This window comes from Festucalex cinctus, chromosome 10 (assembly GCF_051991245.1).
Source record: "Festucalex cinctus isolate MCC-2025b chromosome 10, RoL_Fcin_1.0, whole genome shotgun sequence".
In the NCBI taxonomy this organism is placed as follows: Eukaryota; Metazoa; Chordata; class Actinopteri; order Syngnathiformes; family Syngnathidae; genus Festucalex; species Festucalex cinctus.
The window spans coordinates 19,153,629-19,730,344 of NC_135420.1; the positions used below are offsets into that span (position 1 = coordinate 19,153,629).

General features: G+C 39.5%; 14 protein-coding genes, 1 long non-coding RNA gene and 1 other non-coding gene across 21 annotated transcripts in view; 10 read left to right on the plus strand and 6 right to left on the minus strand.

The window, feature by feature from the left end:
* Positions 1-6,231: 6,231 nt before the first annotated feature.
* On the plus strand, positions 6,232-38,083 carry fgf22 (fibroblast growth factor 22). The gene is made up of 3 exons (XM_077534335.1): positions 6,232-7,151; positions 31,543-31,646; positions 37,400-38,083. The coding sequence occupies exons 1-3, from the start codon at positions 6,803-6,805 to the stop codon at positions 37,592-37,594; spliced, it is 648 nt and encodes a 215-aa protein (XP_077390461.1). The 5' UTR covers positions 6,232-6,802; the 3' UTR covers positions 37,595-38,083.
* Positions 38,084-47,527: 9,444 nt separating this feature from the next.
* Positions 47,528-50,357, plus strand: LOC144027280 (serine protease 57-like). The gene is made up of 5 exons (XM_077534680.1): positions 47,528-47,636; positions 47,718-47,871; positions 48,010-48,139; positions 48,240-48,494; positions 49,646-50,357. The coding sequence occupies exons 1-5, from the start codon at positions 47,579-47,581 to the stop codon at positions 49,820-49,822; spliced, it is 774 nt and encodes a 257-aa protein (XP_077390806.1). The 5' UTR covers positions 47,528-47,578; the 3' UTR covers positions 49,823-50,357.
* Positions 50,358-50,699: 342 nt separating this feature from the next.
* On the plus strand, positions 50,700-54,530 carry LOC144027281 (spindlin-W-like). 2 transcript variants are annotated; one of them, XM_077534682.1, is made up of 5 exons: positions 50,700-50,988; positions 51,507-51,552; positions 51,734-51,981; positions 53,193-53,426; positions 54,019-54,530. In XM_077534682.1, the coding sequence occupies exons 2-5, from the start codon at positions 51,533-51,535 to the stop codon at positions 54,222-54,224; spliced, it is 708 nt and encodes a 235-aa protein (XP_077390808.1). In that variant the 5' UTR covers positions 50,700-50,988; positions 51,507-51,532; the 3' UTR covers positions 54,225-54,530. The 2 variants fall into 2 exon arrangements, with proteins under 2 accessions (XP_077390808.1, XP_077390809.1); XM_077534683.1 differs by having other exon boundaries at positions 51,738-51,981.
* Positions 54,531-55,883: 1,353 nt separating this feature from the next.
* micos13 (mitochondrial contact site and cristae organizing system subunit 13) lies at positions 55,884-57,702 on the minus strand. The gene is made up of 4 exons (XM_077534684.1): positions 57,534-57,702; positions 57,028-57,184; positions 56,739-56,796; positions 55,884-56,409 (listed from the first exon to the last, which is right to left on the minus strand). The coding sequence occupies exons 1-4, from the start codon at positions 57,560-57,562 to the stop codon at positions 56,312-56,314; spliced, it is 342 nt and encodes a 113-aa protein (XP_077390810.1). The 5' UTR covers positions 57,563-57,702; the 3' UTR covers positions 55,884-56,311.
* A 742-nt stretch (positions 57,703-58,444) lies between these two features.
* On the plus strand, positions 58,445-65,850 carry hsd11b1la (hydroxysteroid (11-beta) dehydrogenase 1-like a). Its single transcript, XM_077534679.1, has 6 exons — positions 58,445-58,730; positions 61,647-61,777; positions 61,850-62,053; positions 63,116-63,209; positions 63,302-63,467; positions 65,140-65,850. Exons 1-6 carry the CDS (start codon positions 58,646-58,648, stop codon positions 65,324-65,326), a joined length of 867 nt encoding a protein of 288 aa, XP_077390805.1. The 5' UTR covers positions 58,445-58,645; the 3' UTR covers positions 65,327-65,850.
* A 43,219-nt stretch (positions 65,851-109,069) lies between these two features.
* On the plus strand, positions 109,070-119,434 carry rgmd (RGM domain family, member D). The gene is made up of 3 exons (XM_077534678.1): positions 109,070-109,286; positions 113,950-114,461; positions 118,160-119,434. Exons 1-3 carry the CDS (start codon positions 109,088-109,090, stop codon positions 118,850-118,852), a joined length of 1,404 nt encoding a protein of 467 aa, XP_077390804.1. The 5' UTR covers positions 109,070-109,087; the 3' UTR covers positions 118,853-119,434.
* On the minus strand, positions 113,940-119,766 carry LOC144027283 (uncharacterized). Its single transcript, XR_013285415.1, has 3 exons — positions 119,691-119,766; positions 119,517-119,602; positions 113,940-114,479 (listed from the first exon to the last, which is right to left on the minus strand). It is a non-coding gene; the product is annotated as an uncharacterized LOC144027283 (long non-coding RNA).
* A 6,688-nt stretch (positions 119,767-126,454) lies between these two features.
* On the minus strand, positions 126,455-402,578 carry celf5a (cugbp, Elav-like family member 5a). The gene is made up of 12 exons (XM_077533281.1): positions 402,028-402,578; positions 387,529-387,611; positions 256,594-256,642; positions 184,559-184,687; positions 178,353-178,432; positions 171,476-171,622; positions 159,314-159,482; positions 141,141-141,353; positions 139,337-139,438; positions 137,330-137,473; positions 134,325-134,518; positions 126,455-132,819 (listed from the first exon to the last, which is right to left on the minus strand). The coding sequence occupies exons 1-11, from the start codon at positions 402,440-402,442 to the stop codon at positions 134,391-134,393; spliced, it is 1,659 nt and encodes a 552-aa protein (XP_077389407.1). The 5' UTR covers positions 402,443-402,578; the 3' UTR covers positions 126,455-132,819; positions 134,325-134,390.
* On the plus strand, positions 152,639-157,830 carry LOC144026561 (uncharacterized). The gene is made up of 7 exons (XM_077533282.1): positions 152,639-153,057; positions 153,522-153,716; positions 154,074-154,129; positions 154,414-154,518; positions 156,203-156,304; positions 157,037-157,415; positions 157,506-157,830. Exons 1-6 carry the CDS (start codon positions 152,931-152,933, stop codon positions 157,412-157,414), a joined length of 963 nt encoding a protein of 320 aa, XP_077389408.1. The 5' UTR covers positions 152,639-152,930; the 3' UTR covers position 157,415; positions 157,506-157,830.
* Positions 402,579-427,696: 25,118 nt separating the features above from the next.
* On the minus strand, positions 427,697-432,030 carry rxfp3.2b (relaxin family peptide receptor 3.2b). The gene has a single exon (XM_077535336.1). It carries the CDS (start codon positions 431,786-431,788, stop codon positions 430,604-430,606), a length of 1,185 nt encoding a protein of 394 aa, XP_077391462.1. The 5' UTR covers positions 431,789-432,030; the 3' UTR covers positions 427,697-430,603.
* Positions 432,031-450,393: 18,363 nt separating this feature from the next.
* On the minus strand, positions 450,394-466,910 carry creb3l3a (cAMP responsive element binding protein 3-like 3a). 2 transcript variants are annotated; one of them, XM_077534604.1, is made up of 10 exons: positions 466,724-466,910; positions 465,042-465,164; positions 464,691-464,934; positions 464,429-464,562; positions 462,719-462,829; positions 462,540-462,646; positions 454,972-455,040; positions 454,709-454,793; positions 453,850-453,943; positions 450,394-451,028 (listed from the first exon to the last, which is right to left on the minus strand). In XM_077534604.1, exons 1-10 carry the CDS (start codon positions 466,742-466,744, stop codon positions 450,724-450,726), a joined length of 1,293 nt encoding a protein of 430 aa, XP_077390730.1. In that variant the 5' UTR covers positions 466,745-466,910; the 3' UTR covers positions 450,394-450,723. The 2 variants fall into 2 exon arrangements, with proteins under 2 accessions (XP_077390730.1, XP_077390731.1); XM_077534605.1 differs by having other exon boundaries at positions 465,042-465,161; positions 466,724-466,908.
* A 13,177-nt stretch (positions 466,911-480,087) lies between these two features.
* On the plus strand, positions 480,088-487,070 carry LOC144026825 (elongation factor 2b-like). The gene is made up of 13 exons (XM_077533847.1): positions 480,088-480,247; positions 481,495-481,709; positions 482,933-483,114; positions 483,431-483,639; positions 483,876-484,054; positions 484,273-484,378; positions 484,582-484,834; positions 484,924-485,119; positions 485,197-485,563; positions 485,736-486,089; positions 486,167-486,349; positions 486,433-486,565; positions 486,706-487,070. Exons 1-13 carry the CDS (start codon positions 480,245-480,247, stop codon positions 486,897-486,899), a joined length of 2,574 nt encoding a protein of 857 aa, XP_077389973.1. The 5' UTR covers positions 480,088-480,244; the 3' UTR covers positions 486,900-487,070.
* Positions 484,434-484,506, plus strand: LOC144029208 (small nucleolar RNA SNORD37). The gene has a single exon (XR_013286788.1). It is a non-coding gene; the product is annotated as a small nucleolar RNA SNORD37 (small nucleolar RNA).
* A 795-nt stretch (positions 487,071-487,865) lies between the features above and the next one.
* On the plus strand, positions 487,866-493,252 carry hmg20b (high mobility group 20B). 2 transcript variants are annotated; one of them, XM_077533226.1, is made up of 9 exons: positions 487,866-487,884; positions 488,470-488,609; positions 490,212-490,412; positions 490,636-490,756; positions 490,851-490,897; positions 491,232-491,298; positions 491,589-491,804; positions 492,387-492,519; positions 492,757-493,252. In XM_077533226.1, exons 2-9 carry the CDS (start codon positions 488,529-488,531, stop codon positions 492,767-492,769), a joined length of 879 nt encoding a protein of 292 aa, XP_077389352.1. In that variant the 5' UTR covers positions 487,866-487,884; positions 488,470-488,528; the 3' UTR covers positions 492,770-493,252. The 2 variants fall into 2 exon arrangements, with proteins under 2 accessions (XP_077389352.1, XP_077389351.1); XM_077533225.1 differs by lacking the exon at positions 487,866-487,884 and adding an exon at positions 488,118-488,183.
* A 1,374-nt stretch (positions 493,253-494,626) lies between these two features.
* On the plus strand, positions 494,627-538,111 carry unc13a (unc-13 homolog A (C. elegans)). Its single transcript, XM_077533227.1, has 44 exons — positions 494,627-494,969; positions 502,437-502,466; positions 502,562-502,661; positions 504,487-504,604; positions 504,723-504,846; positions 504,956-505,026; positions 505,573-505,627; positions 506,164-506,193; positions 506,357-506,552; positions 508,234-508,353; positions 510,351-511,178; positions 512,230-512,323; positions 512,784-512,830; positions 512,902-512,980; positions 513,219-513,224; positions 513,381-513,455; positions 513,615-513,834; positions 514,433-514,660; positions 514,739-514,880; positions 515,933-516,102; positions 516,188-516,303; positions 516,436-516,599; positions 516,670-516,823; positions 517,778-517,846; positions 518,229-518,318; positions 518,398-518,532; positions 519,043-519,176; positions 519,255-519,340; positions 520,184-520,310; positions 520,392-520,488; positions 521,043-521,186; positions 521,340-521,417; positions 521,520-521,597; positions 521,769-521,857; positions 521,935-522,081; positions 522,390-522,513; positions 525,590-525,619; positions 526,636-526,692; positions 527,536-527,616; positions 528,469-528,616; positions 529,319-529,375; positions 532,109-532,201; positions 532,805-532,964; positions 533,939-538,111. The coding sequence occupies exons 1-44, from the start codon at positions 494,948-494,950 to the stop codon at positions 534,225-534,227; spliced, it is 5,502 nt and encodes a 1,833-aa protein (XP_077389353.1). The 5' UTR covers positions 494,627-494,947; the 3' UTR covers positions 534,228-538,111.
* Positions 537,862-576,716, minus strand: part of LOC144026538 (unconventional myosin-Va) — a 46,938-nt gene continuing 8,083 nt past the window's right edge. For all 3 annotated transcript variants that reach the window (XM_077533222.1, XM_077533224.1, XM_077533221.1), the window contains 18 exons: positions 575,677-575,997; positions 575,395-575,551; positions 575,090-575,329; positions 574,807-575,025; positions 573,821-573,914; positions 573,603-573,751; positions 572,102-572,296; positions 571,872-571,972; positions 570,475-570,583; positions 570,278-570,374; positions 570,076-570,198; positions 569,838-569,989; positions 569,589-569,678; positions 568,126-568,258; positions 567,800-568,052; positions 567,546-567,720; positions 538,471-538,551; positions 537,862-538,308 (listed from right to left, as the gene is read on the minus strand). In XM_077533222.1, coding sequence (XP_077389348.1) covers positions 538,147-538,308; positions 538,471-538,551; positions 567,546-567,720; positions 567,800-568,052; positions 568,126-568,258; positions 569,589-569,678; positions 569,838-569,989; positions 570,076-570,198; positions 570,278-570,374; positions 570,475-570,583; positions 571,872-571,972; positions 572,102-572,296; positions 573,603-573,751; positions 573,821-573,914; positions 574,807-575,025; positions 575,090-575,329; positions 575,395-575,551; positions 575,677-575,997 — 2,851 coding nt within the window. In that variant the 3' untranslated portion in view covers positions 537,862-538,146. The remainder of the gene's footprint in view (positions 538,309-538,470; positions 538,552-567,545; positions 567,721-567,799; positions 568,053-568,125; positions 568,259-569,588; positions 569,679-569,837; positions 569,990-570,075; positions 570,199-570,277; positions 570,375-570,474; positions 570,584-571,871; positions 571,973-572,101; positions 572,297-573,602; positions 573,752-573,820; positions 573,915-574,806; positions 575,026-575,089; positions 575,330-575,394; positions 575,552-575,676; positions 575,998-576,716) is intronic.

The following is a 576,716-nucleotide window of genomic DNA, read 5'->3' on the forward strand; positions in this document are numbered from 1 at the left end:
AAAGAACAAAACAACAGCGGCTTGGCGGCCAGCCGTCTATTTTCTTTTTTTTTTTTGCATCGGCGTGCTTGGAAACATCCCAAAGCTCAACTCAAGTGTGACTCAGCAGTTAAAGGCAAAAGTGAATTCATCTCATTCACATCCTGTATACTTTCTGACCCCCGGCAGTCGCCCTCCCTCTTGTCATGCATCCATAAAGCATTCCTAAACACTTTAGCGCTCCTTTGTGTCTCGCTAGGCTGGAGGTTAACACAAGCGCTACTTGACAGAGGGAGAAAGGGCCAGGAGGGCAACGGGGGGAGTTCCTGCGAGGGAAATGAGGTCCTGGCACTACATCTTTTCTCAGCGGAGGCAGCGGCTCAGAGCGCAGCGGTGGGTGTCTGCCGCTGAGCCGTAGGTGAGGATAGGGAGGTGTTTGTTGCCACGGTTCGCGAGCGTCCCCCCACACCCTCGCGACACTCCCCCACCACCACCACCACCACCAGTACCTCTTTGACAGCCTCGTTTGATGTGGTCGGCCCCTGTCGGCGGCCGGCTCTTTGCGCTGGTGTGACAGTCATTGCCGGGTGAGTGACTGTCAATGCCCGGGCCGACAAAAGAGGAGAAGACAAGCATTCATGGGGCCTGATAATGGCCGAGCCGGGACAAGGCTGCCATTCTGGTACACTTTGATCATGTGGATTCTTGTGCACACCTTTGTAGGGGCTCCTTATTTGTTTAACAGATGCAAGAGAGGCCTGTCTTTGAAACGGCTTCACCTGGCCACAGTAACATGGAGACTTATTTGGGGGATGCTCGTGTTGCTATTTGGGGGCGGGGGGAAGACGTCGTCTGCTAACAGCTACTTACATGGAGTTACTGACCTTTGTCATGTTGGTTCTTCACTTCCAAAAAGATTGCACCGTTGTGTTTTATACAGAAACCAAGTCAACTAAAAAAAAATGTTTTGAATAATATGTTCTCTGCAGCCCCACCAGTCTAAAGTCACTGCTTGTCCGTATTTAAGTCGTGGGTGAGTTGGCGCCAATCCCAGCTGACTGAGCAGAAGGCAGAGTCAAACCTGGAATGTTTGCCAGCCAATCACCGGGCACATCTAGACAAATGACTATTCAAGTTTTCATTTAACCTAATGTGAATGTTGTTGAAATGTGGGAGAAATCTGGAGAAAATCCCCACATAAACTCCACATGCTGAGTCAAAGTTTTGAACCGGGAATCTCTTGATTGTGAGGCCTACCTATTTGAAAATGCATTTGACATATTATCTACTCAATAAAGTATATTTCGCTGACTGTACTGTGATGTCCTTTTATGCTATTATCAGCCCATTTCCACGTAACAATTCCACTGCATCAAAATCCAGCCTAGTTAGACCCAAGAGACAAACAGCACATTAAGGATTTTTAAATTCTGTCTAAACTTTCAAACAAACTGCAATTATGAAACATTACTCATCACATTACACACTTAATGTCTGCTGTAGTCCATTACGACGAGACTAAAGGAATATTTACTGGACTGTTGTGACTCACGTTCCATTTAACGGAGTTCCCAACACACTTTACAAGTAGTGACTCATTTGAAATGACTTTATTTGAGGTTCTGTCAATTCTCTGTAGTGCATCGTAATTGGACAGAATCACTTGTCACTCAGGGGGAAGTGATGACAGGTAAAGTCAGCATTCAGACATTATGCGTATCGACACTTTAGTGGTTAACTCGTCATTGTCGGGATGAAGAAACCTAAATTTGATCAAGCGACTGACGATCAAGTGAATTCAGGTAATAAGATATTGATCTAGTGCAGTAAATAGACATATCTTGTTTCTCAGTTTCAAGAAGTTTTTAAAGGCGCAGTCTGCCGGTTTCACTTAGGAAAATGCACTTTTTAAATACAGGATGTACACACTAACTTTCTGTCAGTCTACTCATCTGGGTTTATGTTAATCTTTGGTGGTGATTTCGTCCTAAACCACGGCCTGTATTTTGTCAATTTGTGTTTGTTTTGTAAATAGCGAGACGTTTCTGTGGAAAGACAGTGTTTACACCCCTCCAGCCAATCCCAGAGCGGGGGGTGGCGTGTCGCAAACGGGTCCGGGCGAACGTGTCGGCTATGTGACGTCACTTAACAAAACACACTTAACATAAACCCAGATGTGTAGACTGAGAGAAAGTTAAAGTGTGTACATCCTGTATTTAAAAAGTGCATTTTTCTGAGTGAATCCGGCAGACTGCACCTTTAATTATTGGCAAAAAAAAAAAAAAAAAAAAAAAAGATGGATGAGTGTTGTTGAATGCTTTTTTAATTTATTTATTTATTTTTTATTTTTTTTGGTGCTATTGGCTACATTTTAAATCCATCCACAGTTTGTTGTACCAGCCTCGTCTTAGCTAGCGGTAAGCTACCTGAGGAGTTTGTCTTTCCGGTTTGGCGTAAAAACTTACAAATTCCCTTCGTTTGTTGCTATGACGGTTTGAGAGGCCAACAGTGAAGTAATGACAAATGTGTTGACACACTGCAATACAAAAATAAGTATAAAAATCAAAAGTATTGGGTTTTAAACCTATATGGCAACTGTACAAATTGTTTAACATCTGATTGTGTGGAGAATTGTGCAACTATACACTAACATTCATTAGCCAAAGTCATAGGAAGTTAGTTCATTAAAACAAAGTAACAGTGATTGGCTCTTGTTTTCAGTTGCGCGAGTGTTCGCTAATCACAACAAGCAGAAAATGGACACTTTACATGAACAATGGAAATCTCCCTCCAGCGCAGCGCAAACCTGCAACATGCTAGGTCAAGGGTAAACAGGCTAAAACGCAAACACGCCAGCAAAGCAAGCGACTTAGCAGGCAGACAAAACAATTAATAAAAGGGCGCTGGTACTGAGGGATTGTCGGGGCTGGGCGGGGGGCTTCGGATTTCAGCCCCTTTTGAGTACCTTGATGCTACAAAACAGGCCTCATTATAGAGATATTATCTCCATTCATACACTTGCAGAGGCGCTTGGATCCCTGCTGGGAAAAGATTAGGTTCCTCCACTTGAGAGCATCCTACTCGGGTGAGTGGGTGGCGCTCGGGATTTGACAAAACTGCAATGAAAGATTCACGTGGTTCAAAAACAAGATCATTTTGGCAAAAGACATAACTGGATTTGTATTTGTGTGATTTTTAAGTTAAATAAGACGTGCACAAAGATTATTCGAAATGACGTAATGTGTGAATGAAGTAAAAGATCTCAAACATTTTACTGTGTGGCATATCTAAGCACCTAAGGAAAGACTCGCTGTGTTTTTTTTAGTGAAGACATGATCACATTTCATCTTTTTGCCATTGATTTGAGCTTAATGACTGTCTGTCTCTCTGTTAACCAAAGTAAGAAACAAAAGGAGGCTAATGGGCTTTGAGATCTTATGACCGACAACTGGGGCCCACTGGGAACGTATGCCGCAAGCTTTGAGTGAGTCAACAATGTATCTCTATTATCGACCAGAAGTAGGAGCATTATGTTCGTAAAAGCAAGACTTTTGAGACAGATCATTAGATGGCGCGGGTGTACTTAATATTGCAAGTTGATGTTATCAGTAGGGGTGTCAGGCGATTCAAATTTGTAATTGTAATTAATCGCACGTATGTGTCATGGTTTGGGTTGGATTTTGGTTTGTTTTTTGTTTTTTTGCTTTTGTCGGGAATCCAGTTTTGAGTTTGTCGTCATGTTCCTTTAAGTGTCTGTTATGATCTGTTATGTTCTGCTCTGCTTGTCTCTCCCATCGTCTTGTCAAGCATTGTCATGCCCACCTGTGTTTGCCTGCCCTTCCTCCTGTGTCAACCAATCAGCATCCTCTGCCACTTGTTTCTTGCCAAGTTGTGTCTAATTGTCAATTAGTGTGTGTGTGTGTGTGTGTGTGTATTTAGTATCTTGTCTCCCCTCTGTCCATGTCGATTCAATGTGTTATTTCCCCCCTGTCATGCTGCCGAGTTTTTGCCTTGCTGTTGTTGTCGTTACGCCTCGTTTTGCCCCGTCAGGTCTTTGCTAGTTGTTAAAGTTTTTTGTTAGTATCTGGAGTCTCTGGACTTTGTTGTTTTGGTTTAAGTTGCCAAATGCCTTGTTTGCACTTTGTTTTGGATTAAAGTACACTTCTTTTTTGAGCACCTCAACCTCCCTGCTGCCTTCCTTCCCTGCACCTGGGTCCAAATTTATGGCGAATCCTGACAGCATGACTTCAACAGTTAAATCATGATTAATTGCGAATTTTATACTTGTTCTAACTGTACAATAAAATGTATAATACACAAGTGTCATATTCTTTAGTTAGCATGTAAAGGAGTGACTGTCACCATTTTTCAGAGAAGTACGGCCTGCAACCCACCTCCAGCACTGGTTGAGTTTGGCCTCATGGTGCTGCTCCAAGTAGCCCTTTAAAAGGAGCTAATTACCATCACTAACTGGGAAACCTCACGTGAGCATCTTTCAACTCTGCATCCCCACCAAGAGGTTAATTGCTTGTTTTCACCTCTCTTGACAAACTAAAGGCCAGCGGCATTGAGTCTATTAAAGCCACATTTCTACTAAGGGCACTTAAGATGTGTGTTGTGTTTCTTAGGGAATACAGTTAATTTTTTTTCCTTTTTTTTATTCACTTACTTCAAGTGTTTTATTGTTCTCTATGAACGCGAAGGCTGTTTTTTTTCCCCTTCTTTTTTTCCACCAAAAAGAGCGCCAATCTAATAAGAAGGGGGCGGCCATTTTGCCCCTTACTGTCGACTGAAGATGACATCACAGATGCTCAGGGCTCTGGTTACGACCAATCACAGCTCACCTGTTTTCTGACGCTAAGCTGTGATTGGTTGTTGCCTGAGACCTGAGCAACATTGATGTCATCTTCAGTCAACAGCAAGTGGCAAAATGGCCGCTCCCTGAGATGGATAAAAATGGCTGGATTTTGCAACTTAACTCATATTCCACTAACACGATATTAACCAGAATGTCATATTTAAAGTAGTGGGGCTGCACAGAAAATATTGGTTGACTTCTCCAAAACATACATTTTCATATGTTCATATTAGTGTTAATTTCGTCAAGGAAAACTAAACAAAAATTATTTCGTCAACACACATTTTCCACTGGACTAAAACTAGATTAGACTAGACTAAAATCATCAGTAATAAACAATAACTTGGACTAAATCAGTATGCACTTTCGTCAACTAATGAAGATGAGACGAAAATGTCCTTCACCTAATAAAAAATTTGAATAAAATCGATGGACATTTTTAAAAAATGCGATGAAAATGATATAATTTTGTAAAAATCTTGTTTCTGCTAATCTGTCACGTCTGTGACACTGTCACGTGACACACAGTGACACACCCCCTTAAAATCTGCAGCTAGAAAGTGCAACATGCACAAACACATGGGACTGACAGGAGGTGGATTCACGGTGAAGGTTTATAAAAAAATAAAATAAAATAATATATATATATATATATATATATATATATATATATATATATATATATATATATATATATATATATATATATATATATATATATATATATATATATATAGTCATAACTTAACATTAATCCAACGGCTATAACGTTCCAACAATGATGTTAATCTAACCGCTAACTAATGCTGACTAACTTGCTAGCATGGAGCCATAGTAGCCACTGTAATTGTGTGAAGTTGTTTTCATCAAAAAGATGAGATAAAATGTTATGTGAAATAGTTTTAGATCCAAAATGTTCATTGTCCTTTCTAAAACAAGACTAAAACGTTGACAGTTTTTGTTGACTAAAATTCGACAAATGACGTTTTTTTTTTTTCTTGGACTAAAATGAAGACTAAAATGCTACATTTATTGTCGACTAAAAATGGACTAAATAAAAACGGGATGAGGTTGACAAATTGTGATAAAAACTAACAAGCGTGACTGAAATTGTACTAAAACTGAGACTAAATTTAAAAATGGCGGATAGTTCATATGAACATGACCTAAATCCAACGAACGGCATGTAAAGGTAAACTTTTCTCATTCCTTAGAAATGGTTATGAATGAATTTGTAGATCCCGCCTCCTCGGCTCCCTCCTACAATCACCCCCACCAAACCCACCCACCATCACCCGTCTCCCCACCCACCCTTCCTCGGATGCTGCTAGCCCAGCCCAGGATAAAATGCACGGCAAGTCAGTCGGAGCTCCCACTGAGCGGAGAAGTGGCTGGCTGGCTGGCTGCGCGCCGTTGGCTTACTGCTTCACTGCCCCGTGTGAGCGAGTTGACACGCACTCGCCGGCTGCCGCTCACTCTGACACATGCAGACGGGCTCTCTCCCTCCCTCTCTTGGCAACACACTCACACACACTCACACGCAGTCAGTCATCAACCCTCATTCAACTCCCTCCCAGCCACGGGTCAGCAGCTCAGACAGGCACCTTGTTCCTCCCCAGCTGGAAACCGTTGCAAGGTGCACACACATACAGATAGATTCATATCTATACAAACACAAACACACAAGCATCATCCTTCAGGACTTTTATCCTTTCAACGGGAAGGCGGCGAGGAGGAGAGCGGACAAGAAGAATGGAACTTCCATCAAATGAAGACATGTGAAAGCCAGAAGAAGATGGAGGAGCTTTGACCACTTTGAAGCTCTTTTTGTCACCCCAATCAAAGATCAACATCCAGGGGGTCTCCTGCCCTCTCTCTTCAGGACTCTCTCACTGGGACGTCTCCCACCCATCAGCAATGCCTACAGCTCGCACATTAAGGTGCACCCTGGGAGTGTGACCCACCATGTGCAGATGGACGCCATCCGTCGCTCATCTCCATCCGCCCGAAGCCGCTCCTGATGCCACGGCCTCGGCCGGGCGACGGCCCGGCGCGGCCTCCTTCTGCCTGGCCTTACTGCTGGCCGCCGCCGGCGCCGCCTCGGGGGCCTGCCCCCCCGGGTTAGGGCGCGAGCCCCTCCAGGTCCTGGCGGGTGGCGCCAACTGCTCGTGGACGTTGGAAAGGCACACGAGAAGTTACAATCACCTGGAGGGCGACGTGCGACTGCGGCGGCTTTACTCGGCCAACAAGTTCTTCCTGTGCATTGACAAAACGGGCAAGGTGGACGGCACGCGGCGGAAAAACTACGCAGACAGTAAGTCGCTGACGCGGGTTTTCCACGAGGGCGCCTTGTGACGTTTGATTTTTTTATGGTCGGACTTTCTTATCTACTGTCTACTTTATTGCCGTTCATAGGGATACCCTGCAGCTACAGTACGTCGTTGCTCAGCTTCTTGTGTTGTGTTTAGAGAAGGAGATGCAGGTTGCTAGGTAAGGCAAGCACACTCCGGTGTGGATTTAGGCTCCTCATGGGACACAACTGGTGCTGCATTTATTTTCTTCGAGGAAAGACGCTGGGCATCAGTTGGTATGGAAAAACAAAAAGGGTCACCGGGGATTAACTTGTCAAACTGTGATGAAAGTGCAGCAGGTAAACATGGAAACTAAGGCCTATTCACGTGACGTGGTGGTGACATTTTTGATGAGGATGCTGAGGAAAGGGGTCTGAATGTGGCTTTGCATGCAGGCTCAGATGTGCATACCGTACTGTAAACAGTTCCTTAGCCAGCATTTCCCAACCTTGGGTCACAATCTCTTGACTTTTTGATTCATGCTTGTCACCGTAAATCTGCGCCTTTCTCATTATTTTATGTGTACGTCTGCAATAAGCTATAAAGGCTGAAGTGACCTTTACTTAAACTTAAATGCAACCTGCATTATTGCTACACTTGAAAAACAGTTGGGTCAAAATTAACTTACAATGAGTCAAAAGGAGATTCAAATTTTTGGGTTCTTCAACTAACCCAAAACGTTGGCTCGGTTAATCAACTAACCCAAAAAGTGGGGTCAAATGAGTAACCCACAAAACAAAACAAAAATGGGTTGCTTTGTGGGTCATTAATTTGACCCAATATGTAGGGTTAGATCACCAAATGATTCCAAGTGCGGTGACTCTGCTGTTCAATTCGGGGATGGGTCAAATGCGGTGAACAAATTTCACACCACTTCAGTGTGTTTTAACCTTTTAAATAGGTCACAAAGTTGGGTTTGTTCATTTTGACCCAATTCAATTGGGTTAGTCAATTAACAAAAAAAGTTGGGTCAAATGAATAACCCACAAAACAACCCCAAAAATGAGTTGCTTTGTGGGTGACTAAATTAATATAACCCAACTTTCTGGGTCATTTTGAATAACCACAAAATTTGGATCCGTCCCTTTTTGACCCAACCTTTAACCTTTAAATAGCTTAAAATGTTGGGGCGGTTCATTTGATCGAATTCATTTGGGTTAGTCAATTAATCAAAAAAAGTTGGGTCAAATGAATAGCCCAAAAAACAACCCCAAAAGTGGGTTGCTTTGTGGGTTACTAAATTAGTGTAACCCAACTTTTCGGGTCATTTTGAATAACCCCAAAATTTGGACCCGTCCCTTTTTGACCCAACCTTTAACGTTTAAATAGCTCAAAATGTTGGGTCGGTTCATTTTGACCCAATTCAATTGGGTTAGTCAATTAACCAAAAAAAGTTGGGTCAAATGAATAACCCACAAAACAAGTTGCTTTGTGGGTTACTAAATTAATGCAACCCAACTTTTTGGATTAGTTGAATAACCCAAAAAGTTGCATTGGTCCCTTTTTGACGCAACCTTAAAATAGCTAAAAAAGTTGGGTCGATTCATTTGACCCAATTCTATTGGGTTATTCAATTAAAGTAACCCACAAAAACTGTGTTGCATTGATGTGTTATTTTAATTTGACCCAATCATTTGGGCCTAAACGTGGGTTATTTTTGACCCAACTGCTTTTAGAGTGTCCTCCTATCAAAACCTTGTTAAGACTTTTGAGCACAGGACTGCAGATAAAAATTGCTATTCATGAGATCTGGCTCAAGCCAGACGGGTTGTTGTGTGCATGCGGTTCGGACGACACCTGAGAAGTGCAGCGGCCGCACCTCATTGTGTCCATCAATGGATGTCTTTCAGACATTTGACCAGGTCAGCGGAGCTGACTCATGAGCTGACCTCGCCTCCATGTCCGTCACTCCCTGAGTGACAGGCGGGGCCCACTGCAATGCCTCGGACTGTAATATTTATGTATTTGTTAATGGCTCTTTTTTAACACGGCTGGGTGAGTCAGACTTTTTCCACATGGCTACCGAGGTGGAGGGGAAGGAGCAGCTGTTGTGTTCAAAGTCACTCACAGGCTTGTTGCCACTGTTCCAAGATGTGAGTGACATTTGCTCACCTGTCCAAATGAGGCACCTGAAAATGTCTTCCACACCGACACAAACTTGAAAGTCAAGTTGAGCTGACTTATGTTGACGGTGTGCAAATGGGAAGTTGAGTGTTGCCTTTTGGGTCAAAAGTCACTCATCAATTTATTGCTATCAGGTACTACGAGATACTATTTCAGACGCGGTATTCTGGCATGCAGAGCAGATACTATTTGGGCATCATTGTAATATTTGAGGATCCATGGCTAGAAATGCAAACAAAAAAAACGTTCTTGCATGATGAGATGTATGTAGAAGTATTCCACCATTTCTTCGGCTTTGTTTAGTTATGATGGATACATTGTAATTCATTGCGAAACCTACAATGAAATGACATTCAGAACTAGGTAGACAATACAAAAAAAAAATATCAAATCCCATCGGCTTATTTTGTCCGTTTTGTTGTAATGTTCAGCATACAGCTGGTAGACGCATACTAATCTAGGAGTTGTTTGTCTTTTCGAAGTTAAAATTACGACGGAAGGTGTGCCTATCAGCCGTCGACAGGGCGCCGCGCAGTGATACGAACGGACAGAAAAACAGCACCCTGCAGTAATGGAGTCTGACTGTTTTTCAGGGCGAAGTTTTGTGATGCAAATGTATCACTCCTTTGGAAACAAATTGTTTTTAGAAGAAAAACGCTTTATTTCCGTGATCCCAGCCAACTTGCCGGACTATTTTCCTCTCGACCAAAACCAGACCAGAACTCGTGTCAAGGAAAGCTGTCAAGAGTAAGTCAGTGCTGATCGCACACTACTAGAGGTGAGGATTCAATACAGATTCATGTCCAAAAATCCAAACTATCCCTTTAAGTCACTCGCAGGATATGTCTAAAATTCTGAAATAACTTCCAGGACTGCCACTGTAGTTTTGAAGCATAAATGACTTTTAAGTCACTAGGTTAATAAGATAAGACATGATAAGATAATAATTCTTCTTCAGCGTTATTATTTACAGTCGGCCAAAGAGCATGCCTTAACAGATTGTTGTATAGATAACATACAAAATACTGTCGTCTCATTCTAAGTCAGAGTAAAGAAAGCATTGATGTACGTACAATTATGTAAATTGAGCTAACACCAATCATAACCCGACTCTCCTCAAACCCTAAACAGTAGAATCCTAAAACTGCTCTAACCCAAACCTTACACCCGACCCCACACAAGTCCAAAACGTAAACCTGCCAAAACCAAAACCCTAACCAAACCAAACCTTAACCCCTAAACTTCCCAAAACGCTCGTTTCTTTTTTGCCTCGCTCAGGTCACTAATTTTAGTGGTGTTGGTTTCAGTATGCTATACGTCACGTCCTCGTTCACTTTATCCGTCATCCTCTCATTTCCTTTTCTATAAAGAACCTTTCTTTGGGAGGGTGTGTACAGCAAGTCAAGCCTTGCGCCAAAGCCCCTGGCGGTCTCGTCCAAAGCTTAAACTTCAACATGCGGTTGCATCTCGTAACGCCGCATGAAGCTGTTTATTTTGCGACAAGTGGGCACCGAAGCTTTCAATCAGACTTAAAGCCTCTTGACCCGCATGATTTCTTGATACCGATACGGTGGAGCGGCTGTAGATTAAAGTGGGAGGTCGTACATATTTAATGAGCGCAGCGGTGAATCGGATACCAGACCAACTCGGACCCTCTGCTTCCTCAAACAGCTGCTTTACAAGTCGACCCATCCGCTGACCCCCGCCTCGCGCCGGTATGGGTCTCGTCGCCCTCGCCTCCACACCACTCAGTTTTTCCAGCACCCTCTCAGGTGCAAAAACAGTTGGAATTAGTCAACAAGCGATGTGCTAATTGAGGGCTGGAAAATATTGTATCAATCCCAGCGGAACAGTGGCATGGAACAGCTGAAGGGAGAGGCCACGGGACGGAAAAGTGCCATGGATAGAAGAGATTGAAAACAAACAAAACAAAACAAACTAAAAAGAACAGCAGGTGTCTTGAGTTACAGATTATGATGAACGAGCCTTCAACTTCTGATTGATGCGCTTTTTTCAGAAATCCTTGTCAGGACCAGGGCGGTCTGTCAGCATATCACTTGCCTCTTCAAAGTGCTCGGACAAAAATATTCCTGCCTTGCACAAATGTACACAAACATACACTCAAATGCACACAAACACCAAGGCTTCGGGTTTCTGCGATCTAATGGTTATTAACACTGTAGCGCAAGATGTGAGCTAATTTATCTGGTATTTGTTAATAATGTACTGTACTGTAGAAAAACGAGTGTGATATTGATTTGTCATGAGGTAATTTTTCTGCCACTAGATGGCATAATTGCACGTACAATGTAAAATAAAATGTATAATACACAAGTGTCATACTCTTAACATAAAATTGTAAAGAATGTTAAACTAATAGAAATATGGGTGCAACTTTTAATCACTGATGTAATTTCATTATTATAATTCATAAAATTGCATTAAAATGAAAAATATGTACTAAACTGTAAAAAACAAGTGTGATATAGATTTGTATTCAATTCATTTTTCTGCCACTAGATGGCATAATTGCATTTGTAAGTCGCTGGTGACAACTCTGCATTTTTCTTTTCATATTAAGAGCTATCTGATCTTTAACATGAAGTAACTTGTGAAATTCTGCAAATTGTAACCGCGTTCTCCACAAATATATGCATTAGGGTAATTATTAAATATATTACTGCTAAATTTTGACATGGATGTGTCTGCGATTGGAATTACCCCAGTACAGACTTTCCAAGTAATGGATGGTTAAAATAAAGATATATTAAAAAAAAATATATATATATATATATATATACATACATATATATGGCTTAAAAAGTCAACTATAGCATGAAATATACCAAAATAGACGTCAAACCAAAGCAACCTCACCAGCTAAAGAAACAAAGTGTCACGTGATTACTAAAATTGCTAAAAATACCTACCGGTACTGTACCTCCTTGATGTGTTTTTCTTTTGCCATGCGTATGTTGAAGTACAACGTGATTGAGAGGGGAAAACACACAGCCAGTGTTTACAAGAGGCAGGTACACATCATATCCTGTCCCAGGTCATAGGCTGTTAATTAGACAGCTGTGAAGCCCTGCCCAGCAACCGCTTTATAATGAGTTGCATTAACAAATCGTAAAGCTGAGAAGTAACGGAAATTCAACAACAACAACAACAAAAAAGCGGAAAAGCAGCAGGAAGTACGCAATTGACTAAATAATGGTATGCTACATGCTACATTCAGAATTGATTACTACATTAAATTGATTCACCCTGAGCAATAATAAGTTTTGCCGTAGTTCGCCGGAGCAGCTCGGTTCTGATCCGACGTCCAAGAAACTCCAGGGCGTGTGTTTACTACTTTTCCTTAAGTGTGCAGCATCTCTCGGGTTTTCTGAGTTCGTGTTTGAGTTGGATGGCGCCCAGAGCGCGAGTGCAGGGGGGGGGGGGGGGGGGGGGGGGAAGTGTCGGGGGAATCTTCCACCCTGATGAAATATGTTGTGGAAATGAGTCAAACTTGTTTTAGACACTCGCCAAGCACTTGCAGCAGGACAAGTGTGGAAGGAAGAAGATTCTTATTGTGTCTGTTTTCTACCATGTTTATCCGGCTCATGGTCAGAGTAGGTGCTAGAGGCAAAACCAGCAGATTTCGGACCTACTCGACCCTGGAGTGATCATTCGTCAATCACAGGGCAAATGTGACGAGAAAATATACTTGTAGGTGGGAATTGATCCGATGCCAGGTGCAGGAACATGACCGCTGGCACTGAGATGACTCTGTCAGTCATGAAAGGGAACATATTATGGAAAAGTGACTTTTTAATTGCTTTAAACACATATTTTGGTTTCTGGAGTCACACTTAGTTTCTCCACCTTTGACTTGGCAAAAATTCAAAGTTAACCATTAAGTAGAACCTTATTGCATCCGTGACTCTCCAACTTGTTTGGGAGTCTTGCATGACTTTAATAGTTAACTCAGGATTCATCGCAAATTTTACATCTGTTCTAAATGTACAATAAAATATTTTTTCACAATTTGTCATACTCTTGTTAACATAAAAGTGTAAAACAATCAAATGTATGCATCTTTTAGTCAGATACAGTAATTACATAACAATTCATAAAACTGAGTTAAAATTAAAAAGATGTACTGTACTGTAAAAACCGAGTGATATTCGTTTGTGTTGAGGTCATTTTTCTGCCACTAGATGGCATAATTGCATTTCTAAGACATTGGTGCATTGGCTCGGTGCATTCTTATTTTTATATTAAGAGCTATCTAATTTTTAACATGAAGTCCATCCATCCATTTTCATAACCGCTTATTCCTCACAAGGGTCACAGGAGTGCTGGAACCTATCCCAGCTGGCTTCGGGCAGTAGGCGGGGTACACCCTGAACTGTTTGCCAGCCAATCGCAACATTATTACATTTACTACTACTAAGTTTTGACATGGACGTGTCTGCTGCATTGCGATTGGAATTCCCCCAGTACAGGTTTTCCAAGTCAGGGGCGGTCTTTAAAAACAATTAGTGGCGTTAAGGGAAGTTCAAATGAACTCAAAATTAACGCACTAATTTTGACACCCCTATCTAATCATTTGATTTGTGACATCAACTTGTCGAGACTCGCCGGTATTTTTCGGCTAGAGCTCAGACAGGAACGCGTGACCAGATCAACGGCGGCCATGAGCGGGAGGGAAGCACCTGGTTGAAGGAAGGACTTTGGTATTTCGCATCAGCAGAATACGCATGTTAATGAGACAAGAAAAAGGGCAGGGGCGTGATCTGCTCGGCATTGAGGTGGACATGAAAGGCTAGGGGAGTGCTGGAGCCTTTCCAGTTGCTCATTAGGCATTATGTAAGCTTTTCTCCGGGGTGTCTCCAATGAGAGTTGATATTCCAAAATGAGGGGGGAGGGGGGTCATAAATCAATCATATCACCATCCTGTCAGAATGGACTGTGACCTTTGCCTGCGAGAAGCAGATGATTATTGACCCTTTGCAAGCTGTTCCCAATATGAGAAGTTGAAAAGAACAGGCCGTCCTGGGAACGTTGCGGGACAACAGCGTCTGTATCGCTTTAATTAGCAAAGCCTCCCTGTTTTCTGCCACTAGGGCGCCATGTCGTGAATGGACCCCTCGAAATGTAGCAATTAGTAGCTAACGACCTTTGGCAGTCTGGCTTCGGCTCCTCTGCGGGTTTTACTGGGTTCATCATTGGGTTTATAGTCTGACTTTGGCTTCGGCAGCCAATTCCTTCATCGTGACATTTTGTGGATGCGAAGGTGGCACAAAAGATATACAACTTCACAGGGCCGCCAACAAGACGCGTGGGACTTGATTAAAATAACACTCATATTCTGAGCCTTTAACTTTGTGTAGAAATTTGTTAGCGCTTTATGGAAGAAAAAAAAAATAAATACATTATATACGTGATAGGTATGTTTTTATTTTTTCAGAGCCGATACCGATGCTGATTATTTGTAGCCAAAGGAGGCCGATAACTGATATTTGAAGCCAATATTCATTTCACCCTGGTAATGTCTTAAAGCATGTTTATTGAAGAATTTTTTTTAAAGACTTTTAAAAATGACAACACTAAAATGTAAAAATACGTGAAATCTTAAACTTTCAAATTTCATTCTTTTAATTATGTCCAACAAAAACAGAAGGTTCCGAGCAGTATCTCTTATAAAGTCAATTAGAAATTTAAATCAATAGTTCCGAGTTTAAAATGGTTTTTAGATTGACCTTTTAGGAGCAGTTAGATTTTTTTCAAAATGTTGATACCGATATTCGTCAAAATGCCCAATATTCGCGCCAATTATCAGTCTATCCCTATTATATATTCTTTTAGATAAAAATAAGAATTTCCCATGACTAAACAACCATTGAAGTCCAAAATTTCCTCCCTTACTCAACCAGAGGATTAGAGGGAGAAACAACTACTGCCACATCTCAATCAATGTCAGACTTTTTTTTTCTTTTTTTTTGGTATCGTCCCGATCCTATGCCTGGTATCGGTACTTACTCACCCATCCCTAGTTCTGACGCATACAATGAAGCCTCCTTGCTTAACCTGATCTAGACGCGTCACAAAGCCTTGAAACCCTGGCACGGGACTAAAGCAGCCCTGCTCTATTTACTTGGCATCCTTTGGATACATATCTGTTGTAAGCGACTAACTCCTGCACTTAATAGCTTGAAATATGTGAGCCTGGCACTGGAGAGGAATGTAATGCACCTGTTGCCCTAAAGACAGACATACCCCCTTTCCCCACTGTCTTCTTTGATTTGGTCCATACAGGAAGTAATAAGAAGACTCAATAAGACGTTTTCTTACGCACGGCGTCTACGTCGATCTTTACTTTTCCTTTCCCGTTATTATCACAGGTGCACAAGCAAGCTCCATAAAGTCCCAATAGACTTTAAACGCACTGTCTTTGCTGGCACACATAAACATAAATAGAGATGGCACAATGCAGGACAAATATTGACTCGCTGTCAGGCAATCAGGCCATAAAAATAACTTTACAACGCATAAAGTGCAATAGGCGTGAAATCGGTCAAATCACGCACACCTCAGGTGAATCAGTGCAACGTCATCTCCATGACGGTTTGTTGTTGTTGTTGTTGTTTTTTCACTTTTAGTAAATCACGCTTGTCTACAGCCACAAATACAAACCAGAAAACTTTTTAACGTGCAGATAATTGCGTAACGTACTTCCACGTTTTTAAGATTAGTGGTTTTTATACACGAGCCCGCAGCTTCGCTACCAGATTTATGTGGCTTTAAAACACTCTGGAAAGTGTGTGGGAGGGGGGTTAGGGCCAGGAAATAAGTGCGCTGCTCAAAGCAGGGAAGATGTGTATTTTGCGAACCGCAGCGTAATGACACAAAGTTGGGTGAGAATGGGTGAGATTCCCCTTCAAAAAAACTAAAGACAGACAAATTTCTGTAAAGTCGCTGAACAGCCAAACCTTTAGGTAAACATATGCCATTAAAAGTCCCTTTAGCATATCGATTGAGGCTAAAGTTCAACTTTTGAATTAGTTAGATATTAGTGTACATCAAATATACAAGATATACTAAAAAATTTTATTTATTTATTTATTTATTTATTTATTTATTTTACGCTAACGCATGTAAGACCTCAATCAACAACAACAAAATAAATGTCTTAATGTCAAACCCTAAAAAATCACTGTAATTCTCATCTTTGTATGATGTGCTTGGCAGAGGTAATAATATACAAAAATCAAACTACTTGCGCTGAATTTTTTTTTTTTATTTATTTTTTTTTTAGTGTTTCTTAAAGTGATACTTGACTCATTTGAGCCATTTTCAGCAAAAGTTAATATGTTAATATTTTGTCAATAATTATATGATGACATCACCTGTGCTGAGGAAGTAGGTAACGGCCAAACGACCTGTTTTCTGGGTTTGGTCAATAAACTGAGCCATGATTGGTCGTTCTTTACCTACTTCCTCAGCACAGGTGATGTCATCATCAGACGACAGCAAGTCGAAAAATTACTTTTTAAAGGTATTAATTGTACATGAAAAATAATGAAGTTAGAAAATTGATTCTGGACGAAATATTAACTTTTTATTGCTGAAAATGGCTCAAATGAGTCAAGTGTGACATTTTAAATGCAAAAATGTTTTGTGGAACATCCGTGATTTGACATTTTCACCAAAATTAAACATTCATATCATCAGTCTCCGGGACTGTAACTAGCGTCTACAGTAAAACTAGGTATTATAGATTATAGTTTTTTTGTTTGTTAGTTTTTTGTGTGAGGGGGGCATGGCAGCAGAACTCGGTGGTTTAATTATTGAGGAAAAAAATCTGTGATGGTCAATTTTGCTCTTCAAAAAAGCAAATTTTGACCCGAAAACTGCGATGCGAAGCCGCTTATTTTGAGCCTGGCAAATGGCAGAAATGCTATGATTTCCTCTATAGTCGCATCAGATTTGCCATTCTGTGAACCTCCTTGGCACTGGCAAGTAAATAACTGCTTGAACTTGTACTTTTAATTTTAATTTTAAATTGCACGGTGGGCTGGATAAAACCCTTTCATGTGCCGTATATGTCGGTTGCCCATTGCTGTCGCCAAATGTGAGGCGCAGTGAGTCATAAAGAAGATATTGAATGTAAATGTGATGCGCATGATGGGACATCCAACGAGGATCTGCTTTTTATCTCCTCTTTAGCCAAAAAGAAACTCTCTTTGAAGGCGTGTACACTTGGAATGCATGTGCCTGTGTTTATACTCGTGTCATTGCAGGAGCTTGAAGTGCACCCGAAACTGAAAAAAAAAAAGATGTGTGCTTCCTCTCCCAAATGACTAATTTGAACCAGACTGTAACTCACGTACGTGTGTGTGTGCACAGATGTGAGCGGGTGTTTTTTCCATTTTGCAGGGGACATGCTCCTCATTAGGAGACACGCTTGCATAGCACGAGGTGTTGCGCTGGGAGAGTCAGCCATCTTTGTTCTGATGCCTCTCTACTGCTGACTTGTAGAGTCATGTTGCCAATCGTGCGTCTCATTTGAAAGGTGACACCAACTTCTCTCCAGACACACACTCAGCGGACACTACGTTGATCCAATGTCAGAACTTTGACTATCAAACGATGACAATGCTGTGTTTTGAAAGGTATTATGTCTGCCATGGAAATTTTTATAAGAAACAAAATCTATTAACTCATTAAAACCCCAAAACGTGTAAATACGTTTTTTTAATACTGTGTCCTTCACTCCCAAAAACATATTTATACGCATACAGAAGGCTTTGATTCAGCTTCTGACATGAAGAGGTGTCTTAAAGCAATGGTAATTATTTAAAAAAAAAAACAGCCAGCAGGTGGTAGCAGAGTATAAGAGATCAACCAGGGCCATGTTGCAACAAACTTTTTTTGCCAGTGTTTTCAACAGGAATATGAATAATGATAAAACTTAGCTATATTCTAATGGTAATTTCTGCAAAACGGAAACAGATACAAATATACTTTTTTTTCCTGATGAAAGAAGGGAGTTTAATCTTTCTTCTGGTAGGTTCCATGTTTTTGTAGCAATAGAACAGAATTTTCTGTGGAACTTGCAAAATCAATCAAAATTCAGTAAAGGGGGTTGCTTCAGTTAAAATGGATGAGAGCGAGTTCATGACCACACATTTTGAAGAGAAATTTTAAATACTATATGGCTAAAAATGAATCACAACATTTCTTAATTATTGTGGCATTTTTAATAGTTTTATTTCATTTTGTGATCTAAATGAATACCTCATAGAATCAAAACTGATTATTAACTTTTTATTTTATTTTATTTAATTTCTGTTTTATTTCTTCGCATTTTAACTTTTGCACCCACCACCGCCTCTTTCCTCCTGTCTACCTGATCTGTCCTCTCCCCCCGTAGCGGGTGGAATGGGGGTCAAGGTCGTCTGGCCAGTGGAGCAAGTGACAGTTGTGACAGAGTCCAGACCTCTGTCACCTCCCCGTGTGCCCGTCTTATTTGAATAATGTAAATGTAGGCCATGCTGAGATACATTCTGTCTTGTCTGTGCTCACTCACTGGAACATACCTGTGCATCATCAACATACGCTTGAAGGTGGCAGTGATGTGTGTGTGTGTGGGGAGGGGGGGGGGGGTCATTCTTGACAGTCAGCTTGGGAGAGTAGAAAACCTAGTAGAGCACAAATCTTTGGTCAGATAGGCTACTGTACGCATTTTATATGCAAATTCAAAGGGAGGTAATATGGCAAATTTTCTTATTGAAAAACACATATCTGAAAGAATATTGTAACACTCGTGTGAGGTATGCGATACTTTTTTTCCCCAATGCATTCCAATGGGTCTCACTTATAAGCTGATTTTTGCTATTGCTACTGGACCGGTCCCTATCCCCCATGAATAGCAGGGGTCCATTGTAGTGGAATTTTCTCCAGCGCAGGTGTTGTCCCGCCTCTGTTACAGCTACAACCTCAGAAGACTATGTCCCACCATTCCGTGTCAGACCAGTGACACAGAACAAAGATGGAAAAGTGCAGGCAAAAAAAAAAAAAAAGACCTGCTGACATACAGTAAATTGACTGTAATTGACTCCGGGAGAAGATTGCAAGAGAATCCGATGAACACCAGGCTCAGAAAGCGTAAACAAGCCCCTTTGTTTTTTGTCTGATTACCTTCCCGCGTCCCAAGTCTGGGCTGCCAACGAAAAGCAGCCACAGACGCAGCAGCGGCACGCCAGCTTTCTGCAATTTAGCGGCACGGGGGAGGGGAGGGAGGGGAGGGGAGGGGGGGGGGGGGTGAGGTTGACCTCAGACTAATGTGGATTCCACCATGCTGGCTACTATTCCCAGGGCAGCAAAGTGCAGGAAACTGCAGAAGCCGCGTGAGTCACAAAGCTGGCAGATCTGCTCGTAACTATCTGTCAAGCCTTTGATAGGCGGCCGCTGGCTTGTTGTGGATGTGATGCATGATTTGGAGGCACTTTGCGCTGCCCGTCCCCCCCTCCCTGATTAAAGAAAAGGCCTCTTTAGTCGGGAAGATTGGTACCACACAGGCAAACTCTGTTGGCCTTCGTTAACCTTTTTCACCCCCGCTATCCATCATTGCTGCCCGCTTCTACCTCAGGTTGTCCTCTAGTTTTACCCCCCCAAATGGCTTGTAAATTTGGAGTTTGATCATCAGAAGGGCTTCCCGGAGGTTCCTTTAAGCACTGATTGATGTGCCGTTAAGTACAATCACATCTTGTGGGGGGGTTGTGTTCAACAGGATGGACAGGACGTGTGCACTCATTACCGCTTGATGAGGGGGTAAATAGCAGCACAGCCATTCAACCTTTAAATCAAGGGACATTTCAGTTTTTAGTAAGTCCCGCGAGGGCTACACTGAATTTACGATGCAATAATCTAATCATTAAATTGCATTGTTTCATGTTCATTAATAAAGCCAAACGTATCATATTAAATACAAGACATTTTGGGCCCTCTATGTATGTATACAGTGTTCCCTCGTTTTCCGCTGGGGTTAGGTTCCAAAAAATACCCGCAATAAATGAAATCCGCGAAGTAGTTAGCTTTATGTTTTATAACTCTTATAAATGTTTTAAGGCTCTAAAATCCCCGACCGCACAATTTATACACTTTTCTCATTGAGGCATTTACATGTTCTCACATTTCTCTCTTGTTCAAACATTGACAATGTTCAAACCTTCATAAATTTTATAAAATGGGTATATTACTGTAAAAAAATATGCAAAATTGCACTTAAAAAAAAATCCGCGATACAGCGAGACCGCGAAAAGTGAACCGCGTTATAGCGAGGGAAGACTGTATGTGAGTATAATTTTTTTCCCCCCATTAAAACCCTGATATATATGATCTGACACATGCATTGCACAGATAATCCATTAGAGGGCAGTATCACCCAGCTGATGGCTTTTGCAAGATCGCCCCAATTAAGAAAGAAGAGACACCTATACTTATTAATAGTGGGAAATGTTCTTTCTGATTTTTGGAAATACTAATATAATTGCTATGTCTGTTGATTATTATTATTATATTTTTGATAATTATAAATGCTCAAATTTAAAGCATTGTGACCGGATGTATCAAATATGATACAAATCAAAAGTCATATGTGGAAGTTGATTTAAAAAAAAAAAAAAAAAAGTTTGTTCAAAAGGACCAATAAATACTCTATTTACAAAGAATCTGAATTTTTCTCTCATATATTTCATGGTTCATACTTTATAGTTTATAGGGTTAATCTTAGGTCGAGCATTTTGATGTGCATTTAAAAATTAACCACAATTTACGGGTTCATTCATATCAATGGTCCCAAGTGTGAACCACCCCCCCCCTCCATTTCTCCTAATTGTACCCTTTGGAATTATTATTAGTATTTTTTTTAATTAAGCACCTGAAGTCAGTTTCACTTTGTTTTGGATCTTTTTATGTTTTTTTTTTTTTGTTAAACCTGATCTTTTTATGTAGCTACCCGTTCACATTGCAAAAACAAATGTGATTTCTCATGTGAGCGCAATACGTCCATGATGTGACACATATGTGCAGAGAGCACTATGCCGAGTGACACCCCAAAAAACAAAAAAAAACAAAAAATATGACGACGCTGTTCTCATTTCATGGAGACATCTATAAAAGATGATGTCACGTCATCGCCGCGTGTAATAAATCGTCTGAGTGGCTGAATTACTATTATCGCCACAAATGTGTACTTTATGCTTCACTGCTGGCAAAAAAATGTATGTGCAAAAACGTTCGCGCTTGTTGCTATACTGTTGGTACACCTTTCAAATTAGGGTATATTCTCATTCATGCAGGTCATATCAAATTAAGGGATTGAATGAATCATAACTGGACTGCTGTGATTGTTTTCGACTACCTTTTACAACTGAATGGAATATTAATTAGGGAGTTTTAATTAGGGAGACTTGTTGATTGATATTTGGCCCACAGGCCATAGGTTACCCACCCCTGCTCTCAATGTTCCCTCCGTTATTTCAGTGCCAACACGCACACACACACACACACACACACAGGCAGCTTCAATTCCAGCCCACTCAGACTCTCCAGATGTGGATTGCGGAGTACTGGGTCACTCTGTCTGACTGGGGGTAAATCAGACGCAATAATCTGTCCTGCAAGGGGAATAGCAAAAAAAAGGGGGGGTAATTGGTCACATTTGACCCACGGCCCTGTGGACTGTGGGAACGCAGGCCTTATCTGCAGCGGTAATTGGCTAATGAAACACTTCCGCAGCTCCTCCACGAGATTGTCATCCACCGGTTGGGATAGGGTGTGTGTGCGTGTGGCCAATGCGTATGTGTGTGTGTGCGACATGCTAAAGGAAATGACAGGATACGGAACTCCCTGTGGCCATCCCCACCATTTCTATCAACAACATCAGTTTCATAATGATATATGGACAGCACACGTGTGGGTGCCATTTAGGTCCGGATCGCGGATTGGCAATGAAATTCCAATCAGAGTGATGACATATGGTAGGGATGTTTGCGCACTGAACAACGATTCTCAATACAGATGTCAGAACATTGGCGGAATTGTGTTTTGTTTTGTTTTTCTTGATCCATCCGTTTTTTTTCTGGGTGTTAATTCAAAATTGTATTTTTTTCTATATTTTCATATTTACTAAAAATACAGGAACCCAGAAAAGCATGTGCATTGTAGTAAAAATCTAATCGACCGTTTTATTTATTTATTTTTTAATTCTCTTGGTCACACACTTGCCTTGAGGTTCGTCATGTTTCCATAACCGGAATAATGTATTAATTATTTTATTTATTTATTTATGAATGATTGGGGCATTTTATTATGAAGAACAATTATTTATGTTTTTTTTAATTTTTTTTTAATTCTGTTTTCATATTACGGTGAAGGGCTGGCAGGATTCACACTTTATTGTCAGAATTTTGACCTTAAAGTAAGAATTCTGACATTACTCTCAGAATTCCGACTTTTTGACTTCAATTCACAATTCATAGCTCTACGTCACAAAGTCAGAATTCTGACTTTAAAGTCAGAATTCTAAGATTAAAGTGAGAATTCTGAGAATAAAGTGTGAATCCTGCACACCTGGTTGTCCTCTCTTCACTAGCCATAATCCTCTTCCGTATTACAAATATTGATTTCAGATTTTTTTTTTGGCCTCTCTGGAGGTCAAAAAAGTGACATTCAACTTGTTTTTACAGTAGATGTTCCCTTGTTTTCCATACCCACATCTATCAGAAGACAAAAAAAAAAAAAAAAAAAAAAAAAAAAGAAGTTCGGGCAGAGGGTTGTGTGTATGTGCGTGTGTGTCGGGGGGCTACTATAAAGGGAAAAAAAAGGCTAAAGTTACAGTGGTGAGACAATGTCTCTGAGGTCCCATCAAGTGAGCCATTCATGGATGCGGGCCGAGCAGTGTGTGAAGCCGGGCAGGCCCTCCGATGGAGTGGGGCCCAGGGTGGCCTTGTCTTTTTGTCCCGAGCTGACCCCTGCTCTCCTGCGTGGCCTCTGCGCCCCTCACCTGGCCTGTCCCAGCACTCTGGTAACAGGATACCTGTAATTTGCTCTAATGGCCTTTGAAAGAACCTGGCCGGGGCTTAATCCCCGGAGTCTTTCTCCCGAGTAGTCCCCGTTTGAAAAAGGGTGGGGGTCGAGGGGGCGGGGTCACACGGGGAGTCCTGAAAGAGGAGGACGGGGGCCTGTGGATTGTATGTGTGGGAGAATGTCACCTCTTTCGGACGGCGCTTACGGCCGACAAGGGGACGGACGGGAGTCGCCTTTCAGCAGATCCCCAGCATGTGTCGCGTTCACAGGCTCCAAAGAGCTGGGAGAAGGTTGGCGCTTCACAATCTCAATGTTGAGAGGAAGAAAGATAGTATAGCTAATTACATACATTTTGATACGAATCTGCCATTTTTCTTTTCATTTCCCCAAGCCCTCATCACTAAGCAAACCAATTGTTTTTGTTTTTAGCGGCAACCTCCCCGCACCACACACCGTCTATCCTCGAGGGTAAAGACGACATTGTATAAAGTCACGGCTGAAGAACCGCACACAATGTGTACAGTGCGAGTTCCTTCGTGACAACATGTTTGCATCTGCGAACGCTCAAGTGCGCAAGAAGAAAAGAGGTGCACAAATATTCCTGCTTCTCGTTTCCTCTCCAAATTTGATTTGATTAAAGCAAACATGAGCATATAGCTGATGGACCGCTAACTGTCCAGGATTTTCGAGTCGAGTTACTTGTAGACAGTTTGAAGCAGGGGTGGGGAACCTTCGAGCAATTCTAAAACCAAAATCTCAGCAAGTTTTTGGGGCGGTGCTTTCCTGTCTCATGCAAATGAGCCACTCAAACAACCAGGTGTGTCGACCCAAGTATGGGGTTTTGTGGCCAACACAACTGAGGATGAATCTTGAACAGAATGTAGGGAGGGACCAATTATCAGTCGGGCCGATTATCGTTGCCGATATTTGGCAAAATTATATTTGGCTTTTTTACAAATCTTAAGGCCAATAAAGCTGGTATCTTACCGAGCGGTGAATGCTTGCGAACGGAGCAAAATTTAGGGTTTTCATCAGGATTTGTTAGATGTTCAAGGACAGTTTTACCTTGTCGTAAAGACATTTCAAACATATCCAGACTTTTTTTTTTAATTTATTTTTTTTACTGTCTGCAAAAGATCTTTTGAAACCTTTTACGAACTCTGGCGAAAAACCAAAATTACCTACGTTTGCATGCATTTGTCACTCACATGGAAATTTTCATTTATGGATTTAGTAAAATTTCCACTTTATTAAAAAAAAAAAAATGATGTGACATCGGTAACTCCCTACACTAAAAAAAATAAAAATAAAAAAAACATTAATAATAATATTAAGAATTTATGTTGAAATTTTGGAAAGGTTTATTTACAGTAGAAAACTATCTAGGGAACTATCTACGTACTTGCTTAGTTTTTAATTTAGCTCAACACATGTTGGTGACCCTGAAAGCTCCCTGCAATTTTTGTTAGTATTTTTAAATAAAGCGGGCATTTTTTTTATTATTTTGATGCTAATATTTTCTCTCTTACTGCAAATGAATATCAGCTTGAAATATCAATTATCGGTCTCCTTCAATACTAATAACCGGCATCGGCTTTGAAAAAAAAAAAACCATATTGGTCTTATCACTAATATCATGTAGTCATGTAAACAGCAGACAGATTACCGAATGGCTAATTTTGTGGTTGTTTTTGTTTATTGGTGTCAGTGCGGTTTTTGGTAGCGATTTGAATTACAAACATGAGTCTTCTGTACAGCATGCATTTTGACCCACTGACATGTTCGTCTAGTCTTGTCAATGAAATCTTGCCTTTCTCATCACGCTCAAACTAAAGAAGCAACGGTTAATGTGAACAAACGAGCATGCGCAGGCAGCGTCGGTTTCAGGTTCTCGGGGCAGAAGTAAGCAAGCACGCTCTCTTTACGGCTTGTCTCACAACTGTTGCTAGGGAATTAATAAATCATATTGAGTCAATAGGTTGTGAAGCACGTTTCAGAGGCCCGCTGCAGACGGTCACGGAGGGAGGGAAGGAAGGAAGCAGAGAGGATGGTTTTCCTGAAGAGAAAGAGGAAGGAGTGAAGGGAAAGAACGACATGAGGGCGCAGGCTGGCAGATGGGAGACAGGAAAAGGACAGGTACAGTATGAAGAAAGGGAGGGACGTCTAGACTAGCAGCTGTTGTGTAACAAAGAGTCGGTTACACACACTTGTTGTATTATACATGATCTCAAAGGTAGCCCAGTTGTGGAACCGTTTATATTCACAGCAGATGTCAGAGTTTGTGGAGTTATCGATCTGATGATGATGTGATCAATTGGGAAAATTAAAACATTACCTCTGATTGCTGATTTTGCACAAAAAATATCATCGGGTCCCGATCAAGCTGATCAGATTGGTGTAAAGTCCAGTCACAATCAACAATCCTTCACAAATCAATTACTGGTCTTCTAATTATTCAAAACCAGGGCTGGACTGGCCATCTGGCATACAGGGCAGATGCCTGATGGGCCGGTGTCTTATGGAGCCGATGTGGTGCTATTCAATTATTATTTTCCTCCATTTTATCCCAAAAGACCAGCCCACAATTTAGAGGGAGCAGCGAATTAATCAATTTCTAATATACAGAGCAAACCGAACCAATCAACATCTGGGGTTTTTCCTGGCTCAAATTTAGGCAGAGGTAGTATCACCCTAACTATGATCGGTGACTACCGATACCAGGTATCGTATCGGCGCCGATTATTTTATTATTTTAAGGTATCGGTTAAGGTATCGGCGGTGACCGATACCATTATGGGCTGCCCTCCTGCAACCATTTTACGATCAGGGACTATAACTTTTACGAATACAAAGTCGCCATTAATTTTTACCATTTTTTAACTACAATCATTAAAAAAAAAAATCAATTGGTACATATGAAATGTAAATATAGTTCAGTGTTGTTGTAAAACACTTATTGTATATACTGTGTTTTTATGACTATGGCGATGGCTGGAGGGCGCCACCTTTGCCTCACAACCAGGAAATTGGTTGTGAAGTTGCAACACTGCAACTGCAGTTGAAATGCATTCCTGCCGAGCTCAATCAACACAGCACTCCTGCTGTGTTGAGCGATATCAGTGGCTCAGGCTGGAGGTGGCCGCCTCTGAATTTTGTAAACAGGAAAAACCCTGACCTGAAATCAGTGGTGGAGCTACATGGTAGCCATGGGTGGTCAGGAATCGATTGAGCTGGGCTGACGGGCATAAATATACCAAATACCATTTTGCTGTCTGATCCAAGATTGGGACCCAACGACTTCTCGTTAGAGCAAAGTCCTCGCAACACATGAGAGCCCAATCAATGGTTAATGTGCGAGTTCCCGTCCCGCGCCACCTGTGCAGGCCTCCACTACGGCCGCCGCCTGTTCCCATGGTAATCTCTCAAGGTGTTTAAAGCCTTTGTGTGCGCCGATCCACACAGGCGGCCCGCTTCGCCCACTACCAGAACCTCGGAGGGTGGGGGGGGGGGTCACGGCTGATCAAAGGTGCTGGTCACAGCCATTAGGCCTGGCGGCCCAGACCCCGACATGAAAAGCTGCTATTTTGTAAAGGAGGGCAGAAGGGAAAGCAGGGGGGAGGGAGAAAAAAACCAACAGGGCCCTCTTGGTTTAAAAAGCAAGCAAACTGTGAAATAATTGAAAAGGTGTGTCAATCAAGCACAGGCGCACAGCGGGAACGACGAGATTCCCAGGCTCGGCTCCTGGTCGAGCACTGAGCCATAGAGGGCTGCTCAAGGGGGCAACCCGAGAAATTAAAGAGGGACAAAAAGGGGACAAAAAGAAAAGCAGGAGGAAAAAATGTGTGTGACTATTTTCTGCCATTCTTCCACACTTTGTGGGCTCTATTCAAAACTTAGCTTAATAAGATCTTGTCGTTACCTCTCAGGTGAGTAACAAAGACCCCCTCCCCCCCAACCTCCCTACCCACCACCCCATCTTAAAAGCAGCACCTACACTGTGTACTCCCCCACCCCCCTCAGCATGAGCGGGACAAAAGGGAAGGAACCCCATGAGAGTTTCACTCGCTTTCCTTTCTGCCCCCCCCCCCCGTTCCAAGGTCAGAAAAGGCTTGAATGATCTGACGATGGGCTAACGTCCAAAAAATGGGGGATGGAAGGAAAAGAAAGAGTATTAAATTTGATTAAAAAAAAAAAAAAAAAGACTTCAAAATCCCCATAGAAGGGAAAATAAATGGCGAGTCCACAGTTGACTGGGCATGTATAGCGCGGGATTTGCTTGTAATGGCAGCTTGAGCGTATTGACAGTCGCAGCCAAAACATGTCAAAGGTTAAGAGATCTCCCCAATTGCAAGTGGGAAGCCAAAAGCACCTTTTTTCATGAGCTCAATGGGGCCATCGCTTGATACTTACATAGCAGAACACACTGAAGAAGGGCCCTTCACTCGCCAATGCCACTAAAGAGCAAACAGCTAATTGGACTCCAGTGTTTCTTCTTTTGATATCATTTAAAAGACTTGCATTTGGGCCGTTAGCTTGTGGACTCTTGGGAAGAAAAATGCCATAAGCCATAAACCGCAACCTCAAGGACACTTCTCTCTTACTTACACACTTCAATAAACATGTTTTTAGAGTTATAATTACCCTCATACCACACTTCAAAAAAAGGATTAGTGGAAGAATAGGCTCCATAGAGACGTAAAATGAACATAATAGCCCAATTTAGATTGCATTTATCTGCTGGCTGTCCAGAAAAATTACTACTATGAAAAAATAAAATAAAATAAACGTATGAAATTTTTTTGAGGTTCATGGTATGCAAATATTAACAAATTAAAATACAACTCACCATTACATTGACTGTAGAGAGCCGGTTTAAACTATATATATATATATATATATATATATATATATATATATATATATATATATATATATATATATATATATATATATATATATATATATATATATATACTGTATATCATAGGTGTCAGGCGATTAAAATTTTTAATCATAATTAATCACATAACTTCAATAGTTAACACAATTTCAAATTTTATCTGTTCTAAATGTACAATACAATGTACATTTTTTTCTGTTCTAATACTCTTGATAACATAAAATTGGGGAAAAATGTTAAACTCGTAGAAATCTTTTTTTTCTGCATCTTTTAGTCATTGACAGTAATTTCATAATAATTCATAAAATTGAGTTAAAATTAAAAAGATGTACTGTACTATAAAAAACAAGTGTGACATTGATTTGTGTTGAGGTCATTTTTCTGCCACTAGATGGCATAATTGCATTTGTAAGACATTGGTGACAGCGCAGTACGTTTTTCTTATTATGACTTCACTCTCCACAAATATACATTATTAAATTTATTACTGCTAAATGCTGATGTGGATGTATCTGTTGCGTTGCCAAAATAAATAAATAATTAATAAATAAAATATAAAGAGATATAAGAATATCAATCAATAATTAATTCAATAAAGTCAATAATTATAAATAGGGAAACCACACTTGAAAGCTTGGAATGATACTTCACTGAGATTTTGAGTCACGTGTTGAAGCCGTTTAACGTAAAGGATGAAACATGAATTATGACAAATATGCTCGCAACACTCCTGCTGTGTGTGGGACGTCCAAGCAGCAATTACTGCTGGCAGCACTTTCAGGCACCAGCGGTTTTCATTGGCCTGGACTAATCCCCCATAAATCCTTGCAGCGCTTCAATCGCCAGCCGGGCCTCAGCTAATTGCTTACGAGTCCCTCGCACGCTCCAGGTGCCACCAGAGCACACACGGTGTTTGTAAACACAGCTCGTAAAGAAAAAAAAAAGGGGGAAAGAAAAGAGGAGTGTAAAGTGAGAGGATCAGAGGCAGCGGAGGAATGATGGGGGTGCAGCTGGACGTCTACCTGGACGGACTAATGGGGCATTCCCTGGTCTCATATGCAGCTGGAGCTGGTAGAGACCAAAGACACTCAACAGGAACTTCACGTGTTTGTTTACTTTGTCTTTTTTTGCTTTGGACTCTTTGTACTCGGTGGTGTCTGCGGGATGATCTCACCCGGCAGACATGACACGCTGAAATCGTCAACATTCATCGTGATGGAAGAAGCAGATTCTTTTCTTGTAATATTATTTTGTCCGCCTAACTTTATTTCCAGATTTAATGGTAGTAAAATACAGACTTTTCACTCATAATAAGAAGAACATTATAACGATTTTATTTCCTAACAAACTATTCTTGTAAAATGACCACTTTTTCCTTTGTAATATGGTGATTTATTCTAGTAATGAAAACTTTTTCTCTTAATAGTCTGTCCACCACAACAGACTGCCAAATATGATGAAATAATCAGTTTTTAGATGTAGTGACGTAGGATGTGTTACATTATAAAAGTTTATTTTTGTACACTGTGTTCCAAGTGAACTGCAAACAATTGTAGGTTTGGGGTTCACATCTAAACAGCAGCTCCAAGAGGCTATTCTGACATCCCGCAAAGAAATTCATGCAGAAAAGAAAGTAAAAAAAAATAAAAAATACAACTTGACCTGTTAAGATTTTTTTTTAATTTATTTTTTTAAATGGAAATATAAACATCTTTTGAGTACTACTAATTTAACTTATAGTTTTCAACATCCTAAAATGTTATGAAACTCTGCTGCATGTAATAATTTGGTATGAGTTTTTTCTCGTAAATTTGCTACTTTATGTCATAAATCTGCAAGTTCATTTCGCGACAATTTGTGCATTTTTTTCTCACAAATGTGCCACTTTATAATGTCATAAATCTGCAAGTTTATTTCTTGTTAATGTGTGATTTCTTTTCTGGCAAATTTGCCACTTTATGTCATAAATCTGCAAGTTCATTTCTCGTCAATTTGTGCATTTTTTCTCACAAATTTGCCACTTTATAAAGTCATAAATCTGCAATTTTATTTCTTGTAAATGTGTGGATTTTTTTCTCGCAAATTTGCCACTGTATAATGTCATAAATCTGCAAGTTTATTTGTCGTAAATTTGTCGTTTTTTCCTCGCAAATTTCCCACTTTGTAATGTCATAAATCTGCAAGTTTAATTTCTCGTAAATTTGTGAGTTCTTCCTTGCAAATCTGCCACTTTAAAATCTCACAAATAGAATAAGAAAAACTATGATTTGCATTATAATTTAGAATATTTTGTAAGCTGCGTACCTGTAAACAGCCTTGCCATTGACTGGCGACAAGTCCAGGCTGTAGTCTGCCGTCAGCTGGGATAGGCTCCAGCTTCCCGTAATACTGAATGGGATAAGCGGTTGTGGGTATAAAGTACACAAAAATCACTTTGACAGACAGTTGATCCACATGCTGCTTCACCAAGTCTAACAACATTATATGATTACAAGGAACAACCTGTTCTGGTAAATTTACATTTCAGGTTATGGACATTTTTTATTGAGTTTTTGCTGGGTGAGTGCTGACTTTTATGACTCTTTCATTTCCAGGCAGCTTTTTTGGTGGCAATGGCCCATGCATTCTTTCTTGCTGATATTTAGCGCCAACTGCAATTTAAGTGACACAATTTCATCTTTTTATTGCTTCTATGAGCATCCCTGAGCTGCCACATCCGGGCGCTCTTGTGTGCAAATTAAGCTGAGGAAAAAGTCATCAAAAGAGACAAGTTTTCATTCAGTAATTAGCGCCTCAGCCTTTTTTTGCATGCAGACAAAAGCCAGATCAAGCGTGAGCCACATGGGACTCGTTTGCAAGCCGGTGCCCAGAGGAAACAATTAAGCCTGCAAACTTGCCAGCTTATTCTCGGCGTTAGCAGGAGCACTCGTGAAGCAGACGCATTTTTTTTTTTTTTTTTTTTGCGGCCGTCTGTAAACAACTGTGGGCATCGTCGGGATGCGGCGTCCCAGCTGTAGTCGCGAGGCTTTTTAACAACCCCCGCCCCAAACAACTCCACAAGAATCACCCCGGTTCCGCAATATGATCTGATTCAACATGTGTTGTATAAAAGCTTTGTGTCTGTGTGCTTTCTCTCTTGTATCGGCCACAGAGCATCTGGCATCGCATTGATTTGAGCGGCTTTTGATGAGGATCACGCACAAAAAAAAAAGAAGCTAACTGCGACTCTTGTTCTCGCTTTTATTTTCCAGGTCTGATGGAAATCCGATCTGTCAGTGTGGGAGTTGTTGCCATCAAGTCTGTCAGCACCGGGCTGTACTTAGCTATGTCCAAGAAAGGCACGCTATTCGGATCGGTGAGTTTACAACCTGCCAACCTTTGGAGGAGGTCAATCTCGGGGGACAGCCGAGATTTGTCTTAAGTTGGGTGATCGTGCATCCTAAAAATTTCCCATTTTCCCAAATGAAGACCAAAATTGATACTATATCAAACATCTTAAAACGTCCAAAGCCACAGTAAACAAAATTGCTATAAAACATGCATTGGAAAAAATAAAAATCTATGTGGGATGCAATACGTTATTCAGTACCATCAAAAATTTTGCATATTTTGTTTTTCACGAAAGGAAAAGGCGCAATTGACGCTACTGGCCATCTCATTTTTCTTGCAAAAAAAAAAAAAAAAAGAGGACAAGATTGTGGTCACATTGACAGAAAGACGTTCTTACATTTGATCAAAGTAGCCTTAAAACGACTTAAAAATGTTATTATCCAAAATAAGGGCCTTCAATCCTTACAAATAAAACTAAACCTTAAATCCCCCGTTCAAAGGTCTTCAAAAGGGCACAGAACTCAATAAACAACATGGCAAGTTGTCTTTGAAAAGCTTTTCTGAAGAATTTCACAAATGTGTAATTAGTCTGCACTCACTATAAAGAAAAGTTTGGATAATAAAAAAAAACGATCTATTTCGGGTGTGGTGTGATTTTTTTTTTTCTTTCACTTGACAAAGTAACCAGAGCAGAGGCTACTATTTTAGGAAATGCAGTATACTATAGAAATGTTGCATGCATTTTTTATGCAAGGGAAAAAGATGCATTTTGAGTGGGGTGTTTACCTTCTGTATTTTAGTAGACCAATACAGCTTTTCGCTAAATAATGCACCAGCTAAGCACAATAGTCCAGCTGATTGACTGATCATTTGATCAGTTATTGAAAGAGTGACTCGTCATGCTGAGTGAGAGCCGTTAGTGGTCACATTTAGCGAAGGACAAACCCTGAATTTGATCAAAGTAGCCTTAAAAAAGGTCTTACATTTTATGATCCAAAATGAAGGACATAAATCCTTAAATATGAAACTGAAGCCTTAAATCCGCCATTCAAAGGTCTTAAAAAGGTCACAGACTCAATAAAGAACAGTTTTGTTTGTTAAGCTTTTCTAAAGTAGTAGACAAATCTGTAATCAGCCCGAACTCACTGTTTTGCATAGGGAAAAAAAAAGGAAGCATTTTATTTGGGGCGTGTCCTTTTTATACTAAAGTGGACAGCGTCCATGATTTGACGAAATAAGATGTCACATTTTATTCTTCACGGGGGAAACAAGTAGTCATCTTTTTGATGATTACTTATTCAAGTTGTCCATGGTGGAGTGCATCTATTTAGGGTGCGGCATTAATTCATCAAAGTAGACCACGGAACTAATTTGTTTTTAGAAATTACAAAATGTTTTGATGCAGATAGCGACTTTAACGGTGAAATTCAACTTAAGTCGAAATTCGGATTACATCGCCAGTGTAGGAACGTAACTCGTCTCTAACTCGAGGACTCCCTGTAATGCATATATTTGTGGAGACTGGGGTCAAATTGTATTATACAATTTTAGAAATGTGCAGAATTTCGCAAGTTACTTCATGTTAAAGATTAAATATGAAAAGGAAAATGTACTGAGCTGTCACCAACATCTTAAAATTGCAATTATGCCATCTAGTGGCAGAAATATTACCTCAACAAATCAATATCACACTCGCTTTTTTACAATACATTACGTATTTTTAATTTTAACTCATTTGCTCCCAAAAACGTATAAATATGTTAAATAAAGACGTATTTATATATTTTTTTATGCTAGAGCATACAGAAGGTATGATGCAGCCTCTCAACTGCAAAGAATGGTTGCAGAAATGATAGTTATTACACAAACGGCTAGCAGGTGGCAGCAGAGCAAAGGAGATCAACCAGGGGGCCATGTTGAAAAAAAGGTCAATTTGTGAAAATTGATGAAACTTAGCTATATTCTAATGCTAATTGCTGCAAAACGGAAACAGATATAAATATACTTTTTTTTTTTTCCTGATGAAAGAAGACTCTTTAATCTTTCTTTTGAGATATGTTCCATGTTTTTATAGCAATAGGACACAATATTCTGTGAGCCTTGAAAAATCAGTCAAAATACAGTAAAAGAGCCGGGAGCAAATGTAATGCTTCTGTGAAAATGGCTTTTATGCTAGATAAGGCATCAGCTAAGTTAACAAGTTTTATGAATTATTATGAAATGACTATATCAATTTGGGAAGGACGTCCCATTTGAGCAGAGTGCACTGTTACACGCAAAACCCCCCCCCAAAAAACATGCTCCCGTGTTTACTGAAGGAGACGCATCTAATTTGATCCAAGTGTTTTTTAAAAATGTCTTCACTGTGTCTTAGCTCCCGTTAGCTTCACCGCGAGGTCACCATGTTCCTGTGAATCACGGATGTAACACCTGTAGCCACAGCAGCTTGTTTTACTGTCAAAATACATAGCGGACACAAGAAAGCCAAGCAATGACAAAGAGGCACCTGGCTCCTTTAAAAGTCTATTGCGTGCCATCCCTCTTTTTTCTTTTTTTTTTGTGTGTGTACTGTACATCAAGCTTTTAAATGTATCCCCGCCTCTTTGTTTAAGATGAGACCTGAGTTGTGCGGTCTACCTCCGCCAAAAACGAGACACGCAATCAGTCAGCTAGCGATAAGGATCAACTTCAAGCTGCTACAAAGTGAAGCCGCAATAACATCCCGCCGCACTTGTAGCATCCGCGCATGATCAACACGGAGCGCCTCATATACAAGGGAAGGTCGTATTATCTGATAAGGAGCTCCAAGCAGCCATGGAAGAGTGGCTATGCTTTGCTTGCATTGCCTTCACATATCTGTTCATCTTTACGCAAAACTGACAAACCGACGCGTCGGGTCAGCACTTGTTTAGTTTTACTCAAATACAAAACTAAAAACATCTCTACAAGTGTCATCCAAAAAAAAGAAACTTGTTTTACTCTTACTGGGGTGACATTTTTCCAAGGATCATCTTATAATCCTAATGCCAGTTAATCATAATTTTCATGTGTAGGTCTACTTCTAAATGGCTAGGTACAGGTGCCTAGTTGCAAGAAATAAGTAAATGTACAATGATTAATATTTTTGAGAAAAAAGTTGTAATCTTATGTAAATAAAATAGGTGTGTCAAAATGAGTGCGTTAATTTTGAGCTAATTTAAAGTTCGTTTAACGCCTCTAATTGTTTTAATGCACGATAAATGATTGCTTGGAAATTCTGTACTGGGGGAATTCCAATCGCAATGTAGCAGGCACGTCCACGGCAAAATTTAGCAGTAATAAATGTAATAATACTCAAATGCATATGTGGAGACTGGGTTCAAATTGTATTATACAATTTTAAAAGTGTGCAAAATTTCACAAGTTACTTCATGTTAAAGATTAGATAGCTCTAAATAGGAAAAGAAAAATGTGCGAAGCTGTCAACATCTTACAATTGCAATTATGCCATCTAGTGGCAGAAAATGACCTAAACACAAATCAATATCACACTATTTTTTTTACAGTACAGTACATATTTTTAATTTTAACTAAATTTTATGAATTATTATGAAATTACTGTATCAAAGATTCAACCATATTTATTAGTTACCATTTTTTTCCACTTTTATGTTAACAAAAGTATTACAAATTAGAAAAAAATATTTTATTGTACATTTAAAACAGATCTAAAATTTGTGATTAATCATGAGTTATCTATTGAAGTCATTCAATTAATTACAATAAAAAATTTGAACCACCTGACACCCCTAAAATAAAGTTATATTTTCCCAAGATAACTTCGCAAGATTAATGAGGGAAGAAAGTAATATTTTAACAAATTAATTTCAAAAAATTGAATTTTTATTCTTGGTATATTATGCCTTTATTTATTCTTTGACTTCATATCTTTTATTATTTGCTAATTGTTTTTCCATCCATCCATCCATTTTCTTGACCGCTTATTCCTCACAAGGGTCGCGGGGGCTGCTGGCGCCTATCTCAGCTGGCTCTGGGCAGTAGGCGGGGGACACCCTGGACTGGTTGCCAACCAATCGCAGCTAATTGTTTTTATTATTTGTTAATTTGTTTTTTACTAATGTGACAATTAGAATGAAAAAGTCTGCGGGATCTAGTATACAGCCTTGTTGAACACCACTAGTGGCATATCGTAGCAAGCAATTATGACATTTATGTTATTAAGGGTATAAAATGTAAAATTACATGTTTTTTTTGTTTGTTTTTTTTAACATCGAAACACTCTTCAAATGTGATCCTGCTGCTGAATTACTCAATGTAGGGGGGGGGGTGGGGGGTTCTCGCGGGGGGCCGGGTTCGCGGGGGGGGGTGGCGGCCGTCGGGGGGGGGCGGCTCGTTTGGGGGGGGGGGTGGAGGTATGGGTGGGTGGGGGGTTGGGTGCTGGGGGTCGGGGTGTGTTCGGGGGTTTGGGGGTCGGGGGTGGTGGGGCCTGGGTCGTGGTGGATGGCGGGTTTGGGTGGGGTGCGGGGGGGTCGTGGGGGGATGGGGGCTGGGGACCGGTGGGGCGCTGTGGGGGCCCGCTGGGCCTCGTTCTGCGGCCTTGGGCTCGGGGGTGTGGGCCGGGGCTGGGGCGGGGGTGTTCCGGGTGTCTGGGTCGGCTCGCCGACCGGTGTCCGCTCGGGTGGCTTGGGGGTGGCCTTGGTGCTGCCGCGGCCTGGGGATTCCGGGGGGGGGGGGGGGGGGGGGGGGGGTGGTGCTCGCTTTGCTGGACCGCGGTTGACGGCTTCTTTCTTTGGTGGTGGTCCTTATGCATGCCAGATCCGTCGCACCAGCATCTACTGAAACTCAACAGAAGTACCCTCTCCCTCCCACAGCCCCTTGAATCAGTTGGTGCTGGTGTCTGTGGTTCTCACTTTGCTTTATCTATCCTTCCCTCCTTCCTCTCTTTAGTTTTTCCTCTGGTCACTTGAGATCTTAATTTATTAGAAGTATGAGGTTTCTGGGGTTGGCATAAGACTCCGGTTTTGTAACCACGCAGGAGGGGTCTTGTTGGTGCTGGACTTCACTTTGATGGATTGGATGTACTGGCTTCTATTGATCTCACTCTGCCTTATCGATCCTTCCCTCCTTCCTCTCTTTAGTTTTTCCTCTGGGCTCTTGAGATCTCGCTAAATTTGCTGGAATTTAGAGGCTTCCGGGGTTGGCGTAAGACTTTGATTTTGTAATCATGGGGAAGGCAGGAAGTGTTTGGTCGGTGCTGGATGTCACTTTGATTTACCTTTCTTTTCTCTTTATTTCTTTTTTTTTTCTGACCTTTTCTCTGGTCTCCTGACCATTTAAATCTCACGACTCTGGCAAGATTCTGAAGTACCTGGTTAAGGCGAAGGGTAATGGGATATTTATAAGGTTTTAGGTGAATGAATGAGTATAAATTTATAAGTATTTGCACGCACGCACACGCACGCACGCAAACGCACACACGCAAACGCACGCACGCACGCAAACGCACGCACGCAAACGCACGCACACATACACACACACAAAAAAAAAAAAAAAAAAAAAAAAAAAAAAAAAAAAAAAGAGCAATGATGACAAGACGTTGAATCGGTAAGACTACCGAATGAACAATTCTGAGCTCTTCAAAAAAAAAAAAAAAAAAAAAAAAAAAAAAAAAAAAAATAAGAATTACTCAATGTAATTCTTCCGTTACACCTGACGTCATCGCCGAGCTGCAAGTCAAGTTAGCCCCGGTTATCCGCTAAACGTCTGTCGTCCTTCCAGGTCAAGTACAACCCAAGCTGCAAGTTCAAGGAGCGCATCGAGGAGAACGGCTACAACACGTACGCCTCGCTACGCTGGAAGCACGGCGGCAGGCAGATGTTCGTCTCGCTGAACGGGCGGGGGAAGCCGCGACGCGGCCATAAGGCCAGGCGAAGACACCCGTCCACTCACTTCCTGCCCATGCTGCCCTCCTAGCTCGCCTTGGACGTCTTCATCGCCCGCCCTTATCTACCCATGTGTCACATATATGTACATTTGATCAGATTTGTAACGTTTATTTGTAGAGCTAGCTTGTGCTTTTAAGTTATTTCCCCCATGTTGAAAAGACTTTTGACAGTAGAGCGGTACCTTCCTCAGGCGTGTTCGTGTGCGTGAGTCAACTGGATTGCCTATTGTGAACTGGAAAGCCTGAAAACAAAGTATCTCAGCCAGTAAAGATCATTACAAAAAAGTCTCAACGCTGCCTTGGATACTGGACTACTTAAGAGACCTCAAACCCAATAGGTGAACGACTAGCCGGTTTTAGATGAGTTGTATGTTATTTGCATGCACGCCTCCAGTGTTTTCACTGTGTCTCTAATGTGTGCTCCTTCACTTGGTAATGTAAAGTCAACTAACCTGTTTTCCATAATCGCTATTGCCTTCATTTTACAAAGAGGCTGTAGGTGCACTCGATGTGACGTAGCAGCTACACTTCGGTTCATTTTTATTTTTTTTTGTACACCTAATAAATGGTTCTTGCTAACATTTTTCTCCACAACAAGGCTAATAAAACATTTAATATATTCAAAATAGTTTTTAGTATTTAATTAACCGTGTTATGTCTAGTCTTGTTTAGGTCATTTACAGTAGAATGATACAATGGAACCACAAAGGTTGAACTATTCCGGCAATGTGGGTCAACTTCTGATTTTGAACCCGTTTTTAATTGAAAATACAGGAGGTCCCCCATTTTTAATGTGGTTTCTACATATAGGTTAATGATCAAGTACAAATTCTTGTTATGGAGTCTTCTTGACAAACTACATGATTACCTCATGATCACAAAATTGTCGAAAGATACTCATAAAACAATAACGTTGGGTAAAGAACCACATGCTGCTTCACCAAGTCTTGAGATTCTGTCAGTCAATCAGCTGACAGTGACAGTGCCTAGTTCCAACACAACGACTACTGATATTCATTAGTACGAGGCACACTAAATATTTAAAATAATCTGCAGTGCAAGAATACGTGGTCACAAAAAGGCATGCTCAGTTTAAGCCACACTTACTGTTTTTCATTGATTGTTTATCAGACAAACATTTACTGTAGCTTTGACTTACGAGCATAATTACAGGTAGAAGTCACATTCAGACTTGCATACTAAATCCGGTTTAGGATCGGGACTCTGTCTTATATCAAGGACTGCCTTCATTCACATTTCAGGGTCTACAGCAGTGGTGTCCAAACTACGGCCCGGAGGCCATTTGCTGCCCGCCGTCCATTTTTCAGTGGCCCGCGACATGTGCTAAAAATGGCATTTGACTCAGTTCAAGTAAAATAAACAAAGCAAAAATGTTTGGAGATGGTCAAAGTAAGAAGGGAGGGTATCGAAAAACAGGTGCCATTAAAGGTTATTTTAGTTAACTAAAACTAATGAAAAAACTAAAACTAAAATTCAAAAAACAATATTGTTACCGAAATAAAATAAAATCGAAAATGCTTTTTAAAATATGAAAACTAACTGAAACTACATTTTATGTTACAAAACTAACTAAAACTAACTATATTTATAGCAAACGTCCTTCGATTTAGTCTTTGGCAATTAATTTAATGCATGAGCCTTTGGGGATGATTTTGGTCATCTTAAGGGCGGACAATGACAAAGACGGTATAGAACTATGGTATTAATGGTTTTGTGTGAAATGCAGTGCTTCTCAATTATTTGTAGCGTCATCCATCTGTATATTAATGTGCGGCGCAAATGTGGTAGCAAATGGACAAAAATAAATAAAAATTCTAGTACAAGTTCATCATCTTTGAAGGGACTGTGGAAACGGCTAAAATGACCCCAAAATGACCACTTCAAATCAAAATGGCTGACTTCCTATGTACGGGTGACTTGTAATACATGTTTGTCAATTCTAGCTCTCCTCAAAAGTCAACAAAACAATACTGCACTTTATAAAAACATAAATTAATGACGTACATTAAATAGAGTGTAAATAATTAAACATGTTTTGCCACATTTTTGGGGGTTAGCATTAGCATTTAAGCTAGCAGACTGAAAGGCTAAGCTATGTTTTTTCATTACACAAGGTGTCATACTCTTTGTTTCATGTTGAATTTGACAGCAAATCTCAACTTTTGAGTTCTTTTTTTTTATGTTCACCTATTGTTGGAAACGTCTTGTTTTGAAGTGAGTTGAATCACTGCCACCATACCATACAGTGCTCAAGCTTGGCTCGCAAGTCAAAGCAAAACAAAAACAAAAAAACAGAACAACGGCTCAAGCCACCCCTACATCCCCCGCAGTGAACGATGGGTTCATCATATTGGTCAAATTGAGAATTGTACAAGCTCAGGGAGTGGGACATTGTACTTTGGAGGTTCCACTGTATTGTGAAAGGTGACAATAGCGTTTAAGCCTTTGTGCCTACTCACTGACAGTTAAGTGTTTGTAACATCTCCATTGGAGCCCTCCGCCATAATCCCTCCTCCTCATCGCCATCATCATCATAATCATGACAAGAACCCCAGTGGGGCGGCGCTTATGATCGGCGCGGGGGGACATCAAGGTCATTTAGACACAGGCGAGCGCTCCAGTGGCACAGGAGGCCACTCTGTCTTTTCAGAGCGCAGAAAGGAGAGTCGGCCGTTGGGAGGGTGAATAAAGGCCAAGCTTTCAGCGTGTCTTTATGCGAGACCACTGCGACGGGGGACACGTCTGGTCAGGAGGGCGTCGCATCATCGCACTGTACTTCAACCCGGCGGCGGCCAGATAGCAGTATGGGGGGTCCGCTCCTACCTTTGTATTCAGCTGTTCCTCTTTGCAAAATGCCCTCATGTCATTTGCATTGGATGGAGAACTACTGCTGATTTGTGGTACAGTGCTACTTCCAACATTGACACAATACACCCCCTGGAAATGGTCGCAAAACAAAATGTCCCACAACTATATTTATTGGAACTCGTTTGGTATCACTCTTCTCAACACATTTTACAATAAATAAATACATAAAACATTGAGAATTACACTTTGTGTGTTAAAAACAGCCAAACAACTGCCTAAAAAAAGGCCCCGCTAGCTTAATGCTGATGCTAATTAGCATCTTTGCATTGGCTGACCAGACGTCCCTTCGCAGGTATTACACAGGTCCCGTTCAAGCATCCTATTTTTTTTTCTCCCATGTATATGTCAATCACACAGCTGTCATGGTGATTCATGCGATAAACCCATTAAAGGGAATTGAACTGTTAAATCCCTTCCTATTTACCTCCAAATTCATTTGCGTTCTAATTCGCGTCCACATCTAGTCGGTATCAGGCAATAGGCATTTACCGGAACTAGAACTACTTCCTGCTTTCGCATCAGGACCGAGCAAAAAAGATTGGATAATAGTTAGTACGTTGATTGTTTAGCACTGTTGAGCTGTCAACTAAGTACCACCCACCCGTGCATTTTGGCCACCTATCATAACTGTGCATTCCCACAAATGTTATTGTGATTTTTTATTCTCCACATTTTTTTTTTGCCATGTAACAACTCCCACATAATACTTCCAATTTAAATTGTTCAAATTTCAACTACCTTCAAAGATTCACGCCTCCTGGGGTATATATATCATCTATTTTCACAATACTTACGGTATCTGCACAATTTAACGTTAAGTATCAACTTTCCCCCCCATTCATTTTCAATGGGAAAGACATTGAACTATTTCTAAGTGTCACTTTCCACACCCACTTCCATATATACGAACTTATCGTTGCCAGGTGGTTGATCCTGCTGATTGGCACAGTTGGTAAAGTGCATTGTCCAGTAACCAGGAGGTCATCATTCCATAATTTATCTCTCAATTTACTTCATAAGCATTCCACATGCATTCAAATCTTAGCATTCAGCTTTCAGCATTCCCACGTAATTTCTCCAGAAATTGCACTTAGTCTAGTTCATAAAGTTAATTGAAGTTAAAAAGATATACAAAAGGAATGTGAAACATTGAGTTGAGGTAATTTTCTGCCACTACATGGTATTAGTGTTTCATGGTGGACATTGGTTACATTTTTCTTCTCAAATTCAGAGTAATTGGTATTTGGAAAATGAAGCAGCTCGTGGTTCCAGGCCATTTTGTTCGTTGTAAATTACAGCTAGTCACCAGTTGCGGAAATAATTTTTTTTTTTTTTTAACACATTTATTACTGCTAAATTGTGTTATAGTGACTCGTTTGCACAATGTTGTATGTAAACTAAAGCATGAACAACGATTTTTTACAAAAAATATTTTACATTACATCGCAAATACTGCTTTTTAATGGAATTTAAAGCCTTTAAACAATTTAATAACTTTAAATCCTTTTTAATGACCCGCAGAATCCCCGTTTAAGGCGTTGGACTGTATATGTTTGCAAGGGAAGTGAATGAACAGGTGCATCCTCTTACTGCACTGAACACTAAAACAGAGTCTTGGTAGACTGGCCGACTCATCAGTGTCAAAGTGTCCTCCAATAGCAAAAGGGTGGGCTGACATTATAATCATTGCTGCGAGACGGACAGACCCTGATCAAAAGTGTACAGCATTGAGGGAGGCGCAAAATCAACATGGAAGGTCCCAAAAGGAGCAGCGAAAAAGGATGGAAAGGACATCGGGAAGACGATGTGAAAAACACGAGTGTCTGGGCTGTGCTCGATCAGACTTAAAGTGTCAAGGGAGATCAGTGGAAACATCTGCAAAGTGCAGCACATTTCATCCCTTTAAAAAAAAAAAAAAAGAAGAAGGGGCAGTTTGAAATCTTCCAAATGTGATTCAAAGTCATAATAAAAGAGGACGTCCGCAGTCCATCAAGGCCACAAGTCACGCTAACAACAACGCGTAGCCTCTGGAACCTTTGAAACCCTGTGTGGTCATTTTCTCTCCCAGCGGCTGAAAAGAACTGTGGTGGGTGGGAAAGAAAGAAAGAAAAAACACAGCCCTCAAACAGAGCTCATAATACCAATCTTATGTATGTAGACAAAAATGGGGGGAGCAACGGGAGGGGGAAGACGGACGAGCGAGGCACAATTTTTTTTTTTTTAAGCGCTTATTGAATTGCCATTACAGCTCCTGAGACTAATTGTGACTGTTGTGTGTCTCTCTGTGGCCTAGGGGGCTCTAGAGTGGCCCTGTATGCTCTTACCCAGCGGGGTTTTCAGACCGAGTGGCCCTGAAAGAGAAAAGGACCACCGTAGATCAATGGCAAACCTTTCACTCTTTCACGGGCCCCAGCTAATCCTTCTCATTTGTCTGCCATTTGTTGAGGCACATTCACGACTGCCTGAATTTAGGATTAGGCCTTGTTTTGTTACAAAAACAGCCCGACTTATAGTGCTGAATGGGCCGACCAAAGAGCGGCTGATGGGCTGGGGTGTACGCAAGGTTGCCTTACACATACAGTACATGTGCGCCTGCGCAAGCATTAGATACAATTAGTAACACTTTTAAGCAAACGGGAGCTGGCAGTCATCCCTCGCAAATTTAGGCTGGAGATGTGTCGCAGAAATGATGTCATGGCACTTTTGGGCTCTGGCATGACAGCTAGCGGCTAATCAGATTAGCATAGCAAAAAAACAAAGCAAAGTAATTGGAGAGTCATTTTCAAGAGATAATCCTTGTTTCTTCTCTAGACATGGAATGGAAGAAAAAAAAACATTCCAACCATTTTCTGCTAGGTCCTCAGTCAGTGTATCCCATCCTTAACTGGGCCTAATGCTGCATTCGAGGATGGTCGGACGTCTGACTTTTCACAGTTCAAACCAGGAGAAATATGTACGGGAATGTCCACTTGAACTCAGAAATCCCACTTGCGAAGTCGGAATTAAAAAAAAATAAATAAAAAATAAAAATAAAGGACCCCGACTTCACCGACAGGCTACAATGTGATGTCACTCTACAATGGCGACCCCTTTGGAAACACAGACCGTGAATGGAAAACAATTTAGTATAAAACTAGATAGCTTTCTTCATAAATATTCTACATAATTCCACGTAACACAACCTACGTGACAGTATCTCCCTGCATGAAATTATACGGTGAATGGCAAACTAGCTACATACAAACTCACATTCACACCAAGCATTTCAAAGCTTTTTCCACTGTTAATGTGACCTCTAAATCTGTACAAAAATTGGGGGGAAAAAAACATTTGGAGGGGAGAAAAAATAAACAACTGAGTTAATGTAGTACAGATAGCAAAATGTTGAATGCAGAAAATACAAATAAACGATTTAAAGAAGAAAAACCTTATACAGTCTTCATTAGTCACAGTTTACATGTTCAAAAGGGAGCAGGAAGAAGTTGAAAACGTATCGAGTTCTACCCCTTATTCTTTGTATGTTTTGACTTATTTATTATTGATACAGTAATAGGTTAGCATATTTCAATGAAATAAAAAAAATGTATAAGCCTGCTCATGTATACAACTGCACTTTGACGTACGTACATTTGCCAGCAGCATATGTACATGAAATTCCTAGGCATACACCATAATACATTCATGGATCACATCCTCTTATACTCACATATACACATTTCATACACTGATACTGATACATCTAAAATAAATAAATAAAATACATTTCTGCAATTTTACCAGCTTGTGTCTAATTTAAGTAATTTTCTTGAACATTTTTTTTAAACTCAGCAAGTGACTCCCATCTTTTCAGGTCAGTTCCATGAATTAATCCACAAAGGAATGCCTTTTACAGAAACACGCCATTGCTTAATATTTGTTCTTGTTTTGATTTTTTTTTTTTTTGTAGACACCCCCCTTTATGTCATAAGAATTTATTTAACAACACTATGGTGGTAGAGAACAAACAAACAAAAAAATATATATCAGGAAAAGTCTACCAGAACAGCTAAAATGTATTTTAAGGTTAAACCGAGGTGCGTTAAATGGTTGTGCACACTTGTACAGCTACATGATCTCAGTTGTTTGCTCTTACTTCCCTACTTTTATTTTTTTTAACAATTTATATGTACAGGTTATAGCTCAAATTATATGAGTGCTACGACTGAAAATTTAACCACTCTGGGGACATTGGCCAGGTTCCACTGCCCTGGTATGATTTTGATCTCAAAAGATCTCAAGTTAAGCTTAGCGGTCCGACTGTCATTTCACACTCATTTTAACAAGTCAACACACAAACAGACACAAGAATCAGACTTGAAAGCGCACTTTCATAAAGCCTGAACAAATGGATTCATCCCGGCCAAACACCTGCAGAGGAAATTTCACCGCCTGCCGCCCGCAATCCTGTCTGAACCCGCGTTGGGATGGTCCGCTATCGCCTAGCGGATTAGCCACGGCGTCTGAAGGCCTTAGACGGAGCTGGAGAGTGGCACACTCGCCATATTCCCCCCGAAGCGCTGCCATGGTATGCCAGAGGAATGCGCGTGGCGCGGGCCAACGGCACCCCGCGTCGGGGCATTCCCGGGATGCCTGCACCCTCGCCAGACAGCGGGGGGGATGAGGACCGCTGTGTGAGTCGGAAGGGGATGATGAGAAGAAAAGTGGAGGCTTTGTGCAGGAAATACTATTAAAAGAGCGAGATGTACTATAAAATAAAAACGATTGGCCTCGTTTGAACTTCAAGGGAGACGCAGAAAGTCATCTACCGTCTGTTGCAGTAGATTTCCATGACACCAACTAAAATCCAGATATTAAGGGCGGTTGGCGCTCAACTTTTGTTGAATTGTTCATGTACGCACCATGACTGATGCAAGTGATGGATGTTAGTCAAAGTCACTGCCGTTTGATCAACCGCAAATCCACGACTGTGTGTGTGTGTTCTCTCTCAATGCCAGCGAAAGCAGACCAACTCTGTGTTTTGTCAAAACGTGACAAGTTCTCAGCATCGCACTACTTTCCTCAACAGATATTTTCAGACACATTCTTCAAACATACAAATCTGCTTTCTATTTCCTTACTTTTATTGGATTACGGCACTTATATTGGATTACACTTAGATTGGATTACAGTACACTGAATAGTGAATACTCATGAAACTAAATATTATACAGTAACTGGAAGAACTTCTGAACTGTTCTTATAAAGAGACAAAATTCTAACATGCTAACAGTTAGTAAGCTAACAGAGCAATTCTTTATATTATTCTGTATTGTGATTTATTTTTTATTTATTTATTGAGACTTGGAACAAACACTAACATACTTATAATTGCTATTCTAAAATGTCAAGGTAGCAAACTGAGTAGTGTACCTAAAAACGTTAAGGAAGACCGATAAGCGTTTGAAATCTTGCCTCAGATCTATGAGCAACCTCTAGCAACATAAGTTGTGAAAGTCATAGGCCCTTTTCACCTCAAAACGAACTCAAATTGTTACACATGATGATCCTTTCAAACTCTCAAACCAGAGAAGATTTTACACATGGCTGTCATTAATGGCGAAACGGCGCCCTCTAACGGCAATATGAAAGACTATGCTTAAAAAAAAGTTGCCACTTACTCTGTCGCCCCATGCACGAAAGTATAAGTATTGTATCATTCACTACAAAACGAGTGAAAGAAAGAAAGAAAGAAAGAAAGAAAGAAAGAAAGAAAGAAAGAAAGAAAGAAAGAAAGAAAGAAAAACAATTGCACATAACAGAGGTAATTCCTAAAAAAATAAAAGGTAAATTGAGAATGGGAACTCAATGATTCTAATTCAAAAATGGTGCAGTGTATTGAAGTATAAATTCCAAATCCTCGTGGGCCAAACTATATGTAACAAGTGTTGCATGATGTATGTTTCAAAACAAGCTGTTGGTTGCTGTGCCATCATTGAGCTCGTGTGCAAGAGGAAATACAGTATGCTGAAATGGAGACTTGCTAAAGCTTACAAACAGCACCACAGAAGTTGTACAATTTGGAGTCTGTTGCGCTAACATTTTCTATAATACTGCAATAAACAGAGAAAGAAAGAAAGAAAGAAAGAAAGAAAGAAAGAAAGAAAGAAAGAAAGAAAGAAAGAAAGAAAGAAAGAAAGGACCTGTCCTTGGCTAATGAGTCATTTGCTGCTTCACCAAGTCTAGACCAAGTTTTAATTAGTTTTCAGGGTAGTTTTGTTTAGTTATTTAATGAATGTTTAGTTTTAATGTATTTTTATTTTTTTAACTGTGTATTACTTGTGCGCAATATTCAAAAAAACACTGTGGGAGCAACATCATCTGAAGGTGCTTTTCTATTGGCTGCTGCTCGATGACATCACTTCTGAGTGACACATTTTCAATCAATAAATATACTTAAAAATTGCATTTAAAATCATCCCCAAAAGCTCATGCATTAAATTAATTAGCAAAGATGAAAATTAAGGATATTTTTTGCTATAATTATAGTTAGTTTTAGTTTGTTTTGTAAACATAAAATGTAGTTTCAGTTAGTTTTTCGTTTTTTAAAAAGCATTTTCATTTTATTTGGTTAACAAAATTGTTTTTTGAATTTTAGTTAGTTTTTTCATTAATTTTAGTTAACTAAAATAACATTGGTCTAGACAGTAAGAGCTGAAGTCTCGAGGTCCATCTGTTTTTATGGTTAGACCTTTTGGGTTATAATTTGTTTCCAAAATATTCTAAACTTCTAGATACCAGTGATCCAATTATATCTTCCCCTTTAGACTTGGTGAAGCAGCATGTGGCTCATCACCAATGTTTTTCTTTATACCCAGTTCCAAATATTTAAAAAAAAAGTTAAACATATTCTTGCAATACAGTAAAGATTATTGCAGTAAAGATGGTCATTGAAAAGTAGGTTTGCTTATTTAGTTGCTCACAGCTATCTGGAGTTTCTTAGTTCAATAAATGTTGCAACCCTGCTCTTTTTGTAACTTTGTCGACTTTTCAAAACCTTCGCCAGCATGTTGGCAAATGCACTGAAGCAACAACAGACCACAACCCAATTTAGTGCACACGATAACAGGAACAACACTAAGAGGAATATGCGCATTCCAGCAAGTACCATGGCCATCATATTGCTGCTCTTCTTCATTCTAAATGGTCAGATACTTTTATCTTTTTTTTTTTTTTTGAAGCAAGCTTATCCGTCAACAATAATAAAGTGTGTTTTATGGGTTTTAGGAGCTGATAGCACTCACATTGTGGGAGGCAGAGACGCGCCGCCGCACTCCCGTCCGTACATGGCCTCGCTGCAGTTTCAAGGACAGCACATCTGCGGCGGCTCGCTGATCCGAGAAGACTTCGTCCTCACCGCAGCGCACTGCAGGCTACGCAGGTAAGAAGTCGTCAAAAAGTTTGCCACACACAAAAAAATGGTACCGGTGTCAAATAATTTTTTATCACTTTGATCGTCATGTTGTTAATTAAGAAGCTTAATTCTGTATAAATCTGCATTGAATGTGTGTTATTACAGAGCACTCACAGTGGTGCTGGGGATAGACTCCCTGACAGGTGCCGAGGCCACCAAGCAGGTTTTCACGGCCGCCAGAGCCATCCCGCATCCCGACTACGACGGCCATCAAAATGACATCATGCTCCTAAAGGTGAGGACAGAGATGTGTTAAATCACTCCCCATTTTCTGCTGAAAAAAAAAGACACGCTTACAATCACTCTTTGACTCTATTTAACCTTTGACCTCTCAGCTCAACGGCAATGCCACACTAACTGAGGCAGTGCAGCTAATCGTTCCCAAAAGAGGGCGGCTGGGAAGACGCAGCAGGTGCATCACGGCTGGCTGGGGGGACATCGGCGATAACAACACTTTGCCCAACACGCTTCAGGAGGTCAACGTGACCCTGCTGCAGCAGCGCGCGTGTCGCCGACTTTGGGGGAGGGTCCCCATCGCCAGGACTATGGTGTGCGGCACCGGCTCTCGCGCCTTTCAGGGCTTCTGCTCGGTAAGATACCACCACCATTTCAAAAGCAAAAGCTTGCGGTGTTGTTGGAATGCGCAGATTCGAGTTAGCCAACAGGGTAATTAGGCAGATTTTGAGAACCAGCACGTAAATTAATACGCTAAAGTGAGCCCTCGTCAGTCACATGGATTACAGCGGGCCAGTTCCTGATGCAAATAGCAAAAATGCGCACCCCCATATTTTTTTTTTAAATTTAAATATATGTAATAAATCAAATACAAATAATAAAACAATGACAATATAAATAATAAATATTAATAATATTTAAAAAAATAATTACATTAATTAAATTAATTTAAATTTATTCATTTTTTATAATACCTACAATAAACCCCCTTCGTCACTGGTTCCGTGTTAGCAGTCCCACTATTTAGCAGATATTTTTTTTGTTCCATTTTACAACTCAATTTTGTACCACTTGCAGTTATTTTAGCTCTAACTCCACATGTACATGAAACAAGAAGAGCGAAAGAACAGAAGAAGGGCGAAAACAGGAAGTATTTCAAGCTCAGCCTAGTTTTGTTCAGGCGTAATTCATTGTTAAATCCTCTGTAATCCTGCTTTTTACACCTACAAAAAGTGTATTTCACGTAAATTTTATAATGTACATAATGTCCCATAAATAATTATTGATGTATAATGTAAACTGGTATTTTTTTTAGTTTGGGGAAAAAATGGGATTTGTTTGTGTAACACAGAAGGATAGGTACACTCTGTATGTTTTTAAATGTTTGTATTATTTTAAAAATACGTTCTAAGACCTAAAAAATAAGTACCTAGTGTGAGTCATGAATGTTACCCCAACAATGGCTTGTGGGTTTACTGTATTGATGATGCTTTATATACCCAAACATGTTAGCGTCATTTGAAGTACATCTTACATCACGACGCACAATCATTTGATTGCAGAAAAATGCATCAAAATTGTGACAACGCAGGCCTGTATGTCATTAATTACTTTCTTTCCTATTAGACATTCAACTACGCGTTTACCTATATTACATCGGAATTTGCACATAAAAAGTCTCAATTTAAATAAATGTCTCATTTACACACAGTAAACATTGTGGTTCAGTCAATGACCTCAAAACATTTTGTCCATCTACCTGCGCGTTTGTGTGTGATGTGTTCAGGGTGATTCCGGTGGTCCGCTGATCTGTGATGGTGAGACCGCAGGTGTGGTGTCTTTCTCCGGGCGACAATGTGGGAACCCCAGGACCCCCGACGTTTACACGCGTGTATCGTCCTTCACGGACTGGATTGACAGCGTTTTGAACAGCAATTCAGCAAATGAACAAAAAGCTGCGTGATGACATCATCGATTCCAGTTATACAACTAATGTGTTGGGCATGGAAAACTATTATGTCTGAAAGTCACTGATTCTGTTGTGTGGTATTCATTAGGCACGCTTTGGATTGGCCATTTGACAGTTTGACTACAGTTTGATGCATGCTGAGACAAAATGAAATTCAAAATTTAGAATGGCTTCTCTGATTCCCCCCCATTTTATGCCTGCTTTAACAACTGATTATTTCAGACAATGTACTTTTGGGATTAAATACATGTTAGAGAAATATTGAGTACAAACAGATATTTCCTTTCCAAATCCAATTATTGACAAGTAAATATTGAAGGGGAACATGATCAACAGGTGCACACCGAACTATACACATTGAAATTCTAACACACAATTTTTTTGCAGGTTAAAAACGTATTTAAATATAAATAAATGTGCATTTGACCCATGAGATAGCATAATATACAACTTATCGTAATTATGATAGAACTGTATTTAATAATTGTGAGGTAGTCTTATTATAACTTGGTAACCTGTAATTATGAGTTAAAATGTAAGAAACATGTCAAGAATCACCCTAAAAGCATCTTTAAGAAAGATTACAAGTACAAATAATATGATTCAATGCTAGTTTTCTAATGGAAAACATATAAATAAATAAATGTGACATTTCACTTGTAGATACGTTTTTTAATGAGTGTGCCGCCATCATTATAGGGGAGAAAATACATATAAAATTACTACTAAACTAATTTTCTTACGTCAAAATGCAAAATACTACCTGTCAGATGAACTGGCCCGCCGAACTTGCCCGCCTACATTTCCCAGCCTCCATTGCGCGCATGCCAGCGTCCTCTCCAGCTCTTTGCGACCAAACGGCATGCTGGGAGACGAAGTCCTTTCCCTGCATCTCTCGCTTTTCACGCAGCTTTCGCGAGATTTCCTCGAGTCTGGTTCCGTGTGGAGCAACGTTTTCTTTGGCAGACGAACCGAACCGAACCGATATGAAATCTGCGTGCAGGTGAAGGCAGACTTGTCGGCGTCCGGTCAGTCAGTGCTTTTTTCGGCTGACAGTGGAACTTCTGAGTGGCGGATGTAGCTTCTAGCAGTAGCCGCCCCCCGCTCGCTTCCCTGGAACGTCTGCATTGAGGTGGCGCTCGGACAAGCGAGGGAAACTGGTAAAATGGCACGACAGAATCAAACTATGACCTTATATGTTGGATTTAAGCCAGCACAGGTGTGTCGGCGCCTTCTGTAGCCTTCGTCTGGTCACGTTTGAGACGTACTTTTTTTTCCCCCCTCAATCATTTGCACGACAGTGTCATTTTGCCAACATTAGCTGTCATTCGACACGGCTGGTGTACCGAGCAAGGGCTCGTTTATTCCAAACTGTTACTTAGCGGTGAGGTAACTGCTAGTTAGCCGTGCCAGACGGTGTCACCATCACACACACATACGCCCACACGCATGCACATAAATCCCTTCCATTGCGGACGACGCAGTTTGGACAACGTAAATACACAGGAAGTGGTACCCGGGGACGCGATGCCATTGGCTGAGGGGAGCTGTCCATCTTTGCGTCTTGGGATGACGTCAGTCTTTGGCGCAACTTGCCTCAGGATGTTTTGGGAAATGTTTCACATGTTGTTTGTCACTTGCCAACTGTAACTAAAACATTGTTCTCTTTTCCTTTTAGCCTGTAACCATCAAATTTGTGGAGGCATGTCAAAGAAAAGAGGCAGGTATGTTCATACTAAGATGATTTTAATGATGTTTGGCATCATACTAAATTTGGAACAAGAAAATAGTGCAACACAGTGAATAAAACTAAATAAAATAGTTATTTCCGAGCTATATTCCAAAATTAAACAAATGAACTTTTTATGGCATATGTTAGCGTATTAACACACATGTACTTGGCAGGAAGCGAAGCTGCGGGGAGCTGAGCGACACCGGGAGCCCCGACCCCAACTGCATCCTGGGCGTGCGCATTCAGCACAACTGGCGCGAGAAGGGCAACCAGAGCAAATGGAAGGGCACCGTGCTGGACAGACTCGGCGTCAACCCGTCGCTCTTCATGGTCAAGTACGACGGCTTCGATTGCGTCTACGGCATCGAGCTGTTCAAGGACGAGCGCGTGTCCAACCTCCAGGTCCTCTCGGAAAGTGTGGGTACGTCAGAACAGGAACATGTTTGTTGTTCTTGTTAGGATTAGGGATGCACGATTTTATCCGTTATCGACCAATTTGACTTCATACAGATAAACCAGATAATAAAGAAATCCGCCAATAATAATAGACATGCCACGTTGGTCCATCTGTTGTGGTTGTGGCTCAAGTTGCGCCCAATTATTCTACCCCTCCCCTCTCCTGTGGTTGTGTCGTACATTTGTGACATAATGCGCGTAACCTTGACAGAAGATGCATCAAGGTGACATCACATGATAGTTGCCATTGTGGGCTTTCATTACTGTCCTGTTATGGAAAATAACTATTTAACTCATATTAACATAAGTATTGTGGACGCCTGTATTTTCTTTAACAATGGACTTTTCACTTCTTGTACATGAAGCAATATCGATGTGACCTCGACTGATAAGCTTGAAACAGACTGCTTGCTTTCCTGTCTCGCTGATCTTCTCTTTCTCCCATGATAATTTACTTGCACACTCAGTTTATTTGTATTCAAGTTAATTTTGCAAACAATTATCGGCTTACTTATCGGTTATCGACATCGGCACTTGCTAAATTATTGGTTTATCGGGATCGGTTGAAAATAGCATTATCGTGCATCCCTAGTTAGGATGAACAAATTGCCTTTTGGGGGCCCTGAACATGCCTGATAATTAACCAATTTTTTGTAAGCGCATGTATGTATTCCTAGTGAAAATTTTAGGGGTCACCAAACACAAACTCAATTAACTCATTCATTCCACCCGGTTTGAAAATTAGAGAAGAAAAAAAAACTCACCCAATTTTTGTATGCAAGTATCCTGATCAAAATATCTTAGGGGTCCCCAATCAAAAATCACTAACATAACAGAAAACGTAAGTAAACAAACATCAAGGACCCATGCTTCAAATTAAACAGGAAGTTGGCCAAGTTTAGGCGAATTTGACCAACTCCAACCTGAGAATGGGCCTGAATCAGAAGCCTCCCACTCTACTAGGCAAATAGGCCACACTAAATTGTTTTGCCTTTGGCGTCAAATGTGACTGGAGCTTGAAATCAAAGTTGATTATTTCGAAGATTCTCTTTGGATTCGGGAATGCAAGGGCCTGTTCATCATAGCTGAACGCTTTAATTCTTCTTTTTTTTTTTTTTTACGGTGGTTGTACCTCAATTTGGTGGGGTGTTCATCGCCTGTATATTTTGTGCACAGTAAACAACAGGATCAGGATACCCCCGGGGGCCGAAGAGCTGGTGGGCAAAGCCGTGGAGCACCTCTTTGAAAAGGAGGACGGCGAGAAGAACGAGTGGCGAGGGATGGTGCTCTCCAGAGCGCCAATCATGACCAACTGGTATTATATCACCTATGAAAAGGACCCGGTTCTTTATATGTACCAACTATGGGACGACTACGCCGACGGGGACCTAAGGATTCTGCCCGAGGCGGGTACGTAACAGCATATCCTGAAAGGCCAATTGAAAAATATGTCTGTGGGATCTCCTTAGGAACGCGTGTTTGGTGTCATGACTAATTATTTTCACATTATTTAACCACCAACAATTGCACCATCTGACATGCATTCCATACGAGTCACAAGGCAAAACTGCACTCCATCCACTATCCATCCATTCTTGCTTATTTTGCAACTGGATTATATAGTTGTTTTGTTTATTTCTATTGTGCAAGGGGTGGCAGCTAGATATCGTGAATAACTGATTGAAAGCTAAGTAACTATACCTAAACTTTATGTGGTTTCACCTTATGGATTTTTTTTTTTTTGTTCTAATCTAATTTTGTGTCACATAATTTTTTTCCACACTGACCAATGTTATTGTAGACTTGCATAGTATTTGCGTGAGCCAGGATGGAAAAGAGAATATCCCAAATATGTGCGACCCCTAGTGGACAAAAAGAATAACTGCAGCTCACATGTATGTTTGTATTACTGTATAATATTGTATATAAAAAAAAAAAGTGACATGTACTTCAACATCCCCTGCAGACTTTGATCGAAACTTCTCTCTTGAATTTTGTTCAGAAAACAAGCACCTGTTGCCCGCTGACAGGAAGCCCGGTGAAGAGACTGAGAGCTTGGTGGGCAAACAGGTGGAGTACGTGACTGATAAAGGCGTGAAGAGGACCGGCCTGGTCATCTACCAGGTCCCAGCCAAGCCCTCCGTCTACTACATCAAATACGACGATGACTTTCACATCCACGTCTATGATCTGGTCAAAACCACATAAAAGGAGACAGAGAGACACCCTTCAAGCCTCCTTCGCGCATCCTTCTAATCTCTTATTTCAAGCCATGGCAGAATAGTCGACGCTTTCCAATACATGTCCGCTCTTAATTTTTCTTCGTATGTTTGCACAGCACAACTGTAGCGTTCGCTCTATTCGCCATCTGCGCATTTCCAAGTCAAAAAGGCCATTTTTCAGTTTGCTGACACCAAGTTGGGGTGCAGCCCACTCCACATCAGCATTAAGTGGACGAACAGGGAGTTGAAACATTATTTGTGGAATTAAACTTAAAAGTCGGGATGAGTGGAATATCGCACAAGTGCTTTACAAGACATTTCGTGTTTAGCCTCGATTTGGCTATGTTATAAAGTGTGTCATTTATCGCAGGGTAATCTGCTCCTTTAACCGCAGTGCATTCTTTGTACTGCTTGCAAGGATGACTTTTGCTTGCTTCACAATAACACTATTCCACACAAAACAAAACAAAAAACAAATCATTAAGTGCCTTCAGGCTCATCTATTTTTTATTTTTTTTCTCTCCAATAGCATATCTCAGAGCAGGGGTTGGGGAACCAAATACAACCTCAGATCCTTAACTGACATTTGTTTAGAATACATAACATGACAATTAACATTTTTCATAAATAATATGGATAAAAGGTTCCCCGCCTGCATCTTAAAGAGATCATCACATATGAAGGCTTCTAATTGTGTTCAAGTGTCTTAATAGGCAACTTGTAAACAAGCTTGCAGTCAAGTGTGTCCTGGTGCTTGTTCTTTGGCAGTAACAAAAAAAAAAAAAAAAAAAAAGATGCAGTATGAAAAACTTTAAAATACAAAATCACCAGTGGTCGTATAATCTCTGTTGATATTGTCGGGAGCACTTTATTGTACGTTTACATGTTTAGATTAGTCCCCACCTGCGCAATAATAGGCTTCATTTACAGGCATGATGGTTTAAAAAAAAAAAAAAAAAAAAACATTGCATTGCAGCACTTTCAGTATTTAATGTGTACAAGTTGTGTGAAATTGTTGTGAATATTCATCCAAACAATAAACAGGTAGCTCACACCAACTCTGGTTCTACTTGTATGATTTCTTATTGTACTGTTTACCCATAAAACTATTTAAAAAAATCAGAGGTTACCTTCTTTTCTTGTTTGCTCTTATTTATCTTTGTGCTTGGGGACTCATTCTAGTATTTTCCACGTTTGTTATGAATATTTCAAGCATACTGCCTTGACCTATACGCTATGTTCCTGAACATGTAGTGATACGAATGCAGATAATTGTGGAGCAGGGAGCGGTTGCAAATCCGGTTTTGATAGCGTGAGACTCACCTTAGGAGACTTACCTAAGGAATTTTAACCAGCAATGAAACTTACAGTTAAGCAAACAGACACTCACCTGCCACAACATGACACAAAAACACGTGAAAATGTTTGCCTTTAACAAAATGATACAATTTGTTTTAATACTGTACCAATTTGGCAAGCGGGAGAATCTTAAAATGATCTACAATCTAACGTGAGAATTATCTTTAATATATATATATATATATATATATATATATATATATATACACACACACACACACACACATACTTGTGAAGCCATACCGATGACATATCATGCCAAACAGTAAAAGACTTTGGCAAGAGCTAGTTGAGCAGTTGGTTGTTTATTTAAAAACTTTGTTAGCACAATATATATAATATACACAATATCACAACCTACGTCTCCTGAATTGGACAACTTTGGACGTTTCTTCTATTGAACACAGGTGGGGAACCTTTCTTCCTATCAGGGGCCATTTTAGACCTGCAAGATATGATGACACTTAAATATTTATTATTTCACTCTGAGCATTCGTGACCTTAAAAAAAAAAAAAAAAAAAAAAAAAAAAAAAAAAAGTTCCTCTGAGGTCTTATTTGCATTTAGAATTGGCTGTGTTTTCACTGAAAACTGCCTTATGTTCCCCACCTCTGCTCAACAGGCAAACACATCTTTCAAGGACATGTCAGTCAAGTGCAAAGTGATAAAGACAGTTTGATAACAATAATTCGCTTGTTCCAAGAGATATTAGTGTTCACTTGGCGAGGTCTTTAACATATTGCAAGCCCCGAGTAGAATATTCAGTTGCTTTTGTTGGTGCCTCTGACAGAGCTGAAATGGACGTCCGCACCCCTGCAATAGAGACGGACAAAGATTAGCAGGTGATTTAGGTGGAATTAACAATAAACAAGAGTCAAATCAAAAGTCATGCATTTGTGTATGCAATTAACGTTTAATTAAGCACGTTGCTCATATTGGACTGAACAGAAAGACCCTTTCCTATGTCATAATAAAATACATTTGTGGTTCTTTGGTTATTCTAACAGTTTTTCTAATTGTTGAGAAAACAAAACTAAATCTTTAAGATGCACAGAGAGGTGAAATCTTGAATGCCGATGGTTTGAGGTCCAAGTTTTGTTTGACTTTGAAAGCATTGTACCCTTTTTGTTGTTGTTGCTCACCTGAATTCCAGGCCTGGACCGGAGAGAATTCAACCTTGGGTACTGCTGGAATCTTAGCCTGAGGAGACAGCCAGAGAGATTACACTCCATTCAAATTCCATCTAGTGACAGTCAAGTTTATAGAATTCTGGCCTTAGAATTAACTGTCACAAGAGAAGGCACAATCAGGTACCGCTGTACGCGTTCTCGTTCCGTTTTACGTACAAACCAGTTACATCGCTGCCCTACGAACCGAACTTTGTCATAAAACTATAATCCCTGAAAAGGTGCCTAGATATTAGAATGTCACCTCCATGCCAAAGTACTTCATCCACTCCTCCAATGCGGGCGGTATGGCTGCCCTGGCCCGCCCCAGAGCCTCGGAGCCCTGCTCGCTAGTGCCTAGGAGCCCGGAATCATAGGCGACGTAAAGAGCCCCTCCTGCAATGGTCACCTTCGTGGCCAGTCTGGAAATGATGAAGTGAAAAATGACGTAAGCTATTAAGCACACCTTGTCCAACACGTCAGATCCAATGAAGCGAGCACTACGTACTTCAATGTGTCCTTAGTTTGTTTTTGCTAACTGAAACCATATCCTTAGCTCAATGATGCAGGACGTTTGGAAGAGTACAACACAGGAAATAGCCATTAGATAGCACGAATGTGTTTAATAGTAGTATCGACTTAAAACTGACACCCCACTCCAGCAAGACAGCACTAGCTTCGCCAGTTAGAACTAGCTAGCTGGTTGCACGTCTCGGTTTAACCGACCACAGCGGCAACAAACAACAAGAAAAGGAATTTAGTAACACTTACTTGATAACAGGGAAAATCTTTGCAGCCATGGTCCACAAAAGAGCGCTTTCCTTTCAAAACAACGCCGATTCTTGGTTCAAAAAGTGCACCAACATATGAAGGACACACTGGTGTTTGTCCATAAGGTGTGTCAATAAAGTTTCACATTTCAAAACTATCAAGGTTTACGGCAGTTGTCGTAAATCGGCATTCTTTATTTGATAGTTGGAATTTTTCAGATTCCATTTTATAAACACGTCCATAGATGTTAAATAAATAAATAAATAAATAAATAAATAAATAAAAGGCCACTATTCCTCATTTATTCTCAAAATTTGCACTGCCGGTCGATGCATATTTCAAAACAATCTGTCCGTGGGCGTAATTTGTAATAAAAAGCTATTTTTGGCATTCGCATTTCGCTCATCTTTTAGTCTTCCTGCCGCGATTGAGGTCATGTAGAGTCGTACGAAGGTGGGAGTGATCCCAGCGCATTCTCAACAAGAATTGAACCCACCGCCTTACAACTGTAAAAAAACCAAAACAAAACAAGACAAAACAAAACAAGAAAAGACAAAACAAAACAAGAAAAGACAAAACAAAAACAAAAAACGCGTGTCTGTCTCTTTTATGTTATTTTATGGCCTTTTTTTTTGTGTGAAATAAAGATTGATTGTACACATTCATCAATTTGTGTTGTATTCACCAAGGCAGCGTAAATTCTAAATACCCATGTTTGCCTTTGCCCCACGAGTGACGTGAACAAAACACACCCAGTGTGTACGGGCCAAGAGCTGACACGCAAATGTGCTGTTATGTCACAACACGTTTTTGCTTATGACAATGAAAAAAAACAAAAAAAACAAGGCAATAATAAAGATATTTAAAAACAGAAAATTACTTCCAGTTTGATAGCTCGGACCTTTTTCGATTTGACTTCCTTAAAGCCGTTTTTTAAGAATGAGGGCAAACACTGATTAATATTAAATTATATATCTACACAACACACCCCTTTTGAATATGCCAAGAGGGGAGGGTTTACAGAAAAACAGACCTGGATTTACGATTCACTTCTCATGCAAGGTAATTTTGTCAGTTGGGTTTTTTTTTTTTAAGTTTACAAGTTTTACAACATGAAAACGTTGACCAAAGTCCTGCTCGCAAGTGTTGCTGCGGCTCTGCTCGCAGTTAAGTGGAATGCGCCCACGTTCAACCCGGGTAAGTTTGCTCTCTTCTGCAGACATTCTTTTTTTTTATTAAATAAACTAGAATGAGAATGATACGTGGAGGCTTTTAATCGATGTCAACAGTGTTATGATCGATGCAATGTCATTAAAAAACTGTATTTTCTATTTACATAGGGATTATGATTTGGTGGTATTTATGGGGGACTTAAAGAAGTACAGTATTTGCAACGTTATGTGGTTCAAACGTCAATGGTACCAGACACTGCTATGAGGATGCAATAGTGGATGTCGTAAACAGTAATGCAATGCTCTCTCTTGCTCTGTTAATGCAAATAGTTATTGTTATTATTATTATTATTATTAATAATAATATATGTATGATCAATACTTGATCATACATATTCTGAGAATCTAGAAGTCTGAAATATATATCTTATATGATGTCGGATATCAACCGATTGCTGTGATGGCATTACATTAAAAGTACATAGATTCACAGAATAGACTAACCATAGGCTAATGTTAGGCAGTCAATGTTGTGTTAGCTAAAGCTGTCAACTATTCTGGGTCATTCAGTTAAACTGTCTCGGTTTTCTTTCCACTTGTCTTTGCACACAGTTAGACAATGAGAGATGTTTGGAATGCAGTTGTTCATGACTTTGTCTTTGTGTCACATTTTTGTCACTGCAAAGATAGTCTCTGATTATTCTGTTTTTTTTTTTTGTTTTTTTCCCCCCAGCCAATTGAGCACCTAATGAGATTGGAAAATAATTATATAAACTGGTTATGGTTCTAATTATGGCTTTGTGATGTTGTCACAACTTTAACGTTTTACTCTGTGGAATAATTTGTGAAGAGAAGTATAAAGTTAGTGTGTAATTTGATATGCTTGTGACTCAGACCACACAGGGTTGATTTAGAACATGGCTTTCTGAAGATTTAAATGAAACAATGGGATGTTTCAATGGGAAGATGGAAGGTAATTAAAAAAAATCTAGTTCCAGATCACATGAAATTATAGCAACGCTAAATTAACGAGTCATTGATAGCCCGTGCTAATGAGAGATAAGATCATCTAAAAGGCAAAAGATCAAAGTGGTTTTCTTCCTACAAAAGGGACTTGAATTCATTTTGAAAATGGCATCTGTAGAGAAGCAAATATGTAAGTAAAGGTTGTGTCGGTGTACTTCGTTTTGTTGTTTGGTGTCGTCCTGCTCTGAGGTCAAATACCTCGGTTAGAATCACACTTTAACCGACAATGATAGCGCAACTTTAATTAGTCCTCGCCTTGACATTATGATAAGTGCTGTTTACGTGTTATGAGGACATAATATCGTAGCCAAGCGGCTCTATCAATTCAACATTAATCTTATCAGCACTTACTTTTGGCATTCAAATCGAGAAAGCTGAAGTGTAAACCTTATGTCCGTCAGTCTCAAATATGTTATCTCGTAATCATTTTTCGTCATGTAGTCTTGGTTGCAGTTATGCATACACTGGCCTGAAATCTTTCAGTATTTGTGTCAAACGTCCATTTTTATGACCTCTATTAACACAGACGGGACTACTCGCCTTTGTTTGAGCGATTGCTGTAATTCTCCTTTATACAGTAGTTTACTGTCATCAGCAATGTAATCAAACCACTTTTAAGTATTTAAAAAAAAAGAGTTAGCATCATGAAATAGCAGACTATTATTTAACATCACTTTGAAGAAACAAAAAGACCACCCCTCAAACAGTTCTCCAAATAAGAGGCTACGTACGTGTGATTGCTTTAAGTTTGCTTTGTCACTCCCAGGCAGTTGAAGTTTGCTGTAAAACTGAAACAGAAAACAAAAGAGAACACGACATGGTATATTTAAACACCATCATGTTTAACCAAACTATGTAACGTTGTCTAGTGGAAGTTCACTATGCTAACATAGTGGAAGTTCACTAACTTAATGCTAACATATAGCCGAATATATATCCATTGCTCGGCTCATGAAAATCAGCATTGGTTACTGTAAAAACGTTCTGCTACTTTAAAACACAGGAACACATACAACAGCTTGCTCCAGTAAAATGCCAATTCAGAGGTTTACATACATACATGTGTTGAAAGTTAATAGTTAGCTGAAAGCGTTTTGCGCTAGATGCTGGTGACTGCACATTAGCAACACACATGATTAGCCTATCTGATTGCGGGATGCAATCCATCCATCCATCCATCCATCCATCCATCCATCCATCCATCCATCCATCCAAGGGGATGGGGTTACACCTTGGACTGGGAGCCAGCCAACTATTAGGGCACATTTGAATAAACAACCATTCACCCTCACACCTCAATCTAGAGTCTTCCATGAACCTAACATGCATGCTTTTGGAACGCGGGAAGAATCCAGAGTATCTGAAGCAAATCCATCCAAGCACGGGGAGAAAACACAAATGTCACACAGGAAGGCTGGAGCCGAGTTTCAAACCCTGGGGCACGAGTGCTAACCACTCGATCGCTGTGGTGCTACCGTCGTGACTATTCCAATGTCATATTGCAAAGAAGGAAAAGGAAATTATTTCGCTTGCCTCCTCTAGTTCTTTGCAGATTTATTTTTGTGGGAAAATATTTCACCCATGACGTACATTTGAATGCAGAGATTTGTATCTTAAACCTCAGAAATGTGAGGCAAATATACAACCTATTTATTCTGCCCTTTAAATTCAAAATGAAAAAAAATCCATGAATTTGACAAGATTCTGTGTGCACACTACTAAGTATGTTGTTGCTAATAAAAACAGCAGCACTTACCGAAACACGTAAACAGCTTCTTAGTTCTATAGACAGTATTAAAGAAGATCTTAAATGTGGAGATGTCATAATAACTACAACTATCCCAACACAATTTGTGCTGAAAAAAATACATTATGCGTATTTCAGGACCCTTTACACAATTCAGTTTTCTCTCAGAATCTCTCCGAGGTGCCAGGGTCTTGGTGACCGGGGCTAGCAGTGGTATCGGTGAACAAATGGCCTATCACTACGCCAAGTTCGGTGCCCAGATCGTCATTACGGCAAGGAGGGAAAAAGTCTTACATCAGGTTGGTAATAGGGGATTTTTAAAAGGGACATCGAGTTCCACATCCGTCAACTTGTCATTCTGTGGCCTCTAGGTGACGGAAAAGTGCCTGAGCATGGGAGCTCAGAAGGCCCTGTACATAGCAGCAGATATGAGCAGTGACTCTGACCCGGAGAGGGTGGTGAATTTCGCTGTAGATCATCTCGGAGGTCTGGACCACCTCGTTCTCAACCACATTGGATCAAGCCCCTTCAGCATGTGGGAGGGCGATGTGCAGCACCTCCAGTGGCTGATGAAGGTATGCTGATGACAACATACTTTGTGAAAAGTTGTACAGTAGTCCCCCGGCAAGTTTTACTGATAATTTCGGGTGAGGACATTTTAAGGGGAAAAAAACAAAACAAAAAAACAAAACAAAAACAATAATCAAAATTATTTTTGATTGCGATTGAAAGCATGGAAAAAAAGAAAAACATCAAATTGGAAGTGTTTATTCAACTATTAAAATTCAACTATAACTTAAAAGAGCAACCGGAAAATAAGCAAGAGCTAAAATAATAATGTATTACAATAATAGCACAAAAAATATGTATTTAAATAAATAAATAAATAAATAAATACCTGCTGTGCATGCCTTGGCCTCTTAGGGGCAGTACAGTACTGTGAATGCATGGAGATACACATTTACAAAGAGTAGAAGAACGTTGCCATTGAACTTTATGAACTTGTTTTTTTACAGATTAGGAATAATATTTGCCTTTGATTATTGTTATATTACCTGTTTATATGTGTTACTACAGCATTTATGTGTGAGCATTCTTTATTTAAATGAATATTACTCCCGGGACTTCATGCTAATTTTCTCTTAACCCATCAATAGGATTTCACATTCACTGGTAGCATTAGCCATAGCAATGTTAGCTGTTTTAGCAATACCCCCAAAAACGAGGAAAAGAAGAAATGAAAGTGAAAGTGAAAAACACTGTCACTATATACCCCCACTATTTGCGGGGAATAGGGAAAGGGCCAGCCTATGATTAGCAAAAATATGTGTATATTTGACAGCCACTGAAACACATTGAGGGAAACAACAACAACAAAATACCAAGATATATATATTTGTTTTGTTTAATCTACAAAATAATTATTAAAAATTAAATAAATAAAAAACACTGCATATGTGGATCCGCGAGTCACAATCCGGGGTCCACTTTATCGTTACAATTCAGTATTAAATAGTTCTCAGTATTTGCACATGCTTTCAGCAATTATCTTCAAACACGTATAAAGTATTTAGAGACTTTGATTTCACTTGTGAAATTGTGACATCCCTGTGTATGATTGTGCACCCTTGCCAAAGGTCAACTTTTTGAGTTACGCTCAGATGGCCTGGAAAGCGCTCCCCTCCCTTGAGCAAAGTAAAGGCTCAGTCGTGGTTGTTTCATCTATTTTAGGTAAGTTCACAACCGCCACTATGAAGACATTTATGACTACATTTCACTTGGAATCACACATTTCAACAAGACTATTGTTGATACCCCAACAGGTAAATTGACCAGTCCCTTCGTGGCTCCTTACACGTCAACCAAATTTGCCTTGAATGGTTTCTTTGGGGCTCTTAAACACGAGCTGACCATGAAGAACAGCAACGTGTCCATCACGACGTGTACACTGGGCCTCATTGACACGGAGTCAGCCATGGAGAAAGTCAAGTAAGTCTGCAGTGAGAGCACGTTGACCCGGCCAAGCACATTATTGCTCAATGCTGGAGCACGTCCAACTCTGTTCACAGTTAAGATTAAACCCACTATGTACAAAGGAGTTTGTAGTTTAACTAGACAAAGTGAAATTTCAGCAGAAATTCCATGGGAATGCTGAATGCTAATAAAATATTTTCCAAGTGAGATTTGAACCAACACACTTTCATTTCTCCGTGACGCCAGGCAAGTATTTAATATGTGAGCCAACTTGGCTTGTTGAAAATCATGGCTAAAGGCCTATTTATATGTAAAAGTGTTATCTGAAAGTGCCCTCCATTCATTTAGATGGAAAAATGGAACTAATGATATCCAATGGAAAAATGTAAAAAGTAAAAAAATAAATAAGTAAAATTCATGCGATAGCACCACCTAGGCATGCAGTGCCCGCCATTCATTTAGATGGAAAAGTGGAACTAAGATAGTTGGTATACATGTAATCACTTAGCATAATTGCCATGGATACATTTGCAATGTACAATCAAAGGTGGGATTCGAACCCACGACCTCCTGGTTACTGGACAATGCATTGTACCAAGTGCACCTGAGCAGTATCACAGAGCTGGTAATGATGAGAAGTTGTATGTATGGCAGTGGGCATAGAAAGTGGGACTTAGAGAAAAAAAACAACAAAAAAAACCCTCTCAACCAGCAGAATTATTTTAGGTTGTTGATGGCAGTCATGTTGTATGTGCAGCTGCATATCATACACTTTGTGCAAACAGAGTGCAAACTTTGTGATTTGTGCAAACAAGACAAATAAAGCTTACCGTATTTCTCCACCATACAGCCATGATGTATGCATGTAGTAGTCAGTGAATTAAAGTAAAATCAAGAACAGCAGCATACCATGGACTATCATGGCTACTTTAATGAAATACTGCAAAAATGTAGAAATTGGTTATCTTGGCTACGCATAGGTCTCTGCAGACTTTCATACATTTTAGTTACGCCCGTCACAACCAGAACCATTTTTGTTTTAGGAATGAATGTACAGTAGCATATTGTGCAGTCATCAAAATTCCAAAGTAATACTTAAAACAAGTTAAAACAGCTCTATTGCCTACAAGGTTTTCTCAAATTGCGAGACTTTCTCTCAACTTCCCTATTTGAGTAAAAGAGACACCATTATGTAGTTCTTAATATTAAAGTAGGATGCTGCTTTCAGTCATGTGGATAAAGAAGCATATCAGGGCTATTTCAATGTAATATTATACAAAGAAAACAAAGCAGCTTCTTTGAGCTGTGTGCCATCACTAGTTTTTTTTTTTTTGTGTGTGCGCACATTTTCGCATTATCAGATAGCCCTTCGCGGTTTTTGTTTTTTTTCTGCAGTTGTCAGCAGCCTCACACATGCTAACAAAGAGACAACTCTCCCGCCCAGTCAAGTGATTTGGCTGCCGTGACTATTCCAATAAAATACCGCAAAGACGACAGGGGCGCTAATATCACCAATACAGCCTGAATTCACTTCAGCCTTTCACTTTGGCCCCCCAAAAAAATCCTGTCACAAATAAGCATCTTTTGGCCACTCCACAAACAGCATGGCGCAGTTACCACAATATGCGATGACAAACGCTCAAACAGGCTCCACCGTGGTTAAGTGCAGTGATTCCTTGCGTCCTAGGGATGTCAGTCACGTACCAGCCTACCCAGCCAGTGAAGCGGCGTTGAACATCATCAAGACAGGAGCCACCAGACAGCGGGAACTCTTCTATCCTTGGTACACTTACATCGTGGCGCTTATTCGAGACTTTTCCCCCGATGCCAGGGACTACATGATACAAAAGTCCTACGGCTACAAGAAGGCATGAAAAAACATTTACATGGAGATGCCCTCACTTCCAGCAGTGGCTTCAGAATTTTAAAAGAATTATACTGTATGTCAGATGTATTCTTATGTGTTTACTGTTTTGTCTTTGACCTGATGTATTCAACAATCCAAATTGCTCATTTTGAAATGTTTGCTTTGTTGTTACGACCTTCCTTACATGCAAACAGATTATGTTCCATAATACTAAATGGACCTGTTTTCTTCTTGCACATCAAGCTTTTCCCAGTGATCCAGTGACAAAATGGCAGTTTGTTCTCCCAAACCACAAACCGAGAAAAATGATACTAATCAAAAGCTGTGAGGGTGCACTTTTCTTTTTTTTTCTTTTTTCTTTTTTTTTTGAAAAAGCATCTTAGTTTGTGCTAATGTGGCATGTTGGGGTATGCTGACCGAGAGGCAAGATGGGAAAATAGGTTAGAAAGGAGAAGAAGGTTCTTCTTGTTACTGACTGCAAAAATTAATTTGAAGAAAGATGCATAATAAAAAGATGCCAATTGAATTATACTTGCTTCTCAGTTCTTACTAGTTGCAACTTCTACAGCGTTAGGCATGTGAAATATGAACACTGATTAACAGGAATTGTCAATTTAAAGTTAAGGAGGTCCAGAGTTTGGTAAGATACAGAATCAGAATTATGTCTTATTATGAATTTTGTCTCCACCCGTTGACCGTCAAATTTATATATAGGCCTATATACATTTTGGTGTAGATTGATCGCCATTTTTTGAAATGAAACGAAATGGATGTACAATTATTTTGAAGTAAGGCCAAATTTAAATCTGGATAGCGGCAATAAACGTAAATGTGTGAGGAGCGTTGCGTTGATCTAGATCTACACCATATGTAAAGTGCCTTGAGATCACCTGTTTAGAATTGGGGTAATAGAAATAATGCTGACTTGAATATAATCTGACTACAATATTCCATGTAAACTGATGTTCAATAAAGTCTCCATTTTTATAGAAAAGACAAGCGTTGTCAAGAACTGGCAATTTGTAAGTGTACCTTGTAACTCCACATGAGGGCAGTAGTGTCAAGCTAGTGAAAGATTCCACTATTAACTATTTTTTTTTTTTTCCTCCGTCACAATTTAGAATAATAATGTATTTAATGTTGATACAATACAGAAAAAAAGTTGCTCTCATTTTAATTGTGATAAAACCTCTGATTTATATTTATTATTATAATTTTTTGAATCAGTTCTCCCCCTCCTCAGTTTCCTCCTTCTCCATCCCTGGAACCTTCAAATCTCCGCTCTGCTCTGTTTTGTCGTGTCTTTGTTCGCCCCGTCCAAAGGCACCACAGGCATCTTGTGAAGCTGTTGCCTCAATCCGTCCTGGTGGTCTTTTGCTTTATTGTCCTACAGCCTAGATGTTGTACCCTGCTGATAGAACGGGGGGTTGTAGTACAGTATGCCTTGAATGAGTTGTCATTGTATTCTCAGTTTTTTTTGTTTTTTGTTTTGTTTGTTTTTGAGGTTTCGCTCACAGATGACGTTGTCAATATTTTCTTGTTACCGGTAACTTGTCCAAAATTGTATTTTTAACCTGTTGAGAATGGGAGTTTTGAAGGCCCATCTGTAATCCGCGCTACACTATTATATAATTTTATTAGATTAATAAAACTGAAGTTCTCCAGAAAATGTATTTGCGAGCTGTTTTGATGGTTTCTATAATTCCATGATTATGTGATAGGGGTGGTGTTAAAAGGTGGATTAAGGGTAAATCCTAGTGAAGGTAGTAAAATGGTAAACATCATCGTAGGCAACTAATCGCCAGTGAAAGAAAAAATAAATAAATCCAGCGAGTATATGACTGATGGCAAAGAGTTATCAAATGCACGTTCTCTTTGTCCTTATCTTGACACACTTGATGATTTGAGAGGATTGTGGAGATGGCATAATCCTTCTTCAGATGCTGGGAAAAAATATGTATTGCTCCTTCTGTGTCACAAATATGGAGGATGAGGGGGGCAGAGCAGACATGGCCTCGGAGAACAGCAAGAAACACCTGCAACAGATTAGTGTCCCTAATGCAAGGTAATAAATCCCCTCGCCCTTCTCCAGCATCTCCATCTTCTCCCTGCACAGATTGCTGGGGATGAGACGCGGAAATATCTTGGAATTGGGTTGTAGGGTACTTATATTTACTCTCCGCTGTAAATAGATCTTGACACTTCTGTCCTAGAAGGCCGTCAAACTTTTTTTTTTTTATTATTATTGCTCCCTACAGGCATGGCTGAAGCTGGCCTTGTTACTGTCAATGTTGGGCCAGTTACGTCCAAAATATAACATATCATGTATGACTACAATTTTCGTTACGGCTTATCCTGTTCAGGGTCACGTGGAACTTGAGTCTATCTCAGACTGCACTGTGGAATGGTCGCCAGTTAATCACAATATACTTATAGACACAGACAACCATTCACCCACGCCATTCCTGAGTGGAAATTGAACACAAAAAGTCCGGTGACTGTACCACTATACACCACCAGGGGCTGTTATTTGAAGTTTACTGTGAAACATAAAAAAGGAGAATTAGACCTTGTCTATTTAATTAACCCATCCACAAAGCTTACATTAGCATCTTAATGCTAATTAGCATCTATGTTTTAGTGCTATAATCCTTTAAGCAACGGACTAAACAGTAACACGTTAGGGATAGGCCGATTATCTACGCCGATAGTCAGCATTTTGACAAATATCGGCATCTACCATTTTGAAGAATCATACGTCTGATATCCATTTAAAAAAAAAAAAAAAAAGTGTTCGGGGAAAAAAATTAGGGACTAATTATTTAAATTTTCATCGACGCTTCTGTACCTTCTGTTTTTGTTTGAAATTAAAACTAAGATAATTAAAATTTTAATATTTTAGATATTTTGAAACTGTAGCAAAAAATAGGGAGCTATTTACTTAAGTTTTGATGTAACTTTTGAAGACATGCTACTGCCCCTGGAAGATCCTTGAACTTTTTGTTAGACTTTTTAAAACAAAGATGTCTTTTGACTAAGATTTTTTACTAAGATTTAAGAACTCCAATATTTTAAGAACCCTAAACTTTGTTCAATAAACATATGCTTAAAACAAATCAGAGCTGGAGTTTGTATTTTTTACATTTTTGATGCCAATATTTTCCCTTTTAGTGAAAATGAATATCGGCTCGAAATATCGGTTATCGGCGTCCTTGACTAATAATCAGTATCAGCCCTGAAAAAAATATATCTGTCTTTCTCTACAACACGTACAGTAATACAAAAACAGTACTCACAATGAGATATTATTTATCCTCTGTGGCGAATGACAATATAACTGCTGCATTGATGAGCTAAGGGGAGTTGAGACGTCTCATTGAACAGCATATCCATTTGTTTGTCTGTCTTATACTGGCCAAGGTGGACACACTAGAAAGAATGGTCATTCAACTGAAAAAAAAAATCAATTCTTTTTTATTCTATTTCATTTTGTCATTACTGAAATACATGTTGCATGTCATTACATTTCATGAAAACATGTTACATTTTTGTCGTTTTCAGTGGCAGGAGACTGAAATGGATTAATGGCATTTCCATTTGTTTCAATCGGGAACGATGGTTTGAGATGTGAAGAATTGTGGGTGACGGGTATGGCAACAGATCTAATTAAGATCATATCAAGGCACTGCGGTATATAATAATAAAAAGTTAATTGTCCAAAAATAAGCAAATTATGAACAACATTTACTTGTACTAGCCAGATTTTAGTACACATGCCAAGGGACATCACAACCAATCAATGGGCTGCTATAACGATTGACGCCTGTTCTATCCAATGATGGCATCCACAGTCACTGGAAAGCTAACCAATGATGTTACAGTTGTGTGGGAAGCTGTGACTTAATTAGAATAATGAGTGAAAGGGTCCGAAAAGTTTTTTTTACAAAGTCATCATTGCATATGAGACAATATGGAATTCCTCTTTGAAAGATGATAAAAAAAAAAAAAACAGTTCTCACACTAACAGTAAAGATTTTGAACAAGTCTCTTGATCTTTAGTTTTATACTTCAGCCAGCAAAAGTTTGCCGGTGCAGCACAAATGTCCAGTTTCAACCATAAATATGGTTTCCCATCCACGGTCATGGTACTGTACAACTCCAGCAATCACATGGCAGCCTGAATTTATGATTATTTTTTGTGCTGCTTCTCTGAGCATGAAGGACACTGGGTCCATAATCCTCCATGCAGGGGTCGACCATCACATACGTGATGTGCAAATAATCAGACACGCTGACTTAGAATATAAAACTTGCTGCTTCGGAATGTGATATTAAAAAAAAAAGAAAAAAAAAAAGAAATCACGCCGTGCGGTACATCCAGGCTACACAGTTGTCTTATAATAAATATAACAATTTTTATTTTAAAGAGGGAGTCAACGTTAAACATTTCTTGACAATAATGTGTTTTATGTCACTTCACTGGTCTGAACATGACATTCTGATTAATATTTCATTTGTGGAATATGAGTTATGAAGCAAAATCCAGTCGTTTTTCTCCATCCTAGGGAGCGGCCATTTTGCCACTTGCTGTCGACTGAAGATGACATCACAGTTGCTCAGGGCTTAGGCAAAGACCAATCGCAGCTCACCTGTTTTCTGAAGCTGAGCTGTGATTAGTTGTTACCTTAGATCTGAGCAACTATGATGTCATTTTCACTTGATGAGAAGTGACAAAATGGCCGCCCCATGAGAAGGATAAAAACGGCTGGATTTTGCTTCATGTCATATTCAATAAATGAAATATTGTGGAGCTGCATAGAACATATTATTGTCAATTTTTTTTTTTTTAACTTCCGCTTTAAGCAAAAGGTTGCTTATTTAAAGGCATGTACTTTGTAATTAATAAGAAAAAAGATTAGATGCTAAATAAACTAAAAATAAATTTCAAAACTATTCAATGCTAATTTGACTAATAGGACTGCCATTGATTTAAAAGCCTAATCAAGCATATAAATTGTTACTTCCTTAAAGTCTAATATACATTCATCACCTTTTCAAGCCCAATCCAGCCATTGATCTGCCCCATTGTGCACAGTGATTAATTTTGAAAAGAATGTTAATCTTCCTGAATAACAAGCTTGTGCATGACCTCTGTAAGTTTTCACAAAACATTGAGCTATGATAACAAAAGGCGAGAGCGAGCAAGAGGGACAAAGCGGGAGCAGGGGGGGCATGTCGGAAACCTGTGAAAGGGAGCGTCAGTGTGAATAAAAAAAAAAAAAAAGCGTGGGTGTGAGGAGGTGGCCGAGGTGGCCCCTGACCTCCTTCCCCCAGGTCCATTCAGAGCGGCACAATGGTTGACACCTGTGTCCTTTCACTCGCGCCACTATTATTATTTACATCACTCGCTTGGGGTGAGGAAGGGAAACAGAACGAGGCCAGAGGTGCCTTCAAGTGCGCTACGCCAGCCTCAACTATGGCTTCGTCATCTTGGCTGCCCGTCCAACTTTCGCTCTTAACCAACTTTTCTAATTCCAAATCCAAATACTGTACCATAATAAGACCCATTTTTTCCATTTAAAATTATAAAAAAAATTGTCCCACCGTAGGATAAACTGATTCATTAAAAACAAAACAAAACAAAACAAAACAAAACAAAACAAAACAAAACAAAACAAAACAAAACAAAACAAAACAAAACAAAACAAAACAAAACAAAACAAAACAAAACAAAGCATTGTTAATAGACATTTACCAATAACTAGATGTTATAGAAAAAGGCGCACTTACATTCCAACATTGAATTCTTGTCGCTTTTATTTTGAAGTTGTTTTGACTAACCTGATCAGGTTGGAGTGTCTTGTTAACTTTTGCCACCAATGTCAACAACACATCGTCCTGAAATTAAGTTCAGTCGCTAATTAAGGATGCTTAAAAAAAGTACTTAATTACGCTGACATTGTATTATATAGCGCCTTTTGCCAGCAGTCAACACGAGCTCCAGTGTTAGCATCTCCAGCGTTAGCCGCTAGTTGCTAGCTAGCTTGCAGCAAGCAAGACGGCGAGAGACATTGGATTACTTTTTAAAGGCATATTAATAGACAATAATGATTGTAAACATTGATGCTGACTGACTGACACAGGCTAATCACTTTTTAAAGAAATCAGGTTCACACAAACGCGCTCTTTAAGCTGGCAAAATTGCTATGGACATCACACATTTCATCTATCAATATCTATGGAGAGAGCCTTTTTGATATCCCCAAATGAATTTACAAACAATTAATTGTCAAAAAGTAAGAATGGTAAATTACGTCCTACCATTTATAAGTTAGGAATATGCGTTAGTTTAGCATAATTAATGCTGGGCTACCAATAACCATAGCAAACATTTTGGGGAGAAAAAAGTTGGAAATGCTGATGCACACATATAAATTGTGACAATTCTCCATAAGGCTAAATTGAGCTCCTCCCCAACATTCTAAGACCTCAACAATCCTTTCTTGACATCCACTACTACTTTCCTATTAGCCAGCTCTTTGGCACCATCTTGTGGCCTCTTAGGGCATTACAGAAAGGGCCCAAAAACATGCGAGTTGAGCAAAGGTTCAATACAATTCTCTCTCCTTGTTTGTTGAATTTGTTTTTCTTGGCATTATGCTATATTAGCTTAACGAAATGGTACGGTCCCAACACGTCATACTCCCTACTAGGAAAGCTCATGCTGACTCATGATGTGTATTAGAAACTTTTTATGTTGGTTATGGCTTTACAATGAAGGCCATTCATGCCACCTTACTGCCTCATTCTTGTCAAAGCGCATTGCTGCAGATAGCAGAAAAAGCCATTGCCAAATTCAGCACTCAATTGTTTTCATGCTATTTGTTATCAATGAAGAGCCCAATTTGTGTTCTTGCTATGATTTCCTCTGCACTGGTGCTGGTCGGCAGAGTCACCACAAACATGGGTGGCAGCCTGAATTCTTCTTTTTCCTTTTTTTGTTTCATGGGGTCCAATTAACAAAGGATAAGAAGTGAACCGTAAACACCCTCAACAAGGCCCAACAAACTCACTAGAACAAGAGCTCTCTGGCTCCCTCTCTCACTCTCTCTCTCTCTCTCTCTCTTTGCCCTCCCTTTGCTGACCCTCTCCCCCCACCACCCCCTCGCTCACTCTCTCTTCCACTTCGCTCACAAAAGGACGGCTCAGAGCTTACAAAGTGCCAATTAACACTGAATGTTTGGCCCTCGCACCTCCCTCTCTGAACTGCTGACAGCTCCGGTGTTTGGGTTAATACTAAAGGCCTGCAAAGAATTATAATTCTCCTCCTTGCCCCATCCCCCACCCTCCTCGCCCCTCTCCTATCCTTTTATTTGCTTTCCAATGGGGTGGTTTTACAGTTCAATGAACAGTCAAAGAGTGATATAAAATGACTTTCCAAAGAATTTCATTTGGGGATAAGAGGGGCTGTGTAGCATCGGGGCAACAAGGGGCAGGGCTGGCAAAAAAAAAAAAGTGTGTGTGTGTGGTGGAAGCACCCCAATGAGAAAACTAGAAAAGAGCCTTATCATATACAATATTCATTCATTCTTATAGTTGTTAATAGGAATGCATGTTCCTTTTTCTTCTTCTAAATGCCACCATTCTCACGAGTAACAAAGTCACATATTCACAGGAACTCCCTGCAGCTACTGGATTGTCCCATCCGGGATGAAGATAGCAGCTCAGGTCATTTATCACACGCTAGGCTGATGGCTGGGCTATGCTTGTTTTTCTTCCGCCGATAAATCAGGCAACCGAATAAAAGGGCGGCCAATGAGATGAGGTGAGAGGGTTAAACTGGGAGAGAAACGCAGCTCGCTGAAGGTTTTTAGGGAGCTTCTGCCGCCACTCAATTGCCTGCCCAATCTGGGTGCGCCTTTGCAATTTATGACCTCTCGGGAGCAGGTCGAGACTCTCGTCTTTCTCTGCTCAGCGATGAGTCGCCCGGCACATTAAACTGGGTTATTCTGAGGGATGCATCAATCCAGCATGGATAGAATGTGATATGACAGCAGGAAAACAATGGCTAACTGCTATTTAAAGGGCAAGTTCAACATTTGTGAGCTGTCCACTGTCGGTTACATTAGCCTAGCTTAGCATTGGGGTTTGAAATAGCTAAACAGTCATGCTAGCCACAAAACCAACAGTTATCTGATTGGCCCTTTTACCATGAGCTGATTGTAATTCTATCTACTGTACTGTAAACCATTTTTGTCTTTGTGCTACACTACGCTAACAGATGGTCGGTTTCTTATGTCAGAGAAATCACTGAACAATGAGGTCTTACTAATAGCTGTGGATGATAAACCTACTGTCAATGGCTTTCCTAGCAATATGGCTGGATGTGACTAAACTTTCTTCCTAGCTTTGCACAACACTAACAAAGTTATCTAACAAGCCCTTTAGAACTCCTTTTTCTCCAGCATTTTATTTAACTAAGACAACAGTGCTAAGTCTTTTTTTTTTGGCCATAATGTAAACAATGTCCAATGTCAAAACTGATGCTTGTCGCAATATGGTTCGTGTCAAATACACTAAAAACAATGGATAGCCTGTATTTAAGAGACTAGCTTTGGGGAAATGGCCACACTGTCAGTAAGCTTATATCAGCTGTTAGCATTCGGCCAAGTAACAGCTAAAAAGAACAATGTTGGAGGTGTATAATATAACCAATACAACTTCGCCATATACCTTAGAAGAACCACAAGAGAAAGATAACTTTTTCATACATTTAGCCAGGACAAAATGGCCGTGATAGAAAAACACTTCCCCACCCATGAATTAAAGGAAGCCTCTCCTATTAGGATGCCCTCTGTTGACTTCAACAAAAGAGCTGGAACGCTACCGGTGCTGTGGCACCGAGCCAGACGGGCTTTATTTACATTCAAGCGAGGGGAGCTGACATGACCTGACACGGTTCATGGTTCCACCAGTAAAGCCTGGCTGGGCCGGGCCGCCCAACCTCAACCTTGAGACCTTGGGGTCAAAACGATCTGCAGCGTTTCACAGATGAAGGTGACTGCGGAGACATGTGACTGCAGCCTTAGCTCTAAATCCACAGCTCTGGGATTGACTTAAGATAAGAGGAGCACAAAATTGGGAACTTATACCTCAGGGTCATGAGATGGCGAATTCAAACAAGAGTAGGCGAGGAATCCAATTTCTGTAATGCCTGACACTTGATCAAGTTACGCTATATGTGCCGTTTATCTGAAGATTTATACAGAAACAGGTGCTCCCCCCTTGTGGAGTGAGCAGGCAGCAAAGCCTCACTTCTCTATATAATCTGATCCACTCAGACAATAAGTTCTCAACAAAGCCAACTCAAGGTCAATGATGGGGCCATGTCAAAAGAAGGTCATGAGAAAATTTGGATGAAGGTATAGTGTCATTCTCTAGAGGCGGTGCTCATACTTGTGGTTTTGTACTTTGGCCCAAGCACTTTGAATCATCTTTGATACTGGTTCATTTTGTGTTTAAGTCACAACCTGACTTACATATTGTGTGAAGAATACTGTCGACATGATTACTACATACGTGTATAGTGGCATTTTTGCTAACCGAGATGTCACAAAAAGCATGTAGTATTTCAATGAGACCACAGACACTGTAAGGATCTTTTAAATAAGTATATGTCTACAATTAACATGTTTTTTTAAAACTTTTTTTCGTTTGTTTTTTTGTTGTTGTTTTCCTTTACCATTCACGTAGTAAAATGTTCAATTTTCTTCAAAGCCCCCTCCACTTTCCTTAATTTCTCTCAAATCCCCTTTCCCAGTGTGAGCCCTGTAATGCCTGGCAGGACACAGTGGACCTGAACAGATTTGAATCAGGCAGCAGATTTCTGGACTGCTGTGCACCAAGTTTGGAGTTGTGACTGTAACTCAGCCCCCCGACTGTGGGTTGGGACGGTGTGGACGGAGGGGTGAATTGCGGGTCACCCATGGAAAAACGTCCTTTATTGTCCGTGTCATAGAATGAGGGATGGACGGAAGAGTGGGGAAGAGAAAGAGATGGATGACAAAGATCAGAAGGGTGGGAGTAGGGGCTGAGATCATTCAGATCGTGATAAAAGAGGTTTTTAGGCCCCTTTTCACACTGCATGTTAAAGCCGGCTTTCACCCCCCCGCCCCCCGGCTATTCTCTGTGGATGCTACAAAAGTGGAATGTGGGGAAAGTCAAAGTCCACATTTTGTAGCTTCCAAGGTACTATTCGAAGCATAACAGAGATCTGATTTAACACCCAACACTTTGGCTAATTTTCTGACATGTTACGGATCAAAACAGTAACTGAATCTTTTTTGTTTGTGCATTCTCTGTACTGTCATTTTGAAATCATGTCATGTTTTCGACTAAAGGGATGAAGATTTAATTTAAAAAAAAAAAAGATTAACCGTCCATCCATCCATCCATCCATCCATCCATTTTCTTAACCGCCGGGGGTTGCTGGAGCCTATCCCAGCTGGCTTCGGGCAGTAGGCGGGGCACACCCTGAACTGGTTGTCAACCAATACAGGGCTCTGATTAACCGATGCAAAAAATAATCAACAGACTAATCGGTTATTAACAGGGGTTAGCACTTCCGTCGTTATGTCAGCCTGTCATTGGCGCATGCGCACGTTTCGGCAAGTGCTTTATAATGTGAAGCCTGGAATAAATACACATCACTTGTTCACCATTAGGAATGCTGTTGGTTGTTGTGAGGTGCACCAAAATGATTTCAGTGCCACCTTACAGCAATCACATTTCAAATTTTTCAAAGCCAAAAATGGGCCAAATGACCGTTTCACTGCACCACTGTTGCTGCAATATCCTGCTTTGCTGGGCTCCAGGTGAAAATCACAGACTGATTTAATCCTGGCTCTACTGTCTCTGATACGCCAATTTTGTGGAAATGCACAAAAGGGGCTTCTGAATTCATCTGGAGATGAAAAGTCAAATATAAAGATAGTTGGACAGGTGGACCTGTCCAGTTTTGCGTGCAAGTCTCCTCCACACTGATTTATTAACATTTCCATATGTTCTACAAAGACACACAGCTGGATGTGCGCAGCTATCTTTAAAGCTTAGCCAAAACCCTCAAAACGGTATTTGTATCAAACGGCACTTCAAAAGCGTGTCTTTCACAACGCATGCAGCCAACTCTAAAAGTCATAATCTTATGAAAACCATTCCTGACACTCTGCAAAAAGCTGCAGAGAAGAGCAACAGCACGAGAGGATACAGTACCTAGCAAAAGCAAAGATGATCCGGGTTATCCAACAAGATGATTTTGACCACATTTGAGGTGTCAAAGTTCTTTGCTGGGAGTGATTGATGAGTGCACGGTAATTGTCCATTGTGAGGAGATGTCAGAGCGAAGGCAGCGTGTCACCTCGCAGTGAGAGTAAAAGCCGCTGAATGGGAGCGATTACGTGTAATATTCTCCATCTGGCAGCCATTGGCCCGCAAGACAACTTTCAAAGAGGAGGAGAAGGGGAGAGCGGCAACACTAATTTGCAAGGGATTTACAAATCTCCTGATCTCAAAAGTTGGGGCACATCGTGTTCTGTTCCCTCAAGATAATCACTCCTGAAAATAATAAACGGCATATACAACACGTGTTCTATGGAATAAACATAATATTCCATTTGTCTACTAAATGTTTGTGATGGAAATTTGTCAGAGCAGGTGCTAGTAACAACGATTGTATGTTTGTGATCACGGAATCTGTGCATCTCTGCTCTATGCAATTTCTCCTCTTCCTTGCAAGGATCAAACTAAAACAACAATTACAGTATCGATGTTTCCCAGTGTTTATGACAGTAATATAGAAAATATTGCCACAAGATGGCTCACTGCACAAAAAGTTGTAATATCCCCTGTGGCGCTTTTGTTGGATTCTGTCAATAGATCTCGTCGGTTGTCTGGGCGAAAGCCACCCAATAAATGATCGCCAGTATGTCAGAGTGGAGCAGCAGTGAGGTCGCAAGTGATCAAAGCGTGCTGAGCGAGCGTTATCTGGTCCCAATTACGTTCAATCATGGGCAATTTGGCAACGCGAGTGAGAGAGAGAGAGCGAACTCAAGAGGCCAGATGAGCCGAGGTGGTTCCTGGTGGCATTTCTGGTAAAGAGGATGGAGATCAGAATGGTAATCGCCATTTTCTCTGAGAACATTTTTGATATAACGTTTGGTACAGTAGAACTTCTCGAGTTCAATCTCGGTTTGTCTCAAAACTCGAAATTGAAACGACTGTCATGCATGACTTCAGCGAACTATTTAATTGTCAATACAGTAGTCCCTCGTTCTTATAGGAAAAAACGTTCTTACAGAAATACGCAAAGAAACAACCATATATTTATTGTATTTACTTGCTACTACTGTGCTTATTTTGTTTTTTGTTGCAAAAAAATCTGCAATATAAAATTATGTACAATTTAAAAAGTGATACAGGTAGACAAAAAAAAAAAAAGAACTGTGATATAGCAACAGGTAACTGTACATATGCATACGCCATATATATCCAACCATTATCATTTCACACATAGTTGTTACATGTTAAGAGCCCCTTAATGGGGCAATGAAAGTGTCGCCATGACTTTACAGCTACTAAGAATCTGGGATTTGAATAATTAACGGTGGCTAATGTTTGACAATGTGATGATAAGTTGCGAGAACTTGAAAAGCTGATCAGGCTCAAACAAAGGCTGGCCATTGTACACCAAAGGAGCTCAACAGACTACATTTCCCCGCCTATTGAATGCTGATAGAGTGAGAAAAGATAACCACCAAGGCATGACAAAAGGGATTTCTCTCACGAAAGATTTTACTGATTTGTCAAGTGGCTCCCCCTCTCCTCTGATTGGCCAGCAGACCTCACGCAAAAAAAAACCCAAAAAAAACCTGACCCTCTAGTGTCTACCTCCTCCTTCCATCCCCCACCGTTGTGGCCCTCGCCCATCCCCCCCGTCCCTTCCTCCTGCCGGCCCCCCTCTGCCCTTGTGGCCCTCCGCCGCCCCCCTGCCTTTCTCCCTCTCTCGCTTGCTGTGACCCATCTTGCACCTCCCGAAGCCCACAACAGACGCTTGGTGTGTGAAGAAGGTCAGGAGTTCAGGCTTGGCTGAGGCTCCCAAACCTCCCTGTGCACAGAGGAGGCCTGCCCCGTGGGTTTATAATTATCTGCCGTTGGCATTCAACACAGGTTCAAGCGCAGTGCAAGCGCTGGCACCAGTGTTGCGCTTGGCTAAACACTTGGTGATTAGTTGTCCCTAATTGTCAGTTACTTGTTCCTATTACCTTTCTCTCCAACTGTCCGCTTCTCTCCACCTCAGCGGTTTCAACATCTTTACACAAAACTTTCGTGTTTCTTTTTTTGCCCTAAAAATGCACTTGGCTGTGTTGCTTTGTGCAACACTCTTGATTAGGGCTGGGAATAAAAGTCGACCAAGTTGGTTTGGTCGACCAGAAAAAGTAGTCGACACAAAAATGCAGGGTCAAAGCTATTTTAATAATTAAAAAAAAAACATATGCGACACCTGGACGTTGCCGGGAAGCCCGGAACTAATATTTTGTTCCGCACGGACACTTATTGCTGACGGACTCCGATTCACTACTATTAACTAAGATGCTTCTTAGGGTTTGTTTGTGGTCTCTTTAGACTGAAAAGGGAGAAAAATAACATTGCTACATGTCTTATGTTTGTAACAAAACAATCTGCGTCAAAATCGCTAAATAAATAAGAGCTTTAATGAATTTATTGCCGCCGGCCAGACACACATAAGATGGTGGGTGGCCCGACGCATATCTACTTCCTGTTAAACAGAGCAAGACTTCCGGCTCAGGCCACAAGACGAGTTTTTTTTTTTTTGCACTTGCACTTGCACGGACACTGGCAGTATAGAAACAAACTCACTTCGGACGTTTATGAATTTGAATGGGATGGGATGGAATGGAACTAGGGTGACGGAGCGGGATCTTGGAGCATAACGCGAGTTATTTGGAAAACCTTTCTGTGCGAGTGTGTGGTACCGGTACAGTATGCTGCATCAATGGCCATTGTAGGCTTCGACAACTCAATATATTTGAACGAGACAAGCGAGATACTTTTTTTTTTTTTTTTTTTTGTAAGATGGGACACACCATGGAAGAAACAAACGCGACAAACTGGAAGTACGGTAATGATGGTGGTTTGCGGACTACTTCTGACTGTCAGCCTTCTCTCAATTAAAGCGTGTCTCCTGACTGTGGCTAATAGACCTATGATGAGGTTCTTATTTTACTATACTAATATAAGTCAAGAAGAATATACATATAAAGCAGATCTGTTGCGAGAGCAGTATACACAGAGGAAATACAACCACATTATCGCAAAATAGCCTAATAGTCCAAGTGCTTATCACATAGCATTTGTATTTGGAATGAACACTGTACATGAAAATATTTTTCACGGAGAATAAATAACAGATTTTGTTTTACAATGTGCAAGAGACATATACTGAGGAATAACTCGTAAAAATGTGCTTTCTGAAGGAGCAGCAGAGCTTCTCTCTGACAGCAGATGCAAGAAATATGCCGTGAAAACCTTTCAAGCGAACAGACAGGGGGACCTGAAGTTACATAGATGTCTTTCACAGATGTCGGTCTGGGCCATAAGCACTGCCATGGGAAAACCAGGTCGTTTGAGTGAACCCTTTTCTTGCCTCGGAATGTTTTCTTCACACAAACCTGAATTTGCCTTTTTGTTTCTCTCCCTAAGCCCATCCCTAAACAGTACACATCCCTAACCCTATCCTATTCTAACTGCTGCTGAACTTCCCAGCAACCCAGCTGGTTCCACTGAAAGTCGCTTGTGGACTTTCCATAATGCATCAACATTGGCATGGACAGACAGTGTGATAAATGACGTGAGATAAAACCATTTCTCACTGCCTTCTGAGATCTCTCCGTGCCATTAGTCACTCACACTGGACATCTCTGTGAGAGTCCGTCATTACTGCTCATGAAAGCACATCTCCAGAGCTCCAGACAGACCCTGACGTGGTCCGACAACTGAAGGGAAGGGGGGATGTTGGGGAAATAGAACGAGAGCAACAGCAGCCAGGCAGATGTGAGGCCTGGATGTCTGCCAAACAGCGCCCCGCCATCCCAGAGTAGAACCTTCATCTCAGTATGAGTGCGAGAGGAAGAGGAGGGAGATGAGGATAACAGCAGGGAGTGGGCGCATGGAAAAGGGGGACAGGGATAGACCCTTTTATCAAGCAAAGAACATCCTCCAAATCTCTTTGGCAACTTTACAGTGTGACTGCACATACACAGTTCAATCAGCAGCACCAGCTGATCCTACGGTGGGGGGGGGGGGGGGGGGGGGGACGACATAGAATTGAACAGAGAACATAGTGAATGGCTTATTATTCTCTAACATTTTAGTGGAAAGTAGAATTAGTCCTTTGAGTCTTCCAATAAAGTCTATATTTAACTCTTGCACAGGTGGTTGAAATAAAAATCCACATTCGCCTCTTTTGTTGCTGAGAGGAAGAAATTCAGATTTTTGCCAATTTCCAACTCCTGCGAGGGAAGAGACACGGTCTTTTGACAGGTGTTTGTTTGAATATCAAACAGAGCCATGGAGGCCTGCAGATGGTGGGCAGATTGCATTCCAAACAGCAGCTTCAGTCCTGCAATGTGGAGGGAGAGGGAGTCTTTCCTTCCCCCGTGATCCTCCGGGGGGGGGGACGGGTGACCAAATCTTGTGTCTGCATTGCAATCATCTTCGTTATTGACTTGAAAGCATACTGTTGGCGAGCCGTCCAATTCAGGAATTGCATGGCATTTTTGTTTTTTGAATGCTATACAGTGCAGTTATTTTGTTTACACCTGCATATGAAGCAGATGAACCAATTTTTTGGTTTACAACCAATTTCAGCCCCATTAGCCATGTTAGAGACCAAGAAACTGCCTGTTTAAGGATGGAATATTTCAGTTTGTCCTGTGTCAGCAGAATTGTTCCAAAGAGTACTGTAGAAACATACAAAGTTAAACGGTGGCATTTATCCAAAGTTTTTCTTGAAAAACATGCACCAAAACTCAAACTAAACTTGTATTTCAAACCATCATTATGTGATGTCTGCAGATATTTTGTGACTCCAAACTGCACGTAAGAGTCTTTGGAAGTTAACTGCGGTGGTAGTAACAGTGCTGAATCAATGCCGGTGTGAAAGGAACAGACGGAGCTACAGCTTTGCCGAGACTGTGACGCTAGATGTCAATTCCTCCATGACAGAAACATAAAAGTTTTCGCTGCTCAAGCTCAGACTGTTCAATTTATGTGAGTACTAGTTGTAAACTGAAATCTCATATCAAAGCTTTCCAAACCGACACAATCCTTGCCAACCTGGATCCAAACAAAAATCTTTCTTCTTCCTATGTTAGTCGTTCGCCATCAAAACAAAGAGCAGACTGTTAACCCTGAATATCTCATCCCTGTAGTCCTTGTTCAGGTTCATTTTCCCAATTGAGTGGACTAGCCGTGGTTAGCTGGCTCAAAGACCGATTTGCTGGAGAAATAAAAATGAGAGTGGGAGGAAGGTATGAATAGCTGGCAAGGTGTACGCTAGTGAGTCAACACTGAGCGCTGCCAGAAAAGGTCCAAGTGCTCAAAGACGAATGTAGAGGAAAGTTTGTTTGTCCTCCACTCAACGGCCTTTAGAAAACGTACTTCTTTGCAGTACTTAAGTTTAAAGCGTCAAGTGTCAATATCACAAATGTATTGAGGAAGAGCAGGAATGAAAGCTTGTTGTGAAAAAGCTCTGGAAGTAACACAGAAGAAGTGGTGTTTGGACTGCACATGCTCACGTTGCCTGTGCAGACCTTTCCTGAGGACTGCGGCCAACATCAACAAGAGTCAGGCCACAGTGCAGGGATCCTACCTACACATACATCACCTGTTTGCAGCTGGTTATATAACCTTTTTCGAGAACAACTGGACAAGTCAAATGTTGTTCTTTTACCTTTGCTTTTATTTTTTTGTTCCTCAAATTCTGCATGGTCTCTGTCAATATTCACTGCCAGTGAGCTTCTCTGTTGGGGAACAGTTGGGGAACAGACTCAGGATGAATAAATTCAGTCAGATTGGTCTGATTACTTTTCATAGATATTTTTAAGAAGGCAATTCAAGACCATCTGCAAGAGGTCCCCCACAACATTTACCAGATGTGCTTGGTTCCGACGCCAAGTCTTCTTACAGCAGCTTGCATTTTCCTTACCCAGAGGGTGGCAGAGCAGCAGCATACGTAATGCTTAAATGTTTCATGCAACAGGTAGCCTCCGTTTCCAAATTCACTCCCGCGGTTTGAAAGAAAGGGACCGATTTGCAGATCCCTCACTGTGAAAGAAAACGGCTTGACTCCAAAGCAGCTTTCTACTTTAACAATGACTCCCCACCCCCATCCATGCCTGAACCTGACCCAAGCCGAGGTACAGACATCGGGCTGTTTTCTTAACCCTGATACAAGACAAATAGAGCGCCTAGTGGTGTTCAAGCTGTCTTTTAAGTCTAATAGGAATACTGGGGAGAGGTGAACGATCGCTTGAACATTAGAGAGTTGGGGGCTGGGAAGTGTAGTCAAGTTGAACCGAGGACTTGACCACAAGAACTAGAAACCAGTGTTTGGTTGGACAGTACTCTCAAATTATTTGAGCTCTTCAGGTTTAGCTCACTTGCAGTGCAGTGATGTTTTTAACGGTTTATGCTATGTTTGTGATGTTTTGTAACTACAAGTGGTTCTTATTTGATGCCAGAACTTGCTTTAAGTGAAATAAAATTTCTACGTAACCTAACAAGTACCCAGAACTGAAGGATCTGGAAATGTAGCAGTAAATAAGAGGCTTTAGACTCATAAATTCCTCTTTAAGTCTGACGATATAGAGTTCTGAGAATTCCTCCCCCTCTGAACATTTTCAGTGTACATGCACTCCAGAAACCACATGACATGGGTAGTTGCAAAAAGCTAATAAAAACGAGCCACTTGCTAATATGGGCCGACATGATGACAACAGAACTTGACCACATACTGTAACCGATTGAAGCAAGTGGCTCTTGACACGCATCAGCTGATAGTGTAAATCCAATCTTTGCGCCCGAGCGGCCAATAAGGTGGCGGTTTGTGGAACCTCGCCCTGACTGAAAGCTCACTTTGGAATCATTGTTTATAAAAAAAAAAGAAAAAAAAAGTCCAAGGTGAGGAAACTTAGAACAAAAGGCGGGACAAAGTCTTTGTGGAAAGAATTTGGCTCCTCTTTCAACTGCCGGTGTGCTCTTCGCACCTCCTGTCGAGAAGAAAAATCTCAGGAAGAAACAAACTCAAGAAATGCAAAACATCGCCAAACCTCCTGTTGCCTGCTGGCTGATTGATTAGGACTTGTTAGGTTTTTCTTTGGTGATCTAAAAGGCCCTAAAGAATAAAGCTAGACCTCTGGGTTAAGAGCGTTTTTACAGTTGCAAAAATTGAGTTATGATCCAAGAAAAAAACAAAAAAAACGTCATGATCATTCTTGACCGCTCTAAGTAATACCTTTCCATATTTTGTCTTTATTAGTTGTGACTTCTCCTGTCTTACTTTTCTTTAGTTCACACTCCTCAATCTGCAACTCTTTAGAATGCCTTTTGTTTTGAGAAGAGAAAAGCAACCGGGATTGTTGCTATTCGCAACAATGAGGGATTGGAAGAGGGGTGGCTGTGGGGTCAGCAGCAGTGGTTATTCTACACCTACTATATGTATTGATACAGCCAGAGTTCAAAATGGGCCTTTACGTCACTTTTTTTTTTTCCCTTTTGGTTAACTTCATTCACATGCAAATTTAATTTGGGGTCATAAATTAGAGACTTTTTTTTCTGTTGGCTGTTTACACGTGTGATTGGATAATCATGTATTTTTTGTTAGACTTGGTAAAGCAACATGCGGATGATTGCTTAAGCTTATTTTTGTACGCTCCGTTCCAAGTAACTGAAAACAAAGAGGGAGGATGCAGTGATAAAACTAAAAGCAAAATTAGAAAGTAGTCTGAGTTAAAAAATAAGCCCCTTTTTGTGAAAAAAATTATTTTCAACATAACTAGTCAGAAAGCGCATATCGAGAGTTAACAACTAGTAATACAAACCGAGCATTAGCACTATAATCAAAGAGACATTCGCAACGGTTGCTACATTGGTAACCTCAATTATTCGTATTGGCATGTTACTATAATACTAAAAGTTATCAGTTTGAAGTTTATCCATCCATCCATTTTCTTGACCGCTTATTCCTCACAAGGGTCGCGGGGGCTGCTGGCGCCTATCTCAGCTGGCTCTGGGCAGTAGGCGGGGGACACCCTGGACTGGTTGCCAACCAATCGCAGGGCACACAGAGACGAACAACCATCCACACTCACACGCACACCTAGGGACAATTCGGAGCGCCCAATTAACCTGCCATGCATGTCTTTGGAATGTGGGAGGAGACCGGAGTACCCGGAGAAGACCCACGCGGGCACGGGGAGAACATGCAAACTCCACCCAGGAAGGTCCGAGCCTGGACTCGAACCGGAGACCTCAGAACTGGGAAGCGGACGTGCTAACCACTCGACTACCGTGCCGCCCAGTTTGAAGTTTATTTTTATTTTTATTTATTTTTTTGAATGAGCAATCAATTAAGACGAAAAAACAAGCAATACACTTACAGATGTATTGCTAAATCCACATCTGTCCATTGTTCTGCCTCTGTTTGATCTTATGCCCAATTGTTGGCAAACAATGGATGGACTTTTTTTTTTTTTTAATGGATTGGGACCTTTTGTCTCTGATTGGTTATTTTTCCCTTGAGCCTGGTGGTTTTTTGCTAATTAAATTAGAGGCACAAGATGAGGCTACAGAGGGCTGATTTTTTTTTTTTTTTTTTTCACAGATCATTTTAATCATGTTTGACTTTTCCAGTATTCATTACTGTAATATGGAAAATCCAGCCACAACAGTTATCTCCTGGCACTACTCTTTCTGTGTATGAATAATTTGATTGCCTAACAATAAGTATTCTAAAGACTGTTTTGGTCTGGGAGGCACAAGCGGTTGTTGCACATAAGCGTAATGATCTTTACATCACTGACTATTGGCCTAGCATGCATATTACAGTGTCTTCATCGGTTCGTTGGAGATCATTTGGTAGTTCATTTCACGACACGTTTTAATAATGGAAAGTAAAAAAAAGTGTTTGTTTACTCTATTACTGTAGTCATACAAATGTTTCTTTATCTGCATGGCCAACAACAAGCCAAGCATTGCGGTTTATTCCTCGTGTTGATTGCTGAACGCCCCATGTGGGAAAAATGATAATAGGAGGTACGGGTGTTAATGTCCTTTTTATGGGCGCCGTTATGAGAAGACAAGTGTCCTGTATTCTGCATCCGCTTTTCTGATGAATGCAACGAGAGGAGCAGTTGGCTATTAGCGACTTCCGTCGCAGACACTTTTAATGGCGAAATAGCGGTCGGGGCCGATTAAGAGGCAACCACTTTCGTAATTATGATAATGTCAATTGAGCTTGTCAAGGATGAAAAATTTCTAAGGAGACAGTAAAATACACCTAACAAGATTGTTCTTCGGTGGTAAACACACAGCTTTTAAAAGTGTAATTAGGCCTTTAATGCCAAACACATGTCTCGCAACCCGTTCATGAGCCCGATGACTTTCCCCCCTTTCTTGCTCAGTCGGACATACTTTTCACATAGCTGGAAATCTAACCACACAAATAGGAAGCAAGCTCAGTGGGGTGGGGGGGAAAGTCCAACTAAGCAATTGGGGGACAAATTGTTATTTTCCTGTGCTCAAAATAGGTACACATGAAACGCAAAACTGTATTGCTCTATATTATTTATCCATCAAGAAAGAAATGTACACCCTACAAGTGAGATTTATTTATTTTTTTAAGTTGTTCCGACACAAACAGCAATACCTTCCTTCCGTCTTTCTTTCCCACCACTGCATCCTCTCTACCCACCCACCTAAAGCATTTAAGAATTTCCCCGAGAGAGACAGATACAGTAATTGGTCACAGATTTTTGTTGGCTGGCCACAAAGGGACCTCTTATTCACCCCTGTGCAGCTGTCTCCTTCCCATTCTCCCATCTTTGCACCCCACTTGCTCCGTCCCCACCGACGCCTCAACTACCACCAGTTGGGCTAATGCTGGGGCTGTTCCCATTGCCCATAACACACGGTCCCTTTCACTGCCACAGTAAAGACATTGGGATACATGCCTCTCGTGACCCCGACCCAGAGCCTCCATACGCCCCAAGGCCTCGTTGACATCTCTGAGACCTTTGAATCCCTTCATAAGTTCTCTCTGATATGAGCTCTTTCACCAATTAGGGATTCATCAGCTTTGTCTGGAGCACCTGTAGCAAGTTTGCTTATCTAATTTTACACATGGATTCGTAAGACATCGTCTTAAAATAATACAAAAAAAAAAAAAAAGCAGTAATGAGATTTCGGTCACTCCAGATCACTTAAATGCGTACTGGTTTTAGTCCATTCAAAAACGACAGCCGTTTCCATTTTTACAAGGCTAAAAGAGGTTTTAATTAGATTGCCTCAACTGGTCCACGCCAATAAGTTTCCCCGCTTAAAAGTTGCTTGTAAAAGCCACATTTTTTCCACTTTTTTTTTTTTTTTCCTGCTTTGCTGTTCTGCATAAAGGTGAGGGGATTGAAGTTGACCTTTGGGCGTTGTATCAGAGCCCTAAAAGAGGCTCAAAAGTGGCTGCGTACAAGAAAATTCTGCAATGTCAGGACAGTTTCAGCACTCACTCTTGTTGGGAGCACACATTTAGATTTTTAGTGCTTTCAATACTACTTGACCTCAAAAATGTTAAAAATTCTCCAAAAAACAATCAAGAAAACCTATATATCGTAGTACAGTCTTCCCTCGCTGAATCGCTGTTCCGTTGTTGTGGATTCACTGTATACTGTGGATTTTCCTTTGTGACCAATTTGTGACATTTGTAACCTGGTTTCTGGTGAAGGTAAGCCATTTTAAAAGGAAAAAGAACAACTTTATCAGCATATCGGTATTTATTCTATATTTTTCATGCTAAAAGTTACATTTATTATGTGTAACAAGTCTTTAGAAGGATGGGAGCCATGTGGGTGGGTTCATAATGGCTTAAAAGAGGTGTAAATCCCCCCCACAAAAAATACAAACATATTGCGACATGGGGGGCTTGGAAGGCATGACCAAAAGTGAGGGAGGAAAACTATGTAGCCTTTTTCCTGAAATGGCATAAAATGAATGGCAATTATCTATTTTTCTAATTTCTTATTTTTGGTTTCTGATCATATAACGGCCACATGAGGGCAGCCGATACTGGTATCGGCCTCTGTCGCGAGGTTGGCCGGGTATCAGCCCAATAAGAAAACATGGTATTGACACTCGCCCATCCCAAGTGAATAGATGAGTAATTTCCAAACAGTGTATAAATTATTGTAAAGTGAGAGATCAGGAGGCATGCCAGATAAAATTATTCATTATCATCATCATCTTTAATGGGTTGGCGTTAGCTGAGTTCTCTAACCACTGTATCATGTGATGTCATTTTTTGCTGTCACATCATAGATATGTTCCGTTCACAATATAAGCCGCATTTGGTTTTGTAATGTGAATGACTACATAAAAAGATCTGATTTAACAAAAACAAATAAATAAATAAAAATCTGAATTTGGCATCACGTTCTGCAGAACGTGATGTAACCTTAGAGCTGCCTTATAAATCCAGTCTTAAAGAGATGGTGCCTGCTTCTTCCAGCCTACCTTGCATAATGGATCACATGTGCTGACTTTGCATCCGACTAGCAGGATGACTAAAACAGACATGAAAGGAAGAAAAGAGACACAAGTAAGAAATTGGACGCTGCTGAAAGAAGAGGCGGGGGTTTTGAAGGAAAGAGAATGGAAGAGCGAGCTTTTAGTTTGGAGAATAAGGTGATTACAATTCCAGTCACAAGCAGCGGCAGTTTGCGCAGTGATCCCGAATTTCTGGAGAAACGGAGCAAAGCTGCTCCCGTGGGGCTCGTGGGAAGCCATAGGTCAACCACCCCTTTCCTGACTCTCCACATGTTAAAGGAATTCCACGTTGCATTGTGGGATATGACACCAGTAACCCCTGAAAAGAGACTGCCAAATTACTAACACATACACTTTCAAACCTGTTGGTAAAGTGAAGGATAAGGACAAATGGTTCAAATGAACATTGAGTGTGAGAGAAACACATGATAGCAAAATTAGTTTTCAATGTGCCGATTTAAAACCGGGCTTTTATCTGCAAAGATAAATGATGGCCTCCTTCAAAGTGTGGTACGGGAGAAAACAATGTCCCAGATTTACTTAGCGAAATCACTTCTTATCTGTTTGCCAAACCCAGACAGCAATTGTCACGGTAAACAAAGAGCAGAAGCAGATTGTTCTCTTGGAGAGGCAGCAAACATTTGGGGGCCACTTGAACATTACCAAAAGCAGCTGCAGCATTACAACCATCGGCTTGCGTGTCGCTTCTTCTCTTGTGTTTACTGTATGTTAAAAGTCTTGGTCATGTTTAAAGTTGTTTGAGATACAAGTTTGTTGGTTCAGTGGCCATGCTTGTAACTCGAAACGCTCATATTCTCCCCATTGAAATGAATGGAAATGAAGCAATTCATTTAAGTTGGTAAAAAATGTTCTCATTTTTTTAGAGTGTAGTTGTCTTGAAGGTACCACTGGACTTTCATATGGAGTCATTTCACAGTGCAGGTTGGCATGGTGTGGGAGCCATGTCATGTCAGATGCTGATTGACATCTGTCCACCAGCCAAATATAACACAAACATGAGACCCCGACAAAAGAGATGCGCGACATACTGCACATAGGAGCCACTTTAAAAACTCTCCAGTGAATTTCCGCTCCATCTGCCTGTCCCCGAATATCCCTGACATCAACAGCTACAATCCCTGTGAGGCCACGAGGGGACTATATGGAGCCACAACAGAGCCGGGGAAAGGCTCGGACACAGGTGGTGCACAGCAACTGGCACGGGTCCGTACACACAAACACACACAGGCTGCACTGATGCACATTCTCCAAGCATTGTACCCCACATACCATCCAACTGCGTGTATATATACACTTCAAGCAGTACATGCCAACATAATTGTAAGAATGGAAGCTTCAAAGAACCACAAGTATGTCAATGCAGCACATAGAATGAAATATATACAGTAGGCTTCGACACACCCATACATACTTGCATATCACCTTCCAAATACATATCGTACACAGCACTCGGTTTCCCAGATTTCTACACATCTGGTGCGCACACGTGAGCACGTCGAGGGTCTGTCGCTCACAAGCAAACGGAGACTCTTTGGTCAATGGTCTTAACATGCACACAAAGGCAAATATCACACCTATGTTTGATGCACACGAGCTCAAACGGGAAAACAAAACCGGGCCTCTTTCTGCTCTAGATCCTGATGATTGAAAGCCTTCAGTTTCGGGATAAATAACTGTTTCTTTGAGACCCTCGGAACTGGAAATCAGCAGTGTCATTTTGTCCGTTGGTTGGAATGACATCACATTTTGGTCTATTTTTTTTTTCCTGAAGAGGAAAAAAAAGGTGATTTAGTTGTAATTGTGTGCTGTTAGTAGCCGTTAGTAGTCTTTACTAAGGATCATTGCAAACAAGGGATGTAACAATAAGGGCAATATCGTGATATTAAAACTGACACAATATTGTCGTCATCATGTTCATAGTATTTAAAGGGAACACATATGTTAAAAAAGTCAGGTTGATTTCCATTTATGCAGTTCTAGCACCCTCTGGTGGCTAGTTTATTAGTGCAGTTTAATTTTCATTAGGGATGTTTTGGCCTTCTTTGTTTAAAATCTGTGCTAATTGTCAGATGAAGGGAACGTAAATATGCCTGTGAATCGAGTCAATATGTGGAGGAACTCAATGTGTGCGTGCATTTACAAGTAAGCGCCTCAATATTGTTATTAGAGAATGTAGGTGGTTTATATGCATTGCTGTTTTAGTATGAGCTCTTTTTTTTTTACAATATTGTAACCTTTTTCACCAACCCCCACCCCACAATATCATGATAATTATCGGATCGTGACCTTCATATCGTGATAATATCGAATCGGGATGTTTGGATATTGTTACATCCAAACTGTGGATGCAAACTGTGGGCCTCATATCCAAGTTACAGTGAGTGTATGTCCATATGAACAGGGGACATTTAACATTTTAAACTTTAATTTAACAACATTTTCTGTTGCTGTTTTTACTCAATTGTTCTGTGTACTTTTTTTTTTTTTTCCATTTAAACAACTGAACTAACATAACAGTCTTTCATTGCCTGGTCTGTTTTATGTCATTTGTTGCGCTGATTCACTTCCATGCATTACATACTGTACAGTAAATGCTTTCAGAGTCACCCATTTGACTTTTTCCTTGCTGAAAGACTATATCTCTAGGTTACACAAGCCAAAACAACAAACAGCAGAAGATATAGTAAACACTCTGCGACTTTCCCAGCAAGATTTACAATGACAGCAATTAATCCTGAATTCCAGAGCAATGAGGCAACAAATTAAAACAGGCATGAGTGATGAATTTGAGCTCTCTTTTGGAGTGACATGACACATGACTGACAGTCCCAGGATTCAAACTTCTGCGGAGATTTTCTTTTATTTCGCATTCAAAGAATCGTTCACAGCTGAAACCTCCCGAATGGCAGCTGTGATGACAATGCAAGCGTCCCTTAATTTGAAACCTCATGTAAGGCTCAACTCTAATTCTTAGCAAAATTGTGGCTGGAGGGAGTAGAAAAAGTTGACCGTGGTGGGTGTGAATTATTCAGAAGAATGCTGCAGCCAGCAGGCATCTCTCTGTTACAAAACAATACGGCAAGACAAGACACAACAGTGAAGACGCTGTGTTGGAGACTGCAACCACCTCCGCATGTTTTTCTTATTAGCATCCGAGAGTGTCATGTGTCTCTTTACTGCGCTAATCCGAATCAGGGCTTGCCTGTTGCCCCTGGTTTTTGCACGTGTGTTCGCAGGCCGTCACGCTCAGGCAAAAATGCAGCGCCGTGTCCTATATCGTCAGAAAGTAGAGGTGCTAGACTTTCTTTTATATTTTTGATCTAATCACTTCTGAAATGCAAAGACAGAAGAGGAACTGAGACTCGGTCACTGACAAATGTGTAAAGCAGAGCTGCATGATATATCATTTGAGGAAAATTGGTGTGCACAATTGTCACACTGCAGGTAATGTGATAAAGTTGGCAAGTGAACTCAAAATGTTTGTAATCTAATTTCAATGGGACCTGATAAGGTTACACCTTATACCTACCGGTACTAAAATAGTATCACGGTACCACACCTTCAAAGTTGGTACATAGTTATGCTGATACAGATTTTTTTTTTTTTTATTAAAGGCTGATGACGATATTGATATTTGGCAGAATAAAATTCTGATTTCAACCAATTAATTACAATAAATATATAATGAATAAACCAGCTTGTTATTTGGTCCCTTAAAATTTACGCAGAACTTCTGACTGGAAAAATGTAGTCCTTTAGTATTTGTTCAATATTTACAACATGGAAAAAAAATCAAAAAAAAATTTCTGCCAATTATTATTATTATTATTATTATTATTTTATTTATTTAATTATTTTTTTTGGGGGGGGGTAATATTATTTTAGCTTATATAGTAATTTGTTAATGTCTAGAAAAAAAACTGCAAAAATTCATAAATAATTGAATAAATAAATTCTATTTTGCCTACTTTATAACAGGAAATATCGTCCAAATTCAGTAAATCAGTCATTCATCCTCACACGTAGTACCTTTTTTTTCATAGTAGCTGTCTCTGCAGTTAGACTGACAGCAAACAACTCCCTAAGTAAAAGGCAAAATGTATATGCTTCAAGCTGTTTTTATACATCATTCCCAGTTGTAGATGACTGTAAAACTCACACATAAAAACAAAAAATAATTAACAACAAATGGCCGCTATCTTTCTGCTAACATACAGTTATTGCCAAGAGCCACAGACATGCGAATAGTAATTAGCAACGATGTCATAATTATAAACCCTCAAACAACATGAACGGAGCAGCTCAGAATGTTTAAACATGTATTTTATCACTCATCATCAAAAAACAAATGCACCGTAACCTCACAGCAGATTACATTTGGGTATTTTTTCATAAACTGTGATACAACATGATAGCAGCATAATGTATTATATAATATAATCAACAAAAAGAACGCTGAACTGTAATGTCTAAGAAAGAGTATTGAATCTGAAAATCACACTAACAATACCATAGTCGGACAATTCTTGGTCAACAAATACAAAGCTGCGAAAACCACAAGGAAAATGTGCCAGAAAGTAGCATGTTACATATCATTTACTTTGATAACCTTCTCATTCATTTAAAAAAAAAAAAAAAACTAACCGAATTGGTCTTTGAAGGCTTAGATTGTGATGAGTAGAAATCTCAACCAGGCAAGGAAGCCAGATTTTGTCAACTGAGCTTTTTCTGCAATCCAATCACTTGACATTTTTAATAGGCGTCTATGCCAGTTGATTTACGGCGAAGGATAGACATACTAAACTGCTTTATAAACACAGTAGAAGTGAAAGAATAAAGCCAGTTTCATAACCTTTAGAAAACTGTAATTAATGAGCTGTCTCAAAAACGACTTTTAACTTTAATCCTCGTCTTTGTTATATATATTTTTTGGTCTAGCAAGGATGATGGATTTAAGGTGTGTGTTTGACGGTGGGAGCAAATACGCAAGGCAAATAAACGCACCCTCACCATTTGGATCACTAAGTAAGTCAGTCAGTAATTCATTGTGGTAGTGCTGATGCATGAATGTCAGGTGGGTGGTTATTTGTCAATACTGCAAGCCTCGTCTTGCCACCTGCCTGCAGACTTTTTACTGTATATCGCTCATCACTCGACTGCGCTGCAGGCAAAGAGAATCGAGAGCATTCATGTTTTGAGATGATCTTGGTGCTCCTCTAACACGAGTGTTTGCCTTTCACAAGAAATTGGAGGCGGTGCGTGGTAGGGGGGGAGGGTTGAGTCAAAAATCTGACAAATTGCTGAAAATTGCCTTCCCACAGTCATTCCTGTTTGGACACACTTGGCACATCTGGTTGTGATCTGGCCACAAAAGAGGGCTCGGCTCACAGAGTGGTGCCACATATTATCCACTCTTTCTCCACCTTCTGGTTTTGTTTGCAAACGCACTGACACTCACCCCCTAAGCATCGTCTACCCTCTCTGCCCCTGTGCGGTATGGTGCTTGGCAGTCGTTACGCCAAAGCATTCCTGAGCTCCTCTCCCAACTTTAGGGGTATCAGTGGCTCATAATCGAGGTGTCTGCAAATATGAATTCAGCGCTGTCACATTGCGAGCAGGATTTGTCTCAGGGGGCGGCGGTTGCTACCCGCCAGTGTGACAACTTCAAACAACCCTCAAAAGATAAAATGTCAGTGTTTGGTATACTTGCATGAACATGTACTGGTACACTGATGCATTGACACAAGGCTTTCCCTGGAGGCGTTCTTTAAATGTAAATATATAATGCCATTAATTGGCCATTAATGTCATGAAAGTGACGTGATAGACTCAATGGTCTTTTACATTAGCCCCTTTTTGGGATGACAAGTCAACAAGACAACTTTTTTTACATTGGAGATTGAGGCAGTCAAACATAGCTCATTTAGCCAGTGGGAACGCAAGATGGCCGCCGCGCCTGCTAATAGTTTGTCAAGACCGAAATTCCTTGCAAATGGAGCAGGCGCATAACACAAACCAAAGTTCTGTTCAAAGGAGGTACCCCGATTACACGTATATATGGCCAAGTACTCAGGTTAGAAAATTAGTCAAACTTGTTTTTTAAAAAACCTAATTATGGACATATTCAGGTTTTTGCAAGTGTTTTGCAACACGGCCTTTCAAAACCGGAATATCGACTGCATGTAAACATAGTCAATGATGATGCCAACATGGAGTGATGTAACAGGCTCAAGCTTACCTCAACAGATGATACGGCACCAGTGAGTTTAGGATCTTACTAAAGGATTCTTTGAAAAGAGAGAAGAAAAACCAGGAATCAAACATGGAAAACATCCAATCACAAAGCAGCCACTCTAGTACGGGAGTTTCAGCAATAGCTACAACTTGGTGACTCTGTGGATCAATGCAGTGAACAAAACCATGACACTTAACCACCTTAACCAAAAACATTTAAAACTCATAAGTATAACCACAACTACAACATATTTTTAGCCATGACAATAAAGAACACCAAAAATAAAACCTTGGCAACAGCCACGATAAGACCGTGACTACAACCGCGACCACAACCAATAATACTACTAAAGCCCTTAAGAACATTGACTTTAAACTCTTCACAGAGAATCCCAGAATTCCCAGGCTCACAAAAAACTTTACTGCATGCAACAAAAGAGAGAATGACGGGCTAAAAGTATAACTACAGTATATCCTAATTCCATCACCACCCCTAAAGCCTTGTCCTAACCCTCAAAAAGCAATTTAAACTTGGACCTCGAAGAGCTGTCGAAACCCTTACAAGTACAATGCGACCTTGGATTTCAGAACCCCGTATATACTTTGTAGTTATGTGACTCAGATGAGTGTGTGTTGCAGGGAGGCATCATTCTGCCTATTATAAATCCTCACCTCATTGTTTCAAAGGAGTTTTGAGTAATATGCATTCTCTGGACAACATCTGCTCAGATGATGACTGCATGATTTCTAGGTCAGTACTACCCATTTTATAATGTCCTGAGTGAAAAACACATGACATGAATAGACGAAACCTGCTGCGCTTGCTTAAATGTGTCTGGGGAAGGATCCTGCTAATCCCCTTCATAAAAAAAAAAAAAAACAAAAAAAAAAAAAAAAACAAAAAAACTGCTTTAGTGATAGTTCGTAATACAGACGACAACCAACTTTCCTGCAGATGAATCAATGCATCAATGAACATATTCTAGAATGTATAGGAGGTGTGGCCATGGATAAATATTTGCAGCCTTGTCAGTCATGCAGCTGCGAGTTGGGAAGAGAAAAACGAGGTACACAGCTGCACACCGAGGCCTCGGCTTCTCAAGTTGCTTATGCCTCAATTTCCTGCACCCCCCCCCCGAACCAAGCACGCCTTATTAGACCTCCCCCTTCCTTAATTATCTATGATATCACCTCCACATTGTGCTTAAAGGTGGTCCCCGCTTCCCTTGTCATCCCAACTGGTGCCACCAGTTGGTGTTTACTCAAGAACCGGTTCCTCTGTTCCTGTCCGTCTTTCTGTCCATTGACCACTATCGCCACATCTGCTTCAGTTTTGACTTCCCCCGCTTTGTTTGTCCATCTGTATTTGTGTTTCTTCCCCCCCTCTTTTTCCTCTGTCCCCCATCAGTAAAAGGAGGCTGAGGAATGATCACTCAGGCTTTGATGCCGCTGGCCCCTGCCCTGGCTTTCCACCGTATGAGGGTCCGAGCAATTACCAAAGCGCTCCTAGCTGAATGTGATTATTCTAAAATACTCCTGTTAGGATTAGGTGGAAAATGAAGGGGGAGGAGGAAGTGAAGGTTGAAGGAAATGAGGGGTATTTTATGGATGTGAAGCGAATACATAGCAGATAAAGCTTTATAATGAATTTTAATAGAACCAAATGACATAATACTAAAAAGCACAGAGTATTACTGTATATTTTCTGCTTCTAGGTAGTATAAGAGTCTAAATGTGGGGCAGCAACTGTGTGTAAATGCTGGATAGATGGAATTCTCACTTCGTCCACCCGATTGTGTTGAAAGAAATTCACACAGGATGCTGGGTCAGCTGTTTGGAAGCTAGCACAGTTCAAGCAATATCCTGCTTCACTGGGTTATGCATAAAAGGCACAGGCAAATGCCAGATCTGTTACAGCTCTGATGCGGCGATTGTGCGGGACCCTTGTGCGAAAGTGGCTAATGATACACAACTGGCGGGTAAATGCTGAAACTCACTCGTTTATACAGCACTACTGCAAATTGAAACAACTGGGATGGGGAATAATTGCATCCATTTTACTCCAAACAACGTCTTATCCCAGCTAATAGATGACTTGGTGCAACATTTTCTTTAATGGCACTGTATTTCAATGAGAAGTAATAGGAACACTGTCTGCTCTTACATGGAATATCTTTCAAATTTGCCATGGATTCATGTTAACTCTTGCATTGAAACCATGGCAGCAACTTGGCCATTCCTCAGTGGAAGAGGTCTGTGGGGAATAATCTTCTCACAATGAGTCAGCTCATCACACTGATTACGCCCTGGATGCTCAGAGGTGCATGTAATTTGTGAAACGGGCTGCTGAGAGCGGCGACGCCACCGCTGTCTCTTACTGCAGCTGGCCACCGATACTCAAGCCAGGTTGGCACCTTGATGGGGTGACACCATTATTTGAGAGGATGATTCTACTGTTTCGGTTGTCCATAAAAGGTAGCACAATCAATGGGCAAGAAATCCCTCTGACATATGATCTGTTCGATGACTGAATCGGCAAAGCTAAAGGCTTTTCTATAGAGAATTCAAATAATTGGAAAATCAGAGCCTTAACAGTCCGTTTATCCGCCTTTTGCATGTTGAAAAGCGACACATGCTTTCAACACAACAACGTGGAAGAAGTGAGTGTCTAACGACTGTTCCATCTCTGATCCAAACTCTGAAGACATCTAAATTGCCGGATCAACTTTACCCTAACTCAATTTGGTGTCAGCGCCATTTATATAGCACAGCAGCATCAAACAAGAGCTAGTGACTTGTGACTCACTTTGGTCATACCATCAAAGTTATTGCTTTTGTACCCTTGAGTTTTACAGCTTGGCAATATCCCTGTACCTAAAAGGATACTTGGAGTCCAATATCTGGCTCTAATGGGTAGAATCGGCACAGAAATGGACTAGAGTGCAAACTGTAAGGTGGGAAATAATGTATTATATTTGGAAACAATTTTTCACAACTATAATCCTTTCCAGTGTCAAAATTTTAAAACAATTTGCAGCCATAAATGTGTAAAAAAAAATCCTAACAGTCATAGTTTAAAGTAAAATCTAAAAACAATAAAACACTAGTCTGACTTGATGAACTAAGTCCTTGAATATTTTGTGCAGGTTTACCGCATTTTCTCCAAATATTTCTGTTTTTCCAAATTAGTTTTCTCAAATTTGGACAACCTCAGAGATGTTTAAATTTAAATAATTCACTTTCCTGTTTCCGCGGATGAATCTAGGACTGTCAATCATAGGGCACATAGAGACAATTTTTGGATCCCAAACATCAGCCATGTTTTACCACAAAACCACCAAGATTCGAACCCATAACAGGACACACCCGCCCCAACTTATTTTCATGCAACCTTTCCATCCTCAACCAATGCTACATGGATGAGCACACTCATTTGAAACAAAAGAAAACCTGCCCCCAACATTGTAGCTCAGGCCGGCCGCCACCCGCCTCGCACCTGCTTTGTGCCATGAGAGGAGGCAGCAACTGCTTGCATATTTGTCAGACAGCACAACAAGGCATGCGATGCAGCACAACGTGTCGTGTGGGCACGGATGTACAAGAACGCGCCGGTGCATGCGGCACGCGGCCGCCGCTCGATTTAACCTTCCGCCGAATGCCACCGCGACGCCAGCCAGACTTTGTGTGGCCGCATACCGCCGAGAAGAAGATATGGAAAAAATCTGCGGCCTAGTAAATCTTGGGAGATTACGTGGCTCCTCTCAGCTCTGGCCTCAGTAATGCCCCCTAAATCCTACTGTGCCATGTCGCTGCAATTTGTAACTTTTATCTCCAGCAAAGAAATGAATCTCTGTGCCCACTTGTTGATGGGACGTGTGTGCGTGCCTTAAACATTCCTACACGTGTTTGTGTGTTGGTAAAAGATAGGCGAGGCATGGGAGAGGGGATTACACGTCGGAATAGCAATGGATCAACTGAAACACAACATTGGCTTGATTTTTTAATTGCCTCTCGCCTGCGATGAATGGCCCCCGCAGCTGTCTTCGTGAACAGCTGCTTGCCTAAAACGTTTGGACGGAACACACTCTGGGAGTGGGGTGGAAAGAACAATGCTGCATGAATCATAGGCAGGCGCTGAGTTTTTTTTTTTTTCTTCTCAGTTTTACAACACGTTCAAGGAAAAAAGAATCACTTTTTGTTTGACGCTCGCATCTGTTCCATTTCCCTGGGCGCTTGCAAAGACACATTATGTATGCAGCAACATGAATTCATACATAAAGTGAAATGATACAATGTCTCCTTTTTCCCCTTTCAGCTTGGAATTTGTGAGTTTACTAGTTGAATTTATCGCCGTTGGAAGAAGCAGGGGGTCTGAAAAGATCCGATGGTGCAGTAGGTTTGGATATGCTGCACGTTTTTCAGACTTGAATTCAGCAGTGTTGTTTTGCTCTACCCCCCTTCTCGCTCTGCCCCGAGGCCTTGTGGCAGACTTCTCTGCATCCATAAATCACCAGAAACGCAGTCTTATATCAAGCAGCGAGCGAGCGTGTCGATCTCACAAAGTTAATTGCATTCACATCTTCAAGTTGTGTTTTAACCATCCAAAAACGAGAAGACATACATTCTCTCAGAGAATAAAAGTACAGTCAAACACACGAAAGCTTATAAAATTGATTTAAGATTCTTCTATTTGTTTTCAAATCTCTCAATTGTCTTGCCCCACCTTATCTCGCTGAGCTCTTGCACCCTTACACACCTGCCCGGTGCCTCAGATCAGCAGACCAGACTCAATTGGAGGTACCGAGGGCTAAGTGGAGGCTTAGAGGAGATCGAGCCTTTGGAACGACCTTCCACAAAATATTAGGCAATCTCCCTCTTTAGCCTCTTTTAAAACACGTCTGGATTCTTTGGCTTTTGGCGCACCATGAGATTTGTTTTGGGTGTTTTGTGGTGTGTATGAATTTGATGTTTCGTCTACTTATTTATGCATTTATTTATTTACTCACCTACTTCTTATTAATTTACTGATGTAAAATGTAAAAAAAAAAAAAAAAAACTTGCATATGCATTTCAAAATGTTTACTTTGTTCTTGTTTTGTTACCTTATTCTTTACTGCACAACCGATTTTTAAGTTTATGTACAGTATTTTGTATACATCAATGCTTTATAAATAAAGTTGAGTTGAGTTGAGTAGTGTTTTATACTATTATTGCCTTTATTGGACCCTCTAATTTAACCAACTGTTTTGTTGGATATTCTCTGATGCGTATCTGGCATTTTAGTCACATATGTTTGTGATGTGGACCAAAAGATGGACTGAATGAAAATGCAGAGTTATAGACATTAGCCCCTTGCGCTAGCTGCTGACTGGCTCGCTTCCATATGCTAATCAATTGTCATCAAATGGTAGAGCGTTATTATACTGTGTATGTGTGAGCCCGCCTTTGTCATTTAAGTTGAGAGAGTGCTTCATGAGTATTTATGTGTTATCGTTTGAATGAATAAGTTCATAACTTCTAGTGTTTACAAAAAATATGGGAAATGTTTTATGATGCATTGGCGACAGTTTGGACTCTGGCAAATGACCTCGGAGGTACCACTGTATAATATATTGGATGCATTTATAGGCTATGTTTGGGTGATTGTTTCCAATTGGTACAATTTCTTTTTTTTTTATGCTGTAAAAGTGGAGGGACAAATGGAGGTGGGGCTCGGGGGTTGGATGCGGATCAACAGACAGACCTCTCGTTCAATCACGTTGCACACATGCTCGGCTTACACTGGGGCCAGCCAGCCACCGCGCTCCTCTGTTTGTCCGATGGAATTTGTAGAGAATACAGGACGCTTTCCAAAAGTGACATATGCTTTCAAGCCTTCCAATAATCTATAAACCCCAAGAAGCACAAATGTAGCCATGTGTGCGTGTGCGCGGTTCTGTTGTTTGCAAGCATGCGACGATCTGATTAATGTGCTTCAATCTTTTTTCCATTCGGTGCGAAGCGCCCAACCCAGATATGTTGGAATTAGGCCTCATCGCTCACTACCATCCTACTCTAATCAAAGTGCCGATTCTTGAAACAGACAGCTGCTGTCATGTGCCTTGATTCCAATGGCTCTCTGTCCCACTGACTGTCCTAGTACTTAGTTGACCAGCAGAGGTTGTCGGGGAACGAGGGGCGAACGGCGTCTGCCAATAGAAACTGCTGTTCGAGAGCGACGCTTCAACTCGCATATAGCAGCGTATACCAAAAACAGGTACGTTGTATATTATCTTCTTTCTCAGCATTACATCTGAAGATGCTCATTGAGTAAATAATTGTCAGCGATCAGTCACTGATGACTGGATAGTAATGCTAAAAATTGGCACAAAAATGGTCTGGAAATCACGTGTAAAAAACAGACCAAGAAAAAAAAACTATCCTTTTAGAGGGTGGCTGAAACTAGCAGAAGTGTCTGTTTTCCACCCCTGAGCTGAATGGACCAATGTAACTTTATATTTACATATTTTCCAAATAACTGTAAGAATATCTGCTATTTTTTTTCTATGCAGAAAACATATTTCCCAGCATTGCGCATTGTTCATTCACTCTATAACAGTTCTGAGTGCATCCCAATGAGCCAAGTCGGCTGGTAATGCCGCACACGCTTGCCGCGTTCCTCCGCATTTAACATCCTAAAACCAAGTCAAGCTAGAGGTAACATTCCCTGAATGCCTTCTTGGGCTAAAACCTTTAGAGATTAAAGTGGCTAAATATATATCTATCCTGCAGTGAGTTATTGTCTGCCCATCTATTTGTGGTGCGGGCTAATTCTCTGAGTGGGCATACCAGCTGTTGCATACTAACTACAGATCGGGCTTACGCATTACTCATATTGTAAAAAATGCACATTTAAACTAAAGAGTGGCAAAATGACCATTGCTGGAATCACACTAATTGCAATATAGGAAAGTAGTACAGTACTGATTCCTGGGTGGTCAGTACAATATAGCTCAAATGCTAATATCTTGGCATCTATGACAAAAGAACTGAGTTTACATTGTAAAGTCAGCTGTAAGAAGAGACTCACCTCTCAAGTACATACAAGAAACTTACTGGTTTAACTATTTTATTATGTTCTATGGAACATGTAGAATGTAGAAAAGAAAAGGTGAGGATTTTGTAGCCTTACATTACAATTTTTAGGTTAGACTTAGACTTACATTTAAGGATACAAGATGGAGGTGGCGCTTAACCATCAAAACACATGCACACAAACACAAGGCCAGCCCGATGAGGTCAAAGTTCAAATGGGCCTGAACTCCCCTCCCACCCCTTGAACTGAGAACATCACAGGTCCCTCTGTGTGCTGCTCTGCATTTATTTTACTCATCATCCCTCATCAGGTCTGTGTGACCCCATCACCCCTGAGCTAGGGTTACCTTGTCAGTTGACTGTCTCTTCGCGTGCACGGATCTTGAAGCAGCGTCAACGGTTACTCTGAGGAAAGGAAAAAGAAGGAGGAGTCACGGAAAAATAGAAACAAAACCCCACACAAATTCGTTTCGACTTCCTATTTTTGTTCAAACTCCCGTTTGCTTGATAGGAGTAATTAACAGGAGTCATTTTTTGAATGGAAAAAATATATTTGCATACATGTTTTACTCAGTAAATAGAATAGAATGCTGTGTTAGCTTCTGTGCTAGAAGCTTGATAATAGGTTGCTATATGCTAGTCATTCAAAATAGTAGCGTATGTAGTAGGGGTGGTAAAAAAATCGATTTTTGGTAATATATCGTGATATTGCATCGCGCAATTCTCGAATCGATTCAATAGGCAGCTGAATCGATTTTTAAGCATCCATTTTGATGGAAAAATATTCAACAAAACATCATACTTAGGGTCAGTTATATTGTTTCTTCTTCTAACTTCTGCTTAAACATGTTGCTAGTGATAATGCTGAAATTAATGTGTTCTATTTTGGACATTCCACTGTTCTAATTGTTTACTCAAAGGAGAAGGCCCACATTAAAGCGCAAACAAACTGCTTGGATACCTGTTGAGGGGTACTTATCAAAACACTACAGTCACCCGCCCACTCCCTTGTCTGTGCTGTCAGCCATCATTCGGGGTCCTGTAAGTGGGATCCTTGAGAGGAGATGCTATCACCGTTAGCCCGTATGCATTCACGCCGCAGTTGCCCTTATCTCTGCCGAGATAACAGATCTCCTCGACAGGCGAGAGACCCGAACCAGACTGACACACACTCACTTTCTGAACCTGCTATCTCATTCCTCGTCTCAGCCTTTTCATTTCAGAGTTTCTTCGACACAAACAAAACAGCCCAATTTGTTGCGCTTCCTGTTTAAAATTCAATAAGACTGTCCTCTTGTAGCTGAGGCGGCAAAGGGCGCGTGCTGCTACGTGATTGCGATCTCTGATGTCGGCCCGCGGCACAAACGTAACACGCCTCAGAGTTGACGGTTCTGGATGAGCATGAAATGGAGCAAAGTGTCGGAAGCAGGATAGATCAACAATTTGCTGAGACAATTTCCATTTTTATCACTTTGAATACTTTGCATTTCCTGGTAAACAATATTGTTGAAGGTTTAAGCGGCCGTGTAAACACGCAGCAAGAACGGACAGGTCGCTGATGTACAATTGAGCAGAAACCTTGTCAACATAAAAACAAATATATTTTGAGACATTTAGACATCTTAAGACAAAACTGGTGAGGCGCACGAAAGATAGCAGCACTTATTGGGGCACGTAAACAGTCGCTCAAATGTATGGACAGACAATGACGGGGTTGTCAACTTTTGACCAAACTTTGGAGTGAGACATCGGTCGGTCCCCGGCCAGATGGGCCAAGTTATGGTGTGGGTACCAGATGTGATGGGGATGCAAAATTGGAACAGGGTCCTTCGGTGGCCTGCACGCCATCCGATAATGTTATGCTACCAGTCAGAAACCTGAACAATGACTATGTTTTACATGCAGTCAATATTCGGGTTAAGGTCAAAATTCTGGTTTCTGAAACATTCGGGATAACCCGTTTACATCAATCAATCAAAATAGATTTATATAGCACCTTTCATACATTCAAATGCAACTCAAAGTGCTGGACAATTAAAACATCCATAATACAATCAAAAGAAAAAGCCATCCCTTCCCCCCATATCCCCATGATCGTACCCATAGACACATACGCAAACCACAACATGGCGGGGCACAGAGGAACCCTGTGAGGAAAGGCACCCAGGAGGAGTTCATCCACACTGAGAGGAATGACGGCCAACCACCACAGGGAGGAATGCCATCCCAGAGACCATCGGCCCACAGTGACCACAGCCCACTCCAAACAACCTGAAGCGAGCCAAAGCTCCCCGGGGCCAAGGGGCCCCCGGGACAACCGCCCGCCCGCAGGAGAAGAACAGCCATCCCTCCCAGTGTAGAGGCTCCCCTATGAGAAAACACTGGAGCTAAAAACTTAGTAACTACCAAATAAAGACATTTAAACACTAAAACAAAACAGTTCAACACTAGGAAAATAAATACATAAATATATAAAAAATAAAAAACAAAAACAGAGCTAAACGACAATATAAATTCAAATAGCTAAATAAATAAAAGCGGTTAAAAAGAAAAGAGATCAATCAAATGCCAAACTAAAAAAGTGAGTCTTGAGCCTCATCTTAAAAACATCAATAGTCTCTGCAGACCTGATGCTCTCCGGCATGTTTGACCGGACAGAGTTACTCCCGTATACATGGCCATTGTGCTCAATTGGAATACCCCGTTGAAAGTGCAGCGCACAGACAGCATTAAGCAAATACGTAGATGTCATTTCCGCTTTTTAACCTTCTACATTCAGTGAAAGGCATTATATTGAACGTAGTACGTCACTCACCACACAAAATAAAGTAGTCGGTTTCCTCCTTGCTTCAAAAGTGTGGTTCTGCGTCGTCATGCTTGTTTACCTCTGCTTGAGTACTTCTGGAGGACTTACATACACATATGTGTGTATCGATACTGTGTGGAGTTTTCATTGTAGAAACAGAAAATATGTGAAGACGGGGATGCGCAGAAGGCAAACCAATCAAGGTATTCCGAATGTGTGAACAAGCATTCTAGTTACGAAAAGGGTAAAACAGGAGTCTTATTTGATTTTTTAAAAATCCAACAAGAGCATGTTTGGAATTTTGCACAACCTGAATATTGCCAATATTATAAGTTGTGTGCCCCAGGTTGTGTTCTTTGGACACATTCAATTTAGTTTCAACTGCACTTTCATTTTGCATAACTTGTAATATACAGCACAAACAAAATTGTTTACTATTATTTCATGAGTGTATACAAATAAAGCCCCCCCACCCCACATCTGTCGTGGAGTAAATAAACATGCCAGCCGCTATGTATATAAATAGAGTATAAACATACTGAGGGCACGGCGCGTAATGTCAGCACAGTTGCACGTTGTGACAGTCCCGAGCCGGCGGTGCTTTTCAGGCCCTGTCCACCAGACCACAGCACACTGGGCCTAATAACAAAAACAAGCATCCCGGTGTGGAACTGGTCCCACAGTGTGAGGACCGTAATGAGGAACATGTGGCGCTGCCTAGACACACAGTCAGAGGAAACCCAATCCTTCAACTCCCCCTTTCTACACCCCACCCACCCATTCCTCCACCCATCCCCCATTCCTTCTCGCTTCACTCGACATTCTCACTTGCCTCACGTTGCTTTAGTTTTTGGAACTTCTCTCGTAGAGGAAACCATTTGCAGGGCATATACAGTACGTCCCCTGAAGTGATACGCTTCATTCCTAAAAAGTATTTTAGTTTGCTTTCGAGTTGCTATTTTCTCAGACCTGCAATACAATATGTTCGAGGAAACATGGCAAAAGAAAGAGGTCTTTCTCCTCACATCAAGTCCGACAAGCAGTCCAGGACTTCCTTTCATCTGTTGAAGTCATCCTTACCATCCACCTGGATCAATTAGCTGTTTGCTTCACTGATCATCAGTCTCGCATTCATTAGTAGCTCCCCAGGTTGCGGATGTTCTGCTCTACAACTTTAATTTCGCTGCTCCTATCGTGAACAGAGGTTGTTTTTTTTAATATCCAGGGTAAAGATCACTAAAGTGCATTTGGTGTCTCCATCAGAATTACTCAGTCATCATTAAAAAAAAAAAAAAAAGGCAGAATAACGTACGTCTGACATCTCTGATTCCAAACTAAAGGCCATATCGCTGAAATGTTTTTCCTTCATTTTATACTGTTTTCTTTTCATTGGTTGTACGTAATTCTGGCACGTCCCACGCACTCTCTTCTCACTATAGTGTGTGTACTAAGTGGTTGATGATAAATATTTCTATTTGGTTTTATTGCCCACAACAAGTTATGTGATTAAAGTGATCATGTATGTTCTATTTTCCAAATTGCATTGAACACGTGTCCCTCAAATTGCTGTCACTTTGAGAAACCCACTGACGCATTCAGTGACATAGCTAAGTATTTTGTCTTTCTTCAATGGAGGTGGAAACAGACGATAGTTTCGGAGTAAATATTTTGGACTTACAGTAGGCCTATGTGTGTAGTTGGATATCTGAAAAACCTTTCAGATATTCAAAAATATTTTAACAGTACACAGTCAGCTTGTTAACAGAGTCATATTGAATCATGCTAACATTAGCTAAAATGTAGGAGCTTGATCAATACACATTTCTATTGAAAATGACGTTCAGTGGAAAGTCTCAAAGGCAACTCACAGTGACATTGACTCATGCTCTTTTTTTAATCTAAAATAAACCATGGTCCGTCCTTTTAGGAAATGCAGTCAACTGGTCTGGAGGATGAAGAGTGTCGCAGGTGAGTGGAGTAGCATTCGAAAATGCTGCAATGTACCAACACGGACACCAAAAGTGTGCCATCAGCATTTCCACCAGTAGTTTGATTAACCACGCTAAATGATTATTAGGTTATGTCAACATGTAATTTGGCAAATAACTGAACACATACTGGACATTAGTCATGAACAAGTGACAGCGAGGACAAAAATCCCTTTTGCACTTTTTGAATTTACCCATTCCAGTTCTTTGCTGACCGATAGACAGAAAACGGCGTGGTTTTGATTCTTTGATTTAAAAAAAAAAAAAAAATGTGATTCTGTGAACTAATAAGTAACATGTGCATATGTCCATCCAGGTTGTAGTAACATCGCCAACTACTGGCCTGGCATGCAAATTACAGTATTTTCAGTCATCTTTGCAGATACATGTGAATGACACGTTTCAAAATTGTTTTTTAAAAAAACAAAAACAAAATATTTTCACTTGGTTGTTCTGATGTAAACATATTCTCAATCCAAGTTATTGAGGTGGATTTAAAACGTCAGCATTCAGGCCATCAACAGAGCTAGCCCCCGAAATTAGCTGAACAAACAAAGTAAAGCCGAGCTCTCCGGGGAATAAACTTGGCACACTGGGTCCAGTGTGACCGGACTCCTTGTAGCTCAGAACAATCCAAATGTTCCACTTGGGTTGAGCTGTCTTCGTTTCCCCCCCTCCACTCAATATATCAGCCCCACATCAACATGGGCCCGTCAAGACCTTTCACAAGGCTGACAGGCCACCTGAATCACACAATTGTGCGGCCGGAGGGGCCGGCATGTGTACAGAAGACGCAGTGATCCAGCAACTGTCTGGGTTCACTTCTCCTCTCTCTCATAAAGTCAGCAGGCCCAAATGTTCCATCTGCACCAAAACAACATATTAACTTTTAATCCAATTTGAGAAAAAAAATAAAAACAATTATGCAACTGTTGGGTTTTTCATAACGCCAACATTTATAAGGTCGCATTAAAATTCTTGCTTCGCATGGCTCAAATAGCCCACAGCACGTCCCAGGTGAAGGCTGAAGGCTTGAGTGGTCGCGTCTTTGCAGATGGTCCGGCCTCATAGCAGCTGTGCAAATGAAAGACGAAGTGTCGTTGAAGGAGTGAGAGAAAAAGTGAGCGAGTGGTGGAAAGTTGGCCACAAAAGAGAAAGAGTAACATACAAGTTGCTCACTGAAAAAGTCATGGAAAAACTAATGGTGCTCAAAGATCTGCAGTGAGAAAATCATCTACTTGAGTATTTTACAGTTTTCTCTACAGCACTTGTTTGACAGCTAACTAACCAATTAAAACAATTTCGATAAACCGTCGTGTACTATCTTGACCTTATCATGCAAGCTATTAAGCATGTCATTCTTTCAACACCATAAAATGTTGTTTTATGGAAGACGAGTTAGATATAGTGTTAGTTTGCACCCACAATTGTGTCACCTTCAGAAGTGAGAAAGCAACAGGTGACAGCCTCCCAGCCTGATGCTGAAAATACATCAACATTTGTCTTCAGGGGGACAAAAGGGGTGTAAAAGAGGACAGATGCCCTAAATGCTTGATACTAAAAGTCTGAAGCACATTGTAGTCAACCTAAAGTTACTGTTTCAGTTCTGTGTGATCATACTTGTGTTATGTCTAGTAAACAAAAAAAGAAAAAGGAAAAAAAAAGAAGATTGTGCATTTGTATAACTTTAATAACAATTTGCTTTAGGGCCACACTGACAGAAAACAAAAAACAGTTGTGAAGTTTTGAGTATGTCTAAAATTTATGTGAAAGATCCGTCTTACAAGAAGACCTACTATTATGACGAAGATGTTATACTGCTAAAAAAAAAAAAATCAAATTAGGTGAATATGAGAGAATAAAGTCTTTCTATATATTATGAAACAAAATCATTAAAAAAAATATTGCGTTGCACTTAGCTATTACAAGACCAAAATTCCCAGGTAAAACTGGAAAATCCAAAATGTGAAAAAATAGTTAAAAATACAAATAAATAAATCTCATTATGCAAACCCACGCATTCAAAACGGACATTACTTTCTGTATGCAGGGATCAACTAGTTTTAACTTGTGATATCACTATTGACCACTAGATGGCAAAATGTAATAGTTGCACATGCACTGGGTATCATACTGCCCTGTACTACACCATGAGCACCAGGCCTGATACTTACGTATGCATGTAGTTTGCCCATATTTAAAACATTTTTATCATACGTCTGGTGCGTCTGGTACGTGGCCTCCAAGTAACACTAATGAAAAATCGTGGCCCCCTCCACCATTTAAATTGCCTATCACTGGTAAGGACAGGATTGATGGATGTAGGTAAAAGTGATGTTGATGGGCAACACTCACCAGTTAATCCGTACTCAAGTAGTTGTTCCACTGAATAGTTAGTCTTACCTAATTATTTGGAGGACTACTTTTTAGTTAGTTTTTCTTGATTCCTATTATTCTGAAGAAAGGGTACTCTTACTTGAGTACAATTTTTGGCTACTTCATCCAGTGCCCACCTCTGCTCAGCAAACTAATTCCGCAATTACCATCTCACACCATGAAACACTTTTGCAAAGTCCTCACCCCCCAAGTAAATTGCCACTGCATGTAAATATCAAGTGGTAAGTAAAAAAAAAAAATAGAAAGAAAGAAAAGAAGAAAAAAAGTCCTCCATTGGCCAGCAATCACCTCGGGGGCCCCAGTCTCCACTGGAAACCCCTCCCCGCAGAACCGCCCTGAAGACAGGGGCCCCTTTTGAATGACAGCGCTTGGGGAGGGAGACGAATTTTTCTCTGATTCCCCCCGCAGCCGCAGCGTCGATGAGAAGCAGTCGAGGAACTCCATTCTAACTGAATGGATTGGCATGGGGAGAAGCGGACCTCAGATCACGGCTAAGCTGCAGCTTTGGGACTGTGTAACGCTGACGATGGTTGTCATTTCGCTGCTCTACCCACCAGGTAAGTGGTGCGTGCGAACCGGCGGCCAAATCCGTGCTGCTCCACTCCCAAGCCCGGCGTGCCTGCCGAGCGGCTGCGCTCCGCTGCACGCCACCGGAACGGGAGGTGGAACGAAAAGTTGTGAATGTTTTCTGACGTTGTTGTGCTCAAATGGAACTTACTCGTGTTTCACTGGCTTGCAACTATTTTAATTATTGGCGTTAAACAATCACGGGGGAAAAAAAAAAGAAAGAAAAAGTTTCGAGCCCACCGCGGGGACAAAGTACCCCTGCCCCTCACTTTGCTAGCCAAGCAGCGTGAGTTGCCTCAACTTTGCCTCCTCTTTCAGGCAACACTTTGTCGGAAATTCTCTCAAATAAACTACAGCATCTTTTAACCACATACCTTACTCTCCTTAACATGAACGTCGCTGTTGAACTTAAAACCCAATTTGGCGAAGTTTGAGGTGGGGGGGTGTTAGCTGCTAGCTAGCGTCGCTCACGAGCATCCAGCAAGCTGTTGAGGGGGGGAACACACCAAAGGTTTGACGTTTTTAGGGCAACAAACGAGGCCAATTGAGACAGAAAGTGCGTGTTTTTGTTACAAGTCACGAGTGGAACGTGTATACCCACCTCGTTGAAGCTAGTCGCACCGACGGTATTTTGGTGCCCGAGTTATTAACTTTATTAGCTGCCATGAATAGAGGAGGTGGAGGGGGGCGTCCAGTCTTGAGTTGTTTGGCACGACACGACACGACACGACACGAAGCCAAACCGCTACCTAACCACAGTGTTGTCAGAGGGATAAAGATGTAGCGTTGTTAAAAAAAGTCATAGCTTTACTTCGTAATTTTGTTTGTATGTTGAGAATGTGAAAAGTTTGTATTAAATATATTGTGAAAATACTCCTCTTGGGACACACAAATCCCCGTCTATTTGGTTCCACAGGTTGAAATGTGTTAAAGTAGAAATTGTGTTTTTGTTTTCTCGTGTTTCAACACATTATTGCAGTGCAACAGAAATATGGTATAAAAAGTGACTGGATGTGACACAAACTTTTAAGTATATTATTAAGGTCTGTGGGAAAGTTTTGTAAATCAATTAATCATGTTTCTTTGTTTAAAGTTCCTTGAGAAACTGGGAAAATTATTCAAGCATCGTTAAATTGTTATTGTATATGTTTGTATAGGTCCTGACTTCTGATAACACAGTTGGGGTTCAACCATATACAAAATTGATATATGAATGACTATATTTGTACATATTTTGATTGATGGCAGGAGTTGTGCCTCACTGGTGGTGTGTGGATGTAGCCCAACTGCTCATAGCTGACGTCACCTTTGCCTGCTTCATACAGCAAAACAGGCTGAGACTGAATAAACAGTCTCTGCTGGTTGCAGCCAAGAAGAGCACGTCATTTGCCTCCATTGCTTCAAAGTGTGACGAATCAGCAACCAATTTTGACACATTGATTCATTCTTAATAACCGATTAGTTAGTGATTATAACCGTCTCTTTGTGGTTATTCCAAGCCACATTGTGACCATAGAAATGACCATGTTGAGTGCTAAATAGACTCTTTTTGGTCCTCAAACTTGTTGTGCCAGAGGAAGCTTGTGTGGTCATTTGGGGAGATGAACCGTAGCGGATGGTTTCTACTAGCGATGATTGTGAGAGGGTGTCAATCAAGGGCAGACTCTGCTGACCCCGATGCGAGGCAGCCGAAGCCGGATGGAATTCCGAGGAGGGATGTTGAATGCCTCCAGCTTGACCTCCTTCGCCGCATCTCTGTTTTATCAGGGCTAGTGTTGAAGTGCCGCGGCGGTGACGTGCATTAATCATCTGTCACCCCCCACCCCACTCACACAGAGTCACACCTCTGTGAAAGGGAAGAGCTGGTGGTGCGAAAAATTCCCATGGACAGGGTTGATAGTGTCTTGGCCAAGTCAAGATGTGAGCTTTGGTGGAAACTGATGACATGGTATGTTGTCATTATCTCTGTCAGGGTTTCCAAAACTTAATATTTCCAAACCATAAACACAGTGGATATGAAACAATAAATTAAAAGCCCTTTGACAAGAAATTATGCGCCTCATTAGTGATCATAAAAATAGCTTGTGGCATTTGAATGATTAGAATTCCCATAGTTATACATTGTACATTTTCACTGTAGTGTTTAAAATAAGTTGTGGAGGTACATGGGCCAAAGAAAAATCAATTGTGTAAACATTGTGAGATTGTTCATTTCTTAGTGAATAATGCATAGATAGACAAAATGGTGTGTACTACTAGGCTTCAACCAGTAGAGGTGCTGTTGATTCCCTTTAACCTTAGTTTGTGGTCTAAAGAAGAACATGACTTCGACTATAAAAATAATGGACAGAGGACCTCTGGGCAGCATTTCTGATTTCTAGAAAAGAATGTATCGATCGTATTTTTTTTGTCTGACGTTCTAGTTATTGACATTTGAGTTGTAAGGTAAACACCCCAAAGATGGATGTTTGCATGTATTATTTTTTACCCCCACTCCCTCACGAATGATGATTTTTCTGTAAGACTCCAATTTTAAGACAGCAAGTTCCCAAACAGCATGGCCCTGAGTGATATCACTCGTGTTATCTTTCCACCATATGCCAAGCCCCGGTGTGCCGTGTCGTGTATTTTAATGGACCTCAAATATCTCAGCAGCAGCCAAACCACGTTCAGCACCCTCAGGCTAACCAACACAGGTTAGTTTGCTTCTAACTGCGAAGGCTGCTTGCTATTTCTGGGAGGGCTCGTTTGAAGAACATTTTGGAAACTCGCAGGCTCGGGTTTTAATGACTTGATGGTGATAGTGGAGACTTTTCATGGTGGGCGCCAGGTGCTCTGAACTGATCAGGTGGGCATAACAATCTATGAATTTTGTTGATTCTGTAGAATGATTTGGGGTCTTTCTTGACCCAAAGTTTGGGATCATTCTCATTGTTATTGTTTTTTTTCTTAGTAAATTGGAGAGAAGTTGCATGTGCCAAGAAAGGGGACTTTTTTTTGTGTGTGTGTTAACTTTTGCGTAAATAATGCATGTAAAAGGCATGGGCATGGTAATCCATTAAAGGGATACTCACTTATTTAGCCCATTATAGCAATAAAAAGTTAATATTTTGTCTATAATTAATTTGATACTTTCATTTTTTTCCACATAGAATTAAGACCTTTAAAAATACATTTTGCAACTTGCTGTCGACTGAAAATGACATCACAAGGGCTCAGGTAACCAATCACAGCTAACCTGTTTTCTAGGTTTGATCATGTGACATTTACAAGCTGAGCCGTGATTGGGCCTGAGCCCTTGTGATGTCATTTTCAGTCGACAGCAAGTTGCAAAATGTGTTTTTCAAGGTACTAATTGTACATGAAAAATAATGAAAATATAAAATTTATTATAGTCAAAAATGGCTAAATAAGTAAAGTATCCGTTTAAGTTAAGAAGTTAAGTTAATAATTGGATGCTTATGAAGGCACTAGAAGGTTGCACCATAGCCACGAGGGATGAAACGATATCCAAACATCACAAATCAATATTATCATGATATGAAGGTCACGATACGATAATTATCACAATATTGTGGGGAGGTTGACGATACAAAAAGTCACAATATTGTAAAAAAGCATATACTAAAAAAACACACACACAATATTATATAGAAATATAATATAGAAATATAATATAAATACATTGAGGTATTCATGCAAGCCTGCATTGAGTTCCTACACATATTGACTGTGTTCACAATCATATTATGTTTCCCTTCAGCTAACCATTATCCTGGATTTAATCATAAAAGGGCCAAAACATGCCTTGTGAAAATTAAACGCACAAAAAAAAAACTAGCCACCAGAGGGTGCTAAAACTGTACGAATGAAACTGAACCTGATTTTTTAATAGATGGGCTGCTTTTAATATCGTGACATGATGACGATATATTGTGGCAGTTTTAATATCGCGATATCACGATATTGCCATTATCGTTACATCCCTAATAGCCACAGCAGCATAATTTTAAAAAGTGCAACAATTGATTGATTATTCAACAACTATTTTGATCATTTATTAATCGTTACAGACCTTGTTTAAAGGGAAATTATCCAAAACTTTACTTTTACATAATGAAAGCAGATTGACTATTGTTTCTTCCATCAATTTTCTTAACCACTTACTCCTCACAATGGTCGTAGGGGTGCTGGAGCCTATCCCAGCTGGCTTCAAGCAGTAGGCGTGGAGGGTACATCCTGAACTGGTTGCCAGCCAATAAGGGCATGACTAGTTTTTTGTTTAATCGAAAGACATTTGCAAACATCTGTCTTTACTTTGGAAAATAATGTTATAGATGTTACCAAACCAGGAAGTAACTCAAAAATAATTACATTAATCGATTATTAAAATAATAGTTACAGCCCTAATTATTTTTAACAAATGATTTCACAGAGATTATTCCATAGCTTCAAAACCAATAACAATCTATTTTATTTGACCATAATCAAGTAAACAAAGCCAATTGAGTCACTGAATTTGAATAAAAGTCAGAAATATGGAGGATTTTTTTATTTTATTTTTTTTCAGATTGTTTGGCCTTGGCATTAGGAGAAAGATACAGCTATCTCGGTTATCTCTTTAATGCCCATGGTCCTGCTTTTGTTTTCCAGTTTCCTGTCAGCAGTGTCGCATCCAGCGCTGCAATTCCGAGTACGTGGCGTCGACCTCACCTTCAAACGGCCTGCAGGAGGACGCGCCGCCCGACGTGGACTACTGCATCGCGCTGCGGGCATACGCCCTCTGCACCCGGCGGCAGGCCCGGAGTTGCCGCGGTGACCTGGTCTACCACTCGGCCGTCTTCCGCATCAAGGAGCTATTCTCTCAGCACAACTGCTCCAGCGACGGACCCACGTCCTCCGCCAAGGTCCCCAGCACGTCGCGGCCGGCCGTGTCGGAGCTGTGCAACTACGAGAACCGGGTTCTCGCCGCCGGTTCGGGCGGCCAGCAGAAGAAGTACGCCCACTGTGGATTATTCGGAGACCCGCACCTACGGACTTTCCGGGACGAGTTTCAGACCTGCAAGGTGGAAGGGGCTTGGCCTCTGATCGACAACCGCTTCCTGTCCGTGCAGGTGACCAACGTGCCCGTCGTGCTGGGCTCCAGCGCCACTGCGACCAGCAAGGTAAGGATAGCCTGTGTGCTATGGAGAGATAGACCGATAACAATCATTAATAGTCAAGAAGGCCGATAATGTTATTTGTAGAGATGTAACGAAAACGGCAATATCGTGATATCGTGATATTATTAAAACTGCCACAATATTGTCGGCGATATTTAAGTTACACATCTGTTAAAAAAAAAGTCAGGTTGATTTCTATTTGTGCAGTTCTAGCACACTCTGGTGGCTAGTTTTTTAGTGCAGTTTAATTTTCATTAGGGATGTTTTGGCCCTCTATGTTCAAAATCTGATGAAGGAGATAATATGCTTGTGAAGCAAGTTAATATGTGGAAGAACTCAATGTGGGCTTGCATTAGCAAATAAGTTGTTTATGTTGTTTATGTGCATTGCTGTTACGTACAAAAGCACAATATTGTGTTTTTTTGTTTTGTTTTAGTTTTTTTAGTATGAGCTCATTTTTTTTTACAATATTGTGACCTTTTTTAAACATCGCCAACCTCCCCACAATATTGTGATAATTATCGTATCGTGACCTTCATATCGTGATAATATCGTATCGTGATATCGTGATATTTGGATATCGTTACACCCTAGTTATTTGGAGACAATATTCACTTTCACTTTCAAATTTTAAAAAAATAATACAAACTCAAACTAGTAATTTTGGTTGAAATGTCTTTCAGCATATGTTTACAGAAATTTTCAGATTGATTTTAAGACAATGGACATATTTGTTTCGATAGTTCCCTTACGTTAACACGGTTTTAATCTATTATTGGCTGTCAGATTTTTGTTTTTTTAAAGGCCAATGTCGATATTCGTCAAAATGCTGAATATAGGTGCCGATAACTGGTCCATAACTAGAGCTATTACAACTAGGAATGGCCATAACAATCAGTCAAAAATGATTGCTGAGTCATCATTTTTAGGCAGTTGAGGTAAATAAAAGTGCACCACAGTGTTCCTCATGCAATTGAGCCCTGCCACAAATAGCGAAAATCTGTGAGTTATTTTTACCGTGCCAAAAAGACATAACTGCCTATAAAGGCCACAAAATGGCAGCAAAGCGCTACGTAAAGTAAGATGGCAACCAAAGGAATACTTTTATATTAGACAGTGCTTTGGCCTGAGCACGGGAACAATTGAGAATAGGTTTATTGATTCTCAATTAGGCTAAAGAAGAACGTTGCGCTAAAGGCTACATGCATGTTGACCTAGCATGGCTATAACAGTACGACACAGAAGAAGTTAAGAGAGGCTCAAACAATCACAGAAATTCTTCTTTCCCATTAAAAAAGAAAAAGAATAACTAATTAAAAAAAAAAAATCCAAATAGTTAATGGTGGACATCAAGTTTGAGCAGCTAGCTTGGTCCCAAAATCATTCCTAGCATGGCATCTGTGTTGTGGGACGTTAGCGTGCTAGCTCAAGCATCACCATAAAGCACCGAAACATGTGAAGTTAATCGTCATTCCACGGTGCCTCTCGAGTCTCCCCGGCATTCCTGCCGTCTTGGAGTGGCGAGGGGGGGGGGGTCAGAAAGAAAGAAAGAGAAAGGGGGAAGGGAGAGGAGCGCAAGTCCTTCACCGGTGTTGAATCACTGACATGCTTGAGCGCTCTACCTTTAACACATGGGTGGTCATATGGTTGTGATTAACGCTCACTCAAACATTCTCCACCGCCGCAATCTGGAATGTTTTTGTCACCCCTCTGCTCGAGTAATTAGCCTGGCACTTTTTGTGTAAATATGGAATCATGTGGAAAAATAGAAGAAGAATTGGAAAGGAGTGTCCAATGAAAGAAATAGCACTAGATCATACCAAAACTTACTGTGCAACTTACGAAAATACAACTTTTCTAAGGATAAAGGTTATTTTTGTTTTAATGCATGAAAACGGAAACAAGCCCCCGTAGATGAAAGTATTGCCTGTGTTTTTGTTTTGGATGTGAAGCCGAAAGTGAGTGGAGGTGTATCTCTGCCAGTACCCGCATTGCCACCATACTGTAGTCGGTTTCAACTTGCCAGACTTGAGACGGGAAATCATCCATCATTGTACAGTATCCCTTCCAAAAGTGTAAACGTAACAGAGGCAGGCGCTTTGTCAGGTACTTTTAAAGGAAAACGGCCGCTTCGGGAGCTCCTGATTTGTTTATTTCGTTTTCAGAGCTCAGCTGGAATACAAATCACTGTCGGCGCTCGCACAACGCAGGCACGACAGTCTGACTGTGGGGGGAAAGGAAAGATAGTGGCTCATATAACATGCTGGTCATTGTTGTTTTGAAAAGTTGGGGCCAAATGGATGGAGGGTTGGTTGGAGATGATTTTGCCCAGGAAAAGAAGCCAATTGGATTGACATGTTTGGTTCTCTGCTGCCACCGTGTGGTCATCATGGTCCTGCATTTGATTAATCGAGGGCAAAGGTGGGCAGTCTTAGGTTTTCCACAAGCTTCAGTCCTACAAAGGCCGTTTCAAATTTATGACAAAATGATGAAATGAACAAATAAATACATAATTTGAGTGTTTTGGGGGCTATTTGTCTGAGGTTTTATGTGAGTCACTGCACAGAGGTATGAAGATCCAATTGAAATTACTCTCCTGGCAAATAAACATGCTAACTTGTAATTGAGATTTTTGTAACTAGTTTTAAGAAAGTTTATCTTAACTTGAGAAATACTATCATTCTGTAAGGGTAAGCTAGCTGCAGTATGTTTACTTATTTTATGTATATTTTTCTTTTACCCAAGTTTTTGTCAGTGTAGTGACTATTCAGCCATTCTGGGTTGAAATGATGGCATTTTAGAGGATTTTGGCTTTTGGATTTTTTTTGTTTTCACAATTGCCAGATGGCCCGGTTCAAATGCTCTCGCAAGTATTTTTGTTGATTAATTGATAAATCAGATTTAAAATAAATAAATAAACTTTTAGTTTCCACCTGCTTTTTTCCCCAAAAGCAGGGCAATCTTTGAAATTAACAGTGCCGAAAACATAAATTCATTCTGATCCAGTTACTGGTTTGGTCAGTAACATAGGCAAACATGTTGATCATTGTTTTCCCAAAGTAAAAGTTAATTTCTTATTTTGATTCAACACAAATATAATCATTCTGCTACCATGGAGGACGACAAACTAGGAAATTCTGAGGATTTGGTCCATTTTTGATGATTAAAAAAAAAAAAAAGTATCGAAATGATTAATCGATTATCAAAAATTATTAATTTGAATGGACTCGTCGCTTAATTGTTGCACCTCTAAAAAGTACTGTTGGCAACTTAAATGGTTTTAGAATTGTGTATTTTACAGATTATGTCACGATTAATTGAGTACTTGGATAAAAATTGATTTTTCATTATTAAACACAGTACCGTGCATGTGAGGTGCATGTGTAATATTTGTCCACTTGGCGTTGCTATAGTCATATTCTACTGTAGTATCTGTGACTTAAGCGTGTATGACTCAAAAAGGAAGGCGCCGACCTGTGAGTGACGTGGGTGTCTGCAAATAAGTAAACTGGCTAGCAGGTTATAGGCTATATTAAATTTAGCTAACATTGATATGTTACTTTGAGTTGATGATTTTAGATGTTGTGTTTCATATTGCACAAAATCACGTTTGTGTTGTTAATGCTTTGATTGATTGATTTGAGTTATTCTATTAATCATTGCAGCTCTAGTTATTATTTGTTGTTGACTTGTGTTTCCAGATCACCGTCATCTTCAAGTCGTACCATGGCTGCACGGATCAGAAAGTGTACCAGGCCACCACGGACGACCTGCCGTCGGCCTTTCAGGACGGCACTCGCAGCGGCGGCGAGAGCGGCAGCCTGACCATCGCGGAGCGCGGCGGCTCCGGGGCGGGCCGGCAGGTGAAGATCCAGGCGCGCTACATCGGCACGTCCATCATCGTGCGTCGCGTGGGCAGCTACCTGACCTTCGCCGTCCGCATGCCCGAGGACACGCTGGACTTCTCCGAGGACGGCGGCCTGCAGCTGTGCCTGCACGGCTGCCCGCGCAACGAGCTGATCAAGGAGCACACGCTGGGCCGCCAGAGCCAGCAGCGCCGGCAGTCGGGCGCCGCCGCCGAGCTGGGCCCGCTGCGGCCCCCTCATCAGGTCTACACGGTGGAGAGAGCCACCGCCAAGTGCCGGGAGACTCTGCAGGTGGAGGACGTTTACTTCCAGTCCTGCGTGTTTGACTTGCTGACCACGGGAGACCCGGAGTTCTCCATGGCGGCGTACGGGGCTCTGGAGGATTTAAAGGCGCTGCCGCCCAGCAGACTCAAGCAGAACTCCCCGAGGAGTCCGCGTGTTCACAACCGAGGGGCGCCGCAGACAGTGGCAGTCAACGGCCCGGCTTCGATTCTCGCACTTCTGCTCCTCATTGTGCTGCTTTTGTAAATTAAAAAATATATATATATGGAAAAAGACAGGTGGACGCATCATCAGCTTGAGGAACGAGTGACAAGAGCACCAAGGTCATATTTTGTTGTCATTGGATTCACATAAGAACAACATCCTGTTTTGCCATTTGTTACTTATACTCTGTTTTTGTAAATATAAACATTTCACTCCATCTTTGTCATACTCCGCCATGCAGTGTCTGCAGTCATAGCAGCAGCACTTACAGTATCAATAGCATGTTTTGTGTATTTAAATGTTATTTCACAACGTGGCATGCTAAATACACAAGCGCCAACAACTCTATGTAAAAACTACCTATCCACCCGTACAGCATACGCACGTGAGATCATCTGTGAAACGCTCCCTCTTCAAGCTGTTTGCCTTCCAGTTTTAAGGGAAAAAAAATCTTTATATAATAATATATTAAGAGTGTATATATGTGTTTCATATTGTGTACATTGGCTGTTTATAGTTTTAACTAATATGTGTTGCATTTGTTGTGTTCTGTAGGCTATTTTAGTAAATAAACTAATGTTCTGTTCCATATGTAATTTTACATATTAAAGTGTTGGACACAAATTGTTCGCCTGTTTGTCTTTTTTTTTTTTTTTTTTTTTTTTCCAGATTCAATGAAAGGGGAAGATGTGAGTCAGTTACATACATTTACGCAGTGAATCATAGCGAGTAGGTGGTCCTCTTGCATCTTTCTATCATTCCTTCCAGGGGAGTGTGACACTGCATTTCCTGCTTTAAAAAAAAAAAAAAAAGTGTTTGGGTCAAGACCTTTTAAACACCACTTCAGATGTAAAACATGGAAAAAGTAACTTTAAAATACCTTTTGTAGTTCTCACTAAGTCCTGATGGGGTCCTCAGTCCATAAGACCAGAAAGCAGAGAAGCTTAACATCCACCAGCACTGTCAGTACAATTTGCCATCATTGTACGAGTCTTTCGTTACATTGCCAGTATAACATCACATTATATACATCATACACGAAAATCACGAAACTGACGACAGATGATTAGATGTAGCTCAAATTATATCTGGCAGTTTTTACAGCTCTATAATTCAATAAAATTATTTTCAATTTTAGCTCTGTGGTCTGCGCTTTTTTAATCTTTTTATTTTGAATACAACAATGTTCACTATTTCATTGAAAAAATTGTAAATATACAAATTTTCTATTTAAATATATATATATAGGTACAAAGTGAGGCAGCGAGCAGGTGAGCCTCACCTGACACCGTGCAATCTTTCTTATCCATTGCTAATATTACTAGACTAAAACAAAGGAGGCTATTAGCAAGTTTATTCATCTCTTATCATTTCTAAAGTCACATGAAATCCTGTTTTTGTTTCGTATTGATGGACTGAAACCACACAGTAGGCTAATGATGTGTGGATGCAACAAATGTGGTCAGTAAAATCTCAAGGATGCCAGATGGGTAACAAATCTGATTTACCTGCAGTGTGAACAAGGCCTTAGCATTATTGAATGCAAGGCATGTCGCGTCATTAGGAATGTAAGTCTGCACACATTAACAATTCATGCCTTCTAATTAGCACGACATGGACGGAATGAATTTCAATTGTCAGCTGAGAGCAACATGATTTGTCACATACACCGCCATACTTAATCCCCTCACGCCCTGCTTCGTTTTACGAAGCGAGGATTTGGAACACGACGCCGCTGACATGTGTCACCGCACTTCATTAAAGGGCCTCGCAGATGCTATTCTGAAGAGGATGCAGCAGGTGAGCGGATGGATGCGCGTCACGGTTGACTCGTGACTGGCTCTTAAATTTCGGGTTTCTGGCGTCGGTGTCACGGTGAAGTGACGGCGATGTTTGCGGCGGAGGGGGAAAAAAAAAAAAAAGGCAGACGCTATTTTTAAAAATGCTGCAGGCCGCGTCTTGATTCATGTCATGTGTTGAGGTGACAGGCAGCGCCACTACAATGCCATCATAAACCCACCAGAGAGCCTTTCTTTCTCCTACATATGCATATAGTTGAAAGTTTTTGACAACTTTGGTGCATATAAGGTTGCTCCAATCCATTGTTTCAAATTATAGATCCTCTTTGCATACACATTTATTTTATGTTTCTATTTTTCAAACTCAGTGTATGTTAGTTTGGGTGAAGCCGTATTGTGGTTCACTGTCAAAGGTTTTTGTATGCACTTCTAAGTAATGTAATATGTATAAAATAGTCATTATCTACTAATGTACCTGCATAAAATGGCTGCCGGCTAAACCAACGTTATGCTATGCTAGATCTTTTTGCATCTTAATATGTACCTGCATTTATTTCTTTGAGTTTGTGGTTAACCAATAATGACACAATTAAGGAAAGCTCTTTTCTTTAGTTGTTTTGGCCATTAGAGTCAAAATTACCATAAAGTGCCTTCAAAACGCCACCATTTCACCCCACAGTAGTTGACATATTCCATTGAACTTTACATTTATTGTATTTAATAAATGTGATGGTATTAGAAATGTATGATAGTGTACATGTCAACAGCAAGTTATGTGAGCCTGCTGACAGGGTGGACATTTTGGCTAATGTTAGCATTTAATGAGCACATGGTGGACCTTCACTTAGCAACACAATCTAGCTAGCTAGCTGACTGTATACAGTGTCACAATTATATAAAGACTTTTTGATGGGTTTTAATATCAATTGATATTTCACTACGACAAAGTGGGCATGTTTAGCTTGACAATATCCAATTATGATGAAAAATATGAAGCATAAGCGTAAATATTTATTTTTGCAACTAGCCACTGTGTTTCAACCTCCAGTGAAAGGCTGGATGTATTAAATGAAATAAAAGGACATGTCATTTAAATAAATAGTAACACATAAGCAATGTGAGGGACGTAGCCTAAATCGGATAAAAAAGAAAAAGAAAGAAAGAAAAATGGTAAGATGTACGTAAATGTTTGGCCAGTTATTGCGTATTAAGACCTCCACATTCTGATTATACTGACCCCAAATCCACAGATATGTGAAATGTGATGTCTTCTTTTTGATTTGTTTTGACACCAGCAGTTAGTACACGTCTGTGTTAGCACTGTTAGCATAACTTAGCAATCATAATCGTTAGCGCTAAGTTTGTGTCACTGGAGAATAACTCACACAGTATGAAATAAAACTTAAAACTGTGAACCAGTGACACAAATGCCATCAATTCAGGTCCTTGACACACTTCAGACTATTTTAAAATGTTTGTGGACACTTTAAAATTGTATACTAAACGATCCCTCACGGTGGAATCAAAACTATGAAGGACTTCCACATATAGGCTAATGCGCACCTACCCTGCCTTGACTTTCCCCGTAAACAAGGACAATTACCACGCTAATGAGGTGAGGGGGGAAAAAATGCGTAATGAATGATTGATACTCTCAATGGGGAAATTAATTTGATATTAATAGAGCACTTGGCAAGATAAATAGATAATGGTGTGTGAGTCTTCTCCTTGATTGATAAGAGACAGATTGATGGCTGCCTTAATGCAAGGCGCTCTGTGGTCTTTAAATTAGTTGAAGAAGTAATTGGTGGAAATGGAGAATTATTATTTTTTTAATTCATGAACTAACAGAGAATATATCGAGCGTTTTCACAACAGTAAATGTGCTCTTTTATTGTTATTGTCTTAATATTAACACGTTCACTTGTATGACATAATAATGTTAAACCAATTATGTTGCCGACAGTTTGACTGTTCCAAAGATGATTTTGATTTGAACGGTTTTGAATGAGGAAAATGTTCCTGGAACAGATTGCCGTGAACCTTAGCATTAGGCACGTTGCATTAAAATATGCTGGAGCATGCAAGGTTAAATGGCGCACGGGCTGTTGGCCAGCCGCGCTTGTAAACTCATTTGGCTGCTCACGTGCGATTGTGTTTGCACCCCCCCTTTTCGACGTAGTAAATGATCGCCGTCTGTCGTTTGCACAGCTCTCGATAACGGCCGTAAGACCTCCATAACCTTCTCGCGCAAACATCCTGCCTAATGATGCACTGATTGTTGCACTTGGCACACGACGTTGAACTTATGCGCCTTGTTACGTGGGTCAGCGCTGCAGAACAGAGTGAGAACGTGTCATTTTTCAGGCCCTTCCGGGTTCTGTGTGTGTTTGTGCATGTTGGCGGTTGTTGATACAACTATCTCCCTCATACCTGAGCAACTCGATGCCCAATAATCAAAGTGACAGCAAGCAAGTGGACATATCTCACCCACTGCCTCACACAACAACGCGCCTGCTGACCTACATATCAAATCAAGCGCTCCTTGGCAACTGCCACACGGGTGGCGGGAGGTGAAGAAGTGTTAGCTTGTGATTGATTGTGATCGTCCGTTCTATATTAATAAACATGCAGCACTCCAAAGCGTCCAAACTCTTAATTCTCTATAAATTGATGCACGTAAGCGGCACATCGCAAAATGGATGATGCCACTCAAGGGTTTGACCTCAGCCAAGGCCAAACAGTCCTAATTTGGATCAGTTCCTAAATGTGCACTTTAATCATAATTTTTGAAGGACAATGATGAAATATGTTGCAACATTAAAAAGATACTTACTGCATGTTTGACACACTAATTACAATTTTTAACTGGGTGCTGTAAATAATAAACCCTTATGGTGGATGCCACATGCTAAGCTAGCAAGCTAGCTGGGGAGATGGTCCCATATTAGCGGTTTTGCAATTTGCATTCTTGTACGTCCTTGTAATCTCGTGAAACATCAGCATTTGGAACTAGACTAAGTGCAATTTCTGTTGAAATTGCGTGGGAATGCTGAAAGCTGAATGCTAAGATTTGAATGCATGTGGAATGCTTATGAAGTAAATTTAGAGATAAATTATGAAATTATAACCTCTTGGTTACTGGACAATGAATGCGCTTTACCAACTGTGCCACCGAGCAGTATCAGACATCTGGCAATGATGAGTTATATGTGTGGAAGTGGGCGTGGAAAGTGATACTTGGAAAAAGTTCAATGTCTGTCCCATTGAAAATGAATGGGCAAAAGTTGATACTAAATGTTAACTTGTGCAAATACGTAAGTAATGTGGAATCAGACGATTATATACCCCGGGAGGCATGAATTTTGTAGTGTGGAGAATAAAAATCACAATAACATGTGTGGGAATGCTTCAGCATTCCCACAACAATTGAAAGTACGACTCAACCAAGAACGAACGGGATACTCGGATTGTTGTTCTTGTCAGCTAGCTCAAACCAACGATGCATCGGTTGGGTAAGACAAACGCATTCTTAAGAAAATTCAGATCTCATTACCTGAATTTAGTCGAGGCAATTCACTTTTTTTTTTTTTAAATACAAAAATGGCAGTAAATATTGAACATCAACTGCATATGCTGTAATTACACCAGTAAGTGTCATATATTTTATTTAAATGACATGTCTTTTATTTAAAAGTAGGAAAATTACACAAATGGTAAAAGAAAGTGGAACATCTGCTCCATTTTACCTGCACAAGTGCATATTTTTAAATGTGCAACAAATATAAAACAAAACAAAACAAAACATGGATCCACGCTGATATCTGGACCTGCCACTGCATTTTCCTATGTTAAGCAGTTTTAGCCTCAACGCTAACAAACAGTGACGATAACGTAACCGCCTTTGCGGGGAGATAAACATCTGGCCGTATTAGTGTTTTATTTGGATTTATATACAAGTCACAAAACTTTTAACAACCCTTCCCCCTGGAAGCGCTCGGAAATTAAGCATCTGCATAATAAATCCCGCTAAGTTACGACAATTTGCAATTCACTCCCTCAACAAAGGCAACATTATACCCTAATTTATGATCTCCCCAGACGAGGGGCTGCGCAAAGGCCGTGAAGATAAGAGTTTATCAGGAGCGGATTGATTTTCATTAAGTGATTGTAATAAAGACGAACTGCCTCATGTGCACGCTGACCAAGAGCCACACTTTGTAGTAATTGGGACAATTTATTTCATGAGCCATGTGCTCCACTGTGTGTGTGTGAGTGTGTGTTTTTTTTTTTTTTGGCCCCCCAATCAGCAGTAACCTGATTATTACCTGGAGAGCGCAATGACATCATCAGTGTTCACTGTAGTGCCTGACGCAATGTTGTGTTCATTATGCATGAAATTAATATTGTGTATTAAATTGAATTTTAGACTATTTACATATTAATTTTATTATATAAAATGAATTAAAGTAATCAATTAAAAATATTTGGCTTTCGATGACTAATATTCTGACTGATTGGCAATGAGTGGATGGTCAAGCACCCCTGAAGTTCCTATGGTGGAGCTATTATTTGTGCAACAGCACCCCCTGTCACTGCAGCGTGGCATCTCACATAGACGCGCACGCGCACACGCGCGCACGCACTCTCTATCTCCCTCTCTCTCTCCATGCGACTCAGACAATACACAAGAAAAACATCCAGTTTTTTAAATTTATTTATTGTAAAATTGGAAAAAAAGGAGAGAAAGAGAAAGAGCATTTCCTTTTTTTTTTTCTTTTTTTTTTTTTTTAATACACATCTTTATCTTACCTTGGACCGCAAATTAAATTAATTTCAAATAAATAAATAAATAAATAGTTACATACTTGATTGATAATTAATTAAAAAATCATTAATCATCAGTCATTAATATGAAGTCATCTAAGCAGCAAGTCTTAAGAAATGTCAGCGAGGGTGGGGGGAATGTTTGTTTGGTATCTCAGGCTAATAATCATAATCATAGTAATAATAATACATAACAAGTGTTTTTTTTTTCTACCCCTTGAATATAGCATATATATAAAAAAGATACTGGTTTTCCCTGTCAGTTGATCCATGCTGTACTGACACCGCCACAAAAAGAGGTGGCTATTAATTACTAAAAAAAATAAATAAATAAAAAAAAATAAGGAAGAAACATACAACCTGTAAACAGCGTTTGCCCTTCCACCATGACATAATAGTTGCCTCTATTGCCCCCTATAGGTCAGTGAAGTGCACTCCACAGAGTTGGTCTTGCTCCTTTGTTTGCTTTGTGCTGACAATCCAAAATATTCATATCTTTCCAGAGCAAAACCGTTCGCCGCCCGCCCCTCCCACCGTTGCAAACCCTCACCGATATGTACCCCTGCCCCACAAAGAAAGGTCCTGTGCTGATTTTCCTTAATATACAGATTCTCATATTTATAATAAGCTACTATCCTTAGCATTCAAACCGTATTGTTATAGAAGTTGTACCAGTATTCATAATCTTAAACCCACCCTGTTGCGCATGCTCGGAGATTGAAAGGGCACTATGGTAGGATGATGTGGAAAATGAGAGAATGACCATGTGAAAACAAGGCGAAATTATGAATGGGGTCCTCGCACTCGATGGAGGAATGACTCGAAGGTGCGTATGTGGAGTTGGAACGAGATCGGAGCATCATCAGCCAAGTTATCGCAGGGATAAAATGTCTGTCACTAATGGAAACTTGTAAGTCTGTTCATGGCGGGATGTTTGGTCATGTTTATTACAACTCAACCGTCAAACTCCGCTACCATTTTCCACTAACGCTCATTTGCTAGCATATAGCGCATGTATCTCAAATGTTTGCTAGCAACAAAAAGAAGCCAAATAACAGCTCATATCACAAATTTCATGAAAGTTGGGTCACTTGGATCTTAAATAGTTCAAATGTTGTAGCAGTTAGACATAATCTTTTGAACAAGCTAATCTTTCATAGGACTAAAATGGCCTCTTTTAGCCATAATGTCAGACTTCCTTTATCTTTTCACGCAGGGGTTTTTAAGATTTTTTTTATTTTTTATTTTTTGCTGAGTCGACTCATGTCTATCAAATGTCTTGTTCCAAACTCAATTTGAACTCAACTGAATTTTCAAACAATTCCAATACTACCACATGCTTGGGCGTTTTCCACTTTAGGTCAACAAGTCTGATATGTTTCCATAATTTCCTGACTGCAGCATATACACGACGGCGCCTCACTTCTCCTCACCGCTGTGTTCATTTACGTTTCCATCAAATTTTGTCTGCCAGCCCCCCGCACCACCCCCAACTCATTACATTTCAGCCACACACAGCTGGCGTCTTTAATTTGCATTAGCCGTGCTGTTGTGAAGGCCAAATTTAATTTGATTTTAATAATTCACACCACTCTATGGCAGAAAATCCCATAAGCAAAAAAAAAATTTTTTTTTGATTCATAAGGCCTCATATGGCCTGGAGAAAAGAGGATGGCATCTATCACAGCCTCATTTGACAGCAGACAGTAACAAGAACTCACCAGGGAGCTTGAAATCTATAGTGCCTGCTTCCCATAATGTTACAAAAACAATATAAAGATTCAAATAAATACCCCTTTTTCCTCTTATGTAGGGCAGGGGATGTTTATTTACTCAACTGCATCTATTGGGAGGAAGACGTTTATTCAACCATAACTCTGGCATTCATTATTGATTAATTCATCAGTGATGAACTGCGTCTTGAAGCAAATAGGCTAAATGAAGTGCACTACTCTGCTGCAACCAGCAGAGGCGCTATTTCAACTAGTTTACTGTCAAAATAAAAACATAGCATCACCTGTTGGAAGTTGAGCTACTGCATCAATGCTATGTTAATTTCCTGGAAACGGGAACTCAGAGAGACTGGCTCATCACATTATAACTTGTATTAAAAAAACAAAAACAAAAAACTTAGTTGGCTGTTATTTTTCTCCATACTTCATCTTGGAATTTAGTTATTAATTATACCGTATATATTTATAATATTCAAAATTGTGGACTGAATACTATTACTACTTAACTTGATTGCAACTTGCTTCCGCGACCAAGTAGGTGCTGCTGTTTTGGTTAGCAACTCTGTAAACAAAAGTGTCTGAAATGGCAATCATCAGTGAGATGATTTTTTTTTTTTAATGTCACACAGACAGGGAACAACATGCGGTAATAATCCACATTTGATTCATTTGAGAGACGTAATAGGTGCTACAGTTTTGGTTAGCAATAGGAAAAAAAAAAAAAAAAAAGTCCATGAGGAAGCATCTATTTTGGGGGAGGTGATTATTTGTTTCAAGTGAGGTGATATAATTGAGAAAGTGGTGTGTATTTTTTTGTGTTGTTTCGATACCGTTTTTTGGCCCCCGATACCGATTCCGATACCCAGCTTAGTATCGGCTGATACCAATACCATACCGATACCTAAGGTTTTTTTTTTTCCCTCAACATGAAAAAGCTGTCCTGTCATTGGTTCAGAGCATTCAAGGGCAAATAGGATCTCTTAGATCGGCATGCAGTGAACATGTCACATATCAGTGAATGTCGTGCATGAGCAAGACACAAGATGCTGCATCCAAAAACCTATATTGGTGTTGGAATTAATGGTATCGGCATGTTACTTGTGAGTACTCACCAATACCAATAGGCTTGCCAATTTGGTGATAGAAAGTGAACCTAAATGTTTCCCTCCTCAGACCACGTCTAAATACTCGCACAAGGTAGACCACTGACCTAATGCGATTTTGGTGAATTTGAATTTCGGGCACAGGCAGACAAATACTCAGCACAGTGACATTTTTTAGAGTCCTCATATCATTTTGCTATATGACTCAAAAAGATGATCTTTAAGTGATGGTATAGTCAAACATGGCATTTAGTTATTAACTAGTGAATGGACATCTGTGTCAAGTACCCACTAGAAATAACCTTACAACGCTTAAACACAAAATAAGCCGTAAACTGGGAAATAAAAGGGCAACGATTAGACAAGGCAAGCTGCTTCATGGCGATACTAAACTGATTAAACACACATACAACACCGATCGAAAAGCAAGCAGCTAATTAAAAGTCCATTCCATGTCGGAAGTTCCATCTTTGCGCATCTTGGCTATGAGGTGACGCTAGTTTAGATATATGGCGGCCGTGCGTGACCGGCGCTTAATGGTAAGCGCTCGTTTTGTTTGCAGCAGCTGTTGGCTGATCCACCTACAGGCCTGCCGCTGTCTAATTGATGGATCATTTTGCTCTTAATTTGACCTCCTAAGGCTGCTAATGCCCGGCTGTGTACGAGCTCTCACGGCGCCATTATACCCTCTGCGGAGAAAATGCAGCTGCTCTTTGCAAGAGAACAACTCGTGTAGTTGACTCTTTATACATGCTGCGATCTAACTATGCGGGAGCGCACCTTTAAGAGACTCTATAATTGGACCCCATCAACACTTTTATAGGTTTTCTCAATATGGACTTCCTAACATTTGAATGTTTTTTGTTTCATTTTACAACAAACCTGGTAAGTCATCTCATTGATCCTATGACATGAGCAGTGTTATGAAAATGTTAGGGAAAAAAACACACACAAAAAAAATATCCAATTTCACTTCATTTACCACAAATGACGAATCTTTGTTGATCTATCTACGCCAGGCAGCAAACTATTATTAATTTTTCCAGGTTCATGCCAGGTTGAGCCTCCCCTCCCAATCCCATGTTTGTTTGTTTTTCATCCATCCATCCATTTTCATGACCGCTTACTCCTCACAAGGGTCTCGGGGGGTGCTGGAGCCTATCCCAGCTGGCTTCAGGCAGTAGGCAGGGTACACCGTGAACTGGTCGCCAGCCAATCACAATCAATTTTTTTTTCATCTAAAAAATACAGGGCGCTGATAGAGACCCGCCAGGCTTCCTGTTCTGTCTCCCTCTACTGGCCATTGTTATTATTATTATTATTATTATTATTATTATTTATTTATTTTTTTTATTTTTTTTTATTACGAGTTGTCCCTGTGAATATAAATTCCTGGCATGTTTGACATATTTGGCTAATAAAAATGATTATGATTAAATACCAAAAATTGTTGAAAAAGTGTGGCTAAGTAAGAGCTTTCAGCCGGTCAAAAACGAAAACAAAAAAATAAAATAAAATAAAAACATAATAAATACATAAAGTCAATTTAAAAAATAATTTAAAAGTTGAAAAAAAATATTTTAAATTTATTTTGTAATTATTATTATATATATATATATTTTTTAAATCCACAAATAACATGAATCACCACGGATGGGCGGGGGTCCACTACAAGAGCTTTCTGTAAAACTGAAATAAATAAATGAGTAAATAAATAAATAAATAAACAAATAAATAAAAATAGATAAAAAGTCCAGATTTCAAATTCTCGAGTACAAGAGCTTTCTGTAAAAATGAAATTAAAAAATAAATAAATAAATAAAAAGCCCAGATTTCAAATTCGTAAGTAAATTGATACAAGCATTTCTGTGACAATTTTGATTGGTGGTGTGGCATATTTTTCGACATACTGTATGTATGCCAAGTGACAAGAATTTGTACCTTTTTTTTTGCACTTTTCCAAACAGTTCCTGCCAACTGGCTTGTCAGAATACTGATTTGTAGGCACCTATATTACAAAAGGAAAACAACAACAACTGTAACCGCCGACCATGAGAGAAATGTGAACTCCATCAAGCCAAATTTATAATTGATGGCGCATATTTCGCCAAGCCCCCCTCCCCATCTGATCAATATCACCATCATCCTCATTATGCAGCCGTGGGACCTGATGGCTCCTATTAAGCGAGAGAGATATGCTGGCACCCGGAGGCGAGGCGACAGGGGAGGACGCTCTCCCCGCTGCGAGCAGCTGGAGAGGCTTGGCAGCGGGAAGAGGGCGCGACCCGTGCAGACGCTGCCTTGGCCAACGCTGGCGACGATGTTTACAACCGCTGTCAGGCTCATTTGTATATTTTATGAAGCCGTTACAGACACTGTGCTGTTTTACTGCGCCGCACGTGTGGCTCAGCCGGATGGCACTTTTAGCACAATGCTTTACGGTCAGATTATCTGGAATATCAACGTTTTAATGAATGTAATGTAAAGGAAGGATGGAAAGAAAAGAAGTGCTATGGTTGAAGTTGAAGAGAAGCCGTCGTACTGTTCTTCTTCAATTTTTTTCAACCTCTATGGATGAAAACTAAACAACAAAAAACAAATGGAGAGACCACAGTTGAGATTTTGATTTCCTGATCATGGGAACTTATAAGGCGACATGGTGGACTGTGGACCAAGAATTAATGAAAATGAGGTAATAGACTATGAATGATATTCACCATTATTGGCATTATTTAAGAGAATTTTGTGACGTTAGTTCCAAGATGGTGGTTGTCTTCTGTTGCAATTTCTCTATCAATAACGTTAGCTGACTTAGCATTTTTTGTTAGCCAGTTAGCCGATATAATATATTCCAATACAGTTTTTTTGGCTGATCAATATTGGATCAGGACTACGACGGCAATTTAGGGCCACATATACAAATATATTTTTTTAGAGGCGGGGTAATATTCAGAGAAAAAACTTTAAAAATGTATGAGAAAAAAACTCATATATTTGCGACATTATAAAGTGGCAAATTTGTGCAAAAAAAAAAAACTCACAAATTTACAAGAAATAAACTCATAAATTTGCGACATTATAACGTGGCAGATTTGCGCCAAAAAAAAAAAAATCATAAATTTACGAGAATTAAACTTGCACATTTGCGCGAAACAAACTCACATATTTATTAGAAATAAACTTGCAAATTTGCGACATTATAAAGTGGCAAATTTGCGCAAAAAACTCAGAAATTTACAAGAAATAAACTCGTAAATTTGCGACATTATAAAGTGGCTAATTTGCGTGAAAAAAACCTTTTACATTTATGAGAAATAAACTCATATTTGTGAGAAAAAACTCAGAAACTTGCAAAACTTGTTAAAAAATACAGGTAGCATAGCTATAGTATGGATGAGGTTCTGGCTTTTATACGTGGCTCTATTATGCCGTCGTACAGGACACTTCTAGTATTTATTTATTTTTTTGGGTGGTACAGTTTGCAAGGTTTGTAAAGTAAATTTTGCTTTAGTTTGTTTGTCATACAATTAATTACAGAGCTGCTTTTGATGTCATAAATTGTTTCCCACATTTGTGCAGTTTCCCCACAAATTCTCCCAAAAATGCCAAAACAGCAGATTTTCCCACAATGCTAATATGGCGGCTCATCTGTGATGTCATTTCCACGATACTATTCTCTTGGATGAAATGAATGATGAAGAAGGTGAACTTGTGCCCGTAACAATATCTAACCCACATAGTCTACACCCCTAAAATAGTATAACTTATATAAGTTTTTTTTTTTTTTTTTTTTAATATCCTCAAACCCATTAGTTACAATAAAAACCCATTCCTCTTTTTTCCTTTCTTTCAACCTGAAGCTAGTGTTCTCCTTAATATCATGAGTAGTACTGTAGTCTCATGAATGAATACTATGCATGACTGTTTCAGAACAATACAAATGTGTTTGGTCCTTTGGTCCCTTTTTTGGGGTGAAAGATTCTCAGTTGTACTGTCGCTAACGGAAACCTCAGTGACCTCCTCCAGGGCTGGTGGCGCTGCGCTTGCTGCGAGACGACACGAGAAAAAGAGGGAGAAGAAAGACGGCCTTTCCGCCTCCCATCTTGGCCTTTTGTGAACCCTCATTTGTCCAAGGAGCAGTAAAAGCCACAAGCGCATCTCTCATTTATATATATATGTATAGAATATGTATATAGAAATCTATTTGTCGTTGCTGCTTTTTCCTGTTTGTTAGTTTGTTGCTTCGTTAACAATTCAAGTCTCAACAAGAAAAAAAAGTTCTGTTGATCAAGTCTTTTTTTTTTCTTTTTTCCAGTTTTTCTTCCTTTCTCGCAGTGTGCCATCTGTTAGCGTCCCCCGACGACGCGCCCCCTCCTCTTGTTCTGACGCAACTTACGTCTTCATAAGTAAATGCTGATATGTCTTCCCACAAAAAAAATCCTTACGTGTTCATTTTTTTTTTTTTTTTTAAACATATGTTGCTTTCCGAGGAGAAAAAAGAAGAAGAGATAAGCCCCTCCGAAATATCTTCACGTGTCGTCTAAAACCTGAAAATAGAGCAGAGTTTTCAGATTGGATGGCCCGTCAACTTTGAAGGCTTTAATATGGTCTTATTACATCAGCGTATTGGTCTGCAGAGGGCTAACCCAAGCTGGCATACCAATTGATCTTTGTCAATCATCACGCTGGCAGAACGTCTCATAATTAAACATGCCGACTGGCTGCTCTGCAGGCATGCAAAAAAAAAAAAAAAAAAAAAAAGGGAGAAATCTGCACCTAAACGTACTCATTAGCAGTCATATTCGGAATAATTTTAGGGCTGCAGAAACACTCACTGGTCACAACATTAGGCAAACATTGCTTTGGACAGCATCACCCAATTCGATCTATTTACAGTGGATGGCAAAAGTCTACACGCCCCTATTTAAATGTCAGGTTTTATGACATATTAAATAAGACAAACAAAATATTGCATAATGCATTTCACCATAAATGTTACGAGTAACCTCTTTGGTTTGATTGTTTGTTTGGTTGGTCCGATTTATCAGAGGTTGATTTTTTTTTGCCATATTTCCAAAATTTGTTTATCGCAAAGAAAACACTGCTCATCACCAAAAAAACAAACAAACAAACAAACAAACAAACCAAAAATTCGGAACACTTAAAGGGATACTTGACTCATTGAGCCATTTTCAGCAGTAAAAAGTTAAGATTTTGTCCAGAATTAATTTGATAACTTCATTATTTTTCCTGTGCAATTAATACCTTTAAAAACTCATTTTTCCACTTGCTGTCGACTAAAGATGACATCACCTGTGCTGAGGAAGTAGGTAACGACCAATCATGGCTCAGTTTCCTGACCAAACCCACAAAACAGGTGAGCCATGATTGGTCGTTACCTACATGAAAAATAATGAAGTTACCAAATTCTTTCTGGTAAAATATGAACTTTCTACTGCTGAAAATGGCGCAATGAGTCACATATCCCTTTAAAGTGAAGAACAGCGGTGGCAGCATTATGCTTTAGAACTGTTTTCTTCAGCTGGGACTTGGGTCTTAACCCGTAGGCAGTATCTTATTTTGAAATGACTTGGTCAGAAATATCAGAAAGCCCAAAACGGGTCCCAATACTGCTTACGGGAAGATGGAATGAATTATGAACAGTTCTAAATAGTACTCATGGTTGGTAAAAAAAACAAAACAAAACTTCCAGCTTTTACTTGAAAGCAAAATAAAATAAAAAAATGTGAGGAAAAGCCAACTTAGAACAGCTGTAATTTAGTACGGGTTAATCAGAGGCAATTTAATGGTGGAAAATAAGTGCTAACTCCCATTTAACTTGAGTAGGAATGTTATCGGTTTATTCTGAACAGAGCCACATGCTTATTATGAGAGGGTGTGCACACTTGTGCAACCACAAAATCTCAGTATTTTTTTGTTGTTGCAAAATGTCAATTTCTATCTATCTATCTATCTATCTATCTATCTATCTATCTATCTATCTATCTATCTATCGTGATGTCTGGCGAGTGTATAGCTACCCCCAACGTACCTGTGCTGCTGCTGCTGCTGCTGCTGCTGCTGCTGCTGCTGCGGTGAATACTAAAGATAGGCTGTGTCAGTAAGGGCGGCTGGCATCCTTCGGTCTCTTTAGCTGGACTTTCAACCTCTTCATGCCAATCTGAAAGCCGTTCATGGCCTGGATAGCTGCCTGCGCGCTGGCGGGGTTGTCGAAGCTCACAAAGCCTGTCAAGAACAAAAAGGAGGTTAATGTATTTTTGATCTGAGCTGTGAAATGAATTGTGAAAAATCATTTTTTTTTTTGTCACAAGAGGTAATTTTGTCTTAATTTTTTAATTGCATATTTTTTATTTTTTATTTTTTAATTTGTAATTATTTTAAAAATGCATTATTTTTTTAAATTAAGATTAGTTTTTTTTTTTTTTTAATTAACAGTACTTTTTATTTGGTGCAGTGATTATATTGTAAGGTCAAATGTTTTATTTGATTAGCTTGAGTAGGTATAGCATACCTACCTAATATAGACAAATCTCTTTCCATACAACATGACTCTACCTGAGATAATAATAACCCGAACAACCTCCCTCCCCGCATCCTCACCTGCACTAAACATCCCGTTTCCATCATGTGTAAAAATAAAGCCTTGAGAAGTCAGTGACCAGAAACTGCAGCGAAGTGTGTCTCCGCTTGATGCGCTCCCCCGCGTCTTGGGTGTCATTAGGAACACTTGGTGACCCGTGGAAAAAAAAAAAAACAGCAGGAGATTCTCCTCGTCCCCCTCCTCCCCCCCGGTCACCTGGGAGACGTGTCTGCTCGCCGTCTCGCTCGGCCCATTAGGGCGAAGGCTGGGTGGCGAGGATACACCGAGGAGGGAAGGGAAGCGATTCGAGAGCAAAAAAACGAGATTGGAGATTTTATCTTGTCTCCTCTTCCAGTGAGTGTCAAGTATGAACGTTACCACGGCAATTCTGCTTTTTCACATGCAATGTAGGGATAATTGTAAATAATAAGCTATCATATATTTGCTGCAATGAAGAACTGCTTCTGCTTGCAATGAAGAAAGCTTTACTCTGTTCCCACTCACATTGACATCGCCTGGCTATTTGAAGATGACTCAAAAAGCTGAAGAATCACAACATCTAACGCAGCAGAATGGTTCAAGCCAGTCTGCTGAGGTCGCCTATTTTCTCTTAAGAAATGATTGCAAACTTGACCACACATGTACTCAGCAATCTTCCACTAACATGCTCAACACAAGTGCACTGTGTTCCAATTGCATTTTTAGGGTTGGAACACCCATATAACTAGGGGCATAGAAAGGGCGTGGAAAACCAAATAAATAGAGAGGGTGAGGAGAGGAATATTCAGAGAGTGCAGGAGTGAATTGTATCAGTCAGTTCCTCTCTCCTCGCGAGCCCTGAACCGAGTGTCTTCTCTCCTTTCTGTGTCGTGTTTACTAGATGTCAAACAGGTAACCCTGACACACAACTAACAATCACACTGTACATCAGTTGCCAAATTGACAGACCACCACCCCCTCCCCTTTCACACGGAATGTTGTGTAAAAGCGACTCCTGTCGTTTTGCTCGCCATCAATCCAGGTTCATTTCCTCCCTTCGCCCTTTCCAGATTAATTACACCGGTGTTCCCGCTCCTTCCCCGGGCGTAACATTAGGTTGTAAATGCATAGTGTAAACGTCAATACTGCAAATAGGTCTTCTTTCATGAATTTATGTTATTAAGTCCCCCCGGGGAGGCGGGATTGCCAATCAATTCGGGCCCTGAAGTGAAAACAAATGCTGATCTATAATTGTCCTTTGCCCTCTTTATTCCCCACCTCCCCATCTCACACGCACAGACCCAGCGTGGCTCCTTAAAGTTTGTCGAAGCCGCAGGGCAGGTTGCTCCATGTTGGCTGACGGAGCTAAATGAGGCCTTGCGTGAATCAGCCTCGGTAGTGAGCGTATTGACAGATATTGGGGTGAATGAACGGTGATGCTGATACAGCAGCAGCAGCAGGGTGTTTGGGTCACATAGTACCATGGAAACATGGATATGGATCCTCCTTGATGACATCATGACCTAAACTGTATACATACAGGACTGTATCGAGCCATCGCAATGTTTGCAGTCATCAAGATGTAAACGGAGGTCAGTTGGGGTCAAGATCGGATTTTACATGTCAGTCGACATTACAATCTGCAACAATTTTTGTTTTTGTACTTCTGTGCCACTTTTACGTAAACATTATTGGGGACATTTTTTAATGCTAAGTATTTTCTAATTAGTTTTTGGATTTTTTTTTTTTTTTTTTTTAACACTTTTTTTCCCCCAGACTTCTTTTTCATACGTTTTAAGGCTTTTCTGACTTTCTGTCAAATTTCTGACATTTTTGGCAATGTTATGGGTATGTTATGGTCATTTTCTGCCTCTCGTTTCTTTTTTGGACATTTTATGATGCTGTTTGACATTTTTTTTTTATATATATACTGACAATATTTGGCATTTTTCCTTCGGAATTTAGCTTTTTTTATGGCTACTTTTCATTACATTTTGTCTTTTTTTTTAATACATGTTCTGTTTTTTTGTTTGGCAATTTTGTGTACATTTTATGATTTTTTGCCTTTTTAAATTTTGAATTATTTTTTATATTTTAAATTTAAATTTTACATTTTGTTTAAATTTTATGGTAATTTGGGGGATTTCTTGTTTTGTTTTTGGACATATCATAGTTACTTTTTGAAAGTTTTCTTTTTGGCCTTTTTTTTTTTTTTTTAAATTAAATTCCCTGAAATTTTTGTGAATTTCATGGACATTTTATGGTCACTTTTTGGACATTTTTAGGTCATTTTAAAATTTTTTTTTAATCGAAATCATTAATTCATTTAAAGAATATTTTATATATATATATATGTACATGTAAATACATGTAAAAAAATATTAATTTTACTTTTTTTTTTTTTTTTTTTTAAGATCCACAGGGATCCACATGTGAAGGACAAAAGAGCCACATGTGGCTCCGAGCAAAGAACTCACCGAAACACTTGCTCTGGTTGGTGGCCCGGTCCATGAAGACTTTGGATGAGATGACGGTGCCGAAGGGCAGAAACATCTGCATGAGTTCATTGTCTCCAAACTCTTGTGGCAGGTGGTAGATGAACAGGTTGCATCCCTCCGGACCTGGAGAAACACACGAGACTGACTTGACTGACTGTTGGGAATTTGCTTCTTTTTCTCACCTCTTTCAATGCACTTTTTCAGGTGGAGTCCATTAATTAAGATGTGTCATGTTCCTGGGCTGAGACATTATGAGGAGGTCTCACTACATTACTAGTCAGTGCTACCTCTGTTCAAAGAGATTGGACAACTCGAAAAGTGCAGCGTCCACATAATGCTGATTGGCAAAGAGGGAATTAGTTGAAAAAGATACTGCAAACGACAGCGCCTCACATAAAACCTGAGCAATTATGGCATTTGACCCGACATATCTCGGGTATTACGGATCAAAATCAATAGCGTCGCTGCGCCGACGCCCGTCAATAACCCCAATGAGTTGAAAGACAAAGATTTTATCTTTGACCTCAGCTATCTATACCTTGTGTCAAATTGCATCCAAAATCAATAGGATTGCTTCAATGACACGAAAACGCTGGATAAGATTGTCAACAATTCTGTCTAGTCCTGGTTTGAAAAGGGAGGTGTTGAAATTTGGCAGGTGACCAAAGCCACCTTACTGATTCCAAATCAATAGCCACGTCCCAAAAGGCTTGAAAATGATCAAACATAATTTGTTACCAGAGAGTTTTATGAAACATGAAGCGCTTCTTGTGTGAAATGTAATTTAAAGCAAATCGTATCTTTGGTGTGACACATCCCCAAAATGGATGAATGTCAATCGTTACTAACAGATTATGCAATGTTAACGTCTGTATCGCAAATGCATATTAAAATCAATTGTTTTCTCACTTTGACATACCACAACATCAATAATCGCAGGTCAGGCATGCCAATAGATTGTAATAATTTGATTTCTGGCCTGAGGTACTTTTACCATTTTGTGTCATATATTAGGATTGAGTATCAATAGTTTCTTCTTGAACTTAAAATAACAATCCAATAACATTTTGCAAAACAATCATCACAGACTGCTTTCTTTCTTTCTTTCTTTCTTTCTTTCTTTCTTTCTTTCTTTCTTTCTTTCAAAAACTGATCTAAACGAGAGGAAACACCGCCAGACCACGCAAACTCAATAGTGTCCCTTCTTTGATGTAAAATAGCAATCTAAAATTAAATTAAATTTGGTAACTGACCATTAAATTGTGGCCAATTTCCATTGCAACGAAGCAAAAATAGTGGCAAAAACTTGTTACATTCTTTTTAATTATGTGATTACTGTATGATTTTTATATAGTACAATATTAAACATCTACTATTTTTCTTATTAAAAAAACAAAACAAAACTATATGTATATTTTTGGAGTGTTTGGTGAAGCTGGAACGGATTAATTCAATTCCATTCATTTCAACAGGGGAGGATAATTTGACCAATTTGGATGGTCACTGAGTTATATATATATATATATATATATATATATATATATATATATATATATATATATATATATATATAATTTGTGGAGACAATTACTAGCTATAGCATAGCTTACTTTGTCCTTCACATTGCTATCATTCCCAATCCTAAGCATGAATTCTGTTTTTAATTATCGCAGAAATAGCACTGTCTATACGTGCGTACGTTATATGTTCTTTCTAACCACACAATCTCAGAACATTACCAATGTTTTATCACCCTCATCTTTTAGATGTACTGTCGCCATTTCCCGAGATGAGCTGTGAACGCTATGCTGCATGTGGCCACTTTATTTATCTATTACACACAGAGAGAATGAGAGGGTAATATTCCTCTCTCGTAATATGTGCGAATGAGATGTGTACAGTGCCGAAGCAATATTGCTCTCTCATGCTCGTCGTGGTTTATAAATCTCGTGCAAGATGTGTAAAAAAGTAATAATGTTTTCTCACCCTCACCTTCTCTCTGCTGCTGCTGCTGCTGCTGCTGGATGACCTGCGGCGCTTGGGGCAGCGTCTGGCCGATGGGAGTCAGCGTGGTGGCCGGGTAGATCGCTGCCAGAGGGGGGGGGGGGGGGGGGGGGGGGGGGGGAGCGGTGTGAAAATGTGGAGGGCGTTCCGCGGGGATACGGTCCAGAACGTAACGTTAACGTGTGAGCGTGATAATGTCGATATGGATCAGAGGTGGGCTGTGGCGTGGGTTGCATTTTTTAGTGTCTGTTTTATTATTACTGTAAAAAAACAACAACAGACTTTCTAGTTTAATCCTTGCAAGAAAGAGGACAAATTGTACACCCCTTCCCATTTTAAGGCAACTGACACCATGGTTCACTAGCTACAAAATTTGAATTCAAACGGCGCAATAAGGAATAAAAAAATAATTTGAATATAAGATTCATTAAAAAATAATATGCTTCCATAAAGTGAGATTTGGGCATGAAATTGAGTGCAGACATTTTTGTTATTATTGTTTTTTTGTACATTTTCATGTTTTTGGGATAAAAGTGAATGCAGAAATTGTTGTTATTTATTTATTTATTTAGTTTACATTTTCAATTTTTTGGGATAAAACTGAATGCAGACATTTTTGTTATTTATTTTTATTTTTTTTACATTTTCATGTTTTGGGAATAAAACTGAATGCAAACATTTTTGTTATCATTTTAATTTTTTTTACATTTTCACGTTTTTGGGATAAAACTGAATGCAGACATTTTTGTTATTTATTTTTATTTTTTTACATTTTCATGTTTTTGGGATAAAACTGAATGCAGACATTTTTGTTATTATTTTAAGTTTTTTTTTTTACATGTTCATGTTTTTGGGATAAAACTGAATGCAGACATTATATTTATTTATTGATTGATTTATTTTTACATTTTTATGTTTTTGGGATGAAACTGAATGCAGACATTTTATTTTTTTATGTATTTATTTATTTATTTTTACATTTTCATGTTTTTGGGATGAAACTGAATGCAACTGTTATTTGTCCCTTTAGGGCCTCCGTATGTTCACTTGTGTCTGGCAATGAGGAAATTAGCCAACAAAAAGAATTGCGTGTAATATTATCAGCTGCTTCACATTTGCTTGACACATTGCATATTACTTTAAAAAAACAGCGTTTTTAAAACAGGTATTGCGTCCCAGAAATGCTCATTCGTATAAATTTTGACTAAAAGCATTATATACATTGTTTCTCTCTATAAAATTCTGCAAGAGAGACTGAGCACTGCTCCATCAGTGCATTTGGGGAACCTTTTTCCAATCATGGGCAATTTCAGTTATCATAAAACCCTTGGAGGAGCATACTAAATTTATGGACAAGAGAGCCTCTGAGGTTTATTACAGTTCCTCTGCGCTTATTGCATGGCAGGTAGGACCAAAGTATGGTGAACATCAGCCTATTCATAAATTCATCAATTTGCATTTTGTTCCGTGTGATAGCTTATGATAATAAGCTATTTGCTGGAAACACTTTTCGTTTATTTTTGTGCACTAAAATGCCACTCGAACCCAATAAAAGTAGTAATTGGTGTCAAGGAAGTGATACATTTGACTGATGTTGGGGAGGAGGTACATTTAGACTGAGTTCATAGAAGTTATAGATTAGGATACATTATATTATGGCTGATGTTAGACATGGTATAAAAGCAGCTGTCATATTTACATTTTAAACTACTAAAATGGTAAATTACACACGTAAACAAAGGGAAATATACTGTACACTGTTTTGAAGAGCAGCGCGAACACGCACCTGTGTATTGCTGTACTCCGGTGAAGGCTTGCTGCAGGGTGTCGGCGACGGTGGGGCTCTGGGTGGAGTAAGGCGGCAGGCCGTTGGTGTAGACCGTCTCCACGGCGGGGTGTCCGTTGGGCTGATGAGGGATGCCGGTGAACCCGTTGACGATGGGCGTGACGATGCTGGGCACGGCGGAGGTGGTGATGTTGGCTGGTGGAGAACTTAGGCCTGAGGGGGAGAGGAACAATGGCGGACCAATTACAACCAATCTGTAGTCGACTTCAAAGTAGGAGGTAAGGTAGGAGTCCATTTTTTAGCAAGTACGATAGAATGTAAAAGCAACACAAAACTCCAACATCAAAACTGTGGGGCAGGTTTGCAAACCGCAGAGGCTGCAGTTCCGCTTTAGGCCAGAGGTGGCAGTTGCGAGTAAAATAGTGACAAACTCTGGAAGTCACCTGTACAAGCTGGATAAAGCTCAGTTTACTGTGCAATAATATACAAATAATTGCACAACCTAATAGACATATTTTCATTTGTCTCTTTTTATATTTATGTTTACATTTAAGTCTCTTAAGTAATTCAATTACTTTTTGGAAGAAGAATTTGTAATTATAGCTAGCTAATTACTTCTTTAAAGTAACTTGCCCAACATTGTTTGTGGGCCTATTCCCGAGAATTAGGGCTGGGTAAAAAAAATAAAAAATAAAATAAAAGAAAATAATAATAATAATAATAATAATTTAATAATGACTATCGAATTGATTATTATTTTTGAGCCTGATCTCAATTCATAAAACCATGAATCGATTATTTTAATATCTCTTTTCCAGATAAATTCATAAGAATATAAAGTTTTAAAGGCCAATGTTTTTTTGTATCTTAGGGTTTTCTTGAAATTTACTTTTCAAATGAATCTAAAATGTTTTGTTTTTTTTCTTCATTAATGAAAGACCTGACTTGTTGCACTTTTAGACCATTCAGAATAATTTTCATTTATATTTTCATTTACAACTAGTGAATTTGAATTCTGAAAATATTTTCATCTCTTCCTTGCTGATTTTGTGCAACAATTCAGTGATTGTAACACGTAAACTAAATAATTTAACCAAAAATTTTAATTGAAATGTAATGTTTGTGGACTTTTATCATGTCCTTGATATTTTTGAAAGCACTATATAGATAAAGATGACTTGACTTGACTTGACTTAAGAAGAAATGACGTTCCGTAATTTCATCAATATCGATTGAAGTGAACTGAATCGAATCGGGCAAAATTAAAATCGAACTGAACTCTTGTGAATCGAAATGGAATTGAGTGAGGAAATTAGAATACCCTACGGCGAAAATAGCGGGGGTCGACTGTAATCTATTTATGTACCTGTCCTGAGTTGTCAACCTTTGATGGACGGTACCTTGAAAGATGTGTTAAGCCCCCTGCATGACTTTCGAAATGTCCAATGATTGTATTTTATTAGTGGAGTGTTGATACACACGCACATAGTCAGCATTGTGCAGAGAGGCTTGCAAAGGCATGCACATTTCCTGGCTAATGCAAGGACACGGGCCTGTCACATATCCGCTATTTGTCACGACACATCAGGCAAGATCGCTGAGGAAGTGAACCTGTGAAAAATGAGGCTGTCCGCCGTGTTTGCGCGAGCCCCCGCTGCTCGACATGATGAAACTACCATGCAACTTCCGAAAGGGGGGGGGGACAGAAACTTGATGGAAACGATTAGAGCGCGCCCGGGGAAGCAGGTTGCGAAAACAAAAAAATGTCGCTTATTCAGAGAGAGAGAAAAAACAAAAAAAGACACATAACAACAGTTGGCAGTTTGACAAATGTGCCGGTCATAACATACATGGCGCACGCCTGAGAGGCAGCGGCAGGACGCTTCATGAGCGGAATCGAAATTGCTCGCTCGCCGTCCCCTCCCTCTCATGCAATGCATTTTAAAAGGGCCCTCCTTTGGAAAGTGTTTCCAATTATGCCGGGAATGCCAAAGTACCCATTTTGAGCAGAATCTCACGGCGTGATGGCCTCTCTAAAAGGGGCCGCCTCCGTGGCGAAGCATCCGCGCTCGCTCGAGTACGGCTCCCCTGAGAACCTCCTCTCAATCTGGAAACCTGAGTCCTGATTGGTCGGGAATAAGTGGGGTTGTGCGGGTTGTCGCGGGACCCCCCGACAGCATGCTGTCTTCCCGTAGGGCTATGGTGCCTTGGCAGAGGACCTCAAATGAGAGGTGGTCCATATGAGATAAACAATGACACTGAGGTTTATGCTAATGGAATGCTAAATATGCTGTACATTGTCACCGCTGAGGAACACCATCTACATATCCATGTGGAATTGCTTTTCCGTGCTTACAACCAAGTTCTTTTTGCATAATTCTCAGCATATAGCCCAAAGAACCTTATATGGTCATTTAAAATGAAGTCAAAATATGCACAGACTGCAGGGGGTTCTCTATTTACCTCTATGTTGGCGATTTAACCTAAATTTCCAAGTTGGAACACAGCAGAGTTTAGAGCTGTCAAAATTAAATCGATGAATGAACAAGTAATCAATTATCAAATTAATCAAATATTTTAACAGTCAAGTAATCGTTTGGAGCCATTTTTAAATTTAAAATTGTTCAAACTCTCTGATTTCAGCATATCAACAGTAATTGTTCACTGATTTTTGTAGTCCTTCATGAAAGAAGACTGATTATCTATATTCATTTATTTGCAAACATCTGTTTTTACTTTGGAAAACAAAGTAAAACATAGTATGACATCATCCACCATTTTTTAGAATCAGTATACAAATTACAGGGTGTCCTCGAGTTTCGGCCGAGTTCCGTTCCTACGCTGGTATGTAACCCGAATTTCAACTTTGTTTTGCATTTGCATTATTAGGGTTGGAACACCTATGTAACTAGGGGCGTGAAAACCAAATAAAAAGAGAGGGTGAGGAGGGGATGAGGACTCCCTGTATCGACTTTAACGGTGAAATCCATCTTTCAGGGTTACTTGTCTGACATTTATTAAACACAACAAAAAGGAGAGAAGACACTCAGTTCAAAGCTGGAGAGAAGAGAGAAGAGGAACTGACTTGATACAATCCACTACTGCACTCTCTGCAAAAAATCCCCTCCTCACCCTCTCTTTTTATTTAGTTCTCACGCCCCTAGTTACATAGGCGTTTCAACCCTAATAATGCAAATGCAAAACATAGCTCAAAGTCCATCCATCCATTTTCTTAACTGCTTTTAATCACAAGGGTCATGGGGGGTGCTGGAGCCTATCCCAGCTGGCTTTCGGGCAGTAGGCGGGGTACACCCTGAACTGGTTGCTAGCCAATTGCAGGGCACAGCTCAAAGTCTAAAAATATTCGATAGTGACAACACAAGCAGAGTTGCATATTTAAAGTTAAGTTAGGTCCTAAAAGGCCTATTGAGCTTTACAACAGACACAAATGTTTGCGCTTTTAAGACTCCCAAATAAAGACAACAATGTTGTGAAAATTCTCCATAGACATAAGCGGGTTTATAACTATGTTGACCTGGGGAATAGCCTCAGTCCATTGAGAGTTGTTGTGTCTTTTATGCTTGTTTCTTTTTTTTTTTTGTACCCCTCCGAAACCTCCGTACAATTGCTTGCTTCCTGTGGGATTGTGATAAATTAGTCTGCCGCCTCTGTCCGTTCTTCCGCCAGGACCCCGGAGACCGCCGCTCCCGTACGAAGCCGGTGACGGCTACTCTGCCACGGGAAGGCCACACGCACTCCAACCCCAGCATCTCGTAATGCATCCTCTCCATCATCGGGTATATTCCGTTTTCAGGGGGCTTAGCGCCTCTTGTTGTACTGTGGTAGAGGTAACGTACTCGGGGGTGGTCATGTGGGCTTTTGAAGGTGCAATTACATAAGTGCCAGGGTGTGACGTGTGGTCGCAAAGGGAGTTCGTGACAAACGGGATGTTCTGTTGGCGTTATCTCATTGGAAACAGCATAGCATTAGTAGGGATGTGCAAATTCAATGCTGGAGGGGGCCCACATTTTTTCATCAGGGCTATGTGGAGTTCACATCAGACCACACTTACTAACCAGATGTATAACAACATTGCTATTTTAACTCATTCACTCCCAGCCATTTTCACTGAAGCAACCCCCTTCGCTTCCGGCTGTTTCACTGGATTTTGACTGATTTTGCAAGGCTCACAAAATAGTGTGTTTGATTGTGAGGAAACATGGACCTATCAAAAAAAAAAAAGATTAGAGTCTTTTCATTCACCAGGAAGGAAAAGTACATTTGTATCTGTTTCAGTTTTGCAGCAATTAGCATTAGAATATAGCTAAGTTTCATCAATATTTACATTGCTGGTGAAAACACTGACAACAAGAGCTTGTTGCTACATGGCCCAAGCTGATCTCTTATACTCTGCTGCCACATGCCGGACGTTTTTTTTTTTTTTTTTTTTTTTTTTAAATAACTACCATTGCTTTAAGCCACATCTTCATGTCAGAAGCTGCATCAAAGCCTTCTGTATGCACTTGTGTTTAAAAAAAAAAACAAAAAAACAAAAAAAAAACATGTAAACACGTTTTTGGGACAACTTTACTACTACACCTGTAAACTAATGGGCCAATCTAGTTATCTAGGACAAAATATGTGCCCTTAATATATTTCATTTTTGATAATCCGTTTTCGATGTATGCATAAAAGATCCACTATCTAAATCCAACAACAAAGAGTTTGAAGCAAACAACAGAATAACCACATACTGCAGTTTTCTTTTCCCAGTACAAAGGGCATAATAATTACCTTTTAAGGATGACACAAAACTGCCGAACAATAAACATTAGGTGCAAGAACTTGTTGTACATTTTTTCCCACAAAAACCAAAACACACTCCAAATGTTATAATAATTAATGTTTTCGAGGTATATCGAAATGCATATCATTCTCAAAATAAAATAAAATAAATTATGAGGGCCTACTCATTTTGTAGTATAAAGCAGTATAAGACCTAATGTAAGTGCAACTAAGACATGACTGCCATCGAGTGGGGATTGGTGATATTACAACTTAAACTACAGTGGAACCCTGGATATTTGCAGTTTGGTATACCCGCAGCTTTGCAAATATTTTTTCATATTTTGTATTTTTCCTATTTTTATTTTTTCTGGGGATTTTTATCCCCAATTACCCCCTTTTTGTGGAAAAACATAGTTAATGTTGATTATTGTTGTTTTTTTTGTTTTTTTTTAAGTATTTGGGGGTTTATTAAAAATTCAAAAATAAAATAATAATGTTGTTTTTTCAACCAACCAATCAATTTATTTAATCTGTGAAATAATGGCCACCCAAAATATTGACACGTTGGGTATTTTGACATTTTCACTGAGAGGTGTACTCACCTTTGTTGCCAGCAGTTTAGACAACAATGAGATGATTTGTCATTTCAGAAGCGTGTATCAAACTTGTAGCCCTTTGCATTAACCAGTACCCAAGAAGTAGCTCTCATTCAAAAATTTTGGTGAGCTCCGCCTTAGAGGAAGTTTTTTTTTTGGCCTTCCTTATAGAATAATTCTAGCCGAGCTTCATATGTAAAGCACGCTGGGAGAACTTTTGCTATGAATGGGCGCAATATATATACAAATTGACTTAAGAATAATGGACTCTTCACAACCAAGCTAAAAAAAATAACAGAAAACATTTCAAGTTTGCTTCAAAGGCAGTTTTCATTGGAACCTCGCAAATATGCAGTACATTTGATGTAAGCAAATTTACATTCCCATCCTCGCAAGATGGGGGGAAAAAAAACCCTCTTGATCCGCTCTTTGCCGTGATTGCCTGGCAAAAAGGAGCCCGGGCGCTGCGACAGAAGTATTTATTATGCTAATTATACATTGAAATCAAGCAAGAAGGGAGAGCCTGAGAGTCATTACAGCCACGAGGACTGGAGCAAGTAATAAGCACTCAAAACAGATGCTTTCATCTAACTGATTTAAATTGTGATGCATGTTTTTTTGAACCAAAGGGAAAATGACGAGAAATGAATAATAAAGTAGCTTTCTGAGACAAGCTGACACCAAGAAAACTATTTGTATTGAATACTGAACGCTACCAGCGTTGCCCGCTTTGATGCGGGGTTTTCTCTATGACACACATAGAGGATGATAAGTATTTGCTCACAAAAACGTATAAATACGTTATAATTGAAATGTTTTAAGTGTCCCAAATATGTATTTACATGTTTTCTTTTAAATGTATTTTTTTTATGCTAGAGCATACAGAAGGCCCTGATGCAGCACCTGCAGAGAATGGTTGAAGCAATAGTAGTTGGTACAAAAACGGCCAGCAGGTGGCAGCAGAGTATAAGAGATCATGTTAAAACAATACCAATGCTAATTGCTGCAAAAAGAAAAGATACTTTATATACTTTTTTCTCTTGACTCTAATCTTTCTTTTGGTAGGTTCCATGATTTTATAGCAATAGAACACAAAATTCTGTGGGCCTTGCAAAATCAGTCAAATCCAGTAAAACAGCTGGGAGCGAAAGGGATTGTTTCAGTGAAAATGGCTGCGAGTGAATGAGTTAAGAGCATTTTGGGGGTTTCTTTGTTTTGTTTTGTTTTTGTCTGTGGAGCTCACTCTGCTTCATCTAGCCTTCCCTCCTTCCTCTCTTTAGTTTTTCCTCTGGTCTCTTGAGATCTCCCTAATCTATTGGAAGAGGTTTCTGGGGTTGGTGTAAGATTTTGGTTTTGGAACCATGTGGGTTGCAGGTGGTGCTTAGTTGGTGCTGGATTTCACTTGGGTTCTTCTTTCTTTCCTTTAACCTTTCTTCTGGTCTCCTGACCTTCTGAACTTCACGACTCTGGCAAGACTCCGAAGTATCCGGTTAAGGTCAGGGGTAAAACGGTTTTTGCCCATGAAGGTATGACCAGTGTGATGTCATTTCTGATGACAGAGAAAGAGAAATTGTCCAGGGCAAACATGCGGAATGCAGTATAAAAGAATTCCCAACTCATACGGACGCTGCTGTCTCACTTCTACCACTCATTGAGCTGCCATCCCATCACAAACGGTTTACAGTCCCTCATGTGTTCAAAACAACCTGGCATAATGAGCCACATGCTGCTTCACAAAATCTAAAGACAAATACATTTTTGTTGTTGCCATTTTTGTCACACGAGATTGCCTACATGCTAACAAAAGCTTCCTTTCACAGCTCGGTCCTGCCGCTGACGTTATTTTCCAAACGCATCATCATGCATCATTGTGAGGACACGCGCGCTAATCAGCGCAAGCATCTGGCAAACGGCTCGTGCGCCGACGAGCTTAAATGCGTGGCATCTGTTGATCAAACGGACGCCTCATTGTATTACGAGTAACACCTTTTAACCTCCAAGCGTCTGCGGACTCACCATATGCATGTGTATGTACTCATTTTTTTTTTTTTTTTTTTTAATTCCAGAAAGGTTACACGGATCATTTCAATCAAAGACCAATGTCACACGTCAAGCTGGTGGTCCATTTAAACGATGATCTGAGCTTTATGTTAATGCCGAGCGCTAGTCACAATTTGCAGACAGTCACTCTACCTCGCTGCGACTTAATGCATAAATTAGACTTGCGACAAAGCAGAGAGGCGCCCTAAAAAAAAAAAAGTTTCCGATTCAGTGCAGGTGTTCGTTCACCAGCCCTGCACACATTTGTGGCCTGCAATGCTTCCTGCAAGCATGCTTCCGATTTTTCATGGATTTATGTTGAAAACTACCAATAAAAATGGAAATAATTACATGCACGGGTAATCATGTAATAAAATGGCTGATTACACTGGGGACAATTAAAAAAAAAATGTTGTGTTAGATTTTTATGCCGATTAAAACTTAAATTAGCATACTGATGCCAAAACTGCAGTTTAGGTTTTTTTTTTCCTAACACGTCAAGTGTTTTTGTTTTTTTTCTCCCCATATTGCAGTGTTTGAAAATTGCATCAATGTCAAATTGAACTGGATTCATTTTAAAATTAGGCAAGGGACACAAACAAACAATGTCCATTGCAGCTCAGGTTATGGATAGCAGATGTAATGACAAGTCATAAGTAAAAAAAAAAAATCAATAAATCTTGTGCAGTTCAAATGGAAGGCTCGTCAGATATATATCACCATTATTTAGTGTTTTTTATTTGGGATGGGCAAGTACCAACATTGGCCTTACTTCAAGGTATCGGACCTCACAATGGTGGTGGCTGATACTAGCATTGGTCGCCCTCTTGTGGCCGTTTTGGAACTAGAAATTAGAATAATCGAAAATTGTCATTAATTTCAAGCATTTTTTTTTTTAGGTAAATGCTATATTGACATATAGAGTACCTTCTTAAAAATTGTCATTGGCGAGGGGGAGGGGTTTGTGTCAAAAGTACTAGTGGTATCGGTACTTGGTATCGATGTTGAAAACAAGTAGTAGTGAAAATTGCTAGCTTTTATTTGCAAGATAATTCACAACATTCCAACTGTTACATAAAAGAACTGTTACTGTAACAAACTTACTTAAAGCGAAGCTTTGTATAGAAGTGGTATTTTTGCCATACTGTTCCACTCCTTGCAATTATAAACGAATGCGCCTTCACTATTATCACCAACCCCATGATAGTTAGCATAACTGCAGTGTGGCCTGTGATGAAAAACAAGCTGACACCCCTGCCATGTGGCACTGAATTATTCTTCCGACTGGTGACTGACTTCCTGCAGTCTTTCAGTAGTGTCACATACCCTTGGCCTACTTCATACACATTCCCTCGCAAGTCATGGTACGCATTTCTTCATCCGAGTCTGAATAAGTCATAGCCACAAGTGCGGTAAATAAAAAAATCTAATGTAGTCGCTCCCGAGGCAGCGCGACTCGTATTAATGAACGCAGAAGGAAATAAAACATTTCATATTTATGCCGGTCCTTGAAATCTCGCACAAAAGCCCGGCTTTCTGTGAAGGATTAATGGTACACTATGCTGAATAATAAAAGGTAATCAGTAGGTGGTGGCATACACACACACACACACGCACGCACACACTTGTCTTGAAGGGAGATAAATAGTGCAGCTTGATGCACATCAGATTCACGCTCACTTTGTCACAATCTCTCCTCATTGCACGGCAAATATATCCTCTGTGCCACAATATTAGGTACACACGCACATTCTAATGTCACCCAATGTCAGAGCTCAATCAAGTCACTTTCCGATTTATAACATCGTAACTGATTTTTACAGTTTTGCACGGTCCACCATACGCAGAACGACCGATGTTGCAGTACTAGGTCTAACCTGCGAGGGGCAGTACTGTACAACAGGGCGTGCAGACTAACGGAAAATACAAAGAAGATAAAATCGTAGACATCGAAGAAATAAAAGATGCTTTATCTCGTGACTAATCATTTAAGTAATTGCACTTTATTAAATCATCTTACTTCTTTTCACTCTTTACTGTTTTTTTAAGTTACTACATTAAGATAATAATGTAATTCTTAATTAAAACATGTAAAGAAAATTTGTGTTTTTTGGGTGGCTGGAACAGATGAATGAAATCTCAATTAATTTCAATGGGAAAAATTAATTTGATAAACAAGTAAAATATTCAACTTAATTTATACAACACTAACAAAAATTAAATTACAAGCTTCATAGTCACGCTCTTGATTAAAAATTTATGTCAAGGTACCATTTCTGTGAGTTGTGTCTGAAGGGCACAGGGGAATGAATTTCTCACTTAATGCGCCAATTTGGCGCAATACAGTGTGGACGGTGCTTCACACTGCCAGAGGTTATATTTATTTTTTAATATAGTAGCCAGAATTTTGGTGTATTTGTGCAACTTTGAAAAAGAAACTCAATGTATTATTAATATATATATATTTTTTTTTTACAAGACTGTTGTTTGTCTCACATGGACTAAATCAGCTCAAATCTTTCCTGACAACTCCTCACTAACTTTCTTTCTGCCCCCTAGAGTTATAGTAGTTTGGGATTTTTCATTATACTATACAGCTAATTATGGAAACAATGAATTTTAATGTATGTATTTTTTTATTTTAGTTGCAATCAAAATATTAGACACACCTTTGATATTATTTCGCAACATAAGAGGTGCAAGATATGCAGTTCCACAGTCATATGTTAAATATCTCTCTGACATAATGATTCTCCATCTTTTCAAAAGCATAATTTTTGTTATATCTCTTGTATTAAACAGTTTGTAGCCAATGTGCCCGTGAGTGTGTACAATAAACTACAAAATGTAACTTCATGCTGAGTCCTGCCAAGAGTAAATCCATCACAATTTCAGTCTTATTAATCACACTTCCTGATAGGTCACACACATTCAATAGTGGACACTTGATCAACATGATTGATTTGATGATTTGCATTTCCACTTTTAACACATACAGGGAGTGCACAGTAAAATGTAAACACAGGCAGCATCTACCTTTATATACAGTGAATTTTTTCGTTATATTTTACATAATATTTATTTTAGCCCTCTGGGCTTCAGGTGAAGCCATGTTTGAGGAAAAAAAAAAAAAGAGGTTAATTGGGGTCGTGTTGCATTGATTGTGTCTCTTCTGTAAATTCAAATTCACTGACTGTACTGAATTAAATGAGGCAGGACCACCACGGCACACGGCGAATAAAAGACAAACTGCCTTTCTCACAGGGAGGCGAATGGAATTTCAATTTAAGAGACTGCACACACACACAAAAAAGAAAGAAATAATTTGATGAAATGCAGCAAGCTTGATCCAGGAATTTGGATGCTTGTAATAGCACCTCTGGCGGACACTGATTGGTTAAAAGTTAGCAAAGTCTTACAAATCACTCCTTGCCGCAGTGTTGACAAAGTAGGTGAGCGGAGCACAACAAAGACTTGGATGCTCTATTATTTATTTCCCTTCTTGCTTTTGTAGAAGGAAGAATCACCGCCATTCCTTCCCCCCTTCTTGTTCTCCCTCACAAGAGAAAGAAGCCGAATAAGCAAAAGTGAAGCACCAGATGCGAAGTAATTCAAAGTCACTCCCTTTCCACACCTTTGTATACCACACTAAATTTACAATCTCTCTGTGGAGGAATATGTTTAGATTTCCAGTAAAGCGGGTGCTGTTTTGGCCTTGATGCAAGCCACTCAATTACACACATGCGATGAAACTATTATAATTTATTCTTATTCTTATTATGCATGTTGTTTTTGTCAAAGGTACTGTACTACCCAAAACTATAAGGGCAAACCATTGTGCCAAACTACTGTACAGTACAGGAATAATAATAATAATAAATAATAATAATAATAATAATGATAACACGCGCCGCCCCCCATCTCTGCTCTCTGCGCTGTCACCAGCGTGTCCCCTATCCTTTCTTGCCACTCGGATTCAAGCAAAATCAAAAAGAGAAATTTTTCGATAATTTAAAGCGTACTACTTAAAAAAAAAAAAAACACCGAATCGCGTTTCGGTTTGATGGTTTGTCCTAATGGGCTTTCCGTATCACTTCCGCCGCAGCATTACTTCCGTGTACGTTTTGATCAGCGCTGCACTAAATTGTTATTTTTCAATTTAATACTGTGAATGCTGAATCCTCGACGCAGTACATCCTATCAATAAATTACTGGAATATAACATCATTTATTAAATCTTCGCGTCCACGTCGGTGCACGTTAAAGCGTCGCAATTTAGCTTCGCTTAGCTTAGCTTGCTAGCGGACAAGGAGACGCGTTTGTTATCAACGCAGCTGTAAGCAGGTGATTTGCTATTCGTGTGGCGATGTGTGCAATCAGTGTGAAAGAGGAGTATGAAGGGGAGTTGTGTCGATTGAAAGAGGAGAACAAGGGACAACGTCGACTGTTAGATGCTGCTTTCAAGGCACCTCGAGTTGTGCCGCACAGAGCAGGTTGGTTGCTGTCACTTTTTATTTGATTTTTCTATCAGATCAGTCTCAGTGGAAACTTGGAAGAATTTCAATGCTGTCCACATAGAATCAGGGACAGATCAAGGAATGAGATATTTCTCTACTCTGGATTGGTGTCATGTTATTTTCCAGGCATTCTGAGAATCCTGTTCTGCCAGCCTATTTAAATACATTGCCAACTCTGTGTGTTCTATACTTGTCTTGATAACATTAACATACATTAAACGGTATTTACATTTGTTATAACAAAACAGCAGATCATCTGTTGTCAAAACTATGTGATATTGATGGAGATTAAAATAATATCTAATCTTCAAATACGGAAATACTCAAATGCTTTATAAGCATTTTACAAAACATCAACAATGATGCACAAAAAAAGTCATAACTTCACTTTTCCTAACCATGTTTTTTTTTTGCTTGTTTTTTACTTTCTTGTCATGCAGACGCCACTAAAAATGTTCTTCCTGAGCAGCAGGACCCCAAGTGCCTTCACGTTAAAAGGGAAGTCGTGGATGAGGAAGAAGAGCCTGGTCATTACTGCGGCGGATCACACACAGACAGCCTCTTAGCTCCACGATCAGATCGTGACGTAACGTCACACCCTTCTGACACCGACATTGATGACGAATACTCTAAAGGTGATGTGACATGTCACACTGACAATAAACACTGGAAATGTTCGAAGTGTGGCAAAACCTTGCAATGTATTGCGGTAGTGACGTCAACCGTGACTCACTCTGCTCTGCCAACAAGACATCTTCAGTACTCGAGAAGATATGGTGCACAGACTTGAATTCACACATTATGGGGAAATAACGTCACAGATGCAAAGTGTCTGGTGATATAATAGAGAGATGAGCACGGGTCGGTGTACATTAAAAGTGAAGAACAAAAGAAAAAAAGTTTTTATGCTACTACAATATTTTATGGGTTGGAAAATTGTGCTCCATAAATCTCGTGTGGAAATGATTAATCTTTTATCTGTGTGTTTACAGGTCTCACAGATGAGTCTGGAACCACAACCAGCGCTGGCACTGGCTGTGGCACTAAAGTAAATACTTGTGTTTTTGAGTAGAGTTAAGTAAGATAGTTATCTTTTATCTGAACAATGATCTTATAGATTTTCCACAAACAGTGTAATATTTAAATATGTGACTCCTATGACCTGATTTTTTTTTTCTCTTTCCTTACCTAATTTTAAATCCAACTGGGTAATTTAGGATAACACCAATGAAGATGTGCTGCAAAAAGAGGCAGACCCCCAACCAAGCATTTGATGTGTGGATTTATGGAGAATTTTTGTCTTTGATAATTTATATTTTATTTTTGTTACAGGACAGACCCGACACAGAATATTCAATTGCAATCCCAGAAGGTAGTGGCAGTGAAGGGATGGATTCCTCTACCTCCACTAAAGATGAATCACCTGTGTGTGAAAATGTAAGGCGTTTGATTACACAATCACAAACGATTATTATTCTTCTTCTTCTTCTTATTATTATTATTATTATGGCGGCACGGTAGTCGAGTGGTTAGCACGTCCGCTTCCCAGTTCTGAGGTCTCCGGTTCGAGTCCAGGCTCGGACCTTCCTGGGTGGAGTTTGCATGTTCTCCCCGTGCCCGCGTGGGTCTTCTCCGGGTACTCCGGTCTCCTCCCACATTCCAAAGACATGCATGGCAGGTTAATTGGGCACTCTGAATCGTCCCTAGGTGTGCTTATTTTTAAATGTTTTGCTTTTCTTTGTTGTAGAACACTGACCAGCCAGTTTGTCTTTCCCGGGATATGTTAGATGAAGAAGAGCAACGTCGGGTAGAAACAATCGTTTTTTCTTTAATGAAGAGAATTTGGAAAGTGAAATGGTAATGTCTTTTGTTGATATAAAGTCAACACACCCCAGTTTAAATGAGACTAGGGGTGGGTGATATGGCCTAAAAATAATATCACGATATTTCAAAGAAATTTGCGGTGACGATATTTTTGACAATATTTGGTAATAATTATTTTACAATAGATTTGTGATTGGTGCTTAGCACTTTTATTACAGCTTTTTTCACAATTGAAATGTAAACAAAGTACAAATATAGCAACCATAATGAAATGAAATGGAAATTAATAAAACAGGCCAGGTCGTTTTTACCCTGCAAGCTCTAATTGTAACATACAGTAAACTGCTTAAAGCACTTGAAGCACATTTACTTAGCAGATATAAAGAAAGACAAACCTTCAGAAGTCAGTGGCAAATTGCATGAGTCAAAAGTCTATTATTTTTCTCCCGTGTGATTTAGCACTCGTGTTGTTTCTCCCCCCTGCGATCGTTTAGGCCGTGGTCATTTTGCCGTAACTGGCAACACAACTGCGAGCATTATTTTGCCGTGAATGTCTCTGATTGGTCAATCAGAAGAGCGAGAACATGCCATGATTGCTTGTAGACATTACGAGTGAGGATGAATAACACAAATGCGCACTTTTAGGGCACTGTGCGATGGCAACATGCGCGCCTTCTCGTCGAGAGCACATGAGCTTAGCATCACAAAGTCACGTCAACTCGGCGGCGATTTCAAATTCTTATTACCCAAAAAAATACACCGGTAATATCGTAGAAGGTATGATATGGAACACCCCTAAATGAGACCATCTTTTGTTCTGCCATTTTGTTGCCATAATGTTATCTGTAACCTATACTGTACAACTAAAATGGGCGTGTCTTCAAAGCAAAAGTAAACAACTGAGATAATTGGGTTGCACAAGTGTACACATGCTTTTATAAATGTGGACATTCAGACTGAATCAATCACTTTCAAACTCATGTTAAATGGGATTCAACCAAACACACCTTTGGAAAAGGACAAAAAGTTGAACCTGTTTTATCGGACTGTAACAAATGTTCCCACCTACGTTTGGGAGATTTCAAGTGTGTTTTTGCAAGATATAGCCAAGCTTGCATGTGATTTTTATGGAAGATCAGGCACCCGTGTTTGCACCCTACAACATAAACAAGGTCATGTAGACTCATTCACTGTGTGTGGTGAAAAATACAAAAATGTTATGTTGAAAATAAAAATAGCAGGTATGAATGAACTACTTATTTGCAATTTACAAAATGACGACTTTTCTTTGTTTCAGAACACAGAGCAGCAGAGTTCCCCTTCCCTAGACATGTTAGATGAAGAACAACAGGCAGCAGATTCATTTTCTTACACCGAAGAGGCTTTCACGTGTCAAGTGGTAATTATCTATTTTATTACATAGATAGCAATAATGGGAAAAGGCATATCATAAGCACTAAAAAAATAGTACTAAATATATATACAGTGAACATAGTCTTGTGCTGAAAGGAAGGCCTCAAATGGAATTAAATACAATGTCCAGAGACATTAAAAATTTAAATACAGTTGATGTAAAAAGCATTGCTATTCATCCTTTATTTTATTAGCAATTAGCAATTACTTGGCGGGCCACTAGGGGGAGCACCTCATAAGAGTGGTGGTGAAATGGGTGCAAGTCTTCAGGCGAAGAAGACTCATGAGATAATTATTTTTTTATACTATAATTATATATATTTATTATTATTTTATTTCTATTTTTATATATTTATATATTACATTATGTATTTATTATTTTTATTATAATATAAATTATTTATTTATTTTTATTTATTTATTTATTAGTATCATTTATTTTATGATTAGTTTTATCATAGGTTATTGTGGATTTATTACCTGAGCAATATATCGATAATTGTGGTATCGTCATATCGTGAAATAATCGTTATTGTGAGCCTTGTATCGCATATTGTATCATATCGTGATATCCCACCCCTAATGCGTATATGCAGTACAACATGGGCACTAAATGAATTTTAAGTTGCATTAAAAACGGCATTAAAAAAGCATTAAATTAGATATGCTGATACTTGCAGAAAGCCTGCCCAAATGAAGTTCCGATTTTTTGTTACAGCACAAGCCACGGACCGGAGAGAGCTTCCACAGCAGAGAGCTACCTCAATATCAGCGGGATCTCATAGTCGAAAGGTATCAGTCGGGAGAAGGTTACAAAAGAATTTCCAAGGCGTTAAATATATCATGGAGCACAGTGAAGAGCGTCATCGTCAAGTGGCGAAAAAATGGCACCACAGTCCCGTTACCAAGAACTGGACGCCCGTCCAAAATCGACGAAAAGACGCGAAGGGAATTGGTCAGGGAGGCCGTCAAGAGGCCAACGGCAACATTGAAGGAGCTGCAGGAATTTCTGGCGAGTACTGGCTGCTCAGTACACGTGACAACAATCTCCCGTCTTCTTCATATGTCTGGACTGTGGGGTCGGGTGGCGAGATAAGGTGAGAGGTCTTATCTTATAAGCTAAGCTCGTAAGTTGTCATGTTTTTGCGTCAATGGTCCGTGCAGGTGTGTTTATTTTTGTTGGTTAGGGTTGAGGGACAGTGGCTCTCCTGATTGGAGGACAATTCCCAAAGCAGAACTGTGAAGACAGCAAGAGAAAGGGAACCCCAATCTCTCTCCTTCATTTGGAAGCACTTATGAGAATTGTCAAAAAATGCTTGCACTACCAAGTAGGAGTGAACAACCATTTTGTTTGATCGTTTTCTCCTGTTTATGTTTGGAAGGAAGGTAAACAATGTATTTTGGTTGTGTTACTTGCTAAGTTTCATTTATTGACTTTACAAGTGAGAAATGTTTCGTTGAAGTCTTTTTGTAAAATAATATATCCAAGGTAAAACAAATAATGTTGTGAATAAATCATTTTTGTTACACCAAGTTGAGTGTCTCACTGGTTTCTTATGGATCCTCTTTTGTTTTGTTTTGTCCTCTAGACAATGAGAATTATGGTCAGGTGAAACCCAAGATTCAAATTTTTGGTTATAATTCCAAAAAGTGTATTTAGTGCAAACAACACTGCTGAATACCAAGTACGAAGATGGCAGTATTGTGCTTTGGGGGCTGTTTTGCTTTAACTGGACTTGTGGCCTTTAGACAAGATGGAGGGAATTATGAACAGTTCCAATTGCAGTTAGCACAAAACCTTCAGCATCATAATGACCCTACCATACCAGGGTTATTATAGTTTTGGAATTTTTCATTTTAGTTTATTTTTTAGTTTATTTTTTTTAATTATTTTTAATTTAGTTAGTTTTAGTTCGTTTTAGGATGGTTTGTTAGTTTTTCTTAGTTTTAATTACTTAATAAATGCTTAGTTTTAATTTCAGTATTAGTTTTAGTTTTTTTCTTGTTTTTTTTCCCATGTGTATTGTGCGCAATACTCAAAAAACACCATGGGAGCGATGTCACCTGAAGGTGCTTTTTTACTGGCTATTGCTAGATGACATCGCTTCTGTCTGATACATTTTCAATCGTCCTTATTCTGGTTAATATCAAAATAAATCTACTTAAAATCACATTTAAAATAATCCCCAATAGCTCATGCATTAAATTAGTTACCAAAGACGAAAACGAAGGACATTTTTGCTACAATTATAGTTAGTTTTAGTTTTGTAAACATGTAGTTTGTTAGTTTTCATTTTTTTAAAAGCATTTTGGTTTTTATTTTATTTCGTTAACATTTTTTGAGTTTTAATTTTAGTTTTTTTTTGTTAGTTTTAGTTAACTAAAATAACCTTAGACCCTATGCAAACACCCTCAACAACAGAAGACCAACGATTTGGAATAAATAGCCCAGCCAGATTCCACACCGGCCAAACGAACACCTGTGTCACATTTGGTGTTTTGAGAAAATTCAGAAACATATCACAACAGTTGGCCTTATCTTCTGGAAAATGACAAATACGTACAAAAAAAAGATAAGCAACACACAATGAAACAGCAACAGATTATATGCCTCGCAGGTTGTGCTGTGCTACAAATTTGAAAAGGGACCTCTGGAGACACTATAAAAAACACTGCGAACTTCAATTTGAAAAAGGGCTCCAAACGCCATCATTTCTTACGGACACAACAGTTTCCAACGGACTTCAAAATATGACATGACAAATGGCTCCGTCAGTCATCATCTGAAATATGACGCCCTCATCATTTCACCGCGAAAGAGAGAGAGAACAGCGGACTGACTGCCGGAACAAGATGGAGGCTTGTTTGCAAAAGTACAACAGCCAAAACCATCGTCAAAACATCAGAAGTCCACACATTAAGATGGAATTACAAGAAACACAAACAAACACACACGCACGGGGACCCAAGGAGAGGGAATAAAACGAGTGCTCACCCAAGGCTTGATGAAACTCACCCGACACCGGGGTCATGGGGGTGGGTGGCAGACTGTTGATGTTGAGCGCCCCCATCTGGTGGATCTGCGTGGCGGGGAAGGCGGCCACGCTCGGCGTCAGGTAACCGCCATGGCTGGCCGCCATGATGGCCGCCTGCTGCTGCATGAGCTAAAGAAGAGGGACACGGAGGGCCGGGGTATTGCGGGGGAGGGGGAGGTTGCCCAGGTGAGAGGAGGACAGATGGTAATGGGCAAAATATAGTACGCGGGGAAGAGCGGGAAGGGAGGGGAGGGACGTGCGTGTTGAGATTGATGGATGGAGAGTGGAGGGGAAATAGAAAGTGGAGCAGAGTAGAAGAAAGGGAAGCGGGAAGAAAAGAGAAGCCTGTCAGCCTATGTTTAGTGCATCTGTCTGGGCTGGCAGCAGGAAGCCTGTCACCAGCTGCTCTCGCTCTCATACAAATCAAGACGTTGACATGTGCACATTATCTGTGCGCTCAGGGAACAGGCAAAGTTTGCACAGGAGTTGCAATGTGCTCTCCTTGGAAACTTCAGCACAACAAACACTTATCCGGCCAAAGCCGGCCTATTCAGTTCGAAGATTATTTGGAAGATTATTTATTTTTTGGTGTCATGGCGTAATCATGGGACCTAGGGGCTAGTTGTATCACTTTTTATCATTTAATATATTTCTTGGAATCAATACATCATATATATATATATAAAAAAAAACATATGTCTTGGGTATATTTTTTGTTTTCATGTCATTTTCATACTTTGTGTCAGTGCAGAGTTATAAGCCATCAAATAGAGGGAGTGAACATGTGACATGTTGCCCCACCAATGGGTAAGTTGTCACATTGGATTTTGCAACTACTAAAACAAGGACAAAATTATCCTTGTTCTCCTGTTTTTTTTTTTGTGTTTGTTTGTTTGTTTGCTTGCTTTTCCAGTCAGAGAAATTATTTGTCATTGAAAATTTACCATAGTCGTTGAGCAAACTTTAACCTACACCTTGTACGCGACATTTGATTACCCGGAAGTTGATCTACAAGTACATAAACACAAATGAAAGTTTTTTCCAAGATCTCGCTAAAATGCTAAAATCTCAGAATCCGACCAGAGTATGTGATTCATTTTCAGTGCATCATCATATCTCATTTTAAATTTACCATCACAAAAATCTGTAATTTTCAGAATGCTTCACAAGTATATGACTTCGTGATGTAACTTCTAATCATGACAATATTGATAGTTCTAATACTGTACATAGAAATAGTAAATAAAACATAATAGTAGTGCTTGTAAAGCCTGTTGGGGGGGTGGGGGGCAGGTTATTACCATCTAGGGCAGCAGAGCATGCAAGCATATGAATAAACACTGTGGGCTACATTTTGATGGAAGCTGCGTTCGTCTCATGCTAAACAGAAATGCAGAGTGAATGAAGGCCTATTGATTTTCATCTCCGGGCGGGCGCGGGGACGTTGTCCGGCGGGTGGAAATTGACTGCAGTTTTTTTGGTGACACATCCACTAAATTACTAACATGCTCTGGATTGTGAGTTGCTAGTTATGCCTGCTTAAAAAAATACACGTTTATCGATCGGCGCCTGGATTCAGGGACGTCTCAAGAGAATCGAGACGCTCTGCACTCGGCTCGTGGAAAAAGGGAAAAATGTTTCAGTGCAGAAAATAAGATTGTTGTCTCTCTGTAGAGGAGATTTTTGTACATTTCAGGCAACACTTAGCAGGAATTAGAATGAAGGCAGAGTTAAAAACTACTGTTTGTATCGTCAGAACTTAACACCACAGGCTTGTAATATTAATAGGATTAGCATTAGTATTAATATAATTTTTACCCAAAGTCAATCATTCAATGATTATTATGTGTGTATTATGTAAGTATTAATGTATGCCTGTTTGCTGAGGACCACCCCCTCCCCTCCCCCCACTGGGCTTTCCTTGCAGGAGCGCAGTCTGGGGTTGTTTTCAAAAAGTGCTTTATCATGGGAAAATACCATTTTATTCTCAAAAGATGGCGACATTTTCATCCCCAATCGTGACTTCGTTTACACATTACACTTTTTCTCAAAAACAGGAATTTAACTCATTCAAACCCCAAAACGTGGAAATACGTTTTTCAATCCTTTGTCCTTCACTCCCAAAACGTATTTATCCTTTTTTTTTTGTGTTTTTTTTTTTTTTTTTTTTAATGCAAGAGCATACCGAAGGCTTTGATGCAGCTTCTGACATGAAGAGGTGGCTTAAAGAAACGGAAGTTGTTACAAAAACCGACCAGCAGGTGGCTGTAGAGTATAAGAGATCAGCCAGAGCCATGTTGAAACAAGCTCTTTTTGCCAATGTTTTCACCAGGAATGTGAATATTGTATTGATGAAACTTAGCAGAATTTTAATGCGAATTGCCGCAAAACGGAAACAGATAGAAATATATGTTTTTATAGCAATAGAACACAATATTCTGTGGGATTTTCAAAATCAGTCAAAATCCAGTAAAACAGCCGTGAGATAACGGGGTTACTTCAATGGAAATGTCTGGGAGTTAATGAGTTAAAAAAAAAAAAAAAAAAAAAAAATTCCTATGGCATTTAGAGGTGAACATCGTAGTCAAGTATGAGTGGGTCCTTGTAAAACTGTCTCATCTGAAAAGGGGTCTCTCAACCCAAAAAGTTAGTGTTGCATCTTGTTTCATGCCTGCCATTCCATGACCATTATCCAGCAATGATTCATGTAAACTAGCGCAGAGAGAAGAGGAGGAACAGAATGACCGCTCACCATGGCTGCTAGTGGTGGTGAGGTGTGGGTTAAAAAAATAAAAGTGGGGAAAAAAGCCAATTATTTTCTCTCAGTATGCTGTCAAGTAACGTGAAAGCGTCTGTCCCGCTGCAGAATCCCCGACGCCGGCGTCCTATCCATTAGCCGCGTGCCTGCTATCTATTAATGTCTTTTCTCATTTGCATAATTTTATCAAGGTGGCAAATGGGGATCATCTGTTTCTTTCTCAATAAGATGAATTGAGCCTTTAAAAGGGGGTTACGCTGCAAAAAAAAGGCAGTGAAGGAAGAAAAAAAAACAGGAAAAAAGAGATGGCTCAGAAACAAAGACGTGCACAATGTGATTGTCCCCACCAGACCTATTTAAGGATGACTTGGACTCCATTATGATGTTCAAATAAGCATTAAATACTGTCAAGCTCACGTAGTCCATAAAGCTTGCATACAATGCAATCTTTTTGTAGGTGTTTTCAGCATATCAGCCAAAACATTTCAAGTCAATCAAAAATGAAATGACATTGAAAATCCGCGGCTGTCAGGTCCACTGTACTGTACATAATTATCAAACTTAGCATCACAAAGATGGACAGTTCAAGAAATAACAGTTGATTTAAAGTGTAAATGCTCCTCAGATTAGGAAGAAGGCGGACATGGAAGCCCACAGACGTCACCACAAACCTCCGGGTAGCTCATGATGTGATCAAACCGCACATGATTGGCACTTGAAGTGTACAACAGGAGTGGGCACTTGACCAACAAGCTAATGCAGCTAACAAGCACGCAGTCATCACGTCTCTTGACTGAATTGTGCATTTGTGGCCAATTTGTGTAACTTTAGTTCGTTGTTGAATGGCCGCTAAATGACGTAATTGTTTGGACTAATTTCAAATTTCATTTGTTTCATTTGTTATTTAGTTTACTTTACCTCGTTAGCATGGGGTGCTAAGGGCTAACTACGCATCAAACACCACTGTCTGAGGAACTATTTGTGTGGGAGGAGCTAAATAACAGATTAAGTAAACAAACAAACGTTTTTTTTTTGTGTCATACTATTAACTATCACTGAAATAGATAAACAAATATTGTGTAAATTATTTGTAGGAAATAAATATTTTTCTGACACGTCACACAATCACATTACATCAACAAGTCAACGCTATTTTCTCTGATGTAGATAAAAAGAAGCGAACAAAAGCCAAACGTGGGGGAACAAAAGAAAAGCGAAGAAAGTTGTCCGGCTTCCAGCGGCATTCATTTACTGTCAGGCATCTGTTTTTTTTATTTATTTATTTATTTTTAATTGCAACCTGATGGCAGCACTCCTCCCGCAGTGCCAGCAGGCAATCACCTCTTTATCACATGGCAATTATCTCGCTACAGCGCCGCTCCGTGACTCGCAGCGCTGTCACACGTGAACCCGGCACGCTGCGACCCGGCCGGCAGCGCACGGAGGGAGTAGACAAAGGGAGGCAAAATGGCTGACAAAGGGTGGGGAAATAAGAGGGGGGAGGTTGGGGTCAATGAGGTGAACTCAAAGAGTGGATGGAAAGTAAAGGTTCCAATTTGTTAGCGCCTTGCTAGCAAGCTACCCTATCTTTGTGAAGTACCTGGAATACTGCAAAATAATTAAAAAAAAAAAAAAAAAAGTTTTTATTTTTAAGCTATGATGTGTCCACTACAGAGGACATTTTTTAAAACTTAAATGCTAGGCTCAAATACAGTTAAAATAATTCAAACAATACTTTAATGTGTTCCGAATAGTCTTATAGAAAACATGCTAACAACATTTAAAGCCTAAATTTGTTCAATAAAAATTGTTGTACACTTACTTTTCTTCTTCCCTAAAAAGTCCTTGCACTGAGGGAAGCCATTTTCTTTTATGATGCAATCAAAGGTAGCAAAGCCCCACCCCAACACATTTGGTATCATTGGAAAGCTCTGAATGTCCTCTATAGAGCACAAAAAGGACTTAATTCAATCACATGCACTGGGTGGGAGATATTCACTTTTAAAAAGGTCCACTACAGAGGACAAATTTGAACTGCTGGTAGTCAGGAGATTACGTTACTCGTAAGGATGGTCGAGTACTGAAAAAACAAACAAAAAAAACAACATTTTTTTTGGGGGGGGGGGGGGGGTCTATGTTGCATCAGTACAAGGTATTGTGACTACTCAAGAGTTGAGCACTCATACTAGTGAAAAAAAAGAGGTATCACATCCCAAGTTACTAAGTAAGGAAAAATTGTGCACTACAGCAATCTTTAACACCTAACACTTCATTAGTATAGTAGCCTACTACTAGAATGCATATATCAACTAATGCAAAGTTTTGCCTCAATAGTAAATGTGTACTTGTCCTAGTAGCAGGCCACAGTTGTCCTACTAGTGTGTAGAAATGGCATACAAAAGTGACAGGAGTGGACAAGGGAGAAACATTTGTTCTACTAGTGTGCTGGATTGTCTTAACACATTCACTGCCAGCCCAGCAAAAATGCATTGCATCATTTGACGTCTTTTTCCGTCAAAGGCAGTGAATGAGTTAATAGTGAGGATTAAGAGCGTACTAGTACACAAACCTTCAGCTGGGTATCAAGAATATGGCCTAAATGGTCCAACGGCTAGGTGTGCTTAGAGACCGCTAAAACCAGGTCACACACACACGCTTGCGGGTGTGCATCTGTGTGGCTGCATCGTCATTGCTGGAGCGTGTTTAAAAAAATAAATAAAATAAAAATAAAAAAAGGCTTCCAACAGGGGGAGATGTTTCCTAATGCCAGTTTACAGTCTCCGCCCTCCCCCACGTCCGCCCACACGCTGTCACTATTAGCAGCCGGTTAAAGCGTCTCCTCTTCTCTCATTTATCTCGCTCAGGCTCTGGCTCAAACGCGCTTGTGCCTTTGAATCGCAAACACGCGCACACACATATGTACTCTGGAGAAAAAAGAAAAAGAAAAAAAAAAGGCAAGTCATGCCGCAACACAAATCTGGCGGATATGATGTGCGGAAAATGCAAAAATGTGAGGAAGGCTGATAATGTTGCGCTTACGATTACTTAAATACAGACAAAGCAAACAAAATGTGTTCTTATGATGACTACAAATGGACAAACACTCTTCCATCCAATTTTTTTTTTTTTTTTGCGTGGGTGACTTGGAGTCTAAATTACAGTAGAGAGAGCCCACATAATAATAATAATAATAATAATAATAATAATAATAATAAAATAGCTTGTCCAATCCAACACACTTTAACACACTTATGGGGTATAATGCCACGGAAGAGGCGGGACTGTTTTTGCACATCAGCTTTGGTTCCGGTTCGGTTTGCGACGTATGGGCTGCGTCAAAAATACTTGTGCTTCCGACTTTGTGCTCCTCGGTTGCGCGTTCGCAACCCGGACCGGAACCAAACTCGTGTGCAAAATCACGGAAGTCGGAAGTCCCGCCTCTTCCGTGGCATATACCCCCATTAAAACACACTTTAGGAGTATTCTTTAAAGCCTGACCCCCCCCAATTCTTTATTTTATTATCTTTCAAGTGTAAATATTACTCTAAAACCGAATCTATGTGGTCCCACCATGGAGTCACATTTACTCTACAGAATTTACTGTGTAATGTGTTTTTGGACCAGATTTATTAAAGGTGATGTCAAATAAAAATATTCCTCAAAAAGGCTTTTTCCCTCCTAAAACAAAAAAAAACATTTGTTTGGATCCCAGCATTCGATTTTCAAACATTTTGGTGCGTTGTACTCATGTCATTTTTGGGAAATCGTGTCACTTTGTTCGTAATTACAGTGTGAATGAAAGTTGAAAGTGTGACAGCATTGCGTACTGCATTTGTCATGTTTCGGTTTTGGGGGGTTGGATTTTGCTTTAGCTTGGGGTGTGTATGTTGTCTGTTGTCCGGTTTTGTCTCCCCTAGTCTCGTCATAGTTAACCTCGTCCACCTGTGTGTGTCTCCCCTCCCCGATTGTGTTGCTAAATAGTGCCCTCTGCCTGCTGTGCTTCCCATGTGTGTCTTGTTAGTGTCTCGTTAGTGTTGTATTTAGTCAGTGGGGTTTGTTTACGCGTCGTGGTAGCATTGTCTTGTCTTGTTTTGTCCAGTTGAGGTGTGCTAAGCAGAATTTATAGCGTCTACGTCTGGTCAAGTTTCTCTATGTCTGGTCAAGTTTCTTTACGTCTGGTCAAGTTTCTCTACGTCTGGTCAAGTGTTCTCTCAAGTCTCCACGTCTACTCAAGTTTTCCACGTCTGCTCAAGTGTCTCCCTCACGTCCACGTTTGTCATGTCAAGTCTGTCCACGTCATGCCCACGTTCTGCCAAGTCTGTCAACGTCCTGCCCAGTCTGCTCACATTCTGTCCCGTCATGTCCATCAACATCTTTGCTGTAAATAAAGTTCCCCACGTTTTTCTTCCTATCTGTCTCCCTGCCTTGTTTCTCCGCCATTGGGTCCATCCACCACATCCCTACATCCATCTGCTCTGTATATCTTCATGGTTTTCTTGCAAGGAATAAACAAGAACGACAACTCTTGGCATTTCTTCTTGTTTATTACAGTAATCTAGCAAATCCTGTCACAACATGGTGGAACTATTACAGCACAATCTAAACGTCGTGTGGAAAACACGGTGGATCTTGCTCACCGTCTTTCCCGCTGCTGTTTTATGAAATCACCTTTCCTGGCAAATGGAATGTTTCCTGTCATAGATTGCCGGCGTCGGCGTCCATCACAACATTTCTCATTTTGGTCAGTGTTGCACAGCCCTCGTCTTCAACCGCCCTATCCCGCGTCGCCTTCTCCTGGTTTGACTAAAATCCAATTTACTGGCTGTCAACTCAACTCTATAATCCCATCCGCAGCTGTAGTGGAGAGGTAGCGCTTTACTGTACTCTCCGGTTACAGCTATATACACCAGCTCTCCCCACCGCCGCGCTCCATACGTGGCCGCCGCCGCCTCCTCGTTTTGGCCGAAATGCACGGCGAGCGGGATGAACGCGTAGTGTGCCTTTGGAGATAAAAGGAAGGCCTTTCACTGTCAGAGAGTTCTCGTCTTCGGGGAGTTAAGTACGCTTTATCGCGCCCGTAAAGACACATCCGTCGTATCACCTCGGCACTTCCCACCCAGCGGTGACGGGGGAATTGCCGGGCGTGCGTGCGGCCGCCGCCGAAGGCTAATCGTCGCGACATGGTGGAAGCTGGACTCCTACGCTAACTATAGCAAACTCTTGCTTTGCTGCCTCCGACATTAAGAAGTGAGCGGCTGTTTGCAGAAAGAGTCTCAAAGGGGACATTGAAAGTTTTATTTACTTTTGAAGGGCTTGTATGCAAAAACAGGGGGCGGGTCTTGTTATAAATAGTTCAAAAGTGCAAGTAATCGATTGATGATTTGCAGAGTAATCGATTGGCAATGATTCTTGAAGTGAGGTACTCCCTTCGTGAGGGCTCCCTCTAGTGGTACGCGAAAGAAAATTACAATTCAGTTGCGCTTTGCTTTCATTTTCAACTCATTTACATGTAATCTTTATAAAAGGTTTGTTTTAAACATTTATTTAACTATTTTAAATTTTATTTTACTTGAACCATTGTTTAATTACTGTTGTTTTATTTTTCAATATTTAACTGATGTGTTAACGTGAAAAAATAATGTTAATGCATAATTTTACTGTTGCTCAACTTTTTTATTTATTTATTTTTTTAAATACGGCACAGTACATTTGTCAAATACAATCCAGTTACATTTAACTTTGAAGTACGTTATATTTACATTTGCTCTGTTATATCTATTTTCAAATGTTAATTTGCACTAGGTACAGTTTTTCTGTAAATTATATGCAATATATTTGTAATAAAATCATGATTAATTTTTTTTTAAAATTTATTTTAGACCCCTCCCAATTTTACTATATTTAAGTGCAGTGATCAAACTGTGCATAAACTTACAATTAATTATAGGTTATTATATAATTAAAAAAAATAACAATAGTGCTACTGTATTTTATTGTTGGTGATGATTTTGGTATTTGGAGAACCTTGTATGGGAAGTTTAATTTTGAAAAAAAAAAAAAAGCTTATTATTATTTTTAATTCAGGAGAACTAAATGGAATTATTTCCAGTGAAATTACAATCAATTCTGATTCTAATTTTAATGTACTGTTTAATAGAGGAAATACATTTTTGTGTGTGTGTTTTTTTTTTTTTTTTTGCAAGTTAAACTTATATACTGTGAATTAAGTCCATTTGTGGATCTAAATTTGTGGATGTGTAGGAAATGGGCCAAAAAAGAATCCATTACATGTTTATGCAGATCTGGACTAATGTGTCGATCCATTTCCTTTAAATTTCAATGAATAATTCATGTGTTTTAATGACCAACATTTTGACACATATAAGATCGGGCTTTACTAATTGATACTGGTCCAAATTAGGATCGTTGGCCTATTTTGCACACATCTGCAGTCAAATGAATCAAAACTCAACTTTCAAGCATCAACCTGCTTCCCTGCCACAGTAAATAAAAGTCATGGGCCAAACTGAGCACTTGCCTTCACCCGTTTGCATGTTGTCACATTTCTTAGGCAAAAAAAAAAAAATTGCATTTCATGAATGGCAATGAAGGTGAGATTTTTTTTACCGGAGAAAAGACATGGCCTGACAATTACTCCGGGATGGTCCATTTGCACTTTTGCACCAGGCTCCCGTGGTGCTGGTAGGAAATGAAACGAGGGCAATGGATAGCCCCCTTAAGACCTCATATATCGTTTACATTTCCTTTATGGCCAAATAAGTTGTGCGCTCGCGTCTCTATAAATAAAAGCGCATACGTTGATGGTCTTTTTATAAAGTGTGGCACAGATGAGGCCGGGCCGGGATTGCTGTCGTGACGTTAGATGGAGAGCAGCAATTACAGTAAGTAACGCAGTAATGAAAGGCACTACTCATACGGGAACGGTAATATGATATCCATTACAATGTCAGAAAAACACATTTTAATGCATTTTAACCTTGCTGAGTCATGTCCATCATTTGTATATATAAAAGGCGCCATTGTAAAATCATTGTGCCTTTCTGCTGTCTGTCTGTTGTGTCACTGAATGGATTTTCAGTCACTGGAGATGCACCATTGAATGACAGAAATTATTACAGAACTTCTTATTGATTTGGCTAAAAATGAAGATCGAAAGTGATTTTTTTGTTTTAAATTTTAATCAACAGATTTTTATACATTGTTTAAAAATGTATAATGTATAAAAACAATGTTTTGTTAAAAATGTACGTAAGTCAAAACTCACATCTCAAATCATCTTTCCACACTGAAATGAATGGAAATTTTAGTTTTAGTCTCCCTCCCCAAAATCAACACAGTTTTGTGATATATTGTCAATAAGGAAAAAAAACAACAATATTTAATATTTTACTTTATAGAAACATAGAGCTGTAATAACAAATAAATAAATAAATAAATAAATAAATAAATAAATAAATAAATAAATAAATAGGCCATTAAGGATTAAACATTTTGTGCATCATGATTAAGTCACTGTCGGCTTGTCCATCTGGGGGCAGTATAATACAGTCATATAGACATAAACAAAGAAGAGTTTCACAGCTACTGTAAAGTGACATAGGTTGCAGGATATTCTTTTCTTTTTTTTTTTTTCCCAGAGGATAAGCAATATTTTCTTGTGACTACTGTTACATTGTCCATTTATGTGTGTTGGTGCATCGTTTACGTTCAATCAATCAATCAATCAATCAATCAATCAATCAATCAATCCATAAATAGGCCATTATACTACTACTATACCACAATACTACAGTGGGTGAGGGGAGGGAACAAAGTCAGTGAGATCCCGAGCGTCATGAATTGTGCAATAGAAGAAGAAGAGGACAGCGGTTATAAAGTGTTTGTTGGAAAAAGTATAATGGCAGAAACTCCGTCAAGAAATTGCCATTGGGTCGTTTAAGTTTTTTTTTTTTTTTTTTTTTTTTTTACCTTTCTGAAAAGGACGAACATATATACATGGACACTAACTTTTTACTAAGAGCTCGCTAACTGTAGCTAACTGTTTCTAATTTTGTAAAAGTAAATGTTGTGAAGTGTGCTGGCCAATAGATGGCACTGTAGCCTCAAGGGACCAGGGGCTTCTGGGCTTCTCAGAGGGGATTGAGAAGGGAGTACAAAAAATAAAGTAGCCAGTTGGTGCTAGCATAACATGGAATGGGAATGCTTCTTTCTTTTGCACATAACAACATTATAAACTGCATTTAATGTTTTAAATCACAGAAATATTACTAGATATGAAGACTGCTTTCTTTCTCTTGTTGGCTGATAAAGTCGCCTTCTGTTAGTCCGATGATCTATCCATCCATTGTGTTAACTGTTTACTCCTCACAAGGGTCATGGGGGTGCTGGACCACTCCTGGAGTTACTTCTTAATACTTACTAGTAATACTACTACTGTTTCTACTACTACTACAACAACAACTACTACTACTAATTAATAGTTAATTACTTTGTAATTTTCACAGAATTTATCTTTCTATTTCCTTCATTAGCATTCAGCTATTTGCATTACGATACTAGCATTCCGCTTTCAGCATTCCCACGCAATTTCTTCAGAAATTGCACTCAGTCTAGTTACAGTACAGAGTTTGCTTGTAAAAGTTAGTTTAAAAACAAACAAACAAACACTGGCTTCATTCATGACACGAGAAAATCATTTATTTGACCCAGCACCTTGTTGCACAAACAAGTGCGCCCCTCTTCATTAAATCATCATTCCCGAAGACAGCCAACTTTGAAGTTGCCAACACGGAGGGGGCGACATTAGCATTCCTTACGAGTTGTCTTTCCGGCCGCCCTGATAAATGAAGCCAAGTATTCCCTTTTTCCTTTTAGTTGGCGTTTGCACTTCAACATTCCCGAGGGAAATGTCAGAGTGTGTAGCTGCTAAACGCTCCGATGTATTCATTCACCAGCTCGTCAGCCTGACTGATGATGTGCGGCGGGATTTCAAGGATTTTGAGCGGGAAAAAAATGCTTTTTTTCCCCCTCCCATGTGGCGTGTGATAATAAAAAAAATATGCATGAAATTGGACAGCCTCATAATGGAATAAGGCCTCTTTTAAAAAACATATATTGATGGTATTTGAAAAGCTAAGATGTTACGTAGTGTAAAAAGTTTGATAATCATTGGCCTTGTGAGCAAGTCCTCATCTATAAATAACTTCCCATCCACCGCCATCTTGATCTTGTGCCTTTTGCACTTTCCTTTCTAGATGCGCCAACTGCTTGATGCCACGACAGACGATGTGTGTGTATGGGGGGAACAGAAGTGTGTGCGCGGGTCTTTTTTTTTCCGACTCACCGCATGCGCGTAAGAGCTGTAGGTGCTGAAGGGAAGGGCGATGGCGGGGTTGAAGATGCCAAACTGGCCGACCATCTGCTGCATGCGTCTGATGGTGCGCTCCTTGTCCGTGTCGGCGAACTTGACCACCAGGCTGGAGGAGGCGCCCTGGATGAATGGCGGGGGAGAGAGAGAGGGTCAAGGTTAAAGGCTCGACTGCTACATGGTCTTTGTTAGGAGATGTATTGGTGATTATTGTCCTCCTAATTGAAATATTCACTTCCAACTTCAGATTTTTTTTTTTTTAAGTTTAAAATTGTTTACTTTAGCTAGCACCTTTTGGTAGTATAGTAAATTCCTGTTGCGGCAGATGACACATGCTAAAATAGCAAGCTAGCAGGGGAGACATTCTTTGCGTTTGTTACTGTGGGAGGCAGCAGCAAACTAACATACGTCTTCATTAGTTGCCACGACTACTACTACTTCATTTTCTTCTTTTTACATTTCTTATTCTACTTTCTTTTGGCGGTTGACAAACACTGTTGGGGCATTAACGCCACCTTCTGGAACGGAGTGCGTACGCGACAATATTCAATTACTTTATTACGACTCAAATCCGAAAATTCTGATCTGATGTTGAATTTTTACGGCCAATTCTTATTTTAACTCGAGTCGCCACCTCACTTATCCGTAGAAGTGGATTGTTTTGAATCCAACCGGGAATTCACTCCCATCAACATGATTAGGGAACGGAGATTTTGCATGCCATTTCGGATGTGAGTGTTCTTCGTCCCAAATTTCGTAAAATAGAGAGACAAATATGTGACTTATCCTCCAGAGTGACTTATATTTGTTTTTATTGTCCAACAAACATGGTACAGTATGATAAATATACCGATAAATTAAACACATACCGTAAGGAAATATTTTTCATAAGGCCAATTCTTAGTTAATTTCTGTATTAAAATTTGTGTTGACAAAAAATAAAATCATGAAAAACTGTATGTGAAATAACTCTATGTCATACAAGTTCTACATTTTAAACGAGGGAACAGGTATTTTCGGTGAGAGTCGACGCTCTACTGTTCTTGTTATAGATTTTTGTAAAATAAATTTTTCCTTTTTTTTTTTTTTTTTTAAGATAAATTTTCCCGAATAACATAACTTATCATCGCTGTCCTGTGAAAAACACCCGATTATGAAGAATATTAATCACGATTAATTTGGTAATAATTGAAATCACGATTAAGACAAGTATTTGTTTTTGGTACAAACAAAGAATATTTTAAAAAGTAAAAAAATATTAAAATAACTAAATTTCTTTGAAACACTATACAAACAGGATTTAGTAAATAAGTCATTTTAAAATAAAAAAAGGTGCAAATATATAAATTTATACAACTCAAAATTAATATTCATAATCTTTTTTATTATTATTTTGTTTATGATTATTTTATTTCCATTTTGTAATTGTGTGAAATTGTAATTGAATTACGATTAATTGCACAGCCCTACTTACGTGCACTTATTTTTTATTTACTTATTGTTTTAACATTTTTGAGATGTCTGCATTCTGTTATCCAATAAACGTAAAAATGTAAAAAAATACAAAAATGGAGATAAGTGTTTTTCACAGGAGAGTGACAATATTTTGCTTTTTTATTTTATTTTCCTGATGCATTTTTTTTGACTGACTTATGGCCCCAAAAAATACCTGGATTTTCAGTTAAGGAGGGAAAAAAGAACTAAAAACAAAAGACAATCTCATTTTAAAACTATAAATGGAAGCGCTATCAGCCAGCACCCATTGACCCCTGTTTAAAAGAAAAGTGGTGCAATTGCTTTCATTTTGTCCTCTATGTTTTAATCTTCTCTCTGCGGCTGGCCGTGTATTATCCACACTTTGTTGTCGCGGGGAAACCAGACCCAGCAGGTGCGCCGGGCCACACACCCTTCATTAAGGATCCTCAAATGATTTAGCGCTACAGTTGACCTTTCGTGCGCTCCGCCTCTCCGGTGCGCCTCGCCCCTATTGTGGCCAATCGATGCACATAAAAGGCCGAAATATTACTCTGATCTGACGGTGTGCAAAGGTTGTGTGTCACTCACAATAAGAGGCCCCCCGCTGTGAAATTGGTGCAAAGTTGTCAATAGCGTCAATCATAGCAGTGAATGGGGGTGATGCTCAGCGGGTGCGCCATTTTGGTTTTCAAAAGATGAAGTAGTAGTCTTCATTTTACGACAGAGATGGTTCCTATGGCAGCAGTAAAAGTTGAATTTGTAACTTCATTTGAAACTTTGAATCTTTATATGCTTATTTTTCACAAATCGTGCAGTACAATACAAGATTATTTCAATTTCCTGTGACCCCGTAACCTCCCTGGAGTAAGATAATAAACAAGCTACGACCATTTCCGTCTGTAACACATTATGACCACTCTCAACCAATACCAAGGTTAATTTTGACACCCTTTTACATTGGCACACTTTATCTGTTGTGTCTGTCCGGCTCTTTAGTGTCTGCGTCATTGACTTTATTGTGAGGTTTAACAGTGGCAGCGTTCAACAAAGGGCAGCGTCGCACGGAATGCAGAGAAGTCTGTAATTACAGTTCTTTCTCACTGGGGGGGGGGGGGGGGGGGGGGGGGGGAACGCTTTATAGTTTTCCGACTTTGCGTATGGAATTTTTGTGGCAGTATCTCCGAGTGATCTAAAACTTTTAAATCCATGGATTTCCTCCAACATTCCGGGACCGATGGCGCATCCAATAAGAGAGATGTTGGCGGAGTGATTTCAGAGTGACGACAGGAAATAATAATAAATAATAATAATAATAAAATGGAGGAAATAATATTAAATGCGGTGTCCCGGTGTGCTGAGTTGTGGGACACAAGACAAATGGTGTACCATCACATACAATATACCACATTTGTTTAAAGTGTGGATTTTATCATTTTGAATAGAAATGTGAGTTACAAAAAAATATACTTCAAATCAATTCAAACTTTATTTATATAGCACCCTTCATACATTTAAATGCAACTCAAAGTGCGGAACAACTCATTCACTGCCAGTCATTATAGAAAATTTTTACATTTCCAATACTCACGTGATATTCCATTCAATAATTATATATAAACCGAATCTACCAAATAACAGAATAGACTCCCTACTTTTTGTCCCGTCCCGTTCTTTTATAATTGACAGCAGAAAAATGTAGGTTTGCCAAAATACAGCCATTTCTCCCATGGACTCTGAAACTGTGTTTATTTCCTATAAAATGGGGCTATGATGTCATCTACCGGTGGTTGGGCATCAGTAAAGTTGTTTCCAAGTTTGATATTTACAGTGGAGCATGCTCAGATTCGCCCCCATTTAGCACCGCTCTAAAAAATACAATTGACAAGTATACTTGTCAAAGGCAGTGAATGAGTTAAACATCTATTATACAATAAAAAGAAAAAGATTTCTTTTTCCTTTTTCATGCATTTTCAATTGCTGTCAATTATACAAGTGGCGGTGGTTGACTACAGAGTAAATATTAAACTTTTTTAAACAGGTATATTGCTCCATCTTCTGATTGAATCGGTGATCACTTGTTTTTTTTTCAGACTCGATTGTAGTGAATGGCCCAAAAAATCCAGATCGTGTTAAACCTACTCAGCAGTAGTTGGGTCTATATTGCAACGAATCATCATCTGTGTTCGGGATGTAATGCTAACGGCAATATCGTGATATCGCAATATTCAAACTGACACTATATCATTGTCGTCGCAATATTAAAAGGAGCCCATCTGTTAAAAAATTCAGGCTGATTTCCATGTGTGCTGTTCTAGCACCCTCTGGTGGCTAGTTTTTAATTAATTTAACTTTCATAAGGCATGTTTTGGCCCTCCATCCATCCATTTTCTGAACCGCTTACTCCTCACACACTCCTTCATAATATTCTATTCTATTGTCTAGTTCTATTTTAACTCATTCACTGCCAGCTCAGCAAATTATTAAAAATAATTAAAAATAATATTGGACGTCTATAGCCGTCAATGGCAGTGAATGAGTTAAAATCCACGCTGATCAAGAGATGAAGGGGAACGTAATATGCTTTTGAAGCGAGTCAATATGTGTGCGTTCATTAGCAAGTAATATTGTATCGTGACCGTCATATTGTGATGTTTGGATATCATTACATCCCTAATCTGTGTTAGAAAGAAAGGCCTTGTTCACAATTTTTGTCATTGTGTTGAACTAAATTTTATTTAGCAAAAGCACCAGAGCAGAGGTGCGGAACTAATTTTCGTCGTGGGCCTCATCATAGTTAATAGTTTCCTTCAGAGGGCTATTATTGTAAACCCCCAATTTTTTTTGATTGCCTCATATTAAATAGTGGCCAGTGGTCAGCGGCCAGTAAAACTGTTTGCTCAAATATTGGTAGCAAAAATTATGGCAATATCAAGATTTCAAATTGAAGACAATTTGTAGTTTTTGTATTTTAGCAAGAAACAAAGTCAATGCACAAAATTTGCTTTCTGCATCGGTGAGTATTCAAAAAGTGAATAAAGGTGGTCTCAACCATTCCCGCTGATTACATTCATCATTGCTTTCTTTTTTTTTGCAATCAATGCGAGCGTGACCCGTTCAGGGACACACGTGGGTGGTACAGCACGGCCCGCGTATCGACGCGGACGGTCACGGCCTGCTAACGGTGAGCTGCGTCCGCCGGCAGCCTCGGGATATGAGATGCTGATCATATTTCTATAATCAATTTAGCACAGCAGGAGGTATAAATCCTGTCCATTCACTTCTCTCTCTCTCTTCAATTTCTTCCCCCCCCTCCCTTCGGCCCCTTTGCTTATAGTCAGATGAATAATTCAGCAGCCAATGTGGCGAAAGGTGGAGTAAACAAGTCTATTGCCTAATATCCCCAGAGGATGCCAAAGAGAGACGAGGCGGGGGCCGACGAGCGAGCACAGATAGCGGCGCGCGAGCAATGGGGAAGGACAGTATCTATGGAGAACGGACATCAAGAGTCTTTCCCGGCGACCTGCAGTCATTTGCACTTAGATGGACTCGCAGGGTTGCGCTCAAATGGCACAGCTGGCTTTCTAGTGGCTCTTTCCCCGCCACACATTTGCCGACCATTAATAATGGAATCATAAAAAGGACAAACATGAGCTCTGTGAAGCGAGGTAGGAAGAGAGATGGAGCGAGGGAGAGTTCAGGGTCCACCTGCTTCCAACAAACAAACAAAAAAAAAAATGCGGACCAAAGCGGCGCACACTTGAGGCCTTTTGTGGTAATAAGAGACGCGCCTCCGCCAACTGCTCCATTCCGGTCAACTCTGTCGCCTTTATTTTGACGAGTGGGCCTCGAAGGCACGCATAAAATCAGCTTCCTGAGGAGAGAATCCAGAATTCACAGGACGCACGGCGGGCTTACATAACGAGCCAATGTAATCTCGTGCCGCGGTTATAGGCAGTGATTATGCAAGCAGAACACCGCTGATTGATGACTTGCCCCAAATTCAATTATCACTCTAAACACTTTTATCTTCAAATGAGATTTTAAAGAAATATCATGTTAATTAAAGAGACAAACTGCTGCACTTCGCCCATTTTTTAAAGCTTACATGCTGCACATACGACACATTACCAGAAGAAGCAGAAATGTATGCCCACAGACGACAATGATTAATCCCCCTAGATTGTTTATAACACTGCATATTGTTGCTGTACAATAAAAAACATGTATCCCCAAATTTTGGAAGCATTTGTTCCAGGATATAAGGAACATTTTTTTCTCTTTTAGATTTATATTTACAGTACGTTTTTCATTGGACAACAATGCTATCGCTCTCTCGCTATCTATCTACCTACCTGTCTGTCTGTCTGTCTATCTATCTATCATCCATCTATCCATCCATCCATCCATCCATCCATCCATCCACCCACCTTATCCATCTATCCATCCATCCATCTATCTCCCATCCATCCATCCACCCATTCAACCACCAGAGACACCCACCCACCCATCCATCCGTCCGTCCATCCATCCATCTACCTATCCTTCTATCATCCATCCATCCATCCATCCATCCATCCACCCATCCAACCATCCACCTTATCCATCCATCCATCCGTCCACCATCCATCCATCCATCCATCCACCTTATCCATCTATCCATCCATCCATCTATCTCCCATCCATCCATCCACCCATTCAACCACCAATCCATCCGTCCATCCATCCATCCATCTACCTATCCTATCATCCATCCATCCATCCATCCATCCATCCATCCATCCAATCATCCATCCATCCATCCATCCATCCATCCATCCATCCATCCATCCATCCACCTTATCCATCTATCTCCCATCCATCCATCCACCCATTCAACCACCAATCCATCCGTCCATCCATCCATCCATCTACCTATCCTTCTATCATCCATCCATCCATCCATCTTATCCATCCATCCATCCATCCATCCACCCATCCATCCACCCAACCCACCCAAATCCACCCACCCACCCATCCATCCATCCATCCATCCATCCATCCAATCATCCATCCATCCATCCATCCATCCATCCATCCACCTTATCCATCTATCCATCCATCCATCCATCTCCCATCCATACATCCACCCATCCATCCACCCAACCCACCAACCCATCCATCCATCCATCCATCCATAATTGTCATACTGTAAGTTGGCCTACAGAATTGTCCATCTTGCCCCAAAAATGCAAAATTCCCATTGGCTGTGATGAGTATAAAGTTGTAAAGTACATTCAGGACACGTGTGTGAGTGTAAATAAATAAATAAATAAATGAATAAATAAATAAATACATAAATAAATAAAATAACTAAAAATGTGTGACTAAAAATACTTACTGGCATTGTCTGACTTCCGTGTAGGGCGGCAATTGCTGACTGAGCCTCGGTGTGTGTGGAGAACTTGACAAAGGCGCAACCTGGAGGAGAGAAACACACACACACACGGTATGAATGTGCAATCAGTCAAGTGAGGTGAAAAGTCGGCTGTATGTAAATAAAGGATGTGGAAGTGTATCCGACATCACCCAAAAAAAAATGGTTGCGCGCCTCCCTGCACAGTGGGCGGGCTTGACAAGCAGGCTGAAGCTGCAGGCAAAAGATTGCGCGGATGAAGCAGGAAAGTGTGCTATTTAGCACTGCACGGCTGTCTGTGCATTTTAAACAGCAAGCAGATTCACAGTCACACTAGGATCGATATTTGTGTGGCTGGCGCACAAACCAACAACTCTCAGCTCAGCGCGTCCTTCAGGAATATGATGGTAAACACACACGGAGCTTCTGGTTGCCTTTCTACATGTTGCTCATCAATTATTCAGTCACTAACGTGAAAAATGGATGACAAAGATGTGGAAAATGCATAGTATTTGTTTATAACTAGGAAAATATTGGATGTGACCTATTATAGTTAAAAATATGCATGGTAACTTGGACGTATTTTATTCCAGGGAAGAGCAGTTAAAAATGGACAGTTGCAGCCAAATGGAGACTCTGGAGCAATACTACTTTTTTTTATTTTATTTTTTTATAAAATTTTCCTTAAAGGGATACTTTACTTATTTAGCCATTTTTGGCTGTCAAACATTAATATTTTGCCTATAATAAATTTGATATTTTCATTATTTTTCATATACAATTAGTACCTTTTAAAAACACATTTTGCAACTTGTTGTCAACTCAAAATGACATCACAAGGGCTCAGGTAACCAATCACAGCTCACCTGTTTTCTAGGTTTGGTCATGTGACATTGACAAGCTGAGTTGACAGCAAGTTGAAAAATGTGTTTTTAAAGGTACTAACTGTATTTGAAAAATAATAAGTATCAAATTAATTTCAGACAAAATATTAACTTTTTATTGCTAAAATGGGCTAAATAAGTGAAGTATCTCTTTAAAATGGCATGACATTAAGGCAATTTTCTACTCTCCTAATTTCAAATTTCTAGTTCCCGATCTTAAAATGGCCAGAAGAGGGTGGCGGTATTTGTCACTGTTGCAAGTACCGATACCGATTATTGGCCCAACACGGTATTGGTACGTGCCCATCCTTAGTGTTTTTTTTTTTTTTTTTTTTTTTTTGTTTTTAAAAAAAATAGCACTTCATAATAGTGTTCTTAATAAAAAAAAAAGAAAAAAAAAGACAATAACATGTAAAGAATTACATCGTAATTATTCAGCTCCTGCTGGTTTGTACAATTTAGCCACCAGGGGGTAGTATAATACAGCCTTGCGAAAACAATTGAAGAAGAGTTTACTTACTACTGTAAGTGATTCAATGAAAAGTGGTAAAAATTGTCAATTTTTGCAGAGGAAAAAGAATATATACCTGTTAGGGTTTATTGTTGTTTTAGATACACAAAGTAAACGCCAACTGGGAGTGGCATTTATACTTCACTTTTAGATTTACAGTCAACTGTTGTAGTATTTTGCAGTACCTGCTTTTGCAAGTGGAAAAGCAAAAACTCCAAGTAGGGTTAGAATTTTATGACGTCACACTTTTTTACTTGTCGTGGACTGGGGCGGCAGTTTTTGTTCTGAAAGCACACAACAATTAACACATCAGTGGAGGAGGAGAACGAGGGTCTCCTGTATTTACTTCTCCACATGTGGAGATGAGAAATTTCAGCTCAGGGGAGAATGAGGGCAGTTGCAAACCTGACAAGTGAAGACGCAGCGGTAAGCGACCGTGAATGTAACAGAATCCAACCAAATAATTGGCAAAGACGACTGAACAGGGTTATGTGCTGAAAAGAAATCCACGTAAAAAGTGATTTCCCACTGTTTTAATTGAAGGCGTGGAGTAGTGTGGAGTTCCTCGATGCAGAGCACACTGCAGAGCTACACAAAGAGAAATAAAGCTTCCCTGGGCTGGCCCTGTGCACCCTCACAGCGGGGACATATGAATTGTTTTGACATCCATCTTTCCCCTCCTCCTCCTCCGCCTGCAAACTACTGCAGAGTCACAATGCTCTGGCTTCCAGCCCTTTTAGATATAATTCCACAACAATTTCCATAAGCGCTAGCTGGGGAATAGGCTGCGCGGACATGAAAAACAACTGGTCCCCTTGCACTTTGCTATATGTCACAGGAAATTGATGTCTCCGAAAGTTTGGGGGCTGCCTCATGCATGCCTTAAGGTAAGAAAAAACTTCCAGTGGCACTGTGCTAACTATCTCATATCATACTACAGTATATGAATTTAGGGACTTGACCAATAAAGCCCGTCTGTCTCAAGGCTTGCACGTATTGTCTTGTGTTGACTTTACAGAAGTCGGTTTGATATTTGTGGGTGCAGACTGTTTTGATTTAGGATCAGCGGGGAGCCGCTCTTGATGTAATTGTGCGTTGAAGTGGACACAACACTGTGGGAGGTGCAATCAAGCTCCGCGAGATGATGCATGTAATAATTAAGGCTGCTACATTTGATCAGGTAATAATGTCTTTGTCTTTAGAATTGGTGACGCTACATGTGGCTCATTGCCCAAGGTTATTTTCACATGCCCTCAGCCAAGTATTCGTAAACACGAAGCAATTGTACGTTTGCGATGACAAGGCAGCTCATGTTTGGAATACGTGGGAGAGATCTGATTTAGTAAAGGTTCATGCATGCTAACCTAAACGGGCACAAACTTGACTGCAAATGCAACCCGGAGTATATGCAAATAGATTAAATAGATTGTATAAATAAATAGATTCATGCAATTTGGGCGCTTCCAAATGACCTTGAAGACAGTCACAAGAAGGAGTCATGCCGTGATGACAATGACTAAACCGTACATCAACTGCATTTTCTTTATGTTCGGATCATTACAGAGTATGGTGACAATTGGAGCTAGTTTTAAAGGCATTACGGAAGAATGGGGTTCAGTGCTTAAGGGGGCGGGGTTAAATCAAACAAAACAATGTGTTTGCACAGTTGCTGGCTTCACTAAAATTATATGAGTGATAGATTTCTTTTGTGTACATATTCTTGTATGTCTTCCACTCACACTTCCAATTCCATCACTTCAAACTTCATTTTGTTCTTGTAACATATCTAAAATGTAAAACCTGTATTAAATGTAGTTCGGGCAATTTAGTGCCCTCTTTTTGGGATATTAGCAAATCAGTCTTTATACAGCATCACCTGCTACATTCTAAATATGGTTTATATCTTTGTCTGCCTTTTCACTCCTGATTTTCCTCTGCAAATGGAATTGCTTCATGTGAACACTCTGCATAAAATGAGGACAGTACGGGATTGAAATCTCAGTTTTGCAATGCAGAAGTTGTTTTTCTCCCGATATGAGATACCTACATATGCTGAGAGAGCAAAGTCAGCGTTTTAGGATGACGTGCAGCGTTACTGTACTGTATGTGATTACAATTACTGATAAATGGTTCTGTCCTATTCGGCTATGCAGCGATGGGGTTTTAAATGTGTTATCTATTAACTTTTTTTTTTTAGTCAATATATTCGCTTCCAGTCTTTAAAAGCAAACATCTGATTATATGCAGGGGTGCTTGCAAAGAGAGATATAAGCATTGTCAGATGTAGATCTGTGCCCTCTGAACTGAAACTTGGGGGCAGGGGAGGGATTCTGTACCTTGCTTTTTGGCACACCAACAGGAAGCGGATGAGCATTTATTTTTGTCTACTGACATCATTGGTGTCAGAAGTGGGATACTTCCAATGCCCCAAAAGAATGGCTTTCTTGCGGCTGGAGGTGGGGTGGGCACGTTTTCCCTCTCTGCGCTGCTGCCCGTTGCCGGTTTCCGGGGGTGTCGGGGGGCTCGCAGGGGGCCGGGTTCGCGGGGGGCTTGCCGGTCGTCCTGGGGGGGGCGGCTTGTTTGGGGGGGGTGGAGGTATGGGTGGGTGGGGGGTTGGGTGTTGGGGGTCGGGGTGTGTTCGGTGGTTGGGGGGCCGGGGGTGGTGGGGCCTGGGTCGTGGTGGGTGGCGGGTTTGGGTGGGGTGCGGGGGGGGCGTGGGGAGATGGGGGCTGGGGACCGGTGGGGCGCAGTGGGGGCCCGCTGGGCCTCGTTCTGCGGCCTTGGGCTCGGGGGTGTGGGCCGGGGCTGGGGTGGGGGTGTTCCGGGCGTCTGGGTCGGCTCGCCGACCGGTGTCCGCTCGGGTGGCTTGGGGGTGGCCTTGGTGCTGCCGCGGCCTGGGGATTTCGGGGGGGGGGGGGGGGGGGGGGGGGGTGCTCGCTTTGCTGGACCGCGGTTGACGGCTTCTTTCTTTGGTGGTGGCCCTTATGCATGCCAGATCCGTCGCACCAGCATCTACTGAAACTCAACAGAAGTACCCTCTCCCTCCCACAGCCCCTTGAATCAGTTGGTGCTGGTGTCTGTGGATCTCACTTTGCTTTATCTATCCTTCCCTCCTTCCTCTCTTTAGTTTTTCCTCTGGTCACTTGGGATCTCAATTTATTGGAAGTTTGAGGTTTCTGGGGTTGGCATAAGACTCTGGTTTTGTAACCACGCAGGAGGGGTTTTGTTGGTGCTGGATTTCACTTTGATGGATTGGATGTACTGGCTTCTATGGATCTCACTCTGCCTTATCGATCCTTCCCTCCTTCCTCTCTTTAGTTTTTCCTCTGGTCTCTTGAGATCTCGCTAAATTTGCTGGAATTTAGAGGCTTCCGGGGTTGGCGTAAGACTTTGATTTTGTAATCATGGGGAAGGCAGGAAGTGTTTGGTCGGTGCTGGATTTCACTTTGATTTATCTTTCTTTTCTCTTTATTTTTTTCTGACCTTTTCTCTGGTCTCCTGACCATTTAAACCTCACGACTCTGGCAAGATTCTGAAGTACCTGGTTAAGGCGAAGGGTAATGGGATATTTATAAGGCTTTAGGTGAATTAATGAGTATAAATTTATACGTATTTGCACGCACGCACAAAAAAAAAAAAAAAAAAAAAAAAAAAAAAAAAAGAGCAATGATGATAAGACGTTGAATCGGTAAGACTACCGAATGAACAATTCTGAGCTCTTTAAAAAAAAAAAAAAAAAAAAAAAAAAAAAAAAAAAAAAAAAAAAAAAGAATGGCTTTCTTGGCAGAAACATTTTGAAATTATGCGAAGCTTTGCACTCACATTCACATAGCCTAGCCATATATGTTATCTTATCATATATTTGCTGCAATGAAGAACTGCTTCTGCTTGCAATGAAGAAGGCTTTGCTCTGTTCCCACTCACATTCACATAGCCTGGCTATTTAAAGATGACTCAAAAAGCTGAAGAACCACAACATCTAACGCAGCAGAATGGTTCAAGTCAGTCTGGTGAGGTCGCCTGATTTCTGTTAAGAAATGATTGCAAACTTGAACACACGTGTACTCAGCAATTTTCCACTTACACGCACACCACATAGGCAAGTGCACTGTGTTCCAACTATGCCTTGCATTTGCATTTTTAGGCTTGGAACACCCATGTAACTAGGGGCGTGGACAACAAAATAAATAGAGAGGGTGAGGAGAGCAATCTTCAGAGAGTGGAGGAGTGAATTGTATCAGTCAGTTCCTCTCCTCGCGAGTCCTGAGCTTAGTGTCTTCTCTCCTTTTACACAATCTGAAAAGAATGGCTTTCGTAGAAGGAAAAAACAAACGTAATTGCCCTAGCCAGAGTACAGACTGAAATCCAGTTCAAAAGCACGAGTCTCCAGTGACCAAGTGTTCGTCTGAGCTACCGATGGCTCTGGGTGCAGAAGTGGCTTGCATCCAAATACCAAAAAGGCTTTGGTACCGACAGAAACTTGGAAAGAGTCAGCCAGAACCCAGACCTAATCCAACTAAAAAATCTGTCGGGCTGTGACATTGAGTAGCTCTTCCACTATTTTACAGTATTTTCCTCTTTACAGCACATAACTGATATAATTGTACTTTTTTTCCCCCCACCAATGCCTAAAGCTGTCTATCACATCCAACAGCTGAACGTGAAATGATGCGAAAACGCTATTTGACCTCCAGTATATCCGACGCGCGAGTCACACGCATTCTCCGTACAACCCGCGCAGTCACTCTTCCGTCAGTGACCTAAATGGAGCTGACAAGTGCGACAACGGGGCCTACCTTTGCTGTTGCCGTCAGGCCCTCTTAAGACCGTGCACTCCTCGATGACTCCGTAGGGTTCGAATAGGCGGTACACGTCCTCCTCCGTCTGTTGTTTGTTCAGCATCCCCACGAACAACTTCCTGTCTTCTAGAAAAGAAAAAAAACACACAAGTTCACCGTGAGAACTTTGAGCTCAATTATCAAGATAATGGTGGAAGTCTTGAAGCAAATGTGGGGTGATGAAATTATTTAACCCGGGTTACAGGGTATGATCGTTTTTGTTATAATATAATATGGCTCCTTACAACTCTAGTCTCCCACGCAACACTTACTGTACTGCCCCCCCAACCCACCATCTACATCCTTCCACCCACCACTATTCATCTCCTCTTCCTCACTCCTCCACGCTGATTCCACATTTTCCACACACTCGTTCCTTTTTTCCCGACTGCCGTCCACTCTTTATCTCTCTCTTACTCCTCAACTAATTGCTGCTGATCCAGTGCTTTTTTGTGTCGCCAGAGAAATATTTCAGTGCGCCGCATAGCTGAACAATGGCCTCGTCTGCGCCTGGCAGCCGGCGCTGCCGAGACATGGCGCGAATAACGCTGACTTTTCAATAGGAGACAACTTGTGTTGAACGCAGGGGGATGTGATCTTTACCTTGACCTGACACACTGTGTTTACTGATGTTCTCTAATGCGACAGTGCCGCCGCTCTCTGCAGGCTGGCGGAAGAATCACTGAGAAGCTGTCGTAGAAAGCTTTGTTTCTAATGTATAAATAAAGACTACAAAAAGCTGCAACAAAATGCCATGATCCAAAGAAATTGAAGAACAAATGAGGAATAAAGTAATTGACATCTATTAGTCTGGAAAGTGTTAATATTCCTAAAGCTTTTGGATTCCAGCGAACCATTATGAGAGACAATATCCACAAATTGAGAGAGCATGGAACAGTGCGAAACCTTCCCAGCCTATAGAAGCTACTCCAAAAGCACACCGATGACTCATCCAGGAGGTCATAAAGGAACCCAGGACGATGTCTAAAGAACTGCTGAACTCGCCATCTGACTTAAAGATGTGAGAAACTGGGCAAAAATGACATCAATGAGTTACAAGGCAAAAACTACAAAAAGGAAGTTAAAGGCTCGTCTTTTTTTTGTTGCAAAACACATCTGAATGATTCCCAAGCCTTGCCCGAATATTCTATGGACTGATGAGCTGAACAGTTGAACTTTTTTGAAGGTGCGTGGTAGGGCTGGGTTCAAAATATCGATATATTGATATTGTATCGATACGCCGTTTCATATCCCAATATCGATACATAATACCATGTATCGATATATCGATACCCCCCTCCCAAGCCAGCTGAGATAGGCTCCAGCAACCCCACGACCCTTGTGAGGAAAAGGGGTTAAGAAGATGGATGGATGGATGGATGGATGGATGGATGTCACAACAATGTGAATGTCGTGTCAGTTTTTTTTGTCACTTTATTTACACAGCCTGTACTGTGGTTCTAATTGATTTAAATTATTATTTGTTTTTATAAGGCCACATTAAATAAAAGATTATTAGTCTAACTGCAATGGATTCAATTCTTAATGTCAATATTCATATTTTTACTAATGCATTAAATTAGAGTAAGACATTTCTATTTGCAGCATTGGTAATTTTGACTGTCTAAAATAGCTACTGCGTGAATTTCTCAACTGACTCGAAAATTGTTGTGAATCGTGAATCGAATCGGGCCCTTTTGAATCAAATCGAATCGAATCTGGAAATCTGAATCGATACCCAGCCCTAGTGTGTGGCGCTAGTGTGATGGTCTGGGGCTGCTTCGTTACTTCAGGCCCTGGACGACTTGCTGTGATTGATGGAAGCAAGAATTGTTTCTGGTCTTGACTGATTCTGGCAGCTAACAAGCAGCACATTTCGGGGTCACGTAAATCCAAACAAAAATAATTCAATTAATTCCATTACATTTTGTATTTTTGATCTGAGCCTAAAATTGAAATATAATTTATTATTTTGCGATTACCAACTGAAAATGGAGAAAATAAATGATTTTTGTATACTTACGGCCCACTTGAACTAAATGGATGTTTTTTTTTTCTCTCTATTAACTTTAGAAAACAGAAAATACAAAAGAAAAGATGTTGAACTGCACCATTTCCGCCAAAACAAATTCTTCATCAAACAAAAGAATAAATGTGGAATGGAAATCTAGGACAGAGCCGCATGGAAGCCCGAGGCTCTGAGCTAGCGCATTTCACACAGAAATGAACAGGCTTGACTGTAACCAAATAAAGTGGCTCCAGCCTGCTAAATTTTGCTGCCAAATGAGCAGCTCCTCATGTGAAAGCAGCCAAGGGACATCCAGTCAAAATGTTACTGATGCATGCAGATGTACTCAGAGGCCAAATTTCCCAGTCTGGGGAACCTCACTCCATTCACTTTCTGCCAGCTTTGTTGTAAGCACTGTACTGTATTTCTGCTCTAATAGAGGGCCTCTTTTCATTTCCAGGGAAAATTTTCCACTTGAATAAATAAACGCAGAACCTCGAATATATCCCTCATAAACAAAACAAAACAGGTTGTGGTATTACAAAATGACAGATACCACGAGGTGTTGTGGTAGTCGTTAGGGGTGTGAATTGCCTAGTACCTGACGATTCGATTCGTATCACGATTCACAGGTCACGATTCGATTCGATACCGATTAATCCCGATACGAATGGTCACGATTCGATACCGATTAATCCCGATACGAATTTATAAGTCGATTGTTGCGATTTTTTTTCATTCATATTTAGAAAATACTAATCAGTAAGCTTGTAGAGTGTAAGATTTATATGAAAATGTATTATTTATTTATCTGAAATTTCAGTCTTATAGAGGTTGTAATCTGTTTCATGTTTGAACAGCATTAAAATAAAAATATTAAGGCTTAATGTGCCGTTCATATAACATTCTTCCATGCTCAAGGTGTGAATCCTAAAAAAAAATAAAAAATAAATAAATAAAAAAAATCGATTCTGCCGATTATTGAATCGATTCGAGAATCGCGCGATGTAGTATCGCGATATATCGCCGAATCGATTTTTTTTAACACCCCTAGTAGTCGTCTATGATAAACTTGCTGAAACGCAATCCCTGGCTTCAAACCCTATTTTCAAAACATAAACCGGACTTGAAACCATAATTTGACACCTGAAACAGACTTGAAACCAGAGTTTAGCCTGGAAACTAAACTTTAAAACGTTGTTTTGAGATACATTGCTTGAAACCTTAAACCTGGATTGAAACCGTTGGAACCCTCACTTTTGATGAAAGCCTAAATCTAAACTGTTAAGCAAGTCTTGAAATTAAAACCCTAAATCACATTTGAAACCCTACTTTTAAACTGTAACCCAGACTTGAAACCGTACTTCGAAAGCAACCTCTACCACTACTTCAAGACCCTAATTTGATCTAATCTAAAACCATGAAGCCCAACTTTGAAGTCTGTAGGTTTGAAACCAAAATCTGGACTTGAAAACCCAATTTAAAACCCCCATCCATGCCAAAATGCATCATTTGAAACCTTAATCATGCCTTAATTCACCAATTTAAGACACTGACTCTGTCTTGAAACCTTAATTTGAAACCCCAATTCTTTTTGTTGAAACCATAAACCAGGTTTCAAACTTAAGACTAAATTGAAACCTTGGCTTGAAACCCAAATGTAAAATCCTAACCCGGACTTGAAACAATACTGTACTTTAAAAACCCAATCCTGGTTTGTAAACCCAATTTAATAATCTAACCCAATCTTGACTTCATAAATTATAACTTTAACCTTGGCTTGAAACTCCAACTTGATACCCTGATCCTGTCTTTAAAACCTAAATTTGGAAGCCTATTTAAATCCTTGTTTAAAACCATGTACAGGTTTGAAACAAAACTAATAATTTGAAACCATGACCCAGATTAAAAATCCTAATTTTGATACTTTGAATCCTTAGTCGTTGTTTGAAATCCTAATGTGAAACTCAACCACAGGCTAATTTGACCATAACGCTAGTTTGATACCAAACTTTGAAACTTCAAGTCTGTCTTGAAACCCTACTTTGAAACTTTAATGCCATTATTTTGAAATTCTCAAGGTTTCTATTTCAACTCAAACTAGCTGAGTCTGTATTTCCCAAACACCCTCTGCTGGTTGCTCCCAAGTAGTGCTCCCATACTTAGCAACCACGCAACAAAATCATCAGAACTTGTAATCAATCAAATTCCACGTGATGTGATCGTCTCATTCTTATCTCACCGTGTGTCTACGACAGCACGTCATGTCGTTTTCCTGACCTGAAATAGCGACATTGGCGCCCAGCTATGGTTTCACAGCACCGGTGCCACCGCGCCACACAAATGATGCACCTTTAAAATAATCAAGCGTGTCAGTGTGTTATCTCGGGAGGGGGCGTCCCTGGTGCTGGCTGCTTATTGCAAGTGGCAGGATCAGAGGCTACGTATCAGCGTGGACGTGATGCAACGTGACATCTGTCAGGGTAGATAGGAGAGCATTTATCTGCAAAAAAAAAAAAAAAAAAAGGAGGAAGGAAATCCCTGAACTGGAAAATGAAAGGCCGAGATGGTCCTTCCTTCTTGCTGGAGGGTGAATGTGAAATCTGAGGTTAGATGATGAAGAAGGATGGCCGCACACACAGTAATGTTGCCTCTTCAAGAATATGATGGCCGCCTGATAGACTTGATATCGATGCAAAACCTCACATGTCTTGGAGAACACATGTCAACCTGCACTGGAATGTGCCCAGTCTCTCTCTCTCTCTCTCTCTCTCTCTCTCTCTCTCTCTCTCTCTCTCTCTCTCTCTCTCTCTCTCTCTCTCTCTCTCTCTCTCTCTCTCTCTCTCTCTCTCTCATGAGCAGTTTTGCAGTTTTGCTAATATCAACAACCTCATTTGAGGAGCAATTTTCCAATTTTGAAGAGCAATTTTTTTGCAGGTGAATCCAAGGAACATGAAGTAAGAGTTCTATTAAACTAAAAAGAGGAATTGGAACCATAATTTGATACCTTAACTGGAAAACCTAACCTAACCAGGCTAAAAAACCCAATTTCAAACCTGAGCCCAGACATGAAACCTTAATTTCAAACCCTAACTTGAAAAAATTAGCCCAGGCTATGAAAAAAATATCCTGAAACTCAAAATCAAACTTGACACCTTATTCTGTAACCTAAAAAACAACTCAGGCTCAAAACCCAAACTCTAAACCCTAACCCAGAATTGAAACCTTAATTTACAACCCTATGTTGAAAACTAAACCTCGGCTTGAAACACCAACTAGAAACAAAACAGAAACATGAAACCCCAATTTTAAACCCATACCATAACACAGACTTGAAACCTCATTTTAGAATCCTAACTTGAAAATTTAACCTAGTCTTGAAATTCCTACTGGAAACCAAAACATAGAATTGAAACCTTAATTCTGAACCCTAACACCGATTTAAAAACTTAATCTAGGCTTGAAACTAAACTGGAAAGCAAAACACAGACTCGAAACCCTAATTTCAAACCCAGGCCTAGACTTGAAACTATACAAAACTATCTTATGCTTGAAACCTCAATTTTAAACTATAATGGAGACTAATCTGAAACCTTAACTCAGCCTTGAAACGAGACCATAGCTTAGCTTCAGAAAACAGGTGAGCTGTGATTGGTCGCTGCCTGAGCCCTGAGCAACTGTGACGTCAGCTTCAGTCGACAGCAAGTGGCAAAATGGCCGCACCCCTGAGATTGATAAAAATGGCTGGATTTTGCCTCATAACTCATATTCCACAAAAGTATGTTGGTAGACTAGTGAGGTCACATATAACGTATTGTTTCATGAAATGTTAAAATTTAAACTCTAACACAACCGCTTTAAACACAACCTCAAACATTTTTAACAACACATTTCAACCTGCAATGATACGTACCAAACGTGCTAGAAATGGCAGAAAGAAACTATATCCTTTTATCTGTAGTTGCTAGTTTACTAATAGATGTACTGTACATGACTTACAGTATATAAACAATTACATGTTTCAAACATTATAAAGCATATTAAACTACAGTGCTCCGATACAAGTCCTTGTTTAGTTTTGTTGCTGTTTTAACGCCTCTTAAGGTGCGAACCGGCGTACTGTTTTCTCGGCGCTGCCGTTACATGTGAGAAGTTGCGAGTAGCACCGACGCTAATAAGCCACCTCGTTATGGCTACCGAGCGCGGCGGCGGCCTTCCAAGTCGGCGCTGTCAGCTCAGTGGGTTAGCGCGCCCGCTTCAAAAGCTACAATGCTAATTTATTTTAGAAATCGGTAAACAAAGTATTCCCTCTCTCGCTATTGAAGGTGAGCTTGTGCGACCGTAGAAGAAGAAGAAAACGGGGAGTGATGACAAAAAAAAAAAAAAAAAAAAAAAAAAGTGTCTGCTTGCCGTTGACGAGATAAAAGGCTCGTTATTCAAGCGCTAATTTGGCAGGGTGCTGGCACCCCGAGGCGCCGCCAAACCTCGGACGTCTTCCCTCATTGGCTGCTCCCGCCGGTGATCCCTAACATGCTTAGCATCCGCTGTCGCTGTCAGGGCACACGCACGCACGCACGTCCCCATACGCTCATTAATGCAAACACAAGCCAGTTAGATCGCGATATATGTAATAAATTGGATTAAATTCCACTGGCTAAGCACTGTGATCTCTTCGGGTTAATTAATTTCATTCTGTCTGTGTTTTTTTAATGCTTGAACACATGCTGACACTGTTATTGTGGAGCATCCTGCTTATTGGGGGGAGTATAATAGGCTTGTGAAGGAGAGGAGGGCGGGTGGGACGGGGGTTGTTTGGTATTCCGGCCACAAAAGGATGTGATTCCTACGCGCTACAGTAGCAGCCGTTAATATGCTGGATCCTTCCTCAGCTCTTATCTTCCTTGCAATGAGCAGGGGGGGATAAAGTGGGGGGAACCTGGATGACTTCTCTTTTCCCAGCTTGGGACAACTATCTCATTGAATATATTTATCCATTCGTTATTGTTCCCTTTATCAGCCGAGCTAATATTGGTCAAAATTTGCCCTTATCTCCACCGCTGACAGTCACATTTAAACTGCGGCTGTGCGATCCCACTCAACTCCTCCGGTGAAAGGTGATTGACAGTATAAGTTGTTGTTATAGTGACCGACGTCGCTCCCACTTCCAAACCACACAACCCTCTCGCCCTTCCCTTCGAACCAGCTCCTTTTCATCCATCCCGGCTTATCGAGGACTGCAGGGCCGCGTGTGTGCGTGCGCAGCAATTTACAGTAAGGCCGCATCCTCCCCACTCTCGCCTCCTGCTTCTTATTCTTGCCGCCTTCTCTTTTCTTCTTCTCGCCGGCGCCACATTGCTATTCTACGGGTCTCATTCTACTGTCCAAAATCCTTAGCAGGCTGCGCCGCTATCACGGAGGATACAGTAATAAGTCTCTGTGTAACCCGGCTGGAATACAGATACAGTGTATGCATGCTGCATGGGTAGTAGTTGAAATATAGAAAGTGAAGCGAGTTTACATGCTCCAAGGAGCATAAATGACTGATTCCATTCTATTCTTAAGGGGGCAGAGTATGGAAAAGTAACTTTTTAATTGCTTGTATAGACATTTGGGTCTCTAGAGTGGCTGACCACCCATCAAGTGTGAAATTACATAAGTGAGTACATTTTTTTGTGAGCTGCCTATGTCAGAAAATATGTCCCGAAGAAAGCTGTTCAGATTTTAACACAACTGTAAAGTCACATTCAGGCTAATTTAAATAATATTCACACTGATTTATCACACACTTGGTTTGGAAGCTACATTGGAAATGATCCACCCTGTGACTTGGACTACTCAAAACCCCTAATAAGACAAAATCAAAAACTAAGCAGGAATGTTTTTGGATGCACAGAATGCTGCATTAGCTTCTGATAACACACACGGTAGTGGTCATGAACACAGCCGCCATATGTACAATATAAATTCACATGTATAACGGAACATACGGTGTTCCACAGGGTTCAATTCCGGGGCCTCTGCTGTTTTCATTGTTTCTGCTGGTACTGGGTTCCAATTTAAGAAAACAGTGGTGGTTGTTTTAATGTGCTCTATAAATATAGTCAGTCAATTCTAGTCCAGCACAACTAGCTACAAAATCTAGCAAAACTAGAGGAACACTTCCTTTAACTGTGCATAGGACACTTGGTGGGGTTCAGTACTTACAACAAGGTTAAGAACCACTACTTTAAATACCAACATACGAAAAAGAGGGATGTCAGAAACAGGATAATCAGTTAATTTGCATGAAACGGGCCAGCTGCTCTGAACAGGGCTGTTTATAGAAGCTGGTAGGAACTTGTGGGAAAATAGCATGTGATGTCTTTAAAATGAAAATAAAAATGTCTTCTAAATTTGACACAGTACAAGGAAAAGTGTTGGTAATGATTACAAAAATCCCCAAATGTGCTTTTAAAAAAAAATCATAGAAAATCAAGGTACTGTCACCACTTTCAAATGCTGTGGGTGTGTCCTTTGAAACGTGGAAGCTACCTCATCTAGCACAGGTGTCATCAATTTGGTGCCTGTGGGCAACAGGTAGCCCCAAGGACCACTTGAATAGCCCACGGGCGGGCCTGTTCGAAAAATAGCTGACCAGTAAAATGTGTCTATTTTTTTTTTAAAGTACCATTATTAAATAAAACAAAAAAACAACCAAACAAACAAAAACTTCGCTAGTAAGCGGCATTAAATATTTTATTATTCTTATCTTCCATCCACCCATTTTTTTACTCCTCACAAGGGTCACGGGGGTGCTGGAGCCTATCCCAGCTGGCTTCGAACAGTAGGCGGGGAACACCCTGAACTGGTTGTCAGCCGATTGCCGTATTCTTATCTTATTATTGTGTTATTTAAGGGTCATGGATGGATAAGTTTGTCCAATGTTGCCCACCTTATTCATGACGTGGTGCAACCAAAAAAAAATAACCACTTTGGAACTAATTTGAAATACATAATGCAGTATACGACCAAATGATCATGTTCGTGGAGAAAACCTAGCGGGCAAAACGGCAATGAGTGGATTATTCAACCCCATTTAGTTTGAGCAAATTTGTTACTTAAGAAGTGTGTATCAAACTGATAGCCCTTCACATGAATCAGTAGGCTACCCAAGATGTAGCTCTCAGTTTCGAAAAGGTTGGCGACTCCTGGTCTAGCATATTTCTTATAGCTACATATCCCTGTAAGTTTGAGCCACAAAAACGAATCTGCTTAATAAAGAATATAACTCACCGGGTAGTCTTTCCACGCCACGACAAGAGGTGCTAGCCACCAGCTAGCTTACAAGCTAACAGGCTTCTGAGATCTGTGGGTGAGTGGTGCCCTCGTCTGCGTTGTTAGTAACACCGTGTCACCTCCTTGTTTAGGAATTCAAATAATGACACTGATCTGTTCCGTAAATTGTGCCACATTATTGTACTAGTTAGAAATCAGTGCTTTAAGTGAAAGACTTGATGGCGAAGAAACAAGAAATTCCAAAGACTCACTTGGAAAGCCATCACTTCATCAATTATGCAACACTTTATTGGCACAACGGTACTGTTGCAAGCCCTGTGAAAAGCCTTAACTGAAACAATGTCGTCATTATGGACTAAAAACATTAACGCGAGTCGAATCCACAGGCCCGCGTAAGCACAACCGTTCAATTAATAGACTACAAGTGATTCATAGGGGACGTTTACAATCTTACAACGCAGCAGCGAGTCTTTCACACGGAGCGCGTGGGAGGCTGCGGTTGCTAACGGCTGCACGCAGGCCTTGTAGCATGTTTGGCAGGCCACAAAGCTCAAGATCAAACTGTAGCGCGTTAGCGAACACGAGCCCCACAGGAAGAGCGCTTCTGCATTCCGAGCGTACCAGCTGGATCTCAGCGGGGAACGATCTGGAACGCTGACGTTTTAGGAGCGAGATGGCACCCAAATATCTGTAACGAGCGCGCCGTTCAAAACACACCACAAACATCCTTGCAACACACACAGGAGGCTGCTGTCAATCAAATATCTGTTGTGTTCCGAAGTTTTGATGCATTGGTGCAGTTTAATGGCCGCTGCGCTGGTTTTTGGGGGATTCCAGGCGCAATGTTGGGCTCTTGTGTAAAAGCTCTGACATGTGGAAGTGTTGATGTGCATGTGTGTATTTATGCCTCTTTCTTCTTGACAGCCCCCCCACACACACACGCACACGCGTTTCTGCCTCCACTGCCTGCAAACACATCAGCTGAAAGGAGAAAAATTGAGGGAGAAATTGCTTAAATTATTCTATCTGCAGCATATACATCTCAGCAGATTTACACCCAATATGATAACAAAAGTGAAATATTACTGTCGCTGTATTATACGGCCGTGCTCATAAATCCTGAAAAGTGCTGTGTATGTGTAGCTAGCTACTGTATATAAACATTTACAATATGGCAGTCCTATTTATATTGTCTCCCTTCATAATGCCACCTGAAGGGCATTTTGGCATCCGTTATGATATGGATTTTCTACACGCCATTATTGCCTTTCTTCTCCATCCAGATACAGTAGAAAGGCCTCCACCTTTGGCAGCGTTTAACACAGTGCCCGCCTGTTTCTTAATTATTTTCTCATCGCTCGGCTGACACTGATTCATGAGGCTCCTGGTAGACACACCCTCTCAACAAGCCCCCCACTAACCCATCTTGAAAATGCACTTTTTGCTCCCTGCAAGTGTGAGCATATTCCACATGTCCATGCTCAGCCCTCTGCCCTCACGTTCACCCGCCCTCCATTTTGACAGTTATATTCATTTTGTGCTCATGAGAATGAAGCAGGAAACTGTACAAAGACTTGAAAACTATATCGAATACAATCTACACTATTTACCAAACCCTAATGTTGTCGTCAAGACCACACTAACCAAGACCAAAACATTATTGAGATTAAAGTATCGAGCCAGACAAGGCTCTTGAAGATCGAGACGAAGACAAGACCGAGACTTTTGGAAGGTGAGACCGAGAGAAGACAATATCAAAGAAAAATCACACAAAAAAACCACAAGCGTATCCACTGATCACAGTAGTACTGGCCTGGTCTCTACTGTTCAAGATCAAAATTCCCAAGTCAACCCTGACCAAGACGAGACCGAGTAAAAATGCCTTTGATTCAGAGACAAGACCGAGTTCCTTAGTGGTCCTGAGACCGGACTCAAGACCAAGACCGATCTCGAGAACACTACCAAACCCAATTCCCAATACTAAAAACACCTTAATACCTAGGCACCAATCATAACCACGAACCCTGACTGACAAACTTAAACATGAACCCGAAGCCTAAACCTTCACTTGAACGAGAACTCCCGAACCACTAAACCCCTAACAATAACCTTCAGCCCTGAGCCCTAAGAATAACGTTAACCAAAACCCTGTCCCGAACACAAAACCTTTAAACCTTATCATGAACCATAACTTTAACTTGTGAACAAAAGGTCCAGACACTACCCTAACCCCTAAACCTACGGTAATCCTAACTCCCAATTCAAACCCAGAAGCAAAGCATAACCTATACCCAAAAAACCCTCAACATCAAACTCTAGCCCCTTACCTCAACTCCAAACCCTTAATCCTAATTCCAATCCTGGCCCGAACCACTAAACCCCTAACAATAACCATCAACTCTGAGGCCTAAGAATAACGTTAACCAAAACCCTGTCCCGAACACAAAGCCTTTAAACCTTGTCATGAACCATAACTTTAACTTGTGAACAAGCCCTTACCCCAAACACTTTGATACTTAAACTCCAATCCTAACAACTGATCTTAACTCAAATCATAATCCCCCAAACCTATTAACCAAAACCAGAAAACTAGCTGCTAAACACAAACCCCAACCAAAATTCCTTTACCTGACCCACTAACATGAACTCCCTAAAACAAATCCTAACCATAACCCCTGAACAAATCCTCCCAGTTGTAGCAGGAGCAAGTGAGCAAGGTTGTAGCCTACTACGGGCTAGCGTTCGGTCTTTGTCCACGAAGGCAACTGAGCTTCCAGATGACTTTGCCGCACGTGGACAAAAGAAGCTTACAGGGCGCCCTTCATGTCAGCTTTGCCCTGCCCCGACTATGTAGCAACAGCCCCCTGCCAGGACCCTGACACCTTGGTGAATGGAACGTCAGATTTAACCCCCTCCATCCACAAATAGAAAGTCAGATTTAACCCCCTCACTCCACCTCCCCGTGCTTCTCCAACAGCGAGCGTTTTCAATATTCTCCCGTCCCAGTTGAGAAAAAAAAATGCAGCTCTAACAGTAATGAGATGGGGAAATGCCGCACGAGATAAGCGGGCCAATAAATAGATAGCTATATAGGCCATCGAGCATGTCGTTGCTAACATTTCCATATTACACCGCACATCTTCCCAACTATATTTGCACAATTTTCTGTCATACTGGAAAAATAAAAAAATCAAATCCTGCATAAAAATACACAGGATTGGAAAAGCCAATACTCGTCAAATCGGCCATGCATCCATGCATGGACGGAGTCATTTTTCAATTTAATGTGACCGAGGGCTTCTGAAGTCATAATTTGGCTCTCAACCAAAATGTTCTGGAAAAATAAGAGAGCAAAAGTCTGAAGGATTAACTCCACATGTAGGTTTAACTTTTTCTTTGGCTTTTGTTTGATTGTTTTTTTTGCTGATATCACATAACATGCCACTAGGTGACAGTATCGCTTTTGCACTAGATACGTTTTGTCATGTGTTTTAAAAGTGTGAGCCATTTTAGTTCATTTCAGTTGTATTTTAGTTTCAGTGGTGAACTTTTTTTTTATCGTTTATATAAGAAAATGTTAAAATGTTACTTGATAAACATCTGGCTTTATTATTGCAACTGTTTGACCCTCAAACACATTACAGTAAAATATTTAAATAAGCTAAACAAAACATTTAGAAAAAATACATTTAAATAAATGTGCATGCAGATAGGATATAAAATATGTAAATATGAACAAAAAAAAACATAAATCAAAAAGTAAAAAGACTTTAAGGTTAGATGTGATTTAAATAATGGGATAATGTTTACATAACTGTAAAGCACAAACTTATCTTTAAATTAATATCCGGCTGACACTGCCAATCAAAAGTGATGATTATGATATTTGGAAATGCAGAATTATTGATGCCGCTGATCTCATAAGAGTGTGTGGGCGTACCTAATCGACATGAAAGCCGAGTTCAGCTGCAATGGAGAATAAAAAGCAAACACAAAAACATGGAGCTGTTGAGGTGTGCCCTTTATTCTCCACCTGAAAAGAAACTCTCACACAAGGTGGAAATGTGCGGTGGCCGTCATTAATTTGGGGAAAGACATGAGATGGGTTAGCATCGAGCATAATAAGCTGCAGACAGAAATAATGTTGCCTTTGAGAGCTCCTTTTTTTTTAGTTCTCTGCCTCGCTGCGATAAGTGCATTTCTATTTGGTTCGGGACAATGTTAAAAGAACCTCTACCCTCAAACCACCAAATTGGCTTCCTTGAGTCGTCCCTAGCAGGTGCATTAGACTCTTTCTTTTTTTTCTCTCTTCAATGATTGCTGCTTCAGTGACACCACAAAAACTTAGCACTCAGAGGGCAATGTTGTGTATCGTTTGACAGACTACTGAAAATGCTTCTTTTGAACTCGTATTATAACACGGCGTACCGTTTTTCACCGCTTTCACAAGTCATATAAAAAGGACTGCGCTGCTTTTAGAATGTGCCTTTTTCACATTCAGTAATGACAAACTTGAAACTTTCACATCAGCTTGAAAATTGCGCATGAATGCTGAGAGAAGAAGAACTGGATGGTACAAGAGTCATCCAGTGCACACAAAAGAAAGTGCGACAGAAGACCTAAATAGCGGGTGCTAAATTCAAATTGCGTGTTTGCGCGAACAGATTGCGAATGTCGTTGGTGGCCGTGTTGCATGTGATTTACTAAATTTGCAAACATTTATTACGATCTAAACCAGTGGTTCTTAACTTTGTTGGAGGTACATAACCCCACTAGTTTCCTATGCCAAAGCCGTCTTTTTTCGAAAATTAAAATAGTTTTGCTAGGTAGCTTGTTGTGCTGGACAAGAATTGATCAACTTGGCTTGCACTTTTAAACACCCACCGGTGTTTTCTAAGATGGAACACAGTGGTGAGCAGATACAAAGAAAACAGCAGAGGCCTCAGAATTGAACACTGTGCAACACCATACGTGTGAATTCATATTGTACATATTCGTCTGACAACTTTTTTCTTTTGCTGCCATTGCCCTGAAATAGAGTTGTGACATTGTTGTTATGGCATGACTCCTTCTTGTGACTGAAGAATAGTCAGACGCTCCACAACTGCATTGCTTAAATTGGTGAATATATCACAACAACATTTGTTTCTGACATTTCAAAAATGTTTAGTCTTCGAGTGGGTTCTACAGTGTCCCTCAAAATGGAGGCCGATGACCTCAAGTCTGGATGGCCTTCCAATATAAAGACATCTGAGAACATCCATCCATCCATTTTCTTGACCGCTTATTCCTCACAAGGGTCGCTGGAGCCTGTTTTAGCTGGATTTGGGCAGTAGGCGGGGTACACCCTGGACTGGTTGCCAGCCAATCGCAGGGCACACAGAGACAAAAACCATCCACACCCACAAGCACACCCAGGGACGATTCGGAGCGCCCAATTAACCTGCCATGCATGTCTTTGGAACGTGGGAGGAGACCGGAGTGCCCGGAGAAGACCCACGCAGGCACGGGGAGAACATGCAAACTCCACCCAGGAAGACCACAGCCTGGACTCGAACCCGAGTCCTCAGAACTGGGAGGCGTTCGTGCTAACCTCTCACCCACCGTGCCACCCATCTGAAAACATTGACAAAATAAACAAGCTAATACACAGTTTGAGACAGTCAGCTGGCTTGTTACTCTCTCCTAAAAATATCCAAAGAAGTTGCATTTTGCATCATGCTTTTATTGCTCAAGTGCAAAAGTGCAAAAGGAATCAGATGACATGGATATACAGCAGGGAGGTGGCGGGGGGGGCGGGGGGGGTAATGGGAGCAGGGTCGACAAAAGGACAAAAATTGTTGTGATGTGTCGTTATGTTGAAGTCTTTCTGACAGCCCTTCCCACAGTAGAGACCACAATAACAAAACCTACACATAACCCAGTCTTCCTCATGCCTCAGTAAATATTGTCTCATGAAATGCTCATTAAAATAAACAAAACAAAATTGATGTTGTTTAAATCATCTCGTAATTTTAGCATGCTGAATTATTAATTATTGGCTTTAGTTGAAATTTCCTCAACCTCCCATGTTATTCTGCTTAATTGCCCACCATTTTAATTCATGATTTTACTTGATATCTAATGAAATCTGGCAGACGAATCATGCAGGGGGTGGCTGGAAAATTGCAAATTATCATCGCATATCAGTTCATCCCTTAGCAGGTTGCCTGGTGCGTTCCATTTACTGTATTTGTCATTCGGCATCCTGGAATGCATGATGAAGCATGCGTGATTTGGGACTGCAAGAACGGAATGCATGAATATCAAATATGCAGCAAAGTAACCTGGTACTAATATATATATTTGATATGGATATGAAAACAATGTTTTGCACTGTTTGGAGATTTTATAAACACATGTTGGTCTATTTGCTCTTTCAACGCCATATAGACCCCTTCAGAGTTTGTAAACAAGGTGACGCAATTTAAAGGGCGGGGCTTAGCTGGAAGCGAAAACACCTCAGTGGCGTGTGGTTCTAACACTAGTTAGCATATTTTCACAGAAAGTTCACGTCGGCCGTTTGAGGTAATATGTGAGTAAACTGACTCCCCACGACCGTGAATGTTAACTTTAAAAAGTTAACTGACTGATGGGCCGATATTTACTGACCCCTATGCACTCACGCACTGAATAGACGATTTAACAGCCACCGTGCAATGGCCGGACATTTAAATCTACCTTATAGAAAATTGAGCGTTTATACTAAAGATAAACTGAAGGCCTATAAATCATTAGATGTCTACAACTACATCTTGAATGGACATGTTCAAAATTTAGAATATAACAACTTAAGCAAGGACTTTTGTGTTTCAGTATTAGTTTTAGTTTTTAGTTTGATTTTTTTAATGTGCATTACTTGTGCGCAATATTTAAAAAACACCATGGGCGCGACCTCATTATTCTGGTTTATATCAAAATAAATCTACTAAAAATCACATTTAAAATCATCCCCAAAGGGTCATGCATTAAATTAATTACCAAAGACTAAAACAAAGGACATTTTTGCTATAATTATTGTTAGTTTTATTTTAGTTAGTTTTGTAAATATAAATTGTAGTTTCAGTTAGTTTTCTTTTTTAAAAAAGCATCTTCGTTTTTATTTTATTTAGTTAAAATTATTTTTGGAATTTTAGTTTTAGTTTTTTCGTTAGTTTTAGTCAACTAAAATAACCTTTAATAGCACTTGTGTTTTTCGACACCCTCCCTTCTTACTTTGATCATCTCCTAACATTTTTGTTTTTATTTTATTTGAACTGAGTCAAATGCCATTTTTAGCACATGTCGCGGGCCACTAAAAAATGGACGGCGGGGCGCAAATGGCTCCCGGGCCATAGTTTGGACACCGCTGGTCTATAGTAATTGTATAAAGAATATAAATTGAGTATTGTTACATTATCTTTCTATGTTTTACATAAGTCGCAATTAAAATGGATTCGCGGTAATTGATCAAAATCTGGTACAGGTGATTTGAGCATTCCCGTTGTTGACAGCAGCACTGCAGAAAGCTCAACTTGTTCAGCGAAGCAAAAGTTAGGACCCAACTCTGGGGCAGATGGCCTTTTCCTCTGGCCCTCTATCTCCCTCAGACAAACCTTACAGTAAGCATTTTAATTCCCGCTGACCTTTACTCATCTCAGCCAGACACTTTTCCCAGTCGCTTAGGGCCAAAACAAAATGAAATTTCAATTTCAGCCCGGAATAATAAAGATGCTTCATTCGATGCAGGAAAGGGAGTCGGGCGCGGGGGGAGTTTTGCAGCTAGTTTGTGACTTCGGTGGCCTCTGCGTAAAAGAAGTTTTCTCTCACTGATTGTATGGCAAGGCGCACACAGTCGTGATATGAATACATCCCGATACAACACGAATGGGCTCGCAGAACACACAATCATCTCCGGTAACCCGAGTACTAGAGAGGCTTTTGTTTGGGAAGGCAGAAAAATGCAGAGTCAGGACGCACTACATGGAAGTTTAGCTAAATAGGGGGAAGGAATGAAAAATGCATAGGGTAGAGATTGGCGCTGTAACACGGTTGTCTATGTGGTCCGAATCATGACATCTCTGGAATAATATTTGAAAGTCAAAATACGCACCCTGACTTCCCTCAATGCAGCAAATAGAGATGTATGGCTTAGATGAAGACACTTGCAGTTTTGTATCGGGTAAGCCTCTCTGTGATAGACAGTGCATTCCAATTTTTCGGGGGAAATAAGCCACTAAAGTCAAGAAAAACTTTGGTATAGACTTCAGCCGTTGAAGTTTCATCACAATAGCAAGATGCAATGGCATTATCAAGTATCGGTAATTAGTATCGGCGACAATTCAAATGTAAGAATCGTACTTGTACTCGGCCTGAAAAAATATAATCATAACTAGTGTTGTTTCGATACCGTTTTTTGGCCTCCGATACCGATACTAGGGATGTAACAATATCCAAACATCACGATACGATATGATCACGATATGAAGGTCACGATACGATAATTATCACGATATTGTGGGCGTGTTGGCGATATTTAAAAAAAGATCACAATATTGTAAAAAAAGAGCTCATACTAAAAAAAAAAAAGCACAATATTGTGCTTTTGTACATAACAGCAATGCATATCAACCACCTACAATCTCTAATCAAAACAGTGAGGCTCTTACTTGCTAATGCAAGCACACATTGATCGCTTCACAAGCAAATTAGGTTCCCCTTCATCTGACGATTAGCATCGATTTTAAACATAGAAGGCCAAAACATCCCTAATGAAAATTAAATTGCACTAATAAAATAGCCACTAGATGGTGCTAGAACTGCACAGATGGAAATCAACCTGACTTTTTTTTTTAACAGATGTGTTCCTTTTAAATATTGTGAGCATGACGACGACGATATTGTGGCAGTTTTTATATCACAATATCACGATATTGCCCTTATCGTGACATCCCTAACCGATACAGATACCCAGCCTTGCAGTATCGGCCGATACCGATACCATACCGATACTTAAGGGTTTTTTTTTCCCCTCAACATGAAAAAGCTGTCCTGCTATTGGTTCAGAGCATTCAAGGGCCAATAGGATATCTTTGATCGGCATGCAGTGAGCATGTCACGTACCAGTGAATGTCGTGTACCAGCAAGACGCAAGATGCTGCATCCAAAATCCTATATTAGCATTGGAATTAATGGTATCGGCATGTTACTTGTGAGTACTCACCGATACCGATAGCACTGTTTTAATGCAGTATCGGCACCTCTGCCGATACCAGTATCGGTATCGGAACAACACTAATCATAACAATAGAGCAGGAAATAGACGCCATTATAGGATAGTGATTTACAAGTATCTGTCCTGACTGCTTCGTACAATATATTCAGCCGTTTTCTATCCCGCTTCCCATTAAAGTCAGAACGTCCAAAACAAAACATTTCTTTATCCAACTTTTTAAAAGTTAACTTTTCTACGGTTGACGAAAATGTCTGCATACTAGTGTGAATACGTTATGGCCAGCAAATGACCCTGGAAGCGATTAATTCCAATTTTCATAATTTTCTATGCAGACAAATTTGACTCCCAAGGTGCCACACCATTTTAAATTTTAATGCTTTGAGGAAAAACTCAGACTTGATTTATTAATGATCAATATGCCTCCAAAATCCATCAAGGGGATACTTATTCTGCACTTGTTTTGTTTATAGGAGCGAGTCATCGCTGCCCAAAAACCATGAACAAAACTTACTCAGCACTGAACAAGCATTTCTCCTTCCTCCATAATTAATTCATACTGCGCCTCTGTTTAATTCAGTTGTCCATTGGGAACAGTGGAAGATAATGTGCCAATTCTAATGAAGGATACATTGTAAACACCCTCTTAGTGGGAAGGAAAAATATGTGCTTCATTCCCTTTTGGTTTGGACCGTTTTGGGGAAATCCATCTGGGATCGTCAAAAATGTTTGAGAGAAACAGAACAAAAATCGAATAAAGTTGAGTTTTAAACAGAATATATGGCACAACACGTTGAATATTTAGAATGAAATGTAATTTTGTGGTCAACAAGGTGATTTAGTTCCGCGAGGACCTCGGCAGATGGTTACATTTATTTGGCTATGTAAGACAAGGAACACTTCAGGGCCTGTTTAATAGGCTGTGGAGACTAATTTAAATGACGTTTGTCATCTGCTTGTGATTTTTCTTAATTGTAAAGACAAGTGGCGCCAAGTGTGTAATTTGCATGAGGTGTGCAATCCATCTTTCTCTGATGAAAATGTTGGAATCAGGTGAACTGAGAAGATGGGGTGTGACTTTGGCCTCAATATGCATATGTTTGGCTCAGGGTTAATTGTGTTTTTATTTAAATTACCACGTAGACTCTGATAGGGATGGAAATTATGCTGTTGCACCCCCCCCCACAAGCTACAGTTATTTATTTTGGTCCTGGGGACTTTTAATCCAATCAATTTGTTCAATAAAGTTAACTGCATTGTGGGAAAAACAGCTCTCAATCATCTGTTTAGAATCAGAAAAAGTCAGTTGGACTGAATGTTCCAGAGTTTGGCCAACAACACAGAAAGTCCTCTTTCGTATGGAACATGATGCAAAAAAACAGAAAAACAAAAAAACAAATGCATGTGTAGTCGGTATCACGATACAGGGGTCACGATACGATACGTATCGCGATACACATGTATCCCAATACTTGATCTTCAAGGCGATACGTATCCTGATATATTACATTAATTTTCTTGAATTTTATAGTAACAGTCATATGTATACCTAAATGATATGTTTGTTATGCTGACTGACAAAAATATTTTTGTTAGTAGCTCTTCTGGTTTACCACCTAACGGCATGCCTGTTCTAAAATGTGTGCAGAGCAAGGAGCAGCTTTCACAGACACACCGGGAACATTTATTAATAGGCATGAGCCGATATGAGCAAAAATATCAAAGTATTATTACAGCTCTAAAATATGCTTATTTAAAATATTTGGGAAATAAAAACAGCATTTTTTCATGTGGCACATTCTATTTAGTTTTTAAACAAAATATACAAAATTTGGTACATTAAGACACGTGCCATGTTAAGTTTATAAGTAAATAAATGTTGATATTCTTCCTCTCCTTTAATTTTTCTTAGCAAGACAAAGTGTCCAATCACTGGTGAGCTATTTTTGCATTAATTGAAGGGAATTCATTTCAAAGACGCTGCTGGTTTTTATTTTTTAGGTACAATGCAAGCTGCAAAGGCAAACGTTAACCTATTTAAAGTTAACGAGCAATATCGATTCTGATGCCTGCGTATTGTAATGAGGCCCGCAACGATATATTGCCGTATCGATTTTTTGAGCACACCCCTAATGTGTAGACAGGATAAGAAAAGAGCCTAGCTAGTTGTCGAAGTGTTAAATCATGAAACACTGAACAAACAGCGTCACGTTGACCTTGACTATGTTCGGTAACGCCACACAAACCGCAACCCTCGGTTTCCCCTCTGGTAAAATATCCGCCGAAATCATGTGACCCATTCACAGGACCGAGTGGGGGCAGACTGCGAGGTAAAGCGCCTTCACGAATGCAATGTTCTTTAGAAACCACAGGGGTGAACGTAACCTTTTACTGTGAAGTAAAGAGTCACTGCAGATGCAAGCGGTACTGACAGTAACGGCTCTCAGTGAGGGAGCAAAAAAAACAACCCCAAATGAAATAATAGCGTACAATTTCCAGTTCAGAGAAATCACCGTCTTAGACCACGAGAAAGGAATAGCTGGCATCTCTTGAGCAAAACAAACCCCCCCAAAAAAATGCATCCTTGTTTTGAGCAAGGGTTATAAATCAGTCAGCGAGGAAATCGCTGCGTTTTACTGTCCACAAAAGTGTGCAGTAACCAAGACGGATAGCACTCTCGTGCATGTGCCTGATAGAAATTACATTCCTATATCATGGCTTTAAACCTGTGCCTCTGCCATCTGTACTTTCTTAATGATACACACCTCAATCAACAAAGTAAACACAGAGTGACTAAAGTTGACTTTATCCAGTCCAGATGAGTTGATTGGGTTTCTTTTTACACTGAGAAACAAATCAAGCAGGGTTGTACTTTTGTGTTATTGGATGCAAGAATGTTAGCAAGAAGGTTGTAGTGTTTAAGACCAAGACTGTGAGCGGTTGACACCAAGTCGACAATACAATAAGGCTAAGATGTTGTACAGTTGAGACTAAGTTAAGACCGAAGAAGGTTGAGACAAGGACCAAGTCAAGGTCGAGACGGGGCAAATGAAAGCCTTAGTCAAGACCACAACTTCAGAGTTGAGACCATGCCAAACCCAAGATCAGAGAAAGACCAGAACAAGTCAAGACCAAGATTTTGAGGAGTTGAGGTCGGTTTGAGACCAAGACACAGACATGTAAGACCATTAACAAGACTATCACTTGGGTTGAGACCAAGATTTTGAAGGGTTCAGATTGAGTTGAGAAAAGTCATCGTGAAGATTGTAACATTTGAGACCAAAGCACGGTGATTGAGTGGTTAGCACGTCTGCCTCCCAATACCAAGGTCACAAGATCGAGTCCAGGCTCCGGCCTTCCTGGGTGGAGTTTGCATGTTCTCCCCGTGCCCGCGTGGGTCTTCTCCGGGTACTCCGGTCTCCTCCCACATTCCAAAGACATGCATGGCAGGTTAATTGGGCGCTTCGAATTGTCCCTCGGTGTGCTTGTGAGTGTGGTTGGTTGTTCGTCTCTGTGTGCCCTGCGATTGGCTGGCAACCAGTTCAGGGTGTACCCCATCTATTGGATAGGATAGGTTCCAGCACCCCCACGACCCTTGTGAGGAGCAAGCAGTTAAGGAAATGGATGGATGGATCATGAATAAGACCAAGACTTTGATGGGTTGAAATCAAGTTGAGACGAAGTCGTGGCAAACACTTTGATATTTGAGACCATGAACAAGACCAACACTTTGAGGAGTTGAGATTGGGTTGAGACCAAATCATGGCGACAACTTTGACATTTGAGACCATGAACAAAACCAAGATGGTTTGAGACTAAGACCAAATAACGTTATGAACAAGACTTTAACTCTTTTACTGCCATACATTATCAAAAAAGCAAACAAACTGATTTTGAGCATTTTAACTCATCTTTCAGGGTAAAAAGAATATGTACTTGAAATGAAATGTATTTTTACTACATATACAATGTGGGTACTAAATGACAGATCGCATTCTATTCTTTCATTAGAAAAAAAAATAACAAAAAAAACGTTTCTACCTTATTCCGTTCGTTAGTAATAATTACCATTTGAAAAGAGGTAATTTGAGTGACATTGGGCAAAAATTTGCTTTGATCATTCACGGCATCCTTGAAAGCGTTTGATTTCATCCAATTTCTTCAGATTCCGCCATGTTTCTTTGTAATTCCGTACACTGGCAGGAACCTTGAAAAGAGATTCAATGCTGCCATCTGCTGGCCATAGTTAAGTGTTTTTGATTCCACAATCCATTGACCAGGCAGCACTCAAAAAAAGAAAGAAAAGAAAAGAAAAAAAAACGGAAAAAAAAACGTAGTTGACGTCATTTAACGTTTATGGTGGCATACATCGTGATTTTATTTATCGTTATTAAACGTTCTTGGCAGTCAAAGAGTTAAGGAATAGACATCACATCAAGGCCAAGATCAGTACAATGTGAGTCAAGAACAACACTTTGAGAACGTTAGACCAAGACAACACCAAAACCTAATGAATATGAAACCTTAATCATGATCAACAATTTGACGGGCTGCGTCTGAGTTGAGCGCGAGTCACGACCAAAACTTGTAGGGCTCAAGACCAGGAAGTTGGGGATTGAGAGCAGGAATTGTTGGCCGATGATGAATGAAAACATCCTCTGTCACACGCAGTGTTTTCAGCTGTGAGGTGCCAAAAGCAAAATGTCATCCATCAGGGATGTTGTCAACACAACAATCACGGCGAGTAAACACTTTCCAGCTCTAAATTAAATCCTTGATCAGAGGTGTTAGCTTGGATTAATGCAGGTAGGCTTCGCCAAGAATTATAGACTTCTCTCTGGAGGCTTAAAAAAATAAAAGAGGGGACAAAAGGTGAGTGTGAGGAGTGGAGGAAGGAGCGCTGTCTCCATGGCAGCCAGTGATGATGGAGGAATATGCCCTATCAACCTATCCCATCTCTACCTGAGAGCGTCACTTCACTTCAAATTCTCAGTCGAGCTTGACTTTTTACTGCTTAACCCGCAGAACTAGCATAAACTGTCAACACTAAACCCAATTAGTGTCTTTAATAATAACCTTCGACGAACAGCCTCCAGTTGGCTGCACCTTTCCACAGCCTCGTGTTATAATCCAAACGCTAATCTCATCTCCAGTGAAGCACACGGCCCGATAACATGTAATTTAGAGCTAACATAGTTTGCTAATCTTCAGTAAGCACCCTGCCAGCCAACGTACGTCGCTTGATGGATTGAAACAAATGGGCGCAACTTAATTTAATTCTCTTCATTTAACGGATTACTGTTTGAGGCCCGTGCAATTTATTAAGTCTCTTTAAAGGTTTATTGGTCGCTGACAGCATTAACCAACACTTGCTTTTGACGAGAGAGTGAGCATAATAATCAAATAATTGATCATTAAGAGTTTGGTGGCCTGATTCGGGATGGTTTCGCAAAGCAATTGAGGCAAAATTGCGCCTGGTACTTGGCTGTTAGTTTGCTGTCGGTAATGTTTTCTATATTGCTGTAGTAAACTGGGAAACACGAAGACTTGCCGTTCTTGCTTATTCCTTGCAAGTAGTGCTGTCACGAACGAATAGTTTTAGAATCGATTAATCCGTTTAATTTTAATTTTGCATTTAAGTGTATTACTGTTTATGAACCAGATTGGTGTTTATTTCATACTTCATATTTGTATAGCGATTAAAAAATAGGGGAACTGATGTTGTACCAGTTCAGTCATTGTTTTCCAAAATAAAAACAAATGTTTGCATATGTCTTATTTTGATTAAAACATAGAAGATGATCAGTCTTCTTTCATGAAGGACTATACAGAAATTGGTGTACAATTACTGCTGATACGGATTTGGACAATTTTCAATTGAAAAATGACACCAAATGATTACTCGATTATTAACTCATTCACTGCCATCCCAGTTAAAATTGATAATTGACGTCTATAGCCGTCAATGGCAATGAATGAGTTAAAATAGTTGTCGATTAATTTGATAATCGATTAATCGATTAATTTTGACATCTCTACTTGCAAGAAATGGAGTATTGCAGAGCAGATATAGGGGCAAGATTTCGGTAGTTGGCCGAATGGCTGGTCCCTTTTTGGGCCGGTCCCGCCACGTCAATAAATATTAGCCTCCCTGTCGATAAATATTAATCACCACTTCCTTCCTGAGGCGATAAAGGATGAATAGTTGTAGTAATTTTGATTAAAAATATACAGAAACAATTGCAGGATTCTGTTTGAGGGGAATCTATTCTGCAAAAGCCTATCATGCCGTAAAGTAGGTTTGAAGCATGTGTGAGTAACCATTTATTATTATAATAGAAATATCCAGATATGAACATTCAAACTATTAATATCTCAAAACCAACAATATAGGTTTTCTTGCTTGAAACTGCATCTACATCTCATTTTTACATTTTCCCACAAATGCAACGCTAAGGCCAGCCAATCAGAAACCTCATTTCATGTTGGCGGTACGTCTGATGAAGCCAGCCAATGAAAAAAAATGTGACTAAGTAATCCAGCAAAACATTGTTTTGTGTTTGTCTTATTCCTCTGGAACATTCTGAGCCTCTCTTCAAATAATCCTTTCAACTAACAACCCCTTCCGAAGCTAACCTTTTCCTGAAAGCGCGTTTCTCTGAGAAAAATGGGGAAAGGTAACTCCCAGGCTGCGGAATAGAAAATAGCGGCCAAATAACTGTTCAAGCGTGAACGGCTGAACATTTTACTCTCCCGGCAAAGGGAACCTTTCAAGGTCCACAGATGGTGAAATGTTATTTTTCCAGCTCTCTTCTTTGCGGCACAAGGGAAGCTGAAAAGCGGCCGGTTAGAGCAGTTTAGCGAGCATCCCATTTTAAAATTGAGCTCTTTTCACATATCTTGTGCCATTCGCACCTGCAGGGGGTCTTACCGTTTCTACAGGCTGGGTCAAATTGCATTTTTTTCCCCCATCTCATACATCACATTCCATCTTTATCTCACATAGTTTGACATCCACCGCTTGACATTTGATCCGTCTTTAAAGTCCCGCATGCCAACCGCTCTTACCCTCTCCTTTCATCATCCATCTTAAATACATGAAAAAAACAAATTTACCCGCATGTTGATACAGTATACTCGAGGTTATTTCTCCACGCATGACGATTTTATCTGTCCTGTGTGTTACAATAGCTTTCTTTAATGCTTGTCGCTGTGGATGCTATATTGCCTGGTTGTGTAATTTACAAGCTCCGGGACATGTAATCAGTGTTTGCGCTGCGAGATGCCTTATCTGGAGTGACAAATAACTGTTGAGCCGCGACAAAAACAGCAGATTGCCTTCCCCTAATGCAGCGGCGCCACCAAAATGAAATAGCGGCGAGACACGCGGAATGAACTGCTCACTTATTGTGCTCCAAAACAGTTTTCCTCCATCATATTAGGGCCGTTAAACGGGGCCGACTTGTTACGTCTCCCCGATATGTGAAGCTCATTGCGGGAATGCTGGGAGACGTAACTCATAAAAATACATTTTTCGAAAGTGTCGTGACGTTCCAGTGCACATAATTGATAACGTTGCATGTCACTTTTTGCCTAACTATAAACTGTACATCCATACATTTACATAGCCGTTACGTGCCAGCAGATTTTTTTCTCCCTTAATCAATTATCAATACAGATTTAGAAAAATATCCCGTCATGATCAACATTAAAGAGGAAATATTATGTATCTGACTTGGCACTTAATGCCGCCGCTATCCTTGCTGCAATTATAGAAACCATCAATTCCATACAAAAATACAATCTAACAGCACATAACGTGTGCCACGTACATCAACAGGAGCAGCTCAGAATCAATATTTGACTAATAACCTGAAAAAAAAACAAAAAATCAAAAAATGCAAAAAATCAAATCAAATACATCATACTAGAGATGATGATTGTGAAATGTATTAACGTGTGCAGATCGATAAAGATGTGTTTTGTGAGTCAATCTTCTTGACTTGCTCTGCCCAGCCAATCAGAAGAGAGAAATATTATAGTCACATTGCCAATAGTTGAAGAGACATCAATCAGCACTATTAATTATGAAGGTCCCGGACAATAAAATAACAACAACAACAACAACAAAAATAAAATAAATTGAAAAAAAAAATTTGAAAAAAGAATTGAAAAAAAAATTGAAAAAAATAAAAAAGAAAAAAAAATCATTAAATCTGCTGTTTTCACTCAGGAAAAGGCACTTTTTAAATACAGGATTTAAAGAGACAAACTTCTTCTCAATTTGTAGCTCTGGGCTTCTATTAACTATGAACAAAATTTAGGTAAAACTAAACAAATAAAAAAAAAAGTTTAAACAAGATAAAAACAAACTACAATGAAAAATCACAAACTATTAACAGCACATTGAGGCTGAAATCTACTTTGATTAAAAAACAAAAAACAAAAAAAAAAAACATCCACATTTACTACTGGCAGCAGTGCAGCCAAGAGAAATGCTACAAAAATGCTGAAAATAGACTGCTGAGAATGATTTTTTACTATTTCTGCATAACCAGAATATTGTTACTTCAGTGTTACAAGTTGCAACTTCATTATTTTCGATATTTTCTATTTGCATGTCCTTGTGTTCCTAACAATAATGCAGTGCAGTTAGAGGCGGAACGAATTGTTTCATCAATGTCACATAAGATGGACGCACCTGTCGGAACAGTGCAGCCCAGAATTATGTCCGTTCAAGTGCTTTCACAGCTGGAAGAGACCATTGCTCTTGTTTATTTTCTTCATCCTACCGCTGGCATTGGGCAGAATCACCCCAAATCCAAAAACTCTTACTTTTCAGGAGACAATTTGTTGAGATGTTAACATTAAACCATCAAAGAGAACAAGATGTTTTCAATACTATAGACTGGTCAGTATCGTGTGAAAATATCCGACCCAAATGGAGACTGCGGAATAGGACCGATTTGTTATTTAAAACTGACCAAATTACTGGCAGACAGTGAGGGCATATGTCACGAGGTCACGAGGTCAATTGTTTATTTTCAATACAGTCATGATTAGGAAAGGGTGAGTACCAATACCAGGTTGTGGTACCGGGCCGATACCCGGACTTATTTCAAGGTACTCAATGATGGCCAACGTTTTACAATCAAGAACTAGGAATAAAAAAAATAGAACGTTGACATCAATTTCTAATAATAATTTCTAATAAATTAGAAATTTTAATGAAAAATGCTATACAGGTGAGGGATAGGCCGATTATCAGCTGGGCCAAATATTGGCGGTGATATTCAACATTTTGATGAATATCGGCATCGGCCTTTTTTTTTTTTTTTTTTTTTTTTTTTTAAACTAAAACTGATCAATTTAAAACTGTTAATTTTTAAGTAAACTTTGTGAGACAATGACCTTGAGAATGCTCTTCACCTTTTTTAAGTAAGTGAAAAATGTACATTTCAGATATTTGGAAATTTTGCAAAACTATCATAGAATTATACTGGGATGTCAATTTTTTTTCTTTGAATTATCTGTTAATGTTTTACTAGGGAATTTTCATGTATGAAAAGTAGGGATGTACAATAATGCTATTTTCAACCAATAATTTAGAAATGCCGATGTCGATAACCGATAAGTAAGCCGATAATTGTTTGCAAAATTAATTTGAATACAAATATACTTTCGAGTCCTACTATAAGTCTTATTAATATGAGCAACAACCACAACAGATGGCATGTCTAGAATTATTGCTGGATTTCTTTATTATCTGGTTTTTCTGTATGAAATCAAATTGCCGATAATTGCCGATAATTATCGGCCACCGATATTATCGTGCATCTCCAATCAAAAGTACTAGTGGTATCAGTGACTACACAAGAGGTGAGTACTTGAACCGATATTGGTCTGAAAAAAAAATTTAGAATCGAGCATCCCTAGTCATCATAGGCTGGTTTGTCTGACAATTAAAAGCCACCTTTTCTATTTGGTGACACTGCAGAATGGGAGTTTTCGATGGAGCGAGGATTGTATGATGCAGTGTCGAGTTTATTTTGCTGAATCCACGGGCGACTTATACGTCGTGTGGCAGCGCTTCTGAGCTGACCTGTCATCTGCCAGTGGTCGAAATGCTGAAAAACATCACGGCATAGCATGCCGAGCCAAATTGTGCTGCTTTGTGGAAATGTGACTCAGGATCTTATAGATAGAAATGGGGAGATGTGTACAATACGGAAAGTCTCAGAAGTTCCTTTCTGAGACTTCTGTCTTCACTCATCAGCAAAAGAACAATAAACCTGTTCTGCTCCAGATATAATACAAAAAAAAAATAAAATCCACCGGGGATTACTTCAGTCAGCAAATATGTGACGAGCATCTTATGACAACTCTAAGCCTCACAAAGTCAGATATTTGTTGATTTTTATTTCCCCTCCCTCCGCACCTCACCCACCTTCAACTCCGAGAGACAATCTCGACTTGTCCTTGGCTCAAATGCAGCTACTTCAAATGCTTTTTTAGATTTGCTGCGCCCTCACATCAAAGAAACCAGGAGCTTATTTTCAAGTATTTTTCACCCTCGGGCTACAGGAGCTACTTCTGAGGTTGCTGTATTCCCCCCACCGTAAATAGCTCGCTTTTCTGTTGCCAAAGTGCAATCTAGCAGAGGGGCTGTGGGCACGGGCTGCCGTGCTCAATCACGCCGCATAATAGTTCTGTCGATTGCTTTCCTAAGGTGTTGATCAGTAATGCTCACAACAACTTAACTCCGTCCAACACTGCGAGGGCAAAGGCACCCGGGGTCCGCTCTCGCCGCCTTTGAAAGATCAAACTTCTCGTTACGCGTTTGATAGTGTTACCCGCTGATGCGCTGGAACTTTCGGAACGTTCACAGATCCTTTTATCTAGTGTTCCTCTGATGAAAGTGCGGGAAAACACACACACACACACACAAATACAAAGAAAACACTGCGCCTAATGATACTAATTTAGGGTGATCAGACGACCCGTTTTTTTCTGCGACAGTCCCGATTTGCGCATTGGGTTCCGCATCCCTGTGGAATTTTGCCAATCCTGTTGTTTTGACCCATTTTTTTCCATGTGTATGCCAATTGCACATTTATCATAGCAATTCATATGATAAACCCATTAAAAGGGAATTTGTCATGTTTCGGTTCGGTGGGGTTGGGTTTTTGTTGCATTTTGGGTGTTTATGTTGTCTTTTGCCTGGTTTGTCTCTCCTTGTCTTGTCATAATTAACACATTCAATGCCATTGACGGTTATAGACGTCAAAGTTCCATTTTATATAGGCTGGCAGTGAATGAGTTAAGCTCGTCCACCTGTGTGTGTCTTCCCTTCCCAGTATGTGTAGCCAATCAGTACCCTCAGCCTATTGTGTCTTCCAGGTGTGTCTTGTTAGTGTCTTGTTTGTGTGGGTATTTAGTCAGTTTCTTCACTCGGTGTGGGAGAATTGTCCCATCCCGTCTTGGCTAGTCTCGTCCCGCCTCGCCTCGTCCCGCCTCGTCTCGTCCCGCCTCGTCCCGCCTCGCCTCGTCCCGCCTCGTCTCGTCCCGCCTCGTCCCGCCTCGCCTCGTCCCGCCTCGCCTCGTCCCGCCTCGTCTCGTCCCGCCTCGTCCTGCCTCGCCTCGTCCCGCCTCATCCCGCCTCGCCTCGTCCTCTCGTCTCGTCCCGCCTCGTCTCGTCCCACCTCGCCTCATTTCGCCTCGCCTCGTCCCGCCTCGTCCTCTCGTCTCGTCCCGTTGTGTCGTGTTGTGTTAGTGTCATTGTTGTCAAGTCAATCCAAACCAAAACAATTCCAATCCAATCCAAGCCAAGTCAAGTTTTGGAAAACCTGTGTTTGTTTTCCACTTGTCGTCGTCATCACCCTTAGTTTTCCCCACGTCAAGCCAAGTCTCCCCACATCCAGCCAAGTCGTCCACGGTCCGGTCCTCCCTCGCCTCTTCACAGTCTTGGCAACCAGTCCTCTCACGTCCCGTCCTCTTGTTTCCTGATTCCTGATGAATCCTCAAGTTCTTTTCTTCGTCCACCACATCCATACGCCACAAATCTTGACAGAATTGAACTGTTAAATTCCTTCCAATTTACTTCCAGATTTGCATTCTCATTCACAACTAATTGGTAGCACAGTAGCAAGCGCTGACTGGAACTAAAGTTATTTCTTGCTTTGGCATCTAAGAATCATGGCAAATGTAGTCCTACTATCAACTGCCGTCCCCGGTCAGACAATGCAAGCTTAGTTTTCTAGTGGCATATTTCCAATGTTATAATGCGGGACAGGTGCAGAGTAAATGGCACAGGTTGAATAATGGTGAGTGCATTGTCTTGTTTCAAGCAATTGAACCGTTAGCCAAAATAGCATTTAGCTAACAAGCTAACTCACTACCTGAATATTTCATTTTCAAATTGTACATCCCGTTTTTCAATACTGAAAATCCGGTCACCCTATATAATGTTGAAAACTAGTCTGGTTCTTTGTAAATTTGCATTGAAAGCATTGAAAGCAAAGCGTTCATATTGCTCAGCATGCATGGCGGCATTGAGCATACAAGTGCTGGCTGTGATTAGCAGCCATATGCCTCCAACCATATATAAAAATGAATTTAAATGCCCTTTAAAAAGCCATAAAACACCCATATCGACTCGGGGCTGCCATGCTGCGGGGTGCTGCTAATCAGTTCCCTCTACGCTCCATTTAGCCTCTATGCCATTAAAGATAATACAAATAAAATAAGTGTTAACATGAAGGCACTTTGGGAAAAAAAAAAGAAGCCAACTGTCATCATTTGCACTAGATTATTCCTCCGTTTTTTTTTTTCATATTCCCACGCTTGTAGTGCATTTGTGCTGAACAAATTCCAGCTAATTACAAGGCAAATGGTACAAAATGTGCTCCGTGACCATTGCAATCCTGTTTGCTATGCTCAGCAAGGATGCATCACTCATCACGCCCACACAAGCACATTAGCACGGGCCGAGTACCCGACACACATAGATATGAAGAATCCAGCTAACATCATACAGCATATCTAAGACACAGTGTTCTCTCTCTCTCCCTCTCTTCTTTGCTATCACCAACACGCCAACATTTGATACTCGACCCTCTCTTGACTTTGACCAGCAGGGTGAGTGAGTGCTTCTCCAGCGATGAAACTCTAAATGAAAGGCAAGACATAGCCGCTTGGTTGATCTAATGAGATCCCTAACTGTTCCTGCCATCTGCCAGACACAAGTCGTGACATGAACCACGCAGATTAAAACAGGTTTTACATGAAGCGACCCTCACCCGCCTGCGATCCAACGCGTTAATGAGAATGTTTACGCCATACGAACATAATAGAGATGGGCATAACTAAAGTATGGTATGCAGTACTTGGGTGAAACCAGCAGAGGCACTGTTGATTCAGCATCAACAAGATTAAGATCTGAAGAAGTACAACATGACATAAACTATGGTGTTGTAGTTCTCAAGAACAATCTTAGTCTAGAAACTTTTTATGGGTTTTGTCTTGGAATCAAAGGAATTTTCATTCAGTCTCGTCTCGGTCTTGGACAGGGCGGATTTGGGACTTTTGATCAAGACTGATCGAGACCACGACAGTATTACTGTGATTAATGAGAAACACACAAAGCAGGAAGTTGTTGTTGCAAACGTAATGAAAGAAAAAAAGATCCTGGCCATTTTGTTCTGTTTTTTTTATTGTGCTTTTTCTTTGATATCTACCATCTTGGTCTTGTCTTGGCCTCAACCTCCAAAAATAGTTCTCGATAATCTCTAGTCTCGATAATGTCTCGGTAGGTGTGGTCTTGACAACAACACTAAGCTATGGGAAGTTGTGCTAAATCCAGTGTACGTCATTTTCTCCAGGTAGCATCACGGGTGTCCAGAAAACTTCAAGAGATTACTGTTTGATAAAAAAAATATCTATCTATTAATTGATCAGCAATCATTTTTCACAGTTGAAATGTACCGTATTTTCACGACTATAAGGCGCACCTAAAAGCCTTCAATTTTTTCAAAAGCTGACCATGCGCCTTATAATCCAGTGCGCCTTATATATGGATCGATATTGAGCCGCAACAGGAGTCGCTGTCAAGACGCTATCGGTGAAGCTGCACGATCGGTGACGCGCATGCGCAAAAGATCCCGCCATCTTGGATCGCTAGCTAATACTAATACTTTACCTCAGAGAAAATAATAAAACAGCTGTTTATTCATTTTGGGAGTAAATGGAGTTGTCAGAAAGCTGGTTTGTAATCTATTAATAAAGTTTGACTGATCTATCTGACTGTTTTGTTGACATTCCCTTTAGCGCAGCACCATCTAATGGATGCATAACGTAACCCCAGTCTCTACTGTAGCACCTTATATATGGAAAAAGTTTGAAAATATGTCATTCATTGAAGGTGCGCCTTATAATGCGGTGCGCCTTATAGTGCGGTGCGCCTTTCTAAGCAAAAAGTTTGAAAATATGTCATACATTGAAGGTGTACCTTATAATGAGGTGCGCCTTATAGTGCGGAAAATACGGTAGTCAAATCCAGCCCCTATTTGTACATCTCCACAAAAGGAGCATGGAAGAAAAACAAACAACAACAAAATTTAAACCACCATTTAGCGCTACCAGGCATCTTCCAACTATTATTTTATACTGACTGAGCAAGTGCAGTGCGAAAAAGGGCTATACAGTTGAAATAAAAAAAAACAACAACAAAAAAAACCACAGCTCCAAGCAAGTCTACCATGACCTTTATCTAGACATAACGTCATGTTTTAGATTTGAATGCTTTTCACAAAGTTATGCATTTGAGCCAAGACCGCAAGAACTCGAGAATGCCGTCGCTCGCCTGGCAGGGGAGAGGTCACTCAAAGAGAGCAGAATAAATGGCTCGTGATTGACTAGTCTCCATCGGAGAAATGAGTTTTTCATTCATTCGCAGCGTTCCAGAGGTGCAACGTCCTTCAGCAAAGTAAACACAATCTGACAAGGCATGATGACACACACAAAGGCACAGCGTGGTCTGTTCCAATGCCACTTTATCCCCTGCACGCCTTCCTTTCCTCTATATTTTGCTTAAAAAAGAGCCGCAACACGCACGGCGTGGTCATAGAATCCACATACCGAAGCTCTTTCTGTGAAATTAAGAGGAACTACATTTTCAGCTGTGTAGCTGTTGATTAGAGGTGAAGTCAAAGAATTTAAAGGTACTCTTCCTTCTTCATTAGTCAACTTTGCGCAGTGCAGCAGGACCACTGCCAACAAAAGAGCCCTAAAACTTTCGGCAACTTATGTAAAGCTACAAATCTCCTTTTGAGATCTTTACTTCACTCTTCCTTGGACTTTCCCATTGTCCTGAGAATGGGTCGATCTAATGCATGCTGTCAAACAAATCCTTTTCATGCTGGGGAAGATAAACTACCAACTGTAGTCCATCATGATCACCAACGAAAAGGTAGTAAAGTTTGGGCTTGTACAGTTGAAAGACATTGTAGAATCTTCAGAATCACTAAAAGATTGAATGTATTGTACTCCATCCTGGAAAAAATAAATAAAAATCAAATAAATCTTTGCCCATGATGAGTGCATTTAAACTTCTGATCACAACTGTATGTATGTTTGGATACTAGTGCTGGTCTCTTGACAAGCTCCACATCCTCGGTCCAGGTTGGAAAGCAAATTGAAAACTGTAAGGCCTATCGGAGAGCAGATTAGCCCGTTTTCCCAACATGCTTTAATTGCCGGAATCTCGAATGCAGATCACATCTGCAGCTAATTGATGGATTTGCCAAGGGAACGGCAGGCGCTTGTGCTCCACTCTGAGCGCTTGTTTATACCGGAAGACAGATGCTTTTAACCCTTTCCTCCCTCCGAGGTCTTCACCATATTGTAGGATGGAACTGGTGGTGTCAACAAAAACTTATGCCTGAGAGTCGGTCCCTCACTTCCTCACTGTTGATGCATAGATTCAATAATTCAAACTAATGTTGTTGTGTGCTGAAATCCAACGACACACAGAGCATCACCATTATTCATAAGAACTACATTCACTTGTATCACAACTTGGAATAGAGGTTTCCCCAGAACAGGCTGCCCACATGATCAGACAAAAGAATAGCATTGGACTTGGTGTAGCAGCATGTGCTTCAGTATCCAAGGTTGTTTTTCAATGCCCTGTTCCAAGTAACTGCAAAAAAAAAAGGTATGTTTGTAATCACAAGGTGACTCAATGTTTGGTACAAACAGGACAGCAGCTGCTGTCTTAGAGGAGCCTGCATACTGCAGTCCTCTCTTTCTTGCAAGAAATAAAGCTAGGGAAAAAACACTTCTCAGTGTTTATTATCATAACATTGAAAATATTTTCCACAATATTCTACATCATCATCACGATAACCTAACCATCCAAGGTTGTAAATAGTCGGCTTATTAACTCTTTGACTGCCAAAAACGTTTAATAACGATTAGTAAAATTACGATGTATGCTGCCATAAACGTGAAATTACGTCATCTACGTTTTTTTTTTTTTTTTTTTTTCTTTTCTTAAATGGATGGAGCAACGTCTAAGTGCAGCGCTGCCTGGTCAATGGGTTGTGGAATCAAAAACACCACCTAACTATGCCCAGCAGATGGCAGCATTGTGTCTCTTTTCAATGGGCTGTTGATGTATGGAATTAAAATGAAATGTGACGGAATCTGATGAATGCTTGCAATCAGCGAAATGGCACTGTGTTTTTTTTTGTTTTGTTTTGTTTTGTTTCCTAACGTGTGGCAGTAAAAGAGTTAAGATAAAGTAAGTCCAAGTACATATTCAAATTGGATACAGTATGTTGTAGTTTTGCAAACAAAGAGAAAGGACGGTTGTTGTGTGTAACACAAGTATAGTTGAACTTCTAAATTTGAACACCATTAACGTTGTGCCATTCAAAATTTGACAAACAATTTCTAAATTTCTTTTTTCTTCTAAAATACTTATTCCAACAGATTTACTGGGTTTTTGACCTTAGAGGTGCAACTGTGACACTTATTCCAACCAATTTGGTGTACATTCTGCCACTGTATGTTATTTGACGGGCACTTGCGGTAGCCAGTTGAATGGTATTATGACAAAATGTAAGTCTCCTTTTGTCATAGCTCGAATAATATAACTTCGGCTTTATTTATATGTATATATTTTTTCTGGCTGCCCGTTCCATGGCATCAGGGACAAACCAAGAGTGAGAGAGAGAGAGAGAGAGAGAGAGAGAGAGAGAGAGAGAGAGAGAGAGTAAAAAAAAAATAGAGATTAGAGAGAGAGAGAGAGTAAAAAAATAGAGATTAGAGATTAGAAAGAAAGAGAGAGAGAGAGAGAGAGAGAGAGAGAGAGAGAGAGAGAGAGAGAGAGAGAGAGAGAGAGAGAGAGAGAGAGAGAGAGAGAGAGAGAGAGAGAGAGAGAGAGAATTACAGAGGACGATTTGGTTGGGCAGGAATATGCTGAAATCCTTGATAGACTGAGGGCCAACTATAGTACACATTTGAGTTTACTGGACAAGAAGCACCTTGTCCCAATAGTCTGTGATAACAATTTGCAACTGAAAAAACAAAACAAAATTCCATGGTGCACTAATTACGATTGAATAAACTGACTGTTGATCGTGATTGTGGTCGGGGGCGTACAGTAGTTCCTGTTTGATTAGATAAGAAGATGACCATGCCAGACAAAGCAATCTTCCAGAAATAAGAGCAAAGAATAACGGTCCGATAGAGAACAGATTGGGATCTTCTTTTGTGAAGTTAGTTGGGTGTGATTTACAAACTGCAAATGTGTTTAAATAGAAGATCAGCAAAGTAGTCTCTTGAACTACACTGTCAGCTTCTTTTGCCTTATGATTGTTGTATTCTTACAAGAATAGTCAATCAACTTCAGGCTTATCCGTAAGATTGTATCGTCTTGGACATAGAATAATGCATGCAATGTGCTTACTACTGTAGTTGTTGAGCGCGTTGATGTATTGCTCCCTTTAGTCAACATACAGTACGTGTGCTTCATTTACATTCATGCTTATCCAGATAATGAAGCTCTCAATCCGGAGGATCCTGCGGTGAGAACAATGAACCCAATTACCTCCTGCCTGCCGCCTGCGAGATGGGATGGCAGACTCGGAGACAGATGGGAGAGGACCGCACTCGGCCCGGCAACCCCATCGCATTCATCTCGCTCGTTTGCCGCTTGCCCTGCCCCAGCTCGCGTGTCCCCGCGCTAACTTATCAACGGGCAGGGGTCAAAGAACCCGACATCCTTACATCACACCAAGAAACGCGCAAACAAACACCTTCCACTAACACACGACTTCACGAAACGCTACACTTCCATCTGGATCTCCTTATTAGCGAGTCGTGCTTTGACTATAAGAACATTGCTAATGAATTATGCAAGATAGTCAAGTTTTTCTATTCTCATCTTGATATTTCAGATTTGGCTAGAATAACCCAAGAAAGCACACAGGGAAAATGAACAGTTGTCTGTGCAGTGAAATGGGACAAAGTGTTAATGGTAGTATAGAGTGGCATTTTGATTTACTCGCCTTTGTAAAGTTTGTAAGAAATAACTCAAAAGCTGACCATAAGAAACATTTTTTGTTGTTGTTGTTGGTTTGGACTCGACTTGGACTTCTTGGCATTTGACTCCGACTTGTCGGTCTTGGCCATTGGATAAAATATTTTTATTGACTCGACCGAATACAACTATGTTTTCATTCCTGAAAATTAGCATCCTCTTTCAAAATAAACTTGTGATAAAGTTTTTATTTTTATTTTTTATTTTTTTTTTAAGAATATCAATATTGGCTTTGACATTGGCCACCCGGTGATCTAATCTCATCTGGATTTGGACTTGGACTCTGACCTTGATTTGGTCTTGGACCTTTGTGACTCGGGCCTGACTTGGACTCAGACTTCTGTGACTCAAACTTGATTTGGATGCGGTAAGGTTTATGACACCTAGGAACTGTTTTAAATAAAAATAGGTCTCCTTTAACCATTCAGACATTATTCTATGTTTTTGGATGACACATTCCCATACAGTTCTTGAGTGTTTGATCTCTGTTATTTTGCTGAAATCATAACTGTGTTTGGCTGAACAGTGACTTTGTCTGAAAGTAATCTTTTAGGTCTGCACGTTGGCTAGTTTGTCCATCAAGGTCATTTTTCAGACGCCGGATCGGCTGACCGCCATTTTCTCCTTCACAAACATTGCCTGCGGAACCACCCACTTTCGCGGCCTGTCCGACATTTTCGGGTAGATGACTCTTTGACAGACAAGGGTTATCATTTGGAGTCAAAATGTCCTTGCCACGCTTCGGTGACGGCAGGGAGCACTCGACTTGACTCAAAGTGGCCAAAGTCGGATCTTTTAAAATGGATCATGTTTTGAAAAATAGCCCCAGCTTTTATTTCCTGGTTGTTGTTGACCTGTTGATGTAATAGTAATGTGTTGAGTGTGAGCATAATGGAGCAAACATTTTAGTTATAAACAATGTGGACTAAAATGAACTGCCGTAAACAGATTTAACACCTTTTGCTTGCCAGTTTTCGCAACTGTTTACGCTGAGCTTGCTTTCTTGAACTCCTCACCGCTTACCTGTCTCACACTCACTCCACTTGCAAAACTGCTTGGTTTGCATCGCAACTTACTCTGATTCCCACCCCTACCGTAACCCCAGAATACTTCATCAAAATGATCTAATAATAGACTACTGTCAGACTGAGAAACCCAACCACACCTCAAATCCGATATTAACCTTAAACTCACCCGTGTGTTCCCATTCTCTTCCCTCTCCGTCTACCTCTTTTTATTTTCTTGAACTGAAAAGTACAGCACATCTTTGTCAATGGGTGTATTGAGCGTGGTTGTTGTGTTGTATTGTGTTGGAAACGAGGGAGGTGAACTGCAGATTAGAGAGAGAAAGCAACTTATAATGATCCAGGATGTTCCTGGGAAAGGTCAGCTGAAATTGCAACACGCGTAATTAGTTGCTTATCAATAATGTATCCGACGCTTCGGTGGCTGTGCAGCGTGTGTGTTTGTGCGTGTCCCCGCATGGGTGGGTTTGAGTACATCCCCCACACACCTTCCCTGACATCCGTTTACATAAAAACACCTTAATGTCACTCAGGGGAGCAGCCGCAAGCATTAGCATGCAGATACCCCGTTCGCCAACCACACTACAGTAGCGTGTAGAAAACTATAAGAGACGCATTGAGCATTGAGTCAATTATTATTGATCACACAGGCGAAGTCGGGAGCCATAAAGGGGTCAGAATGGTGCGTTTTGCGACCGGAAAATATTGGAGCATTACGCAGAAATGGGATCTCGAGCAATCAAGAGCTAATCATCAAGTAGCAGACTGTACATACACCTGCTGGATGTCAAGTTATCTACTGTATGTGTTTGTGTGTCAATTTTAATCAAGCAGGTCTAACCTGAGCTAGCCAATTCCCAAGCTGGTTACTATGGGGTATATGCCACGGAAGAGGCGGGACTTTGGTTCCGGTTCGGTTTGCGACGTGTGGGCTGCGTCAAAATACTTGTGCTTCCGACTTTGTGCCCCTCGGTTGCGCGTTCGCAACCCGGACCGGAAACAAACTGATGTCCCAAAGACGTATTTATACGTTTTTTTTGTTTTTTTTTTATGCTAGAGCATACAGAAGGCTTTGTTGCAGCCTCTCAACTACAAAGAACGGTTGCAGAAATGGTAGTTATTACACAAACGGCCAGCAGGTGGCAGCAGAGCAAAGGAGATCAACCAGGGCCATCTAGAAAAAAAGCTCAATTGCTTACAATTTTGAATAGATTTGTGAAAACTGATGAAACTTAGCTCTCTTCTAATTCTAATTGCTGCAAAACGGAAACAGATAGAAACATTTTTTTTTCCTGATGAAAGAAGAGACTCATTTTTCTTTTGATAGGTTCCACGCTTTTATAGCAATAGAACCCAATATTCTGTGGGCCTTGCAAAATCGGTCAAAATCCAGTAAAACAGACGGGAGCGGACGGGATTGCTTCTGTGAAAATGGCTGGGAGTGAATGAGTTAATGATGTTAAGGAACCTGCCGTTGAAATTGCGATTGGAAGAAACGCGTGTGTAGGCGGAGCTTCCGGCTGCGCGCACAACAGCTTGCCGCCGCGGGTTCAGACACGACAGTTTTCTATTTGCTGGCGCGGGGGAGAGATTAGTAAATAATGAGGGAGCTACTTTTAAGTTATATAAAATGATGGGTGGCTTAAGTGAGCATTGCTGTGTGCCACTTTGCACCAGATTTAGTCGCCATAATAGCGACATTATCTATTATAATTGCAACATTAGCTTACACCGTACGTGCTGTGGAAACAAAATACAAAGGAAGGGATTTGTTTTTACTTGGCATAATGCGATAAAAGAATTCTCGTTTCAATCAAATCAGCAGTAATCATCACAGGCTAATTGCTCATTTAACCACCCAATTTTGACCTGCATGTGCCAATCATTCAATTTCGTGTAATTGCACTTGTGATTTCAGTAATCACATTAAAATCTTGTGAATAAGAAGTGCTCAAATGTTGAATGAAGGTTAACAAAACTGTCTTTGAAAAAGTTGCACAACTTTCTACTTTGTTCGAAAGTTTCTCGAAGAACGTTGTTGATTTTACACATTTCCAGAGTTCTTCTTCCATCACAATCGAATGGTGTTGTGGTTGGGTGCTGACTTGGAACCAAAATAAATAAAACTTTGGCGGGGGGCTGGGAGCAGCATTTTGCGGGAGAGCGCGGCGCAACGGCGGGGACGACACCAGCCGAAAGGATTAATGGTCCCGGGGGGGAAGCCAAGGTAAGGCTGCTGCTCCCGCTTGACATCTTTGTACTTGTAAGAGCACAGAAATTAGCCGGGCGACGCGGTGAGTAATGGCCACGCCGCTTCCATCAGTCCCACTTAACAACGCATACAAAGCCACCAGAAGAAAATGCAGAGTGAGGGGAAAAAAAGAAAAAGAAAAGTTCCCTCTCCTGTGTGGAAAGTTGAATGTGAAAAGTATGTTACAGTTGCCATGGCCTTTTGCGGTTTCCTCTCTATATGCATATCCCCAGCATCTTTCCAACCACATACATACATACAGAAGTAGCCAATAAATTATGTATTCCCCATGCATGGAGCCTTATTAAATAATACGGAGAACATAAGATAGAGTACTTGTGGTTCAGGATTTATTCAGGTCCAGCAACAAATAAAAGGAAGTTTGCCAACTTGGATGCCTGAGGGAAAGACTACTTGTAGCTTAGCGTTTGCTAGGACGAGGCTAGGATAACACAACGGGGGATAGATACCAAAAGGGGGGAACAGCACGGGATCTTACAGGTTAACGAAAGTTATTTTAAACTGAAAACTTTTCAGTGGGTTGATACGCTATCGGGCCAGTGTAGGCTACATTCCGATATGCTTGAATGAGATAACTAAATATGGCTTTGGAAACGTATGATGACGATAAAGCGCCATATATAAGCACTCCATTTACCATTTCAGATTTTGTTCAAGTTGGATTTTCATTTGTTGGACTATGAAGTGTTTTCGGGAAAAGTGCAATAAGTATCTGATTCGAGTTGATTTGGGACTTGGTTGTCAAAGTGAACAAGAATGGCGAGTGCAGATTTTGGGTGCAAGCAGTAGTCGTAAATAGACACACAAAAACAAAACAAATATTGTTTTTGGGAGGGGAGAAAACAAAACTTTTAAGATCAATAATACCTAGAGTGACAAGACATTGAAGATTTACCAGGACAGTTAAATTTTTGAGCCTTGAGTCCAAAGTCCTGGCGGATTTTGCCAGCCCCATTATTATGCCCATTCCAATGACCTTTTTTTTTTTTTTTTCTCCCCGATGTGCAAATGGACCATGAGTACATCAGTCATACAAATTGTCATAGCAATTCCCATGATAAACAAATGAAAAAGTCATTTAACTGTCAAATTCATCCTATTTACCTATTTACATAATTTCCGGACTATAAGCTTTTTCACTTTTTTCACACACTTTCAACCCTGCGGCGTATACAATGATGCAGCTAATTTATGCATTTTTTTGTAACGGCCGCCAGGGGCGCTCGAGCAGAAAAAGTAAGAGTGAGACAGGTGGAATATATGTGTCGAGGAAGACGCAAGTCTAATGTTATGTTCTGAGGTTGGATCCCAAAACGCAGACACAAATAAGATTTTAACTATTTATTCACATAACATCGAGAGGCGTTGAACAAACTTGACGGGACAAGAAACAATGAGAATGCATCGAGAATCACGAGACGTCAACCCCCCTTGGGCTGTGCAGATGCACAGAGGAACCAAGGTAATAATCCGACAAACACACACTTCTCGGTTTCGCTTAAATTGACAGTGAATTGATCGGATTGGCTGTGGCCAGGCATGTGGGTAATAGGACTGACATGGAATTATCTGATTGGCTGTTGAAGAGACTAAAGATTCTTAACATCACATAGCTCCTGACATCAGATAGCGTTTTTCCAGTTGAAACCAGATGATTGTTACATCAGTTCAAAACAGACACTTGACCTCACGGTCATGACCCAAATATAACCCTTGCATGACCCAGTCATGACATTTAATGCAACTTCGCGTTTTGTGCATGAATAAAATTAGAATGAACTGACCCTCATCATGGAAAATACAAGAAGTCTCAGTCTCAGTGACTTTTCCCGGTATGTTATTTTTAACCAGCCCTGTTAGTGCTGTTACTACCGTATTGCTTGCCGATTATTATTAAACCCTTGAAAACTCTTTCTGTGTTCCCGTTTTCACACATGCGGCTTATAGTCAGGTGCGGCTTATGTATGTACAAAATGCTTTTTCCTTTAGAAATGTACTGGGTGCGGCTTATAATCGGTTGCGCTCTTTAGTCCGGAAATTACGGTACTTGCTGTGTTTTCATCATACCAAAACGAGAACTACTTCCTTCTTCTATGTCTAAGAATCATGGGAAATGTAGTCCTACTAACCCAACGCAAGCTGAGCTTTTCTGGCGGAATATTTCCAATGTAACAAAGTGAGATAAACGACAAAGCCAGCGTCCAATAGATGCCGTGACCAAGCAAAAAAGGTTGGCTAATGGCGAGCGCATTGTCTTGTTTAGCACTGTTGAACAGCCAACCAAGATAGCGTTTAGCATGAGTAAAAGTAATAACACAACTAACGACCACCAAATTTAGTGTGTAATATCTCCAGCCGTTTGATAGTAATGATGTACTTCCTGCTTCTTTACATAGTGAGTAAAACTAACCCTGCATCCCTCACTCACAAGTCACAACTGAGAAAAGTATATCCGCAACATCCTGCTCTCAGCCCGCCATAAAAACCTGAACTGTTTTCCCTGGTTCTTGGCACACACCCCCTCAAGGGGCCGAGGCGAGGAAGTTGGGAATACATAATCCTTCTTGGTGCGGAATGCTTGAATCTGAGAATGAAGGGCTGACAGTTGACGGGAGGGGGGTCTCCCAGCTGTCTAAGACCCAACCTCGTCCCAGCACACTAATGACCGGCGGCCCCACCGACTTCCCCTGGCTCCCGTGGGACAACAGCTGCCGCCATCCCCGGTTCGTCGGCGGGCTTTGATGGCGGCCTGGCTGCGCTCCCCCTTGTCTCGTGAGGACGGGGGACAGGCGGCCTTGTTGTGCCTAAGCCTGTTGAAGCCCCGTCCAGCCAATTAGCAAACCCGGGATACCGAACTGCCGCTCTAATACAGGAACAGGTAACGCTTCCGCCACAGAACCGTCAAAATGAGGAGGAGAACAAGCTCACTTTCCCTCCTGAGCAAATGAGAAATTCCTTCAAGAGTCCTTGTTGTCCTCCATCCACTTCCTGCCAGCCGCCGGTGAGGCTTAACCTTTGCACTATTTGCGAGAGAGAGAGAGCGCTTTACAAAGTAGCGCCAATGTTCATGCAAGAGGAGGCGGGTGGTGAGCTCACCATTCCGTCCACGTTGCATCCATTCAGATAAGCCGCCTCGCGCCGCCATCCGCCGCATACATACACCTGATTATTTGGACTGCACGTCATTTTTTTTTTTAGATGCCAGGCAAGAAGCAATAGGCTGCATGGCGGCATGCAGCTCGGAATAAACTGAGCAGTCCAGGCAATACACGATGCTTTAAATATGGATTGTTTCAAGAAGCGCTCTTCACGCAGCGTTAAGCCTTTATAAGAGAATCATTGAAATGCCTTGACATTTGAAATTTGAACTTACAATTATCCAGACATCCACTTTCTTTATGGCCTATTTTCATTCCGGTCGCAGGGTAAGCTCAAGGCCGAAGCCTGGATTTAAACCAATGACCTCTGAAAAGTGAGGTGGATGCCAAAAGCTAATTATTGTTGTTTGATTTTTTTCTACTTGAGCAACTTCACATATAAAATAATTACACTTATAATATAATACTAGGACACACAATAAAACTTATCATTATGACTGTTATGATTATTACATTTTGATTATTCTGATTACCAGCTTTAACATTATCGTTACTATAATTACAAGTGATGATCGAATACCGATACCAGCTATCAGTAGGGGCCGATACCCGGCATTATTTCAAGGCAATACTAGTACAAAAATACCTCTTGAGGCTGTTTTACAATCTGGAACTAGAAATTAGGAAAACTGAAAATTTTCATTAACTCATTTGCTCCCAATAATGTGTAAATCCGTTTTTTGTTTTTTTTAAATGTTTTAAGTGTCCCAAAGACGTAGTTATACAGTTATTTTGTTTTTTTTCTTATGCTAGACAGAGCATACAGAAGGATTTGATGCAGCCTCTCAACTGCAAAGAACGGTTGGAGAAATGGTAGTTATTACACAAACGGCCAGCAGGTGGCAGCAGAGCAAAGGAGATCAACCAGGGCCATCTAGAAAAAAAAGCTAAATTACTTACAATTTTAAATAGATTTGTGAAAACTGATGAAACTTAGCTCAAAACGGAAACAGATAGAAACATACTTTTTTTTTCCCCTGATGAAAGAAGAGACTTTAATCTTTCTTTTGATTGGTTGCTTTTATAGCAATAGAACACAATATTCTGTGGGCCTTGCAAAATCAGTCAAAATTCAGTAAAACAGCCGGGAGCAAACTGGATTGTTTCTGTGAAAATGGCTGGGAGTGAATGAGTTAATTGTGTAACTGCAAACCTATAATAATATTTGCAATAATTCACCAAGGAGGATAGACTTTTCTTGTTATATATATTTTTTTCTGCTGATCAAATATGGTCTTTTGTTTTCATGGAGGACCGTTATAATAACTCTTGTCCATACAATTGGCGGTAAAGAAAGGCCTGCGATTTTCTTTACACAGAATGATAGATAATTGAAAAAACAAAAAACTGGCAGCTTCTGTACCATCTAATCTTTTCCTTTGACTTTACGAAACATTCTGTGTGAGTCCGCAATGCCGACTTTCTTCTAACAATGTGTTATCAGACTGAAAAACAAGAACCAATCAATACTGTAAGACAATATATAATTTGTGAGGCCTGCACCTGCCTACCAACTATATAATATACTATATAATATTTTTCTTCTTTCCACCATCCATATTGCTCTCCGAGTTCGATGGCCTTTTTAGTCCAAATCTGAGCTGAAGGAATTGAACGTGCAAAGCTGTCTTGGCCGGCCGCTGAGCAGCTCGCTCTTGGAACCGGCTGGGTCCTGCTTTCTGCGTCCAAAGCACTCGGCGCAGACCACATGGTCTCGCCCCCACTTTGCATCAGTCTCGTCATGCACACCAACAACCATTGCACGTACACAGCGACATGCCGAAATAAGACACCTGCTGTCCACTACTAACCTGCTCAACAGAGAAACACACAAATAATGTCTATTGGAGTATTTATTCCATAGTAGTGCACTCAATTGCCCATGTAATATTTCATACCATTCAGTGCACTAGTAGCACGCCAAGGTTGTACTAGTACGAGTCCCAGGACTGGACTGGCACAAATTGATTCAGTTTGATCTCTACATTGTAAATGGATGAATGGGATGCTCCTTCTAAATTGTGGGCCAGTTTCTCGGGGTAAAATGGAGTAAAATAATAATTGAATAGCACCACATTGCCCCCAAATGACACCGGCCCACCGGGCATCTGCCCTGTTTGCCAGATGGCCAGTCCAGCCCTGAGTTCGACTGTCTTACTAGGTGGATCGTCAAAAATTCTATTCATGCACAAGTACTGTTACTTTAGAATAATATGACTCCAGTAAAACATAATTCTCCAAATAAGTAATCAATTACTTAGTAACTGATTAGTGAGTACTCTCTGCTATAACAATGAAAAACATTATATCAAAACACAAATAGCAAATAGAATTTAGTTCAATATGAAGCAGAACAATTGGCTTTTATTTTTTGTTTATTTTTTTTTAAGAATGTATTCCAGTATAAGTATGTTGCCTTAAAACTACTCTATTAATCATAGATTATCCAAAGTTACTTAACTCATTTACTCCCAAAAACGTATCAATACATTCTATTTTAAATATTACCATGCTCCCAAAGACATATTTATACGTTTTGGCTTTGATCCAGCCTCTGAACTGAAGAGAATGCTTGAAGCAATGGTAGTTATTACAAAAAAAGGCCGGCAGGTGGCAGCAGAATATAAGAGATCAAAAAGCTCTTTTCCCCACTATTTTAAACAGATCTGTGAATAATGATGAAACTGAGCCATAATCTCATGCTAATTGATGCAAAATGGACACGGATAGAAATATAGTTTTTTTTCTTGATGAAAGAAGAGACTCGAATCTTTCTTTTGGTAGGTTCCATGTTTTGTTTATAGCAATAGCACAAAATATTCTATGGGGGTGTAAAACAGTGAAAATGTCCTGGGAGTGAATGAGTTAATTGTAACAGAGTAAACGTCAGGACTACATACTGTATATCTGTGATTGCCAAGGTGATCGACAGTTTGGTGGTTAACATCACCATTAAATGATGGATGCTGAATTGAAGACGTACTGTACTCAGACGAGTGTATATGTTATCATCATTAGCTTTGCATTATTTACAAAGCTTGTTTACGACTGTCAATTTGTATTTACCACACTGGCTTAAAAGCTTATTATATTTAATTGTAGGGAGAGCTCTGGAGCAATAAAAGCTTACTGCTGCCCGTAATTGTGAATACGACTCACTGTCCATTCAAAAACATTCCTTTCACTATGTTTCCCAAATAAACAATAGTTCTTGTGTTAATAAGAAAAAAAATTACAAAAATATAGAGCTACACAGTTTTTATTGAACCATGACAATATATACTGTACAAATTAATAGTACTAATGGAAAAAAGATTTTTCTTTAATTTAATTAATTAGAGGCTTCATAATTAGTCATTTGATTCAGATAACATTTAGCATTTTTCGACTGTAATATTGTAATGCTATTCAAATTACAAACTCTTTCAGACCGTCTAAATCAAGAAGAAAAGGTCTGCGTGGACTTTTCACACTGCACTTAGCAGGGAGCAACGTGCCATCTATTAACCCCATTCATTGAGTGCGTCATATGTGTCAAACACCAGGCCTGGGTGCCAAATCTGGCCGACCACATCGTTTTACGTGGCCCGTGGAAGCAAATCAAGCATGTCAACTTCCATTGTGTTTACTAAAATTTGTACCAAAATGTCATAGTAAGTATTAAATACTAACGGTGAGATATTACAACCAATATTCTTGTGATCAAACACCTCATTACAACAACAGATGAATGAGCTATTATTCTCAACTTGTTTTTTTCAAAATTAGTTATCCATCAAATGATCTAGTGCTATCACTATTTAATATTTTTTGAATCGATTAATCTATCGATTAATCGACTAATTGGATTCATTTTAATTTTGCATCAAATTGTGTTACAAAAGTATTTTTTCTCTGATTGCTATTTATTAACCAGTGATGTGTGTTTATTTCATACTTCATATTCGTATAGTGATTTTAAAAAGAGATTGATGTTGTACTATGTTACCGGTTGGGTCATCGTTTTCCAAAGTAAAAACAGATGTTTCAAACTGTCTTATTTTAATTAAACACAGAAGATGATCAGTCTTCTTTCATCAAGGACTACAGAAATTAGTGAACAATTGCTGTTGATATGCTGAAATCAGAGGATTTGTACAATTTGGAATTAAAAAATGGCTCCAAATGATTACTCAATTATTAAATTAGTTGTTGATTAATTTTATAAGCAATTACATGTCGATTAATCGATTCATTTTGAAAGCTCCAAAATGATCCAGTTTAACTTAAAGGGATACTTCACTTATTTAGCCCATTATAGCAATAAAAAGTTAATATGTGACATGTGACATTCACAAGCAGAGCTGTGATTGGTTACCTGAGCCCTTGTGATGTCATTTTTAGTCGACAGCAAGTTGTGAAATGTGTTTTTAAAGGTACTAATTGTCCATGAAAAATAATGAAAATATCAAATTTATTATAGGCTAAATATTAATGTTTGACAGACAAAAATGTCTAAATCAGTAAAGTATCCCTTTAATTGGTCCAAAAAATTATCTAGCAGATGAATTACAAGCTTTTCCACTAGATGGCAGTGGTACATCGAAATTGTGTACAGTATACACCTTTTGACATCCAGACAACATAATAGTGATTTTGAATATATTTTTTTCTATTTTTGTTAATCAAAAGTTACATGGCCCTAATACATATAAATGTGATTCTGTATGATTAAAAAAGCATTCAAACATAGAAAGGTCAGCATATTGCTTTCTGTTTTGCATAGTAAATGTCACAAGATTGCAGTTAACATACAAGGTATTTAACTCCATCTGGTCAGTGTTTTTCATGCACTGTACGTGTTTAAAAACCTTCTCGTGTTTTTGGGGTGAACTTCTGAACCGTGCCATGTTCAGCAGATGGAAAAAGCAAAGGGAAGGGAAAGTTGCAAGGTCACGTGGTGGGTGCTTGCGCTAAAGGTAGTACACTTCCCCTGAGCTATGTTTACCCTTTAGAAAAGCGGGATGAGTGAAAGGGTAAAGGTCAGCGGAGGTATACGCGGGAAATGCAGCGCGGTCAACACCTGTTCACCGATCTTTGATTAGCGCCTCCGTCGATAACGGATGAAGATTTGCTTCCATTCGCCGCACTTGCGTGCCGAGAAATAAGCAATTTGCACTACTTGAAGACATTAATATGAGAGCTAGCAGGCAGAGCACGCATTTAGCGCCACGCAATCGCGCGCACTTTGATGCGGCGTGTGACAAAAGTGCAAAGAGAAGGGAAGATCTGTTGGAAATCCCGCTTTCATGATGATTCCTATTAATGTTTTCTTTTAGAAGTGCACAGCGTGAAGCATGAAAAGTGTTCGGGATCAACCTGAAAGCAACCTGCTGGTCTGCGTTTGATATAATGAGGTTAAAAAAAGAAAAAAAGATGCTGTTGAAAATCACAGTAGCCCATTGGAAGGCGACATAACATATACATAGCACTCTTCCAATCACAGGATCACTTACAAACTGTTCATGAGCACGGGAAAAACATGACAAACAACTGCACATTGTTATTGCTTATGTGCAATATCCAATTGCTATATTTTTATTATGTTTGATTACTGTAATCAATACCAGTTTCAACGTCATTCTTGCAAGAGGAGATGCAGTGGCAGTCCTAGCTTCAAATGCAATATACACCCCCCCCCCCCCCCCCCACTAATATTTTATGTATTGCATTATAAACTAGAGTTGGGTTTCAAATATCCATTAATCAAATTATCATATTCCTGAATTAGATTCATAAAACCATAAATCAAACATTTTAACAAATCTTTTCCCTATAAATTCAGGTGAAAAGACAGATTTTACTTATGTAAAAAGAAAATTTAAAAAATATTCATTAAAAAAATATTTAAAATTATTTTTCTTACATTTACGAAAGACCTAATTGCGTTTTAAGACAATTCAGATTGTTTTGAATTTATAGTTACAATTATTTAAATAAAATAAAAAAATAAATGTATAAAAACATAAACATATATATATATAGAAATTTAAAACATCTGTATTCTTTGGCTTTTGGTGCACCATGAGCCTTAACATTGTTGTGATATTTTGTGGTGCGTATGAATTTGATGTTTATTCTACTTATTTATCGATGTATTTATTTGTTTCTTTATTCGCTTGCCTACTTCTTATTCATTTACTGATGTAAATTTTATTTACTTGTAAAAAACAAAACAAAAAAAAACTTGTCCACACACTTCAAAATGTTTTCTTTGTTCTTGTTTTGTTACCTTATTCTTTACTGCACAACCGATTTATGTTTTATGTACAGCACTTTGTATGCAGCAATGCCTGTTTTTAAAGCGCTTTATAAATAAAGTTGAGTTGAGATAATTAAACTGTACAAATCAAACTAAACGTATGAGAATCTTATCACATACAGTAAGCATATTCCTTACACGATAAAGCATTTTATAATCATGTAAAATTGGATATAATTGGATTATAATGTAATTTGATAAATGACTACATCCTGGTCTTACTTTGTACTTAAAGTAGTATTTCTAAACAATCAAAATAATCCAACGAGGTCACTTGCAAACTTCCATCCATTTTCTTAAGAACGAAGGATAACAACAACATTCTTCCTTTTGACCTAGCAGAAGGAGCGTCTTTTTTTTTTTTTTTTTTTTTTTTTTTAAGCTAGCCTTGCATGCCATCATTACACCCACCGCGTAACCACAAGAGGCCGCCTACCCGCCTCCCTCGCCTGACAGGCCCGGAATAAACATGTTCCACCTGTCATTACTTGCCTTTCCTGATGTCCGACTGCTTTTCTGGACACACGGACCAAGACAGATCGAGAAGACCTCATCAGATTTGGAAGACCAATTGCCCTGCAGAGGCTCCTCCGGCATTTAAAGTGAAAAAAAAAATAAAAATGGTCGCAGCGGCGGTTCCTGGACTTGCCCCTTTCCAATCCAGAGAATTATGAAATATGCCGGGAGTGCAGTCAAGCAGCTGTCGAGGGCGCTACCTTTCCCTGAAAGCACATTATCCCTGCGCTTGGATTCCCTGATAACATTACAGTAGATGTCAGGTAGATGTCTTTGAAATAGTTTATGGATATGCAGTTATATTACACCCCTAGACACGCTTTACTGTTTACTGTACTGTCAATCTTTCTTGACAGGATTTTCTACAGCAGTCAAAGTATCACTTTTTTATGTTTGTCTTAGTGCTCTCTCAGTTAAAGCGTTAACTAATTAATTAATCAATCAGAAAGCGCAGGATGAGTTCGAGCAATAAACATAAGTACATGCATTAAAGTAAAGCATTTAACTCATTTGCTCCCAAAAACGTATAAATACGTTCTATTTTAAATGTATTAAGTGTCCCAAAGACGTATTTATATGTTTTTTGTTTTGTTTTGTTTTGAATGCTCAAGCATATAGAAGGCTTTGATGTAGACTCTCAACTGAATAGAACGGGTGAAAAAAAATGGTCAATTACAAAAACGGCCAGCAGGTGGCAGCAGAGTATAAAAGACCAACCAGGGCCATGATGAAAACAAGCTGTTTCCCCACAATTCTAAGCAGATTTGTGAAAAATGATGAAACTTAGCTATTAGAGGTGGGAATCTTGGGGCACCTCACGATTCGATTGCGATTACGATTCAGAGGCTACGATTCGATTATAAAACGATTATTGATTTCCCCCCCAGGCAGCAGAAAAAAAACAATGTATTTTTGTGCTTTTAATGTTTCGTACATTAGTTACAAAAATAGTACAAAAGTCCTCTCAGGCCTACATAAACTACTATTTCAGTATCAAGTTAACAGTTCAAAACAGTAAATAAAATACTCAAGTCCTCATTCTGTAACAACAGCTTTTAAGTATATTCAGTCTTCAACAGAATAAAACATAGCATTGAGCAAAAATATATTATTTTTATCCACTCAAAAGTGCATTGAGGTATAAATGAAAGACAATGTGAACTACTACTTCAATACAAATGCCTAAAAAAAAAAAGAAGTGCTTTCCTGCTTTTTAAGTTGTGTAAAGATGAACATGTAAACATTAAAGTTTCTCAGAGGTACAAAAAAAAAAAAAAACCTCAAGTGCTTTTCTGCTTTTTAACTTGTGTAAACATGAACGTGTAAACATTAATGGGATCGTTCGGCTTTTTTAACATGAATCTCAATTTGATCCTCACCTCCCGTGTGTGCGATCAGCACTGACTTCTTTCTGACAGCGTTCGGTGACACGCGTTCTGGTTCGACGTTGGACGAGAAGAAAATAAAAAAGAAAATAGTCCAGCAAGCTGGCTGGGGTCTCGGAAATAAAGCGTTTTTCTTCTAAAAACTTTTTGTTTTCAAAAGCGTGATACATTTCCACCACAATACTCTTTTCTGAATAAAGTCAGACGCCATTACCGCCAGCCACTACTTTTCTGTTCGTTCGTTCGTATCACTGCGCGGCGCCCTGCGTTTCAGTTCCGCGTACTTTTCGCTCGTTTCGCTTCCCTTGGCATATTTATATAATCGGAATTTGGACGTTTGTGAATCGTTCTCGATTGTTCCACGGCCGAATCGTGAATAATCTAAGAATCGGAAATTTTGCACACCTCTATTAGCTATATTCTAATGCTAATTGTTGCAAAACAAACAAATAGAAATATACTTTTTTTTTTCCAATCTTTCTTTTGGTAGGTCCCATGTTTTTATAGCAATAGAACAATATTCTGTGGGCCTTGCAAAATCAGTCAAGATCCAGTAAAAGCGAAGGGGCTTCAGTCAAAATGGCTGCGAGTGAATGAGTTAATAAATGTTTGTGTATGACGTTGAGAATATTTGTTCATGTCAATCTATCAGGGTCATTTTTTTCCCGTCTTAAATTACGCAAGTAATTAACTGATTTGAAAAAGAGGAGGATGAGCATGTGCAGTGGATATAATTTTTCTACGACATCCCCATATCATTAAATGTCGAAAACAATAACACAACAGGTGGTCTTTAAATTTGGCGGGCAAAAAAATATATTAAAAAAAAAAAAAGCCTTTTTAATTAAGCGATTAATCGTGATTAATCCAATTCTAAGATGTGATTAATCTAATTAAAAAAGACATTTATTCACAAAATTAAGCACATTATATGGACGGACAAAAGGCCAAAATGCACCAAAAATAATGTATGCTTTTAATAATAGCAGTGTTAGTGTGAACAGACGCCAAATCAAAAAGCCAGAGCCAAGTTCAGACCCTCAGATCTCGTCCAATATCCTCCCTATCAAAGGTCTCTTTGAAGTTCAGCTTCTCTGAAATTGGTGTCAGGTCCGAGCTCCAGCAAGCAGAAGGTCGTTTGAAGCTTTATTGCCCGACGCAACCTTTTGTGTTTTAGCATGAGGCCCCTCTTCATGTTAAAGTGGCAATCAGTGCTCGGACGCCGGTCACGAGCGCCCGACATCCAAAGTGGCTCGACTCTCATTGTCTGCTTTTGCGCAGGATGGAGTTGCCAATCATCCTCGCGCGCTCTTCAACGACTCTCCAAGAAGATGAGGCGCAGGAAAAAGTCGGCAAACTAGGAGGGATATATTCAGTTGAAGAACTGGTATGAGTGCAGGATCGGAATAATCAATATTGTGATTACCGCATACCTTATGTAGCTGCATTAATTTCCTCAAATGAGTATATTGGGAGGCTCCTAATAGGGGAGCAACATTCATTTGCACCATTATTTCCCAATAAAAAAAAATTGTTGAAGAGCTGAGTTTTCCAAAGTAAAAGCAAATATTTTATTTTTATTCAACACGGGTCAGTTTGCTGTTGAAACTTTACTCTATGCTTTAATTGTATTAAATGTAAGTACTGTACACATTCTAAAATAGAAATAAAATGATATTGGGGGGAAAAAAAAATCAGTTTGCTATTAATGAGGACAACAAAAGTCATCAATCTGCCCGTTTCTAATCAAAAAGGTATCTAAATGATTAATCGATTAGCAAAAATAGTTATCCATTAACTTGGAAATCAATTAATTGTTGATTAATCAATTAATCATTGCACCTCGACAAATGTCAGAGTTCACTGGAATGCTAATCAATAGAAATGACTCATACTGTCAATTAGTGCTAATTTTATCAGACATTTTTAAGTTTAGTCTCAGTTTTAGTACAGTTTCAATCACGCTTGTTAGTTTTTATCTTAGTTATTAGTCAACCTCACCCCATATTTAGTCCATTTTTTGTCGACTATTAATCTAGCATTTTAGTCCAAGGAAACAATTTAATTTGTCTACTTTTCGTCAACAAAAACAGACAATATTTTAGTCTGGTTTTAGTCAGGACAATCATTTTTACCCCTGTATTTTTTTTTGTTTTTGTCAGCAGATAATGTTGAACATTTCAGATCTAAAATTACTTCACATAAAATTTTCTCTCATCTTTTAGCCAGCATTAGTTAGCAGACAGATTAACATTATTGTTGGAACCGTTGGATTAATATTATGTTATAACTACAATATACTTTTTTAACCTTTCACCCTGAATTCATCTCTTGTGTTTGCACTGTGTCACATGACACAGCAATTTATTTATTTATTTTTTTTAAAGAAATCTGTCAATATAGTTTAAAAGATTTAATCTCAGTTTTATTTTTATTTTAGTCTCATCTAGTTTTAGTCCGGTGAAAAATGTGTGTTGACAAAATTATTTTTGTTTAGTTTTCATTGACGAAATTCACGCTACTGTCGTTGTTAGATTGTCTTCAGTTTTACAACTAGTGGTTGAACAGATGAGTTGACTAGTCGGTGAGTCGACTTTTACCACCCTGCATTGTTGTTAAAGATTCCGCAATTTTTGCATCTCATCTTCCAATCGGCCAATTTATAGAGAATATAAAAACTGAGATGTGGGTGTGTCAATGAATTTTGAGCATCCGTCAATAGTCGGGACACCGTTTCATCATCTTCCGTCAATATTTCAAGCCAATGCCTTTTATTAAACTGAGAGACTGTTTACTTTTGTTTGTGCTGCTGTTTTGGTTAGCAACTACTTTTAAACGTAACATTATCTTTTCATGTCAATTTCATCCGATATCTTGAATGTACTCGATGCGAAACGCTCATCTTAGCACCCATAACACGCAACTCTTTTTGCCCTTCATTTGCGACACCTTTGACGCTTCCAATCAATTTGTCTTCTGCCACGGAAGGACAAATTCTCCCCCCATTACCCCCGCGCTCGTTTGACAGGCGGATGGGCGGAAAGATGGCGGCGTGACGAGTGGGCGGGTGGGTAATCACGAAGGCGTGTGCGTGCGTGCGTGCGGCGCTATTTGTCGTCCCCGCAGGTGAGATGCCGGCGGCAGGTGAGACACGGCCGGGCCTCATTTAAAAGCCTCTATTTGCTGCCTATTGAAGCAGCGCAACATACTCGTACGCACGCACTCTAATGGAGCGTCACATGCTACGTCTCGCCATGTCTACAACGGCTGACAGCTGGCCCATATGACAAGTAAAAATTACACCAACATTTGATTTTCAGCAATTGACCTTGTCGCCCTGCTCAAACTGCAAATTATAAAAATACTTCCCGCCCTGTGTGGGTGAGAAAAGTTTTAAAGGAGACAGGTTCAAACAGTTCTTGATAAAAAAAAAAAAAAAAAAAAAATGCTTCAGCCAAAATGTCACAAATATATATATAACAAAAATACAGTAAAATGACCAATCTCTCGTTCGAAACAAACCTGTTCTGTGAAGATGCGTTTGTCCCGTGCAAATGAGCCACTGCTCTCCCCGGCCCCCCTTTCAAATATGAGTTTGAGATATCATGACATAAATCCTAGAAGAAGCTGCAGGTTTTTCTGGCTCTGAAATTATGTTCAACTCAAAGGAAAACTAGCAGACTTCCAATTGACTTGTGACTCTTTTTGTGAATATTGTGGCCCAGCTTAATATGATTTCAGATAGTTGATTTACGTGTTTTGTTATTATTTATCATGTTACATGTATAATTTCTTTGTCGAGAGAGGGATTTATTTATTTATTATTATTTTTGTTATTTTAATCGGATTATTCTGTTTTCCTTTGTTTTTTTGTTGTTGGAAAGCTTGAAAATTATAAATAAAATAATATACAGTAATATGAAGGTATCTCAATGACAATTTTTGGTTATAAATACAGCGCCGCCTAGTCTTTGGGGTGAAATAAAATATTACCCCACATACGGTATTTTGTACAAAATTTGGATACTCTTTGTAAGTGTGATAACTAAATCATTTATGAATTTTTTTTTCACTTTCGAGCACTCAAAATGTTCAGTGGCATCAGACGTATCCATATACATGTATTTTTAATTAATTAATGTATTTTTGATGCCCTCTTTGGACAGTAAATCAATATGTAATATGAGTAAAACTAACGATGATGTGTGATATGTACTTTACAAAATGCCAACCTTCTTTTACTTTTGCCCACTTCTCCTACACGTGTCATCTAATTTACTTCAAATTTGACCTGGACCATGTCACATTGTTTGTTCAGATGAAGTCACCAAAGACATCTATGGAGAATGTTTCTGCGTATTATTTCACTTAACTGGACTTGCAACAGAGTAGCGCCAAAATATGAATGGCTTGTTTAACACATTCACTGCCAGCCCAGCAAAAATGCATTATTTGACGTCTTTTTCCGTCAATGGCAGTCAATGACTTAAGATGAGATGTAACCAAAATTGATGGATTTTTAAGCAACATTTGCCTTAAAAAAAAAAAAAAAAAGAAAGAAAAAAGGAGGCTGCAATATAATCACAAAAAATATTGGCACATTGTGTTTAACACATTCACTGCCAGCCCAGCAAAAAGACATTATTTGACGTCCTTTTCCGTCAATGGCAGTCAATGAGTTAAAGACGTATCTTTTGACATAAGTCGTTCCCTCTCAAAAATTACTTGCGTCACACTTGATGAATAGCAGGTGCTCCAAAGAGTAAAATACGTGATTAAAAGCAATTAGAAAGTCTCATTTCCATAATATGTCCCATTTAATTTGATTTCAAGTGCCTTTTCACATGATTAAAATAAACATAATAATTCAGTGGTAATGACATTTAAGCTTTACACAGAACCTTTAAAATTTTAATTGTACCATTTTCATTTTTATGCTCTCAAATTACATTTGTTATCAGGACAAACAGTGGAAATACAGCCAAGTTAATGTTATTCAAATACAATTCAAATATGTTCTGTTCTCTGCTGCTGCATCTACTTTATAGCTGCATCACATAAATGCATTGCATCTTATTCTGCACTCCATACGGCCCTAAAGGGTAAAATTTGGATTTTATATTTTGGCATTTGCATCCACCTGGAGACGTCACATTGCAATATTCCATTTCCCCCCCTCGCTAAAGTGCCGAGGCCACTATTTTAAGAGTGAAATTGCATTGTGCCGCTTTGGAGAAATAAATAGCGACGGCGGTGCATGCATACGTTGGCCGCTGGTAGGAGAAAGAGACATTTATTTCTGTGCACACCCCGAGGTGAAAGCAGCTCAGCTTGTTTTTTTTTTTGTTTTTTTTTGTCATTATCTATGTTCCAAAACACTATTTGTCTTTTGTTGTGTGATCTAACAGCCTGCACAACACAACAATTCAGCTGAGTTTATCATTTTTGTGCATAAAAACATGCAGTTTGTGTAAGGGCTAAAGCATATTTTGTCATCATCTCTTGTCAGTTTTAGTGGAAAGCGGCTCTTGATGCTCTTTGGCCTCTCGTCGTGAACGCACAGGACATGTTCTTTCCACATGGAGTGCATTGGGCAAAGGTCTCACAATTAGGCCAGTGAATTCTGCCCAGAGCGGATCAGACGCAATCCGCTACCATTGGGCCCGCCTGACATTCTGAAGCCACTCAAAAATATCCAATTTACCATCTGTTTGGTGTAATGTAATAACAAAACATGCGGATCGCAGATTTAGAGGCTACAGACAATACTGCATAATGTTTGAACAAAAGCAGCATTTAAAGGCTGTTCTGCTGGATTCTGAACACAGCCACATTCCCAGTTATAAGAGGGTGTGCACACTTATGCAACATTATTTCAATTGTTCATTTTTTACTTTCCCTCTCGAAAAGATTGAGCTTAAATTGTAGTTCACAGTAATAGTGGGAAAGTTTTGTAATTACTTGTCTTGGTCTTATTTTTGGTATCACAAAACCGTGCCATTTAAACAGGGGTGTGTAGACTTTTTATATCCATTGTATAGATGTGCGAATAAGTAATTTATATCAAATGAGGCAGAGATACATTTACATTTGAAGTAGCTGCTTGTCAAATTTATGCACATGCGCGTGCTTTAGAGCTGACAAAATTGATTAATCGACTAGTAATCGATTATCAAATTAATCAACTATTTTAATAATTCAGTAATCGTTTGGAGCCATTTTATTTTTATTTTTTAAAGATTTTCCAAATACTCTGATTTCAGCATTTCAACATTGTAATTGTTCACTGATTTCTGTAGACTTTCGTGAAAGAAGATTGTTCATCATTTTTACCTTGGAAAACAATGACCGCACAACATAGTACATCTACCCCCCAGCCCGCATTTTTTTTTTTTTTAATTACTATACAAATGTTAAGTACAAAATAAACACCAATCATTGGGTAAAAAAACAGTAATCAGAGAAAAAAAAAAAACTTTTATAATACACTTCATTCCAAAACTAAAATTAATCGGATTAGTCGATTAATCGATTGAATAATCGACAGATTATTCAAGTCTAAAAATATCCCATAGTGACAGCATTGTGTGTTTTAATGTCTTCCCATCTGTTGGTGGACTTGGTCTCCCTGCTCTCGAGCCTTTCCTGACCTTGTCATGAGTGTATGCGTGTGTGCGTGCGCATGTCACACTACTTGATCACTCCACTTTCTTATGAAGTGGAGTCATTAAGCAGCGAGCAGGCACAAACGGGTGATTGCGGTGATTTGGCAGAGGTTGCCTGGGCCACGAAGTCCAATCAGAGCCCTTGTTTGACCTCCTCCAGGTCAGCTCCAATCAGCCAAAAGAGAACACACACACACATGGTATACACACGCACAATCACAGTGATCAGCTTCCTATTAGGATTTGCACAAATGTGACCAACTAATCAGCAATATTGTATTGCAAACTTATTTGAAAAAAAGACAATATAATGAGAACAAGGTTTTACTTTTAAATACCATTTCGTATGCAGTGGGAGACTCGAACCCCCCTGCGGAATTCTGTTTTAATTGTCAAGAAAAATATGATGCTATGGCCGCAAACAAATGCAGATTTGGGGGATGTTATTGGAATAAACACCGGGATACAAAGATAGTGTTCTAGTTCATTCCTGGCAAGAAAGGAGATTTTACGGAGCAGATGCAAGGAATGCAGTGCTCAAGGTCTATTGACCAACATCTCACCTGCTATCATACTGATGTCTCATGATAACAAACACATTTGTTCCCAGTTCCTTTAAAAATAAATAAATAAATAGCGCATGAGTAACCTTGTGCTGCTTCACCCATTGGTTTCCTTCACAAGAATCTCACGTGAGATTTTTTTTTTTTTTAATGTCACCACTGAGGGTTAAGAGGGGAAGTTTGATAATACCCAAAGAAAAGGGAATGTAACTTTGTGATGTAAACTGGTGCACATATCTCTGTCCTGGTTGATTTTGCACATTAAATCAATAATAATAATAATAATAATAATAATAATAATAATAATAATAATAATAATAATAATAATTTACTCAGTACACCGCAGCCTAAACAATGTTGTTTTTGGTTTCCCAGATACTATTACAGTGGATGGATGGATGGATGGATGGATGGATGGATGGATGGATGGATGGATGGATGGATGGATGGATGGATGAGGGATGAGGGATGGGTGGACGGGCGGACGGATGGATGATGGATGATTGATGGATGACAAAGATGGAAAGATGGATGATGGATGGATGGATGGATGGATGGATGGATGGATGGATGGATGGATGGATGGACGGACGGACTGTTGGTTGGATGGATGGATGGATGGATGGATGGATGGATGGATGGACTGTTGGATGGATGGATGGATGGATGGATGAGGGATGGAAGGGCGGGCCGATGGTTGATGGATGATGATTGATGGATGACAAAGATGGATGGATGGATAGATGGATGACGGATGAATGATGGATGGATGGATGGATGGATGGATGGATGGATGGATGGATGGATGAGGGATGGGTGATGGATGGACGGGCGGACGGATGGATGATGGATGATTGATGGATGACAAAGATGGAAAGATGGATGATGGATGGATGGATGGATGGACGGACGGACTGTTGGATGGATGGATGGATGGATGGATGGATGGATGGATGGATGGATGGATGGATGGATGGGCGGGCCGATGGTTGATGGATGATGATTGATGGATGACAAAGATGGATGGATGGATAGATGGATGACGGATGAATGATGGATGGATGGATGGATGGATGGATGGATGGATGGATGGATGAGGGATGGGTGATGGATGGACGGGCGGACGGATGGATGATGGATGATTGATGGATGACAAAGATGGAAAGATGGATGATGGATGGATGGATGGATGGATGGATGGATGGATGGACGGACGGACGGACTGTTGGATGGATGGATAGATGGATGGATAGATGGATGGATGAATGACAAAGATGGATAGATGGATGATCGATGAGGGATGAATGATGGATGGATGGATGGACGGATGGATGGATAGATGGATAGATGGATGATGATTGATGGATGGATGGAATAACTACCTAGCTACTATTAGTTATGTTGCTAGCTAGCTAGATGCAAGTCAAATAGATGGACAGGTAAGCTAGCTGGCCAAATAGGCAGACAGACATAAGTGAGGCTCTTCCATCATCAACTGTTTTTCGAAACCATTCCACAAAAGTGCACTGCGGCGCACGGCGCAGAATAGGGACATCCATTGTTGTCACAACTGCTGCACATCAATTCCGTTCTTTGCCGTGTTTAAGGGGTTCACAGAGAACAAGAGAGTGAGGAAAAAAAAATAGAATGATAAAGTGACCAGAATTGAGCCCCAAATTGATCTACACTCTGTTTGTCCCCAAAGAGTTTGGACGGCCGTAATGGAAACAACGGGACGAGCCGGCCGGCGCGGCGCATCGTCTCATCCCGCCGTCTTCTTTTGAAGGAGGAGTTTGTTTCTCAAGGTGATTGTCGGGGTGATAAGGGAGAGGGTGTTATTAAGGGTGACAGCGGAGGGGCTGCGAGGCAGCGGCTGACTGGATAACCTTGCCGCCCGTCCTCGCCTCGCTTCCTTCCAGCGCCGCCGTACCCGACCCGAGCGGCCCTATCTGCCCTGCGTGCCCGCTTTCCTTGCAGCCTGCTTGCAGTCCCGCTCCAAGGCGGTCTCCAAACTGTTGTTACCGCCCGGCAGAAGGAAAACTAAACATGATATCTGACCTTTCCTTTCTGTGTACAAGCGTAACCTTTGCTGATCCACAAGGAGATCGTCGCCAAGATTGTGTTTGTCTTGGGGGGGCGGATTTGTTTTGCCACATTTATTTATGCTCTCCTATTCATAAACAAGCGCAGAGGGGAGAAACAATAATCACATTTGTGCATCATGAAATCAAAATGTCAAAACGGTTGTTAATGTTAGCCAATTTTTATGAGTTTTATCACGTAACACCTTTTGCTGCTTGCATTTGTGTGTGCTAATCATGTGTGCCATTAATGCAGTGTACAGTAGAAACTCTAAAATCAAACACCCCTAAAGTGGTCCTGTTTACTACAGTGGAACCTCCATTTTCATATGCCCTACTTTCAGTTCAATTTGGCTTTTGATGATTTTTTATTTTTTTTTGCTGAAATTTTGTCCCAGTTTTCATGCATCTGCGCAGTTTACCTTACAGCCACATACGCCTGCCCGCACAACTCAGCCAGTCATTTCCTGGAATTGAGCGCCCACACAAAGTTATCCCATGCAGATGATTTAATGAATGCTTTCTTGTAGGGCTTGGTAATGTGTAGTCACGACTCACTGCATTATGGACGTGTCGGCCATTTTTTTTTTATACAGCCACTCTTTTGTTTACTACTCGGATATGCCCCGTCTCTGTGTATTCAGTATAGCAGTAAACTGTTTTTCACATTTAAATGTTCCTGATTTGTTTTGTTTTGTTTTTCTTTTAGCTGTGGTTAAAACAGCGCCTGATGACGCACTTCGGACTCTGGCATGACTCAACCCTCCCCCGCAATAGAACAACTTGAGCACTTTAATTTGCGTCAGAGATTGTGACGCGCAGTTAGCTAGCTAACCATGCCAACGCTCTGAAACTGTATATTCCATTTGGATATTCCACTGGCGTGGTTGCGTTAGAGTGCCTTATTGTTGGCCGTTTGCACGCATGTCACGGGTAGAATCTTGGAATTCAAACCGTCATCACGTTGTCGTTTGAAACTCAAGCAAATCTTGTGATAATAGCATGTAGGTTGAAGTGGAATGGCTGACTAGCATATCACTAACATCAAAATGTATATTTAAACATTGCTTGTAGTTAATAATGGCACCCTACTACTAAAGAATTTACATTATTTCCCCAACTTGGAAGTCAACCAGCATCACTGAGAAGACTTTGCTCCACTATAGATGTTTCCCTGTATTGGCTCAAGAAAAAAAAACAATAAAAGGAAAAAGTACAGAATACTGCACTGAACCACTTACTAAACTCATGACATCATCACTCTGCTTTCTCTTGTTGTTCTTGGCCGTGTCAGCAAGTTTAGCGTTGGCATTATCATTAGTAGTTTGTTAGATAAGGCTAATTGATCTCCACCTCGCCGGTGTATTAGCGAATCGCGCGCGACTCCTTCCACTGACTCTGCATAACTCTTACAGCCTCAGCACAATCTTAGCCTCGGGAGCAACGCACATCCCTGCAGAAATGATTTCATCATCCCGGCCGCTCTGTCTGCTGCTCTCCTGATTTTACATCTACAGTTCTTCACCTGCACCAACATCCCCCACACCGCCCCTCGACAAGACACATGAAAGACTTGCAACTTTAACTCAAATGACTTCTCTTATAGCTTAAAGTTTTTCACTACCTCCAGGGCTTCAGCTACACTTGTAAAGTGCAATTTACTTTAAAGCCAACGTGGTAAATAAGAACGTAAAATGGTAAATGTGCATTTGTTTACAAGCCGAATGAGTTTAGAAGCCAATGAATAGAACGTGCTTGACATTAAAAACAACCTTGTCCGTCTTACAGCATCACACCTTCAAATAAAGTGACTTCAGGAGGTAGTGCACACAAGTCTGCATTTGCGCTAACATGATGATGATTACCTGGTTGCTCGATCACTATTTTTCAGCAACTTCCAAAAAAATGAAAGACTCTCAAACAATATATACCTCCATCCATCCATCTATGTCCATCATGCTTATCCACATGAGGGTCAGAGGTTTGGATTGGTTGCTAGCCAAACGCTGAAATTCAGAGTGCACTAAAAATGGAGTGCAGGTGCGCGCAATAGGCACTGAGCAAGATGCGAGGGTTGTGACCGAACGGGGGAAAGAAACGCCATTCACCAATTGTGTACCGTGGCTACCTCTCAATTTTTATTTATTTATTTATTTTTGGTATTTGCGGTTTAGTAGCTCTAGGTCTGGTGCTTTTCTGTACAATAATTCGAGCTGACTGGACAATGCGACATTGTATACGTTTGTTTTGACCAATCACGGCCATGGGTGAAAATTTCATGTTCGTTCTTGCCTAAAGGGGGAAAGCATGAACATCTTACCAGCTAGAAATGCACGAAGCGCCCCTCGGTGTTCAACATTCAACAAGGAAACGGTGAGTAATTCTGCGAGAACAGAATTAATTGCAGCGTCCATTCGTCCATGTTAGGTTTGTTTGTTAGCTCCGGAGTTGGTGCTGGCTTCCTGGTTTTGTCACAGTTGCATATCCCGCCCCCAAACCCAATGTCGGTCTGCGATTGGTCCGAACCACTTGAACGGCGGTTATCGGCGGGAGAGATACAAGACGTCTCCGGAGTTTGTGAACTCACAACAAACACCAGACTCCGAGTAAAAACATTAAGAGCTGGAATTTACTGCTTATGCCACTCATTTTGAAGCAACCGCTTGCGCTAATGTCCTTATATTTCAAGGTATCCGTGTATACAGCCCTCGCAAAAGATCTGGTTTATATGTTATGTTGCTACTTAAATTAGTATAATAAAATTAAAGGATCCGACGAAGTCATTTTATTTGCGAGAGGTCTGACAGCAGCAAGAAAACAGATGCAAAGTGGAGACTGTGGATTATAACAATGCTGAATCCAGAGCTGGAGTTGACAGGGTAAGCTAACGTTAGCAAGATTGTTTACATTCTTATTTCTGTCCGTCTATCTTCAAAGCTTAAGTCCATACTTGTGGCAGTTGTTTATAGCATCCATAAAGCCCTCCAGGAAACCCCAACAAACAAGGTGCTACAAAATGTATCCTGTAGATCAGGACCTGATTTTGGCAATGGAAATGAGTCAATAAACGAGTAAATCAGTGACAAAATGTCAAGTAGAAAAGGAGATTAAATGACCTGACCATCCTGGGACTGTTCGTTGGAGTTATCAGACTTTTCCGGTCCTGTTTGAGTATTGTTTCTGTGAGTATCAGAGGGGATTTGGACGAAGGGTCCGCCGCCTGCCTTGGCGTTAGGATTAGCTCGGCCTGATCCAGACAACCTCTGAACATGCTCCCTGTTATTTGGAATCTCTCCATTTGTGCCCAGCCAAGCACATTGTGACTGGTAATCTATAGTTTTCTTGTGTCCAAAGGGAGAAGAACTACTGTTCAGCATTTTGCTTTTTGCATCCCCCCACCCCCGCTCGCCTACCACCCCTCCTCCCCGGTTGATGTTTCAGCCACACTTTCCTCCACTTTATTTTGCTCTCCATCTTTCTCAACCTCAATGTCTCGGAACAAATTCTCCTCCTTCGCCTCTCGACTCTCGCCAATCTGTCTGTTTCGTCATTCTTTCTTTTTTCTTCTAACTATCCCTCTGCCTTTCCACCGGTGGGGAGATCAGTGGAGCTTAGAGGCCTTCCTGCCTGCTTCATTACTGAGATTTGTCTCTCTAAGAAAGGAGAACACCACTGATGTTTAATACATGGACCACTCTGTTGTCTTTTATGCCAGATAAATTCATCATCAAAAAACAGAGCACTGAACAGCAATCGAGCATGTAGCCTGGTGCTCTCTCGATCTAGAGGCTCCTTTTTTTTTTCCCCCAGCCCCCTTGTACTCACTCTACATTTTAACTTATTGGATCTCGCTCTGCTTCTCCCGCTTCCGTCACATCTCAGTGAAGTCGAAAGAAACAAAACAATTCATTGTCCTTCGGTTGGAGTAAACACACAAACACAATACAACGCTGCTTATTGGCTTACAAAACTTAAAACAGATACTGGTTTGTATTATTTACAATACATTCTCAGTGCTGAACACGTTCCCGTGTGACGCACGGATTCCGATTACCGTGTAATGCGACCACCCCACTGAGCATGTGCGTTTTTGCATGCGAGATGTAAGGTATGTTTGCCCGTTTGTCCTGTCTGTGTGGGCTGCTGAGTGGGTGGCAGGCCTGCCTCTATAATGCCATCACCTGTTTCTAATCCAGGCCACCTTGGTGGGCTGCGGCTCCGGCTGTGCTCAGCAAGCCTGCTGCAAAACCAACTGAGTCTCATCTGACAGAGACCATGCTGGTCCTCTCTCCTCACTGAACCATCCTTTGGCTCAAATCCTGATCATTTTGAGTTAAATATGAGCAAGACGGAGTAGAAAGGTTGCTGATATTCAGTCGGTATGTTCCTTGTCTGGATGAGGATGATCTTAGATCCCCTTTGAACAGCACATATAGTAACTAGTGGCATTTCCCTTCACCCAGACTGTCAAGGATCATCATTCTAAACAGCGTTCCGTAAGAAATCTGAACCAACATCTTTGGGGAAAGAAGGATGAGGTTCAATGTCAGGTCACAAGCTACTTTTTCTATGCCTTGAAAAAGAGACCAAATGATTTAATATAAAAGATATTTGAAGAAACCAAGCTCAGTGGTAACTCCAGTTCTTGTAGTCTGCTACTTTTCAAACAGTCTTCTTCAGACGGTCAAGAATCATTATTCTGTTCTATCCCAAAGACTCTTGAGGACATCTGACCCAACATCTCATAAAGATGGTGTAAAGTAGCTGAGGTTCAACATGAGGTCGATAGTTACTGTATGTGTTCCTTATCTTGACTTCACCAAGCTCAGATTACCTTCAAAACAGATGATTTCACACGGAATATTGCCAAGGAAGTTGAGATAAATGGTCAAAACAGTAGCTCCAGATCCTTCACATAGCGTGCTACCAGTAGCAATTTCAAGCACTCTTCTCCAAATAGTCAAGCAACATAATATAAACATCTCTAGAGAACCTCTGTCTTGACATCTGAGAAAGATCACTAAAGGTAGCTGAGGTTTGAGATCAGGTTGCTAGCGACTGTACACGTCCCTTCTTCGTGTTCGAACCTTCGAACTTCGATCCCAATGTCAAGGCAAACAAACCAAATGATTTCATGCAAATACATTCCAAGATGGTCAAAGTAGTTGAAGTCATAAGCCAAATCAGTGAGTCAAAGACCCTGTTAAGTGCTCTCCCAGATACCATTCTCAAACTACTCTTTCGACTTTCAGGGACACACATTCACTGAGGACAGTTGACCCAAGAAATTAGCTGAGGTCAAATCACAAGCATTGTGTAGTTTTTTTCTTCTTATAACTTCAGTTTAATTTATCTAGTGAAGTATAGAACCCTGAGGGGTTTTCAAGACATGTGAACAGTGGAAAAACGTTAAGTCAATACATGCGCCTTTAAAGGACAATCGGACACAATTTAACACAGTAATGAGGTCGTGCATGTACGAGTGCGCGCAGCGTGTACGAGCGTGCAGTTTGTTTTTGGCCACAGGTGGCAGTGGCGATTTGAAATTTTCATCCATCCATTTTCTTGACCGCTTATTCCTCGCAAGCCTATCTCAGCTGGCTTTGGGCAGTAGGCGGGGTACACCCTGGACCAGTTGCCAGCCAATCGCAGGGCACACAGAGACGAACAACCATCCACACCCACAAGCACACCTAGGGACGATTCAGAGTGCCCAATAAACCTGCATGCATGTCTTTGGAATGTGGGAGGAGACCAGAGTACCCGGAGAAGACCCACGCAGGCACGGGGAGAACATGCAAACTCCACCCAGGAAGGCTGGAGCCTGGACTCGAACCGGAGTCCTCAGAACTGGGAGGTGGACGTGCTAACCACTCATTCACCATGCCGCCCAGATTTGAAATTTTAAATCCTCCATATAGTAGCTTTAATTTTGGGGGATCGGTGATCGGCCAATCCCCTAAAAAAAACTGAAAATTTCCACAAATCTCATCTCCCTCCTCAACAGTCTAGAAAAAGTCAGCCACTGTCCTCTTCTCCTGAGATGACGAAGGCTTTTCATTTTTATTTGAGAGAACTGCTTCATGCACAATTAAAACAACCCCTTTGTATTATTTCACAGATATTGTTCAATGTTTTCCAATAAAACAAGATTGGAACACTGAAGGTGTATGCGACTTGTTAAGAAAAAAAATTGGGATTGGGTTTTTAAGAGAACGGGCATCGGTGATCGGAGGGAATATAGTGATTGGTTCACCCCTAATCTTTAATAATCTTAAAACTCTCAGGGGCTGTTACAACAAATTACATGAGTTAGCAAGTTTTAATGAGCACTTGCGCTTTGTATTTGACATAAGGCAAGTGAGAAACACACTGCTGGTTTCTTTTACTCTGCATCGGAGGTCATTTTCTGACTGTGGTCACCATTATCTGTCATATTTTTCCCACAAAACATGATCATCTCATCGTCATTTGCAGGATAAGAGAGATTGTCTGGACTAAAACAAGATGTGAAAACAAGACATTCTAATCAAAATGTCCAGATGCAAGGACGGGGTGGGATAGTGATGGCGGCGAGCAAAGCGTTTACGGGGAAATCAAAGCGGCTGGAGCTGATTTCTCCAGGGTGCGGACGCCGAGCCCTCTGAGGAGGCTCTGAACAGCCCTTCAAAACTGAAATATCAGCAGCAGTCAGTGCCGGTCGTCAGTGCCACGTGTGATGGAAAATCAATCTAGCTCATGTCCATCTGAGGGGAAAACGTTTGTGGCAGGTCCCTTTTGCCTCCTTGCAGCACCCCCACCCCACCTCATCCCGGCAACACAACAACAGCGCCCCTCGATGGTTCGCATCATTGGTGACGGCGACACATGCAACTATGGCGGCTCAATGTGAAACGTCTGTTGTTCTGCTAGATTAGGTCGGTGATTGGCCATTAATATTCATTACACAGTGTGTCTTTGTTAAGCAGCAGCAGGGGCTGACAGAGTGTTTGGATGAATTTACTCTAGCGTACATTTTCCCTTTGATTTTGTAGGAGACAGCACACTCTGAGGCTTCTGTGTAGCGCGATGTGGTTCGCTAGTTTGTTTTTTGGTGTCAGATTAAGGGGAAGCCAGGGGGATCCCCCAGAATGAAAACAGCTCTGTTTGAATTAAATGTCTTGGGGCGATGAAATATTAAGGGGACTCTGTTGGAAGAATTTTGCTTTCATCCTAAGCACGTATTGTTGGCTCTGTTTGATGCCTGACGACAGGTCGTTTCAGTTTTAAATGCATCACTAAGCGGAGAAGCATCGTGGCCTGTGTGGTCTGGCTTCTGAGACGTCCTGGAGGAGCCGAAGTCCAGCAGGTATAAAAAAAAAAAAAAAACACAGTGGAAAGGTCTTCCCTAATGAAGGTGCTCTCAACTTTCCTCCCCTTAATGAGATTATGGCACTAATTAGTATAACGTGATGCACTGAGGAATAGGTTGCCCCTATTGGACCAGAAGAGTGGCCCAGAGAGAGGAGGCCAGACTGCCTCTATCCCAGGTGTCTCTCCCTCAAGTGCACATAGGATGTAATTAATTCAGCACTTCCTTAGTGGTAGAAAATGCTGCTAAGTGAAAGTCAATAGAATCAAATCACACGCAAAAAAATTCGGCAAGGATCCGTCTTTACAGGTCACTTATTGCATCCTGATCTCTAAGAAAGGACTCGCTCATAGCGAGAAAACACATCTACATACGTTTGAACAGCAAAGCTAAGGCATCCAAAAGTAGGCCATGAGGAGCATAGACAGTCTCACATAAGCATGAGTTTCTTCAGGGTAGTCATGGCCACACTAACCGAGACCAAGACATTATCAAGACTAGAGAATATTGAGACTGAGACCAGGCCAACATTTTTGAAGGTCGAGAGCATTTTCGAGACCAAGTCCGAGCTCGAAAACTACAAGGAAGCTACATGCAAGTGATATTTTTTTAATGTTGCGATATCAGCATCATTGGCAAAATATTGTGATCATATGTCGATGATGATTGGTGTTGCTCGCTTAAGTATGGTGGAGCTTGACAAAATGCTGTCTGGTGATTGGTCAACACAGACGTGGTACTTCAGTATTAGCGAGACTGGAACGTAAATAAAACCAACGTGTTTCACAAGAATGAATTACAATTATATCACCACATTTATAGCGGTGAACTTTGCCCCTTTGGGATGTCCACAGATCATTACACTCTTATAAACAGTTGGGTCAAAAATAACCCAATTTGGGCCAAAAATGGGCCAATCCACTACTGGGTCAATTTGACTCAACTTTCTGGGTTGTTTTTCACAAAATAACCCCAAAAAAATTGCATCATTTTGTATAAAACAAACAAAGACAATTGGGTCAATTTGTAAAAAAACAAAACCCCAAATTTAAGAAAGTTAGGACAAATTCACCCGAGTAGTGGATCTGTCCAGTTTTGACCCAAATTGGGGTATTTTTGACCAACTGTTTCTAAAGTGATGCCTACTGTACATACACTCTACACTCTAAAACAGTTGGGTCAAAAATAACCCAAAAAGTTGGGTCTGTTATCAGAGTGGATTGTTAGAACATAACTTTTGCGCAGAATTTCCACCCCAACATATTTAGGGATGAGCTTTCAAACTATACCACCTTCTACAACAAATAAGGATGTAGGTTATGGATCCTTATTGTTTGAAATACCTTTTCAACCAAATGCCATACATAGACACTTTCCACTCCTACATTTCTCCAACTAGACCCTCGGAATCCTTCCACCATGTCAGAACGTACCCAAGCCAGGATTTTGGCCATTTCGGCAGTCCGTGGCTCGTTAGCGCTGATGGTCCCTGCGGCGCTGCTCTGACTTGCTCATTTAAGATGATGTGCAACCCTCAGGTCTGCCCCCGGCGCTCGTTCCTTCCTCAGCGGGGTCTTCAGGCCGGCCGGTAAGTGGACACCGCGCCGACTGACCGGCGCGTCTTGGGAACTCTCAAAGTGGCCGCTCGCGAGCAGGTAAAGAGGCAGCTGAGTGTCATTGTTAATGTGGACACACGGCAGCACAATGGCTAAATCGATGGAGCTATAGGGGACATCAATCTTTGGCTTGTCTAATCACTCCTATTACACGGTGAGTGAAGGTAAGGAAGCGAGGAAGCAACGGAGGCAGTTTCTCTGTGAGCTTTATTGGCCTTCCCAACAACTCTCTACCGGCTTGTCCTGTCCTTTGAAGCCTTGTTTGACAGGCAGCCAAGTGGCCAGCCATCCTAATTCACACCAAATCGGCAGAGGTTTTGAGGTAAAGCCTCAGAAGTGCAACGCGGCAGCTGTATGCACTTGGCATCGCTCGTGCATTTCTATCCCGCCTCTTTTTCACTTCCAAACTTCTCTCTCGCTTTCTCTCTCGGTGCCTCAAAACATTGTTCCTTTTTTTAAAACAACAAAAGCAGACTGCTCTGTTCAAGAGAAGTATGCAGAGGGGGAAAAAACAGCAATATTTCTCAACTTCTTGAAGGACGCCTCCTCATTCCATTAACATATATGCGCGCCTGGGAGTAAATACATTCTTCCAAAAACAGGAGCGATCAAAGGCGACAGAATTAAGCCCGAGTAATGAGGATCTTGGCGAGCGCCCTGCAAATTTATTGATTGTTTGCCAAGCTGTGCGCACTCCCATCTCTCCCTCTGCGCTGTTTACACTCATGTTTCGAACGCACACACAACCTGAAAGGCGCGAGGGTTTTAACAGGGCATCTTGCACGCCCATAACTCCACTATTGAGCGTAATCACCGTCTAATTCACAGCGCGACGATAATAATGCACTTGGCATAGGGAACAGGAAGAGAGGCTTGGTCAACAGGAAAGTCCATCGCAGCTTTACATCGCCGCAATAAGACAGACTCTTTAATTCTTTACGACCTCATTGCGGGCACGAACGCAATGAGTGAATCTCAGTGGGTTTCCGTGGATTACAAATCCTTAAAAAAAAAGGGATATTTTCTGTCATAAATGTATGAAAGAAGTAGCTAAAGAAAGATGACATGGATTTCATTTTGGCTTGTGTTAAATATGGATGTTGATGCATTTCAATTTGGTAGACAAGGACAAGGACTTAAAATCAGATTGAGTAAAAAAATGTCCAATGGGAGCAGACTAGATCAGAGGGAAAGTGTGAAAGGAATTAGCCCAAAATGCGCCAACAACTTGAATGTCAAACAGCAGACTGAACTTCGCCAAGGCCGAATAATCCTAATTTGGCACCAAAGTGTCAACAGCAATTTACTCAACGCCAGTCTATATTTGTACAAACACATTTTGAAATAATTGCACATACTGCTGGTATCTTGCTGTTCACGCCAGGTGAAGGCAGAGTCAAAAACAAAATAAAAAAAGACTATTTTAACAAAACACTGACAACCAGGAAATAGACAAGGAGAACACAAATGGGTAATTCTCTGCCAAATCACCCCTAAAATAAAAATCCCCAAAATTTTGACTTGAAGCTTGACCCAGTAGTAGATGGAAGGGTTCAAAGCAAGACAGCCACGCCTCTTTTTGCGGAAAATGTGAAAATTCAGCAGGCCGTAGCTCTCAAATCTGTGCTCTGATTTAACTCAAATTTGATATTTAGTGTTGTGCCGTCACTATCAACGAGTGCACCAAGTTTCGTTCACATCAAAATCTGCTTGATCTAACCACTGGGTGGTTTGTCACCCATAACTCCTGGAACAAACAGACACAAACAACAGTGCTCAGCAATCCTGTCACCTTCTCCCTGAATGTTATATTCCTTTTTCAAACAATACATGACCACTCTTAATACCACCTAATTCTGCCCATCAATCAAACAAGCAGCAACAAAAACTTCCTTGAGCTGAGGTCAAAAATTAGGTTCTTACCTCCACGGCTCTCACTGTCGGCCGGTTTCACCTGGATGGGGCGAGTCATCTGTACGAAAGGAGACAAGAAAGATGATGTTAGTGCTGTTGGTCCACTCCAACGGCGTTAACATCTTGTCGTCCATTTTAATAACTTTGTTAAAAATACAGATCGACGTATCATTGACACTATTTGTTTTTCCATCGAAGCTGCCTGGAGAGCCTGCAAGGCAGTCTTAGTGAGAGGTTGAAGGGGGAGATTGAGTGGGGAAGAGAAGAAGCAGCCCTAATAAAGGTGCATCCCGCATCAGGACGAGCAAGAGGAGGATCAATTGGGGCCTATCGATCCCGGGCCCTTGGGCCGCCAGAGAGTGTCTGTCTGGCTGGGAAGGGATTCTACGGTGAGGACCGAGGAGGCTCACTCTAATCCACTGGACCCGATAAGAATGGCATTGCCTGGATTAGAGACCTCCGTCGCCAGGGCCTTTGTGTCAATCTGTTGGCCTCTCACACGTTCTCCTGCCGCATGTTATTTTGTTGTTGCTCAAGCTCAACAAAAGTAAAAGTTATAACGGTCAACAAAGGTGGAAAAAGTGCTCACATGCTGTACGTAGAAGTACAGATACGTCGAATGATGCTTAAGAACTAGCATTTCCTCGACTGTGACGTCACAAATCATTCTTGCAAGTCAACGATATCAAACAAAATGATTTAACTCATTTGCTCCCAATAACGTGTAAATACGTTTTTTCATGTTTTAAGTGTCCCAAAAACGTATTAATACTTTTTTTTTTTTTTTTATGCGAGAGCATACAGAAGGCAGCCTCTCAACTGCAAAGAACGATTGCAGAAATGGTAGTTATTACACAAACGGCCAGCAGGTGGCAGGAGAGCAAAGGAGATCAACCAGGGCCATATAGGGAAAAAAAAAAGCTAAATTACTTGGAATTTTGAATAGATTTTTGAAAACTGATGAAACTTGGCTAAATCTTCTAATGCTAATTGCTGCAAAACGGAAACAGATAGAAACATACTTTTTTTCTGATGAAAGAAGAGAATTTAATCTTTCTTTTGGTAGGTATCATGCTTTTACAGCAATAGAACACAATATTCTGTGGACCTTGCAAAATCAGTCAAAATCCAGTAAAACAGCCGGGAGCGAACGGGATTGCTTCTGTGAAAATGGCTGGGAGTGAATGAGTTAATGATTTGATTTTGTATTGAGAATCTACCATAAGGAGCCATGGTGTTTTAACTCAGCACACTGTTTTAGTTGTCATCTTTCCTATTTTACCCGCGAACTAGCTGATATTGAATCAATAGTGCTTTCGCTGGTGGCAGTCAAGTAAATATTGCATTAGGTACATGATATTTACAGTAAATAAATGTATAAAAAAAACACTTATTGGCCACAAATCAAAATCTAATGAAAAACATGTAAATAAGGTGGTTCACACTTTCTTGTGCCACATGATCTTATATTCTTACACTGTCGCACAAACTAATTCATTACAAAGTGTTAGTTTGTAAACTTGAAACCAAGCGTGATAGTCTCCCAAACTATAGGGGGCAGTGAAGAGCGTCTACGGCATATGAACAACACTCCACCACAATAGAAGTAGGGAACTTTAAAAACTAAATAAAATCAAATAAAAATCAACAACAACAGTTTACAGGAACATTACAAATATAAGGGTGTAAAAATATATGTTTACCAGACATTTTACAAAATAAATGACAACAAAGAATTAGGAAATAAGATTTACAATTCAAAAGTTATCCACTTAATTTCTCTGAACTGTCATATTTGAAGGATGAAAAATGGTGGCAAATCTATGCATTTGCATATATTTATGAAAAATGTCACCGCAAATGCTTTGATGTCATTGTGAGCCGTTTGTAAACACATCCTTTTACCTCGCCGCCCCTTGTTACAAGCAGAGAGAAACATTAACGAGCGACTGCGGGCTCGTAAGTGTCCTTAATAGCGAGCCATTACTACGGATGTGCATTGTTGACATGGGCATTATTGTAAGTCGGCTTTAAACATTTTTAAATGTTACTGTGATGACTGCGAAAAGGCAGATTGACATTTGCGTCACTTAAAGGCCTGCCAGCCTGCTTCTTATAGTTCTGAAACAATAATCCCAGTTCAAACCATATGACAACAACAAAAAAAATGTTCTTGTATATTTTGTCTGATTGTCATCATGTTAAGTTACCAAGCAGGGCTGAGAAAAAGGTCAGATTTTAAGACAGGGCAGTCCAATAAAAGCCTGTCATGTTCAAGGAGAAACACCATAATGGGATTTTAAAATGTCTTAATAACATGCTGATATATGGGGGAGAGGCGCGGGCCTTATTCATTAAGTGCTAAACGTATCCATTTTCACCTTGAGGAAGAGAGTAACCTTCCCTCGCTGAAATTATTCCATAAATGTACCCGTCGTAAATAATAACTAGCAGTGGATAAGTCTTTGTAGGAAAACAGGGAGGGTTGTTATGCTTGCGAGGGTTGCGCTTTTGAACCCCCCTCCCGATCTATATGTTCTTCCTTCCCATCATAGAGCAAAATAACTAATGCTCGCTAGATTTCGGCGTCAAACGCGTCAGTGTCAAACGCACTTGTACTCCAACAGAAGCGCCCGTGAACCGCGGCAAAAACGTCCTCAAGACAAGAATCACATCCACGGGAAAAATCTTTGGATTCGCCTTTTGAAATGTCACACGGACAAAAAGACGCCTCGGTGGAGCCGGTTGACTTTTTGCTCAGACGCGCGATGGAGGAGGCCAAATCCGTCGCCGCGCTATGATCTCAGCCGTCTCTGCGGGGCGCCGGAGTGTGGGAGGCAGCTCGCTCCAAAGCTAGTTACTGCTCACTCTCCAACATAGCGGCTTAATGGCCTATTTATGTGCCCGAAAGCTATGCACGATAGTCCTTAACTGCCATTACCGATGGCTTTCGGTTTGTTCCGTCTCTCCACCCCAAAGCCACAGTGCGGGACTTTCAAAAATAAATGAACGTCTGTTATATCCAAGCTGCTAACAAATGCATACAACGCTAATTAATGCCTGCCACTGATAAGAGGTACAGGGCTTATTTGCCGCTTTCTGATTGGACGCCTCCTGAACTTGCTTGGCAAATTAGGTGTCATGTTTTTAACGGTGTCAACTGTGAGATTTAATTCAACCCCAACAGCTCATGTACTGTATTAAATTAATAGCCAATTTTCACCATAATTATAGGTTTAATAATTAATTTTAATTACACTGGTCTGCTCATCCCATGCTACATTTTCTTGCTGACCTTTAACTTTCTCTGAAGAGCAACACAATCAGGGCAATTAACTCTTTTCCTGCCAAGAACGATAATTAACGTTAACGGAAATCCCAACGAGTTCTGCCAATAACGTTAATTGTCGTCAACTGTGTTTTTGTTTTTTTTTCCCCAATGGGCATCGCAACATCTTGTGCAGCTCTGGTTTCATGAATGAGATGAAAACATAAAAAAATAAAATAAATAAATAAATCACCCACCCTGGCCAGCAGATGGCAGCATTGTATCTCTTTTCAATTGGGTCCCGTGGCTCAAATTACATGAAAACATGGTGGATCTTAGGAAATACGTTTTGCGGGATACTAAGGAAAAAATATTAGCGTCAAAGTCACTGTTGTGCAGAAAATGTATCATTTCACAAAAAGCTTTTTTTTTTTTCCTCATTGTTTTTCCATTATAGCTTGCTGTCACTCAAATTACCTATTTTCAAATGGTGATATTAAAGAAGGGAATAAGGTAGAATCATACTGTTTGTTTCTAATGAGAGAATGGAATCCAATCCTTCATATGGCATCCAATATTTTGTTTGCCTTAAAAGATGAGTCTTTTTGGATAAGGTTTGGCATTGAACGAGTTAACTAATCAGTCTGTCCTGATCAGAAGCAAATCTATTGATTGATTCAGTACAATGCACGTCTAAAAAGTCAACATTATGAAAAATGTTACATGACAACTTTCTTTTTTATTTATTTTTTTAATCCAGTCAGTTGGTGCCGCACTGCGGTACACTGTACACTGCCGCTCAGTGCAAACAAGGATACAGTAAAAGTTTTCTTCTGTATTCTTTGGGTTGACTATAAAGGCTGTGTATGAGGATAACCTTGAGGTTTGAAAGGCAAGACAAAAACATGCATACATCCATTTTCTGGCGCGCTCGTCCAAGAGTTGCCGGCGAGCTGGAGCTGAACTGAGTAACCTACGTACCGTCCAAGACAAAAATATACAAGTACAATTGTTATATTGAAAAACAAGGAATATGTAACAATATGCTGAGTCATAAACATGTGGACGTAAACGCAAAATGACTCATTTTGAAGCAGCAGTTTCAAATGAGTTACAAGTCTAATTTCAAGTTTTGAGCGAAAACTCTCTCTTGCCACACGTTGCTGCCGCTTTCAGGCCTCTGGAAAATCTATAACTCCATATGCCTTTATTGAGCCGCCCCATTTGCTCAGTTAAGCCTCCAGTCAGTTGAATTAAAGCTCTTAGCACTTGCGTGCTGCTGTTTTATATGAAGGGTGTGCTAGAAAACCTTGGGCCAACAGTACGTAATGTACTGTGCACATGGCAGGAATATGTGCTCATCCGCTGTTGGGTTCTCGCTACTTGAGTTTCAAGACGGAGGGTCAGATAATAGTGTGGCTGAAATATCGTAATGGGGCTGCGTTTACCTAAAAAGCCCCTTTTGACAAAGGAGTAATACTTACTGTATTACAAGAATTAAGTTGTAATTTTGTGAGGGAGAAAAAGTCTACATATCCGAGAATAATACAGTTAGTTAGCCTAATAGCGTAATTGCCTTTCAGAAAAAGGAAAAAAAAAACTGAAGATTTACCTTGATTCAACATTTGTTAAAATAACCTGGAAAAGTGGGTCAGATAATGGATGGATTGATGAAGTAATTTAATTTGCTTATTGTATATAATTAATTTGTTTTTGTTATTTAGATGTATATATATACATATATATATATATATATATATACATATATATACATATATATATATATATATATATATATATATATATATATATATATATATATATATACATATTTATTTATTTATTTTATTTATACACTTACTTACATATGTTTAATATGTTATTTTTTTAAGTTTTTTTTTTTTTTTACAAACCTCTTTGAGAACCAACCTTTATTATATATATATATATATATATATATATATATATATATATATATATATATATATATATATATATATATATATATATATATATATGGTCATTTATATTATATATATTTTTTAACAAGCTGAAGAATACATAATAATAATAATAATAATAATAATAATAATAATAATAATAATAATAATTAGGGCTGTACGATATTGGAAAACGCGATATGCGATATAGTTGCTGAATATAGCGATATATATATTGCGATACTTAAAGAAACTACATTTTTATTATCTAATGACATGTTTTTGTATGCATCAAAATAAGCAAACTCAATCTAATCTTAGTTAATTAATTGTAATGACCTCTCGATAATGGTCAACTATTGGATGGCGGGGCACATTTTAGTTAGCGGCTGACTGGACAAATTCAGATAAAAGCATAAAATTCCATATGTAAATTATTGCATGTCTTTGCGATATGCATATTGCATGGGCCAATATCGCGATATTGATTTTTTTTCGCTATATTGTGCAGCCCTAATAATAATACAGTAAAAAAAAATATATATATATATATGGATTGATCCACCCAATACCTCACACCTTTCTCAACTGAGCTGTTGTACCACTCAATATTTTTATTTTTTATTTTATTTTTATTATTATTATTAATTCAGTCTCTGGTGTAATAATCTTATTTATTGATTCATTGAATTTTTATTTTTTATTTTATTATTATTATTATTATTATTATTATTATTATTAATTCAATCTCTGGTGTAATAATCTTATTTATTGATTGATTGAAATATTTTTTTTTTATTTTATTATCTGTTCTTATTGCTGCTGGATATGTACATTTCGCAGAGGGAGCCATCCAAAGGGATTAATAAAGTGTAAGTCTCAGTCTACTACCATTACTAGGAATGGGCGAGATCGGTCCAATAACAGCCTTATTTCAAAGTATCGGTACTCGGGATGGCAGCCAATCGTCCATTTCATGATCAAGAATTTGAAATTAGAATAATAGAAAATTGCCTTAAATGTCATGTAATTAAAATAAATGCCATATTAGGATATATAGGCCTAAAAGATGAGGGGGATGTAACCAAAGAGCCCGAAAGCAACCGATGAAGAAGAGACGGTGAGGCACAGGTGGGAAGGACATGGAGGCTGGCAAGACTGGACACGGCGAACACGGCGGCGCTGACAAGGACGAGACAGCTGGAAGTACTAATCAGACAGGAGACGAGACATCGGCTGACAATGGGGGAGAATCACCAAAGCCCATCACAATCAAAGCCTTTGTTCAAAAAAGGAAATGTGACCATTTGAAATGGGAATATGACTGTAATACTGCGTTCCCACTGCAACACGTCATTAAAAAAAAAGAGGAGAAAAAAAGGCAGTCAAGCAAGTTTCGGGTTGTGTAACGACTTCTCATAGTAAAAGTCGATGGCACTTACTTACAGTATTTGTAATAAAGTAACCATACAATATGCATGATGTCTGCTGGCTTTCACTCAGGTTTAATACGGAGTAATGCTCGTCTTGAGATCATTAATGCATTTAGTGGGCCATCAAAGCTTATGTTGCTGCGATGCTCGGGAACAGGGGACATAAACAGCCCCCTTCTGACTGGGCCCTCGCTGCTGATTGAATTAATACATCCAATCATTGATCCCAGATACTGCATAGGCGTGACTGCCCTCCCGTAAATCTGACATGTACAGTTGGATGGAGTCATGAAATAATCATTTACCTTTTGTTCCAAGACATGTAGCAGAAAATACTGCAAAAGGTTTACGCAATATTTAATAACTATAACTTGAGTTTACTGTCAAATTATTGATAGTTCTACTTTCAAACCATTGTAGTTCTGAAACTAGACAAAATAGACACAAAAATACTTCACTCATAAGCTCAATTTATTGGTTCAATTCTTCTGAAAGTCCTTGTATTGTAGTACTGCTAATTTATTTTCCAGGTTCATACTGTGCCCCCCTTTAAAGGCACAGAGCTTGAGTCTTGTTTCGCACCGATAATAGTCAAATTATTGGTCAAATTATTAGTAGTCCTTGTGCCAAAGTGTTTGAGCTATGAAGGTCACAGACATAAAAGTAAATATCTAAATCTAAATAAATCATATTTTTCCATGAATCAACTTCACAATTAGGGATGGAACGATATCCAAATATCACGATACGATATTATCACGATATGAAGCTCACGATACGATAATTATCACGATATTGTGGGGAGGTTGGCGATATTTAAAAAAGGTCACAATATTGTAAAAAAAAAAGAGAAAAAATAGCTCATACTAAAAAAAGCACAATATTGTAACTCAAGCACACATTGAGTTTCTCCACATATTGACTCACTTCACAAGTATGTTCCCCTTCATCTGACAATTAGTGTATTTAAAACATAGAAGGGCCAAAACATCCCTAATGAAAATTAAACTGCACTAAAAAAAATAGCCACTAGAGGGTGCTACAACTGCACAAATGGAAATCAACCCAACTTTTTTTCACAGATGTGTGGCATTTAAATATCGTGAACATGGCGACAATCATTATAGTTTTGGCAGCCTGCTGTATTGTAATGGTAGCTTCAAATTATTTGACTGCTCAGGTGAAATTATTAGTAGTTTCTTTCATCCTGCCTTCAAAGACAATACATGTGATTGGCTGTATTTGAATTCATGTTCATTCTCTTCAAACCAATTGTAAGCCTCAGCGTCTAATGGGGTGCACTAGTATTCCCTTTCTTTACTGGTGGCACATCATGGCAGCATGTATACACTGTATGTGTTTCCCCTCCCTGTGCGATTCCAAATGTATCCCGCGTTTGAGAAATGTGCTGGCGGCAGCAGTGTGGCGCTTGCGATAAGCGGCGCCAGTCATCGCAAAGGAGATGGCTAGCTATAAGCTTTGGGATTCCTATCAGAACCAACAGGATTTAGAACTTGAATCGCTGACTGGGAATGACACCTGCAGGCCTCGGCGCGTTCACCGCCGATCCCATAATGCCGTTGCCGCCATGGAAAGAAAGGAAGAAAACCATAAAGTTCACCATTATCCTCTGGGGTGATTGCAAAGCAGAGATTACGTTCCGGAAAGGGCACTTTTGATGACAAAAATGGAGTCACTTTATTTGAGTAGGTGCTGCTATTTACAAACGCTGAATGGCTCCTTTTTGGAGCATAACTGTTGATATCCATCTGTTACATGGCTTCTTGTAGTACAGCGATTAGCATTAGAAGGCCACCGCTAAATTGCAGACATGTGCGATCCGTAGCGCCATTACCGCTAGCACGACCGTATCCCTGATTAAAGCCATTAGGCCTTCTGTCGTCTGACGCTGTCCAAGTTCTGTTTTGTTTTTGTCTTTGATTAGAGCGTCTAAGAAAGAAGGTTGAAGTCCATCTCCTTACCAGACACTATAAACTATCCATGCATACTTTTATGTTTTCGTTAAACTATTAGAAAATCAACTGCTGATTTGTTTACGTTATGAATATCCTTTGTATTATATGCTACCACCAACAGGTGTTCAGGTGTAATTGGTACTTTTGCAGTCATGTTTTTCCTTTATGTCTTTCTTTTCTAAGCTCATACTAAAAAAAAAAGCAAAAATCAATGTTGCTAATGCAAGCACACATTGATCGCTTCACAAGCAAATTAGGTTCCCCTTCAGCTGACAATTAGCATAGATTTTAAACATAGAAGGCCAAAACATCCCCAATGGAAATTAAATTGCACTAATAAACTAGCCACTAGAGGGTGGTAGAACTGCACAAATGGAAATCAACCTGACTTGAAATATTGTGAACATGACGACGACGATATTGTGGAAGTTTTAATATCACAATATCACGATATTGCCCTTCAATATTGTCCTTCGTTACATCCCTAGTGGCTGTTGCTCACTGTCTAATGTTCCTTTAGTTAAATACAGTCTTGTTTAACTGGTCTTGTTTGGTTGTCTGCTTTGGGGTCCAATAATCAGTGTGTTGGTTGCAAAACTGACTGCTGAAGTAATTTGGTTTTGACAGTATGGTAAGTTCTTTAGTTCTACTGTTGAACATTTTTAGGTTGAAAGGCCCACATTATAGTATAGTCCCATGAGAAAATATTTTACCTTTCAGGTAAAGTGAGTCATTATTCTATTGGTGAAAGATTTAAAGTACCTGTAAAAGTGAAAATAAACGTACTTTGCCTCAGGACACAGAAGAGTGTTGTTTACACCCCTGCCAAATTTGAATAATAATAATAATAATAATAATAATAATAATAATAATAATAATAATAATAAAGCCATGTTAAACAAACAAACACTGTGGCGTGTCCATTGAATGAGCATAAATACAAATCTGGAATATATCTCATAGGGGGATTGTGAGGCTATCCATGCCACGACAAGAGGTGCTTGCCACCACCTAGCTAGCTTGCGAGTCATGTATGACAAGACGCGCTAGCCACCAGCTGGCAAGCTTGCGAGTAATATACATTGAATAGTGCTAGCCACTAGCTAGCTAACTTGAGAGTTAGGCACAATCACAGGAGCTAGCCACTACAGAGCTAGCTTGCGAGTTATACACAACGAGAAGCGCTAGCCATCAGCTAGCGAGCTTGTGAGTTATGCACAACAAGAGGCTCTAGCCACTAGCTAGCTAGCTTGTGAGATATCAGGGGCATTTAAACACATGCATATCCACTATGCTTTGTATTACAAAATATTACTGAAGCCTGAATAACACAAAATGCTGTACAAACAACTTGGGAACTTAAATATTGCCACCAATATGTTCTGTAATAGTAAATACTACAATTTTTTTTTGTCATATTATCAGTAGCTCTAATGCCAAATTATTTTGGTTTGGCAGGTCCCAGACACTGTAAAAGTAACCATGAAGATAGTCAACAGTCCTGTTTTTTTTTGTCTTCGAAAAGTTCTTCCAAGAAAGAATCCTGAAGTCCATCTCCTCTGCAGCCCTCTCTATTATTATCGTGGTTTCACCCTAGCGAAGAGGCCAGCTGTGTGACGGCCGCCGTCCTCATTACAGCGACAGCAGACCTCAGCTCTCATCAAGATTTCATGAAGGTGGCACCCCGTGACTCAGCACACACAGTGGCGTGTCACGGGTCTCGGAAAAGGTTCTCGTCGTGGAACGCTTTGCTGCTTCTGTGTAGTTTGATTAACTGGAAATAATAATGAAATGGGGGTGAAAAAAAAAATCTATCTGCTTCTGGTCCTTCGTCTCTGCATCCAGCCATAACCTGCCGCTCCATCACTCTCACACTCGGCTGTCTGGTTGATTATGTCTTCGTGTCTTGTGGAGTATAAGCTCTCGAGCAGCGGCCGGACGAGAGCGCTACATGACTTGTGCAGTGGACGAGTGTGCTGCGTGGGTGACAGAAACAGTGTGCAATCATGAGGAGAAGGGGAGGATGGGGGTAGATAGCGGGATTGAGCTAATGCCCAAATCCTGTCCTACTGCGTCTGTAGTGAGGTGGTGATAAAGAGAAGCAGTGGGAGAGGAGGAGAAGAAGCTGGAAATGGATGTTAAAGATGTGGAGTTGTATGTTGCACGGTTTATGCGAGACGACTAGACTTTTTCAGTCCTGTGAGGACACCGTCTTTAATCGTCTACTGTATGTAAATCTATTTTAGGGTCCGCATACAAAAATCTTTTCCGAAAGTTCAATATGTTTTGTGTCCATATGTTCGGCTATGCATAGCATATGTCCATTTGATCGGTTCACCTGAATCACAATGCGATGTGGTACGGCTCACTTCTAATTGGTTGGGTTTAATCCATCCGTCCCTTTTCCCAAATACTTATCCTCACGAGGCCATAAACCGTTTTTCGCAAGCTGGTTTCTCCTTGACCCGGAAGCCGTTCATCTTTTGCGGCGCGTCACGCTTGCTGCCCCCTAGTGTCTATTTTGAGGTCCCTGTTGGCACCTATGCTTCGGGACTTCCAAACATGACTTTAGAAGGCTATCACAACTTGATAGTGGAAATGAAAAATAACGGCATGACGTCTAGTGAAATCGCTACACATCTGTGTAGCCAATTTGGCTCTATAAGAGGACTTTCGGAGGGAAATGTCCGAAGGTGGCTCTCAGATCATTGTTTGTCAGAGACCTCGAAATAGACACTAGGGGGCAGTAAGCTTCCACTGCAGCAGCAGCTTGCGATGTGGCGCAAAAGATGAACGGCTTCCGGTCAAGGAGAAACCAGCTTGCGAAAAACGGTTTATGGACACATTTCATTTCCCGATTTGTGCTAAATAAACACATAATAGAACATCGGATAAGGCTCGTTTCCCGTTTTTCATTTTCATTTTTATTTCAACAAAAACGGGAGATGACTCGTTTCCCGTTATTTGTTCATATAAATCGAAACAAAAAAAAACGGAAATCGGTTTGTTTCCCGTTTTCCGTGTCCTTGCTTCAGAAGGAAAAACGAATGGCCGGAAAGTACACGGACCAGCCATGCGTCCGACCACCCTTCGGTCAGATCCATCTTCATCTCGATTCGCTGTTTCACGTTTCAACTGTTTCAACTTTGTGGCCGTGTCTCTTCTCATTCTGGTCGTTTTTCACCAGTGTTAACGGTTGTACGGTCATATGTGCCCTGCAATTGGCTGGCAACCAGTCATTGTTAACTTGGCATACATCGGTTGGCAATACTACTACTATGACGTACTACTACAAAGTAAGCAACAGAAGCGTGACTTGCCACAACGTCCCCGTTGGCAGTCATGCCCTCCATCTGCACACTTTTTAGGGTATCACGGGCAGTGCCAAAAAAAAGCAGTTTTTGGCCCGACTGCTTTTTTTTTTTTCCCTCCTGCCAGCCCAGAGAGCTATTGACATGGTGTGTTACTGTAATGCGTGAAGCAGTGGGAGACTCATTGTAAATCTGTGTCAACAAATGCTGGAGCAGCAGCGAGCTCCATCTTGCGCCCTCCCTCCCTTTCCTCGCCTGCTTCCCGCACTCTCCCGGTTTGCCCGCCGCTTGCATTTCCCGACCTATCTAATGAATCTTATCTGTACGGCACACTGGAGGCTTAAGCTTTTGGTGGGCTCACGACTCTACCCGCCACCCCACACACACACATACACACACACACATTGACACACTCCCTCGCCGTTTGATGTGCTCAGCGGTCGATTTGTGAGAAACCGTCCTGGAGATAAGGCGACGTCACGCCAATCCCGGAATGCATCGCAAACGAGGGTCCGGTGAGATCGCGAGGGCGGGGGTGTCACGGGAAATGCTGGATATGTTCCGTGACAGAATTACAGATGTAGACGTGCGCGAGGCTTCGGGTGCTTCAAGGTGCCCCCGTGTAGCGACGGCGACATGTTTCTTTCCATCCGGCTTCTTCCTTGATGTTTGCTTTGAAGATTAGGCCCCGCCTGGCCGCCGGCGAGTTGCAGCTGCCGTAATGATGTACAATATCGCACATGCGGGCGCGACACTGTACGTGCATTTGGCTGGGATCTTGAACCCTTATCGTGACGACTCAACTAAGGATGAAGAGAGCCGCCCTCAGATACCTGCTTCAACGCTTTTTGTAAACTAAAGGGAAGGGCTAACAAGAACTCATTTTGTAATTTGAACTCAAAATTTGACTATTACTTTGAGTGTTTGTCTTGCATATCATTCCAAATCCGCAAAAAAATGTGTGGTTTTGTAAGCGCAACCAAGACGTCTGCCATCTACTGGTAATTGGTGATATGACAACTTAAACCTACAGCCAATCCCTCCATAGTCCAGTTCGGCACCCGCGGGTTCTCATATTCAGGAATATTCTTTTCTATATTATTTTTTTCTATATTATTATTATAATATTATTTCATATTTTGGATTTTTGCCAGTTTTTTGGAAATTTCCCTACGGTTTTCATACTAAACATTTGTGGAATTTTATTTGAAGATGTTTGTTACAAAAAGAATTTTTATTTTTTTTTTTTGGGGTTGGGGGACAAAACATTTCCCATAAGTGTTAGTTTCTGTGGAAATTTAAATAAATCCATAAATGAAGTTTCCTGTATCTGACTGAGCGACAAATACATGTGACTGTAGCTAATTTGGGGTTTTCATCATTGTTCATAAAAGGTTTCAAAATATCTTTGCAGACAGTAAAAAAAAATGTCTGGATATGTTTGAAATGTAAATGTAAGGTAATGTGAAAAGTAAAAACTGTGAACATCTTACAAATCCTGACGAAAACCCCAAATTTCGTCAAAAAATGCCAACTATCGGCAGCCTGGCTGCTAATCGGTCTAGCCCTACTACTGTATGGGCTATATGACGGGATATATGGCTAAAATGTTAATTACAATTTTGCCTGGGAAGATTTATATGAGACAGATTATTTGGATACAAAAAAAAGATTGGGAAAATTTGTTATGAATAAAGCAAAGGTCAAATAGCATCCCAAAATGTTTGATCTAGAACAGTCTACTGTATTGCGTATTTTCAGTTTCATGGGGAAGAAAAGTTCAAAAGTGACTTCAGGGTGCTGGTTTCAACCATCGTCCTGGTTTTGCGCCATTATTCAGCATGTGCACTCATGCAACAAAACACACTCGTGCGCACTCCTACTCGTGCGCGCGCATCCTCGGCAGCATATTCCCTTTGCCGTGCGAGGAGCTGAGCCCAGAATGCTGCCGCTGCTGTCACAGCAACTCCAGGATTGTGACAGATTACGGCCGGCTGCCCTGACCGATAGAAGCCAAGAAGTGTTGCCTGCTCACTGACTCATAATTCTTGGCATACCGACGCCGCGTTGACATTTCGTTAACGGGCCCGAGACCTCCGCTAGGCATCCTTGTTTTATGCACTATGATTGCCTCCAAGCAATTTGCCAACACTTGCACCCCCCGTCCCCCCCACCCCCCCCAAACCCATCACCGTCACTACACTAACAATCCAACCTCGCTCCAGGAGGTGAGGGGAGGATAGAGATGGAGGCAGCCAAGCACATTGGATTCACTTTGCGGGGAGTTTGGGAGAGAGGGAGACAGACAAACAAAATTAAAAAAAACAACGTATTTTGTAGGGATTTAACGATAACGGCAATATCGTGATATTGCGATATTAAAAATGCCACAATAGATTGTCATCATCATGTCACGATATTAAAAGCAGCACATCTGTTAAAAAAGGCGGGTGGATTTCCATTTGTGCAGTTTTAGCACCCTCTGGTGGCTAGTTTTTTTTTTAGTGCAGTTTAATTTTCACAAGGCATGTTTTGGCCCTTATATGTTTACAATCAACACTATAATGGTCAGATGAAGGGGAACGTAATATGCTTGTGAACTGAGTCAAAATGTGAAAGAGCTCAATGTGTGCTTGTATTAAGTAAGTGCCTCAACAATATAAGAGATTGGAGATTGTTTATATGCATTGCTGTAATGTACAATAGCACAGTATTGTGCTTTTTATTTTAGTATGACCTAATTTTTCTTTACAATATTGTGACCTTTTTTGTATCGCCAACCTCCCCACAATATCGTAATAATTATCATATTGTTACCTTCATATTATGATAGTATTGTATCGTGATGGTTCGATATTGTTACATCCCTAGCATTTTGACAAAAATTGCGAAGTCAAGATGAGTCCACGCCCCTTTTGGTCCATAACACAATCCATTGACCTCCAACTTTTTCGGCAACATGTTATGTGCTGAGGTTGGATCCCAAAGCGCAGACACAAATAAGATTTTAACGCTATATTCACAACGAGAGGCGTGGAATAAATTTGACTAGATGAGAAGCAACGGAAACAGAAGTAATAATCCAACAAAAACACACTTCTCAGAGAGGCTAATATAGACAGTGAAACGATCTGACTGGTTGTGGCCAGACATGTGAGCAACAAGACTGACATGGAATTATCTGATTGGCTGTTGACCAGATCAAGATATTAAAGATACTTGACACCACATAGCTTCTGACATCACATAGTATCATCAGTTGAAACAAGATGCTGGTTACATCAGTTCAAAACAGACATTTGACCTCACGGGCGTGACCCAAACATAATCCTAACCCTAGTCATGACAGTAAATATACCACTTGCATGACCCTAGTCATGACAGTACTAAACATTACCCTTGCATGACCCTAGTCATAACAGTAAGCATCACCCTTGCATGACCATGGTCATGACAGTATAAGCATAACCCTTGCATGACCCTAGTCATAACAGTAAGCATAACCCTTGAATGACCATGGTCATGACAGTATAAGCATAACCCTTGCATGACCCTAGTCATGACAGTAAATATAACACTTGCATGACCCTAGTCATGAAAGTACTAAACATTACCCTTGCATGACCCTAGTCATAACAGTAAGCATAACCCTTGCATGACCATGGTCATGACAGTATAAGCATAACCCTTGCATGACCCTAGTCATGACAGTAAATATAACACTTGCATGACCCTAGTCATGAAAGTACTAAACATTACCCTTGCATGACCCTAGTCATAACAGTAAGCATAACCCTTGCATGACCCTAGTCATGACAGTATAAACATAACCCTTGCATGACCATATTCATGACAGTATAAGCATAACCTTTGCATGACCCATGACAACATCCATCCATCCATTTTTTTAGTTTCAATTTTCAATTATCCATGTATACACTTTATATGCGGACATCTCACAAGATTTAGTGTCACATAACCATCTATGACACACTGGTTATTAATGATAAGATGGTCAACCATTTGTTACCTTACAGGAAACTGTGTGTGTTGTGTCCATCAAAGGGGGAATTGCATGAGGGAGCCAGAGCTCACAGAATCGACACTGGGCCAGCCTGCTCCGTCCATCTGCTCATCGCTCCATTCCCGGCATATCAATACCCCTCACACACACACACGCGCACACGCGCACCTGCGACTTCAGCTGGTTGCATCACACTCGACTATAAAGCCTGAACACGAAGAAAACCAAATGAAGAGGACAAGCCGTTCTTTAGCCTGACATTGGCCTAAAATCTCTCGCCTGGTCGACCTTGAACCCGAGGGCTCAACAAAATCAGAACATGTGGCCTCACCGCGAGCCACTGCAATAAACACACACTCGCGCTCACAAACGCAATCATAGTGACCAAGTGAGAAGAAGAGGCAGTGGAGCAGAAAGCACATTGCAAGTGTCTGTGCCAACTCCCACGCTTTGCCTTGGGTAGCATATTTCATTGGGAAGGGATTTTGGGGGTGGGGTGAGCAGATGTGGTTTCAGGAGGTCATTTGAAATGTGATGTTATGTCTATATTATGTGTCGTGAACTTTATTTGGACTTTTGTTTTGAATAAATTAGTTTCATGATATGTCTTGTTTCCTTGCGGTTTATTTTATTCATATGTGTGTCTCGATAGGGTTTTGTGTCCACCTGTTTCTTGTGTCTCCCTGTTTATTTGTATTTAGTTCCCTGCCTCCTTTCAACCTTTTGTTAGATTAGGGCTCTTCATGACTAGATAGATGACTTGAGCTAGGCCGTTGTGTCATTGTTATTCGTCCTTGCTTGGCGCCCTTCTATCTGTCTGCATTCTGACATATGTATCCAGTAAAAAAAAACAGTTAAGGCCATCAGGCCACACAATCCCACATGGGGAGGCTGAGCCGTTCGCCCATGTGGGCGGGCGGCCTAGACAGTATAAGTGCAGGGACGATTTTGAATAGATCAGTTCTTCTTCCGCATACGAATAGAAGAGGGCTCCGCAGCTGTGTACTCGATCTTTCTGGCATCCAGTAAATATTTCAACTGATATTATGCAGTCTTCTGGTTATTGCTATTAGTATAATATCGTGAGCATTAAGAGACAAGAACCAGTGAAAGTTCTCACCCAGAGCTTTACACTTTGTTGGCTCATTTCATCACAACAGCCATTTTTTTTTCTAAATAATCATCATCATCATCCTAAATAAAACAATATTTATTTTCCCCTCAAGAATATCATTTGAATACCAAACATAATCTGCAAAATGAAATAATTAAATATGAGTATAGCAGTATTAATTATTAACTGATATATAAATTCTTTTTAGATAGTTATTATTTCGCCTGTTTTTTTTAATTTTTGTATTAATTTTTACTTGTACAGTATTTAAATATATATATATATATATATATATATATACACACATTAGGGGTGCTGGAAAAAAAAATCGATTCGGCGATATATCGCGATACCACATCGCGCGATTCTCGAATCGATTCAATAATCGGCAGAATCGATTTTTTTTTTTTTTTTTTTTTAGGATTCACACCTTGAGCATGGAAGAATGTTATATGAACGGAACATTAAGCCTTAATATTTTATTTTAATGCTGTTCAAACATGAAACACATTACAACCTCTATAAGACTGAAATTTCAGATAAATAAATAATACATTTTCATATAAATCTTACACGCTACAAGCTTACTGATTAGTATTTTCTAAATTTGAATGAAAAAAAATCGCAACAATCGACTTATAAATTCGTATCGGGATTAATCGAATCGAATCGTGACCTGTGAATCGTGATACGAATCGAATCGTCAGGTACTAGGCAATTCACACCCCTAATATATATATATATATATATATATATATATATATATATATGTGTGTGTGTGTGTGTGTGTGTGTGTGTGTTGTTGTGTTGTTTGTTGAAGAACTTTTACACTTTGACAAGTAATAGTGTTAAAAATGTACTTTAAAAATGCTGATGCAGTTAATATAAGTCCAAATGAGCATGTGAAACCAATTCCCGGCATTGATGGGAGTTTGATATTGTGTCTTGAGGATGCCTTGCTGTGTCACACGTGCTGCAATTAGCAAATAATACAAAGAAGAGAGTACAAACAGGCCATTAGCGCTCCCGGTACTGCCCTGGGAAGCCCAAAGAATTGCGAAAAACAATCACGACCTCGCCAAACGACACGCTTCTATTTACATCAAGACAAAAGGGAATGAACCTCAAATGCCCCGCGTGTGATTTTAAGGTCGCCTTTAAGTTGTGAATGTGAGAAGAATGTGTTCAGATGAGCAGCATTAAAATGAATAAATAATAAAAGCTGAGCCAGGAAAAAAGGAAGGGGGGACTGGTGGGGTAGATGTGTAGGAAGCTTGTGAGTGTGATTTAGCTCCAGTTCATGCAAAGTTCAGCCAGACTCCCTCTCCTCTTCTGTCACTTGTCTGCGTTTCCCTCCTCTTGGCCTGCATTAGACGCGTTGCCGTGGCGCTGTAAACTAACATCTTTGGATTTCATCGAGGCTCGGGAAAGGCGCACGTGCATACAAATGCTGGCCGAGGGGTGGGCAGGTAGGGTCAGGGGCCTAAATTGTCACACGGTAACCCATCAAAGTATTTCTTTTAATTTGTCCAAACAAAAAGAAAACAATCTCATTTGGTCGAGGAATCGTCAAGAAATGATTATGATAGTACAAACAACTCATCCAGGCAGTATTGTTCAGATCCATGTGACACTGGTACTGAAACAAGAGTTTCTCCTCTGACTTGAAATCAAAAGGTAAGCAGAGCTGCATTATCTTTTGTGAAATAGCATTAGCTAGCACTTGTTTGTCGCAATGTGAAGCTGGTGATGAAGTTGTGCATGCATGAGGGAAAATACAATCCATGGTGACTTTGGAGGGGACAGTGTTTGCTTCTGAGTTCAGAGTTTCTTGTAGTTTTTAGACAGTAGTAAAATAAATTTGTAAAATGTAATAGAATTCTTGGTTCACCTCTTAATTGTTTCATTTACAGTTTGACATAAAATGTGCCATTTTGAACAGTGGCTAACTTATTATTATTATTAATAATAATAATAATAATAATAATAATAATGATAATGATCATGACAATAATAATAATGATCATGACAATAATGATCATGACAAGAATAATAATAATAATAATAATAATAATAATAATAATAATAGTTGTTGTTGTTGTTGTTCTAATCAGGGCTGAATGATTTTAAACAAATAACCGAATTCTATTTTTTTTTGTATTTTTTTTGTCATTGTTTGTTGTGCCATCTGTCATTGTTTTTGTAGGGGGTAAGTTATATGTATAAAAAGTACTAGTGGTATCGGTACTTGGTATCGGTACTCGAGTTGAGCGGTATCGGTCTGGAAAAAAAAAGTGCTGTCCAACATACCTAACATTTACATGCAAACGTTCATAAATATGTGCTGTCCCTTTTTAAATAAATAAATAAATACATACATACATACATACATTAATACGGAAATAAATAAATAAATCAGGGCTGTCAAAATTAAAGCGTTAACTCTGGAGATTAATTTAAATTCTTTAAAGGGTTAAGAAAACTAATTCATTTTACTCAGTTTTATATACTTCCTGTTGCAGCCTTAAACTGCACCATGCTGGAGTGTGCTGCTTGTGGGCATAACTAATCTTGTAAGTGAGAAATTTTGAAAAAAAAAAATTCTATGAGAAAAAAAGATGCCTGTAAATGTGTCCATTTTGATCATTTTGTTTCACAATTGTAGTTTACAGGGGAAGAATTCGATTCAAATTGATCAAAGAAAGCTATTACAACAGTTTTTGCTTTCTATTTGATGATTTTACTTTAATTTCAAAAGTAAATATCTGTTACAAGCTTTATAAAATATAGTAGAAGCAGAAGTTGGAAAATGTGATTAATCACAATTATTAATGGATAATTATGCTATTATTTCGTTAAAAAAATTGAATTGATTGACAGCATTAAAATAAACAAATTAAATAAACTACAATTTCTAATTTAGTCAATCCTTTAACTTGTCTTTTATGCGCTCCCAACTTGAGAAAATTCGACCAAAAAATGTATTAATGTCAGTAATCCATCAATCAGATTACAACAATAATGCAACCAAATGTTTGGCTTTATCGCTTCAAACCTCCCGACCAACTCAAATGAAGCACTTTGCTTTCCCCAAATTGCCGCCTTAGCTATTTGAAAGTTGCATTCAACTCCACTGTCATATCGATTTGAATTCAATTAATTGTCCAGCCCTACTTAAAATGATACTTGGAGGTTTTACTGTATATAAAAAAAAACGAGGAAAGTGGCAAAGAAAGTGATTTTGCCTCATAGTTCATCTTCATCTGCGCTTCCTGTCCCAAAGCCCACTTCATGAAATAAGTCCTGCCGAAAATCAATGGCGGTCCGAGCCGCGTAAAGGTCAGCCATTCAGCAGCGCCGGCCTTGGCGGGCGAGCCCGGCCCGGGCTTGTAGCTCGGCTAAGTAGAATTAATGGCGGGGATCGATTATGCCGCGCACCAGTCAAATTGAACGAAGCAGGGAATCATTTGAAGACAGGAAGTGCGGCGTGACACCGAATGAGACGCGCTCTCGAGTGAAGTGTGAAAGTAACACGAACTCAAAACGGAGACGCTCTCCAGCACGTCAACTTTCTACACTTCTATTTTTTTTTTTTTTAATTTCACGTCGCCTCAGGCAGCCCATTCTTCTTGTATTTTCCCTCGTTTTAAACGAAATCGATACGGAACCCGAGGAGACAAATCAACCAAGGGTGTCACTGTGGAAGAGTTGGGGAGGGGGGGGGGAGTTTGCAGTGGTCTTCAACACACGGTCACATGTTCCTCACACTATACGGTTGACGGTATCGTTTAAAAAAAAAAAAAAAAAAAAAAAAAAAAAGGGCTGAAAGTGAAGATGTAAGATTTGACTGTTTGAACGGCTGGCGACGGATGAAAGGGATGAACGGGGGGTCCGATGGGAGGCCCCGTGGAAAGGCGAGAGGAGTGGGCGGCAGCGCCCGTGGTGGTGGGCGGATGCGTTTCACGGCGGGGTAAAAATCGGCTCTGGCGACTGCGGAACGGGAGCCCTCATTTATAATGTATATCACGCTTCCATGAGAGAATTTACATATGTAGAAAAATGGAGCGGCACCAGGAAGCGTCGCATAGCCCAGCGTTGCCGGTGGCGGCCATTTAAATCATTCTGTTCTGTTTGTATTGTCATGCTACTAATTCGCATATACCAGAAGTGCTACTTGGGGTTGCTTTATGGTGGGGTAAAAAAAAAGCACTAAATGGCTGTATAAGTATAAGTAAACACCTTTAATTCATCATTATTCAAATACCTCCGGAACAACACTTTTTTTCTCCTCCATATTGAAAAGCAGGGTGGAAATACAGTTATGTAATGTAATGGAAATTTACCAAGGCAGGCTATTAGTTAATAATGTGTTTTGATTTGGAGAAGCCACATGTGGCCAAGTGTGATTCGTTTTATTCTTGTACACAATTATTAAACATGTCTATGATTGTGGTCATGAGGTAAATAACCAAAAAAATGAAACAAAAGCAGAGCAAGGAACAACAGGTAGCTGAGAATAGAGCTACGTGAAATTAGCAACATTTCTGCTCGTTTTTGTTGTTTTTTAGTTTAGACATACATATATAAACACATATACATATAGATAAGAGATAACAAATTAGTGTTAAATTCCATTCCAAATAAGGCGCGGTTTAGCAACCGTGGCTAATGTCAGCTTGTTTACAGCGCTAATGCTAACTTTTTTGTTGAAGCTTGATATGAGTTTTCTGTGAATATTTATGACAACTATCACAATCACATGCCATTATGAATGGACGTGTTTGAGAAACGTACTTGTTCAGATTAGTGAGGGGTGTGGCTTTGCATTATTTATTTATTGCGGTGGGCTAATCAAGTGAGGCTATAATCAAATTTTGCTAGCAGTTTTGAAATGGAAATCTCTTCTAAGTTGATTGTATAGTTTTGAGATGTGCTTTTTTTTGGACAAATCTTAGTTTGTACTAGTTTCAGTCTTAGTTTTAGTTTATTTTTTAATTATATTAAGCATTTCTCGAGTGTAATATAGAGAAAAAGCTAGAAATATTGTCTGATAATGTAAAGTAAACTACAATTCCCAAATTGTTTGAAAGCTTCTGTACGGCCAAACAGTCAGAATAAAATAATTCCCTCCATCACGTTTTCCTTTTTTTCCCCATTTTTTTTCCCTAACTAAGAAACTCGGCGCGCTAATGTACGAACTGCTAGGCTTCCCGTTCTCTTTCCCTCTGTAGGTCATTGTTGTTTTTCGTGTTTCTCGGGCAAATTTCGACAGTAAAAGCAAGTTCCTTTCTTGTGTGTTTTTACCTACTTGTCCATTAAATCTGAAAAATACATTTAAATTTAACCCCGAAGGCTCATGTATGAAATTAATTAACAACAATGAAAGTTATTGTTGTTTTTTACTGTTTTATTTTATTTCATTAATGTCAAAAATGTTTTTTTCTTAATATTTTACTACGTTAGTTTTCATTAATTATCATAACCCTGGTTCAAAGTAAAGTAACTGTAAACAATTGTATTTTTGTGGTAATGAGGCACCTTGGGTTTCTTACCTATTCTATGAAATTTCTCCTCTCCCTTGTAAGAAATTAACTAAATCGACAAATCTTTGTGTTTCCTAGTGGTAACTACTTGTATTATAGCCACAATAATATATTCTTGACCAAGAAACCAAAACGACGACTAAAATGCCCACTTGGGCCGTGTTTCTCCTCCATCCTAATCATCTCCGACAGCATCCACCGGCATCACATGGCGATCGGGACAAAAAAATGAAATAAATAAGCATGACAAGTGGCCACTTAGCCACAGCTGAAACCTGACGAGGGTTCTGTCTGGGCTAACTTCAACAAACGCTAAGTGACATGCCTAAGTGGGTTCAGGTTGCCGATCCGGCGTAATTCAGTAAAAATACAAATGAGGCTGGCTGGGAAAACAGATCATTCAAAGTAGCAGGGAAGAGAGAGGGAAGCCGCTGGGGAAGGAGACTTTCTTGTCTTCTTTTTCTGTCCTTCAGAGGGTTGTCTTTATGCCCCGCCGACCATGTGACACGCACACACACAGCACAGCGCTATATAGACCCGCTGATTTCCCTCATTGGGAATCAATAACAAATAACCTTACTTTTCACTGGCCATTACCGTCGGTGTCGACCACCGCGAGCCGTCTTTATCTGCACGCCGGTGACACGTCTAACCTTGAGCCCCCACCGCCCCACCCCCGCCGCCGGCTCTCTGTCTTTGCTCCCCTCAGGTAGATTTCAAGCAGAGGGTTTCGGCCCTGCTTTTTTGGAAAGGTTCAAATTGAGCCCTATGGGAGCGGGCGAGCGTGGAGCAGCCATCTCCCATGACGGATCAATGGGAGGTCTCACCACAGGGCAGGAGGCCAGGGCCTCGCACAACCTGCTAATAGAATCCCAATGTCATTGCTGACACGACATCGCCAGGTCGGCTCGGGGTGAGCCTGAGGTATAGGACGGTGGGACAGACAGTTGAAAAAGAAGGAAGGAGCTCTCACACTAGCCTCCTGTTTTTTTGTGTGTGTGTGTGGGATGTCTGCTGGAAGGAATAGGCAGCACTATCACAAACGAAAAAAATCAGATGACAAAAGCTTGAACTAGAGGAGTACCTTGACGATTTTGATTTGTTACATTAGTAAGATCTTAACTGTATATCAAAGCAATAATAAATGCTACATTTAATCTCAGTGTGCTACAAGCGCATAATGTTACATCGGCTCCCTCTAGTGGAAGCTGAAAGAATTACTTCATTAAATGTTCAAACTGTGCATACGTTACAGTGATGAACGTTTTTTTACACTGTTAAATACATTTGTACAGTTCAGTTCTGTTTAGGTTTTGTGTAAAATTCACTTTTTATTTAATCTTTTAGAACTGTTAGTTTAGCTATTTATTTTCTTTGCTATAACAGATTATGACTTGATAGTTGTGTATTATAAGATATGCTACATATTGATTTGATAAACAAGAGAAACACAAAATAATAATAAAGTTTGGACTTTAATAAGTCAAAAAATGTATAAACCACAACTTTTTTTGCCCCCCATCTTAAAACCTGCTGTTTAGATTTGGATTATTTCTGGATTTTTGCATTACCAGGTTTGACGGGTTTTTGTCTATTCTTTAGCCTCTCTTTAAATTGCCAAAATCCAATTTATTTTTTTGTAATTTTTTTGCTTGCCTTAAAATTTCACATTATTGTTGTTGTCCATGATGTGACTTGGCAGAAGTAATAGTTACACACTTATGTGTTGCTTTGTGCTGTAGGTTTGCAGTTTTTGTGTATATTTATATGCCCTTCCCGAATGAGCACTTGTAGTATAAGCTTGGCGGACACCAAGCAGTAATGAAATGAGAGTTTCCTTGCTTCGAGGTGTTTATTTGTAACCATACATGCTAAATAAAGTACTTTCAACGTAGCGTCACTGCCATTAGCATTAGCTTAACATAGGTCCGCTAGCTTAATGCTATCAGAAAATGGGGAAAGAAAAACAGACAAAAAACATGTTAATTGAACGAAAACATGTAAGAAACATACAAATAGAATATTTTAAGATTAATCACTGGGATCTATTCTCTCTGCTCAATGGAAACAATTATAGCGGCTAAAGTTTAGCTAGTGTTTTAGTTTAGTTTACTGATTGTTATCTACTTCTCCTGACATCAATTACCTGTGATTTATGAACGATGGAAGAAATTAGTAGGTTACGGTTTGTATACCGATGCACTAAATAGAACAAATATTACAGTCATTCATGTTATTTGACTTGATATGTCATAAAGAATTTACATTCTATTGAGCTGGATTATCAATTTGTGGAGGGGTGGCACAAGAGTCAATACTCAGCCCACTACATTTTAGTCAGGATCCAGATAAAGGAGCAAGCCCAGTCGTTTTATTACAATCTTTTTTTTTTTTCATTTATCTTAATTTTGCGGTGACTTATGAAATAATTTAACAACAAAATCAGAGTGCAGCGTCGCAAACTGAGAGCACTTCAGCTACAACAACGTCAAATTGTTTCGGCGTGAGTAATTAGTCGCAAAGTAAACTTAATTGCATGATGCTACCGAGCCGCCAGTGTGACTCTCTTTAGTGTTCTTGCTCTCCATGTAGATCCTTTGCTCCATTAAAATCTTAGCCTCTGTCTTAAACATGATGAATAGGCCTGCTTACATTTTGCATTTTAAATTCCTTCCTTCCTTCCCACTCGAAAGTAAATTGCAATATTTCCACTGCAGTGCAGAGCAGCAATGAGCAAAAAAAAAAACAAAAAAAAAAACTCATTTCATATATTCCACTTATACAGCAGCTGTTAAGTCACTATAAATAGTACACTGTACATACACCCGGATGTACGTGTGAGTGATGAGTGCAGGGAAAATCACGGCCACAAGAGGAAACATGTCTCACAGAGTCTTAAGAGCTCCTGATGAAGATGAAGAGAGGATTTAGACCTTTGCATATTTTACTCCCACATCTATGTCTGTGTTCTGTACTCTTCTGTGCGTGTCACCCAGAAGCCAGCGTATAGTTTTCCGCTCTCATCTTTCATGACTTTCTGCAAAAGACAGACTAAAAATATATATTGGGGAAAAGAAAAAAAAAAAACTAAACTTTTGAAAACTTTTGTGCTTACAGAGATGCGTTGAAAGCAGCCTTGGGCCTGTGGGCCATATACAGCCTGTGGAAGCGTTTAATCTTAATGCAATTCAAAACAAATAAAACCTCAAAGTTAAAAACGTTGAACCCACAAAATATTTATCCCACTGTAATATTTTCTGTTCTGGTAAATTTCCATTCAACTGGTGTTGTCATCAAGTGTTCATAACATAATAAACATCACATTTTCATGTATTTATGGCCCTCCAAGGATTTTAAAAACTACCAAAACTGCCCCATGTAGTGTTGGCAACTTAGAGTGTATGGTCAGGAGAATTAAAATAAAAAATAAAAAAAATAAAAATAAAAAAAGACTATTAATGAATCATGACATTTTTTGGTCACATAGGAAGTCAGCCCCTGAGGGACAGTACAGTGATGGCCAGAGAATCGCCGCTGCATGTTCTTTAATTACCATGAAATTGCCGCCTCCATTATGCTCTAAATGCTTTTCCATGAGTTCACACAAATTCGCAGACCCCGTGCAACGCTTATGCACAATAGAAAGGAGTATTAACAATTTGATTCACTCACTAGTTTAACCCATTGGCCAACTTTTGGTGGTCAAAAACTGTCCACGTTACGTTATTTATAAAATACACAAATAAATAAATACAAAATAATAATAATAATAATAATAATAATAATAATAATAATAATACATTAAATTGTACTTCACTCTTGACCGATTGAAACCCATGAAATCTAAATGTTTTTATTTCCTGTTATTTCCTAGATTGAAAAAATGGGTTTTAGACTCACATATTACATACAGAGTATAATGTTTTTAATTTTCGAAAGGGCTACAGTCAAAGTCATTGTGTCAGGAAGGGCATCCGATTGTAAGAACTGTGCCAAACAGATCATGTGAGAGACACTCTGTGACGATACCTGTTGGGACAAGCCAAAAGCTATTACCTCTATTAGTTTCTGTCAAAGGCTTCCTGCAATCCAGTGGATCAAACCAATGATACGTTCCTTGAATGATATATTCCTTTGAGGAAGTGGAAATAAAGTAAAGTAGAACTACATAACTATATGAATAATGCACAATTAGGATCGTACTGAGAATATATAAGATAATGTATTTTCAGGGTTGTTTTTCAATCAGTGCACTGTGCAAAGAAACTTAAAGGGTTAAAAAATACAAAAAAATAATGACTATGTTATACTAATGACAAGAACTCATGTTAGTTAAAAACCTTATTCAGTAAAAGAAGCAAAAAACAAACAAAAGCCAATCTGTATTTGGTCAAAAATGTCCATGAACAAGATGAAAGGGTAGTAAAATCGAGCAAGGTCGAAGGTTTAAAATTATGAAAAAAATGACGACTGAAAAGTAATGTACAGTAAAACACACAACAGCCGTTAGCTTATCACTGTCCAACAGTGGCGCAGGAACCAAAATCACAGAGGCAACATTACAATTCCAAATATTAAACAACGGAACGATAAGCTTGTTGACAAATGTTACATAATGGCAGCATTTATTTGTTTCTACCATTAAACTGTGCTCCTTGTGTTGAAGTGTTTTTTTTTTTATGTCACAGACCCTTTTTAGATTGTACATTTCAGCTCTTGTTTTAGGTCAACATAGCAACAGTGAATCTTTGTTTAACCTTGTAGCTGTATCCTACAATTTGGAGTTCGTCTCTGTCCAATCTGCTCACTAAATTACGAATAAGTACATAATAGATAAATAGATAGATAGATAGATAGATAGATAGATAGATAGATAGATAGATAGATAGATAGATAGATAGATAGATAGATAGATAGATAGATAGATAGATCGAACTCAAGCAAGGATGTAAGTTGTAAGTATTCAACCAAATTGTTCGGAAACTGGGTCATTTGTAAACTGTTATATAACTGATATGTACAAAATTGTAGTATAGCCGGTTAGTTGGATGTTTGTTGGTCTGTTAGCTAGCTAGCTAGCTAGCAGGCTAGTTAGCTTGTTAGATAGATAGATAGATAGATAGATAGATAGATAGATAGATAGATAGAACAAACTCAAGCAAGGATATATATATATATATTTTTTTTTTTTTTTATCCTCTTGTCTAGTATGTAAGTGGTAAGTATTCAACCAAATTGTTCGGAAACTGGGTCATTTGTAAACTGTTATATAACTGATATGTACAAAATTGTGGTATTGTGGTATAGCCGGTTTGTTGGTCTGTTAGCTAGCTAGCTCGGTAGCTAGCTAGCAGGCTAGTTAGCTTGTTCGATAGATAGATAGATAGATAGATAGATAGATAGATAGATAGATAGATAGATAGATAGATAGATAGATAGATAGATAGATAGATAGTATGTAAGTAGTAAGTATTAATTATATTCACGTCATATCTTCAGGACTAACACTACTTCACTCTATCTGCGCAGGTAATTTCAGTTTTCCAAAAATTACTTTCTTTAGGTGTCTGATTAGCGTAATTTGATTCTATAGTTGATGGTTAGAGTGCCACCTGCACCTGACAGCCACCAAATGCCTTTTTATGTCGGGGTTTGAGTAGAACAAAGTGGCATAAAGTTCATAAGCAAGCATTCAATGAAATCCTATTTGTGTCCCATACAGATGGTGGTTCATTTCGATCCTCTGCAATGTAAGCAAATTCAACACGCGCACACAAACAAATCATCACAGAAAGTCCGCCAGTGTGGCACTCGACTCGCGTGTGCCCACATTCATTCTCTTAACGATCACCGGGGGTCAGCCTGCCTCTGATCCCCGTGCTGCCATTAAGCAAATAAAAGCAACACTGATCACCAGGATGTCTGCTAAATGCATCAATCTCCAGTAATTAGACACATGTTTTGACTCTTGATCCCACGCACACACTTTCTCTAATGAACTCATAAGGAAAGGCTGCTTGGCTAACTGTGAACAAGGCAAACAAGTACGTGAGGAGACGCCGCCTGACTTTACCGGCAAAATAAAGCTGCTGTAAGCACAATCCCAGATGCCCAACGAGGGTTGCTTAATAAAACAGTATTGTCTGTTTGAAGAGCGTGCATGTTGCAGCTTGAAAAAAGGTTGCAACTGTCACATTAGGATCATGCAGAAGCCCTGTAGCATTAATTTGTGTAAAGACTTACTGTGATACTTAAAAGCTATTGTGTGTGTGTGAGTATGTGAGTAGTTGCATGTATGTTGAGATGCTCGTGAGGGATAATAATTAAATCTAGACGTTCTCACAATCCGATGGCATGTGAACATATATAAAATGGCATGTTGGACATGGGCAAGTACAATTCATATCGGACTTTTGCGTTTGAACTGAAGAAAAGTGGGTACGAGGTTAGTTAGCGGTTCTCAAACTGTTTACATTAAGTACTACCTCAACAAAATACTAAACTAAACTGATTGAATGGCCATCATATGTGGGATCCCTCAAGGGTCTGTCCTTGGACCCCTTTTGGATAAAATTCTTCAGAAGGCCAATGTTGGCTATCATGGCATTGGAGATGATATGCAACTACAGGATAACAGTTAGGTCCCTGTCTAAAAAAAATGAAATAAAAATAAAAATATAATAATAAATAATAATAATAATTTATTTTAAAAAATAAATTACATTTGTCAAGCCGTTCTAAAAGAGCAAGTGCAACTGTGAAATACTGATTTCTACTTAATGTATAGAGCTAGATTTTTTATTTTTTTTTTTGCAACATTTGAGCCTCTAATTCTGTAATTCTTTAATGCACCACTGGTAGGAGCCCATGCACCACTTAAGAGAACAAGAATGAAAAAGGACGGGTTCAGTAAAGAGACTGAATTAATTTAAAGCTGATGAAGGCAGTGCAACAGGCTAAGCTAACGTTAACTTGTGTTAGTCAATAGGAAACTGAGGGTGTCATGACTGAGTTTTGTTTGGGGCAAGTCTTATGTTTGGGGCAAGTGTCTGATTTGAACTGATGAAATCAGCATGTAACCAGCAACTAGTTTCAACTGGTCAGAAGCTATGTGATGTCAGAAGCTATGTGATGTAAGGAATCTTTAATTTCTTTATCTGGTCGGAAGCCAATCAGTTTGTCCCGCGTGTCAGTCAACAGCGAATCAGAGAAATTCATGTCATTCCTAAGGATTGTTATGCGAAAAAAGTGTTAAAATCTTATTTGTGTCTGCGTTTTTGAGATCCAATTCCAGAGCCTAAGAGAGGGATGGGTTGGGAAGCATCCTACTTTTGTGTACATACATGACTTGTTGCTGCCCTGTGACGTGCTCCACATAAAGTTCCGCTTCTGAGCTTGACAAAAGCCGTGCTACCCATTTCTTAGCACCTCAGCCACTGACAGGACCCCTTTAAATTCCCCCATGCCAATTAGTCACCACAGTGTTGGTGAGGAAGACGAGCTAAGGGGAGGAGGGAAAACTGCTTGACAGGCCTGATGTAGAGATGGAAATGCAGTAATTTGGAGTAATTTGGCTACTCGCTAGCGATTTCGTCTCCGCTGTCCGTCCATCCCTCAGTCTGTCCGCTGGAATAAATGGGGTCAGCGGCGTGTGATCGGCAACATTCATTTATATGTAAATGACCCCCGTCGCTGCCGCGGCAGCCGCGCGGACGAAGCCGCTTGTCTCGTGAACGCACGTCGGAACGACCTGAACCGGGAGAGGAAGCCGGCCGGTCTGTCTGCGCCTCATCCTCTTTTGTAGCGCCGAGCTTTGGCTGCTCTTTTTCCATTCCGTGAACAGAATAATGTACACACGACTAATGCAGCTTACGTATGCCCCTTTCCCACTGCACAGGACTTACTTGAGGTGACACGAGCTTTTGATGCTTTTCCATTGGTGGAACCAGGTACTACAAGGTACTACTTGTAGCGCGATATAAATGAAGTTGAGATGAGTTGAGTTGCGCCTGTTCAGCTAATACCATATGGGTTATGCAGGTTGTAACATCTGTGAATACACATGACTAGCAAAACGGAACGCACACGCTAACGTTAGCGTCCCCACTGTATCTGGATTAAACAGTACTGTATTTTAATCTACAGTCTCCACTTTGAAGTTGTGAACTGTATTTTTGCTAGTACTTATACGTAATCATCCTTTCCAAATTGCCCTCAGTCTCCTGATGATTAACGCATAGGCTAATGTTAGCTTACCCTGTTATTGTGCCTTACCACTGAAAACTGTAATATTATACTACAGTCTACAGTGTTATGACAATAAAAAGTATTTCTGGTATTTTCCCGCTTGTGTGTAATCCAAATACTGTAATGGAAATGCTGTTCCTGGAAGTGTGTTTGACAACAAACATAATAAAACAAAAACCGTTCAGGTGGAAAAAAAATATATTTACATTTATTGCATAAGTAGGCAAACTGCTTATTTTTCTGCAACCAAAGATATTGCTGTTGATCAACTAATTGTGCAATCAGCTAATTGCTTCAGCACTTCAGGGGACCATTTCCACACAATCAATCATAATTAGTATTCTCGTGCACTTTCTATTAATATTGAGCACGGCGTTGATATTATTAAGACCCAATCCATACAAGCCATCCTCAGCAATTGTGAGTTTCCACCAATGTTGGTGTAAAACAACACCCGAAACAATACAGCAGCCTAGAGGTTGGCTCACCTCATTATGGAGTCATTTTGCTGATATAGAAGCGAGGACCTGTACAGTAAATTTCTGCCTGCTGGTGACACCATAGATAATTACACATCCATAAATAATGGAGCATGCCTTGCCCACTTCCTACTTCGCTCTTCTAATGAGATTAATATGCAGAGAAAGTGGCAGGTATATTGCATATGTATATTTAAATGCACAGTGAACAATGAAATAAGTACTATGATGAAAACCTCCTGTTATGACCTGTAATATATATCACTGTGTAGCATATTGATAGTCAAATAACATTTAAATAATGTTGATGGTTCGGTTTGTTGTACGGATAATATAATCTTTGCCATTGGCATATGGCAACTCTAGATGTCCTATTTTACCATTTTATAATATAGCTGGACCAGCCAGGATATCATTTTACACTCACTATAAAAAACTGCATTTTCCACCTTTTATGTGTTTGCTGCTCTGCGCAAACAGAACGAACATGAAATGTGGGAACAAAGTCACTTTTTAGTCCCGTGTATTAATGGCGGGACAGGAGTGTGACGTTTCATAATTAACACACAGTCTGACCAAAGTCAATCGAGCAAAAAACAAACAAAAAACAAAAAACAAAGCAATATTGCCCATTGGAAATAATGTAAATCCGATTAATCTGTTCCAGACATCTATTAACAAAAATCCAGACACCAAACAAAGGCAGGGCACATCCGAGTAGTAAAGAAAAAACTGGCCAAAATGTCTATTTACGAATTGATACTCTCCTAACTTTAGCTATTCACAAAAAAACTCGCCTATTTGCAGCTAAGGAAGGATCTAATTGTAGGAATGCTGAAGCATTCCCACATATACGTTATTGTGATTTTTATTCTCCACACTTTTTTGCCGCGTAACAACTCCCACATAATACTTCCAATTTACACTGTTCAAATTTCAACTAGCTTCAAAAAAATCACGCTTTCCGGTTTATATATCGTCTGATTCCACATTACTAAGAGTATTTGCACAATTTAACATTTAATATCAACTTTTCCCCATTAATTTTCAATGGGACAGATATTGAACTTTTTCTAAGTATCACTTTCCACGTGGCACAGTTGGTAAAGCACATTGTCCAGTAACCAGGAGGTTGTAATTTCATAATTTATCTCAACTGGCTTCATCAGCATTCCACATGCATTCAAATCTCAGCATTCAGCTTTCAGCATTCCCACGCTATTCTCCAGAAATTGCACTTAGTCTAGTTTGCTCATGTTAATAAATCAATTAAAAGTTACAATGTGTGAATGTAGGCAATATTTTTAAGGGGACATCAATTAGCTACTTTCCCCCTAACCCACCCACTATTTGTGGCAGGGTTTATTTTATTTTTTTCATTTCATTGTGTGAAAGTGCACACAATAAAAAAAAGAAAGAAAAATCAGTGTTTACCGTAAAGGCTTCAATGTGGCGATTTTAAAGTGTCTGTGTGTAATAATGTCCCCATGCATGTAAAATCATTGGTTTATCTTTTGCTACTGACCATGTCTGCGTCCATTTGCAGCGGTCCACGTGATCTCATTCAATACAATGCCTTAAATTACAAATCACAACTGTAGGGGGAGCACATGAACAACAACAACAACAAAAAAGCCCATTATTTCTCAGTGATACTTTAAGTACGGGTCAATGTAACCACATAAACAAAGGCTGTAAAAGTACAAGACAAGATCTCAATCGATCAGAGGCGAGCTTTGGCTTCTGAAGGCATCCAAAAGTGCAGCAATTTTATAAAAGCTGAAAGAACACTGCAACATTTATCCTCATGTCGATATTTTCTTTGCACAACAGATCTTTTTCATAATAGGAGTTCAAGGTTTTGCTTTTTAAAAAAATCTCTCTGTTTGTGTGCTATGTAATGGAAATTTCCCAGAGTAGACCTTGCTACTTATGATCAGAGAACTTTTTTGTTTACTGTAACAGAGTACCCCAAAATGGAAAACATTAAAACTGGGTGCACCATTTTATAGCAATATTGCAGATGTATTTTAAATAGAAATAGTGTATGGTGTTGTAAATAACTGTCCTGAGATTTAATCAAACCTGAGATTAAATATTGCTTAAAATTTATTTTGGCTAAAGTGAAATTTGAAATGATGCCTACATATTTTGCATTGCACGTGCTCGCATTTAATTCATTGTCAACAACTTTTTGTATTTTTTTTTTTTATTAGAAAAATAACAGCCTAACATTCTATTCTAGAAAAACTTACAGTAATGACGTAAATAAATAAATGCAATGTAAAAAATGCAACCTTTTTTGACACTTTTTTTTTTTTTTGCTTCTCGTGTGCACACCTTGGCCACGTGGGGGCAGTATAATACATCTTCAGTAAGCAGCAACAAATAGCTATTTTTCACAGAGGATAAAGAATACACTCTTGTATTAGATTATTTTAAGGCACAACTGAACTTGTTTTCAAATCATATGTAGCAGCTCTGGTATCATCTATTCTAAATGACAACAATTTGATTTCATATCCTAGTTTAGTGGAACCATTGTATGGTGCAGGTAAAATAAAGCCGGGTAGTCTAAATCAGTAACTCATCTCATAATAATCGCAGATTCTTAATTTTTAGGTACTGTAGATACAGTAAGTTATGTGCTTTTTGGGGGGAAGTGGGGAGGGGGTGCATCTGTGTGTGTGTGATAGTAAAGTAATCAATAAGGGCTAAAAGGGTCATAAAGGCTTACCATTAGGAGGGTGCAACATAGCATGAAGCACCATTGTGCAGCTGCTGACTTCATAAAAGTGCAATAGACACACATGCACACAAGAGTACGCACACCCACGGCATTACATTAACTGTTTCTATTGTTTCTACTGTGCTATATCTACTGTGCTTTCCAACTGTCAGGGCAATAAAATCACATCACATCGGAGCTGTGGCTCGTAAATGTGATTTGTTTACACACACACACAAGTTGTGTCCAAAACGTGCAGTTTTGTGGCCATTTTCATGAAAAGCTACATTCTGGAACAGCCTTTGGGACGGTTAACAGAAGGCAGACCGGAGAACATACTTACAGTTCATAACTTAGTGCAGTCAATGAGAACCAAAGTACTCTTGCAATATATGATTTTTTTTTTCCTTTTTCAATTTTGAGAAATTAATTTAGAAAAAAATAAAAGCTGTGCCTAATCAATCCAACTTCAGCCATTTTGGCCTCCAAACAGTAGCACAATAATTAGGTTCAGTATTTTAGTACCCTTCACACTGCGAATGCCTAAAAGTCAGTACTGTGTCCCTATTGAGAAAGTTCTCAAAGGAAGTTCTATTGATTGTATGTAATCACATTGTCTGGCTTTGGGAGAGGAATAAAGTAAGAGGGCTTTGTAATTAGAATTTCAGGGGAAGCAGCTGGAAGTCGGATTCCGCCCCCGCGCAGCCAGTGTCCTTGTGTGCGGATTGAGACAATCTCACCTTGATTTCTTCATTTAATAACCTTGACCAAAACAAATCTGCATCCCCACTCCGGGTGCCGCAAAGCGTGGATAATGGGCCCAGTGTGCGAGCGGACGCGCGCATGTACCTACACAGGCTGCTGGACATCCAAAGCATACTAATGTACAGTACATGCACACAGCCTGTAGGCTGACACGTAGGCTGAGCAAGCCTTTAATGAACAGCTTTAATGAGCACAGGAAGGTACAACAAAGCTTGTTCACATAGAACTCCTTAGCATGAAAACCTCTCATGATAAGCATGAATGAATATGATATCAGTTTTGTTTTGTTGAAATGAAATCATCGCTTGGCCACTGGTAAGGCATCTGGCGAGGTAAGGCCATGGAGACTGAAGAACTCATTCGTACCAAATCAATGCCTTGAAATACGAGCGACCTGAGATTTGAGTCGTCATTGCTAGGCTCAAACTTGAGATAATAAGCAGCACTTTAGCAAGCAGAAAACAATTCTTCCAAAAAAAGAGGCTTAAAGGTGTTTATTGCCACTCCAACTTACAACTAGGAGAAATATCGTGTACCTCAAACAAACACATAGCTTAGCCTTTAGTCAGCTAGCTTAATGTTAACGCTAACGCACACATATATAACCCTGTTAGGCAAATCCCATTTGAACACAAACATTCAATATAACAGTATTCACAGTCATATATTGTTTACCCTCTGCGAGGAGGTGAAAGGAGCTGAGAACATGGCGGCCATTTTACGTTGCCTAACGTGTTGGTATTAAATGTAAACTTAACCTCTCTCTAAGTCACGAGTCACAATACAGAGTTAATATGTTGTAAATGTTCGAAGCATGTAAAACATACACCGATAAGTTGTCAGCGAAAACTGAACAGAAATGACAGTAACGGTGGCAACGAAAGATGGCTGCCCTTTGGCTTCTGCCGTGAGAGGCCGGTTTAATGCTGCATTCGAGGATGGTCAGAAGTCGGACTTCAAACTTCAAACCAGGAAGTGTGTACGGGAACGCCCCCTTGAACTCCCACTTGTAAAGTCGGGGAACAGTCTAACTACAATGCGACGTCACTCTGAATGGTAAAACACAATTTACTCGAGTATAAAACTAGATAGCTTTCTTCATTCACAACTATTCAACATAACATCACGTAACGCAACATACGTGACAGTATACCGCTATCTCCCTGCATGAAATTATACGGTGAACTACTGAACTGGATGAAATGCTCACGAAATAAGAGAAAAACACTAAATGAAGCAAAATTGTGAAAAGGCGACATTTCAGTTGTATGCTAAGCTAACTACGCTAAAAACAACACAAACATTAGCATGAGTTTCTGCTATCAATTAGTTCCTTCCAATTTCATAATAACAATGCGGCTCAATCATTATAGCGACATCAGCTGTGTCCAACTGTAAATTTCCAAGGAGGATATGTAATGTTGACAATTGTAGTGATTTCATTCCAGGCAATCGGTAGCATCTCTGCTCTTGACATTGTGTAGCAGTAAATATATGTGGACTGAAGGAGCGGGCTATGCGTCGGTCCCCAAAGAGCGACTAAATTGAGGGCCGCGTCTTCATCTCGCCGGCTGGATGCCGACCTTGCTGAGCGTCTCCGCGGGCTCTGTGACTGCCTAATGAAGATTTCAGGGCCGGGCAAACAAATTCGAATAAATAGCCGTGCGGCGACTGAAAAAAATAGATACCGCACACACAGTGCGCAAATGAAGAACGACACATCCTGCCCGCTTTTATTTAAAGTCTGCTCACGAAGGTACAGTCTGCTCACTTATTGAATATTACAGGCATTAGTTGTAATCAGCTCAAGAACACTGGTGAATGTGTCCTTTGAAAAATAACTTTCAGTGCCTGAGCTACTTTTGTCGAGAAAGAGATTTAAACCGGAATAGCACTGAATGGTAAACGTGATAATTTCCTTTTTATTTCTATTTGTCCGTACGTATCAGCAGGCTACTTCCTGGTTCATTGAGCCACCTTGACTGCACAAATAACTTATTTGCAAGTGCAACAGAACATTAAAAAATACCTTAGCTAGTGAGATCGGTAGTGGCATCGGTCTAAAAAAAAAAAAAAAGGATAATGAACACCCATAATCAAAATTTATCGTCTAATGGTTAAAAAAAAATAAAAATAAAAATTCCTGAATATTGTGTTGTTTTTTTTGTGCCAGTTTATCATTGTGTAACAGTATGTGTTTGCTTTGGAGTTGTCACGTGTGACCTTTACCGGCATCACAAAGTTCGGTGAAGTTGTCTTTCTCTCTCCCTTAAAGAGGTGTGACATTTAATAGTCCCCACAGGTCAGCGAGGCTAACAAACACCAAATACGAGCTACCAGATGCCTATAAAAAAAAAAAAGGGGGAGAAAACTCTCACCTTGTGCAGCTGGCTGATAGAGACTGAGTTGCTGTGTGTAGAAATAACAGTGCAAATGTCACTTTTTCTCCTGTCCTCCTTAAACTCCCTATTTTCTTACGATGTTCCAATTCCCATTTTTCCTCCCTTGTGGGCCTGGCCATTCGTTGACTGCGACCTGTCCTTTCTCTGCTCCCTGCCAATTAAATGTAAGCAACAGGGAGGCAGAGATATGGAGGGACAGAAAAGAGGAGTGATGGCCCAAGGCGTGCCACGCTCCCCGGCAGGCAGACCCCGATGCCATTGGCCAATGTAACACATCCGTCGTCTCTGGAGTTTTAAATGATTCAAACATTTGCCCTTCGCTGTTCTGTGGTGGGCATAAAGATGTTTCATGTCTGCGCTCGCTGGGGACAACCGCTCCGCACCCGTCCTCACTGTCACTCAGCCTCCTCCGTCCGTTTTCATTGGAGGCTTGTTCCTTTTTGTTTTGATCCATTCATCCATCCATTTTCGATACCGCTTATTCATAGCAAGGTCACAGGTAACTAAAGCTAAAGCCTTGTTGGGGGTGAACCCTAGACTGGTAGCCCAATCACATAGTGTATAATTTATATTTTATTTTATTTTTTAAATTGTTCATAAACCAAATTGTTCGGAAACTGGGTCATTTGTAAACTGTTGTTCCACTGTACTTAAGTGGATATGTACAAAATTGGGGTATAGCTGGTTAGTTGGATGTTTGTTGGTCCGTTAGCTAGCTAGCTGGCTAGTTAGCTTATTCAATAGATAGATAGATAGATAGATAGATAGATAGATAGATAGATAGATAGATAGATAGATAGATAGATAGATAGATAGATAGATAAAACAAATTTTTGTACAACTCAAGCAAGGATAATGATTTTTTTTTTTTTTTATAATCGTCTTGTCTCGTATGTAAGTAGTAAGTATTCAACCAAATTCAAACAAAATTGTGGTATAGCTGGTTAGTTGGATGTTTGTTGGTCTGTTAGCTAGCTCGCTAGCTAGCAGGCTAGTTAGCTTGTTAGCTTGTTAGCTTGTTAGCTTGTTAGATAGATAGATAGATAGATAGAAAAAGACTAATGTATTGAAAATAATAATAATAATAACTTCCAAAATGGCCTCTCCCAATCTATCAATCAAAGATAATTTAAGAGAGGTTGGCTTGAATGTCCAGTAGGAAAGTGGAAAAAAGCAATCTGATTTAACATTAGAGCTCAAGTACCTTGGCCACATTGAGCTGGAAAGTATTCAAAATCAATACTAGAGTAGACCTACTGTTTTTAAAAGACTGTCAGTTGAGAAGTTTGACTCGTGCTGATTTTGAACCTTTAGAGATGTTAATTTGTGTGTAAACACATCCAGCAAGGATTACAAAAAAAAATAAATAATCAAAATTGCCTCTCGAGAGGTAAAGTACACTGGGAGGTAAAGCAGAAAGATGAGCCAAAAAACTCCCATAAGCCCCCGCTGACTGACAAACAGAGAGCATTTGAGCGCATAGTAAATACTTGATTACAACGTCCGAGGTCGAGCAGAGCCGAGCTGAAGCGGGCCGAGTTGTCTCTCATACGAAGTCGAGTTTCGGTGAGGGACTCGCTCAGCCTCTGCGGAACGTGCCTGGCAAACCCGGCGCCTCATTAGGGATGCGGAGAGGCTCACGCTCCCCATCACCTGTGAGCTTTTTATATCTAGCATAATCTCTTAGTAGATATTTCTTACATCCGATAATGAGCACGTTATTACTCCATACAACAGGAGGGGTGGGGGTGGGGGGGGGAGTGGAGGACGGGAGGAGCCAGCAAAGGAATACTGAGGATTCATTTAGTTACATACATTGTATAAATTGTTTGGTTGGGTTGTTGTTGAGTTATTTATCAAAACATGCTAGCTAATGTTAGCTCTTCAGCAAGCTATCTTTTTCATCATCAAATAAGCAAATTGGTGTTATCCATCTGAGCAACAGAAAATTCAATTAACTACCTATAGCCCCATGATGTCTAACTTTCCACCATATTTTTGTTAACCGATTTACCAGTTGAAATTTAAATTACGTCTGGTGTCCTGTCTCCCTTTGAAATGATTCACATCATTTTTTTTTTTTAGACTGACACCTCACACATTCAAACTATTGCAGTAGAGAAGAAGGCTAAAATCATCATTCAAAGCCATTTACCATTTTCTCAATTGCTCTGCCTGGGTCAAATGCCATTGGAGCCATTTCCACCAGGAAGTACTGTACATGTGACATCATGATGAAAAGGTCTATTTGTGCCACTGAGAGACGGGTTGGGAGGTGAGAATGCCTACTAAATAGGTAAATAACCGCATAGATAAATAGAGCAGCAGACCTGACACGACACCTGAAGCGGTGGAAGAGGACCCATCCGTCTCGCTCTCCTCCTCGTCTCCCTGTTGTCTGCAGTGATTGATGCCAAGGGAGGAGGATCAAAGGCTGCCAGTGGCCCGCAAGATGGAGAGATAGCGAGGACGGGAGAGAAGCAAAGGCGATGGGCGGACGAGAGGGGGGGACATGGGTGGAGACTATAGTTGCATGTTCCCTCTGTGTTGCAAGCAGAACGAAGGCCCTAAGTCCGACATTAAAGGCGATATATTATGCCATTAAATGGCACATTTAAATAAAATGTCTGTGACATATTTTAGTAAAAAAAAAACCAAGGATCAGGAATTACAGCTCTGTTAAGAGTAGTTTTGCAAGGCTTGTCTTGACACATGCAAATGAGCCACTGCTCACGTGAATACAACTTTTGTGATATATATACATGTCAGGTTTACCAGTTTGACATTTATTAAACACGGCACAAAAAGGAGAGAAGACACTCAGTTCTGACTGATACAAAACACTTCTGCACTCTCTAAAAGAGTCCTCTCCTCACCCTCTCTTCTTATTTGGTTTCCACGCCCCGAGTTACATGGGTGTTCCAATCCTAAAAATGCAAAAGCAAGGCATAGTTGGAACACAGTGTACTTGTTTATGGCATTATGGCATTTTTTTTTACTTGGTCTGAAGGAAATATTCTAATATTTTGAGAATATTTTGAAAATGCCATTATCAGCAATATTAAAACAATAAAAGGCTTGCAATATTTCAGTTGATTAGTAATGAATCCAGAATGTATGGCATTTTGCTTATTTAATTGCATTACAGAAAATAATGGACTTTACCACAATATTCTAATTTTCTGAGACAGTCCTGTATATACATATACATATAGATACATCAATCTTTTGTCAAAAAACTTGCTGTTACATCACATTCTCTCTGTTATGATCTGGGGTTGGATCCCAAAAACACAGACACAAATAAGACCTTAACTATTTATTCACATCGAGAGGCGTGGAGCAAACTTAACTAGACGAGAAACAACGTGAGTTGCACAGAGGAACAGAGGTAATAATCCGACAAAACACACACTTCTCAGACAGGCTTATAAAGACAACGAATCGATCGGGATTGATTGTGGCTAGACATGTGGGTACAGGACTGACACGTAATTATCTGATTGGCTGTTGACCAGATAAAGAGATTAATTAAAGATTCCTGACATCACATCAGTTGTAACTAGATGCTGGTTACATCAGTTCAAAACGGACACTTGACCTCATGGTCATGACCCAAATATAACCCTTGCATGGACCAAGCATAACCCTTGCATGACCCTAGTCATGACAGTAAACATAACCCTTGCATGACCCTAGTCATGACACGCTTTTACTCGATTTAATGGTTTGGCCGACACCAAAGACCCACCTATGTACATACAAGCATACAGAAGTCTCTTTTCCATAACATGTCCCTGTTAAGGCATGCAGAGTTAAAGGTAGCCCCCGACCTCCCTCGTCTGTGCCGTTCGCCCTCGCTCCTGCACCTCCCATCCTCAAGAGGAGTAGCAGGGCCAAGCACCATTAATCTCCTATCTAATAACACTAGTAATGTTACACATTATTGGAAAGAGATGGGCAAAATGAACCAATAAGTTATGTGATATGAGTACGCCAACCCCCTTCCTCCTTAGCACTCGCTTCAATCCCAAGGACATTTAGGCAAAAGAAGCAAGATAGAGGGAGCGCTGCTTTTTAAGATAAATAATCAAATCAAAAGTAAGCAATGTGAGGTATTTCCTGCTATCGACCTCTTGGGCCAGGGACATGCATAGATTTCTGTATGTGGAAGATAAGTGTCTTTGATAAAGTAGGTTAGCATTGATTAATCCATGAAATCTCAGCACTGTGGACTCCAAGTTAATGAGTACACTTTTCTATCCACAATCTCTCACGACACCCGTTCACCGCACAACCCGGGGACCCCGCGGTGATGCTCATGCACGCACCGAAGCGCCGTCCCTCGTAGCCTTTCATTCCCGATGTCTGTTATTTTGGGCAAAGATGGCCAATCAATGGAGTTGACATTTGTTACTGTGAAGGATTCACAATGCAATCATGGAATAAAAGCTGGTAGGGGGGCCTCTGAGGTGCATATAGACGGGGCGGAAAGGTCGCATCTAATCTAAAGGGAACAGGAGTTATTTATCCATACGCACTAGAATAAAAGGAAGATGGAAGACAATCTATATACACAGCCCCTGGGTGGGGCTGTAGGGACATCTGCTATTTCTATTGCTCGGAATCAGTTCGGTTTGCTTTTCATTTTCACTAAACAAGATTTGGGTTCAGCTAAACATAAGACATATTATGTTAATAATATGTAGGGCTAATGTGAACAGCAACAAAAAGTCAGCTATGTGAAAATATAGCATGAAAAAGTCTGGTTATGATACAGGAAGAGTATTCAAAGTAATGTGTCCTTCTCATAACGGAATATGAGCTACTTATAGCTGCTTCTGACATCACATAGCATCTTACCAGTTGAAACTAGATGCTGGTTACATCAGTTCAAAACAGACACTTGACCTCACGGTCATGACCCAAACATAACCCTTGCATGGCCCAAGCATAAACCTTGCATGACCCTAGTCATGACAGTAAACATAACCCTTACATGACCCTAGTCATGACAGTAAACATAACCCTTGCATGACCCTAGTCATAACAGTAAACATAACCCTTGTATGACCCTAGTCATGACAGTAAGCATAACTCTTGCATGACCCTAGTCATGGCAGTAAACATAACCCTTGTATGACCCTAGTCATGACAGTAAGCATAACCCTTGCATGACCCTAATCATGGCAGTAAACATAACCCTTGCATGACCCTAGTCATGACAGTAAACATAACTCTTGTATGACCCTAGTCATGACAGTAAGCATAACTCTTGCATGACCCTAGTCATGGCAGTAAACATAACCCTTGTATGACCCTAGTCATGACAGTAAGCATAACCCTTGCATGACCCTAATCATGGCAGTAAACATAACCGTTGCATGACCCTAGTCATGACAGTAAACATAACTCTTGTATGACCCTAGTCATGACAGTAAACATAACCATTGCATGACCCTAGTCATGACAGTAAGCATAACCCTTGCATGACCCTTGTCATAACAGTAAACATAATTCTTGCATGACAACATACTTTTTCTTTGTCAGGGATCTAAAGAGCTCTAGAAATCTCATCTATGTAAACCACTATAATATTAATGTTCAGACTTGAAATGAATTGCACCAAGGGTGGCAAACAAATGGACATGAATTAAAATGGACAAATGTAGTGTACTAGCTTTCAAAAGCAAACTCTGGCTAGCATTGAGCTTTTCCCCCTTATGAGGTTACAACCTTTATAGTTTGAAGCCTCCGTCTGGATCATTGGCGCCGTGTTTGTTCCCGTCACGTTTCAAACGCGCATGCTCACATCGAGCCGCAGCGAAGTGAAACAAAGCAAACAACACGTCGGCTGTAGACATCGGTCACATTTAGAGCAACCTTGGAACAAACAGCACCGGGAGACAGAAATCACCGAAGACGGACGCGCTCTCGACAACTGCACGTCAACACCTCCGTTGCCCACACCTCCATATCCCAGTAACACACACCCCCTCGCTCGCATTAATCCATCTCTCACGCCGCAGTAAATCATCGCTCTCTTCCTCAACCTCAGCAGCAGCTGCGTGGAGGAGGTAGAGTGGATGTCAAAATATTTGGCAGCCATCTCTAGTAGTGGTGTAGCATTTTAACCTCCGCGGTTATTACACATACGCAGGTTTGTCTGACATCCCCCCAGGCATTAGCCTTGAAAATCCCCCCCCCCCACATCCCCATCCTTCTCTCTCCATTCATCACTGCATTATTCTTACAGCAAGGAACAGACAAACAAGCGCATACTCATTACTATTATTACTATTATTTGTGAATGGCTGAAGTCGGCCATCGACGGCAGCATAGGAAAATTACAGCTGTTAATTATCTCTGATTATTTGGGTTAATTTAAATGAAACTATGAGGAAATTATACAAGTAAGGGATGTGTTTTTAATTTCATTTCATTTCTTATTTTGTAGATTAGCGCAGATTGTAGAAAGCGTTCGCTCCGTTGTGGGAGAGAACACACCTGACTCCCAGTCCCCTCATTAATCCATTTAAATTCACCAGAGGTGCATAGTAAATTTACTGTGAAAGGAAAATGATAATAATAATTCATTAAATTAATTGATTTTTACACAGTAAATTGTGTACAATAAATTTTACTCAGAAAAAGACGATATTCCGTCCCAGTCTGAACATAGTGAACTTTACTCTCGGCAGGGACTAAAATAAAAAAAAATAAAATAAATAAAATTTAAAAAAAAAACACAAGGCTTCAGGAACAATTCAGCCTTCAGCATGGGAGACGGCCACTCTATCACTTGAGCTATGCCATGTCTGCTGTTGAATAACTTTGCTGGTGCGTCCAAAAGGAGAGCAAATATGGTCGGCAGTATGAAGATTCCACCTGAAACCTGATATAACTTAGCGGGTTGATTAGCAATCTCCTGACCTGAAGGTTCTGTGAATGGTCCTGAACCCTTGAGTGACCGAATATGTCTTTTTAGAGTAAAATTTACTCTGCAAAATTTACTATGTACAATGAAATACGCACCACACACATCCGCGACGCTCAGAATCTGTCTGCCTGTGCCTCAATCAAATCCGCGCCACTACTTAGACCTGGTTTTAGCCAGTCAAAAACACAGTCTACTTTTTATCACCAAATTGCCAGATGCGGCGGGGGCGTGCTATAAAATACGTTGGATCGCCTATCGAAGTTCTAAACGCTAAACTAGACTTGTCTATGAAAATTTGGTGTTTTTTTTTTTGTTACTTTACAGGGTTTGTTACCATTATAGGGTGGATCTTTTCTCACTGATCTAAATTGAGGTCTATCATTAGATTTGCATGAGCTGCACTTTTTGGCCATGTTTTTCTCTTCCATAAGGAGGTGGAGATTAAACGTGGGGCTTGTCAGTTAACTCGCTCGCCGTTACAAAGATAGAATGTCCTTTTCACATCAGTTGGGTCCGTACACGTCTAGCACAGGAAGTTGTTGCCACCATCATTACTGCATGCACTCTCTCTCTCTGTATACTATATAAAAAGGCAAAAGTATGTTTATTCTCTAAGTGAGAAAAAAAATACACACCAAGGTGATTAATTTGTATTTTTACCACAGCTGCACCCTTTTCAAGGATTCTCGGGAGATAATTAGCCATAAGATATAGACGGGAAGGTCAGTGCGATCAAGATTACCATCTCATTCACGAATATCCACTAACGCGTTAATTAGCACAGCATGGGAAGGAGAGAAAAAAATAACACAACAATAAGACACAAAGAGTTGAAATAGAATGTCTTGTAACAAGCAAAAAATAACAAAAGATGTGTTTTGCGGTTAACAAACACTTTTTTTTTTCCTCTCACATCACCGTTCTTTTTATTGCACATACTCTTCCGTTCTTCCATTCAAGTGCAAGATAGAATCGTCATAAAAACACTTGCTAGGTGTGTCATATCTGCATGGCTATGACACACACCAACAAGCACAGTGAAGGTTAGCCAGTGACCGACAGCCACTCTGGGAATATAATAACCGCGGAAAACAGTATTAAAACACTCCATTTTGAGAGCTTCCATCGAATAATACAAAATGTTTATTATTGTACAATTAAGTGTACAACCAGGTTGCATTATCCTGAGAGCTGTTTCCAATATTTTACAATGGCAATAAATAGCTTTTGTCCACCAAGGCTGAAATTCATGACTCATTTGTCATATTTCCCAGTATGTTTTTTGTCCCAACGACTTTATATCTTAATATGCTGGTAATGACCCTCGTGAGGATAAACTGTTCAGATAATGGATACGTAGATGGATTTCTAATTTCAATTCATCATTTTTTAAACTTGTGTTTTTATGCCTTTTAATGCGTAGCTTTCCTGTGCGGTCAAGCATTTTGGGCAACTTTGCCAACATAAGATTATTATTATTATTATTATTATTATTATTATTATTACTACAGTTGTCCTTATGACAATTACGTGATCAGAAATCACCTCATTCTCAGCTGATCCGTAACTTCTTTTATTAACATTTATTGTGTAAAATGTGCATTCTTAGATGTAATTAACGACAGTCAAAATAGTACAGGACGCTGCTATAGACTGTAGGGTTACTTTGTAATGCCAATTCCGGGGCCCACGCACATTAACAGCGAGTGAGAGGGATATGATTGGAAGCAGATACGAAAATCAAAGTTACTCGGCTTGGACTTGGTGCAACTTCTAATTATAGTTGACTCCTGTATGTAAAAGAAAAGTTATTCTCTCAAAAAAATATTTTGTGTTTAGTATTTCTGAGTGTCAGGAACGGATTAATTGGAATTACATTATCTTCTATGGGAAACACTGTTTTGGTTTTCGTACGATTTGTTTTTTGTCAGATTTTCTGGAACAGATTCATCACAAAATATGACTAACAGTGACTAATGAGTCACATGACACTAGCTGGTCACATTTGTACAAAACACAAGCTACCTAGTTATCATATCATCTAATTGTTTACAGTCAATTGGAACATCCATCCATCCATCCATTTTCTTGATCGCACACACAAGCACACCTAGGGACAATTTGGAGCGCCCAATTCACCTGTCTTTGGAATGTGGGAGGAGACCGGAGTACCCGGAGAAGACCCACGCAGGCACAGGGAGAACAGGCAAACTCCACCCAGGAAGGCCGAAGCCTGAACTCGAACTTGCGTCCTCAGCACTGGGAGGCGGACATGCTAACCAGTCATCCACTGTGTCGCCTACTTGGAACATAACACACAATAATTGATTGAAATGCGAACCACATGCTGCTTCACCCAAACAAAAGAAAAAACAAACAAACGTGATTATCTCATTATTTAGCAACCTAATCTTTGTGTTTTCCAAAGTATTTTACACATCAATTTTACATTATTTAATGACAAATACTGTACTAGACCAATAATGTACAGGTTGGGTCACAATATATTCACTTGATTGTATTTTGTAGATTGATTGAAGCAAATCATGCAAAATAAGTAAAGGAGAAAATTCATAGTGTCACGTGACTAATGAGTCACGTAACACTGTGGCGAAAAAACATGACTAATTGTGCTCAATTTGGACATTTTCACTTTGTGGTGTACTCACATTTGTTGCATGGGTTTAGCTATTACTGACAGTATTTTAAGTGAGTTTGCTTTATAAGCTGTGCACTGACTTTTCGTTGTGTCAAACTGTCATTGCGTTGGTGTTTTCCCATGAAAAAAAATATATAATGAGATATAACAGAAATATCAGGGGTGTGCTCACTTTTGTGATATGCTTCCATCTACGTCTGCTCTGCATAATTTTTCACTCTTGGATTTTTCCAGTGTTTATGACCGTGATATGTCACATATTACAACATGTAATATTCATGATAAAGCTGTCGCATTGGTGCAGACTGTGCAGGTGAACCCAATGCTGTGGGACGAGGTGAGTGAATGAGGATTAAAAAGGGGGAATTTGATCAACTGCTTGGATGGTATCAAACTTTCACATCCTCGTGAGCTTTGCTGCAGCCGAGTGGCTGCACAGAGCCAATGAAGAATAGATACGAGCACAGCAGATAGCATCGCTCTATGTTTCATTAACAGCAGCCCCGATAAAATGTTAAAAAGAAGGAGAGACAAGAGCCCCGAGACTGGAGAATATGAAGCTTTGGGTTCAAAAGTCGGCTGCGGCGGCGCGAGTTAAATTTATCATTTTCTGCCGCTGCCGTCGGCCGTGCTGCATACTTATGCACATCATGCTTCAAATCTGTCAAGCCTTTTGACAAAAGAACCCGGCGCAGAACCTGACGAACTGTAACCTCGACGGCCATAAATATTTATCGGGAAGCCGGCGAGGCCGAGGAGGGTCATCATGACTTTGTGCAGGCTTCGGTGCAGCAGCTTTGAACACGGAAATATTATTCTTTCTTATCATCATCATCATCACCATCATCATCAACAACAACAAAACAGCCATCCATCCATCTTCTTTCCCACTTATACTCTTCAGGGTCACGGGGAGCTGAAGCCTATTCTAGATGAAGGCGGGCTATGCTGCGGACTGGTCGCCAATCAATCGCCCATACAGAGACGGTCCATCATTCACCCTCACGCTGTCAGCGAGTGACAGGCGAGTGAATCATTTGAAAGATGTTACATGTAAAACACACCAAAAAGAATGAAAAGAGCTTTCATGTTTGATGACCGGCAGCGTGCTAGAAGCACTTCTTCATGTGGGGGTGTGAGATGAAACATGAAGGGGGGGGGGGGCGCGTATATGGACTTGTATAGGAGAGGCTGTTCGTGCGTTGTAGCCACAAAGACACTGAGTCACAATGCTGGTGATTCACTGTGGCCCGCCGGATCACATCTGACTCATTCAGATGAGAAGTGGACTACAATGGAAGACAAGAGTGTGTGCGCGTGTAACACGTGACGATATGGCGGCTTGTCAAGGATATCATTCAGGATTAACTCTCATATATTCATTTGAATTTTTATTCAGACATATTTTCACAGAGACTATATACTCACAAAGCATGATATACATGCATAAGCATGAGCTTGCACACGACTGAAATGCTCTCACAGCCATGACAGTTTTTTTTTTCCCACTCATGCTAAAAAATAAATATGAAATGGTCTCATGTAATACACTAACACAAACTATTGAAATACTCTGATAGTTGTGCTAAAATGCTCTCACATTCACATCATGTTGAAATCCTCTCACAAATCATACTATGATGCACTCATAGAATGAAACTTAATATACTGAAATGATCTCATGTAATTTTTAGAAACTTTCTCATATTATAGTATAGTGTGGTAGTGTGAATGAGTGTTTCATTTTTTGCGCATTTCAATAGTGTGTTTCAGAAGTGTGTGTGTTGCTGATAGAGAGAGAGAGAGAGAGAGAGAGAGAGAGAGAGAGAGAGAGAGAGAGAGAGAGAGAGAGACAGTGAGAGAGAGCACATTTTCAGCTGTGAGAGTATTTCACTAATGTGTGTAACTTCATTTCAGTAATGTGCATAAGAATTTTAGTAAATCAGTGAGAGTGTTCCAGTAGCATTCATGAGAGCATTTGATTAGAGTTTGAGTGTTTCCGTAGTGTGTATAAGAATTTCAGTAGTGGATGTGAGAGTATTTCAGTTGTGTATGCGAGAGTGTGTCACTAGTATGTGTGGGGGCGACTCAGTAGTATGTATAACATTTCATTATTGTGTGTGTTCGTGAGAGAGCATTTCAGCTGTACACATGAGAGCATTTCACTGTGACAGTGTTTCAGTACTGTGTATAAGTATTTAAATAATATGTGTGAGTACGGTATTTCAGTAGTGTGTAACACCATTTCAGTAGCGTGTATAAGAAGAATTTTAGTAAATGTGTGAGAGTGTTCCAGTAGCATGCATGAGAGCATTTGATTAGAGTTTGAGAGTGTTTCAGTAGTGTGTACAATCATTTCAGTCGTGAATGTGAGAGCATTTCAGTTGTGCATGCGAGACTGTTTCACTAGTATGTATGGGGGTGTCTCAGTAGTATGTTTAACATTTCATTAGTGTGTGTTGTGAGAGAGCATTTCAGCTCAACAAATGTGTGTGAGACGATATTTCAGTAGTGTGTATAAGCATTTCAGTAGTGCATGTGAGAGCATTTCAGTTGTTCATGTGAGAGCATTTCAGTTGTTCATGTGAGAGCATTTCACATTGTGTGAAAGCATTACAGTAGTGTATATAAGTATTTAAGTAATGTGAGTGTTTCAGTAGCATGAATGAGAGCATTTCATTTGTGTATTTCAGTAGTGTAACCATTTCAGTAGCGTGTATGTGAGAGCATTTCAGTTGTGACTTCTATGTTATCCACAGATTGTTTCCACAGCGTAATACCATCAGAATTTAGTCGTGAATCATCACACAACTAGTATCACATAATAATATGTCTGAGTATATTTCATGACAAAAACTCTCCACTGCAATGCAATGTCTCCTAACGTGACAGAAATAAGGCCGTGTGTGTAATGTGTAATGCGTGTGCGCTGCAGTGGTGACAGTGAAGGTCAGTGGCGTGGGTGTGTCTCGGGCCTCCCAGCTGTGGCCCCGGGCTAAGGAGCCATCACTGTCATATCGCCGTCTCACTGCTGTTTGGATGCACACCCTGCAGCATGGCAGCAATGACTCACACACACGCAAACACGCGCACACAACCATGGACCTCAATGGACAGGCACACACGCACACGCATTCTGACCTGAGGATGGTGCATTCACATGTGAACAGAGTCGAAAGTACGCATGATCTATCCATGGAAAGTTACATGAAATGACACACATACATATACAATCAAATACATCGCAAATGTCTCTTTAAATATATGAGAAAGGACATATAATCTATTATACAATTATTGGACAGCATCAAGAGGCATTAGGCAATAACCTAAAGTCTAGAACTGTCAAAATTAATTGATTAATCAACAAGAAATCAATTGGACAACTATTGTAATAATCGTTTGGAGCCGTTGTTTAATTTAAAACTGTCCAAAACATCTGATTTCAGCATATCAACAGTAATTGATTTTCATAGTCGTTCATGAAACAAGACATCTGTTTGTGACATCACTTTGGAAGACAATGACCAAACCGTTAATATAGTACATCAATCTCCCTTTTTTAAAAAACACATTATAAATACAACAATTGAATAGAACAATGGGCTCTCCAGTATTCGTTCTCTTCACTCTTTCCACCTTAAATGCTGCGTTTGTCAAGTGGGATCAATTGGCAAATAGCTTTGTGATAGTAGTCGAATTAGTGGCTTTGTAATTAACTAATCACATATTTTAATCAGATACCAATATTTGACACGATAATCAATGTTTCCAGACTAGTACAGTCTAAGCACTGACCTATATAATGGGCATCAGCAAATCTTATTCGATGTGAGATATTAAGGATTAACTCTACTTGTGTGCTTTTTTTTTTTTTCTTTTTTTTTTTTTTTTAGCATTATCACCAAATAAATACCACTGATAGCAGTGTGATGACTACCAAAGATTACTAAGACATAGCCACATCTTCTAAAGTCCCATCTGGTCAATCCTGGCTACTTGGTAAAATATGGTTGGCATAGCAACTTGGCATGCCCACTGCAATGTGTTAATCTTTAATGTATGTATGTTTTATTATACAAGGGTTAAAGAATTTAACGTCTATCTATAATTAGTATGACAGTTAAAACTATTGAAAATAGCAATACGTGAAAAAATCTTCAACACCAATCTACAACAGGGCTATCAAACATACGGCCTGCGGGCCGAATCAGGCCCGCAGAGGGGTTTAATCCGGCCCACAAGATGATTTTGTAGTAAAAAAAAAAGAAAAAATACAAATAAAAATATAATGTCGGACTAATTAATCAGCCGGCCACAATCAAAACATAGAAATTTATCATTTCATAAGCAGTCCTCAAATGATCAATGCAACTTGTACGGGGAATCGTCGTCCCGGATGTCATTATTTTACACACAATTGAAACTACGGTTTGGTTAATTATTATTATTTTTTTAATCATACACCGATATAAACGTGTTAAATACGACACAAATTCAATTACTGGTAACACAAATAGATACGACAAGGATTAACATCCTTATAACATCATTAACTGTGCCACGCAATGCATTCTGGGAACAATATATATGCAAAACAAGTCGAGTCAACACGTCCGGAACGTATACCACGTTCCATTTGCATTTGTGTTATTTTTTCGGAAAATATGATTACAGTTGCGCTCCGTAATTTAGGGCTGGTCCACAAAAATCTGCGTACAAATGACAGCGCTTTTAAGTTATATTCCGTTATTTTCCCGATGTGGCCCACTTGATAATATATTTTCCTCCATGCGGTCCCTGAGCTAACATGAGTTTGACACCCCTGATCTACAACATTCCAGTCCTAAGAACTGAGCCATTCAAATAATTAACACACCTCTAAAAACAGCTGTGTAATTGGGTGTACAAAATGGAGTCAAAACAGTTAAAATAGCAGCACCCTACATCTAACATGTACACAAACATGAAAGCATGTTACATAAATGACTATTCAGTACACAAACTACTTTTTAAAGTATTAGCTAGCATAATAGCTTGAATACGAAACAAGCACAAAATGATGTGACAATGAGGATGGTCAGACAAATATGCACAGTGGCACACTAACACGTCTTGCTTAAAATGTTAACTACAGTTAAAAAAATAAACTAAAATGTCTGTTCGGTCATAGAAGTTTGTTCTTTGTAAGAATTCGACTCTGGAGGTCAACCGGCCTCCCAGAACAGATTGCGTTCGATCTTCAAGGTTTCTAACTGTACACGAACCCGACGACCTTGACCGTTCTCGTTCAATCAACCCTACAGAAGGCACAATTAAAGCACTCTGGCCTCTATTGTCTCAGCCCGGCCGTCTGCCGCATTCAGCAAACATGCACAAAGAATCTCGCCTGGAAGTTTAGTGCTTCCCCAAGCACAAAGTGGAGCGGAGCGAAAGGTTTAGAGGTGGACGTGGCGATACCTAAATCTCGCGCTGCCTTTCTGTTGCCAGCTCCTCAAAATAGAGTTCATCTAAGATCATCTGCTGACCGAAAAGAAGTGCTTATAAGGCAAATAAATGACAGGGAACGTACATTTTATGTTATCATTGAAGCACTAAACTGCTATTTAAAGTGGGATGAGGAAAAGACACACGGTCGGTAAAGGTGACTGCCTCTTTCATTAGCCCTTTCAGAGGCATAAAGCACTCCCCTTCAAAAAAAGAAATATACGTGACCTCTGGCCATAATGTGGACCTGAAATGGGCTGACGCTCCAGCACCTACGTCAGTGTCCCTCCCCTCCACAACTACCGCCGCCGCCGCCGCCGCCATCCTGGCTCCGGCCTCTTTATGGCCCGATGCGTGGCACATTAAAAAGAAGAGCACATTGCACAATTACTGCCTAATTAACTGGCCGATATTTTATGTGGTCAGTGAGGCCGCAGATGCACTGCACATCATTTGCCAGGATTCTGGAGGATGTGTGTCGCACCAAAGCGCTCCCGGGCCTGATTTACGGACCTTGGCGGCTAATTTGTGAAGCCGCGCGCGGGCACGCCGGCGTGCGTTTTGGCCCGATGTAAGCGCGAGTAAAAGAGGGCACGCACTGTATGTCTTTGCGAAGGAGCGGGCTATTTGTCTGCATCATTGTTTATACTCCCTCCCCCCTCCCGCCACGCTTCCACTTCCCCGTCCCTCCCGCCTCCCCTCAGCCTCTAAAAGCAGCAGGTTTGCATTGGGATTTGAGCTGTAATTAAATTCAATAAATAGGCGAAGGTGAAGAAATAAATCAAGCGGAAACTGATGAACAACAGGAGATTAAATGCCACTGGGGTGTGCAAACAAATATTTCAATAGTGCTCGCAACAGAGGGCACTCGGGGCTCCTTCACAAACTTTTCAAAGGGGACATATAGAAAAATGACTTTTTAATTGCTTTTTTTTAAAAACACATATTTAGTCTCTTGGGTACTTGCCCACCCAACAAGAGTTAGGCAAGTGAAACTAGTATTTTATTTTTTGTCAACGAGGTATGTCAACAAAAGTCTTTTTAAAGCAAGCCCCCCTACTGTCACGCTAACTTAAAGTGCTCTAAAGCAGCCACGCCAGCATGAGTTTTTAAAAATAAAAATGATCATTTGCCAAATCTTCTGCCTCTCTCTGGGTGACGTGTGTGCGCTCACAGCGAACACCAAGGCACTCTGAAACGGAAACTCTGTAGGGATCATGCTGTTTCACCGTGTAGGCATAACTAGCTAGCGCTAGCTAGCTGCATGTCAATGTTGATCCAAACAAAGGCAATTTATGAAGGCACTTCTATACTGGGGGAGGGTATGATATGTACTGTCTAATCTTATGACTTTACAATATTACATTATTTATATAAAAAGAAAAAAAAAGAAAAAAAATGGTTCCCCTTCCCAAGAAATGATTCTGCTTCCGGGTCACAAACAAACGCGCTACACATCTGCTACTATACTAGCATATCAAAGCTAAATCTTCCTGTTTATCTGATATATACAGCCTACTTCCATCACAACACTGTCTTCCGCCTCCAATTGGCTACCTTTAAACAATTACTTCCGGAAACGTATCCCCTTCTACGGCGCATCACTACCAGAAACTAGCTACTGCTGCTAGCTCCTGCTGTTAGCACTCCCATTGCCAGACTCGGCCGTCAAAACAATGCCTACGACTTGACTTCTACCACCGCCACGAACGTGACTGTGCGTTTATCATTACCAACTTCTATTAAAAAATTAAAAATAAAAAAATAAAAAAATAAAAACTAAAGGAAATACAAATTACTGTGTAGATGATACAGTAGGCTAGTGGCTACTCAATCTAGCATGGAGACTAGCAATTTTGGGAGGCATATTATATGCAGCTACGAGAGGGCGATTGTAGGGGTACATATTACATTTGAACATTTTACTTCAAATATTATGGTACTACATAGTTCAGTATTTGCACATTTTCAGTATTTAGATACAAAAGCAAAGCTTTGCTGATGTGTTGCTAGATGCATAGATTAGTACTAGCTAACAGTGTGCTGTAACTAGCATAGCCATGTAAGAAAAACCTGTATAAACTTTTTTTCCGGCAGCCATGTTGGTACATTTCATTCACATGAGACAGATTAGCATCTCTAATGCAAAAAAAGAAAACACTGGCTGCTCTCAACACAGTTTTAAAATACGAAATCTAATACTTGTATTTTGATGTCACTTTATTAGACATGAGGAACCCGCTTTAATTTCTGGCAAAATGGCATAATAAGTCTCATTTAAAAGTGAAAGGCAACACACTACAGCTACTGCACATGATACACAATTATGAGTCTGCCACTATCCCCGCAGTCTTACTCGGCAGAACAATCGTTGAATAAATAAACTTTTGAAGGACATGCTTTCTCACCTTAGCATCCTCCCGCCACGCATCATCGCTGATTCAGAGCCAACTCTTTATTAATGACTATTGAAATAGCAATTAATGCTGCATAATACATGAAGTACAGCTGTGCAAATTTGAATAAACTCTGATTCGGTGCAAACACTTGAGAGGATTGAGGAAATACTGTACTGCTGGCGCATATTAATGCTGCCATAAAAAGGGGGAGTTTGTTTTTATTTAGCAAACTCAGTCATACTTTCAAGAAGAACAATAAAACGGTTAGAATTTAGACTGAACACTTCCCATAGGAAACAATGTAAGTATGATTAATCACTTCTAGGGTCAAACAGTCACCATTACCTTTTATAATATAACTTTTACTAGCCGCACGATGGGGAAATTTGCAACTTAATTTAAATTGAATACATTTGTAACTCGTACTGGAAATGTTGTAAAGTAAAAAAAAAAACTTTTTAATGGCTTGAATACAAATGAATGGGTTTCTAGAGTGAATGCCGACCAAATCAAGTAAAAAAAAATAAAAAATATGGAATTCATATAGTCTCAAGTATAGTGCCAGAGACACGCAAAGGTTAGGAAGGTCATATAGTGGACATCCTCCAGTGAGTCATGGTGGCTGCATCCCGCTTCGCACTGCACTCGCACGTGCGCGACATCCCCAGAATGCAAATGAGTTTTTTTCCCCCTCTTTTTTGACAGGCACCCTGCAAGGCCACCCTCAATGTGCTGAAACCAACCATGTCAACCGCTTTATGAATTAATGAAGGATCCTCCTCAGTCCATCTCCGATTCGTCACATGGCCTAGCAAATCTCACATATTGCGCCGTCGTTCGCGTTCCGTCATCTTGATTGAGGGATGTTGTCCAAGCGCACGTGAACATGACAAGGATGGAATTGATTTTTGAGGATTTTCTTGAAATAAATGAACAAAAGGTATATATATCTACATCCATGCTTCCGCCCCCTCGCATCCACTTTCTTTCCCATCATTTCTGCTCTTTCGCCTCTCGATAAATCTTTAATTCCTAAAAATACAGCCTCTCGTCTTTCTGCAATCTCTCGCTCTCACTTTTTCCCCGCTTTCATTTCATCTCCCCATTTGTCCTCTTTTGAACAGCTGCTCTGCCTTTATTATGTTCGGCTCCCTCTCCCTGTCTGGCCTTTCACTCTAATCCTCCAAAGGCCTTTCACATGCACAATATTTCCCTCGGAGCCCTCCCACCCCTCCAGTCCTCTGACATATTTGGTTATTTATTTATTTACTCCAAATTTTTGCCAACTTGATCTCGCCCAACCCGAAAAAGCTCCTGACAGTAATTTGGAGCTTTTGCTGTCCCCCGGAACCAACACGGAGTCGCAAACCAATTTGGCACTTGTACGCTGGCCTGCAATCATTCTTTGGTGCGAGTTTTTGGCGGAGTGCTTTTTGAACACGGAGTCTAATGGAGGCGTGCCGCATTTTGCGGGTTCGCAATGCACTCCCCGGTCAAAGGGAGACACGGCCGAGTAGGAAATTGGTCGCGCGCTCACCCATTAAGCCGGGCCACCGGCACCTCGGTCTAATTGTGGTAATGAAGTCCAGGCTGACCCGATAATGCAAGGTCCATGCGCGTTGCCGTCCTGACGCTTTTATGGACCTGACCTGAGTTATGGCTCTCCCTCTGATGGAGAGGGGGCGGGAGGGGCTTGGCTTGCTGATAGCGAGAGACTGTTAAAAAGTCATGCAATGACAGCAACCCAGGAAGAGGTTTCCATTAAATCATTTTAATGAAACGAGTCATTTACCTAGAGGACGGCGTAGGTCCGAGAGGACTCTATCCCGGCCTGGCCGTACCCTTCAGCATTGCCCCTTTAGGCCCAATAGCCATGTCACAAGGCAACCGTGCTCCCTTAACACCCAAAATAGTCCGTTACAGTGCAGTTATCTGAGTGGCAGTAGATAGCAGGACTAAAGGAAATCAAATCAAATCAAATCAAACGTTATTTATATAGCACCTTTCTTACATTAAAATGCAACTCAAAATGCAACACATGCAAACCACAACATGGCGGGGCACAGAAGAACCCTGCGAGGAAAATCAGTAAGGATGGTGGTCTAATTCATCTAATTCGGAGAACTCCTGCCTGAATCCCCTTTTGGGATCTACTTCATACTCCAAAATGAGCAGTTTAGGTTCACTTCAAAAGTTTCTGTAAAAATCTACCGCTTACCTAGGTGAGCTACTTGCAGTAAATGATACTCAAAGGTGTCATACCTTATAATTATTTGAAAGAATAAAAATAAAAACAAAAAAGTGTGAAGTCTTACTTGATAAATGATTGATTAATGATAATGTTTGCTACCCAAACCTTTTTATTCCTACTATTGGGGATTGAACCACAGCCATGACCTTGTATCCAGTTCGGGAGCGCAAAGTGCTAAAATTCTGGGCCGCCGACAGCTTATTTTAACTCTCAGGAAGTGAGAAGAAAAAAAAAAACCCTGCAAGATGGAGCTGTCCATCGTGGACAAAACGGATTCAGAATGCAAACACATCAAAGGTCAACCTGCATTCCTGATTGGGCAGCATTTAATCTCAGTGGTCGTTATTCATTTTACGAGCATTTACAACCTAACAATCAGTTTTCAGTTCTCTTCGCACAAACTCATTTTTGGTGACTCTCTGAAGATGGTTCTGAGAAATATAGAAACAAGTGTTGGATTTTTTTTCATTATTTGAGCAAGATCAATGTTGACATTTTTTTTTTTATGTCCGGGCCAGCGTCAGCTTCCATGAGGGAGCTTGCGGTAGGCAGGAACCATAAAGCAATGTGACACTGTTCACTGGGCTTCACCTTGGCCCAGTATCCTTGATCAGTCAGGACATCAGTCAGTGTTTAATTGCTCAAATGTTACGTGCAGGACAGGGGTGGGATGGGTCGGTCCATTCGGTGGTGGGACGGGGGGAGGTGCCGGGACCTCCCATAGCTGGACCGTGTTTCCTTGTTTGCCCGATTAGCTAAACAAACGTGCTCGCATGAACCTCTGTGCTCACGTGGACTGTTCCCGCTCGGGATGAACAATGTGCACGCTGGAACGTAATCAGCAATAAAAGTGCTCGTAAATCATCGCAGGCTCTGAATCAGCAAACGGTTGCATTAATCACTTGCTTTTTGCGCAGATACTGTACGATTAATGTCATCTATTTATCTTCATTTAATGTATATACATGGGGGTGAGCGTTGTAACGTACGGTCGGCAAACTACAAACACCTCGGTAATGCGTTTATCCTTGGTTCAATGTGAACCTGAGAGATTGCATGTTTTCATCCGCCGCTTTTGTGCGCGCGTAGGGTATGCAAATGAGCCTTAAGACCCGCCCACTGTCCGAGAACGCCGGCGTCGCGTTTATCTTAAAATACAGCCTTTGATGCACGGAGCTTCCTCGGTAATGAAAGCAATAGGTCTCTGTGAGCGGCGATTGCTTCTGCGGAGCTTCATTTTACAGCCGGCCGCTCGTCGAAAGGGCTCCTCTTGGCAACTCGTCCTGAATGTTTCATCACAGAGCAGATCCCAGGGGTTTGCTCGTCGCACGTACATACGAGCAGGCCTCGCATCATGCGTGCGGCGGAATATGCGAGTCAACCGGATGCCATTTCATCGGCTGGGGGAGCCATGTGATTGCATATTCAAAGCGGGTGGAGGCAAACATGATGGAATGTCAAGTGAGGTAGTAATCGGAGCCGCAGTCGCCACCTCGGTGTGTCGCAGGCGTGATTTGAAAGCGTCACATACGTATAGCCAAAGTGGAACGCTTGACATGGAATTGACAAGTGGCGGCTCACATATGGTGACGCACACCTCTAAATTTGGGGCGGGAGAAAAACTCACAATAGGATATTCGAGGGATATCACTGGAGAACAATTTGAAAACAAAATGGCTCAAAAACCTGACATGATAGAGAAAAACTGAGATCAGTTTTGGATTCCATCCATCCATCTATTTTCTTAACCGCTTAGTCCTCACAAGGGTCACGGGGGTGCTGTAGCCTATCCCAGCTGGCTTCGGGCAGTAGGTGGTGGGGTACACCCTGAAGTGGTTGCCAGGCAACCGCAGGGTTTTGGATTCTGCATCCAAAAATGAGTTAAAAGCTGATCTAATTCAACAATAATGGTGTTCCCCAATGTTATCCAACGATATTAACTCATTTGCTCCCAATAACGTGTAAATACGTTTTTTAAGTGTCCCAAAGACGTATTTATACGTTTTTTTTTTGGTATTTTTTATGCTAGAGCATACAGAAGGCTTTGATGCCGCCTCTCAACTGCAAACAATGGTTGCAGAAATGGTAGTTATTACACAAACGGCCAGCAGGTGGCAGAAGAGCAAAGGAGATCAACCAGGGCCAACTAGAAAAAAAGCTAAATTATTTACAATTTTAAATAGATTTGTGAAAACTGATGAAACTTAACTCTCTTCTAATGCTAATTGCTGCAAAACGGAAACAGATAGAAACATACTTTTTTTTTTCCTGATGAAAGAAGAGACTTTAATCTTTCTTTTGCTTTTATAGCAATAGAACACAATATTCTGTGGGCCTTGCAAAATCAGTCAAAATCCAGGAAAACAGCCGGGAGCGAACGGGATTGCTTCTGTGAAAATGGCTGGGAGTCAATGAGTTAATGGATGGCATGGCTCAGTGGTAGACTGCCGTCACCAAACCCAGAGGTTTAAATAAGTGCCAAAAAGCTTGGAATGTCAACGGTATGTTTTTGTTACTTGAATTTAATTTAAAATATACTATTATTTATCATTAAAAGCTGAGAAAAACTTAAATCAGAGACTCTCGACTTACTTGCTTTTTATTTGCATGTTGTTGACTGAGAAGACAGATTTTTTTATTTACAATTTTGCTGCTAGAGCTGCCAAATAACTGTCAGGTCAGCGCAATGTTATTTGCGTCTAAACTTTTCTTTCTCCAAAGTAAAGTGCTGTAATTGCAAACCACACTGTTTCATAATAATAGACAGTTTTTACATGATCTATCATATCATTGTATGTTTCCTGTTTTTCTACAAGTTTTGCCTTTTCCACTTAGATACTTCGATGTCTTGCAGCAAATTTTCAATATCATAAAGCAAGTTACCATGCAATTCTTTGGAAAAGACAAAGCAGAGATCCCCACAAACATTTCTCTTTGTCTTAATATAATCACAGCCTTCATAGAAGCTGGCGTCCACCAAACAGAACACCAGATGGTTGATTAAGGGATCGTGATTGACGCGTCGCAGTACACAAAAAAACACAACTATACATCTGTCCTTTGAAACTCATTTGCAACCACCTACAGTACCTGTGTGTGTGTTCATAAATTGTGCATATGAGCGTGTGAGTCTTTCTTGTTAGCTTTGTTCATAAAGCAATGCATAAAAAAATAATAATAAATAAAAAAAAAATTAAAAAAAACAACGACTGCGTGGGCACTGAAGGGATTGATGGTTAGGGAGACGGAAACAAGTGTACGTGTCCGCCTCTCTGGATTGAGAGTAACTGCACGTTGCCATTAATAAACACAAATATGCACATTGTAAAGTGTAGTGACACGTTACTGTTTGAGGTCACTGTTTTAGTACGCGTTTGCAATTATGTATGATGTCAAGTGGAATATGGTGGAAAATTTTATTTATTTTTTCACAATATAAATGAGCTCTGAGTTGTAAAACAAAGAATCAAGAATTACAGTACATTTTACAGTAGGGGTGGGAACCTCTGGCTACCTCACGGTACGATGCGATATGCGATATGATTATCTCGCGATATGACGATACCTCGATTACCAATATATTGCTCAGGTAATAAATCCACGATAAAACTAATCATAAAATAATAATAATATAAATAAATAATAAATAAAAATAAATAAATAATCAATAAATAATAAAAAAATATATATATTAATAATAAAAATAAATATATATATATATATATAAATACATAATATATAAATATATATAATATATATAAATATCTAAATAAAAATTAATAATTAAAAAAAAATACTTATGAGGTGCTCCCCCTAGTGGCCCGTCAAGTAATTGCTCAATAAGTAATGAACAATGGATCCGTTATAGTCAAGTCAAGTCAAGTCAAGTTTATTTATTTAGCGCTTTCAAACAGCTCGAGCTGTTTTCAGAAACACAAAAAACAAACATAACATGGATGAATATTAACTACAAATATCATGATACTTGCACAGATGTATCGATAATCTATCGGGAGACTAAGTATTACGATTTATCGCGATATCGATATATCGTCACACTCCTGTTTTACATTATAAAATCACTTTTTTTTCCTCATGCAATTTGGCAACTGGATACTTACTACAGCCAATAAAATACTGCACCAAAATATACTATTCGATACCACTTTTTTTCAGACCGGTCGATACCAAATCCTGAATACCACTAGTACGTTTGATCAAAAAAAAAAATAAAAAATCAGTACAGATAATTTTAAAGACCTATATATTTCAACCAATGGCAATTTTCTCATCTTGAACCTGATCGGAAAATGGCCACAAGAGGGTGATACTGTTATCGGCCACCATTGCAAGTACGCAAACCTTGAAATAAAGCTAGGTATCAGCCCGATAACGATTCCTGGTATTGGTACTTGCCCATCCCTCCAAAATACCCGCTGCCTCCCATCATCACCAACAGCAATTAAGCATGTACCACTAATTTGAAGCTAACGCTGTTAGCCAACACTTTTCTGTGCAAGCAACAAAACTCAATGCAGCTCTGCTTACCTTTCGGCTTTTCCGTGACAGCAGACATTGTGTGTTTCATGATAGTTTCAGACATCCTAGTCCGGTCAACACTTGAAAGTGGCTCTGGAAACTTGGTGTGAGGGCGGTTATGTAAATTAGCCTCAAATATTTCGCAACGTGGATCGAAAGTGTAGAATGGCTCTTTCACTGACTTACAAAATTGTACACTAACAATAAAAATTGAATTTTTTATATTGTCCACTTTAAATAATACGTATATAAATATGGGTCAATCAGATGATAACACTTTATATACAGAACACATTATTATACAAAAGTAAGCATGCACTGTACAATATTTGCATGTGAGATTGTATGGAAGGAATAGATGCTAGGATGGAAAAAAAAAAAAAAAAAGGCCCCGATGCTTCAAACATACGAAAGACAATAAGGGCAAAAAGCGCTGAGCTTTTAATTAGCATTAGCCATATCAGCGTGCAGTCATTTGAAATTGTCTTCAGACTTCAGAAGGCGAGCCGGAGACTTTAAAGCATTAAGCTCAGCTGATAAACCAGTCAGAGGCGTCGCTATCTCGCAATAATTTCATCTCTTTTGCTCTGTATTTTGCTTCTTAAAAAAAAACGACAGGGGAAAAAAAAAAAAAAAAACACATGGTGCTTTCCTTCCTACGCCATATCCTTTTGATGCGCACCCTTTTGTTTCCACATTTCTCTTTCTTAAAAGCCTCCTCTTGTTTTTTTTCCACCATTCTTTTTCTACTGTTTTTTTTCTTCTTGCTCTCAGCTTTTTTTTTTTTTTTCCCCTTTCTCTCTCCCCTCGCTTTTATCTGAACTTCATACGGAATAACTGTGCGACTGGGTGAGTATAATGAGGCGCTTTCTCTCCCAACTTCAAACCGTCCCCATCACCCGTTTGCATGGGCCTGGAAAAGCATATTCGGAACAAATATTTTCACATTCAGACGAAGGCCGCGACGAGTTCCTGCGATTTGATTCATCACTTACCCGCTCCGGAAAAAAAAAGAGAAAATCCTCCCAAAAATTATGTAGACTAAATGAGAAGCCAATCAAATCCGTGTAATTCTTTCGTCCTTTTTTAATTTTCGTTCGTAAGTGTGATTGTCAAGTTATTTACAGTGAAAGTCATTAAAGCCAAAGCACAGGCCCTAAACGTGATGCTCTAAACGACTCGGTGTTGTCATGCATCACAGTAAATTGGTGTGGGCAGCTTATTGTGTAGCTTCAGAGTCAATGTAGCATGTTGAGGGACTGAAATTGCTCCAAATGAAACACCCCTGATACCACATCGCATGTAAAGTTGATGATGATGCTGATTAGATCAGTGTAAAAAAAAATCACCTCTTCGGTATCGCAAATGCTGTTAGCGCCTGTTGAAAACGTTGCACTAAAAGGCAGGTAGGAATTTTGCGGATGCTACATGTGTGATCCGATAATGAGGCCTTAAGGTGTCTTATGATGATTGGTGAAGCAGCATGTGGCTCTTTGCCCAAGGTTATTTTGGGATGCTCTGTTCCTAATTAGTAGGGCTGGGTTTAAAAGAAAAAAAATAAAAGTGCGAATTGATTTTCCTTTTCAAACCCGATATCGATTCATACCACCACAAATCGATTATTTTAAAAATATGTAACTTTCTTCCCATTGTGACGATAATCATTTGTCTTGCTCTACTATTGTATTTTCTTCTTTTCTGATGAGTGTGGTAAAAGCAAGCAAAGTGGTTCAAGGCAGCGGGACGGTGGGCTAACGGAGGAGGCGGTCCGCTGATGAGCCTTGAGCTGCCCCGAGCAGTAATGAGGAAGCCGTAAAAGAAAAAGGAAAAAAAAAAAAAAAAAAAGCAGACGGCATTGTGTTGTACTTTTGGGCACTTCATCTTGAAAATGAATAGTCCCCGATGGACCAGGTGGTTAATGCCATTTATTAATAGACAGACAGGGCCAGCAGTTTGGGCCGTGGCCCTCGGAGAGCCTTTAGTCAGGATGGAGAGCGAGAGAATGTGCGTGTCAGTGACGGGGAGGTAAAAAGAACAATGGCGGGCGGCTGTGACTGAGCTAATGAAGGAAAGAGCAGCGATTATGTTGACGCTATTGATTGCAAGATTTGGCGAGAACAGTGTTAGGAACTTCGAGATTAGCTTCAAGCATTTGTTTTTCCCATTAATAAGTAATCAAGAGAGGCTCAACTGGCGTGATCGTTGCAAGACTTCATTCAGTTCAGTGAAATATAACTCTACAGCAAATATTTAGATATTAACTCATTTGCTCCCAATAACGTGTAAATACGTTTTTTTTAATGTTCTAAGTGTCCCAAGACGTATTTATACGTTTTTTTGTTTTTCTTATGCTAGAGCATACAGAAGGCTTTGATGCAGCCTCTCAACTGAAAAGAACACTTGCAGAAATGGTAGTTATTACACAAACGGCCAGCAGGTGGCAGCAGAGCAAAGGAGATCAACCAGGGGGCCATGTTGAAAAAAAGGTCAATTTGTGAAAATTGATGAAACTTAGCTATATTCTAATGCTAATTGCTGCAAAACGGAAACAGATAGAAACATACTTCTTTTTTTTTTTTACTGATGAAAGAAGACTTTAATCTTTCTTTTGGTAGGTTCTATGCTTTTATAGCAATTGAACACAATATTCTGTGGGCCTTGCAAAATCAGTCAAAATCCAGTAAAACAGACGGGAGCGAGCGGGATTGCTTCTGTGAAAATGGCTGGGAGTGAATGAGCTAATAAATAACTATTAATTCTACATTATTTCACATAATTATTAAAAAAAACCAAAAAAAAACATTGCACATTTACTACAAAACTGTATCTTTGTCAATCTATGCCAGATACATATAGTGACAGGCAGAACAGTTAAGTGATCTTCCACTAGATGGCAGAAGGAACAATTAACCTTTGTATCCAGGTTGTCATTAATGCGAGAGAATACTAATTGACCTTACCGTAAACCACGTAAAAGTGGGTAATCTTGGTTACCAAATTCAAATGTGGTTATATCTTTTAGATCACTGATACAGTAATTTTATAGTAAGTAGTTCATAAAGTTATTTGAAGGTAGATAGATATACTAAACAGTTAAAAGGAGTGTGAAACATGAGTCATAGATTTGTGTTGAGGTCATTTTTTTCTGTCACTAGGTGGCATTAGTGTTTCATGTTGAACATTGGTGACATGAACGGTACATTTTTTTTCTTTTCAAATTCAGAGAGATTGGAAAATGAAGAAAATCGTGGACTCCAGGACATTTTCTTCATTGTAAATTACAACTAGTCACCAGTCCCGCAGATGCATATATTTTTATCACACTTATTATTGTGAAATTGTGTTATTGTGACACCTTTGCACAATGTTGTACGGAAAATAGCATGAACAGCAATTTATTACATCAACTTTATTTAAATTGTTAACGCATCTGGACATTTTATTCAATGATGTTTAATGCCATTTAAGGCCTTAATTTTAGCAAAAATCCATTTCATGATTTTTAATGCTTTTTAATGACCTACAGAAACCCTGTAACTTAAGTTACCTGTGTCTTAACAAAGGTTCTACGATGACAAAAGCTTCAACCTATGAATTTAATGATCATTATTTCCTGTTGTCAAAAAAGGTCCCGGAAGGAATTGCGTTCAACGTTAGCGGCAGCACTCTATATAAAAACCATTAGCGCATACGTGCCCATTATGTCCGCAGCATTGAGATGTATACGCACAGCGCTGCGCCCATGTGACCTGGCCTACTAACGAACCAGCAGGCGTTACCTCCCTGTTAGCCCGCCCGCTGCCCCGCCATTTGTCATAAACAGCGAGGAGGGCGGGAGGGGAACACGCCACACCTGCCCGGGCTTGCTCTCGCCAAACGGCCTTTATTACACAAGGAAGCGTCGCTCTTGATGAAAGATCCAAACAAACAAAAAAAAGCACGCTAGGTGGATTTAGTGCGGCGCTCCGGCGGGGCTCTGATAATATTGTCGGCGCCGGGCGTGAAATATCACAGCCGCTATTTGCACACATCTAAATCTCGGAGTGGAGACGGTGTCAGCGTGCTGCTAGCTACAGGCCATATTGCTATTGATTGGAGGAATGATAGAACAATTTCTTACCTGATGTTGGAGATGCATCAGAGACAGCGGCATGCAGAGAGAGAGAGAAAAAAAAAAGAAGAGAGAATTTGATTAGTGTACTGTACACACAACGGCGCTCAGTAGGGAAATACTGAGGCGAGACGCACTGTGTCATTACATGGCGGCAATCGAAGTGCAGCAAACGCCACCCTGAAAATCGATTCAACAATTTCTCTGTGGTTTCACCTAATTGGCGAAGTGATTGAAAAACATTGACCATGAGCGCAAAATGACACGGGGCGGTGATGGCTTCGCGTTTGCATGTCAAGTTTACCTTAGGTGGTAAATTGGACGCAACATGATGTGGTTGACAAAAGGGGCCGCTATCGGCTGCTGGACAATTATGGAATTGATTAATCGTGTCACTATTTGACTACAACCAGCAGAGGCGCTGTTGGTTCGGTCTAAAATAGTTTGCTGCCAAAAGAAGTTCAATTTGTGGTCAACTTTTGCAAGTTGAGCTCTATCCAAGCTACAGTATCACGAAAGGTAAAAAAAAAAAAAAAAAAAAAAAAAAAATTAAAAAAATTAAAAAAAAAAAAAAAGTATCACGAAAGGTAACCAGTGTACAGCTTATACACTAGTGTGAATACATTGTTGATTTAAAATAACTGAAAATACAGCCATAAATAGTTAAGGCAACAAAAGTGAGTACACACAAATGGGAAAATGCCAAGTGTCAATATTTTGTGTGGCCATCATTATTTTCCAGCACTGCTTTGTTCTCACTATATTGTGTGAGAGAACCCTGCAATGTAAATATATGAATTCATTTTTAAAGTACGGTGTAGCATGGTGGTGGCAGCAACATGTTTTGACACAATTTTGAATTCAGCTAGAGCTTGGCATTTAGAAAAAAGTGAAGGAATTGTCAACAGTTCATGTAAGTGTTGGAAAAAAACATTCAGGCTTTTGCTAGGAAGCATATTTGAAAAAGGCAGGAAAAGCCTACTAGAACATCTGAACTTTGGTCTTAATCAGAGTAGTGCTGTCACTATCGAATATTTTTGGAATCGGTTATTCAATAGATTAATCGACTAACCGGATTCATTTTCATTTTGCATTCAATTGTATTCCATAAGCATTTTTTCTCCTTATTACTGTTTATTAACCAGTGATTGGTGCTTATTTTGTACTTTATATTCATTATAGTGATTTAAAAAAAAAGGTTCTATTCTGTTGCCGGTTTGGTCATTGTTTTCCAAAGTCAAAACATATGTTTGTAAATGTCTTATTTTGAATAAATAAATATGACTTGACTTGACATGACTTGACTTGATTATACACAGAAGATAATCAGTGAACAATTACTGGTGACATGTTGTGATTATTTTGGACAATTTCAAATAAAAAATGGCTCCAAATGGTTACTCGATTATTACATTACATTACATTAGTTGCCGATTAATTTGATAGACAATTACTTTTCGTTTAATCGTTGAATTTTGACAGCTCTAAATCAGAGGCACTTTCAGTGGTGGCGTATGCTGACTCCATTTCTTAAAAACATAAAAAAATAAATCAATTAAGTTGTACAGGTTATAGGTCACAATAATTTTCATTTCATCAGCAAAACCTGGAACCAGCAAAACCAGTGTGTAGACTTTTTAGATCCATTTCACTTTTTTTTTTTTTTTTTTTGCTGTGATTTGTTTGAATTAATCATGGCTAATTAGCCATGATGCTTGACCATGTCTTAAGACAAAGACATTATATGATCACATGATCACATGCCTGCTCTGGTAAATTTCCATTAAAACGTTCCTTTAAAAAAATAAAATAAAAAAATAAAAAAATGAATAAAATAAAGGTTGACTGCCTGCTCAGTTTTACATTAAATGTGCGCTGTTTAATCATGCTCCAGTTGCGGTGATAAAGACAAAGACATTTTAAGCCATAAAGCCAGCTGAATAGAAACCCTCATCCCTTATAAGCCACACTCCAATAGCCCCTGACACTCACTAAGGCTCCGAGTCCGAGCCTCGCTGGCCGATCCGCGGGAGCACAAGTACGCTTTTTAAACACCATCAATATTCACTGGCGTTGCACGTAAAAGAAGAACACTTCCCATACTGGATGTCAAACGACCATCTGCATTGGCTGAATTGGAGCCTGGGAGCGTTGCGCCATCCCCACCGACCTTCAACTTGGTATCCATAAGTGGGAGTCCGGCCCAAGCCAAATCCGAGCAAGAGCAACCTACAACTTGGCAGCTGATATGGCGGAAAAGCAAAGCTCGACATACAGCGGCTTATTTTCCAACATGATCTTCTGAATGCGGAAGGTTTAGTGGGCGTGTGACTTTTATGCTAGTTGTTGGAGAAACCTCTGCACGTTTTATAGTCAGGGGGGATTTGCTTGTGTTTTGCTGCTCCTTAACCGAAAAATTAAACCAAACTTGTAAAACACTTCTTCATATTTATTGAAAAACCGCACGCTGGTTGATTTATGGTTCTGTTGCATTACACTGAGGGAAAATTGAATTTGCACAGTACCAGACAGCAGGTTGTTAAACATTAAAAATGGGCTTTTTTTTTTTTCTTTTTTACTTCCAATTTTGCTGAATTAGATGTAAATACCATCAAATTGGAATTATCAACTTTTGTCGCGATGATTTGAAATACAACACAGCAGAACGGTATTAGGGTGTGTTGATTTTTCTAATTTTTCTTGCAGTTCATCATCAAATGAAACAGCGATGGTTCAGACTGACCAATAAGCAACCAGTAGTGGCTTACACCGCCAACATAATAGATGCTTGGTACGACTAGACCAGATATCAGAAATTGTCAATTCTTTTCCAAAGCAACTGTCAAGAGCTACAATTTAATAAGTGCTATTTATGACCAGTGATCCACATGTTGTTCTCCAAGACTTGAGTCTACTGGGAACTAGTGTTGCCTATTTCAAGATCAACACTTTAACCGCCAAAAACGTTTAATAACGTTTAACAAAATCCCGACGTATGCCGCCATAAACGTTAAGTGACGTCAATGAGTTGTGAAATCAAAAACACCCACTAACTATGGCCAGAAGATGGCAGCGGTAGCTGCTCGGGCCCTAACTAGAGCTGCGAATTACAATGAAACATGACGCAATCTGATGAAATAAAACGTTTTCAAGTTTGACGTGAATGATCAAAGCCTTTGTAACCCTCCATCCATCCATTTTCTTGACCGCTTATTCCTCACAAGGGTCGCCTTGGTAACATTAAACCTAATTTGAGGGGAATAAGAAAAATACTTTTTTTCTCATGAAAGAATGGAATGCGATCTTTCATGTGGTACCCATGTTGTTTACGTAGCAAAAGAACACCATATTCTGTTTGCTTCGAAAAATGAGTTAAAATGCTCGGAATCCGCTAGCATTGTTGTTGTTGTTTTTTTTTAATAACGTGTGGCAGTAAAAGAGTTAATGTTCACCTCTTAGTATCCTGAATATGACTTCATGCAGAAACGACAAGTCGCAATATTACAACTGTCCAGTCTGGTGCGCAGAAAAACAACATGTGCAGAACATCAGTTCCAGTTACGCCGGAGCGAGCCTCGCATTTCAATAATTAATGGGAGCCGTTCCCGCTGCGCCACGTAAGTAAAACGGGCACAGCATGCCCTCGAATTCAAAGATGTCTTTATTGACCAAGCTGCTGCTTCTTGTGTGCTCGCCAAGCGTTGGCGAGATACTTTGCATATAAAAGGTGTGGTCAACAAAAAGAGGAACTGTATTCATAATACTGCATAACGCTGAAACTTTTTAAAAATGTATTGATGAATTGAGACAAGTTCAGCTGATTCTCCCTGGCTTCCTTCATTATTCTTATTTTTATGCCATTTAAGCTTCAATTTTTGTTTTTTTCATTCATCCGAGCCATTTTCACTGAAACAACCCCTTTGCTCACGGCTGTTTTACTGGATTTTGACTGATTTTGCAAGGCCCACAGAATATCGTGTTGCTATAAAAACATGGAACCTATCAAAAGAAAGATTAGAGTCTCTAATTTTTTATCAGAAATTACCATTAGAACATAGCTAAGCTTAATCAACATTCACATTCCAGGTGAAAACACTGACAAAAAGAACTTGCAACATGGCCCTGGCTGATCTCTTATACTCTGCTGCCACCTGCTGGCCGTTTTTTTATAACTACAATTGCTTTAAGACACCTATTTATTAAGGCTGGGAATCTTTGACTGTCTTCCGATTCGATTTGATTACAATTTTTGGTCTACGATTCGATTCAGAATCGATTTTCAATTCTCGATTCAAACGATTTTCAATTCAAAATTATTTGATTGACAAATGATTTCTGCTTCAATTTACAGATATGCACTCATGATCTACTCCAGTCTGCTTTGCAAGACAAAATGACACATAGAGACATTAAAGTTTCTTTTTTTTTATGTTTAAACATTTATTAATTTTGTATTGTAAGTCAGGCTCCTTCTTCCACAAAAACAGCATGTGGGCTACAACTGCCTTTTCCCCTTCTTCTTCATTTCTAATTTAAATAAAACCGATTTTTGGATATTAATATCGATTAGATTTGATTAACAAATGAGAATCTCGATTCTTTTATGAATCGATTTTTTTGGCACACCCCTACTATTTATGTCAGCAGCTGTAGCAAAGACGTATGTATGCTCTTGAATTAAAAAACAAATAAACAATGTGTAAATACGTTTTTAGGAGTGAAGGACAAAGTATTAAAAGACGGTTTTACACGTTTTTGGGTTCAAATGAGTTAAATACATGTGGTATACTGCCCCCGGTGGACAAGTTAAAGAACTAAGTTTGGGTGGAACAAAATGCCTCATGTGGGTTTTCATGAGCAGAAAAAATTTTGGGATCCCCTGCACTATAGGGATAAAATATGACTTCTAACCAGCCCCCCCCCCCAGCGCCAACACAACTCCATGATGTGTGCGACTCCCGTGCTTGCTGCAAGGTTGCAGTCGTCCACAACGAGGATGAGGGAGCTCCCTCAACCGACAGCACCAACCAGTGCGCTCACGCACGCAAGCATGCACGCTAACCGCTGACTAATTCTGATGCAACAACCTGGAGCTAAAATGCTCCGATGATGATAGATAAACAACATTTTGGATGGGGAGGGCTGAATGGAGAGCAACGGAGTTCTGGGAAAATTGTTCTTTTATTTTTTTTCAGTTCCGCCCCCCTTCCCCCAACCCTGGACATGAGATTCTTTTTAAATGTATGTTTGAAGTTGGGGCTCGGCTGAGCGTGCTTTTTGAAAACGACTGATGCAAGAGGAGTGCAGGAGATGAGAGAGGGAGGGAGAAGCGGGGGGAGCACGAAAGAGAGGAAGCCATGAGGTGAGACGCAGCTAAAGTGAGAGAAATAAAAGGACACCAGGTTCTGTCGCGTGAAAAGAAGTGGCCTCCTGTGGTACAAGGTGCGCGCTGCAAAAAATGTAATATGCAAAAAAAAAGTAGGACACACTTGTTTGTTTGGTGTTTTATGAATATGAAAGCAACATGTTATCATTTTACTTCTAACAAAAAGAAGTGCATCTTTGTCGTTGCCATGGTGACCTCAGATCACCTATTTTCGCTCTCTATAATGGTGATGTTAGCGTGACAAGAGAAATCGTCATTATAACTTCACGTAACGTAAGGTGAATTGGATGGATAGTTACAAAACTACAATTTATAACAATGTATTTTTGTTGATCTATCTGTGCCAGTGACATATAGTGAACAGCAGTCCTACTTTTCTGTTCGCCAGAGCTTTGGTGCCATCTTGTGGCAACTTGGTGCAAAAGAAAAATTGTCAGAGAGGTTGTCTAATATCCGTCATACTGACATTATTTTAAGTGGAACATCGCAAAACAATCACTGCAATGAAAATACTATTGTATTTTCTATTGAACCACAAAAACATGGTGCGACTGTCAAGGAAGAAGCAAATGGGCACAAAGAAGCGGAAACTTTCAAGCAACGGGTACATATCAAGCTACAATTGGTGCTGTTGGGTGGGAAACCCGAAAATCCAAATATGGTTAATTTCATATTTTTTCACAAAATGAAAATATTGCTCTATTATTGCCACACATTATAACCAATATTGAAAAAAGAAATCTATCAACACTTTTGTACACATGAACTTTACGAGAAATGCCTTTTCCTGGAATCTGAATATGCAATTCTTGATTATTTTAAGACAATAACAAGTGAAAATAGTTAGGTTAGATACATTTGAGTAAGCCTATTTTGTTAAAAATACAGGACTGTCTCAGAAAATTAGAATATTGTAGTAAAGACCATTATTTTCTATAATGCAATTAAATAAGCAAAATGACATACATTCTGGATTCATTACTAATCAACTGAAATATTGCAAGCCTTTTATTGTTTTAATATTGCTGATTATGGCATTTTCAGCCAAATATCTTATCTCAAAATATTAGAATATTTCCTCAGACCAAGTAAAAAAAATATGCCATAATCAGCAATATTAAAACAATAAAAGGCTTGCAATATTTCAGTTGATTTGTAATGATTCCAGAATGTATGACATTTTTGCTTATTTAATTGCATGACAGAAAATAATGGACTTTACCACAATATTCAAATTTTCTGAGACAGTCTTGTAAATAGCTGTAATAGTGCAGAAGAAAGCATTTCCACCTATTACACTGCTTAGTCAGCTCATCGTTTTATTTATTGCATCACTCATGGCTCTAAGACTTAAAAAAAAAAAAAAAGAGTTTAGGGATGATGATGTAAACGCAGCTGTCTTCTTTGTTGAAGCATTAAAGACGTTTTGTGTCTGATCAGTGGGTGTAATTGAATCATTTTAATTAATGACAGCATACCAAATTAGGTATTTTGTTTAATGCATAAATGTAGCTATTGAACATGATTTTGTGCTATGTCATAGAATATAACTTGGTCTAATGCCAACTTGAACATTAACACAAAACTCATGAAAACGAGTTGCCGAATTCGTTTTCGTCAGTGGACACTGCACGAAATGACTTTCTGAAGCATTTAAAACACGTTAATCCAAACACATTGGATTCACTAGAATCGCATTGGTTCTGCTCGAGATGGACCCTCAGGTGGGAAGGTCATAGATGACAGTTTTGTTTTGTTTTTTTCCTCCCACTTCTACAATCCAACAGTCTTTCTTCTTTGCACACACACACGCAGAGAAACACACACAGGAACACATCCCCTTGTGCGACACTTTAATCAGAGCGTGGCATGCTCGCAGTCCAGACAAAGCCCAATCAGGGCGGTGATAATTTGGCCTCTCCTTCAATCAGCTGCACCGTAATTGCATCAGTCACAATCTCCATTTCATCTTTCATCTCTGCTTCGGGGGTTGGGGGGAGGGGGGTCAACTCAAGATGGAAGGGCACGTTGATGACCAAAGCTTTCATTGAAACGGACTGGCGGCATATCCAGGCGAAGCAGGCATGGAGAACAATAAAACTAATTGTTGACATTTAAATAAGTCCTTTTGACATCTTTGATCAAGGTGAATGTCCTGCACTTGTTTTACTTCTCAGCACGATAGCATTTCGATGACATTACAATTGGTTTCACACTCGGTAGTTTTACCGATTCAGTATTAATTCGTAATTACCGATAATTCCTTTTATGCATTTATCATTTTTTAAATATGCAAAGGTACAAGTAAATTATTTGTACAATTTTTAGAACCAAACACAATTTCTCTTCAGAACATTATGTGGCCCTTGTGTCCTTCTGATTTTCTGGATGTGGCCCTCAAATTAGTGATAGACCGATATGGCTTTTTCAGGGCCGATGCCGATACCGATTATTAGTTGTCAAGGAGGCTGATAACCGATATTTCAAGCCGATATTCACTTGCAGTAAAAGAGAAAATAATAGCATAAAAAAAATAAATGGCCTTTTCTTTTAATTTTAAACAAATAACCAATAGACAGCTTTGTTTAATTAAAAATTCTAACAGAAATTGTAGAAATTGTAGGGAACTTCCAGGGTCATCAGCTTGTGTTAAGCTAAATTCAAAACTAAGCAAGTAAATAAATAAATAAATAAATAGGTTTCCTACTGTAAATAAAGTTTTCCATAATTTCTAAATGTGTTTTTTTTTAGTTTTTTTTTTTTTTTAGCATTTTTAGTAATTTTTTTGTTGTTGCAGTGACTAAATAAATAAATAAATATTTTTCTAAAGTTTCCTACTGTAAATAAAGTTTTCCAAAATTTCAACAATTTTTTTATTTAATTTTTTTGTAATTATTATTATTTTTTTTTTATAAATTAAAAAGTGTTGGGACTTCCCAGTGTCAGCAGTGACAAATGTATGCAAAATTAAATGCATTTAATTTTGGGTTTTCGTCAGGGTTCAAAAGATCTTCGCAGACAGTGACAAATTGTCTGAATATGTTTGAAATGTATTTGCAACAAGTAAAAAATGTCTGTGCACATCTTGCAAATCCTGATAAAACGTTTGCTGCGTTCGCAAGCATTCACTGTTAGGTGCGATTCCAGCTTTTATCGGCCTTCAGTTTCGTAATAAGGCCGATGCCGATATTGGTCAACATGCCAAATATCGGCACCGATAATCGGTCTATCCCTACCTCAAATGAAAAAGTTTGGACACCCCTGCCCTATACAGTAATGTGTGTTGGACTGGATCATTTCAACGTCCATTATTTCTTAGGGGATTTTTAGTGGGGTGATTGTGGTTGCACTGTAACGTGATGTTAACATAAACATTGGCTCAAATTAACTACACAATTAATTATACATGTGCATGCATCACCTGCATTATAAAAGCTGCTGCATCAGGTCTTTTCCGACCGACACTACACAAGAGCAACGTGTGCCTTTCTCCAAACTCCATGCGCCTCCATGCTGGGCAGCATTGCCAAAAGCGGACAGAAGGATCAGTTTAGATGATGTATGAAAGTTATTAGTAATGACATTTATGAATATTTTATGGACGGTAGAGAATGTCATCATAAATTTTGATACAAGGAAATGAGGCAGGAATATAAAACAAACAGCATTAAACATTGAACGTGGCCCCCGTGTCAGAAAGATAATGTGCAGAATAATGGCTGAGCTAACAGGGGAGAGGGGGGGCCAAAAAGAAAGGAAAGTGAAAACTCAATCGTCCACGCCATTTGTGCTGTTGTGCAGGGATGGGAAAAGGTCAGGCCCGTGGGCCGAGCGACCATTAGAGGCAGATCCAGGGAGCGCCATGCCGGACCTGCCTACCGAGACAGTAAAAGTCGCCATGATTGATTTAATTCCTGATTTGATCGTTTAACATCACTTGTTTTGTTCCTTTGACTGAGATTAGCCTGAATTCGCAGCAATTTCAAACAGAAAATTCAAGTCATGTGAGCACAAACGACTTTTCTTCGGTTTTACTATGTGTAAAATTTTCATTGTTGATAACGCTGCGTGGACAGATGCTTTTAAAAATAAGTCGCCTTGTGGCCTCAGTTGTTTTTTCATTCATTTTCCACAAACCAAAATATTTTGTAGACGTTTTACTACAGTGTATCTATCAAAATACTCAAAAGATCAGTGACACGATCGCTGAGTTTGAATCTTGAGAGAAACTCACTTCAATTACTCTAAATCAGGGGTGTCAAACATACGGTCCACGGGCCAGATCAGGCCCACAAAGGGATTGAATGCGGCCCGCGAAATGACTGTAAAGTAAAAAAAATAATAATAATAATAATTTAATGTCGGACTAATTAATCAGCCAGCCACAATCAAATATATAAATTTGTAATTTCACAAGCAGTCCTCAGATGAGTAGTGCAACTTCTGCATGGAATCGCCGTAGAAGGAAGTCATTATTTTACACACAACTTAAAGTTATGGTTTGTTTAAATATATATATATATATATATATATATATTAGGGGTGTGAATTGCCTAGTGCCTGACGATTCGATTCGTATCACGATTCACAGGTCGCGATTCGATTCGATACCGATTAATCCCGATACGAATTTATAAGTCGATTGTTGCGATTTTTTTCCATTCAAATTTAGAAAATACTAATCAGTAAGCTTGTAGAGTGTAAGATTTATATGAAAATGTATTATTTATTTATCTGAAATTTCAGTCTTATAGAGATTGTAATTTGTTTCATGTTTGAACAGCATTGAAATAAATATTAAGGCTTAATGTTCCGTTCATATAACATTCTTCCATGCTTAAGGTGTGAATCCTAAAAAAAAAAAAAAAAAAAAAAAAAATAAAATAAAAAAAAAAAATTGACTATTATTGAATCGATTCGAGAATCGCGCGATGTAGTATCGCGATATATCGCCGAATCGATTTTTTAACACCCCTAATATATATATTTATTTATTTTGTGTGTGTGTTTTTTTAAATCATAGACCAACATAAATCTGTTAAATACGACACAAATTCAATTACTGGTAACACAAATACATATGACGGGGATTAACGTCCTATAACTTCATTAACTGTGCCACACAATGCATTCTGGGAACTATCTATATGCAACCAGGTAGATTTAACACATCCGGAACTCATACAGGCAAAGTGCGTTTCATTTGCATTCGTGTTATTTTTTTAAACAATAGATTACAGTTTGGTTGTGTCTGTTCACACTTGGAGTTGGCAGGCACTCCAGAGACACAAACAAATGTGCACAGGGTGTTATGTTCCTATGGCGATGACGTAACCTAATTTGTTAACGAAACGGAATATCATAAAGCCTTTCGCCAAACTACGCTAACACCGTATTATAGTCATTGTAAATATTTGTCCGAAAAAAAAAATATATACCCCGTACATATAAAAGTTTACAGCATGATACTGTATTCTTCATAGTTCATTGCCCGTCACCCCTAATCTCAGAAAATCGTATGTCAGTACCGTCGTAAACCGGGGAGCCACTGAACAAACAACTAAAAAGTCACTTTCCCATAATATGCTCCCTTTAAAGTCGTCCAACGCCGCTACTATTGGCTCTTATATCCCCAAATGTATGTCCCCCCCACCCCTTCCTCAGTACATATTTTCTCAATAGTAAATGGACTGGAGTGGGTCCTCGTGTGGATCCACGTCAGATCTGCTGGGTAAAAAGTGCAACTCATCTCCGGCGCAGATGGTCTGGCAGAGGTAGAAATGAAGAGATATTGCCCATTTTCATTGGGATGGCACTCAAGCAAAGACAGTGAAATGCACTATAAATACAGGTAGGGAGGGCTGACACTTTTACTCCAGACCATAGTCAAAGTGCAGCAGTCAAGATGGTAGGCACCCCTCAGTGGGTGTATATCACTTTAAAGAGGCTATATTTTGCCATTTAGCGCTGATGTGGGCAGATTTTGTTGGGGACAGCAGAGGCACGGAACATCTGGAGAGCGTTCGGGGCTGTTTATAAAGACAGGAAGTCCTCGCTGACCTGTTTTTCACACTTCATTTAATGTCATGGATTGATGTCAAATCTGTGTGGGTTTCGCACGCTCGCGCTTCCGTATATGCACAGCAGGCTCATGCACATGCATTAACATAACGAGGGGAGGGTCGGCATGCCATCATTCAGACAGGCGGGCCAACATCCAAAGTCGTCATTTTTTTTTTTTTTTTTTTTTGTGACTCCTAAAAGATTGATTGCCGTTGTGTATGGCGGCATACGAGAAGGCAGCATATTGTGCAAAAAAATGTGTTTCTTTAGTTTTTTGGTGACTCCCTTTCCTCCCAAAAAATGTGTCTTAAGAATGGTGTTTTATACAAGACAATTGGAACAAGACAATTATTCCAAAAGAAGGACCATCATCACTTCTGTCATTTCATTCCATGCCAAATCACCCAAACTTGGTGTACTTGTTAATAGTGACGGCACAACATTAAATCTCAAATTTTAGATCAATCGGAACAGGGATTTGAGAGTTACGGCCAAAAAGGGGCATGGCTGCTTCAGGAACTATTCTTGGAAAGGGAATTCAATTAGGATTCCAAATCATGGAATCTGGTTAAGGCGAAGGGTAATGGGATATTTATAAGGCTTTAGGTGAATTAATGAGTATAAATTTATACGTATTTGCACGCACACGTACGCACGCACGCGCACGCACGCAAACGCACGCGCACACACACAAAAAAAAAAAAAAAAAAAAAAAAGAGCAATGATGATAAGACGTTGAATCGGTAAGACTACCGAATGAACAATTCTGAGCTCTAAAAATAAAAAATAAAAAATAAAAAAAATAAAAAATAAAAAGGATTCCAAATCATTTACAATATTGGTGCAAAACTTGACCTTTTGACCTATAACTTGAATAAGTTTCGGCTTCTACCCGTCAGCCCTTCTTTCGGATGTCAATGTTGCAAATGATGTGATGTGATTGATGTAAGCTGTAATGTGTCCGAAAGGAAAAAATGAATAAACTAAACTAAACTAACTTGACCTTATGGATCACGTGACCTAAACAACATTTTCCTGCTATGTAATCTCTCACATGTTCTGTACAACAAAGGTTTCAGAGATGTTTAGAATACGGAGTGGAAGTATTTTGTTTTACCACTGAATCTTATTGGAAGCAAAGAAAGACTGTAGAATATGAATTAAGATTTGCAATCAAAGTACCAAGATCACCACTAATGAATGGTGTTTTGTTGTTACAGTTTTAACGTGGTTGACTTCTTTAGTGCTTGTGACAATGCAGAATGAACCTATAATGGGTGAAACAAAACACACGTATTATTTTATATTATTATATAACATTAAAGGAGGACTTGAGGTGTCATGTTCGTTACCACTTTTTAAATTTTCTATTTACTGTTTAAAATTTACTGTTATAGTAACAATTTATTAGAAATAAGTTATGCTACCATCAGTTTGTTTATAGCGCTTATGCTAGCTTAGTGTTGCTGCCACTACTGTTTTGTTGACGCTGGCGGTGCGTTCTCTGTGACGATTTATCGTTAATATGTTTGAGAATTGTGCTTGTGCCTGTTAATGATAATACCTGTTTATTGGAGACTCAATGGCGAGATGTTAGTGAAGTGAGGCTGCATTCAAATCTTGCTAGCAGTTTTTACAATGCGAACTCTCTCTTAACTTATTTGTATATGTGTATAACCATTAAAATATTACTTGAAAATTCCTTCTAACATAAATGAAAGTTTCATGATGGTGACACTCTAGCAAGGGGATTATTTTACATGCGAAAATTTAAGAGACTTTGAGATTCAACTGCAAAACAAACATTCAGCTGTGCCTGCCCCCGCACGAAAGTGCTACATTTCAACACTTGACATCCCGCAACTTGGACCGAGCGGACAGGCTAATTATTGCCACACAGCATCCTTCCCTTCTGCCTGTGACAGTTGGCTCGTCAGAGGCTAGCCAGAAGAATAGCATGCGGCCGGCGGGGGGGCGGGGATTAGCGTTCACATGGCACCTGTTGCCAGCCAGTGTGCCCATGTAGGCCGAAGATAATTACAGTGATTTTGTGCAGAAGAAGGGTGCAGGGGTAATTGAAGTCCTGGCACGGCGAAGCGGGCGGACGGCGCTTTCATATCGCTATCTGGTGCCGCAGAGCCGTATGGACGAGAGACCGGCGCGCAACAAAACAGCGGCTAAAGATGAAGAGCACATCCACATAAAAACCATAATTAAGCCGTAGTTGCTACAGCAACGTCTTTGCTGACAGATAGCAGTGTGAAGCGAGTGCTTGGCAAACATTTAGAATGGTAATCAGAAGACCTAATGGCATGGATGTCTTGTAGTAGAGCAGCCAGGACTCTCAGCACGCCGCCTCCATAGATCTTGGAAACAACACACATCTGCCAGTGAACACTTGTGCTCATCCACTTAGTAGCCCTGTTTTGCCATCACTCCAGCCTTTACAAATGAGGTTATTTAGTAAACGTCTACCGCGAGACCCGAGGGACGGCAGCGGGGGTGGGAGTCGGGCAGGGTGAAGGCGACGCGTAGCATTACACAAAGTGTAAAGCTTCCGTGATTGGTGTTAAGGTTTTCATTACACACACAAAAAAAAATGAGTAATTGCTTGTCATTGGGAGCTGGCGTATCCCACAATCATCCTCACTTCTACGCCATCCATCAAGTGTTTAAGTGCCGATGACTGGGCGCACATTTAAAGCAGGGCAGCACAACCACAATGCACTTGGGGAGCTCATTGTTTGCTTCGTTACTCCTCGGAGTTCCTGTCTTGGTGTGTGGTGTCTGCATATTTATTTATTTTTATTTCTGTCAGTGAGTGTATGTAAATGAGTGAAGATGAGGAAATAAGACTGGGATAGTCTGTGGCGTTCCTGCCTGAAAAAGTTTTGGGATGCAGCTTTTAACCAACGACAGTGGTACCTCTACTTACGAAATTAATTGATTCTGGAAAAAAGTTCTTAAGTAGAGACGCATTTTCCATGTAAATGCCCTAATCCGTTCCAAGCCTCCCAAAATTCAGACATAAATGTTTTATAAAGCATAAAAAGGCATCAAAACATGTAACAAATACATGTTACAATTAGATTATTGCACAATAAATGAGAGTTGTGCGTAATGTAAAAAACAAAGAATAGCTTAAAGAATAAAAATGGTCATTCACCTTTTTAACTGCTGTCCTTTTTTGCCCTCTTTGGTTCATGTCCTCTCTCAGAAGTGTTTTTTGCCTGGTGTTTTGTAAAGAACTGATCCAAGGATGTTTGATTTATTTTTTTTTTTTAAACAATCCTTTGAAAATGTCCAAGGCAAACATCATCTTAGTGAGCAAACGCCCGACTGGTGAACACTTTTTCTGGGCGATTCTTTTAAACAAATTCTGAAACGTCATGGAAACTTCCGGTACGGCGAGGCATCTTTTTTTTTTTTCTTAAAAAAGGCCCGTCTCGTCGCAATTAAAAACTTACTGTGCCTTCATCAATCACCAATTGTTTGAATTTTTGCACAAATTCGTCGCCCGTTAGTTCATACATTTACGAAAATCGGAACACCTCGTGGGCCGCGGGATGAATGATGAGGACGCTGTATAGACACCGATCTAGTATCTAGGCTCATAGATATCTATGGTAAAGGTTCCTCTTAGCCAATGGGATGCCAGAAAGATGCAAAAACACCGATCTAGTATTTACGCTCATAGATACCTATGGTAGGAAATAGCCATAGCCCAAAGTATGTTGCGTTCGGTAATGTATTTTTACCTTTCGTATCTAGAAATTTATTTCGTAACAAGAGGCAATATTTTCCCGTTGAGGCGTTTCGTAACTCGAACATTTCGTATGAAGCGACGTTCGTAAGTAGAGGGTCCACTGTAAGTCATGATTTATTTAATGATGAAATGAGTTGACTAAATTCCTAAAATGGAGTACATGAGTACAGACATACCGATTTTAATTGACACAAATATGTGCTTGGGGTGGCGTGGCTCAGTTGTAGAGTGGTAGTACCGCAAAAAAAATCCATGAGTCCATAAAGGAGTGGCAGAGAGGTCTGAGAAAGGGCGTTAGTCAAAGGGAAAACTAGTAGTTTGTAAATGTTTTATAGCCAATTTGAAACATATTTTGTGACTCCAGACCTGGAACCTTTCTGACTCGTAACATCGAGTACATGGGCTCCATCTGTCCTCTGTTTTCTGTTTCTGCACCGAGGCTCATGACCAGCTTCCCGACTTTATGGAGGAGGGCCGCAAAGGACAGATTGTGACCGGAAAGGAGGAGGGTAAAAAGTGACGTTTCATCGCAGCCTGAGCCATCAGCCCACTAACCCCATGACAGCAGTCGCATGCAATGCAAAGCCAGCATCGGTACGAGTCGATGTATAACCCGATAACAGATATTGTACATTCAATTTGCATCAAGATGCAAGCATGAACCAGCTCAGTCAGCATCTCGTCGCCATTGTGTTGTGCAAGTGCTGCGAGTGAGCTGCTCCTCTTTGTCGATCTGGTTTGCACAAGAACAGAGTTGTTCTGCCGCTGCGAGAATGGAGGAGAAATGCTCAGATGGACAGGCGGCATTCAAGCGAGCTCGAGAGCCCAAGGCCAGAGCAAAGTAAACAGGTATTCATCGCCCATACTCGGCCAACGCTTAGGCAGGCAGCGATCAATAGCTTAATGGAATTAGCCTGCCTTTGAAACATGACTGCCAATCATATTCACGGCAAGCTCCTTATTTGCAGTATTGAGGCGCACTCGATATACCTAAAAGGCTATATACAGAAGCTGACAATCTTCACTTTAACACAACGGCAGCCATCTGTATTCATTTGCCTCCAAAGCAACAGGAGCAAGATAGGAACACTTTCTATAGTAGCTTTGTGTGGTTAAAGTTATTCTCAATCCGAAAGACTTTGTGCTGGGCAAAAATAACACTTTTTTTACCTCATATGGAAGACATTCTTAATGAATATCTAACAAACTCAAGGATATTGGGATACAATGAATCCATGAGAAAATTACCCAGTTAAAATGGGTAAGAAAAGTTATTGGTAAAAATTCATCCATCCTTCCATTTTATAACACTTATCCTTAGCTTGTAAGCTAATAGACCATGGCTTGTATTTGCACCCTTCAGAGGTTTGAGACAAATGGTGCCAGTACTGTGACGCTATTGACTGGAACTGGGGCACAAGAAGGAGTCACTGTGGTTGTGTTTGCATTCTGGCTACCATGCCAAAGAGCCTGTTTGAAATGGCAAATTGTGTCAGAAATAGGATGATGAACCATAAAGCCATCTGTGGCGTTCAGTTGGATGGACCTTTGGGACAGCTGACCACTATGGATGACTGGAATGTTGTCAGAAGTCTGTGTCCCAAAACCTTCATCTAGGAATTGCCGTTTTAGGAGCAAGTCTTTCTAACTTGTACGAGGGGTGTTGTACGATCAAGCGTGGATGACGTCACTCGTGTGCTACAAGAGTTTGAAAGTAAACAAAGCAAATGTAGTTTTCTAGCAGCTGATCGTCCGTTGGGGAGTTTGTTACGGTTGTTTCGATCTGAAATAAACTGGCTAATATCAACCTGACGCTTGAGCTCAAAGAACCATTTGACATCAAGGTTCAATTTACACGTAATTTACCCCATACAGCAACCCAATAATTGGTTTCTAAAGTTACTGTACATTTTTCAAGCCTGAAACTGTGCACATGTCTTCAAGGCTATGTGAAGGGTACAAAAGCAGTAACTTTAAAAAGACCACGACAGTGACAAGCCTTTGTAGCCCTAAAGGAACAATAATGTGTTTTTTGGTCTGGAGTGTGTGTCCAGGATCTCATCAGCGAGTGAGAAGCAGCCTGCAAGCACAGTAAATCCCCCTAACCTCTGATGGGAGGCAGCAAAGGGGTGACCAACTGAGGCCCGTACTGCTCGGATATAAATACATCCCTGTGCACACATACACCATCAGGCACGAAAAGCCAAGTTCACTGCAGGGGTGGTGGGTGTGGCAAGCGATTAAGGGCATGGAACAGATGCCCACCTGCTCCCCCTGAACCTGGCCGTGGCTTGGCGATGCCAGACTGCCCTTTGCTGCCCCCGGGTGCCTTAATACACTGTTTCCATCTGTTGCCTGGAAAGTGAAGGGCAGAGATGTCTAAGTACGTGGATGGCGGCAAAGCCAACCCTCCTATCGCCTGCCATCTCTGCTGCATCCACCGAACGACACAATTTTTGAAGCTAAAAGCAATGGTATCGACTCAGGCTATGTCAAAAGTGAATCTTTATTGCATTTCTTGACACTACTTGTTTGTCCCATATGAATTGGATGCTCTCTAAAATATCTCTGTCCAACTGCTTACTAACTTTCTTTCCCTTCTTCTTTGTACTTTTTTGCAGCTTTTGCTCTGAAAGCATTCCACTTGAACAGGCAGTGCATTATCAAAGCAGAGTCAACTATGTCAGGAAATTTCTGAGTAATTCAGTTATGACTATCACTCTCTACTAAACAACTAAAATAATATTAATCAGTTGGAATAAAGATCCATCGGAACTCTTGCTGGATCTTTTTGTTGTAAGTCTGCTATACTAACATTAACAACCAAAAGACCATATACAGGGAGTCCCCGAGTTACGGACGAGTTCCGTTCCGTTCCGTTCCGTTCCTACGCTGGCGATGTAACCCGAATTTCGACTTAAGTCGGATTTCATCTTTAAAGTTGATATTTACATCAAAATACTTAAAAAAAAAAAAAAAACAACAACACACATTTGCACCACCCGGAAGATCCCCGGACCTATATTTTGTGTTTCTGCATGGACATTCAATTCTGACGGATGGCAAAACGTAGCTAATGGAGACTTACACATGGAAATATGATGGCCAGACAACCTGCTCAATGCTGGAGGAAACACAACTTTTAATAACTTTGAAACGGCGTGATTACTGTGGGAAATTAACAATAAAGAAAGTGCTACGGATAAGGCACGGCTGCCGCAAAGAATGGCGTAGATCGCGTACGACGCAACTCGAGGGCTGTATTGTCAGTTGAGATGTATTAAATGGCAGAAAATACCAGAAAATTCGAGTACACTGGCACACAGGTGCCAAAGAAGGGCTAATGTATCCAAAATACAGTAATTCCCTTTCGTATACTGTCCTGGCCACACCCACACAGGGGAGAAGCACAACCTAAATAATGTCTTTGTTTTTCCCATGTGTGACTCTATGGTTCTAATTGGTTTTAACCAGTCTAAATGTGTCCAAGAGTGCAGATTATAGGAAGACACAAGGCCTTGGCCAGAAAGTTAGTTAAAGGGTAAGTACCGGTATTACTCGGGTTACTATCTAATCATGTGTGCCAAAGAAACCTAAATCAAACGCATACAAAAATTACTCAGAATTTCGAGTCGTCAATGAACCTAAGATGCATGTTTTTAGAACGTGGGAGGAAGAAAATCCACCAAAGCACAGAGAGCATTGAAGGCCGAAGCAAGGATTCGAACTAGGGATGCACGATAATATCGGTGGCCGATAATTATCGGGAATTATCGGCCAATTTGACTTCAAACAGATAAAACAGATAATAGCGAAATCTGCCGATAATTATCGGCAATTTAATTTCATACAGATAAACCAGATAATAAAGAAATCCAGCAATAATTATAGACATGCCATCTGTTGTGGTTGTGGCTCATATCAATAAAATTCAGCTTCATGGTGCTTTACATACATTGAAACATTGTGCAAAGTTTATACAATGCTTAAATGCATTTGTTAGACTTATAGTAGGACTCGAAAGCACATTTGTATTCAAGTTAATTTTACAAACAATTATCGGCTTACTTATCGGTTATCGACATCGGCACTTCTAAATTATTGGTTTATCGGTATCGGTTGAAAATAGATTTATCGTGCATCCCTAATTTAAACCACAGACCTCCACCCTGTGAGGCAGACGTGTGAACCACTCTTTGACCGTGCCTAATAAAAAACTATCCATCCAGCCATTTTTTAACCGCTTTTGCTCTGTTCGTCAGCCAATTGCAGAATAAAAAACTAAATAAATGAAATTAATTGAGTTTGTGTGGACAAAAAGCCAAAACATATGTAAACAACATATGTCGTTTGCATTTGTGTGACATATCGCAACTATGAAAATCTTCCACTTTCACACTAAACAAGACAGCAGAAGGATTAAAAGTGATGGCGCTGCCCATGTGTGGAGCGTGTGAACAAACAGGATAAAACACCGTCCGTCAAGCAACAATAGCTCTCCATTGGCTCGCTCCTTTTCGGCATGTTTTTTTTTTTTTTTTTTAATAATGATTATTATCAGCACAATGCCCGCCTTTACTTTAATTACCTTGCAAATAAACTTGCATGTCATTACTTTTCAAGCCAATTACAGGCTGCCTAATGGAAGCGCTTAATTAGCAGACACTCTAGCGTTAAAAAAAGAAGTAAACAGGGGGGAGGACAAAGAATGAATACGGGGGGGACAAAATGTTGGTTAGGAAAGGGACTGCATTCACCATGCAATTATACAGTCATAAGATGGGTTTTTTTCCCCCCATCTCCTTTGCTGTTTGGCAGCAGCGCCACTACAGAGGCCTGCGAGCTCCCCGCCTCCCTGTGCCTGTTAAGCGGGCAGCTGACAATGGAGCACTCAGCAGGCGGTGACCTGGAACCCCTAATAGCGCTGCGCCTGTCGTGGCCCTCGCAGCTGGTATGGAGGACAGGAAACAGCACAATTCAGCATGTTGGCCATCTCGCCCGCCCCCACTGTATCCCTATACGCCATACATCTGAATAAAAACCGTTCCGAGGCGCTGCAGTCTTTTTTTCTTATTACCATACAAACAGTCAGGACGGGATCTTGCATGTTTGTGATAATGGCAGGCTTTCACCTTTTATTATAATTAGAGTCCATTTACCATGACAGCGGGCTTTGTGGAGGGGAAGCATCCCTGTGTCATTAGCAGAAAATGTTCCGGGCCCCAGCCACTGCCTCCCTGAAAGGGTCGTGACTATCTGACAGAAAGAATAAAAGAGTTACCATGGCTTCCCTAAAGCCTTTTCTAACGCAGAAAATATAGCGAGGGAATATAAATATGTGGAAGGGAATAGAAGATGGCACCATGCTCAACATTTTGGTTGATGGACTCAATAATATGGCATACCAGTGCCACAATCACATCACACAGCCTAAAAATTGTGGGAGTAAGTGTGAAGTGCATTAAAGAACTAGAGACAGTTATTTCTGAAGAAAGGTTTGAATTTTTGTGGGTATTTTAATGGTGAAACTGTTTAATTAATGGTAATTTGGCATTGGTCAGTATAAGCTGAGCAGTGAGTTGGAATGGTTTAAATTGGACAAAAAATGTAGAAGCTACAGGGGGAAACCAAAAAATTTTTAATATTTTATTTTTTGTGGGCATTTCAATGGTGAAAATGTTTCATTTTTGGGAAGTGGGAAATTTTCACAATGGTAAAGATAAGCTGAACAGTTTAAAGTTGGTATGGTTTGAATCAGTCAAAAAAAAAAAAAATACTAGAGGAGAAAAAAAAAATATTTTTTTGGGTGGGTATTTTAATGGTGAAAATGTCTAATTTTTGTTCAGGGGAATTTTAAGCATCAGCAGAGTTGCTGAACTGTTTAAATTAGGAATTGTTTGAATCATTCGAAAAATCTAGAAATTAGAGGAGAAAAAAAAATCTAATTTTGTGGGTATTTTAATGGAGAAAATGTTGAATTTTTTGGTAAGTGGGAATTTTTGGAATGTTAACATCCTTCTCAAAGTGAATTGAATGAGCTGAATGTTTTGAATTTCAAATGGGAACGATGTAAATGTATAATGTTGTGCCATTGGAAAGGAATGGAGAATTTGGGGGTGAAAAATGCTAAATTTTTGGAAAAACATGCATTTTTGGAATAAGAAAAATGGAAGCCTGGAAGACGTGAATTTTTAGAACAAGTTAAAGTTGGAATGAGGATAATAAGTCGTACAATGTGAAAGTAGCAAGGCGAAAAAGTGTGAATGGTTTTACTAATTTGAACGTAAATGGAGTAGAATAACGTATGCGTGAAGGCCTCGGCTTTCACACAATGAAAACAGAAAACAGCTGTAACTATCTCTGAGCTGACAAGAGTGCCAAGGCGGGGAGAAAATGTTTCTTCAGTGGCGCCTGCATCGGTCCGAGTGGAGGGAGGCGAACGATAACAGCGGTGTTAAGACCCGAGCGCGCGCGAGAGAGAGAGATCTGTCACCACGGAGATTAGACAATCACAGGAAGCTCGGAATGGAGGTGTTGGCAGCGTAACACCACCGGTGTGATACGAGAATGCGGCCAGCATAATTGCGTTTTTTTTGCCCCTTATCCTCCCCTGAATCGCGCCCCGTTTGGCGACACTTTGGAGGCCCTTATCGGTTGCCATTCTCCCGCTATCCGGACCTAATCAAATTTGCTACGGCGAGTGAGGGGAAAAGCAGAGCTGTGACAAACACAGCTACGATTAGGTCAGGGTAGCTTGTATTTCTTTTTTTTTGTGTGTGCTTTTTTTTCCCTTTTTAATTTCAGATGAACAGTTTGCTTGGCGTGCTTATCTTGCTTTCATTAGTGGGCTGTCACGCTGAAGGCAGGGGGGTGCAGGCAGGAAGGCGAGCAGGGAAGCTGGCAGAGGACGTGGAGAAAGTACATACCTGTATGGTAGTGCACAGACAAAGCTATACATACACCTGTAGTCAGATGTTTATATAATGTTTATAGGGCGCAGTCCAGCACTTTAAATTCAGCTCAATGTGTGTTCCAACAAAACAATACTGTAATGAGATCCAAAGCAAATGGCATTGGTGCCTGTAGAATCCAAATGTAGTCCACTAGACCAGGAAGAGTTGGAATTGACTTTTAATGACAACTGTGACAAGTTCAGCAACAAACAGGTGAGTACTAACGAAGTTCTGCAATCCAACGATATATCGATATCGCGATAAATCGTGATACTTTGTCTCCCGATAGATTATTTCTATGTCTAAACAAGTATCGCGATATTTGTAGTTAATATACAGACACGTTAACGGCTCCATTGTTCATGACTTATTGAGCAATTACTTGCCGGGCCACTAGGGGGAGCGCCTCATAAGACGGCGAGGAAATGGATAGAAGACTTCAGGCGAAGAAGACTTATGAGCTTAATTATTATTATTATTATTATTTTATTTATATATTTTATTACGTATTTATATTATATCTATATTGATATTTTATTATTATTTATTTATTATTACTATTTATTGATTTTATTATAATTTTATTATTATTATTATTATTATTATTATATGATTAGTTTTATCATAGATTATCGTGGATTTATTACCTGAGCAATACATCAATAATCGCGGTATCGTCATATTGTGAGATAATCTTTATCGTGAGGCTTGTATTGCATATCGTATCGTATCATGAGGTAGCCAGAGGTTTCCACCCCTAATCCAAAGGTAGCAGAACATGGAAACACTTCTGTGGCATTGTAGCAAAACACCAAGCAGCCACAGGGACAGGCAAACATGCTAGGCAAAACTCATAGTCAGGGATAGATGATTGAAGGGAGTCTGGATTTCTGGAGAGTCATACCAAAAATCCGACTGACTGACTGGCAGAAGTGGGCGTGGCTAACGGATAGTAAAGCGTGAGTGGAAAAAAACTGGGACAGTGCACCAGTGACTAATGATGATGAAAAATATTTCCTGTACACAGATAATGCTTAGTTTTGATTGACACTGTCAGAGACTTATTTATTGTAGTTTGGTGTAAAACTTTTCAATGGCCATTCTAGAGCTGTACCAGTGTAACTGTCAAACCAAGAAAACACGTCGACTGTAAAGTTACTCCAGTTTCACCTTCAAGTTTGACTTTATTGTTGCCATGAGGTTCGCATAGAATAGCTGCGAACACTCCAAGCTATTCATAGCTCTCAAAGTGAGTGTGCAATTTGATGCAAGCGCATAGGAAAAAAATGTGCATGGCATGTTATCAACAGTGTGTCAGGGGGCAAAGCGCTGCACGGATTACCGAGCGAATTCAAATGAGCTCGAAAATGAGCATGAAGTTCATTTTTGTTCCTTGGCCTGCAGTCGGACTATATTTGGGCGTAAGAACATTTAATAATGCAATCACACTGCGCAGTTGCACTTCAAAGTATTTACTGAATCATCGCCTGGGGTGAGGATTTAAATTCGGAATAAATGTGCGCGCGAATGAGGCAGGTATGGCGCCGCGTCGGAATCCGACAGATTGCAAGAGAATATATGCAAGAAGCAGGTGAAGGTTAGCGTCGGCCCACAAGGCATCAATCTCCACGACGGAACACGTGCAGACTGATGGAAGACGAGGGAGGCTCAAGATGGGGAGAGTGGCGAAGGGAAAGACTGATAGAGGCGGAAAAGTTGGAGCAAAGTGAAGGAGAGAGAGAATTTAAAAGAGGCCGGCTGGATCAATACGTTGCCATGACAGCAGCTCATCGACGACCATCATTCTCGAGTTTCTACCTCCCACAAAAAAAAAATAAAAAATGTTCCAAACGGTAAGAGCAGGCCGGCTCCGAGGCAGAGACATCCTTTTGGGGAATTTTATATTTTCAGAGATGCTCACTGACAATAAGAATCGGAATATTAGCAGAAATATGCCAATTTTAAGCAGTTCCCAGCTGTCTGAACAGAATGCTTATCAATTTGACAAAAATTCCCCAAGGATAAAGAATTACAGTTTGAGGTGATGGTCCGACCACTCGCCAATTAGCCACTGTTCACCTTTCTACCTTGACAATGGAATTTGCCAAACCAAATCAAAACCCAATACTGTTAGCCAAGGCTTTCTTTTGGTTTGACTTTGCTTTAATAGTCCACCAATTGTTTGAAAATGATGGATATTCTCTTAGGCTCTGGAATTGGATCCCAAAAACGCAGACACAAATAAGATTTTTAACTCTTTATTCGCATAACATCGAAAGGCGTGGAACTAACTTGACTAGACCAGAAGCGACGAGAATATATCAAGAATCAAGAGACGCTAAGTTAACTAGGGCTGTGGAGGTGCACAGGGAAACAGAAGAATAATCCGACAAAAACACGCACTTCTCTGTCAGGCTTATTTCGACAGCGAATCGATCAGATTGGCTGTGGCTAGAAAGGGGTAACAGGACTGACATGGATTTCTCTGATTGGCTTCTGACCAGATAAAGAGAGTAAGAATTCCTGACATCACATAGCTTCTGACTTCACATACCTTCTTACCAGTTGAAACTAGATGCCGGTTACATGCTGATCAGTTCAAAACAGACACTTGACTACACAGTCATGACCCCTAACATATAACCCTTGCCCCAAACAAAACACAGTCATGACATATTCAACCATCCAAGCTGGTAAGTCATGGGTGGAAAAAATGTGTTTGTCAAATACTATAATATGTAAATTATCCGCTTTGTTATGTCACAAACTGGCAAAATTCAGAAAAGCTCACTTATGGGCACAATTTCGAAATGAGGCAACAAATGATTTACAGTTGACCCCGCATAATCGTAGAGCGACACAAGTTTGATAGTCGCAGGGTTTTTTTTAATTAATATTTTTTAACATTTGGAATTGCTTTGTTTATTTTATTTTTTATATATATTTTTCCCATTTCACCCCCATTTTTTAATGTAACATTTAAATGGGCGTCAATTATACAAAGAATTTTGCTATTTGCTGACCAGGCGGTTTCCTATCCTCCCATTAATAACAGAGGTCTGCTGTATTTTTACATGTGATGGGTGAACATATTTGTATACAAGAAATTAAAACATATGTTTTCCATAAAATTACCCCTTTAAATGTTTTTTTTTTCTGCAAGAAAACAAATGGCAAAACTCCTCAAGAAGGTTTAGAAAAAAATAAAGAAAAGTAATTGTTTTTTGTGGGTAATTATGCTCAGTGGAATTACAAGGTCAGAACAATACAAGGTCAATTGTAATTGAGAATACAAGGTTAACTGAAATTCTGAACTGACACATTTAAAAAGACAAAAATGTTTTTTTTTTGTCTACCCCTCCACAAAGTTTTGAAGAAAAACATTAAGTACTTTTGGCGCACTCCTGCTAGCTACCAAATGACGATGAATCGATAGAATTCTATGATAAGCTCAAATAAATGCCTAAAATGTGTCATGTTTTGCAACATAAAGGTGGATAGACAACTGGATTCCGAGCAGTTCACCCTCCACAAAGTTTCCTAGTTTCTCTGCGTAATCCTGCCTGCTAACAAACAAAGTGCAATTATTTTATAAAATCCTTAAAGCAGGTAAACAAACATGTAGCACACAGAGCACACAAGCTGACACATTTCTTAACATTGTGTCAAAGCTTAACGAGATTACGGCAGACAACGGCCAATCCTACAACAGAGCCTAAAGACAGAAAACCACCTTTTGTTTGCACGCCAAACATAAACACATTTGTAAAACTAATTGAATAATGTGGGAAATCAAATCTGCTCAAAATATTTATAGTTGTGAGTCTCCCAAGCACTACTTTCTGCAGTTATTAACTACAAAGATTCATTTGGCGCGTGGCTCGACTGGGTGTACTGCGGCTGCTCTAATCGCCCTGATCTATGCGATCCATTTTTCAGCGAGAAGCTGCCGTCTTCCCCGGGCCCAGATGGTGTCATTACTGTGGTAAGGCTGAATGATTATACGCCGCTCACACTGCGAGAAACGGCGGTTGAGGCTTCTATAGGCAGCTTTACCATCTTGCTCTTTGACTGTTCCTTACACTTTCCACATTGCCTCTATTGCATGGACCTCGATTCCACATGAAATGGATGACACATGCAAAGGGTTTCTACAGGATGAAAATTTAAGGCTTTAGGCCTGCTTAGATGTGCTATCGCTTCATTATACAGCACAGCACTGAAACTTTCCTGAACTTTACTTCTCTAGTGCCGGGATGGTGGTTTCCATTAGAAACTGGTGAGCGGAACCATCACATTAATCTAACAAGTACAATGCCCACATATGCGCCTGTGTGTGACTGAGTGTGCTGCACACTTTTTCCACGTAGCTCGATGTGACCTGTTGAGAAGAAGCACCTGTGGCTAAAGCCAAACTGTTTCGGGGGGTTTTACTTTCCTCGATTCCTCGAACCGGTTTAAGATGGCTGCGATTGGCTGGCAACCAGTCCAAGGTCTATCCCGCCTCCTTACTATCGCGGCAACACATCATCAGTAGGGTAAAACTAACCTGTCTCACGACGGTCTAAACCCAGCTCACGTTCCCTATTAGTGGATGAACAATCCAACGCTTGGTGAATTCTGCTTCACAATGATAGGAAGAGCCGACATCGAAGGATCAAAAAGCGACGTCGCTATGAACGCTTGGCCGCCACAAGCCAGTACGTGCGTGGGCGCCCATTGTAGTTCTCCCTGTCCATCCAACAAACATGATCATGTACTGTAATCCAAATTAATTTTTGATTCAATTGAAGATTCATGGTTCAAGTTTCATTTCATTCATTTATTCAGGTTGCAGCGGCAGCAGACCAGCTTCATATTTTACCTTCTATAAATATGGGCAGCGAGGGACAGCATATAATGAAAGCAGTAGGGGCCCTAACATTGAACCTTGTGGAACTCCATAGTGGGGCAGAGCGAGGTACAAGAAGTCCTGCCTGCCAAGTCGGATCTAAACCACTATAAAAATAAAGAGAACTCTAACGTTTACCTGGTACATAGAGTTTATAGTAATATTTAGGTAGAATCTTGGATTTTTCCTAGTGATTTTAAACATAGTATGCAAAAAACTTACAATACTACAGATGCATCAGAATGCAAAACCAACTGAGCCGATATGCTTTGTCAGTGCTTGATCGCATTTACATTTGACCTAATTTCTTAACATAGAGATGATATGCTGATTTATCTACACAGCAGTTTCTGCGGAGCATCGAGTGTGTTTAATTACGATAAAATATTACCAGCCTTTCATAGTCTTTTAGCATGTCTGCGTGCGGAACCGTTTTATTTTGTCAGCCTGCTGCATCTTGGTAGAATCGGGTGGTACATCGATTCGTCCTATCCGTGTGCCATTCCAACGCACTTGTTCCTCATCAGTGGGCTGGAATTTTCAATTCACAATTTTGTGGAATGCCGTAAAAGGTCAGGATGGTGAGGGAGCGAACTGTGACACACTTCCAACAAGGCGAGAGGATAGAAGATGGAGTGCAAGCAGGAGGAGATTGGAAGAGAAGAATTGAACTAAAGTAACATTGGGGGGCAAAACAGTGGTTTGTAAAAGTAATGCCGCTGCTATATGTGATCCCCAGGGAATTTCAGAGTAGGTGGATAGAGGCGAGTGAGGCTAAAGGGGGGGGCACTTTTTTTTTTTTTTTTTCCCCCTATCTTGGTCTATTTGGTTTGCCAAACCATGCAGCTTAAATCCTCCCTTCAGCAGCAATAGCAGCAGCATGTTCGAGGCCAAAGCACACAAGGGAACACACTCACACGTGTACATACACAGAACAGCCTCCCACATGGCAACACACTTTGCAGTCGCTAACTAAACATTACAGGGAGCATTAGCATTAAATCACTTTTTTGTCATTTTTGGTAAAACTGACACTAGTAGGCTACATGAGTAAAATGATCTGTGAAAAAAATTAGACCTCTTCATCTTGTGCCTCTTGTAAGAAGTTTGAGGACAACATAAGACTTGCAAAAGAGAGTATGTTTGTCACTTATTTTTTTGTTTTTAATTGATTATAAATTCCAAAAAATACCATTTTAAACATATAAAATTTAGTGTAATAGTGTAACAGTCATTGTGAAGAAGTCATGTTACCAACATGCTAGCTGTGCCAGATGTAGGCTTGTTTACAGTACAATGCTACTGCTAATGCTAGTTTAGCATTGTTTATGCTATTGTGTTGACACTGGCTGTGTTGGATATGAAACCCACTAAATCATGCTGCCAAAATCGCAGCTGTGGCTAACGTTGGCTTATTTACAGTACAGTGCTAACGTTAGCTTAGCATCGTTCATGCTGCTATTGTGTTTGATATGCTACTCACTCTGATATTAAGCAATGAATTAAAATTACCCATTCCAAACTGTCGCGAATACGAAACCCTTATTCTTTGGAATAAATCAGTACATTTTCCATAATATGCCCCCTTTAAATATTGCCAGTCCTATTTAAACTCATTAACGCTCAACTTCCCTCACCCACTTGTAATTGCTTCCTTGCTTCTGTAAGTAAATCCATCTCCTCCTCCTCCTGCGCGTCTTCGCTAGCTCCCTTCTGTTGACAGAGAGCCTCCCTGCAGTTCCCTAGCAGCAACATGTGATTGTATAATAACTCAGTTTGTGTATCTGAGCAGCTACTTTGCTTCAGGTATTCATAATTTCTTTGTGTTTGTTGTTTCCCTTTCAGAGCTCCCTGTCTCAGCTGTTCCCACATGACATATACACGCCACATTTGTCCCTATTTGTTCATCCGCGCTTCCTCTCTTTCTCTCATTTCAGCATCTTTTTGTATTACGGCTGTCTCTTCCTCTTTGTTTTCACCTCGTCTTGTCGCTCCTTCAACACATACACGCGCGCACGCACACACACATTTATTTGCTGTCTGCGCTCATTTTTGTTCTTCCTTGTTCATCTCTACACCTTCATGTCACATTCTTTCTCTCTCTCACACCTCTTTGAGCATGTAAAATGGGTATCGTACAATGCCGGTGGCGGCCGTAAGAGGGGGTGTGTGGGGTTTGGTTATGCAATAGTTTGAGATTATTAGAGCACTGCTGCATTATGGGGAGAAAAATGTGTGAATGCATTTGTCACAAAAATGGCGATTATTCACTTCAATAAATAATTTGCTCAGAAGCTACTTTACATCGAGGCAGCTCTCGCATACCTTACCCCAACAATGTGGTCATTTAACCTTAAAATAGCTTGTAATAGGAGACTGCCGCCTCATTGCCACAGCAGCCCTGGATCACCAACTTTAATGCCTGATATTATTGGTAAGTCAGCTTCTTACAATGTATTAGTGCTAGTGCAGCGCTTGTAAAAGCTTTGTAGTACACTAAACTAGTCAGACATTGTTTATTTCATGTTATAAACAGTTAAGTTAGTGTTTAGCATGTGCAATACTGTGGTAAAGTCTGAGCCTGACACAAGCTTTATTGCTTTAATGAGCAACAATAGTGCTACGACTTCCAAACACAGCACATTGATTGCATCTGTTTGAACGAGACAACAGCGAAAAACGGAGGTTGAGGGTCTGTTGTATTTATGTTAGGTTCATGCTGCACCAACTGACTTGCGAGGCCAATGCAAGTTTTGTGTTTCCATGACGACTGTTGATACAAGAATGTTAGTAAATGCTCGCTTTGTTACACATTCAGTGTGCTTATGCGTGAGATAAATGCTATCCATTCGTTATTATTTTGCGAATATTGTGGCGAATAACAAAGAGCGTGCTCATTATTTTATTTAAAGAAAAATTTGGGCATCCTTAATTAGCAATTGAACATGATGGGATGGCGTTGTGTTGATGTTGCTGGTGACATAAACTTGACCCAACTTCGAGTAAAAGAAATGAGTCAAGAGAGCCGCCACGCGCTGTCGGGAACAACATCAAAATAAAAGCAAACCAAGGCAGTGATGGTAATGGCATGCTAAGTTCTTGGATGTCTTTGCCTTTTTCTATCAAGAATGGTACTAATGTTCACTTCTTTTATTAATTCCAGAAATATTTCAATTCCTTCGTCCCACCAAACATACCTTACTTTATTGTCCACTGTCCTTTTTTACGACTACAATATATCTGTGTGACATAATATCTGGTCCTGTCATTCGTATTTTCTGTATTTATTTATTTATTTATTTATTTTGACACGCTGAAAAATCCAACCCTCCAAATGTAAAAATATTTTGTGAATTTTATCATTTTAATTTCTAGTGTTTCTATTCTGGTTTATTTTCGCAATTCTTGAACATTCGAATAAAAATAGGTGAATGGAAACCCACCTTTGTCAAGATTGAGGCGTGGTGGTGGACCCAAATGCAGGGAAGCAGGGCAAGGAGGCAGAGGTGAAGCCAAAGAGGGATTTAATAGAAAAAAAAAACAAGGACATAAACGAGGTGCGGGTCAGAAAAAACAAACAAACTTAGGGAAGGCAAACAAGGCACACTTGGGAGGAACTATGGGGCACAAATCAGGCAGGAGGAAATAATAACAATGAATCGACACAGACAGAGGGGAAACAAGAGACTAAATACACACACACACTAATTGACACAACGAGACACAGCTGGGTAAGACACAAGTGGCGAGGGGTCTGATTGGTTGACACACGAGGAAGTCAGGTAAACACAAGTGGGCAGAACAATGCTTGACGAGACAATGGGAGACACACAAGGAAAGCAGAACATTACAGATCATAACAGAAACTTAAAGGAACAAGCTCAAACAAAACCCACTCAAAACTAGAACCCTGACAAAAGCAAAAAACAAACACAAACATGACATCCTTGTGTTAATGAGCGCGTACTGCACAGAATCGATTAGGAAGCAAATCAGTAGGCATCATAGAAAATAGTATCGGAATAGCTAAATTTTTATCAATTCCCATCCCTACTGAGTAGTAACATAGTACGGTGAATATCTGAGTAAATTGAGACAAGATTATCATTATTTCATTAAAACTGTATATGACGTTGTTTGGGGGGGTGCCATTATATATATATATATATATATATATATATATATATATATATATATATATATATATATATATATTATTATTTTTTTTTTTAATATATAAACATCCTACCTTGGCTCAGTAAAGGTTGGGAAATGTAACTAGTGGACACTTTTCAACTTTAAAGTAAGTCGAACTCCCCACCTTGAATTGGGATTGCTTTTTTGTTGTTCTGATGAAGCAGTAGCAGAAGAAGGCACAAGCAGTCTCCTTGTGCAATCATGGCCGAGTGCCTGGGTTCCTCACTTGGCTGTGCGGAGTGCGGAGGAAGAGGAGAGCGGGGGCAGAGAAAATGGTAATGCACTCCCCCAGCTTACAATGAGCCGCATGGAGAAGCCAGATAAGACAGCCTGGCCCCTGCTCCGACTGCTGGAGTAAAGCCTCTCCATCGACGCAAGCAATGACTGCGAGGCTTTGGCCCACGCCTCACTCGATCCACTCTTTCCCAGTGATGCCTCTATTACAATGGCCGCCCCACAGCTAGGTGGGCCCACGCCAGCCGCGCAGGCTTTATAATTAAAGGAACCATGAAGTGCCCTGGACACTGGCAATTGATCTGAGTGGCAGTCCAATATTTCCACCAGGGAAATAAAACTCGCTTTGCCAGTGAGGCAAAAGTGAGAATGGAAGGCAGGGAGTGATGGGAAAGTGAAGCGGCAGAAAGCTGGAGGGGCGGAGGTTGCGAAAACATTGCGCGCTGGTGCACGCGAGCGTGTCCGTGCACGAGATTGTGCGCATGTTGGCATTCATACAAAAATTACCTTGAAAAAACGGTTCTTCATCCAGACTACATGGAAACTCCAAAGTGGTGCCCTTCTAAGGTTGCTTTTTACACAAAAGCTTAAAAAATAAAGGAAAAATAAAAAAAAATATCCAAATATAAAAGCTAAACTGACATTATGTAGTTGGCTATCACATAGAGGTCATTTTACGATATTTGGTTCCATCACACATTATGTTGGTTTAAACTCCAAATTTTATTTGCCTATTGTTGAGGCATCATTTTCTCGAATTATTTGGCCATACAAAATGACACTTCTCCACGCTTCCTGGAATGAATCCAGGTCAGACGGACTAAAGCATGGGCACGTCAATATTTTACTTGTTCGAATGCTTCCTGCCTATGTTTCCTTCAAGGCTCCAGGGAGTCTTTTAGCTCAACAGCATTTTCCACAAACCCACAGTGAGGTCATAAGTCCCGAGAGGGAGAGGGACACAGCTGGAGAGTGAGCAAAAGAGATCATATCATAACACTAAAAACAAGATAAATATGGTCTACTTGAATGGTGTGAACACAAAGTATCTATCTATCTATCTATCTATCTAGATAACTAGCTACTGTTGATAGCTAGTTACTGTAGCTTAGCTAGCTAGATAGCTAGCTAAGCTATCAATCGAGACAGATTTATACTGTGGATAGATGGCTATCTATCCATCTATCTATCTAGACAACTAGCTAGCTACTGTTGATATCTAGTTACTGTAGCTAGCTAAGCTTTCAACCGAGACAGATTTATACCATAGATAGATGTCTGTCTATCTATCTGTCTATCTATCTTTCTATCTATACAACTAGCTTGATAGCTAGTTACTGTACTGTATCAATCAAAACAGATTTATACCGTAGATAGATGGCTATCTATCTATCTATCTATCTAGACAGCTAGCCACTGTAGCTAGCTAGCTAGCTACATCTATCTATTCTGACGTCTCGCTACTGAAGTTGACCATCTATCTAGCTATTTATCTAAAGTATTGGTTTTTATGCACCTTCTTTTAGTGAATCACTTTTGTTGAATGTCCCAGAAGTTGGACAATTTGAAGCTCCACCACAATAGGGGAAGTAAAAATATTCCTAAGACTCCCTTGTTTTTTAAAGTATCATTTTATGACTATACTGGTTTTTACTAACCTGACAATAGCCCGCTCCACAGTAATTTCGTCGGGAAAAGGCGGGACATTCTGTACAATAATTCGAGCTGATTGGACATTCTACACGTTTGTCTTAACCAATCACGGCCACGGGTGAAAATTTCAAAATATCATCTCCGTTCATGTCGAAGGGGGGGGGAAAGCACAAACATCGTACCAGCTAGAAATGCTCGAAGCACCTCTCGCTGTTCAACATTCAACAAGGTAACCGTGAGTAATTCTGCGAGAACAGAATTGTAGCGTCCATTCGTCCATGTCAGGTTTGTTTGTTAGCTGCGGCGTCGGCACTGGCTTCCTGGTTTCGTCACAGTTGCATATCCCGCCCCCAAACACAATGTCGCTCTGTGATTGGTCCGAACCACCAGTGGTTCGAGAACGGCAGTTGTCTGGAGGAGCGGTACAAGATGTATTCTCCTGAGTTTGTGAACTCAAAAATACCGCAAGAATTCATTTTGCTAGAGCAAGGTTAGCTTTTTACACAAACCTAAACGTTTTATGACTTTAAATGCTTCACTGGAGTCAAATGGTGAGTAGTTTGACCACTTACACTATATGAAGGATAAGAATAATCTTCCTCAAAACATTGCATGCACAAGGAACGCATCCGCTCAGATCCGCCGCTATTTGCTTAATTCATAGCAACAAAGTACGCATTTGAAGAGCATGTCTTGTCATAAAAAATGCAGTTAATCATGAAATACGACAGCCGGGCTGCGTTATCAAAGACATCAACTTAGCAGAAAAGGCGAAAGCACACAACAAATCATAAGGAGAAACACAGAGATCTATTTTAGAAGCATGCACGGGAGGTGAGAACACACTGGAGACACACTGTCCACAAAGGCGGCATTACCTCAAAGGTCGTTAAAAGCGAAACGTCCTGCTGTACATTGGCACGCTGTTGCGACATGCGGTATAATGAGATGACATACTGTGCAGAGCGAAGGAGTATATTAAGTAAAGCAACCTTTGCTGGTAATTAAAAAGAGAAGCGCGGTGGAGGTAAAAGCCAATCAGAGGTGACTTAATGAGAATCAATCAGCGATGTGAAAGGCTGAAAGGTGTGCGGGAGGCTTAGAGTCTAGGCAAAGGATGATGGGAAACGCAGTTGTCAATAGATTGTGTTGCGGTCGGAGATTGGCACGGCGCTCAGCAACTTAATGCAAACAAACCCGACTTATGAGTCATAACCTATAACTAATTAAACTGTCAGACAATAGTTCAACAAGTATGTTTTGAATATTTTTAAAGGGAAAAATAAACAGCCTCAATGCATTGTGTGTACCGCTTTGTTGATGAAACTAACAATAGAATTTACGTATTCAGTTTATCTTCAAATTCCTTGGGGGTGATGTTTTCATTTTCAGAACGATTTTCAAGTAGGAAGCACTTTAACGTGTAGACATTGTATTTTTAAGACTGTGCCCCATCCAACCTAGCTCCCCAGATTTAAAACATATCGTCTGTACCAACAAACGTCTCTCCGCATTGATTTTCTCCATAGCATCTCCGAGGGGGCTGTGACCGAGTAATAGTATCATTTTTTTACAGGACACTGTGGAATTTATGACTGTCTGGCATCTCCATTTTGGCTTTTCCGGCCTTGCTACTTTCATAAAACTACCTTCCGCCTTTTTCATTGCTTACTCGTCCATTTTCCTCGTCTCAATAGCGCCGCTGCTTTTCAAAGCCGCCGCGGTGACAGTAATGCACTTTTCCTTTTCATCTCCGAGCAATGGCTGCATTATCAGCGGGTGATACAATATGAATGGTCTTGTTCTTTGCTTCAGCGAAAACAAGGTAGCTGAGCAGGTATTTGGGAAAAATCTATGTGGGCTGTTTGTCTCCGCTGGGTCAAGAGAGGAATGGCTTTTCGTAGCAAAGAGCGCAGCCTCCCGGCGTTATTCATGCGATGAGGTCTGTGTGGAAACATGCGAGGCCGACTAACGGAGCCGTGAACAAAGCGCAGACGCTCCACAGGATGTTAAAGCTTAATGTATGCTTGGTCAGACTCTTGCGCTTAAAGCAATGTTTGATGCTGACAATGCAGGATGACTTAAAGATGAGCAATAAAGTCAACTGTAGACTTGTTGTCCATGGGCACTAAGCAATGGGAAATATAGTTTGTGCCTGCTTTACCGTCTCGCATGCTTGTATTGTGTATTTTGTGCTGCTGTGGCAATGTCAACGTAATAGCCACTGAGGAAACACAAATGCTCTGTTTTCTTTTTAGTAGGGCGGGTATCGACTCTAATTTCCTCAATCGATTCAATTCCCATTCACAAGAGTTCAGTCAGTGCAATTCGATTCCCATTTTTTTCCAATTCTATTTGATTCACTTTAATTCAATCTGATATTGATGAATTATTTTATATAGTTTTACCAGTCAAAAACTCTTCTTAACTCATTCGCTCCCAGACATTTTCACAGAAGCAATCCCGTTCGCTCCCGGCTCTTTTACTGGATTTTGCAAGGCCCACAGAATATTGCGTCCTATTGCTATAAAAACATGGAACCTATCAAAATAAAGATTAAAGTCTCTTCTTTCATCATGGGAAAAAAAAGTATATGTCTATCTATTTCCGTTTTGCAGCAATTAACATTACAATATAGCTAAGTTCAATAAATTTGAACAAATCTATTTAGAATTGTGAGTAATTGAGCTTTTTTTCAACATGGCCCTGGTTGATCTCTTTTGCTCTGCTTCCACCTGCTGGCCGTTTGTGTAATAACTACCATTTCTGCAACCATTTTTTGCAGTTGAGAGGCTGCATCTTCGGGACACTTAAAACATTTTTTTTTTTTTTTTTTTAAAGAACGTATTTATACGTTTTTGGGAGCAAATGAGTTTTCAAATATATTTCTAAGACATACTGTTTAAAGTGAATGCATGCTTTGAGATATGAGAACGGGCTAACAAATAGCTTTGACAGTTGGAGTAGTGTTAAGCAATTGAACACAAACAGAGCCCCTAATAGTTGTTAATGTCTTCTTTGGTTGTCTTCACAACTGCATTATACTGCCCCCAGTGACCAAGTTGTGCACACCAGGGGTGATAATGGCTTAATCCTGATCCACAAACCGTTCATTTATTCATATTCTATTTAATTCTGGTATTACTTGGAGTAGAATAAAAAACTGATTTGAATCTGAAAATAGGCAACAATTTAAAAGACTGCATCGAATACTGACTCAAGTTAGATAAGCTAACAGAAATTAGCATTTAGCAGAGTATTCCCAAAGCATAAGTAAGGCCAAAAACGGAGAAACTGCATTATAATGAAAAAAAAAGCAACCTCTGTATGACGACAAATTTGCAATTGTTTGCAGCTATTTGGAATAAGGTCAACCAGTTTGGAAAATTAGTCACATAATGTAAAGTCAAAGTCATTATTTATTATGTGATCAGTTGTGCCTGTCCTGGTTAAGTTGTTCTTGGTTACGTTCTGTTTCACAGTACTGCAAACAATTGTCAATGACGACTCTTGCTGTTTCACATCATTTATTACAGTCACACAGAACATACTGCCACAAATTATTCATTAACAAGGAAGTATTTCAAGTGAAGTTTTGAGGTTATTTTAGTCGATTCTTCGTCCTTTGTTCATCCAATAAAACGTATCAAAAGCTTTCTGACCTAAATTCATTCAAAGTTGTTCTTGCCAGCAAAAGGTATCAAGCCAAGCACATTTCCTGCTTGGTCTAATCTCTGACATAAGGCGCGACTTAGCTAAAGGAATACTGGCATTTATGGAGCGTAAAGTTTGTGCGCAAAGCAACTGACTGAAAAGGACAGCGCTGTCTCTCCGCATCACAAGCCAATGCGCCACAATACGAGCGGGGAGGGGGGGACTAAAAAAAAGCCACTGCACAAAAATTAAATACAGGAGACATTTTGGCGAGTTATATGGAACAAGTTTCATTGGAAACCTATTCAAAATGCGGCTATTTTTCTAACAGCCCTATTTATGCAAATGTCAGCTTTAACGAGCCCGTCTTGAAATAATGCGCAGGGATGATGGAGAAAGGGTTGGCAAACTTACATTAATAAATTAACCGTCCTGTCTTCGTTCATTCTTTTCAGAAACTATTTAAAGCACATGCTTACGTTCCAGCCTTGACATTTTAATAATCATTTACCGTCCATTGGCTGGCCAATAAATGCTGAATTCAGCTCTCGCTATACAAGTGAAAATGATTGCAAAAACGCTAAACCATAATCTCTTTCCTCCTTCGCTCTCCTGTTCTCCTCTTCCTCCCGGGAGCCTAAAATTAGACGCAACATCCCTGACTGACACGCACACACAAGCAGAGCAACACGCTGGCCTGCACATCCACCCACACATGACTATTTTTAGCGCATTATCATAACAGTGACCTATTTGTTTGGCTTCTGAGCACAGCTGCGCTCGGAATGGACAAAAAAGATCAGGAAACACCTCTTATTTGATTTTGTGTCCCCTCTGAAAATCAATTCTTCAGCAATTTTCTGGATGAGTGGAGAAAATTTCACACCAACACCCAATGGGAAAAAAAGTTTACAGAAGACTAAAACTTTCATTCGAAGGGGGAAAAAAAAAAGACTTTTTAATTGCTTGTATACAAATAGTTTTGTGTCTGAAGTGCCTGGACATCAAACAAGTACAAAACTACTGAAATAATGCAAAATGTATTTTTGTATTGCAAGTTTGCAGACTTTTTTTGGACTCACACTCAACATGCAGCCGCCCCTAGTTGCCATGGTAATGAAAGACGTACTCTGGATTGGTTCCATAGCTGAGTGGGTGGGATGAGCATCTCTTTTGCATGAGATGAGTCGAAAAAGGCTAATTTCGGCAAGACAAAAAAAAAATAATAATTGGATTGAGTTGTCCTGATCCAATTGTGATTGTAAATCGGGGCAAATCATATGATTTTCAGTAGATTGGTATCAGCTAAGAAGGATTGGATTTTTCAAGAATAAACTTTACTTGAGTTGAACTACTGCTTACCGACAGCCAAATAAAAAGTTATCATGTTGGGATAGCTTCATTTGAATTTAAAAAAAATAAATAAATAAAAATAAAAAGAGAATTTGGATGCGCTCTTTTTTTTTTTTTCAATCAATCAATCAGTCATCCATTTACTTAACCCAGCCGGCTTCGGGCAGTAGGCGGAGCCAATCGCAGGGCACTCAATCAATCAAACTTTATTTATATAGCACCTTTCATACATTCATATCCCCATGATCGTACCCACAGACACTTTAAACCACAACATGGCGGGGCACAGAAGAACCCTGTGAGGAAAAGCACCCAGGAGGAGTGCATCCACATTATTTCACTTCTTTTTCTTTGTAATATATTGCCGAGGTATGGGATCAACACTCCGTATCGGTACTTAAAACCAAATGACTCGGACTCTGAGGTTTCCTCTGCATGCGTCACATACACACAAGTGTGATTCAGTGGCATAATAATGAAGTGCTGCTCTCATGAAGGAAAATAAAATCCATTCTGGATTTGTGAGAGCTTGCTTTTTGCATTGGAAAGGAGAAACCAGTGAGACAAAAAAAAAAAAAAAAGGGGTGCCAAGTTTGCTGTAATTATTTATCCTTTGGGTAGTTTTTATAAAGCACGGCACAGACACACCTGGGAGTGATTTTAAATTGAGAAGAAAATGCAAGTCTCTTTTCAGTTGGTTACGGCTATCGTCACTGTTTTCCTCCCCAGCACGCAATTCAAAGCTCTTGACTTTTGAGGTACAGTCCCCCACAAAAGTATTGGAACAGCTAGGTCAATTCCGTTGTGTTTGTTATGTACTGCAAACATTTGGGTGTCAGATCAAAAGATTACTCGGAGACAAAAAAACAGAACTCCATCTTTGATTTCATAGTGTTTGCTTCTAGATGTCATGTGTTTGGAGCGCCCGCTTTTCAAGTGAGAAAGTATAGGAACAGACAATATGTGGTTACATAATCTTTACTTGAAATAACTGCCTGAGCCCCATTGACATCACCAGATTGTTGCATTTTTCATTTGGAATAATTTGCCAAGCCTTTACTGCAGCCTCTTTCAGTTCCTATTTGTATTTGGCGTTTTCTCCCTTTAGTCTCTTCTTCAGGAGGTAAAAAGCATGCTCTACTCGGTTATGGTCTGGTGATTGATATTTAGTATACAACAAATAAAAGAACAAAAGAATTGGCCTTGTTGTTCCAATACTTTTGAAGTAGAGTGTATATTTTTTTAGTGCTGTCAAAGTTAAAGCGTTAACTAATTAATTAATCACAAAAAAATATCGCATTAATCATTGTATTGCCACAGATTAATCACACTATTACTTTTGACCGCAGATTATCTTTTTTAGCCGACAGCGGATGGTTACGTTAAAGGAAGCCATTCGAGTTTGAGCAATAAGCATAACTACATGCATTAAAGTCAAGCATTTAATAAATGTTTACATATGCCATAGGTCATTTTTTTCCCATTTTAAATGATGCAAATAATTAATTGATTAGAAAAAGCAGGATGAGCGTGTGCAGTGGATATAAATTTTTTGAAGATGTGCTCATAACATTAAATGTCGAAAAAATAAACACATAACAGGTGCGCTTCAAATTTAGCGGGCAAAATATGTTGGGGAAAAAAAGCCTTTTTAAGTCAGTGATTAATCATGATAAATCAAAATTCAAAATGTGATTAATATGATTAAAAAATGTAATCGTTTGACAGCTCTAATATTTTTCTTACTTCAAATTATACCCGTTTTGTAGCGGTTCCACTGTACTTTGTCCGCATACTATAATCGTCCTCTGCATCTTAACTGGTTTCAACATAACTGTCTCCCATATCCTAAATAGAGGAACAGATCATTCCAGAACAAGCCACTGACACAGAATCCCGCTACTGTGCGGCGCAAGAGCGAGTGTTTGTAGGCTACGCTCTGGCTCCAGGGAAGCCCGCGGCGCTCCAGCACCCATTGTCCCGAGAGGAGCGCCGCCGCTGCTGACGGAGGGAGAAAAATGGCTTCGAGAGGGACTGATGGAACAATGTAGAAAAGACAGAGAAGGAATGTTTGGGTAGAAAATGGGACTGTGCCTTCAGACTGCCAACCGCCTATCCCTTTGCTATTTACAGTCCTATGGGGAGCTTGCATGATGTTTTATCATCATAACACTCATTAAACCACCTAAAAGCACATCTGTTGCCATGCGAGAGTGTGTTAAAGCCGAACCCGTGAGGTAATCCGAAGCAGGGCAATACATAAATCATAAAAAAAAAAAAAAGTGTGCATTTTGCTGAGCTAAAATTACAGGTCAGAAAAGCAATTACTCTTTTCTGGGGCTGTCAAAGCACATAATAAATGTGTTTGGAGACAAAAGACGGAAAAGCAGGCGACTGGATGGTTGTCATCATGTGCGGCAGAATTGGCCCCAAAGCGGTGAGAATTGTTTTACCTTGCAAAAAAAAAAATATATATATATATTTCTTTAGCGTGCATTTTTCATCACACAGGGTCGCAAGTACTAAATTGTGGGGCCACTGCTCTTCTGTTGCATATTGTTTCACTTTCTCGCTCTCTCTCGCTCACACTTGTCACTACTACACAAGGCCAGCTGTTAAATCAGTAGACAAATTGATACAGTGAAACACCTGTTAGGTTGAACACAATCTGATTGAAAGCAATGTTTGCTATAGTAAAAAGTAGTTTCAGTGTCACTTTACACCCTATTTTTGTGTTGCTGAAATTAGCCCATTTTCAGGGGCCAATGACAAGTCTCGGGACTAAATCAAATTCCAGAATGTGAAAGTGGGAAAAAACACGAGCACCCATAAAAGACAATATTAAACATTTTCAGTCATGGATGCAGCAGTTCTTAAATATCAGGCCACGCCTTTATGTCAAAAACTTCACTGCACAAAATACAGTGGCACCTCTACTAACGAGTGATCTGACATTAGTTTTTATGAGATATTTGTAATCACCTGGTCATTTTTTTTCTTTGCCGAGAAAGCAAATATTTGATATATGAGAGGTAGATGGCGGCAGCGAACTTTGCCAGATAGGATTGCTGTTTATTGCTGTTAATTAATCAAGGTTTAGTCATGTGTTTTCTTCGAGGCCATCTGAATCCTACGTAGGGGAAAAAATATATATATACCGGTAATTTGCGTTCCCTCGCGAAAAAAATACTTGATGTTCCTTCGCAAAAAATTGCGTTCTCTTGCAAAGATTGATATATGATATGATAGAGAAAGAAAATGTTTACGTGCCCTCGCAATAAATGCAAGATAAGCTTTTAGCGTGTGGACACCCTTTTATTTATTTATTTATTTATTTATTTATTTATTTTTATGTGTTTATGTACTTCCGTGTCAGTTTGGCTACTGTAGCCTCAAATGCGCGGGTGAGAGGCGGTGGCATCATAGCATATAAAATTCAATGAAGATTTCGTCGCTTTTGGTCACACCAAAGTTGACCCGGAAGTACATCTTTTTTTTTCTTTTTATTTTTTTTTTAATTGTGTCCCCTCACAAAAAAAAAAAAAGAAAAAAAAGAGTTCTCTCGCAACCATTACGATGTAACGCAAAATTTTTGAGAGGGAATGCAAATTATTTTTGGGGCTCCGTAGAATCTAGCAATGCTCTCTGTTGTTACTTTGTATTTTTGCATATACAGACTCTCTATTTCCCAACTCCTGTCTTGTCTGCGCTTGAGTCCTAACTCCGCACCTCACGTGACATATATTTCCTCAACATATTCACGACAACTTGAACTCCCACTGCAAAAGAAACGGCTGCTGGCAGTTTCAGCACCACGGACAGCAGCAGTGACAGCAAAGCTAACACGGGAGTGGAATTTGTTTTTGTTAAACCGCCAGACTGAAGTGAATGAGGCATAAAATCACAAACGATCACATTTTCAGAGTTAGGGGTGTCACGGATATTTGAGCAAGAAGCTTAAGAAGCAACATCTTATTTGCAAACTTAAGCAAACCAACAAACAAATTAAAATAGCACGCCGCAAAGGCACGTACGCGCCTGTGTTTGCAACTCCAGTTAAAGCCTCCATCTGTCGAGATGTATTCCCGAGGTGCTCCTAGAAACTGTGAACGCCCACACATACAGAAGACTCTGCCAGGAGAACAAAGACAAACATTTCAGAACCCCCGTGTACCTCTCGCACCGTGGCGCACGGAAGAAGAAATGAAGCTTGCTAAATATACGGCCTTGACGTGGGAGCGCGTGGGCTGGTGAGAAGCTCAAGATGCTTGAGAAGACAGCCGCGTCTCTCATCATGTTACCCTTCGCTCGGAAAAAGCTTCGCACGTTCCCGCAACGAGCAGCCCGCTTTACTACCTCGCTGAGGAATCTGATGAAATGTATTGATTTCATTCATTTTTTAAAAGACAACCACTACAAAGAGATTCCTAATGAAACCGTGGTGAAATCCCATGGTACGCGATACAGTGGAAACCTCCTAAGCTGTTGAATAATACTGTAGGGCAGGTAATGTAATGGGCGAGAGGCATGGTACACCCCGGACTGGTTGCCCGTCAATCGCATGGCACATACATCGTCTTCAATGAACCTGCCACATTCACAAATGCACATTAATTGTGTAAGTGTAATTCAGCAGCTTGGTGATGAAGTGCTGCTACCACAAGGGAAAATTAAATGTTTTAATCAACTCACTCATTGACTTGGAGCTATGGTTCTACTCCAGATCCAATGTAACAAAAGCCATTAGTTCCAAAGTAGAGGGGACAAGGTGAGCAGTGGATTTTTTTTTTTTTAATAAAACGGGACCGCCCCTTCAAAAGAGCCCAATTACAGTGAGACAAAAAAAAAAAAAAAAGGGTATGAAATGATCTGTAATACAGACAGTTATTGAGACACTTTGGAATTGTTTTAAATTGTGAAAAAAAAATGCATATTTCCTGTAATAAATAAAACAAACACACTAAAAATAAAAAATGTTGGGTTGTTTAACTTGTTTTGCTAACCTACTCTCTGGTAGCTGTGGATTTTGAGCAGATTACGTAAATTTAACCCAAGATTGGGTTAATTATTTTTTAAATAGCAGATTGGGTTGAACATTGGATATTGAGGAGTAACAGCAATAAATAAATAATTAAATAAATAAATTGGGGGGGGGGGGGGGGTTATTATTTTTGAACTAACAGATTGGGTTGAAGAAGATTGGATTTGGGCAGGCTAGAACTAAAGCTGGGAGCCATTTTAACCACAGTTATACTGATAACCTGGTACCAATATCTTGGTAGATTTAACTCATCAGCATGGGTAGTTTCTACTCCTTGCTTGAAAATATTGGCATAATATAAATAATATATAAAATAGTTGGAGAGATAGCAGTCTGCAGTGAATGACGTGGATGACTGGACAGATCTTTACCTCGCAAAATGGAGGTAATAAAGAAAATGTGACAGGAGAAAACAAAAGTAAACTGTGAAGCAGTCCATAGTGGGGCGACTAGTTGAATATTAAAAAGTTAGTACCGTAGGTAGTACAAAATGAAAACCCACTACCGGCAACTAGCTAGCTAGCGAGAGGCTAAGCTATCAGTCTGCATCTTCACATCTGCGCACACAGATGAGACTCAAAGGGACGATGATTGGTTGATACTTTCTTCAGCTAAGAGCTCCTATCAAGGGAACACAAACAGGAAGTATAACTTCCCAACCAGAGTGATAAACATGGCGCAACAGAAGCTAAACAAACAGAAGGAAACTTGAGTCCAACATCCATTGCCCCAGTGTCAGTGTTTCTCTCCATAAACATTGACAAACACCTCCCACAAAGGGGGCAGAAAAAAAAATCTATACAATAATAACAGCAGCTTCTGGTACATTCATATTTATAGTCCACATCAAAGCCAAGAGGCATTGCATTAGATTCCACTCGAGGGGGGAAAAGCCATTTCCACACTTTCTCAACATGAGAGTCAAGCCGCCTTCATTCTGTAACCGGTGGCCATCGGAAATAACGCTTCCACTGTGTTCTGCGGTCAAACAAAGACGTTTTATTGGAGGCGAGGATCTTTAATTTGATCCGATGTGACGGACAAAAGGGCCCCTGAGGTGCAACTCTGCGGTCTTAAGAGACCCGGAACACACGGGGTCCACTTTGCCTCGGCGACGGTTCACGCTTGCTGTACAAGGGCAATATTATAGATTGGTAATTGATGTCACTGTCAAAAACGTCAAAAGAATAATTATCCGCACTGCTATTCAAAGCATGCAGCAAAATGTCACATTTTTCACCCTGTTTCATAAGCGCGCTTCCTTCTGATAGCTGTTTATGTTACATAATGGGTTGTTTGCTGTCCAACTTCAGTGTTTTATTCTATGAGCCCAAATTATAAATCATACTTCGGGATGTTCAATATCACTTTTTTTCAGACTGATACCAGTATGAGTAGTCACCAATACCAAGTACTGATACCACTAGTACTTTTGATAGATAAAATATCCTCCCAAAAAACAATGGCAGATCATTTTTTAATAAAGACCTATATATCACAATATATCATATTTTATTAACATTGCATGAAATTAATTGCAAATTTCCATCCATCTAATTTCTAGTTCCATATATATATATATATATATATGTATTTTTTTTTACACTATTAATTGAATGCTGAAGTTGCACTTTTAAAAAAATACATCACTTTGTCTTCACTGTCCCATTCCATACATGTAATTTAATTTTTAAGAAACCACCGTGCCCAAAGAAAAACAACCAATCAAAGACAGAAGGCATGACTATTGAGGTGTCAATCATTCTCATGCATTTAAGATCAGCCTCGTTCTCTTACCCTGTCACCCGTTCGGTTGAATTTATTCACCTGTCAATCATTTCCGCGTCTCGTATTTGCTCAGGTGCCTGAACAATATTTTCAAGTTGTTTATGGGCACTTTATTTTGTTTTGTTTACATCGTTTGTCAGGGTAATGGGTGGTAATTATTTTATATTTTAAATAGATGTAGCAAAGAGTGATGAATAAATTATCTCTCGCTGTTGTTTTGGTGTGAATAATCAACAGGGCTTTTGTGTTTTGAACATGATTGGCACAATATGTCAAGCGAAGGATATCATTACAACGCGTACAAATCAAAAATAATAACAACGGCTCGTCCAGCCATCGTGACGCATGCTACGGAGAGAAAAGCGTTCACTTAGAGGACGCCGCTTGGTGGGGGCATTTTCTCATTGTTCCGTTTGCAATTCACATGGTGACACTAAGCGATCCAATCCAGCGCGCTGTCAGAGCAAATGCATTAGTCGAACCCAAACGCCGGCACTTAGGATGTCAAGCACACACGCGGCACATCATCTGTTCCACAACAGTGTGATGGATTCAAATGGAGATGGAGAATGCCGCCTGTCTGTCTTGGAAATTGCACAAACAACCTACTCTATGGGTTGGAGGGAAAATGAAAAACATGCAAGTTTAAAAAAAAAAAAAAAAAAAAAAAATCAGAGGACTAAATCTTTATGACAGATGGGACAAAGCATGTAAACATAGATGTATTAAAATCTTTAAATTGCTGTGTTTGGATGTTTCTTAGTCCAACACCCTTTGTGGTTCCCCCTAATCTGTCACATCAAACGCAGGGACACGTTAGGTGCGATGTAGATAGTGTTAATAGAAACTTAGCCCGACGCTTGTCCCCCGCGGGACCCCTCGCTTGTCTTTTTAGTTGGACGCAGACAAAGAGACGGGCCAGCTTCAAAGGCCCTCCGTATCGACCACGCCGCTCCAACACTCCTCCGGGCGTCCTATTAGAAAGGATTTGTCTTACAAGCGCTGGGTGCTGCCACTCTGAAAGAACACAACTTAGCGTTGGGGAGGCAAAAGATGGGGGGGGGCGTTATTCAAGAGGTGTTGTGCTGCGGTAGCGGGCTCGCTCGCGAGTGATTTCTTGTGAAATGTGCTGACTGCTGACCTGCTGTGTGCGAAGTCTTATCTGACATGGCGAGATATCACTCTATCTGCCTGACGGATCTACACGGAACCGCCACGCAATATGTCATTGTCCCCATTTATAGCCCGTTTGTGGCGCGTATTCTGCAGTTCAAGCCATCAAATCAGCAAATCTTGCAAGACTTCGGCTCACCTGTGTCAAACGTTATGTTCATCACAGGCTACATCTTAGTTGTTTCTACTCAAAACTCAACTCAACTCAAGTTTGTATAAGTGTTTGTTTGTTTGTTTTTTATCTCATTTGAAATCAACAGGGTTTCCCCCAGTGCTTTATAGGAATGGCGGGCCGCCAAGAGGAAATATTCTAAGTGTGTTAACTCTCCAATAAAATGTTACTTGTGACTTAAATCACTATATTAACTCATTCAAGTCCAAAAACGTGTAAAAACGTTATTAATACTTTGTCATTCACTCCCAGAAACGTGTTTACACGTTTGTTTGTTGTTTTGTTAATGCAATAGCATACACAAAGCTTTGATGCAGCTTCTGACATGAAGAGGTGGCTTAAAGCAATGGTAGCTATTAAAAACACGGCCAGCAGATAGCAGCAGAGTATAAGAGATTAGCCAGGGCCATGTTGCAACAAGCTGTTTGCCAGTGTTTTATGTTTAATGTGAATATTGATGAAACTTAGCTATATTCTAATGCTAATTGCTACAAAAACAGACACAGGTAGAAATATACTTTTTTTTCCCTGATCCCTGATGAAAGAAAAAAACTAGTCTTTCTTTTGGTAGGTTCCCTGTTTTTATAGCAATAGAACACAATATTCCATGGGCCTTGCAAAATCTGTCAAAAGGGGGTTTCTTCAGTGAAAATGGCTGGGAGTCAATGAGTTAATAATTATTCATTATCAGTAGTGCTGTCACTAGTGAATATTTTTCGAATCGATTAATCTATCGGCTATTCAATTGATTAATCGACTAATCAGATTCATTTTAAATTTGCATTAAAGTTTACTACAAAGGCATTTTTCCCCTGATTGCTATTTATTAATACACAGTGATTGGTGTTTATTTCGTACTTCATATCCGTATAGTGATTTTAAAAAATGGGTTTGATGTTGTACTATGCTACCGATATGGTGATTGTTTTCCAAAGTAAAAACTGTTTTTTTCAAATGCCTTATTTTCATTAAACATAGTATTCTTTCATGAATGACTACAGAAATAAGTAAACAATTGTTTTTGAAATGCTGAAATCAGGGCATTTGAACAATTTTACATGAAAAAAATAGCTCCGAACGATTACTCAATTATTAAGATAGTTGTCGATTAATTTTATAATTCATTACGTGTTGATTAGTTTTGACAGCTCTAGTTATTATAGTACCATTAAAGTAACTTTCTTACACGGTTTGGATGAGGGAACAATTCTTTTGTGAGTTGCATTGAGTAAAGTGGGGAAAATGTTTAATATTAGCACCTAGCTAGCACAACAACATCAAATTATAAAAAAAAAAAAAAAAAAAAAATCGATTAAGCTAGGTCCAATTTTCATACTGCACTGTATGTAACCTTATCTTTTGCATCTATATGGTCCAGTATGTCCCACTTCTGGAAGCCATAGCAAGTTCACTACGGAGCATCTACAATAAGGTTAGAAAACAGTGCGGCAGTGTCAGGGAAAGAGCAAGAGTGCAAAAGAAAAGAGCTCTTATTTTCTCTTCTTTTGCCCCAATATCAAATCAAGTGAAGGCAGTGTAACTATAGCAGGGCGGCCAATACCCACAGGGCTGCGCGCTGCACATGGACACCATCATAAATCTGGCATTACCAGATTCTGGTCATTCAGCAAACTCGGCCTAAGTGCTTTTAGATGTGTCAGAGGACATGACAGACTTCCACTGGCCCGCTGATGACTTCCTATTCATCTTGGCTAAAGTCAGCTAATGGCTCCCAGTAGGGTTTGAAACTGCCAACAATCATGGTTTTGTTTATACACAACATTTTTCACAAACACGCGTTGTGCATCCTTAAGGCTCGACGAATGTGAGGGGAGAATCTCATATTTTTTAACCCCGGAACCATTATTGTTTCCTATATTAAGCATACCTGCTCATGGCTTAGTGCGCACTATGTCAGAACATGCCATACAAGCAATACAGAGTCCACTTATCAGACCTTTTTTTTTTTTTTGCTTTACAGACCTCTGCACTCGTTACCTGCATGTCCGCAGGGTACCTTTAAGCCTGTCAAATGGTCAGACCGGTGAAGATTTGGAAGGAGTTGGCAGGATAAAAAAAAAAAAAAAGGTTGTTAGAGCAAGAGGCCGGACTGACCGGACTTGGAAGAGGGCCACCAAAGTGTACACGTTCAGAAATATATATCAATAAAAGCATGCCCGTGCAAGATGAGCCCCTCTAATTAAGCTGATATATATTTGAAAGTCGATATTTAAGAAAAATGAGATAAACGATGCTGTCACAGTTTGATAGAATTGTTAATCAAACATTGGGAAAAATAACACAGCAGCCTAAATAATAATAATTCTATTATTATTATTATTATTATTATTTATGTATTAAAAAATACATAAATAAATGAATAAATAAATATAAATAACATATCTCTCTTTTTTTTTTTTTTTTTTTTAACACAAGCAAAAAATTACATCCGGATTACAATAACAAAATATGTTGTTGTTTGACTTTCGTCCTACTCATATCACTATACATAAATGATTTGGTTTTATAAATTTGGCTTATGCTAATAGCGTGTACCAAAACAAACCGTAAGTACAAATGGCAGGTATGAGACGTAGTGAAAATACTGACAAGCAGTGAAATAACTTTGCGTCTTCTGCTTCATCTAAATACCCCACAGATGATAACTGTGACACAAGGCTCCGCCCACCAATAATGTTGAAGCATTCCCACAATTACTATTATGGTCAGTATTTCTAGCTTTAAGAGGAATATAGTGTGTTTCTCCATAAAAGGCAACATAAAGTGTTACACAATACTGTATGAGTTGTTCAGCATAATTAAAAAGGTAAATTCTTTGCCTTAGTTATACAATATGAAGTTTTGGAGCCTTCCGCAAAACTATGCAATAATATATTGACAAAAGCGGAGCTGTGGTTCTTAATGAAAAACAAAAACAAACCTCCCAAAAAAAGCGTGTATTATCGAGGACGTGCAGAGATAAAAGCTGCATGATTGCTTCTCAAATCTTTTGTTCTTTTTGATTCTCCCCATGTGATTTTAATCCTTTTTTTTTTTTTTTTTTTTTGAAGCCAGTCTTCCAATGCTATTCAGCTTGTCAGCGCCACACTGTCAACATAATGATTACCTCTGGGATGCCTTTGGACTTCACCGTGGGATTCTCCGAAAGACAGGCCACAGCTGTGCTACTTTTCTCCTGATTCATATTGAAGAGGTTGAGAGAGAGAGAGAAAAAAAAAATGTTCCGATGAAGCGGCGGGGCCCTCCATCAATACTTCCCACTCTCCATTTCCCTCTGTCTCCATCTCATTTTTTAATCTTCACAACTCACTGATTCCAATATATTTCATCTATTTCTTCCTATCTACTACCCTCCTTCTCTAATCCACAGCTTCCCTCTTTTCCATTTTGCCTCTTCATCCAAGCTAACATCCTGTTTGAGGAAGCGCAATAACCCAGCAGGGAGGTGCGACCTAAAACCAAATCCGCACATGCGCCCGTGTGCAAAGAAATACGGACACACTCACTGCACATTCAGGTTGATCGATATTTCCCGAACACACGCTTTTTAAGATGATGAACTGCGCTTCCGTCAACCAGTTTCATCAATATGACGCGTTCAAAACTGGCACAAGAGTTCCCTCTTAGATAACAGGCGTATTGTCAGGTTAATGCCTCCCTGGCAACGGCATTGAAAACTGAGCATTAGCATGCTTGTGAAAGCGGAATTCTGCTTGGAGTTGTCCCCCGATGTATACACGCAATGCCAATAAGGATCAACAACAGCTAAGTCGGATATACTGTAGGTTTTGTACTTTACCCAATTGTAAACCCGCTGCCTGCAAGAATGTTGTTTTAGTTTGAATTATTGACAGCGGCTTCTCAATGCAGCCAAGACGAGAATAGTTTGAAGGCCTCGGGCTATAGCTGTTGGCATAAGACTTGCTTTCCGATTTGAAAGCTCTGAGGCCATGTCCATACAAATACTGATTTTTTTTTTTTTCCTTTATGCACAATATGGCCTTTTCGACCATTTGAACCGTGTTGAATACCAGGGTCAGTTTTTAACATTTATGTCTAAAGGTCAATCTTTTCGGAATGCAGTCTTGACTCCTCCTTTCTATGATATAGCGTAAGTGCTTCTACATTCATTGTGTATGTCATTCAGGAGGAACTCCTTGTACATAATTCATGCGTATCCATTAAGTGATGGACGGCAGGTCTGATTTTGTTGTTTTCTCACTAATACTAACCTTTGAGCATTGGATTCGCTTGGCCATCATTGGCTGCAGGTGATCACGCTACATTGATTGGCTTATCTGTGCTGCAGGGAATTTGGTGTGCTCAGTAGTTGACTTGTGGCTGTAGTGATGGTATGTCATGTGATTTCATTTCTGTTGTAATCCCTGCATGCTAACTATGTTGAGCAAAAAAGTGGTCAGGCGAATATGTGCAATATAAATTCATGTATATTCATGTATAATGGAACGCACGGTGTTCCACAGGGTTCAATTCTGGGGCCTCTGCTGTTTTCATTGTATCTGCTGCGCCTCGGTTCTATCTTGAGACAACAGCGCTCTATAAATATCGAGTTGAGTTGAGTGATGGGAGCCAGCGTCCCAAATGCTTGATTTGCAATGGCAAGTTGAGCAATTGTAGTCCAGCACGACTAGCTATCTAGCAAAATTCCAAAAATTTGTCATAAAACGTTTTTTAATACTGTGTCCTTCTCTCTCACAAACTTTTTTTTTTGTTTTTTGTTTTTTAAATGCAAGTGCATATATAAGGCTTTGATGCAGTTTCTGACATGAAGAGGGACTTAAAGGAATGGTAGTTATTGAAAAAAAAAAAAAAAACGGCCAGCAGGTGGCAGCAGCGCAGAGGAGATCAGCCAGGGTCATGTTGCAACAAGCTCTTTTTGTCAGTGTTTTCACCAGAAATGTGAATATTGATGAAACTTAGCTATGTTCTAATCCTAATTGCTGCAAAACGGAAACGGATAGAAATGTACTTTTTTTTCCTGATGAAAGAAGAGACTCTAATCTTTCTTTTGGTAGGTTCCACGTTTTATAGCAATAGAACAGAATAGTCTGTGGGCCTTGCAAAATCAGTTAAAATCCAGTAAAACAGCTGGGAGCAAATGAAAATGGCTGGCAGTGATTGAGTTAAGATGCATGGAGATTGGTAAGAACACAACGCATTCTGAATTCAATGTGAAGAGAGCCAGATTCAATGAAAAGGCTACTCTCACTGTTCATTTTATTCACCAGTAAAGTATATACCTTTAATTTGGGAGAGAAAAAAAAAGTTAGATTTAGTGGTAAGGGTTAGGGTTATATTATAGTGGAGTTTGTCTTGGGATTAGGAGACAGGACAGGCAAAGCACTACATGGAAAGAAAAAGAAAAATATTTTCGAAAAAAACAAGAAAGAAAAGAACTTTCCGAGTCCCGTTAGGGAAATATTGAATGTGCATGATGCGCTCGCTGCAATCTGAGCTGAAGCAGCAAAAGCCAGCGTCCCGGTCTCCTGCGGGGCAGACGACAGAAGCCTTCACCGCGAGCGACGGCCCTGACATTGACTCCCTGAGAGAGCGCTGCTGACAGCCCTCCTCTGCAATGATAATACCCACTTCCACATGAACAGGCCCATCAGAAGCACTCCCCATGCACTTGTATTCCGTGTCATATACCCCGGGGACCCTCACACACACACGCACATTGTCCCTCTCCTCCGCCCTATGCCTCACGCTGCTTCCCTTATCCGGGTTGGGAAAGAGGGCTGGAACTTCAAGATTGGAGGCTTTTCCTCAGGCTCTTTCCACTCACGCCTCCTGTCAGTCACACTCCTCTGGTGCCCCCGAGCCATGTGTACTGTATTTCATTAGTCTTGATTTTTTGCTGACAATCGCTGGCTGTCGTGCTGTGCAAACCCCCCCCCCCAACATGCACACGCATACCTTACGCCCTCGACAAGGCGCCCCACCAAAGGCGCCCGCATCTGCCTTACAAATGAGCCCCCTCTGGTTGCACAGTAAGTGTGCCATTTCAGTCGAGCTCAGATCGACGACGCATGCCGCGCTCTCGGCTATTTTGGCCTCTGAAGGTGTATGACTTGGAGCTGTCAACATGACCACGTGACGTGCCCCTCCTCCTCGTATTTTTTTCCCTCACTCTCAAGGTCAGATGTCAGCCCCGATTAGTCGGAATGGGTGACACGTGATTGTAAGTGTACATGTTTCCTTCATTATTGCGTGAAGTTGCTTGTTCCCGAGTTACGCTTGCCTGCCAGCTAATCTGCTGGCTTGTCTGTTTGTGTGTGTGTTTTGTAGGCTAATCATTTCTCTTTCCCTCCGCACACAAGGACACACACGCACAAAGCTGCCGTTCAAGGCCAGAGTTTATCAAGCATGTCCACAATCCTCTTTGGTTTTCTTTCCTTCTTTTTACCCTCGGGCAGTGGCACACCTGGACAGGGACCCGCTGATGAACAAAAACGGGACTCATCCAACAGGTAGCAGGTGCGTGTCCAAAAAAGCGCACACCGCGCCTGTTCCACTCCGTAACCCAGATCGCGGCAGTGTCACATGATGGAATCTCACAGACAGATGGGCGAGCGGTCTCCAGCCACAACCAGAAATAGGTTAAACGGGCTAAAAATACCAAAAAACATTAATAATTCAGCCCTTTTGCTAACCTGTACCTCGGAAAAAATAGCACACTTCTCACTGTGAAGTGGCTTCATGTGTGGGGAGGGTGGGGAGGAGATCATGTCGGCGTTTATATTTAAAAAAAAAAAAAGAAAAGAAAAAAAAAAAGAAGTCTTCCTTCAAATGTGGAGCATCTTAGTTTAAAGGGGACATATTACAAAAACATTTCAATTTCTTGCATACAAATATTGAACGAGTGGTTAGGAAAATGGATGGATGGACATATACAAAACAAATAGTTGGGCCTCTGGAGCGCTTGCCCACCTGTTAAGTGTGAAATTACACAACCAAGACAATCTTTTGTGGCTTCAGATTTCTAAAACGTGTATAATACGGATGCACCCTATTTGTTGCCCTTCTAGTTCCAAGTGCATGTACAATAAAATGTACAATAAAATACCGTATGTTTTCTAAGTTTTCATGCCCTTGTTAACATAAAAGTGTCCCCACTTTTATGTTAAAAAAATGTTAAAACTAAGAGAAATAGGGCTGCATCTTTTAGTCATTGATAGAGTAATTTCATACTTCATAAAATTGAGTTAAAATAAAAAAAAATGTACTGTACTGTAAAAAAACAAGTTTAATATTGATTTGTGTTGAGGCATTTTTCTGCCACAAGATGGCATAATTGCATTTGTAAGACATTGTTAACAGCTCAGTGCATTTTATATTAAGAGCTATCTAATCTTTAACATGAAGTAACTTGTGAAATTCTGCACGTTATTTAAATTGCAAAATCTAACGACACAAGTCTCCACAAATATATAAATTATTATTAAATTTATTACTACAAAATTTTTATGTGGAGGTGTCGGCTGCCTTGCATCTGGAATTCCCCCAGTACGGGCAAGTAAGGGGCATTTATCACATTTTTAAAAAAATTAGTTGCTTTAAATTAATTCAAAATTGACTCACTAATTTTGACACAAATAATTATTAATCTAATGTATTATTAGGTAGTTTATTCTCCAAAGACAGACATTGAGTACAAATCCTTCCCTTTTTTTCCCTCAAAAACACCAGGAAGCCCAATCCCAGGAGAGGGCTTCTCTAAATATGTGCCTATTCTCTTGTGTATGGCTGTGTATATAGTGCGTGTTTGCCACATAGCAAAAGAAGCACTGGCGAGACAGAGAGAAAATATTGCAACATTTTGACTAGAGATCGACCGATAATCGGTCGGGCCGATAATCGGGGCCGATATTTGACATATTGGTACATATCGATATCGGTCTGTTTTATTAATCTGACGGCCGATATGAGCGATCCATTTAAAACTCCGTCTTTTCGCTTCGAATGCAGCCCAGAGCGTCTCTGTCTGTTATGGAGTCCAACTCCAGCAATGTAACGCCCATAGCAGCATTTGATTGGTTAGCCGTGCAAGAGCCAGAACCAATCAGTAGTGTATGCCTGTATCACAGTAGCCGGTCACACACGCACCCACGTACACAACGCGACAGACACATGCTTCGAAGGTAAGTTAAAAGAGAAGAGACTCCGCCGATCGTTTCACCATGATAAGCTAAACACATTGAATTATGTTGTGTATTAAATGCACTATATGAATGGAGCTGCATTGCCTTGCATTGAATCCCCGCTAGCTAACAGTGGTGTGTTCAGCTTAGCATGTAGGCTAACACCCAGTAGCTAATTCGCTACTTGAACTACTCGGGGAGGGAATCACACACATTTTCACTTAATTAAGTAAATAATGTTTGTTAGAAAGGTTCCAAATATTAACAGTTGTCATTATTATATTGTCTAGTTCCATGTTAAGAGTAGAGTAATGTCATTATATTTACCTCTCGTGACGCACACATTGCATTCTGGGTCACGTCCATTACTTGTTGCATAGCGGTTATTATGCAGTGAGATGCCACAATGACACTAAATAGCGTTTAGTTACTTTATATTGTGTTTATTTGTCGCACTGGTTTGCCATTGTGTGCCTTAAGCTTCGACGTCGATTTGATTGACAGCTCGTTGTGCACCTCGTTAAAGTCCGCTCCGTAACAAATTAAGTGTCTCAAACACCGTTTAACTACACGAACGTGTCCTCTTCCGTATGTTTGGCATTAGTAGAGAAGTGCACTAAAGTATAGTGTGCTTATTTGCTCGTTTTGTCTCTCTTTTCACGTCATGTCTGCCGTCATTTGGGACATTATCCTCTCAATGGATGCCACTAATATGTAACATCTACGGCCGTACACGGCTGCAATTAATGTTCAGTGATGTAATTTCGTTACGTGCATCATACTTTGAATAATGAGCTCATGTTTGGTGTGTTGTATAACTTTCTCGTGTGTTAGTAACTATTCATGTGGACAGCTAAGATAGTGCTTGTTAATGTGAATTAGCAATGTTGCAGCCCAGTTATTATTTAGACAAGTACATCTGTGCCATGAAGTGATACAGTACAGTACAGTAGTGAGAGAATAGTGGGCCCATATACACACACGTGTCTATAAGTGTAAAACACATTAAACAGCAGAAAGTGGCAGCGGTCCACCGCAACAATGTCTGTTTAACCAAGTTATTCTTACTATTATTATAACCAAGTTATTTTACTCTACCTTTTTCTGCGTTGATTGGGGCATCCTAAGTGGCACTAAACTACATGATGAAGTGTCTTTTGACAGTTCTCTTGTAGAGAGGAGTAGCATGATATTGCTGTTCTCGATTTAAGATCCTCAGCTTATCAAAACTGTCTATATGGTAACAATAACAATAATCATAATAAGGTCTACAAGAACTGTATGGTGTTCAGGGATGAATAGTTTTTCTCATGGAATTTTTTGTATTTATTTTTTGCTGTAGTAATAAGTAATGCCACAGCTGATGCACATTTTGAATGACAGGGTTCCTCCTATTACTTCAAAATATAAAAATATAACATTTATAGAATAAAACTACAAGTATCCCAAATGCTATAAAAGGTAATGTCACATTGGCCCCCACATTTAACTCCCCCCGCCACCAACGTCTTATTGCAGATAGAAGGATGTAAAATGAAAAGTGCAGTGTGAGAATCAATTGTAAAGAACGGTTAGGGTTTGCATTATTCAAAAATTTGGTGCCAACATTTTAACTTTTACTGCAAATGAATATCGGCTTCAAATATCGGTTATCTGCCTCCTTGACTACCGATAATCGGAATCGGTATCGGCCCTGAAAAAAGCATATCGGTCGATCTCTAATTTTGACGGCACCAACGATTCAACATATATCTGCTGTAGTCTATTTCTAGCCGCTTCTTCGCTCCGGGGGGGTTGCATGTGTATTTGGATTCATCTGTTTTCCAAGGAGCACAGCAGCAGCACATTACATCAACACGCTACGACAGCCGTCACGCCACTCGCATGCACACACACGTACAAGAGAAGAATGGTTGTGTTTACACATTGTCACTGTTGCCACACTGTCATACAGAGCAACACAAAGCCACCTATAAGAATCATACATCACATAGAAAAGAGGAATTATTACAGTGGCTCCCTTGCAGACTTCACTAACATCACCGAGTCCCTCTGGCTACTAGAGTTGAATATTGGGCAGGTTACAACAATGCTGCAGAACTTTATTTGCAATACAAATACCTCCAAAGTAGATCACAATTTATTCTGTGGCGCTGGTTGACTTCTAAGTCGTTTTCATTTTAAAGTGTAAATTTCTCTCAGGAAATCACCTTTTTGTCCTCAATAGGAATGTAGGTGATATGGAGCCTATCTTTACCACAGTTACCTTGAAAAAGTACTTTAATTACTTTAATGATTAATTGCTTTAAAAGGTAACTTTAGTTACTTGATTTTTGCACAACTTTATTTGCAATAGAAGAACCTCCAAAGTAGTGATTACTTGATTTTAAGAAGTAACTTGCTTACTTTAATGATTACTTGCTTTAAAAAGTACCTTAGTTACTTTTTTGATTACTTTCTTTTAAAAGTAACGTAGTTACTTTCATGAACTTTATTTACAACACAATAGAATCTCCAAAGTAGTTGCTTTAAAATGTAACTTAGTTACTTTAATGAATACTTGCTTTATAACCTAACTTAGTTACTTTAATAATTACTTCAATTTTTGCAGAAATGTATTTGCAACATAGTGGAACCTACAAAGTAGTGATTACTTACTTTAAAAAGTAACTTAGTTACTTTAATGATTAATTGCTTTTAAAAAGTTATTAAGTCTGCGATTGGCTGGCAACCAGATCAGGGTGTACACCGCCTACTGTCCAGAGGCAGCTGAGATAGGCTCCAGCACCCCCCGCAACACTTGTGAGGAATAAGCGGTCAAAGAAAATGGATGGATGGATGGATGGAAGTTACTTATGTAGTTACTTTACTGATTACTTGATTTTTCGCAGAACTTTATTTGCAATACAGCAGAATGTCCAAAGTGGTGATAACTTAATTTAAAAAGTACCTTAATTACTTCAATGATTACTTTAAAAAAAAATAATAATAACTTAGTCATGTTACTGATTACTTGTTTTAAAAAGTAATTTCATTATTTTAATAATTACTTGCTTTATAAAGTAACTCAGTTACTTTACAGATACTTGATTTTAAAAACACTTCAACTAATCCTCTGTTTTTAGGCTGCTTGTAAAGAGGATAAAATATTTAAATGAAAAAAACTAGAGACTTCACTACGGTGGTTATGAAAAATGAAAACGTCAGGGCACTAAAGATGGGCTTTGTGGTTTAAAAAGCAACATTATATTCCAAACACATGTATTGCTGCTTCTCAAAAGATAAATATTTTAAAGAAAAAGAAAGACCTTGCCTGGTTTCTCTTTGCCACAATCATTTTACTGATTAGGAACACACACACACAGTCCTGCTTCCCAAAGGCAAAATTCTAACGAGTTCTCTCTCTAGCTACAAGGCCGCAACATCCTGCCAGCACCAATTGGCTTCATGCTGACCAGTCCGCTCTATTCCCACCCCCACTCAACACAACACACACAATCCAAGCGTACTACCTCGTACAACCTTCACACAGTGTAGCATTGAATAATTCAGCCGTTTGCAGCAGATCGGACGACACGCGGGCGAGCTTGGCTCACGAGCCGGAGAGGCAGATGGATGGCGGCGCGCATGCACGATCACTGGTGTGCGTTTTTATAGTTTGCGCGGGGCGCAAAAAGCTCGACGGCGTGTCGAGGAACAGCTCGGCGGCGAGCCTGCAAGGCCACGCTGCCCTGTCTTGTTCTGCTCTTCGCACATCCCATTATGGCCCCGCACGAAGTACGAAGTACAAATACATTTGGTATATGTCCTTTTCATGAGTATGTATTTTTCTGATTAGTTTTTACTTTTGCTCCCTACATAAACCCTTAAAATAATTCATGCCCGTCACACCCCGAAAAGTGTTTTTAAATAGACGGCGGCAAAGCACCTAAAGCAAAGATGAACATAAAGCACCAACACCGGGCATTTAGCTAGCATGTACACAGCCATGAACCCATGTTACATAAACAACTGTATTCAGTAGAGAAATGATTCAGCATAAATAGAGCACCGCATTCGCTTGCATCCATCCATCCATTCATTTTCTTGACCGCTTATTCCTCACAAGGGTCGCGGGGGGTGCTGGAGCCTATCTCAGCTGGCTTTGGGCAGTAGACGGGGTACACCCTGAACTGGTTTCCAGCCAATCGCAGGGCACACAGAGACGAACAACCATCCACACTCACAAGCACACCTCGGGACAATTCGGAGTGCCCAATTAACCTGCATGAATGTTTTTGGAATGTGGGAGGTGACCGGAGTACCCGGAGAAGACCCACGCAGGCACGGGGAGAACATGCAAACTCCACCCAGGAAGGCCGGAGCCTGGACTCGAAACTGAGTCCTCAGTACTGGGAGGCGGACGTGCTAACGACTCATGCCGCCCTATTAGCTTGCATATTAGCCCAAATAAGACCCAAGCACAAACAATCACACATGGGGAAAACAAATACGCACATGAGCTCTTTAAAGAAACAGAATTAAAGAGAAAGTAAACCCCAACATTTTCTTTACAAGAATATGCTACATGCGCCCCCGCTACTCTAAACACAGAATTGTTATGAAGTTAAGGAGCAATATCCACCTGTTTTTATCCATCTCAGGGGGCAGCCATTTTGCCACTTGCTGTCGACTGAAAATGACATCAGTCGTTCAAAGCTTAGGTAAAAACCAATCACGGCTCAGCTTGCAAAATGACCAAACTCAGGAAACGGGTGATTGGTTGTTACCCAATGCTGCATTCGAGGATGGTCGACTTCACCAACGGACTACAAGTGACGTCACTCTACATTGGCGACCCGTTCGGAAACACAGACTGTGAATGGTAAAACACAATTTACTTGAATATAAAACTAGATAGCTTTCTTCATTCATAAATATTCGACATAACTTCACGTAATGCAACGTACGGGATAGTATGCCGCTATCTCATGGCACAAAATTATACGGTGAACTACTGAAATGCATGGAATGCTTATGAAATAAGATAAAAACAATAAATGAAGCAAAATTACAATAAGGTAAGTTTGCTGGTGGTCAAAAATGAGTTTTAAGAACCAAAATAAAAAACAATTTACCACTATCCGCCATTTTGGTTGCTTACTTTCGCCTCGAACGCTTTCAGGTCGGAACCGGGAAAATCCAACTCGGATATATCCCACCTCCGACCATCCTCGAATGCAGCATAAGCCCTGAGCAACTGTGATGTCATTCTCAGTTGACAGCAAGTGACAAAATGTCCGCCCTCTGTGATAAATACAAATGGATCGATTTTTGCTAGTTAATTTATATTCCGCAAACGCAACATTGATCAAAATACCGTGTTTGATAGTGGGGCTGCATAGAACATATTATTGTCAAGAAAGTTTTTGCATTGACTTCCCCTTTAATTCATTAGTTTTTGGCATTTAAACAATAATATTCAGGATACATTTCAGCAACTATACTGTACTTTTTTATGTTTACAAATGTAAAGATGTTGAATAACAAACTTTTACACATCTATCTGTAGCTTTAACAGTACCACACTTTACACACAAACAGCAAATAAAAAAATGAGGTAAAAACTGAAATGGAGAAGGCAATTGAGAGGGAGGGGATCTGCTTAGAGTGTTGACACTGCAGGAGTCCATGTGTGTGACTGTATATGTGTGTGTGTCAGAACATAATCCCCTCGCTGCTCTCATTGGGGTTTTAATGCGGGTGCTATTTCCCATTTCCATAAACCTGCCTCCTACATCACTGCAGCCCTCTCACACTTGCACCCCCACACCCCAGGTCAAGTACAGACCTGCTAATGCTAACTGTAGGGAGACGAAGCGTTAAACGTTACGCTCAGGGCCATGTTATACCCAGCGCGATGTGGCACGTGCATGCTGCAGCGAGATTACGTCGGTGTTGGATCGCCAGGATTTGCGGGAGTGGCGGTGAGGGAAAGCCGGGGATGTGTGGGTGAGATAATGCGCCATGCGCTCTACCTTGCAATGTTTCTATGCAAATATGGTGATGTTGTACTATTATCGTGCAGTTTAATACACTAAGTGGGAGGACTGGTCTTTCAGGACTGGGAAACTGTAGACCAGAGGTTGGAAACACGTTGTGGAACATCATATACTTTTTTTTTCTTTTTTTCTTTTTTTAACAACAAACTTTAGACGTCATTTTGACTGTTTAACTCATTCACACCCAGCCATTTTCAGAGAAGCGATCCCCTTCACTCCCGGCTGTTTTACTGGATTTTGCAAGGCCCACAGAATATTGTGTTCTATTGCTATAAAAACATGGAACCGACCAAAAGAAAGATTTAAGTCTCTTCTTTCATCAGGGAAAAAAAAAAAAAGTATATTTCTATCCGTTACCATTTTGCATTAATTAGCATTAGAATATAACTAAGTTTCATCATTCTTCAAAAATCTATTTAGAATTGTGAGTAATGGCCCTGGTTGATCTCCTCTGCTCTGCAGCCACCTGCTGGTCGTTTGTGTAATAATTACTAATTCTTCAACAATTCTTTGCAGTTAAGAGGCTGCATCAAAGCCTTCTGTATACTTTAGCATTAAAAACATAAAAAACGTATAAATACGTCTTTGGGACTCTTAAAACATTTAAAATAGAACGTATTTATACGTTTTTGGGAGAAAATGCGTTAATAATGATGCCTTGAGTATTTGTCATAACAATATTACTGTATGACTGTATAAAATCAATCCCTCCATCCTGTTGAGGGTTGGTGGGAGCTGGAGCCAATCCCAGCTGACTTTGGACAAAAGGCAAACTACATCTTGGATTGGTTTCCTGACAACCATCCACTGTCACATTCACACTGTCCCTGCGTGGGAACTAACCACGCTAGTTGCACAAAAGTCAGGCCATCATGAAATGCATCCAATAAAAGTAATTTAATCCTTCGCTCTCAACTCTAATCTACCAAAGATGAGCCGCCTTCTGACTAACATTTAATTGTTGGCAGTTACTTGGAACAAGGTGTACAAAAATAACCTCAGGCAGTAAGCAGCATGCTGCTTCACCAAGTATAAAGACAAAGACATCCGATCACATGTAGCAGCCTCTTGTAATCAATTATGTATTACGAAAAAATTACTGCAAATGAAGAATTAATGCATTCACAACCATGGGAGGTGTGGATCACAGCAGGCTACCATGTGCACATTTTTCACCGCTATCAGGAATCAAAATTAGCCGTAAACAGAGCCAAGCAGCGCGCACCTGGCTGAACGACAGAGCTTGACGCTTTTGGCGTCCCCGAGGTTCCACATGACATCGTGGCTACATTCCAGTCCGATGCGTGTTCATTAGGCCGTGCCACTCCTGTCAGCGGCTAATGTGCGACGAGATTAAAGTAAGATAAATAAGAACTCCCAGCAGGGTCCAAACATGGAATCAGAGTACGAGCTCGCCTGTCACCAAAGCGCGGCTGGCCTCTCCGTGTTTTGGATCAAGCCGTCAAACCATCTGCGCCTCCTGTTTACCATATGGAGTGAAGCGAGCAGGTATCCAGCAAATATACCATACGACAATGACTAAGTGTGAGACGTGATCCCTTGTTAGCGCCTACTAGGCCAGGGGGTCAGCAACCTTTACTGTCAAAAGAGCCATTTTAGGCCAAATTAATAAACAAAAATCTGTCTAGAGCGGCAAAAAATGTGATCATTGTGATGAAGGAAACAATTTGTTAGTCGAATGTATTGCAGCCCAAGAGCTCATTAGAGCTCTTCCACAACACAAAAATATGAGAGTAGCATCCAATATGTAAACATCTTTCATCTTCCATTTTTGAATTTTCATTTTATTTTTTAGGGTTGTAATTTTTCATTTATGTTTAGACTTTTCTGCATTTCCGTCCAATTTCTGACATTTTTGGCAATTTTATGGACATATTACAGTAATTTTCTGCCTCTCTTCGTTTTTTGGACATTTTATGGCTATTATTATTAGTTGTTTTTTTTTATTACATTTTTTATCTGCCCATTTTGCTATCAATTTTCTGACATTGTTGTCAATTTTGTGGACATTTTACAGCAATTTGTGGGACTTCTTTTGTTTTAGGACATTTAAGGTTACTTTTTTTTTTATTGATTTCATTGTTGATGTTGTAAATGATGTGTTGTGAGGTCTGTTGTAATAGCATGTCCGAAAGGAAAAATAAACAAAGAGTTTTCTTTTCTGCCATTTTTTGCAATTTCATGGACACTTTATGCAAATTTTCTGCTTTTGCTCTTCCTTTTTGGACATTTAATGGTCATTTTCGGGACTTTTTTTTTTTTTTTTTTTTTTTTTCTTCCCCCATCCACCTTGTGTTATTATCTTTTTCTGATAACTTTGGACACATTTATTTTTAAATATTTTATTATTCATATTTCTATTATTAATTCATTTAAATATTATGCTATCTAAAAAAAAAAATCATATGTAAACAAATATTAATTAAAATTTCTACTATTTTTTTTTTTTAAGAAATCCACAGGGAGCCACAGGAGAGGGACCAAAGAGCCACATGTGGCTCTCGATCCGCAGGTTGCAGACCCCTGTACTAGGCTATGTGACATGCTTTGCTATATATTATGTATATTGATAATGAGGGTACAAAAAAGGCAAACCATTTACCAGAACAGGCTGCTCCATGTGATCAGATAATGCATGTTTCTTTACACATGGTGAAGCAACATGTGGCTCATCACTCACAGATATTTATTTTATATATTAATAAGTTCTAAATAACCGTCAGCAGTTAAATGTTTGTGGCCAGGCTACCTCACGCCTGCTCGGACCACTGGTCCTCGCGTGCTCATGTGCAAGTGAAGCCCAAGGGGAGGTAACAGTCGCCTCGTACATGAGGCCAACAGCCATCAACGTCTGCTTGTTCCATTTCTATGACACGCTCTCGCTCAGCAAGAGCTGGGTAAAAGGAGGTGGGAGTGGCGGTGGGAAGTGGTGCAGACATGACCGAGGGAGGTTGAGGGGAATCAGCGCAAGGGGCGATAAAGCAGGATTGAAAGGGTACAAGAAAACGGTTTTATTACACACTCAAGTGGCAGCATTCAAACTGCATGAAGGAGAGAAGTGACGTGTGCGTAAGCAACATGCAAAGATATGTTTGAAAACATGTCGACCTAAAAATGTCATCATGGTAAAGTTGCGAATAACATATCACACCCTAAAATGTTTTATTTAAACAGCAGGCTTGACTGTCAGCAGGAGCCACAACACACTACATTACAGCACAATGACATAACATTTATTATTAATTAAAATAAAATAAATACTGTAGTTGTAAGCCACCCCATCAACATTTTTACAGAGATGCCTAAATAAATAATTTCTTGAATGAATAGAACATTTTTCTACAGAATGGGGTTAAATTGCCAGTTTGAAGCACCAACAAACATTCAGATTCTATTACAATTAAAAAAAGTGAGCATTTCAGTTTAAGATTTAAGAGATTATACTTTGTAGTATCTGTATGATGGGGGTTCAACTCGTAAATAAATTTAAAACAGATAATCTCACTTGTGTTTTTCTTTAATAAATTGTTTTTACATAAGCCATGTATAAAGAAACAGAACAAGGAACACATTTAATGGGGCTGTGATTGCAACACTGAAAACTGCATTTGTTTTGATTTTAGTTGGGCTTGTCTTGTAGAAATACTTTAAATGTTGGTCTCAATAAAAGGAAAGTCTTACAATGGTTCAAGGAACGAAGTGTTCTTATATTGTGTATGTTATACCATGGCCAGGTATGTTTTTGAAAAAGAAAGCTCAAATGTTAAAATGCTAGCAGTTGTTATCCTAACATATAGCAAGATAGCATCCTGAATACAAAAACCGAGACAGATTGATGAGAATTTAACTTTGTGCCCTGTGGTCAGGTAGACTACTGTTGTAAAAGATAAACGCCAGCATGCTGCCATGCTAACCAGTTATGCTAACAATTAGCAAATAAGCAACCTGGGTGGAATAAAAAGGTTGAGATACATATAGTAAGGCTCTTCCAGTTTTGCTTGTTCAGTGCATTGTGTTCTTAATTTGAATGACATCATGCTATGCTATGCTATGCTATGCTAACACAAAATAAGACAGCAACCTCAGTATGAAGAGCACTGAAGCAAAATGATAAGAATGTTACAGTGTCCCATTGTCAATGCTTTTTTGAAAAAGAAAACTCAAATGCTAAAATGCTATGTGCTAACTTTTGGTATATGTGAATGGTGAGACGGCGACATGCGCGGAGAACATGCCAGAGTTCCCAACTGTTAACATCTAGAAAAATAGCAATGTAAATGGAGGAAACGGAATGATTGTGTATGTTCTTCGTAATTTGCTGACACTGTTCACTGGGAACAATTTGTTCACACAACCGAAATGTTTGAAATAAGAATTCATCTACATCTACACATGAACATAAAAGAAACTAAGTAAAATTCATCATTCTCATGTAACTTTGTTTTGTTTAGCACAGATCCCAATAGCTACAAAATGACAACAAAAGTAAAGTTTGGCGAGGATAACAATTTAAAAAGATTAAAAATAAATAAATAAAAAAGATTTGTGTTTTATGTGAGAGCAAAGGCAGAATAAGTACAACCAATATTAATAACCGCTAAGAATGAGGCAGCCTCTGTCCAATCAATGCGGAGAGCAAGACGCAGTGAAACTGAGCCTTCAGAGTGTGAAGCCGCTGATTGAATTGCTTTGCTGTGTTTTTCCATCATCTCACATATTTTTTACGAGGGGCGAGATGCACATATACTGCAGCACTTACCCCTGGCAGTGTTTTCTGTTCATGGAGGGCGTTCTGGGCTTTGATGGCGGACTCTCGGGCGCAGTAGGTGAGGAACGCACAACCTGTAAAAATAGGCACACAACGTTAGGAATAAAAGCAGGCACGCAACAAGGGTTCACACAAGAGCACTCAGTAGAGACACAGAGGCCACAAAATTGTGAAAAATAGTGGTAGTTGTACCATTTAGAATTTCAACAAAATATGCTCTCTAAGGTCATACAAAACAATTATTAGCCTATAGTGTAATTTTTTAATTTTTTTTAATTTACAGACACAATCTCAATTTATTTTTATTTTTTTCACTTCATAGGCTCTCAGTCACTGTCAGTCATTTACAAAGACTAAATGATGGTGAATATTATGTTCTTGTTTATATTTTTGTTTTCCAAAAACAACTCACTATTAAATATAAAAACCCGCATATGTGACTCACATTCAGCTGTAAAGTTGTCCCTTGGAAGCTAACAGCACTTGGAAGCTAGTAGCATTTGTTGAATAAGCCACTAAACAAGTTGAAAGGCGCTGGAGCGCCACCTAGTGTAGCGGAGGCATAATGTGGCCAAGTTAATTTGGGACTTGACAGATATGTGGGAAAAGGTTGGAAAGATTGAATTATTGATCATAATCACTTTCACCTCAGATCAATATTTCCTCAAGGAAAACTTGTTCTAATGTTTTGCTTTACAAATTATGCATTTAGAATTTTGCAACACGAGTCAGTAAAAAAAAAAAAAGGGGAAAAAAAAGTACATATATCAAAAACAGGCAAAGACTATCGAGTACACAGCAAGGTAGGTGATGTTAGAAAAAATGAAATAAAGAAAATCACTCCTGACAGTGGAGTGAGTGCGCATTCGCAAATGGCCGCCGCACTCGGGTGCGAGGCGCGCACATCCGCACAACATCTGTCAGAGGAGAGACGAGGGATGAAGAGAAAGCAGATGGAGTATTGAGGCAATCATTTTCCCCGCGACTGTCTGAATAAATAGATTTGCTTGTGTTCTATTAATGGAGTTCACACGGGCTACCGTACATCATATTTTTGCGACACTCCGACGGCGGTTTAGTGCCTTTTGGATCTCATTTCAACATCCAAATGTATTCACCAAATAATTAATTATTTATTGTACATGTGTGTTCATGTCATAACCTTTCCGGTGGCTGCCTATAAACTCACGGCGGGTGGCCTCCACTGTGTCACTGCAACGCTAATGTAATGATTTCCAATGGCCACCATGCAAATCACTCAATCACTCACTCCCCCCTTTGCACTCTGTGGTCTGCAAATGTTAAAATTAGTGTTGTTTTTTTTATGTTTTTGTTTCCCAAATGGCTAAAGGGTGAGAGGAATGAGAATTCACTAATATGGACTTTTGCTGCTGTTGGTTTATTAGACAGACGCTGGCAGTATCTTGAATAAGAAACAAATGTGTTTTGCATAGAATCTCAACATATTTGTCAACGTGAGAATAAATTAATTAATAACAATGGCAAACAAAGGAGTGGTGGGGGGGGGGCACAAACTCCATTTACATGTGCGCTTTTAATGTATGGCTTGATAAGAATTTGCGGGCCACAGGCGAAAGTGCTTTAACGACTGCGTAATTGGGAACCCAAACAGGCGCAAATTGCCAGCGTCGCGCTGCATACCAATTGTGCGAGAGGGGAAAATGATGAAATAGTTTGAAACGCAACAAAAAAAGAAAAAGCCACGGCAACGGCAGCCTGCTGACAAAGCAATGGGGCAAGCCGTCCTATTGTGAAGAGATGATCCTGTGCATCATCTGATAGAAACCTTTAAGCAGCCTTATCTGCCACATTGATTTCACCTCCAAAGAGAAAGAAATACCTCTTCTGCTTTCTCTTTGTGGCTGCCAAATCTATCTTGTTCTCTTCTTTTTCCAGCGCCCCGGCTCCCATTTCCTAATGATATATTTTCAAGTGTGCGCCGTGTGTGTACTGGGAAATAGGGTCGAGTCGCTTCATCTCCACTGTGTTGAATTGCCGTGTAATTAAAATGTGAATAAGTGAGTGAGACGGGAGGGAGCAGCTGAGGATGGCGTACACTACAGCTTGGCGTCGCCGCGCTTTCACACCTGGAATATTCTGGTAATTCCATTTCAGAAACAATGAATATTTAAGAAAATGTACAATAAATAATTTATTATTTGGTGAAATTTTGGAAGGAAAAAAAGTTTGCTGTTGCTAAATCGAAAAATATAATAGTGTAGGGCTACAGAAAACTGGTTTGAACTTGGCTTTTTTTTTTTTTTTTTTTTTATGTAAAAGATGCGAGTGCCCTGAAGTGGATTGTTCCACTTTGAAATACAATACAATGGAAGGGTCTATTGCGTAATATGATAGCTCTCGCACTTGCTGCTAGCCGCTAACGCTGGAGCCGCCGCTCAATGCAAATGTCAGTGCCAACTTCAAAATAAAAGCATACCAAAGCATTTATCTATACATTATATGGGATGTTAAGGTTTATTTTGAAGTTGTTCTTCCTACCACGTTACCATCATATAACTCTTCTCTAGTGCTGTTACTGATATTAGCATAGCATGACCATGAAGAAGAAATTACGCCAATCTGGCCGCTTTGGCTAGCTTAATATGCAGTTGATCAATATGAAGGATGGGCATGTTAATTATATACAATGCAGTTCTCTGAGCAGATTTCACTCACTATTTTGACCGTTTCCTTCTCGATCTTCCTTGCCCCTCCGTAATGAAAAAGTGTGAGCTCACTGGGGAAAGTGTCAAGCTAGCAGAAAACGTCACGCTCGTTCCCCTCACACGTCTTTTGCGAATGCTATCAATGGGGCTAGATTACTTGCTTACTTCATTTACTCCCATCTCACCCCTCTTCATGTAGTGGGGGGGGTATCTGGGGGAGACAGACAGTGGAGGGATGTGAGCGGAGGGAGGTTGGTGAAACCGAAACACACAACATCAGCACTGATACAACGTGATTATGACCTGAATCATTGGCTGGAGGGGAGGCTCTGAGGCGCAAATTGACCATGAGGGGGGTAATCAGTGTGGTCTCTGAGAAGCGCTTAGAAGCACCCCCTTACCCTGGAAAAATAAAGATTCCCAATCTGCTCCCAAGAACGTCATTCACATTCTCAGAGAAGAAGGAGGAGTTAAGGGAGGTGTAATAAAATGCTTTGACTCATCATCGTTCTGACAACAATATTTTCTCTGCCCGGGTCTAATGGCCTTGTAATGAGCGGCGTAATATAAGCAGTAGCCTAGCGTAACCTGTAAACCTTAATTAAGTCAGACAGCCACCTTAAATGGAGGTGGATGGGAGTGGGGGGTTACTCAGTCACCATCTCCTCCTCATCGCAAAGCTGACTGCATCCTTCCGTCGGGCCCTCGTCAATCACTGGTGCGCCGCTCATCTTTCCAAATCCTCCCCCATTTCTCCTTTCACTGCCCCTCCCCGTCACCCCTCACCTTGAGCTACAGTCGGAATTAATGAATGTGAATGGTGGGGTCGACAGTCATGGAACGCTCAAAGTGGAACACTTATTTATATATTTATATATATAAATCACAGTTAAAATTAAATGGCTTACAAAGAATAAAGAATGAAGTGTAATTGCACATCCACTACAGTAGGTGGCAGTAGTGCTCTCATTTTTGTAGCGTGCGCCAAGAGCATTACCTCCTCTGCAGAGATGTACTTAACACAATTTTATAGACAAGTTATATTATTTATAGTCATGTCAAAGAGTTTGTAATGGGTGAGGGGGTGCAAAAATATTTTCTTCTTCCTGGGGGAGTGTAACAAAAAAGAACTGAGAAGCACCGACTTGTGCGCCAAATTTGTCGCGGGTGAAACCGTCTCGAATACCTGATAATTACTGTATTTCTGACTTCCGAGCAACCTCGAATGCAGCAAACTGTCATGGGACTCTCCCTGCTCCCCTCTCTGACCCCCCCGAGCAGGAGACCCGTACCATTGATTTGTTGCTCCTCACTCACATGGACTCCACTTGCCTCCGACGAGCAGTCAAGCAGATCCATAGGCGGCGCATCCCAAAGGAGCGCCCCTGTCGTGTACTTACACGTGTTGGGGTGATGCGTGCGTGGCCTAATAAGGCTGACAAAGGCAATAAATTATTTTTGAGATGCTCTGCGTACGCTCCAAGAAGGATCAATATTTGGGGTAAAGGAGCCGTCATAAAAAAGAAGGATGAACTGACACGACAAGTCGGGGAGTAATTCTCCAATACTTAAGACTATACACTGCGGGGATAACAACATAACAGGACGGCCGGATTCCATTTCCAACAGGCTCCTAATAAAGTTGTCGGAGGATTGGCGCCGCTGTGGGAAGCGACATGACAGATTGAAGTGGGCATCCATCCCCAAGTGAGCCAGAATTCTTTCAATAGGTGACTCTTTTGGCCTTAGTGCATGCTGGAAACGTCCGCTCTGTGTTCTTTCAATAAAACTTTTTTTTTTTTTTGTATAGTCTCTCGGTGCGCTATCCTGCTTTTGCTATTAAAGTCGGCGCCAGAACTATAAATAAATCCAGCCACCCGCATCCCCGATGAGGAAGCTAATTGACACCGTTAATGGATGGACTTTCACAGAGCTGTAAATAATGTGGAGGTTGCCACTTAGCGCCTCCTGCTGTTTTACTTCTGGGAGGCCAAAGAGAGTGAACCTGCCAAGTCTACAGCCCTGACGCGTCACTCCCTTCCTGCAAGTGAGCAGGTTTTGTTTTTGTTGGATTTTTTTAGCACAAAAATCAATACACCGCACCTCACTGTAACCCTGGCATGTAAATTCCGAAAGACGTGTCATCTCTTTACTATAATACGATGGTTCCTTGCCAGTTATTCACAATAACCACCACTGTGTACATTAGAAATAAGCAGACTACAAATTATCCAGTCCAAAAAAAAAGGTCCAGGAGTGTGACATGAGAGCCCAAAAATGAACGTGTCAAAACCAGGTAAATCTGATATATACTTTATATTAGATTGCTATGAATAAATACATTGTTCACTTAAAGCTACTGAACGCAGAAAATTGAATTTCAAATCGCTACTGCCACCTGTGGCTGAAAAATGCAACTGCATTTTCCCTTCTTCACATACACGATGTGCACATGACATCACATCCGCAGACAGAGGGCGGGAAATTCGAACCCGGCTTGGAGGAGTTCCCATTATGAACAAACTAAGGTGTTAATCTACTAATTAAAAAATGTATATCAGAAATGGTCACATAAAAAGGCTATTGTAAAAAATAATTTTGGGAAAATTCTGCAGCTTTAAAGTGCAGCGTGAACACATACAATTTGAATATCTGGTGAGTGCCAACCCATATTTTTAGTTCTGTATTCTTTTGTGCAAGTCAGTTTTCATTATTAGTAACCAGAAAGAGGTTAAATTGAATTAAATCAAGGAAGTGTCCAGATTTGGGGCTTGTGCATGAGCCGTAATATATGTAAGAAAAACATGTACAGTCAGAATGCATTCTGCATTCTTTGTGATGCTTCTAAACAGTCTTCTCATTATTATAAGAAAAAGCTAGTAAGACAACACTTAATATTCCCAGGTAAAATATTATCACGCAAAATCCTATGACCACAGCGGTGACGGTGAAAGCAAACTGTGCAATATAAGCAGTTGAGCCAACAGTGCATTCAGTTGCAAGGTAGGTTTATTAGATGTGACGCTCCTGCCGATGCTCGCCGCCTTTGAGCCGTTTAAACCTCCAAGGAAGGATCGATTGATCAGAGCACAGGAGGCGCGATCGCGGATGACCGGCGGGCGTCAAGCTGTCTGCTAACAATCGGATCAGGTGCTCAGTCGCTTTGATTCCGCAAATTGAAAGTTACCTTTTAAAGACGACGCTTCAAAGATTGAATAGACATTGGGGGGAGTGAAGTAATAAGACTTGTGACAAAGAGAGAAAGAAAAAAAAGACAGTAATCCTCCCGACTGTATAGCTAAAAAAAAATAAAATAAAATCTTTTATTTATCTCATTTCATCATTGAGCTGGAGAGCAGTACTAATTAGCGCAAATGGTTGCTCTAACAAGCAGAATTCAGGGTGCTAATTGCATTGATGTATGTTTCACATTCAAACAAGAGCGATCTCAAAATAAACACTGATCTGCCAATTACTTTGGGTGGAATGATGGATGGATGGATGGATGGATGGATGGATGGATGGATGGATGGATGGATGGATGGATGGATGGATGGATGGATGGATGGATGGTGTTAGAGAGTGTTATGGGGAATGCTGGGAGCCAATCAGTGATGTCATGCCAGCAGTGCAGGGACGGCAGCTTAACCCATTTTCGGAAATACCACACAATTTCTATTTATAGCTGCACTGTGGTGCATGGAGCCTTACACAGAGCTGACACTCATCTCAAATTGGGAATTTGCCTAGTTTACCTTAGTTACTCTTTCGAAGTCAGTTACATTTGGAGAACTGTCCATACAACTCAATACAAATCCTTACACAGAAATGACACTCTTTTCAAATTGGGGATTTGCCTTGTTTACCTTAGTTACTCTTTCAAAGTCAGTTACTTTTGGAGAACTGTCCATACAACTCAAATAATATGTATTCAAAACCAAAACTTTACAATTTACATTCACAAAGTGCACTCACCATAATGGGATGAAGAATAATGCTTTTCTAAAGACGTTAGCATAGCTCACACACAGCGAGCTAGCTAGGTAGAAGCTAAGGTTTCAACTTCTGTCAAATTCCCATCTCTAGACTAATATTGTGTTCTTTTTTTCTTTAGCTAACTTACCACTAGGTGCCATCAGAATGAAAAGAACCTAGCAGGTATGGAATGTAATATAGCAATAACTTCCTGAAATGCCAAGAAGCTGCACTCTGATTTTCTGTTGCTACATTTCAAATGTTCTGTCTTCTGATTGGCTCATGTGAAATACACAAAATCACTTTAAAGACAGCTATTTTAATTTATATATCAGTTTCAACACAACTACTTCAAAATAAACACACCCTCAATTTAGATGTGTCAATGTTCTGTAAGTATTCTATCAAAATGTAGTATTTCAAACATAAATATTCTAATCACTTTACTAATCACTCTCTCAACTTACGTTTGTCCTCAATGTGTCATGGTTTGGATTTAGGGGTTGTTTTTTAGGGGTTTGCTTTTGGTTCCATTGTAGTTTGTTTTGTTGTGATCGTGTCCACTTGTGCTTGTCTTCCTTCCCTCTTGTGTCAACCAATCAGTGTCAGCCATGTGTGCCTTGTCCAGGTGTCCCTTGTTATGTAATTAGTTGGTGTATTTAGTCACCTGTTTTCGGTTCAGTTCTTGTTGGTCCACTGTTGTTTTCCATGTCCTGCGTCTTTTGTCACGCCACGGCTCGCCTTGCTACATCTGTATGGTTATTGTTTGTATATGGACGTTGTTGTTTATCTTAGTACCCAAGTACTCTGTTTGCCCATTTTGTTTTGTTTGGTTTTACACTTCTTCTTTGAGCTCCTTTGCCTCACTTGCCTACCTGCACTTGGGTCCTTCACCACACGTCCTCGTAACACAATGAGGTCATTGGTGGACCTGAAGTTTATCTCAGTCGCCAGTTAATCACAGGGCCCATAAAGACAAATAACCTGTCACTCACGTTCATGTCTATGGATAATATAGAAGTGAGTCTAAAGACCAAACATTTGGCAACCACCTTGGTTGATCTGTGATTGTGTTTTTTGTTTGTTTTTTGGCAAACACAAGTGTTAGTGAGGCCTCAGAAGTTTTTTTTTTTTTTTTTTTTTTTTCCAAGGATTTATCGCATGACTTAAAAGTATACCACCAAACATTGCATTTAAAATCATCCCCCCACTCTCCCTTGTTGCTTCATCTTCCGAAATGAATCAAGCCAGGCAACATGACATTAAAGAGCTCACGCTGTTCTGGAAACGCACACCCCCTCCCGTCCTCGTCCCGCTCCGAAGGCAGTGAGCCTCTCTGATAGGCCAACCATGCAAAACAGACAGGCTTCCCTTCTGTGTCGACGAAAGAAAACAGCGGTGACCTTTGAGCGTGAATGAGAATGCAGCACGCTTCTGCCAAGTCCACCTTCAGATGAGATAAGTGAACCGCCAAAAATAAGACAACCCGGCATCCTCTATGGCGGAATTAATTTGCTCTCCTTTAATAAGACACTGTGAATACATTGCAGAAGGTTATTTTTCACGCGCTGCTCACCGCACTGTAAATGACAAAAAGGCACAAGCGGGGAAATGAGTCTAACTGCGAGTACTCTCCCGTTTGCACGCGATTGTCGCATAAAAAATACATCAAGCGGGCTAAATTCAAAAAAGGGGGCATGCGCACAGACGAGCCCAAGTGACACGAGACGTTGATGAATGAGCCGGAGAAAATTCATTATTGAACATGTTGCTAGTGCCAAATATTCACTGGCAAGTTGTTTGCAAATGTTTAAAGACAAGACAACGATTATGTTTGGAACACTCTTCCGTTAAAAAGAAAATGTTCCGGAAAAGTATGCCGCAGAAGTTGACAGCATCACGTGTGACATTAGCAAATCTTATGAGACTTTAGCTTGTTGTTGCTATGCTAAGGACAGAAATAGAGTGTGGTTTATAAGGTGCAATATCAGCAATACAGTCGCTTAATTAGATAGCTAATTAATACCAATGCGACTGTCTCCACAACAACGAGACGATATGCCTGGTGCATCTACTTGGGTCGGCCAACGCAAGCACAATCCTTCGTTTGATCCTACATTGTATGCATGCATACATCATATCAAAGTTGATATTCCACGCTTCATATCGACATGTATCACAAAACAGTGCAGAATCTTTCCATGCATTCCTGTTTATATCCTCCATTGTTATTTTTGTTTGTTTTACTGGGAGTGGCAGCCCACAGAGAAGCTGTTATCCATCGCACTGGCTCAGAAGGGGGACAAAATAAAAACTTGAATAAATATTTCATTAGATTATTCTATGATTTCATATGCTCCATCTTGGCTGCAGTCTAAAGCAATATCTCTGCTGGCTTTCCCTAATGCATTAAAACAACCACGGCCATCGTGGCCGTATATTGATAGCGCGTCATCTTCGCTTGGTCCATTGGACCCGTGCTGCCTGCCTGAGTGACAGCCTGGTTCATTGTCTTTCGACCCGACTGTGTGAAATGGGGCACATGTACCTGAAGAAATGACGCTATATCTTATCGGTTTATATGTATTTATTTTTATTGTATTTGTTTTAATTATTTTGATTATTGTTATTTTATTATATGTATTATTTATTTTATTTATATATATATTTTTTTTTTTTTATTTCCGTTTTATCTGTGACTCTGTGTTTAAATATCGGTTTCTTTTTAACACAACACTGATGCTATTCATTTGCACTGTTTGTTAGCATTAGGCTAAACGGACTTACATCTATGTGGTTGTTCTTCACTTGTAAATACCAAAAAAATTTAATTCTCTGCTTCATGATTAGTTTGGCAGTGAACTTTGGGTCACCATCTACCGTATAAAGCTACCTTTATGCCTGTCTGCCTGCACCTCGGCCAAGCTAGCCACCTGGTGCCCTTCCTGTTTGTCTGTTTGTCCTCCGGTCTGCACACGTGCCCGCTTATCTAGCTAACTGCCTGTCTGTCCTATCGTTGATCTAGAGTAGTTTGTCTCTCGCAGGAAAAACCTCGTGCCTATCTGCCGTGCTATCTTGCCTGTATGTCGTCCTTTCAGCCGTCTCTGTCTCACTGCCAATGCCTGTCTAGCTTCCTGTCTGTAGCTTTCCTATCTCACTCTGTTTATTGACTCTCATCCCCGTCTTTCTTTACATCTGTTCCAGTTCCTGTCTGTCTGCTTTTCAGTGTTTGTTTGTCTAAACTCTCACATCCCAAGCAGCTAGCTCGCTGCTTTTCTGTCTCACTGCCCAGCCTGTCTATCTACCCTTGCTCCCATGCCTAACTGCCTGTCTAGCTACATGCTGTACCCGTCGCACACTCTTTCCTGCCTAAAACATATGAATTATATGTTGTTAAGATGTGTACACCAATCGTGCAAGTTCATCGTGATGAATCTCCTGCGTTTAGCATGTGCGCAGATCCACTACACTCCAACAATTATAATTGGAGCCGAAGGGAGAGATTTTCTCCTATCTATGATGTATTCTACATGAGGAAAGCCTTTACCTATTAATACCAATTGGGCAACAATAATTGGCAGGCCTCGGACGTCGCGGGCAGAATTAATCATCGGAGGAGGAGGAGGCAGACTAGACGGAATATTTAATTGGCAGAGGCAGCCACTGTTTAGGGAGGCAACCGGCTGAACACCCAAGGGAGCGCCGCTTCAGACAATGCACATTTGCTAATCCTCCCGAGTCAACTTATTATGGCCATGCATTATTATCGCGCTTTACAAACTAATTCCGTGTTCTCCCTCGCGGATTACCGCGGGCAAAATGCACGCAAGGAAATCACAGACAAAAGGACAAGTTGGACCAAATTGCAATCAGAAGTGCAGAACTACTGCAAATTGCTGATGCGTAAGTGCGTGCGTGTGTGCCCTTGTGAGGGTGATAACCATTATTTCCATCAGGATCCATACCGTATAATCCATTTTGCATAATACCATCATTTACTGCACAAAAACACAATGTAAGAGATGGACGGCGACATGAAAGATTGATTGTGTATCATTAATGACGTCAGGAAGTTGCTTATACAAACCCAATTAGCCTGTAACCGAATAGAAAGTCACTTATTGTGCATGATTAACTTCAATTGGAGCAATTATCCATTGTGCTTGTGATTATTTTATCCAAAAAGAATGTAACCTACAATCATAAGAATAACATAATCAATTTCAAAGGTTGCTGTCATCCAAGTTTTTAAGAGACCAAAACAGTGTTTTTTCCACTTACTTAAAAACAATGACAATTGAACGTGGCAGTGAATGAATGGCCCTTCACACTCCAATGCCAGTTAGAAGGTCGCCTTGTTTAAGATATACTTTATATAATTTGAATTTCTGCCATAAGTATCGTAAAAACTCTGTTAAAGACCCTGTAAAATCATCAAAGTCATCCGGCGCTGTTTCAAGTTACTTATACGTCCATTTCTACCAGTATGGTGTGAAGTTAGCTAGCTAGCTATGCTAACACCCTCAAAATGAATGTTACCTGAATGCCACAATTTACACAACAGATTGGTGGTTATGTAATTGGGAGGATTATGAGCCCGCAACCAGAATGCCGACTGAGAAGAGCCCCTAGAAGCCTGTTAGCGCACAAGCTAGCTGATGGCTATAGCGCTAGCACCTCTAGTTTAGCCACTGAAAGCTAAGTGGGATATATTGCAGCCACCTGAGGCTGCAAGTGGATGTATTTCAAACATATAGGAATGTATTTGTAGTTTTATTTGGGAAATAAATTATCATTTAAATTTGGCTGGGTGTCAAGTTTGGAACACTTTACAAGGACATTAAGTAGAACTGTTATGACACGCAAGACATTTGCTGGGCTTCGACCTTGTGGATTTGAGTTATGTAACAATGGGGGAAAACATCTTGCAATTTAGCATCGCTTGGCTGTTTATTCAATGTGGTTCAAATTTCTCAGTGATTAGACAAAATCTGTGGGGTCAATGAGGTTTTCGAAGGGTCTCTAGAAATGATCAAAATAAGCCTAAAATTGTCGCTTCAAGCCAAAATGGCAGACTTCCTGTGTCTTCTTGACCATGGCTTTTTAAGGCTTTGTTGTGGGTCTCCTCGTGATAGACATGCCTTCCAAATTTAATTATGTGAGGTTGAACTAGCTTCAGGGCTGGAATTTTCAATGAATTGCAGCAATTTAAAGTGGTCACGGTCACGCTATATTACTGTAATAAACTCTGAGAAACACCAAGAGTTGTCTTTCGAATGTATTCCTTGCAAGGAAGGTGAGAACTTGTAAAGAGTAGAACGCCCTAGTGAAGGAGATCCTACATGAGTCACTGTCTGTCTCACATGTTCATGAGTCATGTGACCCGTTGTAATGTTTAATCATCAAAAAATATCAGAAAATGCAGTTTTTTGTTTTTTTTTAAATAAAAGCCAGTAGATAAAGTTGAATAAGTTTTATTTATCCATCCATCCATCCATTTTTTTAACCTCTTGCTCCACACAAGCGTTGTGGGGGGTGCTGGAGCCTATCCCAGCTGGCTTCGAGCAGTAGGCGGGCTTCACCCTGAACTGGTTGCCAGCCAATCACAGAAGTTGTATTTATTTTATTTTTCTAGATTTTCCAAATGGATCAATTTGACCCACAACAGTAGTTATGGCCAAAAAGTGGCCAAAAGTAGTTGGCCAAATAATTACTATATTTGAGTAAGTATTGAGGAAGAATGCTACTCAAGTATGGAGTGTTTCCAGTTGGAACAAATTTGGGCACTAAGGCATAACTTCCTCACTAAGTGTAAAAACATCATTATCAAATTGACATTGGCAGTATGTGATGTTAAATGTAAAAAAAACAACACAATATATCGTTATATCTATATAATGTCCAACCTTTAGTGGTTTGCCTTTCAAAGCGCCATTTCCTCTCCTCTCCATCCAATCACACTTAAGAAGCTGAAGTTGGCTGGCAATGGAGCCACAATCACTCGACAGCTAAATAGTGCAATCATTACGCAACGCGGGGCAATGACACTTCTGTACGTGTTTGCACACACGCCGGCGCGCAATCACACGCCGGTGAATGAATAAATGAAAAGTGTGCGAGTGCGTTGCGTGGAATGGCAAATGCAGAACGAGGTCCTCGTGTCATCGAATAACTTAATGAGATATAAGGCACGGAACTGGCGCCGGCTTCCGTTTTGCTTTTGCTTTGGATTTGAAATATATTTTAAAACAGTCATTATGACATTTAACCTTGTTGCCCCAGAAAATCACTTTATTCATACTGGAGTGATACTACTATAACATAAAATTTTATTGGTTTGAAGTTGCTACATTTGAGCCTGAGGCCTTGTAAATTAGATCTTTGTTGTTTTTCCTCAGACATACTATTGGTTTCTTGCATTTTTTTTGAGGCAGAAGATGGGGCCAGAGATACCAGGTATTAGACTGATACCTGGTGCAACGGCCATTTTACAAGTAAAAAGCAATTAGAAATAAGAATAGAAAATTGCCATTAAATTCATGCAATTTTAAGGGAAGAAAATGATCTTGAGATATGCAAATCTTTCTTCAGAATTATCTGTCATTGTTTTTTGTTTTTTTTTTGGGTGAAATTTCCTGTACCAAAAGTACTAGTAGTATCGGTACTTGGAATCAGTATCGGTGACTACTCAAGAATTGTGTACTTTTACGGTATTGGTATAAAAAAAAAAAAAAAAGTGATGTCGAACATATCTAAATAAATTTACTGTATCATGTTGTTATTAAGTCGAGACAAAAAGTGATTTATTATTATTATTATTATTATTATTATAATCATTATTATTGTTCATTTCAGCTATTGCTAACCAGAACAGCAGCACCAACCAACATGTCCAAACAGTTTCACATGTGATGAAAAGTGTTTTGAATAAAGATAACGCCAGATGTGCTCCAGAGTTTGACATAATTTGTCCTTTTGATTTCCTTTCAATAAGTAACACCACATTATTTAAAAAAAATAATAAAAAATTGCTTTGTATAAGTAAAGGCCTGCCCCATCTGAAGTTGAGTTGAGAAAACAACGAAAAAAACGCCCCCAGCCGTTTTTTGCAGGCTTGAACATCCTGCACATAAATGGACTTTTTAATGTTTGTGCCTGAAACTGAAAATGATGATGATGGTTGCGGCGATGGTGAAATGACATCCACCGTGCTGTGATCGACTACATGAATTGAACCCCCACCCGTATTCAAAGCCCCCCTTTTGTTGATTTACACGCAGAGGCCTACCCTTGGTAACCAACTTCATTATGGAAGGTGGAAGTTGTCAAGTGCGTACAGTGCAGGATTTACACCCGTGCTGCCTCCCACTACAACATCAGCAGCATGGGGGGGTTCCATTCTCCGTGGAGACATCAGTCATGTTGTCACACTTTGAGGGGTGGAGGGCACCCCTCTACGTGCTATATGTAGAACTCCTCTATATGGCGGTCTCGAACGCAAATGGATGAATAAATGATGAAAAGATGGCACTGGCTCTTTAAAAAAGTATCCTTTCCAAGCGCCTCTGCCCCACTTAAACGCGTGTTCAAAGGGGGGGGGGGGCAATAAAATAACACAACTCATCGCTCTCTAAAAGATATAAAAGATATAAAGGAACCGGGGAGAACGTGCGCGTAAATTGTGCAAAAACGGTGCGTAACGCGCAGCGTCACGTGAAGAAAGGGAAGCATCTCGCATAAGAAAAAAATGTGTAAAAGTGATGTAAATGTGGTTTAAAAAGGCAATTAAAAAGCAAAAAAAAAAAGGGTAGAGAGTTGCCTACGGTACCTTTGTGCATGCCGGTGTAGCGGTCCTTGAGAACTGTCAGTTCGTGGATCTTCCCAAACTGTTCAAAGAGGGGCTTCAGGTCCTTCTCCTCCAAGTTGCGCGGAATCTGCCCGATGAACAGCTTAATGGCATCCTGGTCCTTCATGGCGCCGCTCTCCGGATGAAGTGAAATGGGTTCCGAGCCGTTCATGGGTTTGGGCACTGGGATCTGGACGTACTGCTGCTGGTACTGGGACTGGTGGGGCGGGATCAGGAGCAGTGGTGCCGGGCTCGGTCCGCTGAGGAGCAGGCTGGAGGAGTGTGGAGCGGGATGCTGCTGAGGAGGAGGAGGAGGAGGAAGAAGAGGAAGAGGATGCTGCTGCTGCTGCTGCTGCTGCTGCTGCCTTCTTGTTTCAGTCTGAGTGAATCTGGCCATTCTCGAGCTGGGAGCAGAGTGGATAATAATGACAACACACACACATAGACGCGCGCACGCACGCACTGACGCGCACGCACTGTGTGAGAGAGCAAGCACTCAGCTGGAAACCAGGCTGACTTTCTATCCGGCACACACGCGCGCGCACACATGCAGAAGAAAGCAAAGAGGAGCAGAATGGTGGAAGAGATACGCACCGAAGCGATATTAGACGCTCTTGGGCGACACCCAGTGGTCATAGCTTATACATACATGCAAACAGACGTTATCAAGTATTGTTCCTCACTACTTATTAAGTACAATAGTAAAACGACTGTCTTACTAGTACATTTTTTCCCCACTACTGTTGCTAGTTAGTGCACTAATTTGTCTTACTAGTGAGAACAAATAGGATACTAGCACATTAACATCAAGATGGACAGCTTCCTTTATCTCCAAGACTGTGTTTACTAGGTGACTTAACAATAACTGAGCTACCATGTAAACAATCTCAATCTATATTTATAGCCCTTACTATTGCTAAAAAAATAATCCTTGTCAATTGGAAAAATAAACAATCTCTAAATATCGACCACTGGTTAAACTTACTAATAAATTATATCTCAATGGAAAAAATCTCTGCCTTAAATAAAAATCAAGTATCAAGATTTAAACAAATATGGTCTATGTACATAGAATATTTTAATCTCAATTTGGCAACTTAATCCTGCCAAGATTCTGCCTGTTAACGAGAGCCACCACATCGTTACAACTTCTGTTTTCGCTGCTCCTGTATTTGGTATTTTGTATCTGATTGTTTTTATTTTTATATAGTCAGGAACCTAGTTGCTGCTAGTGGGCTCGAGCATACCACACTATACGACACTATACTCAATAACTCCTTAAGATCTATTTCTAGTGGGCACTAAGCATCAACACTTGGTGTTACTGCATGCTAATTAGTCAATTTTCTTGATGCCGTCCCCTGTGGTCGGGCGGGGGTGGTTCTGCCCCCCCCCACCCCCCCCGTTGTCTGCTCGGTGGCGGTTGCGTCTTGGCCGCTCACTGGGCCCCCTGTGGGGTGCGGTGTTGGGGTGCTTCCCCTGGTGCCCGGGGCGGTGCCGTCCCGGCGCGGTCCGCTGCTCCGTGCCCGGCGGCGCGGTTCGGGGTGGGTGGGCCTCCGGTGTGCCCCGTGGTTCCCTCTCCCCTCCCCCTTCCTCCCCCCCGTCGCCTCTCCCTCCTCGCCTCCTCCCGCCCATCCTCCTCTGCCTCCCGGTCCCTTTTCCCTTGTCGCCCTCCCTCCTCCTCTCCCCCCCCGCCTCCTGCCCTGCAGCCGCCCTTTCGCCTTCTTGTCGTCTTCTCCCCGCTTCCCCCCCCCCCCCCCCCCCCCCCCCTTCCCTGTCTGCCCTGCGGCCCCTCCCCCTCCCTCTCCCTGGGCCTGGGGCTCCCTCCCCGGCCCGGGCGTCGGGCTCCGGGGGCCGGGCGAGGGTTTGGGGCCTGCCCCACTCCGGTATAACTCCTGGCGCCCCGGGCGGGCTCCGGTGGCCGGTGGGCTGTCCGGTAGCCCTGCTGCGCTGGCTGTCCGCCCATTGTGGTGCCGGGTGGATGAGGTGGGGGGCGGCAGGGGGTGGGGGTGCTGGGGGGCGGGCGTGCCACCTACACCCGCCGGGTTGGGTGAGGCCCCGCTGGTCGCTCCTCTTACTCACTTCACTAGCTTGCACTATACACTTTGTAAATATACACATAGGGCACACAACACATTTCTTGGTGGGGTGGGGAAGGGTGGAAACACCGTCTTCACCCTTCAACTCCCCTCCAATTTTAATGCACCTCACGTCCAAGGGGAGGGGTGAGTTGGGGCGGGGAGCCATCAGAGGGGATGGACTGCAGTGCCTGGCAGCGCTGTGGTCCCCCCCATTTGTGTCCCTGCCCCACCACTTTGTCCCTCCATTCCCTTTTTTAATGCACCACACATATACATATTCATTTTTTGGGGGGGGGATACGGGTGTGTCGGAGTAGGGGAAATTTTTTCCCTCTGCTCCGACTCACCTGCTCCCAATTTTAATGCACCACACGCACACACTTGTATATACACTGGGTGGGGCCACATTCACGGTGTAAGGGTAGAGCTCGCCAGTCGGCGAGCTGGCGGACTCAGTAACAGGGTTAGGTGTCACTTGTACTCTGGCGTGACGACCGGGGCCTCTCCCCACCGGGCTCGGTGTTCTGGTGTCCCGCCTTCTCCCCTGGTGCTTCCTCCTCTGCTTCCCCCCTCCCGCCGCTGTGCAAATCTCGCGCGGCTGGAGGTGGGGTGGGCACATCTTCCCTCTCTGCGCTGCTGCCCGGTGCCGGTTTCCGGGGGGGGGTGGGGGGTTCTCGCGGGGGGCCGGGTTCGCGGGGGGGGGTGGCGGCCGTCGGGGGGGGGCGGCTTGTTTGGGGGGGGGGTGGAGGTATGGGTGGGTGGGGGGTTGGGTGCTGGGGGTCGGGGTGTGTTCGGGGGTTTGGGGGTCGGGGGTGGTGGGGCCTGGGTCGTGGTGGATGGCGGGTTTGGGTGGGGTGCGGGGGGGTCGTGGGGGGATGGGGGCTGGGGACCGGTGGGGCGCTGTGGGGGCCCGCTGGGCCTCGTTCTGCGGCCTTGGGCTCGGGGGTGTGGGCCGGGGCTGGGGCGGGGGTGTTCCGGGTGTCTGGGTTGGCTCGCCGACCGGTGTCCGCTCGGGTGGCTTGGGGGTGGCCTTGGTGCTGCCGCGGCCTGGGGATTCCGGGGGGGGGGGGGGGGGGGGGGTGCTCGCTTTGCTGGACCGCGGTTGACGGCTTCTTTCTTTGGTGGTGGTCCTTATGCATGCCAGATCCGTCGCACCAGCATCTACTGAAACTCAACAGAAGTACCCTCTCCCTCCCACAGCCCCTTGAATCAGTTGGTGCTGGTGTCTGTGGTTCTCACTTTGCTTTATCTATCCTTCCCTCCTTCCTCTCTTTAGTTTTTCCTCTGGTCACTTGAGATCTTAATTTATTAGAAGTATGAGGTTTCTGGGGTTGGCATAAGACTCCGGTTTTGTAACCACGCAGGAGGGGTCTTGTTGGTGCTGGACTTCACTTTGATGGATTGGATGTACTGGCTTCTATTGATCTCACTCTGCCTTATCGATCCTTCCCTCCTTCCTCTCTTTAGTTTTTCCTCTGGGCTCTTGAGATCTCGCTAAATTTGCTGGAATTTAGAGGCTTCCGGGGTTGGCGTAAGACTTTGATTTTGTAATCATGGGGAAGGCAGGAAGTGTTTGGTCGGTGCTGGATGTCACTTTGATTTACCTTTCTTTTCTCTTTATTTCTTTTTTTTTCTGACCTTTTCTCTGGTCTCCTGACCATTTAAATCTCACGACTCTGGCAAGATTCTGAAGTACCTGGTTAAGGCGAAGGGTAATGGGATATTTATAAGGTTTTAGGTGAATGAATGAGTATAAATTTATACGTATTTGCACGCACGCACACGCACGCACGCAAACGCACGCAAACGCACACACGCAAACGCACGCACGCACGCAAACGCACGCACGCAAACGCACGCAAACGCACGCACACATACACACACACAAAAAAAAAAAAAAAAAAAAAAAAAAAAAAAAAAAAAAGAGCAATGATGACAAGACGTTGAATCGGTAAGACTACCGAATGAACAATTCTGAGCTCTTCAAAAAAAAAAAAAAAAAAAAAAAAAAAAAAAAAAAAAAAAAACATCAAGATGGACATCAAGGATTTGACTGAGCAAATGCTCAAACAACTTTCCATTCTAGAAGTGTAGAGTCATTTAGAGTAATGCTTTTTTTTTGTTGCTTTTTTTGTCTTACTGTAGAGAGCCATCCTAGTACAGTACATGGACTTTATGTCCTCTCTATCCTCACTAGTAGCACGTTACATGTTACTAGTAGGGATTAGGGCTGCACAATATATCGAAAAAATATCGATATCGCGATATTGGCACTTGCAATATGCATATCGCAAAGGCATGCAATAAGTTTTATATGGAATTTTATGCTTTTTATATGAATTTGACCAGTCAGATGCTAACTAAAACGTGCATCGCCAGCCAATAGTTGAAAATTATCAAGACATAATTACAATTAATTAACTAAGATTACATTAAGGTTGCTTATTTTGTCGCATGAAAAATGTTTTTTTTTCATTAGATAATAAAAATGTAATTTCTTTAGATACATGTTAAATATCGCAATAATATTGATATCGCTATGTTCAGCAAGTATATCACATATCGCATGTTTTTCCAATATCGTGCAGCCCTAGTAGGGATGTCATATCACTTTATGAAGGTCACTGTACGATCATTATCACGATATTGTGGGGAGGTTGGCGATACAAAAGGTCACAATATTGTAAAAAAATGAGGCCATACTTAAAATAGTATGTATTATAGTATATATATATATATATATATATATATATATAATGTATAAATATAATATATAGATATATTGATGACTCATGCAAACACATTGAGTTCGTACACATACTGATGTTCACAATCATATTATGTTCCCCTTAGTGTGATTTGAAACATAGAAGGGCCAAAACATGCCTTGTGAAAATTAAACTGCACTAAAAAAAAACTAGCCACCAGAGGGTGCTAGAACTGCACAAATGGCAAAAAGGAACTTTAAATTAACTCAAAATTAACGCATTAATTTTGACACCCCTAATATTAAATGTAGGCAACCCTGTGGATGAAATGATGAAGCAACAGACAGTGACCGAATTGCTTGTTTTCTACTGAAACGCCTGTTTTAACCCGAAAAAATACAAGCTGTGTTTTTGTTTTTGTTTTGTTTTTTTACAGTGTGCTCATATGTCAACAAGTGCACAGTTTTTGCCTCTGTAGCATAGTTGTCCTGCTAGTATGCCAAAGTTGTCCTATACAGCAGTGGTTCTCAACCTTTTTTCATTGATGTACCACCTGTGAAATATTTTTTTTTTCAGCCAAAGCATTTCTGATTGAAGAAGAAGAAAAAGAAATTAAAATCGAGTGCTATGCCATCTTTGTCTGAATTATTATTAAACTTTGGAACTCTATTTGTATTTATGTGGTCTCTTGAACTATTTTGAAATAAAATATATGACTTAAAAAAAAGAATGAATAGGTTTTTTTGTTTTTTTTGTTTTTCATAAATAAAGATTTGTGCAAAATTCAATTGCCTACAAATATAAAATTAATTTTATGAGCATATTTTAGAAATATTTACATAAACTTTTTAAATATATTTTAAAATCTCATGTACCCCCTGGAGTGCCTTAACGTACCCCCAGGGGTAATCGTACCGCCCATTTGAGAACGACTGCTATGCACCAAAGTCTGTCAGTTTGAAGAATGAAATGTTTTTCTTCTCCACTGAACATGACTGTAGAAAGACGTCAACAGGCGGACATTGACAGTACAGTCGATACACAAGTGGTGGTCTTAGTTGTGTACGAAGGAAGGGGGCGGTTCAATTGTAAATGTCTTCTCTTTAAATAGGAATTCCTTGAAGCAGAACATTCCCAGAGAGCACCACGACAGACGCACAGGCCGAACGATTTGCTGGCTTTATTTGGCGCCCGCTCCGCCATGTTCCGAACGTATTGATTAAAGGAGGCGGGCATACTCGCTCGGATGTGTCAAGCCCCTTTGTGAATGGGGGCTGGCTGGGTCGGGATGAAAGTGAAATGCGCCAAAGCGGACGGCTCAGCATGTTGGCCCGCTTAAATGTGTCGGTTGAACAAGAGCCCTGGGCCTGAGCTGTCATTGGCCGTTGCAAGCTCTCTCTCTCTCTCGACTATTTTTAGGGAGGCGGGAAAGAACTTCCACTTCATGGTTTTTATTGACCAATGTCATTAGTGCTTCACCGGGCCCAAGGCGGAGACAAGAAATCAATAAAGGTCACACTATTAGAGCGATGCAACTAAAAAAAAAAAAAAAAACAGTTACATACAATTTGAGCAGCTGCCGTTTTATTCTGCTTGCTTGTTAACCAGCTTGGGCGGCTTGCAGTGCAAAGAAGCCTGGGTCGATCTCTTAAGCCCAGAAACACGTCAAAACCCCAATTGGGAGGCAAAGGCTGCCCTGAGGGGGTCATTTTGCATCAAGTGGGTCTGCGTGCGTTTGTTGATATGCACGCGCTGTCACGAGCTGCCTCATTTGTTAAAATTATTCTATATTGCGATCAATAGCAGCAACTCCCTGTATAGATATCTGCAAATACCATCACAATGGTTGTCAGTAAATGAGGAAAGAGAGGCAATATTACATCCATTCATTTACTATAGTTGGAGCCTATCTATTTGACATCACTCTCAAAATTGCTGGGTTAAAAAAAGTAGCCCAAATTGGCTCAAATGGCTAACCCAGCACAAAGGTACACACACATTGCTGCCTGGCTTATTTGTACTCAGCACATTGGGTCGACAGAAGCGTGGAACTGCCAATGTGGAGTAAACATTTTGCTGGCAAATACATTCAAATGTATATGCAAACACGCTTAAATGCATTTAAATACATTTGCAAGTATGGTCGATGTAGGGAGACCGGGGTAGTTGTATCACTTTTTATACTTTTATATATTTATTGGAATCAGTACATCATATATAAACAAAACGTATACCAGAGGAAAGACCAAAGTCTTGGTTGTATTTTTCGTATTCATGTCATTTTCGTACTTTGTGTTAGTGCAGAGTTATAAGCCATCAAATAGAGGGAGTGAAAATGTGACATGTTGCCCCACCAATGGGTAAGTTGTCACACTTTATATGGTAAGATGTCACATTGGATTTTGCAACTAATAAAACAAGGACTGTTATGTTCTGGAGTTGGATCCCAAAAACGCAGACAAAAATAAGATTTAAACTCTTTCAAGAATCACGAGACGCTAAGCTAACTTGGGCCGTGGAGTTGCACAGAGGAACACAAATATAATCCGACAAAAACACACACTTCTCAGACAGGCTTATATAGACAACGAATCGATCTGATTGGCTGTGGCTAGACATGTGGGTAACAGGACTGACATGGTATTATATGATTGGCTGCTGACCAGATAAAGAGATTAAAAGAGTCCTGACATCACATAGCTTCTGACATCACATAGCTTAAGACCAGTTGAAACTAGATGCTGGCTGCATCAGTTCAAAACAGACACTTGACCTCACGGTCATGACCCAAACATAAGCCTTGCATGACAGTAAACATAACCCTTGCATGACCCTTGTCAGAACAGTAAGCATAACCCTTGCATGACCCTAGTCATGAAACTAAACATAACCCTTGCATGACCCTAGTCATGACAGTAAACATAACCCTTGCATTACCCTAGTCATGACAGTAAACATAACCCTTGCATGACCCTAGTCATGACAGTAAACATAACCCTTGCATGACCCTAGTCATGACAGTAAACATAACCCTTGCATGACCCTAGTCATGAAACTATACATAAACCTTGTATGACCCTAGTCATGACAGTAAACATAACCCTTGCATGACCCTAGTCATGAAACTAAACATAAACCTTGCATGACCCTAGTCATGAGAGTAAACATAACCCTTGCATTACCCTAGTCATGACAAGGACAAAATTTTCCTTGTCCTCCTATTTTTTGTTGTTGTTGTTGTTGTTGTTGTTTGCTTTTCCAGCCAGAGAATTGTTTCTCATTGATCTTGAAAATTGGTCATAGTTGTTGAGAAAATTTTATCATAAAATATTATGAAATAGATTAAAGTACTTAGTAACTGCTTGAATATAGGTCATAGCTGTCAGCTTCATATGCCTGATTTGCTTCCCTTATACTGGAAATTTGAGATTAAATTGAATTTCAAAAAATAAAGCAATGGATGGATGGATGGTTCATCATGAAACTTAAACCAGTCCTAACATGTTGGCATACTGTAGTTCCAACAACTGGAAAATCCATTTTTAAATAATGAAACTAAATCTGGCAAACTAATTTCCTAATTCTTCAGACTCATCATCGGAAGAACAATTCTGGCATAAGTAAACTAAACAGAGTTGCCAGAGGTGCATATTTCATTGGCCTATCCTTTGCATATGTGACAACAAACCCCAAAATGACTGAGACAAGTTGGCCCAAAACTACCATGTTGGACATCTGTGGTGGGACGAGGCGTCACGGCATCGCAACCTCGATTTTCCCAGACGTCGCCTCACAGTTGAACAGGCGTGTTTTGCAACGCCGAACACTCCTCTCAAAGGTTCACAATGATGTCACGGCGGCCCAAAGAGAGAGAAAGAACGTCACACTTTCCCCTTTGTTGGAAAAAGTCAAGATTTGTCTTCCATTTTAATCAACATGACACAAGCAATTGATATTTTGTCGCCCTCGAGTTGCTCAGAAAACCAAAAGCGCCATTTTGATCCTGATGGACTTTTTATTGCCTGTGTTGTTTAATACATTGGCATTTGCGGCAATATTGGACATGTTCAAAAATGCCATTTAACTCACCTATGAAGCAAAGCAAACGTATCTAAGAAAGCAATTTTCTAGCAGCTTTATTTTCTCATCCAAATGCATCAAAACAAATGTTATCACCAACTGTGACTGTTGTTTTACTACACACGAGATAAACGGTCAGCGGGCGGCCCATTGTTGTCATCTCCTCCGGGTTACTCCTCTGAGGTGTGTGTGTTTCCTTCCAAACGCAATTTCCCACAAATGTCACAGTGGACTGCTGCTGTTCGTGTGACATTAGTGTGATCATAATCCAGATGAACACCTGCGGACGCATGATAGTTTTCTGTTTCTTATTATGTTAATCATATGCATAGCCTATGGCTGGAAAATGGAATTAAGGAAACATTCATTCATTATGTATGGTACTCTTTTGCAAATTAACACATATAATATTGTGCTGTTGTGAGGTAAAACGACAATTTCACCCTCCGAATTTGCCTTCTATGTTGTAATAAACTTGATATTAGTATTCTTAGACTACATCATTGTTACGTTACACTTCTAATTTGTTTCTTTTCGAAACAAAGGGCTGTATTCTGTAGTCTGTATATTCACACTTCAATGTTTACTTACAGTTTCAAACCACCAGAGGGCAGCAGTATCCCATTCTTTTCCCATATTAGCGTTTCCCTCGTGTAGCTGTGTTTTAAATATGAGTCAGCAACTACACAGCCAAACAATTTTTATCCGCTCAGTTAACAATTTCAAGGTGGAAAAATGATAATAAACAGGTGCAATCGGTGAGTTCAGACCTCTGTCAACGAGATGCATTGTTGTTGTTGTTTTTAATGGTCATATAGGAATTTAATTAAATGTTGCATTTGACCCATTAGGAAGATAGCAAGTTATTTTGGATGTGCATTTTTTTTTCTCTCCAAATGCCAACATCAATGTGTGGATTCCAGCCATAATTTAAAGGTACCATTTTTGAACGAACAGCTATCAGCCCACAATTATTAAAAAAAAATGTAAAAAAAAAAGATAAATCAAAAAATGAACGAACAGCTACCAGCCCACAATTATTTAAAAAAAGAAGAAAAAAACAAATAAAATAAAAAATGGAGGTTAATAAGTCAAACACTGCCAAAAAAAAAAAAAAGAAAAAAAGACACCCCAATAATAATATAAACAATATTATGTTGGTTGGGAAAAAAAAAAAAAAGAGGTGGAAAACTATCCAATCAGAGAAATACTGTAATTTTGTTTCTGGGCGATTCCACTGATTGCAACTTTTGTGTGCAGGCTTGTCATCAAATATGTGGATTATGTTCACGTGGGGGAGCCCCAGCTGCATCAAACGGAGTCCAAACAAGCAGACAGGAATTGGAACAGCAAAGTCATTCTGTTTGGCAGCCATCACTGCCGGTAATCCACCCAGTTGTGTTGTTGTCACTCACTCTGCGAGATTTGCCACAGCGTGAGATGTCGTTGTATTTATTCCAGGAGTGCCCCGCTGGGTTTGTTACATTTTTTTTTATTTATTTTTTTACCAACAGCCAAACATTAATGCATTCACGACACTGTCCGCCTTTTCAAAAAAAAAAAAAAAAAAAAAAGGAAAAAAGATCAAGATAAATGTAGTCGCTGGTGTTTGTGTAATTAGTATCATTGTGTTCAGACTTGGGTATTGCTACATTCATTAGAGGCACACATACAAGTAGTACACGTGTGTATATACAGTTCTGAATGTCATACATGCAAACATTTATTAAATACTTTACTTTACTGCATGTATTGCTCAAACACAACCTGCGCTATACTTTGAACGTAACCATCCACTGTCAACTAAAGGACCAACTGCGATCAAAATTAATAGTGTGATTAATCTGTGTTAATACGATTAATGTGATCATTTTTGTGATTAACTCATTCACTCCCAGGCGTTTTCACTGTTTTATTGTTTTTTTGACTGATTTTGCAATGCCCACAGGATATTGTGTTCTATTGCTATAAAAACATGGACCCTACCAAAAGAAAGATTAGTCTCTTCTTTCATCAGGACAAAAAAGGTATATTTTTATCTGTTTCTATTTTGCAGCAATTAGCATTAGAATATAGCAAAGTTTCATCATTATTCACAAACCTGTTGAGAACACTAGGGAAAAGAGCTTGTTGCAACATGGCCCGTGCTGCTCTCTTATACTCTGTTGCCACCTGCTGGCCGTTTTTTTGTAATAACTACCATTGCTTTAAGCGAACTTTTCAGGTCTGAAGCTGCATCAAAGCCTTCTTTATGCTCTAGCATTTAAAAAACACCAAAAAAACAAAAAAAACGTATAAATACGTTTTTGGGAGTGAATGGGTTAATGAATTAGTTAAAATGAAATGACAAAATACGTTAATAATGCACACAGTCTTCAGCGTGGCATTAATACTAGGGATGTAACGATAAGGTCAATATCGTGATATCGTGATATTAAAACTGCCACAATATCGTCGTCGTCATGTTCACAATATTTAAAAGGAATACATTTGTTAAAAAAAAGTCAGGTTGATTTCCATTTGTGCAGTTGTAGGACCCTCTAGTGGCTAGTTTATTAGTGCAATTTAATTTTCTTTAGGAATGTTTTGGCCTTCTATGTTTAAAATCTGTGCTAATTGTCAGATGAAGGGAAACCTAATTTGCTTGCGAAGTGATCAATGTGTGCTTGCATTAGCAAGTAAGTACCTCAATATTGTTATTAGAGATTGTAGGTGGTTTATATGCATTGCTGTTATGTACAAAAGCACAATATTGTGCTTTTTTTTAGTATGAGCTTTTTTTTTTTTTCAATATTGTGATCTTTTTTAAATATCGCCAACCCCCAACAATATCGTGATGATTACCGTATCGTGACTTTCATATCGTGATAATATCGTATCGTGATGTTTGGATATCGTTACATCCCTGATTAATACCCACTCATTCAAAAGTTCATCACATGCACTTCAACACATTTTCTAATATTTTCCTTGCAGGCTTCAAAATGCTCTTACTGTGTAAATATGCAGTCAAAAGGACACAGCTTTTCATTTAAACATATTAAGGATAAGGCTTTGTGGTTCAGTCCTCCCCGAGAGACCGGCGCATATTATTGCTTCGCTGTCTCACACTACGGTTGTGCGCCATTGTTCAAACAGTGGGGTCACAACCTCGGCACAATAGTGTCAATAGACCATGAGAAACCGAGAGGAAATGGGTATAAGAAATTGAGAGAAATCACGAGTCTCTAGCGTCTAGAGTCCCCAGTGCATAGCGCACAAGCAAAACCTCTCCAACCTCACTCACCTTTTGTGTCTGAATGCATTCAATCTCTCAAAGCAAAAATCTCTGCAACAAAGAAGCCCAACCAATCCGATTCTCTGTGACTTGGCCTCTCTTTACCTCTGAGAGATTTGCGTGCCTCTGCATACAACAGCCTCCCGTCTGATTACGCTCGTCACATTTGAACGGCCCTTGTGACGGATTCCTTTCTCATCCGTATGGTATGTTGGTTGGAGATCAACATGTAAAATGCAGAGCCTTCCAGAGATATGATTTGATTCTTGCATTGTAAAGTAGACAGGCTTCAAAATTAGGCACACACGCATGATTTCATGAAGTACAACAATGTCCCTAAAGTGTTACAATATTGAGTTCAATCAGTCAAAAGTCAATAAAATATGGATTTCCAACTGGCAGTCCTTAAAACAGGCTAATTTCAAGAAACAAGAAATGGATTGAACAATGTCCTATAATTATTGATAAAGCATGTCACAGAAATGTTAAGACACCCTATTTTGATTTAAAAAAAAAAAAAAAAAATGGTGTGCTTGTGCACTCAGTGTAAAAACGGGCCCATCTTCATTTTTGTGCAGGAGCAAGTCTAGTTTAGTGTGTTTGTGAAGTCGACTAGATTTTAGACAAGGTAAATAAAAGAAGGTCTAAGTTGTGGCGCAGATGGTGAAATCTTATTCCATTCATCAATATGAAAACAGTGTGGGATAATCCCTTTGAATTGGAGAAATCAATGCCTGAGGTGGTTGACTGCTTATTCATGTGCGCATATATTTGTCCTTGCCTAAGGAGAAACAGACATTTCTCAGTGCAGCCATCAGGTTGTATTTGAAGTCTCTCCTTGCAAGTCCATCCATCCATCCATTTTCTTGCCCGCTTATTCCTCACAAGGGTCGCGGGGGCTGCTGGCGCCTATCTCAGCTGGCTCTGGGCAGTAGGCGGGGGACACCCTGGACTGGTTGCCAACCAATCGCAGGGCATCTCCTTGCAAGTCTTTATTATTATTATTAATTTGTGTTCCTCATTATTGTCAAACTCTATCTTGTCTACTAAAAGGTTAATATTTTTCCCTTGACAACATAGTTCACAGAAGGCTGCTATTTTTGAACTTCTAATTTCTTTAACTGGGCCATGCAGATTTTCCATCTAAACCGTTACGAATATCAAATATTCTGACTTCAGCTGAAGATTTAAAATCCAGCCAAAAACATTAATATCTCGCCTAAACTGAGTCAACCGCCTTGCTCGCCAGGATGAGAGGTAGGATCATGCAAAGAGATGAATAAATCACATTTTGTGTAATGCGGGGAATATGGTGAGGGGTTGGTGTTTGGGGGGGGGGGGGGGGGGGTTGGTTCTTGTACTTTGAGGCAACCTAACAGCGGTGTTGCTCGATAAACAAACAGCAGGAGGTCAAGGATGTGTTCAGCATTCTCCAATAGATATTGCAATCCATACTGGACTTCAGTGCATGAGTACCAGGCAGCAAATTCGACTAAGATATCCTTTGGGGTGTTAATGCGACCATGACATTCACTCCACTGTTTTCATCTACAGTTCAAAATGAAGCGAAAAAGGACATTCTGTCCTATTTCGGCACCACAAAGATGAATAACAAGGAGGCTGACTTGGGACCGAGCCAGATGACGTTGAGAGAGCTGAAGAGAATCCAGCTGAAAACATCACAGAGTAACAGAGGACTTGTGAGACGCTGATTTTCAGAGAGAGAGGACAGAGCTGGAAAGAAAGGCAGATGAAGATCCTGAGAGTGAGATACAAGAGAGACACGGACAGAGAATTTACAGGCGTTGGGGAGAAAATGCATTTGTGTTACGTTTTAGTTTCATGGCATTAAAATTAACATTAAATTAATATTTATTTAACAGGTCCAGTACAAATACAACGGAACTATGTAATGTATAGAAGAGCTAATTTTCAGTCTTAGCTCCTAAGGCTTTAGAATACAAGGAAAGAATGTAGGTACTGAATACAATACAAATACAATCAATAAACAGCAGTAACAAATAATTATGGTGAAGCAATTTAGACAATAGTGTATGTGTGCCGTTGTCCGCAAGCCGGGAATTACATTTATTGAACGACGAGACTGTTGCAGCCTTGCTTGTGTTGTGGTAAGTTTAATTAATGTTAGCGACAAGCACAAACTGACATTAAACGCCAGTTCTCACAAGGTGCATTAACAATTTTCATTGGCCAAAAGTTTTACCTTATTGCAACAATATAATTTTATTTGTGGTTGGGCTATTCAGAAAACGATGATGGTTCAAATGGAGATTCGAGTGGGCATTCGAAAGCAGTTCGTTAGCAAGCTTAAGAACTTGAAGTCAAATGTTCAGCAGTACAGTCAGTGAAGCCATCACAGCAGTTTTTCAACCCCTCTGTCGTTGCTGTCGGATTTACTCTCACTCACATACGGCAACAAACTAAGAGTTTCCCCTGGAGAGACAGTCTCCCCAGCTAGCTAGCTAGCTAGCTTAGCAACGCAGAAGAGGAACCTGGTTAAAAGTAAGCCGTTTTAAACTAAAACTAAAAACTCTTCGAAGTTGTGAGAGTCAAAGAACTGAACAGTTCAAATCCCTCAGAGATAACAGACTGAGAGCAGTTGAAAATGACGTTTGAAGAAGCAAGATTACATTTTTAACACTTCATGCTACAAAGGGACATGATTTGACAAAAGGCCAAGGCTTATAAAATGAGGTTGTCATGGTTGATGAGCGAATGACACAATGAGATCAGCTCGGTCAAGTGGCTGGAATGAGTTTCACGGTCTGGACCGACAGCTTGCTACTTAACCATGTCAAGATGAATATTTCATTCCAAATTGTTGGTTTAATACTTCTAGGTGATACCCATGGCCCTTATTCAGCTTGTTAAAAAGAAAATCCTGGAATCAACAATTCTCCTGTTCTGCCTCAGGTGTAATTTTGCCTCTGACATTTGGACCATTTTAGATTGTTCGCACAGAGGCAGCTTTCATCTCATGTCTGATGATAATAATGAAAAATGTTGTTCGTGGTGACTTTATATTCACAGGCTATGTTCTGTTGTTACAGGGGAGGGAGAAGATCAAGACACACAAGATATACGCTCTCACCGGTTATCTTAACAAGAAGGTTTAATTTTCACCCAACTATGGAGCGTGTCAACGCATCCTGACCTGGACAGGATTATTCTGTAAATAAATAACTTTACCAACACATCCATGAATAGTAAATATACACGCATTTCATTATGTCCAACCCTCTGGGAATTGTTGTCTAATTTGACATGCACCATTATGCCTTGACATTGCTGATTGGCGTCATATGCCTGTGTGCTGTCATTCTGTAACGAGCCGACTCGATGTCCATTTATTGTGAAACAAAATTGTCAGTAAAGTGAGCATGGTTGTGAGAAATGTGTTTTTCTATCCGCCAGAAGGTTCCTTTTGACAGTCTGATAGATCTCTCCGGTTTATGACAGCATTTGATTAAGTGTCCCTACAAAGAGGTGAACTGTGGAAGGACCTTGGCACTTTTAATTCAAAACAGCTTTAAATAAACCTTGCTATAACTTTGAATGGGAAGAGATTGAAAATATGACTTGTAAGAGTCACAGTCTGCCAAGGGGCAAAGGAAATTGGCCATCACGATTGCCATGACAGCTTCGTTCAAGTAAATAAACCGCTTGCAATTGTGTGCTACAATGGCAGAATCATTCCTTTCTTTCTCACCGAAAGTGGCAGGAAATATTTGTGGCCTAGTTTTTTTTTTTTTTTTTTACTAAGCACTTACTGCTGGCTTGTTTAAAAAAACAAAACAAAAAACATTTGCTCAGTTCAGTCAATAACAAGCACATTTTGAGCAAGGTTTCATTTAACACACAACACATGTATAATGACAACCGTGAAAGTGTATTTTTTTCTTATTTATTTCCCCGCATGCATTGTTAAAATGGCAAAAATAAACATGTATAAAACATGTTTAATTTTTTCAGTTTTATTTCTGCTGCATTTTGTATTATTACGTATTTTATTTAGGGATGTTCGATACCACTTTTTTCAGACCGATACCGATACTCAGACCGATACCAACTGCCGATACCAGTAGTACATTTTGACAAATAAAAAAAAATCACTAAAAAATATTTTTAAACAAATATATTTCCTTTAATTTTGACCAAAAAAAAAAAAAAAAAAAAAAAAAAAACAGCACAGTCACTCTTCAATAGTCTTAACGCTCAAAATAAAACACAAAAATGCTCTTTTAGTTTTAGATTCACAATTTTGAAGTATTTCCAAACCGGTGAAGTTTTGGTGAAAAACTGCTGCAAGCTAGCGCCAGTTACAGGCAAGGAGGACTCACTTAACGTCTTCCCCCTCTACCATCGGTCGCTTGTACTCGTCTGCGTCACGAGTACTCGAGTACTTGAAAAAAAGGCTGGTATCGGCCCGATACCGATACCTGGTATCGGTACTCGCCCATCCCTAATTTTATTGTATTGCATCTGGAAAAACAAACAAACTGAAATGCGACATAAACCGACAAAGGCACGTGGAAATAATAGCAAATGTGTCTTTTGCTGTGATAAACAATTAAATGAGCCTTTGGAATGTGAATTGGCTTGTTTGGCCGAGCTGCTTTCCAGCGTTCTTAACGCCATAAGTGTTAGATTCCGCCAGTTATAAACAAGGTCACTGCAATGATTTTTTATTTATTTTTTTTCGCGATTGATCATCACTGCAGTCCTTGAACCAGTCATACTGTGAAAAACAAAATGGCAACACGTTGGCGGAGGCCTTCTGGTGACGATTGAACGAATAATGTAAAAACAGAACATTTCTTCCTTGGAGTAAGTTAATACAAGCAGAACTGCATTCACGCCAAACACTAAATTGTGTTGTTGCAAAGTTTTTCTGAAATGTCATTCATCATCATCATCTGTCGTCAGAAAGTACCCCCGCAAGACTACAAAAGCAAGCTTTATTTTATTGCGCTGTCTTCACATATTTGTCAGAAACCGAAACAAATTGCTTTGTGTTTGTTCCTCAACAACGTCTCAGATCTGTCACCAGTGGAACCTAATCCGACGTTGTGTTGCCTTTATGCTGATCCTTTGTTGTTCTTGCTTTTTACTTTGTGAGTCACTTTAATCACTGCTTCCCAACTCATCTGCATCAAAGAATTCACCACATTCACTGTGTCGTGTTGTCACACTTTACAAGAATCATCTTGATACTGGGATATGTTTAAAAGCCTTGGAAACCTTGGCGGCCTCGACTAACCCCTCTGGAATTTGCCTTCACTTCGGATTTGCTCAAAAGGAGAGTAAAAACGACTGCTAATTAATTAAATGTGAGAAGATTTAAAACAAGTTGCTGGCAGGCCTCGTCGCACCACTTTGCACTTTTTGAGAGTCAAAGAAAGGCATTGTAGCATGAGGAGTCCAAAGTCGCCTTGGTTGCACTTGCTGCACTTCATTTTTAGTTTAGCCTAAAGTAAAATGCCCCAAGAGATCAGCCAAAAAGGTGTAGTCAACCATCTTATTAGTTGTTTTCTCTTTCCATCCATCTTACCTCTTAGGGTGCACATAAACAATAACGGCTCACATTCACACTGGTCACAATGAATATAAAGTAAAATTTATAATATAAAAAAAATATCAAATAAAATAAAAGTCCTATTATTATTATTATTATTATTATTATTATTATTATTATTATTATTATTATTATTAATATTAATATTATTATGAATAATAATAATAATAATAATAATAATAATAATAATAATAATAATAATAATAATTTTAAATATTGTGACCTTTATTAGTACCGTCAACCTCCCCACAATAACGTGATAATTATCGTATCGTGACCTTTATATCGTGATAGTATCGTATCGTGATGTTGGCAAATTTCCATATATGTCAAAGTGCAGGTGTATACATGAGCAGGATTACATATTTTTCTTTTATTGAAATGTATTAACTTATTATATTAATAATGAAATAAGTCAAAAGATACAAAGAATAAGGGGTAGGACTAGATCAGTTTTCAACTTCTTCCTACTTCCTTTGAACATGTAAACTATCACTAATGATTGCATGTTTCTTCTTTCTTTTATTTTTTTTTTATCTCTAACTTGTTTGTTTATGTTTATATGTTCAATAAAAAAACAAACACATTTCCATTAGAATAAATATCATCATGCGAATGGGATTGAGTATCACGCCACAAATCCACTCAACCACTGTATATATCATTTTCCAAAGAAACAGCAAATTAAGAGATCCTGATGGAGATTAATACAGAAAATCAGAGCTCTCGTCTACGTAGAACAAAAAAACCTTGCTGCAAATAAGCCAGAATCCCGTGTCCAAATCATTTTGACCTTGACTTATCTCGCATCTCCCCAGCCAAAACGAATCACGGCACACTTGCTTGATCTTTCACTCTCGAAAGCTGACGATAAAACAAAGCACTCCGGGTGCCGTCACCCAACGGAGAGCAGCAAAAGTTATGTGCCAGCGGAAATAAAAGCGTACTTCCGAACGCATGTTCCGTTGTGAGTCTTGGCTTGAATGTGTGTTGGGTAGTTGTGTGTATTTTTGTTTTCCTCAGTGGTCTTTTTGTTGTTGTTGTTGTGATGGATGGCTGGAGCAATCTGACACAAGAGTTAGACTTATGTCAAGGCAGAAGTGGAAGAAGGAGAATGCGATCTTTACATTAAATCATCTTAATCTAGCACAGGGGTGTCCAAATTTTTTCCTCTGAGGGCCACATACAAAAAAAATAGAAAGCTGTAAGGGCCACTTTGATTATTTTTTTTTTTAGTTATTTATTAACACATTCATTGCCAGACAGCAAAAAATGCATCATTTGACGTCTTTTTCCGTCAATGGCAGTGAATGAGTTAAACATGGTAAAAATTAATGAAGCAATTGTTGATATAATGTACAGTTACTTTTTGAAAACTGCTAATAGTCACAAGGCAAATAGTGACCCCTGTGTGCCACTATAATAGATATGCCTCTCCACTGAGTAGCAGCTGATCCCAACTTGACATTATGAACCACAAGAACAATCGGTCGTCAACTGACCACACTTAACAACCATTAATGTGATGTTTTCACATTTTTATTTATGGAACTGAATGATTATCTGCAAATTTGTGTCTTTGCGTAGCTAGAAATGTTTAATCCACCCGATTTCTTTTTTCTTTTTCTTTTTTTAAATAAACAGCATTGAAAATCATTTTTAGTATTTGCTACGGGCCGCCAAAAAATGTATGACGGGCCGCAAATGGCCCCCAGACTGTAGTTTGGACACCCCTGATCTAGCACCTTAATGGGCCCTGCCTTTGACCCTTGAGGAACACCTCAGGAGGTTTTAATGAAAATTGGTGTTCCCTTTTATGCACTTATAAAATGAATACATTCACATACTGAGCTTGCCAAATGTGTGCAAACTCTAAAAGTGATAGTCCTTGGTTAATATTGTGTTTGTGGAATATGGGTTAAACAGCAAAGTCCAGTAATTTTTATCACGATTAGAAGGCGGCCATTTTGTCCCTTGCCGGGGTTTGAAAATGACATCACAGTTGCTCAGGTCTCAGGGAACAACCAATCACAGCTCAGCTTCCGAAAACAGATGAGCTGTGATAGGTTGTTGCCTGAGCCCCGAGCAAGTGTGATGTCATCTTCAGTCGACAGCAATTGGCAAAATGGCCGCCCCTTGAGATGGATAAAAGCGAGTGGATTTTGCTGCTTCACTTATATTCCACAAATCATGTAATATGAATCAGAATGTCATGTTTAGACTAGTTACGTCACGTATAACATATTTTAAAGAAATGTTTATAGTTGACTTCCACTTTAATCATTATGCGATAGACAGTACCTGTCCTCTCTTCTATCTAATATGTTCCTTGTGAAAACTCGGTATAGGCCTTTGTACTGAACTGAAATCTCAGAAGACACCATTACATCACTACTATTATAGAAGCACTTAAAAGCACTTAAATCTGTGCTGTAACTTGCGTTTCTATGACCTTACTGTATGGCCTGCTTTTCAAGACATCTTAATTTGCTGGGTTTTCAGGTACTGTTTGCGCAAACAGGAGGTGATATCGTGTCAATCATTTCATAACTTCCTTACAGTAGTACAGAGTGCCTTGTGAGAAAAAGTTATTTTACTATTTAGTTCAAGGAACGAGGGAGGACAAGAAAAAATGAAGACAATTTTGTGTATTCTGGAAATACGGGTAAGACTTAAAGGCAACAGTCCTAACTGACTTGATTTCTTTTAATATATGGCTATAAAAATACTAGCATACTATACTAATAATGTTAAAATAAAGGTACAACAATCATTTGGAAACAAAATCCCTATATTATCTGCTTGGATGACACTTGAGCCTTGAAAGTGACCGATCAGAATGAGAAAAGTGTAGCGGCTGTGATTTACTGGCTGATTTTTGCTTGGCTGATATATTGACTATCAGACCGAGTCGATGACCCCCTCAGGGGGATCTTTTTTTTTTTTTTCCCTGAGTAATTTTCAGTCACTTCTCTCAGATGGCTCACTGAACTGATCTATGAAGCGATGCAATCTATGAGGATGGCATATCTGTGAAGGAGTCTCTTCTCAAAGACTTGTTTTATCCCCTTGAGGAGACCAAAAGGAAATTCCATCTTGAATCTTCCAGCAGTGTTGAACGGATTTTGGGCTCCATATGCCTCATAGGCACTTCGAGGCTTGTCAAGGCAGAAATTTGGACAAGGAGCGTCTGTTTTTGATGCTGCTCAACATCTGATTTGGTCAACTTTTTAGAAAACTCTTTAGCCCCCCAAATTACTCCAGTGCGCAAACTATTGCTGCATTCGAGCATAGTCGGAAGTCGGACTTTTCCGAGTTCAAACCAGGAAGTGTGTACAGAAACGCCCCCTTGAACTTGGAAATTCCACTTGCGAAGTCGGGAACGAAAAAAGGACCCCGACTTCACCGACTGACTACAAGTGACGTCACTATCTACAATGGCGACCCGTTCGGAAACACAATTTACTCGAGTATAAGACTAAATAGCCATTGTCATTCATAAATATTCAACATAACTCCAACTAAGACAACATACGTGGCAGTATTCCGCTATGAAATTATGCGGTGAACTACTCAACTGTATGAGATGCTTATGAAATATGATAAAAACAATAAATGAAGCAAAATTGCAAGAAGTTTGCTGTAGGTCAAAATCCATCCATCTATCCATCCATCCATTTTCTTAACCGCCTTTCTTCACTAGGGTCACGGGGATGCTGGAGCCTATCCCAGCTGGCTTCGGGCAGTAGACGGGTTAGACCCTGAACTAGTTGCCAAACTAGAAGTGGCAAATCCAGGTCCAGTAAGTAAATACCCTGCCATAGTTTGGCTTTAGCCCCTTGTGCTCGCCAGCTAACTAGATCTTTAGCAGGTAAACGAGAACTATGGGAGCTAGCTAGCTAGCTAACAGCTGGGGCTTAAAGCCAAATAAATGACTAAATAAATGAATGACTAAATAAATAAATAACTGACTAAAAGTGAAAAGAAAAATGATTTATTTCCATTTATATATATTTTTTGATATAATTTTCGAGTTATATTTTTTTATATTAATTTTTATTTTCATTTTTAGTCATGTATTTATTTATTTATTTATTTATTTAGTCATTTATTTATTTTGAATTTTGGCAGTTTTGGTGGTCCATATTAGTCTAGTTTAGTCATGTTTTGGTTTTGTGGGGGTGGGATTTTGTTTTCTTTTGGTGTTTTTGGTTGTTTGTCATGTGTTCCTTGTCTCTTCCCTTGTCCCGTTATGTCTAACCACGTCCACCTGGGTGTGTCTTCCCTTCCCACTGTGTTGACCAATCAGCTCCCCAAGCCTCTTGTATCTTGCCCAGGTGTCTGTTGTTTTCTCGTTACCATGTGTATTTAGTTACCCTGCTTTCTTTCAGTTCTTGTTGAGTCATTGTTACTGTTACTGTTGTTGTTGCTGTCCCTGTTATCCATGCCATGCCTTGTGTGTTTTTGACCTTGTTAATTTTTCCATAGTACCTTGTTTACATTTTTTGGTTAATTAAATCCCCTTTTTTACTTGCATCCCTGCCTTGCCCTGTTTTGTTGCCCCCCTGCATTTGGGTCCTGCCTCCAACACCCCCCCAACGTGACACGTTTTAGTCTTAAAAAAAAAAAAAATCAAAATTTGTCACAAGCCATTGTTGAGTATCATTATACTACATGTACCGTATAATAAGTCTCCATTGTTGTTGTTTCCCTGGCGCATGTGCGTTCACCACGCTTGTATGCGTTCAGTCACTGCGGTCACAAAAATTGGAATGCACTCGGTCGACCGCAGAAGGCTCAGCTCGGACTGCTACGGACCGGGGTGACCAATGAGCACCCTGAGGAAATGCAGATGTGGAAAGCATGAATTCAGCTTAAATAACTAGGCCATTAGCAATCCCAAGTGGAGTTATTCCAGTATTTAGGAAAGAAGCTGGCATCAGAGTAAATACGAGCCGGTCCAGTACTGATGAATATATTGTGTTCTGGCCTCTTTATACTCACAGATAATAACATTCTCTGCCTCTGGGAGTGAAAATTTAATTCACAGCTGAAGAAGTGAATGTATAAGTGCAACAATAAAATGCTTCAAGCGGCTGCCTGAAACTCTTTAAACTTTTCTTCCCAAGTGTGTGCGTGTGTGTGTAGGATATCATGGGAATAAAGACTCAAAGTTGGATGCTCCTTGCAACGGTTAATTGGGTATTACCTTGGGCCATATCAAGAAAAAGATTTAAGAAGATAAGCACTTTACTTTGGGAGGGAGCTGTCATTCCAAATAAATTCATGAAGGAAGTTAACAAAACAAATGTAGATTTAATAAGGAGGTGGATACCATCTGGGCGAGATCCACAATAAAAAGCTCCCTGCGTTCATGGCATCATAATCCCGCACAGCTCAAACAGCTTAACACTTCACATATAGTATAGCTGCACGTGCTGTTTGATTTAGCTTGAACATGCTCACCTGCCGCTATAATTATTCCATTGAAAGCTCAACGCAGCATCCAACAGCCTATTGGTATCCTACTAATTAAATGTTCCAGTAATGTGTGTTGTTAGACGTATCATTAGCGTTCAGAGAAAAGAAAGGTCAGCACCTTGGACGGCTTGCTACCTCCTACGACGGTTTCCTGTCCTGGGGGAGCTTTAATGAGTATTGGTTAAATAGCCTTATGTTCAATGATTTCACTTTTAAGTTTTTACTTGCTTGTGCCTGTCAATACTATAGCAACTATTGTCTCAAATAATGCAATTTAATTGAATAAGTCTAACGATGCCCTCTCCAGCATGTGGCTTATTAGCCAAGGTTACATTGAAAGCCTTTTTTTTTTTTTTTTTTTCTATAAGTAACTGTATACAAGTGAATGTTTGTGATCATGGAACGGCTCAGTGTTTAGTGGAAGCGGCTGTGCTGTTAATCAGAAGACCTTGTATACTGCCTTCAGTATGTTTGTTCTATACAACCTTTCATCTTCATTGCAAACAATAAAAAGTGTGAATTTTGGTGCAGTTTACTGTTCATTACATGCCCTCATAATGAAACTAAACAAAGTGAAATTTCTGCAGAAATTCCGTGGGAATGCTGAAAGCTGAATGCTAATAAAATATTTCCCAAGCAAGATTTGAACCAACACACTGGCATGTCTCCATAACGCCAGGCAAGTATTTAACATGTGAGCCAACTTTGTCATGTGCTGAAGGTTGGATCCCAAAGCGCAGGCACAAATAAGGTTTTAACTATTTATTCACATCGAGAGGCGTAGAACAAACTTGACTAGACGAGAAACAAAGAGAGTTGCACAGAGCGACAGAAAGCAATAATCCGGCAAAACAGACTGCACCTGCAGACAGTGAATCGCTCTCATTGTTTGCAGCAAGTAAAGAACGACATCACATAGGTTCAGACATCACCTAAAGGATTAAAGATTGACATCACATAGCCTAAAACTAGCTGAAACTAGAAGATGGTTATATGATGGTTACATCAGTTCAAAACAGACACTTGTTATACCCGTACAAAACAGACACTTGACCTCACGGTCGTGAACCCAACTTAACAGGTCATGAACTCAAACTTAATCCTGGCGTGACTCCAGGCATGACAAACTTGGCTCGTTGAAAATCATGGCTAATGGCCTATTTACATGTAAAAGTGTTATCTGAAAGTACCCTCCATTCATTTAGATGGAAAAATGCAGCTAATGATATCCAATGGAAAAATACAAAACAAATAAATAAAATTCAAGCAATAGCGCCACCTAGACATGCAGTACCCACCATTCAATTAGATGGAAAAGTGGAACCAAGATATTTGGTATACATATAATCACTTAGCATATTTACCATGGATACATTTGCAATGTACAATCAGAGGTAGGTTTCGAACCCGTGACCTCCTGGTTACTGGACAATGCATTTTACCAAGTTCGCCACTCAGCAGTATCACAGAACTGGTAATGATGAGAAGTTGTATGTATGGAAGTGAGCGTGGAAAGTGGGACTTAGAAAAAGTTCAATGTCAGTCCCATTGAAAATGAATGGGGAAAATTTAATATTTAACATTAAATTGTGCGAATACTGCAAGTACTGTGAAATCAGACGATATATTACCAAGATGGTGTGAATTTTTGAAGCAAGTTGAAATTTGAATGGTGTAATGCTTTCAGCATTCCCACAATAACATATTGCTTTTCAGCACATCCAAATAAGTTTAAAATAAATAAACCAGTAAAACCGCATCTTCTCTATGCAGCTCAGTAGTTTTTAATTTGCTCAGGTCAGTGACTTTTCACGCTTTATTGACATCACATTGGCAGCCCCCCCCCCCCCCCCCCCCCAAAAAAAAAAAACAACTTTTTTTTAATCAAAACATCCAACCGTTCATTTTATTCATTCATTCATTCATTATAGGGTTATGGACTAGCTGGAGCCTACCCCAGCTGACGACAAACGAGCATTCACATCTATTGACACTATCACATCTATCGATCTAGATTCCTCAATTAATTAACCTAACACATGTTTTTTGGATGGTGGGAGGAAGCCGAAGTCCCGCGGGTGATTAACGAGTGCTTGCACCGTGCATTGGCATTATTATTTTTAGTAGTGATGCAACAACAGGAGAAGTAATACGTGAGAAGAATCACAAGGCCCGCGCTGGATTTTGCTGCACACAATAACAAAGAACTGGAAACTTTTAATTGTGTCGCTGAAACACTGACACATTTTGAAAGCTCGGCATCTTTTCTTTTCTTTTTTTTTGTTGTCTTTGGTCTTGTTTGACTGAACAAGGCACAGTGGAGTCCGATGCCTCCTGAAGAGCGGCCGAACTATACAGCCGAGTCCCACAATGATAACGCGGCGCCTCACCATGTTGACACAAGATTTTATTTGACCTTTTCATTCAATAGATCACACATGAATGTTTTTTTTTTCTTTAACTATCACCAAAACAAATACAATAAAAAATCAAATGTTATACAAGCAGTGAACAAGAAGCATTAAGAGCTGAATGTTTTATTAATCTGCTGGCAAAGCCAGTATTATTTATTCAACTTATTTGAGTCAAAGTGAATTTCAATTTAGTGAATGGGCATATTTTAGCTGGGAAAGGCACAATCAATTAAGTAACAAAAGACTGTAATGTAAAACATTTGAAAACACAAATAAATAAATAAATTAATTAATTAAAAAATAAATACATAAATATACTGTATAGATAGATGAATTAATTAATTCATAAATAAATAAATGTAGCCAGATAAATAAATAAATAAATAAATACATACATAAATACATAAATAAAAAGAAAGCCAATCAAGTGGATTTAGAATGTTTCTCAAAGAAATTGCTCATATTTGACCAAAAACAATAATGTGAAATTACTATAACAGACAGTCAGATTTGCAGACACCTAATCAGCTTTATATTTACCACATTTGATTAACTTGATCGACATAATGTAGCACATTAGAAAAAAATTTTTATTAACTTAAACTCGTTTTTGACAATCTGTTCAAATACACACCTTAACTCAAAACTTGGTCAGGGCATGAAAAATGTTCCATTTGTTGAAATAAGATTTCTTTCTTTCTTTCTTTCTTTCTTTCTTTCTTTCTTTCTTTCTTTCTTTTTAAATCTTAAACCTGAATTTCAAAAAAATACGCTTTGATGTCATCCAGATTTATGGATGTGGAATCATGAAAAGTACAGTAATTTACACTAATAAGTTCTATGTGCCCCACTAGTCTTATGGAATATTAATTAAGGAGCAAAATCCACCTGTTTTTATCCATCTCAGGGGTCAGCCATTTTGCCACTTGCTTGCAGCGGAAGATGACATCACAGTGCCTAAGTGCTCAGCTTGTGAACGTCGCATGGCCAGTCACAAAACAGGTCATTCATCTCTGAATTCATAAATGGTCAAATACAAAGGCTCGTGTCGAGATATTTTGGGTCAAATTGTTGCAAAGCGCAGCTTTAAACCATCCAATAAAGTAACATTAAAAGCAACACAAACATTTGGAATTAACTTCAGATTCCAAACCGAGCTGAAGTCTCACAAGATTTGGTGACGTCATGCAGGACGATCTTTTGAACTCCAATGTTATTTTTCAAGCATTACACTTAGGGAGTTTTACTTAAGGTAAGGCAATTAAAAACAGATTCTCGGTTGCAATGCAGCCAACAGCGGAAAACTAAGCAAAATAAAAACAAATATAAATACATCAACCACAAATCGTAAACTAAACTTTACTTCTGTGGAAAGTAAAGGGGTCTTGGTTCACGACAGACTTTTGCGAGGTCTTGATGCTATCAATGGCCCACAAGCGCAGTTTTTGATTCGATTGTTTCATATTGTCGCTGTCCTGTGAAAAACACATATGTCCATTTTTATTTATTTATTTACGTTTTTGGGACGTCTGCATTCAGTTTCATCCCATAAAATGGAATAAAAAATGGTGAAAAGTGTTTTTCACTGGACAGTGATATTCAAGTCCAAGTAGAGTTTGCTTACCATAATTATGAATTTACTACTGTTTTAGCCTAGGTTTGTGAATATGATTTATGTACAAATTCCGGTTTCTTTGATGTTATAGGAATGGAAGTACATTTCTTGCTCTGATAATAAACGGAATAAACTCGACATTTAAGTGAATGAGGCCCATTGACTTTACTGCTTTTTATTCTCTTTAAATCTAGTAAGTTTCACAGTGCAGCATCTTTTGATTACCTTAAAACGATTTCACGACACGAAGCAATGCGCACCGACACAAAAAACAGACGCTGCAATTGCAGGAACCCGGACAACTTTGCGTCGCTTGAGTTTCTTGATTTCTGGCTCCACGCAGACATTCCCCACTCCACGGAGGGATTTTGCTGCAAAGAGCTCGATACGTCACCTCTCCTCGCTGGCAGATGTTAAGTGAGGATTATACACGAGTCAGTCAAAATCTCATTCATGATTGACATTGATACATATTCATGATTACATTCCAGATGGGGAGCGTCACAAGAAGCGTCGATCACAGAGGGACAAATAGACCGGGTGATGAAAAGTACGAGTGATTATATAACAGCACAAAGTCTTGGAGGAAAAGTGGAAAGTGGGCTACGTCCCGCTGCATGATGATTATACTCACAAAAGTGGAATAGAAATAAAAGGTGTTGGCGTTCACTGTCTTGAGAGGATTAAGGTGAAGCCATCCTTTCCAAATAAACGTCGACAGTAGGGATGTGGCAAAAAAATCGATTGAGTACAATTCAGAATTGATTTTAAATGTCCTAAAATCGATTTTATTTACATTATTTTGAACTGTCTTGCCCTTGTTTGGGAACGCTGTTCATGTTGTACCCGATCTGGCCACTGAGGGGCAGTGTGGTTCCGTGCTTTCTGATACACAGTTAATTCGTAGCCACATGAGAGAGTAGAACGAAAAAGTCACGATCAAGTTATGCCAATAAAAGTAGATTTTTTTGCAGCATATGCCGGTGAGTAATGTTAAAATGCTTCTCTGGACACATTCCTGAAACGTTTTGTATGAATAGCCATTCTTTTGAGGGATAAAAGTTCCGCGAGTAGCGCGCTAATTAGCATTAGCGAGTCAGGCTGGAGTAGATCATGACAATGATTTGCTCATCTATATGAAGCAGAAATCATTGTCGTTAAATCATTTTGAATGGAAAATCAAATTGCAAGACCCAAAAATCGGAATCGAATCGTGAGACAGTCAAAGATTCCCACCCCTAATCGACAGCCGCTTCCTTCACTGTCTTTAGGCCATCTGTCTATCTAATCGTCCATCTGTCTGCCTCTCACACGTCCATTTGGACCAGCACCATGACGGGCGGCGCCTCTGCCACTTTGCCTTTGCGCCGTAGCAGATGAGTCAGACCCCTGAAGGACGGCGTGGTGTGGAGGACAATCTCCTTGAGGCCCGCCCGGAACTCGCGGCGGATCAGGCAGTAGAGCACCGGGTTGAGGCAGCTGTTGGTGTGCGCCAGGCACACGGTCAGCGGGAAGGCGTAGGCTTGCGCGTTGTAGAACGCCTTGCTGAAGGGCACCAGGTCAAACTTGATGAGCACCCCCCACAGTGTCAACGCCTGGTTGGGAAGCCAGCACAGAAAGAAGGACAGAACCACAATCACGATCGATTTGGTGACTTTGGAGCGGCGCTTTTGGCGGCCTTCCACCTCCGGGCCGGGGGCGCCTGAAATGCGGCGGCTGAGGACCAGCCGCAGAAGAAGTAGGTAGCAGACGCTGATGATGATGAGAGGGATGAGGAAGCCCAGCAGGACCTTTTGCAGGTGGTACAAGCCCAAAAGAAGCTGCGGATCCCAGTTGGCCGCGTCCGGGAAGCGGACCAAGCAAAGTTCCTCGTCCGACACCTGGGCGGTGGTGGAGTAGATGGCGTGAGGCAACGTGACCAGCAGAGACACGGCCCAGATCCCCAGACTGGTCCACTTGGCCCGGGTGGCGGCCGCCCTCCTGCTGCGCATCTTGAGCGCCGACGAGATGGAACAGTAACGCGCCACGCTCATGGCCGTGAGGAAGAAAACGCTGGCGTACATGTTCATGGTGGTCACCGAGCTGACGATTTTGCACACCACCCGGCCGAACGGCCAACGGAAGTCCAGCGCCGTGTCCACCGCCCAGAAGGGCAACGTCAGGACGAACTGCAGGTCGGTGACGGCCAGCCCCATCACGAAGCAGTTGATGGACGACTGCTTCTGCCTGTAACGCGAGTGCAGCAGGAACAGCGCCAGCGCGTTGCCCACCAGCCCCAGCGCGCAGACGACCGAGTAGACGCACGCGATCATCACCCGCACCGCCAGGCTGGAGCCGTCTCCTTGGAGTTCCGCGCCGGATTCCCTGGTGAGCAGCTGCAGCCAGCAGTGCAGCGACAGGTTCCCGCTGGAACTGGCGCTACAGTTGTCCTCCGCCGGCATTTGCTGCTCACATGGCTCCGGAGACAGAGTTTGAACTCCGGTCTGGTTCATATCGGATACGGTGGTCACATACCTCCCCGCCGGGGCAAAGTTGGACAGCCGGGGATCAGGAAACGGGAGGCAAAAGTGCGTCAAAGCACTGCATGTTCTTGGTTTATCTGTGTCAGGTTGTTATCAAAGCTGCCTCCCGCTGCGATGAGCTTCGTCTCCTCCTCCTCTTGTACTCGCCGCTCTGTGCGCCTTATCGCTTTGCCGAGGAGCGCGCGACAGCTCACCAGCACTGACGCTGCTCGTCTCCCCAGATCTGGGCGACGGAGGGAAGTTATGCTCTGATTCGCACTGCTACGTCAAAGTGCACAGGCATGTCCGTTATGGGAGGGGGCGTGGTGGGTAATAAGGGATATAATAACAGTTGGGCAGCTGGGTTGGGTGTCAGGGTTATTATAGTTTTGGAATTTTCATTTTAGTTTTGAGTTTTGTTTTTTAAATGTAGTTAGTTTTAATTAGTTTCCATGGTGGTTCTGTTAGTTTTAGTTATTTAATAAATGCTTAATTTTAGTTTAGTTTTAGTTAGTTTCAGTATTAGTTTGAGTTTTATTACCTGTGCGCAATATTTATAAAACCTTGGGAGTGACATCATCTGAAGGTGCTTTTCTAGTGGCTGCTGCTAGATGATGTCACTTCTGTGTGACACACTTTGAAACATTGGGTTAATATCAAAATAAGTCTACTTAGAAATCACATTTAAAATCATCCTCAAAGTCTCATTCATTAAATTAATTACCAAAGACTAAAACAAAGGACATTTTTGCTGTAATTATAGTTTTAGTTAGTTTTGTAAACATAAAATGTAGTTTCAGTTAGTTAGCGTTTTCATTTGTATTTTATTTCGTTAACGAAATTGATTTATGAATTTTAGATTTTGTTTTGTCGTTAGTTTTAGTTAACAAAAATAACCTTGGTGGGTGTGCCTTTGAAAGGGAGCTCATCTGATGATAGAGTTGGGCAACTAAAGTAAGAATTTACAACTGTTTACGGTTTGAAAGTAATTGAGTTGTTGGACAAGATGTCTTTCTCAGAATTCCTTTGAGTTACACTGCTTTGAGCTATTTTAACACGGATGCATAACTATACAATTAGGCAGAAAATTTGATGTTATGTTGTTATAAAGAAACGACAAAAAAAAAGAAAACTATCAATCAATCAAACTTTATTTATATAGCACCTTTCATACATTCAAAATGCAACTCAAAGTGCTGAACATCCATAATACAAATGGGAAACTAGCCAAATTATGTTTTGCCCCATTGTTTATGGAGCATTTAGGAGAAAAAAAAAAAGTGTTAGCTATGAAATGATGTGAGCGGGGAAAAAAAAAACAATAGGAAAACTTTCCAGTGTGATGCATTGCATTACAACATTAATAATCATCTTCAAAGGAATTCTTCTCTGACATTGTCACTCAAAACTCAGCAACTCGGTCTTATTTGTTGTTGTTGTGCTGCCGGCTTTCATGTCATGAAGCTCTTGAAAAATCATATTTTTCATGCTGTCTTCCACTGGATGTACACTTGTCAACTAAGCTTAGCGTGATCCAAAATGGAAGCCATGTGCAGCTGACATTCTTCATTAAAAAACAAACTCACACACGTGCTGGATAGAAGTGCTTCATTTTAAGTTTGTTGCGGTTTAATCCATTGCGACTCATTTCTTGTCATCTTAGCGTCATGTAAAACCTCAACATTTGTCGACGTTGAGGCCACGGCAGGTTTTTCCCCACCATGAGTCACAGGAGCCGTAAAAGCAGCCGAGATTTCATTGAATGCATACAACTCGAATCTCAAACGGAATGTAAAGTAATTACCGTCTACCATATTGAAGGACGCTACAGACTGTATTCTAAAGTTTTCCCACCTTGCTTGCATTAATACCAAAGCTTTTCGTTATACAACACGTTAACCTCATTTGCCTTCAAACCTTGAGAAAAACACACTTGACTAAGATTTTGATGAAAAAATACAGCCCAAAGTTCAGACAATATTTTGAAGGTACAAAACATCAGCTCAAGCCTCGCTCGACCTCTTTTCAGCTAGCATTAGAAGTAAACAGAACTTTTTCCTTTGGCTTATCTGCAAGGACACCCTGGCTGGGACGTTGATGATTTAGCAGAAGCGTTTCTTCTGTGAAGCCAAATGAAGCCCCGGTTTCATTTTGGTGTTTATTTATTAATGACAGATATTACGTGACTGATTTTAGCTTTTCACACTATAGCAACATGTTTTATTTGAGTATGTTTCTACTTACTGATTTATTCCCAATAATTTTGTCTGACTCTGAACTTAGAGCTTAACATTTTGATTAATCTTCTGTGACTAGTGTCACAGGGAAGATGGAGAAGACATTGCTGTGCTAGCTTTTCAACCGAGCTAGCCATTGTATGTGTCTAGCCATGCGTGTTACTGGCTTTATTTTGTTTAGTTTCTACTTTGTGTTTTTGCTTTCATTTTTTGGTTTAGACCAAGTTTTTGTTAACAAATGACCATGATTTGGCTCTTGTGTCTGTTGTTGTGCATTTCAGCCTGCTACATTAGCTGCTTGTGCTAACCGCTAACTGGTTTGCTAGCTTATGCTTGTCTCTTGTTATCAAAAGGTAGATTGGTATACAGTATGGTGTGCTGTTTTACAACTGTAGAGCTAATTCATTTCCAAAGAACTAATATAAAATGTACTTATAAAAGTCGATGAAACTGGGGTCTTTGAAGGTAGCACTTAAAAGGTAACTTCGTGTACCTGAGTTCCCCCTGAACGTCAGACCTAGCACCCGTAGTGATTGTCACTTCGACAAGGCTGGATGGCGCCAGATGTGACCATATGCCGGTTATAATGTATGTCCTGCAATTTGTTTCTCCAATTTTACCTCGTGGATGGTAAGTAGGATCAATTGTTTGACATTTGTATGAGAATGGCAGCTTGCGCGAATGAGAAGAAATGGTGCAAGGCATTACAACATGAAGCATTTAAAGGCTCATAAAAGTAAAAAAATAACGTCGAAGGACAAGATTTTTTTTCTTACATTGTTTTTCACCTTACGTTTGCTGACCGAGGAAAAAGGCTGTCAAGCCAAATTCTTGCAAATTGCCAGAGGTGCTCGCCGCAAGCACTTTCACGCACATCATCTCACTATCAAGCCAGCCATTTTGACACACTTGCTGACAAGTCAGGGATTGCGGGATTGCGGATTGCGGCTTTATGACTGATCACATCAAGTGGCGCATTTGAGGAGCAGATTACATGAAGAAATGCGCAGGAAACCCGCTGGAGACGGGGGAGATGTTATCATAACAGTGGTGGTGCGAGTATACACAACAGGAATGCCGATGCGATGTTTCAAAAAGAATGGTCACCACACCGTGACCCCCAAAAAGCATAATACCGCATTATGAAAAAAGTGACTTTATAATTGCTTGTCCAGTATACACATACTGTATTCTGGTCTCTGGGGTGCTTGCCCACCCAGCTGTAAAATTGCACATCCAAGTTGTTTTTGTGCAAACTGTCAGGAAATGCTTATTCAGCAAACTGTTCATATTTTGACCCAATTGTCACAGTTGACAGTTGGCTGAATTATATTCTACAACTCCTGATGTCATACATTATGCCACACCCCTTAATTAAAGGCACACTTACAAAATGTGTACAGTAATTACACTTCGCAAAATGGTTTTATGGTGTTACACAGTGACAGTGATACATTTCTTTATGAAAGACTATAACAGATTCACCATTTTGTTGTGTTTTTTTTCTGGCCTACAAAGAACTGGGTTTAAAAAAAAAAATCTAATAAATCGATATTGAATGGATTTTCCTTTGCGAGCCTGATATCGATTCATAAAACATGAATCGATTATATTAATATTTCTTTTCCCCATGAATTCATAAGAAAATAGAATTTTAAAGGCTGATTTTTTTGTATCGTACTGTTTTCTTGAAATTTACTATAAACATACATTTATATATTTCTTACATTTACGAAAGACCTGACTTATTGCATTTTAAGACAATTCAGAATATTTTTGATTCATAATTATTGTATTAGAATTATGAACATATTTTCATTCCATCCTTTGCCGACGTCAGTGTTTGTGTACCACGTAATTGATTATAGCATGTGTTGCTTTCATTAGTAAACTAAATCCTCAAGATTTAATTTGGAATTTAATGTTTGTGGACTTTTTTTTTTTTTTTTTTAAATCATGTCCTTAATATAATATATATCTATATATATATATATATATATATATATATATTTATTTATTTTTTATTTTATTTTATTTTTTTATATATAATATAATGTCCTTAATATTCAATAATAATGAATCAATATCGGATCAAAGTGAAGCGAATCGAATTGGGAACTGATAACTGATACCCGGGGCTACAAAGAACCACACCAGAAACACCAACAAATGAAGCAGAGCTGCTGTGTTGTTGGATGCATGTCAGCTACTGTAAGAGAATGCAAGAATATTTTTCACAATCCCACAAATTGAAAATGATTATGTGCAAATACAGTATGTCGATTGCAAGAACACCGAAAAGCAGAGTATTGCATCGCTTTAACCAACGACTCACCTCCGACTCAACTTGACCTGTTCGAAAAGGACTTTTGGTCTGTGACTGCTCATTAACGCCGGATGACAGCACGATTAAAAATAAAAGAATTACGAGACGGGATTGCGCCTGGAGCGCTGACTGCCTCCTGGAATAAATGAACAGTTTACTCGCTCACCCCTCAGGAATCCGCGGATAGTGCTGAATGTGCACTGCCAAGTTTGTGGATAACCTCCACAATTCCCTTCATCTTCAACATGAGACCTTGAAGTGGTTTTGGCTCAGCTTTGTGAACAATCTTCTTAAATTTAAGATGATTTATGACTTGGCAGCTCAATTATTAAGGTTTAGTCCAAACTGTTACTACTGAATGGCCAAACGCTTTCATTTCTTGTGACTTCAAAATCGTACTTTTTTTTTTTACAAATGGTGATGCTCAAAATATATCGCTGCAATGCTTGATGAATAAGGCCTCATTCAGTTTATTCTAAATGGACTGTGGGAAAAAAATCGTGACCCTTTCACAAAGGCAATTACCTGAATGGCACATGCTTATACAGAACCCGCTGGTTGCCACGACAACGGCATTCAAACGCTAGTCGTGATTGTCCTCACACACAATGCAAAAAGTGTGCTAAATTGTGTCATATTCGTGTTTTTTTATGTTAAAGAAACCATACTGTTTATGTTGGTTGACCATGCAAATTCTCTCATATCGCACCGCATCTGAGTCGTCTGCACTGAGGTGAGGCCCGTCTTTTCTTATCTGCCGTCGGCCTGTGGGAAATCTCTCACTTTGCTTCTTCACTTCATATCATAATTAACGATAATGGAAAACAACCCCGGTGCTAACAATTCGTGACTTGCCTTATTAAGGGAAGAATGAGCGGATGCCAATAGATCTCCAACAGAGACGGAAAACTAATTTAGATGAATCGGTGTTGATATGAGTTTAGTGGCTAGAAAGGAGAAGAATGGGAAGTTGAAGTTACAAAATACTACCAGGAAGTACAAAGAGCAGTTGTCGTTTTAATTATTCATTAAGGCTTTTCATGTTAGAACCTCAACATTAACATGCTGTATGTGCCTAATCTTGCATAGGCAGGACTTGCAGATTGTGGGGCTTCATTATCGTGCCGTCCTGTTATATTATTGGGAAAGCTTCTTTATATATTCCGTCACTAAGACCCAGCCTTTATAAAAAAAAAATGATAAAGCTCGCTTTTGATTGACGCAGTTGAAGTATTATCCATCTATTTTCTATGGCACTCGTCCTCATCAGGATCACGAGTGAACTGGTGAGCAGCCAATCACAAGCGACATACAGTACAGACTTGGGGTCATGTTCAATCAAACCTTTTAATATTCTCTTAAAGAGCCCTCGATTGTCAGCCTCTTTCATACGTCTTACATTTGGTGTCATTTCATGATCGTGTTAGGTCACTACTGATTGGTCGACGAGAACGGGTAGAAACGAAAACCTAACGAGCAAGACAAGTCATGATTTAAAAAAATAAAAAATAAAAAAACATAAAAAAGAAAAGAAACCATGACAGAGCATGAATCAAACTGAATCAAAACGAATTCAACTTTAAAACCGTCACGATTGGAGGGGAATGAATGTGATGGATGGACCCAAATGCGCATGACTTGACTTGACTTGACTTGACTTGACTTGACTTGACTTGACTTGACTTGACTTGACCACCAACACAACTCAACAAGACAATGCTCCCACGCCGAGTGGGCAAACACCACTGACTAAATGCACCAACACTAACGAGACACTAACAAGACACACCTGGGAAACAATATAGGCTGAGGGCACTGATTGGTCACACATACTGGGAAGCGAAGACACACGCAGGTGGACGAGGTTAACCATGACGAGACAAGGTGAGAACTCAAGACAAAGCATCACAACAACACCTAAAACTAAACAAAACCCAATCACATGCAACCAAGACATGACAAATACATCAAGACACTTCCATGCTAAATAACAACAACCAGACTAATGAACATTGTTTAGCACATTAGCATCAAAAAAGAAAAAAAAGTCTTTATATAATAATATTAATAATAATAATAATAATAATAATGATAACACCCGCGACCTTTGTGAGGAGTAAGTGGTCAAGAAAATGGATGGATGGATGGATGGATAATAATTGGGGATGGGCGAGTACCGATACCAGGTATCGGTATCGGGCCGATACCAGCCTTTTTTCAAGTACTCGAGTACTCGTGACGCAGACGAGTACAAGCGACCGATGGCAGAGGGGGAAGACGTTAAGTGAGTCCTCCTTGCCTGTAACTGGCGCTAGCTTGCAGCAGTTTTTCACCAAAACTTCACCGGTTTGGAAATACTTCAAAATTGTGAATCTTAAACTAAAAGAGCATTTTTGTGTTTTATTTTGAGCGTTAAGACTATTTATGAGTGACTGTGCTGTTTTTTGTTGTTGTCAAAATTAAAGGAAATATATTTGTTTAAAAATATCTTTTAGTGATTTTTTTTATTTGTCAAAATGTACTACTGGTATCGGCAGTTGGTATCGGTATCGGTGAGTACTGAGGGTCTGAGTATCGGTATTGGTCTGAAAAAAAAGTGGTATCGAACATCCCCAATAATTACAATAATAAAAATGACCATCCTGTTATATACACTTGATCATTCTTCCTTGCTTAAACCATAAAATCAAATCAAATCAACATGATGAAATATCCTTCAACTCTTTCAGTGCTTTGAATATGGCTGCGAATTGCAAAATGAACAGAAAACAAAATCTGAGTATTAACTCTATTAAATTACCTCCCCATGGTAGAACAGTGCGCGCAATAGAAATGCGGTCTACGTTCCCAAATGTTTTAAGAAGGCGATTGGCTGCATCGAAAGCTGATTTAAAACGCTTCCCACTCCCATTCGGCATCTGTTGCCATAACATTTTGTCACCCGGCCTACAGTTATGATACAGTGATCAGAGGTAGAAATAATTCAAGTGACTTGTCGACATCGTCAGACTGTCAATGGCCTTAATAAGAATATATTCATTTTCTCCATTCGTGCTTATGTGAGCTTTTGTTGTACTTTAAAATAATGACAGAGCCACTTAGATCTTTTTCCCTCCCAAACATGGCCTAACACGCTAAGTACAAAGCGTACACACCAATTAGTGTCAGGATTTGTGTTTGGACAGCTGCACTTGTCTGTGTTTGACAATCAATAACTGTGTGTTCATCCTTGGATGCAAGTGCCATGAAATAGTCATTTGTTTGTCTGTCAAAATGTAATGAATGTTTTTTAGAATGCATGCACATTCATTATGTTTAATTGTAGTCCCTGCAAAGCCATATGACTAAAAAGCGCCATCGGATGACGGGGCTTTTTTTTTTTTTTTTTTTTTTTTTTTTTGCCTCTCCAGCTTTCTTCTTGGATATCGGAACGTTTCAAACTAAAAACGGTGACACGCTGAGTTGTTTATATGGCGATAGTGTTTTGAAGTTTTTGAAATCATTCTCAGCTGCACAATAATCTGCAAAAGCATTCATCAAAGTTTTTCTTTTTCAAGGGGCCATTTTTATTGGTGATATTTGTTTTAGCTTAACAAAAAGACTGAAATGCTTTGTCCCTTGTCAGCATCTGAACTGGGGTTCTTTTCAGCACTTGAGAGCAGTTTTCTTAGTCACAGAACATTTTTTAACTTAAAAAAAACTGTGTCATTTTCAGTGTTGCCACAGTTACCTTGAAAAAGTAACTTAGTTACTTTACTGATTACTTGGTTTTAAAAGTAACTAAATTGCGTTACTGATTACTTGATTTTAAAAGTAACTAAGTTAGATTAAAAGTTACTTTTTTAGTTACTTTCAGCAGCTGCCGATAACACCATCTCAACATAAAAATAATGCAGTAGAAACGGAGTTCCAAATACTTTATTGAAAGTGCATTTTTAACATGAAAATAAAGTTTTTTTTTAATGAAAAACAAAATAGGCAGTCTCTCTTGACTTCTTGTAACGTAAATACTTTTTATAAAACAAAAAATAAAAATCTATCCAGGTTGAAAATGAAAATCCCCTAAATTCCTCTATTGTTTGTTTGTTCCGCTATTCCAGTGTGTACACATGTATCAGTTTAAATATTTATTAGTCGTTATTGACAGTTATAATTGTTTTTTGGTTTGTTTGTTTTTTTTCTTCAAAATAAGGATCAGGAAAACAAAAGGTTGATAATTTAATGTTAAATATAAATATTTAACCTTTAGACAGACACCAACACAATTAAACAGAATATTTGCACATTGTGAAGTATTTCAGAAACATAAATTTAAGACATAAAATAAACCTACCGTCCAGCCAAAAGAAATATGAAGCCACCTTATGGAACAATAAATCTATCAAACACATTTTAACCACTTAATATATGCAAAAATATTTCCAAAAGTTCATTTCCCTTTTTAATCAACAATTTTTGTATTTAACAATTGTTTTTTCTTTTGTCATCACTTTCATTTTTGGTTAATGTATGACATCTTTTTTTGTTTTTTTAATCTGAGACACGATGATGACCACAGAATCACTACTGTTTATATTTTGTTTTTTGGGCTGTCGTAATCGCGGGCACGTCTCAGTTCTCCTATCTGCTGCTCATGCTAGTTGTAGACATTGACAGGGAGCCACAAACTGAGAAATGAGATACTTGCAGTGTGCTTTTAGCTTAGCTGGTGTGTTGGCTGTGGGACATACCTGTGTCGTTTGAATCCATGCATTGGATCGTTACGGGAGTTATTCTTTTTGGCTCGCGCGCAGTACCAACGCCGGCCCGGGACATACAAGTGCACCGAGAGGACTCGATAGCCATGGGAAATACCGAGATGTACGGCACCGGCTTCTGCTAACTGTCTCCATTTGTATGTTGTCACTCGTTGCGCGCGCGCGCGCCGTGTCGCGAGCACGGAAACACGGAAGTAGCTTGAATGGTGATGCTACTGAAATGTAAACAAAACAAGTAGAGCACGGCGCAGAACTCTTGCTATTGTTATGAAAACCAGAAAGCCTCACTCGCAACCGATACGGTCGTTTAGCTCCCCTTGACGAACGATGGTTCGGTCGAATCGTTTTTTTGTTCCACCCCTACTGAAAACGTAACTTGTCTGACGTCACTCCCCCTGGCGAGAGGGCGGAGACGACCTCATCCCATAATGCTTCACGGACCAGTTGAGGATGGAAATAAATTATTTTTTTTTACCACTTTTATGGTCCATAATGCACACTTTTTTTGTTGTGTTGTGTGCCTGTTGGTTAATAAAACTAGTAGTAAAAGTATCATCACTTTTGTTTTGAATGTGCAAACCATTCATGACCAGACCATGGCTGAATTCAGTGTGGTGATCAATGACTTCTGCCTCATCTTCGTAGTTAGCAGTAGTTGTTTGTGACTGTTACAACAGTGAGATAGTTTGCCTTCTTCATGAAAATGTGGAGTAACGCATTGATTCTCTGGACAGTAACTTTAATCAGACTACTTTGTAGAATAAAGTAACACGTTAGACTATTAGTTACTTTAGAAAGCAACTTTTTTGAGTAACGCGTTACGTTACCGGCAACACTGGATTTTGAAGGTCATGGTGTTTTGAAAAATGAGAAGTTAAGTTTTTATAAAGCTTTGTATGGATTTTTATTCTTTTTTTCTCATTACTGGCTCCAAGCCACAATTCTTAAAAACGATCCATCACATTAAAAAAAAAAAAAAAAAAAAAAAAGAGAGAGAAGAATATGCCTGTTAGTCAAAGTGTTTTTATCCAGAATTAAGAAAATGACACAATTTTTTTGTTTTGTATTTGTTGTTGTTGTTTTTATTTTATTTTTATTTATTTTTTATTAAACATGGCTCCCATTTTTTTCATTAGGAGTAACAAGTAACAAATAGGGAAAAAAAACCATGGTAATTAAGTAATACTAATAATAATAATAATAATAATAATACATTTGGGTATAATACAAGCAAAGTGGTAAATTAATTAGAACAAATAAAACATAAATAGCTATAATTAAACATTTATAATAAGTAGGGATGTAACGATAAGGGCAATATCGCAATATTATGATATTAAAACTGCCCCAATATCGTCGTCGTCATGTTCACGATATTTAGAAGGAACACATCTGTTAAAAAAGTCCGGTTGATTTCCATTTGTGCAGTTCTTGCACCCTCTGGTGGCTATTTTTTTTCTCGTGCAATTTGATTTTCATTAGGGATATTTTGGCCCTTCTATTTTTAAAATCTACGCTAATTGTCAGATGAAGGGGAACATAATATGTCTGTGAACCGAGTCAATATGTGGAGGAACAACTACGCGGCTCAATATTTTTAGTCGAGATTGTAGATGGTTTACAAAGGCACAATATTGTGTTTTCTTTGGGATGAGCTCTTTTTTTTTTTTTTTTTACAATATTGTGACCTTTTTTAAATATCACCAACCTCCCCACAATATCGTGATAATTATCGTATCGTGATGTTTGGATATCATTACATTCCTAATAATAATGACACATAAAAGTTAAAATGATACAAGAATATTCTTTTGAGAATTTTTTTTTGGAGAATAATGTAATATTAGCCGCAACTGCACAGACATCAGTTTTCCTGAACTCAAGAAGACTCCGTCCGCGTGTCTCTCTGATTAGAGCAACGTGTGCACTGTGTAACATGCACAAATCTCCCCTAAAATGGGCACCGCTTAAAAAGAATCCAGCAAAATTAATTTCCAGTTTGTCACTTCTAATTTCCTGTCTCACGTCACGCGGTCAGTTTGATATTTGGATAGCCTACAGAGTTGAGCAAAGCCGATAAGTGACGTCCAGGCGGCAGACAAATGAGGAGCAGCTAATTCCGGAGGATGACTAATGAGCCTGATCCTGTCTAATTACCAAATGGGCTGAAAGCTCGTAATTACACATCATACATCCCAAATCCTGAAATCGAAAATCCTGGTGAGAATTGTGCATAAACTAATCCTCGTGTGTGATTTGAGCAGCAGACAAGCAAACATCCGCCCAACCATTTTCTAAAGTGCTTGTCCTTAACTCATTCACTGCCAATGACAACTATAGACGTCAGAAATCCAAGCAAACAGTCAGTGTTAATTTTGAAAAATAAATAAATAAATAAAATTAAATTTTAATTAATAAAAAAGAAATTTCAATTTAGTTTTAGTTATAGTCTTCTGACTAAATATAATTAAAGCCTTAGTCATAACTTAGTCACCTGATTGTATTTGAGTTTTAATCCAACCTTTAGTCGACAAAAACAAGGAGCTATTTTAGTCGACTAAATTGACTTCTGGAGGTTGAGACCCAGTTTGTGGTCTCAGTAAGACCAAGACCGATCACTATGCACGATGGTAGCGCTTAGCAATGAAATTGTTGTCATTGTTGTTATTAATAACAATGGAGATTAATAACTATGAATGAAAACAATGAATAACTAAAACTAAATTCAAATTTCTTGTCAAAATTTGCACTGGCTGTTTGCTTGGATTTTTGACGTCTATAGTCGTCATTGGCAGTGAATGAGTTAATGGGGGTTACAAGTAAGTTGCAGCTTATTCCAACTGAGAGGCAGTGTACACCCTTGAGTGGCCTCCAGCCAATCACAGGGCAGCAAGCCCTACTCAAATTCACCATATTATTAGGCTCAATATCAACAAACAGGTTTATTTTCATACAGGAGGCACACCGGGTTATAAGGTGCATTATCTTTGTGAAGCATCATATGTTACATAGTTGATTCTAATTGTACCGTTCATTTATTTGATAGATATAGCGCTATTATGCTAGGTTCAGAACAGACGCGAAATATTGGAATACACGGCCATGGCTTTGAGCCAAAAAAGTTTGAATATCGCTCGTCAATTTTGTGACCAATGGTTGTGTTATAAATTTGGCTAATGCTAAATGCTATTTTGGTTCAACAGCGCTAAATAAGTCAATGCACTCACTATTATGCAACATTTTTTACTCGATCCTAGCCAAAGTGTGGAGGCCTTTAAAATAGATTTAAAGACACACTTATTTCAAAAGGCCTTCTAAAACTTTGTATTATTATTATTATTTTGTTGATTCATGGTGACATGGTGATTGCAAACCTGCACTTTTTTTTTTTTTGTAAACATGCCACTGTAGCACTTTGCAAACAAATACTAATACAATTTATCATTATTATTGTTTGACATGAGCTGGAGGTTGGATCCCAAAGCACAAACACAAATAAGATTTTAACTATTTATTCACATCGAGAGGCGTGGAACAAACTTGACTAGACGAGAAACAAAGAGAGTTGCACAAAGGACAGTCGTAATAATCCGACAAACACTTCTCAGAACGCTACTACAGACAGTGAATCGATCTGATTGGTTGTGACTAAGTAAAGGATTAAAGATTGACATCACAAAGCTCATGACATCACATAGCATAAAACCAGTTGAAACATCACATAGCGTTTTTTCCAGTTGAAACCAGATTATGGTTAGATCACGGTCATGAGCCCAACTTAACAGGTCATGAACTCAAAATTAACCCTGGCGTGACCCCAGACATGACATTATTATTATTATTATTATTAGCTCACCGTCTCATATTGTAACATTTGAAACGCGCCGCCAGAAACGCTCCAGTCAAATTCTGTTTGACCGCAGCATTAAGATACTACATTTCCCATGATTCTTAGACACAGAAGTGGGAGGTAGTTCCCCATTCAGGTCGACGAAAAAATGAACTTGTGAACTTGGACGCGTGAAATTTGAATTAAAGACAACGAACTGGTCCATACATAAGGCGCACCGGATTACAAGGTTGATTTTTGAGAAAAATGAAAGGATTTTCAGTTCATCTTATGGTCCGATAAATATAAAAAATATTACTTGTGTGCCTTTATTTTAGTTACTTTTTTTTTTTTTTTTTAATCTAAATATTTTTGCTTGGTACTTGATTTTAAAAAGATTTGTTTGCTGTTGTGCCACTAGGCTCAAAAGTTGGGCAAAACTACGCGACTCCACCGTGCTGCCGAAGGCAAATCATAAATGTTCAAAATAGTTTCACACTTCTGTCAGGTGTCATCCATCTTGTTTCCTTCTAAATCCCTTTTTGGCTCAGTGTAATTGGAAAAGGCATGTTGTTAGTGAGACAGCGTCAAGTTTTTACTGTCACAACCTTGAAACTTTAATCCCATTTGTAGATTAAAGATGAGCGGATTTGGCCTTTTCACTTTGATGGGTAAAATTCTTCTTATGGCCCGCCCCCGCCCGGAGGGTGCTCGTCTGGGCGGAGAAGCTCCTCGGAGAATTTGCTTAATCAAAGCAATGCGTTAGGGTCCTGATTGGAGATCCTTGCGGCCGAGACACTTTCACCCTGATTAAAAAGAAGGAGGAAAAAAACGTTCTCCAATTTACCATACTGTGGAGGGTGGAGCAGGCAAAGACAGAAAGAAGAAGGGTGGACAAAGTAAAGGAAGAGTAATGCGCAAAGATGTCGAAGAGAGATAGAAAAATGAACCTGTTATCTCTGTGGATGATCATAATATTTTCTGGATCGATTCTATTCCTCCCCATGCATTTTCGCAACCAAATGGAAAATGTGAGATTAGACACCCTCTTATTGAAGCATTACTGAAGCAGTAAGGGGCCCATTACAAACATTGTGTTGTGAAAATTGCCTTCCAATGGAAAATATTGCGCTGAAATGGATGAAATCTATATTACTTGCATGGTTTGGAGAAGACTGGAGTTATGCGCAAGTTATCAGGAATACGGCTGCAAGCTACTGCTGATGATTTTTAGGGACACACATTGAAAATAAAAAATAAGTATTGGGAGGATTGTAATAATAATAATAATCTCAACAGGAATAAATATGTAATTCTGTGAGATTAGAACTTTAAGGGGAGTCACATTTTGACTATAGAAAGAAAATAATATAAATGTAAAACATACCATTCATTATGAGGCTAAATATGTCGTTTTACAAGATGGGAGGTTGGAAAAACAACATGATTTTGTGAAAGCAAAGTTTTATTGTTAAAAGGAGGAAAATCATGCATGCGAATAGTTTGAGAAATATCCCATTTCTTGAAAATAAAATTACCATTTTGTAGGGTAAAATAAACATGAGCAAAAATATGTAATTTCTTTGACAATAAAATAATAAAATTTTCTTTTAAAAAAAATAAACAGAATAAGTGACACCATAATTTGAAATTTTCATATTTTTATGAGAATAAAATGATTATTACCTTTATGAGAAAAAAAGAATGTGCGAATAATATTAATTAAATGCATATGTAAAGGTTTGAAAACCAATTAGTTATATCTCTGGCAAAGGATAGAATTTTATTGTGAAAATGAAAATCCTTTATATTGAGAGAATTTTTTTTTTTTTAATATCAAAGTGATATAATTGTTAAGAAAAAAAAAAAATCTTCTGATCAGACTAGTATTACACTTTGTAATGTGAAATATATTTCGATTTTACAAGAAAAAACCCTTAAAATGATCTTAATAAAGTATTGTGAAAACTAAATAAAACTTACAGAGATTATGAGAAATATTTTCACGCTACAACACATAAAGTAAAGCTGTCATTTGGATTTTTTTTTTTTTATTAAATTTATGAAGCACACCAAAATCAGTCAATCAACTAATCACATTTTGTTTATATAATAAAGCATGTTTTAATTGCTCCCTGAACAGTTTTCTCTCTATGAGGAAAATTGTTTAGTATTTATGAGGTGGTGGAGACCCTGTAACCCACCTGTGAAAATTAATTTGCTTCACTTACCACGTGTCACGAAGAGAAATGTTGTCACTTGTTTAATTCTAAATAGGTCATTTGCATATTTAGAAAAGCTCTACAGTATATAAAACACATTTATTAGTAGCGGATGTCATTTTTAGTATATGCTGCGGGCTGCTTAAAAAATAGATGGCGGGTTACAAACGGCCCCTTGGCAATAGTTTAGACATCACTGTTAAACAAGAACATTTATATTGTGAGAAGAAAAAATACAATTATAGTTACAAGAACAAAGTCATGAGTTGTTTGGTTGAACAAACCGAGTCAAAAACAATAAAACTGACTTATATTTTGAGTAGGAACAAAAAAAATAACTGTACCATTTTGCTGCAAACTGAAAAAAAACACATCAGATGTAGCTTCCAAAAACAGCGCTGGAGTGGAATAGCATCAAATTCTGGCACACAAATCTGTTGGGCAACTTAGATCATATAAAGACAGAATATTGCCAAGATGAATGAAAACAGATGTTTTTGCCAGGTAAGAAAAGCTGTGATGGTTGAACTGAACAGTGAACTACGTTGCTAAGTGGAGCCCAGCAGGGAACTTGCGTGTTTGCCGATATATTCATTAGTAAAAGGTCAACCCAATTTGTTCTTTGTATTCTCAAGGAATCTTTGTATGAGATGTACTAAGGATGTATGAATCAATTTCTGGTGTCATGTGTTGTATTTCCTCTTCAAGTGTGAATTATTTTTTTCTTTTAAAGACCGTCTCGTTTTCCTTTTGGTTTGTCTCATTGGGGGTCGCCATCTTTTTCCATCAAAGTCCATCTTCTGCATCCTCCTCTCTAACACCATTTGCCCCCGTGTCCTCCCTCACTGAATCATTTACTGTAGGTAGGTCTTCCTCTCACTTACCCTTCTACCGATATACTCACTATCTCTCCTGTGGATGTGTCCAAATCTAAGTCCACATCTAAGTCGGATCTATCCACCCCCCCCCCCCCCCCCCCAACCATCTAACAGAATAAATTCACATTTTGTCGGACTTCTTGTTTCAGACCAGCCCACAGCTGGCCTGTGACCTTCAATTTCCTGCTCAGCTAGAACTTTCTTTCTCACAATTTGATAACTTTTTGTCTCATTTCAATGCAACCCTATAAGCCTCCTTTCTCCTTTAGGACCTGAAATATGAATTTACGATCCAGCGAGCAGCCAGAAACCTTTTTATCCCAAAGCTGTTTGGTCATGCTGCATACGCAAGCCTCTTTTATTGAGTAAATATGTCAACATGTCAATAAGTGGGCATGACGTCCTGCGATAAGGGGTTATCTATTCAACCTTTGGCCGAGTTTTCTCTTTTTTCTTTTCTATTGTCCCTTCTGACATATTTGCCCTTTGAGAGATGTCTTGTCTATACATCGGATCAGTGTCTTCCAAACAGAAGAACCTCAGAGAGTGTTGAGGCCTAAAGGGGTAAATAAAGACTGCAGCTTGGAACAGTGTTTGGACTCCCATACCTTTTTGTGATTTTTATCTCAGCCTTTTTTTTTTTTTATTTAATCCATGAATCAACAATAAAAACATATATTTATGTTTGTACGTTGCTCTGCAGATTTTTAGGTGATCATATTTTATGAGTTTTTACAATACAGTGGTGCCTTGAGATAAAAGTTGAATTCATTCCGTATTTCAAATCATCTTTTTCTTTATTTCTAAAATGAACAGAAATTTCATGAATCTGTTTCAATAAAAAAAAAATAAAAAAAAAAGACAAACAAACAAACAAAAAATGTTGTAATGTGTATTTTAGTAGGGAGGGAAAATTACGGGCAAAATCTCACTTCATAATATTGCATCTTCAGTTGTTAACATAAATGCTAGTTAGTGTTAGCATTAAGCTAGTAAGGCCTTTCCTCAGGCGGTTTAACCGCTTTAAATACACAAGTTGTAAATCTGGTTGCTTTTTTGTTTCGTTTGAGAGTAAACTTCAACTGAGAGTGTCATTAAACAGATTAAAATTTCTTTTTAAATGAATGGTTCATTACTTGCTAAACTGCTGCTTATTGTAATGTGTGGTGAGTTGAGTTCGTGTCTCAAGTTTGTGCTCGCAAGTCAGAGCAGACAATCAGCAGAATGATGGCCTGTATCTGGAAAAACTGTCATAAAGTCGGGTCATTCGTATTTCAGAGCACCACTGTTCTATATACAGGTAAGTCCAAATTCTTCAATGTAGTAGCATGTTGTTCAGCATTGAGGTCTACTGGAAGAAGAAGAGGAAACCCCTGGAGTGTAGTTACCACGTTTTGCCATTTAGTGTTCCCAAAGAGCAGAGAGTTAATGTGACTTTTTGTTGTTGTTGTTGTATCCCCCTGTGTGCTAACAAAGCATTTTACAATAACTGTTACAGAAATGCTAATTTCCATTAGCCCTTCTGTACTCATTTTGCATCATATGTTAGCATTAAGCTAGCAGATTTCCAGGAGGCAAAATGATAAGGTCTGGTTTACTACGGATAGGCAAGTACCAATATCAGGTATCAATATTGAGCTGATACTGATCTTGTTTCAAAGTACAGTGTCGGGTACTCATGAAAGTCACCGATACCAAGACACCTCCATGTGTTCATTTTACAATCAGGAACTAAATGGCATTACCTACTTCATTGTAGTTAGTTATGTAAACATATTTTGTAATATGAATGGCATTTTTCCTCCAGATGGTTTAATTTTATTATAATTTTATCTTTAATAATTTGATATTTTCTTATTTTAAATAGATAAAAAAAAATATATTCATCAATATTGGCTTATAGGAAATACTTAAATTGTAATACAATTTTCAGCCAGCTCTATTTTCCATTTAGCACTTAATTTATTTTGAACAAAGACTAAAACTCATGTCGTCAGTTTTATTTTTCACATTTGTTAATTTATTACAAATGTATCGTAAATTCAGTTTAGTTGTTTGTGTTTTATTTTGGACATAAATTCTCTATTGCAGAGTGACTGTTATCTGACATTTTGGTTTCAAAGAAATTTCATGTATTAAAAGTACAGGTAGCATCGGTGACTTGGTACTCAAACTCACAAGTACTCGCTAGTTATCGCTCTAAAAAAGTGATATTGAACCTCTGAAATTTATCTTCCTCATCATCCTCAAAATCTATCAAAGGGTAAACTTTAACTGGGAGTGACAAATAAGCTTGAAGCAAGCACAGAACTGCTAACAAGAGAAAAGAAAAAAACATGCTAAGAAATACTTTTTAAAAGTGTGTTTAATACATTGAAAGCATATAGGAGGCGTAAAACTATACAAAAATGGTTTGATATGATCTGGGGCATATCCCCCACGATAAAGGTAATTAAGAAATTGCCCTGTGAGATCACACTGCTGATATTGCTTATGACTCGAAATGATGCAAGTTAACAGTAAATTTCCGTTTAACAATCACACGCACATTGATACAAAAGAACATCGCAAATGAGGAAACAGACAAACGGGACTGCAGATACAGAATCTACACGACACGAATTAAACAAAAACAAAAAAACTGCTCGTTGACAATACAAAGCAATCCAAGATTCTTTTACATGTCATCAGCGTTCGGCGGCAAGCCGGCGGAGCGTTTCGGATCCAGAGTCACCGTGGCTATGCGGCCGCTAACCGCGTCCACGTGGAAATGGCCCAGGCTTTCCTCCTGGCTCCGGTTCGGAGACATGGCATCCAGTTCTCGGTTCAGCTTCATGTTCGCCATCAGGGTGGTGATTTCCAATCCCGGATCTCCCGGGAAATGCCAGCGCGCTGACTTGGATTCGTCTTGGGCGGGCACCGGTGGATCGATGACGTGCATGACGCGGGAGGCCTGCACGTTCTGCAGGGACCGTGACTGGACTGTGAGAAAGCAGAGATGAAAAGAGGATTATTCCAGTTTCTGGGTTGGCGTCATGTTCAGCAAACTAAATTCATATATTTATAATGGAGCGAACAGTGGAGCATAAATTGCCATCAAGGACAATCACCTGCATTCGTCGAGTTCTCCCTTAGTTATTAATTGGCAAAAGAAAATCCTGGACGTGCATAAAATTTTATTCAATTGGATTTATTTTTGCCCTCAGGCTTCCCCCTCTCTGCGCCATATTGCACATTAAAATGCTAGTAACATGAATAATGTTCCGAAACCTCATCAAGGTCAAGGGTAACGAGGAGCTATCCCAGCTGATATCGGGCAAGGGATGGGCGACAAGTGGACCAGCCGTCAGCCAACCACAGAAACTGTAGAAACAATAATTCAGACCTACCGACAATTTAGAACAGGGATGTCAAACCGTTATGACGGTAAAACCGTATAAATATTTAATCATTTCATCGTATTATTACACCTAAAAATGGATGGATTAAAAGTTTTGAAACCAGATGTCAAGCATCGTTTTTTCACTTATTCAAGTTTCTGTAAAGAGGGTAACAAAAATGTCAATGTTATTATTTCCACGCCTCTGGATGGTTCACAAATGTTTCATCTATTCATGAACTTTTATATATGACTTGACTCTTGTAAAATAACTTTTCATCACCTTATATTACTAGGGATGTCACGATATGGCAGTATCGTGATATCGCGATATTAAAACTGCCACAATATTGTCGTCGTCATGTTCACAATATTTAAAAGGAACACATCTGTTAAAAAAGTCAGGTTGATTTCCATTTGTGCAGTTCTAGCACCCTCTAGTGGCTAGTTTATTAGTGCAATTTAATTTTCATTAGGGATGTTTTTGCCTTCTATGTTTAAAATCTATGCTAATTCTCAGATGAAGGGAACCTAATTTGCTTGTGAAGCGATCAATGTGTACTTGCATTACCAAGTAAGTGCCTCAATATTGTTATTAGAGATTGTAGGTGGTTTATATGCATTCCCGTTATGTACAAAAGCACAATATTATTTATTTATTTATTTATTTATTTATTTATTTATTTTAGTATGAGCTCTATTTTTTACAATATTGTGATCTTTTATAAATATCGCCAATGCCCCCACAATATCGTGATAATTATCGTATCGTGACCTTCATATCATACCGTGTCAAATGCCAATTTTAGTATATGTCGTGGGCCACCAAAAAATAGATGGCGGGCCGCAAATGGCCCCCAGGCCGTAGCTTGGACACCACCGATTTAGAATGCTGCAAGGCCATCAACATTAGCAGTTTGTTAAGCATGTTATTCACGTCTTGCCAAATGACATTCAAGCAGTGTTGCAAAATCTTCCACTTGAAGCCTTTCAACAACCTGAAGTCAGTACAATTTTACAAATATCACTCTCCAAAGTAGCCGCTGAATTGAGCTTTGGTTGAAGATGAGTTCAAGTGCAGCCTGGATAGATTTTCCGTGGCTTTGTGTAAATGCCTCCTCTAAGAGTTTAGACCGTCTACTTCATGATTTGTCAACAGATCTACTTTTGAAAACCTTGCCATGGATAGCGTAACTGTAAATCTTCTCGAATTGGCACTGAACTTCAGTCAGGGACAAAAACATCTTGCTAGGCAAAAACAAAGCCGAAGCTTTAATGCTGATGGTCTCAAATCTATCCAAATGACACCTGAAATGAAGTTGTGTATAGTGGGACACTGTTTATTGTACAGTGTTCCCTCATTTTCCGCTGGGGTTAGGTTACAAAAAATACCCGCAATAAATGAAATCCGCGAAGTAGTTAGCTTTATGTTTTACAACTCTTATAAATGTTTTAAGGCTCTAAAATCCCCGACCGCACAATTTATACACTTTTCTCATTGAGGCATTTACATGTTCTCACATTTCTCTCTTGTTCAAACATTGACAATGTTCAAACCTTCATAAATTTTATAAAATGGGTATATTACTGTAAAAAAATGTGCAAAATTACACTTAAAAAAAAATCCGCGATACAGCGAAACCGCGAAAAGTGAACCGCGTTATAGCGAGGGAAGACTGTACTTGCCATTTTTAACTCATTCACTGCCTTTGACAAGTATACTTGTCAATTGTATTTTTTTGAGCGGTGCTAAATGGGGGCGAACCTGAGCATGCTCCACTGTAAATATCAAACTTGGAAACAACTTTACTGATGCCCAACCACCGGTAGATGACATCATTGCCCCATTTTATAGGAAATAAACACAGTTTCAGAGTCCATGGGAGAAATGGCTGTATTTTGGCAAACCTACATTTTTCTGCTGTCAATTATAAAAGAACGGGACGGGACAAAAAGTAGGGAGTCTATTCTGTTATTTGGTAGATTCGGTTTATATATAATTATTGAATGGAATATCACGTGAGTATTGGAAATGTAAAAATTTTCTATAATGACTGGCAGTGAATGAGTTGGTAAATATAACAATAATGTAATATTACCAGCATAAAATCATTATCTTACGAGCCTAAAATTAGATTTTTAGCGCTAATAATTTTGTGAGAAATTATTATCGATAAACAATAATAAAGTATGGATTATAACAGAACATTGTAATGATTGTAAATAAAAATGTGTCGCAATTGAAATTGACATCAAATCGCCAGACAGCTGAAAATCTTTCCCCAGGGGGCCACCTGTCACCTTTAACGGTCAACTCTGGGAGGTGGTGGTAGTGGTGGGTTGGGGGCTGTCACTCACAGGGGACTCGGCCCGGTTGTCAGGTGGGTGCACGCTGGGAGCTATTTACCGCTTAAGACCACTCACTTCTTACTGGGCTGAAGTCTCCTTGGCGGACTTTGGTGTCAGCGTAGGGCTTGAGGCTCGGGAAGAGGATTAGGGAGACAGACAGCAAGAGCACCTAAGGGAGGATGAAGAAGTCAAAAGCAGAGGAGAAAGGGGGCGGAGAGGTTAAAAAAAAAAAAACACTGCTTGCATATTTTACTGAAAATGCAGTCAGAGTTAATTAGACAAATAAATTCCTCCTTCAAAAAGAAGCTTCATTTATCCAATGGTGCAAAGTAGCAAAGTACAAACATTTTGTGGTAATTTCCATGTATTTTATATTTAAAAAAATTCCTTTCTGATAGAAAATTCCTGATAGAATAATTGATTACTCTAATAATCGATTACCCGAATAATCAATTACCCTACTAATCGATTACCTTACTAATCAATTACCCAACTACTCGATTCCCTTGTTAATTGATTACCCTAGTAATCAACAGCAAACACCGTGGCAACGTGCTTCCCCAGTTGACACGATAATGTATTCAGTGACTGGGCTCTGACACACATTCATATTCATTAAAGTCCAATTTTCAAATATATTCCTCCCTCCTCATTGCCCTGGGCGGCGCACGCCACGCTGTGCTACGCCGCTGATCAAAAACTGAACATGGCTTCCATTCAAAAAGGAGCTTTTATACTTGAGGGTTGTGCTTTTTTATGTCTTTTGAGATGTCTTGTCATGATTGGCCTTTATTTTGGCTCATTCACATTTTGGCTTGTGATCAGGATGATTTTTCTTTTCTTTTCTTTTTTTTTTTCTTTTTTCTTTTTTCTTTTTTTTTTCTTTTTTCTTTTTTTTTTTTTAAATGATGCATCTTGGCACATGAGTTCATACCAGCACACATGTCCCAGTCTGGGCTGGCTTGTTAGATGTATTCATGACCAGAGCTTGAAGCCGGCGCAACTGTTCCATTAGTGAGCTGTGGAGACAAAATCATGAAAAAATAATTATGAAAAAAAAAAATAAATGGTTTTGTGAGGAATGGAGGGCAACGGAAGATGTAGGAGCAGTTGGGAAGTGGACGACTCCTCTTGGATTACATCGCGAGTGCTCACACACAGATGGCAAAAGAGGAGTCCCATTTTCAAATCTCTTACATGTTACATTTCTCCAGCTGAGACACTTTCCGCTGCAGCTCCTGGTTATGTGCGCTGCATGCAGCCATCCTGAAAACATACAGAGGAAGATTACAAGTTAAAGCTGGGAGCACCCTGGCGCTCAAAATGGGAAGGCGTGCCAAAGTACACGAACAACACATTTACTGGTTTAATTAGAATTGGCACGTCACCATATAGATTTTAGGAGACCAAGACAACGGCAAACAATTGATACCTCAACATTGCGAGGATTATGAGGGAGATGGTGCAATGCATCGCCCACATGACTGATGACAGAGGCAAGCATCTGTTAGGACTGATGTGTGGGGAACTTGGTTGTTTACCTTTACATGAAGTCACCATTTGGGTTAAGGTCAAAATTCTGGTTTCTGAAACATTCCGGATAACCCGTTTACATGCGTGAACCGACAGTTACTTCCGTATATAAGATTGGTCGTGTTCAATTCGAAAACTCGATCGAAACCATGATGCACAGACGTCAGTAACAAACAGACGTCATTTCCGCTTTTAACATTCTACGGTCAATAAAAGACATTGTAGTCAAGTCATTCACCATGCAAAATATCCTCCTGGCGCCAAAAGTGTGCATCATGTTTACCTATTTCCGGCGGTCTTATATACACATATAAGTGTGTATTGTGAATGTTCCTGTGAATGTAGCATGCACCGAAGAAATCCAGTGCCTTATTCGATTGAGGTATTCCAAATTAGTAACCTTGCTCTCTCAAGATGAATTCTCGCGGTATTTGTGAGTTCACAAACTCCAGAGAATACCTCTTGTACCGCTCCCGCAGATAACCGCCGTTCCTGCACCACTGGTGGTTTGGACCAATCACAGTGACATTGTGTTTGAAGGCGGGGTATGCAACTGTGACGAAACCAGGAAGCCAGCGCCGACGCAGGGGCTAACAAACAAACCCGACATGGACGAATGGGCGCTACAATTAATTCTGTTCTCGCAGAAATACTCACCGTTTCCTTGTTGAATGTTGAACGGCGAGAGGCGCTTCATGCATTTCTAGCTGGTAAGATGTTTGTGCTTTTCCCCCCCTTCGACAAGAACGAACACGAAATTGTCACACGTAGAAATGTGTAGAATGTCGCATCGTCCAATCAGCTCGAATTATTGTACAGAATGTCCCGCCTTTGCCTGACCGAATTAATGTGGAGAGCTACCAGATGGATATTGCCAGCCTTGCCAGGTTACTGAATTAGGGTTTTTGTGTGTGTTTACATGGCCGTCAAAGACATAAATTTGCCTATATTCCGATTTTATACGGTTTTTTGACTACATGTAAATATTCCGGTTAAATTCATTGGTGTCTTCACCAAAATCTCCAACCTGTTCCTGTCACAAGGCATCGTCCCTCCATGCCTTTAGTAGTCCATTTGATTCCCTTTTGCCAAAAAGGCCAGCTGTGGTCATCCTCAAAGACTCGCAAGAGTAATGACGTGCTTTGAGAGACTAATCTCACGTTACATCATGTCCTCTGTGCCATTACCATTCAACTCTTACTATTTAGGATCAGAGATCCTGGTGGAGAACTTGTCTCACCTGGGCATCTTAGAGATGAGCAAAGTGGGCTTTCTGAGTAATAATGTCACGCCGCCACCAGGCGTGGCGGCTCATGCTTTTATTTTTATGTCTCTGTTTCCCGTTTTACACTGAAATCCTAACTCTCCTCTCACCCCAGGTCACTTGCCCTTCCTGCCGCTCACTCATTACCGGTCCCCGCCCATGATTATCACCACCTGCCACCAATCAACCCACACAAGAAAAGCCACCTGCATTCTCCCCTCCGTTGCCGAAGTGTCACCGTCAGTGCATGGAAGCGTCCACAGTCCTTATGTCCTCGTTCATGTTGCCTAGCGTTGTTGCCTTGTTTTTGTGCCTTTTCCTCCCTTTTGGAGCGCCTTTAGTTACCCCTTTTGCCTTGTGCCCTTTTTCCTCCCTAGCGGAGCGCTTTCTGTTGTCCCCAGTACCTTTTGCCTGTTTTTTCCTCCCTAGTGGAGCGCTTTTTGTTCTCCACTTTTTCCCCTCCCTGTTCTCCTCTCAGTTTGAGAGGAGACCACTGTTGGCCGGAAATAAATCTGCTGCCTTGGTGGCCTACCTTACGCCTGCGTCTGAGTCCTACTTGACCCCGCCTTGTCAGTACACTTCGGCCAGCATGGACCCAGCAGGCATGGTCGAGGCCGCACTGCAGAGCCAGGAGGCCCGGCTCAACAACCAGGACCGGACCCAACAGACCATGCTGTCCCGGATGGAGGAATTGACCAGCCAGGTCCACGAGCTGGTAGGCCTTTCACGGCGTCGAGCGCCAGCTCCCACTGGACAGATTCCTCACCCTGAGTTCTCTGTACCGACCACGCCATTCACCGGGGTAGGATTGAGACTGGCCTCCCCAGAACGATACTCCGGTGAACCCGGACGCTGTCAGACTTTCCTCACAGAATGTGACATTCATTTTGAACAGTTACCACAGGCATTTCCCACAGCCCGATCCCGAGTGGCCTTCATGTTGTCTCACCTGACGGGACGGGCCAAAACCTGGGCGACCGCGGAATGGGCCAGGGGTTCCTCGGTCTGCCAAAGCGTACAGGACTTTCGAATCGCTTTGCGCCAAGTCTTTGATCCAGAAAACAATGACCGAGAGAAGGCACGAGCACTGAGCCGACTTCAGCAAGGCAACGAATCTGTCAGCGACTATGCAGTTCGCTTTCGAACGTTGGCAACGAGCAGTGGCTGGAACGCCATCGCACTTCACGACCATTTTCTGAAAGGACTCTCACCCGCCATTCAAGAGCTTCTGGTTCCCGTAGATCTCCCCGCGGACTTGGACGCCTTGATTTCCCTCACCATCCGCACCGATCATCGTCGCCGGGAACTGGCTAAGATCGGCGGACTCCGAAGGAGGGAGGAACCCACCCCCTGGTCACGACCAACGGGGCCCGGAAGGCCGCAACCCATCCTTCCTTCCCGACCTGAACCAGGAGAGGTGGACTTCGCCAGAGAGGAACCCATGCAACTGGGAAGGGCCCGGCTAACGCCCGAGGAGCGACAGCGCCGCCGCCGAGAGGGCCGATGCTTCTATTGTGGTGGTCTTGGCCACCTAGTGGGATCCTGCACCACGAAGAGCGGGTCACCGGTGAGTCCTCCGTCACCCCGACCCGCCAAGAACCACAGGCTCACGCAAATGCAGATAAACCACCACAATGTCACCACAAATCTGTCAGCCCTCATCGATTCCGGTTCCGACGAGAGCCTCATGGACTGGGAGCTCGTGAGGCAACTACGAGTCTCCACCGAGCCACTTCTGTCAACCATCCAGGCTCGAGCGCTGAACGGCAAGGAACTTTTCAGAATCACCCACATCACTGAACCTCTGGAAGTGCACATCGGACAGCACCTCGAGACCCTTCGCTTCCATGTGTTCCATTCTGCTGCCCCCACTTTGGTTCTGGGTCACCCTTGGCTGCGTCTACATAATCCCAGAATCGACTGGAACTCTGGAGTCATTCTGGAGTGGGGAAAGGACTGCATGACTCACAGATTGGAACAACCCGCACCCCGGAACACCACAGCCCAGGTTCACCAGGTGTCCCTCGCCTCGTCCGCTCAAGAGGAATACCCGAACCTGCACACCGTTCCCTCCTGCTACCACCACCTGCGGGAGGTTTTCAGCAAGACCAAGGCCATGACTCTTCCTACCCATCGACCGTATGACTGCCCGATTGACCTGATCCCCGGATCAACCATCCCCAAGGGGAGACTGTACTCGGTCTCAGGACCCGAACGCCAAGCCATGAACAATTATATTGACGACTCCTTGAAGGCCGGCCTCATCCGACCGTCTTCCTCACCTGCAGGCGCAGGTTTTTTCTTCGTGAGTAAAAAGGATGGATCCCTACGCCCATGCATTGATTACAGTCCCCTGAATGACATCACTGTTAAGAACCGGTACCCCTTGCCATTGATGTCCTCTGTGTTTGACCAGCTGCAACAAGCTAGAATCTTCACGAAGCTCGATCTCCGCAACGCCTATCACCTCATCCGGATCCGCGAGGGTGATGAATGGAAGACTGGTTTTAACACTCCCCGGGGACATTACGAGTACCTGGTCATGCCTTTCGGCCTCACGAACGCTCCCGCAGTCTTCCAGGCCATGATTAACGAAGTACTCAAAGATTTCATCGACCACTTTGTGTATGTCTACCTGGATGATATCCTAATCTACTCTCCTGACCAAGCAAGCCATCGAAGCCACGTGGACCGAGTCTTGCAACGCCTGCTGGATCACCGGCTTTACGTGAAGGCAGAAAAGAGCCTGTTCCACGTCAACTCCATCTCCTTCTTGGGATTCGTCGTGTCACCCGGAAAAGTGGAGATGGAAGCGGACAAGGTCAGCGCCGTGCGGGATTGGCCCACGCCGGACTCACGAAAGAAGGTACAACAATTCCTCGGATTCGCCAACTTCTACCGGCGATTTATCAGAAACTTCAGCACCATTGCTGCCCCCCTGCACGCCTTGACCTCCCCGCAAGTTCGATTTAGGTGGAACACGGAAGCTGAAGGGGCATTCAAGGACTTAAAAGCTCGCTTCACTAATGCCCCTATCCTCAGAGTCCCTGACCCCAAGCGCCAGTTCGTGGTGGAGGTGGACGCCTCGAGTATTGGTATTGGGGCAGTCCTGTCCCAGCGTTGTCAAGAGGACGGCAAGACACATCCCTGCGCTTTCCTCTCACGAAAATTATCAAAAGCGGAATGCAACTACTCGGTCGGTGATCGGGAGCTCCTAGCTGTGAAGGTGGCTCTCGAAGAATGGAGACACTGGCTGGAAGGCGCCGAACTCCCCTTCGTGATTTGGACCGACCACCGAAATCTGGAATACTTACGCCAGGCCAAAAGACTCAACCCTCGACAGGCCAGATGGTCTTTGTTTTTTAACCGCTTCGTTTTCTCTCTGACCTACAGACCCGGCAGTAAGAACATCAAGGCTGACGCTTTATCAAGAATTCACGAGTCTGAACCACTGGAAGCCGAGCCTGAGACCATTCTGCCCCGGGACTGCATAGTCGGGGCCATGAGGTGGCAAATTGAGGACGACGTCAAAGAGGCACTACGGAACGTCACTTCCCCCACGTCATGCCCACCACGCCGACTCTTTGTGCCTGAGGAACTGAGGGCCCAGGTAATACACTGGGCCCATACTTCACGATTATTTTGCCACCCTGGAGTTCGCAGGACCGTGTATGCTGTCGCCCGGAGATTCTGGTGGCCGGCAATGGAGACCACAATCAAGGACTACGTAGCTGCTTGTCCTACCTGTGCCCGCAACAAGACGTCAAACCAGTCCCGGATGGGTCTACTCCAGCCACTACCAATTCCATCCAGACCATGGGCGGAAATTTCAGTGGATTTTGTGACCGGATTACCACCATCCCATGGTAAAACCACAATCCTCACAGTCGTCGACAGATTCTCTAAGATGGTTCGTTTCATCCCATTAACCAAGCTCCCATCCGCCAAGACCACAGCCGACATCATGATCCACCACATATTCAGGTTTTATGGTTTCCCCTTACACATCGTTTCCGACCGTGGACCACAGTTCGTCTCCCGATTTTGGACTCAATTTTGCAAAGCCCTAGGTGCCAAAGCCAACCTGACTTCTGGGTACCATCCTGAGGCCAATGGGCAGGCAGAACGGCTGAACCAGCAGCTCGAAACCGGTCTCCGATGCCTCGTCTCCCAGAACCCGACAACCTGGAGCAAGTATCTAGTATGGGTCGAGCTCGCGCACAACTCTTTGCCCACATCTGCCACAGGTCTCACCCCGTTCAAGTGTGTCCATGGCTACGATCCCCCATTCTTCGCCGAACTGGAAGAGGAGGTAACGGTCCCCTCGGTCAAAGCCATGATCCGTCGGTGCCACAAGGTCTGGTCGGCGGCCCGGACGGCGCTTCAACGCCAGGGAGACCGGGTAAAGAGGGCCGCCGACCGGAAGAGGAGACCGGCTCCAGAATACCGTCCAGGCCAGCGAGTTTGGCTATCAGCCAAACACCTCAGGCTCAAGGTACCATGTCCAAAGTTGGCCCCGCGATTTGTGGGGCCTTTTCCAGTAACCAAGTCCATAGGACCTGCCGCCGTTCGACTCCGTCTGCCACGATCCCTCAGAGTTCATCCTACATTCCACGTCAGCCAAGTCAAGCCTGTTCATGAAAGCACACTGGTGTCCTCCGAACCCGACCCACCCCCCCCGGAGATGATTGAAGGCGGTCCCGTTTACAAGGTTAGAAAACTTTTGGATGTTCGTAATCGGGGCCGCGGAAGACAATACCTGGTGGACTGGGAGGGATACGGCCCGGAGGAAAGGCAATGGGTCCCCTCCCGGTTCATCGTGGATCCCTCGTTAATTGATGAATTTTATGAAGATCACCCTGACATTCCTGGGCCGTCAAGAGCCGGCCGTTGAGGGGGGGGTACTGTCACGCCGCCACCAGGCGTGGCGGCTCATGCTTTTATTTTTATGTCTCTGTTTCCCGTTTTACACTGAAATCCTAACTCTCCTCTCACCCCAGGTCACTTGCCCTTCCTGCCGCTCACTCATTACCGGTCCCCGCCCATGATTATCACCACCTGCCACCAATCAACCCACACAATAAAAGCCACCTGCATTCTCCCCTCCGTTGCCGAAGTGTCACCGTCAGTGCATGGAAGCGTCCACAGTCCTTATGTCCTCGTTCATGTTGCCTAGCGTTGTTGCCTTGTTTTTGTGCCTTTTCCTCCCTTTTGGAGCGCCTTTAGTTACCCCTTTTGCCTTGTGCCCTTTTTCCTCCCTAGCGGAGCGCTTTCTGTTGTCCCCAGTACCTTTTGCCTGTTTTTTCCTCCCTAGTGGAGCGCTTTTTGTTCTCCACTTTTTCCCCTCCCTGTTCTCCTCTCAGTTTGAGAGGAGACCACTGTTGGCCGGAAATAAATCTGCTGCCTTGGTGGCCTACCTTACGCCTGCGTCTGAGTCCTACTTGACCCCGCCTTGTCAAATAAAGAGTTAACAATTGTGCATTAAGCATCACAAAAACCAAAGAGTTCAGTCTGGACTCGATGAAGGATGCCGTTGAACCACTCCCACTCAATGTGTCGAAAGATTTTGCTCGTTCAGATTCTTGGAGGTTCACATCTCCAACAGCCTCTCTTGGATACAATACTGCACTGTAAATAATTATAATTTTATGCACAGTTTGAACATTTAATTCAGTGCTTTGCGTACCAGGAGAAATAGCTCTTGTACCATTCAACTTTGAGAATTACTAAACTAGGCAGTTATTTTAAATAAAGGCTCAAGGCCCAATCCGTCGTGAGTCATGGGGGTTTAATGAAGGTAACTTTCTGAGCAGACCTACAGAGTCAATATCTTTAAAAACAAAACAAAACAAAAAAAAAACGCGACAATACTGAGGAGCGATGAAAAGCACAACGGAATTTTAGTAATGCTGCTGCTCATATGCTCACAGCAATCTATTTAAATGTGACGTGTAATTGGAAATGTTACCTGCTCTCCAGTCCATCAATATAATCTTTCTTCTTCTTGCGGCTCTCCTGGGCCGACTGCTTATTGCGAATCTTTCTGCGTATTTTCTTCAGGATCCTTTCTTCATACTGATAGGAAAAGGGAGAAATTCCGAGAGGGGCTTTACAAGTGGTTTGAATTATTTAGCTGTAATAACAAACCTTGGTGAGTGGCAGTCGGTTGGGCAGAGTCACGCCCTCCTTGGCGAGGAGCTTCTTCTCGTCTTCATTGAGAATCAGTTCTTGAATGGACTGTTGGAAAGGCTGTGGAGGCTGGAGGTGAGACGGGAATGCAAATGTGTGATTCAGCAGCAAGGCCGCTTGATTACACTTCCTTGCTGCCGTCGCCCTATTACACCTTCCCTCCAGTCTCTCTGCAGCCTCACAAGGAGCAGTTAAATTAGCAGGCCACTTGCCGCCATTGCTTTCATTCCGCCGCTAACCCTCTAAAAATTTGAGTGTGACAAGCCAAGCGGCGTTCTGCCAATCAACAGGGCTGGAAAGCTTGAATCAATACTTGAAATTTTCATGACTGTTCTCATGTCTGAATAATTAAGATAAAAAAGGACTGAAGTAATTCCTGCATCTACTGATTAATACTTTTGTTTGTCAATGAATTAAATTTTCTGGGGGAAAATAGTATGGGAATGATGAGACCGACTCACAGTTCACTTTTAGGCTAATCAGTCCATGAGCAGAGGCTAAAAATAGGCTAGTTGGCGCTGCAAAACTGCCCATGTGTTCTCGAAGCAAAGTCTGAGTCGATGTAATAGTGCAAGCTGGAAAATTACTATGTTGATCCGACATGAAAGAATAATGCAAAACAGCCACTGAGTAAGACTTGGGGATTTAAAAAGTAATAAAGGTTAGATCAAAAGAAAATACAAAACTTTCATGGTTGGCTGTCAGAGGCAAAAACAACTTTGCCTTGCTCACTCCAAATATTGAATACTCATTACGCTACCAAAACATGATGTGCTTTGTTAAGTCGTTCTTAAAATATTCAAAACAAGAATGCCGCTATTTTTGTTTACTCTTAGAAGGCTGTTTCATGCTCATCCAAGCGACGTAGCGCACCTTATCCGCAGATAAGTTTGCTTTCTAAATCTAAATTGCCTAAAAAAAAGTGGACATGCCATGAGTAAAGTTCCAACAATAGATTATTCATGTCCAATGACTGCGTGAACGGTGACTTGGAAACTGCCAAAGGTAACAAAACAACAAGTAATGATTATTGTCTTTTACTCTGTACAAAGGACTTCCATTTGGGGGTTTTTCTACAGGCAAACATTACAGGTGCTATATTTCGTGGGTCCTCCATAGCTGACATCACGGTAGAGCATCTGAAGAGTAACGCAATTATTTAAGTTAGTTATCTTCACCTGGAGTGTGTAGCCATGAGAAGTTGTGCTAAGTTATCATGCTATGCTAAGTCCGGTGCTATGTTAGCTTAGCCAGTGCTACAATTTATGTCGATAGGGCTTACAATGTCTTATTTTTCCACCTTAACGTGTTGTTTGGTAACATCAAGTATCCTTTGCGCTATGCAGCTGTTGAATGTAACTAATAAAGTAACTTGTAATCTAACTTGTAAAAGCAAGTCATCAGCTAAGTAACTAAACTACTTTTTAAAGGAGTAAATGGTGCTCAGTAAGCAGAATACTTTTTCAAGGTAACTGTGAGCTCCCACATCCTTTCAACAAAAGCTTTGAAGTCGAGATTTCCATTCACACTGGAATGTCGGCAACACAATGAGGATCCAGTGCACTTGTGTTCTCCACGTGCTCAAATATAAACAGTGTATGAGTCAGCGCAGCCAATGATCACCCATAATCTTTCCATCCATCGCCCACCCCATTTTGTCTCACTTACTGGCTCAGTTGTGCCGCTCAGCAGCAGAGCCTTAACAGTCAGAGCTGAGCCGGAACACGGTGGCGCTCTGTTTACATCCGAAGAATATTGTGGATATCTCGTCCTGTCCGGGGGGAGCGCGCCCTCCCACACGTCTTCACAAACACAACAACAAAACAATGATGCACATAGTGAAAATGCAAAGAGATTCAGTTGTATGTACTCTACTTAATATACTCCGACACCATCACTTAGGGCTGTAGTGACGTAATACGCAACTTACTGGGTTTGATGGACACTTGGGCCTCCAAGTCTGCTTTGGTCTGTGACCTCAGACCCAAACAATGAAGATCGCCGTGGGGGCTCTCAGGTCGCTGGGGGCTATCCATCTGGTCCGAGGGCGGGTCCTCGCTGATCCCGCTGTCGCTCGGCGAGGGGGACCAGAGCGGCGAGCCCGACACTGATTCGCCTCCACTCAGGAGGGCGTTGAGGAAGTCGGCGTCCGCCTGTTCAGCCAGCTGGAGCATCTGCTGGGGTGAAAGGTTCTATTGTTTTTCTCGTCTTTTACACCGCTGAGATGATGGTGTATTTAGAAGATAAGTGCTATTTGAAGATGATTGACAGCCTTACGCACATTTGGTTCCTGCGCAGTCCAGTGGTGCTGCTGGCTGCCATGTTGTCCCGATTCCTCGTGACGGAGGATTCCATCATTTTGGTCAAACAGCCAATCGAGCAGCTCCATGCCATCATACGCCTGCTGTCATCGTGATATTTATTAGCTTGTCTCTTTCATGCTTTTAAAAGCCACACAAGACACTACAAAAGGTCACCGGTATTGCACCAGCTGCTGCTTCATAACCTATCATGATCTTTTATGTCCAAAGTGGGTGTCAAAGGGTCAAAGGGTAAGTTCGCTGCTCGTGATTGACATGCTAAAACACACCTTTGATATTATTGTCATCCATGTTAAGTCATCGTGAGCTGCACATTCAAGGGCAGAAAGGTAGTATTTGAATAAAAATGTCATTTTTGTGACTGCAGTATAGTTGGAATCAGAGTCACCCTTGTATGTTGATACCGACTGTATCACGATATCACAAGATCCAATACCTCAAATTCTATTACAAAAAAACATGTTCAGTTTTGATTGACATTGTAGGACAGGTAGTCATTGAATTTATTGTTTTATTATTCGTCTATCCTTCCTTTCTTTCTTTAGTTTTTCCTCTGGTTTCTTGAGATCTCCCTAATCTGTTTGAATTTAGAGCTTTCTGGGGTTGGTGAAAGATTCTGGTTTTGTAACCCTGTGGGTGGCAGGTGGTGTCCGGTTGGTGCTAGATTTCACTTTGCTTCACCTTTCTTTCCTTTGATCCTTCCTCTGGTCTCCTGACAACTTCACGACTCGGGCGGGACTCTGAAGAATCCGGGTAAGGTGAAGGGTATGGGATTTTTATTACGATTAAGGTGTATTAGACTACTGAATGAACAATACTGAGCTCACAGAAAATAAATAAATACATAAATAGTATCAAAAATTGTCTTTATAAAAATAGCACTTAATTACAAAACACAAAACAGTCCCAAGGGACTTCACAAACAGACAGTGATAGCAGCAGTACCAGTATCACAAGATCCAATACAAGAGCTGTAGGCTATCTGAAATCTTCCTTGACACAGGCAATGACTCACAGTTTTGATTGACTCTCAGATAAAACATGAACAATATGTTTATTAGGGATGTCGCATAGGTGGAATTGTGGTAATTTATTGTCCTATTTTGCCAATGATAGTATTGCACAATATCACAAGATCCAATATTAGAATTTTACTGAAAATTTGATTGATCAATTATTAGCAAGCTAGGCTATTAATTGATTATGTGCAATCACAGTGTAACAACTGTTCTCACACCAATAGTCAAGTCATCTTTATTTATATCATTAATTCATATGTCATATTGAGCATTATGCACCATATTTTGCCCAACATTATTACTGTATTTTTATATAAACAGTATCACAAAATCAGAAGATTAAAAAAAAATAGCTACATCAAAAATGTAATCTTTACAACTAAGCATATAGTGACATGGTGTAAAATCATGATAAACTCTCCATACTTTTGACCCTTGCCATTCTGTATATTTTATGGTACATGGTACCTGGAGAGAAAACAATGTATGTTGCTATAAAGGTACTGTATTTCGTCCCACCCACTATAGTGAAAATATTTAAGCTATAGACTTTGCTCTTCCTTACAAATTTAACGGTCGGTCTGTACCCACCAACAAATATTGAATTGAATTACAGTATTTACCTGATCAGGGTACTGCTCCATAGTTCCCCTGCTCGGATGGTAAATCAAGCAGGCCCCCCAAGACGAAAAATCCCAGCCAAAATATTCTGATTTTTTGCCGATGAAGACTCTCTATTGAATCACTCAGCTGCTAAGTCCAAAGTTGAAACTCCAACACAGCACACCCAAGCCCAGTCAGCCAAACTGCTTGGCCCCCATTGGTCCAGACCAGATAGGATCTGATTGGTAGCTTAAGCACACAGCCGCACTGCTCAGGAGTGCATCTTCCACTTGAAGATATACCACACATTGCAGAGGCCAAAGTCTGTTGCTTCTCTTGTTTCGGTAGCTTATTGACACACAGCCTTTTTTTTACCTTTGCCATACATTTGGCAGACAATAGAAATGCAATGAAAATGGCTCCAGTAGAGCAGTAAACCACAGTACTTTGAACAGTAAAAGTTATCAAATCACCAGTGATTTAAAAAGGCAATTTGAGAGAATACTGGATTCTGATTAGAATCGTGCATTAGCAAAGCTTGAGGGAATAGCACAAAGTGTTCTATGATGGAGCTAATCAGTGTTGATGAGGCTTATAAGATAGCTGCGGCACAAAGTAGTAAATCAACATAATCATTGTGCTGGGATTTTAGAGGATGGAAAAATTGCTTTGCTTCTCTGGAGCTTTTGATTTGACTTTAGAGGAACAGGTGAGGCAGGAAAAAAGGACGATCACAAATTGATCCGTTTTTTTTTTTTTTTTTTTTTTTTTGTCTTGAGATACGATCAAAATTTGAGATACAAGCGCGCTTAGGACCCTAACCTCTAGATTGCAGCAGAAAAAAAACAACAACAAATCTGTAAAATACAGTGGTGGCTGGTGGCAAAAAGTTTTAGCCACATGCACAAAGTGGCTAACTATTTTTTTTGTAATCTCTCCAAAAGACAAACAGATGAATCAACAGCCTGACAAATAGTGGAGCAGGGAAAGCATAACCTCCTTGGCAGAGGTAGAATTTCGAGGGAGCAAATGCGTGTTTCCACATTTAACTTCAGAACGTTGCCAGAACACGTAGGAGGAGGCGGCAGCAAGTGTCACCAGATGATATGAGCATGGAGGTCATAGAATAGGCCTGCAAGTAAGTGAACATGGGAATGAGAAAGATGTCTCTACACAAAGCGAGAAGTCACAGTGTCATGCCTGGGCTAGTTGAGCAATAAAAAACAAGAACATTACATAATTGCTTGATTATCTTCCGGAAGAGTGTTCCAAAAGGCTCTGCAATAACTGCACAAGATCATGTAATGTATTTATTTATTTTTTCTATCTATCTATCTATCTATCTATCTATCTATCTATCTATCTATCTATCTATCTATCTATCTATCTATCTATCTATCTATCTATCTATCTATCTATCTATCTATCTGTCTTTCTGTCTGTCTGTCTGTCTGTCCAGATAGCTAGCTAGCTAGCTATTGTAGCCTATCTAGCTAGCCATCAGCTAGCCATCAGCTAGCTAGCAATTCTTCCACCTAAAAGACAACAAATAGAGAAACATGATTTATTGTGTCTGTCAGGCATCGAGCAGATTTATTTTAGTTGTGTTTTATTATACATTGTTTATTTGGTCTTTCGAGTTTCGAATGATAAACGATAGTTAATAACATCATCAAACAACCAAAGCCGCTTCCATTAGGAACACCTACTCTATTGGATCAGTGATTTTTCATCAGGTGTGCTGTGGGAAATTATACAATTAAGTATAATCAGTTTGAAAATTTCATTTTATTTTCTGCGAATAATTTATCTTTGTTCATCAATCTATTCTAGTGATGTATAGCGAAAGCCAGTGCAATTGAATTCACGTCTCCTAGATGGCAGAAGGTGCAATTATCATGCGTATTTCCCTGTTGTCATTCATACAACAGAACAATATGTGATCATCTAAATGTCACATACTGAGTAAGTACATCATTTCTTCAGTACTGTGCGGCATTTTTATTTGGTGACGTAGCCTATCATGATATTTTGCCTTGTCTCATTACATGACAAAGAACAATTTAAACTTTGTATTCTTCCACATCTCGTAAATATAAATATGCTACTATGTTATTTTTATGACTATTTTAACCTCATAAAATAAAATGCTCGCGCAAATCAGTGCGGTATTATCGTGGACAGCATGAGCCGGGCTGCATCCCGCACCGCATCCTGCGCACATAAACCCTCAGGAGAGAACTTTCTTTCCAAATGTAAGGTCAGCAGGTTGACTGCAGTGTGAAATATTCATTGAAAAGTGTCTGGAAGGAAGCAGTTGGGCGTTTTTTACTTACTCCAGCACCATTTACAGTGTATATACTGTCTCACTTCCTCAGGGAATCTTAACGGTAGCTAAAGATTGTGGAGGGGGGGGGGGGTATCATGCATAATGACTCCCTTGTTAGCTGAGCTGTCGATGATGGCTTGATATGACATTTGACAGCGAGCTCCCAATTCGCCATCAGAGCATTACTCCCCGCGTCGTTTCATCCCAGATATGTAAAATGAAGGTCAAATTCTAATTGAAAGTTGGGAGACAAATATGCTAACGAGCCTTTTGGAGCCTCTGGAAAACAACATCACGCTGAGATGTAGAGATGCTGAGGCCCAAATGCCATTCATTACCCGAAATGCCAGTCTGGCAACTGCGCTGCGCTCTTAAGACCTCTCGGATCTACTTTGGATGGGAGAATTCCCAGCGTGCTATTTGGAATATCATCTGGATGTTAATACAGTACTATGCAGTGGTTTTCAAACGATTTACGCCAAGTACCAACTAAAAAAAATGTGTCACTCCAAGTACCGTCATAATGAGCAACGTTAAACTACACTTTCGTAGTAGACTCAAGTGTCCATATACAATGTAACAGAAACACTTTTGGATGTACTCAATTACTTCTTAAAATTCTTCAAATTTTCTTTTGTAATATCACCATTAGGGATGTAACGATATCCAAACATCACGATACGATATTATCATGATATGAATGTCACGATACGATAATTATCACGATATTGTGGGGGCGTTGGCGATATTTAAAAAAGATCACAATATTGTAAAAAAGAGAGCTCATACTAAAATAAATAAATAAATAAATAATATTGTGCTTTTGTACATAACGGGAATGCATATAAACCACCTACAATCTCTAATAACAATATTGAGGCACTTGAAGTAATGCAAGCACACATTGATCGCTTCACAAGCAAATTAGGTTCCCCTTCATCTGACAATTAGCACAGATTTTAAACATAGAAGGCCAAAACATCCCTAATGAAAATTAAATTGCACAAATAAACTAGCCACTAGCGGGTGCTAGAACTGCACAAATGGAAATCAACCTGACTTTTTTAACAGATGTGTTCCTTTTAAATGTTGTGAACATGACGACGACGATATTGTGGCAGTTTTAATATCGCGATATCACGATATTGCACTTATCGTGACATCCCTAATCACCATCAGCAATCTCTCCGCAAATCCAGCAATTAAAGATGTTCACCAAACCCCATCAGGTGAAACGTTGACTTTGCACCTGACCAAATATATCAGGTGAGTACAATAACATGGTATGTACTATGTAATAATCATCATGCTACAATTCAGCCCGTTCAAGTTGGTGCAGCCCGTCGATGCGACAGGCTCATTTGCACCAAGCCTCTCATGTGAGTTGGCCTCAACATCAAGGCTGTGCAACTTCTCTGATATGTGTGATGTCACACGCGGTAAGACTCTCGCGTTGGCGCGGTATCAAGATCCATGCTCGTACTGTCAGAAAGTAAAAAAAAAAAAAAAAAAAAGGCTTTCCAAGTAAGCGGCGGTCATTAATCGAGCATTTCGAAAATCCAATCTTACAAGTATTGTTCAAATAAGAAAACTTATTTTTCTCTAAAATATACAACTTTTATTTCTTGAAAAACACAATTTTATAATGAGTATGACTCTCTTTTTTGGAAGATTGCGACTTTATTCTGGCAGTACAGTTTTCCCGTCTTTTTGGCGTGACTCAAAAACTACTTTGCAATCCCACAATGACCCATTCATGATAGCACACAGTGATTTTAGCAATTTCCGCAAAATGTTGTTTTTTTTATAAACACTTGCAAGTGGTGACCTAAGGCGATATCATCATCATGATAGTATTACTAATAATAAGCGGTTCAGAAAATGAATGGATATCGAACATAATTAAGCGTATTGGTGATGCACAAACGCAAGAGGTGAGGCAATTTTTTTGCCTTTACGACAACACAAGCACCCCCTGCAGCATCCCTGCTGTGTATTGAGCTGTTTTGTTGCAACGATTTGGGCCACAGCACGTGATGTTCCCTCCATTGACTGTCTCCATTCATTCGGCACTAGACGACAAAATAAATACAATGCAGTCATCAAAAAATAAGTCTTTTTTTATTGACCATTCAGAATTTATCAGAATTGTCACATTTATGTCCTGCAGAGCAAATCGACACAAGCCTCATTTGCGTTCTCACGTGAAACATTGTTGCCCACGAGGGTAACCTAGTAACCGTAACGACATTTTGCTGCGCCTCTTTGTGGGATATATTTGTGGATAATTCGAGTGGGGTGATTGCCATTCAGAGGTGATTTTCTTGCTGGTCTTTGTACAAAAAATAAATAAAATCATACGTTGTTGTATCAGGATGTCAAAAGTGTGTGCTTTGTGATGGTTAGCCGTCATTCCATTTCATTCACAATAGGTGACAATTGACACATCAGGCCTGGCGAAAAATTTGATATTTTAAAGTCGCCATACATGATAACAGAAAAATGGCTCCGTAGCGCCACCTACATAGGTTTAACGGATCCCTGTCCCGCTACGATTGTCCTACGGTTACGAAAATTGTGTGGCACTTGTAGCACATCCAGATGAACAAAAAAAGTCTTTAATAGTTGTACCCTAAACCAGGAAGTGAGCGGTCATATTTTAACGAACTCCTCCTACATAATTTATCCAACTGTCTTAAACTTGGTGTGTTTCGTCTAAAGATGTTTAAGATGCAAAGTTATCGAAAGTTTTTTATTTTGTCGCACATTGTTGCCGTAGTGATGCATTGTTTGCCAAAATAAATGCTGCTTTTTTTTGAGAGTCTAAACGTGTGAAAACTGATTAAACTTTGCACACACAGACCTGTCATGAACGTGAGGATTTTAGAGATTTCTCATGCAATTTGCAATAAATGGCTCAATAGCGCCCTCTAGACATGTTTATGAAGCTTTTCCGATTTTATGATTCAGCTAGATTTGTGAAAATTAGAGCAGATACCTTTCAGCTTAAGACCTACAAAAAAGCAGAAAACAGAAAGTCCGCCATTTTGACTTTATTTTGGGAATTAAATATAATTTTTGGCCTTTTTATGAAAATTTGCACACACAAGGCATGGCAAAAACATTTACAATTTAGACGGTCCTTGTCCTATGAGACCCAACGTGACGTGCAATTACCCCAACGTGGCCCGGGTTGCGAGGGCCCTTTATAGCTGCTCGCATCTCTATTTTTTTTTTTTTTTTTTTTTTTTTTTTTACCAATCAATCAATGACATCGTTCATCAAAAATGTTACATTTTTGACACAGTTGTCTTTACACAACTGGCATTTTTTTGTTACAGCGCCATCTGCTGGATCTGACGGCAACAGTTATGCCTTGTGCTTCTTTGAGCGGATCTGGACAGATTTTATGGCCAGTTGTCATTCACTTCTGCATCAAAACATTCCGAGTTAATACCCAGCCTCCACTGTGCACCGTAGCAAAGCTTCACTCTCCCATAAGAGTCCACCCACAGTGGCATTTTTGTGCGCCCCAGTTTTTCTCGGGTCTCTTCATGAATAGGTGAGTTGCTACGATCTGTTTCCGCCATGGAGGAATGGGTTTTTGGCCTGTAATTGGCTTCTGTCAGTCGGGAGCTGGTGCTGCAGCTCCACTTCGCCACATTTCAAAGCAAAGTCGACTTGATGAGACTTTCATCTGCTGCACCCAATTTCCTTGGTCTACCAGTGAATTCCCGCTCGACCTTTTTCCTGCTGCTTCCGCAGATGAGGAGGAACTTCTAAAGCTTGATACAGCGGCCATATATACAGTGGAGTTACGGTCACATTAACCAAGATTAAATGAAGATGTATACATATAATAGAGCTGTCAAATGATTACATTTTCAAATCAGATTAATCACGTCTTAGATTATTAATTAATCATGATCAATTGCTTAATTAAAAAGTCATTGTTATCAACATTTTTTTTTTGCCCGCCAAATTTAAAGAGCATCTGCTATGTGTTAATTTTTCCACATGTTATGGACGTCTTCATAAATTTTTATCCACTGCACACGCTCATCATTCTCTTTTTTCTAATCAGTTAATTACTTGCATAAATTAAATTGGAAAAAAATACCATGTATGAAGAAATTATATATATATATATATATACATATATATATATATATATATATACACACACACAAAAAAATCTTTTTTTCCCTCTCATCTCGTAAGATTATGACTTTTTGTCTGGAAAACATGCAACTTTATTCATGTTACATTACTATTTTAATTTAAAAAAATATTTAACTCTTCATCTAAAAAAAAAAACCCAACATTTTTTCAAAATATACAACTGAATTTGTAATATTATCACTTCTCTAGAGTAATAATTTAAAAAAAAAAAAATATTTACATTAAAAATGTACTTTTTCCTGCTAAATATTCCAATTTATTCTTGAAAAGATACAATGAAAATTGAATTTCATAGTGTTTGTTTTTCTTCATCCCACCACTAAAATCTGTTCTGGGACCAAATAAAAAAGTAACATTATAACAATTGCAACTGTCATGCATTCTAAAAAGAGAATTGTTGAACCAATTTAAGATTACAAATTGAATTGTTGACCAATTTAAGTGAACATATTAAATGTCCTCTCTCAGTGTAGTCTACGTGTTTGTTGATCATCCTTTTTGAAATGGACCCCTGGTCATGGAATACTCTGTAAACGAAAGATAGCAGGACTGGGAAACTCACACTTCATTGACATGCTGCTGTTTTGGTCAGCAACGTAATTGGCTCATTAGTGAACAATAGTGCGTAAATAGACTATTCAAAGGACGCTGTTGAATAAACCCTTCACATTTTTGAAGTCACTGCTATGTAAATGTAGCCACAGACACTGAAAAATGGTCCAGAGTTCCATTCACACTGAGGCTACAATTCATCCAAAGTAGTGCAGCACATCAAATAGCAAATCACTCTGTGCGTGGATGGGAAAAAAAAAAAAAAAAAAAACTAAATTGCCAACGCGTGTGATGTCGCCAGTCCCGCAAGGCACACTTTATACACGTCAAACAAAAATTGCACAAACAATTCAAAAATACAGCCGGAACACGCCGACCCACAAAGCCGTGCAGATGAGGAAAATGTGCCGAGTTGCTCGCAAATTGCTGCCGCTCTGAAGGCCTGTCGGGCTGACGATCAAATATCTAGGTTGCAAACGTTCATTCAGCATAAGCAAAAAGTGCACCTGCTAAATATTAAATTCAAGCTCCAATTGCAGGGAAAGAGTTGACAACACAGCAGTTTTTTTGGATCACCTTTTTTAACATTATTATCTATACAATAGTATAGATTTAATGATCTGTCGCAATGGTGTAATTCATCCAACCAACCTTTTAATTTCTCCATTACATTAATGACATCAATTAGTACATTTTCTGTGGGCTTATTAGTCATGTTGGCTTATTAGTCATGATCAAGGTGTATTTCCCCTCATCTGTGCAGTATTGTTTCTGCGTATCTGGAAATCCAATCAGGCCTTTGAAATTAGTTCTCTTCACATTTTGAGCTCTTTCCGTCCACAATTATTGATTGCCACATTGTGTGTCGCAGAGGATGCTCCCAGGCGAGCGGCGCACAGAAACAAATATCTGCCAGTGGGAGTAACAGTTGGAGGTAAACTGTCCTTCCCGGTAGTTGTCAATAGCAACTCTCATGATGAAATACAAGCAACTTGTCCCGGTGTGAAACTGAAACCGGAAGAAAATTGCACAAAAATAAACACATGCTGCTGAAAAGAATTTCATGAACACTCGATCTCAAAGTTGAAAGAATTGAAGATTTCATTTGAAATTTTTCATCATTAAAAACAGAACTGCATACAAACTCTCAGTGTCAAAATCATCATGAACCTACAGGGGACACATGGCACAAAGAAGCAGATCCTGGTGTACTGGCCAGTCTCATGCTATCGCTTCCAGGCTGTTGGCACCGTGCTGGGAGACAGAGCCAACATTTTGGCATGATGATGTGCTATCCAGGAGGAGCTGTTCTACTTGAGCAACATCTTTGGCCAGTCCTCCTTCCAATCCTCCTTCCACAAAGGAGCGGATAGTCATCTTGCTTGGGGCTTATTGCCATGTATAGCCTCCTCCAACTATCCTGATGTACTGATCTGTCTCAAGGTTATTTTAGTTCATAAAAACTAACAAAAAAAACAAAAAAAAAAACGAAAAAACATTTTTGCTAACCACATAAAATAAAAACAAAAATGCTTTTTTGTAAGAAAAAAGAATAAAAACCCACTTTAATTAGAGCTAAAATGTCCTTTGTTTTAGTCTTTTGTAATTAACTCATTGACTGCCATTGACGGAAAAAGACGTCAAATAATGCATTTTTGCTGGGCTGGCAGTGAATGTGTGAAACACAATGTGCCAATATATTTTGTGATTATATTGCAGCATCCTTTTTTGCTTTTTGCTTTTTTTAAGGCAAATTTTGCTTAAAAATACGTCAATTTTGGTTGCATCTCATCTTAACTCATTGACTGCCATTGACGGAAAAAGACGTCAAATAATGCATTTTTGCTGGGCTGGCAGTGAATGTGTTAATTTAATACATGAGTTTTAGTTGTTGACTATAAATGAGATTTTAAGTATATTCATTTCGATATTAACCGGAATAAGGATTTTTGAAAGTGTGTCACACAAAAGTGGTGTCATGTAGCAGCAGCCAATAGAAAAGCACCTTCAGACGACGTCTCCCCTACAAAACAATTTTGCATTCTTGACTTTTGGCTCCAAGGGCTCAGCGCGCCTGCTTGTTCATTTATTAACTCAGTCGAAATGCAAAGCTAGGTAACAAATGCGTTGTTTTTTGGGGGGGTTTTCCATTTTACCATGGAGTTTTTTTGTTTTTTAGAGGAAAATTAATATTGAAACTAACTAAAACTAAGAATTTTTAAATAACTAAAACTAATAAAAACCTGGGAAGTAACGATATCCAAACATCACGATACGATATTATCAAGATATGACGGTCCCGATATTGTGGGGGGCTTGGCAATTTTTAAAAAGGTCACAATATTGTAAAAAAAAAAAAAAAAAGACAGCTCATACCAAAAACTTTTGTACATAACAGCAATGCATGTAAACCACCTACTATCTCTAATAATAACAATATTGAGGCGCTTACTTGTTAATGCACGCACACATTGAGTTCCTCCACATATTGACTCGCTTCACAAGCATATTACGTTCCCCTTCATCTGACAATTAGCACAGATTTGTAAACATAGAAGGCCAAAACATTCCTAATGAAAATTAAATTGCACTAATAAACTAGCCACCAGAGGGTGCTAGAACTGCACAAATGGAAATCAACCTGACTTTTTTTTTTTTTAACAGATGTGTTCCCTTTAAATGTTGTGAACATGACGACAATATTGTGGCAGTATTAATATCCCGATATCACAACACGATACGCCCTTATTGTTACATCCCTAATAAAAACTAACCGAACCACCCTCAAAACTAATTAAAAGAAACACAATTTTAAGTCTGAGGACAGTAGAGCTCACTTGAAAAATCATTTCTTTGTGTGCCTATGTGCATCAATAGAAAAAAAACTCATCCGCCCTACATTTATATGTATTCATATAAAAGGCAGTCATTTTGTTCCATCATCTTTTATTTTCAAATGGGAAACCAAGAAGTCAGGGGAGGAAATGCCTTGTAGCACACTGACATGCTGTTCAGAGAGCTGTCGGGCTGCTATTTAAGAGGCGCACAGTGATAAAATTGTTATCGCCTTTTGCGATGATTCTATCTGTTTTGTCTCCACGTCTATTTTCTGATAACCAATGCTGAAAATGGACTGAGCACACCATTAAGTACAAGGGAAATTCACTTTACGGGACCTGATAACAATGTTGAATAAAATGGCTTCATATTCTCAGCACAGGCGACGATGCATTATGTGCAATGTCTGCAATGTTTTAGTGTTTTACTTTTGATTTGTTTGTTTTATGTGAATGGATTCCCATTTTATTTTATTTTTTTCTGTCAGTGTTTGCTTGTTTCTCTGATGGCCTCAAACAACACCTTTTCGGCCATATTTTCATGCCCAGTGTCAGTACATGGGTGCATAAATTGATTCCATGATGTGCTTTGATTTTGGTGATATCAAGAGAGCCGCCGCATGCTCCCAATTTTAGGAAAGCTATAGAAGCAAATTGTCCACTTTCAAATCAAAGCATGTCTTCATTGATCCCAGGCACACGTCTTCAGAAAATGTAATCTGTTTATAGCTTCTGTTTTCTTTTCTTTTGTTTGTTTTTAAAGAAGAAGAAGAAGAAGAAGAAGAAGGATTCACTATGTATATAATGAAGCACAAAATCAGAGACCAACTTGGAGCACAAGCCCCACTTGGGAGCGTCTACAAAGAGGAGAATGCGAGTGCGGAAGTTGAGTGACTACACGCAAGCATGACCTTTCAAAAAACTGGGTCAGTGGAATGTGATGGATGTTTGCAGGTTGACTGTCAGTAAACACAGAGTAGCATGACACCCAAAACCCCTTTCAGCGCTGACAAGGTGTGTCTTAAAAGCTGCAGCAGCACTGCCGAGCAGGATGCTTGAGTGTGGGGCGTATTACATCAATGGACGTTTCGCTCAAGGAAATGTGAGAATGCAGTCGAATCCTGCAAAATTCATGAATGTCTATTTGTGGGTTTGCATTTCCACTTTCTCACACTCGCAAATCAGGACGAAGGTTGATTGATATATTATTCATTCTTCGGCTTGAGAGCTTCAGATACATGACAACTTTGAATGTCAAGGCAAGGTCAAATATTCCATTCACAAAAAACATCATTTTTTTTTTCGATTGGTCAAAAATCACTGGCTCACGTGAAGGGCTCCTGATTAAGTAGCTCCTCATGGACACTCGTGACTGATTACAGAGATGAAAGTCATTAATGCCACTGACGTCAGCAGGTGGCATTTGTGAAAACTGGCAGGCATCAACAAAGTCAATAGGGAAAATAGAAGAAACTATCGAGCATAGCAAAAAATCACAAGCGTGTGTGCCGTGTTTATGAATCAGATCAAACATACGCAATATGTCACATTATGAGCTTTTAATTAGATTGTTTTTGCTGTTCATTTCCTCTTTTTAATTGAGAGGTAATTCTTGGAAAATTCCGGCTACTTTGACATAAAATTAAGAATTGGATTTAAATAGAATTGCATCTTTTTTACTCTTGTAAAAATTACACTTTTTATCAACATAATTTTTGACTCTTTCTTATCATAGCAGGATTTAATTGTTAAAATATTATGATTATACCTTAATAATATTACAACAATCAAATCCAACTTTAGTACCACAATATTACAACTTCATTCTTGTAATTTTTCTTCCTCATAGCATTAAAACTTTATTCTTATTATTGCAAGATTACAACTTTTCTCTCATACTTAATGACTTATTCTTGTAGTATTGTCACTATATTCTTATTATATTGCTAATCTTTATTCTTGTAATATTACAACTTGATTCCTGTCATGTCCAAAGTTGAGAAAAAATGGATTATAGTTTTACATTATTCCTGTAGTTTCGCATATTTTGTTCCTCCATTCTCCTTATTTTTTCAACGTGATCCTCATAGAGAATATTTGTAAATATCATATGCCATGCATCCATCACATCCATTTTCTTAACTGCTTATTCCTCACAAGGGTTGCGGGGGTGCTGGAGCCTTTCACAGCCGGCTATGGGCAGTATAGGCAGGGTACACCCTGAACTGGTTGCCAACCAATTGCAGATATCATATGTCATTACACATAATTTGTCCACAGGCCATGATTTGCAGAAAAAAAAGCACCCCTTGAAAATCATGTCATTCCAATTCATTGTTAATTACTCAGGCTGAGTTGCCTGACATTTGTCACTGGCAATTATTCTGCATGCTACGGACAAGCACATCTGGTGTGGGGGACATCAAATAATCATCATGAACTCATTCCTGTTTTCTTCAAGCCTTTAGCACTGTCACTTTCACACCGTTGAAGGCAATGCATCTAAAAGCCTTCAGAAAAAGAAAGAAAGAAAAAAAAACAATAACCATGTTTCACTGCATTGTATGTCTTATGAAAGTTTTGTGTAGAGACACAAACTAAATCCCATGGACTATTTTATCATTCCTATGACCCTAGTTAGAGCAATATAGAAAATAAATGGACAGATTATTTTTACTTATTATTAGCATGCCATAATGTGCTTGTTTTATCGCCATAACTACTATATTATTCGCTTCGGTTTCCTTTATTGAATGGCAGACTGTGGCCTTGAGTCATTGAACGCGCAAGAGGACATTTCTGCAGTGTGACATATAATGAAAAGCTTGTTTTTCTTGCATTTCTTCCCCATGTAGTCATCCAGCAAACATCAAATAAAATGATTAATTGGTATAATTAATATCACATATGATCATAAATACACACAATAATATGCAACAAAAAGCAGCATTGCATATTAATGGCAGTCAATAATAAATCTTATACTAAATTGACATAATTTTAATTTTTTATTTGATTTTTTTTTTTGAAGAAAGCATCTCATATATACCAGCAGCCAAACAACAGCGCAAATGCATGAATAAACAACAAATGATCATCGCCAAAAAAAATAAATAATCCAATACGTTTGCTTTCTTCATGGTAATATTATATCTGTATAAAGTCCTAATAATATAAATAACATATTATGGTAATATTGTATCTGTATAATGTCCTAATAATATAAATATTTGTAAAACTGATGTACAGTATATTACATAAAGATAGTCTGTATTATTTAGAGTACAGTATATTTCAATAACAATTACATACCTACAATGGTAATGTGTAGAATAAAGTAACTTTTCAGGCAACAAGCAAGATGATATAAATCACTTTTGTGGCTTGTGAGGTTTTATATTTACAGCAAGTCCACCATCTACTGGACAAAACAATTCATTGCCAGTCTTGACATGAAGCGAGAAGAGGCTCGGTGCGCCTGCGCTGGAGCGTGATGACGTGAGCAATCTGACGCACGGCTTATAAAACAAATTCCTCTGACGTCAGCGTTCTCTTCCCTGCCTAGGCCCTCGTGTGGTGGGCAGTGTAATACTTGCTGTCGGCTTTTCTTCCACCGAGCGAATCCAAAACCATCCGTCAAAATGGTAAGTCGATTCCGTTTTCGTGAGTTATTGCGAATTATGTAAACCGGCGCAGTGTTCTCACCGTTAATATTACCGCGTTGAGAGATTTTTTTTTTTTTAATGTACTTGCGAGCGATAATGACATCGATTATTCACCGATGAATAATGGCAACCATTTTGTCATAATTGCCCCCATTTGAAGGCCAAGCAGTCTCAAAGCTTGCCAACTTGATCTGTTGTAATATTCTATATGAAAAGCGTTGTGCTTCCCGGCTGTGTCGCGTTCTTGTGTTTTAGGCCTGTAAAATTCGAGCGGCGGCTTGCTAGCGTACCGGCACTTGAGCATTTTATGTCGATTCTTTGTGCAATGACACAAACGGCCCAAACAGCTGATGGTAATAAACGCCAAGCTGTCTTCAGCCGAGTTCCATCTATCGTGGCCGGTCGACGCGCTTGTCGGCCGAGTTGGCAGCTGTTGTGGCTCGGTTTGAGAAGCCGCCGGCCTTTTATCATCCCCACCAGTAGGTTGCGACGTTTAATCGGAATGCTAATGCTAACGCGTAGCATTGTGTCAAAGTCTGTACACGTGGCCTATCGCCGACATTTGATACCGAGTGTCAAATGTTTGCATCTAGCGCCCCGTATTTCAAGTGTAAACACAAGGCATGTGAGGTCTTAAGTATCTCGTTGAGGAAATGCACATTTGACGACTTGGCATGGTGAATTCACAACGCCCTGACTCAAAAAAAAAAAATGCGTCAGACGTATTTTTTTCCCTCCCCTCCCTGCTGGTGATGTGGCTTCATCTTCACTACAGTGTTTAAAAATGAATGGAGAATGGCACATCTCTTGAGCTTTATACAGGGAGAATGAGACAAGTGGATGAAAATCAGTCTTTGCAAAACCAGACAAACACGAAGAAATGTAAACTAGTGATCGATAATCACTACGGACTTTTTTGGGACACATTCTGATAAAGTCAAACAAACGCTACCTCTTAACATAACGTGTCAAGTTTTGCCAACATTTATTTTTTTAAGTGTGTGCTGTATATGCTTATTATAAGGAGAACTATTTTTTTTTTTGTGTACAGGGGATTATTTATTTATTTTTTAAGTGTTATCAAAACTCATTATGGACAATAACATTTTATTCATGATTGCACTTCATACTGTACACAGTGTGTCTACTTGGGCCACATCTGTAAAGCATTGGTAATAATTGTTCCATGTCTGCGTACACATTCTAACCAGTTCTTGTCATTGCAGGTGAACTTTACAATCGACCAGATCCGTGCCATCATGGACAAGAAGGCCAACATCCGTAACATGTCCGTGATTGCGCACGTTGATCACGGAAAGTCCACCCTGACCGACTCCCTCGTGTCAAAGGCCGGTATCATCGCCTCGGCCCGCGCCGGGGAGACCCGTTTCACCGACACGCGAAAGGACGAACAAGACCGTTGCATCACCATCAAATCTACGTAAGCATTGTTGTTGAGTTGGGTTTTTCTTTCCGTTCCTACAAATTTCTTTTAATTAAGCTGTGTGTGACATTGACTATGAAGTCCAATGTTGAGCAGAATCCAGTACATGACTGTGACTTGCCTTTTCTAATTTTAAAAACAATTTAACTGTTGCCACAATAAAGCCTTTGACTGGACGGACAATGTTGCAAGGCAATTTTTGTCAGCCACTGTGAGGTAAAACCGCACCCTTTGCAAGATGCCTAAAAGACAGGTAATGGAAAACAGGTTGGTGTTTGTAGACAGTGCAAGAAACTATTCGGCTACGCTCACACAAACACAACAGGCAAATGCAACTTCTTTTTTTTTTTTTTTTTTTTCCGCCATTCTTAGTGGCTTAATTCAGGTGCCCCTTCTGACCTGGGTCACTCATATATATAGTCCTATATTTATACCTGAATTTTGCAATGCAAACATCGTAGGAACAGCCTATGTATCATCAATTCTTAATTCCTGGGGGTTGTGCTGAGACACTACTGGCAATCATCCAGGAAACTGAAATGTTTTGTGTAACCCTGTTAACTTTAAATTTGACTTTAATTGAAACATGAAGCTTAAAGTGGGTGTTTGTGATGCTAATAGTCATGTGGACGGTTCATTTATTACGCATTTCAATGGTGGGATGTCATCTTTATTAAACGTCTTCATGAAGTGAGATCTAAAACCTCGTGTTTCCTCAAATCCTCCCACATCACTCTGCTGTAGCTATGAAATGATAAAAAGATGAGCCTTCTACACTCATTGACCAAATTTACTTCCTTAACCACTACGTTGTGATCTCGTCCTTCTTTTGCACATGGAGGTCATTTGGGGACACATTTAGTTCACACACAAGACAAACTGTGGTCAAAATTATCTAATATGGGCAATTGCACACAAATGCATTTATTAGACCTGCAGTCTGAGCGAAGTTTTGGTTTTATATTCAAGGCCGAGTTTGCAGCCAGCCCGTCGTAAGTCAAAGTGCTGTTATATCACACTTGTAGTTATATCACCAACACTCATTTAAAAAAAAATAAATAAAGCAGCTAAAATAACTTCTTTTGGTGCTCACTGATCTGTAGTTTAGCAGATTTCTCTTGTGGTGTCAAAAATGCTGCCCATTTGACCCTTGGTGACATTTTTTTCTGGTCAACTTTGATTGCACAAACTATATGTCTTTGAACCTGCCACTTTTACAGCGCCATCTCCATGTTCTACGAGTTATCCGAGAATGACATGGCCTTCATCAAGCAGTCCAAGGATGGCTCTGGCTTCTTGATCAACCTGATCGACTCTCCCGGACACGTTGACTTCTCATCTGAAGTGACGGCTGCTCTCCGTGTCACTGACGGAGCCCTGGTGGTTGTTGACTGCGTTTCTGGTAAGCATAACGACATCCAAGGTGGGAGCAACTGGGGATGTTATGATATCCAAAAGCCATGATACGGTAATTATCACGATATTGTGGGGATGGTGGCGAATAAAAAGTCATATATATAATTATTATTATTATTTTTATTTTTATTTTTTTTTAAGAACTTGTGGGTTGGAGCACAATATGGTTTTTGTACGTAAATGCATTTTAATATCTCTATTGCTGTTAGCATTGCATCTCTAGAAGCGCCATGCATCCCTGTTGATGGTTTGACAATGTTCAAAAATATTTAACGTTGTTTGTAATTGTCTGTCCATGCAAGGTGTGTGTGTCCAAACCGAAACCGTGCTCCGTCAGGCCATCTGTGAGCGCATCAAGCCTGTCCTGATGATGAACAAAATGGACCGTGCCTTGTTGGAGCTGCAGCTCGAGGCTGAGGAACTGTACAAAACTTTCCAGTGTATCATCGAGAACGTCAATGTCATCATCTCAACTTACGGTGAAGAAGATGGACCCATGGGCAATATCCAGGTGTGAGGCCCTTGTTTTTTTTTTTTGTTTTTTGTTTTTTAAACTTGTTTCTCTGTAGGCTGAAGCGCGTATCATGTCACCTTTTTGACAAATTAGCACAAATTGTAATGGATAGAACGGGATCATCCAATTTTTCATTTTTGCACAGTTGTGAACTTTCAATAAAATTGTTCATTTACTTAAAGCACTTCATGTTTGTTAAATACAAATTTATGTTTTAATTTGCCAACTTGCAGATTGATCCAGTCATTGGCACTGTTGGCTTTGGCTCTGGCCTCCACGGATGGGCTTTCACTCTCAAGCAGTTTGCGGAGATGTATGTAGCAAAGTTTGCTGCCAAGGGCAACACCGAGATGACGGCTGCTGAGCGTGCCAAGAAGGTGGAAGACATGATGAAGAAGCTGTGGGGTGACAAGTAAAGACCCAAATTACTTTTTAGATCACTTTAACAGCCTGGCCGTACCAATGTGGCATATTTTGTATTGCTTTACAATAATGCTAAACTATGTGTAGTATCATATATGTGCATATCCAACTCCACAGATGTTCATGTTCTCAACGGTGAATATTCAGTAAATGTAGTCAAAGGCAGGAAAGCCATTTGTGGACTGAGTGTATGCTTTTCTTTTGTAGGTACTTTGACGCAGCAAATGGCAAATTTTCCAAGTCTGCAAATGGAGCTGACGGCAACCCTTTACCTCGCAGCTTCGTCAATCTTATCCTTGATCCCATCTTCAAGGTAAAGTTGAATTGTGCAGTTAATGAGGCCAAACTGCACGTCAGTGCTAATGCCTGCAAGTGATGACTGAATTAACATTCTTCACTTTGACCTGATATTTAGTTGTGATGATTGTCTTGTGTCTGAGCAGGGCACAGAATGTCAATGTGTCAAGATTTTTCCTTTCAATGTTCTGATATGATGTGTGCTCCGCCCTACCCCAGGTGTTTGACGCCATCATGAACTTCAGGAAGGAGGAGACCAGCAAGCTGATCCAGAAGCTGGATATCAAGTTGGATTCCGAGGACAAGGATAAAGAAGGCAAGCCCCTGCTGAAGGCCGTAATGCGCCGCTGGCTGCCAGCCGGAGAGGCCCTCCTTCAGATGATCACCATCCACCTTCCTTCTCCTGTCACTGCCCAAAAGTACCGTTGCGAGCTCCTCTATGAAGGACCTGATGATGATGATGCCGCCATTGGTATGATGATAAAGTCCATTGTGTAATGTAACAATTATGATTGCTTTTTTTTTTCTCTCCCTGATTGTCCAACTGATCTTTTCTTTCAGGCATCAAGAATTGTGACTCCAAGGCGCCTTTAATGATGTACATTTCTAAGATGGTACCCACCAGTGACAAGGGACGCTTCTATGCCTTTGGCCGTGTCTTCTCTGGAACAGTTTCTACTGGTCTTAAAGTACGCATCATGGGACCAAACTACACCCCTGGAAAGAAAGAAGACCTCTACTTGAAACCTATCCAAAGGTCAGTTTTTGAATGTGACCTGACTGTTGTTGGATCACTGTCGTTCAAGCATTAATTTGTCCCCTCCTTCCTCCCAGGACCATTCTGATGATGGGTCGCTACACTGAGCCCATTGAAGACGTGCCCTGTGGTAACATTGTGGGTCTGGTCGGTGTGGATCAATTCCTGGTCAAGACCGGCACAATCACCACCTTTGACCAGGCGCACAACATGAAAGTGATGAAGTTCAGCGTCAGCCCTGTGGTGAGAGTCGCCGTGGAAGCCAAAAACCCGGCCGACCTCCCCAAGTTGGTGGAGGGCTTGAAGCGTCTGTCCAAGTCTGATCCCATGGTGCAGTGCATCATTGAGGAGTCTGGAGAGCACATTGTTGCTGGAGCCGGAGAGCTGCATCTGGAGATCTGCCTCAAGGATCTCGAAGAAGACCATGCTTGCATTCCTCTCAAGGTGACTTGGTTGAAACACTTATAATGCTTACCATCAGAGGGGAGATTAAAGTTACCCTCCTGGTGCTTTGTGCAATGTCATCCCATCACTAGCAAGTCAACTGACAACAGCTTGTAACACTGGCACTCCATTTCCAAATCCTAAATCTTATCTGGTGTCTTTTTCTTTCTAGAAATCTGAGCCTGTAGTGTCCTACAGGGAGACAGTCAGCGCCGAGTCCTCAGTCACGTGTCTGTCCAAGTCCCCAAACAAGCACAACCGTCTGTTCATGAGGGCACGGCCCTTGGAGGAAGGCTTGGCCGAGGACATTGAGAAGGGAGACGTCACCGCTCGTCAGGAGATGAAGGCTCGTGCCCGCTACCTTGCAGATAAGTACGACTGGGAAGCCACAGACTGCAAGAAGATCTGGTGCTTTGGACCTGATGGAACTGGGCCCAACCTGCTGGTGGATGTGACCAAGGGTGTGCAGTACCTCAATGAGATCAAGGACAGCGTTGTAGCTGGCTTCCAGTGGGCTGTCAAGGAGGTATGAAACGCAATTTGTTGAGTCGGCATTGATCAAAACGTATATGAATTGGTGATGATCTTGATTATTGTCTTTAGGGCGTCCTCTGTGAAGAGAATATGCGTGCGGTTCGCTTTGATATCCATGATGTCACCCTGCATACGGATGCTATCCATCGCGGTGGTGGCCAGATTATGCCCACCACTCGCCGAGTTCTGTATGCATGCGAGCTCACAGCTGAGCCCAGATTGATGGAGCCTGTCTATTTGGTGGAAATCCAGGTATGGCTTTCATTTACATTTGGTGCCAATTTGGTGATTTGATGACGGCAACTTGAACTAATATTCCATGTACATTTGTGTAGTGTCCTGAGATTGCAATGGGAGGAATCTATGGTGTGTTGACAAGGAGGCGTGGTCACGTGTTTGAGGAGGCCAGTGTCCTTGGTACACCTATGCGTGTTATCAAGGCCTACCTGCCTGTCATGGAGTCATTCGGTAAGTGTTTCAGCAAAGTAGCCAAAAACCTACCCGGAGCCTTGGCTTGTCCCTATTTTATTTATTTATTTTTATTTATTATTTAAAAAAAATATATATATATATATATTTTTTTTTTTAATCCGCGGCTCCGTTTGCAGGTTTCACAGCTGACCTTCGCTCCAACACTGGTGGCCAGGCCTTCCCCCAGTGTGTCTTTGACCACTGGCAGATCCTCCCTGGAAACCCATTAGAAGCCACTACCAAACCTGGTATTGTGATCACTGAAACACGTAAACGTAAGGGTCTCAAAGAAGGTGTCCCAGCCTTGGACAACTACCTGGACAAATTGTAAAAGTCTGGACCACTATTTGCTTATTGCCTCATTCCTCCCCACACATGTAATCTTCACTGTGGGACCGGACTGTACAGAACACAGTGAGCACCAAGGTTTGCCAAAAGGATTGACAATATAAATGATAAACTTAACAAAAAATTGTAAACAAATAAAAGGAAATAAAACCTATGTTGATGTGTTTGTTTTCCAACTCAAGTCACTTGATCTCACATCCTGTCCTGTATAGTTTGCAATATTTACAAACTCAATACATGTTTCTCTTGATACAATTGTCTCCATATAAAGTTTGCTGCAGACTAGATGTAACTAGATGAGCCTATGTAACTGTTAATTCAATGTTAATAATGCACATATACTGAAAGCAATTTGCTGTTTAATTTGAATTTTTTTTTTTTTTTAACCATACTTGCAAAAAAATTCAAAGTACCAACCTACCAAATTTAAAGCTGATGGCCGAAATAGACGTTGTAGTTTTGTTGTCACAAATGGCATTCAAATTTACACGACTCTAAAATTCCTTGAATTAAATTGAATGGGTAGATGTACACTGGTAGTTTAATGTATGAGTTGCAATGCTTCATTTCCACTGCGTATTGTATTTCTTTTGCCTTTGACGAGGATACAAACCAGGCATATTCCTCCAGAAGTCAAACATTTTGTCACATTTTCAAATCAAAATACAGTGATCATCACAAATGAAATGACTGATGCAAAGTCCGATCATGAATTTCAATGACAGCGTCCTTTCTACCTAGGAAACCTGTTGCATTTGAGGACAGCAGGAAATCGGATTTATCCCACTTGGTTTGTGTCGGTTCCAACCTCAAAACGCTCGAGAAAAAACGTAAATTTGAAACCTAAATTGACGTGATTTGGAATAACTGCGTTAACCCCTAACCAGAGCAACAATTTATCGGAATCGGCCATCTTTGTTTACACTTGCCTTGAACGCTTTGATGGCGGAACTGTGACACTCAGAATGGTATGTATCTGACTTCAAACTCTCCTCGAATGCAGCATAAGATCGCCATTTAGACGTAACCTCGAAATTATCCATAAGTGATGTGCCAAAACTTGCACATATTTTATTTTATTTTTTTGTATCCCGAGATATTCTGTTTCGCAATACAACACTTGAAGAGGCCCGTCATACTAACCAATGAGTGCCTGTATTGACCAATCAGAATGAAAGGAAAAGACCAATGACGAGTGACTTTATTGACCAATCACGCGATAGCCTGGCTTTTCTTCCTGTTTTACACAGAGGATTTTTTTTTTCCGGTGAGCGGAGTCGTAATTATCCTAATGGTGTAATGCATATATATATTTTAAATAGGTTTATACAGAGGCGGATTTATTTTAAGTCCCTACATTAGAATACACACCACTGAGTCTAATTGTTTTTGTAGTCGTTCTCCCCGCCCGACCCGTATGTTGTTTTTTTTCCTTGTATATTTTCTCACTAGATGCTAGCAAGCTGTTTAGCAAGGGAGAAGCGGCGCCCATGCGGGGGACGTTGTCGCTTAATTTTTAATTAAGTTTCGTCTACTGCTCTTCCCTGCCACAGCACAGCGTAATTCCGACGGGTTTTGCTTCGAGTATACTCCAGCAGGACTGACGGAAATCATGGGTGGCGTCAAACAGGAGCAGAATGATGCTCTGCAGCAGCCGAGAGCCTCACAGTCCACAGAACAGCCACAAGAGGAGGTGGGTGCTTTGTTTTCATACACTGGAGCCTCCAACGTTCACTTGAGGGCTTCTGTTGTTCCATTTTATCCCATTTGAAATCATGTAATTAGAATTAATTAGTAGTAGACAAATAGTCGCCATTATAAAAGTACTTAGGGATCCTCTTTTTACGACGTAGTTCCATTCCTACAGAGGCGAACTCACCCCAATGTGTACGTAAAACGGAACGCGCCGCGGCCCTAGATCATCACCAACCTACGCCAAGTCAGTAGTAAAGTACAATTATAGTAAACATTTATATAGAAAAACACTTAAAGGCCACCAATACAAACCAGTTCAAAACCACTATAATTATTTCTTGACCGTGTGCGTTCCATGACCGTCATCATGCGCCACGTTATCTAATGGGGGGGAAAAAAGCAATTTAAGATTAACATATTGAATATAAGTTTAAAAAAAAAAAAGTCTAATAAAGCTTCAGTAATATTTATGCAAAGTTTTTGATCTGGTTCTCAAAGGAACACCAAATTGTTGTTTTGTGCTTTTTTTTTTTTTTTCTTTTTTTTTTTTTTTTTAAGTGTCGATTCAAGGATTTGTTACGCTGGTCAACACACATTGTGTTGCCTGTTTCGCTGAATCGTAAAATGCCATTTCTCCGGAATGTGTTTCACATATTTAATATTTTTACATTAACTCATTCCGTCTCAGCCATGTTCACTGAAGCAACCCCCCTTCGCTCCCGGCTGTTTTTACTGTATTTTGACTGATTTTGCATGCCCCACAGAATATTGTGTTCTGTTGCGATTAAAAACATGGAACCTACCAAAAGACAGATTAGAGTCGCTTCTTTCATTAGAAAAAGAACATATTTCTACCTGTTTCCGTTCTGCAGCAATTAGCATTAGAATATACCTAAGTTTCATCATTATTCACAAATGTATTTCAAACTGTGGGGAAAGCAGCTTGTTGCAACATGACTCTGGTTAATCTCTTATACTCTCCTGCCACCTGCTGGCCGTTTTTATAGCTACCATTGCTTGAACCATTCTCTTCAGTTCAGAGGCTGCATCAAAGCCTTCTGTATGCTCTAGCATAAAAAAAAAATATATATAAATACGTCTTTGGGACACTGGTAATATTTAAAATGGAACGTGTTTATACGTTTTTGGGAGCAAATGAGTTAAAAAGTGCTAATACACAAGTGACTCGTGACATTGCCAGTCTAGAACTTTGATGAGGCTGTATCTGTCTTGTCAAGCATGTCCCTACAGTATTCTCTCACGTTTGATGCAAAATCATGAAAGATGGCAATAGTTATAGAGACAAACCATGTTACATGTGAAAATCTGTCAAAAATTCAGCAAATTAGGCAACTAAGTAAGCCAATACAAAACCTAGTGACGTCACAGCACAAACACTAATTGCAGTTACGATCAAAGTACATTTTAATATACTGTCGCATTATGTATAACTTTGTTGCACATTGTGCAGAAGTACTTGTTTGACCTTTGCAAGACTCGGTGTATTGCATTATTTTTGTCATGCTGTCACACTAGCGGTCTATTAATGGGTAAAGTGAAGTTGCTTTACTACTGCTTCTGTTGCTTACCTTCACTGTAGCCTAAGAAGCGAGGCTGGCCCAAGGGCAAGAAAAGGAAGAAAGTGCTACCCAACGGCCCCAAGGCACCAGTCACCGGGTACGTCCGCTTCTTGAATGAGCGGAGGGAAGTGATGCGGGCCCGGTATCCTGACCTTCCTTTCCCAGAAATCACCAAGAGGCTCGGAGCAGAATGGACACGATTAGCGCCAAATGATAAACAGGTAAATCCCAATCAATCTAAAGCCCCTTAAAAAGGATATTGACTTTTTAATTGCTTGCGTTTTACATAGCCACTCCCACCACACTCCAATTGCACAACCGGTCCTGTACTCCCATCCTGCGTCACTCACATTGTCAAGACTCCGAGCAACTCTTAATATGTGGGGAAAATGCCATATTGTCTTCTTTAATGTTTGAGAAGTCATCTTGAGTGTGCATTCACAGCGTTACCTGGATGAGGCGGAGCGGGAGAAGATGCAATATGCCCAGGAACTGAAGGAATATCATCAGACGGAGGCATATCATATCACCAGCACTAAGATACAAGACAAGAGGATTAAGAAAGGTGACTACAAAATTGTCTCTGTTGCGTATACCATTCAATGCACCACATTTGTTGTGCAGTGTGCTTTTGTACTCATACCCAAGCTCTCTTTCAGAGGACACTCCGTCTGTAATCATCAGTGCCAGTTCAGGCTTGCCAAAGGTGCGTGGCACTCCCTTCGCATGCCGTAACAATCACTTTAATTATATGCAATGCAACCTAACTAAAGCTTACTGAGACACATTTATGCGAGAGTCAAAACAACTGTATATATTTGTGTTATTACTACGATATAGTGTCGTTCAACATAATTGCAAACCACAACCACAACAGTTTCAGTCAAGTATGTAAAGAAAATTTCAAATGGCTTACCCAAGATTATTTTTGTACCCCCAGTTCCAAGAAACCATGTCATGTTTGTGATTGGGAAGTGGTTCTATAATGTGGTCCAGAAGTCCTTGTACGCGCTATTATGTGATTTTTCTTTCCCCTCCAGACATCCGAGCTCCCGAGCAGGTTTGACGTCCCGATCTTCACAGAGGAGTTTCTCGATCAGAACAAAGGTAAAAGAAATCACAAGTGAAACATCTGTTTTCAAGACTGTTGGTAATGTAATGGTTCACATGGCTGACATCTGTTCTTGAATGGATCTGCCATGTGAGTGGCGAGTCATGAAATTCACCTTTTGCCACACAATAATGGTATTAATATTGGGGAATACAGACAAATTATAACAACAAAGTACCACGTCTATTAGTAGCTGCATCAGGAGCAAAGCAAATCACTTCGTCTCACTTTCCAGCCTCTACATGTTCATTTCGATCGCATGACAATTTCCTTAATCGGACCGCAGCTCGAGAGGCGGAGTTGCGTCGACTTCGCAAGGCCAACGTGGAGTTCGAGGAGCAAAACGCGGTGCTGCAGAGGCACATCAAAGACATGTACAACGCCAAAGAGCGACTGGAGGCGGAGCTGAGCCAGGACGAGAAGCGCACGCAGGCTCTTCACCAGCACTTGCTGGCCATTAAACACACGCTGGTCAACAGTCTGTCTACTGTGCCGCTACCAGGTGAGTAGCCCAAGTCACTGCGTCGCCTCATCGAGTGTCCTTATTTGATCTACACTCCCCTTTAAAAGTATTGGAACAGTGAAGCAAATGCCTTCATTTTTGCTGTAGATATGGGGTAAGAGGTCAACATCAGCTTTTTCTCACCCTCCGTCGGAACCACTCGTAATTGTTGAAGTGACGTCTTGAAGTCATTATTACATATGTAATCTGTATATATATTGATGCAAGAACTAAATGATAGTGTTTGTTTACCTTAAATGGGAATCGGCTAGTGTGCTAATGCTAATCGCAATTGCTGACTATTAAGCTTATGCAAATTTTTTTGGTGTTTTAAAAATGCTCATGCACAAAAGATAATACATTGTAGATATAATGATGTATTGGTGCATATGCGTACCACACTATAGTCACTGCCATAGGGCATGTGCATCAGCTGCTCAAGAGGCGAGTCCAGGAAATAACCTCAAAACGCACAGGAATATAAACGGGCTATGATTAAAGCCTGGAAAAGCATCGCAAAACCTTGCTGATGTTAATTCACACGAGTTCCACAAGTTTTTCCGTCTCTTGTGATTAAAACAGGGACAGGCGAGACGGCGTCGCTCGGAAACCTGGATTCGTATCTCAGTCGTCTCAGCTGCGTGTTGGAAGGGAACCCTCAAAAGCACCGGGCCTTGCTTACGCAGCTTTGCGATGTCCTCTCTCACCTGGACAGGTAGACAGTGCTTTTTTGTTTGTTTGTTTTGTTTTTTACTACCATACACATGCACAAACATACTCGGAAACACTTACAATTTATTTGTAGTGAGGTGTTTGAGAGGAAGTATTTCTCGAAAATGCACATTACCACACATTTCTATCTTTAGTCGTTTGTTGCTACATTTTCTAGCGCTTACAACACCTCTCATTAATTGTGATGTATTCTCCAAAAACATGCTTTTATGTTTTCAAGTGAGAAGTTGTAGGACAGGTGCACAATGCCTCCCGCCTTCCAAGTCATTCCTGCGCCAGGCGGGTGAGTTTCAGGTTGCCGGGTACAATCGCCGCCATCTGGGGCCGATGGTGGGGGAAGTCAGGAGGGATGGAAACGGCAGTGCCATGAACAGTTTTACTCAAAATGTGCGCTGCTTCCTCTTCTGGACAAATGTGTGAGTTCTTTCAAGTGTTGAGAAATGATTTTGTAATATGTACAGTACCCTCTGCTTACATTGTCAGTAATGAGTTTACAAGTCATGCCATGTGGCATTGGTGGCTGGGATCATCTGTGTGGGCACTGGGCAGTTTTATTTAGGATAACTACACGTTAAATGAATTCTGCTTTTGACTTGATCATGAAATATTATCATATCATTTTTATTATTTGGTGTGAAATGTATTTGTATTTTTTTCCCCAAAATGCTGATTGAAACTGTGCTGAAAATATTTCCAATATAAAGTTAACAAGTTTGTCTCTTTGTCACCTTTTATTGTCACTCACTCATGGTGCACTTTATTTCTATTGAGAGCCAATACATGATCTGTATTAAAATGTTTGCCAGCTATTTACAAAGATATTTAAGCTTAATTTTAGAGAGGTATTAACTTAGGCAATATGTTGGTTATTGTACTGTCACACGGTGCTCTGTAATATTTTGTCCTCAAATTTAGTTAAATAATGTTAACTAAAATGTAGAACAACCACATCATTAATAAACATATTGTACACACACTATATATTTACAATTAGTGCTTGTTTTTGGATGTCTTATAATACAGGCATTACGCAAAAAATAGACCTGTATTATTTTGGTCAGTTGTAATTAACGAGGACTTCCAGCAGACGGCAGTGGTGGCCTACATTCATGTGTACAGTATGTCACAATTAGGTAAAATTTTTTTTTTTTTCTTCTTCACAAATCTATACTAGTGGTCAAGGCCACGTGTTTTGGGGTTATTTTATTTATTTATTTATTTACACATTATTGATCAATCTGAAGTGATGAAAATGGCTTACTCTCTTTGCTGGTGCAATGTTTTTACGTGCTGTTTTTTGGGGGGGTTCTCCTGAAAACTTGAGTATTTTGGAGGGACGAGGCAAAAATAAGAATTTAAATTCACTTCTTTGCCAAGTATACTTAATTGTTTTGTTTTTTCAGCGGGGCTAGGTGGTGGAGAATCTGATTATGCGCCACTGTAAATATCAAACTTGGAAACAACTTTACTGATGCACAACCACCAATAGATGATATAATTTCACCATTTTATACAAAATGAACACAGTTTGAGAGTCCGCGGCTGCATTTTGGCACGTTCGGTTTATGTATAATTATTGAACGTATCGTGCGGGTATTGAAAATTTTGAAATATTATTTTAAATGGCTGGCAGTGAATGAGTTAAGTATAATGCAGGCAAAAAAACAAAGCAAAATTGTATTAGATATCCCTGGTTGTCCTCATCCATGTTTTTGGGATGTGGCATGAGGAAACCGGATTATCCAGAGAAAACCCACAGTGGGAACACAGACTCAGTCCAGAGCCCGGATTCAAACACCGAACTTTAGATCTGTGAAGCGGCTTAATCACCGTGCAAAAATCATCTAAATTCGAAAATAACTAATTTAAATCTTGAAATATTTAAATTTCCAAAGTTTACTTTTAGCTATTCCATTTTAAAATAGCTTTATGCAAATGATTTCCCTTGCGGTATCTTAATTAGTGTCAGTAACAAGCCGTCTAACCGGTACGTAGTAAAAATATCCGAGGGGCGGGGCCAAAATTTTGACGTCCTTTCTCCAGCCACGCCGCTGTGACGTCACCTCGGAGAGGGGGAGCTGTCCGCTCAGCGCTGGTTCTGAAAGCCCAACAAAGATGGCTGAGCGTTGAGAGGGCGAAGGAGAAGACTATTTTCGCGCACCGACACCTCATTATTATCTTTTAATTATCGACAGGAGGACCTCGGCGCTCGCCGTCAAGCGTAGTGCGAAGAAATTCCCACTCATGTGTTGCGTCGCGACGCCGGTCGGGCCGCGGTGGTGGTGGCGGTGGTGTGGCTGCTGCTAGGCGGACGTGTCACATCTTCCTCGCCGCTTCGAAGGCGGCGTTTGACGGTCACAGGAAAAGTAGCGAACAGGCCGGGAATTGACCCAAAAAAGCCCCATCGAGAGATGTCCTTGCTGTGCGTTGGAGGTAAGACAGTTCTGTTACGTTAACATGTTAGTCATGTGTGTGTTGAAAAACATTAATTCAAGGCTGTAATAGATCTTACTGCAATTATGGCAGAGCTACCAACATTGATTTATGGATTGTATCAAACCCTCTAAAACAAGATGCAACCCACTCTCATGTCAGTCCAGGCACATAATCGAACAGAATGACCATTACAGTCTGGGTGCCCTGGTTTCAACCAAAAGTGGTCCAATTCACATAAAAATCCTGCAAGCCTCAAAAGTCAAACAGCCATACCTTGGTGAGACCTCAGCTCAGCGAGCATCAAAAGTAGGAGGGGGCAAACTTTTATGCACATAGGAGTCACATTAGATTTTTTTAAATGGACAGATTGGTCCATGGATGAGGTTAAAAAAGAAAACGGTTAAAAGTAATTTATTGTAATTTTTGAAGTTGCTTTGTGGTTTCGCTAAATGTTAACCTTAAAACTGCTTGGTCAAAACTTGGGTCGATTTTCTGAGTTGTATTGTACAATTCAACCTTTTTTTTTTTTTAAGTTTATTAGTAGTCCCACAACTTTTCCGTCATGCAGCTACGCTTCTCACACCCACTAATCTCTTATTTATGTATTTTTTTTAATAGCATTGCAGTTCAGATATGGATGCAAGCTATGATAAAATTCATTTCTAGCATATGCCACTGGCCTTTTAAAAAGTGGACGGCATGCCACACATAGCCCTCTGGCCATAGTTTGGACACCCCTTTTTTAATGCATTTTGCTGCATTTTAGCTTAAAATAAATATACATATTTTTTTAGGAATAAAAGCTCTTGTCTAATTTTTGATAAACTGCTCGGGATGTATAAAAACCAGAATCGGAATTTTTTGTTTGTTTGTTTTTTAGATGTGAGTGCATCAAATCTAACCGAATCAAAATGTTTCACTTTAAAATATATCGAGAGATGTATCAGATTGTCTTTCATTGGAGAGACACACTCCCATATTAACTACTGTATTTTAATATTGATGATGGTCATGTTCAAGGCTGGACTGGCCATCTGGCACACAGGGCAGATGCCTGGTGGGCCGGCGTCTTTTGGGGCAGATGCAGTGATTTTTAAGCTCTAATTTTCCTCCATTTTATCCCAAGAGACTGGCCAACAATTTAGAGGGAATAGCCCATTCATCATTTTTTAATATAGACAACAAACGGAACCAACATTTGTCAAAATCTCAGTGGCAGAACAATGTGTTAGATAAGTATGGTCAGGAGTCGGGGCCAGGAGTCTGTGGGCATAAGTCAAAATGCCAGGGCCGATTTTTATTTTTATTTTTTTTGTGCCAGTCCAGCCCTGCATAAAAATTTTGAGAACCAATGATCTAGTGGTTCACTTGCTTGACTTTGCTGCAGTGTGGGTTCAGCTCCCACTGAATGACAGTGCCAATGTAGTGTGAATGGTTTCTTTACTGTATGTGCCCTGTGATTGACTGGCAACCAGTCCAGAGTGTAGTCTTCCCAGCAGGCTCCAATTCCCCGTGAACAGGATAAGCTGCATAGAAAATGGACTGGCCATTCATTCCACTTATTATCGACAGTGATGTAAATGTGAAGGTCTTCAGTTCTCTGAAACCCCCAAGGAATTCTGAAGAGGCTCCCTCTTTATGAAACTCTTCCATCTTTTCTACACTAGCTCCTGGTCCGCTCATTGCAGGGACATCAGGTTCGAGATTCAGCCTGGTGCCTTTATGTTGGCATGGCAACGTGCTCGGTCGCTCTGTGCTCTTGTGTTCTTATTAGGATGCTCTGTTGTTGTCCTGAGGCGAAGCTAAATTGTGTTTTATGTTGGTCGGCTTAAGTGGTGATAAACATTGCGACCACAGCGACGTGACATCGCAACTTGACTTTGAAGCGATGGTCTGTGTTGTCACACAAGCTGAATAAGCAGATTTCAATGTAGACACAGCGGCTGCATTAGCTGACGTGGACATGAAAAAGACTCAGCATATATCCATATTAGACTGATTTTGTTTCAAGAAAAAATGACCTGTAGTAGATTTTTATGTTTGTTTACTCTCATTGCAAAAATAATGAAGACTGTTCACGCTTAAGTACATGCAAGATTTTATAAACATCTAAGCTAATTTAGTTTACAAACTAGCTAACACGCTGGGTGAGCATAACATACATGCATTTGTACACAACAAAGTCAGTTTAGTTTTCTTTTAAGCTAAATACAGCAGCAATATAGAGACTTCAATAAACTTAAAATAATTTTGTTAAAATCAAAGTCAATTTAGTCTTAAAAGAACACAACATACATGTAAAAGTTCAAGACATTTTGCAGTCTTAAATTAACCTATGGTAATCTAATTTTGGAAACGTCAAAGTTTGTGTTTTGTGTTAGCTGTAGGTAACATACTTGTAATTTCAAAGGCAATTTAGTTTTTGAAAAATTCATATAGGTTTTTTTGTTTTTTTCATTTAGAATCCTTGCATACATGTTTTGGTGAGCAATTTTTAGAGTCTTAAAGGTACCTAAAAAATTTTTTTATCAGTTTAGTCATAGCTAGCATACCGGTACATTTTCATAAACATTAAATATGATGCACAAAATTTCAAGTAAATTCTTTGGAAAATCCAAGTCAGTTTTACACATCAAATATAAGTCAGGCTTGTAAATATCAACGTCAACTTCCATGAAGCTAATTTGTGTTTTTGCCAACTTCAACGTCAATTTAGAGTCTTCGTTGTACATAACATGATAACATACTTTGTTTTTGGAAAAACTCAAAGGCACTTTTGTCTTCCATGAAGTTGATATATTGTTTTTGTAAACTTCAGACAACTTAAAGTGTTCAATGAATATCAAATGTGCTTTTTTTCTCTTTTTTTTTAATCGGCTATTTTGGTCTTCTTTTTCACAGGGATTTTAGAGCCTTCAAGCAATTTTTTTTCTAAACATCAAATACATTTTTTGAGACTTTGGTGAACCTAACATACATGATTTTCAAAAATTGAAGTCACAATTGTCATCAATGGGTGCGTAACACAAGTTTTGGTAAACATGGACTCAAATTCAGTATTCACTGGATTAAAAAAAAAAAAAAAAAAAAAAGCGCTTTTTTTTTTTTTTTTTTTTTTTTAAATAATAGTCACAGACAAATTCAAGTTACCGATGAACCGAACAGGTTTTGTAATAGTTGAAGTCAAGTTAGGCTTGAGGATGGGCAAATTATTGTGAAAGTTCTTGTATTGGAATCCCATTAGAGTGTGCAGGAATGTTGAATGAGTATAAATTTATACGTATTTGCACGCACGCACACGCACGCACGCGCACGCACGCAAACGCACACACGCAAACGCACACACGCAAACGCACGCACGCACGCAAACGCACGCAAACGCACGCACACATACACACAAAAAAAAAAAAAAAAAAAAAGAGCAATGATGACAAGACGTTGAATCGGTTACCGAATGAACAATTCTGAGCTCTAAAAAAAAAAAAAAAAAATTGTGCAGGAATGTTGCGGTCAACGGGTATCCTGTATTTCTCCTCAACCTCTGTGTATTGCATGTACATTTTGCCGTGAGGTTTGTCAGAGCGTTTTACACAACAGCACTAATAAGTCTAGGTGAGAGAAGCTTTTAGTAGCTATGAAGTGGAATATTACGATTGTCCAAGTACTTTGCACCATCAATTGTGCAGAGCAGGATGTAACATCTTAAGTACACCATCTCAGGAAATACGCATTGCTTGAACTGCCCTACATGTGATTGAATTAATTTCCCTGGATTTCCTCTGTTGTTTTTTATTTAGAAAATGGAATCAGCATTTTCTGCGGAACACATTTAGCACTCATCTCTTTTGTGCTTCCCCTGTAGTGCTGCTTCAGTCGTATATGCCTTCATGCGAGTGCACCCCTCACCATCACCCCACCGCCCCCCCTTTCCGGCACCCCCCAACCCTGTCACGCTGAAATGGTTATTTTTAGAGTTGGGGATGCAGCTCGCTGTGCCAGCTCACACACAGAGATTAATGGAGCACGAGAGAAAGGCAGAGGAAGGGTGCACACGTGCGCGCTCGCCACATGGCAGCAGGAGCTCGTAGGAGAGGGTGAGGAGGAGGAGGGTGAGGGAGGACTGGCTTGGGAGGGGGGGCATCATTTGAGGAGGAGTGTTGACAAGGGTGCATCTGCCATTTAGCGACTGTTTTCAAGGGAAGGGACGCATGCAAAGAGCTTCCAGGGAAAAAAACTAAACAAAAAAAACGCTGTGTCCGCCAAGGGCGTGTGAACGCCAAATGAGCTTGTTCCCAAGAGAATTTAGGAGGAATTGCACATGAAATGTCATGTGATGTAATTAGTAGCAAAACAGCATGATGGCGTTTGGTGTTTCTTGAAAATGCTTTGCTTTTTAACCCTGCCATATTATCTTGCAGCCATCTCACTTTGGACTTATTACCTGTCAATCACAAAATATTCACATCCCTACATTTATACACTACACAACACAAATTTTACGACCACAGCTTGGTGACAATATCGCTTGTCGTAACGTAACATTATAATCCAGTGGATACATTCTCAAACTGTCCAGTTAAATCAACTCATTCCTTCGACTGTAGCATTAAAATGAGGCTCGGGCTTTCTGCTGTTGGCAACAAGCCTCAATATATCAAGACAAAGGAGCTCGTTGTGAGTCATTCTCCCAGGCGGTGACAGCAGAGCAGCATCATAATCAGTGTGGACAAACTGGCTTCTTAAAATAGTCGTGTCACCCCAGAAGGCCCTTGAGATAATAATGGCCATCAGTTAGCCCTCTGATGAACGAGTCAAGAGAGGTGGTGGAGAATGTGCGCATGCTATCATGCCTCCAGAGTTTAAGTCCCCTCTTCCTGTTGTCAAACTCAAAAGATAAACGCTATTATTAAAAAACACTGTTCTAGTATGCTATATGTAAAACAGGGAGGACATGTTTTACTCTTGGCCATGAAGAAGGTCAAAACAGCACAAAAATAATCATTCAGGTCAGGGTGTTAACATGTTTTTGTTTTTTTTTCTAAATGGGCAAGACAAGTGGAAGTAGCTATTTGGGTGTCATTTATGGAACCTGAGGGTCAAAAATATGAAAATTGAGACTGGCTATGGTTTGAGAAAGCAATCACCCATGACATACTGTATCTCTTCAGTCTAAAGAGAATTTCCCGGGGGAACTGATCTGTGTACTTCACGAACAACATTCAAAGCACCGCAGATGTGTGGCTGCCTCACAGAATGAAAGTTTTATTTTCAAAACAAGGCTGGGCCAATTCTGTGTAAGAGTTTTGCATGGTGTCCTTGTGCTGTCATTCATTTGAAATACAACTCAATCTGACAACTAAATAGTCTCAGGCGTTTACAAAAAAAAAAGTTTTTTTTGATTCCTTGAAGACTTTAAACTGGCTTTGATGTTTTTGGAAATGTTTTGTCAGTGAGTGTGAATGGTTGTTTATATCAGAGGTGTCAAACTCAAGGCCCGTGAAATTTTTTATGTTGCCTGCATAAGCAAATCAAGCTTGTCAACTTCCATGATACTTGCTAAAATCTACACCAAAATTTCAAATTGTCATTTGTAATTAATCATTAATGGACTTCTTCCTCCAAATTGTGGTCGGGTCTTTTGGGGTAACGTGAAAAAAAATAAAATAAATTGCGCTGCATGCGTCCCAAAACACGCCGGCCTACCGGGCATCTGCCCTGAATGCCGGATGGCCAGTCCAGCCCTATCGATAGATTTTTTTTTTTTAATTATTAAATAAAATAAAATCTAGGGCCCAACCGATATGGATTTTTTTTAGGTAATTATAAACAATTTTTTTTTAAATAACTTTCTTTTTCGCATCCCAGTATTTTTTCTAATGCAAAGGGCTCACTTGCATAAATATGACCAATTCAAGGACAACGCAGAGCTGTTGAACAAGAGCATTTTGTTCATTTTTAAAAAAAACAAAAATCAACTCACTCAAAATTTTAATATTATTGAGGTAATATGTTTGTCCTGCATATCATTCCAAATCCCCCCAAAAATATTATGCTTACTACCCACGTTGTCGTATAGGGCAATATAAAACCCACTGGAAGTGCAACCAAGACATGTCTGCCATCTAGTGGTGAATGATGATATTACAAATTAAAACTGCAGTCATCCCCTGCATATTCACAGTTCTGCACTCAAAGATTCATATATTCATAGATTAAAATAAAAATGTTAAAAAAAAAATCAATGTTTTGTTCATATTTTAGATTTGTTAAGTTCTTTTAACCCCAATTTTACCTCCGTTTTTCATGGAAAACACATCTTGAATTAACATTTTTTTGAAAAATATTTTGGGTGTGTAAAAACGGAGAAAAAAAAAAAAAAAGAAGAAGAAGGGCCATAATCAATGGATTTATTTGGGCATCCGATTTATTGGTCGGGCCCTAATAAAATCGCAAAGCTGATTTGAATTTAAAAAATGTAAAAAAAAAAATAAATAAATCCCCTTACTAGACTAGAGACCACCAGTTTAAATCACCATTTAAAAAGAAAACCAGTTCTAATGTGAAGTTGCAGAGATTGAAGGCCAGTCATCCTATCACGACAATGCCGCTTGTGCGTGTTTGCTGGTACGCTGTGTAACAGAACGCAATTCCTTGTCTTGAATGTCAACGCAGCATCAAGGCTATGAAACAAGGCAAGCAGCAGGGACGAAAAGTCAGCGCTGTGAATATTAATGCCTTACTTCTAAACGCTGGGACGCTGGTTATATGGCCACACTGCTGGATGGAATGAATAATAAATGGGCCCTTGACGTGACAGTGGTTTTAAAACGACTGTCTGATGCCACCAGAGGTTCTTTGCATGGAGAGTGCGCTTGGACTTAGTTCATTATACGACAAAGTGTGCTGCTTTTCGTTCTTTCACCCAGCACTTGTCTGAAGTCTCAGGCCAGCCATGGAAAATTGCAGACATGTGCAGGTGTTCCCTTCCTCAGTATAGAGCTCCCTTCAATGTGACACACTGTAATTGAGATTTGCTAGCGCATGTAGGCTTCAAATGTGAGGAAATAATAAGCAGCATGTGATTCATTGAACATTGTTACTTCTCATACGCTATGGAAACTGGTGGGTCAAAAGTTTGCCAAATGGGATGAAATAGCTAATCCAGTGCTGGGTCCAAAAAAAAAACAAGCCAATGCTGTGTTATTTATACCCAGTACATTGGGTTGGGATTTGACCACAAATTATGTTTTGTGTTACAAATATTCTAAAGTGTTTTTATGTGAGGTATTCCTTAAAAACAGCAGTTAATTCAACAGTCAAAGTCAAAACAAAGTACAGACAACACTTGGTCATCATAAACATCAAAAGTAAAAAATAAAAATAAAGAAAAATCCAGAGAAATTTACATAAATGCAAAGGACATTTTTGGGCATTTGCATGATATTTGATTTTGTGTCTTTGCAGTGAAAAAAGCCAAGCTTGATGGACCCCAAGGTAATATTTTTACTCACACTACTCAAGCTGGTCTCACGTGCTGCAATTGCATGTATTTAAGATATGTACCTGTGGTTTTGTTACACATCCTGCAGAAAAATTCAACACTTACGTGACCCTGAAGGTGCAGAATGTCAAGAGCACCACCATCGCCGTGCGCGGCATTCAGCCGTGCTGGGAGCAGGACTTTATGTTGTGAGTCACTCTCTCTTTTGTGTCAAGCTTTGTCGTTATTGCAGGTTGTCCTGTTTTTGTGGAACCTCATCTTGACTTGCCACCTGCTATGTCCTGAGCCACAAATTAGCATTGCTTGGAGCAATCATCATGTCTATAAGGGTAACATGGAACTGTTTATTTGATGTTTTTGGGGCATTTGGTTTCATACAGGGAATTATCAGATTTTTTCCCCCCCAGTTCATATATTTCTGTGTCTTCGTTGGTGGTATATATGGAAGTTAGAAATGTCTGTAAAATATAGACAGCTTTAACACCAGATGGCTGTTATAGGCATGTTGGAAAGATTAAGGGAGATTGCTATAGATAACACAAATGTCACCCCGCGGGCCTCAGCGGGTAGGCTCAGCTGTGGCATTTATAACTTGTTCATCATTAACACCTTTTTTTTCCCTTCTCTGTTCTTTTTTAATCACCTCACCATTATTTATACGCACTCATTGAACTCTTTATTAGGGATACCAGCACACTCACCAAACTTTCAATCCTTTCAAGCACACAGCGAGAGTTTCTGAGGGCAATTTTGTCTGTTTTATTTTTTGTGTTCGACTGCTCCTTCGTGTTCACAAACTTTAAGTAATGACTGGAAGAATGAGATGAGTGGGCGCGAGGCATTTCCTCTCGCTGGGCGGATGTTCCTTTTGTGATTTAGCCAGTCGTGACTCATCAAAAGAGCTCTGGAAAGAACTCTGAGTTATGAACATGACATGACAACTTAAGGTCCATTTGTGGTTATAGCCACAGATGTCTGCTAGGTACGACAATGACTCATGATGGCCTGATGGCAGTCAGTTATCTTTCTTTTTTTTTTCTTTTTTTTTTTTTTTGTAACCGTTTGTACCCAGAGTTTGTAGCTAGTGTGGATTCATTTTGTTAGCACCAGTATTATTAATGAAGCTATCATCTTAAATATAAGGGATCTGCTATTTCTCATATAGCAAATAAGTAATGTCAAGTGAGTTAATTCACAAGCACACACCTGCTGTCTCAAATATCCTTTCATGGTATGAGTAGGCTTAAAACAAAAAGCGGGATATAAATATGGAAAATTCCAAACGCCAAAACATTTGAAACATGCAAGGAGTTTAAGTAATTGAAATTTACAGAACCGTTAACAATCTTTCTCTGCAAATACCTGACTTGTCCTTCGCCAAACCCTCTCCTGCTCATTTCCTCTCCACATCCCCCACCCCCCTTTTATGAACGGCACAGCATGCTGCTATTTACTAGATTATATCCACAGCTTCCAAGGAAACGGAGATGCATTTTCATATCAAGGCTGCGGCTATTATTAGAATTTAGATCAGTTACGACTGTGAGCCTGAGCCTCAGCAGGCTTGCCTGTTTGTTGACGAGGGATATTATGTGAGAAGATTTTTCCAAATATTTGCTTACCTGTCTTTGTTTCTCCATGGTGAAGCAGCATATTTACTCAATGCCCCAGATTAGGCTGAAAAGTAACTGTAAAAAATTGCATACTTGAAGCTGTACAATAAGTGTGACAGCATCTGTTTTGTTAATCAGAAGGCCTTCTATGCTGCATTCAATGTGTCTGTTCTGTACAAATAATGAACTTCAACATTGACTGCTTTATGGAAACTTTTGGGGTCTTCGTGCTAACTTTACTGGCCATTGCAATAAAAGGAAAGACTTCCCATGTGACACAACTGACCCAGTCAGATCAACAACTTTTGTGACCGGATACAGATCAAACTTAAAATATACTTTTTAAAATTTGTATCTGTCCTTTTTAACACTTCTCCTTCCTCATGTGCCTGACCCATAGCGAGATAAACCGGCTCGATCTGGGCCTTACAGTGGAGGTGTGGAATAAAGGCCTGATCTGGGACACCATGGTCGGTACCTTATGGATCCCACTAAGTAGCATCCGGCAGTCTAATGAGGTATTTGCCATATTTACTATACATCCTCACATACGTTTGAATCATCAGGAAAATGGACACAAATTGTGATTATCATGTTGTCCAATTCATGTTTACACTGCTGCTCTTCCATTCCCAGGAGGGTCCGGGTCAGTGGTTAACGCTGGACTCCGACGTGATCATGGCTGAGAATGAAATCTGTGGCACCAAAGATCCAACCTTTCACAGGTTGCTGCTGGACACGCGCTTCGAACTGCCGCTAGGTTTGGCCTCTTTGTTGTCATTTTTGGGCCTCATTCGAAACTCTTTGAATATTTAGTTGCTGTTAAGGTCATGTCAAGTGTATCATTGCGAATGTTACATTCACTGCAGACATTCCAGAAGAAGAGGCACGATACTGGGCCAAGAAGCTTGAGCAACTGAATGCCATGAGAGACCAAGATGTAAGAGCTTCATTTTATGTCAGTCACTGTATTTTTTTCCCTCTGCCTGTTCATTTCTTATTCTTGCTCTCGTGTGTGAATACTGGAAGACAGAACATTTGCATAAAATCTGCAACTCAATGTCTTGGAAATCCCACTGGCTCACAGAACTAAATGTGATGTCAGTGCTTATTAGTTATAAAACCATTTTTCTGCAAATGCACTAATGCAGAGGTCACCACTCACCATTCTTTTTGAAACTGAGAGTTCCTTCTTGGGTACTGGGGCCACCAGTTTGATATGCACTTCTGAAATAACACATAAACCACCTTAAATTATTATGACAATTTGGTGACTGAAAGTAGACTAGACATTAGACCAGATAAAATCAGGTCTAAGTTGTGGCGCAGGTGGTGTATTGCAATTTTGGGGAATTTCAGAAAGGCGCAGACAAACAGATCCTGATGGATGATCGCATTTCGTTCATTAACGTCCATTATGAGTGTAAACGTCTGACAACTGTATTATCTGTTGATCTGAGTGTTTTTTTTTCACTTACACCCTCAGTATGCCTATCAAGAGGAGCAAGAGAGGCCCCTCCAGGCACCATCCACGCAGTGCTGTGAGTGTGAAGCATCCAGCCACTCCCTTTGTGGCATGTCATGATGTCTACTTTTTATGCCACTGTACTCCCTCCTCCCCGGCTCATTTAGTAACTGGACAAGAGCTTGGAATTGGGTGGGAGGTGGTAATAAGGCTTAATGGAGGGGGCTGATAAACTGAGAGCAGGTGTAGTGTGACTGCTCGATGTAAAGTGACAATTAAGTGGGTAGTATAGGGTATGTATGTCTTTATCATTCTGTCATGTAACTTCTGAAGAGGGCATAAACATGGAGCATGGAAGCAATTTGAAATTTCTGCTGAAGTTGGTGAAGGGCCCAAGAGTAAGTTGTGCAACAATGTGACATAAATAGATAGCCAATTGGGATTGAATCATGACTTTAACATGAATGGCTGTCTCGAACCTTCAATCTTCTGCACCCTTATTACACACTGGTCAATTTCCAACTCATTTTTATCGTCTGGTTGTTTCTGGACTGCTTATGTACTTTGTTTATGACCCTGATGCGGTTAATGCATCCCATTATCTCCTTGCAGGCAATTGGAGTCTGTGGGGAGATCAACAAAGTAAGTCTTTGATGCGTCTGTGCTCATAAATCTGTATTCCCTGTCCCCTTCTGACCTGCAAATAATGATCTCCTTTCCCCAGTATCCATTTCTGTTACTGCTTAGAAGCCATTTGTGGTTTTTCCCTGTCTACCCATCTCTGCATTTGTGTTTGTGTGAAAAGACGACGACCCGGACAGCGCCGTGGACGACAGGGACAGCGACTACCGCAGCGAGACCAGTAACAGCATCCCGCCTCCCTTTTACACCACATCTCAGCCCAATGCCTCCATGCACCAGTATCCCATCAGGCAACAGCACTACAGACACCCGTATGACGACGACATCCATGATATGGACTATGACCACGGGGATGTGAGGTAGCGTATCACTGTCTTCATCGCCACCATTTTCTCTCAATGAATCGAGTGGCTTACGTGCACTCTTCGGGTTGCCATGGAGATTATCGGCAAAGAGAATCTACTCAGTAGGTACACCCACACAATCTAATTAGATCTAATGCATAGACTCGAGCAACAATTGTATTTGTAAATGCATTCATACAAGATGAAGCACTTTTAATTTCCTTGTACTGCTTGCACAGCGACCATGGAGACATTCTATTATTGTCTATTCTAGAATAGCACTCAGTAGAGCACAGACCACCTCCAAGGCCAAACGATCATCAATGTACTGCACATTCATTTGATACTCTTTTGCTGCAGTCCTGCAGGGTTGTGTTATTCCATTACAGCTCCACCTGCTGGATACAGTGCATCACTAGCCCCAATGCAAGTAGACTGTAACGCACACAAAAAAAAATGAGCAGTGGTGGGCACGGCAGTAAATTTTGTCCGTCCACCATTTGTCATTCCAAGCAGCTGGGCCACCTACCCGTCATCTTCAGTTCGTCAGTATTTCGAGCTGAACCAAACTGTAATCGTCAGTCCATCACTCCGTCATCATTTTTACCGCGCTTCCATTATCGCTAAATTACAGTTCCACACTGCTATTTTAGGACTGTTATGACAGCAATAGCCAATCGGCGTCTCGAATGTACAACTACATCACACGCTGGGGGCAGCATAAAGCGGACATACAGCCCAATAAAGTTTTTAAAAAAAAACAATAACAGACACAGTGTTGCGGAGAGCTATAACTGTATAAGAATTTTGCTCATCCACACATGTACTCTATTTAAAAAAATGTGGCCTGACACATTTGAGAAACAATGAAGCTTTAATGGTGACTAAGTCCCAATTTAAAAGCTTTTTTTTTTTTTAGGTCTCCCATCATTTGTCAGCAAAACGGGTGCCTTCCATTAGTATTGTTGGAATGCCCACCTCTGAATTTGAGAATATGAGCGCTGTATAGTGGCAGTGAACTCAATTCATCTCACTCACAAGCAGCAATTTGGTAGATAGAGAACAATTCTACAGAAAGAGGCTCCAAGCTATTTATTCCCACTTCTAGTTGAAGTATAACTCTCAAAATCAAACAAGAAACAAAATATTTCATCCAGATCTTGCCCTGTATTGCTATAGATTGTCTTGGTGTACCTAATATAAGAAGAATTTTTGCTTTGTTCAAACACATGAGGAACAGGCTTTGCTCATTCACTGCCAGCACAGTTAAAATGAATCTTTGACGTTCATGGCCGTCAATGGGAGTGAATGAGTTAATATGTAAAATCACAAAACAAAACAAAAAACAGAGTATTCCTATTTGAATACGTTGCTTTGAAGTCTCCAAGCGTATCACCCCAAAGACGACTTAGGCCCGGCGGTCATTTTTTTTCCCCACTTATGTGTACATGCTTTCCCCACTGTGCGCTTCCTCCCTCAGAGAATAAGCCTGGCTTCAGTGTATGCAAGTACGCTGGGGCGCGGCGCGCTGCTCTTGTGTACAGGTTGCGTATGAACGTGCCCCTGTCTTTTGTGTGTGTGAGTGAGTGAGGAGCCTTTCTGAATCAAGCCGATGTGGTTTCTTTGCCTAAATTGAGCTCTACTGATGCTCCTCTCCTACCTCTCCCCCCTCCCCTTTCCCTGCTCCTCTTACCAGACCCTATGATAGCTTAGACTTGGCCACCAACGGGCGCAGCGATATCGACTCAGGCTCAGGGTCGAGCCGGCGCACCAGTCGTCAGTATTCTCTAGACAGTAGGCATTCGCTGTCCGATAGGTGGGTCTCTGTACCTCTCTGAGCTCCTCCTTCTCCTCCTCTTCCTTCTGCTCCAGCCTGTGACTTAGTCTCGCTGTGACGTCAGTGGTGGACTTGTCCCGTCCTCCTCGCTCACTGTGCTTGCATGCATGCGCTCTTATCCTATCTCTCTGTATATGTACACACACAAAGAAAATCACTATTAATGCTGGTCCTGCATCTACTGTATCTTCAAGTCACTTGCCTATTCTCCATAATGCAGTGCAGTATAGTGCCTGGGTGAGATGCTAATTTTGCTCAATTATGTTCAGAATAACAACAGTGTTTAAAAAAAAAAAGAAAGGGAATAAAGATCAAAATCCTTGTAATAGCTTTTATTTCCAAATCATAATGTGCATAAAATGTTTCAAGTTTGTTAATCCTTTAAAAAAAATGTGACGAAACATTCAAGAGTCACAATCCTCCTGTTAAGTGCAACCTACAAGGTGTACTGTTGAACCAACAGGACAGTAATCAATAGGGCAATACAATAAAGCACCAGTGTGTGTCCAAGCGTAAAAGTACGTGTTTTTGTCAGACTAAGACTTGGATTTGCCGCCTCAGCTCACTGCTCGCATTTTACTCTTCATGCTTTTCAGTCATATTTAAAAAAGGGCTAATAGAATCGTTGCAGTGTCTCAGGGTTGATTCTCTTTTATTAAACGGGCTTATTTGTTGCTGAGATACATTAAAAAAAAATTAGAACGTGAGGTTTTTATATGACAAAAGAAAACAGCCCTGTTATAAATTGCACATACTGTACAATACAAACCATAAGGGAAATAAATTATGGAACTCGACAACATAAATCAAGACAGTTGCTGTGTTTCTTTTTCCTGGAGACTTTGATTTGATTTTTATTTGTCTCAAACAAGCACAGTAATAAAACCATAACCAAAGAAAGGGAAAATAAGCACAATGTGATAAGATGCAAGTTTGAGAAGGGGCAGAATGTAGCAAAGCTTATCAAGACCACTTGCAGCACACAACACCAACTGTGCATTGCCTCAAAGTCGACTTAACAATGTGTTTTGGATCAATTTTTCCGGTTATTACTGTGGGTGGGTGGAAATCACTCTCACGAGTTGACAACAAAGTACATCCCCATCAAGTTGTTGTATCTGTTTTCCACTGCTTCCAGTAAATTCTGTAGAGTAAATTTTACTCTAACCTGACTCTATTTGGTCCGACGCTAAATAGAGTTAAATTTACACTGGGAAGAGAGTAAAAAAAAAAAAAAAAAGTCACTCAAATTTTGAGGAATGAACACATGACCTTCAGCGTGGGAGACACTCTATCAGCTATGCAATTCCGACTGTTTGCTTGGAGTTACGAAGATTCCAGCTGACAAGCGATATAGCAACACAGGCTCAAGGAATAGATTGGCTATCTTCCAACCTGAAGTTGTGAATTTTGTCCTCAACCCTTGAGTAACTTTTTTTTTTTCTTTTTTTTTTACACTCTTCCAAGTATAAATTTTACTCTATTTACGTAGAGTGGGAGCATGTGGACTCAGTTGACAGTAAAATTTTCTCTACAGAATTTACTGTGTAAGTTATGTTTGCCCAGTGCTAGTTAAAAAAAAATCTGCACTAATCTTATGTTCACTTGATGTTAAGAAGTTTTACGTACGACCAAAAGGATATACGTTCTCTAAAAATGATGTCTTCACTTGCAGCAGTAGGATCTGACTTTGGTTAAGAAATCAGATTTGCCTGCAATATGTACAAGGCCGTAGATGCATTCCGAGTCTACCACCTCCCACCTCCAACCTCCACTCTCAAGCTTGGCGGCTTGTTGAAAGTCACTCCTCTCCCACTAGTAGCTAGTCATCTCCTTTTCCAGTCTCAACCTCAACACAAGTCCCCTTAAATGTCCCACAAACCAACATGTCAAGCCCTGCAAGTTATGGGTGCTCATCTTCAATCGATGTGTTGATATCGCAGCTTTTTTTATGTTCTCCCCCATTTCTCCCTCAGTCCGACCGACAGTCGCTACGCCTCGTCGGGTGAACTGAGCCGAGGCAGCTCCCAGCTCAGCGAGGAGTTCGTCCCCGATGACGGCGAGAGCTTGCGAGGCTCCGAGTTCTACGACGAGAACGACTCGTACCACTCCTGCCACTCGTCCATCAGTTACGGCAAGGAGGACTTCCCGGGCTGGGACGGGGATGACCAGCAGGGCGCCTACAGCGACGAGGGGAGCTATGTCAAAGACGGGGGTGAAGACAGAGCGCTCTATGGCGACGAGGAGGGCGAGATGTACGAGGAGGACGGAGAGTACAACTATGAAGATGAGGAGGACATGCCGTATGAAGAAGACGAAGATATGTACCCAATGGACGGCGCTCTCAATGAAGAGCAGGAGCCGCCGTACACCCCCACGATCACCGCCGCCACCCTGGCTCCCCCATCTGATAGCGTGTCCTCCAGCAGGCCTCCACTGGAAAAGCAAACATCTTTACATCAGCAGCAGCAGCCTCCTGATCAGCCGCCGCCCTTAAGCGCCGCCGCGGTCCTCCCGCCAATCAAACAGGATGACACTTTGCCCTCTTTCACGTCCGACTCCGCCAACCTTCCCTTTGCACCCGCCCAACAAGATGTATTTACTACCACTACCACCACCATCAACAGCACATCCACCACCACCTCTATATCACAGATTCCAGGATCTGATGATGACAAGTTCCAGGAACCTGAGCCCAAGTCTGAGGTGCCCCTCGAGGAGCCTCCACCATCGGAACAACCTCCGGCTGGGGAGAGCGTTCCCCCTCCCCCTGAGGAGAAAACAGAGGAGCCTCCTGTCCCCAGGTGAGTTAATTTTATGCGGATCGGGAGGTATTTTTCAGTTCAGAAAATATGTGTATTTATCTCAAGCTCAAACTGTCACAGATGATCTTCAACTACATTACTAAATATGGAGATGGTAAAGGGAGTTGACATGGAATGGAAATCAAATTTTATTGCCATTGCCCATGTCACAAGTACAGAGCAACAAAATTCATTTTTCAGTTTCAAACTGCCCAAAGAACATAAAAAAAGACAGTGACACTGAACGCGGAGGGTAGAAAGGAGAGGACTGACGGGTTGCTGGGCAGCACCTCAATTTTTTAGATGAGAAAATGGGAGAACACGAGAGAAGGGAGGAATCACCTCCTAAACTGTGCTCCTATGTCGGGGGGGGGCACAGTGTGGGAGTTGGAAAAAAACATCTCAGCATGCAGTAAAATAATATTAAAAGACATTAAAATGAAATTGTAACTTTTCTTTTCCCCAAAATTGATCTTGTTGCTGTGCTTAAATATGTATTAATCGTGTAAGCGAGAGGAGTTGGCCACATATATGTAGTTTGCAGTTATTTACAGATATTTTTTGTTATTGTGGGATTTACACCAAAGTGTGTAGTTAAAAGGCAACTTCAATCTTAAATATTTCTTGACAATAATGTTATATGTGACCTCACTAATCTAATCATGACATTCTGATTGATATTACACTTTTACAATATGAGTGATGAAGCAAAATCCAGCCGTTTTTAATCCATCTCAGGGGGCGGCCACTTTGCCACTTGCTGTCGACTGAAGATGACATCACAGTTGCTCAGGGCTCAAGCAACAACCTATCACAGCTCACCTGTTTTCTAAAGGTGAGCTGTGATAGGTGGTTACTTGAGCAACTGTGATGTAATTCTGACTCGACAGCAAATGGCAAAATGTCCGCCTTCTAACATTGATAAAAACAGCTGGATTTTGCTACTTAATATATATTATACTCATATTCTACTGACACAATATTAATTGGGGGGTGGCTGTTGACTTCTCCTTTAATAATATACGTATTGCATCTTCAACCACATCTCCAGCTTCCCAAAGAGGGAACTCATGGAACCCGGTCCTGCCCGAGCCAAAGCCAACTGGCTGCGATTATTCAGCAGAGTACGACTGCAATTACAAGAGGTACATTGGTGTATTTTTGTGTCTGTTTATGTGATTTGTTGCAATCATAAGTTTGTTTATAAGTTGTTGCATCTATTCCTGCATGTTTTTTCCAGTTTTTGTGGAATGTTCAAGTGTTTCTCCTATTTTTTTTTTTTCAATTTTGGATTATATTGTCCTGTGCTTTATTCACTAGTTTGTGTTTACCCCGAGCCTCGTTTTGCCATTTCATTGTTTTCTTTTCAGTGGTTTGCTACACTCATAGCGATTTGCATGTAGTCCATTCTGATTCCTCCCTCTGGCTGGAGCAGACTCTCAGGTGGGTGTTGTGTGTTAATTAATCCACATCATTCATTTTTAGTTTGTACAACTCGATAGTTTGCCAGAGAGAAACACATGCCTTGATTATTTTAGCAATTGCTCTAATGGCACCTGCCGTTTTCTATACTACTTCACGTTCATCCTTTTGTCTTCTCCACAGGCCCGAGGCGAGAGTGTCGGCATCGCGTCTCTGCTGTTATCAGCGGGGTGAGTACTGGCGGCCATGACGCAGAACATCTGTAGCTGAGTAAGTTCTCATGTGCGTGTTTTCTCTCCAGGATGGGAGGTGCTCTTTACAGCATCGACAGCATGCCAGACCTCAGGAAGAGGAAAGCGATGCCTCTGGTCAGAGATCTGGTGGGTTTAATCACTTTAAATTATTCGCTGTCCATGTATTACTCAGCTCCAGAAGACAGGCTGGGCTTTTCTTTATCGTATTCCGTGTACATTGTGACCGTGCCTGCTTAGCTGAGGCACCAACAGCACATAAACACAATATAAAATCGTGTTCATGAATGTATTATTGTGCTCCTTTTTTTTTTTAAATGTGTCCTTATTCTCCCCTTTTATCCCCGCCATCACATCAATGCCACAGGCTATGGTGAGTAATATTCTCATAAATGTAATGCAATACTTGATTAGCTCATTCGCTGCCATTGACTGATAAAGACGTCAAAGATCAATTTTACTGTGTTGGCAGTGAACGAGCTCATAATCACAGTTTGGTTATTTATATATTTCCTCTCCTGTCAATCAGTCATTGGTCCAGAACTCCAGGAAGGCTGGCATCACCTCAGCACTGACGTCCAGCACCTTGCATAATGAAGAACTGGTCAGTATATCATTTCAGTGTAAATGCAGAGTCAATAGGAGAGATACTGGAAAAACATAATAAGGATGCTAAACACAGCCAATGTATATTTCACTATTATTGGCAACTTATTAAAAAAAATGCTCATGACTCTGCCATGTGTCCCCTATCCCATCGTAGAAGAGTCACGTCTACAAGAAGACCCTACAGGCTCTCATCTATCCCATCTCCTGCACCACCCCGCACAATTTTGAGGTGTGGACTGCCACCACGCCCACTTACTGCTACGAGTGCGAGGGGCTGCTTTGGGGTATCGCTCGCCAGGGCATGCGGTGCACCGAGTGCGGCGTCAAATGTCACGAGAAGTGCCAGGATCTGCTCAACGCCGACTGCCTTCAAAGTAAGAGATGATGCCCTCGCATGCACCCTTGTTAAGTATTCACAACAAATGAACAACAAGTTCCAACCCATTCCATCTCTTTGACGTTTTAATTTGCATTGTTTTTCTTCTTTGAGCGGATATTAAAAGCTATTCATCTTTTCTTGCCATCCGCTGCTCTTATACTCGGCATTTTCGTTTTTATAAACGTGTCAGTTGTGAAATATGCTTTCATTCCCTTTGCTCTCTTTTTGTTGGATGTTATTCTTACAGTGGCAGGGAAATGCACTTACTCAGAGAGGAGAAGTAATAAAGTACAACTACTTTGTTACTGTACTTGTAGTGGGAAATGTTCTTTCTGATTTTTGGAAATACTAAGATGATTGATATGTCTGTTTGTTATTATATTTTTTGACAGTTATAAATGTACAAATTTAAAACATTGTGACCGGATGTATCAAATATATGAGTCATATGTGGAAGTTGATTTCCAAAAATGTTTTTCGTTTGTTTGTTCAAAAGGACCAAAAAAGACTGTATTTACAAAGAATCAAAATTTTCCCTCATATTTTTCAGTCTTTATAGGGCTAAATGTTTCCTTCTATTCACCCTCATCCAGGAGCGGCGGAGAAGAGCTCCAAACACGGTGCAGAGGATCGCACCCAAAACATCATCATGGTCCTCAAAGACCGCATGAAGATCCGCGAGAGGAACAAACCGGAGATCTTTGAGCTCATTCAAGAGGTCTTCTCCGTCCCCAAGGCCACGCACGGTACCCAGATGAAGCAGATCAAACAGAGCGTGCTCGACGGCACTTCCAAATGGTCGGCCAAGATCAGCATCACGGGTGCGTTACACTCGACGTTGGTCATTAGACTCACTCAACGCTGACTTGACTTGAGTGCTCTTGATTCCCTTTTCGTAGTGTTATGCGCCCAAGGTTTACAAGCCAAGGATAAAACTGGCTCCAGTGATCCCTATGTCACCGTCCAGGTGGGAAAGACCAAAAAGAGGACCAAAACCATCTATGGCAATCTCAATCCTGTCTGGGAAGAAACCTTCAATTTGTGAGTGGGGACCCTCCAACATAAAGGGACTCTTCAGATTCAGAACTTGACTTTCCTATTCAAGTGACATGACCTGCTCTTATAATGTGTTTTTTTTTTTAGTGCTGTCAAGCGATTGCATTTATTTTTACTTCCTAACTCATTCACTCCCAGCAATTTTCTTCTGTGCCTTTGAGAGGCTGCATCAAAGTCTTGTGTATGCTCTAGCATTTTTGTTTTTTGTTTTTTTCTAAACATAAAAACGTATAAATGCGTCGTTGGGACACGTAATACATTTGAAATAGAATAGAACGTATTTATATGTTTTTGGGAGAAAATGAGCTAATTAATATGAATAATTACAGGATTAGTAATTAATTAATCTAATTATGTAATCTAATTTTAAAGGTCCCCAAATAAAAAAATTAGAATTCTAGGACATTACAAAATTGTAGTGTATGACTAATCAATTAATAAACACCAAGAGAAGATTTGAAATCCACATTTTTTTTTTTGTTGAAGTGTGCTTCATAAATGAAATTGAAAAGAAAAAGTTTAAGCACATTAGCAACCCAATAGTTTAAAAAGATAATCAAAACGTTCTGTTTCACTGCCTGTTTTTGGTTTACAGGAAGGTAAAATTACTTTTTCATAGCTTTTTTTTTTTTTTTTTTTTTAAGAAAAATGAAGGGCAACATTTTGAAACTTGCAGCTTGAGAACAATTTTTAAATATGTTTGGTGCCCGTCCATATGTTAACATTGGAAAAATGGTTGATTTTTAACAAAATTCTCAATTGGGCAAATTTGAAATGCTTGCCACTCACCTTAGTTGATTTTCATAGCGCGATCATTTGTGTAGTTAATTAATTAATCTAATTAATGTGCTACACTGCCCTTAGTTTTTTGTGTATATCTTTGAGGTGGAAAATGAATTTAATCTATTGTGGAAAAAGGCTGTCTGTGTCATAAAATATGTAAGAAAGTGAATACTTTACAATGAATACCGTACAATGTTTAGCATCACGTTTACATCATTATTACTCCTCCTGTGTCCCTTTGATTGTGTCTTTAGTGAATGCCACAACTCCTCGGATCGCATCAAGGTGCGAGTTTGGGATGAAGACGACGACATCAAGTCCCGCGTGAAGCAAAAGTTCAAGCGTGAGTCCGACGACTTCCTCGGGCAAACCATCATTGAGGTCCGAACTCTGAGCGGGGAGATGGACGTATGGTACAACCTGGGTGAGTTGTACCGCTTTGCGATGTCCTCCGAGAGGCTCGGCTGACTTATTTTGAACGCGTTTGTTGGTCTCTGTGCTCTCTTCAGACAAGCGCACGGACAAATCAGCCGTGTCCGGGGCGATCCGCATGCATATCAATGTGGAGATTAAGGGCGAAGAGACGGTTGCTCCTTATCATGTTCAGTACACCTGTTTGCATGAAGTAAGTGTTTGTTTTTCTATGGCACCTAATTTAAATGTAACTGCTGGGTCAAAAAAAAAAAATCCAATATTGTTTAAAAATTGAACCATTTTCTCAACTCTTTCTCAATCAATTTTCTTTTCTTTCCTGCAGAACCTCTTCCACTTTGTGACAGACATCCAGAACACGGGCGTGGTGAAGATCCCCGATGCCAAAGGAGACGATGCGTGGAAAGTGTACTACGAGGAGACGCCTCAGGAGATAGTGGACGAGTTTGCAATGCGTTACGGAGTGGAGTCCATCTACCAAGCCATGACGTATGTTCTCAAAATGATAGTGAGCGTGGGCGAAAGTGGCCCCAAAATGCACTTTTCTTTGTCCTTGCAGTCACTTTGCTTGCCTGTCGTCGAAGTACATGTGCCCGGGCGTGCCTGCGGTGATGAGCACCCTGCTGGCCAACATCAATGCCTACTACGCGCACACCACCCAGGCTACGAACAACGTCTCCGCCTCAGACCGCTTTGCTGCGTCCAACTTTGGGGTGAGTCACAAATGCAGCCAATGTTTCATTCACGGAACGTTATTGTTTTGTTAGACACACCAGACACCACTTTAGGTACACTAGCAAGAGCCAAGATCATTAAACAAGTCAGAATTTTATCAAGAATTTGAGAACAGTGGCAACACTTTATAATTAGGACTTATAAATTGTACGTAAGTATGTTGGTAATAATGCGGTAAATACTTTTTCAATTCAGCATTAGATGTTGGCTCACTAAGTATGAGGTATTTTAAGCTATTGCCACTCTTTAATCATATTGCTTATAGCAGTTTAGTATATTTTTATAAAGCATTTATAAATCGTTAATAACCCATTTAGAAACCAAGTGATATTATGGGAGTTGTAGTGGTACTAAACTGCACATATTCATTGTATACATTTTCTTAAATTTGCTTTAGTTAGTTTTAGTTTAGTTTGTTTTCAGGAGGGTTTTGTTAGTTTTTATTAGTTTTAGTTATTTAATAAATGCTTATTTTTAGTTTAGTTTTAGTTAGTTTCAGTATTAATTTTAGTTTTTTTTATGTGTATTACTTGTGCGCAATATTCAAAAAACACAATCATCTGAAAGTACTTTTCTATTGGCTGCTGCTAGATGACATCACTTCTGTGTGACACACTTTCAAACGTACTTATTCCGGTTAATATTAAAATAAATCTACTTAAAATCACATTTAAAATTATCCCCAAAGACTTATGCATTAAATTAATTACCAAAGACAAAAACGAAGGACACATTTGCTGTATATATAGTTAGTTTTAGTTTTTAAAAAGCATTTTCCTTTTTATTTTACTTCGTTCATGAAATTGTTTTTTTAATTTTAGTTTTAGTTTTTTCGGTAGTTTTAGTTAACCAAAATAACCTTGATTCCCACACGTGCCTACCAATATTTTCACCTCGATAATAATTTATGTTTCACTCTTTTGTATCCGCAGAAAGAACGATTTGTCAAGCTTCTTGATCAACTTCACAACTCCCTGAGGATCGACCTGTCCATGTACCGAGTAAGACAGCTCTCTCGTCCACTGTTTGCTTAGATGGATGAATTTAATTCATCATGATCATTGATTATTTTATTAAAATAAAATGGTGCCTTGAGATCTGTATTATTTCATTCTGTGACCATGATTGCATCAAAAATCAAGTCTCCCCATTGCGATGAATGAACATCCCATGAATCCATTCTACTTGAAAAACAATGAAATTCGTCATGCGTTTTGAAGTGCCTTTATTAACTTAAACGATAACTTGTATTTTGAAAATCTCTTGAAGTCTGATTGTTTGGCATTTTCTCATGTAAAATGTATCATGTGGGCGATTTTCCCTTGTGGATGACGAGACTTCATAATCAAGCCGCCAATTGCCACTTTTTGCGTGTGACTGCAGAACAACTTCCCAGCCAGCAGTCCCGAGAGGCTGCAGGACCTCAAATCCACCGTGGACCTCCTCACCAGTATCACCTTCTTCAGGATGAAGGTGCTGCCTCTTCCTCGCTCTTCCTTGTTGTCCTATTTGTGGATTAAAACAGACCTCTCTGATTCGTGTGTTTATTCAGGTCCAAGAACTGCAGTCTCCACCCAGAGCGAGCCAGGTGGTAAAAGACTGCGTGAAAGCCTGCCTCAACTCCACTTACGAGTACATATTTAACAACTGCCATGAGTTGTACAGCCGCGAGTACCAGACAGACCCGGTGAGCAGCTCAGCGAGGGACTAAAAATGACGCAGTTGACTTTATGTGTGCTTTGGTGCCTTCGAGTCATCCTGATTACATCGTCTGTTAGGGGGAAAATGCGTCTACAGTATAGTCTCATGTTGACAACACGAGGTCATTGTATGTTAGGCTTGTGAACTTGCATAATTTGTAGTGATGTCAAAGTTTTAAAGCTTTAACTCACTTTTACTCTGAGTTAAGTGATTGATTTTTTTAAATAAATTGACACAGATTATAAAATCATTGAGAAAAAAAATCAATCCCAAAAAAAGTCTTGAAAAAACGAGGATAGACTTCCAATAAGCATTAAATGTTTGTAAAAATGGGCGTTGGGTCCAAAAAAACAAATAAACAAACAAACAAGCTAAAATTATTATACCATCATATCTTTGGGTTCTTCATTATGTAAAGCAGGAATATAGTATACTCCTTTTTTTTTTTTTTTTAAATTGATGGTTCATTCTTTTTTTTTTTGTTGTCTTTCTCCAGGCTAAGCAAGGTGCAGTGCCTCCAGAAGAGCAGGGGCCCAGCATCAAGAACCTGGACTTCTGGTCCAAACTCATCACGCTTATCGTCTCCATCATCGAGGAAGACAAGAACTCCTACACACCCTGCCTCAACCAGTTTGTCTTTAGCAAATTCTGTATCGCCATCTGTTATTTTTCTTTCCCTCTCACTCTCTTCTGTTGTTTTCCGTTCAGATTCCCCCAGGAGCTCAATGTGGGTAAAATCAGCGCTGAAGTGATGTGGAACCTGTTTGCTCAGGACATGAAATATGCAATGGAGGGTGAGTCAACATAGTGAGCCGATACTCCTTGGAGTAATGCTGCAGCTCCACTCGACAGTATTAAAGCACTTATAACTTTTTCTTTTTTTTTTTACCATTATATATGTAGAATTCGCAATTTCAAGACAATTGGTGTGGGGCTGAATGCCACCAGATGAAAACACTTAATCCTGTTTAAAACTTCAATTACATGCTAATGTCATTTCTATGATATTTTTCGCATTAAACAGTGAGATTTAGATATGCTAGTACATGGATGTATTTATTTATTTGTTCGTTTATGTATTTATTTATTCATTATTTATTATTTGTTCCCACCTAGAAATTACTACCGTAACCTTTAAAGATTGGATAGTAGTATTTTTTTTCCCCCCACTTGTATGACAGTTTAAAATATATTTTAAACTTATTGGATACATTTTTTTTTAACTTATTGGGTGCAGTTAATACAAATACTTAAACTGGGGTCATTTCTAGTGACATTTCACTTCCTTGGACAGTGATTATTTTTATTTTGTTTTAATTTTGTAACATTTTAGCGATACACTTCAACTTTTTTTGTTGTTGTTGTTCATTTTTATGTTAAGCTATGGTAATTTTGCCTTATTGTCAATTATTGGTCTTGATTCAGTGGTAAGGTATAAGACTCGTTGCTATCAGGCAGATTTATCCCCTTTAAAAAATGTGACAGCAAAATCGTTTTTTCATTATGGTGGGCCAAACTTGGGAGGAGATGCCAAAAAAACTAAACCATATTTATATTTGTATTCAGTATATCAGGCAAGCAGACATACAGCAGAGAAGAACTGAAGTCTTCATAGATTGCTGTTCTTCTTTTCTCAGAACACGAGAAAAACCGCTTGTGCAAGAGTGCCGATTACATGAACCTGCACTTCAAGGTCAAGTGGCTTTACAACGAGTACTGCAAAGATCTTCCTTTCTTCAAGAGCAGAGTGCCCGAGTATCCTGCGTGAGTTGCAGCCTGCAGTGTGCCTCAATGAAATTCAACCATTTTCACCGGAAATATGAATAAATATATCGCTCCCTATAGGTGGTTTGAGCCTTTCGTGATCCAATGGCTGGATGAAAACGAGGAAGTTTCTCGGGACTTCCTGCACGGCGCTTTGGAGAGAGACAAGAAAGATGGGGTAAACACTTTTTTTCAAAGTCCCCGAAAATTGCTGAGCTGTTGTTGTTCAGGCGGAATGACTGTAATCTCTCCTTTTGGGCTTGCTCAAAGCTATCACTTTCCTCCTTCCTTGCAACGCCTCTTCCCGCTCTTTCCACATCTCCTTTTTCAAAGACTCCTTGGCATTAATAACACGGACACAGCAATGTGCTTGCAAGCTGTGCGAGAGTTGTCTAAAGGTTTTTATTATTATTATTATTATTATTATTATTGGAAGCCGGGATTAAAGACATCATTCCAGAGATTTTGCAGCAGGGAAACTGTCCTTACCTCATTAGCGAGACTCCCTGGAGGGACACCTGAACACTCTGTTCAATGCATAAAAATAGGTACATTAAACAACAGCCAGTTGTCATATCAGGAATACAAATGGTAGCATTTCCTAGTTTCTATAAGTGTTATCAAGCGATTACATTTTTTTTTATTATTATTATTTAATCTCACTTAATTTCCCATAATTAATTGTGATTAATCACATTTTCCTTCTTCCATTTTTCTACTTTTGTCCTCCAGTTCCAGGTCACATCAGAGCATGCCCTGTTCTCTTGTTCGGTCGTGGATGTGTTTTCTCAGCTCAACCAGAGCTTTGAGATCATCAGGAAATTGGAGTGTCCGGATCCGCAGATCGTTGGACACTACATGAAACGATTTGCAAAGGTCAGTCATCCATAGTTAATTAATACATTTCTGCTTTAAATGGCCCAGGACAGAGCCTTGAGGTACTCCAGGGTCGTCATAAGTATGCACCAACACTTAGAACAAATCCAAACTGTTGTTTTGTTTTGATTTTTTCCTTGTGCGCCTCTCCAGACCATCAGCAACGTCCTCCTGTCATATGCCGACATCATCTCCAAGGTGTTTGCCAACTACATCAATATGGAGAAAGTGGTAAGACACACCGGAGCCTTATGTGTTTCAAGCTTTTTTTTAAATATATTAAAAGAATCATAATAGTGTCAATTATTAAGTAATTCATTTGATTTGTTTTAGCCCTGCATCCTTATCAACAACATCCAACAGCTGAGAGTGCAGCTGGAGAAGATGTTTGAGGCCATGGGTGGAAAAGATGTGAGTCCTCCTCCATTTTTTTCCTTAATGTCTCCTTCCAAGTCTAGATCAAACACAATTTTACAATTGTAAATTATTACAATTATGTGACACATATGCAAATGAGTCAAAATCATCTTTAGTGCTTAATATTCCTGGACTTGACTGTAAAGATTGTGTTTTTGTGTTCAGCTCTGCGTTGAGGCCAGCGACATCCTGAAGGACTTGCAGGTTAAACTCAACAATGTCATGGATGACCTCAGTCGAGTCTTTTCCGTCAGGTACTCGGGGCTCAAATTCTTTTATGCACTCTGCATTGCACTCTCATTTCATTTCATTTTTTTTTTTTTTCAAACAGTTTCCAGCCTCACATCGAAGAGAACGTGAAGCAGATGGGCGACATCTTGGCGCAGGTAAAAGGGACGTCAAATGTCGGCAATGCCAGCAGCGTGGCCCAGGATGCTGACAACGTCCTGCAACCCATCATGGAGTTCCTGGACAGCAAGTGAGTCAGCTGGCCCAACCTGATTCCTGACCGCCCTTGGCTACGTAGACAAACGTAAACGTACCACTGATGTTTATTGGTTCAGTTTGATATTTTTCTATATTCTATATTGTAAATGGATGATTGGGCCGGTCTCTTGGGATAAAATGGAGGAAAATAATCATTGAATAGCACCCCATCGGCCCCAAAGGACACCGGTCCGCCGGGCATCTGCCCTCTATGCCAGATGGCCAGTCCAGCCCTTAGATTTACTACAAACAGAATTCACTGTCAATTTCTCATCATCATTTTCTCCCCCTTCTCCTCAGCCTGACTCTGTTTGCCAAGATCTGCGAGAAGACGGTGTTGAAGCGTGTGCTGAAGGAGTTGTGGAAGCTGGTGATGAACACCATGGAGAAGACGATTGTTCTGCCGCCGCTCAGTGATCAAACGGTGAGTGCGCATCACTTGAGGAGTGCAAGAGTCATAAGCGTAGGAAGCCACGATGTGGGAGTACATCCAAACAGTTGAATAAACATTGTGCGTATCCATAGGGATTGTTTTGCCTCGTAAGCATGGAAGTTTAAACCTATCCACATGCAATAACAGTAATCAGGTGATTCAAAAACTTCACCACCCATCATAGCGATCTTTTTTACAGTACTGTCTTCACTAAGTAATTTGGAAAATGGGTGGTAAAAGACAAAAATAAATTCTCCCACCCACCCATAATGTATGACCATCACATTCCTTTGGGAAACTTACTGTATGCCTTTTCATGTGGGAAAGGAGAGACAGAAAGTCTCCAATGCACTTTTAATACATGGAATTCTCTATACATTTATTTCTTTCTGTTTAAAAAGGGTGTATATAAGAAGTTTAAATATAATTTTATAATTTTAATTTTGACCTATTCAAATAGGTCAGGAATGAATCCGCCATGATGGGCGAGTTCACATTACTTCACATGCGAAACCTTCATGATCACGTGTATTCGATGTCAATGGCGTTTATACAGAACAGTGACGTGAAAAAAGGTGAGAAAATGTCTGAAAGACACACACACACAAGTTGGCATGACAAGAAAGGAAAATGGGGGCAGAGTGGGTGAAAAGGAAGAACAAAGGCGCCTTGAGTGTGCAATACTAAAATGGTGATCACGCACACACATTATATTCCACCGTAAAGGAGTGCATCATATCATTTGCATACCAGCTCAGGTCTGCTCTCCACTATGTCAACCAGTATATCCAAAGGATGTGGCCCTCTTCCAAAAAGGGTACATTTTGGAAAGCAGCCTGTTTTGTTTTATTTTATATATGTGTGCTCTATTTGTGTTTGGTTATCATTTGAAGAGCCTCATATCACTGTAAAAAAAATAATTGGTCACAAAATATTCAAGTCTTCCTTACTGGTTCTTAATCCAGATGTTAAGACAGGAGTCAATTGGTTCCCTCCAGGATTTGCGGGGGTATTTTTTAGTGATTTGATGTGGGGCTCTTTGCAGCTTGACTGACCCTTCTTTCTGGTTGTTGTGATTATTATGACCATCCTGCTCCCACCGCTCTCCCTCCACAGATGATTGTAAGTACAGCACTCCTGCGTGTCTGTCTGTCTGTCCGTCTGCGCTGATTGCTTCCTTCTTGCTATATGTGGCTGCGATCTCCCCGTTTGTTTGTTTTTATTACCCCCCTGCCCCCGCATCTCACCGTCTCACCTGTCTCTCTTACGTCTTCTCTTTTCTTGCAGTGTTAATTAAACAGAACATAAAGCAAAATAGATCACAATCATGTCAGAAGATGATTTTTATTGTTTGCTTTGGAAATATGTCCACACAGACTTAAAAAAAAAAAAAAAAAAGAAAAAAATCTACCCAAAGCTATCAATTTTAAATAAAAGAAAAATTAACACTGTTCTCTTCCTCTCCTCTTCTGTCCTCTTTTGTCTTTTCAAAAGACAGACGCATGGTGCATTTCGGGTTATAATAGGCCTCCTTGTCCTTAAAAAAAATCTCAACCAATCAGTGCTCTCCTTCTTTGGTCTCCTCTTCCTGAGTCCGCCCCTCAAACAGGAAGTGGCACTCCTTGCTCGTGCCTGGTGTTGCCTTGTTTCTTCCCGTGCACCGGGACCCCAAAAGTCGAGGGTCACTCAGACCCCTCGGACGCCACCTTCCCCCTCCGTACACCTTTCTCACCCGTTTGAAGTGTTGCCCACCCTAAAACTCCCCCACTGTGGGTTTTGTTGCTTGCATCTGATCTCTTTCAACACTGCAGTCTTCTCCCAGTGACGTGTACGACGCTATACTGTGCTGTTTGTCTTCTCTGCAGACCTTCCATGTTGGTCTGTCCTGATTTGCTCATGTTCTGGTGTTCACCAGGATGATTTAGTGATGGTGCTCTTTATGTTAGTATTGCTTCATTAACCACAGCGGGTTAAACATACAGTCTGATAGATTGTCAAGCAAGGATGATTTTTGTTCAAAAAGGTGCATTTAAGGGGTTAAAAAAAAAAAAAGATTGCTATACTGTAACGTTAAAGCGTTTGGAGTCTTGGTGATGATGTAAAGGTGGTTTTCAGAACTTAGATGAATAAAAAATAAAATAAAACAAAATTACTTTTTTTTTTGTTGGAGAAACTTCTATTTAATACAAAAAATATATATATATATATAATGCATTATCACCTAAAGCTTAAGATGTTTTTAGCTTTATTTTCTTTACAGTATCTAATGTGGTTATGTTTTTTAGATTTCAATGTACTTCCCCCACAACTACAAATGTTGACTCCTCATGTATCTACAAAACTAGAGAAATATTCAAAACAAAAAAACAACTAATTTTTAAAATGTAATATAGAATTAAAATATGAATTAATTTCCTTTCAGCCTAACTTTTTAATTTTAGAACTATTTTGCTGGCTCATTTTAAGCTAGCCAATTATATTCATTTTTTTCAATGCTGGCAGACTATTGTTTTTGTTTTTTTTGTTTTTTTGTGGGGGGAAAATTAGCAGTGTATAGTATGAGGAAAATATTACTTGAATGAACAGATTTTTATTTTTTTTATTTTAAACAAAATGAAGTTAATGTTATGAAATTCGCCCCAAAATAAATCTACATTTTCTTGTGCTATTCTTTTTTAGTGTTACTAGAAAAAAAAAAATCTTATGGCATTATACCTTACCATTAGATCCATACATTATTCCCAAAGCACATGTACAATATAGTGTTAGTTTGTTTTTCGCTTCAGCACAAAAGCTTTTTTTAAGCGACCCACATAAGTTTTTACATCTAGATTTTTGTACATGTGAAACTTGAGTTGAAACAAATGCAGCCAATAAAGCACATCACAAAGCCCATTTGCCGCTAGAGTGTTATTGTGGATTATTATGTAGAGACCGTGGTTGCTTTGGCGAGCGTGCTAAATGAAAGGACGTGCCACTTCTGGCAATGACGAATGTTGGCTGATTTTGCCAATGAGTGCAGCAACTGGCAAGTGCTCCATGTATTAACCACGTGCTCTCTTTCCAGGGGAGGCTGAAGAGCGCTTCTCACAGCGACGTAAGGACGAAACCCCTTCAGATAAATGTCTCGTCTCTCTTTCTCCTCCATGTCTTCTCACCCTGTCTTTGTCTTTCCCTCAGCTCCCCACTGAAACAAAGTCATGGAAATATATAGATTTGGATTTTCCCACACTTCCTTATGTTTTCATACAACATTCCTCTTTTTGTAAAGTCAGGCAAACTTTCAGCTGTACTACATTGACATGCAATTGAATTTAGAAGTGTTTGGGCAATAACTAAGTTTTTTTTTTTTATGATTTTGCCTTAATAAACTACCACAGTGGATTTGAAATCAAACAATCTAGATGTGGTTGAAGTGGCTTTCATTTTTAATAAATCACTATCAAATGGATGAGTGGTCGTCCATGCAAAGAGCTGTCAACTTCAAAGTCCAGTTAAATACTTGTAGTCGGGAGACAGATGGAGGGGATTACCGGGAAAATGATCATGCCGGAAGGGTCAGGGGCTGACAGGGTCGGCAACGGGCGATCAATTTGCAGAAAATGGCTGGAGGATCTTGCACGGGGGCGTACTGAACAATCTGGAAAGCGCACTAGTGACTAATGGTGTCGAATGAGACCCCGGCCATTTTGTGCAGGCTTGGATCCTTATTTACTGTATCAATTTTTGGAGGCAATGTATGAATTTCTTACCTTCGAATGTCTCAGATCAATTGTGGTGGCGTGTAAAGGCGAAATCATAACTCTAGTGTTGTCCAAACTGTAGATTAGAACAAATAGAGATTTATTCATTCAGCAGAATAAAGATTGTCTAGAAGAACTGTTGTTAAGCTAGTTTGTGTGTGTGTGTGTTTGTGCGTCGGTATGTGTGCAGCCAAATGCTTTGGAATATAAGTAGCCTGACATTTTGTAAAGACGTGACTGTTTATGTACTGTATGTCGCTGTCTTCTGTGTAATTCTGCCTTGTACTTTTATCATGATCAGTCATTTTGGGCTCATATCATACAATCATCCGCCCGTATCTTGTTCTTCTTCTCTCTATTCTTCCTGCAGGGCACTCAGCTCATCTTTAACGCTGCCAAAGAGCTCGGTCAACTGTCCAAGCTGAAGGTATAGTCAAACGTTTCTTTTCGATGCCTCCCTTTTTTTGATATGTTGTCAAATTCAGTCTAATTGAGTGCCTTGCTCTGTATAAGTCGCACCCACAAAATTAGCTCTGTTTTCAAAGCCACAGTCAAGAAGTAAATTAGCAAGCTAAACTCAAACTAATCTGCAGCAGTTCCACAAAGCGGAGAGAATATGTATTTTAGGATATGGCTTAGCATGTGTTTATGCCAACATGACAGTTGTTTGATGGTTTTAAATGACTGCAATAGAGATGATAATTCTGTTAGCCTCTCTATACCTTGTTTCCATACTTTATTAGCATTAAGCTATCATATGCATTAAGCTAGCATACAGCTGCCAGCTATCTGCTGAGCTAAATACTGCACATTTAGGGAAAGCGGAATACATACGACAACGAGAGAACAAAAATAATAATAATAATAATAATAATAATAATAAATAAACCATACCAAATCTACAATGGCTACTGTTCATGCTGCAACAAAATATCCACAGCACAAATGATGTGGTGCATTTTAAGCATAACGAGGCCATGTGGGCTTGAGCAGAATATTAATCCAAATGTTTGGGAATGTGATTTAAAATCATTATCAGTTCAACATGGAGCTCATCCAAACATTCACAAACAGTAAACAGGAGTTAAAAGAAAAGCTAAGAATAGACAAGAACGTGGCATGACGCTCCGAGAACTGGGAAAATCTGCAAATAAGCCGCATCTTTGTTTATGCTGCGGGGGTAATAGCTTGCACTTTAGTCTTTTTTTTTTTTTTTCTTCTTCTTTATGGTACTTCGTGAGTCTCCCTAATGGCGCTGCTTGTTATTCAGGAGCACATGGTTCGCGAAGAGGCCAAAGCACTCACGCCCAAACAGTGTGCTGTCATCGAACTGGCCCTGGACACCATCAAGGTAGGAACACACTGACCACAGACTCTTTTCTTTATTACATTTCTGATGCAATTGCCATAAATCAACCTGAATGCAGAGCAGATATAACAAAATATACTCACCCTGGTATCAATGCTACAATTACAAAATATTAAATAAAGGGAAAGTGTAACACTGTATATATAAGGACACTAAAAATAATAATCATAAAGCCTACTGCACAGGGTGTTTTTCAACAAGCAAGATGAAAACTTGATTTGTGTGCTGAGGGCAGAAATTTCGGGTGGCTAAATAAAATGCATCCTCTGTTCACACGATTTCAAGGTGGCCTCATAAAAAAATGAAAAACATAATTTGACAGTGTCTTCAGTTTCATTTATGAAATTAGGCATATCTAGCCCAATATTGACCAATGTAAGTGCTAATATTGTTTTTAATGTCTTACAATAACCTGTCAAAAAAGACAGGTGAAAAAAAAAGCATAACGATGACTGTGATTATTGTGGTGAGGAGAAGGTGTAGGCAAAATCAGAAGCAGCAGGGAGAACTGTTATATTCTGTGTAAACATGAAATGTCATAAATAAAAAATCTCTCCAGCCATATTCTCTTCAGGGATGACATGGTTGCAATCACAAGAAGGAGTCATGCCAATGAGAAATCTCTTTTCACCTCTCAATTTCCTTGCACCACAATGTGACAATTGATGCTTGCCACTTGTACAACTGCTGTTAATTGCTCCACACAAACACACCCAACAACGACATGCGAGTTCAACTTCAGAAGTTCCATTTTACACATACTTTTTGAGCATGGTTTTCCAGTTTGGGGCATTTGGTTAACAGCTATTCCCTGCCCGGCTTTGTGTTTGTCAGCAATATTTCCACGCTGGTGGCGTTGGTCTAAAGAAGACATTCCTGGAGAAGAGTCCCGATCTGCTGTCCCTTCACTACGCCTTGTCCCTCTACACGCAGGCCACGGACAAACTTATTAAGACCTTTGTCCAGTCCCAGAATGCACAAGGTAACTTCATTTACCATTTTTTCCACTCTCTCTTTTCTGGTCCACAGTGTTTCCAGCATCACTCTTTGAAGGGCCATTCTAGTGTTTCCCAAATGCGGTGCTCTTTTATCTAAAAACATGATTTGTAACTCAAGCTGCAGGAAAGAAATAGTCTGACGTGCCGAGTCTCCTGGTAGCCTCAGCTGCCGGGAGCACAGAGGATTTATTTTACACAGTCCAACCACTGTTTGCAATGAAAAGAACAAATATCCATCCTCCATCTTGTCCCTCGTTCACCGCTGAGTCTCCTTTTAGTTGGCTGGCAGGCGATCATGTAACAGCACCCCTGCGAGAAACACTGTTAGAGTGTGGGAATGGTAACATTTTGAACAGCTTAAATTTTTCATCTCAGAGGTGAAACTGCAATTTAATGTCAGAATTGTCTATCTTCTAATTGTTTGATCAGAGCTAAATTTATTACAGCCAGCTTTGAGTAGTAAAACACCTCTGTGGGGATCACCGTTTTTTATAAAGATAAATATTCCTTCTGACAGTGTGCTGTTATATTGAATTGTGTATCAGTTGGGAAAACCCCCACTGAAGGCCCAAGTACCAAATACATGGCCTGCCACTGCACTCACCCAATTTTTAAAGGACCTTCCAATGTTTTTAATGTTTTTTTTTTGTCTCCTTTCTCTGTGCACACCCTCCTTCCGCCCCCAGTGTTCGGCGGCAAGGGGGTGCGGTTCACCGCTAGTGAGGATGTTTACCCAGAGAGGGGTACGTTGCTCCCAGGTTCAAAGGTTTTGAGACATCCAGGACTACCAGAAGGCGTCCGACTCCAATTCCCTACTTCCCCTGCACCTCCATATATCCCAAACTCTCCACTGCCTGCATAGACTGAATATGCTCCGCCCCCTTTTTTCCTATCGGCCTTTCACCGTCCTTTCGAGTGCACTGACGCGCGCGTCGAGAACTTGTATGCATTCATGCATGCGACGTACGCGCTGATGTCTGTTTGGATGGAACTGCACTGAATACATGCCCACTCGGTATGTATGAGCAGACACGAAAGCATGATGCGCGGACATCAGACAAACGTAATGCATCAGTAGTATGGAGGCGACCTGACGCAGCATGATGTCATCATGAGAGGCCTGAGGGAGGGTCGAGTGAGCGTGTGTGCACGTGGTGAGAGGACGCGACCAAGCGGATGTGTGGAATTGTTTTTTTTGTGTGTGTGATTTTTAATTAATTGTGCCCACATTTTGGGGTCTCTGAAATTTCTTCCCAAGTGTTGTAAAGAGGTCTGTGAGTGAAAGAAATTGTTTTGTTGTCTTGTTTTGTTACTGGAAGGCAGAAGAGGAAGTAGAACTACGCGGTGAAACGCTCACGTCCTCTTCCAGTTCGCCGTTTCGGTTTCGGTGACAACGCAGCATTACAAGAGCTGATCCGTCAAAGTCACTATTCCATAAATTGTGTTGAACGTCACTCGTTTGGTGGCAGCTAAAAATGCACTTTCATGAATGTAGCAGTTAATATTTGTGAGTCAATGGCATACAAGATAATAATTCTTAGAAGTGACTAGGGGTGTTAAAAAAAAATCGATTCGGCAATATATCGCGATACTACATCGCGCAATTCTCGAATCGATTCAATAGGCGGCTGAATCGATTTTTTTTTTTTTTTTTTTTTTTTTAAAGAGCTCAGAATTGTTCATTCCGCAGTCTTACCGATTCAACGTCTTATCATCATTGCCTTTTTTTTTTTTTTTTTTTTTTTTTTTTTTTTTTTTTTTTTTTTTTTTTTTTTTGTGTGTGTGAATCGATTTTTAAACTTCCATTTTTAATGGAAAAATATTCAACAAAACGTCTGACTTCGGGTTAGGATTCACACCTTGAGCATGGAAGAATGTTATATGAACGGAACATTAAGCCTTAATATTTTATTTTAATGCTGTTCAAACATGAAACAGATTACAACCTCTATAAGACTGAAATTTCAGATAAATAAATAATACATTTTCATATAAATCTTACACTCTACAAGCTTACTGATTAGTATTTTCTAAATTTGAATGAAAAAAAATCGCAACAATCGACTTATAAATTCGTATCGGGATTAATCGGTATCGAATCGAATCGTGACCTGTGAATCGTGATACGAATCGAATCGTCAGGTGCTAAGCAATTCACACCCCTAGAAGTGACCCTTATTGACACACTCAAGCCAGTTTCACGAATCAAGATGAAATTTGTTGTGAAACTTGTGTATCGCTCCTCCATGCCAAATACTACTTTTAAGAATGACTCCATAACAGGACTTCGATCATTGATCATTCTTCAAATAAGCCCCCTCTTTCTGCTATAGCTATCCAGAAAAGTTTCTTTCTAATCTCTTATGAACTCTCTCCATCAAGTCGAGCGGGCCAGATGGACTCCTGCTGCTCTCTTTGGTCTCGTTGGAAGTTGGCAGCGAGAGCGACAATCCAATAATCCTTCCCGGAGAGCCGACGAGAGGCGAACGCCGGGAACATGCCAGGAACGCTCTGCCGTCTAACTCCCACCGACACCTTGTTTAGTGGGCGGCCGGCTGAAAAAAACAAACACGCGCAGCCTGCTGGCGTTGACGGAGCGAAGACACTAATTAAAACATTGCAAATTGATATCCATCTGTCGCCATATCCTTCTGGAATTGTTTGTGGGTCGGAAGTACCACGCAGTCAAACACTGGAGATGTAATTGTCTGTCATTCTTGGCCAGACTCAGCGGTCATCTTTGATGTACCGTTGGTATATCCGCAGTTTTCCGACTCCGTCCTGTAGGTGAGAGGGACGCTGGGCAAAAGCTTGGCTCCACCCCAGGCTGGGTGCCAAGCAATTGCAGGGCACGTATAGACAAACAAATATCCACACCTATTTAGACTCCCAAGATGACTTGAAACAGATCATGCGAGAACAACTCGAGCCACATGCTGCTTCACCATGAAGAAGACATGGTCTGAAAATGTTTCTGGTGAATTCCCATTCCAGAATTGTTCATCACTAATTACCCATATACTTTCTTTCCCATGTTGCATGTCCTGAAGACGGGGTACCAACTCAGCTCTTCTTGAACGTTACCTTTTCGTGACCACCCTGCATCCTAACACGCACCTTGCATCTATGAGTGGGCGCCAGTATCAAATTGCTTAGCGCTCCACCAGTAGTCACTGTAACGTGGGAACCTGTTTTGACACTTTCTGAGAAGAAGAAAATCTGAATAATGGAACAGTAGACACCTTCCTACTGCGAAGTGCCCACTCATAGCAGCTTTATATTATCCACACTCTGCTTAAAGTCCTCCACTCATCATAATTATGTGTCCATTTCCATTCTCCCATATGGAAATGGTCTTCGGTTTTGGTTATGATTGTGACTCTTGGAGGAGCAGACTTAAAGCAGAGGCCAGATCAGCTCATGCTAATTCAAACCTGACTTTTTTTTTTTTTTAAACGTTTGTCCGTCCCCACCAGGCTCAGGTGTGGACGACGCGGTGGGAGAGGTGTCCATCCACGTGGAGATCTTCACTCACCCCAACACGGGCGAGCACAAGGTCACCGTGAAAGGTATCTTGTTGTATTCTTTTCTCCGTCCAAGGTTGAGCTTGCGTGAAAGTGAGATCGATCTCAGTGTAAGGAGCGGTTGTCATGGAGATGGTCTGATGTGTAGACAGACAGTGAATTGGGTCGAACACACAAATACAAAATGAAAACACCTTCAAAGGAGCTGGTCTCTCAACATGATTGACAAAGAGGGAGGGGAAGAAGGGAACCTGCTTGTCCAGATGGAACATTTGCTGCTGGGTGTACTTTGGATTCCTGGAACGAGTGCAAGATGGTGTGCCTGTCAATTTTTTTTTTTTTTTTTTTGTTCCGTGAAGGACGTGAGATTATTTTACTTTGGACTCTTATCCGCTGGATGTTGATGCTGCCGAACGCTTATCTTCATGTTCTTGTTTAGCGAGGAGGTTGTTTCCACGGCAACGAGACGATCTGTTTTTGGTGTTTTTATGTGTATTTATGTATTCCGGCCCTTTCTATCAGTATTGGCATTTAGAAATAGTTTAGGTGTACTATTTTTATTTTATTTTATTTTTAAATCAGAGGCAAGTACAAGGGTAGTTTTTGATGCAGATGACACTATAACGTCCCTTCTCCTCGCCGTGACAGTGGTGGCCGCCAACGACCTGAGGTGGCAGACGCAAGGGATATTCCGTCCGTTCGTGGAGGTGTTCATCATCGGCCCTCACCTCAGCGACAAGAAGCGAAAGTACGCCACCAAGTCCAAAAACAACAGCTGGGCGCCCAAATACAACGAAACCTTCACTTTGTGAGTCAGCACGATGATTATATTATGAAAAAGGCCTTTTTTTTCCCATGTTAACTCATTTGCTCTCAAAAACGTATAAAAACGTTCTATTTTAAATATTGCCATGGTCCCAAAGACGTAATTATACGTTTTTTTTATGCTTGAGCATACAAAAGGCTTTGATGCAGCCTCTGACCTGAAGAGGGCTCTTTTCCCCAGTGTTTGCAACAAATTTGTGAATAATGATGAAACCTAGCTATATTCTCATGCTAATTGCTGCATAACAGAAAGAGATACAAATATACTTTCAATTCTTGATGAAGGAAGAGACTCTTAATTTTTCTTTGCAATAGAACACAAAATTTTGTGGGCCTTGCGGAATCAATCAAAATCCAGTAAAACAGCCGGGAGCGAAGGGGGTTACTTCAGGGAAAATGGCTGGGAGTAGGGCTGCTCAATTATTGAAAAAATATTAATCACCATTAATTTGGTAATAATTGAAATCACGATTAATCAAACAATCTTATATTTTTTGGGCACAAAAGAAAATGTTTAAACATGTATAAAATACTAAATTATTATTATTGTTATTATTTTTATTTTATTTTATTTTATTTTTTTAAGTTTCAAATAAAATTCTTTGAAACACTAATCATGAAAGTTCCTTTTGGACCAAACAAAATTTATAAAATTATTTTTTTATAATTAAAAAAAAAAAATAAATAAATACAAATGTGTAAATTCATGTATGGTTTCCTTGTATAAACAAAGATTGTGCATTGCAGTTGCATTGCTGTACACTTGTAAATTGCCATAGAACTGTTGTAACATTTAAATAATTTCAATATTTTTTTTTTTAACGATTATGGCAATTTTGAAATCGTGGTATGTAATAATTGAAATTGTAATTGAATTTCGATTAATTGCACAGCCCTAGCTGGGAGTTAAAGGAGTGATGAGTTAAAGGAGTTGTATTTTTCTTCCTCCCCCATCAGCACGCTGAGCAGCGAGGTGGGCCCCGAGTGCTACGAGCTGCAGGTGTGCGTGAAGGACTACTGCTTCGCCCGCGAGGACCGCACGGTGGGCATGGCCGTGCTGCAGCTGAAGGACGTGGCCTCCAAGGGCAGCGTGGCCTGCTGGCTGCCGCTGGGCAAGCGCATCCACATGGACGAGACGGGCCTGACCGTGCTGCGCATCCTGTCGCAGCGCAACAACGACGACGTGGCCAAGGAGTTCGTCAAGCTCAAGTCGGACCAGCGCTCGGCCGAGGAAGGCCGCGGATAAGACGCCCCGCTTCGTCCTGTAAATATATTCATTCCGACGGGGGTGCGTCGTTTGTCCTTATGGGTCACATCGCCATCGTTGTGGTCAAGTTGAATCGTGGAGTTGTCAGAAAAGTTCCAGGACTGGCTGTTGTTCGGACGAGTTTTTGCTTTGATTTGTGAGCAAAATTTGAGATACAGTCGAACACTGGCTTAATGCTAACGGGAAACGCTGTAGATGTGCTAATGATTTGCATTTACAGCATGTTATAGTGCTGAAAGCAATTTGAACACAAACATTGGCGCAATTCACAAGCATATACAGTTGTGTTTGAAATTTGACATGCCTTTTGGGCTTGTAAACTTATGAGCACAGTTTATGGTGAGAAAAACTGACAATTGCTTTGATATTCTCAGAGGTTGACGTTGACACGAGTAGAGATGTGCATGTGAATTTTGGTGATGATTCATAGCATTTTTGTGTCATTCACTGCCATTGACGGTAAAAGACGTCAAATGATGCATTTTTGCTGGGTTAAGTGACATTTAGCTTTTGTACATTTATAGCTGTGCTCATAAGTTTATATATGTAAACTTTCAAGCACATTTGTATTCTTTAAAATAATAATAATGGTGTTTCCATTCATTTGAATGAGGAACCATGATTTGAGATATGAGTGTTTACTTGTTTACGAATGAAACTCGTATCTCAAGGCACAGCTGTATTTCAAATCTAAACATCAAGTTTTCCCCTTCAAGTAATCCTGCCAGACTCTAACGTACATTCCCAGCCATCCGTGCCACGCCCCCATGAACTCCTCGAGGATTGATCACCTTGATTGTCTAGTTCAGCTTGGGAAAGAGGGAAAATGTGATGTCCTTCTCGGCAAGGAACTGTCAGATGCTCAAAGCGCTGTGAGCAGCCATGTATGTTGTCTCTTCTCGCGCACTCAGGATCTCTTTGTAGATGTGCTGGTTGATCGTCTGACTCACTGAAGAGGAAAACTCATTTTGGAATGAAAATTTGTCTTTTGTAAGACCAGTCCTGGAACTTTTCTGACACATGTTGTACAAGTCATTCGGCTGCACAGGGTTTTCTTTTTCTTTTGGAAGATTGCTCAAATGCGTCGCAAAAAGATGCCACGGCGATAGCGAGGATGAAAAGCACGACGTTGAAGTGCAACTATTTCATTGTTTACGGTTTTCTTCCAGATTATATTTTTACGGATAGAATCTAATCATGAATCATACGTGAGGTTCCGGTCTATGATGTGAGATGGTGGAACAGAGCACACTGCCTGACACCCTCAATGCCTTCCGTCTCGTACGCTCGCCGTCTTTGTGATAGGTGCACATAAGTGTGTGTGTGTGTGTGTGTGCGTGAGTGATTGAAACCAACACAAGCCAAGATCATAGTGCGATTTTCGTATCATGGTTTACTCCCTCTTTGTTACCAATGTAAACATTCCAAGTGGAAGGTGCCAAGTCCGCCACGCATAAACACGTCTACGTGGGTTGTTATGACGACACCAAGCACAAGTCATCCGTCCGTCCGTCCGACCATCTAATGGGGCCGCTGCTAAAAGGGCTGAAAATCCCCCTGACATCTGACATGAAAGAAATGGACGACATCTTTTTCTACCAGGGGCCATTTTAGTTCCCAGTAGGCCATGCTAAAATGATGAGGTAATGATGATGCAATGACCAAACGAACCTCTGAGGTTTTAGTTTTTAGAATCACATGGCACGTCGAATCAAAATCAAGCACCGCCAGTTGGCCTCCCCTTTTCTAATCAATAGAGTATGTCAAGGGTCTTCATTCCTGATACTTCCTCCCCACTCATTCAATTTGGGAGCTTAAAAACAAATGTCCTCCATGATTCTTGCCTGTCCATGAAAAAAAAGAGACCAAATCATCACATAGTGAAAGAGTCGTCAGGGTCTCATACAGGGTGTCCGTTTTTTGGACTCGCGCTCAGATTGAGCAGACGGGCCTTCTCGTTTTAGATTGGAACTCTATGCACCTGATCTATGGAATCAAAAGTCTTTTGTTTTTCAAGCCGTCTCATAATGTTTACATGGTGGATATTCCTATTATATATATTTAAAAATAAATGTACTTCATGTCAAGGGCCAAATTTTTGCTGCAGGTTTAGTGGAGACTGATTTTTTTTTTTTTTTTTTTTTGTCGAGAAGCTCATGTTCCCTCTTGGGAATTGAAAGGAGCCGTTTGAACAAAAGAATTCAGGTGAGGTGGCACTTGTATAAAGTGTTAAGGCCACACTGAGAAGAAGGAAAATAAAAGGCAAAATGCAAATTTGGAAAAGTTTTGAAGTTATGAGAAAAGTTCTGTTAAGACTAAAGTTGTGCGGCTTTTCTTATAATAATGCGCCTTTATTTTTGTAATATTTTGACTTTTTTTTTTTTCAAAAATTGCAACTTTAATATTGCTAACTCTCATACTTTTTTTTTTCTCACCAAATTCATATTTTGACTTTTCTAGTAGCTCATGTTTATTCTCACAATCTGTTCAACAAAAACTAACTTTATTCTTTTCTTATTTTATTTTTTTTATTTTATTTTTTTTATTTGGCTCTGAATATTACATTGTTTCTCACCAATCAAATTGACTAAATGTCACAATAGTTTTGACTTTATTCTTGCCATAATTTTCTAACCTATATTTTAACTGTTCAATTAATTATAGAGATTTTTGTCACCAAATTAAAAATATATTCCCCTTGAAATAACTGTTTTTAGAAGTGATGTTTTTCATCACTATTTAGAATTATTCGGAATATCTTTTGCCAAAATATGAGTTATTCTAGTAATATTTCAACTATACTTGCATATCAGAACTTTAATTCTGACTTAATTCTCTTAACTTTTTTTTTTTTTTACATTACAAGCTTTTTACTATTTACCAAATTACTTATTCAGGTATAATGTTCACCTTAATTCCATAACATTGAGAGTATTCTAGTAATAAGTAATGTAAAGTAGTAATATTTTACTTTTTTCTCATAATTCACTTTTTTTTTTAAACAAAACTTCCTTCTCATAATTCTATTCATGAAATATTGTGAAAGTCTTCTTGCCAAATTACACCTTTATTCTTCAAAATTCTGACTTAACTCATTCACTGCCTCTGACGGAAAAAGACGTCAAATGATGCAATGCATTTTTGCTGAGCTGGCAGTGAATGTGTTAATTGTGGTAGAAGCACAATTTTCTTCTTTTCAGTGTGGCTCAGTGAAGGCGATCTTTGTGCGGATGTTGCTGTCCTTCAAGCACGCGTGTGCGCAACTACAGGGGTGAGTCAAATCAGCTCATCATCACAGCATCTCTATGGGGGTGTGTACCGCAATTTCTCACAAGAAAACACGTGCACAATGCCACCAAATTCCCCACCGTCCACAGCGACATCTTTCAGAGGCATGCAGGAATTTTGGGATGGAAGCACAAGCAAAAAAAAAAAAAAAAAAAAAAAAAAAGGGAATAAAAAGCACACAACCAAGAGGACAGACGTGCATGTTCTGCCCCCACGTGCACGGTCCTGTACTTCCGCTCATGGTGCATGATAGGAACGCTGTAACAAAAAAAAAAACAGATTTTAATTTTTAAAAACAAATGTATTGTGCCAGCACGCGTAATAATTTGATGTTGTCTCCTTTATTTTGATATCTTCTTTTCTATTTTTCAAATGTTTCTGAATATAAAAATATTTATAACTGACGATAATGATGATGATGTTAAGTGTTGCAAAGTAGTCGCATGGAACATTTTTTTTTTTTTATACACAAGATGTTTATAATTTTTTTATATATATATTTATGTTTCTGGGAGTGACTGGGACGACAGTCTTGATGTGTTTTGCTTCCAATAAAGGATGGAAAATTTCAACGATGTGGCGTGGCGTCGACTTCATTTGACGGAAAAGTTCACACTCTGCGCAGAAAGGGAATCTTGAGGGAATCCGGGATGACCAAGTTTTCCGCACGGACGGCAGGCGGCGCCTCGTCGGGAAACGTGACGGGAAACACACGCTTCGCTTCCAGGAGGAGCTGGCGAGGTTGAGCGTCCGTGCGCTCTTTTAGGAGGCCCTGAAAGAAGCAACACTTTTTCTCAATGTCAGATTAAAATAATCAAGAAAACATTTAAGAGGTGATCATAAAGCATCAACACCATGCTTCTAACACGTACACATACATACATAGACGACTAGTCGGCATTTTAAAAATTCAATTCAGTGGTGCAAGCGGTACCTGAACCTGGCGGAGGAAATTGAGTGAGACTCGTTCCTCAACGTCACCATGAGGCGTGTAGTTGCTGAGAATCTTCACAATCTGCTCAACACAAAACAGCGGAAACTTATTAACGAGTCCAGGCTTATCAAATATGTTCCAAAAAAAAAAAAAATCTTAATTCAGAAAAAATATTACAAAAATAAGCCGGATGATACTGGGGGGAATAAATAAATAAGGGAAAACATAGTCGTTAAAAAAACGCCTTACTTATAGTCTTCTTAAAAAATAAAAAAAAATAAACGTCTTACTATACATGGTCTTTAAAAAAAAAGAAAAAAAAACCTTACTATAAATGGTCTTTTTTTTTTTTAACGCCTTACTTTACATCATCAGTCATTTAAAAAAAAAAAAAGAAAAAAAACACGCCTTGCTATACATGGTCTTTTTTTAATGCCTTACTATACATAGTCGTTTAAAAAAAAAGGGAAAAAAAAAACGCCTTACTATACATGGTCATTTAAAAAAAAACGTCTTACTATACATGGTCTTTAAAAAAAAAACAAAAAAAAACGCCTTACTATACATGGTCTTTTTTTAATGCCTTACTATACATAGTCGTTTAAAAAAAAAAGGGAAAAAAAAAAACGCCTTACTATACATGGTCTTTAAAAAAAAAACAAAAAAAAACGCCTTACTATACATGGTCTTTTTTTAATGCCTTACTATACATGGTCGTTAAAAAAAATGTCTTACTATACATGGTCGTCAAAAAAAATGTCTTACTATACATGGTCGTCAAAAAAAACGTCTTACTATACATGGTCTTTAAAAAAATAAATAAATACATCTTACTATACATGGTCTTTTAAAAACAAAAAAACAAAAAAAACGCCTTACTATACATGGTTGTCAAAAAAAAACAACGCCTTGCTATACATGGTCTTTTTTTAATGCCTTCATCGTTTGAAAAAAATGAAAAAAAAAAAAACGTCTTACAACACATGGTCTTGAAAAAAAAAAAAAAAAAAAGCCTTACTATACATGGTCGTTAAAAAAAATGCCTTACTATACATGGTCGTTAAAAAAAAACAAAAAACAAAAAAAACGCCTTACTATACATGGTCATCAAAAAAAAAACGCCTTGCTATACATGGTCTTTTTTTAATGCCTTACTATACATAGTCGTTTAAAAAAAAAAAACTAGAAAAAAAAAAAAAAAAGCCTTACTATACATGGTCGTCAAAAAAAATGTCTTACTATACATGGTCGTCAAAAAAAATAAATAAATAAAACGCCTTACTATACATGGTCTTTTTTTTAATGCCTTACTATACATAGTCGTTTAAAAAAAAAAACAGGAAAAAAAAAAAAAAAAGAAACGCCTTACTATACATGGTCGTTAAAAAAAACGTCTTACTATACATGGTCTTTAAAAAAAAACGCCTTACTATACATGGTCTTTTTTTAATGCCTTACTATACATAGTCTTTTTTTTTTTTAATGCCTTACTATACATAATCGTTTAAAAAAAAAAAAAAAAACGTCTTACTATACATGGTCGTCAAAAAAAATTTCTTACTATACATGGTCGTCAAAAAAAAAGCCTTACTATACATGGTCATCAAAAAAAAACGCCTTGCTATACATGGTCTTTTTTTAATGCCTTACTATACATAGTCGTTTAAAAAAAAAAGAAAAACAGGAAAAAAAAAACCAGGGGAAAAAAAAAAAAAACGCCTTACTATACATGGTTGTCAAAAAAAAAAAAAAAAACCTTGCTATACATGGTCTTTTTTTAATGCCTTACTATACATAGTCGTTTAAAAAAAAAAAACAGGAAAAAAAAAAAAAAAAAAAAAGAAACGCCTTACTATATACATGGTCGTCAAAAAAAAATTCTTACTATACATGGTCGTCAAAAAAAACGTCTTACTATACATGGTCGTTAAAAAAAAACGTCTTACTATACATGGTCTTTAAAAAAAATCCCAAAAAAACGCCTTACTATACATGGTCTTTTTTTAATGCCTTACTATACATAATCGTTTAAAAAAAAAAAAAAAAAAACGTCTTACTATACATGGTCGTTAAAAAAAATGTCTTACTATACATGGTCGTCAAAAAAAACGTCTTACTATACATGGTCGTTAAAAAAAAACGTCTTACTATACATGGTCTTTAAAAAAAAAAAAAAAAAAAACGCCTTGCTATACATGGTCGTCAAAAAAAATGTCTTTCTATACATGGTCTTTTTTTAATGCCTTACTATACATAGTCGTTTAAAAAAAAAAAAAAAAAAAAACGCCTTACTATACATGGTCTTTTTTTTAATGCCTTACTATACATAGTCGTTTAAAAAAAAATTGAAAAAAAACGGCTTACTATACATGGTCATTAAAAAAACAAAAACAAACGTCTTACTATACAAGGTCATCAAAAAAAACGTTTTACTATACATGGTCGTTAAAAAAAAAAAAAACGTCTTACTATACAAGGTCATCAAAAAAAACGGCTTACTATACATGGTCGTTAAAAAAAAACCCGTCTTACTATACATGGTCTTTTAAAAAAAAAAAAAAAGCCTTACTATACATGGTCTTTTAAAAACAAAAAACAAAAAAACCCCGCCTTACTATACATGGTCGTCAAAAAAAAACGTCTTACTATACATGGTCTTTAAAAAAAAAAAAAAAAAAAACCTTACTATACATGGTCGTTAAAAAAAAAGCCTTACTATACATGGTCTTTAAAAAAAAAAAAACGCCTTACTATACATGGTCTTTTTTTAATGCCTTACTATACATAGTCGTTTAAAAAAAATGGGGGAAAAAAACGCCTTACTATAAATGGTCATTAAAAAAAAAAAAAACGTCTTACTATACATGGTCGTTAAAAAAAAGCCTTACTATACATGGTCGTTAAAAAAAAAAAAAAAAAAAAAAAAAAAAAAAACGCCTTACTATACATGGTCATCAAAAAAAAAACGCCTTGCTATACATGGTCTTTTTTTAATGCCTTACTATACATAGTCGTTTAAAAAAAAAAAAACAGGAAAAAAAAAAAAAAACTCGTTAAAAAAAATGTCTTACTATACATGGTCGTCAAAAAAAACGTCTTACTATACATGGTCGTTAAAAAAAACCGTCTTACTATACATGGTCTTTAAAAAAAAACAAAAAAAAACGCCTTGCTATACATGGTCGTCTAAAAAAATGTCTTTCTATACATGGTCTTTTTTTAATGCCTTACTATACATAGTCGTTTAAAAAAAAAAAAAAAAACGTCTTACTATACATGGTCGTTAAAAAAAATGTCTTACTATACATGGTCGTCAAAAAAAACGTCTTACTATACATGGTCGTTAAAAAAAAACGTCTTACTATACATGGTCTTTAAAAAAAATCCCAAAAAAACGCCTTACTATACATGGTCTTTTTTTAATGCCTTACTATACATAGTCTTTTTTTTTAATGCCTTACTATACATAATCGTTTAAAAAAAAAAAAAAAAACGTCTTACTATACATGGTCGTTAAAAAAAATGTCTTACTATACATGGTCGTCAAAAAAAACGTCTTACTATACATGGTCGTTAAAAAAAAACGTCTTACTATACATGGTCTTTAAAAAAAAAAAAAAAAAAAACGCCTTGCTATACATGGTCGTCAAAAAAAATGTCTTTCTATACATGGTCTTTTTTTAATGCCTTACTATACATAGTCGTTTAAAAAAAAAAAAAAAAAAAAAACGCCTTACTATACATGGTCTTTTTTTTAATGCCTTACTATACATAGTCGTTTAAAAAAAAAATTGAAAAAAAACGTCTTACTATACAAGGTCATCAAAAAAAACGTCTTACTATACATGGTCGTTAAAAAAAAAAAACGTCTTACTATACATGGTCTTTTTAAAAAAAAAAAAAAAGCCTTACTATACATGGTCTTTTAAAAACAAAAAACAAAAAAAAACCCGCCTTACTATACATGGTCGTCAAAAAAAAAACGTCTTACTATACATGGTCTTTAAAAAAAAAAAAAAAAAAAAACCTTACTATACATGGTCGTTAAAAAAAAAGCCTTACTATACATGGTCTTTAAAAAAAAAAAAAAACGCCTTACTATACATGGTCTTTTTTTAATGCCTTACTATACATAGTCGTTTAAAAAAAATGGGGAAAACAAACGCCTTACTATAAATGGTCATTAAAAAAACCAAAACGTCTTACTATACTTGGTCGTTAAAAAAAAAGCCTTACTATACATGGTCGTTAAAAAAAAAAAAAAAAAAAAAAACGCCTTACTATACATGGTCATCAAAAAAAAAAACGTCTTGCTATACATGGTCTTTTTTTAATGCCTTACTATACATAGTCGTTTAAAAAAAAAAAAACAGGAAAAAAAAAAAAAAACGCCTTATTATACATGGTCTTTTTTTTTAATGCCTTACTATACATAGTCGTTTATAAAAAAATGGAAAAAAAAAAAACGCCTTACTATACATGGTCTTTAAAAAAAAAAAAAACTGACGATACATGGTCTTTTTTTAATGCCTTACTATACATAGTCGTTTAAAAAAAAAAAACTAGAAAAAAAAAAAAAAACTAGAAAAAAAAAAAAAAACTAGAAAAAAAAAAAAAGCCTTACTATACATGGTCGTTAAAAAAAAAACGTCTTACTATACATGGTCGTTAAAAAAAATAAATAAATACAACGCCTTACTATACATGGTCTTTTTTTTAATGCCTTACTATACATAGTCGTTTAAAAAAAAAAACAGGAAAAAAAAAAAAAAAAAGAAACGCCTTACTATACATGGTCGTCAAAAAAAAATTCTTACTATACATGGTCGTCAAAAAAAACGTATTACTATTCATGGTCGTTAAAAAAAAACGTCTTACTATACATGGTCTTTTTTTAATGCCTTACTATACATGGTCTTTTTTTTAATGCCTTACTATACATAGTCGTTTAAAAAAAATGGGGGAAAAAAACGCCTTACTATAAATGGTCATTAAAAAAAAAAAAACGTCTTACTATACATGGTCGTTAAAAAAACGCCTTACTATACATGGTCATCCAAAAAAAAACGCCTTGCTATACATGGTCTTTTTTTAATGCCTTACTATACATAGTCGTTTAAAAAAAATGGAAAAAAAAAACGCCTTACTATACATGGTCATTAAAAAAAAAAAAAAAGTCTTACTATAGATGGTCGTTAAAAAAAATTTCTTACTATACATGGTCGTCAAAAAAAACGTCTTACTACACATGGTCTTTTTTTAATGCCTTACTATACATAGTCATTTAAAAAAAACACAAAAAAAACGCCTAACTATACATGGTCTTTTTTTAATGCCTTACTATACATAGTCGTTTAAAAAAAAATTGGAAAAAAAAACGGCTTACTATACATGGTCTTTTTTTTAATGCCTTACTATACATAGTCGTTTAAAAAAAAATTGGAAAAAAAAACGGCTTACTATACATGGTCTTTTTTTTAATGCCTTACTATACATAGTCGTTTAAAAAAAAAAAAACCTAGAAAAAAAAAAAAAACGGCTTACTATACATGGTCATTAAAAAAAAAAAAAAACGTCTTACTATACATGGTCGTTAAAAAAAAAAACGTCTTACTATACATGGTCTTTTAAAAACAAAAAGCAAAAAAAAACCCGCCTTACTATACATGGTCGTTAAAAAAAAAAAACGTCTTACTATACATGGTCTTTTAAAAAAAAAAAAAAAGCCTTACTATACATGGTCTTTTAAAAACAAAAAACAAAAAAAAACCCGCCTTACTATACATGGTCGTCAAAAAAAAAAAAACGCCTTACTATACATGGTCATCAAAAAAAAAACGCCTTGCTATACATGGTCTTTTTTTAATGCCTTACTATACATAGTCGTTTAAAAAAAAAACAACAGGAAAAAAAAAAAAAAAACGCCTTACTATACATGGTCTTTTTTTAATGCCTTACTATACATAGTCGTTTAAAAAAAAAAAAAAAAAAAACGCCTTACTATACATGGTCTTTTTTTTAATGCCTTACTATACATAGTCGTTTAAAAAAAAATTGGAAAAAAAACGGCTTACTATACATGGTCTTTTAAAAAAAAAACGTCTTACTATACATGGTCTTTAAAAAAAAAACAAAAAAAAACGCCTTGCTATACATGGTCGTCAAAAAAAATGTCTTACTATACATGGTCGTCAAAAAAAATGTCTTTCTATACATGGTCTTTTTTTAATGCCTTACAATACATAGTCGTTTTAAAAAAAACAAAAAAAACGCCATCATCAAAAAAAATACATCTTACTATACATGGTCTTTTAAAAACAAAAAAAACAAAAAAAACGCCTTACTATACATGGTTGTCAAAAAAAAACAACGCCTTGCTATACATGGTCTTTTTTTAATGCCTTCATCGTTTGAAAAAAATGAAAAAAAAAAAAAACGTCTTACTATACATGGTCGTTAAAAAAAAAAAAAAAAAAAAAAAAAAAAACGCCTTACTATACATGGTCATCAAAAAAAACCGCCTTGCTATACATGGTCTTTTTTTAATGCCTTTCTATACATAGTCGTTTAAAAAAAAAAAAAAAAAAAAAACGCCTTACTATACATGGTCTTTTTTTTAATGCCTTACTATACATAGTCGTTTAAAAAAAAATTGAAAAAAAACGGCTTACTATACATGGTCATTAAAAAAAACAAAAAAAACCCCGCCTTACTATACATGGTCGTCAAAAAAAAAACGTCTTACTATACATGGTCTTTAAAAAAAAACAAAAAAAAAAACCTTACTATACATGGTCGTAAAAAAAAAAGCCTTACTATACATGGTCATCAAAAAAAAAACGCCTTGCTATACATGGTCTTTTTTTAATGCCTTACTATACATAGTCGTTTAAAAAAAAATTGGAAAAAAAACGCCTTACTATACATGGTCTTTTTTTTAATGCCTTACTATACATAGTCGTTTAAAAAAAAATTGGAAAAAAAACGGCTTACTATACATGGTCTTTTTTTTAATGCCTTACTATACATAGTCGTTTAAAAAAAATGGAAAAAAAACGCCTTACTATACATGGTCTTTTTTTTAATACCTTACTATACATAGTCGTTTAAAAAAAATTGAAAAAAAAACGCCTTACTATACATGGTCGTCAAAAAAAATGTCTTACGATACATGGTCGTTAAAAAAAAAAACGTCTTACTATACATGGTCATTAAAAAAAACAAAAAACGTCTTACTATACAAGGTCATCAAAAAAAACGTCTTACTATACATGGTCGTTAAAAAAAAAAACGTCTTACTATACATGGTCTTTTAAAAAAAAAAAAAAGCCTTACTATACATGGTCTTTTAAAAACAAAAAAAACAAAAAAAAACGCCTTACTATACATGGTCGTCAAAAAAAAACGTCTTACTATACATGGTGTTTAAAAAAAAAAAAAAAAAAAACCTTACTATACATGGTCGTTAAAAAAAAAGCCTTACTATACATGGTCTTTAAAAAAAAACAAAACGTCTTACTATACATGGTCTTTTAAAAAAAAAAAAAAAGCCTTACTATACATGGTCATCAAAAAAAAAACGCCTTGCTATACATGGTCTTTTTTTAATGCCTTACTATACATAGTCGTTTAAAAAAAAAAAAAACAGGGAAAAAAAAACAAAAAAAAACGCCTTACTATACATGGTCTTTTTTTAATGCCTTACTATACATAGTCGTTTAAAAAAAAATTGGAAAAAAAAACGCCTTACTATACATGGTCTTTTTTTTAATGCCTTACTATACATAGTCGTTTAAAAAAAATTGAAAAAAAAACGCCTTACTATACATGGTCGTCAAAAAGAAATGTCTTACGATACATGGTCGTTAAAAAAAAAACGTCTTACTATACATGGTCGTTTAAAAAAAAGCCTTACTATACATGGTCATTAAAAAAAACAAAAAACGTCTTACTATACAAGGTCATCAAAAAAAACGTCTTACTATACATGGTCGTTAAAAAAAAAAAACGTCTTACTATACATGGTCTTTAAAAAAAAAAAAAAAAAAAAAAACGCCTTACTATACATGGTCGTCAAAAAAAATGTCTTACGATACATGGTCATTAAAAAAAAAACGTCTTACTATACATGGTCGTTTAAAAAAAAAAAAAAAAAAAAACCTTACTATACATGGTCGTTAAAAAAAACAAGAAAAGCCTTACTATACATGGTCTTTAAAAAAAAAAAAAAAAAAAAAAAAAACGCCTTACTATACATGGTCGTCAAAAAAAAACGTCTTACTATACATGGTCTTTAAAAAAAAAAAAAAAAAAAAATCCTTACTATACATGGTCGTTAAAAAAAATGTCTTACTATACATGGTCGTCAAAAAAAATTTCTTACTATACATGGTCGTCAAAAAAAACGTCTTACTATACATGGTCGTTAAAAAAAACCGTCTTACTATACATGGTCTTTTAAAAAAAAAAAAAATACATCTTACTATACATGGTCTTTTAAAAACAAAAAAAACAAAAAAAACGCCTTACTATACATGGTTGTCAAAAAAAAACAACGCCTTGCTATACATGGTCTTTTTTTAATGCCTTCATCGTTTGAAAAAAATGAAAAAAAAAAAAAACGTCTTACTATACATGGTCGTTAAAAAAAAAAAAAAAACGCCTTACTATACATGGTCATCAAAAAAAAAACGCCTTGCTATACATGGTCTTTTTTTAATGCCTTACTATACATAGTCGTTTAAAAAAAAAAGAAAAACAGGGAAAAAAAAAACAGGGAAAAAAAAAAAACGCCTTACTATACATGGTTGTCAAAAAAAAAAAAAACGCCTTGCTATACATGGTCTTTTTTTAATGCCTTACTATACATAGTCGTTTAAAAAAAAAAAAACTAGAAAAAAAAAAAAAAAGCCTTACTATACATGGTCGTCAAAAAAAATGTCTTACTATACATGGTCGTTAAAAAAAAACGTCTTACTATACATGGTCGTTAAAAAAAATAAATAAATAAAACGCCTTACTATACATGGTCTTTTTTTTAATGCCTTACTATACATAGTCGTTTAAAAAAAAAAACAGAAAAAAAAAAAAAAAAAGAAATGCCTTACTATACATGGTCGTTAAAAAAAAACGTCTTACTATTCATGGTCGTTAAAGAAAAACGTCTTACTATACATGGTTTTTAAAAAAAAACAAAAAAAAACGCCTTACTATACATGGTCTTTTTTTAATGCCTTACTATACATAATCGTTTAAAAAAAAAAAAAAACGTCTTACTATACATGGTCGTTAAAAAAATGTCTTACTATACATGGTCGTCAAAAAAAACGTCTTACTATACATGGTCTTTAAAAAAAAACAAAAAAAAACGCCTTGCTATACATGGTCGTCAAAAAAAATGTCTTTCTATACATGGTCTTTTTTTAATGCCTTACAATACATAGTCGTTTAAAAAAAAAACAAAAAAAACGCCTTACTATACATGGTCTTTTTTTAATGCCTTACTATACATAGTCGTTTAAAAAAAAAAAAACCTAGAAAAAAAAAAAAAAGCCTTACTATACATGGTCGTCAAAAAAAATGTCTTACTATACATGGTCGTTAAAAAAAAACGTCTTACTATACATGGTCGTTAAAAAAAAAATAATAATAAAACGCCTTACTATACATGGTCTTTTTTTTAATGCCTTACTATACATAGTCGTTTAAAAAAAAAAAAACCTAGAAAAAAAAAAAAAAGCCTTACTATACATGGTCGTCAAAAAAAATTTCTTACTATACATGGTCGTTAAAAAAAAACGTCTTACTATACATGGTCGTTAAAAAAAATAAATAAAAAAAAAGCCTTACTATACATGGTCTTTTAAAAACAAAAAACAAAAAAAAACCCGCCTTACTATACATGGTCGTCAAAAAAAAAAACGTCTTACTATACATGGTCTTTAAAAAAAAAAAAAAAAAAAAACCTTACTATACATGGTCGTTAAAAAAAAAGCCTTACTATACATGGTCTTAAAAAAAAAAAAAAAACGCCTTACTATACATGGTCTTTTTTTAATGCCTTACTATACATAGTCGTTTAAAAAAAATTGAGAAAAAAAACGCCTTACTATACATGGTCATTAAAAAAAAAAAAAAAAAGTCTTACTATAGATGGTCGTTAAAAAAAATTTCTTACTATACATGGTCGTCAAAAAAAACGTCTTACTACACATGGTCTTTTTTTAATGCCTTACTATACATAGTCGTTTAAAAAAAAAACAAAAAAAAAACGCCTTACTATACATGGTCTTTTTTTTAATGCCTTACTATACATAGTCGTTTAAAAAAAAATTGGAAAAAAAAACGGCTTACTATACATGGTCTTTTTTTTAATGCCTTACTATACATAGTCGTTTAAAAAAAAATTGGAAAAAAACGGCTTACTATACATGGTCTTTTTTTTAATGCCTTACTATACATAGTCGTTTAAAAAAAATTGAAAAAAAAACGCCTTACTATACATGGTCGTCAAAAAGAAATGTCTTACGATACATGGTCGTTAAAAAAAAAACGTCTTACTATACATGGTCGTTTAAAAAAAAGCCTTACTATACATGGTCGTTTAAAAAAAAGCCTTACTATACATGGTCATTAAAAAAAACAAAAAACGTCTTACTATACAAGGTCATCAAAAAAAACGTCTTAAGATACATGGTCGTTAAAAAAAAAACGTCTTACTATACATGGTCGTTTAAAAAAAAAAAAAAAAAAAAAACTTACTATACATGGTCGTTAAAAAAAACAAGAAAAGCCTTACTATACATGGTCTTTTAAAAAAAAAACAAAAAAATAAAAAACGCCTTACTATACATGGTCGTCAAAAAAAATGTCTTAAGATACATGGTCGTCAAAAAAAAACGTCTTACTATACATGGTCTTTAAAAAAAAAAAAAAAAAAATCCTTACTATACATGGTCGTTAAAAAAAATGTCTTACTATACATGGTCGTCAAAAAAAATTTCTTACTATACATGGTCGTCAAAAAAAACGTCTTACTATACATGGTCGTTAAAAAAAAACGTCTTACTATACATGGTCTTTTAAAAAAAAAAAAATACATCTTACTATACATGGTCTTTTAAAAACAAAAAAAACAAAAAAAACGCCTTACTATACATGGTTGTCAAAAAAAAACAACGCCTTGCTATACATGGTCTTTTTTTAATGCCTTCATCGTTTGAAAAAAAAGAAAAAAAAAAAACGTCTTACTATACATGGTCTTGAAAAAAAAAAAAAAAAAAAAGCCTTACTATACATGGTCGTCAAAAAGAAATGTCTTACAATACATGGTCGTTAAAAAAAAAACGTCTTACTATACATGGTCGTTTAAAAAAAAGCCTTACTATACATGGTCGTTTAAAAAAAAGCCTTACTATACATGGTCATTAAAAAAAAAACGCCTTGCTATACATGGTCTTTTTTTAATGCCTTACTATACATAGTCGTTTAAAAAAAAAAAAACTAGAAAAAAAAAAAAAAAGCCTTACTATACATGGTCGTCAAAAAAAATGTCTTACTATACATGGTCGTTAAAAAAAAACGTCTTACTATTCATGGTCGTTAAAAAAAAACGTCTTACTATACATGGTCTTTTTTTAATGCCTTACTATACATAGTCTTTTTTTTAATGCCTTACTATACATAATCGTTTAAAAAAAAAAAAAAAACGTCTTACTATACATGGTCGTTAAAAAAATGTCTTACTATACATGGTCGTCAAAAAAAACGTCTTACTATACATGGTCTTTTAAAAAAAAACGTCTTACTATACATGGTCTTTAAAAAAAAAAAAAAAAACGCCTTGCTATACATGGTCGTCAAAAAAAATGTCTTACTATACATGGTCGTCAAAAAAAATGTCTTTCTATACATGGTCTTTTTTTAATGCCTTACAATACATAGTCGTTTAAAAAAAAACAAAAAAAACGCCTTACTATACATGGTCTTTTTTTTAATGCCTTACTATACATAGTCGTTTAAAAAAAAAAAACTAGAAAAAAAAAAAAAAAGCCTTACTATACATGGTCGTCAAAAAAAATGTCTTACTATACATGGTCGTTAAAAAAAAACGTCTTACTATACATGGTCGTTAAAAATAAAACGCCTTACTATACATGGTCTTTTTTTTAATGCCTTACTATACATAGTCGTTTAAAAAAAAAAAACAGGAAAAAAAAAAAAAAAAAGAAACGCCTTACTATACATGGTCGTTAAAAAAAAACGTCTTACTATTCATGGTCGTCAAAAAAAATGTCTTACTATACATGGTCGTTAAAAAAAAACGTCTTACTATACATGGTCGTTAAAAAAAATAAATAAATAAAACGCCTTACTATACATGGTCTTTTTTTTAATGCCTTACTATACATAGTCGTTTAAAAAAAAAAAACAGGAAAAAAAAAAAAAAAAAAGAAACGCCTTACTATACATGGTCGTTAAAAAAAAACGTCTTACTATTCATGGTCGTTAAAAAAAAACGTCTTACTATACATGGTCTTTAAAAAAAAACAAAAAAAAACGCCTTACTATACATGGTCTTTTTTTAATGCCTTACTATACATAGTCTTTTTTTTAATGCCTTACTATACATAATCGTTTAAAAAAAAAAAAAAACGTCTTACTATACATGGTCTTTTAAAAAAAAACGTCTTACTATACATGGTCTTTAAAAAAAAACGCCTTGCTATACATGGTCGTCAAAAAAAATGTCTTACTATACATGGTCTTTTTTTAATGCCTTACAATACATAGTCGTTTAAAAAAAAACAAAAAAAACGCCTTACTATACATGGTCTTTTTTTAATGCCTTACTATACATAGTCGTTTAAAAAAAAAAAAACTAGAAAAAAAAAAAAAAGCCTTACTATACATGGTCGTCAAAAAAAATGTCTTACTATACATGGTCGTTAAAAAAAAACGTCTTACTATACATGGTCGTTAAAAAAAATAAAAAAATAAAACGCCTTACTATACATGGTCTTTTTTTTAATGCCTTACTATACATAGTCGTTTAAAAAAAAATTGAAAAAAAACGGCTTACTATACATGGTCATTAAAAAAAACAAAACGTCTTACTATACATGGTCTTTTAAAAAAAAAAAAAAGCCTTACTATACATGGTCTTTTAAAAACAAAAAACAAAAAAAACCCCGCCTTACTATACATGGTCGTCAAAAAAAAAACGTCTTACTATACATGGTCTTTAAAAAAAAAAAAAAAAAAAACCTTACTATACATGGTCTTTAAAAAAAAAAAAAAACGCCTTACTATACATGGTCTTTTTTTAATGCCTTACTATACATAGTCGTTTAAAAAAAAAAGGAAAAAAAAAAAACGCCTTACTATACATGGTCTTTAAAAAAAAAAAAAACTGACGATACATGGTCTTTTTTTAATGCCTTACTATACATAGTCGTTTAAAAAAAATGGGGAAAAAAAACGCCTTACTATAAATGGTCATTAAAAAAAAAAAACGTCTTACTATACATGGTCGTTAAAAAAAAAACGCCTTGCTATACATGGTCTTTTTTTAATGCCTTACTATACATAGTCGTTTAAAAAAAAAAAACAGGAAAAAAAAAAAAAAAACAGGAAAAAAAAAAGAAACAGGAAAAAAAAACAAAAAAAAAACGCCTTACTATACATGGTCTTTTTTTTTTAATGCCTTACTATACATAGTCGTTTAAAAAAAAAATGGAAAAAAACGCCTTACTATACATGGTCTTTTTTTTAATGCCTTACTATACATAGTCGTTTAAAAAAAAAAGGAAAAAAAAAAACGCCTTACTATACATGGTCTTTAAAAAAAAAAAAAAACTCCTGACGATACATGGTCTTTTTTTAATGCCTTACTATACATAGTCGTTTAAAAAAAATGGAGAAAAAAAACGCCTTACTATACATGGTCATTAAAAAAAAAAAAAAAAAAGTCTTACTATAGATGGTCGTTAAAAAAAATTTCTTACTATACATGGTCGTCCAAAAAAACGTCTTACTACACATGGTCTTTTTTTAATGCCTTACTATACATAGTCGTTTAAAAAAAAAAAAAAAAAAAACGCCTTACTATACATGGTCTTTTTTTTAATGCCTTACTATACATAGTCGTTAAAAAAAAAAAAAAACAGGAAAAAACAAACAAAAAAAAAACGCCTTACTATACATGGTCGTCAAAAAAAAAAAACGCCTTGCTATACATGGTCTTTTTTTAATGCCTTACTATACATAGTCTTTAAAAAAACAAACAAAAAAAACCGCCTTACTATACATGGTCTTTTTTTTAATGCCTTACTATACATAGTCGTTTAAAAAAAAATGGAAAAAAAAAAAACGCCTTACTATACATGGTCTTTAAAAAAAAAAAAAAACTCCTGACGATACATGGTCTTTTTTTAATGCCTTACTATACATAGTCGTTTAAAAAAAATGGGGAAAAAAAACGCCTTACTATACATGGTCATTAAAAAAAAAAAAAAAAAGTCTTACTATAGATGGTCGTTTAAAAAAAACGTCTTACTATACATGGTCTTTAAAAAAAAAAAAAAAAAAACCTTACTATACATGGTCGTTAAAAAAAAAGCCTTACTATACATGGTCTTTAAAAAAAAAAAAAACGTCTTACTATACATGGTCTTTAAAAAAAAAAAAAAAAGCCTTACTATACATGGTCTTTTTTTAATGCCTTACTATACATAGTCGTTTAAAAAAAATGGGAAAAAAAAACGCCTTACTATAAATGGTCATTAAAAAAAAAAAACGTCTTACTATACATGGTCGTTAAAAAAAAACAAAAACAAAAAAACGCCTTACTATACATGGTCATCAAAAAAAAAAAAACGCCTTGCTATACATGGTCTTTTTTTAATGCCTTACTATACATAGTCGTTTAAAAAAAAAAAACAGGAAAAAACAAACAAACAAAAAACGCCTTACTATACATGGTCGTCAAAAAAAAAAACGCCTTGCTATACATGGTCTTTTTTTAATGCCTTACTATACATAGTCTTTTAAAAAAAAAAAAAAAAAAAACGCCTTACTATACATGGTCTTTTTTTTAATGCCTTACTATACATAGTCGTTTAAAAAAAAATGGAAAAAAAAAAAACGCCTTACTATACATGGTCTTTAAAAAAAAAAAAAAACTCCTGACGATACATGGTCTTTTTTTAATGCCTTACTATACATAGTCGTTTAAAAAAAATGGAAAAAAAAACGCCTTACTATACATGGTCATTAAAAAAAAAAAAAAAAAAGTCTTACTATAGCTGGTCGTTAAAAAAAATTTCTTACTATACATGGTCGTCAAAAAAAACGTCTTACTACACATGGTCTTTTTTTAATGCCTTACTATACATAGTCGTTTAAAAAAAAATGGAAAAAAAAAAACGCCTTACTATACATGGTCTTTTTTTAATGCCTTACTATACATAGTCGTTTAAAAAAAAGAAAAACAGGAAAAAACAAACAACAAAAAAACGCCTTACTATACATGGTCGTCAAAAAAAAAAAACGCCTTGCTATACATGGTCTTTTTTTTAATGCCTTACTATACATAGTCGTTTAAAAAAAAATGGAAAAAAAAAAAACGCCTTACTATACATGGTCTTTAAAAAAAAAAAAAAACTCCTGACGATACATGGTCTTTTTTTAATGCCTTACTATACATAGTCTTTTAAAAAAACAACAAAAAAAAACGCCTTACTATACATGGTCTTTTTTTTAATGCCTTACTATACATAGTCGTTTAAAAAAAAATGGAAAAAAAAAAAACGCCTTACTATACATGGTCTTTAAAAAAAAAAAAAAACTCCTGACGATACATGGTCTTTTTTTAATGCCTTACTATACATAGTCGTTTAAAAAAAATGGGAAAAAAAAACGCCTTACTATAAATGGTCATTAAAAAAAAAAAAACCTCTTACTATACATGGTCGTTAAAAAAAAAGCCTTACTATACATGGTCGTTAAAAAAAAACAAAAACAAAAAAACGCCTTACTATACATGGTCATCAAAAAAAAAAAACGCCTTGCTATACATGGTCTTTTTTTAATGCCTTACTATACATAGTCGTTTAAAAAAAAAAAACAGGAAAAAACAAACAAACAAAAAACGCCTTACTATACATGGTCGTCAAAAAAAAAAACGCCTTGCTATACATGGTCTTTTTTTAATGCCTTACTATACATAGTCTTTTAAAAAAAAAACAAAAAAAAACGCCTTACTATACATGGTCTTTTTTTTAATGCCTTACTATACATAGTCGTTTAAAAAAAAATGGAAAAAAAAAAAACGCCTTACTATACATGGTCTTTAAAAAAAAAAAAAAAACTCCTGACGATACATGGTCTTTTTTTTAATGCCTTACTATACATAGTCGTTTAAAAAAAATGGAAAAAAAAACGCCTTACTATACATGGTCATTAAAAAAAAAAAAAAAAAGTCTTACTATAGCTGGTCGTTAAAAAAAATTTCTTACTATACATGGTCGTCAAAAAAAACGTCTTACTACACATGGTCTTTTTTTAATGCCTTACTATACATAGTCGTTTAAAAAAAATGGAAAAAAAAAAACGCCTTACTATACATGGTCTTTTTTTAATGCCTTACTATACATAGTCGTTTAAAAAAAAGAAAAACAGGAAAAAACAAACAACAAAAAAACGCCTTACTATACATGGTCGTCAAAAAAAAGAAACGCCTTGCTATACATGGTCTTTTTTTAATGCCTTACTATACATAGTCTTTAAAAAAACAAAAACAAAAACAAAAAACGCCTTACTATACATGGTCTTTTTTTTAATGCCTTACTATACATAGCCGTTTAAAAAAAAAAAACTGAAAAAAAAAAACGCCTTGCTATACATGGTCGTTAAAAAAAAATGTCTTACTATACATGGTCTTTTTTTAATGCCTTACTATACATAGTCGTTTAAAAAAAAACAAAAAAAAAGCGCCTTACTATACATGGTCTTTTTTTAATGCCTTACTATACATAGTCGTTTAAAAAAAAATGGGAAAAAAAAAACGCCTTACTATACATGGTCTTTTTTTTAATGCCTTACTATACATAGTCGTTTAAAAAAAAATGGAAAAAAAAAACGCCTTACTATACATGGTCTTTTTTTAATGCCTTACAATACATAGTCGTTTAAAAAAAAACAAAAAAAACGCCTTACTATACATGGTCTTTTTTTAATGGCTTACGATACATAGTCGTTTAAAAAAAAACAAAAAAAAAACGCCTTACTATACATGGTCTTTTTTTTAATGCCTTACTATACATAGTCGTTTAAAAAAAAATTGAAAAAAAACGGCTTACTATACATGGTCATTAAAAAAAACAAAACGTCTTACTATACATGGTCTTTTAAAAAAAAAAAAAAAAGCCTTACTATACATGGTCTTTTAAAAACAAAAAACAAAAAAAACCCCGCCTTACAATACATGGTCGTCAAAAAAAAAACGTCTTACTATACATGGTCTTTAAAAAAAAAAAAAAAAAAAAACCTTACTATACATGGTCGTTACAAAAAAAGCCTTACTATACATGGTCTTTAAAAAAAAAAAAACGCCTTACTATACATGGTCTTTTTTTAATGCCTTACTATACATAGTCGTTTAAAAAAAATGGGGAAAAAAAACGCCTTACTATAAATGGTCATTAAAAAAAAAAAAAACGTCTTACTATACATGGTCGTTAAAAAAAAACGCCTTGCTATACATGGTCTTTTTTTAATGCCTTACTATACATAGTCGTTTAAAAAAAAAAAAACAGGAAAAAAAAAAAAAAACGCCTTACTATACATGGTCTTTTTTTTTTAATGCCTTACTATACATAGTCGTTTAAAAAAAAACAAAAAATAAACGCCTTACTATACATGGTCTTTTTTTAATGCCTTACTATACATGGTCTTTTTTTAATGCCTTACTATACATAGTCGTTTAAAAAAAAATGGGAAAAAAAAACGCCTTGCTATACATGGTCTTTTTTTAATGCCTTACTATACATGGTCTTTTTTTTAATGCCTTACTATACATAGTCGTTTAAAAAAAAAAACTGAAAAAAAAAACGCCTTGCTATACATGGTCGTTAAAAAAAAATGTCTTACTATACATGGTCTTTTTTTAATCCCTTACTATACATAGTCGTTTAAAAAAAAACAAAAAAAAAACGCCTTACTATACATGGTCTTTTATTTTAATGCCTTACTATACATAGTCGTTTAAAAAAAAAAGGAGAAAAAAAAAAACGCCTTACTATACATGGTCTTTAAAAAAAAAAAAAAACTCCTGACGATACATGGTCTTTTTTTAATGCCTTACTATACATAGTCGTTTAAAAAAAATGGAGAAAAAAAACGCCTTACTATACATGGTCATTAAAAAAAAAAAAAAAAAGTCTTACTATAGATGGTCGTTAAAAAAAATTTCTTACTATACATGGTCGTCAAAAAAAACGTCTTACTACACATGGTCTTTTTTTAATGCCTTACTATACATAGTCGTTTAAAAAAACAAAAAAAAAAAACGCCTTACTATACATGGTCTTTTATTTTAATGCCTTACTATACATAGTCGTTTAAAAAAAAAAGGAAAAAAAAAAACGCCTTACTATACATGGTCTTTAAAAAAAAAAAAAAAACTCCTGACGATACATGGTCTTTTTTTAATGCCTTACTATACATAGTCGTTTAAAAAAAATGGAGAAAAAAAACGCCTTACTATACATGGTTATTAAAAAAAAACAAAAAAAGTCTTACTATAGATGGTCGTTAAAAAAAATTTCTTACTATACATGGTCGTCAAAAAAAACGTCTTACTACACATGGTCTTTTTTTAATGCCTTACTATACATAGGCGTTTAAAAAAACAACAACAAAAAACGCCTTACTATACATGGTCTTTTTTTTAATGCCTTACTATACATAGTCGTTTAAAAAAAATTGAAAAAAAAACGCCTTACTATACATGGTCTTTTTTTAATGCCTTACTATACATAGTCGTTTAAAAAAAAAAGAACAGGAAAAAACAAACAAACAAAAAACGCCTTACTATACATGGTCGTCAAAAAAAAAAACGCCTTGGCCATACATGGTCTTTTTTTAATGCCTTACTATACATAGTCTTTTAAAAAAACAACAAAAAAAAACGCCTTACTATACATGGTCTTTTTTTTAATGCCTTACTATACATAGTCGTTTAAAAAAAAATGGGAAAAAAAAAAACGCCTTACTATACATGGTCTTTAAAAAAAAAAAAAACTGACGATACATGGTCTTTTTTTAATGCCTTACTATACATAGTCGTTTAAAAAAAATGGAAAAAAAACGCCTTACTATACATGGTCATTAAAAAAAAAAAAAAAAAGTCTTACTATAGATGGTCGTTAAAAAACATTTCTTACTATACATGGTCGTCAAAAAAAACGTCTTACTACACATGGTCTTTTTTTAATGCCTTACTATACATAGTCGTTTAAAAAAAAAACAAAAAATAAACGCCTTACTATACATGGTCTTTTTTTAATGCCTTACTATACATAGTCGTTTAAAAAAAAATGGGAAAAAAAACGCCTTACTATACATGGTCTTTTTTTAATGCCTTACTATACATAGTCGTTTAAAAAAAAGAAAAACAGGAAAAAACAAAAAAAAAAAAAACGCCTTACTATACATGGTCGTCAAAAAAAAAAAAAGCCTTGCTATACATGGTCTTTTTTTAATGCCTTACTATACATAGTCTTTAAAAAAAACAAAAAAAAACAAAAAAAAAAACGCCTTACTATACATGGTCTTTTTTTTAATGCCTTACTATACATAGTCGTTTAAAAAAAAAAACTGAAAAAAAAAACGCCTTGCTATACATGGTCGTTAAAAAAAAATGTCTTACTATACATTAGGGGTGTCACGATTCGCCAACTCCACGATTCGATTTAAATTTCGATTTTGGGGTCACGATTCGATTTTTTTTTCGATTTTTTTTTTTTTTTTTTTTCTCCGCTCCCCCACTTTATAACACAGAGGCATATGCTTCTGTAGGCTAAGGCTAGTCTATGATCATTGGTTCTATTCATTGTACAGTAAATCTTATTTCAAAAGATCGGCTACATATAGGTGATGCAATTTCCATATTATTTTTGTGTAAATTTATGTAATATATGATAATTGACATTAGGCAGGAATGATCAAATTCAAAGAATTTATTTACAATATAAAGTTAACCGTCTTGTTCTTACTGAAGTGTAAAATAAAAAATAAAAAAACAAAAACAAAAAGTCACAGTGGGTGCCTGCCATCTATTGACTGTTTTTGGTTACAACAGTGTGCTGTGCGTTCCTCTTAAAATAATGTGCAATGTGCAACAACAACAAAAAATATATTGTATCCAAAGTCATGGAACAAATACAGCCTGAACAAACTATATCCCAACATTTACAGTTGCTGGGCATACTGTAGCGTGGTTCAAGTACACTAATTAAATGTTTGAATCCAGCGTTTTCCAAGGCTGCAGGTCTGCTGCTATAAATAGACCTATGGATCTGGCGTTTCGCGCGAGCTGAAGTGTGTGGAAGTTTCACTGTAAATGAGGATGAAATAGTTGGTTGGACCGTTGTTTTCCCACTTCTAGTTGAATTTGATAAATCTAAATCTTTGTGATGCCTGCGTAAATGTCCCGTCATGTTTGTCGTGTTTCCCGTTGTTACGGCTGGCGGCTCGGGCCATTCAGTTTGAATGCGCCAGCGCGACACTCTGATTGGAGGACTGTGCCAGCGCGACACTCCGATTGGACGACTGTGCCAGCGCGACACTCCGATTGGACGACTGTGCCAGCGCGACACTCCGATTGGACGACTGTGCCAGCGCGACGCTATTGTGTATCCGTGTATTATACCCCTATTAGTTATTGTTTCTCCTCCGTTCTGTCAGTTCTGTCAAATGCGGTTATTATTTGTTCACCTTCCACTTTCACTCCCTTGTCAAACCCCTGCCTGAAATTTCAATTAAAACTACTCAGATGTTAAAGTCGACCCGTGTTTATCTACTCTATATTTTCTGTTATTGTGTTACTTCCCTTCCCCTTGACGAGCCGGGCGTAACACCGTGGCCGAGTACAGTACGCGCACATAGCATATCTTGCAACTGTGGTGAACGTTGTCGACATAACTCACCGGGAACGCAAAATGTTTCCAAACTGGTGACGAGAGAAGCGGGAGCGGCTTGAAGCACCATTGCTGTGTCTGTCCGCGCTTGCCATCATGACTGCAGGAGAAGTCAGCTAACAAGTGCCGTTAGCTAGTAGCTGAATGGCTGCGTCTCATTTGCTTTCCTGGGAGGTGGCGGTGGCGGCGGTGGCGGCGGGCGCGGGGGGGGGCATCGAATCGTGTGTCCTCTCTTCTATTTCGATGCTCGAAATCGTGACGTAATTTCGATCGATTTCGATAAAAAATCGAAATCGTGACACCCTTACTATACATGGTCTTTTTTTAATGCCTTACTATACATAGTCGTTTAAAAAAAAACAAAAAAAAAACGCCTTACTATACATGGTCTTTTTTTTTTAATGCCTTACTATACATAGTCGTTTAAAAAAAAATGGAAAAAAACGCCTTACTATACATGGTCTTTTTTTTTAATGCCTTACTATACATAGTCGTTTAAAAAAAAAAGGAAAAAAAAAAAACGCCTTACTATACATGGTCTTTAAAAAAAAAAAAAAACTCCTGACGATACATGGTCTTTTTTTAATGCCTTACTATACATAGTCGTTTAAAAAAATGGAGAAAAAAAACGCCTTACTATACATGGTCATTAAAAAAAAAAAAAAAAAAAGTCTTACTATAGATGGTCGTTAAAAAAAATTTCTTACTATACATGGTCGTCAAAAAAAACGTCTTACTACACATGGTCTTTTTTTAATGCCTTACTATACATAGTCGTTTAAAAAAAAAACAAAAAAAAACGCCTTACTATACATGGTCTTTTTTTTAATGCCTTACTATACATAGTCGTTTAAAAAAAAACAAAAAAAAACGCCTTACTATACATGGTCTTTTTTTTAATGCCTTACTATACATAGTCGTTTAAAAAAAAATTGGAAAAAAAAACGGCTTACTATACATGGTCTTTTTTTTAATGCCTTTCTATACATAGTCGTTTAAAAAAAATGGAAAAAAAACGCCTTACTATACTTGGTCTTTTTTTTAATGCCTTACTATACATAGTCGTTTAAAAAAAATTGAAAAAAAAACGCCTTACTATACATGGTCGTCAAAAAAAATGTCTTACGATACATGGTCGTTAAAAAAAAAACGTCTTACTATACATGGTCGTTTAAAAAAAAGCCTTACTATACATGGTCATTAAAAAAAAAAAAAAAACGTCTTACTATACAAGGTCATCAAAAAAAAAGCCTTACTATACATGGTCTTTTAAAAACAAAAAACAAAAAAAAAACGCCTTACTATACATGGTCGTCAAAAAAAAACGTCTTACTATACATGGTCTTTAAAAAAAAAAAAAAAAAAAACCTTACTATACATGGTCGTTAAAAAAAAGCCTTACTATACATGGTCTTTAAAAAAAAAAAACGTCTTACTATACATGGTCTTTTAAAAAAAAAAAAAAAGCCTTACTATACATGGTCTTTTTTTAATGCCTTACTATACATAGTCGTTTAAAAAAAATGGGGGGAAAAAACGCCTTACTATAAATGGTCATTAAAAAAAAAAAAAACGTCTTACTATACATGGTCGTAAAAAAAAAACCTTACTATACATGGTCGTTAAAAAAAAAACAAAAACAAAAAAAAAACGCCTTACTATACATGGTCATCAAAAAAGAAAAACGCCTTGCTATACATGGTCTTTTTTTAATGCCTTACTATACATAGTCGTTTAAAAAAAAAAAAACAGGAAAAAACAAACAACAAAAAAACGCCTTACTATACATGGTCGTCAAAAAAAAAAAACGCCTTGCTATACATGGTCTTTTTTTAATGCCTTACTATACATAGTCTTTAAAAAAACAAACAAACAAAAAACGCCTTACTATACATGGTCTTTTTTTTAATGCCTTACTATACATAGTCGTTTAAAAAAAAAAAAGAAAAAAAAAAAAACGCCTTACTATACATGGTCTTTAAAAAAAAAAAAAAAACTCCTGACGATACATGGTCTTTTTTTAATGCCTTACTATACATAGTCGTTTAAAAAAAATGGAAAAAAAAACGCCTTACTATACATGGTCATTAAAAAAAAAAAAAAAAGTCTTACTATAGATGGTCGTTAAAAAAAAACGTCTTACTATACATGGTCTTTAAAAAAAAAAAACGTCTTACTATACATGGTCTTTAAAAAAAAAAAAAAAGCCTTACTATACATGGTCTTTTTTTAATGCCTTACTATACATAGTCGTTTAAAAAAAATGGGGAAAAAAAACGCCTTACTATAAATGGTCATTAAAAAAAACAAAACGTCTTACTATACATGGTCGTTAAAAAAAAAGCCTTACTATACATGGTCGTTAAAAAAAAACAAAAACAAAAAAACGCCTTACTATACATGGTCTTTTTTTAATGCCTTACTATACATAGTCGTTTAAAAAAAAAAAACAGGAAAAAACAAACAAACAAAAAACGCCTTACTATACATGGTCGTCAAAAAAAAAACGCCTTGCTATACATGGTCTTTTTTTAATGCCTTACTATACATAGTCTTTTAAAAAAAAAAAAAAAAAAAAATGCCTTACTATACATGGTCTTTTTTTTAATGCCTTACTATACATAGTCGTTTAAAAAAAAATGGAAAAAAAAAAACGCCTTACTATACATGGTCTTTAAAAAAAAAAAAAAAACTCCTGACGATACATGGTCTTTTTTTAATGCCTTACTATACATAGTCGTTTAAAAAAAATGGAAAAAAAAACGCCTTACTATACATGGTCATTAAAAAAAAAAAAAAAAGTCTTACTATAGATGGTCGTTAAAAAAAATTTCTTACTATACATAGTCGGCAAAAAAAACGTCTTACTACACATGGTCTTTTTTTAATGCCTTACTATACATAGTCGTTTAAAAAAAAAAAAAAAAATAAACGCCTTACTATACATGGTCTTTTTTTAATGCCTTACTATACATAGTCGTTTAAAAAAAAATGGGGAAAAAAAACGCCTTACTATACATGGTCTTTTTTTAATGCCTTACTATACATAGTCGTTTAAAAAAAAAGAAAAACAGGAAAAAACAAACAAAAAAAAAACGCCTTACTATACATGGTCGTCAAAAAAAAAAAACGCCTTGCTATACATGGTCTTTTTTTAATGCCTTACTATACAGTCTTTTAAAAAAAAAAAAAAAAAAAAAAAAAAAAAAAAAAAAAAAAACGCCTTACTATACATGGTCTTTTTTTAATGCCTTACTATACATAGTCGTTTAAAAAAATGGAAAAAAAAAATGCCTTACTATACATGGTCTTTTTTTTAATGCCTTACTATACATAGTCGTTTAAAAAAAAAAACTGAAAAAAAAAAACGCCTTGCTATACATGGTCGTTAAAAAAAAATGTCTTACTATACATGGTCTTTTTTTAATGCCTTACTATACATAGTCGTTTAAAAAAAAACAAAAAAAAACAAAAAAAAAACGCCTTACTATACATGGTCTTTTTTTAATGCCTTACTATACATAGTCGTTTAAAAAAAATGGAAAAAAAAAAACGCCTTACTATACATGGTCTTTTTTTTAATGCCTTACTATACATAGTCGTTTAAAAAAAAATGGAAAAAAAAAACGCCTTACTATACATGGTCATTAAAAAAAAAAAAAAAACGTCTTACTATACATGGTCGTTAAAAAAAATGTCTTACTATACATGGTCGTCAAAAAAAATTTCTTACTATACATGGTTGTCAAAAAAAACGTCTTACTATACATGGTCTTTTTTTTAATGCCTTACTATACATAGTCGTTTAAAAAAAAATGGAAAAAAAAAACGCCTTACTATACATGGTCATTAAAAAAAAAAAAAAAAACGTCTTACTATACATGGTCGTTAAAAAAAATGTCTTACTATACATGGTCGTCAAAAAAAATTTCTTACTATACATGGTTGTCAAAAAAAACGTCTTACTATACATGGTCTTTTTTTTAATGCCTTACTATACATAGTCGTTTAAAAAAAATGGAAAAAAAAAACGCCTTACTATACATGGTCATTAAAAAAAAAAAAAAAAACGTCTTACTATACATGGTCGTTAAAAAAAATGTCTTACTATACATGGTCGTCAAAAAAAATTTCTTACTATACATGGTTGTCAAAAAAAACGTCTTACTATACATGGTCTTTTTTTTAATGCCTTACTATATACATAGTCGTTTAAAAAAAAATGGAAAAAAAAAACGCCTTACTATACATGGTCATTAAAAAAAAAAAACGTCTTACTATACATGGTCGTTAAAAAAAATGTCTTACTATACATGGTCGTCAAAAAAAAATTCTTACTATACATGGTTGTCAAAAAAAACATCTTACTATACATGGTCGTTAAAAAAAAATGTCTTACTATACATGGTCTTTTTTTAATGCCTTACTATACATAGTCGTTTAAAAAAAATTTGAAAAAAAAACGCCTTACTATACATGGTCTTTTTTTTAATGCCTTACTATACATAGTCGTTTAAAAAAAAAAAGAAAAAAAAACCGCTTAACTATACATGGTCATTAAAAAAAAAAAAAACATCTTACTATACAAGGTCGTCAAAAAAAACGTCTTACTATACATGGTCGTTAAAAAAAAAACGTCTTACTATACATGGTCTTTAAAAAAAAAAAAAAAAGCCTTACTATACACGGTCTTTTAAAAACAAAAAATAAAAAAAAACGCCTTACTATACATGGTCGTCAAAAAAAAAAAACGCCTTGCTATACATGGTCGTTTAAGAAAAAAAAATGAAAAAAAAAACAAAAAACTCCTTACTATACATGGTCGTCAAAAAAAAAAAACGCCTTGCTATACATGGTCTTTTTTTTAATGCCTTAAAAAAGACGTTTAAAAAAAAAAGAAGAAAAAAAAAAAACGCCTTACTATACATGGTCGTCAAAAAAAAAAAACGCCTTGCTATATACATGGTCTTTTTTTAATGCCTTAAAAAAGACGTTTAAAAAAAAAAAAAAGAAAAAAAAAAGAAAAAAAACGCCTTACTATACATGGTCTTTTTTTAATACCTTACTATACATAGTCGTTTAAAAAAAAAAAAAGGGAAAAAAAACGCCTTACTATAAATGGTCATTAAAAAAAAAAAAAAACGTCTTACTATACATGGTCGTTAAAAAAACCCGTCTTACTATACATGGTCGTAAAAAAAAAACGTCTTACTATACATGGTCGTTAAAAAAACCCGTCTTACTATACATGGTCGTAAAAAAAAAACGTCTTACTATACATGGTCTTTTAAAAAAAAAAAAAAAAAAACAAAAAAACAAAAAACGCCTTACTATACATGGTCGTTAAAAAAAAACGAAAAACGTCTTACTATACATGGTCTTTTTAAAAAATAATAAATAAAAATCAGTCAACTATACGTGTTTTTTATTTTATTTTTTTAAGAAAAAAAACCCCACCCACTCAGGGAATTTGAGACGTCATTGCTGCCCTGCTAATGTGAAGGATATGTTTGTGTTGGGCTCTGGGTGGAGGAGTGGAGCCGTCACTTGCCTTTGGTGCCGGATGGCGTGGGTTCGCTTCCCCGCCTCGGAGACCATGTATGTTTGTGTGCGTGTTTGTATGAGTGAGTAAAAGAAAGAAGAAAAAACAAATAAATAAATTTTTCCTATACATGGTCTTTTTTTATTTAACGCCTTACTATACAGTCGTTCATATAAAAAAAAAAAAAAAGAAAAAGCCTTACATGGTCAAAATAAAAAAAATTTAAAAAAAAAACGTCTTACTATACATGGTCTTTTAAAAAAAAAAAAAAAAAAAAAAAAAAACGCCTAACACCTTACTATACATAGTCGTTAAAAAAAAAATGGAAACCCCCCCCCCCCAAAAACGGCTTACTCTTTATTCTTTTTAATGCCTTACTATACATGGTCATTAAAAAAAACGTCTTACTATACATGGTCTTTAAAAAAAAAACAAAAAAAAACAAAAAAAAAACGCCTTACTATACATGGTCTTTAAAAAAAAAACAAAAAAAAGACACCTTACTAAACATGGTCATTAAAAAAAAACAAAAAAACGTCTTACTATACATGGTCGTTAAAAAAAGCGTCTTACTATACATGGTCTTTAAAAAAAAAAAAAAAAAAAAAACCTAACTATACATGGTCGTTAAAAAAAGCGTCTTACTATACATGGTCTTTAAAAAAAAAAAAAAAAAAGCCTTACTATACATGGTCTTTAAAAAAAAAAACAAAAAAAAACAAAAAAAAAACGCCTTACTATACATGGTCTTTTTTAATGCCTTACTATACATAGTTGTTTAAAAAAAATAAAAATAAAAAAAATAAAAAATAAAAATAAAAAAAAGACCTTACTAAACATGGTCATTAAAAACAAAAAAAAACGTCTTACTATACATGGTCGTTAAAAAAAGCGTCTTACTAAACATGGTCATTAAAAAAAACAAAAAAAACGTCTTACTATACATGGTCGTTAAAAAAAGCGTCTTACATGGTCATTAAAAAAAAAAAACCGTCTTACTATACATGGTCTTTATTCTTTTTAATGCCTTACTATACATAGTTGTTTTAAAAAAAAAAAAAAAAGACACCTTACTAAACATGGTCATTAAAAAAAAAAAAAAAAACGTCTTACTATACATGGTCGTTAAAAAAAGCGTCTTACTATACATGGTCTTTAAAAAAAAAAAAAAAAAAAAAAGCCTTACTATACATGGTCGTTAAAAAAAGCGTCTTACTATACATGGTCTTTAAAAAAAAAAAAAAAAAAAGCCTTACTATACATGGTCTTTAAAAAAAAAACAAAAAAAAACAAAAAAAAACGCCTTACTATACATGGTCTTTTTTAATGCCTTACTATACATAGTTGTTTAAAAAAAATAAAAATAAAAAATAAAAATAAAAAAAAGACCTTACTAAACATGGTCATTAAAAACAAAAAAAAACGTCTTACTATACATGGTCGTTAAAAAAAGCGTCTTACTAAACATGGTCATTAAAAAAAAAAAAAAAAAAGTCTTACTATACATGGTCGTTAAAAAAAGCGTCTTACATGGTCATTAAAAAAAAAAAAACGTCTTACTATACATGGTCTTTATTCTTTTTAATGCCTTACTATACATAGTTGTTTTAAAAAAAAAAAAAAAAGACACCTTACTAAACATGGTCATTAAAAAAAAAAAAAAAACGTCTTACTATACATGGTCGTTAAAAAAAGCGTCTTACTATACATGGTCTTTTAAAAAAAAAAAAAAAAAAAAAGCCTTACTATACATGGTCGTTAAAAAAAGCGTCTTACTATACATGGTCTTTTAAAAAAAAAAAAAAAAAGCCTTACTATACATGGTCGTTAAAAAAACGTCTTACTATACATGGTCATTAAAAAAAACGTCTTACTATACATGGTCTTTAAAAAAAACAACAACAAAAAACAAAAAAAAAACGCCTTACTATACATGGTCTTTTTTAATGCCTTACTATACATAGTTGTTTAAAAAAAAAAAAAAAAAAAAAAAAAAAAAAGACACCTTACTAAACATGGTCATTAAAAAAAAAAAAAAAACGTCTTACTATACATGGTCTTTAAAAAAAAAAAAAAAAAAAAAGCCTTACTATACATGGTCGTTAAAAAAAACGTCTTACTATACATGGTCTTTAAAAAAAAAAGAAAAAAAGAAAAAACGTCTCACTATACATGGTCTTTAAAAAAAAACAAAAAAAAAACGTCTTACTATTTACATGGTCTTTTAAAATAAAAAACAAAAAAACTATGCCTCTGGGTGGCGCTATAAACACAGCATTTGTTAAACTGTGAGAGTGTCTTTCTTTAGACTCTCGCAAACGGTCAGAGGTCACCTGCTGGCCGCTGAGGGCGGTGCACGCGCTCACGAGAGCCTGCGCGTCCGCGTCAGTGTTCTTGCCGACCTGCAGCAGCTGAGCAGCCTGAATGAGAGGCGACAGCGAGGAAATGGCGCCCTCTGTCTGCAGGCCGCGGCCGCGCAGCCATTCCTCCACATGACTCACGTTCAAACTTAAAGCAAAAAACAAAAACAAAAAAAAGCAATGTGAGATAAAAACGAATGTCAATTGTTGATTTGATTCCCCTGTACCGTATGTGTATGCCTCGGCTGCAGCAGCACACGTCCTTCCTGAGCAGCAGGCTGTTGAGCGCGGAGGCGGAAATGAAGTAGACCAGCTGGTGGAAGGCGCGCTCCATCAGCGCGGCGTGCAAAGCCTGATGGGACATGGCGGCGTGAAGTGCCCCCAGCTCCTTCAGGACCTGAGCCACGGTGGGCGCGTCCGCAGAGCCCGCTCGCTTCCTGGAGCCCACGGGAACGTCTTCGCCCTCCAACAGGGCGGCGGCTGAGGAGGAAGACGAAGATGTGAGATGAAGAAGATGATGGGCGGGTTCGAGGTCCGGGTTTCTGGCGACCACCGATGAAGTTCTGCAGGCGTTTCTCAGTGATGGAGACGAGCTGCTGGTAGGCTTGGATGCGGAGCTCACTCAGCGTGTGGATCACGTTGCTCAGGTCAAAGGTCAGCGGAGACAAGTCCTCCGGAACGCATGGCTGATATAAACAGAACGATGAGCAATTTTTTTGTCGCTCACTCACATTCACAATTGATTAAGACTACTAAAACACAACACAAATGTAAATACTACACTGGACTGTAAATTTGGAAAAAATAAATAAAAGTTAATATTTTGTCAATAATTAATGTGGTAACTTCATTATTTTTCCATGTATAATTCATACCATTAAAAAATAATTTTTCCACTTGCTGTCGACTGATGATGACATCACCTGTGCTGAGGAAGTAGGTAACAACCAATCATGGCTCAGTTTACTGACCAAACCCAGAAAACAGGTGAGCCATGATTGGCCCTTACCTACTTCCTCAGCACAGATGATGTCATCATCAGCTGACAGCAAATAGAAAAAATACTTTTTAAAAGGTATTAATTGTACATGACGTTATCAAATTCATTCTGGACAAAATATTAACTTTTCACTGCTGAAAAATGTTCAATGAGTCAAGCATCCCTTTAACTCATTCACTCCCGGCTATTTTCCCTGAAGCAACCAACCCCTTCGCCTTTGGCTGTTTTACTTAATTTTGGCTGATTTTACAAGGTATATAAAGAATATTGTGTTCTATTGTTATGAAAATAAATGCTGCCACCTGCTGGCCATTTTTTGTAATAGCTACAATTTGCTTTAAGCCACCTCTTCATATCAGAATAGGCATTAAAGCCTTCTGTATGTTCTTGTATTTAAAAAAAACACACACAAAAAAACGTGTAAAATCCGTTTTTGGGAGTGAAGGACAAAGTATTAAAAAACGTGTTTACATGTTTTTGGGTTTGAATGAGTTAACGAACTCACGACCTTCAGCTTGGGAGACACCTGATCTACTTCCTGAGTTGCGCAGCTCCTGCTTTCTGCTAGTATATCGCTCATGTCTGCTGCAGCTGATCCCATGATTGCTTGTGGCAGTCTCCTAAGCTGAAGGTCGTGAGTTCGAACCTCAACCCTTGAGTGAGTTTTATGTTTTATTTTTTTTCTTCCTACTGTAAATCCTAGTATACTCTAAAACTGACTATTTGGTCCCTATCTAAATAGTCAAATTTACTCTAAATAGACTCACATTTACAATTACTGTGCAGGAAAAAATTAAACCCTCTCATACATACTACTGAAATACTCACACTACTGCAATGTGCTCACACACACTACTGAAACTCATACAGGTGACTGAAATGCTGTAATAATATACACACTACTGAAACACTCTTACACAGACATGCTCATACACTCAAATAAATGAAGCTCTCTCACTCATAAGATTTTCAGTACTTTGCATGAAAGTTTTTCAGTAGTTACAAGTGTATGTCACCTGTTTGTTGTCATGTTGAGTCAGCAGGTCATGCAACAGGCTGATGTTTTTCAGCCAGAAAGCAGTCATGTCCAAGTCACTGCTGTGCTTCTGCAGGGAAAAAAATAAAAAAAAATAAAAAAATCAATCCATGAAAACCTCACAAATGAACATTTCTTCCCACATTCCACAAACAAGCGTGTTGGCTTCATTGAAGACTCAAAATTGCCCATTCCGAAAAGGTCAGAATGTGACTGTGCATGTTTTGACCTTCAGCGCCGTCTTCATGGCAGCGACGGCGGCGCGACACAGCGACGACGCTGCGGTTTGATCGCCTCTGCCGTCCGCCTGCCGGACACACAGGAAGATCACGCCGGCCGCCAGCCCCGGTGCCAGCGACGCGCCCACCTCGGCCCGCACGTCTTCAGACAAACACGGGAAGGATATTTTCATTTCCACAGATACATGACGACATAGTTTCAAGTCACAACTACAAAACAAGTTTCACCGGTGATGAGATTCTTGATGAGTTTGCTCTCATCTCGTCTCCTGCATTCCAGCAGACCCGCCCCTGCGGGTGCTTTTTGCTGGGAGGAAGACGGGCTGTCAGTGGGAAACACTGATGGCAAAACTGGAAAGGGGAAAACAAACACCGAGTGGAATTTTGATGGCGGAACGTCAAGAAAATACAAAATTTGGGGATCTCTCACCATGAGTGAGGAGTCGCCGGAGCGTGACGGTGTTTCGAAGTTCCTTCAGTTCCCTCCTCAGCTGTGCACACTCCTGCTCGCGGGCCTCCAGAAGCTCCTTCACACACACACACACACACACACAAACGTTTGCAGTGGCATAGTATGGAATCAATTCAGACAAGCGCTTCAAACTGGATTTACAAAGACGAATCTACCTGTTGATGAGAAGACGAACCCGAGCTAACTCGAATCAGCTGACACCTCAGCCTCTCCACTTCCTCCTCCCACTGACTACGCTGACTCAGCAATTGGCTCTCCAAAAACCTACAAGAGGACAAACCAATTGATTGAGAGTTAGTGCTAAAGGTGCCAACCTTTACTGTCAAGAGAGCCATTTTTAGGCCAAATTAAAAAAAATTTGTCCGGAGCCGCAGAGCATTTGAGCATTGTGATGAAGGAAATCGCGTGTTAGTGGAATGTACTGAGGGCCCAAGAGCTAATTAGGGCTCATTAGTGCTCCGCAACGGAAAAATATGAGGTTAATTTTCTTCTACCTTTTCTCTTCTGTATTTGGATTTTGTTTTTTGGTAATTTTTCGCACATTTTTATGGACATATTAATTAATTTCCTGCCTCACTTCTTCATTTTATGGCTATTTTTTGACAGTTTTTCTTCTGCCATTTTTGCTATCATTTTTTTTTTTACATTTTTGTGGCAATTTTGCGGACATTTAATGGTAATTTTTGGGATTTCTTCTCTTTTTTTTTGGGGGGGGGAGATGTTTTTAAGTTACTTTTTGAATGTTATCTTTTCTATTCTTTTTTTTTTTTGTTTTAGCAATTTCAAAGACATTTTATGGTAATTTTCTGCTTTTCCTCTTCCTTTTTGGACAGTTTTTTGCCTTTTTTTGCTATCAATTTTCTGACATTTTTGGCAATTTTGTAGTTTAATGGTAATTTTCGGAATTTCTTCTCTTTTTTTGGGGCAGGGGGACGTTTTTTAGTTACTTTTTGAATGTTATTTTTTCTCTTTTTCTTCTTTCCTTTTTTTAAGCAATTCCAAAGACATTTTATGGTAATTTTTTGCTTTTCCTCTTCCTTTTTGGACAGTTTTTTGCTATCAATTTTCTGACATTTTTGGCAATTTTGTGGTGTAATGGTAATTTTCGGAATTTCTTCTCTTTTTTTGGGGCAGGGGGACGTTTTTTAGTTAGTTTTTGAACGTTATTTTTTCTCTTTTTTTCTTTCCTTTTTTTAAGCAATTCCAAAGACATTTTATGGTAATTTTTTGCTTTTCCTCTTCCTTTATGGACATTTTATGGTAACTTTTTAGGCAATACAAAAAAAATAAAAAAATTTGCATCTACTTTTTGTCTCTCTTTTTCTGACAATATTAAAGTTTGGACTCACATTTTTTTTGTCTAAATCATTAATTTGTTTACAGAATATGTCAAAAATACTAATTATTATTATTATTTCTACTTTTTTTTTTTTTTTTTTTAAGAGCTCCACAGGGAGCCCGGGGAGAGGGACTAAAGAGCCACATATGACTCCAGAGCGGCAGACCATCAGCCAATGCAGTCAGAAGCAGAGCTGAACGAGTGAAGGCTCACTTGTTGGCCATTCGTACTGCGTCGTAGGCCTGGGCCAGGTCTTCTCCTTTCAGCTCGACCGCAGACTCTTTGCTCAGGCCCATTTTGTCCATCAGCTGCTCCTGAAAGTGCAGACACAGCAGTCACACTTTGAACAAGCACTGCATTTTGTTAGGGTACAGTTTATAAAAATAAAAATAAAAAAGGACAACAATAGAACTGTGCTGCATGAGAAAATATTTGTCCCTGACCATGGTGATTTCCAAACTCCAGTCGTTGAATCCTCCGTCCACGGTGGGGGACGTCACGCTGACCCGCCGCACCTCCTCAGGAGACGGGAAGGCTGATGGGAAGGGGGAGAGGGAGAGCGGGGTGAGGGATTGAGGGGAGGGGGACAGAGGCTCGGAGCTGAGCACGGAGTCGGATCTCCTGAGGCCCCTGGTGCCCTGCAAGGACGGACGGGGACATGAAGCAGACTTGCTGACTGCTCAGATTACATGACAAAGAATGAACTGATTCCCCCCCCCCCCATTAAATGTATAAGATTGCAACTGTTTATCATCATCATGTTAATAGAGGTATTTTCAGCCAAATTTGTGATGCTGAATTTACATTTGAATGTTGAACTTTAGCTAAATATGACAAATACACGACACTGAGTTTAGAATTTCTTTGTACAAATAACATTTCGTGTTAAAAATGTAATGGCCAAAAAAAATGTGGTGTTAGTAATAACTGATGGCACAGATACACTTCCATTAAGTCCATATTTTGAAAATATGTTAGACATTTTGCATGATATGTATTGTATTTTATGTTGTTGTTGTTTTTTTAACTTTTGTTGCAATAAAAAAAAGCCTTACTGCTCATTTGTGTCTGCATTCACACGATAGCAAAATATACATATCGTTGGCATTAAGCGGAATCTTTGCATCTCTAAAACCACCTCAAAAGGCAAAAAGAAAAAAAAAACGGCACTTTACATCAAAGAGAGCAAGCCATTTACGACGTTTTAAGATTGCTCAATAAATTGTTAAAATATCACATGGGGGGGACTGACCAATAGCACACATTTGTGGGAAAAAAAATACGATATAGATTTCACTTCATAGCCAGCAATATTTTATTTTCATGTATTTTATTTATTTTATCTTTTTGAAAGACTAAACAGTTTATATTTGTAGGCTCTATTTTTCCTTGTCTTTGTGGGAAAAAAATCATTTATGAATAGATAACTTGAAAATTACATAATGACTACATAATGAAAAATATTAAACTTAAAAATTTATTTTATAGTTATTTATTAAATAAGTCTAATTTTACATCTTATTACTGTTGAATGGAAACCTACTGTGCCCAAATTTGGTCAATTTCATACTTTTAATCCATAGTATTTGATCAGTCCCCATGCATTACTAGCCACCTTTTAAAAAAAAATAAAATAAAAAATAAAATAAAAATAATTATGTTATGCCATATTTATGACACTTAATTACGTTTTTCTGGCTTTCCTGAAAAGTGATAGTTTTGGAGATGCAAGGACTCCATCCAACAGCAGAAATATGTATGTAAACAATTTTATACCTGAAAGCATTTTTGTGTTGTTTTTTTATGTACAACCACATGTGTGTGGGATTGCTTAGCGATCATATATAAAAAAACAAAATTGACTTAACCGATATATAAAATTAATAAATATAATAAAAACAAATATGTGTAACTTTCCCACTAAGTTTTGTGTTTGTTGTGCACCTCAGTAAGCTGACTCATCTCTCTCAGGTTGTCGTAACGCTGCTCCAGCCTGGTGAACTCCCGCAGGAGGCCCTGATGCTTCCTCCTCTCCTCGTCAAGCTCCGCCCTCACGGCCGCCGTGGCCTGAGACGCCGCCTGCTGCACAAGAGCTGCACGGGGATGATGAGTTGAAAAATGTAAGCGACTGACGAAAGCAAAGCCAAAGTGACACGTGGTACCTTCTTGCGCTCGCTCCTGCTGAAGCAGGCATGCGGAGAGACACTCGGTTTCTTCAAAGAGTGACGCTTTTTCTCTCTGCAGCGTCTCCGCCTCCTTCAAGAATCAGAAGAAGTTCAAAGTAATGCATGAAGTTGCAGCAGAACACAGAAGAAGAAGATCTCCTCGTATGTCCAACTAAGGAAATCATTTTAATAAACTCTATACCATCAAAGGTTCCAAAATTGGTATAATCTGGACAACTGGTTAATTGCGACGGCATATTAGGGCCACATATAAATATGTTTTTTTTTTTGTTTTTTTTTTCAGGAAGGGGGGCGGGGTGGGGGTAATATTCCGAGAAAAAAATTTGTTTAAAAAATTACGAGAAAAAAAAACTTACAACAACAACAAAAAACAACTCATATGTTTGCAACATTACAAAGTGGCAAATTTGCAAGAAAAAAAACCCCTCACAAATTCACAAGAAATAAACTCACAAATTTTGCAAGACAAACAAACAGGTAAATTTATACGTTTTTCTTGCAAATTCGCCCCTTTATGTTACAAGTAAAAGAAAACTCAAATTTACAACAAAAAAAAAAAAACCTCACAAAGTGGCAAATTTGCAAGAAAAAAAACTAAACAATTTACAAGAAAAAACTTACATAATAAAGTGGAAAATTTTCGAGAGAAAGAACCTCAAAAATTCACGAGAAACACTCGCAAATTTTTCAAGACAAAAAAAAAAAAAAGAAAGGTAAATATATGTTTTTTCTCGCAAATTTGCCCCTTTAAGACAAGAAAAGACCAAAAAAAAACTCAAATTTACAAAGAAAAAAAACTCATACGTTTACAAAATTACAATGTGGCAAATTTGTGAGAGAAAAAAAAACTCGTACATTCACGAGAAATAAATTAGCAGATTTGTAACATTATAAAATGTCCAATTTGTGAGAATTAATGCATGAAGTTGGTCCAAGAACAAAAAAGTTACAGTTCTATTTACTTGTGTCAGTTGAAGTATCTCCTGGGCAGCCTTTTCCTCCGCTTGCCTCCTTTCGTGCACCATCTCCTGGCTCAGGAAGGAAGAAGGAGCAGGGGGCGGAGTTGCGTGCTTCTGACGTGCTTCTAGTTTTTCAATTTTGGCCCTCAGAGCGGCCAGCTCAGCAGCGGCGACTTCCCGTTCGGCGTGCAGGCTCTCTTTAAGGGCAGCGCTCGCTCTGGCCTGGACACATCATTATTGCCACCATCACGCACTTTTCTTTCGTCACACCACGTAAACGACGCACCTCCTGGTCCGCTCTCATCTGCAGCTGCATCAGTTTGACCTCCATGCCCTTGTTGAGCTCTCGGTACCTCTCCACCGAGCGGGCTTCGGCCTTGAGTTTCAGCAGCTCCTTCCTGGCCGCCTTGCGCCGTACGCAGCATTGCGCGAACACCGCGGCCATCCGCAACCTCGTGAAACTCGTCCTCGCCAACCACCCTCGCACTCTGGCCTGGAGCAGCGTGGCGGCGCGCTCGGACACAAGCTACAGGAATCACCGTTCCACATTAGAGCACTTCGTTTTCATGTTTGAACCAGGAGGTAACTCACAAGTCGGTATTGGCGACGGGTCAACGTTCCCCTGACAAAGGCCTGGATGGTGACGGCGGCTTGGCGGACCAGGAGGAACATGCGTCTGCACACCAGCATGCGGTAAGTCTTCTGCATGACCAAAGCAGCCTTGGTGTACCGCAGGGTCTGAGCCAAACTGCAAGGAGATGAAATTCAATCCAACCAACTGATGTGGTGCTTTTGCATTATAAAAACCTTCATCGTTCCATTTTCTGGATCAGTCCTGCCTGCATGAAAAAGACGAGAAGTAATTCAGCTCACCGCCTGGCCAGAGCTCCTCGCCAGTGTCTTTGTAGAGTGACGACGGCCTGGAGGATTCTGCCGTAGTGAATCCGGGTCAGCCATCCTCTGACACAACTCTGAAGGATCACGGCGGCCGCGCGCAACCTCTCGGCTCTCAACCTCTCCAGGAGAGCCACCTGCCCGGCCCGGAAAAAGACTTTGGTCTTTCCGAAGACGTACTGGTCCGGGTCAAGGATGAGCTGAGGCAAGGCCTGCCTGCATGCGAGCCGAGCCTCCTCCCGGCGTCGGGACCCTCGCAGCAGAACACGATACCGGAGGAAGAACTCCTCGTATGTCCATCTGGGGAAATCATTTTTAATAAACTCCATGCCATCGAAGGTTCCAAAATTGGTGGAATCTGGTATAATTTGGACAATTGGTTTAATTGCGACGGCGTATTAAGGCCACATATAAACAGATTTTGTTTTTTGTTTTTTTAAGTGATGATAATATTCCGAGAAAATTTTCAAGAAAAAAAAACCTTTGGCAAATTTTCAAGAAAAAACCCCCCTCAAATTTATGAGAAATAAATTCCCAAATTTTGTAAGACAAAAAAAAACTAGTAAATTTATATGGGGGGGTTTTCTCTCACAAATTTGCCCCTTTATGCCACAAGACCAAAATCAAAATTTTACAAAAAAAAAAAACAAGCTTTTTTTTGCAACATTACAAAGTTGCAAATTTGCAAGAAAAAAAAACTCAGAGATTTTTTACATTATAAAGTGGTAAATTTGAGAGAAAAAAAAAAAACTTTAAAACTTTAAAATTTAGGAGATATAAACTCGAAATTTTGTGAGACAAAAAAAAAAATTGTTCTCACAAATTTGCCAAAAAACAAAACAAAACTAAATTTGACAAAAAAACCAAAAAACCAAAAACCTTTTGTGCAACATTACAAAGTGGCAAATTTCCAAGGATAATTTTAAGATTTGTGACATTATAAAGTGGTAAATTTGTGAGAAAAAACTCGTACATTTAGGAGAAATTATTTAGTAGATTTGTAACATCATAAAGTGGCA

What these genes read in the sequence shown, in the direction of transcription:
- LOC144027281 (XM_077534682.1), top strand. Translation starts at nt 51,533, where the DNA reads ATGTCAAAGAAAAGAGGCAG. An exon ending in GGTCCTCTCGGAAAGTGTGG is followed by an intron (nt 51,982 to 53,192) that starts GTACGTCAGAAC and finishes TTTTGTGCACAG; the next exon opens with TAAACAACAGGATCAGGATA. An exon ending in AAGGATTCTGCCCGAGGCGG is followed by an intron (nt 53,427 to 54,018) that starts GTACGTAACAGC and finishes AATTTTGTTCAG; the next exon opens with AAAACAAGCACCTGTTGCCC.
- micos13 (XM_077534684.1), bottom strand. Translation starts at nt 57,562, where the DNA reads ATGGCTGCAAAGATTTTCCCTGTTATCAA. An exon ending in TGAAGTACTTTGGCATGGAG is followed by an intron (nt 56,797 to 57,027) that starts GTGACATTCTAA and finishes CTGTCTCCTCAG; the next exon opens with GCTAAGATTCCAGCAGTACC. An exon ending in GGTCCAGGCCTGGAATTCAG is followed by an intron (nt 56,410 to 56,738) that starts GTGAGCAACAAC and finishes TCTCTATTGCAG; the next exon opens with GGGTGCGGACGTCCATTTCA.
- creb3l3a (XM_077534604.1), bottom strand. Translation starts at nt 466,744, where the DNA reads ATGGAGCAGTACCCTGATCAG. An exon ending in TGGAGCAGTACCCTGATCAG is followed by an intron (nt 465,165 to 466,723) that starts GTAAATACTGTA and finishes TCACGATGACAG; the next exon opens with CAGGCGTATGATGGCATGGA. An exon ending in ATTGATGGACTGGAGAGCAG is followed by an intron (nt 455,041 to 462,539) that starts GTAACATTTCCA and finishes GTATGTTTTCAG; the next exon opens with GATGGCTGCATGCAGCGCAC.
- hmg20b (XM_077533226.1), top strand. Translation starts at nt 488,529, where the DNA reads ATGGGTGGCGTCAAACAGGAGCAGAATGATGCTCTGCAGCAGCCGAGA. An exon ending in CCAGTTCAGGCTTGCCAAAG is followed by an intron (nt 490,898 to 491,231) that starts GTGCGTGGCACT and finishes TTTCCCCTCCAG; the next exon opens with ACATCCGAGCTCCCGAGCAG. An exon ending in GTCTACTGTGCCGCTACCAG is followed by an intron (nt 491,805 to 492,386) that starts GTGAGTAGCCCA and finishes TGATTAAAACAG; the next exon opens with GGACAGGCGAGACGGCGTCG.
- LOC144026825 (XM_077533847.1), top strand. An exon ending in AAGAAGCTGTGGGGTGACAA is followed by an intron (nt 484,055 to 484,272) that starts GTAAAGACCCAA and finishes TTTCTTTTGTAG; the next exon opens with GTACTTTGACGCAGCAAATG. An exon ending in TCCTTGATCCCATCTTCAAG is followed by an intron (nt 484,379 to 484,581) that starts GTAAAGTTGAAT and finishes GCCCTACCCCAG; the next exon opens with GTGTTTGACGCCATCATGAA.
- rgmd (XM_077534678.1), top strand. Translation starts at nt 109,088, where the DNA reads ATGACAGCGCTTGGGGAGGGAGACGAATTTTTCTCTGATTCCCCCCGC. An exon ending in TTCGCTGCTCTACCCACCAG is followed by an intron (nt 109,287 to 113,949) that starts GTAAGTGGTGCG and finishes TTTGTTTTCCAG; the next exon opens with TTTCCTGTCAGCAGTGTCGC. An exon ending in GCGCCACTGCGACCAGCAAG is followed by an intron (nt 114,462 to 118,159) that starts GTAAGGATAGCC and finishes TTGTGTTTCCAG; the next exon opens with ATCACCGTCATCTTCAAGTC.
- fgf22 (XM_077534335.1), top strand. Translation starts at nt 6,803, where the DNA reads ATGTGCAGATGGACGCCATCCGTCGCTCATCTCCATCCGCCCGAAGCC. An exon ending in GCGGAAAAACTACGCAGACA is followed by an intron (nt 7,152 to 31,542) that starts GTAAGTCGCTGA and finishes TTTATTTTCCAG; the next exon opens with GTCTGATGGAAATCCGATCT. An exon ending in AAGGCACGCTATTCGGATCG is followed by an intron (nt 31,647 to 37,399) that starts GTGAGTTTACAA and finishes TCGTCCTTCCAG; the next exon opens with GTCAAGTACAACCCAAGCTG.
- LOC144026561 (XM_077533282.1), top strand. Translation starts at nt 152,931, where the DNA reads ATGTGTGCAATCAGTGTGAAAGAGGAGTATGAAGGGGAGTTGTGTCGA. An exon ending in AGTTGTGCCGCACAGAGCAG is followed by an intron (nt 153,058 to 153,521) that starts GTTGGTTGCTGT and finishes CTTGTCATGCAG; the next exon opens with ACGCCACTAAAAATGTTCTT. An exon ending in AATCACCTGTGTGTGAAAAT is followed by an intron (nt 154,519 to 156,202) that starts GTAAGGCGTTTG and finishes TCTTTGTTTCAG; the next exon opens with AACACAGAGCAGCAGAGTTC.
- hsd11b1la (XM_077534679.1), top strand. Translation starts at nt 58,646, where the DNA reads ATGAAAACGTTGACCAAAGTCCTGCTCGCAAGTGTTGCTGCGGCTCTG. An exon ending in TGCGCCCACGTTCAACCCGG is followed by an intron (nt 58,731 to 61,646) that starts GTAAGTTTGCTC and finishes GTTTTCTCTCAG; the next exon opens with AATCTCTCCGAGGTGCCAGG. An exon ending in GGTTGTTTCATCTATTTTAG is followed by an intron (nt 63,210 to 63,301) that starts GTAAGTTCACAA and finishes ATACCCCAACAG; the next exon opens with GTAAATTGACCAGTCCCTTC.
- LOC144027280 (XM_077534680.1), top strand. Translation starts at nt 47,579, where the DNA reads ATGCGCATTCCAGCAAGTACCATGGCCATCATATTGCTGCTCTTCTTC. An exon ending in GCTCTTCTTCATTCTAAATG is followed by an intron (nt 47,637 to 47,717) that starts GTCAGATACTTT and finishes TATGGGTTTTAG; the next exon opens with GAGCTGATAGCACTCACATT. An exon ending in CCTTTCAGGGCTTCTGCTCG is followed by an intron (nt 48,495 to 49,645) that starts GTAAGATACCAC and finishes TGATGTGTTCAG; the next exon opens with GGTGATTCCGGTGGTCCGCT.
- unc13a (XM_077533227.1), top strand. Translation starts at nt 494,948, where the DNA reads ATGTCCTTGCTGTGCGTTGGAG. An exon ending in AGTCGAGTCTTTTCCGTCAG is followed by an intron (nt 521,858 to 521,934) that starts GTACTCGGGGCT and finishes TTTTTCAAACAG; the next exon opens with TTTCCAGCCTCACATCGAAG. An exon ending in GTCAACTGTCCAAGCTGAAG is followed by an intron (nt 526,693 to 527,535) that starts GTATAGTCAAAC and finishes CTTGTTATTCAG; the next exon opens with GAGCACATGGTTCGCGAAGA.
- rxfp3.2b (XM_077535336.1), bottom strand. Translation starts at nt 431,788, where the DNA reads ATGAACCAGACCGGAGTTCAAACTCTGTCTCCGGAGCCATGTGAGCAG.
- celf5a (XM_077533281.1), bottom strand. Translation starts at nt 402,442, where the DNA reads ATGGCCAGATTCACTCAGACTGAAACAAGAAGGCAGCAGCAGCAGCAG. An exon ending in ACAGCTCTTACGCGCATGCG is followed by an intron (nt 159,483 to 171,475) that starts GTGAGTCGGAAA and finishes CCTCTTCTTTAG; the next exon opens with CTCATGCAGCAGCAGGCGGC. An exon ending in CAACCAGAGCAAGTGTTTCG is followed by an intron (nt 134,519 to 137,329) that starts GTGAGTTCTTTG and finishes TGTTCTTGACAG; the next exon opens with GCTTTGTGAGCTTCGACAAC.